General features: G+C 49.0%; 2 protein-coding genes and 1 long non-coding RNA gene across 5 annotated transcripts; 2 read left to right on the forward strand and 1 right to left on the reverse strand.

Moving 5' to 3' along the window:
* Positions 1-15,420: 15,420 nt before the first annotated feature.
* On the reverse strand, positions 15,421-27,001 carry LOC140422736 (uncharacterized). Its single transcript, XR_011947569.1, has 3 exons — positions 26,883-27,001; positions 22,175-22,290; positions 15,421-15,456 (listed from the first exon to the last, which is right to left on the reverse strand). It is a non-coding gene; the product is annotated as an uncharacterized lncRNA (long non-coding RNA).
* A 125-nt stretch (positions 27,002-27,126) lies between these two features.
* Positions 27,127-413,211, forward strand: dock11 (dedicator of cytokinesis 11). Of its 3 annotated transcripts, XM_072505035.1 has the most exons (54): positions 27,127-27,300; positions 87,079-87,195; positions 88,476-88,565; positions 103,739-103,821; positions 106,244-106,313; positions 109,510-109,605; positions 112,253-112,387; positions 114,716-114,899; positions 129,145-129,224; positions 130,235-130,318; positions 132,123-132,263; positions 139,952-140,173; positions 141,240-141,362; positions 148,077-148,159; positions 148,940-149,062; positions 167,571-167,650; positions 167,740-167,921; positions 168,175-168,240; positions 170,142-170,234; positions 170,337-170,460; positions 177,348-177,469; positions 183,172-183,258; positions 187,497-187,586; positions 200,022-200,137; positions 200,570-200,639; positions 204,213-204,338; positions 206,736-206,807; positions 209,061-209,207; positions 209,724-209,807; positions 220,904-221,015; positions 222,586-222,764; positions 250,404-250,520; positions 254,299-254,395; positions 258,201-258,310; positions 259,767-259,884; positions 269,759-269,825; positions 271,000-271,047; positions 278,117-278,259; positions 293,547-293,662; positions 294,204-294,338; positions 300,362-300,544; positions 308,654-308,767; positions 317,492-317,707; positions 321,629-321,686; positions 333,476-333,582; positions 357,526-357,648; positions 362,165-362,278; positions 364,911-365,057; positions 383,170-383,380; positions 384,353-384,543; positions 390,479-390,579; positions 392,830-392,968; positions 411,637-411,654; positions 412,505-412,629. In XM_072505035.1, the coding sequence occupies exons 1-53, from the start codon at positions 27,199-27,201 to the stop codon at positions 411,640-411,642; spliced, it is 6,144 nt and encodes a 2,047-aa protein (XP_072361136.1). In that variant the 5' UTR covers positions 27,127-27,198; the 3' UTR covers positions 411,643-411,654; positions 412,505-412,629. The 3 variants fall into 3 exon arrangements, with proteins under 3 accessions (XP_072361136.1, XP_072361134.1, XP_072361135.1); XM_072505033.1 differs by lacking the exon at positions 411,637-411,654 and having other exon boundaries at positions 412,505-413,211; XM_072505034.1 differs by lacking the exon at positions 411,637-411,654 and having other exon boundaries at positions 106,247-106,313; positions 412,505-413,211.
* Positions 413,212-466,368: 53,157 nt separating this feature from the next.
* Positions 466,369-530,218, forward strand: LOC140420903 (interleukin-13 receptor subunit alpha-1-like). Its single transcript, XM_072505036.1, has 10 exons — positions 466,369-466,544; positions 497,260-497,411; positions 500,355-500,502; positions 506,174-506,294; positions 506,384-506,571; positions 508,075-508,226; positions 521,379-521,508; positions 523,927-524,029; positions 527,006-527,090; positions 528,051-530,218. The coding sequence occupies exons 1-10, from the start codon at positions 466,454-466,456 to the stop codon at positions 528,267-528,269; spliced, it is 1,389 nt and encodes a 462-aa protein (XP_072361137.1). The 5' UTR covers positions 466,369-466,453; the 3' UTR covers positions 528,270-530,218.
* The last annotated feature ends 46,498 nt before the right edge of the window (positions 530,219-576,716 follow it).

A 576,716-nucleotide genomic window follows, 5' to 3' on the forward strand; every position in this document is an offset into this window, starting at 1 on the left:
TATCCCTGAACAGCAGCACGCAGCTCAATGTCAAATTTTGTTCTGTAATGCTCCTGTGAAATTCCTTCGCACATTCTGCTCCGTTAAAGGTGTTATATAAATGCTAGTTGTTGTTGCACAGCAGTGCCATTCGAATACATTTTATGAGGTCATATTTCTCAAAAAACTTGCGAATGAAGGTATTCTGTTTGTTCAAACGCCTGTAACTAATGATAACGGCATTGAGAATGTGCTATAGAGACTCACGCTGCCGAGGACCCGGATTCGATCCTGCCCCCAGGTCACTGAGGTCCGTGTGGACATTCTCCCCGTGTCTGCGTGGGTCTCACCCCCCACAACCCAAAAATGTGCAGGGTAGGTGGATTGGCCATGTTAAATTTCCCCTTCAATGGGAAAACAAATAAAAATAAATGAAATTTTTAAAAAGAGAATTTGATATAGATGAGTGCTCCTTCCAACATCCCAGTAAAAGCTGCCATTCCTAACTGAATGAAACATCAGGGCCTCGCCTAGGAAATGCACGAGTGAATAACTGGCCTGGCATTTGCCATCTGCTACCCTTGTATTTGCAGCTATGGGTGTCCCTGGTAAGACCCTGAGCTGGCTGTTGTTTGTGTAATTTGCTCTTTAGTTCTTCGCTGTCCTTGCTGCCTGCTGCGTCTATTATTATAACATCATTTTACACACAAAGCTAGGAATAAAGTCCAAATGAAAGATGACCAACTTGCAATATTTGGTCTGTTTCTCTCTTTATAGAAGCTGAGTGTTTCCGGCGTCGTCTATTGTTATTTGTGATTACCAATATCTTGAGTATTTTACTTTTTTCCATATATCTTGCGTTGTTTGGTATTTCCTATCTGTTCGATGAATCGGGACTCATAACCTTCTGGTTTTGTTTTATATGTTCCGGATATTTTATGCATGGTATTTGCAGCACAAAAACAAACCATTTAGTACAACTGTTCTCTGCCGATGGTTATACTCGACACAAGTCTCCTCTGATCTTATCACTAATAGCACTTCTTAAATCTAATTTTTTATTTTTCTTTCACCCTCTTGTTCTTACCTAACTTCCCTTGAAATGCTCCTATGTTGTTCCTCTCAACTACTCCTTGTGGCAAAGGAGTTGAACATAACATTTTAACTATACCCTAGCCAAAGAAATCTCCCTGGTGTGCCTTGTTGGATTTATTGGTGAATGTTGGTCTTGGGTTTTGGACCCCTTCACAAGTGGAAACATCTTTTCTCTGTTTATCTGACTGACCCCCGCATCCCCTCCCTTCCCTCATAGTTTTAAATACCTCTCTCAGTTCACCCATCAGCCTCTTCTCTGGAGAAAGAGCTCCGGCCTGTTCAGTCATTCCTGAAAGTTACAAACCCTTGGTTCTGCTCCCACCTTGGTAATAGTTTTGCATCTTCTCCAGTGCCTCCATTGCCCTTTCATACTATGGGGACCAGAGGTGTGTGGTCTCACCAATGTTATATGCAAGTTAAACATAACTTCTCCGCGTTCCAATTCTGTTGGGGTCGTTTATAGACCACCTAATAGTGAAGTGTGGGGGTAAGCGGAGGAAGAAACATGTAAACAAACCATGGGAAATAAGGAAATTGAAACATGGAATGGTCTTCATTGGTAATTTCCAATACTGCAAAGCTAATCAGCCAGAATAGCAGATAAAAGGATATGGGAATGGAGTTCCTAAAATATATCGCCTTTTCGCTGCTGTTGCTGGGTCAATATACTGGAATACCCTCCATAACAGCACTCCATAACACCTCAGGGACTGCAACAGTTCAAGAAGCCCGTTTACCACCACCTTTTGAAGTGCAACTAGAGATGGGTAATAAATACTGGTCCACCCACATCCTGCAAACGAATTTAAAAAATGAAAAATGTGTACAGGTCTCCATGTTTTATGTATGTGAGAAGACCAACCAGGAGGAATTTTCTGCAAGACCTGGTGATGGAAAATGAATGAAAGCAGGTAAGGGAAATAACATTAGTAGAACATCTCAGCAACAGTGAGCATAACATAATAGAGTTTAGGATAATAACTGAGTATGACAAAGATTGAGCCTAGTGAGAAGCTAATTTTGAGGGGCTGAGAATAGAGTTTGAGAATAGAAAACTGATAACAATATCAGCAAACAATGATGTTGTCCAGCAATGGGAAATATTTCAATTGGTGTTCAAAAGAGTCAGCAAAATTATATTCCACTATAGAACAAAAGTTCTTCTGTAAAAGTAAAAAGTGAGTAGATGAATAAAGATATAAGAGGAAAACTGAGAGTAAAACAAGAGGCAGATACATAGAAACATAGGAAATAGGAACAGGAAGAGGCCATTCAGTCCATTGAGTCTGCTCCACCATTAATTATGATCGTGGCTGATCATCTGACTCAGTAGCCTGATCCCGCTTTCCCCCTAGATCCTTTGATCCCCATTGCCATAAGTGCTATAACTAACTGCTTCCTGAAAACAAACAATGTTTTGGCCTCACTGCTTTCTGTGGTAGCAAGTTCCACAGCCGACCTTCTCTGGGCAAAGAGAGTTCTCCTCACCTCAGTCCTAAATGGTCTACCCTGTAACCTGAGACTGTGACCTTTGGTTCTAGGCACCCCTACCATTGGGAACGTCCTTCTTGTGTCGACCTTGTCTAGTCCTGTTAGAATTTTGTAGGTTTCTATGGGATCCTCCCCCCTTCATTCTTCTGAACTCCAGCGAATACAATCCTAACTGACTCAATCCCCCCTCATACGTCAGTCCTGCCACCCAAGGAATCAGTCTGGTAAGCTTTCGATGCACTCTCTCGAGAGCAAGAACATCTTTCCTCAAGTGAGGAGGCCAAAACTTCACACAATATTCCATCTGTGGCCTCGCCAAGCCCAGCATAATTGGAGCAAGACATCCCTGCATGTAAATGAACAGAGGAGAGAGTATGACAAGGGACCATTGAAAGAGAATGTGTGCAACCTATAGCCATCCTGATATTTATGCAGAAATTGAGATTGCTGAGAATACAAAGAAAGACTTGCATTTCTATCACATCATTCACAACCCAATGCATTGCACAATCAATAAAGTACTTTCAAAGTGTAGCTAGTGTTGTAATGTCGGAAATACCAACAGTTAATGAGCACACACCAAGCTCCCACAAACAACAATGAGACAACCACTTGTTTTTGATGTTGGATTAGAGATAAATATTGACCAGGGGAAACACCCCTGCTCTTCTTTAAAGAGTGTCATGAGATCCTGTCCCTCCAACAGCATAACACTACCTCAGTAGTGGATTATATACTCAGGATTCTGGAGTAGGATTTCAAACCTTAGCCTTCTTATCCGAAGGTGAATATGCTCCCACTAGAAACAGAGAACATTTATGGCAGGAAAGGAAGTCTTTTGGTCCATGGTGTCTATATCTGCTGTATTAAAAAATGCTATCCGAGCTGTTCCCACTTCCCATCACTTGGTCTGAGGCCTATTAGATGATGGCATTTGAACTGCATATCAAAGTACTTTTTAAATGCGAGTGTTTCTGCTTCTACCACCCTTTCTGATAGTGAGTTCCAGATTCCCAACTCCCTCTGCATGAAAGCATTTCTACTCAACCTCCCTCTAATACTACCGCCAATTTCCCTCAAAACTGTGCCCCCTTGGTTTTTGGCCTCTCTACTCTCTCGGGTCCTTTTAATTTTATACACTTCAAGGATATCTCCCCACAGCCCCCTCTGTTGTAAAGAAAATAACCTCGGCCTATCCAATCTTTTCTTCTAGCTAAAATTCCCCAGGCCAGCAACAAGTAGAACAACATCTTCAGAAATTTTCTCTGTACACTCTCCAGTTGATCATATCCTTCTTGTAATGTGGAGACCAGAATGACATAACTAGTTTTGAACAATTACTGTTGAAACATAAAGAGAACTAGCCAGGATGTCTTCCTAACCACCCTGTCTGCTCTCTGTTGACAGGCGCTCCACGATCCTTCAGTTCCACTAACACATCTCAATATCCTACCACATGGCGACTAGGGGCTTTTCACAGTAACTTCATTTGAAGCCTACTTGTGACAATAAGTGATTTTCATGGTCATATTGTGTGTTCCCTTGTTTTGTGAGGGCCACGAAGAATCCAGCATGAGTTGAAGGATAGAAAGAAATAACATTTATTTACAATAACATATATATACACAACAGCAGCAGCAACTCCCTTGCTGCTCACTCTCCTCTAGCTGGTTCCAAATTGGCCAGCTTTATTTATGCAGGGTATCTGCTAATGATTTCTCCGCCGCCCTCATTGGGGAAGCTCATACTCCCAAAGGATTGTAGGATTGGCATTATCCCCAGCCAGTGGTAAGCAGGCAGGGTATAACATCCCTCCCCCCCCCAAAATCCAAGGAATCCACCGAAGACCCTGGCAAAGGAGAGCGTTGGACTCGTTTTGCCGTAGGCCGGACACCATTTGCGCGAGGCGCACGAGGCACTGGATCGGGCAGCGTGTAACGAGACGGAGAACGGCGCTTCCCTGATGAACGGCGTAACGGTTGTACATCCACAGCCCGTGGGCCTGAGGGCTCCCCCTCTGAGGTGTCCTGTGTCTCCACCTTGGAGTCGGAGTCCACTGCCTCCGTCATCTCACCGTCTCTATCTCCACGTGGTTCTACAACGACCTGCGCAGGCTTTGAGTGCGCCACCAGAGGAAGATTGTGAGGAATATTTTCCACTGTGTCTGGTCTCTGTGGCTGTAGAAATGAGCTCGGGGGGGGGAATCTTTGGAAGGGATGGTCTTCTGGACCGAACGTGGTCGACATGCTTGGGCTTGCACCTGGTAAGAGATAGGGCCTGTTTGGCGAACGATTACGCCAGGGACCCACTGGGCAGCACCAGCAAAATTCCGAACGAACACTGGGTCACCAGGCGCAGCTGCCGAACTGGCCGATGCCGAGAAAAAACATGTCCCTACCGTTCTTGTGTGCGGCGTACTTTTACGCCAATGTCCGGGAAAACCATGCTAAGGCAAGTGCGAAGTTTCTGGCCCATTAGGAGTTCCACAGGAGCTACCCCAGTCACTGTATGTGGTGTGATCCTATATGAAAACAAAATCCGAGCCAGTCTCGTGTCCATCGACCCGGAAGACTGCTTCTTTAGGCCTCGTTTGAATGTCTGCACTGTGCGCTCCGCCAAACCATTTGAATACGGGTGGTATGGGGCGGAGCGATTATGGCGTATGCCGTTCATCTTCATGAACCTCGCTTGTGAACAGAGTGCCGTTGTCCGTGACCAGCACTTCAGGGAGGCCGTGTGTGTTGGAAGACAAACGCATCTTCTCGATTGTTGCGCCTACCATTGTGCCTACCATCTTATGCACCTCTAACCATTTAGACTGGGCATCGATTAATGGAAGGAGCATGGATCCTTGAAAAGGACGGGCAAAATCCGCATGCAAGCGCGCCCAAGGCCGCCCTGGCCATTCCCAGTGATGTAGGGGCGCGGCCGGCGGAAGCTTCTGATGCTCCTGGCAAATGGAGAAGTTTTGGGCCACCTTCTCAATGTCGGTGTCGAGGCCTGGCCACCAGACATAACTCCGGGCCAACATTTTCAGTTTGGTCACAGCCGGATGCCCATTGTGCAAGTCCTTTACTATCAGCTCCTGTCCTTTTACTGGGACAATCACACGCGTCCCCCACAAGAGGATACCGTCTTCCACGCTAAATTCTGACAGCTTGGAGGAAATATCCCGCAACTCGCGTGGGAGCTGTCTATGCTGCCCACCATACAGGACTATGTGCCGAACCTTTGACAGGACTGGCTCCGTCTGGGTCCACTCACGGATCGGTGATGCCGTGACAGGTAAGGCGTCCATAAAATTTGGGTTGCAACCACCTCACCGGTCGTGAGGGTCGACATGGGGCCGGTCGATAAAGGCAATCGGCTCAGTGCGTCGGCATTCGCTATCTGGTTTCCTGGTTTGTGCTCCAGAGAATACTCGAAGGCAGCGAGCAACAAAGCCCAACGCTGGATCCGTGCGGAAGCAATGGGCGGTATTGGCTTATCCTCTCAGAAAAGTTCCAGCAGAGGCTTATGATCAGTCACGATAGTGAAGTGGCGACCACACATGTACTGGTGGAAGCGTTTCACTGCAAAGACCACCACCAGGCCCTCCTTCTTGATCTATGCGTAGTTCTTTTCTGCTGCAGTCAATGTGCGGGAGCGAAAGCTATCGGCCGCTCGGCCCCGTTCTCCATCTTGTGGGGCAGGACAGCCCCAATACCATACGGGGATGCATCACATGTGATGAGCAAAGGCTTTCCAGGATCATGGTGGGTTAGTAACCCAGACGATGACAATTTTTGTTTTACCCGCCGGAAAGTGGTTTCTTGCGGCTGACCCCAAACCCAGATGTGATTCTTCTTTATCAGAAGGTGCAACGGGGCCAGCATAGTTACCAGATTGGGGAGGAACTTCCCTGAATAGTTTAGGAGACCGAGAAAAGAACGAAGATGCGAAGTGTCAGTCGGGGTGGGGGCCTGTTGAATCGCGCGCACCTTCTCTGCGACAGGGTGCAAACCTTCGCGGTCCACCCGATAACCCAGGTAGACTACTTCCTTCGCCTGAAAGAGGCACTTTGTGCGACGTAAATGGACACCAGCCTCCGAAAAGTATTGAAGGACAGCCTCCAAATTTTCCAAATGTTCCTGCTCCGATGTCCCTATAATCAAAACATCGACTAAGTAGACAGCGGCACGCGGTAAACCTCTCAAAATGCCCTCCATGACGCATTGAAAAATAGCGCAGGCAGAGGATACCCCAAAGGGAAACCGTGTATATTCATACAGGCCCCGGTGTGTATTAATTGTTACATATGGCCGGGAGGCAGGGTCCAGCTCCAACTGTAGGTAGGCGTGACTCATATCTAATTTCGTGAACGAGAGTCCACTTGCAAGCTTCGCGTAGAGATCCTCTATGCGAGGCATTGGATATCAGTCGAGCCGGGAATCCATATTCACTGTAGGTTGATAGTCGCCGACTAAGCGAACTGTGGCACCTGGCTTAATTACAGGTACAATTGGTGCTGCCCAGTCAGCGAAATGGACGGGCCTGATAATAACCAAAGTCTCCAAACGAGTGAGATCCCCTTCTACCTTCTCGAGCAAGGCGTAAGGCACCAGGCACGCCTGGAAATAATGCGGCGTGGCTCCTGGTTCAAATTGGATACGGGCTACGGCCCCTTTTATTTTCCCCAAACCGGGCTGGAATACATTTGGGTACCGTCCTAGCACCTCAGTCAACCCTCCAGAAACTGTTTGGAGGATGTGCTGCCACTGCAGCCGCAAATGGCGCAACCAATCCCGACCCAACAGGCTGGGCCCGTGGCCGCGCACCACGATAAGTGGGAAACGCCCCTCCTGGCGTTCATAAACAACAGGGGTCATCATAGTTCCTGCAGTGTCCAATGGTTCCCTCATGTAGGTGGCCAACCTGGCCTGTGTGTCGGTTAATGGAAGGGTCTGTATACCCTGCTTGATGTGGTCAAATGACCTCTGGGCGATCACGGAGACCGCTGCCCTCATGTCCAACTCCATCTCAAGCGGGTGGCCATTGACCCGTACTGTCACCTTAATGGGGGCCACACAGGGTGCTGCCACACAATGCAGCTGTAGGCAGTCATCCTCCGTCTCCATGCCCTCGGGAGTAGTCGCCCCAGGTTCATCCAAATGGAAGGTGCGGCCCCTGGGCTGGCCCCAGTTTCTGTCGGAACGACTGCGCCTCTAGCGCCCCCAGGACCGGCGTCCCCGACGGGGTCGGCGGCCACAAGTCTGACACGGACATGGCTCCTCATCCATTGGTTCTGGAGAAGGCTCCCTTCAGGGAGGAATGTCCGACCGCCACTGGCGTCGATCCGGACGTCGCCTCACCCAAGGTACCGCAGGGGTGCGGGGAGACGCTTTCGGATGGAAGGGGTTGCGCCCCAAGGCATGCACCTCCATTCCCTGTAACTCCTGCACTCCCTGTTCTGTGCTCTCTCGAGAAAATACTATTTGAATGGCCTGTTGAAAAGTCAATGTTGGCTCAGCTAACAACTTTCTCTGGGTGGCCGCATTGTTAATACCGCAAACCAAACGGTCGGGTAACATTTCTGACAAGGTCTCACCATTGTCACAGTACTCCGCAATCCTGCGTAGCCTGGGTAGAAACTCAGCAAGGGATTCTCCTGGGGTCCTCTCAGCGGTATTAAACAGGTAACGCTGGACTATCGTGGACGGGGTTGGGTTAAAATGTTGCCCCACTAAGTTCATCAAACGTTTTGGTGTCCGGCGTAGCTGGGTACATAAGGCTCCTAATCACCCCAAACGTATGCGGGCCACAGGCGGTGAGCAATATGACCACCTGGCGCTCGTTTTCAGTGATATTGTTTGCCCGGAAATAGTAATGCATCCGTTGTGCGTACTGGTTCCAGCTTTCCAGCGCAGCATGAAAAACATCCAGACGTTCATACAGAGGCATGGTGTAATAGAAAACAACTTCCAACCTGTATCCAACAAAAATCCAGGGAGGTGGCTTCAGCAGTGTAGACAGCTATTCACTTTAACCCTCGTCGGCAGTTTTGTGAGGGCCATGAAGAATCCAGCACGAATTGAAGGATAGAAAGAAATAACATTTATTTACAATAACACATATATAAGCAGCAGCAGCAGCAGCAGCTAATGATTTCTCCGCCCCCCTCATTGGGGAAGCTCATACTCCCAAAGGATTGTGGGATTGCCATTAGTCCCCAGCCAGTGATAAGCAGGCAGTTTATAACATCTTACCTGGTATTTCCTTACTAAATGTATTACCTTATACTTCCCCCTATTGAATTCAATTTAACATTTTCTACCACCTGAGCCTCCACTGCCTCGCCCCCTCCCTATCCCTGTTAGCTCCTCAAGCCTGACTGAGATCTCGCTGCTTCTCCAATTCTGGGCTCTTGTATCCCTGACTTTAATTGAGCAACTGTAGGTGGCTGTGTCTTTCGATACCTGGGCCCTGAAAGTCCCTTCTTAATCCTTTCTGGCCCTCTCTTCTTTGGGGGTATTGTTTAAAACTTACTTCACCTCTCCCAATACCTCCTTATGGGGCTCAGTGTCAAATTTTGCATGATAACATCCCACGAAATGCATTTTCCTGTGTTAAAGGTCCTGTATAAATGCAAGTTGTTGTTTATTGTGCTATAATTGACACAAAAATGATTGACACTCATACTGAACTACCTAAATAGGAAGTGTTATTTCCCTTAACAGTTATCTTCTTAATAAGTATGAATAAATAAACACGTCCGTTCCAGCATAGTTCGTTCTAGTTCGACAATTAATAATTGAAAATGTGAATTAACTTGGTAAATAATTCTATAAAATTCAATCTTTAGGCAGTGTTTGATTTAATTTGATATTTTTGACTTGCTTCCTATTAAGACCCAGGAAGCTGAGTGATAGGGTGAACGTTGATTTATTCACGGCGAGGATAGGTCGGCCTATGGCAGGCTATTTACAAAGTACAGTCCCATTGATACAACCTGCATGCCGGTCCCTGTCCGGGCCGGCCTTTCTACTCAGTTCGTATGAACCCCAGTTAGGCAGACCTCCGCCCATTAGCTGGGAAGCTCATATTCAGTGAGTCCCAAGGGGAGATCAATCAAGGTATCCCCATGGGCCTTGTGGAGGTATTACACCCATCCCTGTCCCTCCCAATCTGAAAGTTCTCCCTCTGCTTCAAACTGAGGAGGCCTTCTGCACTTCTTTGCACGCGGTGGTGCTTCTTTGAGCAGCAGGTCTGGGTCGGGTGGCACATAACTTTTTTTAGAGACGATTTCTGGAGGACTATTGCGAGGGGTTCAGCCCCGAACACGACACCGTCTGTGAGTGCAGACGCTTCAGTGTCCATCTCTGAGCCAGAGTTGTCATTGTCTTCATGGGCCGGGCTTTGGACCACACCTGGTTACACACCTTGGCTAAGGAATGGTCCATGAGGAGGTAGAGGTACCGACATTCCTGGCCAGGCATCCTCTGCGGCGAGCTCCATCTTTTAAGGTGGTCAATTTGCCCAAGATCTTCCTTGGGTCTTGACCATGTAGGATACGGGCCCTGTTTTCTTCAGCACAATCGCTTGGAGCCAAAGAGCAACATCTCTGATGTTCCGGACATAAACGTAGCCCCAGGTTGAAAATTCCTTCCCAGAGTGCTGTGCTGTGATACTTCTTTTGCATGTCTTGCTACAGCTCGACTTTTCTGCCCAAATCTAGGAAGTCAGGCTTAAATGGGTTCAGAGGCACTGCTGGTGCTACCCCTGTCGCGACATGCAGTATGGTCCTTTAGTGAAAGAGGAATCTCGTCAGTTGCGTGTCCAGGGAGCTTGTGGTTTGCTTCCACATGCCCCGTTTGAATGTTTGTACGGCCCATTCGGTCAAACCATTTGAGGATGGGTGGTACGGGGCGGTCCGGATGTGCCTTATCCCATTCGTACGTGCAAATGTGGAGAACTACGTACTCGTGAATGGGGTCCCGTTATCAGTGACCAGCACCTCAGGAATCCCTTGGGTGCTAAACAAGAACCTTAATTTTTCAACGATGGCTTTCGATGTGGTGGAGGTCTTCTTATCTACGTCTAGCCACTTGGAATGGGCGTCCACAAGGCAGCATGGTAGCATTGTGGATAGCACAATTGCTTCACAGCCCCAGGGTCCTAGGTTCGATTCCGGCTTGGGTCACTGTCTGTGGGGAGTCTGCACATCCTCCCCGTGTGTGCGTGGGTTTCCTCCGGGTGCTCCCACAGTCCAAAGATGTGCAGGTTAGGTGGATTGGCCATGATAAATTGCCCTTAGTGTTGGGTGGGGTTACTGGGTTATGGGGATAGGGGGGAGGTGTTGCCCTTGAGTAGAGTGCTCTGTCCAAGAGCCGGTGCAGACTCGATGGGCCGAATGGCCTCCTTCTGCACTGTAAATTCTATGACAAGGATTAGAAATGTGGTCCCCATGAAAAGTCCGCATGTAGCCTTACCCAGGGATGCCCTGGCCATTTCCAGGGGCGAAGAAAGGCCGAACGAGGGGGTTTCTGGTGCTCTTAACACGGCGAGCATCTTCTCATGACCCGTCCACTGTCACTCTCAATCTCTGGCCACCAGACATAACTTTGTGCCAGCATCTTCATTTTTGAAGTCGCGGGTGATCACTGTGCAAATCCTGCAGGATCAGTTCCTGGTCTGGCTGTGGGGTGAAGGATGCTTCCCATAGAAGGATGTCGTCTTCAACACTCAGTTCCTGTGCTTTTAGACATAGCATTGCAGGGGTTCCCTGTAATTCCCCATGCAATAACATGTGGTGAAGTTTCGCCAATGTGGGATCGCTTTGTGTCAATGTGTGTTTCTGTGCGGCTGTTACCAGCAGAGTGGCCATGAAGTTTAAAATTAGCACGTCTTTGTCAGCCACTTGTGAAGACCAATGCTGCTCACAGGCAGCAGGGATGGCTGAGGGCATCGGCATGAGCTATCTTGACCACCGGTGATGCTGAAAAGTATATTCATACGCTGCCAGCAGAAGTGCCCAATGCTGAGTCCGGCCCGAGGCTATGAGGGGAATCCCTTGTTCTCTTTAAAGACACCCAGTAGTGGCTTATGGTCTGTGATAATAAAAAAGTGCAGCCCATAGGCAAATGGATGAAATACGTTTATGCTGAATATCACAGGCAAGTCTTTTTTTCGATCTGAGCTTGGCGGCATTCCGAATCAGCCAGGGTTTTGGAAGTGAATGTGATAAGGTGTTCTGTGCTGTCATCCATCTATGGGACAACACCACCCCGCTGCGCCGTATGGAGAGCCATCACAGATGAGAACGAGTAGCCGGGATGGATCATAGTGCACCAGCATCTGGGAGGATGACAGCCATCTCTTCACTCCTGTGAATGCCTCCTCTTGTGGAGCTCCCCAAGCCCACCTCTGGTTCTTTTTCAACAAGACATGAAGAGGTGTCAGCAGGGTGGCCAAGTTTGGAATAAATTTCCCATAATAATTTAAGAGTCCCAGAAATTATTGCCATTCCGTGGCATTTTGTGGCATCAGGGCTTCTTTTACGGCCTGGATTTTCGTCACTGGGACCACAGGTGCAGCCATTCCACGAACCACACAGGGCATGTGATGCCCAAACTCTCCAAGCACTACAACTCAGTATTCACCTTTATGAGCAAGGTGTATTGGACTGGTTTCGCCTGAAGTATCTGAGCTGGGCAGTTTGGCAATTTTACCGAAACTCCTCAGTGGTGGCCTCTGAACGTTGAACCCGGACACGGTATAGTACACTTGGTCGTCGATTTGAAGGTGACCTAGCCATTCGAGCATTGCCCAGGGATACCACTGGAGTCGGTATGGAGATCAAGCAACATTATGGACATTGTAGCCCGTGGAACCTTGGGAGTTCCTGAACCCATATATTTTGTGTTTTCGCAGGACAGTGATAGCTGAATGGCTGTTTTTAAATCCAGCATATGCTTCCTCTGTGTGGCCATGTCATTAAACCTGCACACCAGCCGATCCCTCAGCATCTCTGAAAGGGATGGCCCAAGCTTGCAAAGCTCAGCCAGCCGTTGGAGTTGAATCAACAAATTCATAACTGACGCCCCCAGTGTCCGAACAGCAGTGTTGAGCTGTTACCTTTGTGAGATTACCGACGGTTTCAGGTCATAATGATTGGACACCAGCTCTACCAATTTATCAAACAATTTTGAATGGGGAGCAGTCGGGTACGTGAGGCTTGGTGTAATGCTAAAGGTTGGGACCTCGCAGGCAGTCAGGAGGATTACCTTCTGCCGGTCCTCTCCAGCGATGCCGTTGGCCTGGAAAGGGGGCCTCAGCATACTGAGCCCAGTCTTCTAGGCCTGCGTCGAAGGCCTCCAGTTTCCTTAAAAGCGTCATATTTAAAAATTAGTTCCACATGTATGTTCCCTGCATAAAAGATTATTAAAAAGACATAAATGTAAATGTTTTTAAGATATAACTCACTTGCAATTCACATTTCCTGATCTTTTTGCACAAGCTTGGTCGATTCCATTTGCATTGTCTTGATATTACGAGCACGAGTGGAAACTCTGCTTCATGTACACAATAATATATCTGATAATTTCTTAACCACAATGCACTGCCACAGATTCAGAAAATTACATTGCTTTACAGTCTAGAATGAGATCACTGACCCCAATGGTCAATGCCGGTGTTTTTGTTCCGCACCAAGTACAGAGATCAAACCAGTGGGAGAGCTGTAAATCTCTGAAAAAACTTCTGTCAAACTAATTAAGCGATCTGACTGATGAATTCTCATTTTTTCTACAGTTAATATGACAGCAATAGCGATCCTTCCCGAGGAAAATGCGGTCTCTCCAAATGCATTTCTCATTATCTGGCGGCAATGGAAGTGTCAGATCTACTGGTCACCATCATGGCACATGATACTGAATCGGATCAATGGGCTTTTCTTCCCATTCAGTTTTTCTGTACATTACTCAGCTTTGTAGCCTCAGGTCCATCTTGCTGTTCACAGCCAGAGACAGTTCAGTCTGGTTAACAGTGGCTTTCACCTTTGATTGCTATGTAGCCATTTGCTGTCTGAAGCTGAAAAGAAAATGCTGCCCCCCAAAATGTGCTGCTGCTGTTATACTAACTGTCTGTGTGCTGTTCTGTTTAAAAAAACATGCCCTGGTACTTTGCATATACATCTAGCTACATAGGGGATGGTGCACCTTAGTGCTGTAACTGAATAACAAACTATTACACTTGACAACTATGGATAGCTTTTGATTTAATCAATATAATGCTAAGCCCATTTGTTGCATTTGGCATGATTTTACTCAATGTCTTGACTGGGAGATACATTTTAGTAGCCAGTAGAATTCGCTGGAGACTCCATGGTCAAGGCAATAGAGAACTCATTGTGTCGCAAAATGGGAGAAACAAAGAAAATTCTTCATCTTACACTTCGCTATCAGTAGAAGTTTCATCTTGTTGTGGATGATATATCTCATAATTTTGCTTTACATGCAGAACCATTATATCACCTCAGGTCCCAATGACCCTTTGTAACCTGCCCAAGAAGAAGCTTTCTTGCTTCAGCTCCTGAGTTGCTGCACCAACATGCATCTATGCAGTGACCCAAAGGAAATTCAGAGAAGAGTTGAAGAATAGGGTGAACGATTCACTGAAATAAATTGTCAAAATGATTATATTGTAAAAATGACTACATTTTTTATCGTACTACAACTATGTTCCAAAAGTGAGATGGTGTAAAACTAAAGGAAATGTCTTGCAACAGTGCAAAGAACAATAGAGATCCCACAGATTGGGAGAAATAAAAAAGACAACAGAGAGATAGGAACAGAGAAACTGGAGCAGGGATAAGCTATTCATCACCTCTAACCAAAGGACCTAAACATAAAAGGCAGAGCTGCAAAAAAGGATAAATGAGAACAAACAACTTGCCAGAGGATACCAAGGACACTATACAAATATAGTTAGAGAAAGAGGATGCCTAAAGCTTGTTAGGATTCCAGACCAAATCCCATCATTTGTCAGGGTATCGGACGAGTACCCCAAACAATTTTCAGTTTGCAAAACTGTAAACAAAGGATACTTTCCCCAGGAATGATTACTCTGACCAATAAGTATATTTTATGTTAAAACAAACTTTAATTCAAATACAGGATTAACCACATTAACATCAAAGAAAAACTTTAAAATTAATCAGTTAAACTGTTCTGAAATTAAAGGAAAAACTTTAACTTACTGTCTACACCTGCCACAAGATTCCAATTAAGCAACCCAATACAGTTGAAATGCCACTTATAAATGAAGTTAACAATCAGGGTTACTCTCTTATCTGGACAGACCTTTTGAGAGAGAGACCATTTTCGGAATGATCTCAACATCCTTCTGTCTTCTCAAACTCAAATCCTAATACAAACTGCTGTTCAACTTAAAATCTTCTTTCAGACTACAAAAGAACAGGCAGACCTGGCTTCTCTCATTAATTACATAATCTGTATCCCACTAAGTTGTCCCATAATCTACTTAGCTAGGACTAAACATCACTCCCTCATAAATTATCTTTACCCCAGGAATCTTCACCAATCAAAACAATATCCCATTAGCCATCTATATGTAAACAAGTAAATGGTTAGAAGCCATGGTTACCTTACCTTTTACACTTCTTAATTACAGATTTAGTAAACATGCATCCTGTATGTATTTCAAACCAGGGCTTTTAATAAAATGACTGCCACAAATATGAAATATAACATATATAAATTTCAAAACTCATCACTAGCCAATGGAGGATTTTTAAAGAAGGGCATGTGTAATATTGTAATTGAACATCAGGAAACACCAAACTAACTGAATACTTACTTTGTTTTGGTCTTCACAGTAGAGGGCGATGATAATCTATTAGAGATACACAGAAAATTAAAAGCAAAGAAATGGGAATGACTATCTCAATGCAGTATAAGTAAACCACATGACAATGAAATTAAAGCTAGGTAAACCCCCAGGACCCAATGGTTTGAACAACAGGTTGTTAAAAGAAGGAGGTGAAGAAATTGTAGATGCTTCAGTCAAGATTGCCCAAAACTCCCCCGATTCAGGAATTGTCCCATGGATTAGAAAACTGCCAATATCACTCCATTATTAAAGACAGGTATCAGGCACAATTATAAGCCTGTTAGTGTGAAGGAGTTACTAGAATGTGTTTATTAGGACAGAGTGACTAAGAACTTAAACAAATGTTGATGAATGCAGAGCTGAAACAGGAATCTGAAAGGGTAAGTTATATTTAACAAACTAGTTGAATTTTTTGAGCAGGTAATTAATGTCCTGGATCAATAAGTGTCTAAACAGTATTTATATAAACTTCCAGGAGGCATTGAACAAGGTTCCACGGAAGAAACTGTTAATAATAAGAGTGCCTGTAATTATTGACATGATCAGCGAATTGGACAGGAGGTAGAAGACAGAGAACAGGAATTACTGGCTGTGTGGTCAAATCGACATGTGTCTAGTGAAATGTATGGGGCATCAGCTTTTCATTTTATTTATAAATGAATTGGACAAAGGAACAGCGAGTCATACGGCCAAGTTTTCTAGTGACACAAAATTAGGTGGTGCAGTCAATAATGTAGATGGGAGTTGTAAAGGGACAACACGGATTAAGTGTGTGGCCAAAACATTGGCAGATGAAGTTTAATATGGGAAAATGTGAGGTCAACCACCTATGAAAAATAGCTAAGAGTATTTTTAAAATAGTAATAGACTGGGAACTGTGAATGAGCATGGAGAATTAGGCGGTCCACATCCATAAATCACTAAAGGCAGTGTGCAGGTACAATAATTTGAACAATAATGGAATGTTGGTAGGTGATGCAGGTAGGGCAGTAGATGTTGTCTATATGGACTTCAGTAAGGCCTTTGACAAGGTCCCTCATGGTAGACTAGTACAAAAGGTGAAGTCACACGGGATCAGGGGTGAACTGGCAAGGTGGATACAGAACTGGCTAGGCCATAGAAGGCAGAGGGTAGCAATGGAGGGATGCTTTTCTAATTGGAGGGCTGTGACCAGTGGTGTTCCACAGGGATCAGTGTTGGGACCTTTGCTGTTTGTAGTATATATAAATGATTTGGAGGAAAATGTAACTGGTCTGATTAGTAAGTTTGCAGACGACACAAAGGTTGGTGGAATTGCGGATAGCGATGAGGACTGTCTGAGGATACAGCAGGATTTAGATTGTCTGGAGACTTGGGCGGAGAGATGGCAGATGGAGTTTAATCCGGACAAATGTGAGGTAATGCATTTTGGAAGGGCTAATGCAGGTAGGGAATATGCAGTGAATGGTAGAACCCTCAAGAGTATTGAAAGTCAAAGAGATCTAGGAGTACAGGTCCACAGGTCATTGAAAGGGGCAACACAGGTGGAGAAGGTAGTCAAGAAGGCATACGGCATGCTTGCCTTCATTGGCCGGGGCATTGAGTATAAGAATTGGCAAGTCATGTTGCAGCTGTATAGAACCTTAGTTAGGCCACACTTGGAGTATAGTGTTCAATTCTGGTCGCCACACTACCAGAAGGATGTGGAGGCTTTAGAGAGGGTGCAGAAGAGATTTACCAGAATGTTGCCTGGTATGGAGGGCATAAGCTATGAGGAGCGATTGAATAAACTCGGTTTGTTCTCACTGGAACGAAGGAGGTTGAGGGGCGACCTGATAGAGGTATACAAAATTATGAGGGGCATAGACAGAGTGGATAGTCAGAGGCTTTTCCCCAGGGTAGAGGGGTCAATTACTAGGGGGCATAGGTTTAAGGTGAGAGGGGCAAGGTTTAGAGTAGATGTACGAGGCAAGTTTTTTACGCAGAGGGTAGTGGGTGCCTGGAACTCACTACCGGAGGAGGTAGTGGAAGCAGGGACGATAGGGACATTTAAGGGGCATCTTGACAAATATATGAATAGGATGGGAATAGAAGGATACGGACCCAGGAAGTGTAGAAGATTGTAGTTTAGTCGGGCAGTATGGTCGGCACGGGCTTGGAGGGCCGAAGGGCCTGTTCCTGTGCTGTACATTTCTTTGTTCTTTGTTCTTTGTTATCTCAAGGGGCAGAATACCAAAGGAGTAGAAGTCAGGGTCTAGTCATATAAAGTTGTACCCCATCTGGTAACGTTTATCAGTTCGGGACACCAGTTCTCAGGAATCTTTAAAAAAATGATCAAATCATCTCTCACCCAGTGAAAAAATGCTTGATTTACACAATCCAATCCTTCCATCCCCATGTTCTGGTTCCTCTCCTCGGTAGCCTATCATATATTCAACATCGGTTTTGTACCATTCTGACGAGTGCTGCACAAAACTCTCCAAGGACAATCACAACAATCATTTACAAAGTGAGAGGGTTCTCTCACTGTTTCAGCTAGCTTTGGCCTTACAACACATCAATGTCTGATCTATCCTATTCGCAGTCACAGAGTATTAGAGGGTACATGAGGAAAAACTATCAGAGAGGACATGAGGGAAAACCTTTTCACCTAGAGGGTGTCTGGATTTCACTGCCCAAGTTGGTGATTGAGGGGCAGCACGGTGACCCACAGCACCGAGGTCCCAGGTTCGATCCTGGCTCTGGGTCACTGTCCGTGTGGAGTTTGCATTCTCCCCAAGTCTGCGTGGGTTTTGCCCCCACAATCCAAAGATGTGCAGGTTAGGTGGATCCACGCTAAATTCCCCCTTAATTGGAAAAAATGAATTGGCTGTTCTAAATTTGAGACTGAAATGCTCAACTCATTTAAAAGGTACCAGGACTTGCATTTGAAGTTCTGGAACCTGCAAGGCAACCAGATGCTAGAAAATGGCATTAGAATGAGCAGCTACTTTCTTCTATTTCTTTGTTTTTGCCAGTGCGAACATGATGGGCTGAATATCCCTTTCTGCACCGTAATTTTCTTTGGTTCGACACAAGATTGTCGCAATAACTTCAATATATTATCAATCAGAATCTCTTTCATTTTCCATGCTTTCATTCCATTTAAGTCATTGTGCCTTCCTGCGTTTCCTTGTGCCCATGTGAAACACATTGCATTGTTCCATGTTGAATCACATCAGCTATTTAACTGCCCGATTCCCAATTCATCTTCAGATTTAGCCATTGTGTTTGTGACTCCGATTTTATGAAGATATTCAATAAAAGAGGTTTGAAAACAGACCCTTGTGTGACTCAATTATTTCAGGCTGATGACAATTCTCTCTCTGGGTTCTCCTGGCCAACCAACTGCTAATTTGAGAATCTTAATTAGAGAGTGAGAAATAAACCTGGAAACTATAGATTAGTCAGCCGAAATCCAGTGACGGGATGAAATCGAGGTTAATCAAGAAGAGCCAGCTTGGATTTGTTAAGGTAAATTATGTCTAATTTGATTGAGCTCTTTGATGAGGTAGCAGAGAAGCTTGATCGATGTAGATGTATTTATGAGCATTTGGGATGCATTCAATAGAGTGTCACACAAGAAGATTGTTAAGAAGATGGAAGCCCATGAAATTAAGGGGAAAGTGCTGGTATGGATCTGGAATCAGCTCAGTGACAGAAAGTAAAGGCTGCAAGTGGAATTAATGTTTTTCAGACTTTGTGGGGGGGCTGGTTTGCAACAGTGTTCCCAAGGTTCACTTTTGGGTCCATCATGCTTTACAATTTTGATGAATAATTTTGACACATTGGGGGGGGGGGTTTACATTATACCGTTCTCCACACCCAGGGCGTGATTGAAAAGCCACACCGCCCCCGAAAAGCAGCTTGCCGTGGTGCAACATGGCCAATAGAAGTCGGGAGACCCTGTTCCCGAGATCTATCCGGCTCGCAATGCCTCACGAGAACTAATGTGATCGTGTGAGACGTTGTGATGTAACTCCCGCCCATTGTGGCGGGATGCGTTTTGGGCAAATCTGCATATTAGAGTGAGACAGCTGGTCTCACTGTAATATGCAGTTTCCCGAGGCACCCGAAGTGTTGGGAATCTATCCCCTTTGCCACAAAGCCCTCGGGCGAGCGCTGTCCAGCACTGGTTGCCACAAATGGAGACCAGAGGAACGGAACTCGTGGGGTCTCCCCGGGGATTGGAGGCCCTTGGGTTCATGCCCTTTGGGCAGGGTGGTACCCTGGCACTGCTGGTGCCACCTGGGAGCTAGCCTGACACTGCCAAAATGGCCATGTGGTACTGCCAAGCTGCCATTTTCCACAGGCCAGGGGTGCCCTGCGTGGGTGTTGTTAGGAGTGTGTTGGGGCTTGGGGAGTGGTCGGGGATTGCGTCGGGAGTTCACACTACACTGAGGAGTTCTGGCGAGCAGAGCTCCTAAGTGCAGAAAAGGGGATATATGCAGCCTCGACCGCACTAATCCGAGTGGCGTTTAATAGCGTTGTGTTAAATTCTTCGAGACAGGGTCTACTCCCATTTGGAAGCAAATGGACGTATTAGTGAGAGGCAGTATGGTTTTGTGAAGGGGAGGTCGTGTCTCACTAACTTGATAGAGTTTTTCGAGGAGGTCACAAAGATGATTGATGCAGGTAGGGCAGTGGATGTTGTCTATATGGACTTCAGTAAGGCCTTTGACAAGGTCCCTCATGGTAGACTAGTACAAAAGATGAAGTCACACGGGATCAGGGGTGAGCTGGCAAGGTGGATACAGAACTGGCTAGGTCATAGAAGGCAGAGAGTAGCAATGGAAGGATGCTTTTCTAATTGGAGGGCTGTGACCAGTGGTGTTCCACAGGGATCAGTGCTGGGTCCTTTGCTGTTTGTAGTATATATAAATGATTTGGAGGAAAATGTAACTGGTCTGATTAGTAAGTTTGCAGACGACACAAAGGTTGGTGGAATTGCAGATAGCGATGAAGACTGTCAGAGGATACAGCAGGATTTAGATTGTTTGGAGACTTGGGCGGAGAGATGGCAGATGGAGTTTAATCCGGACAAATGTGAGGTAATGCATTTTGGAAGGTCTAATGCAGGTAGGGAATATACAGTGAATGGTAGAACCCTCAAGAGTATTGAAAGTCAGAGAGATCTAGGAGTACAGGTCCACAGGTCACTGAAAGGGGCAACACAGGTGGAGAAGGTAGTCAAGAAGGCATACGGCATGCTTGCCTTCATTGGCCGGGGCATTGAGTATAAGAATTGGCAAGTCATGTTGCAGCTGTATAGAACCTTAGTTAGGCCACACTTGGAGTATAGTGTTCAATTCTGGTCGCCACACTACCAGAAGGATGTGGAGGCTTTAGAGAGGGTGCAGAAGAGATTTACCAGAATGTTGCCTGGTATGGAGGGCATTAGCTATGAGGTGTGGTTGAATAAACTCGGTTTGTTCTCACTGGAACGAAGGAGGTTGAGGGGCGACCTGATAGAGGTCTACAAGATTATGAGGGGCATAGGCAGAGTGGATAGTCAGAGGCTTTTCCCGGGGCAGAGGGGTCAATTAATAGGGGGCATAGGTTTAAGGTGAGAGGGGCAAGGTTTAGAGTAGATGTACGAGGCAAGTTTTTTACAGAGGGTAGTGTGTGCCTGGAACTCGCTACCGGAGGAGGTGGTGGAAGCAGGGACGATAGTGACATTTAAGGGGCATCTTGACAAATACATGAATAGGATGGGAATAGAGGGATACGGACCCAGGAAGTGTAGAAGATTGTAGTTTAGTCAGGCAGCATGGTCGGCACGGGCTTGGGGGGCCGAAGGCGCTGTTCCTGTGCTGTACATTTCTTTGTTCTTTGTTCTTTGTTTCTCAGCGCTGTGAGCCCCAGGAAACACGCGGCTAAACACACTCGCTGTGGGACTTTGTTCCCATTTAGGTAAATCACGCCCTCTATCTAGAGTTTGCACATCTCCCCGTATCTACAACGGTTCTCTCCGCATGCTCTGGTTTCCTTCCACAGTCCAAAGATGTGAAGGCTAGGTGGATCAGCCTTGCGAAATTGCCTCTCAGTGTGCAAAGCTGTACAGGTTAGGTGAGGTTACGTCCCTTCATCTTGTTTTCCATCTCCATTTTGCTTGTTTCTCTTTCTCTCCAGCCTTTCTATTATGCGATGCTCCTCCATTTTATTTCCAATTTCCCTGTCACTCATTCTCCCATTTCTCCCTCTCTCCTCCTTTATCCCAACCCCTAAATCCCCAATTACCCTGTCCTTCATCCCAATTTCCTATTCCCTTTCCCAATTATTCTGATTTCCCCCTCCCTTTTATTACCTCTCCTCCCTTTCCCAACCATCATCCCGATTGGATCCTTCCCACCAGTATTCATTGCGAATTCCCATCTAACTTTTTTTCCAGTTTTTACTCTCTCTCCCAACCAGCATCATAATTTCCTCCTTCCTTCGTCAGACACCATACGGGATTTCCTACTCGCACTCCTTTCACTTTCCCTCTCCGATATTACCCTTTTCTAATATTCCCTACCTATTCCCCCATTCACCTCCCACCTTTTCCATTTCCCAGACCTTTATTCTCCAGTAATCCCCTTTTCTTCCTGTGCAGATTCCCCAGCCCACAAATTTCCTCTGAGGTTTCTTCTCTGATTTTCCCGACCCCACCTTTCATTCCTATTTTCCATTCACTCTCCCTTCAATCCCATCTCCTACCTACCTGTCATCAACCACCCATCCTAGGAGGAGTTTGAGTTGCCGGGCGGGAACGTGTTTCGGTACCTCCAGGTATGGAATTTTGTCTGGAGGCAGGTTCCTGGTTTCTCTCGCCGCACCCTGAGGGGGTTACAAGATAAGGTGAAGTCAAAAACAGAGATTGGAGAGGGGAGGGTCTCGGAGATATACAAGGATTTGATGGAGTGGGAAGGGGCCCCTATCAGGGAGGTGAAGAGGAAGTGGGAAGAGGAGCTGGGTGGGGAGATAGAATTCGAGCGCTGGGGAAAAGCCCTGATCCTCGTTGTGTGCCAGACATAGCTTGATCCAGTTCAAGGTGGTCCACAATGCCCACATGACGGTAGCCCAGATGATCAGGTTCTTTGAGGAGGTGAAGGACAGATGTGGGCGGTGTGCGGGTAGCCCGGCAAACCATGTACATATGTTTTGGGCATGTCCGAAATTGAGGGGATTCTGGCAGGGATTTGTGGACGTTATGTCAGAGGTCCTGGAAGGAAGGGTAACTCCGAGTCCGGAATTGGCAATATTTGGTGTATCGGAAGATCTGGTGGCCAAGGTGGGGGGAGGGAGACCGATGTTCTGGCCTTTTCCTCCCTGGTGGCCTGGAGACGGATTTTGCTGGAATGGAGGGACTCGGAGCTCCGAAGTCAGGAGTGTGGGCTGCGATATGGCAGGGTTTCTCAGTCTGGAGTAAATTAAATTTACTTTGAGAGGATCAATTCAAGGGTTCGCCCTGAGATGGCAGCCGTTCATAGACTATTTCAACGACAGCAGTAAGGGGAGGGAAAAAGGGACGGGGGGGGGGAGGAAAATAGGAGGCATGGCAATGTTACAACGGGACAGAGAATATAGTTTACGGGAGGCGAAGGAATAGAGCGGGGGGAGTAGTGGGTGTTGTTCTGTTGGTTTTTTTTTCTTTCTTTACGTGTGTTGGTCCGCATGGTTGTTCAAGACATGTTAATGTGTTAAACTGTGAAAATTACAAATCCTTCAATAAAATATTTTCTAAAATGAAAAATCAACTCCCCATCCTGCTTCCACACCTCTTTCGAATCTTCTCTTATTCAACATATCTCCCTCCCATTATCAATAATCAAACCTTTCCCTTGGCTCCCTCTTCACTATTAAATGCCACCACCTCTCTCTCTGTCTCACATTCTGTCTCTCTTTGGGTCTATTTCTCATTCTGTTCAAGTCTATTTCTCCCTCTCTCTCTCCCCTTTTCCCTAGGTCTCTCTCTGCCTCTCTTTCTCTCTCCCCGGGTCCAGCATTCTCACACGTTCCCAGGATCTCTTTCTCACCTCCCTAGTTTTATCTCTCTCTCCCTATGTCTATCTCTTACTCTCTCCCTGATTCCCTCTCCTCCTTCCCCAAGTCCAGCACTCTCACCCACTTCCCAGATCTCTCCCTCTCTCTCCTCCCTGGTTTATAAGGAGCGGTATGGTAGTACACTGGTTAGCACTGTTGCTTCACAGCGCCAGGGACCAAGGGTTCGATTCCCGGTTTGGGTCACTGTGCGGAGTCTGCACGTTGTCCCCGTGCCTGTGTGGTTTTCCTCCGGTTTCCTTCCACAAGCTGGGAATCAAACCTGTGTCCTTGGCACTCTGAAGCAACAGTGCTAACCACTGTGCTACCAAGCCTACTTGTGACACTGATAAAGATTATTATTCCTCTCTCTCCCTTTGTCGATCTCTCTCTCTCATTCTCTCCCTGATTCTATTTCCCTCTACCCCTTTCCCTGGGTCTAGCTCTCCCTATCCTCAGATCAATCTCCCTGTGTCTCCCTCTCTCTGTTAGTCAATCAGTCTCCTCTCTCTCTCTCTCTCCCCCCCAACCCCCTCCCTCCCTCTCTCCCTCCACGGGTCTCTCTCGCCCTCCCTCTCCTGGGTCTTTCTCTCTCTCCCTCAGTCTTTCTCTCTCTCCCTCTCGCCAGGGTCTGTTTCTCTCTCTCTTCTCCTCGGGTCTCTCTCTCTCCCTCTCCCTGGGTCGTTTACTCTCTCTTCCTCTCTAAGTCTCTCTCTCTCCCGCCCTCCCTCTCCGCAGGTCTCTTGCTCTCTCCCTCCTTCTCCCCGGGTCTCTCTCTCTTGCCCACCCTCTCCCCAGGCCTCTCCCTCCCCAGGTCTCTCTCCCTCCCCCCCCCCGGGTCTCTCTATCATCCCATCTCTCTAGTCTCTCTGTCTCTCTCCCCCTGCCCTTCGATTGCTGTCTCTTTCCTCTTCTCGGATCTTTCTCTCCACAGGTCCCTCTCTCCTTCTCTCTCCCCTGGTCTCTCCCCAGGTCTCTCTCTCCCTCCCGCTCCCCGGGTTTCTATCTGCCTCTCCCCAGGTCTTTCTCTCTCCCTCGGTCTATTTCTCTCTCCCTCTCCCCGGGTACCTCTCTCCCCTGGGTCTCTATCTCCCGGGTATATTTTGCTCTCCCTCCCCACCAGGTCTCTCTCCCCCCCCCTGGTCTATTCCTCCCTCTCCCCAGATCTCTCTCTCTCTCTCTTTCCCTGGGTCTTTCTCTCCTTCCCACTCCCCTGGTCTCTCTCTCCTTCCCGTTGGTCTCTCTATGCCTCTCCCCAGGTCTCTCTCCCTCTCCCCCCGGGTCTCTCTCTCTCCCCCCGGGTCTCTCTCTCTCCCCAGGTGTATTTCTCTCTTCCCCTCCAACCCCCCCCCCCCCGGCCAAATCTTGCCTCGCACATTTGTTCGAAAGTTTTCCCCATGCACTTTAAACCTATGTCCCCTCGTACTTGACTCTCCTACCCTAGGAAAAAGCATCTGACTATCCACTCTGTCCATGCCACTCATAATCTTGTACACCTCTATCAGGCCACCTCTCAACCTCCGTTGTTCCAGTGAGAACAGACTGAGTTTATTTAACCTCTCCTCATAGTTAATACCCTCCATACCAGACAACATCCTAGTCAACCACTTCTGTACTCTCTCCAAAGCATCCGCATCTTTCTGGTAATGTGGCAACCAGAATTGTATACACTATTCCAAAATGAGGCCTAACTAAGATCTTGTACAGCTGCAACATGACATGCCAATTTTATATTCACTGCCTCGACCGGTGAAGGCCAGCATGCCGTATGATGCCTTCTTGACCATAATTCTTCTCCTATAATTCTTCTCCTTCCCTCTCCCCTGGTCTCTCTCTCCTTCCCTCGCCCCTGATCTCTCTCTCCTTCCCTCTCCCCTGGTCTCGCTCTCCCTCTCCTCGGGTCTCTCTCTCTTTCCCTCTCCTCGGGTGTATCTCTCTCCTTTCCTCTCCCCTGGGGCGAAATTCTCCAGTATCGGCGGGATGTCCGCCGACCAGCGCCCAAAACGGCGCAAATCAGTCGGGCATTGCGCCGCCCCAAAGGTGCGGAATCCTCCGCATCTTGGGGGACTGAGCCCCAACCTTAAGGGGCTAGGCCTGCGCCGGACTAATTTCCGCCCCGCCAGCTGGCGGAAAAGGCCTTTGGTGCCCCGCCAGCTGGCGCGGAAATGACATCTCTGGGCGGCGCATGCGCGGGAGCGTTAGCGGCCGCTCACAGCATCCCCGCGCATTGCGCCGCCCCAAAGGTGCGGAATCCTCCGCATCTTGGGGGACTGAGCCCCAACCTTAAGGGGCTAGGCCTGCGCCGGACTAATTTCCGCCCCGCCAGCTGGCGGAAAAGGCCTTTGGTGCCCCGCCAGCTGGCGCGGAAATGACATCTCTGGGCGGCGCATGCGCGGGAGCGTTAGCGGCCGCTCACAGCATCCCCGCGCATGCGCTATGATGTGAGTCTCTTCCGCCTCCGCCATGGTGGAGACCGTGACGAAGGCAGAAGGAAAAGAGTGCCCCCATGGCACAGGCCCGCCCGTGGATCGGTGGGCCCCGATCGCGGGCCAGGCCACCGTGGGGGCACCCCCCGGGGCCAGATCACCCCGCGCCCCCCCCCCAGGACCCTGGAGCCTGCCCACGCCACCTTGTCCCGCTGGTAAGGTAGGTGGTTTAATCTACGCCGGCGGGACAGGCATTCTAGCAGCGGGACTTCGCCCCATCCGGGCCGGAGAATTCGCCAACCGGCGGGGGCGGGATTCAAGCCAGCCCCCGGCGATTCTCCGACCCGGCGGTGGGTCGGAGAATCTCGCACCAGGTCTCTCTCTCTCTCTCCTTCCCCCTCCCTGGATCTCTCTCTCTCTCTCTCTCTCCCAGGGTCTCTCTCTCAGGGTCTCTCTCTCTCCCAGGGTCTCTCTCTCTCTCTCTCTCCCAGGGTCTCTCTCTCCCCCCTCTCCTGGGATTCTTATCTATTTAAATGGGCAATACACTATTTTTAAATAGTGTTCCCCTGGTTCCAGATTCTCCGACAAGAGGAAACATCCTTTCCGCATCCACCTTGTCAATTCCCCTCAGGGTCTTGTACTTTACAATCAAAGTGTATCTTACCCTTCCAAACTCCAGCAGATATAAGCCTAACCTGTCCAACCTTTCTTCATAAACCAGCCCAGCCGAGTATTAGTCTGGTAAACCTTCTCTGAACAGCTTCCAATGCATCTATACCCTTCCTTAAATAAGGCGACCAATACTGTACACAACACTCCAGATGTGAGCTCACCGGTGTCCTGTTCAACTGAAGCATACCCTCCCTACTCCTGTGTTCAATTCCCCTTGCAATAAATGAAAACCTTGCATTAGCTTTCCGAATTAATTGAAGTATTTGTAGACTACACTTTTGCAATTCACACCTCAGAGTTCACTTGATTCTCTCGTCCTTCCTGCCACAATGGACAATTTAACTCCCCGGATCTCTCTCTAACTCCATGTCTCGCTCTCTCTCTTCCCGCGTCTGTCTGTTTCTCTCGTTCAGTTTCCCTGGGTGACTCTCTCTCTCACCACTTGTCTGTCTATTTCTGTCTCTCTCTCTCCTCTCCCCGGGTCTCTCTCTCTCTGGGCGGGGCTTTGGGTGGAGCTCTCTCTCTCTCACTCTCCCTCTCCCTCTCTTCCGGATCTGTGTGTGCTCTCAGTGTGGGTCTCTCTCTAGCCCGGGATTATCTCCGCTCCATGGCCGAGGTTCGGAGGTTCACCAAGCGGCTCAGTAAACCGGGGACAGCCGCCGAGCTGAGGCAGAGCGCATCCGAGGCGGTTCGCAACTCGCTGCTGGCGGTGAGTGTCCCACAGTATCTCCCCATCCGCCGGGACCACCTTTCCATCCACCGGCACCGGGAATACCCCCCATCCACCGGCACCGGGAATACCCCCCATCCACCGGCACCGGGAATACCCCCCATCCACCTGGATACTCCCTTTCACCGGGATCATCTCCCATCTGCCCGGTGATACTGCCTTTCCAAAGGGACTGAGATTATCATCCGGGACTGGGAACAGTAGCCCATCACCCGGGACTGGCTTCCCGGCTCGCCACTGTCTTTGTCTCTCTCCCTCGCTCTCTGTATCTCTCTCAGTCCATCTCTTTCTCTCTCTCCCCCATCAGTCTGTCCCCCTCTCTATCTTTCTCCTGGCTTTGTCTCTCTATGTATATCGCTCTCTGCCTCTCTCTCAGTCCATCGCTGTGTCTCTCTCTCCCTATCCATCTATCTCTGTGTGTCCCCCACTCTACCTCTCTCTGTGCCCTCCACTCTATCTCTCTCTCTCTGTTCCCCCCGTGTCCCCCCTCTTTACCTCTCTCTGTGCCCCGCTCTCGATCTCTCTCTCTGTCCCCCTCTCTTCCTCTCTCTGTGCCCTCCTCTCTACCTCTCTCTCTCTGTCCACCTCTCTATCTCTCTATCTGTGTGTCCCCCTCTCGATCTCTATCTGTGTGTCCCCCTCTTGCGCTCTGTCTGTGTGTCCTGCTCTCGATCTCTCTGTCTTTGTCTCTGTCTATCCGTGTACCTCTCTGTGTTTCTGTGGCTGCCTTTGTCTATCTCTCGCTGTCTCTCTTGCTGTATCTCTTTGTCTCTCTTTTTCTCACTGGCCATGCCTCATGCCTATGTGTGCCTATCTGTCACTGTGTGTGTGTGTGTGCCTATCTGTCACTGTGTGTGTCTATCTGTCACTGTGTGTGTGTGTGTGCCTATCTGTCACTGTGTGTGTCTATCTGTCACTGTGTGTGTGCCTATCTGTCACCCTCTGTAGGGGTTTTTTTGGGGGGGTGAGTATGGTATTGCCGGGAGCACTTTTATTCCTACTTGCTGTAACTATCAGAATGTCACCCAGAACAGACCGTTTTAAAATGTTTTCTCTACGCGCTAAAAATCAAATGCTTTACATCTGATGGGAATGTTTACACATCCAGCATGACTGTGAGCAACTGCAGCTCTGTGTTGTATGGAGCTAGCTGTAGGCCTGTCATTCATCCCACTTCATCAGACCCAAGAAAATAAGCCAATGTATTTTTAAAAAACATCAGCTTTCAACCCGTAAATCATCTCGAGAATTGTTGCTTGTTGTGGTCTAAATAGATCACTTGTTTTGTTTCAGTTTCACTTAGAAGAATTTTCCATTAACGTGTTGCGACCCTTCGTAAAGTGAAGGAGCACAGATGTGACGGGGAGAGTGGTTATAAATCGACACTGCATTAAGCTAATGAGATCCACTGCCAGTGGGACGTGTACCAGGAGGGCAGCCCAGACTAGTCCCAACAGTTCTGTGCTTTGCTGAAGCAATGCAGTGGTGTAATTTCCACTTCACACACAGCTGCTAAACTACTTGCACAGTGTGTCTTTCCTAGTTGACCAATAAAATTGTTCCAAGCCTTTGAAAGCATGATTCAGTTGAAAATAGTTTCTCAGCAAGTGGTTTAAAAACGAGTCTAATGACGCAGCGCTTAAAAACTCCATTCCCCAGCTACCGATTCCATCCCTCACCCTGGCAATCACCTGAGGTAGAATCAGACGGTTTGCAACCTCGGTGTCATGTACAACCCTGAGATGAACTTTGAGCACATTCCTCACCATCACTAGAAATGCTTATTTCTGCCTCTGTAACATTGCCCATACTCACTCCCCTGAAACTACCATGCCTTCCTTAAATCCAGGCTTTGACTCTTCCTACACACTCCTAGCCAGCCTTCCACATTCTACCCTCTGTAATTTTGAGAGGCACAGTGGTTAGCACTGCTGCCTCACAGCTCCAGGGATCCGGGTTCAATTCCAGCCTTGGGTGACTGTGCGGAGTTTGCAATTTCTCCCCGTGTCTGCGTGGGTTTCTTCCAGGTGATCTGTTTCCTCCCGCAATCCAAAGATGTGCAGGTTAGGTGGCTTGGCCATGCTAAATTGCCCCTTAGTGTCCATGGATCTGTAGCTAAGGTGGGGTTACAGGGATAGGGTGGAGGAGTGAGCATCTTTTTGAGTATCAGTGCAGACTCAATGGGCCAGATGGCCTCTTTCTGCACTGTAAAGATTCTATGGAGATTGTTCAAAACTCTGCTGCTTGTGTCCTTACTCCTACCAAGTCCCTGCTCACGCATCACTCCTGTGCTCACTGACCTACGCTGATTCCCAGTTGAGTAACATTCTCATTTTAAGATCTCTTGCTTTCAGGTTACTGTATGCCCTCACTCCTCCCTATCTCTGTAATCTCTTCCTGCCCCACAACCCGCTGAGATATCTGCCCTCCTCCAATTCAAGCCTCTTTTTTTTTCTTCCCCTGACTTCCATCACTATCCTGTTGACGGCCATGCCTTCAGCTATCTTGAGCATCCCAAAGTGCTTTCAGCCAATGATGCACCCCCTGAAGTGTAGTCACTGTTGTAATGTAGAAAAATGAGACCACCACATTATCCACAACAAGGTTCCATGGATTGTAATGAACAGATGATATTTTTAGGTTTTTTGTTGAGGGAGTGGAGTGTCAGCATGGATGTGGGAACTGATTCCATGCTGACAGTAGGGGGTATAAGGATAATATGTGGAGTCAGGGGAAGACACTGATTCTTCATCGACTGTTGGGACATCCTAAAGTGAGGAGAGACTCTAAATAAATGCACTCTCTATATTCTTTGGAAGGTAGTGGCCGCCATTAAGTGATCAAAACCTAGGTGGAATAGTCAATGTTGCAAATGGAACCCATTCATCAATTTGGGTTGTCACATCAGAAAAGTACAACGTGCTTGTTGCTTGTCTAATTAGTACTCTGTGGGCTTAAACTAGTTTCAAGGTAGTTCACCTGGCACTGGAAGGTTGAAATGAAGCCAACTGTCCAGAGCAGACTCTGTAATCAGAGGCAGGGAAGTAACTCTCCATTCGCGCTGTTAATCAGGCAGAGACAACATCATTTTGAGGGTCAGCACAGTGGTTAGCACTGCTGCCTCACAGCTCCGGGGACCCAGGTTTGATTCCCGGCTTGGGTCACTGTCTGTGCGGAGTCTACACATTGTCCCCGTGTCTGCGTGGGCTTCTCCGAGTGCTCCGGTTTCCTCCCACAGTCAAAGATGTGCACATTAGGTGGATTAGCCACGCTAAATTGTCCCTTTGTGTCCAAAAGGTGAGGTGGGGTTACGGGGATAGGGTGGAGGTGTGGGCTTAGGTAGGATGCTCTTTCGAGACTCGATAGGCTTCCTGAACTGTAAATGCTATGATTCTATGAAAGGGAAATCATTTTTAATCAATTCATTGGAATTCTTTGACGAAGGAATGTGTTGCGGATGAAGGGGAAACGTGGATGTACTGTACTTAGATTTCCAGAAGGCGTTATATATAAGTTGCCACATCAAAGGTCATTCAGGAAACTAAAATCTCGTGTTGTAGGCGTTAGCCATATTGACATAGATTAAAGATTGACTGGCTAAGATTGGCGGCACGGTAGCACAGTGGTTAGCACTGTTGCTTCACAGCGCCAGGGACCCGAGCTTGGGCCACTATCTGTGTGGAGTCTGCACGTCCTTCCCGTGTCTGCGTGGGTTTCCATTGGGTGCTTCAATTTCCTCCCACAAGTCCTAAAGACGTGCTGTTAGGTAATTTGGACATTGTGAATTCGCCTTCTATGTACCGAACAGGAGCTGGAATGTGGCGACGAGGAGCTTTTCATAGTTACTTCATTGCAGTGTTAATATAAGCCTACTTGTGACACTAATAAATATTATTATTATTAATAGAAAAGTGAGAGTAGGCATAAATGGGCCATTTACTAATTGATACGTGCATCAAGTGGTGTGCCATGGGATCAGTGCTGGGGCTCAACTTTTCACAAGGTACATAAATAACTTGGATGAAGGGGCCAATGGTATGGCTGCTAAATTTGCTGGCGACACAAAGCCAGGTAGGAAAGTAAGTTATGAAGAGGACAAAAGGAGGCTACAAAGAGATATAAATACGTTAAGTCAGTGGGCAAAGATCTGGCAAGTGGAGTATAATGTGGGCAAATGGAGTACAATGTGGGCAAATGTGAAATAGTACATTTTGGCAGGAAGAATAAAAAAATAAGCTATTCTAAATGGTGGGATGGGTGGCGTCGTGGTTCGCACTTCTGCCTCACGGCGCCAAGGATCCGGGTTCGATCCCAGAGCAGGGTCACTGTCCATGTGGAGTTTGCTCATTCTTTCCATGTCTGCGTGGGTCTCAGCCCCACAACCCAAAAAGATGTGCAGGATAGGTGGATTGGCCACGATAAATTGCCCCTTAATTTAAAAAAAGTTATTCAGTACTCTAAATTTATTCTTTAAAAAAATCTAAATGGTGAGAGACTGCAGCGCTCTGAGATACAGAGGGATCTTGGTGTCCTCGTACATGAATGCTGGTTTTCAGGTACAGTGGAGAGGGCTGGGTGGAATTCTCCCGGGCTGCCAGTTAGTGGTGGGAATCCTGATGCCCTGGGGGCTTTAACCACCCCCCCCCCCCCCCCCCAATCCCCAGCTGGGAATCCTGCTGGTGTGAATTGGTGCAAGTACTGAGAAATGGGGACCTGTAGTTTGCACTCCGAGGGGTGGCAAGGGAGTGAGTAGCCTCCTTACAATTACCGCCAGGGTGCCAAGGAGGATAGTTCATGTGAGGTGGGGGTCAGGGAGGCTTGTCCTGGGCTGGAGGGGTTCAGATCGAGTGTCTTTCCTGGGGTGGAAATATATTGCCGTTCCCTCACCGTCGCTCAGTCAAAAGCCTCGAACCGCCTCCCTAACCGAACCCCGGGTGTACCTACACCAAATGGACTTCAGCGATTCAAGAATGCAGCTCATCACCACCTTCTCATAGGCAATTATAGGGATGGGCTAAAAATGCTGGCTTTAGCCAGCGAAACTCACGTCGCATGAAATATTATAAAAAGTAATCCCCTGTGCTTTGGCCGTCTATGAGCACTCTCTTTGAAAAGAAGTTTTGAATTCAGGGCTTTTTTTTCATTACAGGCTAACGTCAGGCAGTAAGTAGTGTTTGCCAGATTTCTCTTTTAAAAAAATTGTTATTGTAGGTTTTGGTCTGGAGTAGCGACTGCCAATTTATGATTTAAACTTGTGAACTTTCGGTGAAAGTAAATAACTCCTGCTTGGCTTTGATTTGAACTGAAGACTCGTGGCAATGGGTAGTGACTGAGCTTGTGTTTGTAGTGGGCTAGGCTAATTAGCCTTCAGAATTGGGATATTGATTTAACACAGATGTCTCTGTCAATGTGTTGTGAGCAAGGAATCGTCCTGGATTGAATTTAGGTACTGACTCCAGTGGAGTAGCTGTGCCCTTCTTGAATATATGCAAGAGATGTTGGCCCTTTAATCATCTGTACAGATGTGCACAGAAACAGTGGTTAGCTGAGGGGGTTATCTGTTGAATGTTGCCCTCAGGGAATCCTCAGATCTTACCAGATCTCTCCACAATGACTGACAGCTAGAATGCTCAGGGGACCAGCATGCGTGACGTCAGCAGTTGATGAAAGATTTAGTTTTACTTTTGGGTGCAAGTTTTATCTCTGGATATTGGCTGTTCTTGCGGTACTTTATTACTCTGATGGCTATGCTGGATGTTAGCTGTTGCCAGGAGAGTAACTGCAAGGGTATCACAAATTAGTCTTTGGAATTGCACTTATTGTACTGTGGCTTTCGAGTGGGCCCTCTAATATGCAATCGACCTCTGTACAGGCTGCGGAATGTTCAGGTAATGGACGGCCGCACAACCTTTTCTCCAGAGGGATTAATAAGTTCTCTTTCCATTGAGGATACTCTTTATCAACAGAAAATGCATTTGCCTTCTCAACAAATTGACTTCCTTTGATGCTATTCGGTTAGTAATTGCAGGAACGAAAGTGCATCCTTAGAGAGGGATGATTTTGGACCATATTTTTAGAGAGATAGTAATATGATACCTTCACGGCCAGAATAAATTAAAAAGCAGTCTGTTACTTTGTTCTGTGGAAAATAAAGAGGAAACAGTGGATTCTCAAGAGCCCTTCTGTCACAATTGGCTTTAAATCCTCCTTCCTACCAGGGTAACATATTATGAGCTGGTTGATTTATGGAGAAAAGAGGCTTAATCTGGCCATGTTGACCAATCAAGGGCTCCAGCGATCTTACACAGTGAAACAAGTCGCGTGTAAGTGTTTCCCACTGACTGCGCAGAGGGGCTGACTCGAGCAGCAAGTTAATACATAGCCACTTGACCTTTGGGGCCAGCCTTTTGAGATCAGCGAAATGAGCTTAACCTTCAGCTAACTGACCTAGGTTGGGAAGCATCATCGTGCCAGCTTTTTTTTTTAATACACATTTTATTGAGGTATTTTTTGTATTACAACAAAATAAACAATGTCCATGAATCTATAAACAAAGTGCAAAAGCCATCTCCCTCCCTTACAGGTCCCACCTTTATTAACCCCCTACGCTAAGCTAACCTAACCCTGCCCCCATTCTGCTGACGATTAATTTTCCGCGAAGAAGTCGATGAACGGTTGCCACCTCCGGGCGAACCCTAACAGTGGCCCTCTCAAGGCAAACTTGATTTTCTCCAAACAGAGAAAGCTAGCCATGTCCGATAGCCAGGTCTCTGACTTTGGGGGCTTTGAGTCCCTCCAAGCTAATAGTATCCGTCTCCAGGCTACCAAGGAAGCAAAGGCCAGAACGTCTGCCTCTTTCTCCTCCAGGATTCCCGGTTCTTCCGACACCCCGGAAATCGCCAGCTCCGGACTCGGTGCCACCCTTGCTTTTAACACCGTGGACATGACATCTGCAAACCCCTGCCAAGATCCCCTCCGCTTCAAACATGCCCAGAACATGTGGACATGGTTTGCTGGTCCTCCCGCACACTTTGCACACCTGTCTTCCACCCCAAAGAATCTGCTCATCCGGGCCGCTGTCATGTGAACCCAGTGAACAACCTTGAATTGTATCAGGCTGAGCCTGGCACATGTTGTGGACGCATTGACTCTACTCAACGCGTCCGCCCATAGAACATCTTCTATCTCTCCTCCCAGCTCCTCGGTCTGCGTCTCCTCTGACCCCATAAGTTCCTTGTAAATGTCAGAGACACTCCCTTCTCCTAACCACCCTCTGGAAACTACCCTGTCCTGAATCCCCCTTGCTGGTAGGAGCGGGAAGGTTGACACCTGTTTACGTAGGAAGTCCCACACCTGCAGGTACCTGAATTTGTTTCCCCTCGCCAACCCAAAATTCTCCTCCAGCGCCCTCATACTCGGAAAGCTCCCCTCTATAAACATATCCCCCGTCCTCTCTGCCCTCCGCCATATCTGGAACCCCCCATCCATACTTCCCAGGGTAAACCGGTGATTATTACAGATTGGGGACCAGACCGATGCTCCACCTGCTCCCACATGTCTCCTCCATTTCCCCCAGACTCTCAGGGCCACCACCACCACGGGCTGGTGGAGTACCATGCTGGCGAGAATGGCAGAGGCGCAGTTACCAATGCCCCCAGACTGGTGCCCTTGCATGAAGCTGCCTCCATATGCTCCCATGCCGACCCCTCCCCCACCACCCACTTCCTGATCATGGCTATATTCGCCACCCAGTAATAGTTACTAAAATTTGGCAGCGCCAGCCTGCCCTCTCCCCGACTCCGCTCAAGCATTACCTTCCTTACTCGCGGCGTCTTGCCCGCCCAAACAAAGCCAGTGATCACTTTGTTTACCCGGTTAAAAAATGACCGCAGAATAAAAATGGGGAGACACTGGAACATAAACAGGAATCTCGGGAGGACTGTCATCTTCACTGTCTGCAACCTCCCAGCTAGTGACAACGGAAGCACGTCCCATCTCTGAAAATCGTCCTTCATTTGTTCTACTAGTCGGGCCAGATTTAATTTATGCAGCCGGTCCCATTCTCGCGCCACTTGAATGCCTAGATACCTAAAGCTTCCCCTACTAATCTAAACGGCAGCTCCCCCAATTGCCTCTCCTGTCCCTTCGCCTGGGTCCGATACATTCGGAAGCAGGTCGTTTGCATAGAGCGAGACTCTGTGCGCCCCACCCCACCCCACCGACCAGCCCCTTGAGGTTCTCAGAGCAATTGCCAGCGGCTCTATAGCTAGCGCGAACAACAGTGGGGAGAGGAGGCATCCCTGTCTCCCCCGGTGCAGTCTAAAGTAGTCCGATGTTGTCCTATTTGTCTGTACGCTTGCCACAGGAGCCTGATACAGCAACCTTACCTCAATAAAGCCCCGCCCAAATCCGAACCGTCCCAGTACCTCCCACAGATATTCCCATTCTACCCGATCAAAAGCCTTCTCTGCGTCCATTGCGACCACTACCTTCACCTCCCTACCTTCCGGGGGATCATGATCACTTTTAATAGGCTTCTTATATTGGCCACCAACTGCCTACCCTTGGTTCTCCCCAATAACGTCCGGAACACAATCCTCAATCCTGGAGGACAAAGTTTTAGCCAGCAGTTTGGCGTCCACATTCAACAAGGATATCGGCCTCTAGGACCCACACAGCTCCGGGTTCTTGTCCTGCTTCAGGATCAGCACAATCGTGGCCTGTGACATCGTCGGGAGCAGCACCCCTCTCTCCCTTGCCTCATTGTACATCTTCATCAATAATGGTCTCAATATCCCTGAGAACTTTTTATAGAACTCCACTGGGTATCCGTCTGGCCCCGTGGTTTTACCCGACTGCATGGCCTTCAGTCCCTCCACTATCTCTTCCAACCCAGTCGGGGCCCCCAGCCCTTCTACCAGCTCCCCGTCCACCTTTGGGAAATTCAGCCCCCCCAAGAAGTGCCTCATCCCCTCTGGCCCAGGTGGGGGTTCCAACCCATACAGCCTACTACAACACTCCTTAAACGCCTTATTCACCCTTGCTGAATCTCCAACCAGGTTCCCATCTCCATCATTTACTTTCCCTAGCTCCCTGGCTGCCTCCCTCTTTCTAAGCAGCTGTGCAAGCATTCTGCTGGCCTTCTCTCAGTGCTCATAGATCGTCCCCCTCGCCTTTCTCAGCTACTCCATCGCCCTCACTGTGGTTAACAAGTCGAACTCCGCCTGTAGCCTCCACCATTATTGAAATATAGACATAGTCTTCCAGTGATGATAATTTAATTTAATGAGTAATATAAAATAATCTCATGAGTTCTTTTTACTTAATACTGAACTAGTAAAACAAACAAATAGCTGTAGATGAAACTATCAAATAAGATAATGCTATATACTGATAACTAATAACTTCTTCTCTCTAGCTTTCTCACATCATGGGTGCGATTCTCCGACCCCCCACCTGGTTGGAGAATCGCCGGGGGCTGGCGTGAATCCCGCCCCCGGCGTGTCCCGAATTCTCCGCCACCGTTGATTCGGCAGGGGCGGGAATCGCGCCGCGCCGGTCAGCGGAAATTGCGCTGGTCGGCGGGCCCACCCCCGGCGATTCTCCGGTCCGCGATGGGCCAAAGTCCCGCCGCTGTCAACCCACGCCAGCCGGCGTGGATTGAACCACCTATCGAACGGCAGGACAAGGCGGCGCGGGCGGGCTCCGGGGTCCTGGGGGGGGGGCGTGGGGCGATCTGGCCCCGGGGGGGTGCCCCCACGGTGGCCTGGCCCGCGATCGGGGCCCACCGATCCGCGGGCGGGCCTGTGCCGTGGGGGCACTCTCTTCCTTCCGCCTTCGCCATGGTCTTCACTATGGCGGAGGCGGAAGAGACCCCCTCCACTACGCATGCACGGGGATGCCGTGAGCTCCCGCTGACGCTCCCGCACATGTGTTGCACGGCAAAGTAATTTCCACGCCAGCTGGCAGGGCGGAAATCAATACGGCGCGGGCCTAGCCCCTCAAGGTGAGGGCTCGGCCCCTCAAGATGTGGAGAATTCCACACCTTTGGGGCGTTGCAATGCCGGACTGATTCGCGCCATTTTTGGCGCCGGTCGGCGGACATCGTGCCGATTGCGGAGAATCCCGCCCCTGTTCTCTCTGCACTCCTGACACACTCTCCTCTAGGAAAGAGTGGGAAAACATTAATATAGGTCCTGATAGTGTGGCCATCCAGTGTTCAATTGCCTGTACTTGCTTAACATAGTCTGATCATGTGTTACTACATACAGTATCGCTGCAATGGTGACTGCACTTCATTAGTACTTCATTAGTTCTAAAACACTGGAACATCTGAGATCGTAAAAGACAATATAGAAGTGCAAACCTTCTTTCCTTCTTTTTCTTTCTATCCTCTGTGACCTGTTTTGATCTTCAACTGTGCTTCAAACCTCATATCCTTTGTGTTACCAAAATCAGTTTCCATAGCATTGCCTGACTCCATTCTTACTATATATGTATAACTGCGAAAACCTGCATCAATTATCTCCAGCTACCTTCTCCAACTATCTCCTCAGTTCTCTCAGAGCTCCATTGCATTCTAACTCCAACTCATCGAACACTCTACTGTAGGGCACAGTGGCATAGTGATTAGCACTGTTGCCTCACAGCGCCAGGGACCTGGGTTCAATTCCGGCCCTGCGTGACTGTTTGGACTTTGCACTTTCTCTGCGTGAGTTTCGTCTGGGTTCTCGGGTTTCCTCCCACGATCTAAAGATGTGCAGGTTAGGTGGATTGGCCATGCTAGAAGTATCCCAAGGTTAGGTGGGATTACAGCAATAGGGTGGGGCAGGGGGCCTAGGTAGGGTTGGTGCAGACCCAATGGGCTGAATGGCCTCCTGCACTGTAGGGATTCCACAATTCTGTATATTTTAATAAATCCTGACTATTTACAACCCCACTCCTCGCTACACATTAGCTCTGGTTTCCCACAAGTCCCAAAAGACGTGATTGTTAGGTGAATTGGACATTCTGAATCTCCCTCTGTGTACCCGAACAGGTGCCAGAGTGTAGCGACTAGGGGATTTTCACAGTAACTTCATCATTGCAGTGGTAATTTAAGCCTACTTGTGACACTGATATTATTATTATTTTTTAAGATTTTATTCACAGATGCCATTCCATTGTACCTCTGCAACCCTTTCTAATCCCATACTGCTGTTTGCAGTCACTCTCTTGTCCAGTCTACCATCTACCACCTCTTGTTAGTGGCAGATATCAGCCACCATGTCCCTACACCTTACCATTTCTGTCCTAAATTGCTCCTTTTTCTCAGCCTTCACCTCTTTAAAAGCCCCCTCAAAAACTACCACTTCTTCAATCAGATTCCCTCATATCTTACCCACCATCTCTATTCCATTTCCCTTTGTGCACTTAACAAACTTCAAGAATTTTGCTATATTAAGAATGCGTGATCTGTATTTGGACAAGTTCAACTCTCAGCCAGAATGGCAAGAATGTATGGATTGCTGGGAAAGGATTGTGTATTTTTCTTTATTTAGAGGAGAATAAATCCATTCATGGAGATATGTTTCAGGCAATTTTACTTCTTGATGAATATCTTTGGTCAACTGTATGTTAGTCTAGTCGTTGATATCTTTTGGGAACTCAATCTCAGGGGAGGCATTTTCAAAGATGGGGTCAAGAGCCGGCAGACGTTGGTTTCAAATTGGCCTCTTAATTTGGTGCTCTCTATAGTCTATCTTGGAGATGGTGTGGTCGTTCAGGTATTCTGGGTAGCGATCCCTCCAGAGCAGCCAGGTAATACTTGGTGCTTTGTTTCAATTTTCACGTTTTGGGTGGAAAATAAAGAGACAACCTCGCTCTTCCAAAAATAATGTAAACAGCGTTTCCACTTTCTGATGGTGCACGGTATATTCAGCAGTGCTGTTTTGGAAAAAGTTAAGTGCACAATTTTCATGTGAGGCGTGCCAAGAAGAGGCCCACATCAGCCCCTCAGAAACCCCATTGATTTTCATGAATGAAACACATATGCAGTCTAGCCTACTCTTTAGTGCATGGTTTGTTGCCACTGCTAACCGACTAACACAGTTACTGATTTTCTGCTTCTCGGAGTGTTTTCTTTTAAGAACGAATCTTGGAGGTTTTGAGTTTCGGCCCGTGGCACGAACCAGTGTGTATTCTGAGGTGTGTTAGTCATCGAGTGGTTAGACAGGATGTCCCATCTCTCTGCAGATAAAGGACTGCAAAGTTCAGAGCAGTCAACACATCCAGAGTCTTGAGAGTAGAGTGTTTTTTCAATTGCTCTGGTGCTTCCAATGAAGGAACACTTTTTCTGTAACATTTCCCCATGTATTAAGAGTGACTTTGCATTATCAAGTTCATAATAAATCTTTGGGCGTTCAAGCAGGCAGCTCCTATAAATATTAGATTTACTGACTCGGGGCTTTTCACACTTGTGACAATAAGAGGTTATTATTATTATTATTAGTCTTGAACATATTCTCCAAATTACGGTGGGAGATCGGTTTGTTCAGTATAAAATTCTGAAATTGGTGTCCCAATATTGATGGAAGAACCATTGATAAATTCGCATATGTTGGATCTTGCTATCTTGAAACTGGATAGACCGTTTGCAATGGATTAATACCTAAACTGGATTAATGGCTGAATGGATTTAACCCAAACGCTGTCACTGCAAAAAAAACGTTATCACCAGTGAGAATTTCTTGGTAATTAGTTCATAAGTATTTTGTGTGGGTGTATTTTCCTTTAGCCATTGAGAATTCTGACCTGCCTCCATTATTTGCGCCTCTCATTTCTTTTCTTTAACAAGCATGTCAAATGGGACGATTTCGCTGTGCACTGTTCATCAGTAGGAAATAAACGGAGAGACAGATTCAGCCAAGGGAGAGGGCCCATTGATTGTCACTCCATCTTGGAAACCCGTCATGGACATCTGACTTCATGTTCGGGCACGCTCTCTGTCCACACCTCCATGAAATGTGCAGGTTAGGTGGTTTGGCCGTACTAAACTGACTCCTTAGTATCCAAAGATGTGCAGGTTAGGTGGAGTTACGGGAATTCATTGGGTCATGGATTTTAGGTTAAGGGAATTGACTGGCCAAACCTTGTTGGTTTCTGCTGTAATCTTTCCGAACTCCTGTTTTTATACCTTTCACTCACTCTGGCTGCATGAGAATCCACAGAAAACCATAAGTCATTGGAGCAGAAGTAAGTCATTTGGCCCATCGGGTTTTGCTGCGCCATTCAATGAGATCATGGCTGACCTAATGTGATAGTCCTTAACTCCACTTTCCCACCTTATTCCCATAACCCTTGATTCCTTTACTGATTAAAAATCTGTCTATCTAAGCCCTGAGCATACTTAATGACCCAGCCTCTACAGCCATCTGCGGTAAAGAATTCCACAAATTCGCTACCTTCTGAGTAGAAATTCCTCATCTCTGTTTTAAATGGCCGATCCCTTATTCGGGATTCGGATGGCACGGTGGCACAGTGGTTAGCAGTGCTGCCTCACAGCTCCAGGGACTCGGGTTCAATTCTGGTCTTGGGCGGCTGTGTGGAGTTTGCATGTTCTCCCCGTGTCTGCGTGGGTTTCCTTCAGGTGCTCCGGTTTCTTCCCACAGTCCAAAGATGTGCAGGTTAGATGGATTGACCATGCTAAATTACCCCTTAGTGTCCAAAGGTTAGGTAGGGTAACGGGGTTACCGGGAGAGGGCGGGGATTGGGTCTGGGTAGGGTGCTCTATCAGAGGGTCACTGTAGATTCGATGGGCCGAATGGCTTCCTTCTGCAATGCAGGGATTCTATGATTCCATGATTCTCATTATCTGGTCTTAAGGGTTAACAAGAATAACTCCCCAACCCTTCACCTGACTGAACTCTCAGACAAGCCAATCGACTGGAGACAGTTGTCAAGAATAAAGGCCCTCCTGCAAGGATGTTACACAGCTGCCCTGTGGGAGTTACCCATAACCTCCCAGCTAGTTCAAAAAATGTGCAACGGTCCTCACTGCTGGGAGATCTGGGGAGGCTCACAAGGCTGAGCGAATAAAGGCAAATTGTGGCCGAGGCTAAAACACCTTCCCAGCCAAAACAGAATCCCTTCATCAACTCAGCATTGCTGACAGAAACTCTCTTATAAGCTAAATTCAATGCCACCCAAACCTTCTCCATTTCCTCATTCTCCTGCTTATCAACCTCCATTATCCTCCTCATTCTGAAGCTAGGGTGTTCCTATATGAATTGTGAAGGAAGTGAATTCTTAGAATCTTACAGCACAGAAGGATTTGAGCCTTTGCTGGCTGTTTGAAAGATCTGTCCAACGAGCCCCTCAACCCTCTTCTCCAAAGCGCTGTAGTTCCAATGTCAACCACATGATAAAAACAGTCTCAAAAACAGCACTTAAACTACTTGCGTGGTTAAAATATACATATGGCCTTCTGTCACGACTGACACTTACAAATTATGAACTATAGCTAACCTTCAAAACATTAAGCCCTTTTACAACGTGGAACATGAGAGTCCGTGCAAATGGTTTTTGTGAAGTGAACCTTTTTTATAGAATGGGAGGTTCTTTGTCCAACATCCAGAAGAGCAGAGGAAGTCCATTATCTCTGGGACTGAGTGCTTGCAGGCTTTCCTCTCAAGGTTAGAGTAATTTTCATGCTGCTATGAATTCTAGTAACAAATTCCCCATTTTACTGAATATATAACGACCAATTTGAAAATAGGAATATCTCCAAAAAGACACAGTACCTAAAGTAAATGTAATTTACAGCTTTCCTGTATATCTAATTCCCTTTTTAGAAAATTATCGTTGTATCTGTTTCAATCACTCTCATTCAAGGTCATAACAGCTCATTGTGTCAAAGCTTTGTCCACATCTCTACTCTGAATCTTTTTCAATTTATTTTCAAGCATTGTTCTTTAGTTCCTGTCCACCTTGCCAGTGGGAACAATTTCCACTTTACTATTGCTGAAAAAAAAAGAGACGTTTTGTCGAAGCTTTTTGCCCTGCACTCATCAGGACAGTTCGCAAGAATACCAGGAGTGAAGAGAACAACAATTTATACTGCATGAAAAGAGAGGGCTGATTGTTTGGCAGGTCAAATCTGATTGTTTAAGGCTTTGCCATGAGGAATGAACCAGGGATTGGCTGTCTGCCAAGCTTGCGTTCAGTTGAAAAGGATGCAATGTGTGAACATGCTTCTTCTGTATGCAGGACAGGATCCCCTGTTTATGTTACTTGTAGCATGTGTAAGTGATTCACACCTCAAGCCTGACTGATAATCTTAAATTGGTTCTACAGTGTTAATTCTGAACATACTCAGGAGTTTATCTAGTGTTGTCCAATCGCAGAAACACATCTAATATTAGGCACTGTTTTGAGTTTTGCAAGCACGGGCTGGTTGGGTACGGCCTGTACTTTGCCTGTTGCGAACAACTGAAGAGTTGTGCTGTTGGATACAATCCGTCAGTCATCACGACATGCCGCCTACATACCTGGCATTTCTACTTATTTGCCCTATGAAAGCTTTTAATAATTTGAATGCCTGTTAAAACTTGCCTTTAATCCTCTCTGCTCTAAGGTGAAGAATACCACCTCCTCCAATCTTTCCACACAACTGAAGTCTCTCTCTCTCCTATTGCTATTCCAGTAGATCCCTTCACCTTCCCCAGATGTAAGTTATTATTGTTTTTCGGGCGCTTTCCAATGCTGCTTTGAGTGATGCAACTTTGCAAACAAAACAAACGTACTGTTTTTGCTGGTGGTATGAGGGGATATGATCTATGTTGCATTTTTTGCAGAAGAAAACAGGTGAACTTCGCTTGGCCAAGAGGGGTAAATACCACATCCCGAACGAGGAATGGTCCCTCCTGCTTACTTGAACGGGTACCTTGGCTCTGAGAAGGACACTCCAGCTGTCCCTGTCCTATACTAAACCTATTGTCCCCATCAAAGGCAATTCTTTTGCCACTGTATAAGGGTACAGGGAAAAGGCAAGAGAATGGCACTAAGTCACAATACTCATTTGGAGAGCAACTGTAGACATGATGGACTGAATGTTTTCCTTCTGTGCTATAACAATTATGTGGCTCACTAGCTCCATGCTCACAGCAATGTCAAAATTAATGCTCTTATCTGTAAATCCCTCCATGACCTCCCAACCCTGATCCCTCCCAAAACGCCCTCCAGCTATGTTCCAGAATGTGTTCCATCTTCTATCACGTTTCTGACTCTGGCCCTCTCTACATTTTCTGCCTCTGCTGGCCTTAGTGTCAAGCCCTTCATGTGACCTGGAACACTTCACTTCCTTCAAACTCCCCTCTTTCAAAAGGTTCCTCTTGATCTGAATATCAGTAAGTATCCTTAACCCTTCTCCAATCTGACCGTATTATGTTGTCTTTTGCCTCTTCAAAATACTTTGAGGGTGCCCCAGTCATATTAAAGTTCCTATGTCAGTGCAGCTTTCTTTATTACATATTACATCCTATTTTTGAAAAACGCCTTGGGGAAGGAACATATTAGTGATTGAATGCACAGGATCGTTGCTGAAGTGGTTTGTCACTTCTGAAGAATTAAAAGTTCAAACACACACATCCGCTTCTGAACCGAACTGCTCACTCAAACAAGAAGGTCTCTTTTATTCTTTTCTACATAGAAGGGAAATGCATCAGAGAATCCATCACCAGCAGCCAGATTTTTATATAGCACTTCTTTGTAACTAAAATGCCCTTTTACAAAAGCATAAACTGGGACACAAACATCACAGCTAGGTTGGAGAAGGAGGGCATTTGGCCCATATTATCTGCACTGAATCTCCAAATGAGCAATTCACCCAGGACCAATCGCCTGCCTTCTCCCCATAACCTTGCACATTCCTCCTTTTCCGATAACAGTCTAATTCCCTTTTGACTGCTTCAGTTAAAGTTTGTGCGCTTTCTGCTGCAATCCCCTAACTCGGATTCCACAACAACTGCGAAAATGTAGCAAAAAACAAGATTACAATTAACATCGTTGATAGGGGAAAGCAATAGATGCAACAATTAAAGCACAGGGTCCTCGTTGGCTGAGTGGGTGAAGTGTGAGATGTTGAGCTATACAGGTCAGCAAGGCCACAGGCTTTATTCCAATTTTCTTCCATGTTAGCTGCAGTCAAGCAAGGCCTCAACAAGTCGTCTTTTCAATCCTTCTGTGCTTGAGAAGGAAACATTACCGGGTTTCCGGTTGGACACCCTGTCTGAAAGTGTGCCCGGTGCATGGGCAGGGTTGAGGAGGAATCTGAGCAGCCAAATAATTTGGCAGAGCCCAATGCTGAGGGCTGCTGATTTCAAAATGATCAGTGGGCTGAAGTAATGAGCTGTCTCTCCCCTGTGAGCAGAGATTGTTTACATGAGGAAAGGAGCGGAAGAAAATAAAAAGAGAGTTATTACTAAATGCAAGGCTACCCAGAGCTGTGTTTTTGTTTTGCATTCCTTCAGAGAAAAATAAAGAACTTGCATTTTAATAGCACCTCTCACGAGTTCAGGATATCCCAGAGAACTTCAAAGCCAGCAATTTGAAGTGTTGCCACTTTGTAATGTCGGAAATGTAGCAGGGAATTTACACACAGCAAGATCCCACAAACCACTATGAAAAAATGACTAGCTGAACTGTATTTTTAAAGCGTCGGTTGAGGCTGAAGGACATCCTGAATAACTCGCCTCTTCATGATGTCTTGGAATCTACCCACCTGAGAGGGCAGATAAGCCCGCAGTTTAACGTCCCATCTGAAAGGGGTGGCACGGTAGCACAGTGGTTAGCACTGTTGCTTCACAGCGCCAGGGTCCTGGGTTCGCTTCCCAAAGGCTTGGGTCACTGTCTGTGCGGAGTCTGCACGTTCTCCCCATGTCTGCGTGTGTTTCCTCCAGGTGCTCCGGGTTCCTCCCACAAGTCCCGAAAGACGTGCTGCTTGGTGAATTGGACATTCTGAATTCTCCCTCTGCGTACCCAAACAGGCGCCAGAATGTATCGATTCGGGGCTTTTCACAGTAACTTCATTGCAGCATTAATGTAAGCCTACTTGTGACAATAAAGATTATTATTGTTAAGACTGCACCTCCAACAGTGCAGCGCTCCCTCAGTATTGCATTAGTGTGTCCGCCTGAACTGAGGGCTGGGGAGGAGGCTGGGATTTCACCCCCCCCCCCGCCCCCTCCCTCCCGCAACCCGTCAGCCAGTGGTATTGCGCCAGGCGCAGTGAGCCATTCAAATCTCCATTGACTTTGACAGGACTGGGAGATCCTGCTGGGGCGAGGGGCCAGAAAGTGCTACCCCAAGTCTCTAGAGTGGGATTTAAACCCACAACCAAAACAGAAAATACTTGGCAATCTCAGCTTGTCTGATAGCATCTGTGGAGAGAAAAGGGAGCTAACGTTTCTAGTCTGGATGTCTCTTCTGGATGACAAAAGAGTCATCCAGACTAGAAACATTAGCTCCCTTTTCTCTCCACAGATGCTGTCAGACCTGCTGAGAGTGTGCAATATTTTCTGTTTATGTTTCGGATTCCAGGATCTGCAGTAATTTGCTTTTAAACCCATAACCTCCTGACTCGGGGGCAAGTTAATTACCCACTCAGCCTGGTGGACAGCTTAAATTTCCTTTCCGGTTCCTTGAGTTTCTGCCTTTTGACATGGTGCATTGCTTTACCCTAAGTTTATCACACTGACTGGATGCGTGCACTCAGTATATTAGCCGTGCTACTTTGGCGTTAATATGTAAAGCGATTGGACCAGAGCAAACAGACACAGAGGTGATTTTCAGCCACCTCCCAAGAGAGCACGTTTCCTGATTTTAATTTTTTTTCCCCTGCCCTCCCATCGGTGATGTCACGAGGTTCATGCCCACAAAGGGTGATAACCTCATTCTAATGGTTTGAGTACATTTTCATGTCATTGCCCAACCCCCCCCACCCAAACACATGGTTTTACCCCCTTGCCCAATATTCATACCTTGCTGACTTGACAATTGCAACAGGTTTTGAAAAATGAGATTCAGTCAAGGGCCCCCCCTCAAATGAAATTTTAGCCCCTGAGGGTGGCACTGCCAGGTTGCCACTGCCTAGCCGGCATTGTGCCAACCTTGCAATGCCAACCTCTGCCAGGGGCACTTCCAGAGGCTGGACCTCTGAGGAGCAACATGGGGTGGGGCTCCGTTATGTGCAGTTGTGGGGAAAGTGCCGAGGTCATTGAGGGGGAAACGTGCAGGCATGGAGTGAGGCAGAAGGATTGGGTAGTGAAGTGGCGGGGGATAAGGCCGCCGATACTTCGGAAGTGGGGGGGGGGGGAGCCCCATATTTGGGGGAGGGTAAAGGAAGAGAGAGAGAGAGCCTGATGATTGGGCGGTAGGGGTTGTGGAGAGGAGGGAGACACCAATAATTGGGGCAGTGGAGTTGATGTTTAGTTCTGATGGGGCCGCCCTTTAAAGATGGCGTCAAAACTTCTGTGCAGTCGGCCTTGCTGTCTGTATCAGGCCATGCCCTGCCACAGTGATGGCGTAAACCGCACCCAGTCATTCTTTTTGTCTTTAGAGAGGCTCAATATCTGCCGAGAAAACTGGTCCACGCAGCTGGGGAGCTACACATCCGTTTTCAGTAAATATGGTCAGATACCACCCCATGCCTGTCAGCACTGTTTTTAGAAACTCTGTCTGGTAAGGAAATTTGAATCTTAATTAATTAGCGCGGTTTGATGCCAAACATTGTAACTATTTGTTATAACCTGCCTACTTACCATTGGCTGGGGACTAATGACTATCCCACAATCCTGTGGGAGTATGAGCTTCCCCAATGAGGGGGGCGGAGAAACTATTAGTAAACTCCTAGTATAAATAAAGCTGGCCAGTTTAGGAACCAGCAGGAAGGAGTATGTAGCAAGGGAAGTTACTGCTACTGTTATGTATATATGTTATTGTAAATAAATGTTATTACTTTGTATCCTTAAAACTCGTGCTGGATTCTTCGTGGCCCTCACAAAACTTTTTTTTTTAAAATTACACACCAGCACATAATGCTCATAGCATAATATTCAAAATATTGAGTGTTTAGTCCTTAATTAGCTTCTGTTTATTTAACATAAGAGTGCTGATTAAATGTCTGGTGACGTTCCTGCTATGCATGTTCAACATTGAATGAACTGCACTTTCTGTCATGTTTTGCTGTCCTCAGCCTTGTATTTTGAATCTGTTAAGATGTTATTCCCTTCTAACCTCCAAACCCCTGCCCCTCTGCCTTCCCCTCCTAAACTCTCCATTCCTGTGACAATACACTCTCCTAGTCTCCTTGCTCTACCAGTAACATTCTCCTCATTGAATCAGAAGGTTGGGTGTTGAAGTCCCACTGCAAGTCTGGAGCCCAAAACCTCAGGGTAGACGTTACAGTGGGGTACTGAGGAAGTGCTGCACTGTCAGAGGTGCAGCACACCTTTCAATGAGATGTTAAACTGAGGCTATGTCTACATCCTCCCTCCCCCTCTCCCCAGGCAGATGCAAAATATCCCATGGCACTATTGTGAAGAACAGCAGTTCTCCTGGTATCCTGACCAACATTCATCCTTCAGTCAACTTCACAAGAGAAATATCCAATCATTATCACATTGCTATTTGTGAGACCTTGCTGTGTATAAATTGGCTGTTGCATTTCCTACATCACAACCTTCAAAATTACTTAATTGACTAAAGTGCTGATGGTCGTCCTGTGGATCCGAAAGGTGCTATATATATGTAAATGTTTTTTCTCTCCTCCAAGGACCTCCTTGATACTCCCTTTCTCCGAATACCACCATCTTTGCCTCTGCATTCATTTTGCTCCTATTGCACCCGTGTGAAGGAGTTAAATCTGCTATATAAGGGCAAGTTGTTCAAATAGATGAAGTGCATCAAGTGAATAAACACACGGATGCATATTTAAGCATCATGGCTTGGGGATGAAAATAGCTGTGAAATAAGTTCAACTTCACTCACGGTTCCTCCCCCACATCAAGTGATTCACTTTGGAAAACAATGTTCAACTGTACAGAGTACAAAGAACAACAAAGAACAAAGAAATGTACAGCACAGGAACAGGCCCTTCGGCCCTCCAAGCCCGTGCCGACCATACTGCCCGACTAAACTACAATCTTCTACACTTCCTGGGTCCGTATCCTTCTATTCCCATCCTATTCATATATTTGTCAAGATGCCCCTTAAATGTCCCTATCGTCCCTGCTTCCACTACCTCCTCCGGTAGCGAGTTCCAGGTACCCACTACCCTCTGCGTAAAAAACTTGCCTCGTACATCTACTCTAAACCTTGCCCCTCTCACCTTAAACCTATGCCCCCTAGTAATTGACCCCTCTACCCTGGGGAAAAGCCTCTGACTATCCACTCTGTCTATGCCCCTCATAATTTTGTATACCTCTATCAGGTCGCCCCTCAACCTCCTTCGTTCCAGTGAGAACAAACCGAGTTTATTCAACCGCTCCTCATAGCTTATGCCCTCCATACCAGGCAACATTCTGGTAAATCTCTTCTGCACCCTCTCTAAAGCCTCCACATCCTTCTGGTAGTGTGGCGACCAGAATTGAACACTATACTCTAAGTGTGGCCTAACTAAGGTTCTATACAGCTGCAACATGACTTGCCAATTCTTATACTCAATGCCCCGGCCAATGAAGGCAAGCATGCCGTATGCCTTCTTGACTACCTTCTCCACCTGTGTTGCCCCTTTCAATGACCTGTGGACCTGTACTCCTAGATCTCTTTGACTTTCAATACTCTTGAGGGTTCTACCATTCACTGTATATTCCCTACCTGCATTAGACCTTCCAAAATGCATTACCTCACATTTGTCCGGATTAAACTCCATCTGCCATCTCTCCGCCCAAGTCTCCAGACAATCTAAATCCTGCTGTATCCTCAGACAGTCCTCATCGCTATCCGCAATTCCACCAACCTTTGTGTCGTCTGCAAACTTACTAATCAGACCAGTCACATTTTCCTCCAAATCATTTATATATACTACAAAGAGCAAAGGTCCCAGCACTGATCCCTGTGGAACACCACTGGTCACAGCCCTCCAATTAGAAAAGCATCCCTCCATTGCTACCCTCTGCCTTCTATGGCCTAGCCAGTTCTGTATCCACCTTGCCAGTTCACCCCTGATCCCGTGTGACTTCACCTTTTGTACTAGTCTACCATGAGGGACCTTTTGTACTAGTCTACCATGAGTACTGTACACATTAACTCATACGTTTACATGCAGCTCTGTTCAGACGGTTTCCAGCAGGCGAGAGATTGAATGGACAATGAAAACCCTTTGACAAGAACAGAGGGAGTCCACTTGACCCATCCTGGTCATCTCATTCATTCAGGAAGATTTTGCAGTCCCCTCCTAAACATGTCATTGAACTTTTTAAAACTATTCATCCAAGGGATGTGGGCCTCACTGACTGGGCCAGCAGCATTTACTGCTCATCCTTAATTACCCTTGAGAAAGCTGGTGGTGAGCTGCCTTCTTGGAGCTCTGCAGTTCGTAGAATAATAGAATTTACAGTGCAGAAGGAGGCCATTCAGCCAATGGAGTCTTCACCGGCCCTTGGAAAGAGCAGCCTACTTAAGTCCATGCTTCCATCCATAAGACATAGGAGCAGAATTAGGCCACTCGGCCCATCAAGTCTGCTCTGCATTTCAATCAGATATTTTTCTCATTCCTATTCTCTTCTCCGCATAACCCCTGATCCCCTTATTAATCAAAAACCTATCTATCTCTGTCTTAAAGACAGTGATTTGGCCTCCACATCCTTCTGCGGCAAAGAGTTCCACAGATTCACCACCCTCTGGCTGAACAACTTTCCTCCTCATCTCTGTTTTAAAGAATCGTCCCTTTAGTCTGAAATTGTGTCCTCTGGTTCTAGATTTTCCTACAAGTGGAAACATTCTCTCCACGGTCCACTCTATCCAGGCCACACAGCAAATTTCAATAAGATCCCCCTTCATCCTTCTAAAATCTTATCCTCATAACCCAGTAACATCACCTAACCTTTTGGACACTGAAGGTGCAATTTAGCATGGCCAATCCAACTAAACTGCACATCTTTGGACTGTGGGAGGAAACCGGAGCACCCGGAGGACACCCACGCAGACAGGGGGAGAAAGTGAAATCTCCACACAGACAGTCACCTGAGGCCGGTATTGAATCAGGGTCCTTGGAGCTGTGAGGCAGCAGTGCTAACCACTGTACCACCGTGCCATCCATCATGTCATGTAGGTATTCACACAGTGCTGTTAGGAAGGCAGTTTCCAGGGTTTTGACCCAGCGACAGTAAAGGAATGGTCGATATGTTCCAAGTCAGGAAGGTGAGTGGCTTTGAGAGGAACGTCCAGGTGGTCGAGCTTCCATGTGTCTGCCGCCCGTGTCCTTCTAGAACTATCCCTCATATAGGTTTTTGCTCAACTATTGTCCCTGTGCTCGCTGACCAGCAACTCCTCAATTTAAAAATTCCTGGGCGGGATTCTCTCGGGCCGGGCCGGAGAATCGCCGCGACCGGCGCAAATCGCACCACGCTGGGACGCGATCCTCTGCAGAGCGGAGAATCGGCGCCATTGGCGCTGGCCAGGGGCCGCTCTACAGGGCCCCACGGCGATTCTCGGCCCGGATGGAAGAGCGGCCGTATCAAAACACCTGAATTCCACCGGCGCCGTTCTAATCTCTTAGCCGGCGGGACCTCGACGTGGAAGGGGCCGGGGGCGATTGGGGGGGGGGTCACGACCCCGGGGTGCCTCCGCTGTGGCCTGGCCCGCGATCGGGGCCCACCATTTGGCGGGCCGGCATCACGGGCTGGGGGCCTCCTTTCTTCCACGCCGGCCCCTGTAGCCCTGCGCCATGTTGCGTCGGGGCCGGCGCAAAGAAGGGAGCCACTGCGCATGAGCACGTTGGCACCGGTGCCACTGCGCATGCGCGGACCCCGCGGCGCGCAGTTGACGCCGGTATCAGCAGCTGGAGCAGCGTGAGCCGCTCCAGTTCTGTGCTGGCCCCCTGTAGGGACCAGAATTGTTGATCCCGAACCCTCAGGATCAGAGATTCCCACGTCCCACCTGTGAGGTATCCTATATTGATCAGGTTTACTGTATAATTTGTGACATCCCCCTGATTCGCACTGTTGTTGTCTTTCATGAGATAGTTCAAGGTTCTGTTTGTACAGATTGGCTATATATGGGGTGTTGAGAGTGTATATCTCTTAAATCATTGAACTTCAACCATAGCTGTTCTAACACAAAACAAAAATCAAATACAGTTGACGCAACTCTCAGGGCCTGCCTGATGTTTGTGGTTATCACAAATTTTATTTGACCAAAAGAAATGGGTTTGATTATACGTCCATTGGGGAATGCAGCTTTTGGGTGAAGTATTTTCTAGATTGTTCCATGTCGATTAATGATCATACTGAATGAACAGTGGCAATCATTGGAACAATTTGTACTTGCTGAAACACTTTCATTATTGGAGAGTTTACCACATAATTCTATCTATTTCACTGAACCAAAGTGTTGCCATGATTCCCTATGGACATGGAGATTCAATCGAGTATGCTAGCCTCACAGTTGGAAGTAAAATTTTTGGTTTCTTATTGAGAAGGCTGTTTTTTTCCCCGATTGTTTTGAGTTTATCTGATCTAAATTGTTATTCTGACTTTGATTTTACAATGTGACGAGGAGCGAGAGTTGGTAGAGCACAGCTCGCCAGTAAGTGTGACTGGCGATGATGCCTGTAACGTGGATGATTGAGTCACAGAGGAATTCAGATTCGGCCCACAACTGGGACAAGTCCACCGTCTCATATTTGCAATCACCCTAACATGGCCCACCTCAGGTTTAGTGATTGAGGGAGATTTTAAATTGGCAACCCGGAATAGTTCGGGTTCCAATACCACCATGGCGGTTTGGGAGTTCAAATTCAGCTTTTAAAATGAAGAAATAAAAAGTTGGGGTCAGTAAAGGTGGCCATGATCTGGGTGTTAAAAACAAAACCCCAGCTGGTTCAATAACGCCCGATAGGGAAGGAAACTTGTTGTCGTCACTTGACCTGGCACATGCGTAACTCCAGTCCCTCACCACCGTGGCTGCCTGTCAGCTGTCCTCTGAGGTAGCCTCACACGCCCCTCTGTATTAATCTGTTCCAACGAACTGGACTGGATCAAGCAGAAGGTTCAGCACCACCAATAGCAAGGTAACTAAGGATGGGCAAAATGACTTGTCCCAAAACGAATAAATGCCAATGGCCAGGCTGCAGGATCTGAATTACGACGACCCATGCACAAAACTAATTGAATATACATACAGTATCTGGAAAGGATTGACAGGCTGAAACTCTAATTTGTTGAAACAAAATATAGGGGGCCAGATTTTCTGATCCTGAAGCTAAGTGTTGACGCCGTCGGAAATGTTGCGTTTCTCGATAGCGTCAACATGGCCTCAGGATCAGCAATTCTGGCCCCTATTCTGGCTGCTGATCACGGTGTCAAATGGGTGCCGCGGAGTTTGCGCAGGCGCTGTGGCACCGGCGCCAACGCGCGCATGCGCAGTGCCTCCCTTCTCTGCACCGGCCCTGACGCAACGTGGCGCAGGGCCCGAGAGGCCGGCCTGCCGGTCGGTGGGCCCCGATCGCGGACCAGGCCCCCTCCCCGGTGTCAGACCCCCCCCCCCCCACCGGCCACCCCCAGACCCTTCCACGCCAAGGTCCTGGCGGCTAAGAGCAGATTAGAACAGCGCCGGCGGGACTCGGGTGTTTTGGTACGGCCGCTTGGCCCATCCCGGGCCGAAAATCGCCGAGGGGGGCCCCGTAGAGCGGCCACTGGGCGGCACCACGTCGATGCCAATGGCGCCGATTCTCCGCTCTGTGTGGTTGATGACATGGATACAGAGGGTGGCACGGTGGCACAGTGGTTAGCTCTGCTGCCTCACTGCGCCAGGGACCCGGGTTCGATTCTGACCTTGTGTGACTGTCTGGAGCTGGTAAGTTCACCCCGTGTCTGTGTGGGTTCCCTCCAGGTGACCCGGTTTTCTCCACTGTCCAAAGATATGCAGGTTAGGTGGAATGGCCATGACCAATCCGCGGGATTGCAGGAGAGTGGACCTTGGTGAAGTGTTCTTTGGAGAGACTTGGTGCAAACTTAATGGGCCAAATGGCCTCCTCCTGTGCTGCAGGGATTCTATGGATTGTCTGAACATTTCATCTTGTGGGAAAGAGCATAACTAGAGGCCGTCGCTATAAGGCTGTCCCCAAGAAATCCATTCGGGAATTCAGAAGAAACATCTTCACCCAGAGAGTGGTGGGAGTGTGGGACTCACACCACAGGGAGTGGTTGAAGCTTAGAGTATGGATACATTCAAGGGTAATCTGGACATTTGAGTGAGAAGGGAATAGATGGTCATGATAATAGATTTTGGTGAGGAAAGATGGGAGGAGGCACGGATGATACGTAGTATGGAGTGGTTGGGCAGAATGGCCTGCTTCTGCGCCATATATGCTATGTCCTGTGTAGACTGGAACATACACAAACGCCTAGCTCAAAATTGGACATGTGTCCTGCCCCCAGGCACTGGGCAGCATTGCTTTTTCACCAGCTGTGCGTTGTTTCGTCATGGCCTCTGCTTTCAAAGGCTTTCAAGATCATAGCCTAGCCATACAGGAAGGAGAACAGGCTAGTTAATTGGTGCCACTGCTTCAGTTCAACAGAAGTATTCATTGAGATGGACAGAAAACAGATTCGCAGTCAGGAATCAAAGAGTTGGAATGAACGGGTATTTTTTTGAATGGCAGGCAGTAACTAGTGGGGTACCGCAGGGATCGGTGATGGAATCCTAGATAGTCACTATATTTTAAATGATTTTGATGAGGGAATGAAATGCAATATCTCCAAGTTTGCAAGTGATGCAAAACTGAGTGGGAGGATGAGCAATGATGAGGATGCAGAGATCCTTCACTGTGATTTGGGCAAGTTGAGTGAGAGGGTAAATGAATGGCAGATAGAACAAAGAACAAAGAAAAGTGCAGCACAGGAACAGGCCCTTCGACCCTCCAACCCTGCGCCGACCATGCTGCCCGTCTAAACTAAAATCTTCTACACGTCCAGGATCCGTATCCCTCTATTCCCATCCTATTCATGTATTTGTCGAGATGCTCTTAAACGTCACTATTGTCCCTGCCTCCACCTCCGGCAGCGAGTTCCAAGGCACCCACTTCACACACTCTGTGTATAACAAAACTTTCCTCGTATACCTCCTCTAAATCTTGTCCCTCACACCTTAAAGCTATGCCTCCTCGTAATTGACCCCTCTACCCTGGGAAAAAGCCTCTGACCATCCACTCTATCTATGCCCCTCATAATTTTGTAGACCTCTATCAGGTCGCCCCTCAACCTCCGTCGTTACATTGAGAACAAACCGAGTTTATTCAACCTCTCCTCAGAGCTAATGCCCTCCATACCAGGCAACATCCTGTTAAATCTCTTCTGCACCCCCGCTAAAGCCTCCACATCCTTCTGGTAGTGTGGCGACCAGAATTGAACACTATACTCCAAGTGTGGCCTAACTAAGGTTCTATACAGCTGCAACATGACTTGCCAATTTTTATACTCAGTGCCCTGGCCAATGAAGGCAAGCATGCAGTATGCCTTCTTGACTACCTTCTCCACCTGTGTTGCCCCTTTCAGTGACCTGTGGACCAGCACATCTAAATCTCTCTGACATGTGTGAAGTGTAAACTATTCGGGGAAATTAAGTACCCAAAGGGAAACCTTCATGTCGAGGCAGAAGAGGTAGTTAAAGTGGTCATAGAATCATAGAATTTACAGTGCAGAAGGAGGCCATTCGGCCCATCGAGTCTGCACCGCCTCTTGGAAAGAGCACCCTACCCAAGCCTACACCTCCACTCTATCCCCATAACTCAGCAACCCCACCCAACACTAAGGGCAATTTTGGACACTAAGGGTAATTTGGCATGGCCAATCCACCTAACCTGCACATCTTTGGACTGTGTGAGGAAACCGGAGCACCCGGAGGAAACCCACGCACACCCGGGGAGAACGCGCCGACTCCACACAGACAGTGACCCAAGCCTGAAATCGAACCTGGGACCCTGGAGCTGTGAAGCAATTGTGCTAGCGACTATGCTACCATGCTACCCATGTTCCATGCTACCTACTATCATCATACAGTAACTGGATGGTGTGAAGATTACACTAAGAGAGGGAGTTTATAGACAGCATGGTAATGGAGGAGCTGTACTAAAAGGCCAGAGCGATATTATTGAAAGTGAATGAGTCATGGTGCTACTGAAAGAAGCAAACGCAGCAATAGCAAAGGCATTGGTCACAATCTTCCATCTCTCTTTGGACCCAGGAGTGGTATCCCGGGGACTGATGGATTCCTAATTTGAGAGCATTATTCAAGAAAGGGGAGGGGGGTACATCCAGGGAATTACAGGCCAAGGTAAAAGCAGCATTTTATCTAAATGAAGAGAGATTGCAAAACTCTCCAGTGCAGAGGGTTCTGGGTGTCCTGGTACATGAATCAAATAAGGTTGGTCTGGAGGTACAGCAAGTGATTATGAAGGGAAGTGGAACATTGGCATTTATTGTAAAGGGAATAGAATATCAAAGTAGAATGTTTTGTTACAGTTGTGGCGCACCTTGGTGAGACAACATCTAGAGTACTGGTTTAGCACAGTGGACTAAATGCTGGCTTGTAATGCAAAACAAGACCAGCAGCGCGGATTCAATTCCCGTACCGGCCTCCCCGAACAGGCGCCGGAATGTGGCGACTAGGGGCTTTTCACAGTAACTTCATTGAAGCCTACTTGTGACAATAAGCGATTTTCATTTTTCATTTTCACTTTCATTTCAAACCCACAAACTTCTGACTTCGACCAGAGTTACCACTGAGCCACACCAGATGATGGACAGGTGTGGCTAGAGAATCAATAGATACGTTTGGTTTAAAACATCTGATACTGCACAGTGATGTTCAAGATCTATGTATTATTTTGAACTTGATTTTGCTTTGTATCAAACAATAGCAGAGCACATTTAGCAAAGACAAGGATAGGAACATTCCAAAAATGCTAATTCTGACAATTGGAACCGGAAGGAAAACATTGTAAAGGCCGACAATTCAAAGTTAAACACTCTCGCATGATGGATTGCTGTACTATTTAAGAAGTAGTTTGAACTGACGTGCTCCCCACCACACGCTTGTGGTTATCAGCTTCCTCTACGAGGAGTAGCTGTGGAAATCTGAACGGGTGTTGCAACTGTTTTGTAAGGGGAAGTTCACCCACATATCATTTCTTGAACGTCCCTACACTGACATGTGACAGGAAGCTGCTGGATATGCTCTATCTGGCACCCAGCAGATCTATACAGCTTAAAGAGTCAAGTGCTTGTTTTGTCTGCCTTGATGTTGACCTGATCCATCTTGTTAAAATGTAAGAATGAAGAGCAATCTGCATGTTAGTGATTTATAACCTAGAAATGACTGCTGGTTATATGGGCAACAACTAGATAGTCCAGTGTAGTGAGGGTTGGGGGTCTGGGTGAGTAGGGTTTGGGTCTGGGTGGTTGGGGGTCCCAGAGATTGGGGGTTCCAGAGAATGGGGATTGGGGTCCCAGAGAATGGGATTTGGGGGTCCCGGAGAGTGGGGGTTGGGGGTTCCGGAGATTGGGAGTTGGGGGTCCCGGAGAGTGGGGGTTGGGGTCCTAGAGAATGTGAGTTGGGGTCCCAGAGAGTGATTATTGAGTTATCGGAACAGCAAGACAGTGGTCAGATCCCAGCACTGCAACCTTTAAAATTAAACTCAGGAAATTTAATCAAATGATCATGAATGTTACCAGATCGTTGCTTAAAAACCCAAATTTTTAACGAATGTCCTTCAGAGACCTTTCCAAGAGCAAGTAGAGATGGATCAGGGCTGGCCTTGTCAGCAATCCCCAAACACCATGAAAGAGGTAAAACATAAATCTCCTTGACATCTTTCCTGAGGTTTTGTCATCATTCCTAAAGTGTGGTGTCTTTGCCTCTATTAATAAATTCCAGTCACCCATATGCTCTTTAAAAGCCTTCTCAACCAGTCCTGCCACCTTCACAAATTTGTGTACATGTCGTCCCAGGTCACTCTGTTCCTGCATTCTCTTTAGTTGGCATTGCCCCTCCTCATTCTTCCTCCCAAAATGCATCACTTCTATGATCGATTGAGCCTGCCGCATTTTACCAGCTTATCCATTCCTCTTGAGTTTGTGACTATCATCAAAGAACAAAGAAAATTACAGCATGAACTTCGGCCCTCCCAGCCTGCGCCGATCCAGATTCTTTATCTAAACCTGTCACCTATTTTCCAAAGATCTACTTCCCTCTGTTCCCCGCTCGTTCATATATCTGTCTCGATGCATCTTAAATGATGCTATTGTGCCCGCCTCTACCACCTCCGCTGGCAAAGCGTTCCAGGCACCCACCACCCTCTGCGTAAAAAACTTTCCAATCACATCTCCCTTCAACTTTCCCCCTCTCACCTTGAAATCGTGACCCCTTGTAATTGACACCCCCACTCTTGGATAAAGCTTGTTGCTATCCACCCTGTCCATACCTCTCATAATGTTGTAGCCCTCAATCAGGTCCCCCCTCAACCTCCATCTTTCCAATGAAAACAATCCTAATCTACTCAACCTTTCGTCATAGCTAGCACCCCCCATACCAGGCAACATCCTGGTGAACCTCCTCTGCACCCTCTCTAAAGCATCCACATCCTTCTGGTAATGTAGCGACCAGAACTGCACGCAGTATTTCAAATGTGGCCTAACCAAAGTCCTATACAACTGTGACATGACCTGCCGACTCTTGTACTCAATACCCCGTCCGATGAAGGCAAGCATGCTGTATGCCTTCTTGATCACTCTATCGACCTGCGTTGCCACCTTCAGGGTACAATGGACCTGAACTCCCAGATCTCTCTGTACATCAATTTTCCCCAGGCCTCTTCCATTGACCGTATAGTCCGCTCTTGAATCTTCCAAAATGCATCACCTCGCATTTGCCTGGATTGAACTCCATCTGCCATTTCTCTGCCCAACTCTCCAATCTATTTATATTTTGCTGTATTCTCTGACAGTCCTCCTCGCTGTCTGCAACTCCACCAATCTTAGTATCATCTGCAAACTTGCTAATCAGGCCACTTATACCTTTGTCCAGATCATTTATGTATATCACAAACAACAGTGGTCCGAGCACGGATCCCTGTGCAACACCACTAGTCACCTTTCTCCATTTTGAGACACTCCCTTCCACCACTACTCTCTGTCTCCTGTTACCCAGCCAGTTCTTTATCCATCTAACTAGTACACCCTGAACCCCATACGACTTCACTTTTTCCATCAACCTGCCATGGGAAACTTTATCAAACGCCTTACTGAAGTCCATGTATATGACATCTACAGCCCTTCCCTCATCAATTAACGTTGTCACTTCCTCAAATAATTCTATTAGGTTTGTCAGACATGACCTTCCCTGCACAAAACCATGCCGCCTATCACTGATAAGTCTATTTTCTTCCAAATGTGAATAGATCTTATCCCTCAGTATCTTCTCCAACAGTTTGCCTACCACTGACGTCAAGCTCACAGGTCTATAATTCCCTGGATTATCCCTGCTACCCTTCTTAGATTCACCTGAGGAAGGAGCAGCGCTCCGAAAGCTAGTGACATCGAAACAAACCTGTTGGACTTTAACCTGGTGTTGTAAGACTTCTTACTGTTACCCTTCTTAAACAAAGGGACAACATTAGCAATTCTCCATTACTCCGGGACCTCACCCGTGCTCAAGGATGCTGCAAGATATCTGTTAAGGCCCCAGCTATTTCTTTCCTCGCTTCTCTCAGTAACCTGGGATAGATCCCATCCGGACCTGGGGATTTGTCCACCTCAATGCCTATTAGAATACCCAAAACTTCTCCCTTCCTTATCATAGAATTTGCAGTGCAGAAGGAGGCCATTCGGCCCATCGAGTCTGCACCGCCTCTTGGAAAGAGCACCCTACCCAAGGTCAACACCACCCACCCTATCCCCATTACCCAGTAACCCCACCCAACACTAAGGGCAATTTTGGACACTAAGGGCAATTTATCATGGTCAATCCACCTAACCTGCACATCTTTGGACTGTGGGAGGAAACCGGAGCACCCGGAGTAAACCCACGCACACACGGGGAGGATGTGCAGACTCCGCACAGACAGTGACCCAAGCTGGAATCGAACCTGGGACCCTGGAGCTGTGAAGCAATTGTGCTATCCACAATGCTACCGTGCTGCCCTTGCCCTTATGCCGACTTGACCTAGAGTATTTAAACATCCATCCTTAGCCTCAACATCCGTCATGTCGCTCTCCTTGGTGAATACCGATGCAAAGTACTCATTAAGAATCTCACCCATTTCCTCTGACTCCATGCATAAATTCCCTCTTTTGTCTTTGAGTGGGCCAATCCTTTCTTTAGTTACCCTCTTGCTTATATACGAATAAAAGGCTTTGGGATTTTCCTTAACCCTGTTAGCCAAAGATATTTCATGACCCCTTTTAGCCCTCTTTATTGCGAGTTTGAGATTTGTCCTACTTTCCCGATATTCCTCCAAAGCTTCATCAGATTTAAGTCACCTAGATCTTATGTATGCTTCCTTTTTCATCTTAGCTAGTCTCAGAATTGCACCCATCATCCATGGTTCCCTAATCTTGCCATTTCTATCCCTCATTTTCACAGGGACATGTCTGTCCTGCACTCCAATCAACCTTTCCTTAAAAGACTCCCACATTTCAAATGTGGATTTACCCTTAACGAGCTGCTCCCAATCCACATTCCTTAGCTCCTGACGAATTTTGTTGTACTTGGTCTTTCCCCAATTTAGCACTCTTCCTTTAGGACCACTCTCGTCTTTGTCTGTGAGTATTCTAAAACTTACGGAATTGTGATCACTATTCCCAAAGTAATCACCGACTGAAACCTCAACCACCTGGATGGGATCATTCCCCAATACCAGGTCCAGTATGGTCCCTTCCCGAGTTGGACTATTTACATACTGCTCTAAATAACTCTCCTGGATGCTCCTTACAAATTCTGCTCCATCTACGCCTCCAACACTACATGAGCCCTATTCAATGCTGGGGAAGTTAAAATCTCCCATCACGACCACCCGATTGCTCCTACATTTTTCTATAATCTGTCTACATATTTGTACCTCTACTTCACGCTCGCTATTGGGAGGCCTGTAGTAAAGTCCCAACAATGTTACTGCACCCTTCCTATTTCTTAGCTCTACCCATATTGCCTCAGTGCTCGAATCCTCCATCGTGCCCTCCTTTATCATAGCTGTGATATCATCTCTGACCAGTAATGCAACTTCTCCACCCCTTTTACCTCCTTCTCTATCCCTCCTGAAGCATCTATACCCTGGGATATTTAGTTGCCAGTCTTGCCCTTCCCTCACCCAAGTCTCCGTAATACCAATAACATCATATTCCCAGGTACTAATCCAAGCCCTACGTTCATCTGCCTTACCTGCTACACTTCTCGCATTGAAACAAATGCACCTCAGACCACCTGTCCCTTTGCGTTCATCATCTCTTCCCTGTCTACTCTTCCCCTTAGTCACATTGAGTTTATTATCTGGTACCTTACTGGCTTTAGTTTCTGCCTCTTTACTGATCTCTAACTACCTAATCTGGTTCCCATCCCCCTGTCACATTAGTTTAAAACCTCCCCAACATTGTTAGCAAAAGCACCCCCTAGGACATTGGTTCCACTCCTGCCCAGGTGTTGACCATCCGATTTGTAATGGTCCCACCGCCCCCAGAACCGGTTCCAATGTCCCAAAAATCTGAACCCCTCCCTCCTGCACCATCTCTCAAGCCACGTATTCATTCTGACTATTCTTGAATTTCTACTCTGACTGTCTCGTGGCACTGGTAGCAATCCTGAGATTACTACCTTTGAGGTCCTACTTTTTAACTTATCTCCAAACTCCCTAAATTCTGATTGTAGGACCTCATCCCGTTTTTTACCTATATCGTTGGTGCCTATATGCATCACGATAACTGGCTGATCTCCCTCCCCCTTCAGTATGTCCTGCAGCCGATCTGAGACATCCCTGACCAGTGCACCCGGGAGGCAACATACCATTCGGGAGTCTCGTTTTCGACCGCAGAAACGCCTGTCTACTCCCCTTACGATTGAATCCCCTATGACTATAGCCCTGCCAGTCTTTTTCCCGCCCTTCTGTGCAGCAGAGCCAGCCACGGTGCCTTGAGCCTGGCTACTACTGCCTTCCCCTGGTGAGTCATCTCCCCCAACAGTATCCAAAACGGTATACCTGTTTTGGAGGGAGATGACCGCAGGGGACACCTGCACTGCCTTCCTGCTCTTTCTCTGCCTTTTGGTCACCCATTCCCTGTCTCCCGCACCAACCCTAATCTGCGGTGTGACCACCTCACTGAACGTGCTATCCACGACCTCCTCAGCATCGCGGATGCTGCACAGTGAGTCCATCCGCATCTCCAGAGCCGTCATGCGGTCTAACAGGAGCTGCAGCTGGACACACTTCCCACACATGAAGGAGTCAGGGGCATCGGCCACGTCCCTGAACTCCCACATTGAGCACAAGGAGCATAACATGGGTCTGGGATATCCTGCCATTTTTACACTTTACCTTAACTGATTACAAATATAATATCAAATAATGAATAAGTGAAATGAATAAGGATTTTACTTTCCAATCACAATGCTTACCAACCCAGGAAGAGTTAAATTTTTCCCAGCTACTTACCTTCCCGACAAACCCCTGGCCATTGCTCCCGCCGAAAATCTGAAAGCCGCTTCTCCTGCAAGGTAAGTTTTTAAAGGGCAAACTTACCTTCTCGACAGACCCCTGGCCACTGCTCCCGCCAAAGATCTGAAGCTATAACTTGCGGATAAAAGAAAAAGAAAAGAGAGAGATTACCAGATATTCACTCACCCCCTTAGGTTAGAGGAGGTAGAAGGGTGGGAGACACTACAAGTGTAGTGTCTTGGGTTTAGCAAACGCCCAACTTAAATAGAGGTAAAAATCAAACACTTAAGCACCTACCTGATTCCCAAGCTGCACTCCGGCTCCCTCTCTCTCTCCCGCTCCCAAAAATGAAGGCCGCTGGAACCTGGGGGCAAGTTTAAACACCTACCTGAATCCCAAGCTGCACTCGCTGCGCTCCGGCTCCCTCTCTCTCTCTCGCTCCGAAAAATGAAGGCCGCTGGGGGCAAGTTTAAACACCTACCTGAATCCCAAGCTGCACTTGCTGTACTCCGGCTCCCTCTCTCTCTCTCGCTCAAGGAAATGAAGGCTGCTAGAACCTGGGGGCAAGTTTAAACACCTACCTGAATCCCAAGCTGCACTTGCTGCGCTCCGGCTCCCTCTCTCTCTCTCTCGCTCAAGGAAATGAAGGCTGCTGGAACCTGGGGGCAAGTTTAAACACGTACCTGAATGCCAAGCTGCACTCGCTGCGCTCCGGCTCCCTTCCTCTCTCTCTCCCGCTCATGGAAATCACCTTTCGTTACATTTCAGGGTTTTTGCATCATCTACAAGCTTTGAAATTATGTGCTGTATATCTAAGACACTGTCATTCAAAGGTGAAAAACTTTGGGCGCGATTTAACTAAATGGGAACCAAGTCTCATAGTGAACGCGTTTAGCCACATGTTTCCTGGTGCTCACAGTACCAAGAAACACATGGCTATAAAATGGCACCCGCATTAAATAAGGGGCCTCAGTGGGGAATACATGATCGAGACCGCACATAGCTCCGTTTTCTACACTAGGAGCTCTGCAGGCTGGGATTCCTCAGTATAGTGTGAGATCGGGACACCACCTTTAAATAGCGTCCCATCTCCGAGCTGTCTTGCTCTAATATGCAGATTTGTCAAAACGTTGTGGGGCGGGATGTACATCACAACGTCTCGCGAGATCGCGTTAAATCTCGTGAGGCATTGGGAGCCCGGTCGATCCCGGGAGAGGGTCTCCCGGATTCTATCGGCCTCGCTGCGCCATGGCGAGTTGCTTTTTTGGATGCAGCGTGGCCGTTGGATCACTCCCTACAGTTCACTCACTGCTCTTTGCTTTCTGTCTCCTAGCCAGTTTTATATCCATGCTGCCTCTTCCCTTTTAATACCATGGTCTTCAGTTTTATGGCCAAGTTTATTACATGTTGTGGTGGCTTGAGACAATACCAGATAGACATCAGTAAGGAAGAACAAAGTGTTCATTGGCAACTAACAAGGGTAAGCTATATACAGGCACAGAGTTTCTATCTAGGTGTGCACACTCTGGCTTCTGGATTCACTCTGACCAGGAACTAGCTCCCCAAGCCACCACACCTTCTCCTCATTTGTTGGGGTTCGTGCGCTCCCGCATGATAGGCTCTGACTGGTTACATGGATCGTAGGGGCATGCCTCTTAAAGGGGCTGCGCTACCACATTTCCCCCCCCCTTAGGTTCCTCAATAACATATCTACAAATAAGCTATATACAATAACTCTGTACAATATATGGCTGAACAACTAAAATGGGAAGAGAGTCCAAAACAGTCCATCACAGCATTAACCTATTGAGAGATTTCCTGGGTCGCATAGACTGCCTTAATCCCCCAGTGGCTTCTCTCAACTCGGAGGTAATAATGTTGTCATCGAAAGCAATGCCCCTGAGAGTCAACCAACCTACAGGATTTATTCCCTTCTGTAGCTTGCATCTGGATTATCGATGGGGTCTCCTCAGGACTCCTGGATCCCCTTTGTTCCGACTCCGCCACAGGAGCACTGCTTGCTAGCTCTAACTGTTCTGAGATCGGGCTTGTGGTCCCTCGGCTTCTCACAAGGTCAACGTGTTTCTGTGCTATCCTGCCATTCAAATCCACCACGTACGAGACTGGGCCTGACTTGGACACAGTTCGTCCTGGTAAAGTTTCTGACAAGGATCACGTTGTTCACTTGAATGATCTATCCCCTTTTTGTGAAGTGTGCTGTTTCACCCTCCCCGCCGAATTTGGGACAGCCAAGTCCAAATGGGTCCTTCGACGATGGTCCAAAGTAATTCTGCTAGTGTGACGCACATTGTGACATGGGGATTGTATTACAAGACGAAAGAAAGTCAGCCAACCTAAGACAAAGTGGTCTGCTGGACTGCTTCATCGCTGCCCTGAATGTTTGCACAGCTCTCTCCGCTAACCCATTTGAGGCAGGGTGATAGGGGGCTGTTCTGATGTGGTGAATACCATTTTTTCTGACAAATAAGCCATGTTAACTTGCCCCTTAGTGTTCAAGGATGTGCAGGTTAGGTTACGGGGATAGGGCGGGGTGGACAGGTGTGTGGCCCTGGATAGAGTGCTCTTTTGGAAGGCTGGTACAGACCCACTGGGCCGAATAGTCTCCTTCTGCACTGTAGGGATTCTGTGATTCTATAAACTATGGCCAATGCCCCTTCCATTTACTGTGAGGACTCTTATCTCAATTGGGGTTGTTTTGCTCACTTTCACCATGTTTGATCTGTATGTTTCTGGTTCTTCATCTGAATTTCACTCCACTATGTTCATTGGTGCTATAGTTTGCTGATTTCCCCCCCCCAAATTGGCGTGTTCTGATGGGTGCAGCAATGTGCCTAGATATGGCCCTTCCTATTGCACCGAAAACCCCTGCAGCAGCATGATTCCTCGGAGTGATCCCCACCATTCTGATGACAGCCATCTTGACTCCTGGACTGGCTCCCTAATTTCTTTCCTGGCCACTGACTACAATCCTGTACCTGGAATCATGGCTGAATTTCCTCGGTGCCTGTCGACCTGGCTGCGTGCCTTGCAGCCATACCGCCCAACAACTGTTCGACCTCGCCCTCTTTCACGCTATAAAACCCTGACGGGCCCCTCCCAGCACACTTGGTTGCCTGAGCGATCTTGATCGCCCGGCCTAGTGTATTCTCATTTCAACCAAAAGCTTCTTTTGCACACTTGTGTTATTAATACCGCATGTTAAGCGATCATGCAGCATGTCAACAAGTACTGTACCGAACTCACAATGCTCGACCATTTGCCTGAGCCTGGTAACAAAGGCAGAGATCATTTTTCCCAGGTCCCTGACAGCTGAGTTGAAGTTGTATTGCTGTAGCATGATCAAGAGTCTGGGGTTGAAATAGCACAGTGGGTAGCACTGTTGCTTCACAGCTCCAGGATCCCAGGTTCGATTCCCGGCTTGGGTCACTGTCTGTGTGGCGTCTGCACGTTCTTCCCGTGTCTGCATGGGTTTCCTCTGGCTGCTCCGGTTTCCTCCCACAAATCCTGAAAGACCTGCTGTTAGGTGAATTGGATATTCTGAATTCTCCCTCTGTGTACCCGAACAGGTGCTGGAATGTGGCGACTCGGGGCTTTTCACAGTAACTTCATTTCAGTGTTAATGTAAGCCTGCAGTGTTAATGTAAGCCTACTTGTGACACTAAAGATTATTAAATGTTCCCTGACCATCTTCACCAACTAGTTATAGAATCTAACAGAATCTCCACGGCGAGAAGGAGATAATTTGGCCCATCGACCCTCTGAAAGAGCACCCTACCTAAGCACACTCCCCCGCCCTATCCCTATAACCCCACCTAACCTGGACATCCCTGGAGACTAAGGGGCAATTTTATCATGGCCCATCCACCTAACCTGCACATTTTTGGGCACGTGACTTTGCATCAGGAGCCTCTGGGGACATCAATTTTTAAATAATGTTGTAGGTTGCTAGCCCACGACCTGATAATAGAATAACCTTCTGTTTATCTTCCCCCCTTATTTCATTTCCCATGAAGAAGTAATAGAGCTGCTCAATATACTGGCTCCAGTCTTTGGCTACCGAGCCAGTGGGTCTGACTTCCCAGTAATGGGCATTTTTCACTCAATGTTCTCTGGTATTATCTGCTTTCCGACTCTGTGTTTGTCTTGGAAGCTTCTCCCTTCCCCTACGAATTTAACGACTGCGGACTTGTGATCGATCCTGTTTATACTCATCCTGTTTATACTCATCACCAATATGGTGGCTCAAGGCAACACCAGGTCGATTTCAGTAAGGCAGAACAAAGTGTTTTTTGGCAACTAACAAGTGTAACTTCTATACAGGCACAAGAGTCAATTAAGCCTTCGCACTCTGGCTCTCGGGTTTACTCTGACCAGGACCCCACTTCTGGGCCCCACGCCTTCTCCTCATTGGTCAGGGTTTGCGCTCTCCTGTGCGCCATGAAGGCACGTTCCTTAAAGGGTTCACACGCTACCACACATAGTAATTTGTTAAATGCCTTTTGAAAATTCACACGCAAAACATCGACTACACTGCCGCCATCAACCCTTTCTGTTACTTCATGGAAGAACTCAGTTAAATTGGTCAAACATGATGTGCTTTAAATACCTGTTCGCAATCATTTATCAATCCTTATTTTTGTAAGTGACAATTAATTTTGTCCCCAATTATTATCTTTACAAGATACCCCAAGTCTGACAAGTTGACTGGCTTGCAGTAGTCGAGTTCATCCCTACTCCCTTTTTTGAGCTGCGAGTGTTATCATTTATAACCCTCACTTGCATCCTTCTCATGTCTAAGAGGAGTTGGTAAGTTGTAGCCAGAGACTCTACTATCACAATCGAAGACGTATTCCATCCAGAGTGGGTGACTTGCCTATTTTGAGCACTGCTAACCTTTTAGGTACTTCACCTTTATCTATTTGTGTCCCATCCAGGTTCCCTGCTCTCGCCTCATTTACTGCTACATGGGTAACGAGCCCTTATTTGCGAAAGGGAGGTGCAAAGGCTTCATTCATTTCCTTAGCTTTATCCTCTGCACCCACAAAATCAGCTTTCTGTTCCCAAATAGATCCTTCCCTTACTATGACTATCCGTTAAATAAAATAACTTTGCATTTCCTTTTATATTAGCTGCTAATCCATTCTCATGGACATTACTCTTCTTATTTCTGCTTTCACTACTTTTCATATTCAGTTAAAATTTCTGTTCACATATAGAACATAGAACATACAGTGCAGAAGGAGGCCATTCGGCCCATTGGGTCTGCGCCGACCCACTTAAGCCCTCACTTCCACCCTATCCCCGTAACCATCTTTGGTTAATAACCCCTTCTAACCTTTTTGGTCACTAAGGGCAATTTATCATGGGCAATCCACTTAACCTGCACGTCTTTGAACTGTGGGAGGAAACCGGAGCACCCGGAGGAAACCCACGCACACACGGGGAGATCGTGCAGGCTCCGCACAGACAGTGACCCAGCGGGGAATCGAACCTGGGACCCTGGCGCTGTGAAGCCACAGTGCTATCCACTTGTGCTACCGTGCTGCCCTGAATATAGAATAAGTACCTGAACAATATTAGGTCATTCTTAGTGCCTAACTTGCCCCTGGCCTAGTGCAGTCACCACACCCCTAATTCTCACTTGATTGCAGCCAAGGAAAATATTTCTATTCAATGGCACGGTAGCACAGTGATTAGCACAGTTGCTTCACAACTCTACGGTCCCAGGTTCGATTCCCAACTTGGGTCACCTTCTGAGTGGCGTCTGCACGTCCTCCCCGTGTCTGTGTGGGTTTCTTCCGGCTGCTCCGGTTTCCTCCCATAGTCCAAAGATGTGCCGGTTAGGTGGATTGGCCATGATCACTTGCCCTTAGTGACCAAAACAAAAGGTTAGGTGGGGTTATTGGGTTACGGGGATAGGGTGTAAATGTGAGGGCTTAAGTGGGTCGGTGCAGACCCAATGGGCCGAATGGCCCCCTTCTGCACTGTCTGTTCTATGTTCTATATGTCAACAGAAAATTAAACTGATCAGGGTGGTCGTGTGGGGTTGAGTAGGGTGCTCTTTTCCAAGGGCCGTTGCAGACTCGATGGGCTGAATGGCCTGCTTCTGCACTGTAAATTCTATGTTCTATTTCTATGATTCTATAACTTCATTCAAATCTGCACTGCATGGATTCTATTACCTCCAAATTCACAACATTCATAATGTAATTATGGGGAAACATCCTCTTGATTAACATGCTAATTTTTCTCTCTGTTCACCACAGTGACTCAATGCATATTTGAGAATGTATTCTTTGGATGACGCCTCAATGACTAACTTGCGTAGAAGACATCATGTCCTGGGCAGAACAACTTTGTGGTTTTTGGCATGTATGGGCACTGCTTCGGAAATGGATGCCAGTGACGACTTTTAACCAAGAGGATGCATCATAATTAAAATTTATCCTCCTCACAATGTCATTACTGAAGGCAGGAGAAAAGATTAATAACCAGAGTTCTGATCACAATCCTTAACTGTTAACTGTGAAGTAGTTCAAGAGCCTGTCAGAAAACTGTAGGAAATGTTAAACGCCTGACGGGCTTTGAACTCACACTGCAGAGGACAGGTCCGGATGAATGTTGTACTGAGTGCAGTATTGTGGGTGAGTGTGGAGCAGAGGATGAGAGTCATACTGAGCTTTGGCTCCCGTGTTCTGGTTAGACAATAACAATTACGTTCATGATGCAACCTTAGCCATGTGAGATTTCTTCATGATTGCATTATCTTTTTAAAAAACTAGATAATCCTGTTGTGTTTCACTGGTGATGTTAGCCCCAGATTGTAGTTCCAGTTAACATACTCTGCAGATATGTGGCACAGCTATGTCTTTGAGCACTGTGATTTGATTTACAACATTGTGTAAATTTGTATTGTAGGAAAGTGCATGCAATATGAATTCATAGACTGGAGAATGGGAACTGACAGGAGATGTACACATTATAGCAAAAATGAATATACATTTCTATCACACTATGCACAATCTGAGGACATCCCAAAGCACTTCACACTCATTAAGCGACTTCTTTGAAGTGCAGTCACCTGTAATGTCAGAAATGTGGTGGCTAATTAGCTCCCACACTGTCGTCTGATCACGGCTCAGTTATTTGCTTTTAGTGAAGCTGCTTGAGGGGTAAACGTCAGGACACCAAGAAAATTCCTTTACTTTTTGAAACAGTGCTGGAGAGTCTTCACATCTCATTCAAAAATGAATCACATAAAGTTAGTGTGGAGGTACAGCAGATGATTCCTAGGGGAATGGAATATAAAAGTAGGAAAGCTTTACTGCTGCTGTACAAGGTCTTGGTGAGACCACATCTGGAATAGGGATTCGGTCTCCTTATTTGAGAACATACGTAATTGCATTAGAAGTAGTTCAAAGAAGGTGAATTTGACTCATTCTGGGCATAACGGGCTTACCTTGTGAAGAAAGGTTGGACAGTTGGGCCCTATCTCCATAGGAGTTTAGAAGAATGAGAGATCTTATTGAAACATAGAAGGCCCTGAGGGGAGTTGACAGGGTGGATGCCCAGAGGATGTGGGTGAGAGACTAGAACCTTTAAGAATAAGAGGCCTCCCTTTTAAGACTTGAGATGTGGGGAATTTGTTTTTATGAGGGTCGTTAGTTGGTGGAATTCTCCCAGAAGGCAGTGGAGGCTGGGGCAGAGAAGGGCAGATTTATGATAGACAAAGGAGTCAAGGGATATGTGGGGGGCGGGGGGGGGGGGGGGGGGGGGGGGGCGGGCAGGGGGGTGGGGGGTGGTGCGGCACGCAGGAAAATGGAGTCGAGACCACAACAAGATCAGCCATGATCTTATTGGATGGCCGAACAGGCTTGAAGGACTGAATGGTCTTTTCCTGCTCTTAAGTCCGGTGTTCCAAAAACGGTACCTCTGCCAGTGCAGTACTCCCTCGGTATTGAAGGGCTCATCTAAATTCTTAGCTCAGGGGTTGGATTCTCCGATTCCCCCAGCAGCATGTTTCTCTACTCCACATAGACAGTGATCTAAGCGAGAATCGAACCTGGGACCCTGGTGCTGTGAAGCAACAGTGCTAACCACTGTGCTTGCTGGATGGGCACTCCATTACATCCAAGTTACTACATGGAAGCAGAGCCTTGGCCCAATCAGTCCCCAAATGGAGTGTCAGTCCTATATAATATTATAATCCCATCTGCCTTCCCTGTTCCCATATAACGCTTCTGCACCTTTCCTTCAGTCGTCTCTTTAAAAAGATGAGATCAAGTGGGCTGACAGAATTTCCCTTTGAGGCAGCGTTGGCTTCAAATTCCACCGTGGCAGTCTGAGAATTCTAATTTGATTCTTTAAAAAACCCGCAATTTAAAAATGTTCTGGTGTCAGCAAAAGATGTCATGAACTAATCATTCTTCAAAAGGAAACACCCATTTGTCCAACGTCCCCTTGGGAAGGAAAGCTGCCCTCTTTCTCTATTCCACCCCAACTTGATTAATATCACCAGTTTCTCGGGGCAACTAGAGATGGTCACATTCTGACAATTTTTAAAGAAGTAACACTTGCATTCCAGTAACCACTTCCCGGGGAAAGGCATTGGTTGTGTCTTTTGCAATTGTAGAAAAAAGGCAGTTCCATTTATTTAAGCAAAATGCATATTTCAGATTGTATGTCCTTCGCCCAGCCACAGAGTGCAGCCAATCAATACAGGTTTGTAATTTTCCATACTTTGCAGTCGGGGTGAATGCTAAATCATTGTGTCAGTGAGGCACTTAAGTAATTATATATGCTGCGTCTGTTAAAATGGAAAATGGCACACTTAATGGCCCCACTTCCAGTATTACCTTGTTAGCACTGCAGCTCTGAGTTGATGGGTACGGTTATAGCTCGCGCTTATTGACCAGAAAGAAACATAGGAACTGGAGGAAGTCATTTAACTCCTTAAGCCTGTTCCACACAATTCAGTGAGATCATGGCTGATCTGCAACCTAATCCCACAGCCCGCCTTTGCCCCATATCCCTTATTAGCTTTGGATAACAAAAAAAAATGTATCAATCTCAGAGTTAAAATGAACAATTGATCTCGTATCAATTGCTGCTTATGGAATTTCTATCACCTTTTTTGTGTGGAAGGTGTTACTTTGACATTGTTTTCTGTCAAAGCTGAAAATTTGTTTTTCTTTAATTTTGCAATTAAGGGGCAAATTAATGTGACCAATCCGCCTACCCTGCACATCTTTGGGTTGTGGGGGTGAGACCCAAGCAGATACAGGGAGAATGTACAAACTCCACACAGACAGTGATCAAACCCGGGTCCTCGACGGCGTAATGCAGCAGTGCTAACCACTGAGCCACCATGACGCCCAGAAAAAGCTAAACAATTTGTGATGATTAATCTGTTGCATGTTTGCTCATCTGAAAGTAATTTTGTGCTTCACATACATTTCGGTTTTCAGAATTTCTTCTTATCTGAAGACAGTTCAATCCTAAAATAATCTATTACAAATTTATGGTTTGAGGCTATTTGATATCAGCAGAATATAAAATGTGTCCTGTGCAGCACCTTTAACAAAATGGAAGAACATCAAAGTATGATTCTATGCCTCACCGAGGCAATTCATGCCAGAAACTGAGCAACAATAGGTGTGGAGATAGTGGCAGTGATTGATGGAAAATTAAAAAGAGGTGGGATTTACAGATGAATTTGGAACAGAGGGTTTCAAAGAGAGCTTCTAGAGCATGAGGCTTTTGTTACATGTCCTCCCTAATTTATATGAACAAAGGAAGGACAGTGGATAGGCAGTGACAGACATTCAAGGAACAAACAGGTGAACCGCAAAAGTTGTTTATTCCTATTTGGTGCTGGAGTGGAAAGGGAACTGTAGCTAAACCATGGTTTGCAAGGGAAATTCCGGATGGTATTAGATTCAAAGAAGAGGCATGTGAATTAGCAAGAAAATGCAATAGAGCTGAGGATCGATGGGCCACATGGACTCCTTCTGCACTGTAAATTCTATGATTCTATGATTGGGAACAGTTTAAAATTCAGCAAAGGCAGACCAAGGGATTGATTAAGAAGGGGAAAATACAATATGAAAGTAGGCTAGCATGGGTCATAAAAACTGACTGTAAAAGTTTCTATAAGTATGTAAAGAGAAAAAGACTGACAAAAACGAATGCAGGCCCCTTACAGTCAGAAACGGGGAATTCATAACGGGAACAAAGAAATGGCTGAGCAACTAAATTTGTACTTTGCTTCTGTCTTCGCAAAGAAAGACGTGAATAATGTACCAGAAGTTCTGAGTAAAACAAGTTTTCGCGAGGAGCTGAAGGAAATCTGAATTTGTACAGAAATAGTTTGGGGGAAGTTAATGGGATTGAAGACCGATAAATCTCCAGGGACTGATAATCTTCATCCCAAAGTACTTAAGGAAGTGGTCCTAGAAATAATAGATCCATTGGTGGTGTTTTTCCAAAGTTCTTTGGATTCTGGAATGGTTCCTACTGATTGGAGGGTAGCTAATATGAGCTACCGACCATAGCAGCTATACAATTCAAAATTGAACAATGTTGTGGCTTATAATGGTGTGGTGGTATGTATTAGGGGTAATACGGTACACCATGTGTCGACAGGCTATTGGTGGTGGGATGCCAGGTCCTAATAGGATCTGCCACCTACTGGACTCCACCCAGAAATGCCGGTATAAGAACCCAGTTTTTCCCTCCATTTCCCTCAGCAGCTGCATTCTGTAACCACGCTGCTGGGGATAAAGTTCTGCTTAATAAAGCCTTCAATTGACATTACCTCAACCTGCCTCGCGTCATATTGACGGTGCTACAATTTATTAAGCAGAATTTAAATTGAAGAAAACGACGTGGGAACATGGAGCTCCGAATCACCCCGGAGTGCCTGCGTATCGCACCCCAAGCAGCTAACTCGGCCTTTATCTTCAAGGACTGGATGGCATGCTTTGAGGACTACCTCCGAATGGCCCCCGGCACACCGACAGATGAACAAAAGATGCAGGTCCTCTATTCCAGGGTGAGTCCTGACGTCTACTCCCTTATCGAGGACAAGGACTGTTTCACCGGTGCCATCGCCGCGCTGAAGGATATCTACATCCGGCCCGCCAACCAGGTTTTTGCTCGCTACCAGCTCGCCACACGACGGCAATTTCCGGGGGAATCTCTGGACGAGTTTTATAACGTTCTGCAGATCCTGGGTCAAAACTGCAACTGCCCGGTGGTAACAGCGAGTGAACACACAGAGCTCCTGGTCCGCGATGCTTATGTGGCAGGTTTGGCCTCTTCCCAGATCTGCCAGAGGCTTCTGGAGAAAGAATCTCTGGGACTTACAGAAGCTCGGGCCCTGGCGGCATCCCTCGATGTGGCCTCGCGTAACGCCCGCGCCTACGCCCCCCACCGCACTACAGCCCCTTGGGCTCCGTGGACCCCCACTGCGGTCGACTCTCCGATACCCCCCCCCCACCCCGCAAACCTGCGCGGCCAAAACACCAGACCAACCGGGGGGGCCCCGCTGCTATTTTTGCGGACAGCCGAAACACCCTCGGCAGCGATGCCCGGCCCGCGCGGCTACCTGCAAAAGCTGCGGGAAGAAGGGCCACTACGCGACGTTGTGCAAGTCCCGCGGGGTCGCCGCTATCTCCGGGGAAGAAACGGGACCACAGACCCAGCCCCCCCAGCGATCCATGTGTGACCAACGGACGCCGCCATTTTGGACCGCGGACGCCACGAGGGAGAGATGGGCGCCGCCATTATGTCCACCCCCGACCGCGCTCGATCCGTGGACGCCGCCATTTTGGCTGAAGGACCCCGACACAGACGGCCACATACTGCCTGATTACGATGCTCAACTTCAACAACCACGTCTGGCTTCGACGACCCTCGACCAGTCGCGACCCCGGACGCTCCAGACTGCAACCACTACAGTCCTAGTGAATGGCTACGAGACGCCGTGTCTTATCGACTCTGGGAGCATGGAGAGCTTCATTCATTCCGACACGGTAAGGCGCTGTTCCCTTGTAATTCGGCCAAGCACCCAGAAAATGTTCCTGGGGGCGGGATCCCACTCCGTTCAGATCACGGGGTTCTGCATCGCTAACCTAACGGTTCAGGAGAGGGAGTTCTGAAATTACCGGCTGTATGTCCTCCCCCATCTCTGTGCGCCCACACTCCTAGGGTTGGACTTCCAATGCAACCTCCAGAGTTTAACATTAAAATTTGACGGCCCTATACCCCCACTGACTGTCTGCGGCCTCGCGACCCTCAAGGTTGAACCGCCTTCCTTGTTTGCGAACCTCACCCCGGATTGCAAACCCGTCGCCACAAGGAGCAGACAGTACAGCGCCCAGGACCGAGCATTTATCCGGTCCGAAGTCCAGAGGCTGCTGAAGGAAGGCATCAACCAGGCTAGATCCAGTCCCTGGAGACCCCAGGTGGTAGTTGTTAAGACCGGGGAGAAACAGAGGATGGTCATCGACTACAGTCAGACCAGCAACAGGTACACTCAGCTAGATGCGTACCCTCTCCCCCGCATATCCAACATGGTCAATCGGATTGCACAGTACAATGTCTTTTCCACCGTTGACCTCAAGTCCGCCTGCCACCAGCTCCCCATCCGCAATTATACTGCCTTCGAAGCAGACGGGCGGTTATACCACTTTTTAAGGGTTCCATTCGGCGTCACGAACGGAGTCTCGGTCTTCCAACGAGAGATGGACCGAATGGTTGACCAGCACGGTTTACGGGCCACGTTCTCGTATCTCGACAACGTCACCGTCTGCGGCCACGACGCCAATCTCGAAAGATTCCTCCAGACCGCTCACGCCCTGAACCTCACTTACAACAAAGAAAAATGCGTGTTCCGCACCGATCGTCTAGCCATCTTGGGATACGTAGTGCGTAATGGAGTGATAGGCCCCGACCCTGAACGCATGCGCCCCCTCATGGAGTTCCCTCTCCCCCACTGTGCCAAAGCCCTGAAACGTTGCCTGGGCTTCTTTTCTTATTACGCCCAGTGGGTCCCCCAGTACGCAGACAAGGCCCGTGCACTAATCCAGTCCACTACTTTTCCCCTGACGACAGAGGCATGCCAGGCCTTTAGCCGCATCAAAGCGGATATCGCAAAGGTCACGATGCGCGTCATCGACGAGTCCCTCCCCTTCCAGGTCGAGAGCGGCGCATCGGATGTAGCTCTGGCGGCCACCCTCAACCAAGCAGGCAGACCTGTGGCCTTCTTCTCCCGAACCCTCCACGCTTCAGAAATCCGCCACTCCTAAGTGGAAAAGGAGGCACAAGCAATAGTGGAAGCTGTGCGACACTGGAGGCATTACCTATCCGATAGGATATTCACTCTCCTCACTGACCAACGGTCGGTTGCCTTCATGTTCGATAATGCACAGCGGGGCAAGATCAAGAACGACAAGATCTTGCGGTGGAGGATCGAACTCTCCACCTTCAATTATGAGATCTTGTATCGTCCCGGAAAGCTGAACGAGCCATCCGATGCCCTATCTCGCGGCACATGTGCCAATGTACAAGTGGACCGTCTACAAGCCCTCCACGAGGACTTCTGCTACCCGGGGGTCACTCGTTTCTACCACTTCCTTAAGGCCCGCAACCTCCCTTACTCCACTCTGTCGAGGACGTCCGAACAGTCACCAGAAACTGCCAGATCTGCGCTGAGTGCAAACCGCACTTTTTCAGGCCAGATAGAGCACACCTGGTTCAGGCCTCTCGACCCTTTGAACGCCTCAGTTTGGATTTCAAAGGCCCCCTCCCCTCCACCGATCGCAATGCGTACTTCCTGAACGTCGTTGACGAATACTCCCGTTTCCCTTTCGCCATCCCCTGCCCCGACATGACAGCGTCCACGGTCATTAAAGCCCTCTGTACCATTTTTACACTGTTCGGTTTCCCCGACTATATCCATAGCGACAGGGGGTCCTCCTTTATGAGCGACGAACTGCGTCAATTCCTGCTCAGCAGGGGCATAGCCTCGAGCAGGACAACCAGTTACAACCCCCGGGGGAACGGGCAGGTAGAAAGGGAGAATGGAACGGTCTGGAAGGCCGTCCTGCTGGCCCTCCGGTCTAGGAGCCTCCCAATTTCCCGCTGGCAGGAAGTCCTCCCAGATGCCCTTCACTCTATCCGGTCCCTGCTGTGCCCACCACGAATCAAACACCTCACGAGCGCCTCCTCCTCTTTCCTAGGAAGTCCTCCTCTGGAACGCCACTTCCGACCTGGCTAGCAGCTCCGGGACCCATTCTGCTCTGGAAACATGTGCGGGCGCACAAGTCAGATCCATTGGTGGAACAGGTGCATCTCCTTCACGCCAACCCACAATACGCCTATGTGGAGTACCCCGATGGCCGACAGGACACGGTCTCCCTGCGAGATCTGGCGCCCGCCGGAGCTACCCACACCCCCCCAACGCCAATCACCACCTCCTCACTCCCGCCGGTTCATCCCGCAGCCACCCCCTTCCCGGGGGGTTCGGTTCTCCTCCCAGACCCGCCCAGGAGTAAAGACACAGGGGACAGCGCTACGCTCCCAGAGTCGACGGGACTCGAGCCAGCGCCATCCCCACCACGCCCGAGACAATCGGAAAGGACGACCAGGGCGCCCATCTGGCTCATCGAATCACTTTAACTCTCAACGTTTTCAGTTATTGTGTCTTGTTATAGTTATGGCATCATGCCAACCCTGTTTGGCCTGTTGGCCCAGTTTTCAGTTATTGTGTCTTGTTATAGTTATGGCATCATGCCGGCCCTGTTTGGCCCGTTGGCCCAGTTGAAGCGATAATTTTGTGTTTTGTTCAAAGTTACGGCACAGTACCAACTCTGTAAACCACTACCACCATGCGAACCACCATCCCGCCGGGTTTTTTTTTCAACAAGGGGTGAATGTGGTGGTATGTATTAGGGGTAATACGGTACACCACGTGTCGACAGGCTATTGGTGGAGGGATGCCAGGTCCTGATAGGATCTGCCACCTACTGGACTCCACCAAAAATGCCGGTATAAGAACCCTCCATTTCCCTCAGCAGCTGCATTCTGTAACCACGCTACTGGGGATAAAGTTCTGCCTAATAAAGCCTTCAATTGACATTTACCTCAACCTGCCTCGCGTCATGTTGACGGTGCTACAAATGGAAGTATAAAATGCGGTTGCTCGTGTCTCAATATTAGCAGGTTAATCCAGAAAGACTTCCGTTACACCTTTCTGATTTCTTAAATACATTGGGAGAAGTCTGTGGTAACAAGAGTTGCTCTGGAGACAAGAGCAGGGATTCTTGCTTACTGTGAACAGTGCCGTCTGTTTGGAAGCTTTTGCTGAGATCAACACGTCAAATGCTTGCATTCTTGATTGTGAGCATACATCAGTTTTTTGATATGCTCTGTGAGGAGATTGAGGACGGCACGGTAGCACAGTGGTTAGCACTGTTGCTTCACAGCGCCAGGGTCCCAGGTTCGATTCCAGCTTGGCTCACTGTCTGTGCGGCACCTGCACGTTCTTCCCGTGTCTCCGTGTGTTTCCTCTGGGTGGTCCGCTTTCCTCCCACAGTCCAAAGATGTGCAGGTTAGGAGGATTGACCATGATAAATTGCCCTTAGTGACCAAAAAGGTTAGGTGGGGTTATTTGGTTACGGGATAGGTTGGAGGTGTGGGCTTAAGTCGGATGCTCTTTCGGAGGGCCGCTGCAGACTCGATGGGTTGAATGGCCTCCTTCTGCACTGTAAACAAAAAAAAAAGAAGCATATTCTATGATATGTTTAAAGGTAACCTGAGGTGGCAGAGAAGTTTGTCATTGTGTTTGTTGAAAGGTTGAGGTGGTTGGCTCCTTTGAAGCTTGCTTGCTGGATTGTTGAATTCTTGAAAGGTCAGCCTTTTTACGAAGATCATTCATGAGATGTGGGATCTCTGGAAAAAACAACATTTATTTGCCCATTTTTCACTGATTGTTCAGTGGATCCCAAGCCAGATGGTAAAGTACGAAACTAGACATAATTTATTTTATTGATAGTTGGTTTATTTATGGAATTCAGCTTTACATATGTGTGTCTCCTACCTATTAACACCCAGTATCCCAGCAGTCTTTCTTTATAAGTGCTCAAGGTACTTAATACATCAAAGCACTTCACTTATGTATGCTTAACCTTGATAATATAATTAACATTGACACTAACTGTCTTAAAGAAGGTAGCGATGAGCCGCCTCCCGGGATACAACTGAATGTTTAGCTAGGTTGTTAACACAGGCAGTTTAAAGTCATCCATGTTGCTATGGGTGTGAAATCACCCATAGATCAGACCGGGTAAGGATAGTATTAAACTGATGGGTTTTGGACAAGAAACCAAGAAATTCGAATAACTCATGCTCGCTTATTATTCCAGATTCATGTAACTGAGTGAATATTTAACTAAATGGGCAGTACAGTAGCATAGTGGTTAGAACAGTTGCTTCACAGCTCCAGGGGCCGAGGTTTGATTCCCGGCTTGGGTCACTGTCTGCGCGGAGTCTGCATGTTCTCCCCGTGTCTGCGTGGGTTTGCTCCCAGAGTCCAAAGATGTGCTTGTTAGGTGAAATGGCCATGCTAAATTGCCCTTAGTGTCCAAACAAAGGTTTGGGTGGGGTTGCTGGGTTGCGGGGATAGGATGGAGGTGTGGGCTTCGGTGGGGTGCTCTTTCGAATGGCCGGTGCAAACTCAAAGGGCCGAATGGCCTCCTTCTGCACTGTAAATTCTATGATAAATCCCCCAGTTGCAGTGGGAGGATTTCATCTCATATCCTCCAGACCGCTGGATTATTAGACCAGTAACATAACCACAATGCTACTGTCCCAAAAGCGATTGCCTAAATGAGGCAAGGAGAGGAATGGAAACCCAGCAAAAACATCACGAATGCTTTCCCTTTGAGCTAGTCTGGTAGCTGTGAATGGGGTAGAAAGGCTCAGCGATCATGGAAAGTTCATTCAAAGCCTGAAGAAAGAAAAATGGAACAAACTCCATGGCATAAGTTTGACTAAATTCAGAGTCGGGTGATACTTTCCAGCTATTCTGGCACCAGCCCTTGAGGGACTGCATTTTGTGGATTGCTCAGTTATATTTTGTGTAGTTGCCGAGCATATTCCGAGGTTCATTAGATCACCTGCGAATCTCCACTGGGGAGATCAGTGATGATAAAATTGGACGGCATTGTTCAGGCTGCCAAAGGTAGACATGACTGCTCTTGATTATAATTGTGTCCATCTATCCAACCAGTAGCTTACAGTTGGGGTGTGGGGGGTGGGGGGGGGGGGGGGGGGGGTGGTGTGAACTGTGGGTCGGGGCTCAAGTGTATTTCCTGAAAATATCAATGATTTTTTGTATTGATCTGTCCTTCTGTTCACTGGGATATTTTTTTTTAAATTTAGAGTATCCAACTAACGGGCAATTTAGCGTGGCCAATCCACCTACCCTGCACATCTTTGGGTTGTGGGGGCAAAGTCCACGCAAACATGGGGAGAATGTGCAAACTCCACACGGACAGTGACCCAGAGCCGGGATCGAACCTAGGACCTCGGCACCGTGAGGCAGCAGTGCTAACCACTGTGCCACCGTGCTGCCCTGTTCACTGGGATGTTACCGTGAATCATAAATTCATTGATAGATTAACAGCACATAACTGAGCCTTGGATTTTGTGCAATATGTTTTTGGACTGATAGGACGATCTCTTTTTATTTGCTTTATTTGAATAGCTCAATTAATAAAACATTGATGTTTATGTTTGAACCTCATTGTGAAATTCCTATTTGCAATTGGAGCACTTGAAGTTGTTTTGTTTGTTTGGATACAAGTTTCCCACACCACTCTTTCTGAATAATCTTTCCTCTGCCTCTTCATCAGTCTCTATCACAGACACTGCCTGCTCCCACCTTTGTAACATTGCTGTCTCCATCTAATCTGCTGCTGAAATGCTCATCCATGCTTCTGGTACTGATGGGGTCAACTGTCCCATTCCTCCCCTGACTGGTCTCCCATCTTCCAGCCGCCATGGCTTGTCCAAAATCCTCCTGTCCATATCCTGCCTCGATCCAGATCCTTTCACCTATCAGTCTTGTGCTTATTGACCTACATTGACTGAGGTTTCATAACCCTGTAACTTTAAAATTGTTATCTTTGTGTTTAGATCCCCTCCCCATCTGGCCTCCCTATCTCTGTCATCTCCTCCAGCATTTCAACTCTCAGATCTTTCTGATCCTCCATTAATGTTGTGCAGCATCAATTTCCCTTACTTACTGTCATAAGGGTGGCACGGTGGCACAGTGGTTAGCACTGTTGTTTCACAGCTCCAGGGTCCCAGGTTCGATTCCCAGCTTGAATCTCTGTGCGGAGTCTGCACGTTCTCCCCATGTCTGCGTGGGTTTCCTCCGGGTGCTCCGGTTTCCTCCCACAGTCCAAAGATGTGCAAGTTAGGTGGATTTGCCGTGCTAAATTGCCCATAGTGTCAAAAAAAAGGTTTGGTGGAGTTACTGGGTTATAGGGATAGGGTGGGCGTAAGTAAGGTGCTCTTTCCAAGGGCCGCTGCAAACTCGATTGTCCGACTCGCCTCCTTCTGCCCTGTAAATTCTATGATTCTATAACCCCAAAGGAGGTCTCGCGATCGGGACTATATGGATTCCCATGCCATTCCCTGAATATGAACGCCCCCTTTAAGAGGGTGCGGCTTCCCCTTAACATGAGGAGCCCCAGCTGTATAAAAACCCTGCCTGGGAGCAGGTCGGAGAAGGAGGAGTTTTGGAATTGTATTATTATAAACCTTATTCGATAATGTCTACTATCGTCTATGCATTTTGTTCACCGCGGATTCGGCACTTGCCATTGGCTGCAACACCTAAAGGCGCCTGAGCTCTGAAATTTCCCCTCAATCTCTTCATCCACCCTCGTAGCTCCCTTCTTTCCTCCTTTAAAATATTCCCTCAAATGTATCTCTGCAACCAAACATTTGACGACTTATCTGCATGCTTCCTTCTTTGACCCAGTGTCAGTTTTTGCCTGGTGACATTCCTGTGAAGCCCCTTCAGGAATGTTAATATGTTAATGTCCAACTGAAATAACGACAGGAAAAATGGTTACTTTGCTTCAAAGTTTTCCTCTGAATGACTTGCCCATTTCCGAAGTATTATTAATATAAACGACGTGGGAGTTGCCAACCCTGTTTATTGGCTTTTTCTCACACTATCACCCCAGTGATTAAATATAATCTTTGCTGAACCGGGAGGTTCTTGGAATGTTGTTCATGGCAACACTCCTTTAAAATGGAGTATGAAATTTGAAAAATGAGCCGACGCTGTATACATTTTCTTGTCTTCCGGAATTATCCGTGGGCTTGGTCCAGGAAATCTCTGATAATTCAAGGGTTAAATAAAAATATAAAGTTATTGATGTTCACATTTTTCTTAAAATAGATTTGAACAGTTACTTCCTGTGGCGACGCAAACTGAAAGTATGATTTGGATTAGAAATGATTGTGTCAGATCAACAGCTGACTTTTGTTAATTCGCTGAGAGTTTTTTATCTGATAAGTTGCAGACACTTCCAATGCCAAATTTCTGCAAATACTCGGCAACCAGATTTTTGTGTAAAGGAGTTAAGGGCACGATTTAACGCCCAGAAAACAGAGTCCCGTTTTGGATGTGTCTAGTGGGGTGTTTCTCGGCGCCTGCAGCGCGACTCCTGCTATCAAATGGGACTTCTTTTTTGGCCTTGGCGAGGAGTGCCCCACCGAGGTTGCACTTATCTTCCTTAAGTTTACTAATCTGGATCTCGCCTCGTTCGGCGAGGTCCAGATCGTGACGTCTCGTGAGATCAGAGGGGAGTTTTCCACATCGCATCACCAAAGTCTGGCGCGACGAGGCCGTTTAATTGCAGCTGAAAATTCTGGGGCTATAGTTTTCTTCTCTCAGTTCCCTTCGAACATAAAATGTGTTTTTGACAAGCGGCGAATATTTGACGGTCAGATTCTTACAGCTTCTGCTCATGTCAGTCGGAACTGAAGCCAATGGGAATGGTGCTTAAAAGTGGCCAGGAGCTCGTTGCCTCTCAAGCTTTCCTGTCAGAGAAAGAATATTAAATGCGAGTGTTTCATTCGCATGCAGTAATCAGGACTCTATTTAGTGTCTAAACAACTGAGTCTTTTGATGACTGCTGCAGCTGGCAGTATCTGGATTATATCCAGATCCACTCAGACTCTCAGAGCAACCCTAACAAACTATTATATTTTTGCAAGGTTTTCTTGCTCTTCTCATCTTATTTAATTTGTCCAGTGCAACAGATCCATTTGTCCTCTTTTCATAAAGCAGTCCAGCTCAGTCCTGAAACAAATAGGTTTACCTTTGTATGGTGCCAGTCATGACAATCCCAAAGTGTTTTACAGCTGATAAAGTATTCAGGAAGTCTGACCACTATTATAATCATTAGAATGATGCAGCACAGAAGGAGGCCATTTGGCCCATCGCACCTGCACTGGCGCTTTGGAAGAGCTACAATCCCATTCCCTGCCCTATCTCTGAGGCCTTGCAACTGTTTCCCATTTGAAAATTGTTATTGGATCTGCTTCCTTCATGCAGGAATTTCATAGAATCATAGAAACCCTACAGTGCAGAAGGAGGCCATTCGGCCCATCGGGTCAGCACTGACCCTTCGAATGAGCACTCTGCCCATTGGCGAGTGCCCACCTCGCTCTATTCCCGTAATACCATAAGCTAACCTGCACATCCATGGATATTAAGAGGCAATGTAGAGCATGGCCAATCCACATAACCCGCACATCTTTAAACTGTGGGCGGAAACCGGAGCACAGGGAGGAAACCCACGCAGACATGAGGAGAACGTATAAACGCCACACAGACAGTGACTCGAGGACAGAATTGAACTGGGTGCTGTGAGGCAGATCAGAACAGCTAAACTGTGTAAGAACAATTTCTCCTTTCTCTCAGCCTTTGGCCTATTTACAATTATCTTGTATCTCGGTTCTCAAGTTAGCTGTCACCTCTGTCACTGGAAACCGTTTCATTTTATTAACTCTACCAAAACATTTAATGACTTTGAATACCTGTTTAAATTTCCCATTAAGTTTCTGTGTTCTGAGGAGAACAGTCCCTGTACGAAGAGAGATTAAACAGTTTGGGCTTATGCTTGCTGCAGTTTAGAAGAATCAGAGGGGATCTGATCGAGGTGTATAAAATACTGGGCGGGATTCTCCACTCCCGCGCTGAAGTGGCCGCGCCGTCGTGAACGCCGTCGAGGTTCACGACGGCGCAAAACGGCCCCAATCCCGACCGATTCAGGCCCTGACAATGGGCCAGGATCGGGGCAGCGTCATTTACACGCGCCAGGCCTTGTCGCCCGCGTAAAGGCGTGGTTGCCGTCCTCTCTAATTCCGCCCTGCAAGAAGATGGCGGACGGATCTTGCGGGGCCGCGGAAGGAAGGAGGTCCTCCTTCAGAGAGGACGGCCCGACGATCGGTGGGCACCGATCGCGGGCCACCCCACATTTCAGGTACCCCCCGGTGCAGGATCCGCCCTCGCCCCCCCCGCAGGCCGCCCCCCCAGCGTTCACGCACCGCTTACGACGGCAGCGACCAGGTGTGGACGGCGTCGGGGGGGAACCCGCCGTTTTCGCCTGGCCGCTCAGCCCATCCGGGCCTGAGAATAGCGGGGGTGCCAGAGAATCGCCATTTTGGGTGTCTCCGGCGATTCTCCGGCCTGCGGCCCGCAAAACTCGACGGGGCCGTTCCCGCCGCTTGGGAGAAACGCGGGAGGGCGTCGGACCGGCGACCCGGGAAATTTTGGCGGCCCAGGCGATTCTCCCAACCGGCGCGGGAGTGTAGAATCGCGCCCGCTACATGGGATTGATAAAGTAAACGTAGACCACATGCTCCCCCTTAATAATCTTTATTATTGTCACAAGTAGGCTTACATTAAGACTGCAATAAAGTTTCTGTGAAAATTGTGGGGCAATCTAGAATGAGAGGTCACAGGTATATTGCGAGGCGGTAGATTTACAACTGTGATGATACTTCTCACAGAGGGTGGTGAATTTGTAGAACTCGCTGGTGAAATCTGAGTGATTAAATGGTTTCAAGAAGGAGATATATATATATTTCTGATTAATAAAAACAGGTTAAAGGGATATGGAAAACAAGTAGGAGGTGAATTTGAGACCAGGAAGAGATCAGCGATGATCTGATTGAATGACGGAGCAGGCTTGAAGGGCTGAATTGCCTACTCCTGCTCCTAATTCCGATGTTCTAATGTTCCTTATCCCTTGCTTCCTTTAGTTTCCAAAAATCAATCCGTCTCTATCTTAAATGTACAATGTGGAATTCTCCCAGCAAATCTATATTTTCTTTTTGTAGGTCTAGCGTTCCAACACTAAAGATTACTTTATCTTGTCGGTAAACTTGCAGATAATTCCCCAACATCTTTGCCTTCTACTGTTTTCATGAATTATTTAGACAATGATCTTAATACCGTTCCCATCAGAACATCATGAGTAACATCTCCAAGCAGATGCAAATTCATTAATAACCACTTTCTGGCGACAGGCAAACAGCCAATTCTCAGTCCACCACCACAGATTATTGCTCATTCCAGAAATAGTTGGGCAGCAACTTTGAGTGAGGACTGTGGATCCCTATCACAGAGACAGTGCGAATTGAGAAGGCTTTGCTAGTGGAGGTTAATGTAAACTAAAGGTACGGGTCATGGAAGTGACATAATGTATTGATCGCTAGCTGAATATAATAACGTTACCATTGTACCGCTAATGAGCACAGCAGCTGTAAAGTGAGGTCTCCCATAGCCTTCAGTTCACTGTCTAACAGTGGCGAAATTGGGCGACCTGCCGGAACTGAATTGTAGCTCATTAGCGCTCCTACAATCCCCGATACTTAGCCATGCAAACCTATGCATAGTGAGGATTGTGAGGGATTCCCAAGGGAATCCCACTATCGGGCTGCCATAGTGAGAGGGCAGCCCGATGATAAAGAGGACCCACAGCTAGCCACCCCACTCCCGCATTGCAATTCAGCCCCCGCCCTCGTCGCATTTCAGCTCCCCACCCCTGGATTTTCTGCATTCTCCCACTCCTCCCAAATACAGGGATAACCTTCCCCTTTCACCACCCCCCCTTGCCCCCCCACCCCCGATAGAGACCACATAAATAAAGAGACCCCCCTAGAAAAGTGACCCCTGTCAGGAAGCCCTCCAGAAGAGAGACCCCTGTCTGGAAGCTGGAGATCAGTCCAGACAGAGGAAGCGAAAAAAATTGTTGCTTTAACACTCACCTGGACAATATATCTGCTGGCTCAGACACGGGAAGCAGCACCTGTCAATTCCTGGAAAAACAGTCAGCTGTGTTTAACCCCCCTCAGGGGCGGGATTCTCCGACCCCACGCCGGGTCGGAGAATCGCCGGGGGCTGGCGTGAATCCCGCCCCCGCCGGTTGCCGAATTCTCCGGCACCGGAGATTCGGCGGGAGCGGGAATCGCGCCGCGCTGGTTGGGCCGAAGTCCTGATGGGCCGAAGTCCTGCTGCTGGAATGCCTGTCCCGCCGGCGTGGATTAAACCACCTCTCTTACCGGCGGGACAAGGCGGCGTGATGTATGCATATTAGCAGTTTATAATTGTTTTTTTGTTGGCTATGCTGGGGAGGGATGAGGCAACTCCTCTTGACACTGTTAATAATTCCACCGTATTGCCATGGAAACAAAAAACACACTTGCTTCTTTAAGAAAAGGCCTAACCCAATGGTTAGCAACTTGCGGCCCATCTGGGTACTGAATGCGGCCTAGGAGACATTTTGTTAACCGTTGCTCACGCACAGGGTAGCCACATTTCGCTAATTTTCATCCGTATCGTGTTTCTTCATACCAGTATGATTGTCGTGATTCATGAGTAAAGCAAATGAGGTACGTGCTCACACAACATTGACTGCGAGAGCCGTGTGCCCCCTCTGTATCAAAAGTTTTATAATTCTTTTGTTTTTATCATTTGAAATCGATGAGCATTCTATTAATTTTTAAGTGATTAAGCATTTTCTATAGCTCGTTATGAAATATTCAGTGTGCATTAAATGCATTTAATCTTATTCATGGGGTCAGGATTAGTGAAGAAGCCCGATTTCAATCTTGCAGGTTGCCCATCCCTAGCCTTACCTCTTGGACGTTCTGTTAGGTGAAAATCCAGCTCCTGCTTTTTTTTTAAATGTTGTATTTTATGTTATGTTGTCACATCCCTGAGGGCTCACCAAAACACAAAATGAAAAGTTAGCGCTTTAGTTAGTATTTTAATGAATTGATTACAGTTGAGTCTATCTTTTTGGTAATGAGTGCCATGTCATTAGTTTTGATCTGTCCAGGAGTCTATTCTGCATGATCAATAATCTTGTGAGAAAAGTAAAAGCTTGCTGACCACCAACCTGGCTCAAGGCTTATGAATTTTGTTATCTATTCCTATGCTTGTTGACCAGTTGAATTACTTCCTTATTTGCTTGTTTATGCCTTCAGTTAAAGGACTTACACCATCATGTCTTTCTTCAGTTTCCTCTCATTAACTCAGTCGCATCCACAAAGAATTCCAGTAGACCTGTAAGGAATGATCAGTCTTCCTGAAACCATATGAATGGCTCCCTCTGATTCCTGGCAGTTGGTTGTCCTGATGTCCTTTTATAATATTGCAAAACAAGGCAAGGCTCACAATCCTGTGTCATTGTTCTGATCGAACGACCTTCAATGAACCTTTACCATTTGTCTCTCTGCAGGAAAAAACAAAAATTGTCGAGCCGTTGGATTATGAGAATGTCATTACGCAACGGAAAGCGCAGATTCAGAATGATCCTCTACGGGATCTACTGCAATTCCCATTGGACGAGGTTTCAGTAAGTAAGCTCATACATGTGTTGGACAAATCCTAATAGTGCTTCCAGTCTTTCATCACTATGAAGCGTAGTCGTGGGTGAGGCACTCGGAGATCTTGGATTGAAATCAGGGAGTAGGTCAGTCAGTTCCTTGAGTTTGTGGTTGATGTGTATCTGGATCCCTTTTACACATTTTCTCCCCCATACCTCTCAATATCTTTTATGCAACAAAATCCATCATTCACTGCCCTGAAAGGTTAATATGTCCCCTAACATCCACAGCCTTTTTTTTGGTGGGGGGGGATTGAAAGTCTGGAGAATTCCAGACTTTCACTACCCCTTGAATGAAAAAATGCATTCTGGTTTCTTTCCTGAATGGCTTGGCTCTAATCTTAAGGTTGTGCCCTCTTCCTCTTGGTTCTCTCACCAGAGGAGAGAGGCTTCCTCCATCATCTATCCTATCAACTCATTTTATCCCATTGGCCAGATCATCCCTCAACCAGGCAAGGGAAATACAAATTGCTTGCTGCTCAAGGAAAGTTATCCCCACATAAAGAACGTTCAGGAGATGACGGGTGAAAAATAGAACGTTCTGTCTCATTGGGTGAATAACTTGTGCCTTTATCACAATAAAATACCCCAAAGTGCTTTAGCTATGGGAGGAGAGCAAAGGCATGGCTGAGATGGAGCTTATTCATTAAGGAGGTGAAGAGAGGTGGACAGGGTATTGTGGAGAGGGAGTGAACCCAGATGAAGGGGGTCTATGAAGCAACGCTGTAACTGAGAGGAGCAAGGGAGGGCTGAGTGGGTGACATTGGCTGACACATCAGTTCAGAGGTGAGTAGAAAGACGAAGAAAGGTGAGCTATGGGGCTTTTGAAAAAGAAAATGGCTGGGTTGTCCATTGCGAGTTCGCCCGGCTGTGGCTGTTCGGGAGGATGGAGAATTTGGCACTCAGCGCAATCTCCATTCATAGCAGCGGGACGTGAAAATACTGCTCAATGAATAAATATTTGACAAAGGTCAATTTAAAAGAACATATAAATGGACAATGTAATGTAGCATTTCCAGAGAACCTTTAAGACACGATGGGCTGAATGGCCTTCTTAAGAGCTGCAGTGTTCTATAATGTGTTTTATGGACGATGGACAATCTCATTCCAAAATGACTGTGCAATGAATACGAGAAATGACTCTGAAGCTTCTTTGAGATCCAGTTATGTAGTTAAATTATATCTTTACTATTACGTCTATTCCTCACACGCAATCATACTGAGCACTGAATTCTTCTTTGCCTGAATAGATCTCTACAGTTCTGCGCCAGAGAAGAACCATCCAGTCTACACTGCCTTCAGATGCTGCAAAGCTGGCCCAAAGCCTTCTGGTTAAGGAGGTACACATGGACGTGTGATCCAATGAATGAATGTTTATTAATTCTAGCTCTAAAATTCCCTCCCTAGCCTTCCATTCCTCTCTCCTCCCTTAAGATGCTCCTTAGAACCTACAGCGTTGGCCAGGCTTTGGTTACCTGTTTAATCTCCCCTTCATTAGTTTGGTGTCGGTGTTTCTCTGATTAGGCCATGCAAAATGTCTTCAGACCTTATACTGTGTTAAAAGCAATATATTCATGCATGTTTGTTGAACATGAATCAAATCTGGGGATTGTAGATTAGCCTGGTTACGCTGTACTCTTCTCACAGAGACACTGAACCTCTAACATGCAAAAACATTCACGATTTCTGGGGAAATCAGGAAAATGGTGTGAAGAATGTTCCATTCGATGTTTAATTAAGTCTTCCTTTATCAAGTGAAAAAAAACTTTAGAGGCCAGCATTTGTTGCTCCCCCCCTCCCAATTGCCCTTGAGAAGGTGGTGGTGAGCCACCTCTTGAACCGCTGCTGTCCGTGTGGTGTAGGTACACCCACAGTGCTGTTAGGGAGTGGGTTCCTAGATTTTGATGAAGGAACAACATTATATTTCCATGTGAAGCTGTGAAGCTTTTGAAAAAGAAAATGGAGCTGGTTTAGCACAGTAGGGGCTGGTTTAGCACAGTGGGCTAAACAGCTGGCTTGTAATGCAGAACAAGGCTTGCAGCGCGGGTTCAATTCCCGTACCAGCCTCCCTGAACAGGCGCCGGAATTTGGCGACTAGGGGCGTTTCACAGTAACTTCATTGAAGCCTACTTGTGACAATAAGCAATTATTATTATTAATAATCTGAAGTAGTGGTGTTCCCATACTCTGATCTTCTAGGTGTTGGTTTAGGAAGAGCCTTGGTGAGTTCCTGCAGTGCATTGTGTAGCTGGTGAACATTGCTGCCACTGTGTGCCAGTGGTGGAGGGAGTGAATATTTAGGATGGTGGATGGGATGTTGAGTAGCACCTTTCATTTAGCACTAATGATTGTAACAAATGAATGAGTGATGGCAAAGCAAATGTCAGGCTTGTAAGGGATAGGTTAATAAATCCAGAGGAAATTCATACGTAGCCTAAGGGGCAAAATTCTCCGTTATCGGCGCGATGTCCGCCGACCGGCGCCAAAAACGGGTCAAATCCCACCTGCATCACGCCGCCCCAAACGTCGCTAAGTCTCCGGCCCGGAATGGGCTAGCAGCGACGTGACGCTATCCGCGCTGGGTCATGTGGTTCACGCCGTGCGGCGTCATGCACGGCTCATAAGACGCGCTGCTCCCGCCACCCGACCAGAAGACCCGACCGGATGGCCACCCGCCGCTCAGCCCCGAGGTTCCAGTCCCGCAACATTGAGGCGCTCCTGGACGCAGTGGAGCAGAGGAGGGAGGCCCTGTATCCCGGACACGGCCGCAGAGTCGCCCCACGCCACAGCCAGCGTCTGTGGAGGGAGGTGGCAGAGGCCGTCAGCGCTGTGGGCCTGACACCACGGACAGGCACCCAGTGCCACAAGAAGGTGAACAACCTGCTCAGGGCAGCCAGGGTGAGCCTCCCCCCCCTGCACGATATCCATATCCCCCATATCCCCCCTCCCCCCAATCGCCCCTCACCATATCCCCCCTCCCCCATATCCTCCCTCCTCCATATCCCCCATATCCGCCCTCCCACATATCCCCCATATCCCCCATATCCCCCTCCCCCATATCCCTCTCCCCATATCCCCCTCCCCATATCCCCCTCCCCTATATCCCCCTTCCGCCGTATCCCTCCTCCCCATATCCCGCCTCCCCCATATCCCCTCCCCATATCCCCCTCCCCCATATCACCCCTCCTCCATATCCCCCATATCCCCCCTCCCCATATCCCCACCCCATATTCCCCATATCCCCCTCCCCCATATCCCCCTTCCCCATATCCCCTTCCCCCATATCCCCCTCCCCATAGCCCCCATATCCCCCCTCCCCCATATCCCCCTTCCCCATATCCCCCCTCCCCATATACCCCTCCCCATATCCCCCTCCCATAACCCCCATATCCCCCTTCCCCCATATCCCCCCTCCCCATATCCCCCCTCGCCTATATCCCCCATATCACCCCTCCCCCATATCCCCCTCCCCATATCCCCCTCCCCATATTCCCCATATCCCCCTTCCCCCATAACCCCCTCCCCCATATCCCCCATATCCCCCTCCCCCATATCCCCATCCCCCATATCCCCATCCCCCATATCCCCCCTCCCCCATATCCCCCCTACCCTATATCCCCCCTTCCCCATATCCTCTATATCCCCCCTCCCCATATCCCCCTCCCCATGTCCCCCATATCCGCATATCCCCCTCCCCATATCCCCCTTCCCATATCCCCCCCTCCCCCATATCCCCCCTCCCCATATCCCCTCCCCATATCCCCCCTCCCCCATATCCCCCCTCCTCCATATCCCCCCTCTCCCATATCCCCCATATCCCCCCTCCTCCATATCCCCCAGATCCCCCTCCCCATAACCCCCCTCCCCATATCCCCCCTCCCCCATATCCCCATATCCCCCCTCACTCATATCCCCCATATACCCCCTCCCCCATATCCCCCCTCCCCCATATCCCCCCCCATATCCCCAAGTGAATCCAGCCCTAACTTAACCTCTGCAATACACGCGCAACCGATGGCGTGCATTCATATACCTGTCTAACACTGTTGCCTTATACCACTGCCACCACCCCTCACAGGAGAAGCGCGCACACAACACCAGGGAGCATGTGAGGACTGGAGGAGGCCCAGCTGATGAGAGGCCACTGACCGAACATGAGGAAAGGGCCCTGGAACTGGCTGGCGGACCTGGGACCGGGTGGTTGCTGATGCAGAGTTCGGGGGCCCACCAGCAAGTGAGCCACCGACAGCCCGTCCCCATATCCCCCCTCCCCCATATCCCCCTCACCCATATCCCCCCTCCCCCATATCACCTGGATCACTGCCTGCGTGTCTAACCATGCATGCTTCATTGTGTATCGCAGGAGCAAACGTCGAGGCACCCATCCCCGCAGATGCAGACCGCCCGCATGATGCCCCTCGGAGACCACTGGAGACGGAGAGACCCGGACCCTCTGGCATGCGACGCCCGCACGATGCCCCTCGGAGACCATGGGAGACGGAGAGACCCGGACCCTCTGGCATGCGACGCCCGCACGATGCCCCTCGGAGACCATGGGAGATGGAGAGACCTGGAGCAACAGGGAGACGGCGCCCCCGTCTCGTGCGGGTGTGACGACGCAGGCGTGTGCCACCCAGCGACGAGAGAGGCAGCCACAGGCCCCCGTCACAGCCGAGCCACAAAACCACAACCCAGGACACCCCTACCCAGGAAACTGAAATACAGGACAGTGACACAGATAGGATGGGCGGAGATGAACCGCCACCCCAAAGTGCCATGGACGCAGAGTTGGATGATGCGCACGACACAACGCCACTGCTGTCACCAATACCCTCCACCATCGCAGAGACGCTCACCTCGGTTGGGCACTTTAGTGATGAGGCGTCTGGTACACTCACTGGTGCGCACAACACAGCCGTCCCGGTACAGCAGGTGGAGGTAGGAGCAGCAGAGGGGCTGGGCGGTCGGAGGGCAGCCCGGCGCATGCGAACATCAGCCGCCCAGGTGGATCCCGGGTTCCTGGAGTTACCACACCCACCCATAGATCCGATGCAACCACCGACCCGGAGACGAGCGAAGAGGGTGACGGCCGGCTTGCGGCGGCTGCAGTCCCAGGTGGTGGAGTCCACCCGCGTCCAGGAGCTGGCAATGGTGCCAGTCATGCGTGCCACCCAGGCCGACACCGCACGGTTGGCGTCCGCGGTGGAGGCAATGGGGAGCGGTTTGCGAGGCCTGGGGCTTTCCGTGCAGGCGGCGTCTGTGGCCCTGGACATGGCTGCCCTCTCACAGGAGGCCATGAGCCAGCGCCCGCGGCAGATGGCAGAGGGGCTCAACTCCATGGCACAGTCTCTGCAGGCCATTACCCAGTCTCTGCAGGCCATGGCCCAGTCTCTGCAGGCCATGGCCCAATCTCTGCAGGCCATGGCCCAGTCTCAGCAGGCCATGGCCCAGTCTCAGCAGGCCATCGCTGAGGGCATCGCGCCATTGCCCATGTGCGAGCCGGCGTCGCACAGTCACAGACAGGGATTGCCAACCCCCTGAGCTCCATGGCTGCAAACCTGCAGACCCCTGTCGATACCAGCACAGGCCTCCAGGACTGGCAGCGCCAGATGTCAGGGGGGCGTCGGATGGCCAGTCCGTTCGCATCCCCCACCCATGTAGAGGCCTGGGGGCCATCGGGCACCCCGAGGGAGGAGGAGGTGCTGGGGCCAGTTCCGGGTCCCATTGTAGGGGAGGTCCCGGGACACCTCAACACCTCGGGCTCCCCCCCCCTTCCGTCCCAGGTGCATCGGGTGGGCAACGGGCAGGACAGGCTGGCAGCTCGCCATCCCAGTCGCCCGGGCCGCAGCCTGGTCCATCTAGGCCAGGACGCCCCAGGAAACGGCCGCCAAAGGGATCCTGTGTCAGCAGGCAGGAATCACAGGAGTCCACCTCCAGTTCTGCTGTACCGTCTGGGGAACCACGTAGATGTAGTCAAAGGGCCCGTAAGGCCAAACAATTAGACACTGAGTAAGTTGGCACGGGTGCAGGGCACAGATGAGTTTTAGGGGCTAGGGCATGTGCATGAACTCCTTTGGTTATTAAAGTCAATGTTACACCTACAGAAGCTGCCTTTGTGCTCTGTCCAAAGCGTGCGGGGGTGTCATGTACGTTGAGCGCAAGTGTGTGTGTGAGGGGTGAGGGGTGGTCTTACCTCAGCCCCAGGTGAGTCTGCCCCCTTCCCCCTGGGCCGCCATCAACATCCCCCCGGACAGAGGACGGGACCGTGCGCTGCAGTGTCACAGCCGCATGCAGGGATGGTCCGGGTGGATGGTGGTACTGTGGCCATGGGTCAGACATAGTCCAACGATGTGGAGCCAGGAGCTCATCGCAGGGCAGGTTGTCATCATCCTCCATGGCCTGCAATAGACACGCGTCCACCGGCAACTGTGTGAGCGCGGCCGTTGTGCCGCAGGTGGATCGGCAATGGGGGAGTGGTGTGCATGCGGGTGGGGTGGGTGGGGTTGGGGAGGGGGGTGAGGGTGCTGGGTGGGTGGATGGATGGGGGATGTGGGTGGTCGGGTGTTGCCATGGTGTGCGGTCTGTGGCCATACTACCCGATTCCCACGCCCATCTAGTCAGTGAAGCGGGCGTCTATCAGCCTGTCCCGTGCCCGCTGGGCCAGCCGGTAACGGTGGACAGCTACCCGCCCATGTGTAGCCCGTCTGCCCTGACCATTGCCCCCATCCCCCTCATCTGGGGAGGACTGCGCCTCTTCCTGCTGCTCCTCCACTCAGCCCTCCTCTGCCTGCGGCACATCCCCCCCTCTGCTGGGCTTTATTGTGCAGGACGCAGCACATCACAATGATGCGGCCGACCCTATCTGACCGATACTGGAGGGCGCCCCCAGAGCGGTCCAGGCACCTGAAACGCATCGTCAGCACGCCAAAGCACCTCTCGATCACTCCCCTTGTCGCTACATGGGCATCATTGTAGCGGTTCTCTGCCTCATTGCGTGGCCTCCGTATAGGCGTCATCAGCCACGATCGCAATGGGTAGCCCCTGTCGCCCAGCAACCAGCCCCTCAGCCAGGGATGGCGTCCCTCGTACATGCCGGGGATGTATGACTGCAACAACACGCATGAGTCGTGTACACTGCCCGGGTAACGGGCGCAGACGTGCAGGATCAACATGCGGTGGTCGCAGACCACCTGCATGTTCATCGAATAGGTCCCCTTCCTATTGGTGAACACGGCCCTGTTATCTGCAGGTGGCCGCACGGCGACGTGCATCCCATCGATCGCGCCCTGGACCATGGGGAACCCGGCCACGGCAGAGAAGCCCACGGCCCGGGCATCTTGGCTGGCCCGGTCCACAGGGAAGCGGATGTAGCAGTGCGCAATGGCATATAGGGCGTCTGTCACTGCCCGGATGCACCGGTGCACCGATGTCGGCGATATGCCGGACAGATCCCCACTCGGTGCCTAGAATGCCCCCGTTGCATAGTGGAGAACATGGCGAAGGCGGAAGGAAAAGTGTGCCCCCACGGCACAGTCCCGCCCACGGATCGGTGGGCCCCGATCGCGGGCCAGTCCACCCTGGGGGCAACCCCCGGGGCAAGATCACCCCATGCTCCCGCCAGGACCCGGGAGCCCGCCCGCGCCGCCTTTTCCCGCCAGTAAGAGAGGTGGTTTGATTCTCGCGGCGGGACAGGCATTCCAGCAGCGGGACTTCGGCCCATCGCGGGCCGGAGAATCGCCGGGGGGGCCCGCCAACCGACGCGGCGCGATTCCCATCCCCGACGAATATTCGGTGCCGGAGAATTCGGCAACGGGCGGGGGCGGGATTCACGCCAGCCCCCGGCGATTCTCCGACCCGGCGGGGGGTGGCAGAATCCCGCCCCATGTGTCTATCCATTTTGCCATTCTCTCAACAGCCTCCAGGGGCGAAATTCTCCGGAAACGGCGCAATGTCCGCCGACTGGCGCCCAAAACGGCGCAAATCAGACGGGCATCGCGCCGCCCCAAAGGTGCGGAATGCTCTGCATCTTTGGGGTCCGAGCCCCAACCTTAAGGGGCTATGTCTGCGCCGGACAAATTTCCGACCCGCCAGCTGGCGGAAAAGGCCTTTGGTGCCCCGGCAGCTGGCGCGGAAATGACATCTCCGGGCGGCGCATGTGCGGGAGCGGGAGCGGCCGCTGACAGCTTCCCACGCATGCGCAGTGGAGGGAGTCTCTTCTGCCTCCGCCATGGTGGAGACCGTGGCGGAGGCGGAAGAGAAAGAGTGCCCCCATGGCACAGACCCGCCCGCGGATCGGTGGGCCCCGATCGCGGGCCAGGCCACCGTGGGGGCACCCCCCAGGGCCAGATCGCCCCACGCCCCCCCCCCCCACCCCCAGGACCTCGGAGTCCGCCCGCGCCGCCTTGTCCCGCCGGTAAGGTAGGTGGTTTAATTTACGCCAGCGGGACAGGCATTTTAGCGGCGGGACTTCGGCCCATCCGGGCCGGAGAATCGCGCGGGGGGGGCCCGCCAACCGGCGCGGCGCGATCCCGCCCCCGCCGAATCTCCGACCCGGCGGGGGTTGGAGAATCTCGCCCCTGAAGTCTGTTGCTATCATTCTCATTTTGTATTGCATTTTTGAGATTGGTATCATTTACAGTCTTTGTAAACATGCCTTCTGTGCCCGAGTCCAGAATATTTATACTGCATTGGATCCATTTGATCCACCCAGTCCTGCCCAATATTTCCTCTCCACTCAATTCTCTGCTCACCGTTCCTCATCTAACTCCATCAGTAAGATCCCTCTATTCCCTGCTCCCTCAAATGCTAGCTTGTGTTTACTTAAATGCATCTATACCACGGTGGCACAGTGGTTAGCCCTGCTGCCTCACAGCGCCATTGACCCAGGTTCAATTCTGACCTTAGCTGACTGCCTATGTGAGTTTTCACGTTCTCCCTGATGTCATGATATTCAAACACACATCACAACACACACATCATGATAGACAGACCAACAGACCAATTAGCACACATAACTCGACAGCCAATCACAGACAAGAGCAGACACAGTATAAGACAAGAAACACGACACCTCCTGGTCAGTCCATCTGGAGACAGGACAAGGCCACAACCTCATTAACAAGACACTCACACAGTCACCACGTGCTGAGTACCGAGTCAAATGTGCAAATTACTAGTTGGAATAAAACTGCGTTGTACCAATCGCAACCGTGTTGGTTCGTCTGTACCTCAGAGCACCCAACACCACACCTGTGACTGCATGGGTTTCCTCTGGGTGCTCCGGTTTCCTCCCACAATCCAAAGATGTGCAGGTTACGTGGATTGGCCATGCTAAATTGCCCTTAGTGGCTAAATAATACGTGGAGTTACTGGGATAAGGTGAGGGATTGGGCCTAGGAATGGTGCTCTTTCGGAGGGTTCTTTCAGACTCGATGGGCTGAATGGCCTCCTACTGCACTGTAGGGATTTTATGATACTATTCGCTTCAAACATTCTCTGTGGTCGTGAGTTCCACATTCTCATCACTCTTTGCGTAAAGATTCTCTTGAATTCCCAATTGGATTGCTTGGTGCCTGGTTTATGGTGATGTTGTTTCATTTTATTCTTTCCCACAAGAGTCTCCGCTCTACCAAAACTATTCAAAATTTTAAAGATCTCTATCAGGTCACCTCTCTGCTTTCTTCTTTCAAAAGTGACCCAGCCTGTCAATCCTTTCCTGATATGCGTAACCACATATTTTATATCATCCATGTAAATATTCTCTGCATCCTCTCCAGTGTCTCTATTTTTTTTCAATGAATGACGATGGAACTCGACACAGTAATTCCTGTGTAGTGTAACCAAGGTTCAATACCGGATTTGCAGAGCTTAGTCCTGTTCAATTCTATTGCTCCGGGCCTTTTTGAATGCTCACGTTAACCTGTTGCACCTTTTAGTGATTTGTATAATACGTGACATCCTTATTTTTCTTGCCATATTATAATAACTCACATTCATTTAAGGAGAGATTAATTTACCAATTATAAGTCCATTCTGCAAGTTTAGCAATTTTGTGTAATTTGTCCCCCTCAGTATTAAAAACATAGAAAATGGATGCAGGACTAGGCTATTTGACCCTTCGAGTCTGCACCATCATTCAACATCATCATGGTTGATCATGCAAATTCAGTTTCGCACTTCCACTTTCTCTCCATACCCTTTGATCACTTTAGCCGCAAAGGCCACGTCCAGATCCCTACTTAATATATCCAACAAACTGGCCCCAACAGCTTCCTGTGTATAGAATTCCAAAAGTTCACAACTTCTGAGAGAAGTTCTTTCTCATCTCAGTCCTGAATGGCTTACCTCTTATTCTTAGGCTCTGACCCCTGGGGCGAAATTCTCCGGTATCGGCGCAATGTCCGCCGACTGGCGCCCAAAACGGCGCAAATCAGTCGGGCGTCGCGCCGCCCCAAAGGTGCGGAATGCTCCGCATCTTGGGGGGGCCGAGCCCCAACCTTAAGGGGCTAGGCCTGCGCTGGACGAATTTCCGCCCCGCCAGCTGGCAGAAAAGACCTTTGGTGCCCCGCCAGCTGGCGCGGAAATGACATCTCCGGGTGGCACATGCGCGGGAGCGTTAGCGGCCGCTGACGGCATTCCTGCGCATGCGCAGTGGAGGGAGTCTCTTCCGCCTCCGCCATGGTGGAGACCGTGGCAAAGGCGGAAGGGAAAGAGTGCCCCCATGGCACAGGCCCGCCCGCGGATCGGTGGGCCCCGATCGCGGGCCAGGCCACCGTGGGGCACCCCCCGGGGCCAGACCCGGCGGGGGGGTCGGAGAATCTCGCCCCTGGTTCTGGATGTCCCCAACACCGGGAGCATTCTTCCAGCATCTAGCCTGTCCAGTCCCATCAGGATTTTATATGTTTCTATGAGATCCCCCTCATTCTTCTAAATTCCAGTGAGTAAAAACCCAGTCGATCCAGTCCTTCTTCATATGTCAGTCCTGCCATCCCGGGAATTAGTCTGGTGATTAGCATCAACCCCTCTGCACCACCAACAAACTCCATCCCCACCCCTCCCAAAGAAAATTTGATGTCATCTGCAAGTTTACAAATTATGGATGAAATTTTCTCACAATCTGGCAGTGCCAGGTTCATATTGAAAACCAACATGTATCTTCCAGATGCACAGCCGAGTTTTCACTCCAGATTTTCTCGCACTTCTGCACAGATAGTACACTGGTAGTGACTAGTGTATTTTTTGAGAGAACAAAGGAATCTTGATTTTCTATCTTGTCCAACAGTTCAGCACTCCCTCAGTGCTGCACTGGAGTAAGTGTCAGCCTGGATTATTGTCTCAAGTATCTTGAATTTTTGATATTCTGACTCAGAGGTGACATTGCTGCCCACGGAGCCAGCTGGAGGCATCTTGCATTACATTCTCGGCGAGTAATATTTCGATTTTCCTTTGGGAATACAATATTCCAAATTCTGAAAATCTATTGAATCTCACTGTCGCAAATAGAAATATCTCTGCCAGTGTTCTTCCCATGACTGCTTTATTGAAAACAAATGACTGGAGGACATTTTCCCCACAATACGTGCTTTGTTATGAAGCACATCACAGTCCTCCCAATAGAGATTTGCTCTCTATCATTCTGCATTTAATATAATGTGCCTTTCTCTATGTAGTCACGCAAAATATTGATTTCGTGAGCAGAGATTATCAGGCCATTTCCTGTTGCCTGAATGCGATGAGAGGCAACATTTGTGTCAGAGTTAAAAGTATTTTTAAAGGTCTTTCATTTGATTATCTCTTCAACCCCTGCAATTGAGCTGATAAAAATCTTGCTTCATGACTGGGCACAGAATTTTGATCCTTTATACAGAGCATTTTGCCACCCCAGGATGACTCAGAGCTTTACAGCTGATGAATTCCTGTCATAGCGTAGGAAATAATCTGCACATAGCAAACTCCCACAAGCAACAATGAGAAAATGCCCCGGGAATTTTTGCTGGTCAGAATGTCGGGGAGAACTCACCTAGTCATCTTTGAAAAGTGACTTGATCTCTAGAGAGGGCTGATAGAACCTCAGTTGAGCATCTCCTCTGAAAAGCAGCATCTTTGATAGCACTACCACAGGGCTGTGCTGAATCATAGACTGTTCATGGCACAGAAAAAGGCCACATCGTGACTACCCCAACATAATCCCACTTTTTAGCTTTCTTCCACAGTCCTGCAGGTTACGGCACTTGAGGTGCATATCCAGACACATTTTTGATGAGTTGAGGTTTCTCCCTCTACTATCCTTTAAGGCACTGAGCTCCAAATCCCCAACAGCCATCTGGATGCAAAACACTCCCAACATCTCTTCTCTAATCTTCATACCAATCACTTTAAATTTATGCCCCCTAGTCACTGACCTCTCTGCTAAGGTAGGTAGGCCATTTCAATCCACCCGATCCAGACCCCTCTCAACTTTGTACATCTCAATTGAATATCCCTACAGCTTCCGCTAATCCATGGAGAACAACGTCAATTTGCAGTATTGTGCACAGTTTTGGTCTCCTTATCTAAGGAAGGATACACTTGACATGGAGGGATTTCAATAGAGCTTCACCAAATTAATCCCTGGGGTGGCAGGATTGTTTCATGAGGAGACATTGAGAAAATTGCAACTTAAAAATTCATCCAGGGCATGACAGGGTAGATGTGGAGAGAATGTGTTTCCCCTGGCTGGTGTACCTAGAACCAGGGGGATGCAGTCTCAGAATAAGGGGTAGGCCATTTAGGACTGTGATGAGGAGGAATTTCTTCACTCGGAAGATGGTAAATCTTTGGAATCTTCTCCCACAGAGTGCTGTCGAATCTCAATCATTGAGTATATTCAAGACAGAAATTGATAGATTTTTGGATATTGTTGTCATTAATGAATATGTCGATAATGTGAGTAAGTGGTGTTGAGATAGACGGTCAGCTATGGTCTAATATAATGGTGGAGTAGAATTGACAGGCAGATTTGGCCAGTCTTGTTCCTTTTCATAGATCAAAAGGGAATTTGATGTATTACAGGCCTAGTGGGAAAGAATAGGCCCAGTTGGAGAGCTCATGTAAACAGGGGGCACACACACGAAAGAATGGTTGAAAAGATGACTTGTGTTGCAGGGACTTGCTCCCATGTATCAAGTCTTAAAACATCCATTCACTATCTGATTTTTAAATGTTAATTTTTCAAGAAAATAACCTATTTTTATGAGCTTTCATGGATTCTACATTCAATTATGCTTTATTAAAACCCCCTGGTAATGACATTGCTTAATGTTTTTCTTTATATCTGTTGCATGAGTCTCTTCCCCTTAATGAAAGCTTCTTGTGCCTGGTGTTGTCGTGGTGAATCTACTATCTTTCTCCCCCGTGGTCCTGCCATCCTTCCGTGAGGCCACTGTTTCTACTGGAGGCCAACCAATAATTTGGTTGGATTCAGCATTATCTCTAGACTTCTGTACTCTGCTTCTGAACAGAACAAAGGCCGCAAGAACAAGGTTAACTTGACTGAGGCATCTGACCCAAAAAACCATGAAGGCCTGTGGAAGGTGCTATACAAATGTGGCTGCTCTGAAATTATGATCAGGGTCAGCCGCACATTTCATAACATCATGATGGCCCGTGTGATGCAGAATGGTGCCTCATTTGATGATTTTCCTGTCACCACACCACGCATGGCTATGTAATGCCTCCAGATCTGCTTGCATCTACTTTTTAGCCATGCTTTTGCATGGAGTCGAAGATTTTGACATAGGGCGACGTGTTCAGTTCATGGCCTCTTCAATCGGGAAAAGAAAAGGTTCATATGAAGATCACCTCTCATTCATCCAAGCTCCAATGAGTACAGGTTCAACTTGCTCAACCTTTCCTCATTGGACAACCTCTTCATCACAGGAATCAGCCTTGTGAACCTTCTCTGAATTACTTTCGATGCTAGTCTATGCAAGTATAACCTTTATAAGGAGACCAGAGTTGGACACTGTACAGTCTCATCAATACCTTGTTCAGTTGTAGCAAGGCTTCCCTACTTTTATACTCCATTCCCCTTGCAATAAAGTCCAACATTACATTTGCCTTCCTGATTACTTGCTGTACCTGCATGCTAATTTTTGGGGAAATGTACAAAGGCACCCAGATTCCTCTCTCACACCATTCTGCAGTCCCCCTCCATTTAAATAATGTTCTGTTTTTCTATTCTTCCTTCCAAAGCGGACAACCTCAATTTTCCCACATTATATTCCATCTGCAAAATATTTTTCCACTCACCTAACCTACCTATATCCTTTTGGAGACTTATCCACCCTCCTCACAACTTGTATTCCTACCTATCTTCTGCAAGTTATCTGCACATTTGGCTAGAATGCAGCTGATCCCTTCATCCAAGTCATTAATAGAGATCGTAACTATTTTGTCCCCGGCACTCATCACTGTGGCACTCAATTTGTTACAAATTGCCATGCTCAAAATGACCCATTTATTCTGATTCTCTGTTTCCTGTTAGTTAGCCATTCCTCTAACCATGCTAATACACCAGCCCCACAACCATGAGCTCTTACCTTGTGCAGTAACCTTTTATGTGACACTTTATGGAATGCCCTTTGGAAATCTGAATACACTACATTGATTGCTTTCCCTTTATACACCCTGCTTTTTGCATCCTCAAAGAGCTCTAATAAGTTTGTGAACTACAAGTGCCCTTTCACAAAGCCTTGTTAACTGCCTGATTGCATTATGATTTTCTAAGAGTTAGATTTTCCGGTCCTGTGACTGGAGGTTGCGACCCGAGGTCGATGCATCTTTTGCTTGTCTGTCAACCTCTCCATCCTACTCCCAACGATTCCTGCGGCAGTAGGGATCAGAAGATTTAGACCCAAAGGTTCTGCTATTATTTCCTTAACTGTGCACCAACTGGCCTATAGTTTCCTGCTTTCTGTCTTCCTTCTTTCTTAAATACTGTTGTTCCATTTGTGGCTTTCCTTTTTTTTCTCTCTATGTATCTTCACACCCAACCTCTTTTTTGACTGGATAAAAGCAAATTAGTGTGGATGCTGGAATCTGAAACCAAAGAGAAAATCATGGAAAATCTCAGCAGGTCTGGCAGCATCTGTAGGAGAGAAAAGAGCTAACGTTTCGAGTCCAGATGACTCTTTGTCAAAGCTAAAGACAGAGAAAGTGGGAAATATTTATACTGTGGAGTGAGAATGAAAGATGAGTCATAGCCACAGAAACTCAGGGAAACAGGGTGCTAATAGCCACAGAACCAAGGGAAAATAGTGCTAATGGCAGTCCCCAGAGAGAACAAAACGTGTGAGAGGCCAAACTGCAGAGAAACTAACATCAGAGGGTAAACTGTGACAGATATAGATGTGAGGGAAGGGAAGGGGGAAGCAAAGGGGAGAAAGTGTAAGGAAAGGTGGTTAAGATGGAGGGGGGTAAATATATATAAAGAAATACCAGAGAAAGAAAAGGTAAAAGACAGTTAAAATGAAATGGGATGAAAACAACAGTAGTGGAAAGATTTCAGAGATGATAATCAGCCTGTTGTACCACGTTATGAATGCTCCTTTCATGGCCAACAACTCCTGGTGGTGGACTCGAAGTCTTTCCATTCCACTAGGACCTTTCCAGGATCTCGGCAATTTTGGAAGATTGTAGCTAGTGCATCCATAACCACTTAAAGACTATAGAATGTGTCCATTAGGTTCAGGGAATTCATCAGATCATAGAATCCCTACAGTGCAGAAGGAGTCCATTCAGCCCATCAAGTCTGCACTGACCCTCTGAAAGAGCACCTACCTAGACCCACTCCACCACTCTATCTCTGTAACCCTAGGCACTAATTTTAGCATGGCCAATCCAACTAACCTGCACAGCTTTGGACTGCGGGAGGAAACCGGAGCACCCGAAGGAAACCTACGCAGACACAGGGAGAATGTGCAATCTCCGCACAGACAGACAATCACCCAAGGTTGGAATTGAACACTGGTACCTGGCACTGTGAGAAAGCAGTGCTGACCACTGTGCCACCGCGCTGCCCAGCTTTGGCCCCACTGGTTTTCCGAGTACTTTTTCCCCAGTGCGCGCAATTATTTTACATTCCGCCCTCCCTTTCACCCCCTCGTTTTCTACCGTTCCTGGCGTGTTTTTAAATGTTCAGGATGAAATGCTATCAGAAAATGAGGTAAGGGCCTGCCTTTGGGCAGAGCACATCTAAATGAACAAATTCACCTTGTTATCCACAAAGTCACGTCACATCACAGCAGAATGACACCTTGTGAAGTTCCATGAAAAACTTTAATTTGGAATTAATCCCATAATATGATTTTGAAACTATTAGATTAATAAGTAGTATACTTGTTTGCCAAAAGGATGACAGCATAAGTGATCTATTAGCTTTGCAGGAATGGTAAAATCTCATAGGATTGTTCCATGTTGTTTTTGCCGATTGTGTCATTATGCCTGATCTATTGATATGGTCATTTGTTTACAGTGCATCAGGACCTATAATTCAGACTGGCACCTGGTAAACTTCAAATACGAAGCTTATGCAGGGGATTTCAGAGCATTGCCAAGGTAAGAGTTTTACTTCAGGTTGTTGTCGATGAGCTCTTCCAGAGGTGGCCCATGGGTCTGGGCATTAGAAAAGGGCTGTTACGTTATTGGTCAATAATTCCTAAATAAATGTGCAGGAATGTTTAATTTAAGCAACTTGCGATATGTGCGTGTTTGTATATATACACATATAGACCGTTTTTTCTCTCTCTCATCCAATGCTCTGTCTTTGCTTATCTTTTCCATTGTTCTCACTTTGCCTCCCTCACTCCCCTTTTCTCCCTTGCCCTCCTTCTTTCCCTCACTCGTTCTCATTCGCTGTGTCTAGCCCGCTATTTAAATACTTCTTACATTGGCTAGGCCAGCATTTATTGCCCATCCCTAATTGCCTTTGAGAAGATGGTGGTGAGCTGCCTTCTTGGACTATTGCAATCCCTGTAGTGTAGGTGCACCACAGTGCTGTTTGGGATTTTGACCCAGTGACATTGAAGAGATGATGATATATCTCCAAGGATGGTGTGTGATTTGAAGGGATCTTGCAGCTGGTGTTGTTCCTGTTCACCTGCTGCCCTTGTCCTTCTAGGTGGTAGAGGTCACAGGTTTGGAAGGTGCTGTCTCAGGAGCCTTGGTGAGTTCCTGCAGTGCATCTTGTCAATGGTGCACACGACTGCTACTGTGAGTTGATGGTGGTGGGAGTGATTGTTGAAAGTGGTGGATGAAATAGCAATCAAGTGGGCTGTTTGGTCATGGATTGTGTTGGGCTGCTTGAGTGTTGTTGGAACTGTACTCATTCAGGCCAGGGAGAATATTCCAGCAGACTCCTGACTTGTGCCTTGTAGATCGTGGACATGTTTCGGGAGTCACAAGGTGAGTTAGTCGCTGCAGGATTCCCAGCCTCTGATCTGCTCTTGAAGACACAGTATTTATATGGCTAGTTCAGTTCAGTTTCTGGTCAATGGTAACTCCCAGGATTGTGATAGTGGGGAATTCAGCAATAATAATACCATTGAATGTCAAGGGGTGATGCTTAGATCCTCTCTTGTTGGAAATGGTCATTGCCTGGCACTTGTGTGGGACGAATGTTACTTGCCACTCCTCAGCCCAAGCCTGGATATTGTCCAGGTTTTGCTGCATTCAGGCATGGACTGCTTCAGTGCCTGAATGGTACTAAACATTGTGCAGTCATCTGCAAACATCCCCACTTCTGACCTTATGATGGGGGGGGGGGGGGGGGGGAAGGTCATTGATGAAGCAGCTGAATCTGGTCGGGCTTAGGACACTACCCTGAGGAACACCTGCATTGATGTCCTGAAACTGAAGTAATTGACCACCACAACCATCTTCCTTCGTGCCAGGTATTATCCCTGCCAGTGGAGTTTTCCATTGGCTCCAGTTTGACTAGGGGTCCTAGATGTCACACTTGGTCAAGCGTTGCATTGACATCAAAGGCAGTCACTTTCACCTTACCTCTTGATTTCAACACTTTTGTCAATGTTTGGACCAAGGCTGTAATGGGGTCAGGAACTGAGTGGTAGGTGGAACTCAAACTGAACGCCAGTGGGCATATTGCTGAGTATTGCATCTGTTACCAACATTTTCCATCACTTTGCTGATGAGCAAAAGTAGACTGACAGGGTGATAATTAGCTGAGTTTGATTTGTCTTGCTTTTTGTGGACAGGACATACCTGGTCAATTTTCCACTATTCTTCCAATGACTATTGAGAAATGTTGGGCCTTCCTTATATATTTTTCCTTTTGAGATGGCTGTAAGGAGGAATTGCTGCATCTCTGTAACAATGTGCACTAAGTAATCAAAAGGAACAGTCAAAAGTGATTAAGGCTCCAGCAAGCGTGTCTCACATTCTTAATGTCCAGAATATTAGGGTGAGGCATTTCCTTCATCCTCTCCTCCTCCCTCTTCGTCTTTTGGCTTGTCTTATGGTCTTACGGTCCCTATTTGGTGCATTTTGTGTCCAATGAGGAACTCGTCTGGCTGCCTCTCAAGGAATCGGCATCTGCCCAGTAATAACATAGAATCATAGAATCCCTACAGTGCCAAAGGAGGCCACTGGTCCATCGAGTCTGCACCGGCCCTCTGAAGGAGCACCCTACCTAGGCCCACCCCCACCCTATCCCCGTAACCCCACTAGGGGCAATTTAGCAGAACCAACCCAACCTACACATCGTTGGACTGTATTCCAGAGTCTCAATAACCTCTGTGAATGGAAGAATCACCTGATATCCAATCTGTTCCTACTCTTTCATAGTTTCAACCTCTCGACCTTTTCATCGAAGGCGACGTTAACAGATGTAAGATGGGAACTGTTAGCGAGAACATTGTTCATAAAACAGAATTTGCCCCTCTAATTTAATTTTTCTGTCGTTTTCAAATATTTCCTCTGTAAAGCAAAGTTTCTGTGTTTGGGTTCCCATTTCTTTTAGCAGAGTGCATCAGCCAGAAAAGTTACCTGTCCAGCTGTTTGAAGTTGATGAAGATGTGGATAGAGATGAGGTAGGTGTTTACATTTCTATAATGGACTGCAATGGGTAATTAATCAATGATTTTGATAAATTATTCAATATGTTTAATGATGAGCTGCTAGCTGTAAGGGCACGGTAGAGCTGAACTTGTGTAAACTGAGTAATTAATAATAATAATAATCTTTATTGTCACAAGTAGGCTTACATTTAACACTGCAATGAAGTTACTGTGAAAAGCCCTAGTCGCCACATTGCGGCGCCTGTTCAGGTACACGGAGGGAGCATTCAGAATATCCAATTCCCCTAACATTAATGAAGCCCAAGGTCCTGTTAACTCTATGATGTGCAAACAATTTACAATTATACATATTTGGAAACTGCATGATGCAGCCCTCAGTTGAGTGGGACCTGGAATGGGAAATGTGGTTAAGGAGTGGTGTGAGTTTGCAGAACAGACACTGCTGGAACCACCAAAGGCAATAAAACAAGACTTGAGAGCATTGTAGCGAGATAACGGGTAACATGGAATGGAAGATATGAATTTGAAATGCACTAGTTGTTATACTGAAGTGAAGAGCATTGCAGATTGGGAACATGAAGGGGAACAGGTGAATCTTTCCATTTCCCCTGTTTTTGGCCTTTCATTTCAGCTCTCTGTCCTTGGAGGCTCTGTGCCCCTCTGCTCTCCATCCCCCGCACCCTATGTTACTGTCCACAAATACACAGTGAGATCACCCCCTTCCTGACTGGCACCTCATTAATAGCTAGTTCCTTACAATCTGCATACAAATCACTGTGTGCATGTTGGCTTCCACCGAATTCATGCCCCAACTCCTTCAGAGAGCTTCCATGCGCCTGGTTTCATGTTTCTCAGTAGACCCCCAACAAGGACAGGAGCCGAGCTTTTGTCTATGATTTTGCAGCTTAGATTCTGTGCCTCATTGGTGTCCCTCTCTGAAGGGGGGAAAGCACAATTTAGTTGCTGGTTTGATGCTGAAGTGCTCTATTCTATTCATCCCTGCCTCCTGTGAAATGAACTGAAAATGATGATGATTAATTTTTGACTGCATATTATGACTCACGATGCTTGTTATGCTACGAGAGTGTATGGTATATTAAGTTCAATCGGCTGAGTTCGCTAGTTTAATGTGTGCGGGAACATGAGGGTTCAGTGAGTGGAAAAGAGCAATGGTCAATTCACCTTTGCAAACAAACCCATGAAGAGAAATCCGTATTAAGTGTCTTGCAGCCTATATGTGGTGAAATTCTTGAGGCTTGATTAATAAAAACTAAATCTGCTAATTATAAGAGGTCAGGAGACATTCCAATGACACGAATACCAATAATTATCAAAAGACTGACAGCTAAGGGAATTTTGAAACTTTCTGGTTTCTTGGGATCATCATTGTGGTCAGGTGAGCCTTGAAAGCATGCACACCTGAGTAATGCTTACCAACCATGTGGAAACTAGGCCTCTTTGGGAGCCCTGTAACAATCAAAAAAGAGCATTTTGAAACAGCTGTTAGGTTCTCTGTCCATGAGGGGTGACATGACCACTCATTGTGCAGGGAGTAACCAATTCCTGATCGTCATAGTCTCTGGACACCAATGCAGAGGGGTATAAGAAAGGTACGCCTTCTTTTGTTCCTCGCTGTACAGCTGGACATTGGTCAACATATCAAAAGTTGCATCTTTTCCCCTGGGCATCTTATCAGCTCTCGAGGTGTGAATGGAGACCCGCTGGGTTGATTACTGTGATTGTCATTCAGGGAAAATGTAACCTTTTATTCTCCTGGTTGAGTTAAAGCAGGAGGAGAAGTGTGTTAAAGCCAGAATTCCTGGGTAAAAAAGACCAGGGGCGAAATTCTCCAGAAACGGCGCGATGTCCGCCGACTGGCGCCCAAAACGGCGCCAATCAGACAGGCATCGCGCCGCTCCAAAGGTGCAGAATGCTCTGCATCTTTGGGGGCCGAGCCCCAACATTGAGGGGCTAGGCCGACGCCGGAGGAATTTCCGCCCCGCCAGCTGGCGGAAACGGCCTTTGTTGCCCTGCCAGCTGGCGCGGAAATGACATCTCCGGGCGGCGCATGCGCGGGAGCGTCAGCGGCTGCTGACAGTTTCCCACGCATGCGCAGTGGAGGGAGTCTCTTCCACCTCCGCCATGGTGGAGACCATGGCGGAGGCGGAAGGAAAAGAGTGCCCCCACGGCACAGGCCCGCCCGCGGATCGGTGGGCCCCGATCGCGGGCCAGGCCACCGTGGGGGCACCCCCTGGGGCCCGCCCGTGCCGCCTTGTCCCGCCGGTAAGGTAGGTGATTTAATTTACGCCAGCGGGACAGGCAATTTATCGGCGGGACTTCGGCCCATCCGGTCCGGAGAATCGAGCGGGGGGGGGCCCGCCAACCGGCGCGGCGCGATTCCCGCCCCCGCCGAATATCCGGTGCCGGAGACTTCGGCAACCGGCGGTGGCGGGATTCACGCCAGCCCCCGGCGATTCTCCGACCCGGCGGGGGGGTCGGAGAATGTCGCCCAAGTTCCTTTCTGTGGCTTAAAGCAAAGAGTTTGTGGGGCTAGGCTGGGGACTGGGTGGAACAGTCAACTTGGTGAATCTCATTGTTCATATCGTAAGGCAGGGAGCTGGGTGAAAGAGGCAAGTTGTCCTGTTGTTTAAAAGGTAAAACTGGATCGGGAGGATATCTATGGGGCATTTCTAAAATGAGGACATAACTGAATGGAAAGAAATTGGTTTGTTAGTTTTGATAGCTCCTGTTCATCGCTTATTAGTGCGCTCTTCATATCCCTGTGATTTTGCAACATAGTTCAATAAAGTTGGTTTGACCTTTAGCAGTGTCATTATTTATTCATTCAAGTCTGAGTCATCGTAACAATTCAAAAGTCACCCCCCTCCCCAAAGAACTACAACCTTGTATTTATTCATCATGTCACTCACAAATCATTCAAAAATCTCTTCTTGCTGAAGTGGTTTTACAGGTTTTGAGTTGGCAAAAGACCCTGTACAGTATAAATTATTTTTCTTTTTTAATCAACAATATGATGGTTCCTCTAAAATTCAGCTTCAAAAAGATGGGGTGTGTCTGTGCATGTGTAAATGCTTGTGCGGTATGCACGTGCTCAACTGACAAGTGGTCACAAGTGGAGCTCTTAGTTTGAAATTATGACTGTTCAGACTCATTGCATGTTTGTTTATTCTTGGTGCTTCCTTTCCAGGACACTGCATCGATATGCTCACAAAAGGGAGGAAATATTAAGGAAGGCTGGCTGTACAAAGCCAACATGAACACCACCATTACTGTTACAAAGAGGGTAAGATGACGTTGGAGACGAGAGGCAAAAACCAGAAATGGTGAAGAAAAGAAATTATTTCAATCTCTTCAGAGGACTGATGTGTATACAACGAGATAAATTCCTGACTATGTTGAGAGGGGGGTGGGACGGAGGGATTGCTTAATATTATAAAGTTTCTGTTCCTTGCAGTTGAACAGATTCGACCAGTGAACTCTGATATTTTATAGAGTGCATGCGGCTAATTCTGCTGCCACATCAGTTGTGAAATTGTTTATGTCCAAAAGCCACACAAAAACAGCAGCCACAATATCTCGCAAAATGCAACTAGTTCAAAAGAGGAAATGAGACAAATCTAAAATGAGCATATATTTAATAGGAGGGTGTCGGCTGTGGCAATTGTCAACCATTTTAAACATTGAGAAGTTCTAATCCTTAGTGGTTGAGTATATTGGGCTTTTCTTTCATGCAAGGTCTGTCCTCCTGGTATTATTGACTGGGTTTATAGCTGTCTGTACTGATTTATTCATTCCTACATTACTCTTGATTTAACTGACATATCACTGCTCCAACTGAAATACTCAGAGACCTGAGAAACCAAAGTGCTGCATGAAGTTGATGTCTTTAAATGTCACGATTGCTCCATGAATTGGAATCATTTTCTTTTCTCGTCAATAGTAGAAGATGTTTGGGTTTGAGCACGATTAAAAATAGAGACCCGCAGTGCATCAACAACAACTTGCATTTCTACAGTGTTCCTCACGTGAGGCAATGTCACTGATTGTTTAACATGGAGGAGTACAACTGGTGACAAGCAAGGAGGGATAAAGGAAAGCAGAGAGTTAGGATTGGCAGCAGAAGGTACGGCCCATAAGGAGGTTTTCTGAAGTCGGATGTGTCATGATGTCCACATCAGCATATCATGGTGCAATCACACACACACTGATGGACAGGTAGTTGGACCAACCAACACACACACAACATTGCAGCTAAACACCAGTGAGAGCACATGCACTATAAAACAGGGAACACCACAGTTCCCGCTCATTCTACCAGGAGATAGCTCAGAGCTCACAGCGTGCCACTCAGACATAGACCATGTGCTGAGTGCCTCACCAAGATAGTGATGGGGCTGGGTCCACAGGTTAGCTGGTGAAGCACGAATCTAAGCCAGCAGTTAGTAGTTGTCGTTGTTTGAGACAATGAAACAGAGTTGTGCCATTTACAGCCCTGTTGGATCATTTGTACATCGGAACACCCAACACGTCAGGGGGTAAGGAGGAGGATGCAGGAGAGTGAGGGGCGGAGAACAAGGCCTAGCAACTAGCAGTGGTGGAACCGAGAACCGGGGGTAAACTGATGACAAAGGGCAAAGCTGCAGGTGAGACACACGCATGCTCACATGCGCAGAATAGCACTCTCTCATGCAACAATGTAGAACATTGGCTGCATTTCTTCAGACACAAAGTAAAGTTGAACCTACCTGACTCCTTCAGCCCCTGGCTCCTCCCATTAACTACATCATCTTCCTAACTGAACATATTGGGTGAGATCTAACTGAATTGCAACAGAGTCCCGTGTCGAGTGCATTTGGCAGGTGTTTCCCAGCACACGCAGCGCAGAAAAAGACCACGCTATCGAACTCTTGCAATCCTGGGCCTCAGCGGGGAACCTTGAGGCCACACTTAATACCGTTCCCTACACTGAGGAGCTCCGCTCGCCAGAACCTCTCATTTTTAAATGCCGATCTGATCTGTCAGCAAATGCACCCCCTCCCTCCAACAGGAATCCCAGACACCCCAAAGCCCCCATTCAACTATAAGGGAGTCCTCCAAGGGGGGGGTCCTCACACAGTCAGGGAACCCCTGTCCCGATCCCTTGTGTGGGGAAAATGCTAGCTTGCCACTATGGCACTGCCAGTCTGGCAGCCTGGTGCCACCTGGGCAACTTGGCAGTGCCAGGTTGGCACACAAGTGCCACGCAAAAGGACAGGATTGGCACTATCACTGCAGAAAGTATTCTTCTGCAAATTCAACAGAGTATGTGAAATTATGTGCTGGTAAATCACGAAATGCAGGAAAAGAAAGATAAACAGGAAACGCAGCACCCGGTCGTGGATTCCCATCATGAATTCCAGTCTCCTGCAGAGTCTGGGAAACTTGTTTCCAAGCCTAATCTGCGGCAGCAGCCTTACAAACTGCCAGGTCCCCAGCATAGAGATGGGGGAGGGACAAAAAAGCTAGAAAGGTGACTGACTGAGCAAGTGTTCAACTTTTATCTGAATATTTGTCATCTTTGTAAATAGAGAGCATGATGCCATGGAAGAGTTCCAGAGGACTGACATGCAGTGAATTGGTCTAATTATTTTAGCCTGTTACAGTTACAGAGAACTACATAATAGGGATGTAAAGTACATTGATTTAGACGCATACATCTCAATATTTCACCTTAATTTACCTTAAATTGTTGTACCTCGCCCACAAAGACCTTATCTAATCTGGGTCTTTGGTAGGAGTTCCAAAGCTGAGCAAGCCTATACTGCAGGACTTTTATTGATGGAATAGAGATACTATAATTAGAGATCTCTTTAATTTGTTAAGTAGTTGTGAGAGGCAGGAGTACACTTATTGCAACAAAATGGGACATTTCACTCATGTTTTCCTTCCAGGTGTTCAAGAGGAGATTCTGTTACCTGACCCAACTTTCTGATGGCTCCTACATACTTTATTTTTGTAAAGACGAGAAGGCCTGTAAGGAGTCCAAAGGATCGATTTACTTGGACTCTTGCATTGATGTTGTACAGGTATGACTTTTTTATATGCGCTGGTCAGTATTTGAGCCCATCTAATGCACAATGAAACCATTCAAAGCCCTTAGCTGCAAAATTGAGAACGTTTGCCCATCTCCATCTTTAGCTAGTTTAAGGGCACATGTGCTAAGAGTCTGGCCCTCACCTTGTGACACTTAGCTTCTCCTTTGTTATTTACTTTTCCAATCATTCCGGTTTAGGGTCTCCGATTAATCTTCCACTTTCCCATTATACCCCATAGTTGCTTTTGATCTAAAAGGAGTTGCAGTCCCCAGTGATTCACCCACCAGAGGAAATAGTTTATCTCCATCAACCCTATTGAAGTATTAATCCTTTTAAACCCCTCAGTGAGATCGCACCTTAATCTTCTATGTTTGAGTGATAACAAGCTAGTTTTATATAAACTACATTCAGAATTTTACCTCAAAGTCCTTGGGCTGGATTCTCCGATTTTGAGGCAATGTCTGGAGGAAGTGTCTAGTTTTACAATGAAAAAGTCGGTGCCGCCCCCGCACCGATGCTCCGCCTTGTTGGGGGCCAGCAGCCATGCCACGTAAAATTCCCGACCTAAACGGCCAGAGAATCGCCGGGTCCGTGGCCGCGCATGTGCACGGCGACGACCTGCAGTGGTCGTGCTGTAAAACATGGCGCCTGCTGCACGCAGACCCGACCTGCCAGATAGTGTCCCACTGGAAACCTCCTCGCCACTCCCTGGACACCCTCCACCAGTCCCCCCAGCCCTCGCCGAAGGGTGTCAGGCAACGGAGAATCCCGCCCCTGGTATCGCTCTGGTGAAATTTTGCTGCAGCTTCTCTTGAGGCCAATCAGTCCTTGCTGAGGTGCAGAGTCCGGAACTGATTGCAATGTGCAGGTGGAGTTTGTCTCCATAACCGTGACAGACGTACAACAGCTAACGAGCTGGTTCTAAAACTAAAGCCATTTGGCCACAGAAGGAGCATGAAACTTTCCAAATCTCTTTTCAGTCAACGACAAAGTAAATTTATTAATAAAACTTAGAGATCCCATAAAATGAAAGCTGCAACAATTTGGAGGCTGGTGCATCGCGCATAGAATTTAATAGACTTTACAGCATGGGAAACAGGCCATTCAGACCAACACATCATAGTTCCTGCTACATGCTAGTCTCTGCCCACCTTAACTTCCTCTCAGTCCAACACCATATCCCTCAACTCCTTTCTTCTTATCTAGTACTCTTGCAGACATCTGTGGTACTAACCTCAACCACTCCATGTGATAGCAGGTTCCACATTCTCACCAATCTCTGGGTAAAGAGTTTCTCCTGAATTCCCTATTGGATTGATTAGTAACGTCCTTCTGTTGATGACCTTTTATTGTTGTGTGCTGCACACGTACCTAAATTTACCCATTAAAACTCTTAATAATTTAAAAAACCTATCTGGTCACTTTTCAGCTTTTCTTTGCAAGAATACAGGTCCGATATCTAGAAGCCAGCTGTCTGAACACCAGAATTGCCTGAAAGCCGGGAGTGTTTTTCTCTCTCGAGATCTGGGTGCTGCTCCCGGAACAGAATCAGAGTGGGAATTAAAGGACTCTTCTTGGGCTGATCCCAGAGGACAGGATGAGCGAGAAATGTGCACACACACAGGATTGGAGTCTGCTACAGCACTTCTAACCCCCTCCCCCAACCCCAGCATTCTCTACTCGCAAGACACAAAACTGCCTGTTCGATGGGCTGTTAATCCAAAATCCGTGACGATCTGAAATCCAGAGTCTTGGTCCCAAGTATGCTGTATTTTGGACACAGGACCTGCATCCTCTCGGTTTTAACAACATCCTTGGAAATCTATTTTGCACCTTCCCCAGTGCGTGCCCAGCCCATTCGGAATATGGAGACCGGATATTTGCATATGGCCTCATCAAAGTTTTATATAGGTTTAACTCACTTTTCTGCTTTTAAATTCGACATCTTTTTAAGTTAAAACTTCCTTTCTAGATGAACTAATTTTTAATGTTTACTTGAAATACCTTGGTGATGGCTAAGATGTCCCTATCTGAGTAAATACTACAGTATTTAGGCCTGGGAGCTGGTTAAATGGACAACATGTCCAGGCAGGTGGTCAATGCAGCAACCCTTAAATGGAACAGTTTATAATATAGATCTTTCCATTAACAAACATTGGATTTGATTGGATATTTAGCAGAGGCAAAAGAAAAGCTTTTTTTTTAACTTACCGCAGGACGTGCCAATCCCATTTCTGCTTTGTATTTATTTAATCAGAGTGTGTGCTGAGCCTGGTGGAACAGGCCAGTAACCTGTGCAATTACCATTTCCATTCCTAGTGTTCAAAGATGCGCCGTCATAGCTTTGAACTGCGAATGCAGGAGAAGTGCAGCTGCCACCTGGCAGCGGAGAACGAACTGGAGATGGAAGAGTGGATAATGACCCTGAAAAAGATCATTCAGAGCAACCTTGACAGTGTGCTGTCTGAGAAGCGGAATGGTGAATCCTCTGAATCAGGACTGGGTAACTAAATCTTAAAGTATCCCATTTAATGAGCCAATTGTTTGAGGGCATAAGCAAGGAAGTGGGACAGCATAATTCTGTAGTTAAAAATAGGAAACGTCGGTCAGACTCAGCAGGTCTGGCAGCACCTTGTGGAGAGGAGGGAAGCAGAGGGCGGAATTCTCCCACCTGGAGGCTAAGGGCGGGATTCTCCGGCCGCATCCGTCCGGCGACCAGAGAATCCCATCCGAGGTCAATGGACTTCTCCATTGTCTGCGTCTCACCCGTGGCATTCTTGTGGCGGGCACGGTGGAAGAATCCAGCCCTAGGCCCCGTGGCAGGGTTAAGAACGTGGAGTGTTTCCCGTTGCGGAGGCCGGCAGGATAACGTGGCAAATCTATTCTCCGCTTGCCGAGGCCGAAATCGCATTCGGCGATCGGGCGAGAATCCCTTTTGACGCCGAAATCGCGGGCGGCTTCTGTTTTCGGATGCCCTGCCCCCTCCAAAACGGCGTCATTGGTGAGTACGCCGCCGCCATTGGGACGGCCTCAGGACGTTACCTGAAGGCCCTCCCCCGATGCTCCGCCCCCGATGGACCGACTTCCCGACAATGTGAATCGCTTGTGCTCTCAGTTTTCGTCAACCTCACGTGGAGGCTGCGGTCTGTGTCCAGCCACAGTCGGGGGGGGGGGGCCAGCCTGCTGGCCGGGGGGGCTTTGGCGGGGGCTGTGGGGACTGGTGGGGTGGTGGTGCGGGGGTGGCGAGAGGGGTACAGGGGGACACTATCTTGCAGGCCGGGTCACTGCAGCGGTTGCACGGTACAACATGGAGAATTGCCGGGTCTGTGGCAATTCTCCGGCTGTATCTGTCGGGAACAGCAGGGGTTTTATGTGGCGCGGCTGCTAGTTCCCCACCGAGCGGAGCGCTACTGACTTTTTCACCGTATAACTAGATACATTCTCCGGATATAGCCTCAAAATTCTCCTCAAAATCGGAGAATCCAGCCTTGTGGCTCTGATCTCAATAACTACTCAATCAGGGGATTTGCGCTTTATTCCGTGACGGGGCAAGTCCAATGGCACATGGTCCGCCGTCCTATCCACCGCCGTATTGAAAAGGCGACCAACATCACTGACCCACTTTTGAAGAATGAAGATGGACCTCCTGAGAAAGAAGATGAATGTCCAGGTAGATTCTGAAGCTTGAAGGTAGGGCCCTCCAGGACACTGGAAGGTCCACCTGTAGATGCTCCTCTCATCCACTGCTACGGTGTTCTGGGACCTCAGGTTGCCGACGGTCTCCATCCTGAGCTCTGGATGCAGCCCCCAGGTATTGTTCAGTTGAGTCCCGACCTCTGCACGCCACGTTGTTCCAGACGCGTTTGCACTGATGTGTTTTCTTGCTGGCGCCGCAGAGAATCAAGTTTGGGTGGTCAGGCCTTTATCTGCATCTTGTCCGCAGGGTGCTAATGAGCTTCATGCCAGCCTCTGATGGGTATCCCGATCTACCATGGCGGGCACCAACGGGAGGTCCGGTTGTAAATTAATGCCGGTACGCAAACCAACTTCTGGCCTTTCCGCCAAACTCGCTCTCCCCCCTCACCATTGATCCCGCTGGCAAGGACTTGAGAGAATTCCATTCAGAGTTGACGTTTTGAGTCAATATGACTCAGACCCGCTGAGGTTTGCCAGTTTGTCGGTTTGTATTCCAGATTTCCAGCATCTGCAGCATTTTGCTTTTATTTTAGCAAAATGGTGTGGATGGGAAAAGGTGGGGAAGCACACTATCCGCTTCACACATTGTCACACCCCCTGAACCACTGTGTCACCCACAACTAGATGCTGGGCAATAAAGGTGATCTCCTGTGCATAAAGGACATGAGGTCCACTAAAAGGAGAGGCTAAACCCGAGTGAACTCTGGAATATGTAACAACAAAGCAAAAATACTGAGGCACTGAATAGATCATCTTTTGCAGGTGGTGTTTATTGAGGGAGCAATATTGAAATATTGCCTTGAGACCTAAAATGAATCAATATTGGAATTTGTTTAATATTTCATTTATAAACTGATTTCTCTGACAATGCTGCACCCCTTCAATATTCCAGCAAAGTGTCAGAAAAAGCATTGCAGTCTTGAAGCATGTCTTGATAATTATCTATGTCACCAGTTCTTGTTGCTTCATGAGGTTGATTGTCCACTTGTATCTTGACAGTGCAAATGTTGTTGACTGAAACGTTCATGTCACTTTAAAAAAAAATAGAATCCCTACGGTGCAGAAGGAGGCCATTCAGTGCATCGGGTCTGCACTGTGCCGCCAAAAGAGCATCCTACCCAGACCTACTCCACCACCTTATCCCCAGAACTCCACATAACCTTTGGACACTAAGGGGCAATTTAGCATGGCCAATCCACCTAACCTGTACATCTTTGGACTGTGGGAAGAAACCAGAGCATCTGGAGGAAAGCCACACAGACACGGGGAGAATGTGCAATCCACACAGTCATCCAAGGCCTAACCCGGGTCCCTGGGGCTCTGAGGCAGCAATGCTAACCACTGCGCCATCTCTTGACTATTAATTCAACAACCTAATAAAATGTTCATTTTGTACTAAAATGCAAAGTGATTTCCTATAAGCTTCTGACAGGCATGTTGGTTGTCCATTGTCCATGAACAGTCAGTAGAGGGAGGAATGTGAGTGACCTATTCTCTCGCCCACCTGCAGCCATCTCAGCCTGGTGCATTGGGCGGATGGGGATTTTCATCTATATCGCCTGGTGGAGAAGGGATTGAAGCTGCTATTTGTTTTACGCCCTCCCAGTTTTTGAGCTAGTGGAAATTGAGCAGGTGATCCAATCCGGAGAAGTGTGGGAAGTTGCCTCATAAGGTTTGTTATTAACTATTAACTTCTAAGCCACTTTGCAGGACATCAGTAAACCAGATAATGTAGGATTGAAGTCAGGTATGGGCCAGACTAGCTGATATTAGTGAATCAGTTGAGTGTTTTTAAAACCTGCCATTCGTTGGTATTTTATTCTGCTGTCAGCCCAATTTATTAATTAGGAGGCCAATTGTTTTGGCAGGAAGAATAGAAAAGCAATACTGTATATTATTTAAATGGAGAGCTATTGCAGAACACTGAGCTATAGAGGGGCCGGAATGTCCTGATGCATGAATCACAAACAGTCTGCAGGCACAGCAAGTGATTAGGATGGCAAATGTTGTCATTCACTGCAAGGGCAATGGAATATAAAAGTAGGGATGTTTTGCCACAGTTGTACAGGGCCTTGGTGAGAATTTGTCTGGAGTATTGTGTACATTTGATCTCTTTACTTAAGAAAAGATACAGGGCTGAATTCTCCGCTTCGCAATGCCGGAAACGCAAATCATGATCGTGCGGAGAATCGCGGGTAATTCAAAAATCGAAGTTTGCGCCCAGAGCCGATTCCAACGCCATGCCCTGATCCCTTGCTGGTGGAAATATTAATGTTGGTGCTCTATGTCAGAAGATCCATGAAAAACCGTCATGTGCATGAATTTCAATCTCATTAGCAGCTTGGACACAGTATGCTCCACTCTTTCGTGATGTTCCATCCCACTTAGGCGGTGGTCCAGTGGGTGTGAGTTAGTGCAAGTATTGACAAGCAGGGCCTGGGTGCCATGGCTGTGGAGGGGGAGCAGGAGGTTTAGAAAAAACACTGAAAAGCACTCGCAAATTGGCTGGACTTGCTGGGGGGTGGCTGCCTGGGCCGGGGGCAAAGTGGAGCACAACTTGGTGCCAATTACGTGGCCTCGGGGTGTCCCCCTCGGGACTGGGGTGACCTAGCTCAGACTGCCATTGCTGCAGTATGTGTTTTAAACACAGCCCTTGCTACTACTTACAGGCCCCTGCCTGGCTGTACACTTGGCTGAGTGTTGCCTGTGTCCTTTGAATTCACAGAAGGCCTCTGGTCATCTGGGAGCCCACCCAGGTCGTCCCTTTGGGTACCCTCATACATCGTCTGTTTCATTCAGGGGATGGGTGTGGCCAAGCTCAATCAGGGGGCCACCAGGTGTTGACACTCCTCAGAAGCGCTGCCCCACTGCAGAGGAGGCAATGGATCAGCAGAGCTCACTGCTACCAGAGGACGCCTACACCATGGACCTTGGAGCCCTCCCTGCTTCTCTGCCCCACTCAAGGCAGAGGCCTCACCAGTGACCCCCATCCCTCCGCATTACCAGCTGACTCCTCCTGGTGAGACTGGCAGCATTGACTGCCTCTCCCAGCACATCCCAGGCAATGTTTAGGAGAACAGGCTTCAGTCTGTGGCCTAGCATGGAGAAGAGGGTGTCCTTCCGCTCCTCGCTGGCATGGAGCTGTGGGTCCACGTCGGACTCCTGACCTCGGGGACAGGTCTTCTCTGAGCCATCTTGGTAGCTGCAGTGATTGTGTGGTGTGTGGAGCATTTAAAAGACGCTCCAGCTGCCAGGCTCTTTCGTGCTAACTCTGGCCCCAGCAGTTATAACACCCGCTGGGCCAGGAATTGCTCTGAATATGCGTTGGCAGAATGCTGGCCCCATTTGCATGTCCTGATTCATTTTTCAAATAGTGCCCTCAACGGAAATGGAAACACATGCTATTCAGTCCCGGCAGCAACACTTACTCACCGATGGAGAATCCCGCCCATAATTGCATGTGAAGCAATTCAGAGAAGGTTCACATGACTGATTCCTGGGATGAAGGGGTTATCTTGTGAGGAAAGGTTGATCAATTTAGGCCTGCATCAATTGGGATTTAGAAGAATGAGAGGTGACCTCATTGCAATATATAAGACCTTGAGATGACTTGACAGGATGGATGTCGAGAGGATGTTCCCCCTGTGGGAGAGAAGAGAACTGAGGGACATAGTTCACAAATGAGAGGTCTTATATTCAAGAGATGAGGAGAACGATTTTCACTGAGAGATTTATTAGTCTGTGGAATTCTCTTTCCCCAGAGAGCAATGGAGGCAGGGTCATTGATTATTTTTGAGGCAGAGTTAGATTGATTCTTGATTGACGAGGGAGTCAAAGAATGCAGGGGGTAGACAGAAAAGTAGAGCTGAGGCCAGGATTAGATCAGTTATGATCTTATCAAATGGCAGAGTAGACTCGAGGGGCCGAATGGCTTTCCTCTACTCCTAATTCGTATGTTTGTATTCGGCCCAGTTCTGTCTTTGCGGGGTTAAAAAGAGCAATCTAACCTAATTCAATTTTCCAGCTCCTGGTCCATAACCCAGTATGTTCTGACATTTGTATATTCAAGTATTTTTCAAATGATACGAGGGTTTCTGCTTCGACCACCCTTTCAGGCTGTGAGCACCAGACCCCTGTGGGTAGGAAGATTTTTCTTCAAGTCCTCTTTAATCCTTCCATCAATTACTTTCCATCTATGCCCCTTGGTTATTGACCTCTCTGCTAAAGGAAATTGGTCCTCCCCTATCCATTCTATCTAGGCCCCTTGTAATCTTCAGCAGCTCAGTTAAATCTCCCCTCAGCCTCCTCCGTTTCCAAAGAAAACAACCCCAGCCTATCCCCAATCCTTTCTCACAGGTAACATTCTCCATTCGTGGCAGTTAGTAACTAGAGGGATTTGTCAAAGTTAATACAGGAGGGCAAAAAGAGGTTACAACACAAGATTAGCAAGCAACTTTGAGTTGAACCATAAACATTTCAGACATGTGTGAAGTGTAAACTATTCGGGGAAATTAAGTACCCAAGGGGAAACCTTCATGTCGAGGCAGAAGAGATAGTTAAAGTGGTCATAGAATCATAGAATTTACAATGCAGAAGGAGGCCATTCGGCCCATCGAGTCTGCACCGCCTCTTGGAAAGAGCACCCTACCCAAGCCTACACCTCCACTCTATCCCCATAACTCAGCAACCCCACCCAACACTAAGGGCAATTTTGGACACTAAGGGCAATTAGGCATGGCCAATCCACCTAACCTGCACATCTTTGGACTGTGGGAGGAAACCAGAGCACCCGGAGGAAACCCACGCACACACGGGGAGAACGCGCCGACTCCACACAGACAGTGACCCAAGCCTGGAATCGAACCTGGGACCCTGGAGCTGTGAAGCAATTGTGCTAGCCACTATGCTACCATGCTACCCATGTCCCATGCTACCTACTATCATCATACAGTAACTGGATGGTGTGAAGATTACATGAAGAGAGGGAGTTTATAGACAGCATGGTAATGGAGGAGCTGTACTAAAAGGCCAGAGCTATATTATTGAAAGTGAATGAGTCATGGTGCTACTGAAAGAAGCAAACGTAGCAATAGCAAAGGCATTGGTCACAATCTTCCATCTCTCTTTGGACCCAGGAGTGGTATCCGGGGACTGATGGATTCCTAATTTGAGAGCATTATTCAAGAAAGGGGAGGGGGGTACATCCAGGGAATTACTGGCCAAGGTAAAAGCAGCATATTATCTAAATGAAGAGAGATTGCAAAACTCTCCAGTGCAGAGGGTTCTAGGTGTCCTGGTACATGAATCAAAAAAGGTTGGTCTGGAGGTACAGCAAGTGATTATGAAGGGAAGTGGAACATTGGCATTTATTGTAAAGGGAATAGAATATCAAAGTAGAATGTTTTGTTACAGTTGTGGCGCACCTTGGTGAGACAACATCTAGAGTACTGGTTTAGCACAGTGGGCTAAACAGCTGGCTTGTAATGCAAAACAAGACCAGCAGCGCGGATTCAATTCCCGTACCGGCCTCCCCGAACAGGCGCCGGAATGTGGCGACTAGGGGCATTTCACAGTAACTTCTTTGAAGCCTACTTGTGACAATAAGCGATTATTATTATTATTATCAGGTGTACAGTTTTGGGAAAGGATATCATTACATTGGAAGAAGTTCCGAGAAGGTTCACTCCACTGATTTCTGAGTTGAGGGGGTAATCTTATGATGACAGGTTAGGCCTGTATCCATTGGGGTTTAGCAGAAAGAGGATGGTTTCTGGTGGATGTTTCCCTTTGTGGGAGAGTCTGGAACCTAGGGGATACTGCTTAAAGTTAAATTGTTCTCCCACTTGAGATAGGAGAATTTTTCTGGAGAATTCTCTTCTCCAGAGAGCATTGCAGACAGGATCATTGAATGTTTTTAAGTCGAATTTAGATAGATTCTTGACTAACAAGGGAGTCAGACAATATTTGGGGGATAGACAGGAAAGTAGCTTTGTGGAGCAACATTGAGGGGGGGGGGGAGATGTTCATATGTCAGTCAGCATAACATTGGGATTTTATTGGAAACCATCACTCGGGAAACTTAAGACATGGAGTTCCGGGAGAGCTAGCATAATTTCATTAAAGACAAATCATCTCAGGCTGACTTGATTGAATTCTTTGCTGAGGTAACGGGAAAGGTAGATCAAGGTAGTATAGTAGATGTTAAATATATAGACTCTTGGATGGCATTCGACAAGGTGCCACACAGAAGGCTTATTATGAAGGTGAAAGGCCTTGGAATTAAGGGGAAGGTGGCAGTATGGTTATGGAATGGGCAACAATGACAGGAAGTAAAGGATATGCTGGTTGGATGTATTTCAGACTGGGGAGGTGGTTTGCTGGCGTGTTTCCCAAGAGTCAGTTTTGGGCCTCGTTTATCTTCACAGTTTTTATGAATTACGTAGGCTTGGGTGTAAGGAACAGCATTGTAAAGTTGGCAAGCAATAGTTAGTACTGATGTTGGTTGTAGGCTTCAAAATGCAGGAAGGCGAAATGGATAGATGCATGATAGATAGAGTTTAACGGCAGGCAGCCCAGTGGCACGGCGGTTAGCACTGCAGTCTCATGGTGCCAGAGACCCGGATTTGATTCCGACTTTGGATGACTGTGTGGAATTTGCACATCCCCCCCCGTATCTTCCTCCGGTTGCACCGGTTTCCTCCCACAGTCCAAAGATGTGCAGCTGAAGTGGGGTTACAGAGATAGAGCAGGGGAATGGGCCTAGATAGGGTGCTCTTTCGGATGCTCGATGCAAACTCGGTAGGCCGAATGGCCTCCTGCACCATAGGGATTCTGTGGGTTACTCTATGGATATGGAAGTATGAAGGATTGCATCGAGAGGATTATAATGGAAAGATGATGTATTGTAAACGGGATGACTTCGGAAAGTGAATGAGAAAAAGAACCTTATTATCCATTTTCAAAAATTCTCAAAAGTACTAGGACGGGATGATGAGGTTGTTTCTAAAAACAAATGCATATGGGTTACTTGGATTTATAAAGAAACGAATCGAATATACAAGCGAGGAGATCATCCTAGAATTTTTTTAATCACTGGTTTGACCTCAGCTGGAACATTTTGGACTGTACCGCGCACCACATTTCAGGAAAGCTGCAGAGGAAATTTGCCTGGATGTGACCAAGGACGAGGGACTTCAGTTGGGGTGAGAAGGTGAGAAAACGGTCCGCTCTTCGAACAGCGAAGGCGAAAAGGTGTTTGAATCGAACCCATGCTATATTGGGTTTCCGGATAATGTGAGGCTTTGTTGGAGGTGATAGAGGAAAACAGTTCATTCTGGCAACTGGACCAACAGCCGGGGATCATAGATTTCAAATCATTGACAAAGAATCTTGAGGAGACGGCGAGAAATGTTTTTGCTTCGGGTCATCCAGCAGAGGGCAGTAGAGCGGAGCTGCTGATTGGCTGTTGCGGGGAGATTTGCATACATCTGTTGTGCTCACCCTAACGTGAAGGTGTATCTGAGCAAGAGACCTTAGCTGTTCAACTGAAGACAAGCATCCAGCAGACGGCGGTAGAGCGGAGCTGCTGATTGGCTGTTGCGGGGGAAATTTGCATACGTCCATTGTGCTCACACTAACTTGAAGGTGGTTTGTGGAGGAGCTGTTGTCAAGTGATCAAGAAGACGGCTCGAGGGCAGGTAGAAGTAGAAAGAAATTGAACCGTGACGTCACAGCCTGCAGGTAAGGGATTGGCTGGTGACTGGTAAGTATTTTTTCTTTTATTTTCCCTCTGGTGTTATCGCGCGGGGCGCAGAGGTTGCTGAGTGAGTGCTTGCTGAGAAGGGGAGTGAATAACTGGGAAGCTCTTTCTTTCTTTTTCTTTTTTTTTATCCAGAGGGGATGGCAGGGAAGGTAGTGCAATGTTCCTCCTGCAGAATGTTTGAGGTGAGGGACGCCGTCAGTGCCCCTGCTGATTTCATCAGTGGGAAGTGCACCCATCTCCAGCTCCTCAGAAACCGCATTAGGGAACTGGAGCTGGAGCTGGATGCAGTTCGGATCATTCGAGAGGCAGAGGTGGTCATAGATAGAAGCTTCAGGGATGTAGTTACTCCGAAGAATAAAGACAGATGGGGGACGGTGAGAAGGGCTGGGAGGAAGCAGTCAGGACAGGGATCCCCTGTGATCGTTTCCCTTAGTAACAAGTATACCGCTTTGGATACTGTTGGGGGGGGGCTTACCAGGGGTAAGCCATGGGGTACAGGTCTCTGGCACAGAGTCTGTCCCTGTTGCTCAGAAGGGAAGGGGGAGAGGAGTAGAGCATTAGTCATTGGAGACTACATAGTTAGGGGGATAGATAGGAGATTCTGTGGGAACGAGAGAAACTAGCGGTTGGTGTGTTGCCTCCCAGGTGCCAGGGTGCGTGATGTCTCGGATCGTGTTTTCGGGATCCTTAAGGGGGAGGGGGAGCAGCCCAAGTCGCGGTCCACATAGGTACGAACGACATAGGTAGGAAAAGGGATAGGGATGTAAGGCAGGAATTCAGGGAGCTAGGGTGGAAACTTAGATCTAGGACAAACAGAGTCATTATCTCTGCGTTGTTACCCGTGCCACGTGATAGCGAGATGAGGAATAGGGAGAGCGGGGAGTTGAACACGTGGCTACAGGGATGTTGCAGGACGGAGGGTTTCAGATTTCTGGATAATTGGGGCTCATTCTGGGGTCAGTGGGACCTCTACAAACGGAACGGTCTACACCTGGACCAGAGGGGTACCAATATCCTGGGGGGGAAACTTGCTAATGCTCTTTGAGAGGGTTTAAACTAGTTCAGCAGGGGCTTGGGAACCTGAATTGTAGCTCCAGTATACAGGAGGTTGAGAGTAGTGAGGTCATGAGTAAGGTTTCAAAGTTGCAGGAGTGTACCGGCAGGCAGGAAGGTGGTTTAAAGTGTGTCTTCAATGCCAGGAGCATCTGGATAAGGTGGGTGAACTTGCGGCATGGGTTGGTACCTGGGACTTTGATGTTGTGGCCATTTCGGAGACATGGATATAGCAGGGACAGGAATGGTTGCTGCAGGTGCAGGGGTTTAGATATTTAAGTAAGCTCAGGGAAGGTGGTAAAAGAGGGGGAGGAGTAGCATTGTTAGTCAAGGATAGTATTACGGTGGCAGAAAGGACGTTTGATGAGGACGTGTCTACTGAGGTAGTATGGGCTGAGGTTAGAAACAGGAAAGGAGAGGTCACCCCATTAGGGGTTTTCTATAGGCCTCTGAAAAGTTCCAGAGATGTAGAGGAAAGGATTGCAAAGATGATTCTGGATAGGAGCGAAAGCAACAGGGTAGTTGTTATGGGGGACTTTAACTTTCCAAATATTGACTGGAAACGCTATAGTTCGAGTACTTTCGATCGGTCCGTTTTTGTCCAAATTGTGCAGGAGGGTTTCCTGACACAGTATGTAGATAGGCCAACGAGAGGCGAGGCCATATTGGATTTGGTACTGGGTAATGAACCAGGACAGGTGTTAGATTTGGAGGTAGGTGAGCACTTTGGTGATAGTGACCACAATTCGATTATGTTTACTTTAGTGATGGAAAGGGATAGGTATATACCGCAGGACAAAGTTATATCTGGGGAAAAGGCAATTATGATGCAATGAGGCAAGATATGGATGCATCGGATGGAGAGGAAAACTGCAGGGGATGGGCACAATGGAAATGTGGAGCTTGTTCAAGGAACAGCTACTGCGTGTCCTTGATAAGTATGTACCTGTCAGGCAGGGAGGAAGTGGTCGAGCAAGGGAACCGTGGTTTACTAAAGCAGTCGAAACACTTGTCAAGAGGAAGAAGGAGGCTTATGTAAAGATGAGACATGAAGGTTCAGTTAGGGTGCTCGAGAGTTACAAGTTAGCTAGGAAGGACCTAAAGAGAGAGCTCAGAAGATCCAGGAGGGGACATGAGAAGTCTTTGGCAGGTAGGATCAAGGATAGCCCTAAAGCTTTCTATAGATATGTCAGGAATAAACAAATGACTAGGGTAAGAGTAGGGCCAGTCAAGGACAGTAGTCAGAAGTTGTGCTTGGAGTCTGAGGAGGTAGGAGAGGTGCTAAATGAATATTTTTCATCAGTATTCACACAGGAAAAGGACAATGTTGTCGAGGAGAATACTGAGATTCAGGCTACTAGACTAGAAGGGCTTGAGGTTCATAAGGAGAAGGTGTTAGCAATTCTAGAAAGTGTGAAGATAGATAAGTCCCCTGGGCCGGATGGGATTTATCCTAGGATTCTCTGGGAAGCTAGGGAGGAGATTGCTGAGCCTTTGGCTTTGATCTTTAAGTCAGCTTGGTCTACAGGAATAGTGCCAGAAGACTGGAGGATAGCAAATGTTGTCCCCTTGTTCAAGAAGGGGAGTAGCGACAACCCTGGTAACTATAGACCAGTGAGCCTTACTTCTGTTGTGGGCAAAATCTTGGAACGGTTTGTCAGAGATAGGATGTATAATCATCTGGAAAGGAATAATTTGATTAGAGATAGTCAACACGGTTTTGTGAAGGGTAGGTCGTGCCTCACAAACCTCATAGAATTCTTTGAGAAGGTGACCAAACAGGTGGATGAGGGTAAAGCAGTTGATGTGGTGTATATGGATTTCAGTAAAGCGTTTGATAAGGTTCCCCACGGTAGGCTACTGCAGAAAATACGGAGGCATGGGATTCAGGGTGATTTAGCAGTTTTTATCAGAAATTGGCTAGCTGGAAGAAGACAAAGGGTGGTGGTTGATGGGAAATGTTCAGACTGGAATCCAGTTACTAATGGTGTACCACAAGGATCTGTTTTGGGGCCACTGCTGTTTGTCATTTTTATAAATGATCTGGAGGAGGGCGTAGAATGATGGGTGAGTAAATTTGCAGATGACACTAAAGTCGGTGGAGTTGTGGACAGTGCGGAAGGATGTTACAAGTTACAGAGGGACATAGATAAGCTGCAGCGCTGGGCTGAGAGGTGGCAAATGGAGTTTAATGCAGAAAAGTGTGAGGTGATTCATTTTGCAAGGAATAACAGGAAGACTGAGTACTGGCCTAATGGTAAGATTCTTGGCAGTGTGGATGAGCAGAGAGATCTCGGTGTTCATGTACATAGATCCCTGAAAGTTGCCACCCAGGTTGAGAGGGTTGTTAAGAAGGCGTACGGTGTTTTAGCTTTTATTGGTGGAGGGATTGAGTTTCGGAGCCATGAGATCATGTTGCAGCTGTACAAATCTCTGGTGCAGCCGCATTTGGAGTATTGCGTGCAGTTCTGGTCGCCGTATTAGAGGAAGGATGTTGAAGCATTGGAAAGGGTGCAGAGGAGATTTACCAGAATGTTGCCTGGTATGGAGGGAAGATCTTATGAGGAAAGGCTGAGGGACTTGAGGCTGTTTTCGTTAGAGAGAAGAAGGTTAAGGGGTGACTTAATTGAGGCATACAAGATGATCAGAGGATTTGATAGGGTGGACAGTGAGAGCCTTTTTCCTCGGATGGTGATGTCTCGCACGAGGGGACATAGCTTTAAATTGAGGGGAGATAGATATAAGACAGATGTCAGAGGTAGGTTCTTTACTCAGAGAGTAGTAAGGACGTGAAATGCCCTGCCTACAATAGTAGTGGACTCGCCAACACTACGCGCATTCAAATGGTCATTGGATAGACATATGGACGATAAGGGAATAATGTATATGGGCTTCAGAGTGTTTCACAGGTCGGCGCAACATCGAGGGCTGAAGGGCCTGTACTGCGCTGTAATGTTCTATGTTCTATTTGGAATCGGAATGTTGCACTTAAAAAGTTGTCAAAATCTGATTGCATTTCAAAAATTAAAAGGAAATGGGGGGGTGATGAGGACTCACAAGGTTGGATAAAAAGCATCTGTGTGGGTGGCACGGTTGCGTAGTGGTTAGTACTGTTACCTCACCGCGCCGAGGACCCGGGTTCGATCCCGGCTCTGCGTCACTGTCCGTGCGGTATTTGCACATTCTCCCTGTATTTTCGTAGGTCTCTCTCAACATTGCCGACCTTTCAAAGAGGCAGCAGAAATGGCCTCCCCCTAAGTTGTGTATTTCCAATTCTCTGCCAAGGGTTTGTGGGTTCAAATCCCATTGTGGACTTTGGATGTTGGGTTACATCTGGTGGAGGCAGTGGGGGTCCTGTCCTCCTCTTTCCGGAAAAGCTTGCCACATTTTGTTCCACTCAGGCACTTAACAGGTCAGCAGTGGACCCTCCTCGGGATTAAAGGCCCTCGGGGGCTGGGTGGATGCCTAACTGCCGAGGGCCAAAAGCTGTATGGGGAGGAGGTGACTGCTGCCAGTGTGAAGTTAAGGGTTGTCGTCGGATCCTAGGTCACTGGGAAGGGGGGGCCTCGAGGTTGGAGGAGAGCAGAAAGAGATGGCTGTCAGAGGGCTCCCCACCATCAAACTGGCCTCAGGCAAAGACACAAGATTCCGTCTATTTTCCTTTGGATGTGATGTTAAGCGGAAGCCCTACATGCCCCCTTGGCTAGATTCCATTACATTGTAGGAGGAAGAGCATATAGGATACCTTCCCGATATCATAGTCAACATTTTCCCCTCAGCTGGTATCATTGAGACAAATCATTTGTTGTTTTATGCCCTTGCTGTTTGTGGAATCTTGTCATGTCAATTAACTTACCAAATAGTTGAGGGCAGCACAGTGGCACAGTGGATTAGCACTGCGGTCTCACGGTGCCGTGGTCCCAGGTTCGATCCCGGATCTGGGTCACTGTCCGTGTGGAGTTTGCACATTCTCCCCGTGTTTGCGTGGGTTTCGCCCCCAAAAGATGTGCAAGCTAGGTGGATTGGCCACGCTATATTGGGGAAAAAAATGAATTGGGTACTCTAAATTGTTTTTTTTTAAAAAACATACCCAATAGTCACTGCCCTTCACGGCTGTCACGTTTTCTGAAGCATCCTGAGGGCATGGTAGGTTCGATCCAAATGACAAGTGTGTTCTTGCTCAACACAGGAGTTTGTTGCATCTGGGTTACCTAAAAACCTGTGTTTTGAATTCCAGATGAAGATTCCTTCAGCCAAGGGAAGTCTGAAAGCATGATGGAGAGTTTAGAGAAAAGCATGCACCCTGAGTTAATGAAGGTATTCTCACGTTTAATTCTTTACCTGGCTCCGTTAGGAATGTGCTCTGATTCCCATTGGATGCATTGGGCAAATTATCACCTCATGTTGCCTGGAATTGTCAGGGTAGGTTTTCAGCTTTAAACGCCATTCTCAGATCATTGTTCCTCACAGAAATGGTCTGATAATGGATGGAGAAGGGAACCAGGGAAGCAAATCTCTAAGGGGAAGATAGTTTGTGCCGACGTGACCTGATTCTCATTTCGGGTAATAATAGGCGTGGTTTATGGCAACTTGCCAATCTACCACTGCCCAAATTGCGCGCCTGTGAAATTTGAACTCTGTCCCCGTTGAATCATTGTAGATTTTACACTGGTGTAAATGAGAGTCTGAAACTGGATCAGAAAATGGTGGGTTCACATAGCAGGTTCGTCGCCTTCTGCAGGAAAATAAGCACTTTCGGGACAATCCGGGTATAACTCCCAATTGGAGCTCACAACAGCAGAATGAAAGGCATACTGGCCGGTTTGAAGATAGTGGTGGAGGGAAAGAAAACATACAAATAATAGCTGTAGCAAAAGTCACTGGGTGTTTGGGTGAATGAGAGGAGCCATAAAGTCACATCATTACTGACCCCTTACACAGTTATTGGCCCTTGGAAGAGTTTGGGTGTAGGAGTTAAATACTTTTAAAGATGCTGACACATGAAGCTTACTTAGTTGGGGACTGATGGGCAGAATATATCGTAGCTTTAAAAAAGCTAGTTCGAATAGACCCAACCTAGGACTGATAGAATGTCAGAGACTCTGTCGACTGATCATCCAAGACAACATTCCTCCATCTTTAAACGCAATGTCAGTTTGTATGACGGTAGACGGAATTAAACTTTCTCTCGTTTCAACCTTGTCTGAGGTTTGTTCATTAAGGATTGCTGACTGTTCCCAATGCAGTCTTTAAGCAATGGACTTGAAATGAGGTGAACTGTGTTATGAACAAGCAGGGTAACATTTTGTATCTTGTTTTGTTTTTAGTATGCGCGAGAATCGGATTACCTCAATAAAGTCAACAGAAGTGAAGACCGATGCAAACTGTTTGCGATGGATCCGGAGGCACAGGTAGAGTTAGGCACAGTTTACCAATATGTAAAATGTGGGGGTTTAAGTGTACTGGCCCACCTTGTATGGGTTTTTTTGTTTGCTTGGGTTTTTTGAATGACAGTGTTTATAAGAGATAGTTTGATCATTATGACACAGAATTTTCCAGTGTTTATTGTTGCACCCTACATAATTTAACACACCCATAGGGGAGAAAGTAATAATGGCTTATCTGGTATTTCCCAGCTCTTTTTTGTGGTCACGATTAGATCAAGTAGATCAAGTTAGTCACTCTGGTCCAAGAGACTTATAAACATTGCCTGGATAATACGCTGAGCAGCTTTGCATTTAATATGTGAGGACGTTGTAATTCTCCAATTTCTTCACTGAAAATCTGTTAGAATGGTAGCTTTGATAAATGTTGCTTCTTTGCTGTGCATCTCGATTCCTTGCTGGTGGTTGAACATTTATTTTTACTGTGACTTTTCACAAAAACAAAATCAGTGGACTTCAATAGATCTGCCTCACAACTTTACATATTTTTTTTTAATTTAGAGTACCCAATTCATATTTTCCAATTAGGGGGCAATTTAGCGTGGCCAATCCACCTAGCTTGCACATTTTTGGGTTGTGGGGGCGAAACCCACGCAAACAGGGGGAGAATGTGCAAACTCCACACGGACAGTGACTCAGAGCCGGGATCGAACCTGGGACCTCGGCGCCGTGAGGCCGCAGTGCTATCCCACTGCGCCATCGTGCTGTCCTGCCTCACACCTTTATAACCACAGCCTGCGTATGTGGAAGCTTTTGAGAATTATGCCTTTGTAGATTGGGTTAATTCAATTCATTTATTTTTGTGTTTTTCATTCGAGTCCATTTGTGCCATGAGCTAGTTTCCACATGTGGTCTGATTGGGAAAAGCTGAAAAATAAAAGGCATGAAATCGATTCTTCACGTGAAAAAATAATTTATTGAGACAATCCAAAATCCTTTATTCGGTCAGAGGCTTGTATATGTTTTGCAGCGGCTATTCGAATTTGATCAATATTATGCAAGTCCTTTTGGTCCCCATTTTTGTTTCAGTTATTGGAGCCAGTGCATGTAGGCTCCATAACAAGCCATAATTCCCAAATTAACAGTCAAAATAAGACCATGGACGGAATAATCCGGAATCCCTTCCGCGGTGTGTTTCGTGGCGGTCCATCATTGGTCGGCGGTGGGATCTTCTAGTCCCACTGCTTTCGATGAGGTTTCCTGTTGTTTGCACCTCCTGCCACCGGGGGAAAGGTGGCGGGGGGGTGGTCACCGTCGACGGGACAAGGAAATCCCGCTGGCAGGAACAGCCGGAGAATTCCGGCCCATACATATATATCCTAAGGATAAATGGTTAGTGATTCCAGAACTATGTATCGCTTAATGAGCTACTTCATGCCTCATGGCATGACCACAGAGTTTGAAATGGCCCCTCTATCCCTCTTTCAACAGCTCTTTGGTTGATTGTTGCTGAGCACTGGAGATGAGTAAGCAGCTTGGACTGGTTAACATGTCAGTTGATGTAGACATGGCAACAAGAGGTCATGCTGTCAATACAAGGGAAAGAAAAGATGTCTGTTACATTACACCCAACATCTGTATGAACACTAGGGTAGGAAAAGCCGTGACAATCAGATGTACTACCTTGAAAGTGAAAGAACAAGCGTGATAGAGGTAGATTACACCGACACCAAGCTTTTAAAGGAGTAAGCTGTGGGACATTCTAACTTGATGATTGAGTATCTCCCTGCAGATGTCAGCTATCTTATTTTTTGTGCGTTTTTCATTTCAGAAGCTGGATTTTTCAGGCATCGAGCCAGATGTGAGGCCATTTGAGGAGAAGTTTGGCAAGCGCTTCATGGTAAAATGCAACAACTTGACTTTCGCTCTCCAAGGCTGTGTAAATGAGCAGGCAGATGGCACACTGACAAATGTAAGTTGTATTCAGAGTTTCTACCCTTGTTTATGTCCATCTATTTCAGTCAATAACACTTAGTTTAACACAGGATCCGATGCAAGAAATCTGAGAGTTCGGTTTGTAGATAGTGAAGTGCAGTTTGTGGTCATATAAAATACTCTTATTTAAGTAATGGGCACAAATGGAAGAACTAACTTTCCTTCAAATAGTAACTTATTATCTCATCAATGTGCCTCACAGTCGGTGATTGTGTTTCAGCTGCTGCCACACTTGATATGTAGATGAAAAGACTGCCAAGTCATACAGCAAGATCCCACTAACAGCTATGTGACGGATAATCAGTCATCTGCTTTTCACGGTTATAAAATCTTACAGCACACTAAGAGGCCATTCAGCCCATCATACTCTTTAACAGAGCTATCAAATTAGCTTCAGTTGCCTTCTCTTTTCCAATAGGCCAGGCAATGTATCATCTACCCAATTCCCTTTTGAATGCTATTGAATTTGTTTTCACTGCTTTCAGGCTGTGCATTCCCAATCATCACAACTCGCTGCCTTTGAAAGTAAACATCCTTAACACCCCCTCTAGTTCTGAAATCTGTGTTCTCTGTCTACTGACCCGCCTGCTAGTTGCAGTAGTTTTAGTTCTCCTTATTTACTCATAATCAAACTGCTTATGATCTTGGAAAATCTCCTCTTTACCTGATCGTAGATTTCCTCGCCTCTCCACATATCTGAAGTTCAACATTCCTGGTAGGATTCTAGTAAATCTCCTTTGCATTCTCTCAAAGCCCTTGACTTTCTTCCTAAAGTGTCCAGAATTAAACATGATACCCCAGCAGTGGCCCAATTGGTGAGTTATAAAGGTTTAGCCCAATGTAATTGCTTTTGTAATCTATGCCTTTATTTATACATGCAACAATCCCATTATCAGTTTGTACCAGCAGAATCATCAACATCAGGGACAAATGTTGGCCAGGACATTGAGATGTCCAATATTGCTTTGAGATCTTTAACCCAAGGAGGACCTCAGCTTAATATAATGTCCAAAGGAATGGACATTACATCAGTACTTTATCAAAACTGCACTTCAGTATCATCTCATATCATGAAGTCCCTGGATGCACAATCTTTGTACTCTGGGGTGAGAGTGCTGGTAACAGAGCCAAAGTTGATGCCCTAACTGCTCATCATGATTGAGGAGAGAACAAACCTTATATCATGTTTGGTGAGGTAGCAGTTCCACTGGCCTTGCTGTTTAGCACAGGGCTAAATCGCTGGCTTTGAAAGCAGACCAAGGTAGGCCAGCAGCACGGTTCAATTCCTGTAACAGCCTCCCCGAACAGGTGCCGGAATGTGGCGACTAGGGGCTTTTCACAGTAACTTCATTTGAAGCCTACTTGTGACAATAAGCGATTTTCATAATGGAATTTCAATCCGTGACTATCGCCTTAAACTTCCAGACTGAAATAGAATGGGGTTTAACACATTTGACTCTCATTTACATCCATTGATATTTTTAGTGGATTTGATCTGTGGAGATTTTGTTGCTGCAAATACCCAGTCTGGCAGTGCTGCAGAAATATAATCACAATGTGCTCCTGGCCTGTCAAAATTGTCCCTCCACCCTGCATGAATTATCGAAGCACTCGGTATGGCTGCTTGCCCTGTCGTGCTACATCTACAGTAAAAGAAGAGCATTATACAAGATAACCAGTTTAATACAGGTGAAGGGTGTCATCTTAGCTCCCTTCTGTCAGGTCATCTGACAATGACTTTTCCAAGTTTGGTTCCTGACAGCCATCTTGTATTGTCGTTCACCAGTTTTAACCTGAGCCTTTTGATTTTTTTTTTCCTGAGGATGTGTGACTGATTTGCCTCATCTCTGCCATGGAATACCTTATTTATCTCAATTAGTTCTCTTCATCATTCCCCCTTTCAAATTGATGATGGTAGAATGGACGGACGAAGACAGTTATGGATCCTAAGTTGACTGCCGATTGCGTTATACTGCTAGTGAGACTGAAAGTGATCACTGCATTCTGTTGCCTCTGTTCAAAGCTAAGAAAAGCCCCAAGTCATCCTTCTCTATTTTTTAAATATTCTTTCATGGAATGTGGTCATTGCAGGCAAGGTCATCATTCATTGCCCATCCCTAATTGTCCTTGAACTGAGTAGCTTTTTTTTATAGAGTCAACCACATTGCTGTGGATCTGGAGTCACATATAGGCCAGACCAGGTGAAGATAGCAGATTTCTTTCCCTAATGGACATTAGCGAACCAGATTATCATTTTAATTCCAGAATTTATATCAAATTCAAATTTCACCATCTGTCCTGATGGGATTCGAACCTGGGTCCCCGGTCTCTGGATTGCTAGTCCAGTGACACTCCCACCACGCCATTGCCTCCCCACAATGTAAGCCTTTTAACTGCAGGGATCAGCTCAGTGGCTATTTACCCTCATCCCTCCATACTTCGAAAGCTTCTCTCAGAGCTAGATCAAAACTGAGGCCAGTACTCCAGGGTGGCACGCTGGCACAGTGGTTAGCACTGCTGCCTCACAGCGCCAGTGACCTGGGTTCAATTCTGACCTCGGGTGACTGTGTGGAGTCTGCACGTTCTCCCCGTGTCTGTATGGGTTTCCTCCGGGCGCTCCGGTTTCCTCCCACAGTCCAAAGATGTGCAGGTTCGGTGGATTGGCCATACTAAATTGCCCCATGGTGTCCAAAGGTTGTGTGGGGTTACTAGGATAGGTCTGGAGATTGAGCCTAGACAGGATGCCCTTTCGAAGGGTCGGTGCAGACTCAATGGGCTGATTGGCCTCCTTATGCACTGCAGGGATTCTGTGATTCTATTCTATGATAAGATTCAATAAACAGGACAGCGAGGAACTATTTCCACTGGTGGAGGAATCCTGAACAAAGGGACATCAGATCCAAACCATTCAGGAGGGGAATCTGGTAGCATTTGTTACCTCTGAGCTTGACTATTCCTTTAGTCTCCTTCTCGGCTTTCTGCTTTCACCCTCAATGAACATGAGCTCATCCACAATTCTGCCGTCACATCGTAACACGCACCTGGGTCCCCGGGTTTGGTTCAACGGTCACTTCATTTTCACTGCCCGACATTGGCTCTCAGTTAAGTAATGCCCCGATTTTAAGATTGTCATCTTTATTTTCACATCCCTCCATGGGGATTTCCCCTCCCTACCTATGTACCTGCCATCAGCCCTACAATCTCTGATTTATCTCCACTCCTCCAATTCAGTCCTCCTGTGCATCTATGATTTCAATCGCGAGGTCATTGGTTGCCATGCTGTCAGCTGCCTGGGCCCAAATAGCCTGACTAAAACCCCGCCTCCCTACCTCTCGGTACTCCTTTAAGACACAACATAAAACCCACCTCTTTGACCACCCGTTCTAATATTTCTTTGTGTGGCTTGATGTGAGTGTATGGGTTGTAATGCTCCCGTGAGGTGTCTTGGGTTGATTTAAGCGCGCTATATACATACAAGATAATATTGTTGAAAAAATGAAATGAAATGAAAATCGCTTATTGTCACAAGTAGGCTTCAATGAAGTTACTGTGAAAAGCCCCTAGTCGCCACATTCCGCCGCCTGTTCGGAGAGGCTGGTACAGGAATTGATCCGTGCTGCTGGCCTGCCTTGGTCTGCTTTAAAAGCCAGCTATTTAGCCCAGTGTGCTAAACCAGCCCCTCAAATCAGATGTTGAAATCTGGAACTGAGAAACTGTAAATGATGGGACAATTGAAATGTTCCTGACAGAGGTCAACAGATTTTTGTTCAGCGAGGATATTGAGGGATATGGATCAAAGGCAGGAAAATGGACATGAGGTACAGCTGATTATGACTGAAGGATGACGAGCATGACTTGTGAATTCGATTATAGTGGAGGAGAGTTGTGCATCATCAACCTCACTCTCTCGTCCTGACTTACCTTGGTCCAGTGGCAAGACGGGTCTAGACGGCTGGAGACAGATCCCAATTCAGTGGATGACCAGGACATCTTTAGTGACTTGTTGAGGCCTAGGCTTCTGGAGATCAGATGGCAGGACAAAATACCAGGCACTGAGAAGCTCACCCGAGCTGGCATGTCGGGTATTCACACCATATTGAGATACAGTCACAACTGAGTTGAGCAGGCGGCACGGTGGCTCAGTGGTTAGCACTGCTGCCTCACGCGCCGAGGACCCAGGTTTGATCCTGGCTCCGAGTCACTGTCCGTGTGGAGTTTGCACATTCTCCCCGTGTCTGTGTGGGTCTCACTCCCACAATCCAAAGATGTGCAGTGTAGGTGAACTGGCCACACTAAATTGCCCCTTAATTGGAAAAAAAGAATTGGGTGCTCTAAATTTATATTTAAAGAAAATATCTGAGTTGGGCTGGTCATGTGGCCAGAATGCCTGACACTCACTCACCAATCTTCTGTGAAGAGCTAGATCTGGGCTGTGCTTTCATGGCGATCAAAGGAAATGCTGAAAGGACACTCTGAAGGCTTCACTTAGGAGTTTTGATATCAACTCCAAATCCTGGGGGTAGCTTGCCCAGGATCACTAAACATGCCTAGAACCAAATAAAGATCAATGGGGCCTCCTTCGAAAGCAAGCGCAGATCAAAGGCAGGGGGGAAACGCAAGGGGAGGAAATCCTGAGCCAGCAACACATCCAAAGCTCAATTGTCTGCAATATCCTGTCTGATTTGTGGCAGCACCTTCGAGGGACAGATCAGCCATAGCAGTAACTACCCACCCAATGGAATCCTAGCCATCACCCCAGGTGGTGAATGTGGTTACCTTCACTCAAAGAACAAATAAAAAAGGCATGACCTAATATTATTGTAGAACAGTTTCAAGGGGCTGAATGGTCTACCCTGGCTCTTACATTCCTGCATACAGTGTTAGCAAGATGTTCTCTGCTTCTGGTCTGATTTTACAATAGAATCCAGAAATTCTGGTGCTCTACAGTGACTGGATGGATCAAGTCTGAACCATTGTCAATCTGTGTATGCAAAACTTTCAAACCCAATGCCATTTGTTGGAAAACAACTTCAAGACTCCCACAATTAAACCTGAGTAGAATAGGTCCACTGTATTGGTGACATTCATTAAAGAATTTAAAGAATGACTGTGCCTACATGCAAAAGCTGGATTACTATAAAACCGAGCAGTCACAGTTATTGCCACAGTTTTTGAGACGAACTGTCAATTTTTATCTCACTAATTCTGTAATCTCAATTATTATTTGGAGCCAGCAAATTGTTCCGCAGTTGGTCGGGGAGTTACGTTGGCTGATGCTACAAATGTTAAGTCACACTTGGTTTCAAGTGTCTTTCAACTGATCGCTGCTGATGGAGGTTAAAACAATAGAGTAAATCATCTCATCTTTCTCGGGGTAAAAAGAATTAAATTATGAGACAAATCAGAAAATATTGGACAATCTCAGCAGGCCTGAAAGACTCTGTGGAGACGAAAGGGAGCTAGCATTTCATGTCTGTCTGACTCTTTGTCAAAGCTTTGACTACGAGTCCTCCAGTCAAAACTTTAGCTCCCTTTTCTCTCCACAGATTCTGTCAGACCTGCTGAGATTGTCCAGAATTTTCTGTGTTTGTTTCAGATTCCAGCATTCTACGTAATTTACTTTTATTTAAATTATGGGACCAGGTTGCATCAATGAAGCTATCCTATAAATCCTAATTTTGTGTAAATACCTCTTATGTGGCACCTTATCGAGTGTTTTCTTTTTTTAAAGTCCAGCTACATCATATCCATTGCACCCACTCTGCAGCCTATCCTGCTGGTTACAATGTAAAAAATCTCAAGAAGTTTGTTAAACATCATTTCCCTTTCATAAATCTGTGTTGATTCTGTCTACTCTCATTCTGAATTTCTAAGTGTTCTGTTAACACAGCCCATATACCCTTGAATCTAGCATTTTCTTGACCATTGATGACAGACTAACCGGCCAAGAGTTCCCTGTATTCGCTGCTGCTTTGTCCAATATTCGGATTATGTTTGTTACCTTCCAATTCATGGAGACTATTCTAACATCAATGAAATTCTGGGAAATTAAAACCAATCCACTACTTCTGTGCCTACCTCTTTTAAAGCCCTACGATGAAAACCCATCAGGTCCAGGGGATTTGTCAATTTTAAATCTATAAATCTCCAGCGCTACTTCTTTACTTATCCTGCTCATCGTTCCCGCTAGGCCCTGGGCATAACCACTTTTTCTTGAATTTTCGTTATTCTTCTACCTTGAAGGTAAGTATAAGGTATTGTCTTTGCCATGCTGTTGACATACCCAGTCCTCAGTGGTAGCTCTTTTCGACTCTGAGTCAAGAGGTCAAGGGGTGGGGTTTTCTGGCCATTCCCGCCGACAGGATCTTGATTTCTGGACGGAGGGAGCGAACAATGGGAATCCTCATTGACAGTGGCGGGACTGGAAGATTCCGTTTTTGTCAATGGCGGGCCACCTCTGCCGCTAGGGGTGGGACCCAGGGTTTAAGTCCCCACTCAAGAATTTTGAGCACATAATCTTGACCGACGTTCAAGTGTATAGAGTGGCAGTGCTGCACTGTCAGTGGTGCTGCCTTTCCGAAAAGGCATTACACTTTATTTTTCTTCTTCATGGGATCAATTAAACTACTTTAAAGCAGAACAGGGAACTTCTCCCTGGTGTCCTGGCCAATATTTAGTCCTCAAACAACGTTACCGAGTTGATTACCTGCTCACCATCACATAGCTTCGTGTACACAAAATAGTTACCTCAATCTCTACACTGCAACAGTGACTGCATTTTAAGTGTACTTCATTGGCTGTGAAGCACTTTTGGGTTGTCCTGAGATTATTAAAATTGTTATAAACGCAAGTATTTCGTGGGTAGCATGGTGGCGCAGTGGTTAGCATCGCTGCCTCTCAGCGCCCTAGTTCCCAGGTGCGATCCTGGCCCTGGATCACTGTCCGTGTGGAATTTGCACATTCTCCCCATGTCTGCGTGGGCCTCACCCCCACAACCCAAAAGATGTACAGGTTAGGTGGATTGACCACGCTAAACTGCCCCTTAATTGGAAAAGAGAATTGGATACTCTAAATTTATTCTAAAAAAACAAAAAAATGCTGATGCGACCATCAATTCCCTCGAAGACACGTGGAGAAGTAAACCGTGGTTTTAATCAGCTTAGAACTGAGCCTGCCTGTGACCGGTACAACACTGAAGGCGGCCCCGCAGGTCAGCAGCTCTTATACTTCCTGTAAAGGGGATGGAGCCATGGGCGGAGCCCGTACATGCCCCAACATATCCCCTGTGGGGGAAGCCACACAATGGCCCATAGGTAGAGCCCACAGAGTTAATAACATAACACAGTGCACTGGTGAATTATCAGTAATTTTACATTCACCACAAATGCAAGTACTTCTTTGCTGGCATAGCTTAAACAAAACAGTTAGTAATGGACAGTAGCCTGCAGGTGATCTGTCTTGTAGGTACTAGCGGATTGCAGTCAACATAATCCTAGGTGCATTGGAACAATAGAGACTGTGTACAGTAATGTTCAAATAGGGACACTATTATTCTGTGTGGATGCAAATACAGTCCACAGTTAAAAGAATCCATCAAAAAGATTAACTTACATTGTTGACAGGCCACATTCCTGATTTCACCGTGACCTTGTGTCTGATTACCAGGTTGAACCTTTCTTTGTGACCCTTGGGCTGTTTGACACAAAAGCTAACTGTAAGATCTCGGAAGATTTTCACGTGGACCTGAACCCTCAAGCTGTCCGGCAGATGTTACTGGGAAGCTGCGAGGGTGGAGCTGGAAATGACGGAACAAGTGCAAACTCTGTCACTGATAATGACAGTCGTCTTAAAGGAGTCGCTGAGAGATTTCTTCGCTACCCAAAACAGGTAGGATTCCTGAGACAGCATCAGGTTTATTGCCCAAAATAATGGTCAGCTTTTCAACTCAACAGCCTTAATTCTTTTACCATTAAAGATGCATTTTACATTTTTCTCCTGAATGTTCAGGCCCAGGGAAGACACTCGGGACCAGACTTGGCCTGTACTAGATGAGGTTACATTGAGAGTGGGCACTGAATCAATTAATATCCACTTTGGACTGTTATAAAGGCTCTCTGGTTAATAGGGTGGTGAAAAAGGGATATTTTATAGAATACTTGCCTTTATCGATCGAGGCATAAATTACAAAGGCAGCAAGGTCATGTTGGAGCTGTATAGAACTTTGGTGAGGCCACAGCTGGAGTACTGCATGTAATTCTGGTCGCCACATTATAGGAAGGATGTGATTGCACTGGGGGGGGTGCAGAGGCGATTCACCAGGATGCTGCCTGGGATGGAACATTTAATTTATCAAGAGAGATTGGATAGGCTTGGGTTGTTTTTTTTGGAGGAGAGAAGACTGAGGGGTGACCTGATCGGGGTGTACAAGATTATGAGCGGTATGGACAGGGTGGATAGGGAACAGCTGTTCCTCTTGAAGGGTCAGTTACGAGGGGACACGCATTCAAGGTCAGGTGGACTGTGGGAGGAAACCGGAGCACCCGGAAGAAACCCATGCAGACACGGGGAGAAAGTGCAAACTCCACAGAGACAGTCACCCGAGTTCGGAATTGAACCCGGTGTCTGGCGCTGTGAGGCAACAGTGCTGACCACCCCTAATTTCTCCCAATTGCTTTTATTCTTCACCTTCGATAATGCTTGTCTTTGGTTTTCAAGGGGACTATTTGCAGGGTGAAGGGGAAAGAGCAGGGAGTGGGGTTCATTGGTAGCTCTTTCAAAAATGGCAGCTCAAACATGATGGGGCAAATGGCCCCCTTCAATGCTGTGTGATTTTACAAAATAAATCCCTTGGTTGAAGATCGTGGAGGTGCACTCCCATTGCACTCAGTGAGCAGTTGTCATCACTTTGGTCCTAATGTTTTTAAATGTGTATGTGCTTTTTTTTTTGTTGCAGGGGATCTTTTCAGTGACTGCCCCTCATCCAGATATCTTTCTGGTTGCGCGAGTGGAGAAAGTGTTGCAAGGAGGGATTGCTCAGTGTGCTGAACCATATATAAAAAGTTCAGATACAAACAAGGTACTTGAGAAGGCTGCACCTCCTCGACTCCTCTGTCAGATAGACAAATCCTTTGCTAATTACTTAATGCTCCATTTATTCACCCTTCTATGAGACGGTGTATATTTTCAAATGTTAAAAAGCTTTAATACTGTCGTAGCGCGAAGCTACTTCTCGGATGGGGAAAGGTGAGAACAAGGGAGGGCAATTTTACAATTAGAAATAGACTCTTCAGCGGTAGGACCAGGAAGCAGGGTCTTGCACAAAGGATTGCGGAAATCTGGAATTTTCTCCTTAAGGCTGAAGATGGAGTCAATTGGGACAATCAGGATTTAGTTTGATAAATTGTAGTTAGATAACAGTATCGAGAGGTATAGAACTGAGGTCCGGATCAGCCATGATCCTATTGAAAGGCATAGCAGGCTCAAGGGGCTGAATGGCCTCATCCCATTCCCATATTGCTCTAATTTCTGTCTTTGTTTGGTCAAGATATGGAAAGTGCTTAACTCTTTAAAGGTGCCTCTTCATTTGTTCACAATCTGTGTAGAGATGTAACTGAGCTTGTTCTGTCATGAAGGTATCCTGTGAAAACATGAGCATTGAGAATGAAATATTAAATGGGAGGTATGCACTTAATATTGTTTTGGTGTTTCAAGTTATGGTTATCTGTATGCCTGGAACATGGCTCTATAAATGGTGCCTTGATTATAGAAAGAAAGATTTTAATTTTTATAGCTCCTTTCATGACCCTGGAACATCCCAAAGTGCTTTACAGCCAATGAATAACTTCAGAAGTGGATTCACGTTATAGTATAGGACATATGGAGGGTGAGAAGGTAAAACCAAGCACTAGTGTTTTGTGCTTAAACGAAGGAGATTACAATGGGATGAGAGAAGAACTAGCTAAGGTAGACTGGGAGCAAAGACTTTATAGTGAAACAGTTGAGGACCAGTGGAGAACCTTCCAAGTGATTTTTCACAGTGCTCAGCAAAGGTTTATACCAACAAAAAGGAAGGACGGTAAAAAGAGGGGAAATCGACCGTGGATATCTAAGGAAATAAGGGAGAGTATCAAATTGAAGGAAAAAACATACAAAGTAGCAAAGATCAGTGGGAGACTAGAGGACTGGGAAATCTTTAGGGGGCAACAGAAAGCTATTAAAAAAGCTATAAAGAAGAGTAAGATAGATTATGAGAGTAAACTTGCTCAGAATATAAAAACAGATAGTAAATGTTTCTACAAATATATAAAACAGAAAAGAGTGGCTAAGGTAAATATTGGTCCTTTAGAGGATGAGAAGGGAGATTTAATAATGGGAGATGAGGAACTGAACAGGTTTTTTGGGTCGGTCTTCACAGTGGAAGACGCAAATAGCATGCCAGTGACTGATGAAAATGAGGCTATGACAGGTGAGAACCTTGAGAGGATTGTTATCACCAAGGAAGTAGTGATGGGCAAGCTAATGGGTCTAAAGGTAGACAAGTCTCCTGGACCTGATGGAATGCATCCCAGAGTGCTAAAAGAGATGGCGAGGGAAATTGCAAATGCACTAGTGATAATTTACCAAACTTCACTAGACTCTGGGGTGGTCCCGGCGGATTGGAAATTAGCAAACATGACACCACTGTTTAAAAAAGGAGTTAGGCAGAAAGCGGGTAATTATAGGCCAGTGAGCTTAACTTCGGTAGTCGGGAAGATGCTGGAATCTATCATCAAGGAAGAAATAGCGAGGCATCAGGTGGAAATTGTCCCATTGGGCAGACGCAGCATGGGTTCATAAAGGGCAGGGCTTGCCTCACTAATTTAGTGGAATTTTTTGAGGACATTAACAGTGCGGTAGATAACGGGGAGCCAATGGATGTGGTATATCTGGATTTCCAGAAAGCCTTTGACAAGGTGCCACACAAAAGGTTACTGCATAAGATAAAGATGCATGGCATTAAGGGGAAAGTAGTAGCATGGATAGAGGATTGGTTAATTAATAGAAAGCAAAGAGGGGGATTAATGGGTGTTTCTCTGGTTGGCAATCAGTAGCTAGTGGTGTCCCTAGGGATCAGTGTTGGGCCCACAACTGTTCACAATTACATAGATGATTTGGAGTTGGGGACCAAGGGCAATGTGTCCAAGTTTGCAGACGACACTCAGATAAGTGGTAAAGCAAAAAGTGCAGAGGATGCTGGAAGTCTGCAGAGGGATTTGGATAGGCTAAGTGAATGGGCTAGGGTCTGGCAGATGGAATACAATGTTGACAAATGTGAGATTATCCATTTTGGTAGGAATAACAGCAAAAGGGATTATTATTTAAATGATAAAATATTAAAACATGCTGCTGTGCAGAGAGACCTGGGTGTGCTAGTGCATGAGTCGCAAAAAGTTGGTTTACAGGTGCAACAGGTGATTAAGAAGGCAAATGGCATTTTGTCCTTCATTGCTAGAGGGATGGAGTTTAAGACTAGGGAGGTTATGCTGCAGTTGTATACGGTGTTAGTGAGGCCACACCTGGAGTATTGTGTTCAGTTTTGGTCTCCTTACTTGAGAAAGGACGTACTGGCACTGGAGGGTGTGCAGAGGAGATTCACTAGGTTAATCCCAGAGCTGAAGGGGGTTGGATTACGAGGAGAGGTTGAGTAGACTGGGACTGTACTTGTTGGAATTTAGAAGGATGAGGGGGGATCTTATAGAAACATATAAGATTATGAAGGGAATAGATAGGATAGATGCGGGCAGGTTGTTTGCACTGGCGGGTGAAAGCAGAACTAGGGGCACAGCCTCAAAATAAGGGGAAGTAGATTTAGGACTGAATTTTACGAGGAACTTCTTCACCCAAAGGGTTGTGAATCTATGGAATTCCTTGCCCAGTGAAGCAGTCGAGGCTCCTTCATGAACTGTTTTTAAGATAAAGATAGATAGTTTTTTAAAGAATAAAGGGATTAAGGGTTATGATGTTCGGGCCGGAAAGTGGAACTGAGTCCACAAAAGATCAGCCGTGATCTCATTGAATGGTGGAGCAGGCTCGAGGGGCCAGATGGCCTACTCCTGCTCCTAGTTCTTATGTTCTTATGTTCTTATATAATATGTCAAGAAGCAGGTAATCTTGCTCCATGGCATTGCAGACCTATAGATTGGATGCTATGAGCGATGTTGTGATTCAGAGTTTACCTGAATTTTCAATTCCCTCTGAGGCCTCCCCGCTGTAGGTGCTCCTCCAATTCTGGCTTCTTCAGCATCCACAATTTTAATTACACCACCATTGGTGATCGTGCTACTGCCTGAAAGGGCCCTAAGCTCTGGAATTCCCTCCCTACATCTCTCCACCTCTCTCCCTCTTCTTTTCATGCTTGCTCCCTCTCTCTCTCTCTTCCTTTAAGATGATTCTTAAAATCTAACTCTTTCACCTATGACGATCCTGGACTCCAACATTTGCTCGGAGACTGGACAGAAACCTCAATATTTTATTTTAATTTGTAAGACTGTGAGGAAAGGATACTTCGCTCCAGAAATGATTCCATGCATAAATAGGGATATGGTATATTAAAACCAACTTTATTATTAGCACAGTATTACTAATTTTAACATCATAAAGACAATTGGGTGTGTTCTCCATTTCTGAGACTGAGTGTGGACCGACGCAGAATTTGTGGAATTTCACGACAGCAAAACTAGTGCCGAACCTGGATTGGTTCAGCAACTGTGGAGGGGCTAGCACCGGCACCACGTGGAACACAATCGATTCCAATGGGAAACGGTGTGGGATTCGCTGGGTTGGTGATTGATACTCAAGAGGCTGACAAACTACAGCCGCATATACACATTACAATCCCCCCTCACACAGCCAACAAGATGGCACCGGTTGTGTTGGAGCGCGCCTATACAGCTGACGGGTCGGCCCGAGGGTACCTAGGGGTGTGCCCTGGGGATACAACCCATGGCCCTAAGTTCACCGTGAGCTGTTAGCGGCGTGTGCAGCTGCATGACACATTCCATGCCCTATCACTCTTCTTCAGCGGCCATAACACTGGTTTCACGATTTTTAAAAGCACAAGTGAACCGCACTGTTGGGAACTCAGCCCATCGGAAGCGGAACATCACGGAGGCCCCGGAGAATGCCAGGTTGGGCCCGCTAAAGAAATGCAAACGGTGTTTACTGTGCATGTGTTCTGGACCGCATTGACTCCGTTGTCGAGGTGATGGTGAATTATGATTTGGAGTCAAATCGGCACCCGCTGCAATTTTAGCGTCAGAACCTATTCTCCACCCAATCGCGTTTGGGTGTCAGCCAACGGAGAATCCCGCCCAGTAGCTTTCAATTACCAGTTAAACAATACTTATCAATGCAATGAAATAATAACCCTTAACTGCTATCTTTATCTCCATTCAAATCACACCCATCTTGGAGTGTCCGGGTGGCCCTATCAGGGTGGCAGGCGCACTGCAAGGGTGCCTGGTGCCAGTTTGGCACTGCCACGTATCAGGTCTGGTGGGCCTTACCAGGTAGAGCTGGGTGTGTTGGGGTGAAGGGGGTGTTCCCGGTGTCCCCTCGGAGGTTGGGGGTGAGGCACAAATTGGGGGCTGAAGGTGGGGGGGTGGCAGGAGAACTGGGCAGAAAGACAAAATGGCGTCCCGATCTGCGAGGAGACTTTCCTGCTGGGCTTGCCAGTCGGAGATTACTCTTAATTGCGGCTTCAGCAGAGGTTGACTCACTGAGGCCAAGAAAAATGGCAAAGTACCGTTGGAAAGCGGGGTGTTTCTAAGCCCTTGAGCCAACGGGAAACACCCTGCTGAATGCACCCAAAATCGGAATTTTTTTTTTTGTTGAATCGTGCCCAATATATCTGAAATTCCTACATTCATCACAGATCAAGATTTTGGCAAATTTGACCTTTTTTACAAAAGGGGCCGGGATTCTCCCCCACCCGGCGGGGCGGGGGGTTCCGGCATAATGGAGTGGCGGGAACCACTCTGCCGTCGGGCCGCCCCAAAGGTGCAGAATTCTCCGCACCTTTAGGGGCCAAGCCCTCACCTTGAGGGGCTAGGCCCACGCCGGAGTGATTTCCGCCCCGCTGGCTGGCGGAAATGGCCTTTGGCGCCACGCCAGCCGGCGGCGAAGGTACTTCGGCGGGCGCGCATGCGTGGGAGCATCAGCGGACTCTCGCGGCATCCCCGCGCATGCGCAGTGGAGGGGGTCTCTTCCGCCTCCACCATAGTGGAGACCATGGCGAAGGCGTAAGAAAAAGAGTGCCCCCACGGCAGAGGCCCGCCCGCCGATTGGTGGGCCCCGATCATGGGCCAGGCCACTGTGGGGGAACCCCCCAGGGCCAGATCGCCCCGCGCCCCCCCAGGATCCTGGAGCCCGCCCGCGCTGTCTGCTCCCGCCGGTACGGTAGGTGGTTCAATCCACGCCGGCTGGCGAGGGTTGACAACGGCGGGACTACGGCCCATCGCGGGCCGGAGAATCGCCGGGGGTAGCCCGCCGACCGGCGCGGCGCGATTCCCGCCCCCGCCGATTCTCTGGTGGCGGAGAATTCGGGACACGCCGGGTGCGGGATTCACGCCAGCCCCCGGCGATTCTCCGACCCGGCGGGGGGTCGGAGAATCGTGCCCAGGATTTGAGTACAGGAGGCAGCAAGTCTTGTTGCAATGATATAGAGCCTTGATGAGATGGCAACTGGAATATTGTGTGCAGTTTTGGTCTCCTTATCGAAGGAAAGATATACTTGCCACAGAGCGAGTGCAGGTTCACTAAATTAATTCCTGGGATGGAGGGATTATCAATGAGGGAAGATTAAGTAGACTGAGCCTTTATTTTCTGGAGTTTAGAAGAATGAGAGGTAATCTCATTCAAACATACAACATTTTCTACAGGCCTCAAAGGGGTAGAAGCAGGAAGGATATTTCCCCTGGCTGGGGAGGGTGTCCAGGGAACACGGTCTCGGAATAAAGGGCAGGCCATTCAGCACTGCGATGAGGAGGAATTTCTTCACTCAGTGCGTTGGTGTATCTATGGAATTCTCTGCTTGCGAGGGCAGTGGCTGTTCAGCCACTGAATATGTTCAACACTGGGATTGATAGAAAGTAATCACCATCAGAGGACCTCACGGCCAGCCCTTGTATGTTGGAAAACAGATGTTCAATTTCCACTATTCCCGATATAGATGCTGGTGGGTTGAGGCTTCCTGTCAGCTGCATCCATTCATAAAATTTATCCCTCCCTTCACCATAAAAGTTTTTCACGGATCCAGGAATCCGAATATTTGCAGCCTTCGACTGACTTCAGCAAACGTGCATTTTATTTGGAGAGAAAAGTTTTAGTGAGTCAAGGATTTTGTGCTGCATTCTGACCAGCAACTGGAAACTTGTAAGGGGCTTTCATTGTACGAAATGATTTGACTGAAGAGGGATGAAGCTCTGACAGACTCACTCCTTGTTCGCTTCATAACAATTTCCTTAGACGTTTTGGCCTTCAAGGTAGACATCTCATCTAAGTTTCAGAATCTTTTATTGTGTGTTACATAGCATAGCCTAACTGAGCTTACGTACGTCCTGATCATTGGATTTACCGAGCAATGCCATTGGAGGTCTATTAGTATATAATAAACTAATATTAAATGTAAATGATGTAGAAGTTTGATGTGAATACATTGTCCATGATACTGTAGGGGTTCAAGTGGATACCTGAGTTTGACTTGTTTCCAACATTGTATTGATATATTCCTCTCCATCTACTCCATGTACAGGCTACTCAGAAAGTGCTTAAAGCTGCCAAGCAGATATGCAGCAGACTTGGAGGATACAAAATGGCCTTTGCTTGGGCTGCGAGGTCAGTGTTTATGCATTGCAACCAATTGTAGTTGGACATTTTTTTCTGAAATATCTATAAGCTAAAGATTGCGTAAAACTGCCCTCTCAAAGTGCCTTTTTGGAACAGGAACTCGTACCAGTATAGCACCTTTCCATGTTCCGAGGCTGTCCCAGTGAATGTCATATCCAGTGACTTACTTTTCAGGTACAGTTTTGTGGGGAATTGGCAGCAGCTAATTTGTGTAAATAATAGATGGTTCAAATGTCCAGCCAATCACTTTTTATTAATGCTGGTTGAGAGGGGACACTGACGTGGACACTGGGAGTACTTCTGGAAAATACTGAGTTGGGATCTTTAGCTTCCTTTTAAACCTTTGTACAAGGCCTTGGGTTAACATTACATTTCCAACACCTCCAATTATGTGCCATTCCCTCGGTGCTGCACTGTAGTGCCAGCCCTTAAATCAAGACTAATGTGACTCTCTCCCCAGATTCTATTTCGAGCCATTTCTTACTATAAGAAGGAAAATACTTGCATTTATGTCCAGTCTTTTTGCCCCCTTTGGATGCCCATTGGCCGCTAGTGGGATCTTCTGGTCCCGTCGATGCCTTCAGTGTCTTGCGTGGCTGGCCCATCCCTCCGCCCGGGAACACGCCGTGGGGGATTGCCTCCGGCGGGACTGGAAAAGTCCCACCTGCAGGAAGGGATGGAAGATCCCATCCAATGTTTTGAAATTACGTTTCAGGTACAGTTAAAGGTAGAATTCACTCTGGTAACCTTTGTTTTTCATTCTCACAGACCTGTGTTTAAGGACAGTGAAGGCTCCATCGATACAAGTGGAAAGTTCTCGCCTTTTTACAAACAGGACAGCAATAAGCTATTGGATGAAGATCTACTGAAAATGCTGACAGACTTCAGAAAGTGAGTACTGGGTCCTTTCAGCACGCCAAAGGAAATTGTGAAATGTCTCATTGTTCTGAAGAGGCACCTTGAGGGTAAATTTACTACTCCGCCCTCTTGAGCAGTAAAAGGAATGAGGGTGGGGGGCTAGGCTGCAGTGCTGAATCTCTGTCTCTAACCTCTCCCTGCAACCATCTCCGCACTGACACGTTGATGCACTATCAATTCGAAATGGCTATGTTCGGAGAGGGCACACATTTATACTCCGCCTCATGGGCGGAGCCAGCAGGCAGGGATCTATCCCCGTACCTGTAGTACAGGGGCCTTATCGTAATACCCATATATACAATATAATACAACAGTGGTGACTACCACATTCACCCCCTGTTAAAAATGAGTCCAGCGGGGGGGGTGGAAAACTATTTACATACAGATTGGTTTTAAAATTACAGAGAATGTTACAAATTTAGACGATCGGGCGCCTTGAGCTTTCGTTGAGAGCGCCGCAGTGCTGGTGGCGACTCAGGCGTCGGCTTGGTCTTTGGTGACTCCGGGAGCGTGTCGCAATCCTCTTCATCCCCGGGTGGGAGCAAGGGGAGGACGGATTGTCCTGGAGCTGGGTCTGCAGTGGGGTGCACCGGGGAGAGGAGGGTGACGCCGGGGCAGGGGGTGGGTGTGTGGGGACCCAGCTGGTGCCAGATCCCTGAGGGAGACGGTGCCTTGGCGGCCGTCGGGGTACGCTAAGTAGGCGTACTGCGGGTTCGCATGGAGTAGCTGTACTCTCTCAACCAATGGTCCCCTGAGTGGAGCCACACGTGCTTGCAGAGGAGAATGGGTCCTTGAGCTGCCAGTCACGTTGGGAGCGAAACCCTGGAGGTGGACGTCCTGGGGAAAGGCAAAGAGTCGTTCATTGGGGGTTTCGTTGGTCACGGTGCACAGGAGCGACCGAATGGAGTGAAGTGCGTCGGGGAGGACCTCCTGCCAGCAGGAGGCCGGGAGATTTCTGGACCGTAGGGCCAGCTGGACGGCCCTCCAGACCGTCCCATTCTCCCGCTCCACCTGCCCGTTTCCCCTGAGGTTGTAGCTGGTCGTCCTGCTCGAGGCAATGCCCCTGTTGAGCAGGTACAGACCTCGCTCATAAATGAGGATCCCCAGTCGCTGTGGACCTCGGCGGGGAAGCCGAACAGAGCAAAGATGGTGTTGAGGGCTTTGATGACGGTGGCAGACGTCATATCGGGGCATGGGACGGCGAAGGGGAATCGGGAATACTCGAAGACCACATTAAGAAAGTACGTGTTGCAGTCGGTGGAGGAGAGGGGCCCTTTGAAGTCTACGCTGAGGCGTTCAAAGGGGCGGGAGGCCTTCACCAGGCGCGCACGGTCTGGCCAGTAGAAGTGCGGTTTACACTCCATGCAGACCTGGCAGTCCCTGGTGATTGCCCTGACTTCCTCGATGGAGTAGGGCAGATTGCGGGCCTTGATGAAGTGTTAAAAGTGGGTGACTCCCGGGTGACGGAGATCGTCATGCAGGGTCCGAAGTCGGCCCACTTGTGTGCTGGCACATTTACCTCAGGACAGGGCATCGGGGGGCTCGCTGAGCTTACCGAGGGCGATACAAAATCTCGTAATTAAAGGTGGAGAGCTCGATCCTCCACCTCAATATTTTATCATTTTTGGTCTTACCCTGCTGTGTGTTGTTAAACATGAAGGCAATCGACCATTGGTCAGTGAGGAGAGTGAATCTCCTGCCGGCCAGGTAATGCCTCCAATGTCTCACAGCTTCAACGATCGCCTGGGTCTCCTTTTCAATGGAGGAGTGCCGAATTTCGGAGGCATGGAGGGAGTGGGAAAAGAATACCACGGGCCTGCCTGCCTGGTTGAGGGTGGCGGCCAGAGCGATGTCTGATGCATCGCTCTCGACTTGGAAGGGGAGTATCTCGTCGATCGCGTGCATCGCGGCCTTGGCGATGTCGGCTTTGATACGGTTGAAGGCCTGGTGAGCCTCGGCCGTCAGGGGGAAAACGGGGGATTGAATGAGTGGGCGGGCCTTGTCCGCATAGTTTGGGACCCACTGGGCGTAATACGAAAAGAACCCCAGGCATCGTTTGAGGGCCTTGGGGCAGTGCGGGAGGGGGTGTTCCATGAAGGGGAGCATGCGATCGGGGTCGGGCGCTAGAACTCTGTTCTGAACCACAAAGATAATGATGGCTAATCGGTTCGTGCTGAACACACACTTCTCCTTGTTGTAAGTTAGGTTGAGGAGTGTGGCGGTGTGGAGAAATTTGGAAAGATTAGCGTCGTGGTCCTGCTGGTCGTGGCCGCAGATGGTGACGTTGTCCAGGTACGGGAAAGTGACGCGCAGCCCGTACCGGTCAACCATTCGGTCCATCTCCCGTTGGAAGACCGAGACCCCGTTGGTGACGCCGAAGGGAACCCTAAGGAAATGGTAAAGGCGGCCGCCTGCTTCAAACGCAGTGTATGGGCAGTCCGCCTTGACAATGGGGAGCTGGTGGTAGGCAGATTTCAGGTCCACTGGAGAGAAGACCCGGTACTGTGCAATCTGATTGACCATATCAGATATGCGTGGGAGGGGGTACGCGTCGAGCTGCGTGTACCGATTGGTGGTCTGACTGTAGTCAACGACCATCCTGTTTTTCTCCCCGATTTTCACCACTACCACTTGGGCTCCCCAGGGGCTGCTGCTGGCCTTGATGATACCTTCCCGCGGCAGCCGCTGGACCTCAGACCTGATGAAGGTCCTGTCCTGGGCGCTGTACCGTCTGCTACTGGTGGCGACGGGTTTGCAATCCGGGGTGAGGTTTGCAAACAGGGAAGGCGGGTCGACCTTATGGGTCGCGAGGCCGCAAACAGTAAGTGGTGGTAGAGTTAGGCTCTGGAGGTTGCACTGGAAGTCCAGGCCAAGTACCAAGGTAGCGCAGAGGTTGGGGAGGACGTAGAGCCGGAAGCCGCTGAACTGTACGCCCTGGACGGTGAGGGTGGCGATGCTGTCCCCCCGGATCGCACCGGAGTGGGATCCGGAAGCCAGGGAGATTCTTTGGTTAATGGGGTGTACCGCGAGGGAGCAGGATATCTCGTGCCCGTCGACCATCACCTTTGTCGAAGCGGTCGCGAGGTTGTGCGGTCGAGACTGGTCGATCGTGACCGAGGCGAGACGCGGCTGGTCGTCGGCGGTTGCAGGTGATGAGCGGCCCGATGAGGTGCCCGACGGGCAGGGATCCTGAGAGGGGTAAGATGGCGGCACCCACGGGCCGCATGTGTCCTGGGGCAGGCAAGATGGCGGTGCCCATTAGTTCTGAGGCAAGCAAGATGGCGGCGCCCACGGTCCGCACGTGTTGTGAATGGAGCAAGATGGTAGCGCCCATGGGCTGCACGTGGTCTGAGGAGAGGAAGATGGCGGCGCCCACTGGCCGCACGTGGGGGGTGCCGGGACAATAGCGGCGATTGAGCGGGTCTGGCACACTGCAGCAAAATGTCCCTTCTTGCCACAGGCCTTGCAGAGCGCACTCCGTGCCGGGATGCGCTGCCGGGGGTGTTTTGTCTGTCCGCAGAAGTAGCACTTGGGTCCCCCAGGGTTGGTTGGCTGCCGCGCGACGCAGGCGTGGGGTTGGCTGAGGGCGGTCACTGATGGGGTCCACGATGGGGTGGCCGCTGGCGTGGTCCACGATGCACATGGGGGTGCGCCGTCCGGTCGGGGGCATAAGCCTGTACGTTGCGTGAGGCGACCGTGACCGAGAGCGCTAGTTTCTTGGTCGCAGCGAGATCAAGAGGCCCTTCCAAGGCGCTGGCAGATGTAGTCACACCCTATGCCCATAACAAACGCGTCTCTCATTTGCAGGTTCAAATGTTCAGTGGCCGAAACGGCCTGGCAGTCACAGTCTCTCACCAGGGCGAGCAGGGCACGCCAGAAATCTGAGAAAGGTGCTGCTACAGAGGGGAAGGTAGGCAGGGGGTTTGGGCTGAAGGCACTTGCAACAGCGCCGCTCCCGATAGCTCCGGGGAGATATTCAGGGAGTCCGGTAATAATAGCTTCATTGAAAATCTGGAGGCAGTTTCGCCAACACTTCGGGTTGGGTTTAGGGTCAAGGGAAATGCCGATTCGGGGGAACCACAGATTTGAGCCAGGGAGGTGGGATGGAAGTTTTCGGAAATGGGAAAAGAAGGGGATTAAGACGCTAAAAGATTTGTTTCTTCGGGGTCGGTTTGCAGGATTGAGTGAGCTGGAAGCGAAGTATGGGCTAGAGCAGGGAGAAGTGTTTAGGTACATGCAGGTTCGGGATTTTGTCAGGAAGGAGATACAGAGCTTCCCAGAGGAACCAGCCTCCACATTGCTGGAGGAGGTGTTGACGACAAGGGGACTGGAGAAGGGGGCAGTGTCAGCGGTGTACGGAGATATTCTGGAAGAGGATAAGGCACCACTAGAAGGGATCAAAGCAAAGTGGGAGGAAGAGCTGGGAGAGGTTATAGAGGAGGGGGTCTGGTGTGAGGTGCTCTGGAGAGTGAATGCCTCCATCTCATGTGCGAGGTTGGGGCTGATACAGCTGAAGGTGGTATATAGAGCGCACCTCACGAGGGCGAGGCTGAGCCGATTTTTTTGAAGAAGTAGAGGATGTGTGTGAGTGTTGCGGGGGGGTGGCCCGCGAATCACGTTCATATGTTTTGGTCCTGTCCAAAGCTAGGGGAGTACTGGAAGGAGGTGTTTAGGGTAATTTCCAAGGTGGTGCGTGTGAAACTGGACCCGGGTCCCCAGGAGGCCATATTCGGAGTGTCGGACCAGCCAGGGTTGGAAACGGGAGTGGAGGCAGATATCATAGCCTTCGCCTCGTTGATCGCCCGAAGGTGGATCCTGCTGGGATGGAGAGCAGCCTCTCCACCCAGTGCCCTGGCGTGGCGGGGGGACCTGTTGGAATACTTGACCCTTGAGAAGGTTAAGTTCGAACTGAGGGGAAGCTCGGAGGGGTTCAACAAGTCATGGGCACTATTTATTATGCACTTTAAAGATCTGGATAACATCGAACATTAGTTGGGGGGGTGGGGGTGGGGCTGTGTAGATTAAGGGACTACGGGTAATCCCTGATTCCTTTTTGTCATTTGTTTATGTAAACATGCGGGCTGATGTTTGGGGGTTGGTGGACGGATGGGATCGTTGTTATTATGGGGATTAACATATCTTGCTGAATCTATTTTCTGAATTTATTGTTGATGGGTGTAAATGTGGGAGAAAATGTGAAAAAGGAGGAGAATAAAAATATTTTAAGAAAAAGAAAATAAATCTTCCACAGACTCCGGGAAGTTGGTGCCGCGTGGATAGGAGGTGCCTGCCGTAGATCTTGTTGGTCTGCTGAGCGTAATTTTCCTTCAGTAGCGCCATGGCCTCTGCATAGGTAGGCGCGTCCTGGACGAGGGGAAAAATGTTGGAGCTCAGCATCGTGTACAGAATCTGGAGCTTCTGTGCTTCTGAGATTGGGTCTGGCGCAGACCTGATGTATGTTTCAAAGCAAGCTAGCCAATGTTGGAAGTCCTTTTTGGCGTTGTCTGCTTGTGAATGCAGCTGCAGGAGATCTGACTTGATGCGGAGGTCCATCTCTGAAAAATTTCTGTGTAATAAATTGATGCACGATCAATTACGACGAGACGAGAGTAGAATGTAATCGAGGATTTATTACACAGAGATGTGTGGCCTCCTACAGCAGCTTACAAAATTTACATAGAATTTACAGTGCAGATGGAGGCCATTTGGCCCATCAATGGCTGCTGTTCGGAGAGCACACACATTTATACTCCGCCTCCTGGGCAGAGCCAGCAGGTAGGGATCTACCCCAGTACCTGTAGTACAGAGGCCTTACTTTAATACCCATATATACAATATAATACAACAGTGGTGACTACCACACACGTTTAATCTCATCTTTTTTTGCAAATGGTCAGAGTTTCAGAACTGTTGTCTTGTCCCTCTTTAGCTCGGCGCTGTGTTGACTGAGCAGGATGAAAAATGTGGGAGGCAAGTTTCACCTGTTGGATGGGGATATGCAATGTGGTTTCTCGCAGCCTCTGTATTTTTGGGATATTTACACCTGCAGTTTGTCTGTTTTCGGAGCCACCGAGATGGCCATTGCCTGAGCTGGATAGGGTTGTATTCCTTATTGATCCATGTAGGCTTTGTAAAAGCAGATACAACAGCACTTTAGGAGTTGTGGTTATATTATTAGTAGTGCGAGTTTTTGGTGATGTGTGACTGATTCAGGTTTTCACAAGCCAAGTGGATTAATTCTGTGACTGTAAAATATGAGTGGCAATCTCTGCCAGATCATCGACATGGGTACCACCATTACACGTGAGGACACCACCCACCAGGTAATTGGTACAGGACCTTGGATTCATGTCGCATTCATCATAGAATTTATAGTGCAGAAGGAGGCCATTCGGCCCATCGAGTCTGCACTGGCTCTTGGAAAGAACACCCTACCCAAGGTCAACACCTTCACCCAAACCCAGTAACCCCACCCAACACTACGGGCAATTTTGGACACTAAGAGCAATTTAGCATGGCCAATCCACCTAACCTGCACATCTTTGGACTGTGGGAGGAAACCGGAGCACCCGGGGGAAACCCACGCACACACGGGGAGGATGTGCAGACTCCGCATAGACAGTGACCCAAGCCGGAATCGAACCTGGGACCCTGGAGCTGTGAAGCAATTGTGCTATCCACAATGCTACCGTGCTGCCCCTACATTCACCCTCCAATCATGTGGCCTGGGCTTGCGAAATCCTACCAATTGTCCTGGTTTGAGACAATTCACACCTCTTTAACCTGTGATTATCCCTCTCCAGTTGCTCCATCTGGGCCTGTAGACTTAATGACCAGCAATGGCTTGCATTCAAAGTATCGGCTTGCATCTTTGACTTTGCCTATGTATATATATGTTTCTGGAGCCCACCTCTTCATTCACCTGAGGAAGGAGCAGTGCTCTGAAAGCTAGTGATTCGAAACAAACCTGTTGGACTTTAATTTGGTGTTGTAAGACTTCTTACTGTGCTCACCACAGTCCAACGCCGGCATCTCTACATCATGCAAAATATGAAATTAAACAAAGTGGAAATAATGATGCCATGACTGAGCTCAAAGCAGAGCGAATATAAAGGCGACCTCCTGTTTTCTGATGGCAGGATCACCTGGTCCCGCCACTGTCAATGGGATATCCCATTGAATCCATCCCACCTAGCCTTTGGACAGTAAGGGGCAATTTTGCATGGCCAATCCACCTAACCAAAGTCTTTGGACTGTGGGAGGAAACCAGAGCACCTGGAAACCTACATAGACACAGGGAGAACATACAAACCCGCACAGATGGTCGCCCAGGGCCCGAATTGAACCCTGGTCCCTGGTGGTGTGAGGCAGCAGTGCTAGCCACTGTGCCAACTTGCCGTAAAAATTTTATTAATCAAAGAACTGGACAAACGAAAGGCAATCTTTCCTCACAAGGTTCAATACATTTGCCCAAGGAAAAAATATCGGGTGGAATTCTCCCAGTTTGAGAATAAGTCTAGTGGAGGTGGGGGCGTGGGGACCTGGGGTGTGTCCCGCTGTGGAGGATGGTGGGAAAACGCACTAAATCTTCTGGCCCTGACCTAATTAATTATGCACCCAGCTGTTTTAAATTGTATTCCATTGTGGGGCAGGCCTGGATAGCGCACAGCCTGCCGTTTGTGTCCAGGTGTCATTTATAAAAGTCACCCAACATCAATGACCCACTATTAAAGAAAGAAAATGGACCTCCTGAGATTAAAGGAGGATCTCCAGAAACATTCTGAGCCTGGAAGATGGACATCATCCAGGACACTGAATCTGGAATGTCCACCTGCAGATCATCCCCCAACCCACTCCTGTGGTATTCTAGGGTCCAGGGTATCATAAAATCATAACATTTACAGTGCAGAAGGAAGCCATTCGGCCCATCGAGTCTGCACTGGCCCTTTGGAAATAGCACCCCACTTAAGCCTACACCTCCACCCTATCCCCGTAACCCAGTAACCCCACTTAACCTTTTGGACACCAAGGGCAATTTTGCATGACCAATCCACCTAACCTGCACTTCTTTGGACAGTGGAAGGAAACCGGAGCACCCGGAGGAAACCCATGCAGACATGGGGGAAAGTGCAAACTCCACACAGACAGTAACCCGAGGCCGGAATTGAACCTGGGACCCTGGAGCTGTGAGGCAGCGGTGCTAACCATTGTGCCACAGTGCCGCCCTAATGGATAGCCTCCATCCTGAACTCTGGAGACAGCACCTGGCATTGTTCAGATGAGTCCTGATATCTGCATGCCACGTTGTGCAGACGTGTTACATGCTGGCATTGCAAATTCTGGCGTGGTGGGGGGAAGCGGCCAGGCCTTCCTCTTGCATTTTATTAGCACGATGCAAATGGGGTTCGCAACGTCCTCTGGCAGATTTCCCGACCTACTATGTGGACACCAGTGGAAGATTCACACTGGTACAAAACCGATTTCTGGTCCTGCCAAATTGTCCCACTGCACCCATCAAACATGCCACCGGTGCTTGGAGAATTCCCCACAATCCAGTCTTGCATGTTTTTTGGACATAATGAGGTTGGTGGATCAAATGGCATTTTTTCATGCTATGTTTACTGATGTTGCTGGAAAGTTTCATGATGGTCTTAAAGGTCCAGTCCTCTGCCAGTCTTTATTTAAATGTTGACACCCACAACTGAACAAGCTCCACTCCTGTCAGACCTGTGCAAGTGGTGTTGTAACTGGGTTGATGGCATTATTGGCTGTCCCCCAATTTGAGGATGATGTCTACTCAGAGGTCACTATTTTCTGCCAGGTGACTGAACAGTTTGATTATCAGTTCCAGATCTTTGTGCACATGGGGCAGGTCGGCCCAAGAGGTAGGGGCCAGGTAGGGTGCTCTTTTGGAGGGTTGGGGCAGACCATATGAGTAGGGCAGCATGATGGCACAGTGGGTTAGCCCTACTGCCTCACAGCGCCGAGGTCCCAGCTTCGGTCCCGGCTCTGGGTCACTGTCTGGGTGGAGTTTGCACATTCTTCCCGTGTTTGCATGGGTTTCGCCCCCACAACCCAAAGATGTGCAGCGTAGGTGGATTGAACACACTAATTGCCCCTTAATCGGAAAAATATGAATTGGGTTCTCTAAATTTGTTTTTTAAAAGCTGAATAGCCTCCTTCTGCGCTGTAGGGACTCTATGATTCTGCTACACCTTTTTCAAAGAAATTTCTAGTTGTCACATGATGTACCATTTTGGTAGGAATAACAGCAAAAGGGATTATTATTTAAATGATAAAAGATTAAAACATGCTGCTGTGCAGAGCGACCAGGGTGTGCTAGTGCATGAGTCGCAAAAAGTTGGTTTTCAGGTGCAACAGGTGATTAAGAAGGCAAATGGAATTTTGTCCTTCATTGCTAGAGGGATGGAGTTTAAGACTAGGGAGGTTCTGCTGCAATTGTATATGGTGTTAGGGAGGCCACACCTGGAGTATTGTGTTCAGTTTTGGTCTCCTTACTTGAGAAAGGACGTACTGGCACTGGAGGGTGTGCAGAGGAGATTCACTAGGTTAATCCCAGAGCTGAAGGGGTTGGATTACGAGGAGAGGTTGAGTAGACTGGGACTGTACTCGTTGGAATTTAGAAGGATGAGGGGGGATCTTATAGAAACATATAAGATTATGAAGGGAATAGATAGGATAGATGCAGGCAGGTTGTTTCCACTGGCGGGTGAAAGCAGAACTAGGGGGCATAGCCTCAAAATAAGGGGAAGTAGATTTAGGACTGAGTTTAGGAGGAACTTCTTCACCCAAAGGGTTGTGAATCTATGGAATTCCTTGCCCAGTGAAGCAGTAGAGGCTCCTTCATTAAATGTTTTTAAGATAAAGATAGATAGTTTTTTGAAGAATAAAGGGATTAAGGGTTATGGTGTTCGGGCCGGAAAGTGGAGCTGAGTCCACAAAAGATCAGCCATGATCTCATTGAATGGTGGAGCAGGCTCGAGGGTCCAGATGGCCTACTCCTGCTCCTAGTTCTTATGTTCTTATGTACCATTAATTACCACAAGTTGAGAATGGTGAAACAATCAAGGCTTTACTGCACAAGATGTTGTGCCTCCTGCAGCTGGAACCAGAATGGGAGCAGCGCGGGAGAGCACACACTTTTATACACCGCCTGCTGGGCAGAGCCAGCAGGCAGGGATTTACCATCGTACCTGTAATATACGGGCAGTGCCGTAATACAAACAATATATCACTAGTGGTGTTTACCACATCTCACTTCCTTGTTCTTTCCCCAAAGCCCTGTATTTTCTTTTCCTTTTTGAGTGCGTATCTAGCTCCCATGTGAAAAGTCCACCTAATTCTTTGAGGCAGTGCATTCTAAATCATTCTCATTTGCTGCGGAGCCAAATTTCTCCTCCGTCTCCCCTGGTTCTTTTATAAATTATCCTAAATCTGTGTCCTCTAGTTACCCACGCAGCTGCGAGCCTTGTTTTTAAAATGAACTTATCGACCTAGAATTAAAGGGATGCCTTGGAAAAGATTCCTTCTGAACTCAAACCTGTCCACTTGAAATCCATAAACTGATGGTGGTTCAAGTAAAATAACTCTGATACGGTTTCTCTATAAATTGCTGAAAGGAAGGAAAAGACTCGAGTGGTGTCTCCCCTCAAACCTATTTTTCTCTTGAATAGTAATAACAGTAAATGACCTGGAATAGATCCTTCTGGAAGCAACCTAGACACAGCTCAATCCTGGCAAAGCATTTCACATTTTCTTTTCTCAATTCTTTTCCGTTGCTTAAGCCAGAATTCCCCCCAAACCAATTAGTTTGCCACTAATTACTTGAGCTTTAATCGTCTTTTGAACCACCACCCATCTGGCTCCTGATCAAATATCTGCTGAAAACCTAAGTAGATTATATTTGCTTCCTTGACCACATGAACCAATTTGATTAACTCTTCCGTGATTTCTCAGGTGAACTATTTTACGGAAGATTGTTCCTTATTGGTGTTCTGTAACTTGCTTGGTCTTCCTCACACCTCTGTTAAGATTCCTGTGAAATACCTGTTGACAATTGTTATGATGATGACAATGTCGGCTATGAAGAATACTGATATATTAAAATATTGCAGAAAATTACATTAGTACTGCTGTTGGTGTGTGCATCAGCCCTGGTCATTGTTTTATACTTAAAAGTGTTTTGAGTTGTGTTGATGAGTTTTTGCTTATTCTATGAGCAACAGTCAGTATATCGGATTTCTTGAAGTTGTTTATTTCCAACTACCAACAAAGACCTCATGGTAAGTGTGGTGGTATGTATTAGGGGTATTACGGTACCCTGTGATGCCGAGAGGCTATTGGTGGATAGACACTGGGTCCCGATTGGATCAGCGGCCTACTGGCTCCACCCAGTAAGGCGGAGTATAAGAACCTGGGTTCTCCCAGCAGCCGCATTCTGTAACTGTGCTGCTGGGGAACAAGTCTGCGTAATTAAGCCATCGATTGACTCCATCTCTTCTCGTCTTGTGAGTTATTGATCGTGCTACAGCAAGTACATGGCTCTCCGAACATAGTTCTGCGCCTGGCTCTCCTGGAGCCTTTTAGTCATCTGACTCTTGATGTCATACTTAAATCATCATAAATATCATTGTCTCATTAACGGAAACCATTAACCCTTGACTCTACGATGGCAGTCAGTCAAGGTCACTTGTCCCTTGTTGCGATTCTATATTACTAGCTTCAGCGATACTGTGGATATGAATCGTTGGTGATGTGTGCAATTTCCCATAATTCCTCCACCCTGCAGTATGAAAGAGTAAAATGGTGGCTGTGGGTGAAGCTGAAGAGGAGAAAGATAAGTGCCTTAAGATAAATTTCACAAAACTTAACAATATATGTCAGATCACTGAATTAAACCTCTGAAATGTGTTAATGCCTTGTGTGTTTTGTATGACAAAGATGGTAAGATCAGCTAGTCCACCAGGCTTGTTCTATAATCATTTTACAATGGAGCATCATGACTCACCACCATTTCCCTCCCACTGATTCGGAGATAATAGTCTTTATTAGTGTCACAAGTAGGCTTACATTAACACTGCATTGAAATTACTGTGAAAATCCCCTATTCGCCACAGTCCGGCGCCTGTTTGGGTACACTGAGGGAAAATTCAAAATGTCCAATTTGTAATGATATGTAGACATGTAACCAATGGGTAATCAGAACTAGACATGTAACCATGGGTAATCAGAACACCCAGCTGTGGCATCACCACTAGAGGGCATTACATTACCACTATAAAATACAACACACAAAGGCTCTCCGCCTCACTCACCCAGCAGAGACTGGAGTAACAACAGGTGTGTAGCATAGATCTCAATCACGCCACCACATGTGGCTGAGATACAGTTTGGACAGCTAGTCAAGTTTATTGTGTTACTAGAGTAGATCAGCAGGGTGTCGAACTCAATTAATAGCTTTGTCATTACTAAATAAATACTTTCAACTTACTTCGAGGACTGGAGTATCTTTCAACATTGCCTACGGTTAGTAGCGACTTATGTTACTCAAATAACAGAACAATATACAATTCACCTAACAAGCACGTCTTTCAGGACTTGTGGAAGGAAACCAGAGCACCAGGAGGGAACCCATGCAGTCACAAGGAGAACGTGCAGACTCCGTACAGACAGTGACCCAAACCGGGAATCGAACCCGGGTTCCTGCCTTTGTGATGCAACAGTGCTAACCACCATGCTACCGTGCCGCCCATCTGCTGATAACACACCAATAGCCACACTGAATGAAGCAAAAAAGAGAGAGGCAAATAAATAGCAAAGAATTTGTGTAGGTCCTGTCTGATCTCAACCCTCAGTTACCGCGAGGCACATTACTTTATGAACCAAACGATTTTCCATGCTGATTTCGCCCTCAGACATGAATCGCTTCAATTTCCATCTGATAGTGGCAATCACTCATTACCCTAGTCAGCAACTTGTTCCAAAGGTCGATGACCGTCTGCAAATGAAGAACCTCACAGCATCTAACACAGTCATATGCTTACGTGGCTTATATGCCAAGCTCTTGGTTCACCCTAAACCTCCTCGTTCAATGGACAGTCTTGTCTACAAGCTGCACTGTGCAAATCAACAAGGCTCCTTCGACAGCACCTCCGAAACCCATAACCGTTACCATCGAGAAGGATAAGGGCAGCCGTTGCATGGGAACAGCACCACCTGCAAGTTCCCATACACGTCACGCACCATCCTGACTTGGAAATATATTGCCGTTCCTTCACTGTCACTGAGTCAAAATCTTGAAACTCCCTCCCTAACCGCACTGTAGGTGGACCCTCACAACATGGAGTGCAGTAGCTCAAGAAGATAGCTCACCCTCCGCCTTTTGAAGGACAGTTAGGGATGGGCAATAACTTCTGGAACATGCCAGTGACACACAAATCCCAGGAACAAATTTTTTTAAAAGCCTTCATTATTTTAACTCTCTCAATCGAATCTCCCATATTCTAAGATAAAAGCAAGTTACTGTGGATCCTGGTATCTGAAAGAAAATCAGAAAATGCTGAAGAATCTCAGAAGGTCTGATAGCATCTGTGAAGAGAGAAGGGAGCTAACATTCTGAATATGGATGACACTTTGTCAAAGTTTAGATCATTTGCCCTACATTCTATCTTTTTCTAGATGAAAGGCAAAAGGCAGCTTTTTGTGCCTTTTGTAATAACTAAGGGTGTTTCTGGAAGATGTCATTCTTTTTAGCTTTTGGAACCTGTTCTCATGTTCTCAAAAACTAGACTGGGTTCTATCTCAAAAACTGGACATACATTTATATTGGAATGACCTAGCGATACTCTATTTGCCTTTACGATGACCGTTTTGTGGCATTGATCATAAACATTGAGCGATTCATACAATCACCTCTTGATCCCTTTCCTGTTTGACGGACTTTAGTTCAGAGATTTCTATCTAATATTGGCCCTACCCCACTTGCATAATATATTACATATATCAGCAACATCTGTCTGGCACAGGCTCATTCCCCCGTCTGTAATCTTCCTGACAACTCACTGCCTCACATCCGCCTTCCTTTAAGAGCGTGACTGTCTTCACAATTCACATCAAACGCACAGTGAGAGGCAAGTTCCAACTGAGCAAGTCGCATGACCCCCGAGGCACACGTGTTTAACGGACTGGAATCTCTGAGATGTTTTCAGGAATCAAACTAGTCAAGCTGTTTAAAACCTGCAAAGCCAAATTGATTTTAATATCCTATAGCATTTGCTTTCATTGAAGATGCTGCTGTTTAGCGAGATTTTGTATTATTTGACAAAACACACAGAATTGTGGTGATGGAATTGGACTTGCAAACCAAAGGCTGAAAGTTCAAATCTCACGGCATCTCTGATATCAAGCTTGATTTTAAAAAAAGAATCAAATTGAATCTCTGCAGCACTGTTTATGACCTCAGTGTTTTGCAACCAATAAAATGCTTTTGAAATGTATTCACTATTGTAATGTGGAAACTCATAGCTGCCAATTCATGCACAACAAGCTCCCAAAAACGGCATTTTGAAAAATTATTCATTCTTGGGATGTGGGTATTGCTGGCTAGGCCAGCATTTAATTCCCACCCCCAATTGCCCTCAAGAAGTTGGTGGTGATTTATCTTCTTAAATCGCTGCAGTCCATGTGATGTAGGTACACCCACAGTGCCCTTCGGGAGGGTGTTCCAGGATTTTGACCTAGCGACAGTGAAGGAGCAGTGATGTATTTACTTTCAAGGGGCTCGTTGGTCTAGGGATATAATTCTCGCTTTGGGTATTTTGGGCAGCACAGTAGCACAAGTGGATAGCACTGTGGCTTCACAGCACTAGGGTCCCAGGTTTGATTCGCCGCTGGGTCACTGTGCGGAGTCTGCACATTCTCCCCGTGTCTGTGTGGGTTTCCTCCAGGTGCTCTGGTTCCAAAGACATGCAGGTTAGGTGGATTGGCCATAAATTGCCCTTTGCGACCAAAAAGGTTAGATGGGGTTAATGGGTTATGGGGATAGTGTGGAAGTGAGGACTTAATTGGGTCGGTGCAGACTCAATGGGCCGAATGGCCTCCTTCTGCACTCTATGTTCTATGTATTTCCAAGTCAGGATGGTGAGTGACTTGGAGAGGAACATGCAGATGGTGGTGATCCGAGGTATCTGCTGCCCTTGTACCTCTAGATGGTAACAGTCTTGGGTTTGGAAGGTGCTTGCTCAGGAGCCCTGGTGAGTTCCTGCAGTGCATCGAGTAGATGGTCCACACTACTGCCACTGTGCATCCATGTTGAAAATGGTGAATGAGGGACGGCGGGCGGGAGGCGGCCGCACAATGGAGGGGTCCCGTTCGGCTACGGCATTTTTGGGGCTTTAAGCCTTGTCCCAGGGTCCACAGAGGCGGCAGAAGCAGGGAGAAGGCACGGAGGAGGCACAGTGAAGACACAGGAGGAAAAAAACCCGAAGAAAAATGTCGAGGGTGAGCAAGAAAACGGCCGGAAAAAAAACAGCTGAAGGTCCGTCGGGGAGTGGAAAGGTCACCGCGGGATCACCAAGGAAAATGGAGGCTGGAGCACCAGGGAAGGCCGCACTGCTTACGGCTGAAGAAATAACTACGGTGATGGCTGCGGAATTTGAAAAGCAATTGGCGCAGATTGCAAAATGCATGGAGACGGTGAGGAAGGAGATGAGGGAGGTTTTGAGTGTGCTGGTGGAGGAGGCGGTTTCCCCGGTGAGGACGGAGGTGGCGAGCGCAGTGGCGGAGGTGCCCGAGAGCAAGGGGAGGCACTGAAGGAAGTGGAGGAGACGTTATTGCAGCACGGTGATCAACTTGCCTCGATGGGGAAAGAGATGCGGAAGGTGATGGATACTAACAAGGATCTGCGAGGAAAAATGGAAGACCTGGAAAACAGATCCAGGCGACAGAATTTGAGGATTGTGGGGCTGCCCGAAGGAGTTGAAGGACCGAAGCCGACTGAGTATTTTGCCGCGATGTTGGCAAAACTATTGGGGGAGGGGGAGGATCCCTCCCGATATGAACTGGATCGGGCTCAACGGTCGTGGAGGCCTGTACCAAAGGCGAGTGAGCCGCCAAAGGCAGTGACTCTGTGCTTCTGTACAGTGTGAAGGAGAAGGTCCTGAGCTGGGCCAAGCAGAAGCGGGTGGTGCAGTGGGCTGGAGCTGGTATACATGTATACCAGGACTTTACGGTGGAGCTGGCAAGGAGGCGGGCTGCCTTCAACCGGGTGAAGAGGGCACTGTACATTAGCAAGGTGCGGTGCGGCATTGTATATCCAGCGAAGCTGAGGGTCCCTGAGGGTGACAAGCTCAGGGACTTTTATTTTGGAACGGCGGAAGCAGCGGAGGAGTTTGCGAAAGCAGAAGAACTGTGGCAGAACTGACAAATTGAAGAATGGCCATGTGCCGATGTAACCTCATGACTGTATTTTCTTCTTTTTTGTATCACTGCGCACGGGTGTAGAGACTAAAGGAGCCAATGTGGTATATATTTGGACATAGGAAGGGACGGGACTTTCACTTGAAATGAGGGTTCTTTGGGGTGTAGGTGGATATGCGGGGTTTGTGTGTTGAAAGGGGATCTTTGGGCTTTCCTAGGGCCGGGCAAGTGGGAAAGGGACCCGGGCGGGGGCCTAACCGGCCAGTGAACGGGAGTGAGGTGGGGGGAGGGACTGCGGCCATCGGAGCCTGGCAGAACAGGGTCCGATTGGTCTAGCCGGGGTGGAAAGCTGGGGGGAAGGAACCGAGGTTGGGAGGAGGAGTTTTACAAGAGGCAGTGGACGGGAGGAGCTGGAGACCGGGGTTGGAGGGGTGGGGTGGGGGGGGTGGGGGAGCTGTGTAAGATTAAGGGTGACTACGGGTAATCCCTGATTCCTTTTTGTCATTTGTTTATGTAAACATGTGGGTTGAGGTGTGGGGGTTGGTGGGTAGATGGGATCGTTGTTATTATGGGGACTGACATATCTTGTTTATTGTTGATGGATGTAAATGTGGGAGAAAATGTGAAAAAGGAGAATTTTAAAAAATGTTTAAAAGAAGAAAATGAGGTGCCAATCGAGCGTGCTGCATTCTCCTGGATGTTGAGCTTCTAGTGTGTTGTTGGAGCTGTACTCAGTGAGGCAAGTTGAAAGTGTTCCAACACACTCCTGACATATGGCTTGTAGATAATGGACCGACTTTGGGAGTCAGGAGGTGAGTTACTCATCACAGGATTCCTCGCCTTTAACTTGCTCTAGTAGCCACAGTATTTATATGGCTAGTGCAATTCAGCTTCTGATCAATTATAACATCCAGGATGTTGATAGTGGGAGATTCAACAATGGTTAGATCCACTCTTGTTGGAGATGGTCATTGCCTGGCACTTGCGTGGCGCAAATGTTATTTGCCACTTCTCAACCCCAGCCTGGTTTGTCCAGGTCTTGCTGCATTTGGACGTGGTTTGCTTCAGTATCTGAGGAGTCATGAATGATGCTGCACATTGCGCAAACATCAGCCAACCTCTCCACGTCCGACCTGAAGGTGAAAGGAAGGTCTTGATAAAGCAGCTAAAGATGGTTGAACCCAGGATTCTGCCCTGAGGAACCTGTCAATGACTGCAAATAATTGTTTCAGTGTTTAAAATGTATTGGGAACTGCAGCACGATGGTGCAGTGGTTAGCACTGCTGCCTCACGCTGCAAGGACCCGGGTTCGATCCCGGCCCTGAGTCACTGTCTGTGTGGAATTTGCACATTTATTCTCCTCGTGCCTGCGTGGGTCTCATCCCCACAACCAACAACCAAAAGATGTGTAGGGCAGGTGGATTGACGCAAGCTCGCCTCTTATTTAGAATTCTTTTTTAATTATATTTTATTTAAAATTAAAAGTATTTGGTACAGTAAGGGTTTAAAATAAATAAAGAAAATGTATTGGGTTCATTAATATCGTTCATAGAACATGGAACATACAGTGCAGAAGGAGGCCATTCGGCCCATCGGGTCTGCACCGACCCACTTAAGCCCTCATTTCCACCTTATCCCCATAACCCAATAACCCCCCCTAACCTTTTTGGACACTAAGGGCAATTTAGTATCGCCAGACCACATAACCTGCACGTCTTTGGACTGTGGGAGGAAACCGGAGCACCCGGAGGAAACCCATGCAGACACGGGGAGAACGTGCAGACTCCGCACAGACAGTGACCCAGTGGGGAATCGAACCTGGAACCCTGGTGCTGTGAAGTCACAGTGCTAACCACTGTGCTACCGTGCTACCCACATGGAAGAGAAGCTTCCACCCAAACCTGCCGGACCTATATACCCCACACTGTCATTGCCCTCAGAAACGGTCTTGCAAGCCACTCAGTTGTGATCAGTTGCTGTCAGTTTGGACCATTTATGGATAATGTGTAGTTATAGTTAAATACAGTTATATTTTTCTCTTTAGAGCAGAGAAGATGTCCAAACTTCAGGTTATTCCAGGAAATTTTGACGTTACTATTGAATGTGTTCCTCCGGACATTTCCAGTGAGTACAGTGAATTCCATTTTAAACCGTGGAATGACAACTTTTGAAACCCATATGGCTATAAAGACTAACTCTCTTGGCTTGTTTAGATTGTGTAACATCGTCCTACGTCCCGGTAAAGCCATTTGACGAGAGCAGCTGTGTATCATTTGAAGTTGAAGAATTTGTTCCAAATATCGCAAAATACATGTACCCCTTCACAAGCTTCAAGAACTACATGTATGTTTACCCTCTCCAGCTGAAATATGACAACCAGAAGACTTTTGCTAAGGTATTGTGGAGCAAATAATTCTTAGCTGATTTTTTTTAAAGACCAAAGTCTTCTCGCTGATGATGTTCAAATAATTGCTTTTGAGTGCAATTGATGTCAAATAATAGCTGAATGATCGCTTTTTGAGCGCAATAGGGGCCAAGTGAGTGCAAACGAACACCGTTGAAGGCAAATGATGTCAACATTTTCGGGTAGGGAAATACCAGTGTACTTAGCTGACTGCTGATGTTCCTCTCTCTCTCTCTCTGTCCAGGCAAGGAACATTGCAGTCTCTGTGGAGGTCAGGGATTCTGATGGAGAAAAATCACATCCATTGAAGGTGAGTGAGTCTATGGCCGGTGATCACATTCAAAGCCTCTGTTGCAATGTCTGTGGATGGAGTGAGTGGGACAGATAAGACCATATGACATAGGAGCAGAATTAGGCCACTCGGCCCATCGAGTCTGCTCCGCCATTCAATCATGGCTGATATTTTATCATCCCCATTCTCCTGCCTTCTCCCCATAACCCCTAATCCCCTTATTCACCAAGAACCTATCTATCACTGCCTTAAAGTGATTTGGCCTCCAAAGCCTTCTGCGGCAAACAGTTCCACAGATTCACCATCCTCTGGCTGAAGAAATTCCTCCTCATATCAGTTTTAAAGGATCGTCCTTTTAGTCTGAGATGGTGTCCTCTGGTTCTAGTTTTTCCTCCAAGTGGAAACATCCTCTCCATGTCCACTCTATCCAGGCCTCGCACTATCCTGTAAGTTCCAATAAGATCTCCCCTCATCCCTCTAAACTACAACGAATATAGACCCAGAGTCTTCAGCCATTCCTCATACGACAAGTTCTTCATTCCAGGACTCATTCTTCTGAACCTCCTGTTTGCAGGAGACTGATGGAAGCACATTGAATTAAGGACTATGATCCCTAAAACACCATTGCCTCAGCACCAGGCAATAATGGTGGAGTTTGCTTTATTGGAGCCCATTCACTTATGATAATTCTCTGACTATAAATGGATAAAACTGTGGAATGTGACCAGGAAATCTCTGGTTTCTTTAACATCCTATGTTTGCAGCAAACATAGCTAAAACACATTAATGATTTTTCATGGCTTTTGCACCATGTTTGCCCACATGCTGTTGTCCAGTCAGATGCCAGAATGGCATTTAATGCGACAGATCGAAAAAACAGTTCTCCAGCTGACAGCTTTATTAAATACCAGCCCATGTGGCAAACTGGTGCAAAATCCTGGATTGCAAAAGACAGAAATAATGAGCCAATTTCAGTTGACGAGCAAATCTGGAGTAAGGGGGCCTAACCCTGAAATTTAAACAAATTCATGTAGGCATGAAATTGGGAAGCATTTTCTCTCACAAGCAGGCGTAGAAATATAGGGCGGGATTTTCCTGTAATCGGCGGGGCGGGGGTCCCGGCGGGACGGAGTGGCGTGAACCACTCCGGCGTCAGGCTGCTCCAGGCCACTGTGAGGGCAGCCCCCGGGGCCAGAACGCCCCCCCCCCCCCCCCACCCCCCAGGACCCCGGAGCCCGCCCGCGCCGCCAGGTCCCGCCAGTAAGGGACCTAGTCCAATTTACGCCGGCGGGACTGACATAGAACCAGCGGGATTTCGGCCCATCGCGGGCCGGAGAATCGCTGGGGGTGGCCCGTCGACCGGCGCAGCACGATTCCCGCCCCCGATGAATCTCCGGTGCCGGAGAATTTGGCAGCCAGCGGGGGCGGGATTCACGCCGCCCCCCGGCAATTCTCCGACCTGGTGGGGGGGGTCGGAGAATCCTGCCCCTTGAATGGCCTTCCTTTTGGCTTTAGTTTCTGGGGGACAATTAGATTCTTATTTCAATTACTATAAAGCTAACATGGGTAAATAAAATTGAGGGTACAGAACAGCGATGATCTAATTAAGTGATGGGACAGGCTCCAGGGATGGAATTTCCTGTCCCTAGTATTTTGGCCAGGTTTATACTAGCCCCCTGAGCTGGCTAAGTGGGACAGAACAAGGTTTATGATTTCAGTTTTGTATCTCACATGGACAACATTTCAAGTTGAATTATTGTTTGAATGTATTATCGTGTTGGTGTGCAACGTGCTTGAATTGTGTTGAACAAATAATGTGCCAGACGGGTCGTTTAGATTGTTTGTTGTTGTCGTATGTCTCAACTCAAAGAGACTCGAACTGAAAAATGGAGCACTAAACGTTTAACAATTTCTCTCAGTGTATCTATGGAAAGCCAGGAGAGCACGCGTTCACGACCAAAGCCTGTGCGACAGTTTGGCATCATCAACAGTGTCCAGAATTCTACAATGAGGTAAATTGACTCCGGTTTTATTTTCCGTTTAGTAAGTTAGTAGCTTCTCTATAACTTCTAACGTTACGTGTCCTATTGTTTGGTGTTTCGATATCTTTATAGATTAAAATTGAGCTGCCTGTACATCTCCATGAGAAGCATCACCTCCTGTTCACATTTTACCACATCAGCTGTGACATAAACACCAAAGGCACAACCAAGAAACGTGAGAGTATTGAGTCACAGGGTAAGTATGCAGTCAGTCATTAGAGATAGTGACTGACACATAGTGGCTGCATTCTCCTTCGTTAACAACTTTAATATAGTTACATTGCTAACTTTGTTTTAAATACTGCAGACTTGGTAGTTTAGTTGGCCAGGATTTGCACTCTAGTTGTGAAATTGTAATTGAGGAAACCAGGTAATATATGGTCCGGTGAATCTGGTGAATCACAAAACTACTGGTGTGTTGTTAAAAACCCAACTTGGTCACTATTGACCTTCAGGAAAGGGAATTTGTTACCCTTCACTGAATAATCTGGTAATTGGTAAAAACATTTGCAAGGCTACAGGGAAAAAGCAGGAGGTGAGACTAGGTAATTTGCTTTGTAGGCAGCTGGCATGAAATGACGGAGCAAATGGCCTCCTCCTGTGATGTAATCATTCCATGGTTTGCGGGCTAAGACCACTAAAAGTGACCACGAAGGTGTCAGTTTGTAGTGGAAAAACCCAATCAGTTTGCTAACCGTCCTTTCGTGAAGTGAATCTGAGGTCCTTACTTGGCCTGAAGCTGCAAGTGACTCCAGTCTCATGTACTATGCAGTTCACTCTTGATGGGTAAGAAGGCAATAATGCTCCCTTTCCAAGAACAAATAGAACAAGGTGCCAAACAGGGTATATTACATTTAATGACAGCAAAAGCAGTGATTGTTGAAGAAGTGTACTGAGCCTGACTAGAGCAGTAAGCTAGCTTATTTCAGCAGAACCCATTGTGGGGCCAGTATAGGTTGCTCTGTGATACACCCATGGTTAAAGAGCACCCTCCCAACATTTATTTTGTAGATTTGGTCATGAGCCGGAGAATCGCGGGGGGACGGCGTGAATCCCGCCCCCGCCGGCTGCCGAATTCTCCTGCGCCAGGGTTTTGGCGGGGCAGGAATCGTGCCACGCTGGTCGGTGGCCGCTGGCAGCAGCTCCCCCCGCCCTCCCGAGAATTTTCCGGCCTGTGATGGGCCGAGCGGCTGCTGCTTTAGGCCGGTCCCGCCGGCGTAAATTAGACCTGGTACTTACCGGCGGGACCTGGCTTTGCGGGAAGCCTCCGAGGTTCTCGGGGGTGATCTGGCCCCGGGGGTGCCCCCACGGTGGCCTGGCCCGTGATCGGGGCCCACCGATTAGCGGGCGGGCCTGTGCTGTGGGGCACTCTTTCCCTCCGCACCGGCTGCTGTGGACCTCCGCCATGGCCGGTGCGGAGACGAACCCCTCTGCGCATGCGTTGGGATGGCGCCAGCACATGCTGGCGCTCCCGCGCATGCACGAACTCGCGCCGGCCGGTCAAGGCCCTTCAGAGTCAGTTGGCGCGGTGCCAAGCCCCTTCCGCGCCGGTTGGCGCGGCGCCAACCCTGCCGGTGCCGGCCTAGCCCCTGAAGGTGCGGAGGATTCCTCACCTTCCGGGTGGCCCTACGCCAGACTGGTTCATGCCACTCCTCAGCGCCGGGACCGCCCGCCCCACCGGGTAGGGGAGAATCCCGCCCGAGTTGTGAAAAGGCTTGGATGTGATGGAGGCCATTGTCCAGTGACAATGGCAATAGGACTTTCTTTCCTGTGTCTGATCATTCTGTGTATCCCAACCCAAAAACAAAGAAATAACAAATATATGCAAAATACAGAATACAAAACCCCCCAAAACCCCTTCCCATAAACAATCATAACACAGAGCCCATTTAACTCGACCCCAGTCCCTGCTCTGTAACAACAGCTCTGCCTCCTCTGAAGTATCAAAGTAATGGTCCTTTTACCCGAAGGTAACATGCAGCCTCACAGGGTACTCCACTCCAAACCTCACTCCACTCTTGTATAAAGCCGCTTTGGCCTTATTAAAGGCTACTCGCTTCTTTGTCAGCTCTGTACCAAGATCCTGTTATATTGTATCATGGGTTCTTTCCCATCTCTGGTCGCGATTCTCCTTGGCCCACTTTAGGACCCTCTCCTCCTGGAAGCTGTGGAATCCGGCTTTCACTGCTCATGGTGGTTCATTCGCCCGAGGAATGTTGGATGAGCACAGCCCAATTCTGGAGGGGATGTCTGTATCCCCCAGCCTCACCCTGAATATCTGCAAAAAGTACGCAGTTGATTTCAGGCCCTCTACACCCTTCGGCAACCCTGAGGTATTGACTCCTTGACCGATTCTCCAGGTCATCCACCTTGGCCTTCAGATTCTTATTCTTCTCTGCCATCACCAACATCTCAGCCTCCAATGAGGCGATTTGGTTGCTGTGTCCTGACAAAGCCTTTGAACACCTCGCCATTCTTCTTTACAGCTTCCGAAGTGCTCTCCAACTCCTCACGGATAGGACCCATAACCGCCTCAATCGACGTTACAAGAGTGCCGAACATCGCTCTGCATTGTCTCTTAAATGTATCTCCAACTGCTTTTCAAACTCAATGGCCAGTACCCCAGTTAGCATATCTGCCATGATCAGGGAGGCTCCAACTGCCAGACCCGCCGCCGCCATTTTCCCTGCTGAGGCACAACACAAAGCCTCCGAGCCAGTTGAAGAATTTCCACCTGCAGACTTGTTGGTTGTGGTCATTTTTTTGACACCTTCCACACTAGGACCCTTCTACTTCCTCATAGGAAGACATTGTCCATCAAAAAGCCCCAGGAACCCGGCAAAGAGGACCAAGAAACAAATATCCTGGTGGGAGCTACCTAATGCACAAACTCCTCCGACATGTCGCCACCAGAAGTCATACAGTATCCATAGGTCAATAGTAACGGTCCTCTGAATCAGGATCTGACTCAAACATGGTTAATATGGGACTGCGTATAGTGCTGCCCATCTGAGACCACATGATCCACGCCCAACATCAGTCTAGTATTGGGCAGAGCCATATGCACCAGAAAATATGCAAAGTGCTACTAGCTTAAAGCGTTTACTATATATATATGTACATAGATCTTGTAGTCAATATATGCATACTTCAGACTGTGAGGATTTCATTAATGGTATCCAATACCACACAGCAATTGGCTCAAGCCCCACAACCAGAGACGCTCGGGCTAGATTCTCCACCCCCCCCCCCCCCACCCCGCCACCCCCACCCCAGCCGAGTGTTTCTCGGGGGTGACACGCCATTCGCTGGGGACGGGATTCTCTGCTCCTGCCGCTGTAAATGGTAGTTCCCCTTAAAGCCACCCCACACTGTCGGTAAACCCGCGGGCGGAGGTGTGCTGCCGGCGGGAACAGAGAGTCCCAATGGCTGGAGAATTCCGGCCTTGAACACTTAAGCGGATTGTCTGGCGGGGTTCTGAGGAAGCATGGCAACATCGAGGCGCTCCTGGATGCAGTGGAGGAGAAGAGGGAGTCCCTGTACCCCGGACACGGCCGCAGGGTCGCCCCACGCCTCAGACGGCGTCTGTGGAGGGAGGTGGCAGAGGTCGTCAGCGCTGTGGCTCTGACACCACCGTCAGGCACCCAGTGCCACAAGAAGGTGAACGACCTTGTCAGGGCAGCCAGGGTGAGTCTCCCCCCCCCCCCCCCAACTCCCTGCCCGATGTGCGGCACACCCCCAGGTGAAACCAACCCTAACCCTAATCTCTGCACTATACGCGCAAGCGATGGCGTGCATTCATATACCTGTCTAACACTGTTGCCTTTTACCCCTGCCACCCACCCGCCCCCCCACAGGAGAAGCGCGCACACAACAATAGGGAGCATGAGAGGACTGGAAGGGGCCCAGCTGATGAGAGGCCACTCACCGTACATGAGGAAAGGGCCCTGGAACTGGCTGGCGGACCTGAGGACCGGGAGGTTGCCGATGCAGAGGTCGGGGGCCCACCAGCAAGTGAGCCACCAACAGCCCGTCCCCATATCTCCTCTCCCTCATATCCCCCCTCCTCCGTATCCTCCATATCCCCCCTCCCCTATATCCCCCCTCCCCGTATCCCTCCTCCCCGTATCCCCCCTCCCCCGTATCCCCCATATCCCCCCTCCCCCGTATCCCCCATTTCCCCCCTACCCCATCTCCCCTATATCCCCTCTTTCCCCATATCCCCCCTCCCCCATATCCCCCCTCACCCGTATCCCCCATACCCCCCCTATCCCATATCCCCCCTCCCCCATATCCCTCCTCCCCATATCACCTGATCACCGCCTGCGTGTCTAACCATGCATGCTTCATTGTGTATCGCAGGAGCAAACGTCGAGGCATCCATCCGCGCAGATGCCGACCACCCGCAGGATGCCCCAGGGCGACCACGGGAGACGGAGAGACCTGGAGTAGTAGGGAGACGACGCCCCCGTCTCGTGCGGGTGCGGCGACGCAGGCGTGTGCCATCCAGCGACGAGGGGGGCAGCCACAGGCCCCCGTCGCAGCCGAGCCACGAAACCACTACCCAGGACACCCCGACCCAGGACAGCCCTACCCGCGAGACCACTACCCAGGACACCCCGGGAGGTCGGAGGCCATCCTGGCGCAAGCGAGCATCTGCCGCCCAGATGGATCCTGGGTTCCTGGAGTTACCACACCCACCCATAGCCCCGATGCAATCACCGAACCTGAGACGAGCGAAGAGGGTGACGGCCGGCTTGCAGCGGCTGCAGTTGCAGGTGGAGGAGTGCACCCGCGTCCAGGAGCTTGGAGTGGTGCCAGTCATGCGTGCCACCCAGGTGGAGGCAATGGGTGCGACGGTGTCAGACATGGGGAGCAGTATGCGAGGCCTGGGGCTTTCCGTGCAGGTGGCGTCTGTGGCCCAGGACATGGCTGCCCTCTCACAGGAGGCCATAAGCCAGCGCCAGCGGCAGATGGCAGAGGCGCTCAATGCCATGGCCCTGTCTCAGCAGGCCATCGCTAAGGGCATCGGCGCCATTACCCATGTGCTAGCCGGCGTCGCACAGTCACAGACAGGGATGGGCAACTCCCTGAGCTCCATGGCTGCAAACCTGCAGACCCTTGTGGGCCTCCAGGTCTGGCAGCGCCAGGTGTCGGAGGGGCGTCGAATGGCCAGTCCGTTCTCACCCCCGACCCATGTAGAGGCCTTGGGGGCCATTGGGAACCCCGAGGGAAGAGGAGTTGCTGGCGCCCGTCCCTGGTCCCCCTGTAGGGGAGGTCCAGGAACACTGCAGCATCTCGCCCCTTCAGTCCCAGGTGCATCGGGTGGGCAACGGGCAGGACAGGCTGGCAGCTCGCCATCCCAGTCGCCCGGGCCGCAGCCTGGCCCATCTAGGCCAGGACGCCCCAGGAAACGGCCGCCAAATGGATCCTGAGTCAGAGGGCAGGAATCGCAGGAGTCCACCTCCAGTTCTGCTGTACCGTCTGGGGAACCACCTAGGCGTAGTCAAAGGGCCCGTAAGACCAAACAATTAGACACTGAGTAAGTTGACACGGGTGCAGGGCACAGACGAGTTTTAGGGACTAGGGCACGTGTATGCACTGTTTGTTATTAAAATCACTTTAACATCTACAGAAGCTGCCTTTGTGCTCTGTCCGAAGCGTGCGGGGACGTCATGGACGTTGAGCGCCAGTGTGTGTGTGAGGGGTGGTCTTACGTCGGCCTCCGGTGAGTCTGCCCCCTTCCCCCTGGGCTGCCCTCACCATCCCCCCGGGCAGAGGACGGGGCCGTGCGCTGCAGTGTCACAGCCGCATGCAAGAATGGTCCGGGTGGATGGTGGTACTGTGGCCATGGGTCAGACATAGTCCAACGATGTGGAGCCAGGAGCTCATCGCAGGGCGGGTTGTCATCATCCTCCATGGCCTGCAATAGACACGCTTCCACCGGCGCCCATGAGAGTCTGGCCGTCGTGCCGCAGGTGGATCTGCAATGGAGGGGTGGTGTGCAAGGGGCTGTTTAGCACAGGGCTAAATCACTGGCTTTGAAAGCAGACCAAGGCAGGCCAGCAGCACGGTTAAATTCCCGTACCAGCCTCCCCGAACAGGCGCCGGAATGTGGCGACTAGGGGCTTTTCACAATAACTTAATTTGAAGCCTACTTGTGACAATAAGCGATTTTCATTTTCAGCTCTGCACTCATCCCCCCCTCCCCGGCACTCACCCCCCCGTACCCGGCACTCATAGTCCCGTACCCGGCACGCCCCCCCCCGCCACACACACACCCACAAACACCTCTCCCCCACACACAGACTGCGGCCACGCCATCACCTCTCCTGCGGCCACCCCCAATGCCGTGACCTACCTCCACGCTGGACGGCATCAACCATCAGCACTGGTTGACGCCGTTAAAAAGGTGTTTTGATTTACGCCGACGTGACCCATGGGACTTCGGCCCATCCGGCCGGGAGAATATGGGCAGCCCCGGAGTCCATTGACTCGCGCCATTCCCTCCTATTCTCCGAGGCGGGCAGTGCGATTGACGCCCAGCCGACTTTTCACCCTTCGGAAAATTCGGCGGGCGGCGGGGGCGGGATTTACGCCGCCCCCCAGCGACTCTTCGACCCGGCGGGGGGTCGGAGAATCCCGCCCAAGGTTAGATTTGTTCTGTAAATATTAACCTACAATGCAAGTACGGATTGCTAAAGAGGGATGCAAGTTTGCATTTTTTTCTTTGCAAGTTCACCACCATTTACAGTTTCAAATCTAACTTTCAAGGCTGTAGCATAGCTAAAGACTTGCATCATCTTTATTAAAGGTTAATCAGATTGGCTCAGTTCTACTAAACTGCTCTCTAATGTTTACACTTCTCAGTATCTGAAAATGAGGGTAAAGTCACATATTTGTATTTTTGCTTTGTCACGTGGGCATTTATAGAGTGACTTTTGACACTTTTTCAGTCAGAGCCCGGGTGTAAGAAGGTGACTTGGATTTTGTAGTTTATTGATTTTATTACATGTTATGACATGGAATCCAGTGTCTGAATGCCATGTTCCTTGTGACCAAATTCTTTTGTATCTTGTTCAGTCGGTTATGCTTGGCAGCCATTGATGAAAGATAGCCGAGTGGTTACATCTGAGCAGCAGTTGGCCGTATCGTCTAACCTTCCTCCTGGATATCTGGGCCACCATGATTCAGACAGCAAGAAGGTGAGATGGGCAGTGATATACAGGCAGTCTCGACTTTACAGTGTTCGAGTGACCACATTTATAAATTGACACCCTGCTTTCACTTTCCGATGGCGGTTTTGACTTCCAGATGTTCGCTCTGACGCGACACCGGCGAACAAGTTCACATGTGCACATTGACATTCTTCAACGCCCATCTCCCTGTCTCGGTGTACAGTGTGGTACTATATTTGTACATGTGTATTTTTAAATTACAAAAGATACACTTGTCATGGACATCAGTGCCCTCACTGAATGCTACCTATATGAGGCATCTAAATCAAAGCTGACGGAGGTTGAGGGGGGACCTCATTGAGGTCTACAAAATCATGACAGGTATAGACAGGGTGGATAGCAAGAAGCTTTTTCCCAGAGTGGGGGACTCAATTACGAGGGGTCTCGAGTTCAAGGTGAGAGGGGAAAAGTTTAAGGAAGATATGCGTGGAAAGTTCTTTACGCAGAGGGTAATGGGTGCCTGGAACGCATTGCCGGCAGAGGTGGTAGAAGCGGGCACAATAGCGTCATTTAAGATGTATCTAGACAGATACATGAATGGGCAGGGAGCAGAGGGATACAGATCCTTAGAAAATAAGCAACAGTTTTAGATAGAGGATCTAGATCGGCACAGGCTTGGAGGGCCGAAGGGCCTGTTCCTGTGCTGTAATTTTTCTTTGTTCTTTGTTCAGTAAAGCACCTAAGGAAGCCTACACTGTCGAGATGTTCTGTTTGTGTGAGTTCATAGAATCATAGAATTTACAGTGCAGAAGGAGGCCATTCAGCCCATCGAGTCTGCACTGGCCCTTGGAAAGAGCACCTCACCCAAGCCCAAGCCTCCACCCCATCCCCGTAACCCAGCAACTGCACCGAACCTTTTGGACACTAATGTTCAATTTATAATGGCCAATGCACCTAACCTGCACATTTTTGGACTGTGGGAGGAAATCGGAGCACCCGGAGGAAACCCACGCACACACAGGGGGGAGAAAGTGCAAACTCCACACAGACAGTCACCCGAGGCCGAAATTGAACCCAGGTCTCGGGAGTTGTGAGGCAGCAGTGCTAACCACTGTGCCACCGTCTTACATCTGAGTTATAAAGGTTGCACACTGTCTGTGTAAAAGACATTAGGTGATGAACTAAAGAATGTTCCTGCTTAATGTTTACCCCTCAACAGATACTGCTAAGTACAGATCAACTGCTCACTAACTTGGGAGGCCTTGCTGTTTGCATACATCAAACATGATTCAGTCTCACAGACAGTGGGATTGAAAGGCTTTAGAGTTGCCAACTGAACTGGCGCGATTGGGTGTATTCAATCTTTTCTAGTCCAGTGAAAGACCCAAAGTCCTTGATGACTTTTATCACCTGATAGCAGCATTCCAGTATTTCATTCCTGCTCTAAAAGCCTGGGACCATGTTCGGCTTTAATATAGGTCCAAGTGCATCTCCATAGTGTGTTCATTTTCCCACTCGGTCTTCTTCCTTGAACTTAGAGGTGAATTTTGTTGACAGTCTTATAGCTAGTGCTGTGAGGCACTGCGCCAAGTGAAAGAAGGAATGATTGTACAAGATTATGCTGAAATCAGCCAAGGTCATACTTAGGTTGGCTACCAGGAAAAGTAGTGGCCTTCTCAAAACTCTCCCGTTCCTGGAGAACACTGATACTGCATTTACTAATGCTGCTAATTCAATTGCATGTATAAGTTAAAGAGTTCCAAAGTCGAGCAGTTCTCTCTGTGCCGCTTGAAACTTGGCTTTGCCTATTTAAGGAGCCTCGATTTCTTGAACCGCAGAGGCGATGAGAAAAAACGCTGAGATTCACACCAGTTACTACATAAACCGCTGATTGGAGACTTGGCAGGTTACTAAAATCAAACAGCTTCTCAGACACCTGTGTTTGTACTCCAAATAGTAGAATTATAACTTTTATACTGTCTAAAATAACTTGACATTCAGTAAGTCACATAATGTGGGTTTGGCATGGCTTCTGTCCAGGGTATGTGAATCATTCTGGTCAGTTTATGTGGTTGTTGCTGCAGGAGCTGGGCACTTAACCATGAGTAGAATCTGTATCATGGGGCAGTTCAGTTATGATCAGACTGCAGTGCTGCTAGATATGCTGGTCAGGGCAAGAATGAAGTAAGTAGCTGTAATCAGAAGGGTAAGGTGAACATAGCGCTTTTTCAGCTGGTATGCTACTCTGCAGCATAATGGTGTTCTGTTTCTTCCTGCTCACCAACTCTGTTGCTTTATCTGTCATCTCAAAGAGGACAAGTCCTACTTGAGTTTAGGTTCTGCAGTGAGGTTGACCTGCGCCCCCTTGTTCAAGGGGTTCAGTATTTATGGCCAGTGCCTGCCTCCTGGGCAGTTAACTATTGGGAGTAAGTGGGGAAATATTGGCCAGAATAACCCATGGATTTATGGAACCAATACCAGGAACAGACGGATTGTCTTATGATGGAAGGTTGGAGGGATTAAGTGTGGAGTCTAGAAGAGTAAGAGACACCTTGATTGAAACTTTTAAGTTCCTGAGGGGTATTGACAGGGTGGATATGGAGAGGATATTTCTTCTTGTGGGATAATATAGAACTAGGGGGTCATTATTTAAAAATAAGGCGTCACCCATTTAAGACACAGATGATGAGAAAGCTTTCCTCTTGAGGGTTGTGAGTCCCTGGAACTCCGTCACTCCCTCAAAAGGCAGTGGAAGCCTTTGAGTGTTTTTAAGGCAGAGCTAGATAGATCCTTGATTAATAAAGGGATGAAAGGTTATCGGGCTGAGGCAGGAGTGAGCGGAACAGTGGTTAGCACTGCTGCCTCACAGCGTCAGGGATCCGGGTACAATTTTGGCCTTGGATGACTGTCTGTGTGGAGTTCGCACTTATTCTGTGGGTTTCCTCCCACAGTCCAAAGATATGCAGGTTAGCTGGATTGGCCATGTTAAATTGCCCCTTAGTGTCCAAAGATTTGCAGGTAAGGGGATAGAGAGATGTGGATGGGGGAGTGGACCTGAGTACAGTGCTCTTTTGGAGGGTCACTGCAAACTCAATGGCCCGAATGGCCTACTACTGCGCTTTAGGGGTTCTATGATTCTGGTGGTCATCATATCAGCGCTGAAACCATTTGTAATATATTTTTTAATTAATTTACTGGATGTGGGCTTTGCTGATCAGGCCAGCACTTATTGTCCATCGCTAGTTGCCCTTCAGAGGGTGGTGGTGAGTTGCCTTCTTGAACTGTAGTCTCTGAGGTGTAGGTACACCCACGGTGCTGTTAGCAAGGGAGTTCCAAGACAGTGAAGGAAGGGCGATATATTTCCAAGTCAGGGTGGTGAGTGACTTGGAGAGAACCTCCAGGTGGTGGGGTTCCCAGGTATCTGCTGCTCTTGTCATTCTAGATGGTAGCGGCCGTGGTTTTGGAAGGTGCTGTCGAAGGAACCTTGGTTACTGCAGCGCATCTTGTAGATGGTACACACAGCTACCACTGTTCGTTAGTGGTGGAGGGTTTGAATGTTTGTGGAAGGGGGAGTAATCAAACGGGCTGCTTTGTCCTGGATGGTGTTGAGCTTCTTGGGTGTCGTTGGAAATGCACTCATCCAGGCAAGTGATTTACACTCCTGAATTGTGCCTTGTAGATGGTGGACAGGCCTTGTTACTCGCTGTGGGATACCTAGCTTTCGACGTGTCTTGGCAGTCACAGTATTAATACGGCTAGTTTCTGATCAATGATAACCCCAAGGATGTTGATTGTGGGGGATTCAGTGATGGTAATGCCATGGAATGTCAAGGTGCGGTGGTTAGATCCTCTCTTGAAGGAGATGGTCATTGCCTGGCACTTGTGTGGTGCGAATGTAACTTGCTACTTGCCAGTCCAAGCCTGGATATTGTCCAGGTTTTGCTGCATTTGGACATGGACTGGATCATTTTCTGAAGAGTCGTGAATAGTGCTGAACATTGTGCAGTCATCCACAAACATCCCCATTTCTGACCTTATGATGCAAGGGAGGTCTTCCTGGAGATGGTTGGGCCCACGGCACTACCCTGAGGAACTCCTGTAGTGATGTCCTGGAGCTGAGATGATAAACCTCCAACCACCACAACCACCTTCCTTTGTGCCAGGTACGACTCCAACCAGCAGAGAGTTTTCCCCCTGATTCCCATTTACTCCAGTTTAGCTAGGGTTCCTTGATGTCATACTTGGCCAAAAGCTGCCTTGATGCCTCTCACCTCACCTTTGTCATTCAGCTCTTCTGTTCATGTTTGAACCAAGGCTGTAATGAGGCCAGGAGCTGAGTGACCCTGGCGGAACCCAAACTGAGCATCCGTGAGCAGGTTATTTCTGTTTACGTGCCACTTGATAGCACTGTTGATAACTCCTTCCAACACTTTGCTGATAATGGAGAGTAGAATGATAGGGCGGGAATTGGTTGGGTTGGATTTGTCCTGTTTCTTGTGTACAGGACACGCCTGGGCAATTTTCCACATTGCTGGGTGATGCCAGTGTTGTAGCTGTACTGGAACTTCTAGCCCTTTTCCAGCCATGTAACATTATCTTGTATCAACTTTCATCTTTGGTTACGTCAGTGAGATTCATACACAAGGCGTAGGGGTGTACATGTACAGATAACAAAAAAAATCAATCACCTTCTGTCTCTGCAAATAAATTAGCCATACGCAAGTTTGGGAATTGAACCTGGCATTGTAGCTCTCTGGGTAATGTTTGTGCTCACAAGATTAGCTTGCGAAGCCATTGCCGAGTTAAGTTATAGTCCTAAAATAACTTTTCTTCTGAGACATTTTAGCATCCTGAAATATCCTCTGTAAACTTACAGCAGGTCAGAGAGTCATGGCATTAGTTGGACTTTTGTTGCTGTTTTCATTGTCAACTAGTCTCAGCTGATCATACTCTAACCTGTGAGATCAAAGGTCATTTATTGAAGTCTATCTCTCGCCCTGCACGTAGTCTCCATAGGCTGTAGTGCAGCACCGGCTTGGTGGTCGCCTCGGTGAAGCCGGTAGATACCGGGCGGCCGTTCAATCTGGCGTAGACATAGTTAAGTGGGCTTTTAAACTCACTTGCAAGTCTGGGTCCCGCCCATTGTGAGTGGGATCCAGATTTCAACATCTCGCGAGATCTGGTTATGTCCCACGAGGCGCAACGACCCGGGATCCTGGGAAAGGCCTCTCCCGGAATCAACCAGCTGCGTCTCATCCTGATTCCAATGGGACGCGGCCTATAAAACACACCCTCTGTCTCTGGGGAACAGTAGAATGGGATGGAGTGAACCTGTGATTGGAGGAGCTGGAGCAGCGAGCATGTGAGAGAGAGAATCTGTGATTGGAGGACAAGTCTCTATACACTTCGTCTTTCCCATCTCTCTGAACTTTTATTTTATGTTTAGCGGGTTATTTGGGATTCTTGAGGGCAAATTTGTCCTCTGGCCTTTGTGTTTGGAAACCTGCATCCTGGCCAATATTCATTCCTCAAGCAAGACCAACAAAACCAGGTGAATTGATCTTTCGCCTTGTTGCTGGTAGGGAGACTATCTCTGTGCTAAATGGCTGCCATTCGCCGATAGCAATAGTGCCTGAAACTTATCCTCACCCATTGTGCTTGATGCCCTTGGGATATTCTAAGGCGCTATTTAAATGTTTATTTCATTATGTTTTTCTTTAATTCTGCAGCATACAATTCCCGATATTAAATGGGTAGATGGAGGAAAACCTTTACTGAAAGTTAAAAATCATTTGGTATCCACAATTTACACTGAGGTAAGCAACTTGAATGCTGAAGTACATTATCAATATACAGATCCTGTGTCCACTTGTAAATGTTGTGTAACATCATTTGGACCGCATGTAAATATTGTGTACCAACATGAGGATAGATTGGAGAGGTTAGGTGTGTTTTCCTTGAAGAAAAGAAGGCTGAGAGGAGACTTGATAGAGGTGTTCAAAGTCGTGAGGGTTAGGGACAGGGTAAATAATGTGAAACTGTTCCTACTCAAGATAGTATCAAGACCTAGAGAACACATTCACAATAATAGGCAAAAGGAGTAGAAGCGATGTGAGGAAAAATGTTTACAGCCGGAGGGTGGTTACATTCTGCGATAATCGGCTTGAGAGGGTGGTGGAGGTAGATTCGATCGAAGTATTCATAAGACCATAAGACATAGGAGTGGAAGTAAGGCCATTCGGCCCATCAAGTCCACTCCGCCATTCAATCATGGCTGATTTCAACTCCATTTACCCGCTCTCTCTCCATAGCCCTTAATTCCTCGAGAAATCAAGAACTTATCAACTTCTGTCTTAAAGACACTCAACGTCCCGGCCTCCACCGCCCTCTGTGGCAATGAATTCCACAGACCCACCACTCTCTGGCTGAAGAAATTTCTCCTCATCTCTGTTCTAAAGTGACTCCCTTTTATTCTAAGGCTGTGCCCCCGGGTCCTAGTCTCCCCTGCTAATGGAAACAACTTCCCTACATCCACCCTATCTAAGCCATTCATTATCTTGTAAGTTTCTATTAGATCTCCCCTCAACCTCCTAAACTCCAATGAATATAATCCCAGGATCCTCAGACGTTCATCGTATGTTAGGCCTACCATTCCTGGGATCATCCGTGTGAATCTCCGCTGGACCCGCTCCAGTGCCAGTATGTCCTTCCTGAGGTGTGGGGTCCAAAATTGCTCACAGTATTCTAAATGGGGCCTAACTAATGCTTTATAAAGCTTCAGAAGTACATCCCTGCTTTTATATTCCAAGCCTCTTGAGATGAATGACAACATTGCATTTGCTTTCTTAATTACGGACTCAACCTGCAAGTTTACCTTTAGAGAATCCTGGACTAGGACTCCCAAGTCCCTTTGCACTTCAGCATTATGAATTTTGTCACCGTTTAGAAAATAGTCCATGCCTCTATTCTTTTTTCCAAAGTGCAAGACCTCGCACTTGCCCACGTTGAATTTCATCAGCCATTTCTTGGACCACTCTCCTAAACTGTCTAAATCTTTCTGCAGCCTCCCCACCTCCTCCATACTACCTGCCCCTCCACCTATCTTTGTATCATCGGCAAACTTAGCCAGAATGCCCCCAGTCCCGTCATCTAGATCGTTAATATATAAAGAGAACAGCTGTGGCCCCAACACTGAACCCTGCGGGACACCACTCGTCACTGGTTGCCATTCCGAAAAAGAACCTTTTATCCCAACTCTCTGCCTACTGCCTGACAGCCAATCGTCAATCCATGTTAGTACCTTGCCTCGAATACCATGGGCCCTTATTTTACTCAGCAGTCTCCCGTGAGGCACCTTATCAAAGGCCTTTTGGAAGTCAAGATAGATAACATCCATTGGCTCTCCTTGGTCTAACCTATTTGTTATCTCTTCAAAGAACTCTAACAGGTTTGTCAGGCACGACCTCCCCTTACTAAATCCATGCTGACTTGTCCTAATCTGACCCTGCACTTCCAAGAATTTAGAAATCTCATCCTTAACAATGGATTCTAGAATCTTGCCAACAACCGAGGGTAGGCTAATTGGCCTATAATTTTCCATCTTTTTCCTTGTTCCCTTCTTGAACAGGGGGGTTACAACTGCGATTTTCCAATCCTCTGGGACTTTCCCGGACTCCAGTGACTTTTGAAAGATCATAACTAACGCCTCCACTATTTCTTCAGCTATCTCCTTTAGAACTCTAGGATGTAGTCCATCTGGGCCCGGAGATTTATCAATTTTTAGACCTCTTAGTTTCTCTAGCACTTTCTCCTTTGTGATGGCTACCATATTCAACTCTGCCCCCTGACTCTCCGGAATTGTTGGGATATTACTCATGTCTTCTACTGTGAAGACTGATGCAAAGTACTTATTTAGTTCCTCAGCTATTTCCTTGTCTCCCATCACAAAATTACCAGCGTCATTTTGGAGCGGCCCAATGTCAACTTTTGCCTCCCGTTTGATTTTAATGTATTTAAAGAAACTTTTACTATCATTCCTAATGTTACTGGCTAGCCTACCTTCATATTTGATCCTCTCTTTCCTTATTTCTCTCTTTGTTATCCTCTGTTTGTTTTTGTAGCCTTCCCAATCTTCTGACTTCCCACTACTCTTTGCCACATTATAGGCTTTCTCTTTTGCTTTGATGCATTCCCTAACTTCCTTTGTCAGCCATGGCTGCCTAATCCCCCCCTCATATAACCTTTCTTTTCTTTGGGACGAACCTCTGCACTGTGTCCTCAATTACTCCCAGAAACTCCTGCCATTGCTGTTCTACTGTCTTTCCCACTAGGCTCTGCTCCCAGTCGATTTTCGTCAGTTCCTCCCTCATGCCCCTGTAGTTACCTTTATTTAACTGTAACACCTTTACATCTGATTCTACCTTCTTTCTTTCAAATTGGAGATTGAATTCTACCATATTATGATCACTGCCTCCTAAGTGCTCCCTTACTTTAAGATCTTTAATCAAGTCTGCCTCATTACATAACACTAAGTCCAGAATGGCCTGTTCCCTCGTGGGCTCCATCACAAGCTGTTCCAAAAAGCCCTCCTGTAAACATTCAATGAATTCCCTTTCCTTGGGTCCACTGGCAGCATTATTTACCCAGTCCACCTGCATATTGAAGTCCCCCATGATCACTGTGACCTTGCCTTTCTGACATGCACTTTCTATTTTGTGGTGCATTTTGTGCCCCCGGTCCTGACCACTGTTAGGAGGCCTGTACATAACTCCCATTATGGTTTTTTTGCCTTTGTGGTTCCTCAACTCTACCCACACAGACTCCACATCACCTGACCCTATGTCATTTAGCGCTATTGATTTAATTTCATTCCTAATTAACAAGGCAACCCCACCCCCTCTGCCCACCTCCCTGTCTTTTCGATAGGTTGTGAATCCCTGGATGTTTAAATGCCAGTCCTGAACCCCCTGCAACATGTCTCTGTGATGCCTACCACATCATACCTGCCAGTCACAATCTGGGCCACAAGCTCATCTACCTTGTTCCGTACACTGCGCGCATTTAAATATAGCACCTTTAATTCTCTATTGACCGTCCCTTTTTGTTTTCTTAGCGTGGTGGACCTTGGTTTACTGAGCCTTTCCATACACTGTCATATTTTGTGGGATGGGGACTATCGTAACCTCTCCTGAGTTTTGTCTTTTCGTGCTTTTTTGTATTCCTAAGCAGCTACGCTTCCCACTGATTACTTCACCTCTTGGTTCCCTGACTTTCCCTTCCCCCCCAATCTTTAGTTTAAAGTCCTATTGACCACCCTATTTATTCTTTTTGCCAGAACACTGGTCCCAGCTCGGTTCAGGTGGAGACCATCCCAACGGTATAGGTCCCCCCTGTCCCAAAACTGATGCCAGTGTCCCATGAAAAGGAACCCTTCATTCCCACACCACTCTTTTAGCCATGTGTTAACTTCCCTTATTCTTGCCTCCCTATGCCAATTTGCACGTGGCTCGGGCAGTAATCCGGAGATTATGACCCTTGAGGACCTGTTTTTTAATTTGAATCCTAGCTCTTTATAATCTCTAAACAGGTCCTCTTTCCTAGACTTGCCTATGTTGTTGGTACCGACATAGACCACAACAACTGGATCCTCCCCCTCCCTCTCCAGTATCCTTTCAAGCCGGTCAGAGATGTCCCGCACCCTAGCACCGGGCAGGCAACATACCATGCGGGACTCTTTATCCTGCTCACAAAGGATACTATCTATCCCCCTGATAATAGAATCCCCTACAACTACAACTTGCCTATTTACTCCCTCCCCTATTCAAAAGGGAATCGAAAGAATGTACACGGTTATGGAGGTAAGGCAGGGAAGCGTGATTAGGTGGAACGCTCTTTCAGAGACCCAGTGCAGATACGATGGGCTGAATGGCCTCCGTCTGGACTGCAAAGATTCCGTGAGTCTTTGTGTCTATGTGCATACTGTCATGTGCTGTTCCCGTGACAATCTGTTCAATTCTAACAATTATTTTTCATGTGATTTCTGCTTTCCCCTCAGGACCAGTACTTGCACAGTTTCTTCCACCATTGTCAGACGAGTCAGTCAGCAACAAAAGAGGTCGCTGGTGACCTTGTGAAATACCTGAAGGTAACTAATCCTCTGCACTGTGGGGTTAACAAACTGATCTCTGTGATTAGATATTAAGCCGGTTAAGCCCAGGATGTTAATGTGCAACATTGCCTCTCAAAACGAGCTGAGGCAACACCCGGATTAATGTTATTAATGGGTAGCAGTGAGCCATTCGATTCTTCTTGTTGGATAATGAAATGTCTCTCCCCTCATAAGTTGAAATGCTTGTAAGTGGTTGGAGGATTGCTGGTGTTCCACATATTTGTGCTCCATTCCAGAAAATGTTGTGTTCTATTTTTAAGAGTAGAAATGTTTTTCTCTGAGAACAAAGAATGAAACGTGCCTTGGAGGAAGATGAAGATCAGTCACTTCACACTGCAGTGGGTTCAGTTCAGTCCAGTCCCAGTAAAGTTGTAATTTCTGACTGACTGGTTTCTAGTTGGCTTCAGGTCAAGTGCCAGGAGGGGGACGGGTTGGGATAGTTTCCGCTGATCACCTTCCGACTGTGTTAACCGACAACCAACATTGACTTGAGGCATGTGGGAGGAGTATGTCTGCTCTCTGTTTCCAAATACAACTTCTACGTCTTTTTTTAAAGAGTCAGGAATTTAAAACTTTAGAGAAGGTTAGTAAAAAATTGACCAGAATTGAATTGGTAATCCAATAATTAACTTGACGAGCACTTGTGTCAATGAGAGCTGGGGATTGATTTGACGCCCAAAAAATAGAGTTGGGAATCTATATTTTTTTCCCAGCCTCAGTCGGGAATGCCCCATCGAGGCCGGACCTACCTCATTTCCTGCCGCCATTTTTAAATACCGCCCCGACATCTTGACCTTCCTCGGCATCCCCACCCCCCACAATGCTCAACCGTACCAATTTGAGGGTCCACGAGCCCACCCTCGCCCTACCTCATAAGGGAAGGGCACCTCGGGGCCCAATCCCTAGCAAGGGCACCCTGACACTGCTTGCCTGGCACCCTGGAAGTGCCCCTGCCAGCCTGGCGGTGCCACCCAGGCACTCTGGCTGTGTTTGGGTGGCAGTGCCAGGCTGCCAGTGTATAGGTGTCTGGGTGGCGGCAGGAAGGCTGGGGTACCGCCCTGCCCAAAGTTCAACCACCCGGGGGGGGGGGGGGGGGGGGGGGAGGGGGGGGGGGGGTCTCTGATGATATGAGAGACCCCCCCCCCCCACAGGTGCCGTTACGACTTGTCCACGTTTGTGTGGACCAGCTCTAAATGGTGCCACAGCGAGATCTTCCAGTTGTGGATGTTTGTTCCCAGGCCTTAGGAGCATCGGGCGCCGGCAGATCTAAGTGAGCCTCACTGCTCACCTAAATGTGTAAACCTGGATCTCTTTCCGAGCATTGCAAATCTTGCGAGAGGCTGTTTGAGGCAAGTTGCTGTGTGCACATTGTCTGCGGCGTAACTTTAGAAAAAGGAGTACACATTCTAATCCACCATTCAGTAAGATTTACCTCAACAGCACATTCCTACTTCAGCACTTATCCCTTCATTCCCTTGGAATATTTTGAACACAATCTTTAATACACTCAACAACTGATTATCTACTGCTATCTGGTGTAGAGAATTTCAAAAATTTGCAGATGAAGAAATGTTTCCTCCATCTTAATCACAAATAGTCAACACGTTATCCTGACTCTTTTGTTCCCAGCCCGACCTGCAGAGGTAAGCAGCCTCTTGGCCTCTGTTGGGCTGTCAAAATATTTTTAACAGTTTAAGGAGGTCACTCTTCTTTCTTCCAAACTCCTGGAATAGGGACACACTCTTCTTTATGTCTCCCCTTGAGACAAACTCCTCATCCCGTTTTTGCAAAACGTTTGACGCATGAGTTCTGATCAGAAATGGGGTATTTATACTTCCCCTTCTAAATGTTCATCCAAACAATTTACTTTAATTAATGGAAATATGTTCGTTTTCTCACATTTGTGATCTGAGAGTTCTGTTAGTATTGCAGCAACCGTTCCTTTACTATGATGATCTTGTCCTTCCAGCTTTCCTCTACACAATCTTTCATCTTTACAGCCAGTTTGTGTTTGAGGCAGACTGTCTTACAGGCTGAAAGGTCTGACTTCTTTTATCAGCCTATCTGGGTTAGCACAGCCCAGGGCCAAGAGTTTAAACCCTAACTATGGTGGACCACACAATGGAGAACACGAGGGAAGCCCACCATTCCCTCCTGATGGGGAGACGAAGATTAGCAAGCAACCATTCCAACATAGACCAACTGAACTATTCTGTTAAGTGTTTCATTGGCAGGGCAACACGGTGGCACAGTGGTTACCACTGCTGCCTCACGGCGCCGAGGTCCCAGGTTCGATCCCGGCCCTGGGTCACTGTCCATGTGGGGTTTGCACATTCTCCATGTGTTTGCATGGGTTTCACCCCCACAACCCAAAAGATGCGCAGGGTAGGTGGATTAGCCAGATTAAATTGCCCCCTAATTGGAAAAAATGAATTGGGTACTCTAAATTTGAATAAAAAGTATTTATTTGGCTGTGAACAACACAAAATCCAAATACGTTCTTCCACGTGTGTGAGTGCAGATGCACACCCTCAAGCAAGCATTGTTACACACGATAAAAGGGCACACCCTATTACGCTCACCAACATAAATGCACACAAACATAAGTAACCCAAAGTAGAAATAAACATTTCCAGCTGACTCATGTGAATGGACCAATCATGTGGCTTTGGTGGTTCTGAAAGGAAGTGAATATGGAATTCAGCATTAAATGACAAAGAAAGCTGGTTAAAATTCATACATGTTATTGAATAACAATCATTGTTTCTTATTAAATCTGAACATATTGAACAGACAGAACTCTGAAATGTGCACCTCGAATATCCTGTGGTCCATTTTGGGGAATTCCATGTGCCTAGCTCACTCACCCAGACTGGGGGAATAGTGTGACTGTGCACTACCGTCTCACTGTTTTATTCTGCGGCAACTCCAGTTGGTCAATGGCTGCTTCAGGGTGAACCTCAGCAGAGTCAGCAGATGTGTCTGCTGCTTCCTCAATGCACTCTTTGATTTTGCTGTGACCACTACATCCAGTAACTGGTCCAAAGTAATTAGACATTTTAACGACTTGTTATTTCAATGATGCCATTAAAATCTCTGTACGAAGTCTTACAATACCAGGTTAAAGTCCAACAGGTTTGTTTCGATGTCACTAGCTTTCGGAGCGCTGCTCCTTCCTCAGGTGAATGAAGAGGTATGTTCCAGAAACACATATATAGACAAATTCAAAGATGCCAAACAATGCTTGGAATGCGAGCATTAGCAGGTGATTAAATCTTTACAGATCCAGAGATGGGGTAACCCCAGGTTAAAGAGGTGTGAATTGCATCAAGTCAGGACAGTTGGTAGGATTTCGCAGGCCAGATGGTGGGGGATGAATGTAATGTGACATGAATCCCAGGTCCCGGTTGAGGCCGCACTCATGTGTGCGGAACTTGGCTATAAGTTTCTGCTCGGCGATTCTGCGTTGTTGCGTGTCCTGAAGGCCGCCTTGGAGAACGCTTACCCGGAGATCAGAGGCCGAATGCCCTTGACTGCTGAAGTGTTCGCCGACTGGAAGGGAACATTCCTGCCTGGTGATTGTTGCGCGATGTCCATTCATTCGTTGTCGCAGCGTCTGCATGGTCTCGCCAATGTACCACGCTTCGGGACATCCTTTCCTGCAGCGTATGAGGTAGACAACGTTGGCCGAGTCGCACGAGTACGTACCACGTACCTGGTGGGTGGTGTTCTCGCGTGTAATAGTGGTATCCATGTCAATGATCTGGCACGTCTTGCAGAGATTGCCATGGCAGGGTTGTGTGGTGTCGTGGTCACTGTTCTGAAGACTGGGTAGTTTGCTGCAAACACAGGATCTGCTCAGACGAGGAGGAGCGTAACAGACATCTACAGACGTTGAAAGATGCCCTCGTACGAACGGGATATGGCACTCGACTCATCGATCGACAGTTCCAACGCGCCACAGCGAAAAACCGGACCGACCTCCTCAGAAGACAAACATGGGACACAACCGACAGAATACCCTTCGTCGTCCAGTACTTCCCCGGAGCGGAGAAACTACGTCATCTTCTTCACAGCCTTCAACACGTCATTGATGACGATGAACATCTTGCCAAGGTCATCCCCACACCCCCAGTACTTGCCTTCAAACAACCGCGCAACCTCAAACGAACCATTGTTTGCAGCAAACTACCCAGTCTTCAGAACAGTGACCACGACACCACACAACCCTGCCATAGCAATCTCTGCAAGACGTGCCAGATCATTGATATGGATACCACTATTACACGCGAGAACACCACCCACCAGGTACGTGGTACGTACTCGTGCGACTCGGCCAACGTTGTCTACCTCATACGCTGCAGGAAAGGATGTCCCGAAGCGTGGTACATTGGCGAGACCATGCAGACGCTGCGACAACGAATGAACGGACATCGCGCAACAATCACCAGGCAGGAATGTTCCCTTCCAGTCGGCGAACACTTCAGCAGTCAAGGGCATTCAGCCTCTGATCTCAGGGTAAGTGTTCTCCAAGGCGGCCTTCAGGACGCGCAACAACGTAGAATCGCCGAGCAGAAACTTATAGCCAAGTTCCGCACACATGAGTGCGGCCTCAACCGGGACCTGGGATTCATGTCACATTACATTCATCCCCCACCATCTGGCCTGCGAAATCCTACCAACTGTCCTGGCTTGATGCAATTCACACCTCTTTAACCTGGGGTTACCCCATCTCTGGATCTGTAAAGATTTAATCACCTGCTAATGCTCGCATTCCAAGCATTGTTTGGCATGTTTGAATTTGTCTATATATGTGTTTCTGGAACATACCTCTTCATTCACCTGAGGAAGGAGCAGCGCTCCGAAAGCTAGTGACATCGAAACAAACCTGTTGGACTTTAACCTGGTGTTGTAAGACTTCGTACTGTGCTCACCCCAGTCCAACGCCGGCATCTCCACATCATTAAAATCTCTCTTCACCACACCCCCTCACCCCCCTCCCCATGCTCCGTATGGTCGGTTGAAAATCCTTGTCCCTGGCTATGATCTTCCTCTTGACGTCCTCCACTCTGTTTCGGCTCCCACCTTCCCATGCTCTTTCCTTCCTGCTTGATATATGGATGTGGGAGATGAGATAAGCCATGAAATAAGTGGGCGGAAATTCCATTTAAAATACTTCGGGTGAGATTTTCTCCGATATCGGCACAGGCTGACGTCTGGCAGGAAAAGCGACGTTTAGCCCGCTGACGGCAATGGCGGCTTTTGCGACAATATAGTGCGGCATTAGAAGCAAACTGCAGGCATCGGTTCCACGCCGTTTTGCTCGTGGGCAGTCTCTGATTCCCCCGCCCCCCCCCATTACCTCATAATTTACGCTATATTTAGAAGTTGCCTCTTACACAGCTAGCACACTTGCTGCTGGGCAGTCATGACTGCGAAAGTTAAGAAATTCACTGACGCCTTCTCCAGTGCCCGATGGGTGCTTGGATACCCGACGTGCTTTTCTATCCCCACGCACTGGGCAAAGACCTGCGGGCAAGACCACAAATCCAGCATGGGAGGTGATGACACTGTGCTAATGCCTTGCAGAAGAGGACAGCCAGCCAATGCCGCAAGAGGATGAATGATCATCTCTGTTCTGCCCTCCTAAGTCCTTGTGGCGCAACATCCTATCCTGCAGAAGGTGGCAGATGTGACCAACCAGTTCACTGGGCATGCATAATCTTCGGCAACACTAGTTCTCCATCATCTGGAGGTATTTTAGACATTGCCTGTAAATGCTGTGTGTAGCACGGTGTCACCAAACCATGGCTCTCTGGGGTTTATCCTCAGTATGCAGAGCAGGCCCTGCCACTCCTTCCTCTTCACAGTTCTGCTCCTGCCTTTGGTGAGCCAGGCACCATCACCTTCTCTCCTGTCTATGGGTGTCTATGAGATCACCAGGCTCCATGTTTTGTACGTTCTCCTCAGAGACTTGACGGTTAGCTTCTGTCACTTACCGACCACTCCTTCCCCATTCACCGTATGAAGCTGCCTCTCAAAACCCACTAGCCACCACATTGATCCACAGTTCTTACTTTGCATTCTGATTTGTTAAGACCCCATACAACCCTTGTCCCACGCCACATAACCAATTGGCCACAGCTTTGGTCACTCGACTGCACCCTGAACTCTCAACTTGATGCATTCATTGTCCAAAACTTCACATGGTCAATGGGGGAGTACTTATCAGCACACAGCCAAGGATTAGGAGTGCTATCTTTGGGCAATGTGCCATTGCCAACTTTCTACGGGAGTATTGTAGCTTGCCCAATCGGGCAACGATACAGCTACACCATGGCAGTTATTGCCTTTGGACATGAGTGCACCAAGGGTTAAATGCTGAGCAGCAAGCAGTGGCACTCACACACATAAGTGGTGTTTGAGTAGGCATAATTGCATGACTAGTTTGATTCAGGCATGTCAATTGAGTTACAGCTAAACAGTCTCATCTACAGCAGCATAATGATCACTGCCATGTCCTTCTATTAGCCTTTTGCTTGACAACAGCCCACCACCAGAAGCTCCCATCAAACACCCTGCCAGATTTTGGTGGAACGATCAGTCCATGATGACTCCCCACCATACTGTCACAGGCTTCCCTTCCCTCTGTGATGCCCTTTGAAGCAGCTCGGGCCCGGCAGCAGAATGCAGCCTCAAGAACGGAGCTCTTCACACTTGACAGTCACCTCTTCGCCCCCTCCTGGTCTCACTTGACTAGGCCCCTGGTATCCTGCAGTCACTTCCCCCAGTGCCCTGATCTTGCTTTGAATCTTATCTCGGTCTCCCTTGAGTCAAACCATGGTGACCCCTGTGTCAACTCTGGCAGCCTTAATGTGCTGGTCACAGCAGCTGAGCGAACATAGCGTACGCTCCCAGTCAGGTCCTCTGTATGCCTCAGGCCTCTTGAGAGACTCTGTGGCCTGATTCAGGTGACACTGCAGCCACCCTGAGATAGGCCAGAGAGAAGATGGCATCAGCAGGAATAGGGCAGCAAGTTATACCTTGACACTTTCACCTTGTGACCATCCTACTTCCAACAGGTGGGAAATCTCCAAATCCCCACCTGCCTCATGATATTAGACACATTAATCCATCGGGTTAGCTTGCAACAGTGTCCAGGGGAATTAACCTTGAATTTCAGAGCAATCGGAAGAGTTGGAACCCTTTTATAGATCATCCAGTTTCAGGGAGCCGCTGACTAGGAAACTTATGGAATTGTTCCACAGAAATTCTTGCAAAACTCTCAAACTCAATCTGATCCCTCCTTTACATCGGATCACTGGGGTTTTCAGTGAGGGAATGTGAGCTCAAAATAAAATCTGCCTGAGAGCATTGCACGCCAGAGACTCTGCCCAAATTTGGAGTGGAAATTTTGATTTTGTGAAGAGAGTGTTCGCACAGATGCAGCACTGAATTTCAGCTCATGTTTGCTAATGTAAGTCATATAAAGTAAAGGCAATTGAAGTAGGTTACAGCTACATAGATACATAGAACATATAGTGCAGAAGGAGACCATTCGGCCCATCGAGTCTGCACCGACCCACATAAGCCCTCACTTCCACCCTCTCCCCATAAACCAATAATCCCTCCTAACCTTTTTGGACACGAAGGGCAATTTATCATGGCCAGTCCACCTAACCTGCACATCTTTGGACTGTAGGAGGCACCCGGAGGAAACCCACGCATACATGGAGAGAACGTGCAGGCTCCACACAGACAGTGACCCAGCGGGGAATCGAACCTGGGACCCTGAAGCTGTGAAGCCACAGTGCTAGCCATGTGTGCTATTGTGCTGCTCCCTGCTATAAAAGTCCTGCCACTTTCAACAAGGCGCTGTCAACCGTCCCAGCCTATGTTATAGTTTGGGTTCTGGGGGTAGGGGGTGGGGAGAGTTGTAAGTGTGCGCACCTGACTCAGGCAGATTCCCTCATCCCAGCTGTGGGCTCGTAGGCTCTCAAACTGAAGCAGTGGGTCTGCCTCCAGAATTAGTACTTTAAGCTCATAAAAGCGCCAGACTTTCGCAGAGTTCCAATGGTGCCAGAGCCATTTAAAAATGGCAGCTGGAGGATTCCAGGTTCCCCCCCACCGACAGTTTGCACAGGTATGGGATAAGGGTGTGTATAGTGAGCCCATATCCTATACGATCAACCTGTTTGACTCCATTGCAGGATAGTCATCACCTGGCGTTCCCATTGCAAATTTCATGGAGCCAAGGCCCGAATCGAACCGAGGCCCCTGGTGCTTTGATTCAGCTGTGCTAACCATTGTGCCACCCTGCAGGCCATGTCTCTCTTAACATCAGAAAAACAGATAATCAGATCATTATCACATTGCTGTCTGTGAGAGTTTGCTGTATACAAATTGACCTTCCCGTTTCCGACATTACAGCAGTGCCCACATTTCAAAAAGTACTTGATTGGTTGTAAAATGTTTTGCGATATACTGTGGGTTATGAAAAGCGTCTATCAATGCAAGTCTTTCCATCTTTTCAAATGCCAGTGGATTCACAGATATATAGAATTGTAATTTAGAGCCAGTAAAACACCAGCAGGGGGCCTGTAACTGTAAACATGACCATTCGGCCCCTCCAGTCGTTCCACTATTCAATTGGCTCATGACTGACCTGGATCATTGCCCCATTTGTATTCATTCTCAATCTATCCTTCATGTGGTTACCCCTTGATATCCTGACCTAAAAAGAAAATCTATCGATCTGAGGCCTGAGGCTTTTACCTGTGCCAGCATCTGCAGTCTTTTAGAGGAGAGATTCCAGATCCCAACTGCCCCATTTGTGAAGGAGTGCAGCCTGACATTGCTCCTGAATGGCTGAGCTCTAAGTTTAATGTTTGCTGCCACCTGATGTACACGATTGACATTTAAAGGAACTGCCATTGGGATTCTATGTGTGATTGCGTGGGACGATCGTAACCTGAGTTATGAATGACAAGACTGCGTGTGGAGGGGCTGGGCAAAGGGCAATGCTGGGTTTTGGAAATAGCTTGCGTATTTCAGAACCCAGTCACAAGTTGGCACAGTGAAGACCTGAATATTTTCCCAGGTTGTGGATCCAATCCTGCTGCGCAAAATATACACTGACATTCTCGGTGCAGTACTGAGGGAGTGCTGCACTGCCGGAGGAGCCATCTTTCAGATGAGATATTAAGCTGAGGACCTATCAGGCCTCTCAGGATATAAAAGATCCCATATGTCAAACAAGTGAAAGACGAGGGCAGCACGGTGGCGCAGTGGTAGCACTGCAGCCTCACGGCGCCGAGGTCACAGGTTCGATCCCGGCTCTGGGTCACTGTCCGTGTGGAGTTTGCACATTCTCCCCGTGTTTGCACGGGTTTCGCCCTCACAACCCAAAGATGTGCAAGGTAGGTGGATTGAACACGCTAAATAGAGCGGGAAAGTATTGAAACTTCACCGATGTGACATCACATCGGCGAGGTTCACAACAGCTTTGTGAAGACGGGAAATAGTCGAGGGGATCCCGCAGGGTGCCAAGGTAAGTCTATTCCCCGGGGTGAGGGGGACATGCCTGGGCAGTGCCCTCCTTGACCCTACCCCCCAGCGCAGGTTGGTACTGCCAGGTTGGCAGTGCCAATCTGAGCCAGAGAGCAGTACCGGGACACCATTATGGCAGGCGTCTTTGCGTTGTAAGTCGCAGTAAGCGGGAGTGGGGAAGACCAGGCAGTGAGGTAAGGGCAGGAGCAACCGTGATACTGCTGCGGTGGTGTAGTGGGTGGGGGGGAGAAGAAGCCCCGATAATTGTCCAATTTGTGGGGTGAGGGGTTGTTGGGGGAAGTTTTAACTCTCTGCTGATTGGGCTTCCTTGAAAGATGGTGGCGTGATCACAGTGCAGTCGGTCTGGCCAGCTCTATCAGGCCCCACCCCACCAGAGTGACAATGCAAATCACGCCCCCGATTTTTATTTTTTGCCAGAGTACCAGAAAACCTGGTCTGAAAACTTGGCTGTGTATCTGGAGAGACACATGCTGGTTTTCAGTCAGAGCCTGACACTCTGCCCACTGAAATACAAGTCCCTTTGTGCGCTATTCTCCACCTCCCCCCCCCCCCCACCCCCACGCCGGGTGGGATAATCACCGGGGCGTGGCATGACCCCGACCCCCGCACGCGATTCTCCCACCCCCGGAAACCAGCGGCGCGCGATTCGCAATGGGCCGCTCGGAGGACCGGCGAGCGGCGATTCTCCAGCCCGAGCGGCCGCTACGACATGACAGGTTCCCGACGGCGCTGTCCACCCCTGGTCGCTGCCGGTGGGAACTCTGCGGGCCTACCTCCTTCAGTGCGCGGCCCCAGAACACCGCCGCCATGTTGGTGAGGGGCCGGCATGCATAAGACGTTCCGCACGCATGCGCAGAATGGCACGGCCCAACTGCGCATGCGTGGGTTGGTGCGGCGCCCATTTGGCACCACGTAAGGACACTGGAGCGGCGTGAACCGCTCCAGCGCCGCGCTGGCCCCCTGTGCAGAATGGGTCGTGCCCGGGCCCTGTTCACGCCGTTTAACGATGGTGTTCACTTGGCCTCCATATCGGAGAAGCGCCCCCTTTAATTTCTTTACTGGAGCAGCAATGTTTTTGGATTGTGAACTCTTTTTACTCCTCTACTTGTCAACAATAACACACAGGATGTGATTCAGCGACCCTGTTGTTCCCGTGAGGATCTGGGAGCAACAGGGGAATTGCGGGAGAACTCCACATCTGGCTCCAAGCCGGGCCAATCGCGAATCACCCGATTTGATCCGCCTGGATTTTGCCCCCGCTGGGCGAGATCCAGATCTGCATATTTAAATTAACCTCATGGCTCATTTAAATTAAACACACGGATACCAGATTCACCCGGCGCCCAGGACTAAACGGATGAGACCTGTTTAGTAATGATCCACAAAACCGTGGGCCTGGTGTAATGGCACCTCGGGGGTGGGTGGGGGGAAAGTGGTCTCGCAGGCCATTGGAGGCCCCCTGGTGGGGACTTGCGGGAGTTTTATTTTGCACGGTGATGTACAACATACAGCAGGCCATTCACCCCAGCTCCCTCTTTGGAACTGAAGTATATGCTCACCTGGCACAGTAGCTGATGCCCATATATCCACTTCCCATTTACCCACAGCTTTACAGTAATAATGTCTGTCTTGCCTGTTTTCAGATTAAACAGAGAGTGAATACCAGAATCACTGGTGCCTGGCTCTTCCACATTTTACAGGTGTAACATCTTGCTTGATCAATTCCTCGGCGATCTTGACTTACCTCGGCACTGCTTTATCAAATGTCCTCTTCTGTGATGATAAAAACACTCGGCCTCATTAACCCGACATGATTCAGGAATATGGTTACCTCCACATTGGCAACATTCCCCTTTAAGCATCACCGATTGCCTACGCTGTACTTTTTTGTTTGTTTGGTGGCTCAAGTTGTTTCCCATTAAGACTCCTCTTGAACCTCCTTCCATCGTTCCGCATTTGAATTTATCATTGTAACCCTCTACATGCTTATCCTTAAGTACACCGATCCAATTTCCTTCAACCACTCCCTGTGGTTAGTGAGGTCCACATTCTCACCACTCTCTGGGTAGAGAAGTTTCTTCTGAATTCCCGCCTGGATTTCTTGGTGACTAACTTATGTGGACGGCCTTTAGTTATGCTCTTCCCCACAAGAGGAAACAGTCTCTCTGCATCCATCCCATCAAAACCTGTCAGAATTTTACAGACCTCGATTAGGTCGGCCCTCAATCTTGTTGCAAAAGAAAAGCAACCCCGCCTGTTCATCTTCTCCTGGTATATATGCGCATGGATGTCTGGTTGCACCCTCTCCCCTGCCTTTTTATTCTGTTTATATTGACCAGAATTGTACATAAGTTGTTAATATGTCACAATTGATCGCCGGAATGTGTCACTGTTTAACAAGGTATGCCCAAAAAAGTGTCATTATCCGCATGGGGTCCCTGCGGACATGTCATTGTTTACAGTAGGTCTCTGGGAGTGTGTTAGTGTTTATATGAGTCAATGGGAGTGTGTCAATAATTACAGGAAATTCTCAGGTCTGTCTCCGTGTTTACAGGGATTACCACAGTCAGTCTGATTTTGCAGAGATACTCACATAGAAAATTTATCGATCATTTTCATAAATTATTCAAATCAGCAGAATCAAGCTTGTGCATTTAGGAGTTTCACAATGTGCTTTCATTAATTGTGAATTAGAGCGATCAATCTGTCCCGTGAGAGAAGCAAGACTGAGGTGTTGAGGTTTATTATGCAAAATAGTACATCTGAGAATAGAGTTCCTAGATTGGAAATCTGAGTGCTCCTCTTTAAATGAGGGTAACTTGAGCTGATATTTTCTTGCAGTGTTTGCATGCCATGGACACCTGTGTGATGGTCAACTTCCTTCCAACAATCCTAAACCAGCTTCTCACAATCCTCACCAAAACCAGCCAGAGTGACGTTGCAGTAAATTCTACCAGGTAAACAATTTGCATGCATCGTCCCTGTCCATCTTCCTATCAGTTCCCCCACCTCTCATTCTATTCCGATCCTCCATGACCCCATCCAATCAGAAATGGAAGGTTACTTGTGTAGTGAAGTTTTGTGAATTTAGCAGTATGTGTTGCATGTGTGTGTATTGCTCTGTGCAAGCATGTGTGCCGCCATCTGTGCGTGGTTTTGTGCATGTGTTGTCTTGTGTCTGTTTGTTGCTATGTGTATATGCTGCTGTGTACACACACACATGTTCGCATGTGTGCATGCGTGTGTCTAAGTGTTGTGAAAAGTGAAACATTGAGTTTTGTATCTGTTTTGAGTAACAAGCCAACACACCCATCTGCTGTTTTGTTCATCGGGCTCATATTTTACCTCTAAAATCCATGAACAAATTGTTTGGCATGCCTCTCTTTCAGGGTAATAATACACATTGTGTGCAGATGTCATGAAGAGGGTCTGGGCCACTATCTGCGATCGTATATCAAGGTAGTTTACTTTTTAATGATGTTTCAAATTGTACAGAGGTTGGACTTCGCTGTAATTGTGGTACCTCAAATTAACCTAGAATATGCTGTCAAAGCTTTTGGCCTTGTGGTCTTGTATCATCAGGACAGATGCAAGAAAACCAAATTTCAGAGGAAACAATTTCTACAGAACAAGTTGAGGGTGCTGATTGTAGCAGCTATGTCCTTCAGGACACGGCCAGCTCGGTCAGTAGTGGTGCTACCGAGCCACACTTGGTGGTGGACATTGAAGTCCATGACCCAGAGTACATTCTGTGCCCTTGCCACCCTCAGTACTCCCTCCAATTGGTATTAAATTCATCAGCTAGGGGATGGTGAGGGGGAAGGGTAATTGGCAATCAGCAATTGATTTCCTTGCCCATGCGTGACTTGATGCCAGGAGACACAATGTGGTATGGAGTCACATGTAGGCAACTAGGAAACTCCCTCCTGATAATATACCACAGTGCTTCCACGTTTGTTGAGTTTGTCTTCTGGCGGACATACCCAGGGATGGTGATGGTGGTGTCTGGCACATTGGGCGCGATTCTCCGACCCCGCACCGGGTCGGAGAATCGCCGGGGGCTGGCGTGAATCCCGCCCCTGCCGTGTCCCGAATTCTCCGCCACCAGAGATTCGGCGGGGGCGGGAATTGCGCCGCACTGGTCAGCGGGGGCGGGAATCGCGCCGCGCTGGTCGGTGGGCCCACCCCCGGCGATTCTCCGGCCTGCGATGGGCCGAAGTCCCGCCGGTGTCAACCCTCTCCCGCCGGCGTGGATTAAACCTCCTTTTGAACGGTGGGACAAGGCGGCGCGGTGCGATCTGGCCCCAGGGGGTGCCCCCATGGTGGCCTGGCCCGTGATCGGGGCCCACCAATCCGCGGGCGGGCCTGTGCCGTGGGGGCACTCTTTTTCTTCCCCCTTTGCCATGGTCTTCACTATGGCGGAGGCGGAAGAGACCCCCCTTCGCTGCGCATGCGCGGGGATGACGTCAGCAGCCGCTGACGCTCCCGCGCATGCGTCGCCCGGCGAAGACCTTTCGGCGCCGGCTGGCGTGGCGCCAAAACCCTTTCCTGCCAGCTGGAGCAGAAACCACTCTGGTACGGGCCTAGCCCCTCAAGGTGAGGGCCGCCCCAAAGAGACTTCCGCATCTTTGGGGCGGCCCGACGCCGGAGTGGTTCCCGCCACTCCATTACACCGGAACCCCCCGCCCCACCGGGTAGGGGAGAATCCCACCCCTGATCTGCAAGATACGGGGCGCGATTCTCCGCTCCCGCGCCGTGTGGGAGAATCACCTGGCGCTCCATTTTTCTACGCGACACTGGTCCGAGAACGGCCCCGTGGTTGACAAGAGAGGTTGAATGACTTGTTAAGAGGAAGAAGGATACTTAGACTGAGGAAACAAGGTTCAGACAGGGCGTTGGAGGGATACAAGATAACCAGGAGGGAACTGAAGAAAGGGATTAGGAGAGCGAAGAGAGGGCGTGAAAAATCTTTGGCGGGTAGGATCAAGGAAAACCCAAGGCCTTTTACGCATATGTGAGAAATATGAGAATGACTAGAGCGAGGGTAGGTCCGATCAAGGACAGTAGCGAGAGATTGTGTATTGAATCTGAAGAGATAGGAGAGGTCTTGAACGAGTACTTTTCTTCAGTATTTACAAATGAGAGGGGCCATATTGTTGGAGAGGACAGTGTGAAACAGACTGGTAAGCTCCAGGAGATACTTGTTAGGAAGGAAGATGTGTTGGGCATTTTGAAAAACTTGAGGATAGACAAGTCCCCCGGGCCTGACGGGATATATCCAAGGATTCTATGGGAAGCAAGAGATGAAATTGCAGAGCCGTTGGTAATGATCTTTTTGTCCTCACTGTCAACAGGGGAGGTACCAGGGGATTGGAGAGTGGCGAATGTCGTGCCCCTGTTCAAAAAAGGGACTAGGGATAACCCTCGGAATTACAGGCCAGTTAGTCTTACTTCGGTGGTAGGCAAAGTAATGGAAAGGGCACTGAGGGATAGGATTTCTGAGCATCTGGAAAGACACTGCTTGATTAGGGATAGTCAGCATGGATTTGTGAGGGGTAGGTCTTGCCTCACAAGTCTTATTGAATTCTTTGAGGTGACCAAGCACGTGGATGAAGGTAAAGCAGTGGACGTAGTGTACATGGATTTTAGTAAGGCATTTGATAAGGTTCCCCATGGTAGGCTTCTGCAGAAAGTAAGGAGGCATGGGATAGTGGGAAATTTGGCCAGTTGGATAACGAACTGGCTAACCGATAGAGGTCAGAGAGTGGTGGTGGGTGGCAAATATTCAGCATGGAGCCCAGTTACCAGTGGTGTACCACTGGGATCAGTTCTGGGTCCTCTGCTGTTTGTGATTTTCATTAATGACTTGGATGAAGGCGTTGAAGGGTGGGTCAGTAAATTTGCAGACGATACGAAGGTCGGTGGAGTTGTGAATAGTGAGGAGGGCTGTTGTCGGCTGCAAAGAGACATAGATAGGATGCAGAGCTGGGCTGAGAAGTGGCAGATGGAGTTTAACCCTGAAAAGTGTGAGGTTGTCCATTTTGGAAGGACAAATATGAATGCAGAATACAGGGTTAACGGTAGGGTTCTTGGCAATGTGGAGGAGCAGAGAGATCTTGGGATCTATGTTCATAGATCTTTGAATGTTGCCACTGTGAAGAAGGTCTATGGTGTGCTTGCGTTCATTAGCAGAGGGACTGAATTTAAGAGCTGTGAGATGATGATGCAGCTGTACAAAACCTTGGTAAGGCCACATTTGGAGTACTGTGTGCAGTTCTGGTCACCTCATTTTAGGAAGGATGTGGAAGCTTTGGAAAAGGTGCAAAGGAGATGTTGCCTGGAATGGAGAGTAGGTCTTACGAGAAAAGGTTGAGGGTGCTAGGCCTTTTCTCATTAGAACGGAGAAGGATGAGGGGCGACTTGATAGAGGTTTATAAGATGATCAGGGGAATAGATAGAGTAGGCAGTCAGAGGCGTTTTCCCCAGGTGGAACAAACCATTACAAGGGGACATAAATTTAAGGTGAATGGTGGAAGATATAGGGGGGGATGTCAGAGGTAGGTTCTTTACCCAGAGAGTAGTGGAGGCATGGAATGCACTGCCTGTGGAAGTAGTTGAGTTGGAAACATTAGGGACCTTCAAGCAGCTATTGGATAGGTACATGGATTACGGTAGAATGATGGGGTAGAGATTAATTTGTTCTTAATCTAGGACAAAAGTTCGGCACAACATTGTGGGCCGAAGGGCCTGTTCTGTGCTGTATTTTTCTATGTTCTATTACTGAGACTAGCTTTTAATTTCATAATTAATAGTTGAATTTAAATTCCACCCAGCTGCTGTGGTAGGATTTGAACGCGTGTCCCCAGAGCATCAGCCCAGGCCTTCTGATTACGAGTCCATTCATGTTACCACTAGACTGATGTGTAGCCTCTGCTTGAGCCCGGCCATCATGTTTAAACAAGTTGCACCACAGCACGTTTCAGGGTCCCAGAGGGCTCGCTCAATCCTTCACTGACTTATTCTTCACTTCAGTACATTTTCAGGATGGGCCAGTACTCAACCTCCGAAAACAAGACAACACACGAAGAGCTGGCAAGGTCAATCATCATAATCCTGAAACAATCTGCGGATTTTCTCACCATCAATAAATTGCTGAAGGTCGGTGCTTTCTTTGTCTGAACAGCCATTCGGCCATTTTGATTTACCTTCCTTTAAGCAAAAAGATAAATAAGGTCCAACGTTAATAATTATCATATTGTGTAATTTATTCATTGCAGAGCTGGGATTGCTGAAGTGCCTTTTGCCATGCTACCCCTTTTAAGGGACTGAACTGCCTGTTGTTTAAGCTTTAGCCTCTACTACCTGTCTCCCTCTCCTGCGCCCTCCAGTGGCTCACAGGCTATGTTTCTACCATCCACCTCTTACTGATGTCTCCGTCATGTAAGTCAGGGTGGTGGAGTTGAGGACATTTTCTGGTTCAGAACAATGCAGAGTAAAGGCCATCCATTTTCTATCCTGCTTCCTCCCCGGTCATACAAGATTCTAGTTCTTATAAAAAGAAAGAAATTGCATTTTTGTAGCACTTGTCACAACCTCAGGAAGTCACTGAGCACAGCACAAGCAAAGGAGTACTTTTGAATTACGGGCACTGTTGTAATGTGACAGCCAATCTGCGCTCAGCAAGATCCCACAAGTAGCAGGGAGAACCTGTTGGATAATTTGTTTGTGTGGTGGTGACTGAGGGATAATTATTGGTCAAGACATCAGAATTCTCCTGTATTTCTTTAAATAATGGGTGTGAGATATTTTACATCCACCTATGTGGGAAAACAGAAGCTCAATTTTGCATCATCCAAACAATAGCATTCTGGTGCAGCACTCTTGCAGTGAGAGCCCTCAGAGTGTCGGCATGGATTTTGTGCTCCATGGAGTCTGCGGTGAACGCACAACTTTCTGACTCAGCGGCAAAAAGGCTGCCACTTGGTCCAAGATTGGCACAGTTACAATCAATTGTGGCTCTGTGGGGCACTCTGTTGGTCAGTGGTACTCGATTGCCTGGAAACAGTGAAGCCTGACTCGGTAGGCCTATGAAAGACTAAATTCGATAACATTTCTGTTGCATTTTAATTTGTTTCCGGATGTCAGGCAGGAAGGACTCTTCATGACTCTTTTCAACGTTTTGAAGCAAATAGTAACATGGCTAATTTAGAATATAGTCAAGATGAAAAATTATTGCCTTGATGGAAAACACGAGTGATCCTGAAATATCAATGTAGCTGCATCATCCTGAGAACACATACTGGAATATTCTTCGCACTTTATTTCTTTCCTCGCTTGTATTTTTGAAATGACGTCATAGAACATAGACAGTGCAGAAGGAGGCCATTCAGCCCATCGAGTCTGCACCGACCCACTTAAGTTCTCACTTCCACCCTATCCCCGTAACCCAATAACCCCTCCTAACCTTTTTGGTCACGAAGGGCAATTTATCATGGCCAATCCACCTAACCTGCACATCTTTGGACTGTGGGAGGAAACCGGAGGAAACCTACGTACACACGGGGAGAACCTACAAGCTCCGCACAGACAGTGACCCAGTGGGGAATCGAACCTGGGACCCTGGCGCTGTGAAGCCACAGTGCTATCCACTTGTGCTACCATGCTGCCCCACATCAACGGCTATTTTCTCTTTGCATTTCTTGATTACTTGTGACAACTACAGTATTTCAGTGTTTTAAAACTCCTTTCCTTGTGCACTTTAGTTGCAAGTATTGCCTGCTTATGATCTTTTCAAACAATGTGAAGAATCGCTGTAACATTTGGATTCATTCTCAGGATATAGGTAACACTGACAGGGTCTCATTTATTGCCCAACCTTGGCTCCCATGAGAGCATCAAGGGTCAACCACATGATGTGGGATTGGTGCAGGTTCAGACTGGGTAAGGACAGCAGATTCCCTTCGCGAAAGGACATTAATGAACCACTCACATTTTTACAACAAACTTTCCAGTCATTTTTTACTAGTGTAAATTCTGGCCTTGGGTGACTGTGTGGAGTTTTCACGTTCTGTGTGGGTTTCCTCCGGGTGCTCCCTTTTCCTCCCACAGTTCAAAGATGTGCAGGTTAGGTGGACTGGCCATGCTAAATTGTCCCTTGGTGTCTAAAGATATGCAGGTTAGGTGGGGATTGGGTGGGAGAGTGGGCCTATATAGGGTACTCTTTAGGAGGGTCAGTGCAGACTCAATGGGCCCAATGGCCTCCTTGTCCAATGTAGGGATTCCATGATTCAACGGTATTGTTTTATGTAGTGGAATGAGTTTGAACATTTGAGTGTAATCCGATCTCGCCCAATTATGATAGTCCCTGTAGCCAAATAGCATGCTAACTGCATTCCTGTGAAGTGGTTGCTTTGGAGAGTTACAAAGTAGCTGTGAAACAAAATGATAGTAGTTACTGATATCCACAGAGTTAAGAAATGACGTTTTGAATAAGATTTCCAGTCAGGGAGAATACTTTGCTGAGCATTTATTTAATTGCTTTGTTTTAATTTCCAGCATTCATGGTTTTTCTTTGAATTATTGATCAAGTCAATGGCCCAGTATCTGATTGAGAAGGACAAAATGAAGGTAAATTAGATCTCATCACCTTTTCACTCTATAAAGTTAATGACATATTGCCTCATATCTTGAGAGAAGAGACATATTTGGGATCCTCCGCTTTATCTTCAAATGATAGAAAATACAGTGTTGGAAAAGTTCATGTGATAATTGTGAAATTCTCATGTTGCCTGTTTTCCCGTTAGTATCAGTAACTCCCATTTCCAGGAGACGGTGTTTTAAGGTACATGGAGTGAAACCTGACAATGGACAATATTTCGATACAACATTCATGGATTTGGGTTACCACTCTTAAGGGGACAATGAAAGCTTAGGTTTAATATGAAGGAGCAATGAATGCAGTAAAGTGTGAATCTATACATAATGTTGAATAGGTAATAGTTGGTGCACTGATGTACATTTTAAAACAACCCTATAATTGGGACCAGTGAAGAGACACAATGTACATTTATGAGGAGGTACTGGAAATGAGTAGGATATCCTGCCACTGAGAGATTTTGTACATAAATAAAAGACAGGAGAGAACGCCTTCCATTTCTATAACATCTTTCAGGACATCTCCAAGCACAATGCAACCAATGACATATTTCTGAAGTGTTGGTGTACTGTAGGAAATTGGCAGCACAAAATGTTGATCATCTGAGATACTGTTACGACCCCTATAGAGACCAATAACTTTAAATAAGACATGTGAACTAGCTGAAAGGATGCCATGATAAGATTCACTTTTATTGTGACAGACAAACCAAAAGCAACCAAAGCAACAGGAGGGCTGGTTTAGGACTGGGCTAAATAGCTGGCTTTTAAAGAAGACCAAGGCAGGCCAGCCACGGTTCAATTCCCGTACCAGCCTCCCCGGACAGGTGCCGGAATGTGGCGACTAGGGGCTTTTCACAGTCACTTCATTTGAAGCCTACTTGTGACAATAAGTGATTTTCATTTTCATTTCACATTTACTTTTGCAGACAATGTACACTTTAAACTACAGGTCAAAACTTTTGGTCTTTACATTTAACACAACTGAAAATTTTACGTTGTAATTATATTTTACGCTGGTCCCTTAAGTTGTCCAAACCAATCCAAAGGTATTCTTAGCACCTAGGAGTTAATCCCATTCTTCTTCTTTCCCAGCCTGGTAACTTCTGACCTCAGAACTATCTTTCTGCTAACTCCATCTAGGCGAATCGTCCAGCCTTGTTTAAAATCCTCACAAATTTGGTCTTTTCAATATAGGTCCCTCTCTCGCTCTCTCTCCCCCCTTGTCTGTGAGTTTCAGAATTCAGAGAAGGTTCGCTAGATTAATACCTGGAATGGACGGTTGTCTTCTGAGGAAAGGTTTGAAGGGCCAATCTTGTATCTGCTGGAGTTTAGCTGAGTAGGGGGGACTTGAGTAAAACATAATAAATCCACGGTGGATGTGGAGAGGATGTTGCCTCCTGTAGGAGAATCAAAGGGTCTCAGAGAGTAGTGAGTCAAGAGGTTGTGGAAGCAGAGTATTTTGAAGGCTGAGCAAGGTAGATTATTGCTGAACAAGGAGGTGGACAGGTTATTGGGGGTACGTGGGAACATGGAGTTGAGATTGCAATCCAATCAACCATGACCTTATTGCATGGGGGAGCAGGCTTGAGGGATTGAGTGACCTACTGTTCCTAATTTGAATGTCTGTATCTTCATCTGGAAAGTATGTAATCCAATTCACAAATGGCTTCTTAGCAATCCTTCTCTTTCAAATCCCATCTCTCTGGCATTGTGAATCACATGGTTCATGTACCCAGATAGAAATGTTGACTCCAACTCTATCTTGGATTCAAGTAGCCAATTTAAAGAATAACCATTGAACACATGACATTTGCAACACTTCTCTGGGACTTGGCGATTAATAGTCTATCTACTGTGAGCACGGATGCTTCTGCCATCATAAACAGGTGGGAACATCTTGCACCTTCTTCCCAGTAAAACAAGTTGGGCCCTTTAATCTTTAACAATCAAAACCCACGCTTCAGAATGCGCATCAGGTCACATGACTCTCCTTTGTTTTACCCTAAATTTAAAAATCCAGTCTCAAAACATAATCATCTAATAAAACCCCATAATTGTAGCAATATTTTTGTGTGATTGAAAACAGATGAAGGAATCGTCCCAAATGCTTGAGTAATGTATCTTTAATTCTTTCTGTTCCATGCAAACCAAACTTTGGTTGCATTCCTTTGCCCATGAATGTTCCACTTTCTCACTGTGAATGGTGTGATGATCTGTTTACAGCTCCCCAGAGCCCAGAGATTCCCCGATTGCTACCAATTCACTGTGCAATCGCTGCTCCTGGCCATAATTCCACATGTCAACCTGAGGTATGCCGAAATCCCCGAGGAATCTAGGAATGCGAACATCAGCTGGGCTCATTTTATGAAGGTCAGTAGAGAGAAACCTGCTCTTTTGTTGTAGCTGACCATCATACAACCTTATTGAACTGTTTACAAGTGCCTGGCAATGAAGTTGCTCATAAAACTAAAAATAACGCTCTCCTTTCTTTAATACCGGCATCAATTATGAGTCTCCACTTGGGACTGTTGAATGCATCTTTGTTTAAATATATCAACGTTTGCTACCTTCGCTCACTACATGATTAGAAGATAATTATGGGTGAGAAATACCTTTCAGTCCATCTTCATCCTCCACCTGGGTCAATATTATGCTCAACACCCTCTTTTCATCATTGCTCCATTGGATTTTTAAGTTTTATTCTTTGATGGGATGTGAGCAAGGAAGTACAGAGGGCTGAGAGGAAACCTAACCATGCTGGGTCCACCTGCTGCCACATTGCAAGACTTATCAGTCCAACGTTCATGGTGCAGTAGTAAACCATAAAGTGCAAATCTAAGTGTGTGCTTGCATGTCTTAATAATTCACATCTTCTTAAATCAACAGCGAAGTTTAACATTGATGAACAGAGGGTTTATCTTCAACCTAATAAATGACTACATTAGCTGTTTCGCACCCAAAGACTCAAAGGTGAAATTTTCCCTTCATTTTCAGTATGTTTATCAATAAAATAGTCAAGTCTAACTGGATATATATCATCATAAATTATATATCATCTATAATTTGAGTGCGGACAGTATCTTCAACAGAGCAGCACTTAGAATCCCTTGGCCCATCGTGTCTACACTGGCCAAGAAACAAGCCACCCATCTTAATCCCATTTGCAGAATAGGGGGCGCGATTCTCCGATGCCGCGCCGGTTGGGAGAATCGCCTGCCGCGGCAGCTTTCCATGCGGCGCCAGTCCGACGCCCTCCCGCGATGCACCCAAGCGGCGAGATCGGCCCCGTCGAGTTCTGTGCGGCGCAGGCCGGAGAATCACCCGAGACACCCAAAATGGCGATTCTCCGCTACCCCCGCTATTCTCTGGCCCGAATGGGCCAAAGTCCCGATGGCGTGACCCCAGTTCACGTCGTCGCCATTCACACCTGGTAAATAAAGTTGTCAGCCAGTCGTGCTGGCTGACGCTGAGCAGTGAGGAGGTGAGCGGACTGTTCCGGAGCTCCTGCAGACCGGGTCGGCTTCCCCAAGAACGAGGGAGTTGAGGTGGGAGGGGGGGGGGTGAGGGAGGCAGTGGAGGTGGGAGGGGGTGTGAGGGAGGGACTGGATGTGGGAGGGGGGTGGGAGTGGATGTGGGAGGGGGGAGGGAGTGGATGTGGGAGGGGGGAGGGAGGGAGTGGATGTGGGAGGGGGAGGGAGGGAGTGGAGGTGGGGAGGGTGAGGGAGGGAGTGGAGGTGGGATGGGGGGGGTGAGGGAGGGAGTGGAGGTGGGAGGGAGGTGAGGGAGAGTGTGGAGGGTGTCGTCCATCCGCAGATGCCACATGTCAACCGCCCTGATATGGCAGGACGGTGTCGACGACACGGCCGCAGGTTGTCGTGTGGCTGATGGGCACAGGCGACTGGCACACTGGTGAGGAGGACGGTGTGAACTGACCGTTGGACGCAGACAGTGACCAGGGGTTAGGCTGGCTGCGTGTCTGCAGCGCGACCAGGCCACAGGGGCACACAGGTATCCCATGCAACCCGGCTGCCGAGGTGTGGAAGAACCTCCGTGTAACATGTCGTTTCTCTGCCCCCCACCACCCTCCTGCAGGTCACCATGTATGCCAACCAGACAGTGATGTTCACTGCCGTGATTGGAACCGCTGCACTGCAGGTGGCCATCCGGCAACGTAGAGTCGGACGGCCCACAGTGGCTGCAGATGCAGTGGCTGCGGCCGCAGAGTGGCCCGTCGTCGCCGCGCAGGCTGCAGGCACTCAGGCCCCGAATGTACAGAGGGTTGCCGAGGGGAACATTGACCCCCAGATGGCGAGGAATGCACAGGAAGTGGGCACTGATATCGAAGTGCATGGGTGGGAGGAGGGGGAGCCACTGATGGTGGTGCCAGGGTGCCACAGGCGTCCAGCAAGGCCTAGGGTGTACCGTGACAGAATGTCGTTCGAGGCCCTACGAGACATTACATGCAGGAGGAGACTACGGTTCAACAGGGAGATGGTCGCACACATACATGCCACCTCGTGGCGCACCACGTGGAACGGGATGAGGACACACGATACCAGTCTCCATCAAGGTGACGGTGGCCCTAAACCTTTATGCTACTGGTTCCTTCCAGGCGCTGAGCGGGGACCTATCCGGGGTCTCACAGGCTTCGGTCCACAGGTGCATCCGGGCCGTAACCGACGCCTTGTACGCCATCGTGGACAGGTACATTAAATTCCCCGAGGACCGAGCACAGCAGGAAGCACGGGCACGTGGATTCACCAAGGTGGCCGGGATACCGATGGTCCAGGGTGGCATCGATGGTGCACGTCCCCATGCGCCCGCCTGCAGACAACAGGGAAGTGTTCATGAACAGAAAGGGCGCATACTCCATGAACATTCAGGTGGTGTACACGGCACCAATTCCACATCACCTTACCACTGTGGCACTACGGGATTGCACTCCATTGATGATTGTGTAAGCGGGTGCGATCAGTGCCATGTTGAATGATGACAGCCCGCTCTGCGATGAGTGGCGAGCTCAGATTCGCCAACCGAGGTCTGACTCATGGCTATAGCTGAACCATCCACCCCGGTGGTCACAGCAGCGTTCACCACAGACACTTCATCACGTGGCCGTATGGGGTAGTTGGCGTCGGAGTGCAGAGGACTACGGTGTCCGATTTTGGCGGGGGGGGGGGCAAGGGACAGCACATCTGGCACCGACGTTGAACCGCTCGTAAACCCCAGCGCCACTCGGTCACCCTCACAAGCCCCCTGGCACCGGACATAGCACAGAGTCTTACAAGTTAAGTGCAACAGTGAGTTTAATTGTGAAATTCACATACAGATGCCCTACCCCCTACAACTAAACTGTGCCCTGCACCCGTGCCAACTTACTGTATTTCTAACTTCTTTGCCTTACGGGCCCTACCACTACGTCTAGGTGTCTCCCCAGATGGTACAGCAGGAGTGGAGGTGGACTGCTGAGAATCACGCCCTGCGACATGGCTCCCCGTCGGCACGCGTTTCCTGTGGCGGCCCGGCTTCGATGGGCCAGGCTGCTCGACGGGCGTGCTGGATGGCGTGGTGCCACCCTGTCCTGCCCGCTGCCCACCAGATGCGCCAGGGACGGAACGGGGGGAGGCCGAGTGTGTTGGGACGTCCCTTGCTGGAGGTACCAAGACAGACCCCAGAACCTCCTCCTCCCTCGGGGAGCCCGGTGGCCCCCGGGCCTCACTGTCGGACGGAGATGCAATCGGAGACATGCTCCGTCGCATCACCGACACCTGGTGCTGCCAGTCCTGGAGGCTTGCAATGGTATCGACCATGGTCCGAATGTTCGCAGAGACGGAGCCCAGGGAGTACGACATTCCTGCCAGGGACTGTGCTACTTCAACCTGTGAGTGCGCTACGCCATCCATCACGTGCGCCAGGCGGTCTGTGCTCTCTGCGACTGACTGGTGGGACTGTGCCATGGCCTGTTGGGTCCGGGCCATGCCATGGTGAGACTCGGCCAGGGCCCGGAGAGCGGCGGCAATGTCGTGTTGGTTCTGGCGCATGGCTACCTGTGAGGGGGCAGCCCTCTCCTGGGCCATGGATGACGCGTGCATGTGAAACCCAACGCCTTGCAGAACCTGACCAATGGCTGAAACCGTTTCACCCATTGCCTCCACCGCGGACGCCACCTGTCCCTGGGTATCCACATGCATCGGATGTCCTGGTGGGTCAAGTACATCCAGGAACCCGGGAACTGTCTGGGCGGCAGCTGTTTGCTGGGCCTGGGCTGCCCTCCGACCGTCCAACCCCTCAGCTGCTCCAAACTCCACCTGCTGTACTGGCTCAGCTATGTGGTGCACACCAGACCGTGACCCGGGAGCCTCATCACTTATTAGCCCAACCGAGGTGAGTGTCTCTGCGATGGTGGATAGTGTGGGCGACAGCACCCTCGTGGCGCTTACCCTGGCAGCCCTAGTGAGGTCGTGCAGCTTCTTCCTACACTGCTCCCCGGACCGGGGTGGGGGGGGGTGCCCCACGGCACTCACAGCGGTGCCAACGTCACGCCAGCCACGCCTCACCATGCTGGACTGCTGGCGATGCCCACGTCTTGGGCAGAGGGTGGCCCTTCGTTGTTCAACCTCATCGAGGAGGGTGTCCAGGTGCGTGTCCCGGAACCTCAGTGCGGCTCGTCGGGGCTCAGCCATCGGCTCGTCGGGGCTCAGCCATCTCTCCTCCTTGTCCTCCTCCTGGGTCCTTCAGTGCGCGGATCGCGCCATTCATGGCGCTGTGCGGCGTCATTCGGGCATCGCGCGCTTACGACACTGCTTTCGCGCCATGCCCCCCCGGGTTCCTCACGGCCCCGCTCCTAGCACATTTTCGGGGCCTGAATGGATCGCGATCGGGGCCGTTTCGCGCCGTTGTGAAACTCAACGGCGTTCACGACGGCGTGGGGACTCTGTCGTGACATCGGAGAATCCCGCCCATGGTCTGTAGTCCTGCGGTTACGCTTTTGAGATGTACATCCAGACTCCTTTCAAATGAGTTGAGGGTTTCTGCCGCTACTGCCCTTTCAAGAAGCAAGTTCCAGACCTCCACAAGCCGCTGGGTGAAAACATTTTCCTCCCCTCCACTCTAATCCTTTTACCACTCACTTTAAATCTATGCCCCCGGGTCACTTTCTCTGTGCTGTCCATCTGGACTGTGTGCTCAAATTCTCTGGAGAGAGACTAGAGTTTATATCCTTTAACACCGATGTGAGAGTGTACTACCTTGGAATCAAACCTGACTTCTTAAAGGCAAGGCTACACTGCAATGACTCAGTAAGGAGCTCACAGTCAGTGAGGGGAGCCTTCAACATGAGGGGGACAGAGGACAAGCGAGTGTATTTGGGAATTTGGTTCAAAGAGGGAGTTCAGTGTATAGTAGGGAAAGAGGTGCTTTAGGGTAAAACGTACTGCAAGAAGTGTGACTTAGAATAGAATGTGGGAGTTTGGTAATTAAGGGAAGGGAAGGAAATAGGTGTTCTTTTGCTTTTTGCTTACTCTGCTAAAGGAGACGAAGGTAATAATTTGGTGAGTAACTGGTGACCACAGTTTAGTCTATTCCTAATGTTCAAAATAGTCTAGCAACTGGTGGTAAGTTTAATAAAAGTGAAATATATAATTGAATTAACTAGTTAATTAGAATACATTAAAGATGGCGGGACTGGTTACGTGTCGCAGCTGCAGCATGTGGGAGCCCCTGGATGTCAGTTTGATCCAGGGCAAACATGTCTGTAGCAAGTGGAGTTTGAGTACCTTCGGCTCAGAATTTATCAGCTGGAGGCTGAAATACAGACGCTGCGGCACATCAGGGAGTGAAGACATTACCTGTATTCTTCGTACCAGGACGCATCTCTTAGGACAGGGTATTCTGATTTGCTCAAAGGTCAGGGGCAGGAGAATGTGGCTGAGGGTGAGGGTAGCTTAGGGGACTTGGAGGGCAAGAGCACAGGAGCGTCATCCTTTACAATTGTCCAACAGGTTTGCTGTTTGTTCCAGCTTGTTTGAATGAGAGTGGGAACTGCAGGGTGGATGAGCTGGCTGACCATGGCACCGCGGTACAGGAAGCCATTCAAATGGGGGGCGAGGAGGGGAGCAAAAAGGAATGTAGCGGTACTATGGGATAGCATGGTCAGAGAGATTGAAACCATGAAGTGCATGAGTCCAGTGGCTGTGGTTGCCTGCCCAGTACCAGGGCTCAGAAGATCTGCTTGCGACTGAGAGGAACTTGCAGTGGGAGAGGGAAGACTCAGTCATCGTGGTTCATGTAGGTACCATTGACATAAACAGGTCAAGGAAAGAGGCTGTACAAAGTAGGGGACCTCGCACTGAGCATTAAGAAGCATAATCTCAAATGTCATAGTCTCTGGATTATTACCTAAACCACATGCAAATTGGCATATGAAAAATGAAATTAGAGAGATGGATGCGTGGCTCAAAGGCTGGTGTGGGAGAAGTGGGTTCCGTTTCGTGGGTCATTGGCACCAACACTGGAGAAAGTGGGGCCTGTGGGGAAAGTGGGACGGCCTACACCTGAACTGCGCTGGCACCGGTATTCCTGCGAGCCGCATAACTAGGGAAGCAGAGAAAGTTAAACTAAATAGAGGGGAAAAGTGGTCAAATTTGTGAAGATGCGATAAATCAACGAGCAGAGAAAAGGCAAAAATGAAAAACAGACCATGACGTGAGAGATAGAACAACGATAACAGTAAATCAACAGATGAGACTAGAGATAAGAAAATGAATATTAGGGTAAAACTAAAAGCTCGATGACCGAATACATGTAGCATTCAAAACAAAAGAGATCAACTGATCATGCACATAAAATAAATGAGTACGATTTGATAGCCATTACGGAGACATGGTTGCTGACGGACGCGGATTGAGACCTGACTATTGAAGGACACAGGATATTTAGGAAGGACAGGATGTCAGGAAATGGTGGAGGGGTGGCTCTGTTAGTTAATGATGGTGTTAGCACAAGAGGGAGGACCCAAGTGCAAGAAAGGATACGAAAATGGTTTGTGCAGAGATGAAAATAGTGAAGGCAAGAGGTCACTTGTGGGAGTTCTATACTGGCCTCCTAACAGTAACCACAAGGTAGGCAAAAACATAACAGAATAAATAATTGGCGTTTGTCAGAAAGGTAGCCTCAGTGAGGAGATCATAGAATATTTTCAGGACAGTTTCTGAGAACGCCAAATTCTGAAGAGCAGGATATGCTCGCCCTGGTGTTGTTCAACGAGATGGGATTAATCAATGATCTCACAGTGAAGATGCCCTGAGGTAACAGTGACCATAATATGGCTGAATTATACATTCAATTTGAGGGAGGGAGGGATGGGTCTGAGACTATGTTTTGAGACTTAAATAAAGGCAGTTCTGAGGACATGAAAGCTGGAGTGAGTCTGGATAATTGATAATGGAAAACTAAGAGATGGTAGAAGCAGCTCTAAACCAGGAAATAGAAAGGAAGGATGATCTCCGGGAAAATTACAATCACCAGAGAAGTGATACTTAGTAAATTGCTGGAGCTGCAGCTGACAAAAGCTTGGGTCCTGATGGATTTCATCCGGGCATCTTAAAAGAAGTGAATAGTATTACGATCTCGGACCAGACCCCCTCAGTTCTTAGGATACTGGACAGAAAATCCCAATATTTTATTAATTTGTAAGGTTGTGAGGAAACGATACTTAGCTCCAGGAGTGATTCCACTCACAAATAAGGAATTGGTATATTATAACGAACACCGTATTGCTCACTTTAAAGACAAATAACTCAATTATCGGTTAAATACTGCTTTCCCCAGCCTGGGGAAAGCGGGCAGTATAATCAAAGATCCCTCCCACCTGGCTTACTCACTCTTCCAACTTCTTCCATCGGGCAGGAGATACAGAAGTCTGAAAACATGCACGAACAGACTCAAAAACAGCTTCATCCCCACTGTCACCAGACTCCTAAATGACCCTCTTATGGACTGATTTCATTAACACTACACCCTGTATGTTTCATCCGATGCCAGTGCTTCTGTAGTTACTTTGTATATGTTGTGTTGTCCTATTATGTATTTTCTTGTATTCCCGTTTCTTCTCGTGTACTTAATGATCTGTTGAGCTGCTCGCAGAAAAATACTTTTCTCTGTATCTTGGTACACGTGACAATAAACAAATCCAATCCAACCCAATTAAACAATGTTTACCAATACAATGAAACAATTCAAACTGCTTTCTTTATCTCCATGCAAACAAACCCCATCTCGGGTCACAATCTACTTTTAAATACAGTTAGCAGACTCAGGAATACTTGTAAAGAGGTGTCTTGGATGAACCACTTTGTGAAAGAGAGATCCTTCAGGAACCAGCTGCAGATTCTTACCCGAGTCAAACAACTGGCTAACATACCATCCTTTCCAGACATGGCTGTTCTATTGATAGGAAAACTCTTTTGACTCACTGTTTTGAGAGAAGAAGCTAATCTGTTCACAGACAGATTCAAATTGACATGGATTGAGAGCATAGCCTCTTGTCTGTTCACATCTCAATCTAAAACTAAACTGCAACCTCAACACCTGTCTGCTTGAACCCCTGGCTCCTCCCATAAAGTATATTATTTTCCTAAGCTGAACACAATGTCTCTAATTATCTACTCCCTAGGGAACCCTCTTAATTAACCCATTATCCCAAACATTTATGAGTTTGACATGACTTGATTGTTTAAGAGTAAGACATGACTTGATTGAAACATATATGATCCTGAGGGGTCTTGACAGGCTGGATGTGGAGAGGATGTTTCCTCTTGTGGGACAATCTAGAACTAGGGGTCCCGGTCAAAAAAAAAAGAGGTCGGCCATTTAAAACAGAGACGAAGAGAAATCTTTTCACCCAGAGGGTCGTGAGTCTTTGCAACTCCTTTCTCCGCCCCCCTCATTGGGGAAGCTCATACTCCCACAGGATTGTGGGATTGTCATTAGTCCCCAGCCAATGGTAAGCAGGCAGGTTATAACATCCCTCCGCCCCCAAAGTCCAAGGAATCCACCGAAGACCCTGGCGAAGGAGGGTGTCGGACTCGTTTTGCCGCAGGCCGGACACCATTTGCACGCGGTGCTGGATCAGGCGGCGTGTAACGAGACAGAGACCGGCGCTTCCGTGATGAACGGCATAACGGTTGTACATCCACGGCCGGTGGGCCCGAGGATTCCCCCTCTGATGCATCCTGTGTCTCCATCTCGGAGTCAGAGTCTGCTGCCTCTGTCATCTCGGTGTCTCTATCTCCGCGTGGTTCTGTAACGACTTGCGCAGGCTTTGAGTGAGGCACCAGTGGAAGATTATGAGGACTACCTTCCCTTGTCTCTGGTCTCTGTGGCTGTAGCAATGTGCTCCGGGGGCGGGGAATCTTTGGAAGGGATAGTCTTCTGGACCGAACGTGGTCTACATGTTTGCGCTGGAGACGACCCTGGGCTTGCACCTGGTAAGATATAGGGCCCATTTGGCGAAAGATTACGCCAGGAGCCCACTGGGCACCACTAGCAAAATTCCGAACGAACACTGGGTCACCGGGCACAAACTGCCGAATCGGCCGATGCTGAGAAAAACCCTGTCCCTGCCGTTCTTATGTGTGGCGTACTTTTGCGTCAATGTCCGGGGAAACCATACTAAGGTGGGTGCGAAGTCTCCGGCCCATTAGGAGTTCTGTGGGAGCTACCCCAGTCACCGCATGGGGGGGCAGGGGGGGGGTGGTCCTATACTAAAACAAAAAGTGAGCCAGTCTCGTGTCCATTGATCCGGAAGACTGCTTCTTTAGGCCTCGTTTGAATGTCTGCACTGCGCGCTCTGCCAACCCATTTGAAGCCGGGTGGTAAGGGGCAGTGCGGATATGGCGTATGCCGTTCACCTTCATGAACCTCGCAAACTCCTCACTCGTGAATGGAGTGCCGTTATCCGTGACCAGCACCTCGGGGAGGCCATGCGTACTAAAAGGCAAACGCATCTTTTCAATTGTTGCGCAGGACGTTGTGCCCAGCATCTTATGCACCTCTAGCCATTTAGACTGGGCGTCAATTAATAGAAGGAACATGGATCCTTGAAAAGGGCCTGCGAAATCCGCATGCAAGTGCGCCCATGGCTGCCCTTGCCATTCCCAGTGATGGAGGGGCGTGGCCAGCGGAAGCTTCTGATGCTCCTGGCAAATGGAGCAGTTTTGGGCCACCTTCTCAATGTCGGTGTCAAGTCCTGGCCACCAGACATAACTCTGGGCCAACATTCAGTTTGGTCTCACCCGGATGCCCATTGTGCAAGTTTTGTTAGTATCAGCTCCTGTCCTTTTTGGTCACACCCGGATGCCCATTGTGCAAGTCTCTTAGTATCAGCTCCTGTCCTTTTTCCGGGACAATCACACGCGTCCCCCACAAGAGGATGCCGTCTTCCACGCTGAATTCGGAAAGCTTGGAGGAAAATGCCCGCAACTCGCCTGGGACCGCTATCGGCTGCTCGGCCCCGTTCTCCATCTTGTGGGACAGGACGGCCCCAATACCATACGGGGATGCATCACATGTGACGAGCAAAGGCTTTCCAGGATCATAGTGGGTTAGTAACCCAGACGACGACAATTGGTGCTTTACCCGCCGGAAAGCGGTTTCTTGCAGCTGACCCCAAACCCAGGTGTGATTTTTCTTTCGCAGAAGGTGCAACGGGGCCAGCGTAGTTGCCAGGTTGGGGAGGAACTTCCCGTAATAGTTTACGAGACCAAGAAAAGAATGAAGATGCGAAGTGTCAGTCGGGGCGGGGGCCTGTTGAATCGCGCGCACCTTCTCTGAGACGGGGTGCAAACCTTCGCGTTCCCCTCGATAACCTAGGTAGACTACTTCCTTTGCCTGAAATACGCACTTTGTGCGACGTAAACGGACTCCAGCCTCCGAAGCGCGTCTAAGGACAGCCACCAGATTTTCCAAATGTTCCTGCTCCGACGTCCCTGTAATCAAAACGTCATCTAAGTAGACACTCGGTAAACCTCTCAAAATGCCCTCCATAACACGTTGAAAAATAGCGCACGCAGAGGATACTCCAAAGGGCAACCGTGTATATTCATACAGGCCCCGCTGTGTATTAATCGTTACATATGAACGAGAGTCCGCCTGCAAGCTTCGCGTAGAGATCCTCTATGCGAGGCATTGGATATCGGTCGAGTCGGGAAGCCGTATTCACTGCAAGTTTATAGTCGCCACACAAGCGAACTGTGGCATCTGGCTTCATTACAGGTATAATTGGTGCTGCCCAGTCAGCGAAACGGACGGGCCTGATAATACCCAAACTCTCCAAACGAGTGAGCTCCCCTTCTACCTTCTTGAGCAAGGCATAAGGCACCGGGCGCGCCCAAAAATAGCGCGGCGTGGCTCCTGGTTCGACTTGGATACGGGCTACGGCCCCTTTTATTTTCCCCAAACCGGGCTGGAATACATCTGGGTATCGTCCTAGTCAACCCTCCAGAAACTGTTTGGAGGATGTGCTGCCATTGCAACCACAAATGGCGCACGCCATGATAAGTGGGAAACGCCCCTCCTGGCGTCCATAAACAACAGGGGTCATTGTAGTTTCTGCAATGTCCAGTCGTTCCCCCGTGTAGGTGGCCAACCTGGCCTGTGAGTCGGTTAATGTAAGGGTCTGTATACCCTGCTTGATGCAGTCGAATGTCCTCTGGGCGATCACGGAGACCGCTGCGCCAGATCCTGCAGCAGACACAGCTTGTTCCTGATAACTCTTTGAAGCACCATTTTTTAAAAGTTTAAATTATGCAATCATTTATCTGGCATCACCTTGCGAGGAATAGGTTCATAATAAACTCCAACATAAAGGCTCCTGAGTCGATTCACCATTGTTGCAGGAGCGTCTACAGATACTGTGTAGACACTGCCTCGTTAAATAAGAACAGCAGTAAAATAAGGATAAATGCAGAATCATTAACTTTAACCAAATGGGTCATCTTTTCAAACCAGGCTGTTATTGGGTTCATTCACTCTTTAATACTCACCTGTCACCCTCTCACTCCCAACAGGCACTCACTGAATACAAACTGGAATTTTTGCAAATAGTCTGCAATCACGAGCACTTCATTCCTCTGAATTTGCCAATTTCCTTTGCGAGGAGCAGACTTCTGCGGGTCCAAGGTGCAGTAATACTCATCAGCATTAACTCTTTATTCATTCTCAGAGATGTGCTTTTTATTAGCTGTCCACTTTAAAGAAAGAACTTTGGGTTAAACTTATTGCATCTGACTGTTAGATCAGTGTGGGCGAGAATATTGAGTGTGCCTCTGCGTACAATGTACAGATTGTATATATAAAATGTGTGTAAATGAATGTAATATATATCAAGTGTGTTTGTGCGTGCATGTATCTGCAAGTGTGTGTGTATATAGATATATATATATGAATATCAAGTGTGCAAACCTTTATATATCAAGTGTGTTGTGCATATATGAGCGCATATATATATCGTGTGTGTATGTATAATAATAATAATTCTCCCAAGTAGGCTTACATTAACACTGCAATGAAGTTACTGTGAAAAGCCCCTAGTCGCCACATTTTGGCGCCTGTTCGAGTACACAGAGGGAGAATTCAGAATGTCCAAATTAACTAACAGCAATTCTTTCAGGACTTGTGGGACGAAACCCACGCAGACACGGGGAGAACGTGCAGACTCTGCACAGACAGCAAGCCGGGAATCAAACCTGGGGCCCTGGCGCTGTGAAGCAATAGTGCTAACCACTATATTGTCTGTGCGGAGTCTGCACATTCTCCCCTTGTTTGCGTGGGTTTCCTCCGGGTGCTCCGGTTTCCTCCCACAAGTCCTGCTGTTAGGTGAATTGGACATTCTGAATTCTCCCTGTGTACCCGAACAGGCGCCGGAGTGTGGCGGCATACACACACACACGTGAAACATATATATACACACACACACACACACGTGTGTAACATATATATATATACACACACAATGATACATATACACATACATGATTCATAGAATCATAGAATTTACAGTGCAGAAGGAGGCCATTCGGCCCATCGAGTCTCTTGGAAAGAGCACCCTACCCAAGGTCAACACCTCCACCCTATCCCCATAACCCAGTAACCCCACCCAACACTAAGAGCAATTTTGGACACTAAGGGCAATTTATCATGGCCAATCCACCTAACCCGCACATCTTTGGACTGTGGGAGGAAACCTGAGCACCCGGAGGAAACCCCGCGCACACACGGGGAGGATGTGCAGACTCCGCACAGACAGTGACCCAAGCCGGAATCGAACCTGGGACCCTGGAGCTGTGAAGCAATTGTGCTATCCACAAGGCTACCGTGCTGCCCTTTGAATGAATTCAAATTCAAATGTACGTATGCAAACAGACACACCATATACACGCACACTATATATATATGCTAATACAATGCAGCATCCATCATACTGTAGAGCAGCAGTTCCAAATCAGCACTGATACTGTGAAAAGGACTCGGTATTTGCTCAATGACAATTCTGTTCTATCTTAGCACAAGGTGATATATTCAAGAAAGGCAGTTGGTGAAATATACAAGTAGAGACAATGGTTATTCAGTCTAACATTTATTTGCAGAGTGAGACATTACAATCATACACCCCCGAACTCAAACTACCACCTGCCCCTTTCCTGCCTTTGTTTTTTTTAAAGCAAGTCTTGTCTGTTTGTCTCCTGTGTAGATCTGCAGCTGGAGTGCACACTCACTGATGACTTCTGCAAGAATCATTTCCTGGTGGGATTTCTCCTGAGGGAATTAGCCGTTGCACTGAATGAGTCTCGGGACATTCGGCACGAGGCTATTGCTATTGTCAAGAACCTGATGATCAAACATGCATCTGATGACCGTTACTCTCACAAGGTATGAGGGCACCAGCTATATTCACTGACCAACCTGCCATTGAAGGGGTGTGCATCCTCCATGCAGCAGATAGAGAGAAAGCCATTCTCATAGAATATATAGAACATAGCACTGTACAGCACAGTACAGGCCCTTCGGCCCACGATGTTGTGCCGAACTAGTCTGAAACTAAGATCAAATCAACCTACTCCCAATCATTCTAGTGCACTCCATGTGCCTATCCAATAACCGCTTGAAAGTTTCTAAATTGTCCGACCCCACTACCATAGTGCCCCAACCACTTTCTGAGTAAAGAACCTACCTCTGACATCCCTCCTATATCTTCCACCATGATAGTTATGCTATAGTAACAGCTACGTCCACCCGAGGAAAAAGTCGCTGAACTTCCACTCTATCTATCCCTCTCATCATCTTATACACCTCAATTAAGTCACCTCTCATCCTCCTTCGCTCCAATGAGAAAAGCCCTATCTCCCTCAACCTTTCCTCATAAGACCTACCCTCCAATCCAGGCAGCATCTTGGTAAATCTCCTTTGCACCCTTTCCAAAGCTTCCGCATCCTTCCTATAATGAGGTGACCAGAACCGCACACAATACTCCGAATGTAGTCTAACCAAGGTCTTGTACAGTTGCAGCATAACCTCACGGCTCTTAAACTCAATCCCCCTGTTAATAAATGCTAACACACTATAGGCTTTCTTCGCGGCTCTATCCACTTGGGTGGCAACTTTCAGAGATCTATGCACATGGACACCGAGATCTTTCTGCTCCTCCACATTGTTCAGAACCCTGCCCAGAGATATGGTGTCTCTTGAACAATATGTGATAATTACATAGAATATTATTGCATTTTTATTTATCTAAAATATCATTATATCTCTGTTACGGGGGGTCTCTGTTACAAGGGGGGGTCCCTGTTATGGACTTTCTGTGTTATGGTGGGGTCTCTGCTGGGCGGGGTGGTCTAGTGGGTGATCTGGGCAAGAATTGCATTGTGGGTGGCCTCCGTCAGTTGGGGACCTGAGCATTGGAAAGGGGCATCGATCCTGTTCATTCCGCATTGGGAACTCTGCTGTTGGCAGAGGGCAGCGGAGAATCCTGCCCTATTAGGAGAAAAGTTAAGAGGAAATATAACTTAGGAGAGGTTACTGATCGAGGTGTTCAGATTCAAAACAGAGGTATAAAAGCCAACATAAGTATACTTTACTGGAATGCTCGCAGTATTCGGAATAAGATGAATGAGTTGATGGCGCAAATCATCGTGAATGACTATGATTTAGTGGCCATTACTGAAACATGGTTAAAGGATGGTCACGACTGGGAGTTAAATGTCCGAGGGTATCAAACTATTCGGAAGGACAGAGTGGATGGTCAGGAAGCTTGTGTAGCTCTGTTATTTAAGGATGACATCCGGGCAATAGTAAGGGATGACATCGGTGCTATGGAGGATACGGTTGAATCCATTTGGGTGGAAATCAGGAATAGTCAGGTGAAAAAGCCACAGATAGGAGTAGTCTATAGGCCCCCAAATAGTAACATTATGGTGGGGCAGGCAATAAACAAAGAAATAACTGATGCATGTAGAAATGGTACGGCAGTTATCATGGGGGATTTTAATCTACATGTCGATTGGTTTAACCAGGTCGGTCAAGGCAGCCTTGAGGAGGAGTTTATAGAATGTATCTGCGAAATTTTCGAGAACAGTATGTAATGGAACCTACGAGGGAACAAGCGGTCCTAGATCTGGTCCTGTGTAATGAGACAGGATTGATTAATGATCTCATAGTTAGGGATCCACTCGGAAGGAGCGATCACAATATGGTGGAATTTAAAATACAGGTGGAGGGTGAGAAGATAAAATCAAGCACTAGTGTTTTGTGCTTAAACAAAGGAGATTACAATGGGATGAGAGAAGAACTAGCTAAGGTAGACGGGGAGCAAAGACTCTGGTGAAACAGTTGAGGAACAGTGGAGAACCTTCCAAGCGATTTTTCATAGTGCTCAGCAAAGGTTTATACTAACAAAAAGGAAGGACAGTACAAAGAGGGAAAATCAACCGTGGATATCTACGGAAATAAAGGAGAGTATCAAATTGAAGGAAAAAGCATACAAAGTGGCAAAGATTAGTGGGAGACTAGAGGACTGGGAAATCTTTAGGGGGCAACAGAAAGCTACTAAAAAAAGCTATAAAGAAGAGTAAGATAGATTATGAGCGTAAACTTGCTCAGAATATAAAAACAAATAGTAAAAGTTTATACAAATATATAAAACAAAAAAGAGTGGCTAAGGTAAATATTGGTCCTTTAGAGGATGAGAAGGGAGATTTAATAAAGGGAGTTGAGGAAATAGCTGAGAAACTGAACAGATTTTTTGGGTCGGTCTTTACAGTGGAAGACACAAATAACATGCCAGTGACTGATAGAAATGAGGCTATGACAGGTGAGGACCTTAAGATGATTGTTATCACTGAGGAGGTTGTGATGGGCAAGCTAATGGGGCTAAAGGTTGACAAGTCTCCTGGCCCTGATGGAATGCATCCCAGAGTGTTACAGGAAGTGGCGAGGAAAATTGCAAACCCATTCGTGATAATTTACCAAAATTCACTGGACTCTGGGGTGGTCCCGACGGATTGGAAATTAGCAAACGTGACACCACTGTTTAAAAAAGGAGGTAGGCAGAAAGCGGGTAATTATAGGCCAGTGGGCGTAAATTTGGTAGTAGAGAAGATGCTGGAATCTATCATCAAGGAAGAGATAGCGAGGCATCTGGATGGAAATTGTCCCATTGGGCAGACGCTGCATGGGTTCATAAAGGGCAGGTTGTGCCTATCTAACTTAGTGGAATTTTTTGAGGACATTACCAGTGCAGTAGATAATGGGGAGCCAATGGATGTGGTATATCTGGATTTCCAGAAAGCCTTTGACAAGGTGCCACACAAAAGGTTGCTGCATAAGATAAAGATGCATGGCATTAAGGGTAAAGTAGTAGCATGGATAGAGGATTGGTTAATTAATAGAAAGCAAAGAGTGGGGATTAATGGGTGTTTCTCTGGTTGGCAATCAGTAGCTAGTGGTGTCCCTCAGGGATCAGTGTTGGGCCCACAATTGTTCACAATTTACACAGATGATTTGGAGTTGGGGACCAAGAGAAATGTGTCCAAGTTTGCAGACGACATTAAGATGAGTGGTAAGGCAAAAAAGTGCAGAGGATACTGGAAGTCTGCAGAGGGATTTGGATAGGCTAAGTGAATGGGCTAGGATCTGGCAGATGGAATACAATGTTGACAAATGTGAGGTTATCCATTTGGTAGGAATAACTGCAAAAGGGATTATTATTTAAATGATAAAATATTAAAACATGATGTTGTGCAGAGAGACCTGGATGTGCTAGTGCATGAGTCGCATAAAGTTGGTTTACAGGTGCACCAGGTGATTAAGAAGGCAAATGGAATTTTGTCCTTCATTGCTAGAGGGATGGAGTTTAAGACTAGGGAGGTTATGCTGCAATTGTATAAGGTGTTTGTGATGCCACATCTGGAGTATTATGTTCAGTTTTGGTCTCCTTACCTGAGAAAGGACGTACTGGCGCTGGAGGGTGTGCAGAGGAGATTCACTAGATTAATCCCAGAGCTGAAGGGGTTGAATTATGAGGAGAGGTTGAGTAGACTGGGACTGTACTCGTTGGAATTAGAAGGATGAGGGGGATCTTATAGAAACATATAAAATTATGAAGGGAATAGATGGGATAGATGCAGGCAGGTTATTTCCACTGGTGGGTGAAAGCAGAACTAGGGGGCATAGCCTCAAAATAAGGGGAAGTAGATTTAGGACTGAGTTTAGGAGGAACTTCTTCACCCAAAGGGTTGTGAATCTATGGAATTCCTTGCTCAGTGAAGCAGTCGAGGCTCGTTCATTAAATGTTTTTAAGATAAAGATAGATAGTTTTTTTGAAGAATAAAGGGATTAAGGGTTATGGTGTTCGGGCCGGAAAGTGGAGCTGAGTCCACGAATGATCAGCCATGATCTCACTGAATGGCGGAGCAGCTTTGAGGGGCCAGATGGCCTAGTCCTGCTCCTAGTTCTTATATTCTTATGTTAAAACTTTGCCATTCATTTTGCTGTCAATGTCATGGTGCAGTTACAGGTTGTGACCACTAAGTGCCACTGTGGAACCATTATTGGAAATCTAAATCCAGCCCAAAGGCAGTTTGTGTCTTAATGTCTTCAGGCCGGGTTCCCCAAACGTTTAGAACAAATACATTCACCAGCTCCACGACCGCCTCACATTAGCCCCTGAACAAGGCCACCCTCCCATGGCCACTTCACATTAACCCCTGGCAGTAGTACTCACTTTCGGAGTGGGTCATCTAAAAAGTTATCTTATTAAAAAATAATTTAATTGTTATCTTTTGGTATTTTTAATGGGAGGAGTGAGGCTGGAAAGCTGACTCTCACATCAGACACACTCACTTCTCTCACTCTCTCCCCTACTCACACACACACACACACCCTCTTACACACTCGGGCCCCCTCACACGGCCACCCTGCTCTCACACACCCCTTCTCTCACACTCAGCCCCTCTCTCACACACTCAGCCCCTCTCTCACACACACTCAGCCCCTCTCTCACACACACTCAGCCCCTCTCTCACACACACTCAGCCCCTCTCTCACACACACTCAGCCCCTCTCTCACACACACTCAGCCACTCTCTGACACAATCAGCCCCTCTCTGAAGTGCCATCAATTAACACAAGACGAGTAGCGAACAAAACTATGGCTTTAATAAGCTAAACAGAAAGCCTCCTGGCCACTGATCCTGAACTGGGGTAGGGCCGGAGGTCAGCCACCTTTATACCGAGCCCAAGGGGAGGCGGAGCCATCAGACAGTGGTTTACAATACATGAAGTACAGCGACAGTTTACCACAATACCACATCAGACACCATTTCTCTGGCCCTACACTTATCCCTAGAGCATCTCGAAAACAAGGACTCCTACATTATACTCCTATTTATTGACTACAGCTCCGCCTTCAACACCATAATCCCAGCCAAGCTCATATCAAAGCTCCAAAACCTAGGACTTGGCTCCCCACTCTGCAACTGGATCCTCGATTTTCTGACCAACAGACCACAATCAGTAAGAATGAACAACAACACCTCCTCCACAATAGTCCTCAATACCGGCACCCCGCTGTGGTGTTGGGTGTTCTAACACACAGAAGAGCCAACACAGTTGCATATGGTACAACACTTGTTTATTTAAACTCACTATTTACAACTTGGTCTTTGCACTCTGCACGTGGGGGGCTCCCTGCTTGTGGTGTTTCAACAGCTCTTTCATGCTTCCTTCTCCCCAGACCTACTGACCTCCAGGTGTCGTGCTCGTGCTTTTTATGTGGTTGGTGTTCTTGTCTGTGATTGGTTGTGGTGTTGTGTACTCTGATTTGCCTGTTAGTGTGTCCATCATGATGTGTGTGTTTGAATATCATGACATCCCCCCTTTTTACAAAGATATGTGCCTACGTGGTAATAAATATGATCGTGACGTGAGTGCATCTAAGAGTGTGTGTGTGTCGTGTGCAGCATGTGTCAATGACGGAACTATGTACATGGGGCGATGTCGAGTGCGTCACATGAATCCAGTTGTACCATAACATAACAGAAATTCGAACGAGAGAAGAAGAAAAAAAATTTTGAACAGTTGTCCAGTCAGACGACATCTGGAACGATAAACAACAACAGGTTATCATGTAAAATTGTCCAACTTATTAAACATATGAACTGTATTATAAGTCCATTCTAATGGGTTTGCGACGAATTCGGGTTGACCGCCTTAAGGGTGGATCAAGAACCACCGGCTGCTGTGCAGGCATGGCCATGGGTGGCGATGGAAAGGGCGTGATGTGCGGCAGCTCCACAAAGTCATCCTCGGAAGCCTGTTGAGGATCTGGCGTGTTGTGTGGCTGTGAACGTGGAAGTCGGCGAAGGGCGCGCCGATTGCGGCGACGCACGGAACCATCCGGCATGCGAACCAGGAACGAGCGGGGAGCCACTTGTCGGAGGACTTCGGCCGGTGCTGACCAGCCACCATACGGTTGATGGACGCGTACTTTGTCTCCGGAGGACAGGGGGGGCAGGTCCGTCGCTCGTGTGTCGTACCGACCTTTCTGGCGATCACGCTGCAGTTGCATGTCCCGAAGAACCGCCTCATGGTCTGTTGTCGGTGCCAGGACGGAAGGTACCGTCGTCCTGAGGGAGCGACCCATTAGTAGCTGCGCTGGCGAGAGGCCCGTGGATAACGGGGCCGATCGATAGGCCAGCAAGGCAAGGTTAAAGTCCGATCCGGCATCAGCCGCCTTGCACAGGAGCCGCTTTGCGATGTGGACACCCTTTTCAGCCTTCCCGTTCGATTGTGGATGCAGAGGGCTGGATGTCACATGAGTGAAACCATATGCTGCGGCAAAGGACGACCATTCACGGCTGGCAAAACAAGGTCCATTGTCTGACATGACAGTCCTTGGAATGCCATGGCGAGCAAACGTTTCCTTGCAGGCCCCAATGACTGCGGACGACGTCAGATCATGGAGAGGCATGACTTCCGGGTAGTTTGAGAAGTAGTCTATAATAACAATGTAATCTCTGCCGAGCGCGTGAAATAGGTCAACACCCACCTTCGCCCAGGGGGACGTCACCATCTCGTGTGGTAGAAGTGTTTCCGGAGGTTGCGCCGGCTGAAACCTCTGACAGGTTGTGCAGTTGAGCACCATGTTGGCTATGTCTTCATTAATACCCGGCCAATATACCGCCGCCCGGGCCCTTCGTCTGCATTTTTCGACACCCAGGTGGCCTTCGTGTAGTTGACGAAGAATCATCTGGCGCACACTGTGTGGAATGACGATCCTATGCGATTTCATAAGGACCCCGTCTATATTGGTGAGATCATCTCGCACATTGTAAAACTGGGGGCACTGCCCTTTTAGCCACCCTTCCGTCATGTGGCGCATCACTCGCTGCAGCAGAGGGTCAGTCGCCGTCTCTGCGCGTATGTGGGCCAGACAAGGATCATCAGCTGGCATATTTGCTGCTGTCAGAGTCACGTGTGCCTCAATTTGACGCACGAACCCCTCCGCATCTGGTGGTGTGCTCACTGCTCGGGAAAGAGTGTCCGCCACTATGAGTTCCTTCCCCGGAGTGTAGATCAGTTCAAAATCGTACCTCCTGAGTTTGAGTAAGATGCGCTGGAGGCGAGGAGTCATGTCGTTCAGGTCTTTGTTAATGATGTTGACCAGGGGGCGGTGGTCAGTTTCGACCGTGAATCGTGGCAGGCCATACACATAGTCGTGGAACTTGTCCAGTCCAGTTAACAAGCCCAGGCATTCTTTTTCGATTTGCGCGTAGCGCTGTTCGGTAGGGGTCATGGCTCGTGAGGCATACGCAACCGGGGCCCATGATGACGTGCTGTCTTTTTGCAGGAGTACCGCTCCAATACCAGATTGGCTGGCGTCTGTTGAGATCTTTGTAGGGCGAGTCGCGTCAAAGAAGGCCAGCACTGGTGCCGTGACCAGTTTGTGCTTGAGCTCCTCCCATTCCTGCTGATGCGACTGGTGCCAGTTGAATTCCGTCGATTTTTTTACGAGATGGCGCATGTTTGTTGTATGAGAAGCCAGGTTGGGAATGAACTTCCCAAGGAAGTTGACCATGCCCAGGAATCTTAAGACAGCCTTCTTGTCAGCCGGTCGTGGCATGGCTGTGATGGCGCTAACCTTGTCTGCATCGGGACGGACCCCGGACCTTGAGATGTGGTCCCCGAGGAATTTCAGCTCCGTCTGGCCGAAAGCACACTTCGCACGGTTGAGACGCAGGCCATTTTGCCGTATGCGGGTGAAGACACGTCGAAGACGATGCATGTGTTCCTGCGGAGTGGTGGACCAAATGATGATATCGTCCACATATACACGTACCCCTTCGATGCCTTCCATCATCTGCTCCATAATGCGGTGGAATACTTCAGATGCCGAAATGATGCCGAATGGCATCCGGTTGTAGCAGAATCTGCCAAAAGGGGTGTTGAATGTGCATAGTCTTCGGCTGGCCGGGTCCAGTTGGATCTGCCAGAATCCTTTGGACGCATCCAATTTAGTGAATATGTTGGCTCGCGCCATCTCGCTGGTGAGGTCTTCTCGTTTTGGGATGGGATAGTGTTCCCGCATGATGTTGTTGTTCAGATCTTTTGGATCTATACATATACGGAGCTCGCCAGAGGGCTTCTTTACACAGACCATGGAGCTGACCCATGGCGTGGGCTCCGTGACCTTGGATAGGACCCCTTGGTCCTGAAGAATCTGCAGTTGTGCCTTGAGGCGGTCTTTGAGAGGCGCAGGAACCCTGCGAGGTGCGTGAACGACAGGGATGGCGTCCGGTCTGAGTCGAATCTTGTACGTGTGTGGCAATGTCCCCATGCCTTCAAAAACCTCCTGGTTGTGAGCGAGGAGGGAATGGAGATTCGCGTGGAACTCAGCATCCGGGAAGTCGGATATCTCATCTGGAGAGAGAGACATGATGCGCTGTACCAGGTGAAGGACCTTACACGCTTGTGCGCCCAGTAACGAGTCCTTTGATGAGCCCACAACTTCGAAGGGGAGTGTGGCCGTGTACCCCTTGTGAGTCACCTGTAGCTGGCAAGATCCTGCGGACGGGATAACGTTCCCGTTATAGTCAACCATCTTAAGCCGGGATGGTGTGATGAGTGGTTTGACCTTCATGGCCTGGACTGCAGAGTAAGCAATCAGGTTGGCGGATGCGCCGGTGTCCAGACGGAAGGCGACGCGCGATCGGTTGACCGTCAGGGTGGCACACCACTCATCGTCTGGATTGATGGCATTGACCTTGTTGACATCAATGACGGCAACTCTGAAGTCATCCTGGTCATCTGCATCACTTAACTGGAAGTCTTGATGCGTGGGCTGGACGGTCCTGACTCGTGTGCGAGGTTGTCGAGGATGCGCCGGATCCATGGGTTGAGCCGCACGACAGCGGGCTGCGTAGTGGCCTATCATGGCACATCTGTTGCACTGTTGGTATTTTGCAGGACATTGCCCTTTTAAGTGTAGACCTCCACACTTGCTGCACGTCATGACGTCACGGCGTTCGTTGCGCCACTGCGCATGCGCAGTGCGATCTTGCGGTGGGCGCGCCTGCGCAGTGCGTCCCTCGTTGTGGCCGTTATTCTTGGCGCGCACCTGCGCGGGAGACCGCGAAAAGCGCGGGAAGCGGCCGCTGTCGTCCGGGCCGTGGGGCGGGAAGAAATCGACGGCCTGGATGCGTTCAACGTCGTGGGCGGCCTGGCTTGCCGATTCGACGGCTGGGGACCCCCTCCGTGCCAACTCGGACGCCTGAAATCGGGCAAAACGGCAGGTCGCATTTTCATGGAGGACACAGGCTTCCACAGCAGACGCTAAGGTGAGGCTCTTTATTTTAAGAAGCTGCTGGCGTAGGCCACTGGAGGCAACGCCAAAAACAATCTGGTCCCTGATCATGGACTCTGTGGTGGTGCCGTAACCGCAGGACTGCGCTAGAATCCGGAGGTGCGTCAAAAAGGGTTGAAAAAGCTCCTCCTTACCTTGCAGGCGTTGCTGAAAGATGTATCTTTCGAAAGTTTCGTTTACTTCAGTTTGAAAGTGCTGGTCCATTTTGAGGATGACCGTGTCATATTTGGCCTGGTTTTCGCCTTCCTCGAACACCAGTGAATTAAAGACATCATTTGGGTGGGGGCCTGCGTAGAAGAGGAGCATTGCAATCTTCGAATCATCCGAGACATTCTGTTTTTCGGTGGCACGGATGTACAGGTCAAATCGCTGCCTGTAGAGCTTCCAGTTGGTGCCTAGGTTCCCCGTGACTTGCATCGGCTGCGGTTTGCCGGTGTGGTCCATGTCCAGAATGGCAGGTTGGTAGGCAGGTATCGATCCACTCCTGTACCATGTGGTGTTGGGTGTTCTAACACACAGAAGAGCCAACACAGTTGCATATGGTACAACACTTGTTTATTTAAACTCACTATTTACAACTTGGTCTTTGCACTCTGCACGTGGGGGGCTCCCTGCTTGTGGTGTTTCAACAGCTCTTTCATGCTTCCTTCTCCCCAGACCTACTGACCTCCAGGTGTCGTGCTCGTGCTTTTTATGTGGTTGGTGTTCTTGTCTGTGATTGGTTGTGGTGTTGTGTACTCTGATTTGCCTGTTAGTGTGTCCATCATGATGTGTGTGTTTGAATATCATGACACCCGCAAGGCTGCGTACTTAGCCCCCTACTCTACTCCCTGTACACACACGACTGCGTGGCAAAACTTGGTTCCAACTCCATCTACAAGTTTGCTGACGATACGACCATAGTGGGCCGGATCTCGAATAACGATGAGTCCGAATACAGGGAGATAGAGAACCTAGTGGCGTGGTGTAGCGACAACAATCTCTCCCTCAATGCCAGCAAAACTAAAGAGCTGGTAATTGACTTCAGGAAGCAAAGTACTGTACACACCCCTGTCAGCACCAACGGGGCCGAGGTGGAGATGGTTAGCAGTTTCAAATTCCTAGGGGTGCACATCTCCAAAAATCTGTCCTGGTCCACCCACGTCGACGCTACCACCAAGAAAGTGCAACAGCGCCTATACTTCCTCAGGAAACTAAGGAAATTCGGCATGTCCACATTGACTCTTACCAACTTTTACAGATGCACCATAGAAAGCATCCTATCAGGCTGCATCACAGCCTGGTATGGCAACTGCTCGGCCCAGGACCGCAAGAAACTTCAGAGAGTCGTGAACACCGCCCAGTCCATCACACGAACCTGCCTCCCATCCATTGACTCCATCTACACCTCCCGCTGCCTGGGGAAAGCGGGCAGTAGAATCAAAGATCCCTCCCACCCGGCTTACTCACTCTTCCAACTTCTTCCATTGGGCAGGAGATACAGAAGTCTGAGAACACGCAAGAACAGACTCAAAAACAGCTTCTTCCCCACTGTCACCAGACTCCTAAATGACCCTCTTATGGACTGATTTCATGAACACTACACCCTGTATTCTTCATCCGATGCCAGTGCTTTTGTAGTTACATTGTATATGTTGTGTTGCCCTATTATGTATTTTCTTTTATTCCCTTTTCTTCTCATGTACTTAATGATCTGTTGAGCTGCTCACAGAAAAATACTTTTCACTGTACCTCGGTACACGTGACAATCAATCCAATCCAATCCAATCCAATACATATAAAACATTAACAGTGGTTTACCACATTCACCCCCTGTTAAAAAAAAAAAAGAGTCCAGCGGGCGTGAAGTGGACTTAAAGGTCGAGTTTGTCGGGGGCTTTGACCTTCCGCCGTGATTGCCTCAGTCCCAGCTGTGGTGTGTGCACTGGTGTCGAGACCTACTCGCCCGGGAGCGTGTTGTCTTCTTCTTCGCCCAGTAGTTGAGTCGGTGGAGGGGGGGGGCGGTGGAGGGGCGGGGGTGGTAGTGATGGTCGCCGGTGGGCCTGCCGGTGCCAAATCTTGAAGTCGCCGGGTAGTCGTGGAGGGAGACGGTGTAGGGTCGGGGGTTGTGGTGATGGTCGCTGGGGAACCTGCAGGTGCCAAATACCGGAGGGAGACTGTGTCCTGCCGCCCGTCATGATGTGCCACTGTGGTAGTGTGCATTAGGGGTCATGTGGGACTGTGAAGCCGTGATGCTATTGGCTGACAGATCCCGGGTCCTGGTTGGCTGTTGATCCCTAGCTCTGCCCTGAAGGCGGAGTATAAGAACCTGGGCTTCCCCCCGCAGCTCCAGTCTGTTGCTGAACTGCGGGGAACAAGTCAGGCTTAATAAAGCCTCATCGACTTCATCTCTATTCGTCTCTCTCGTAAGTCATTGTGCGCTACAGCCACGTAGGCATATTGTGGGTTGGCATGGAGGAGCAGGACCTTCTCGACGAGGGGATTCGATTTATTTTTCCTGGGACTGTCAGCCAGGATGGGAGCGAGACCCCTGAGGGAGACTTCCTAAGGAAGGCAAACATACGTTCGTGAGGGGTCTCATTAGTGGCAGTGCACAGGAGCGACCGGATGGAGTGGAGCGCATCGGGAAGGACCTCCTGCCAGCGGGAGACTGGGAGGCTTCTAGACCATAGGGCGAGAAGGACGGCCTTCCAGACCGTCGCGTTCTCCCTCTCCACCTGTCCGTTTCTCCGGGGGTTATAGGTGGTCGTTCTTCTTGAGACGATGCCCTTGCTAAGCAGGATCTGACACAACTCGTCGCTCATGAAGGAGGAACTCTGATCGCTATAGATGTAGGTGGGAAAACCAAACAAGGTGAAGAGTCTGTGCAGGGCCTTGATGACGGTGGCAGAGGTCATGTCAGGGCATGGGATGGCAAAGGGGAATCGTGAGTACTCATCAACAACGTTGAGGGACTTCACCTTGCGGTCAGTGGAGGGGAGGGGCCCTTTGAAGTCGATGCTGAGGCGCTCAAAGGGGCGAGAGGCCTTTACCAGGTGTGCTCTGTCGGGCCGATAGAAGCGCGGTTTGCACTCCGCGCAGACCTGGCAGTCTCTGGTCATGGTCCTGACCTCCTCGATGGAGTAAGGCAGGTTGCGGGCCTTCATAAAATGAAAGAAAACGGGTTACCCCCGGGTGACAGAGGTCGTTGTGGAGGGCCCGAAGTCAGTCTACTTGTGCGCTGGCACATGTACCTAGGCATAGGGCATCTGTGGGCTCATTGTGCTTCCCAGGTCGATACAAGATATCGTAGTTGTAGGTGGAGAGTTCGATCCTCCACCTCAGAATCTTGTCGTTCTTGATCTTGCCCCGAGGGCAACCGACCGTTGGTCAGTGAGGAGAGTGAATCGCCTGCCGGCCAGGTAATGCCTCCAATGTCGCACAGCTTCTACAATGGCTTGGTCTTCCTTTTCGACGGAGGAGTGCCGAATTTCGGAGGCATGGAGGGTACGGGAGAAGAAAGCCCGCCTGGTTGAGGGTAGCAGCCAGGGCAAAGTCCGACACATCGCTCTCCACCTGGAACGGAATGGACTCGTCCACTGCGTGCATCGCGGCTTTGGCAATATCTGCCTTGATGCGGTTGAAGGCCAGGTGGGCTTTAGCCGTCAGGGGGAAAATGGTGGATATAATGAGTGGTAATGAATGTCCGCATAATTGGGGACCCAATGGGCATAATAAGAGAAGAACCCCAGGCATCTCTTCAGGGCCTTGGGGAAGTGGGGGAGGGGAAGTTCCAGGAGGGAGTGCATGCGGTCGGGGTCGGGCCCTAGGACTCCGTTTTCCAGAACGTAGCCAAGGGTGGCTGGGCGGGTTGTGCGGAAAACGCATTTTTCCTTATTGTATGTGAGGTTAAGGAGCTTAGCGGTGTGGAGGAAATGCCGGAGGTTTGCGTCATGGTCCTGCTGGTTATGGCCGCAGATGGTGACATTATCTAGGTACGGGAACGTGGCCCGCAGCCCGTACTGGTCAACCATTCGGTCCATTTCTCGCTGGAGGACCGAGACCCCATTGGTGACGCCGAAGTGAACCCTGAGGAAGTGGTAGAGGCGGCCATCTGCCTCAAAGGCAGTGTATAGGTGGTCCTCCGGACGGATAGGGAGGTGGTGGTAAGCGGACTTCAAGTCAACTGTGGAGAAAACTCTATACTGCGCAATTTGATTGACTAGGTCAGATATGCGGGGGAGGGGGTACGCATCGAGCTGCGTGTACCGGTTGATCGTCTGACTGTAGTCGATGACCATCCGGTGCTTTCCCCAGTCTTGACGACCACCACTTGGGCTCTCCAGGGGCTGGTACTAGCCTCAATGATCCCCTCTCGTAGGAGTCGCTGTACCTCCGACCTGATAAAGGCCCTGTCCTGGGCACTGTATCGTCTGCTCCTAGTGGCGACGGGCTTACAGTCCGGGGTGAGGTTAGCGAAGAGCGAGGATGGGGCGACCTTAAGGGTCGCGAGGCTACAGACGGTGAGGGGGGCAGGGGTCCACCGAACTTTAAGGTAAGGATTTGGAGGTGGCACTGAAAGTCGAGCCCCAGTAATAGGGCAGCGCAGAGATGGGGGAGGACGTAGAGCTTAAAGTTAGAGTACTCTACGCCTTGTACCGAAAGGGTCGCGACACTGTACCCCCGGATTTCTACGGAATGTGATCCGGAAGCCAGGGAGATTTTCTGGGTCGCGGGTAAAATTGGGAGGGAGCAGCGCCTTACAGTATCTGGGTGGATAAAGCTGTCTGTGCTCCCGGAATCGAAGAGGCAGGCCGTCTCGTGCCCGTTGATCCGGACAGTCATAGTGGATTTCGTGAGATGAGGTCGAGACTGGTCGAGTGTGATGGAGGCGAGCTTCGGAAGGTGGTGAGTGGGCCGGTCGGAGGTAGCGGTGGCCAACGTACGACCGGGTGAGCAGGGGTCCCGGGAGGCGGCAGAGTGGTTCCAAGATGGCGGTCCCCATGGGTCGCACGTGGCGGGCTGCATCGAAGGCAGCGTCAAAGATGGCGGCCCCCTTGGGTTGCGGGTGGAATCAAAGATGGCGGCGAAGATGGCGGTCCCCACGGCTCGCACATGGCAGGTGGGGCGGTTCCGACAGGCAACAGGCAGCGCTGCTGGGCCTAGAAACTTTAGGGACAGGTCGTGCCTGGCAGACTTTGGCGAAGTGGCCCTTCCTCCCACACCCGTTGCAAATCGCGTTCCGTGCAGGGCAGCGTTGTCTGGGGTGCTTACTTGGCCGCAAAAGTAGCATTTTGGGCTTCCGGCGTTGGTGGGCTGCTGCGCGGCACAGGCTTGCGCTGCACTCGAGTCGGGTGATGGCAACGCCCACGACGTCCACGAGGGTCGGAGATGTAGGCCTCCATGTCCTGGAAAGCCACTTTCAGCGAGTTTGAGAGCTGCACTGTCTCTGGGAGGCCGAATGTACCCCCTTCTAGCAAGCGCTGGCGGATGTAGTTGGATTTAATGCCCGCGACATAGGCGTCCCTGATCAGCAGCTCCGTGTGTTGGACAGCCGATACCGCCTTACAAGCACAGTTCCCACCGAGTACCCGCAGAGCACGCAGGAATTTGGTTTGTGATTCTCCGGGGCGTTGTCGCCTCGTGGCAAGGAGGTGCCTGGCGTACACCTCGTTTACAACCTTTACGTACTGTCCCTTCAGCAGTATTATCACCTCCGTATACGAGGGGGTGTCTCTGATAAGAAGGAAAACTTGCGGGCTCACCCGTGCATTGGGTATTTGGAGCTTTTGGAGGTCGGTGACATCGTCGGTGGAGGGTCCGAGGTAAGCTTCATGGCAGCTTGGCCAGTGCTCAAATTTCGCAGTGGCGTCGGCTGCTTGTGGGTCCAGCTCCAGGCGACCAGGCTTGAGCATTGAATTCATCTTAAAAGTTTAGCTTATTAAATTGATGTGCCATCAATTAACACAAGACGAGTAGTGAACGAAACTGTGGCTTTAATACGCTAAACAGAAAGCCTACCTGATCCCGAACTGGGGCAGGGCCAGTGATCAGCCACCTTTATACCGAGCAAGAGGGGAGGCGGAGCCATCATGCCGTGATTTACCACAATACATGTATACAGTTTACCACAATACATATAATACATTAACAGTGGTTTACCACACTCTCACACACTCAGCACCCTCTCACACACTCAGCCTCTCTCTCACACTCAGCCCCTCTCGCACACACTCAGCCCCTCTCGCACACACAGCCCCTCTCGCACACACTCAGCCCCTCTCTCACGCACACACTCAGCCCCTCTCTCACTCACACACTCAGCCCCTCTCTCACACACACTCAGCCCCTTTCTCACACACTCAGTCTCTGTCTCACACACTCAGCCTCTCTCTCACACACTCAGCCTCTCTCTCACACACTCAGCCTCTCTCTCACACACTCAGCCTCTCACACACACACTCAGCCTCTCACACACACTCAGCCCCTCTCTCACACACTCAGCCCCTCTCTCACACACTCAGTCCCTCTCTCACACACTCAGCCCCTCTCTCATACACTCAGCCTCTCTCTCACACACTCAGCCTCTCTCTCACACACTCAGCCTCTCTCTCACACACTCAGCCTCTCTCTCTCACACTCAGCCCCTCTCTCACACACTCAGCCCCTCTCTCACACACACTCTGCCCCTCTCTCACACACTCAGCCCCTCTCTCACACACTCAGCCCCTCTCTCACACACTCAGCCCCTCTCTCACACACTCAGCCCCTCTCTCACACACTCAGCCCCTCTCTCACACACTCAGCCCCTCTCTCACACACTCAGCCCCTCTCTCACACACTCAGCCCCTCTCTCACACACTCAGCCCCTCTCTCACACACTCAGCCCCTCTCTCACACACTGTGCCCCTCTCTCACACACTGTGCCCCTCTCTCACACACTCAGCCCCTCTCTCACACACTCAGCCCCTCGCTCACACACTCAGCCCCTCTCTCACACACTCAGCCCCTCTCTCACACACTCAGCCCCTCTCTCACACACTCAGCCCCTCTCTCACACACACTCAGCCCCTCTCTCACACACACTCAGCCTCTCTCTCACACACTCAGCCCCTCTCTCACACACTCAGCCCCTCTCTCACACACTCAGCCCCTCTCTCACTCAGCCCCTCTCTCACACACTCAGCCCCCCTCTCACTCACACACTCAGCCCCTCTCTCACCCGCTCAACCCCTCTCTCACACGCTCAGCCTCTCTCTCTCACACACTCAGCCTCTCTCTCTCACACACTCAGCCACCCTCTCTCTCACACACTCAGCCACCCTCTCTCTCACACACTCAGCCACCCTCTCTCTCACACACTCAGCCACCCTCTCTCTCACACATTCAGCCCCTCTCGCACACACTCAGCCCCTCTCTCACACACTCAGCCACCCTCTCTCTCACACACTCATTCCCTCTCGCACACACTCAGCCCCCTTCTCACACACACTCAACATCTCTCTCACGCACACTCAACCTCTCTCTCACACACTCAGCCTCTCTCTCACACACTCAGCCCCCCTCTCACACACTCAGCCCCCCCTCACACACTCAGCCCCCTTCTCACACACTCAGCCCCCTTCTCACACACTCAGCCCCCCTCTCACACACTCAGCCCCCCTCTCACACACTCAGCCCCTCTCTCACACACTCAGCCTCTCTCTCACACACACTCAGCCCCTCTCTCACTCACACACTCAGCCCCTCTCTCACTCACACACTCAGCCCCTCTCTCACTCACACACTCAGCCCCTCTCTCACTCACACACTCAGCCCCCCTCTCACACACTCAGCACCCTCTCACACACTCAGCACCCTCTCACACACTCAGCACCCTCTCACACACTCAGCCTCTCTCTCACACTCAGCCCCTCTCGCACACACTCAGCCCCTCTCGCACACACTCAGCCCCTCTCTCACACACACACTCAGCCCCTCTCGCACACACTCAGCACCCTCTCACACACTCAGCACCCTCTCACACACTCAGCCCCTCTCGCACACACTCAGCCCCTCTCGCACACACTCAGCCCCTCTCGCACACACTCAGCCCCTCTCGCACACACTCAGCCCCTCTCGCACACACTCAGCCCCTCTCTCTCACACACTCAGCCCCTCTCTCACTCACACACTCAGCCCCTCTCTCACTCACACACTCAGCCCCTCTCTCACACACTCAGCCCCTCTCTCACACACTCAGCCCCTCTCTCACACACTCAGCTCCTCTCTCACACACTCAGCCCCTCTCTCACACACTCAGCTCCTCTCTCACACCCTCAGCTCCTCTCTCACACACTCAGCTCCTCTCTCACACACTCAGCCCCTCTCTCACACACTCAGCCCCTCTCTCACACACTCAGCCCCTCTCTCACACACTCAGCCCCTCTCTCACACACTCAGCCCCTCTCTCACACACTCAGCCCCTCTCTCACACACTCAGCCCCTCTCTCACACACTCAGCCCCTCTCTCACACACTCAGCCCCTCTCTCACACACTCAGCCCCTCTCTCACACACTCAGTTCTCTCTCACACACTCAGCCTCTCTCTAACACACTCAGCCCCTCTCTCCCACACATTCAGCACCCCCCCCTCTTACACTCAGCCTCTCTCTCACACTCAGCCCCTCTCACACACTCAGCCCCTCTCTCACACACTCAGCCCCTCTCTCACACACTCATCCCCTCTCTCACACACTCAGCCTCTCTCTCACACACTCAGCCTCTCTCTCACACACTCAGTCTCTCTCTCACACACTCAGCCTCTCTCTCTCACACTCAGCCCCTCTCTCACACTCAGCCTCTTCTCACACACTCAGCCCCTCTCTCACACTCAGCCCCTTTCTCACACGCTCAGCCCCTCTCTCACACACTCAGCCCCTCTCTCACACACACTCAGCCCCTCTCTCACACGCTCAGCCCCTCTCTCACACGCTCAGCCCCTCTCACACATGCTCAGCCCCTCTCACACACGCTCAGCCCCTCTCACACGCTCAGCCCCTCTGTCACACACACTCAGCCCCCCTCTCTCACACTGAGCCCCTCTCTTTCACACTCAGCCCCTCCCCCCCCCACATACTCCCAACCCAACACACACTCCCACCCCAACGCTCTCCCAACCCCCCCCAAAACCTACATACTCTTTCCCCCACAGACACATACTTCCCCCCGCAATCCCCCACACATTTCACCCCCCCAATCCCCCACACACACATACAGATTCCCTCACACATTTTATCCTCCCCACTCACATACACTCTATCTTCAGGGGGAGAAGTCCCACGCTCCCAACGTGTGACCCCTTTCGTAACCACGTCATTCCAGTGACCTCGTGACCTGCCTGGTCTACATTTTCTACTGTAGATGTAAACTGTCAACAGCTTGGAACAGCCTCAGACACTGAGTTTGAAATCAATTCATAATCAGTAAAGTGGTTACTCGAGCTTTACTGATGCTGTGACACCCACTCCATAGAAATTCCAGTTCCGAGCAGCGGAATGACTAAAATAATAAAGGATGTTACATTGGGCAAAAACCTCAAGAGGAAAGTAGCGTTAAATGTGAACAAAGAACAAAGAACAAAGAACAAAGAAATGTACAGCACAGGAACAGGCCCTTCGGCCCTCCAAGCCCGTGCCGACCATACTGCCCGACTAAACTACAATCTTCTACACTTCCTGGGTCCGTATCCTTCTATTCCCATCCTATTCATATATTTGTCAAGATACCCCTTAAATGTCCCAATCGTCCCTGCCTCCACTACCTCCTCCGGTAGTGAGTTCCAGGCACCCACTACCCTCTGCGTAAAAAACTTGCCTCGTACATCTACTCTAAACTTTGCCCCTCTCACCTTAAACCTATGCCCCCTAGTAATTGACCCCTCTACCCTGGGGAAAAGCCTCTGACTATCCACTCTGTCTATGCCCCTCACAATCCTATATACCTCTATCAGGTCGCCCCTCAACCTCCTTCGTTCCAGTGAGAACAAACCGAGTTTATTCAATCGCTCCTCATAGCTTATGCCCTCCATACCAGGCAACATTCTGGTAAATCTCTTCTGCACCCTCTCTAAAGCCTCCACATCCTTCTGGTAGTGTGGCGACCAGAATTGAACACTATACTCCCAAGTGTGGCCTAACTAAGGTTCTATACAGCTGCAACATGACTTGCCAATTCTTATACTCAATGCCCCGGCCACTGAAGGCAAGCATGCCGTATGCCTTCTTGACTACCTTCTCCACCTGTGTAGCCCCTTTCAGTGATCTGTGGACCTGTACTCCTAGATCTCTTTGACTTTCAATACTCTTGAGGGTTCTACCATTCACTGTATATTCCCTACCTGCATTAGCCCTTCCAAAATGCATTACCTCACATTTGTCCAGGTTAAACTCCATCTGCCATCTCTCCGCCCAAGTCTCCAGACAATCTAAATCCTGCTGTATCCTCAGACAGTCCTCATCGCTATCCGCAATTCCACCAACCTTTGTGTCGTCTGCAAACTTACTAATCAGACCAGTTACATTTTCCTCCAAATCATTTATATATACTACAAAGAGCAAAGGTCCCAGCACTGATCCCTGTGGAACACCACTGGTCACAGCCCTCCAATTAGAAAAACATCCCTCCATTGCTACCCTCTGCCTTCTATGGCCTAGCCAGTTCTGTATCCACCTTGCCAGTTCACCCCTGATCCCGTGTGACTTCACCTTTTGTACTAGTCTACCATGAGGGACCTTGTCAAAGGCCTTACTGAAGTCCATATAGACAACATCTACTGCCCTACCTGCATCAATCATCTTAGTGACCTCCTCGAAAAACTCAAAGTGGATGAAGTACAGAGTTCAGGAAATAAACTGGGGGGGAATTACAAGCAAATGTGCAGGAGGAAAATTGCGGAAAGAATTTGATAAGGTTTCACACAGAATATTAAGGACGATGGGATTATCAGGAGGTAGCAAAGTGGATTAGAGACTGGTTAGAAAGAAGTAAACACAGAATGGGAGTTCAGAGCAGGGGCACAATTTTCCCATTGGGAGACAAAGTCCTGACGCCAGATTGAAAACCGGAGTGTTTCACTCTGGCGTCGGAGGCCGCTCACAGCCCCGTATTCCCCCGCCCCCGGGGGGCAAGGAGCGGCGCTGCGTCATTTACGTGCGCCCGGCTGTGGTGCCGCGTAAAAGCGGCGCCGCGTAAATGACGTCACCCGCGCATGCGCGGTTGCCGTCCTCCCTGCGGCCGCCCCGCAAGAAGATGTCGGATGGATCTTGCGGGGCGGCGGAGGAAAGGAGGTCCTCCTTCAGAGAGGTCGGCCCGCCGATCGGTGGGTACCGATCGCGGGCCAGACCCCTTTTGAGGCCCCCCCGGTGCAGGAACCTCCCTCCTCTCCACAGGCCGCCCCCCCCAGCATTCCCGCACTGTTCCCACCGGTGCCGTGTTTGGCAGACCGCTCGGCCCATCTGGGCCGGAAGATCGCCGCTCACCCGTTACAAACGGCAAGCAGCGATTCTCCCAGCGGCGATTCTCACCGCGCCGGTTTGGGGGGGGGGGGCAAATCGCGTGCGGGCGTCGGGGCGGCATGGCGGGACTCGTGCGGTGCCTGGGAAATTCTCCCCCCCCCCCCCCCCCCCAGGCGTGGTGGGGGGGGGATTCCGCCCCAGGTTTTTTCCCCGAAGTAGATCAAAGTGGGAATTATTGTTCCACAGAGTCCAATTCTGTTGTGTGTGAACATCAATTGATCTAAAGCAAGATTGTTCATCGGGAATGGGGGGGTGGGGGGAAGGGGAGGTTGTGGGGAAGAATCCTTCGCTCGCTGAAAGGACCAATGATCAAATTGCAGTCTGGTAAAATTTCACACAGCATTGAACACTAACTTAAAAGGAATCAATGTCATTGCAGAATTTCAAAACAAGAGGAACTAGTAAAAATGTCAATTAACAAGAGCTGAGCCGCAGAGCTCACCAATAAAACCTTTTTCACCTTTTTGTTTGAGAGACAGACACTGCCTCAAGTCCAGTCACCTGGAAAGTGGTGGGGTCTGGGCCTGAGCGAAGGAATTGGGTTTAACTAACTTTGAATTTTGTCTTTGGTGCCACACACAGTCGGCATGGGCCTCAGCGGAATTCAGACGCAGACACGCACACAAACAGACTCTCTCGCTCACACACAGACACACAGACTCTCTCGCTCACACACCGACACCCTCGCTCACACACAGACACCCTCACAGACACACAGACTCTCTTGCACACACAGACTCTCTCGCGCATTCAGGCACACATACAAAGATACACACGCACAGATTCACGCAAATGCACACTCTCACCATGTACAGACGCTCACATGCACAGTCGCAGATACTCTCTCACACACAATCACAGACACTCGCAAAAAACACACAGACACTCTCACAGACTCTCTTGCACACAGGCAAAATGATACTCTGTTGAAGGTCAGTGAGGAGGGAAATGGCTTCAGGCGACAGTAATTGCCATCTAGGGGCTGTGATAGGAACTGCATCACCCCATGGAGAAAACGGCCACTGTATGTGGTATTTGGATCCTCCCCATATTACCTTGTAACACGTTGCAGACACTGCATTCAATGCCCGAAGCAATTTAAAATTGATATTACTGCGGAAACCTCCGTGAGCAGAAGATAAGGCATGGATTCATCGAGGCAGTCCCAGTCCTGTGACAGGTATGGATAGTGGCACTCACCTCTGAGCCGAGTGGGCAAGGGTTCTTTTGTAAGGGCCACGAAGGATCCAGCACGAGTTTTAAGGATACAAAGTAATAACATTTATTTACTATAATATATACATAACAGTAGCAGTAACTTCCCTTGCTACGTACTCCTTCCTGCTGGTTCCTGAACTGGCCAGCTTTATTTATACTAGGAGTTTACTAGTGGTTTCTCCGCCCCCCTCATTGGGTAAGCTCATACTCCCACAGGATTGTGGGATTGTCATTAGTCCCCAGCCAATGGTACGTAGGCAGGTTATAACATCCCTCGCCCCCAAAGTCCAAGGAATCCACCGAAGACCCTGGCGAAGGAGGGCGTCGGACTCGTTTTGCTGCAGGCCGGACACCATTTGCACGCGGCGCTGGATCAGGCGGTGTGTAACGAGACGGAGACCGCCGCTTCCGTGATGAACGGCGCAACGGTTGTACATCCACGGCCCGTGGACCCGAGGATTCCCCCTCTGATGCAACCTGTGTCTCCATCTCGGAGTCAGAGTCTGCTGCCTCCGTCATGTCAGCGTATCTATCTCCATTTGGTTCCGTAACGACCTGCGCAGGCTTCGAGTGAGGCACCAGTGGAAGATTGTGAGGACTACCTTCCCTTGTCTCTGGTCACTGCGGCTGTTGAAATGAGCTCCGGGGGCGGGGAATCTTTTGAGGGGATGGTCTTCTGGACCGAACGTGGTCTACATGTTTTCGCTGGAGACGACCCTGGGCTTGCACTTGGTAAGATATAGGGCCCGTTTGGCGAAAGATTACACCAGGAACCCATTGGGCACCACCAGCAAAATTCCGAACGAACACTGGGTCACCGGGCGCAAACTGCCGAATCGGCCGATGCCGAGAAAATCCCTGTCCCTGCCGTTCTTGTGTGCGGCGTACTTTTGCGCCAATGTCCGGGAAAACCATACTAAGGCGGGTGCGAAGTCTCCGGCCCATTAGGAGTTCTGCGGGAGCTACCCCAGTCACTGCATGGAGGGGTGGTCCTGTACGTAAACAAAAATCGAGCCAGTCTCGTGTCCATTGATCCGGAAGACTGCTTCTTTAGGCCTCTTTTGAATGTCTGCACTGCGCGCTCTGCCAACCTATTTGAAGCCGGGTGATAAGAGGCAGTGCGGATATGGCGGATGCCGTTCATCTTCGTGAACCTCGCAAACTCCTCACTCGTGAATGGAGTGCCGTTATCCGTGACCAGCACCTCGGGGAGGCCATGCGTACTAAACGATAAACGCATCTTTTCAATTGTTGCGCAGGATGTTGTCCCCTGCATCTTATGCACCTCTAGCCATTTGGACTGGGCGTCAATTAGTAGAAGGAACATGGATCCTTGAAAAGGGCCTGCGAAATCTGCATGCAAGCGTGCCCAAGGCCGCCCTGGCCATTCCCAGTGATGTAGGGGCATGGCCGGCGGAAGCTTCTGATGCTCCTGGCAAATGGAGCAGTTTTGGGCCACCTTCTCAATGTCGATGTCGAGGCCTGGCCACCAGACATAACTCCGGGCCAACATTTTCATTTTGGTCACGCCTGGATGCCCATTGTGCAAGTCTGTTAGTATCAGCTCCTGTCCTTTTTCCGGGACAATCACACGAGTCCCCCACAAGAGGATGCCGTCTTCCACGCTGAATTCTGACAGCTTGGAGGAAAATGCCCGCAACTCGCCTGGGAGCTGTCTATGCTGCCCACCATACAGGATTATGTGCCGAACCTTTGACAAGACTGGCTCCGTCTGGGTCCACTCACGGATCTGTGATGCCGTGACAGGCAAGGTGTCCATAGAATTCAGGGTTGCAACCACCTCACCGGTCGTGGGGGTCGACATGGGGCCGGTCGATAAAGGCAATCGGCTCAGTGCGTCGGCATTTGCTATCTGCGTATCTGGTTTGTGCTCCAGAAAATACTCGTATGCAGCAAGCAACAAAGCCCAGCGCTGGACCCATGCAGAAGGAATGGACGGTATTGGCTTATCCTCTCTGAAACGTCCCAGCAGGGGCTTATGATCAGTCACGATAGTGAAATGGCGGCCGTACACGTACTGATGGAAGCGTTTCACCGCAAAAACCACTGCCAGGCCCTCCTTCTCGATCTGCGCATACTTTTTCTCCGCTGCAGTCAATGTGCGGGAGGCGAAAGCTATCGGTCGTTCGACCCCATTCTCCACCTTGTGGGACAGGACGGCCCCAATACCATACGGGGATGCATCACATGTGACGAGCAAAGGCTTTCCAGAATCATAGTGGGTTAGTAACCCAGACGACGACAATTGTTGCTTTACCCGCCGGAAAGCGGTTTCTTGCGGCTGACCCCAAACCCAGGTGTGATTTTTCTTTCGCAGAAGGTGCAAAGGGGCCAGCGTAGTTGCCAGATTGGGGAGGAACTTCCCGTAATAGTTTACGAGACCGAGAAAAGAACGAAGATGCGAAGTGTCAGTCGGGGCGGGGGCATGTTGAATTGCACGCACCTTCTCTGCGACGGGGTGCAGACCTTCGCGGTCCACCCGATAACCTAGGTAGACTACTTCCTTTGCTGAAATACGCACTTGGTGCGACGTAAACGGACTCCAGCCTCTGAAAGGCGTCTAAGGACAGCCTCCAGATTTTCCAAATGTTCCTGCTCCGACGTCCCTGTAATCAAAACGTCATCTAGGTAGACAGCCACACGTGGTAAACCTCTCAAAATGACCTCCATAACACGTTGAAAAATTGCTCAGGCAGAGGATACTCCAAAGGGCAACCGTGTATATTCATACAGGCCCCGGTGTGTATTAATCGTTACATATGGTCGGGAGGCAGGGTCCAGCTCCAACTGCAGGTAGGCGTGACTCATATCTAATTTTGTGAATGAGAGTCCACCTGCAAGTTTCACGTAGAGATCCTCTATGCGAGGCATTGGATATCGGTCGAGTCGGGAAACCATATTCACTGTAAGTTTATAGTCGCCACACAAGCGAACTGTGGCATCTGGCTTCATTACAGGTACAATTGGTGCTGCCCAGTCAGCAAAACGGATGGGCCTGATAATACCCAAACTCTCCAAACGAGTGAGCTCCCCTTCTATCTTCTCGAGCAAGGCGTAAGGCACTGGGCGCGCCCTTAAATAGCGCGGCGTGGCTCCTGGTTCAACTTGGATACCGACTACGGCCCCTTTTATTTTCCCCAAACCAGGCTGGAATACATCTGGGTATCGTCCTAGCACCTCAGTCAACCCTTCAGAAACTGTTTGGAGGATATGCTGCCATTGCAACCGCAAATGACACAACCAGTCCCGACCCAACAGGCTGGGCCCATGGCCGCGCACCACGATAAGTGGGAAACGCCCCTCCTGGCGTCCATAGACAACAGGGATCATTGTAGTTCCTGCAGTGTCCAGTGGTTCCCCCGTGTAGGTGGCCAACCTGGCCTGTGAGTCGGTTAATGTAAGGGTCTGTGTACCCTGCTTGATGCGATCGAATGTCCTCTGGGCGATCACGGAGACCGCTGTGCCAGTATCCAACTCCATCGCAAGCGGTTGGCCATTGACCCGTACTGTCACCTTAATGGGGGCCACACGGGGAGCTGCCACACAATGCATCTGCAGGCAGTCGTATTCCGTCTCCACGTCCTCGGGAGTAGTCGCCGCAGGTTCATCCACATGGAAGGTACGGCCCCTGGGCTGGTCCCAGTTACGGCCCCTGGGCTGGTCCCAGTTTCGGTCGGAACGACGCCCCCAGGACCGCCGTCCACGACGGGGTCGGCGCCTACAAGTCTGACACGGACATGGCTCCTCATCCATTGGCTCTGGAGAAGGCTCCCTTCGGGGAGGAATGTCCGACGGCCACTGGCGTCGGTCCGGACGTTGCCTCGCCCAAGGTACCGCAGGAGTGCGGGGGGACGTTTTAGGATGGAAGAAGTTGCGGCCCAAGGCATGCACTTCCATTCCCTGTAGCTCCTGTACTCCTCGCTCTGCGCTCTCTCGGGACAATACTATTTGAATGGCCTGTTGAAAAGTCAATGTTGGCTCCGCTAACAACTTGCTCTGGGTGGCCGCATTGTTAATATCGCAAACCAAATGGTCGCGAAACATTTCTGACAAGGTCTCACCATAATCACAGTACTCCGCAATCCTGCGTAGCCTGGATAGAAAATCGGCAAGGGATTCTCCAGGGGTCCTCTCAGCGGTATTAAACCGGTAACGCTGGACTATCGTGGACGGGGTTGGGTTAAAATGTTGCCCCACTATATTCACAAGTTCATCAAACGTTTTGGTGTCCGGCGCAGCTGGGTATGTAAGGCTCCTAATCACCCCAAACGTATGCGGGCCGTAGGCGGTGAGCAATATGACCACCTGGCGCTCGTTTTTGGTGATATTGTTTGCCCGGAAATAGTAACGCATCCGTTGTGAGTACTGGTTCCAGCTTTCCAGCGCAGCATCAAAAACATCCAAACGTCCGTACAGAGGCATGGTGTAATAGAAAACAACTTCCAACCTGTATCCAACAAAAATCCAGGGAGGTGGCTTCAGCAGTGTAGACAGCTATTCACTTTAACCTTCGGCGCCAGTTTTGTAAGGGCCACGAAGAATCCAGCATGAGTTTTAAGGATACAAAGTAATAACATTTATTTACTATAACATATATACATAACAGTAGCAGTAACTTCCCTTGCTACATACTCCTTCCTGCTGGTTCCTGAACTGGCCAGCTTTATTTATACTAGGAGTTTACTAGTGGTTTCTCCGCTCCCCTCATTGGTGAAGCTCATACTCCCACAGGATTGTGGGATAGTCATTAGTCCCCAGCCAATGGTAAGTAGGCAGGTTATAACAGGTTCAAACTCCACTGACTCTCTAGTGCAGTACTCCAAGAGTATGGCACTGTCAGAGGTGCCACCATCTGGATCAGCCAGTAAACTGAGGAACCATGCCCCATTCAAGCAGAAGAGGACTCCTGATATAATTTGAAGAGCACAATTCTCCCAGTATCCTGATCAATATTTGTACCTCAGTTGATATCGGTTGTACAGGTTATTTTGTCTTTATCATATTATTGTTTGTGGGATCTTGCTGTTCGGAATTTAATTGCATTTTCTACATTAGGAAACGGAGGACTCCATGAGCTACTGTTGCTTCACTGAGCCAGGGACCTGGGTTCGATTCCCGCTTGGCTCACTGTCTGTGGGGAGTCTGTACGTTCTCCGGGTGTCTGCGTGGGTTTCCTCCGGGTGCTCTGGTTTCCTCCCAAGTCCAGAAAGACGTGCTTGTTAGGTGAATTGGACATTCTGAATTCACCCTCTGTGTACCCGAACAAGCGGCGTAGTGTGGCGTCTATGGGCTTTTCACAGTAATTTCATTGCAGTGTTAATGTTAGCCTACTTTTTCCGATCTTTAATGGAATGCACTTAAAATCTTTTGTTTCAGAATTTGCAAGCAAGGATAACCCTCCTGTACCTGCCACTGCTGAAACTGCTGTTTGAAAATGTACAGCGGCTGATTGGAAAGAATCTGTTCACTTCCAGCATGAACTTCTCCAGCAATGTGAGTATCCAGCCGTTGATCACCCGGGGTCGGGGTGCCGTCGCCGGGGGCGGACAGCCGCTACACAAGGGTTGCAGTGCTGTCTCCCAGGGTCACCATGCCAGTCATGGTGCCATCGCTTGGGGTCATGGTGCTGCCGCCTAGTGACATGGAGCCGGCCACCACCCAGAGTCGCAGTGCCGCCCTTCAAGGGTCGCAGTGCTGCCCGCCCGGGGACGCCAGTGGCGCTGTCTCCCTGGCTCGAGGTGCCGTCGCCCGAGGCTGCATTGCCACCTAGTGATGTTTTCACTTTGTTGGGGAAACTTTTAAAATGTTTCAAATGCAAAGGGAACCATTGAACTGGACTGAAACAAGCTCTCCTGAGCATTAAAGCAGAACTGTCCTTTGTACTCTCATGGAATGCAGAAGGTTTCACAGGGTGATTCACAGTTTGAATCATAATGACATGGACATTCCTTGCATGACCACAACTAACCAATAGATTATTTTAAAACAGGTTACTGCGGATACTGGAATCTGAAACGGAAATAGAAAACCGCAGAGGTCTGACAGCTTCTGTGGAGAGACAACAAAGCTAACATTTTGAGTCTGGATGACTCTTTGTCAGAGCGAGGACCTTAAACTTTTTCGTCAGGAGGCTTTCATAGGATCGTGCAACCCATGTAATGAGGAGAAGGGATGTGCTGTCCCTCCCCCACCCAACTTGTGTATTCCCAGTGGTTGTCAACAGTGCTAAGTCACAATATAGGGGAGGCAGTGGTGCAGTGATATCGTTGCTAGCCTAGTAATCCTGAGACCGAGTCAAGCTCTGCGGACCTGGGCTCGAATCCCGCTATGGCTGATGGTGACATTTGAATTCAATAAAAATAAAAATCTGGACTTAAATGTCTAAATGATGACTATGAAACCATTGTTGATTGTTGTAAAAACCTACCTGGTTCACTAATGTCCTTTAGCGAAGGAAATCTGCCATCCTTACTTGGTCTGGTCTACATGTAACTCCAGATCCACAGCATAATGGTTGACTCTTAAATGCCCTCAGGGATGGGCAATAAATGTTGGCCCAGCCAGAGACACCCACATCACATGAACGAATTAGGAAAAACAAATCTAATCCCATTTCCTTCCCCTTAACTTTTAGTATTCTATTGTTGACTGTTTTGATCCCAACAGCGTCGCCAATACTGTTGCTAATATTAATGATGTTGGTGAACCAGAAGCCTTCCCTTATGTCGGTCAAATAACCACCCAACCAGTTAGTTAGTTCAAAAGATGGTTTATTTACATACACCAGAGTTACCTCGACATGCAAATACAATATCTACTATGAGTTAAACTACACCTATCAGCTACAATAACCTATACTTAACTTCAGGGCGACCGGCACTGTGCAAATGGATAAGGCCTTTATCTGGATTTCACATGGCTGGTTCGAAGAAAGTGGGTCTGTCTCGGCTGGGCTCATCCATCAGGTAGCGATCGTTGGTCTTGAACTTAGTTGGCTGTCCCTGCTGCAATTGGGCTGGCACAGGCCGGATCCAAAAGAGACAGAACACATGGCTGTGCTCTCTTTTATCCCTCTGGGATTTCGCGTTCTTTGGGGTGGTCCTTAACCTTGGACCCAATAGCTCAGCAGGGTTCTGATCACTGTCTTTGATTTCATCCAATAAAGGGGCGGGTTCCTTGGTGGCTGGGCGGATCCTTAGCGGTCATTGACCTTGGCAGTTGGGCTTTCTGAGTAAGGGGAGTGGCGCCGATCAGTCTGTGGCTGTACCAGTTTCTTGATTGGAGTTCTATTGTCCTGGGAAAATGGGCCATTGAAATGCAAACGAGCGGGGGTTTCGATCAGGCCTGGTTACCTGTGTTTCAGATACACATAAGCTCTGTATCTGTCTGAGTCCTGGGTTGGCCATAATTCCCATGGTCCTTTGCAGTGGCCATCTTAGATGGCTACACTATATTCTTCCTTTTGAACTATGCATGTATTCAGATTATATAATCTCTATCTCAATCGCCACTTCTTAAGCATTTCCAGGTCAACTGTACATAACGCATTCTTCCCAATTCCCTAATTCATTCTTCACATTTGTAAACGATCATTCTCTCTTCACTCGTTCAGAAGTTCTTCCTGTTTTGTCAGCTGTCCTCAGTTCAGCCTTAACCTTCTCGGTCCCTGAGGAAAAAAGAGCACTTGGGCCTTTCCCCAGAACTGTAATCGTTTATCTTCTCGTGCGCAGAGATTCCTGACTTTCCCTCACCCGACCTTACTGGATCAACGACCTCAGTAGGTCTCAGTGAAGGCCCTCCTTGCCCACCTGACTCTTGGTCCTTGGTGTCTTGACAGATTTCCAATGGAAGGTGATTCAATCGCACGATTCCAAGATCAAAGCAAATTCGATTAAATTATTTTATTTTAGGAGCAGTAAATGTGAATGATACCAAAATTAATGGGGTTCATTCATGGCCGTTTACATAGACTAGGCTTTGATTCTATTGGATATAGAAGATTCAGTGTAATCTAATTGAGATGAGTAGAAGTTTTGATAGGACAGAGAAAGACAGAGAAATATTTCCTTTGGTGGGGAAGTCATAAAATTGGCACGATACAGTTCAGGGTTGATGTCAGGAAATGCTTCTTCAGCACAAATGGAATCTGGAGTTGACTCCTTCAAATAATAGCTAAGCTTGAGGGTCAAATGGAAGTTTTGAGATTGACAGAGATTTGTTAGGAAGGGTATTGAGGCTTATAGAGCAAAGGTGGATAAAGGGAGTTAAGATATAGGCAAGTAATTGAATAGTGGTTGAATGGCCTGATCCTGACCCTGTGTTACAATGCAACACTTTAATAAAACAATGCACCCGACACCTCTCACGGCGAGCAATGCCATAGAGGGTCTGCTAATTCGCCTTAAGTTCAATGCTGCTTCAATTGTTTATTTGAAGGACCAAATCCTTGTTGCAGTGTTGATCCCCAACAGACTGCAGTGAACCAAGAAGGTAGCACATCACCACCTTTATAAACCAATGAGGGATGGGCAATAAATAGCAGCCAATGATGCCCCATGTACCAAGAATTAATTTTTAAAAGGTTGAAGAATAAATTTTTCTGGTGAATAGGAATGATAAATTTCAGTGACGTCTGGTTGCCACCCTTTGGTGTCCGATCCAGGGACGGTTTAACTCAGTTGGCTGGACAGCTGGTTCGTGATGCAGAGCGAGGACAGCAGCGCGGGTTCAATTCCCCTACCGGCTGAGGTTATTCATGAAGGCCCAGCCTTCTCAACCTGGCCCCTCGCCCGAGGTATGGTGATCCTCAAGTTAAACCACCACCAGTCAGCTCTCCCCTTCAAACGGAAATTCAGCCTATGGTCATCTGGAACTATGATGACTTTACTCATCTCACTATTTACCACCTTTGTTTCAAAACGACTTTGCAAAATTTTATTACCCGATTTAAAATACTTTCAGCTGTCAGGATGATTTATGCATCTGTCTCTTCTGGTTAAAGTGGTTGGAAAAAAAGCCCGGGGGCGGGGGCGTTGGCTAAATGAAGATAAATTATTTTACGCATGAGTTGTCCTGGTTGGGAAACGCACTGCCTGGAAGACCAGGGAAAGCAGATTCAATTCAACCTTAAAGGGAATTGGAGAAACAATTGGAAATTTAAGGAGAGAGTCGGGGAATGGGATTAATTGGACAGCTCTTTCACAAGTTTGTCTATTAGCGTCACGCGTTGAGAATCCGTGATACATGACTTCTTGTTCCTTTTAAAAAACAGAATGTTCGCGATGACCTGGCATTTAACTTCGCACCGGCAAGTGGGGCTTCAATCTCTCACAAGTCAAGCAGCTTTGTCGACAAGGAAGCCCTTTTAGGTAAATCCTCTACTCTTTTATTGGCCTTCTTGGTTCCTCGGAAGGTAGAAAAATATGACAATATTATGCTCGTAATTTTTCCATACACATTAGATTGTGTCAAATAATCAGCAGTATCATTTAGTATAGCAACCAGTGTTGAATCTGTCTCCTCATGTGGAACAAGTATGTTCTCTAAGGGAAAATTATATATCACCATTCCCAACCCCGGGATGCTCCAAAACATCTTCCAGCTCCTGAGGCTCCTTGTAAATGTTGTCAGCTATTGTAATGTAGGAAACACAGCAGCCTATTTGTACACCGCAATCTGAAGCGTGGCCAGATGATAACTGTTGGATGAGGGATAAATATTGACCATGACACGGAGAACTCCCCTTTCCTCCTTTGAAACAGTGCCATGAAAATGTTTACATTCACCCGGAGAGGTCAAATGGGGATTTGGTTTAAAATCTGATCGGAAAGACGTGGCCACAAGAAGCCTCTCAGAACTGGTGTGTCAGCCTAGATTTTGCGCCCAAATCTCCGTCGTAGGGATCGAATCCACACCTCTTTGGCAGAGGAGAATGAATTATCAATTATTATTTTATTAAATTTAATCTCCTGACACTCCAATTGAAGTGGCCGCATTTGAACTAATCTCCCTAGACTTACTAGTCTAGTATGTTAGTTGGCACAGTGCGCTAAACAGCTGGCTTGTAATGCAGAACAAGGCCAGCAGTGCGGGTTCAATTCCCATACCGGCATCCCCGAACAGGCGCCGGAATGTGGCGACTAGGGGCTTTTCACAGTAAATTCATTGAAGCCTACTTGTGACAATAAGCAATTATTATTATGAACCCCTAGTCATTTCTCAACAGTGGCTAAAAAAACTGGACGAGAAGCTATAACTTTTTTTAAAGTTTTAATGCGGTTCAGAAAGATCGATTCATCCAAGGAATGATAATATAAGAAATAGGGCTTGGTTAATTTATAAACAAACTTTATTCAACGGAATAAAAGAAAACAATATATAAACTTTCACTTCAGCTCTAACACAAATGGTTTACATGCAGTTTCTTAACCTTAACGCACTAGTTCCCATTAAACATCACTTTCAATAATCATGCCGTCTCATGCCACTTACACAGACCGACCAAGGCAATACTTGCATTTACGAAGCAATTATTCTTCTGTTAGGAACATTTGTTCAGAACCCCTTTCCAATGCCTGTCTCGGTGGCAACTTTCAAGACCTCTCTGGTCGATATCCTCAGTCTTCTTCCTTATAACTGTCAAAACAGCATTTCTTTCGCTCTCTCTTTCTCTCGCTATGCTCTGTCCAGCCCCTCGCACAAATGTTCTCTCCTGAAGTGGGCAGACATGAATCCATTATCATTATCTAGGTTGTCTGATTTCCCACTCCCGTTTCTACAAAAGAAAATATCTATGCCATTCGTATGCAACTAACCTTGCATTGATGGCCAGATAGGTCATCCGACTATGTGATAGGCTGATAGCTGGTCAAACAAGGTTGTCCTGAATGACAATGAATCTTGAGTGGATCATCCTGGCTGAACGGGGGCATCCTGTGCATTCGCACTAACAAGGTTAAGTCTCAATGAGACAAGGTAACTCAGGATGTGGCGTATCCCTCTGATTCTGCTGTTAGCAGTCTTTCCCTCAGTCTGTTTAACCCCTATATTGCATGCTACATCTTGGACCCCATTTCTGGATCCAAGTTCCTAATATCTCCCTATTGAGACAAGTAATATTACCACTGTGCTCCTTTCATGTTTTCAAATCTCTCCACGGTCTCGCTATCTCCATGATCTCCTCCAGCCCCACAACCATATCTGTCCTTCTCTCATTCTAACCTTGTGCACATCCTCGAGTTTATCGCTCCACCATTGACAGCTATACCTTCAGCTGCTGAGGTGCCAAGTTCTGGAATTCCCGCCGTAAAATTCATCCTCTCCCTGATATCTTCTTCTAAAAGAGATGATGGAGCCAAAGAAATGCTGAGGTTTAGGGTGGAAATACCAAAACTTAGGGCCTCAGTGGCAGAAGGGAATAGCTGACCAAGTTTCTAATTTTCGACCCATGACGTCTCCATAGACGTCTCAGTGTCAAATTCTGTTTTTTAATGCTCCTGTGTAGCACCTTGGGACATTTTGCCACATCAAAGATGCTATATAAATGCAGGATGTTGTAGAATATCACTCTTGTGCCTTGGTGACACAAATTGAATAGAGTTGTCAAGGTGACGTCTTGGAGCATAGTCCAGTTTGACGACGACTTCCACCGACATGTATTCTCCTGGTTTGGACAGGTGGTTCAGTGCTCCATTGACCGTGTTAGTTGCAGCAACTCAACAAAGAACAAAGAAAAGTACAGCATAGAAACAGGCCCTTCGGCCCTCCTAGCCTGTGCTGATCATGATGCCCTAACTAAAAACAAAACCTTCTTCCTTAGGTCCATATCCCTCTATTTCCTCCCTATTCATGTACCCATCCAAATGCCTCTTAAATGTTGCTAATGTGCCTGCTTCCATCACATCCTCTAGCAGCACATTCCAGGCATCCACCACTCTCTGTGTGAAAAACTTACCCCGCACATCTCCCTTAAATTTTCCCCCTCTCACCTTGAACCTGTGCCCCCTTGTAATTGACACTTCCACCTTTGGAAAAAGCCTCTGACTATCCACCCTGTCTATGCATCTCATAATTTTGTCGACCTCTATCAGATCTCCCCTCAGCCTCCCTCTTTCCAGTGAAAACAATCTTAGTTTATTCAACCTCGCCTCATAGCCAACACCCTCGAGACCAGGCAACATCCTGGTGAACCTTCTTTGCACTCTCTCCAAAGCTTCCACATCCTTCTGATAATGTGGTGACCAGAACTGCACGCAATACTCCAAATGCGGCCTAACAAAGGTTTTATACAGTTGCAACATGATTTTCCAACTCCTGCACTCAATTCCCCAGCTGATGAAGGCAAGCATGCCATATGCCTTCTTCATCACCTTGGCCACCTCTGTTGCCACTTTTAGGGAACTGTGGACCTGGAAGCCCAGATCCTTCTATATGTTAATGTTCCTAAATGTTCTGCCATTTACAGTATAATTCATACCTATATTTGATCCTCCAAAATGCATCACCTCGCATTTGTCTGGATTAAACTCCATGTGCCATTTCTGTGTCCAAGTCTCCAACCTATCTATACCCTATTGTATCCTTGACAATCCTCGACACTGTCACCAACTCTGCCAATCTTCATGTCATCTGCAAACATACTAATCAGACCACCTACATTTTCTTCCAGATCATTTGTATATGCTACAAACAACAGAGGTCCTCGTACTGATCCCTGCACAACATCACTAGGTACAGATCTCCATTCTGAAAAACACCCTTCCCCAGCTACTCTCTGCCTTCTATAACCAAACCAGTTCTGTATCCATTCAGCCAGCAAACCCCGTTGTTTCATTTTTAGTTGTTTCAGCACCAGTCTGGAATGCATTGTGACTTTATTTTTTTTCCTTCTGTGTATCATTTTCCACGAGCCTGCATTAACTTCCTGATGTGTCATTATGATCATGTTCTGCACGCATACAAACTTTTTCCAGCTCATTTAGCAATTTCTAAGCCACTTCTCCTGGTGTCCCCCCCCCCCCCCCCCCCCCCCCCACACACACACACCCCTGAAAGGTTGGTATCAGTTGCAAATTTGACACACCGCATTGACTTTCTGAAGTCCAGCTCACCAATGTTGAAGGATTGGCAACACAGTTAGGTGGCTGGCAAACCTCTCCTTTTTTGTACCTACAGGTTATGGTGTTCCAGGACTAAAGCGAGATGATTCCAGAAGCTCCTTGATCATGGAATTCAACCAATATCCACCCGAGAGGGCTGATGAAAAACGGAATTCTGTTGACTATGTAAAAGAACCTCTTTCAACTCTTAGCATCTATGACGTTTAATATCTGAGTCTACTTCTGATATCATAAAGTTATAGTAGAGCACGTTCCAAACCTCCCATGGTTAGACCAACCCAATCCTAAGTACCATAACTGAAGGCCTATGCCCAGACCAGGGTGCATGTGAAGCAACATCGCTCTTTCCTCATGTTTGTGTGTTGCACTTTACATTTCTCTGCATCCAATGGAAATGGAGGACGGGACTTCAGACCAATTTGGAAACCAGTACAAGGATCTTGAATTGACTTCTCTGGGGGGACTGGGAGTCATTGGCATTTGGTAAAAAAAACTGGGTGATAGGGGCAGCACGGTGGTGCAGTGGTTAGCACTGCTGCCTTACGGAGCTGAGGACCTGGGTTTGATCCCGGCCCCGGGTCACTGACAATGTGGAGTTTACACATTCTCCCTATGTCTGCGTGAGACTCATCCCCACAACCCAAAAAGATGTGCTGGGTCGGTGAATTGGCCACGCTAAATTGCTCCTTAATTGGAATAACAAATAATTGGGTACTCTAAAAAATTTTTTTTTTTTAAACAAGGTGATGGGAGTTGGTGCAAGAATGGAGAGCACTCCAATAAATATAGTGGAGAGAACGGGGGACTGAATTAGTTTTGAATTATTCTAGCAAAGGCCTGGTGCAGGAACAAGGAGCCATGTGATATGCTTTCTTGAAAATGAAATGAAATGAATGAAAATGAAAATCGCTTATTGTCGCAAGTAGGCTTCAAATGAAGTTACTGTGAAAAGCCCCTAGTCATCACATTCCGGCGCCTGTTCGGGGAGGCTGGTACGGGAATTTGATAAACAAGGGAGAACGTGGGAATGTTTATTAATCCACTGGGCATGTTTATTAAGGTCACAATCAGATCATTCATGATCTTATTAATTGGGGGAGCAGACTCGAAGGCCCACGTGCCCTCCTCCTGCTCCTAATTCATATGTTTGTGTACAAGTGGAATCCCTTGTGATGCAACCATCTACAGTTACTTGTGAGGTCCAGGTTTAAATCTACCCCATGTTCAACAGATGCAATTCTCCTCCCTTGGCTGACTGTACAGATCCAATATAAAATTGATGTGATGGGGGAGGGCGAGTGACTAGGACTGGAGAGTTCTTTCAATGATCTAGCACAGGTATGATGGGTCAAATGGCCACCTGCTATGCTGTAAGGTTCTATGGGTTCAGCGCCAATTGATATTCAATTTGATAATTGCATTCCAAGCTTCTTGATGATGAGCTGGAGCAGAACAGAAAGAGCTTCAATCTGCGTCTGGCCTGGATTGTTCTGTGTGGACCACTGCAGATTTATCCTGGATGATGCCCAGTGGATTATAAAGAAATAGGTCTGGATGCTGGTGAATGTGGTTGTATGCTGATTTTGTCCTCTTCTTATTTGTTCTTGAACATGTTCCTTAGAGTCACCATAGAAGGAGCTCAACTGAAAGCAGCATATCTCAATACAGCAAGCTGGATCAGTACGAAACAAGGAGTCTCCTTATGTGTTTCCTTCACATTGTTAAAACTATATCGGAAGGTAAGTTCCTCTTTGCGATGTATTATGAGAAAGTACTGATTTTCAATGTCATACCAGCAAAGAAATGTACAGGCAAGGAATGACCACCTGGACCATCAAAGCTAGCCCATACCTCAAGATGGCTGCAGCATTGTGACCAGACACCTACCTCCCCTACCCATGCCACCATCCCTCTCCCCAACCCCTGACCCCCATCCCGACAGCCATGGGGACATAGAGACAGAGGAAAACCCAGAGTCAATAAGGATAAGAAATAGTCTAGGAATGCTATCGGGTGATTGGGAGTAGCCCTGGAGGTCACATGGAATGTATGTTATTTATAGAGAGACTTACGTTCATATGGTTTCCGTATGAGTCAGAAATCAATCCCGCTCCCTCTTAAAGATAGAGAGACCCCCCACCCCCAACAGCAGTCCGCAATATATTCCAGAGCCGTATGAATCACTGGGAAAAGAGGGACCATCTAATATCAAGTCTATTCCTTCACGTCCCCTGGTACTCCTCAATTAAATTTATGTTATCACTCACTAGGAATTCTATCCACCCCATTATTTTCCAGATCTCTCTGATACCATTATAAGCGAAGTTTTGGCCATGATTCACTTCTATTGATTAATAGTTGAATGATGGCCCAGTCCGGTGGTAGGTTTTTAAACATCGGTTAAAAGAGCAATGAAGTAAAATGTGATTATATAAGAAGCCAGCAGAGTCAGGCAACCCGGCGCAAGACCGAATAAATTGCAGAACTTTCAAATATAAGACTTTGATAGTGTGGAATCTAATAATTGAATGCTGGAATGGTAAATGACTGAGCTCACAGTTTTCAAACACTGGACGGTGTTTTTATTTTTATTCCTTCATGGGATGTGGGTGTCTCTTGCAAGGCCAACATTTGTTGCTCATCGCTAATTGCCCTTGACTAGTGTGGCTTGCTGGGCCATTTCAGAGAGCAGTTAAGAAGCAATCATATTGACTCCACTGGTTTGGACTCGCATGTAGGCAAGTTAAGGATGGCAGATTTCCTTCCCTAAAGGGCATTCGTGAACCAGATGGGATTTTGTAAAAGTCGACAATGGTTTCACCATCACTCCCATTCTTAAATCCAGAATTGATCAATTGAATTCAAATTCCCCTAGCTGTCATGGCGGCATTAGACTGGGCCTTGGGATTATCAGTCCAGTGACACCGTCTTCACCATAGTTATGGATGTGTGTTAGAATACAAAGAGGTTTAGGACAAAGTCTAGTTTGAAAGCATGTCACTTTACATTGTGGTCCTTGCTCACTCGCCATCGCTATCCCATTCCTCAGTGAGTCCAAAGAATCCCTACAGTGCAGAAGGAGGCCATTTGGCCCAGTGAGACTCTGAAAGCCCACCATGCACTCCCCCGCCCCATCCCCGTAACCCCACCTAACCTGCAGCTGTTGACTGTGGAAGGAAACCAGAGCACCTTGGAGGAAACCCAAGTAGACACTAGGAGAATGTACAAACTCCACACATACAGTAGATGTGAGGCAGTAATGCTGCAATTTGATTCCCAGTGAATGTTCACGTGAGCCAGGGACCACTTTGTCTGTTTTCAGAAGTGGTAGTGGGGGGAGGGGGGGTCGAGTTTAAGAGCCGCGAGGTTTTGCTGCAGCTTTATAAAACTCTAGTCGACCACACTAGGAATATTGTGTCCAGTTCTGGTCGCCTCAGTATAGGAAGGATGTGGATGCTTTGGAGAGGGTACAGAGGAGATTTACCAGGATTCTGCCTGGACTGGACGGCATGTCTTATGAAGAAAGGTTGAGGGAGCTAGGGCTTTTCTCACTGGAGCGTGTTGTGTTATGCTGCTTCGGATAACACAGGCTGCTACTTGATGCAGTCTTAACTAAAGGATGCTCTGAAATGAGTTCAACATGTTTATTGAACTATTAACACAGTTCTCAAATTAGTTTGACTCTCTGCTAATCTAACTGTAGTAACTCAGTCTAACTATCCCAGCTTGCTCTAAGCCACGTGCTGGGATGTGATGCTGCTGATCAACCCTGCCTAACTTTCCAGATTGATGTCTGTGGAAAGAGGCAGAGTGTGAGTGCCTCATCCCTTTTATAGTGTTTATGTCATGCCCCCTTGTGGTGATGCCACCTCTGAGTGTCCTGGCTGCCCATTGGTTGTGTCCTATTCTGAGTGTTCATTGGTTGCATGTTTGCATATCATGACAACTCCCCCTTTTTTTTTTTGAGATGTATATATATGTGAATGTGTCTGTCTAATGTGACTGACTGAGGAATACAGAACAGAACAAACAAAACAAAAGCTGATAAGTCCAGTCTCTGAGGCTTGCGTCTGATCCTCGTCGACCGCCGGAGAGGTGGTGGAGGGGATGACGGTGTCTTGACAGGCGAGTGGGAGCACGACTGGTGGCCTCGTGGTTCGAGGTGTCTGGAGGTGGCTTTTCGACATGTGGAAATGGAGGGGAAAGTGGCTGTGGGCAAGCAACTTTTCACAGTGCCCTTCGATTCATTCGCACAATGGAGCCATCAGCCATCCGTTTGACATAGGATCTGGGCGTGGCCTGTCGAACAACGACAGCCGGAGCAGACCACCCACCATCTGGTATCTTGATCCTGACCGTGTCTGCCGGGGATAGCACGTCCAGATCGGTGGCAAGTGCGTCATAGCCCTGCTTCAGGCTGTCACGAAGCTGCTGCATCTTCTGCAGCACCGGGAGGTGATCAAGGTTGGGCAGGTGTATGGCTGGAAGAGTCGTCCGCAGGTCCCTGTTCATCAGCAGTTGAGCTGGCGACATGCCAGTGGACAAGGGAGTCGCCCGGTACACAAGTAGTGCAAGGTGTATGTCGGAAGCGGAGTCCGAGGCCTTGCGGATGAGCTGCTTAACGATGTGCACCCCTTTTTCGACTTTGCCATTGGACTGCGGACTGGGGGTGACATGCCTGAAATTGTAGCTCTTGGAAAACGTGGACCATTCGCGACTGTGGAAGCACGGGCCATTGTCGCTCATGACGGTGTTCGGGATGCCATGCCATGAGAATGTCTCTTTACACGCTTTGATGACGGTCCGTGAGGTCTGGCAGCTTCAGCACCTCAGGATAGTTCGAAAATTAATCAATGATTAAGATATAGTCGCGACCATTCGTGTGGAATAGGTCAATGCCAACCTTGGACCATGGAGAGGTCTCGAGGTCTTGTGGTTTGAGCGTCTCCTTGCTCTGCGCCGGTTGGAACCTCTGACAGGTTTCGCAGTTCAGCACCATGTCTGTGATGTCCTGGTTGATGCCGGGCCAGTAGACAGCTTGCCGGGCCCTGCGTCTGCACTTTTCCACACCCAGGTGTCCCTCATGAATCTGCCACAGCACCATGCTCTGGAGACGTAGCGGGATGACTATCCTGTCCAGCTTGAGCAGGATGCCATCGTTCAGCGTCAGGTCATCCTTGACGTTGTAGAATTGAGGGCATTGCCCTTTCTGCCAGCCATTGCTGAGATTGTGGATGACTCACTGCAACAGGGGATCTTTGGCCGTCTCTTCTCGGATGAGAACGATCTTCTCATCTGTTGTATTCAAAGGCGGTTGATTTTTTCACCAGGTTGCGTAGGGCCGTGGTGTGTGTGGCCAAATTCGGGATGAACTTGCCAAGGAAATTGACCATTCCCAGGAAGCCCAGTACTGTCTTCTTGTCCTCGGGCCCTTCATTGCCTCGATGGGTTTAATTTTGTCTGTGTCCGGGCGCACACCGTGTTGCGAAATCTGATCGCCCAGGAACTTCAGCGTGGATGTCCCAAAACAGCACTTGGACCTGTTCAGCTCGAGGCCATGTTCATGTATGCGCCAGAACACTTTCTTGAGTCGCGACACATGGTCCTCTGGGGTTGTGGACCAGATTATGATATCGTCAATGTAGACACGAACCCCTTCTATTCCCTCCATCGTCTGTTCCATGATGCAATGGAAAATCTCTGATGCCGAGATGATACCAAATGGTATACGGTTGTAGCAGAATCTGCCATAAGGCATATTGAAGATGCAGAGCCTTCTGCTGGATTCTTCAGGTTGGATTGGCCAAAATCCTTGGGATTCGTCCAATTTTGTGAAGAAGCGCGCGTGTGCCATCTCACTCGTGATTTCTTCCCTCTTCGGGATGGGGTAATGTTCCCGCATAATGTTTTTGTTTAGATCATTGGGGTCAATGCAGATGCGTAGGTCCCCCGAAGGCTTCTTTACGCACACCATCGAGCTGACCTGACCCAGTCGGTTGGTTCAGTGACCTTGGAGATGATGCCTTGTTGTTGTAGACTCGTGAGCTGTTCCTACAGGCGCTCTCTCAGTGGAGCAGAGACACGTCGTGGTGCGTGGACCACTGGCTTGGCATCAGGCCGCAGTAGAATCTTGTACTCGTATGGCAGCATGCCCATCCCGCTAAATACATCTGGGTACTGGGTTAGGATGTTGTTGATGCTGGCCTGAAGATCCGAATGGGACGGCGTCGTGGTGTAGACGCTTTGAATGAGATTCAGTTGCTTGCAGGCGTGCGCACCTAGCAGGGACTCCCTGTCTGGTTTAACAATCTCGAAGCGTAAGCTTGCTTGTATGTGTTGGCTGGACACCTGCAGATGGCAGGACCCTGCAACATCAGGTTGGCGGAGGCACCTGTGTCCAGTTTGAACTGGATGGGGCAGTGGTTGACCTTCAGCACTGCATGCCATTCGTCCTCGGAACCCACGGCCAGGATTGATTGGATTCGCGATGGGTCCGGTGTGGCGTATTCGCACTTCGTAATAGTGCCCACTCGGGCATTATTGTTGTCCAGGTATTCATCATCTGGATCCGTCGCACTGCCTGGATCAGAGTCATGCATTTGGTGTTGCACACTTCTGATGTGCCGCTGTCGTAATTGGGAGCGCTTGCTCCTGACTGGTGGTGCAGATCTGCACAGGGCTGCATAGTGTTTTGGTTTCCCACAGTTCAAACAGCGTTTGCCTCTTGCAGGGCAGTTTTGTTTTTTAATGGGCAGTGCCACAATTCGCACATGTCATGACGTAGGTGTCTTGACGCTCAGTGCGACGTTGCGCATGCGCGGTGCGGTTCTCGGACGTCTGCACCTGCGCAGTGCGGTTTTCGGCCGCTTTGTGTTCCCGATCGCATTGCACATGCGTCGGGCCCTGGGAAGAGTACACGAAATGGCCGCTTTCATCAATGTGGAGGCGCTGCATCCGGGAGATGGCCTGAACACTCTCCACCTCGTGGGAGGCTTGTTTTTCACTTTCTGCCGTTTTGTACTGAGAATAGCAATTTTTAGAGTGCTCATGCACAGTACACGTTTCAATCGCGTCTGGCAGGGTCATATGTTTGATTTTCAACAATTGCTCTCAGAGGATCAGAGTGGACTCCAAAAATGATTTGGTCTCTGATCATGGCGTCAGTCATATCACCGAAGTTGCAGGATTGTGCTAGCAGTCAAATGTTAGTTAGATAGAAGTTGAAGGATTTGTCTTTACCTTGCATCCTCTGCTTGAAGATGTAGCGCTCAAAGATTTCATTGATGTTCACCTCGCAGTGGCTGTCGAATTTTTCCAGGATGGTTTGGTACTTCGTTTTGTCCTGACCTTCGGAAAAGTGAAAGGAGTTGAAGATCTCTATCGCATGGTCACCCGCGGTGGTGAGTAGAAGACCTACCTTCCGATCATCGGTCGCGCCGTTGAAGTCGGATGCTTCCACGTATAGTTGAAATTTCTGCTTGAATGATCGCCATTTGGCACTAAGATTGCCGGTGGTCCTGAGCTGATGAGGAGCCTGAGTCTTGTCCATTGTGCCTGTATTCAGTAGCTGGTTGTCACGGATCTTGCTGAGTTGAACTAAATAGATTGAACAGTCACTCTTGGTATCATGTTGTGTTATGCTGCTTCGGATAAAACAGGCTGCTACTTGATGCAGACTTAACTAAAGGATGCTCCAGGCTCTGAAATGAGTTCAACGTGTTTATTGAACTATTAACACAATTCTTAAATGAGTTTGACTCTCTGCTAATCTAACTGTAGTAACTCAGTCTAACTGTACCAGCTTGCTCTAAGCCATGTGCTGGGGTGTGATGCTACTGATCAACCCTGTCTAACTCTCTAGATGTCTGTCTGTGGAAAGAGGCAGGGTGTGAGTGCCTCATCCCTTTTACAGTGTTCATGTCATGCCCCCTTGTGGTGATGGCACCTCTGAGTGTCCTGACTGCCCATTGGTTGTGTCCTACTCTGAGTGTTCATTGGTTGCATGTTTGCATATCATGACAGAGTGAAGAAGGCAGAGAGGTGACTTGATAGAGGTGTACAAAGTGATGAGAGGCATGGATAGAGTGGATAGCCAGAGACTTTTCCCCAGGGTGGAAATGGCTGTCATGAGGGGACATAATTTTAAGGTGACTGGAGGAAGGTATAGGGGAGATGTCAGAGGTAGGTTCTTTACGCAGAGAGTGGTGTGTGTGTGGAATGCACTGCCAGCAGAGGTGGTGGAGTCATAGTCATTAGGGACATTTAAGCGACTCTTAGAGAGGCACATGGACAGCAGTAAATTGAAGGGGTGTAGGTTAGGTTGATTTTAGATTACGATATATGGTTGGCACAACTTCGTGGGCTGTAGGGCCTGTACTGTGCTGTACTGTTCTATGTTCTATTAAAACTGCTTCAGGCAATGAAAGTGCGGCGTGAGAATAGAATCTGACGAATGTTTTGTGCACCTACATGCCATCCGCCTCACTCTGCGACAATTGGAAGGGCCCAGCCTGCACGCACATGATGCATTGTCTTTTCTCATGGAAGAAATTATCTTATCTGGTGTGGCTGTAGTTTTTGGCACAGCTTTCAATATGTTGTGGGCGTTTTGTTGGCTGTGGTTGTTCCACAGAGCTGCCACAATCCTTGCTTCTTCAGTCAGGAGCCGATCATGGATAGAGTGGGAATGCACTGGACTAGGCCGGAAAATTAAGGGAGATGCTCATGACATGGTGAAGCGGTCAACAAGTTGTAGCAGCTGGAATTCAATGTGAGCTAGAACATTGTGATTTCACTGCTATAGTGGAATGGTCAGGGCGTAGGATTAATGTGGGACTTGGTACAGTATCGCCCACGCACTGATATAAAAAGGCACTTTTTTTTGGCAAAAATATGCTTTACTCATAATATTTCTGAGGCATTACAAAACATTCCAAATTGTCATAGCAAGAAAGTGAATGATACATATGTTTTCTCCAGAGGTCAAGATGCTCTCTGAGGTGCTTCAGTTCAGTATTGAGAACATTACAGATATTTCAATATTTTTGTTACAGAGAGTACAATTCTGTTCAAACTATGTACATTGGTCATGTTGAACTCTGAGGTGTTTCAGTACAGTTACATACGGTTAGGGTTAGACTTGGCAAGGCCTGCCCCACGTTTGAGTGCGTCCCTCAGCACGTAGTCCTGGCCTTTGGAATGTGACAATCTGCAACACTCGGTCGAGAACAATTTATTGCCCAGAAAGATCAACAAGCAGGCCAAAGAAAGTCTTTCACTGATCCTCCAGCAGCAGTTGATGTTTGTGCGTCCCTGAAAACAGCCAGTAGAGCACAGAGTAGCCCGACTCCTGCGTCACTGAGCTCGGGATGAACCTCAACAAATACCACTGCATCTCTCTCCAGATTATCTTTTCAAAGCCACACTTCACAAGGAAGTGTGCGACCATCTCTTTTCCTCTGCAGCCGCTTCAAGAGGTGGCTGTTTAGCACAGGGCTAAATTGCTGGCTTTGCAAGCAGACCAAGGCAGGCCAGCAGCACGGTTCGATTCCCGTATCAGCCTCCCCGAACAGGCGCCGGAATGTGGCGACTAGGGGCTTTTCACAGTAACTTCATTTGAAGCCTACTTGTGACAATAAGCGATTTTCATTGGTGGTGATCCCAATCGCAGAAGAAGTGTCCAGTGGCCATTACCGCCACTTAAATTGAGAATGGCGGCCATACCGGCTTGTAAATGAGGACAAATTGGGGCTATGTGCAGTCTTTCGACCATAAACGTCAACAGTGAGCAGGTCACGTGTCCTGTACGTACATGCTTTTGGTGCCAAATCACGACGGAGAGCTTCTTCTATTCTCTAGCTGCTAACAAGCAAGGTAAGAGAACGGTGAAGGTGAATTGTTTTGTTACAAGGAAGAGACGGCCAGAGACACAAATAGGCAGAGTACCTACTGGCCAGGATCTCACATCCGAACCTATTGGAGAGAGCTGCTCAGGAGAATCTACAGCAGGACTGAGCAGTGCTAGTGTTGGCTCTGCACAGAGCTCCAGGGCCTCTGGTTAACAACCTACAAAGAAGAAATTAAACTCAGGAACAAAGCAGATTAAAGATGATTTCTTGAGATATGATTTTGTGCCAATGCCATTAAGGGTGCAAAGCTCATGTGTGCTATATGTAGGAAAGTACTGAAAAATGAGAGGAGAAGTTTCGGATTTTGAAAGAGAAGTGGTGGTTGAGAAATTCCTTTTGAGGTCGAGATCCCAGAATCAGTTACTAACTTACAACTGACTCCAAATGAAAAGACTAAGCTGCTATACCTGACCTGTGATAGCACATTAAAAACATGTCAGAAGTCCATGAGGCTGTCAGTGTTTTGTAGTAGCATCGCACAGGAGTATCCAGTGCTGAGTAAAACAAGCATTTTGTTGATATCGCCCTTCCCAACGACCTACATGTGCGAGATTGGATTTTCCGTTCTCAGAAATATGAAGAATACACAAAGGAACTGGCTGAACTCTGCACCTGATATGCGTTTTGCCCTCTCCTCTTGTGAACCTGAATGGAGTGCAATCGTGAGGGCGAAGCTGGCTCCCCTTTCACATTAAACATGACATGGGTCGCTAAGGTCGGCTGATGTGAGTCACGAAGGTCGGCCGGTTGGCAAAAGTGGGACCCGGCAAAAATAAATTTGAAAAGCCCTGCTTTACGGCACATATGTAAAGAGTTTTACTTACTAATTAAGACTTAACAGTCAACCTACTGAATACGAAAAACCTCTTTGACACCGTTCTGTAACCAGCACTCTCCCAACACATGTGAGTAGGTATTTATGGCAGGGGGTCTTGCAAATTAGTGAGAGAAAGGTTAAAGTTCACGAGTGTGCATCGTGCAGCTGGTCGCCTTTGGGAATATGGCAGCAGGTGAAGCATGGAGGCACGCTGCATAGGAAACACACAAGGTTGGGAACACGGAAATTAAGACAAGTGAATGGACACTGCGATTGGGGCTGAGGGAAAGCAGAGATCAGGTTCATCAATGCTGTCCAGAGATTTGATATCGGACTCCAATCCCTCACCAATGTGATTGACTATTAACTGCTCTCAAAGGAAATTAGGGATGTGCAACAAGCATCAACCTCGTCAGTGAGCAGGCCACGTGCCCTGCATGGTGCTGGTTTAGCACAGTGGGCTAAACAGCTGGCATGTAATGCAGAACAAGGCCAGCAGCGGGGGTTCAATTCCTGTACCGGCCTCCCCGAACAGGCACCGGAATGTGGCGACCAGGGGCTTTTCACAGTAACTTCATTGAAGCCTACTTGTGACAATAAGCGATTTTTATTAATACCCAAGAAAATATATAATTGTCCACGAAAAGAATTGAACAAGCGAAAAAATGAGTTTTGACGCAATGCTGTGCAATAACGACTCCAACTAGTGAATCCAAGCAAGGGCCGTTTGTGTTAGGAACAACAGATTTTGATATTGTATCATTATTGTCTAATTGCAACAGATCCGAATCCTCGTAATGCAATATTTCAGATGTTACCTATAACGCAAATATTCATCACATTTGAACCTTTATCAAGTTGTAATCCTGCTTTTCTGTTCTTTTGAAGATTCTCAGTTGGCGTATTGGAACAAAATGTCCTCTCAAGAACTCTTGGACTATTTCACAATTTTGGAGTAAGTACTATCTTGGCAATGTTACAAGCGATGTGGTTTAATGTTTTTTTTCCCAATTCCAAAATGAGAGCTGTGCAGGAAGACTTGCATGCATGGAGGGTAACCACTGACGTAAGGCAGACTATTACAGTGCCGTAACTTCACACAGATTCTTCATCCACTCACATCACTGCAACACAGATCCTCGGGATATTGGTGTTAAAGGCAACACGGGCGGTGGTACCACTCAGGTGCCAAGCATTCTCGGGAACCGTGAGGTATTCCAATCAACCGTTAATCGGGATTGCTAAGACGATTGAATCAATGGGTAGAATGACTAAAAGCGGCTGCAGTCACTGTCATCTGACATTGTCCAATAAGCCAACATCTCTCTTCACATCTGTGACTCTCAGCCTAGCCTCTGGGGTTGGGAATGAGATGTGGTCTCATTGAAATGTTCAGGATTCTGAAGGTGTTTTGACCGGCCAGATATTCAGAGCTTGTGTCCTGGCTGGGGAATCTAGAATCTGGGACACAGTCTCAGGATAAGGGGGCCGATCATTTCGGACTGAGATGAGGAGAAATCTCTCTTCACTCAGAGGGATGTTAGCCTTTGGAATTCTCTATCCCTTGCGGTTATGGATGTTCCATGGTTGGATATACTTAAGGCTGCGATCGATTTTTCGTCACTCAAGGGAAATGGGGAGCAGGCGATGAAGTAGAGTTGAAGCCTGACGTCAGCCATGATCATATTAATTGGTGGAGCAGGCTCGATGGGCCGAATGGACAACGTCTACTCCTATTTCTTATGTGCTTATGCTAACAGTGTCACACGGTGCAGCCTCCACTGTTGGTCATAGCGACTCCTGTGCCTCCGTTGGTCGCAATTAACTCCTGTTTCATACATTTCCTTAATGGGCATGAAATGATTTTGATCCCCTTATTTGGATCTATCTGTGTTGAGATCTGTGAGTTAACAAGGTCTGTTATTTGTCTGAATTACAAATTATTGAGATGACTCAGATCGTGACATTTTTAATGACTGACAATTTCACCTGAACTATTTTGGGGTGTGTGTATATATAAGAATATATATAACTTAAACTGTTTGAATGAATGATACAATTATGTAACATGACAAATGTGACCAAAATTAACAATGAAACACGAATCTTTGACTGCTCTCTCGTTTCAGGGTGTGCCTTCATCAGTTCCGATACATGGGCCGGAGATACATAGTGAGGTACAGAATTTTATAAGAGCGCCTGAGTCCCCAGTTAAAAGTGTGTTTGTTTAGAGTGTTCCGTCAAATTAAAACGAAATAAAAAGGTTGTTTTGCCCCCACTTTGCCCGCATGTGATGGGAATGTGTTGTCAATTCCTAATGCGCAGTTACTTCAATGGTTGCTTTCAAAAGAAGCATATTAAAGGATGTGGGGAGGTCAAAGACAGGTCATTCTCACTGCACCTGTCTTCCATTTAAATGCTCGATCTCATTTTAACGGCAACCCTTCAAGCTCTCTGGGGCGAGGTTCGCAGAGGCGGCCTGTCATTGGCGGTGGGATCATCTGGTCCGGCCGTTGACAACAGGGATTCCCGTTGAATGCACCGCTCGCCACCTGGAAATCCGACTGGAAGATCCTGCCAACGTGAACGACTAAAACATTCTAGCCTCTGTTCTAATGTCTCTGGTGGGTTTAGTGCAGTGGGCTAGACAGCTGGTTTGTGATGCAGAACAAGGCCAGCAGCGCAGGTTCAATTCCTGTACCAGCTTACCCGAACAGGCACCGGAATGTGGCGACGAGGGGCTTTTCACAGTAACTTTATACTTGTGACAATAAAAGGTTGTTATTATTATTATAATGTTCTAGATCACAGACGCAACTGTCTCCAACCATTTTTTTCTATCCCTCATTATTTTTATTTTTAAAAAATATATCTTTAGTGAAGTTTTTTAACACAATTTTTCTCCCTTACAAACAATAACCCCCCCGTAACAAAAAAAAATGAGAAATCGCGCAGAGCAAGATATATACATGGCAAAATGATATATATACACAGCTTTGTACACTGGCCCTCACCCGTACGTGCCAGTTTCCCCAACCCTTCATGTTATCTCTTGCTCATCCACCCTCCCAGGCAGTCCCCTTTTCCCCCCCCACTCTCCCCCCCCCTCCCCCCCAGGACGTCCCCTCCACCCCCCCACCCCCCCAAGGTTGCTGCTGCTGCTGACCGACCTTCCTCTAACGCTCCGCGAGATAGTCTAGGAATGGTTGCCACCACCTGTAGAACCCCTGCGCAGACCCTCTCAAGGCGAACTTAATCCTCTCCAACCTTATGAACCCAGCCATATCGTTTATCCAGGCCTCCAGGCTGGGGGGCTTCGCCTCCTTCCACATTAGCAAGATCCTTCGCCGGGCTACTAGGGACGCAAAGGCCAGAATGCCGGCCTCTTTCACCTCCTGCACTCCCGGTTCGTCCACTACTCCAAATATTGCTAGCTCCCAGCTTGGCTTGACCCGGACTTTCAACACCTGAGATATTGCTCCCGCCACTCCTCTCCAGAACCCCTCCAATGCCGGGGATGACCAAAACATATGGACATGGTTCGTCGGGCTCCCTGAGCACCTTCCACATCTGTCCTCTACTCCAAAGAACCTACTCAACCTCGCCCCCGTCAAGTGCGCTCTGTGGACCACCTTAAATTGTATCAGGCTGAGCCTGGCACACGAGGAGGAGGAATTAACCCTACCTAGGGCATCAGCCCACAGACCTTCCTCGATCTCCTCCCCCAGCTCCTCCTCCCATTTACCCTTCAACTCTTCTACCAGCGCTTCCCCCTCTTCTTTCAACTCCTGGTGTATTTCCGACACCTTGCCCTCCCTGACCCATACACCCAGGATCACCCTATCTTGAACTTCTTGTGCCGGGAGCAATGGGAATTCCCTCACCTGTCGCCTCACAAAAGCCCTCACCTGCATATATCTAAAGGGGGTAACTCGAACTTCTCCTCCAGTGCCCCTAGGCTCGCAAACGTCCCGTCGATGAACAGGTCCTCCATTCTTCCAATCCCCGCCCGATGCCAGCTCTGGAACCCCCCGTCCATCTTCCCCGGGACAAACCGGTGGTTACCCCTGATCGAGGACCGCACCAATGCTCCCATTGCACCCCGGTGCCGTCTCCACTGGCCCCAGATCCTTAGCGTTGCCGCCACCACCGGGCTCGTGGTACACTTTGTCGGCGAGAGCGGCAGCGGTGCCGTCACCAACGCCCCCCGGCTCGTTCCTTTACAGGACGCCATCTCCATCCTCTTCCATGCCGCCCCCTCTCCCTCCATAACTCACTTGCGGATCATCGCCGCATTTGCTGCCCAGTAGTAGCTCCCCAGGTCTGGCAGCGCCAACCCTCCTCTGTCCCTACTGCGTTCCAGGAATCCTCTCCTTACTCTCGGGGTCTTATTCGCCCACACAAACCCCATAATACTCCTGCCTACTCTCTTAAAAAAGGTCCACCCCTCATTATTTACACCTCCTGATTCCTCTTCCTTCAGAGTCCACTCTGCATGGATAAAACCTCCCCCACCTCACTTAGAACTGAACTTTCCCACTCCCATTAGCTCAACCTTTGTCCTTTAAGTCGCTGCAAGGCTTCTGTGGCCAATTCGTCAGCTTAACCACTCCCTCACCTCTACTTTTTGATACCCCACGTTACAATTGAAACTAATGTGGCAGGGGGATGGGAACCGATCCAGGAAGTTGGAAGGTAGTAAAACAGGGACAGAAACACAAAGCAGTAAGGGGGAAAGTGTAAGGCAGAGAAGCCATCGTCAAAAATCAAAAAGAGCGACAGTACAAGGTACAGTGACTCAGGGGAGCTCAGTGAATAGACCCAGTAATACTAAAAGGAATAAAACGGGAAGTAAAAACATTAATGGTATGCGACGCGGCAGGTTGTTACATGAAGATATGGGTTCAACGACAAGGAAAATTAGGAGAAAAGTTAAGAGGAAATATAACTTAGGAGAGGTTACTGATCGAGGTGTTAAGATTCAAAACAGAGGTAAAAAAGCCAACATAAGTATACTTTACCTGAATGCTCGTAGTATTCGGAATAAGGTAAATGAGTTGATGGCGCAAATCATCGTGAATGACTATGATTTAGTGGCCATTACTGAAACATGGTTAAAGGATGGCCACGACTGGGGGTTAAATATCCAAGGGTATCAAACTATTCGGAAGGACAGAGTGGATAGTAAGGGAGGTGGTGTAGCTCTGTTATTTAAGGGTGACATCCGGGCAATAGTAAGGGATGACATTGGTGCTATGGAGGATAAGGTTGAATCCATTTGGGTGGAAATCAGGAATAGTAAGGCGAAAAAGTCACTGATAGGAGTAGTCTATAGGCCACCAAATAGTAACATTATGGTGGGGCAGGCAATAAACAAAGAAATAACGGATGCATGTAGAAATGGTACAGCAGATATCATGGGGGATTTTAATCTACATGTCGATTGGTTTAACCAGGTCGGTCAAGGCAACCTTGAGGAGGAGTTTATAGAATGTATCCGCAATAGTTTCCTAGATCAGTATGTAATGGAACCTACGAGGTAACAAGCGGTCCTAGATCTGGTCCTGTGTAATGAGACAGGATTCATTCATGATCTCATAGTCAGGGAACCCCTCGGAAGGAGCGATCACAATATGGTGGAATTTAAAATACAGATGGAGGGTGAGAAGGTAAAATCGAACACTAGTGTTTTGTGCTTAAACAAAGGACATTACAATGGGATGAGAGAGGAACTAGCTACGGTAGACGGGGAGCAAAGACTTTCTGGTGAAACAGTTGAGGAACAGTGGAAAACCTTCCAAGTGATTTTTCACAGTGCTCAGCAAAGGTTTATACCAACAAAAAGGAAGGACGGTAGAAAGAGGGAAAATCGACCGTGGATATCTAAGGGAATAAGGGAGAGTATCAAATTGAAGGAAAAAGCATACAAAGTGGCAAAGATTAGTGGGAGACTAGAGGACTGGGAAATCTTTAGGAGGCAACATAAAGCTACTAAAAAAGCTATAAAGAAGAGTAAGATAGATTATGAGAGTAAACTTGCTCAGAATATAAAAACAGATAGTAAAAGTTTCTACAAATATATAAAATAAAAAAGAGTGGCTAAGGTAAAATTGGTTAGTTAGAGGATGAGAAGGGAGATTTAATAATGTGAGATGAGGAAATGGCTGAGGAACTGAACAAGTTTTTTGGGTTGGTCTTCACAGTGGAAGACACAAATAACATGCCAGTGACTGATAGAAATGAGGCTATGACAGGTGAGGACCTTGAGAGGATTGTTATCACTAAGGAGGTAGTAATGGGCAAGCTAATGGGGCTAAAGGTAGACAAGTCTCCTGACCCTGATGGAATGCATCCCAGAGTGCTAAAAGAGATGGCTAGGGAAATTGCAAATGCACAAGTGATAATTTCCGAAAATTCACTAGACTCTGGGGTGTTCCCGGTGGATTGGAAATTAGCAAACGTGACACCACTGTTTAAAAAAGGAGGTAGGCAGAAAGCGGGTAATTATAGGCCAGTGAGCTTAACTTCGGTAGTAGGGAAGATGCTGGAATCTATCATCAAGGAAGAAATAGCGAGGCATCTGGATGGAAATTGTCCCATTGGGCAGACGCAGCATGGGTTCATAAAGGGCAGGTCGTGCCTAACTAATTTAGTGCAATTTTTTGAGGACATTACCAGTGCGGTAGTTGATGGGGAGCCAATGGATGTGGTATATCTGGATTTCCAGAAAGCCTTTGACAAGGTGCCACACAAAAGGTTGCTGCATAAGATAAAGATGCATGGCATTAAGGGGAAAGTAGTAGCATGGATAGAGGATTGGTTAATTAACAGCAAGCAAAGAGTGGGGATTAATGGATGTTTCTCTGGTTGGCAATCAGTAGCTAGTGGTGTCCCTCAGGGATCAGTGTTGGGCCCACAATTGTTCACAATTTGCATAGATGATTTGGAGTTGGGGACCACGAGCAATGTGTCCAAGTTTGCAGACGACACGAAGATGAATGGTAAAGCAAAAGGTGCAGAGGATACTGGAAGTCTGCAGAGGGATTTGGATAGGCTAAGTGAATGGGCTAGGATCTGGCAAATGGAATACAATGTTGACAAATGTGAGGTTATCCATTTTAGTAGGAATAACAGCAAAAGGGATTATTATTTAAATGATAAAATATTAAAACATGCTGCTGTGCAGAGAGACCTGGGTGTGCTAGTGCATGAGTCGCAAAAAGTTGGTTTACAGGTGCAACAGGTGATTAAGAAGGCGAATGGAATTTTGTCCTTCATTGCTAGAGGGATGGAGTTTAAGACTAGGGAGGTTATGCTGCAATTGTATAAGGTGTTAGTGAGGCCACACCTGGAGTAGTCTGTTCAGTTTTGATCTCCTTATTTGAGAAAGGACGTACTGGCACTGGAGGGTGTGCAGAGGAGATTCATTAGGTTAATCCCAAAGCTGAAGGGGTTGGATTATGAGGAGAGGTTGAGTAGACTGGGACTGTACTCGTTGGAATTTAGAAGATTGAGGTGGGATCTTATAGAAACATATAAAATTATGAAGGGTATAGATAGGATAGATGCGGGCAGGTTGTTTCCACTGGCGGGTGAAAACAGAACGAGGGGGCATACCCTCAAAATAAGGGGAAGTAGATTTAGGACTGAGTTTTAGGAGGAACTTCTTCACCCAAAGGGTTGCGAATCTATGGAATTCCTTGCCTAGTGAAGCAGTAGAGGCTCCTTCATTAAATGTTTTTAAGATAAAGATTGATAGTGTTTTGAAGAATAAAGAAATGAAGGGTTATGGTGTTCGGGCCGGAAAGTGGAGCTGAGTCCACAAAAGATCAACCATGATCTCATTGAATGGCGGAGCAGGCTCGAAGGGCCAGATGGTCTACCCCTGCTCCTTGTTCTTATGTTCTTACCAGCAAACTCCTTGCTCCCACCCATCCCTGTTCTTACCCCTGGTCTGTTGTTCCTGCATCTCTTCCTCCCATCCAGTGGATGTACAGTAGAGCACGGCTGACGTGCAACTGGATTTGCCATCCATCACCAGATCCTGCTCGATGAAATCGCTGGATCACCCCAGAGAGCAGTGAAGATTACCTGAATTTCCATCCCTCTCTCTCCCTATTCGTTCCACTCTCACTGCAGCAGGAAGCGTGAGGAGATGATGGATTTTGACAGGACTGGCCTGACCCCAACCCCCTCCTGTGCCCCATACCCCTACTCCCCAACCCCCTGGCCACGCTAACTCTGAAGCCACATTTGCCTCTGGCTTCCACCCCATCACCCACTTCATGTATACCCACCCTGAGTCCATCTCGTCGAAGAATTCCACCTTCTTCTCCCTTAACGTTATTCCCATTAAAGTGCTGGCCATGAAACCTCCCTCCTATTCTTGTTAATATTATGGGCAGCACGGTAGCACAGTGGTTGGCACTATGGCTTCAGAGCTCCAGGGTTCCAGGTTCGATTCCAGGCTTAGGTCACTATCTGTGCAGCGTCTGCATGTTCTCCCCGTGCCTGTGTGCGTTTCCTCCAGGTGCTCCGGTTTCCTCCCACAAGTCCAGAAAGACGTGCTCTTTGGTAATTTGGACATTCTGAATTCTCCCTCTGTGTACCCAAACAGACGCCGGATTGTGGCGACTCAGGGCTTTTCACAGTAACTTCATTGCAGTGTTAATGTAAGCCTACTTGTGATAATAAAGATTATTATTATTTAAACCATTCCCAATGCAATGATGCTCTTCCTTTTTGACACTGCAGTCCATCCCAGCTCAAATAAAGCTGAATGCTCTGACTAGCTAACAGATCATATTGAGACGTTGAACGAGACCCGACCAAGGAGATGTAAAAAAAATCTCTCAACACTGCAGAAGAACTTAAGCTGTAAAGTGTTTTTGATTATCCTGGGGACATGAATGATACAATATGTTTTTTAGAGATAAATACATCTTCGTATGTATGCAAGTTTGGTCATTCATTAATGCTGGCAGTTTCTCAAATCGCATTGCACTGGCTTTTCTAAAAAACAGCATTGTTCATACTTGTAACTGTATTGTTTGGCCTCAGGCTGTGCTGAATGGCAGTTCAGAATATTGTTCTGACACATTGAGCTTTATCCCAAATAGTTTTAGCTTGCATACATAAATGCTGAAAATTGGCAGTGTCTAATGTAATACTCATATCAGTCTCGAAGGGTTTGTTCCATTTTGAAGGCGGTGATGAAGGAGTTTACAATTACATCTCTCTTGTCAGGACCCGAGAAGGATCAGGCTCCAGACACTCTACAGCTGATAGGAGGTCCCAGACGATGCCAGTTATTCGGAGCCGAGCAGGAGCGATGCAGGCCCGACTTCAGCAGATTGGCCATATGGACAGTTCATTCACCCTTAACCACAGTAAGTACTCACACAGACACACACGCACTCTCCCACTCTCACACATACAAACACACTCTCCCACTCTCACTTACACAACCACACTCTCTCCCACTCTCACTCACACACACACACCTCCTCACACTCTCTCACACACACACACACACCACCTTACACACACTCCCACTCTCTCTCTCTCACACACACACCTCCTCACACATACACACCTCACACACACACAAACACACACACCTCCTCACGCACACACACACCCCTCTCACACACACATACGTCTTCACACACACCTCTTCGCGTCAATTACCACGAGACGAGAATGGTGGAACAATCGAGGCTTTATTGAACAAGATGTTGTGCCTCCTGTAGCTGGAATCAGAATGGCTGCAGCGCAGGAGAGCACACACTTTTATACACCGGCTGCTGGGCAGAGCCAGCAGGCAGGGATTTACCGTCGTATCTGTAATATATGGGCAGTGCCTTAATACATATGAGATTCGACAGGTGGTGTTTACCACATTCACCCCCTGTTTTAAAAAAAAAGAGTCTGGCTGGGGTGACGGAAACATTACAAATTAAGTCTGTTGGGGGCTTTGGCCCTCCGCCACGATTGCCTCAGTCCTGGTGGTGATGTGGGCGCCGACCTGGTCATCTGCGACTCCGGGAGCGTGTTGTCCTCGTCTTTGTCACCCCTGAGTGGATCCAGTGGGAGGACGGATCCTGCTGGGGTGGGGGCTGTGGTGAAGGTCGCTGGAGGGAGGGTGAGTGGCGCAGGGGTGAATGAGGCAACGGGGGGGGGGGGGGGAGCGGTGTCAGGTCGGGGTCGTGGATGGGGACCCAGCGGGTGCCAGGTCCCGGAGGGAGACGGTGTCTTGGCACCCGTCGGGGTGTGCCACGTAGGCGTATTGCGGGTTTGCATGTAGGAGGTGGACTTTCTCGACCAGAGGATCCGATTTATGGCTCCGCACATGCTTCCGGAGGATGATGGATCCAGGAACTATCAGCCATGTTGGGAGCGAGACCCTGGAGGTGGACTTCCTGGGGAAGGCAAACACAAGTTCATGAGGAGTCTCATTAGTGGCTGTGCACAGGAGCGACCCCATGGAGTGGAGCGCGTCGGGGAGGACCTCCTGCCAGCGGGATACCTGGAGATATTTAGACGGCAGGGCCAGCAGAATGGCCTTCCAGACCGCCCTGTTCTCCCTCTCCACCTGCCCGTTTCCCCGGGAGTTGTAGCTGGTCGTCCTGCTCGAGGCAATGCCCTTGCTGAGCAGCAACTGACGCAGCTCATCGCTCATGAAAGACGATCCCCGATCGCTGTGGATGTAGGTGGGGAAACCGAACAGAGTGAAGATGCTGTGCAGGGCTTTAATTACCGTGGCAGAAGTCATGTCGGGGCATGGGGTGGCGAAGGGGAACCGGGAGTACTCGTCAACAACATTTAGGAAGTATACGTTGCGGTTGATGGAGGGGAGGCGCCCTTTGAAGTCCATGCTGAGGCGTTCAAAGGGTCGGGAGGCCTTCACTAGGTGTGCTCTATCTGGCCGGTAGAAGTGCGGCTTGCACTCTGCGCAGATTTGGCAGTCTCTGGTGACGGTCCTGACATCGTCAATGGAGTAGGGCAGGTTGCGGGCTTTGACAAAATGGAAGAACCGGGTGACCCCCGGGTGGCAGAGGTCATAGTGGAGAGCCCTGAGTCGGTCCACCTGGCACATGTACCGCGGGATAGGGCACCTGGGGGCTCATTGAGCTTCCCCAGGCGATACAAAATCTCATAGTTATAGGTGGAGAGCTCGATCCTCCACCTCAAGATCTTGTCATTTTTGATCTTGCCCCGCTGTGTATTATTAAACATGAAGGCAACCGACCATTGGTCAGTGAGGAGAGTGAATCTCCTGCCAGCCAGGTAATGCCTCCAACACTGCACAGATTCCACAATGGCTTGGGCCTCCTTCTCGACAGAGGAGTGCTGAATCTTGGAGGCATGGAAGGTGCGGGAAAAGAAAGCCACGGACCTGCCCGCCTGGTTGAGGATGGCGGCCAGAGCCACGTCGATGCATCGCTCTCCACTTGGAAGGAGAGGGACTCGTCGACCGCGTGCATTGTGGCTTTGGCGATGTCCTTGATGTGGTTGAAGGCCTGGCGGGCTTCAGCCGTCAGGGGAAAAACTGTGGACGTGATGAGTGGGCGGGCCTTGTCCGCATAATTTGGGACCCACTGGGCGTAATATGAGAAAAACCCCAGGTAACGTTTCAGGGCCTTGGGGCAGTGGGGGAGATGGAGTTCCAGCATGCGGTTGGGGACGGGCCCTAGGACTCCATTTTCCACTACATCGCCAAGGATGGCTAAGTGGTTGGTGCGGAACACGCATTTCTCCTTATTGTAGGTGAGGTTACGGAGTTTGGCGGTATGGTGGAATTTTTGGAGGTTTGTGTCGTGGTCCTGCTGATCGTGGCCGCAGATGGTGACGTTATTTAGGTACGGGAAGGTGGCTCGCAGCCTGTACTGGTCAACCATTCGGTCCATCTCTCGCTGGAAGACCGAGACCCCATTGGCGACGATGAAGGGAACCCTAAGGAAGTGATAGAGGCGACCATCTGCTTCGAACGCAGTGTATTGGCGGTCCTCCGGGCGGATGGGGAGCTGGTGGTAGTCGGACTTCAAGTCTACTGTGGAAAAGACTCGATACTGCGCAATCTGATTGACCATGTCAGATATGCGTGGGAGGGGGTACGCGTCGAGCTGCGTGTACCGATTGATGGTCTGACTGTAGTCAATGACCATCCTATGCTTCTCCCCAGTCTTCACTACCACTACTTGAGCTCTCCAGGGGCTGTTGCTGGCCTCAATGATCCCCTCCTGCAGAAGCCGTTGGACCTCCAACCTGATGATGGTCCTGTCCTGGGCACTGTACCGTCTGCTCCTAGTGGCGACGGTTTTGCAATCCGGGGTGAGGTTCGCAAACAGGGAAGGTGGATCGACCTTAAGGGTCGTGTGGCCGCAGGCGGTGAGGGGGGGCAGAGGACGCCAAATTTCAAAGTCAGACTTTGGAGGTGGCACTGAAAATCCAGGCCAAGCAACAGGGCAGCGCAGAGGTGGGGGAGGACGTAGAGCCTGAAGTTGCTGAACTCTACGGCCTGGACAGTGAGGGTCACGATACAGTACCCCCGGATTTCAACGGAATGGGATCCAGAGGCCAGGGAGATTTTCTGGGTGACGGGGTGTACCGGGAGGGATCAGCGCCTTACCATAGTGGGGTGGATGAAACTCTGTGCTCCCGGAGTCAAAGAGGCAGGCCATCTCGTGCCCGTTGATCTTCACAGTCGTTATAGCGGTCGCGAGGTTGCGGGGCCGAGACTGATCGTGGGTGATGGAGGCGAGCTGTGGAAGATGCTGGGAGGTCCCGGGCTGATCAGCGGTGGCGGAGGTAGCAGTAGGCAGCGAACGGCCAGACGAGCAGGGGTCCTGAGGTGCGGTCCAAAATGGCGCCAAAGATGGCGGTGCCCACGGGGCGCACATGGCGGGCGGCATCAAAGATGGCGGCGCCACGGGCCGCACGTGGCTTGCGGAGGGGAAGATGGCGGCACCCACGGGCCGCACATGGCTTGTGGAGGGGAAAATGGCAGCGCCCCTGGGTCGCACGTGGGGGGTGTAGAAATGCCTGGCCTGGAAACGGCGGTGACCGATCGGGCCTGGCAAACGGAAACAAAGTGCCCTTTCTTCCCACACCCGTTGCAGGTTGCGCTCCCCGCCGGGCAGCGCTGCCTGGGGTGTTTGCTTTGTCCACAAAAATAACACGAGTTGGCTGGCTGCTGCGCGGCGTAAGCTTGCAGTGAGCTGGAGTTGGCAGCTGGTGGGGCCCACGATGCCCACGAGGGTGCCGCGCGGTCGGGGGTGTAGGACTGCAGCTTACGGGAGGCCACTTCTAATGAATTTGCGAGCTGCCTAGTCCCCGCTAGATCGAGCGTACTCCCTTCCAATAGTCACTGGCGGATGTACGTAGACTTCATGCCCGTGACATAAGCGTCTCTAATTAAACGTTCGGTGTGTTGGACTGCCGAAACTGCCTGGCAGTCACAGTTCCTACCGAGGATCTGTAGGGACCCTAAGAAATCGTCCAGACTCTCCGCGGGGAGTTGCTGTCTCGTGGCCAGGCGGTGCCTGGCGTACACGGTAGCATTGTGGTTAGCACAATTGCTTCACAGCTCCAGGGTCCCAGGTTCGATTCCCGGCTTGGGTCACCGTCTGTGCGGAGTCTGCATGTTCTCCCCGTGTGTGTGTGGGTTTCCTCTGGGTGCTCTGGTTTCCTCCCACAGTCCAAAGATGTGCAGGTTAGGTGGATTGGCCATGATAAATTGTCCTTAGTGACCAAAATTGCCCTTAGTGTTGGGTGGGGTTACTGGGTAGTGGGGATAGGTGGGGTTACTAGGTAATGGGGATAGGGTGGAGGTGTGGGCTGGGTAGGGTGCTCTTTCCAAGAGCCAGTGCAGACTCGATGGGCCGAATGGCCTCCTTCTGCACTGTAAATTCTGTGATCTATGATTTGATTCACAGGTTTAATGTAATGTCCCTTCAGGAGCGTCATCGCTTCGGAATAGGTGGGCGCATCCCGGATGAGGGGAAAAATGTCAGGGCTCACCCGTGAGTAGAGGACTTGGAGCTTCTGCGAGTCCGAGGGTTCTTCAGTGGCTGCTCTGAGGTAGCCTTCGAAGCAGGCTAGCCAGTGGACATCATGTTATCTGCGTGAGGGCTCAGCTGCAGGCGATCAGGCTTGATGAGGAAATCCATCTTTTAAAATTTTGTTCAATAAATTGATGTACCGTCAATTGCCACGAGACGAGAATGGTGGAACAATCGAGGCTTTATTGAACAAGATGTGCCTCCAGTAGCTGGAACCAGAATGGCTGCAGCGCTGGAGAGCACACACATTTATACACCGCCTGCTGGGCGGAGCCAGCAGGCAGGGATTTACCGCCGTACCTGTAATATACGGGCAGTGCCGTAATACATACAATACACTACAAGTGGTGTTTACCACACACACACACCTCCTCATATACACATACCTCCTCCCACACACACAAACACACCTCACACACAAACACACCTCACACACATACACACCTCACACACACACCTCACACACACACACCTCACACACACCTACTCTCTCTCACACATCTACATACACACACCTCCTCACACTCTCACACACACCTTCTTACACATGCACGCCTCCTCATACACACACACCTCACACACACCTCACACACAACCTCCTCACACGCACATATACACACCTCCTCACATTCATACACACACCTCCTCACGCTCACACACACATCTCCTCACACCACCTCCTCACACACACAACCCTCCTCTCTCACACACACACACACACCTCTTTACACACACACCTCCTCACACACGCCTCACACACACACACCCCTCCTCACACACACACCTCCCCACACACTCACCTCCACACACACACACACACCTATCTCCTCACACACACCTCTCCTCACACACACCTCTCCTCACACACACACCTCCTCACACACACACCCACACACACACCTACACACGCACACACCTCCTCACACACACACCTCCTCACACACAGACACCTCCTTATTCCTTGTACTGCTTATCCAGTGAAGTGATACTGGGAGAAGAGTACATCATGGCCAGGTTGTTCATGAACAACTTGGCCGGGTAGCGATATGAAGTTGACAAAGTGCTTTTCCCTGGCCATTGTAGACCATTGTTCATCAACTGAGACACTACTTCAAATAGTTCTCCAAGTGTGCAATAAACATGGTTCAAAATACATGGCAGAGGCAGGCAAATGCACCCTCAAAACCTCACAAATAACCTATGAAAACCTAAAGAAGATGGGTTGCATAAAATTCAAAAAATTGAAAGAAAGGTCTTCACCTGCATAAGCTATGACCACTCCAGTCCAGAGCTTTGAAATCCCCAAAACCCAGGGTGGGATTCAGCATTGGCCGTCGCTGAAATCGGGAAAGGTGATTGGAAGGAGAAGAGGTTCTGACACCAAAATCATGGCGGGCGCTGATTTGACGCCAAATCGCGATTCTCCATCATCGTGACAGCATGAAACCGGCGTCATGGCTGCTGAGGGAGAGAGAGAGGAGGCACAACATGGAGAGGAACGACACGGTAGCTCAGTGGTTAGCACAGTTGCTTCACAGCTCCGAATCCCAGGTTCGATACCCAGCTTGGGTCACTGGCAGTGTGGAGTCCACACGTTCTCCCCGTGTGTCCGTGGGTTTCCTCTGGGTGCTCCGATTTCCTCCCACAGTCCAAAGATGTGTAGGTTAGGTGGATTGGCCATGCTAAATTTCGTTAGTGTCCAAAAACATTAGGTGGGGTTACTGGGTTATGGGGATAGGGTGGAGGTGTGGGCTTATGTTTCCAAGAGCTGGTGCAGACTCGATGGGCCGAATGGCCTCCTTCTGCACTGTAAATTCTATGATCTATAACTCCCGGGCTGGACATTTTGCAGGGCTGGCTGAGGTGGGGGACCTGCTTTGGAGCGACGGGCGGGGGGGGGAGGGGGGGGGGGGGGGGGGGGACGGGCCGAGTGGCTGAGGTGACCCCCTCATGGGACTGGGACAGTGTCAAGTGATGGACCGCCATTGCAGTGGCCTGCAAGGTTGCCATCTTGCTGTGCACCCAACTAACCACCCACCCTTGCCCTTGGTCCTACAGAGTGACACCGACCATATGGGCTCCCCCGCCACACCCCACCCAGCCCCCATCTGGCAGCCATCCGCTGGCGGCCCACCCAGGGTAACACCCACAGTTTCCCCTACGGAGGCCGCAGTGCCTACCTCTGGCAGGAGCAGTGCCAGCCAACAGTACCCGTGGCATCAGGGATGAGCGCCAGGGCCAGAGGCCCCCGCAGTGCTGGCTACGGACAGGGCCAGGGGTGTGAGGATGGGGATGGAATTGGGGGGGGGGGGTCATGCAGGGCCAGAGCGCGCAGTGCAACCGGGGCCACCATTTAGCCCGATGGACCTGTTTGGACGAGGGTTCACACCATTCTAACATGTCGACCTTTCAACCCCTGCACACAATGGACATCAGTCAGCAATGGTGGCCTTCCTGCTAGTTGCCGCAGCCCTGGGGATGTGACATTATACAAGTGTACACATGTGAAGAGTTAATGTTATGTTAAGCCTAGCCACTAGAGGGAGCTCAGGGACAGCATTATAAATTGCACTGGCTCTTAAGCTAAGGGGAGGAGATTAGACTGGAGCTGACGAAGATAAGATTCATAGTGTATTGCAGAGTTAGTTAAGATATAATAGTTAGAACTAGTAGGTAGAGATAGTGTTTGTGAGTGTAGTGTAGTTTAATTCTTACATGTATGTTTGCTATTCAGAATCAGTGTACTCAAATTTAGCAGTGTTAATAAAATTAGTTTTGTTCTTCAAAAGAGCTTTGTGTACCGTTATGATCACTACGCCTTCCATCCTGAAAATACCTCACAAAGATTACCAGAGGGAAATGCTTTGTGGCTGTATGAGCTGGAGCTGCGCGAGGAGGTGGAGGAAGCTGCAGCAGCGAGTACCTGCGGATGACAGACCGCTCTACATAAACCGAAAGAGGTGCCACTCAATGAACGTGCAGCTGATATGTGACCATCAGCTGTGCATCATCATACAGGTCTGTGCCTGGTACCCGGGCAGTGTGCCCGATACCGTCATCCTGGCATACTTGGTGATTCCTGACATGTTCGAACCCCCCCCACAGCTGGGGAGTTAGCTCCTGGGTGACAGGTGTCATGGCCGATGATGCCCATCAGGATGCCACAGAACGACGCGGAGACCCGCTACAATGAAGCCCATGAAGCGACCAGGGGTATGATCGAGCAGAACTTTGGTCGAGCAGAACTTTGGCCTCCTGAAGATGCGATTCGGGTGCTTGGTCCGCTCTGGAGGGGTCCTCCAGTATGATACTGAGAGAGTCGCCCACATCGTGGCGGCCTGCTGCGTCCTCCACAACATCGCACAGCAGAGGGGCGATGTGTTGAAGGAGGAGAAGGAACAAAGAACAATACAGCACAGGAATAGGCCCTTCGGCTCTCCAAGCCTGCACTGATCACGTATCCTATCGAGACCAACCGCCTGTATTCTTCTGTACCCATTCTGTTCATGTGTCTATCCAGATAAGTCTTAAAGGTCGCTAACATATCTGTCTCAACCACCTCACTTGGCAGTGCATTCCAGGCCACCACCACCCTCTGTGTAAAAAACTTCCCCTGCACATCTCCACTGAACCTTTCCCCCCCTCACCTTGAACTTGTGCCCCCTTATAATTGGTATTTCTGCCCTGGGAAAAAGCCTCCAACTGTTCACCCTATCAATACCCCTAATAATTTTATAAACTTCTATCAGGTCGCCCCTCAGCCTCCTTCTCTCGAGGGAGAAAAAAACCAGTTTATTCAAACTCTCTTCATAGCTCATACCCTCTAACCAGGCAACATCCTGGTCAACCTTTTCTGTACTTTCTCCAAAGCCTCCATGTCCTTCTGGTAGTGCGGTGACCAGAATTGGACACAATATTCCAAATGTGGCCTAACCAGCGTTCTATATAATTGTAACATTTTCTAGCTTTTATACTCGATACCCCGTCCTATGACCATATGCTTTCTTTACCACCATTTCCACCTGTGCTGCCACTTTTAAAGATCTGTGGGCCTGCACGCCCAGATCTCTCTGTGTCTCTATGCTCCTGATGGTTCTTCCATTTATTTTATAGCTCCCACCTGAATTGGATCTACCAAAATGCATCACCACGCATTTGTCTGGGTTAAATTCCATCTGCCATTTCTCTGCCCAATTTTGCAGCCTATCTATATCCTGTTGTATTCTCTGACAATCTCCATCACTATCCGCAACTCCTGCAATCTTAGTAACATCCGCAAACTTGCTAATCACAGCTGCTATGTTTTCTTCCAAGTCATTTATATATATTGCAAAGAGCAGAGGTCCCAGTACTGATTCCTGCGGAACACCACTAGTTGCAGACCTCCATTCAGGTGGTCCTTCCACTGCTGCCCTCTGTCTTCTATGGCCAAGCCAGTTCTGGATCCATCCGGCTAGTTCACCCGACACCATGTGATCTAATCTTTTGCACCAGCGTGCCTTGAGGGACCTTATCAAACGATAGGCTTTGTCCGAAGAGGAGACGAGGAGGATGTTGGGGAGGGCAAGGATGGGCAGGACATGGGGCCCAGACAGGCACGGGAGGCCACACGATGTGTGCGTCAGGGCCAATGCGCTCGGGGCTCTCTGATCACCTCCAGGTTCACTGACTGAAGGAGGGGGAGGGGGGACTGACCCGGGGCCTAGACACCGCATTCCCCCCCCCCCCCCCCCCCGCCCCCCTGGCCCCAGACCACCTCCTGCCTGCAACTGCGTCACTGATACTTACCTGCTGAACTTCTCTGATCCCTGCATGCGAGCTGACTATTCAATCACATGGTACCATCAAATCCCTGGGGTAGCGGTGGTGGAGACGGTCAGGGGGGGGCGGGAGTGTGGGGAGTCCGGGCCATCAACAGGGTTGCCCATTTATTCCCCCCCCCCCCCCAACGTCCACACATTTCAACCCCCCCACCCCCCCCCCCACCCCCGCCAGCCAAGATCAGCCCACCCCTCACACCCATCAGACGGAGCACCAAGGCAGGTGTTTTTAATGTGAACGAATATATACAGATTTGTGCCCTAGCCCCTGTAACTGAACGGTGCCCTGCACCTGTGCCAACTTAACTGATGTCGAACTCCTGGCATTATGGGTCCTAATGCTACATCTAGGTGACTCCCCACACAGTATAGCAGGAGTGGAGGTGGCGTGCTGTGATTCCAGCCCTGCGACGAGGGTCCCCGTTGCCGGGTGCCTTCTGTGGCGACTGAGCCTGGATGGACCCGGCTGCTGCTCTGGTGTCCCGGGTGGCATGGTCCTGCCCTGTTCTGCCCACTGCTCACCAGATGCGCCAAGGACAGGTGGGGAGGAGTCTGAGGTGCTGCGGTGTTTTGGCACCTCCCTTGCGGGAGTCACCAGCGCAGACCCTTCATCTCCTTCTCTCTCGGGATGTCCGATGGCCCCCGGGCTACTCCATGGGATGGGAGTGTGAGGGGAGCTATACCCTGAGGCTCTCCCGTCACCTGGGGCTGCCAGGCCTGGAGGCCCGCTCTGATCTCGACCATGCAACGCCCGTGGCCATGGAGCACAGGGAGTGGACCATCTCTGTCTTGGACTGTGCCACATCACGCTCCGACTGTGCCACCACCTTCTGGGTTTGTGTCACATCAGCCAGTGACTGCGCCATCTCCCTCTGGGACTCGGCCACCTCCCTCTGTGCCTGCGCCACGTCGGCCCGTGCCTTGGCAATACCGTTGACGTTCCCAGCCATGGACTGCTGTCACGCTCAGGAGCGCCGCTGCGATTTCCAGGTGGCTCTGGGATGGTCGCCTGTGAGGCAGCAATCCCATCCTGGGCCTCGATCCTGCACAGACTGGCCCAGGTCTTGGACATGCTGATCCATTGCAGAAAACCGTCACCCCCAATGCCTCCACTGCGGTCGCTACCCGTGCGATGTCGGCCTGGGTGGGACGCATTGTCGGCACCACCACTTGCTCACCGACAAACCCTCATGCAGTCCCTGACTCTGCGACTGCATCGCCACTATGGATGGAGCTGTTTGTTCCGGAAGGTTGAGACCCATCTGGACAGCAGCTAGTCCATGGGATCGGCCTGCCCTCCGACTGTCCGCCCCCTCGGGTGCTCCTACCTCCATTGCTGTACCAGGTCAACTGGGTGGTGCACACCAGATAGCGTCCCAGGAGCCTCTTCACCAATGTGCCCAACCGAGGTGAGCGACTCTGGGGTGGTAGAGGGTGTTGGAGACAGCTGTGGTGGGAAATCACTGTCATCCTCCAACCCGAGATCTGGGGTTTCTAGAGCCTCTGGCGGGGGGGCTGTTGTTCGCTCTGCTTTCAGCGTTGGCTCACTTGGCGGGGGAGGGGACTCCAGCTGTGGCACTGACTGGGGGCGGGGGATGCCAGGTGGACCCACCCCATCACCATCAGGTCCTGCAAGATGCATGATTAGACCGCGCGCGGCTGGAGGTGGCGTGGGGGTGGATTTGTGGGTGGGGGGTGGTGGTGGTGTTGGTGTGAGGGTGGTGTTGGTGTGAGGGTAGTGGGGGGTGAGGGTGGTGTTGGGGTGAGGGTAGTGGAGGGGTAAGGATGGTGTTGGGTGGGGTGAGGGTGGGGGTGGTGTTGGGGGTGAGGGTTGGGGGTCGTGTCACAGGGAACCGCAACTAAGTGGGTTCTCACTTCCTCGCCCATGGCCGAGGTCCATCTCAGCAACCTCCCTTTCCTCCAGGCCACTAACCACGTCCATGCCCTGCCATGGTGAGGGGCCGCAGGTCTGACGGTTCCCCCCTCCTGACTTCTCCATCTCCCAGCAGTTGTGCATGGCCTGGCCTTCTCCTGGTGGGTAAGGCGGTGGGGGAGGACAGAAAACGACAGTGTTAGACATTCCGACGCATGCAGCCCAGAGGATGGGTAGCTGGTGGCCTCAGTGGTCAGGGCACCCGGCCATGGCGGCTGGTATGGGTACTGGCATGTGCGGCAGGGTGGGGATTCGGGCATCCTCCAGCTGGGGGGGGGGGGGGTCGGTTACAGGTGTGTGAGAGGCTGGTTACTGCCAGGGGCACAGTCTGCCTACTCAACCTGTCCGCCCTGAGGAGGTTGTGCAGTTCTTTCCGGGTCTGTTGGCCACGGTGTTCACGGCCTCTGCCACCTGCGCCCAGGCACAGCGAACGGCTGGCAGCCTCTGTCCCGGGCCGGGGTACAAGATTATCCGCCACTCTCCTCCGCTTCCAAGAAGATCTCCAGCTCGGCATCAGTAAACCTCAGGGTTGTTCTCATCGCTACCATCTTGTTGCTTGGGATGGTGTGTGTGGGGAGTGAAGTATGTACAAGAGGTTGCAACTTGTCAGCCTTTGAGTGTGAATCGTGAAACCGGCGAACCCAGCACCATTTCTCATTAGAATCGATTGTGTTGCACGTGGCGCCGCTGCTAGCCCCTTAGCAGTAGCGGAATCGGTCCAGGTGGGGCGCCAGATTTTCTGTTGTGAAAGTCCACAAATTCTGCGTTGGCGTCAACACTTAGTCTCAGAAACAGAGACTGCCGCCCCCATTGTCTGGAACTTTTTCCAGTCAGCCCCGCAATTCTCAGACTTGCTACTTGTGGTGCTGCAACACTCGGTTCCACTGGATTGATGCCAGGAACGTGAGCCGTGGTTCAACTTTGCTGCGTTTCTGCTCCTTGTGCTTTGCATGAGGATCCTGTGTTGGATCTTCTCCAGGAATCTTTGCACTCTCCCGACCAGGTCGCTGTACTGTGATGCTGCTTCATGCATTTCCCTCCTCCCTTCCGAACTCTGGGCTGTTTGTTGTTGCTGGTGCTATCATCTCATTGTGAGCTGCTGATGGCTCTCACTCTCTCTCTGTCACACACTCACGCATAATCACCCACACTCTTCCTGGTTTGTTGCCAGGTGCGTGTAGGTTGCAGACAATGAAATTAATATCAGCCATCACTCAAAGCACTGCTTCTTTCGTGGTAACGAGAGTGCAGAGAGCCAGACAAAGCCCAAGTTATAAATCCTTGATCTTATCTGCAATGGAAATCCTCCTCCATCCATGTATTGTATTGGGTGATGTTCCAGGTCGACTGATAATGTGGAGCTCCAGTATAAAATAGCCTCTTCCAAGACAATTACTTCCTTTCAGGACAGCGAGTCTATTAACTGATGCAATTCAAAATATGGAATTTTACTCCTATTAAGGAAGGATTTTAAAATTTGATTTAAGCTACTGTTTGTGCTGTAACCTAAACAAGTCCCTAAATAACTAAAAACTCTTGACGAATGATCAGTAATATTTTTTTAATATTCCATACATGTATTGCCTCAATGCAAAACACCCCTCCCCCTCCCACACTAGGCCACCTGTCTTTTGTTCTTAAAGTTGCTTCTGTTTGTCGCAGTTTCTACATTCTCCCTCTTCTCCATTATGATGAAGAGTCAAAGGACTCGAAATGTTAACGCTGTTTCATTCCTGATGGATGATCTGTTGCACTTTCCATAGGTGATGCGGTGTCACAGTGGTTCGCACAGCTGCCTCACAGCACCGGGGACACAAGTTCAATTCTGGACTTGGGTGACTGTCCATGCAGTGTTTGCAAATTCTCCCCGTGTCTGCATAGGTTTCCTCCGGGTGCTACGGTTTCCTCCTACTGTCGAAAAGGTGGGCCGGTTAGGTGGATTGGCCAGTGCTAAACTGCTCGTTGGTGTCCAAACTTGTGTAGGTTCGGTGGGGACGAGGGGATAGGACGGGTGAGTGGGGCTGGATGGAGTGCTCTTTCGAGTGCAGACTCGATGGGCCGAATGGCCTCCTCCTGCCCTTTATGTACTCTATTTACAGCGCCCTGTGTTCTTGTTTCAGTAATCGCTATACTTTTTCCACAGCTCAAGGCCCTCTGCCTCAAACCTTCTCTGAGGCGCTGAGTGATTGTTATTCCCTTGAAGCATTAAATGTTTAAATTCAAGCTGTTGCTGCTCTTCCAGTTATTGGTTTTAGGCTAATATTTGGCGAGTGATGCACATCCGGCAGACTGCAGTTAAAGGACCGACTGCATGTAGTGATGCAGAAGAATTCTGATGAATACCTGTTGCCAGCCTGTGAACTTTTAAGTTGAGCAGAGGACACATCATAATACTAAATTTTCCTTGTGGTCCGGTCTTAATTCCTGAGTTACACTGCAACTGTTGCATTTCTCAAGACGCAAAATTGCTGAGCACGGGGTTGCAAAATTCTTGCTCCATTCGTTCTGTTTGATAATGCACACACATTATTTGATGGGGAGGGGGTGCGAAACTTCAAATCAGTTGTGCAGTCAGTGGAATCTTGTCTTAATTTGTTAATTTGCAGATTGTTTAACTAACAGTATTAAATCAGAAAAATATTGACACACAACCACAGACCGTAATAATGCAACGAGTAATGAAATCGGCTACAAACAAACATAGAACTATTATCGTGAAGCAGTCTATTTCTGACAGCTAATGTCTTCACTTTATTCCCTCACCATTGTGATTCTGAATCTGGCGTTATTTGAGGTGTTAAATGTATTACAATCCCAGACAAGACCCCAACCATAGCTGGGATACTGGACAGAAACTCCAATATTTTATTTTAATTTTGTAAGACTGTGAGGAAAGAATACCTCGCTCCAGGAGTGAGTTCATGCAAAATGGTGATATGGTAGATTAAAACAAACTTTATTACTAACACAGTCATAGAATCATAGAATTTCCAGTGCAGAAGGAGGCCATTTGGCCCATTGAGTCTGCACCCACTTAAGCCCACACCTCCACCCTATCCCCGTAACCTAGTAACCCCACCTAACCTTAAAATATCTTCAACATCACACAAGAAAATAGCTTCCAATTACCCCTTAAACAAGCTAATCAATAGAGTGGCACAGTAACCCTTAACTGCTATCTTTATTCACACTCAACCAACATAAAAAGCCATCTCGGCTCTCAATCCACCCAGGAGTACCTGTTTTATAGACATATCTGAATATTCTACTTTGAGAAAAATAGATCTTTTGACATTGTTTTAAATAAAAGACCTAAATGAGTCCTGTCAGAGCCTTGCAGAAACTTTGGCTGCTTCTCAGCTTGTTTGAGCTCACCTTGCAGCCACACATTTTGGAACTGCTCGAGAAGAAACTGCTAATTTGTCTACATGCATATCTTTAACTGACCTGCACTGAGCGCAAAATGCTTGATTTCTACTCACAGCTCCATCTAAAACTCAACTCAACTGCTTTTCTACAAAATGCCTGATTCCGTAGCTCCACCCAGTAACTACATCATTTTGCCAAGCTGAAAACAAACTAACTCCATGGGGAATTCCCTCACCTGAATCCAAATAAAACTGCATTAGCCCAAGCTTTTTACAATTCCTTAATTTCACCCCTGAAATCCAATGTTTCAAACTCGGATTCTTTAAAAATCATTGATGCAGCAAGCATACACACACTACCCCAGGCTTTTAACCATTACTGCACCAAATACTTATAATACAATACATTCAAAATTCTGATGTTCATCACAAGTTAAATGTTTCCTTCGATTTGAAATATTTGTTTTCCCCCTCTCCCATATCACTACCTAGATTTTGGAACAGATGAAGCAGATGTTAGCCACCAGTCTTTGTTGGAAGGTAACTTGGCCACCGAAGTATGTCTCACGGTTTTGGACACAGTGTCGTACTTCATTCAAAATTTCAAGGTGAGCACCAGGTCATTTTCTGATTGCTTTCAGAATCCTTGTTCCACTCCATTGTGTGCTCTTTCAATGTCATATGGAAAGGTCAGGTGGCCTAATGGGTCATAATATTAGACTAACAACACAAGATGTCACGCACTGAAATCCTGTTTTTGTAACTCATTTGAAGGGGGGGTAAGCCTGTGTGGTCGGAATGTTGGAGTCGGCACGGCCGCACGGTATTTAGCACTGTTGCTTCACAGCGGCAGGATCCGGGGTTCAACTCCCACTTGGGTCACAGTCTGTGTGGAGTCTGCACGGTCTCCCCGTATCTGCGTGGGTTTCCTCCGGGTGCTCCAGTTTCCTCCCAAAACTCCCGAAAGACGTGCTTGTTAGGTGAATTGGACATTCTGAATTCTCCCTCTGTGTACCCAAACAGACGCAGGAATGTGGCGACTAGGGGCTTTTCACAGTAACCTCATTGCAGTGTTAATGTAAGCCTACTTGTGACAATGATAAAGGTTATTATTATTATCCATTATTTTGCAATTTGTTTCTCGCTCAGAACCAACTCCTCGAAGATGATGGACACAACCCTCTGATGAAGAAAGTGTTTGACATCCTGCTCTTACTGACGAACGGCCAGTCTGAGACGGCCATGAAGCACGCATTTGCATCTTTACGAGCCTTCATCACCAGGGTAATGATTTAGCTTTTTTTCCATTTCAAAATGTGTAAGCTGCGCAGGGTATGTAAAAATATCCACCAATTCTAATGAGAGCCTCCAATGACACCAAGACACTCATATACAAATCTCAACCATGTTAGTCTACTTTTGCAGAACTGTCGGCACATTTATATTCCCTTGATCATTGAAGATTTAAAGCTGATATGATCGATGTGTTAAACATGTTGAAAGAATTTGGTATAATACATACGGATAAATTATTTCCTCTGGTGGAGATTCCCAAAACCGAGTGATACAATCTTAAACTTCGAGCCAGGCCATTCAGAGAGATGTTGGTGATATCACTAGACTAGTGATCCAGAGATGGGCTAGTGCCATGACAACATGGGTTCAAATATCATTATGGCAGCTGAAGTAATTTAAAGTCAATCAATCAAATCAAACTGAGCAAATTTCCATCCTTCCAATGTCTGATTTTGATGCCAAGATCACCATCGCGGAAGTGCGCCACAGATCATAGTGGAGATAAACAGGTTGCAGAGTGTTGGCCCTAGCACCTAACCCTGTCATGGATTGAGGATTGGCTAATAAGCAGTAAATAGAGAGTAGGAATAAACGGGTCATTCTCATGTTGGCACTGTGGCTAGTGGGGTACCGCAAGGATCAGTACTTGGACCCCAGCTGTTCACAACATATATCAATAGTTTGGCTGTGGGGTCCAAATTATAATATTTCCAAGTTCATGGATGATTCATCGGGAAGATGTAAAAGTGGCTACAGGAGGATTTGGACCATCTTAGGGAGTGGGCAGGAAAATGGCAGATGGAATATAATGTGGAAAAATATGAGGTACTCCATTTTGGTAGAAGGATCAGATGTGCAGAGTGTTTTCAAAATGGGAAGAAATTGGCGAGTGTAGATATACAAAGGGACCTGGGTGTCCTTCTCCATAAGCCACTGAAGGCTAGCAAGAAGGTGCAGCAAGCTATTAGGAAGGATAATGGATTGTTAACCTTTATCGCAAAAAGATTTGAGTACAGGAGTAGTGAAGTCTTGCTTAAGTTGTATAGAAGCTTGTATGGTGATGTGCATCAATGTAAATGCAAGTAGGCTAGCTAGTCACTAGAGGAAGTACCAGTGACATCACACACACACACTCAACCAATAGATCAGTTAGATAGGACATGACCAATGGACATTCACGATACACACGGAGGTGACACGACCACAGGGTGGATTACACCAACCCATATATAAAGGACACCACAGACTGCCTCTTTCCAGTGGAGACAGTCAGTGAGCAGAGACACAGGGTTGATTCAATATTACACCCACCACGTGGATTGCAGCAACTGGTTAGTCAGTCTGGGTAGCTATAGTAGGGTTAGCAGTAGTGTCGAACCCGAGTAATAGAAGTGTAAATAGTTTAATAAACGTGTTGAAGTTATCTCCACGTCTGAACCTTCCTTTGTCAAGTGCACCACAAGGAAGCCGCTTATGTTACACCTACAGCATGACAAATCATGGTACCAGAACTGAACTGTTTCAATCCATATAGCCATACCTCAGCGTACAGTGACAACCAGCAATACCCAGGCAAGATGTTCGAGATCCGGGTTCCGCAGCAGCTCCGGTGCCACCGCGATCTCCGCAAAAACTGGCGGGTATTCCGGCAAAAGTTTGAATTCGTCCTGGTAGCATCCGAACTAGAAGACCTGGCCGATGCTGAAAGGACAGAGCTTCTCCTCACCATCACCGGTGCCAGAGCAGAAGAAATCTTTTAAAAATTCAAGTTCTCCAAGGGGCAAAACAGGAGCGACTTCCAGGCAGTCCTGGACAAATTTGGAAAATACTGTGAGGAAAACACACTCCAACCAGCAAGAAAAGGTAAGAGAAGCGCCAGTACTCACCACGAGGCCGAGATCCCGGAGCAAAGAGCAGTTTTGATCGGCGGCCAACTTTCTAAAGGGACTGCACTTGCGCAGTTGCGAGATGCCGCGCATGCACAGTCACGGAAATGGCCCCCGGTAAAGGAACCGCGATCTGCGCATGCGCAATCGCTTCCTATGCAGTACGTCACATGCGTCATGATGTCAGAGGCCCCGGACCATGCCCATTTAAAGGGGAAATGTTCCAAATCAAAGAAAAAATCTTTTAAAGCCGTAAAACAACCTTCCTTCACCAGGAATGCCAGCACAATGCCTTAAATTGGACAAGGAAATGAAATTAACCTCCGAAGAACCCTGCAACAAGCAGTTACCTACGCCCAAACTGATGATTCCGACCTTGAATACTTCGATACCGACCTTTACATTTTCTCTGGACCTCGTGAGCCCAGTGCCAGCTCCGACACAAACAGTGATGATATGGTACAAGAAGACAGCGACTCAGACAAACCTTTAACCTTGGGAAGCTACCCCAGTACCAAATCCGAAGCACAACTAGATGTGTTGCACATTGAAGACCCCCGTACTGAATCCGACGCAGACGCGGATTCGTTCTTCGAATTTGAGGATCTTCAGCCCAGCATCTACGACATCCTGACTCGTGAGTGCAGGATGATGCTGCAGCCTGAAACCAAGAGAGAGAGAGAGCGGTACAAGCCCACAGAGAGCGGCCTGCTGTCACACAGACCGTGGTCCACGCACTGCTCAGGGTTCCCGACTCTACGAAAGAAGACACACAAGACTCCACGCCGCAGTCCTTGCATGAACAAGAAGTGACTCCAGTGTCACAAGCCTCCACAGCGAGCCCATGGACAGACTCCACGATCGAAGAAACGCAAGACTCCAGAGCGCAGTTCTTGCACACACAAGACGTGACTCCAGTGTCACAAGCCTCCGCAGCGAGCTCGTGGACAGCCTCCACGATAGAAGCAACGCAAAACTCCGACGCGCAGTCCTTGCAGGAACAAGACCATGAGGGTCTAGCAACCTCCACTGACCAACTAGCGGCAGATGATACAAGTCTGCCTTGCTCAGGTAAACAGCAAGAAGACTACGACAGTCTACCACGCTCCAGTGCACAGCAGGATGACCATGACGGTCTGTCATGCTACAGTGAAGAACAAAGCGACAATGACAGTCCAAGCTCAAATGAAGGACAACAGCAAGACAATGACAGTTCACCCACATTGTTTGCGCCACCACATGAAGACTCTGACAATTTGCCCAACCCAAGTGTACAACAAGCAGCTACTGAGGCTCTACCCACGGTATGTGAGACGAGTGACGACAGCTTCCCACTTCCCATGCAAGATGTGCAAAGTGACAGACCTCAGCTAGTGTGTACAGAGGCACTCGACGATCACTGTGAGATCACTGGTGACTTCGGTGACACCATGATATTTCCACCCTCATTTGCTTGAACCTCTCCACAAGTCAATGCATTCCTGCATGTTCCGACTCCAGACGTACAGCTTCAAGAAATCTCAGCTGACTCCAATGGACTCGCTAAGACTCCGGACGGGGAGCATCAACAAACCAACACTGACTCAGTTAAAACAGACCAGACTCCAGATGGGGAGCAACCAAACGCCGACTCTGATTCACGTAAGCCGGACTTTACTCCTGACGGGGAGTGCCGCAACCTCAGTGATGGCACACTCAGGGTGACAGCAGATGCCACAACGACAGGAGATGGATCACTTAACAATTACACTGGCTCAATAACAACAAGCAGTGGCTACAGTCCAAGAGGAATACACCAATATTCACCACAGCTATATCCACACATTTTTTCCACACCAGCAGTGCAGCCAATGACATCTCATGCTGGACAAACCAGTATTCAGGCATGCAGCAGCCAGCAGTCTACGCAGCATATTCTCAAACAGGCCAGCACTATGAATGGCCCACTAATGGAATGAAGACCGAAGGAGGACTACCGCAAGCGCAATCTGCACTACAGTCTGGATGCCTTAGTTACAGCCCAGGATTTGCTGCACCCCAGCCTGGCCAGACGGCATATTCCTATCAGATGCAAGGTTCTAGTTTCACACCATCACCAGATATTTATGCGAGCAGCAATTCTGTTTCCAATTCGACAAGCTTCAACGGTTCTCAGCAGGATCACCCTTCCAGCACAGCATGTGGCCAGAACCAGTATGTACAGTCTTATCCAACTTCAACATATGGCACATCCATGACCTCGAATGATACTGTTGATGGTACCTCTTCAACGTCAACACCTTATCAGCTACAAGATGCCATACGACAGCACCATCACAAACATCAAAAAAGAAAGTGACTCCAAATCAGTCAGCGAAGTGATTTGACCACTTCTTGGTTCCTGTGGTACAGGGACATTGATGGCGTTCATAACCAAGAGAGATATTTGACCATGATGACTGATGGTTTTTAGACTCACACGAATAATTTGTACTTATTGTTTAATCACTGTATACCTTAGCTTATCTACCTGTTTTTTGTTCAATTTTCTCAAAGTGTGCAGAAAATACGTAACATATAAAAAAGGTGGGATGTGGTGATGTGCATCAATGTAAATGCACGTAGGCTAGCTAGACACTAGAGGGAGCACCAGTGACATCACACACACACACTCAACCAATAGATCAGATAGATAGGACACGACCAACGGACATTCACAATACAGACGGAGGTGACATGACCATAGGGGGGCAATACACCAACCCATATATAAAGGACACCACACACATGATCTGCCTCTTTCCAGTGGAGACAGTCAGTGAGTAGAGACACAGGGTTGATTCAATATTACACCCACCTCATGGATTGCAGCAGCTGGTTAGTCAGTCTGGGTAGCTATAGTAGGATTAGCAGTAGTGTCGAATCCGAGTACATGTCTACATTAAATGGTGGAGAAGGCTCAATGGGCTGAATGGCCTACTCCTGTACCTATGTTCCTATTAGCGACTGGGAATGGGTCAGAGGAGTCACCATCACCCAGGACATGCATGCCATCATGGAACTGTTGAATCATCATGATGAATTTCTCAGGGCAGCTAGATTTCTCCATTACCTCCCAAAGGCCTTCGTTGCTGACAGGTCAACCAATGTGGTATAGAGATCCATGTTCTATCATTGCTATTTCTCCTGAAACTGTACTAACTCACTGGCAGCAAGTTCTGGTCAGGGTCTTACACTATATGAACACAGAACATAGAACATACAGTGCAGAAGGAGGCAATTTGGCCCATTGAGTCTGCTCTGACCCACTTAAGCCCTCACTTCCACCCTATTCCCATAACCCAATAACCCCTCCTAACCTTTTTTGGACACTAAGGGCAATTTAGCATGGCCAATCCACCAGTCTTTGGGCTGTGGGGGGAAACTGGAGCACCCGGAGGAAACCCACGCAGACATAGAGAGAGCGTGCAGACTCGGCACAGACAGTGACCCAGCGGGGAATCGAACCTGGGACCCTAGCACTGCTAACCACTGTGCTACAATGCTGCCCTGTGGTTCAGAAGGATTCAGGCAAATATTTTGCTGGTGATGGAGAGGTGCGAGATTCCTCTCTGATAGAGGATTGGTGAGTCCCCTTCTACATTGTACAAGTGGACAATGGGGTCATCTTTGTATCCTTGCAGGATGGCTCCTTGCTCTCACATAGACTGAATGAATTCAGTGAGCTTCTTGACCAGACATTGACTTCCAGCCTCTGGATCTCAGCTCCTGGAGCTCTGCCGCACGGCAGGGTTTGATTGCATTTGTCACTTCTAACAGTGTAGCAGATTCGTCAAGATGGCAGTTACACCATAACATAGAGCACAGAACCCCTGCAGTGGTTAGCACAGATGCTTCACAGCTCCAGGGTCCCAGGTTCGATTCCCGGCTTGGGACACTGTCTGTGCGGATTCTGCACGTTCTCCCCGTGTCTGTGTGGGTTTCCTCCGGGTGCTCCGGTTTCTTGGAGATTCTGTTACAATCCTGGAGAGCTTTCAGCCGTGTAAATGTGAAAGGTTAGAGGACTTGGTCTCTGCCCTCTCTTGAAATGCAGAGTTATGGTTTGATATTTCTTTTTCTTTTCCACCCCTACTCCCTCCACTCCAGTTCCAAGCCACGTTTTTTAAAGGGCGAGACAGTATCTGCGCCACCTTCTGCTACGAAATCCTGAAAGGTTGTACCTCGAAACTGAGCTCGACTCGAAGCGAGGCCTCCGCACTCCTCTACTTGCTGATGAGGAACAACTTTGAGTACACCAAGAAGAGGAGCTTCCTGAGAACCCACCTACAGGTCAGTCCCGGACTGAAGCAGCTTAATCCCAACACGGTTCTAATGTGCTAGTGCTGTATCCAGAATCCCTGCCCTGTGACCTACTGTGAAAGATCCTGTCAGACAGATGGAGGCATTGTGTGAATGCATTGGTGTCATCATTTACCTGCAACACCGCTGTCTAATTATTCCAATTTGAGTCAGCTCCCCTGCTCTGCATCACAGGGAAGAGTTCAGTTACTCAAATTGAAATGTTCTCTGTTCAAAAACAAAAACAGGGATGTGGGAAGATGAAAATGTTCCTCGTGCATATGTTCTAACCAATAGTGTGGAGTCAAAACACTCAATGGAGACTTGCCTAGAATGCAAGCATTCTTCCTTCAGCTGATCAGGTTGTCAAAGGTTTTGTTGCTTTTGGTTAATCTGCCCTAAATGCACATCTGATCAATAAAGGCAAAATGCTGCAGATGCTGGAAATCTGAAATAAAAACAGAAAATGCTGGAAATCCTCAGCAAACCAGGCCGCATCTGTGGAGAGAGAGAAACAGAGTTAATGGTTCAAGTCCAATCGGACTCTTTTTAGAACTGTGAAACTTTTCATACATATTTGATAGGCTTTGATTGTCGTGGTCCATTTTGTCAGGTCCCCAGTTGTGTATCTGCTGTGGTTCAGTCGGAGCATCCTGTGTCACAGTGTTGCAGGTCCAGGCCCTACCCCAGAGACCTGTGCCCCAAAATCCAGGCTGCCGCTCCTGTGCAGTATTGAGGGTTTGCTGCACTGATGGAGGTGTCTGGGTGTTACAAACAGTGGCCCTGTCTGCCCCCTTGGGTGGGCATGGAAGATCCGATGACACTATTTTGGAGAAGAGTAGGAATTTTAAACCCACCATCCCTCAACCAGCATGTTTTAAAACAGATTATCTGGTAAATATCAACTTGCTGTTTGTGGAATCTTGCTTTGCACGAATTGACTGCTGTGTTTCCTGCATTGCAACAGTGACTAGACATGAAAAACTCCTTCATGGGCTGTAAGGTGCTTCAGGGTGTCCTGAGGTTATGAAAGCTGCTATATAAATGCAAGTTATTTCTTTCCTTCAGATGACCAATTCTATCCAATGATTATTACATTGTCAGATGGCAGCCCCATAATGAATTATAGGATGGGTTTTGGCCTCACACAGTGCTTTGAGCTGAACGCAACCCAGGCCTGGTACAATGTGAACACCAGGCACAGCCCAACCATTTACAGTACTGGTGAGCACCAGGCACTGTCTTTGCCCTGTGCCTCTCCCTCTCCTCCGGACTCAATCTCCATCCTGCTCACTCTTCTCCCACACCATCTTTCCCGCACCCTCCAGACCTGATCTCCCTACCTCTCTCTCTCCCTCCCTCTCTCTCTCCCTCCCTCTCTCTCTCCCTCTCCCCTGTCTTGCTCACTCTCCCTTTCCCATGCTCATTCTCCCAGTGCTCCCCACTGAATGCTGATGTTTCTGTGAACAGTGCTCTTACAGTTGACACCTCTGTAGCTCAGACATTGGGAAGTTGATGCCCGAAGTTCAAAATCTCACATTTACATCACTGAAGCCAACTCCCTCATCCTGATTAGTCAACGGGTGAGTTGAGATCCACCAGTCTCCTGTAATCCAGATGGTTGACTTATAAAATGTAAATGTGCCTTCACCCAATCGACTGAGAGTTGCAGTTTAGTTTGCGGTGTTTAAATCAGCAGGGAAGTAAGCTGTAGTCTCTAACCTAACACTGACACTGCTACTGGGGTAAAGCAGTGTCATCTGATTTAACCTTGGCTAATTCACCTTGTGATGTCCAGTGGGTCAGACTGAAGAGCCGCCTGAATAGGGGCAGATGGTGGTGATGTCACTGAACTAGTAATCCAGAGACCCAGTCTCATGCTCTACACAGGTGGATTGATTCAAATCCCACCACAGCCGTTGGAGGAATTTAAATTCAGTTAATCAAATCTGGAACTGAAAGCCGAGAGTGTAATGGTGACCATGAAACTCTGATTGATTGTTCTTGCGACCCATCTGATTCACTAATGACCTTTAATGAAGGAAATCTTCCGTCCTTACCTGGTCTGGCCTACATGTGGCTTCCTTTGGATTTCGGCGGCAGCGGTGCGCAGGGGCCTTCTTGGAGGTGAGTAGTGTATTTAAAAAACCTTACCTTTACAGGAGCAGCCCTTTGGATTTCGGCGGCAGCGGTGCGCAGGGGCCTTCTGGGAGGTGAGTAGTGAGTTTAAAAGCTCTTACCTTTACAGGAGCAGCCCTTTGGATTTCGGCGGCAGCGGTGCGCAGGGGCCTTCTGGGAGGTGAGTAGTGAGTTTAAAAGCTCTTACCTTTACAGGAGCAGCCCTTTGGATTTCGGCGGCAGCGGTGCGCAGGGGCCTTCTTGGAGGTGAGTAGTGTATTTAAAAAGCCTTACCTTTACAGGAGCAGCCCTTTGGATTTCGGCGGCAGCGGTGCGCAGGGGCCTTCTGGGAGGTGAGTAGTGAGTTTAAAAGCTCTTACCTTTACAGGAGCAGCCCTTTGGATTTCGGCGGCAGCGGTGCGCAGGGGCCTTCTTGGAGGTGAGTAGTGTATTTAAAAAGCCTTACCTTTACAGGAGCAGCCCTTTGGATTTCGGCGGCAGCGGTGCGCAGGGGCCTTCTGGGAGGTGAGTAGTGAGTTTAAAAGCTCTTACCTTTACAGGAGCAGCCCTTTGGATTTCGGCGGCAGCGGTGCGCAGGGGCCTTCTTGGAGGTGAGTAGTGAATTTAAAAAGCCTTGCCTGGTCCCGTGTCTGTTCTTCTTTTCTGTTTTATTTGTTTTTATATAAGGCGGGAACCGGAAGTTCGACCTCTGGCAAGTCCCCCCCCCCCCAACCAATAAATTCTGGTGGAGAGGAAACCCGAGACACTACACGTGTAGTGTCTCCCACCCGCCCTCCTCCTCTAACCTAATAATAACACCCATTGGTGTAAGGTAAGTGCCATATTATATTATTATATTATTAGCATTGTGCAGGTCAAGGATCGGAGGTGGAGGAGCAGTCTCTGTCAGCGAGAGAACCTGAGAACATCTCAGACACTCAGAAGGTAAGAAGGTAAGTAAGTGATTTTTACTTTTATTCCTTTTTTCAAATTGTGTGTGTCGGGGGGAAACTGAAGTGACATCACAGAAAAGCTGTGACCTGAGTGGCTGGTTGGGATTCTAACCTAAATTTTAAAAAAAATTTGAGTATTTGGGAACTAATTAAACATAATAACTTAATTATAACTTAGAGGATATCTAAGCCAGAGATTGGAGAGTATTATAGTTAGCTATCGCATTTCTATTAGAAATCTAGTGCTAGGAAACAGATAGTTGACAGTAACTTTGCAATTTAAAAAAAAAGTATTAAAAAAAAAAGACGAATTTTAATTTTAATTAATTGACGCAATGTGCTTTGCTCTGACTGTGAGATGTGGCAGGTCCGGGAGGCTTCCAGCGTCCCGGATGGCTTCATCTGCAGAAAGTGCACCCAACTGCAGCTCCTCACAGACCGCATGGTTCGGTTGGAGCAGCAATTGGATGCACTTAGGAGCATGCAGGTGGCGGAAAGCGTCATAGATCGCAGTTATGTAAATGTGGTCACACCCAAGGTGCAGGCAGAGAAATGGGTGACCACCAGAAAGGGCAGGCAGTCAGTGCAGGAATCCCCTGTGGTTGTCCCCCTCTCGAACAGATATACCCCTTTGGATACTGTCGGGGGGGATAGCCTATCAGGGGAAAACAGCAGCAGCCAGAGCAGTGGCACCACGGCTGGCTCTGATGTTCAGAAGGGAGGGTCAAAGCGCAGAAGAGTAATAGTAATAGGGGACTCTATAGTCAGGGGCACAGATAGGCGCTTCTGTGGACGTGAAAGAGACTCCAGGATGGTATGTTGCCTCCCTGGTGCCAGGGTCCAGGATGTCTCCGAACGGGTAGAGGGAATCCTCAAGGGGGAGGGCAAACAGGCAGAGGTCGTTGTACATATTGGTACTAACGACATAGGCAGGAAGGGGCATGAGGTCCTGCAGCAGGAGTTCAGGGAGCTAGGCAGAAAGTTAAAAGACAGGACCTCGAGGGTTGTAATCTCGGGATTACTCCCTGTGCCACGTGCCAGTGAGGCTAGAAATAGGAAGATAGAGCAGACAAACACGTGGCTAAACAGCTGGTGTAGGAGGGAGGGTTTCCGTTATCTGGACCACTGGGAGCTCTTCCGGGGCAGGTGTGACCTGTATAAGATGGACGGGTTGCATCTAAACCGGAGAGGCATAAATATCCTGGCCGCGAGGTTTGCTAGTGTCACACGGGAGGGTTTAAACTAGTATGGCAGGGGGGTGGGCACGGGAGCAATAGGTCAGAAGGTGAGAGCATTGAGGGAGAACTAGGGAATAGGTTTAAGGTGGCTCTGAGGCAGAGCAGACGGGGAGAAGTTGCTGAACACAGCGGGTCTGGTGGCCTGAAGTGCATATGTTTTAATGCAAGGAGCATTACGGGTAAGGCAGATGAACTTAGAGCTTGGATTACTACTTGGAACTATGATGTTGTTGCCATTACAGAGACCTGGTTGAGGGAAGGGCAGGATTGGCAGCTAAACGTTCCAGGATTTAGATGTTTCAGGCGGGATAGAGGGGGATGTAAAAGGGGAGGCGGAGTTGCGCTACTTGTTCGGGAGAATATCACAGCTATACTGCGAGAGGACACCTCAGAGGGCAGTGAGGCTATATGGGTAGAGATCAGGAATAACAAGGGTGCAGTCACACTGTTGGGGGTATACTACAGGCCTCCCAACAGCCAGCGGGAGATAGAGGAGCAGATAGGTAGACAGATTTTGGAAAAGAGTAAAAACAACAGGGTTGTGGTGATGGGAGACTTCAACTTCCCCAATATTGACTGGGACTCACTTAGTGCCAGGGGCTTAGACGGGGCGGAGTTTGTAAGGAGCATCCAGGAGGGCTTCTTAAAACAATATGTAAACAGTCCAACTAGGGAAGGGGCGGTACTGGACCTGGTATTGGGGAATGAGCCCGGCCAGGTGGTAGATGTTTCAGTAGGGGAGCATTTCGGTAACAGTGACCACAATTCAGTAAGTTTTAAAGTACTGGTGGACAAGGATAAGAGTGGTCCGAGGATGAATGTGCTAAATTGGGGGAAGGCTAATTATAACAATATTAGGCGGGAACTGAAGAACATAGATTGGGGGCGGATGTTTGAGGGCAAATCAACATCTGACATGTGGGAGGCTTTCAAGTGTCAGTTGAAAGGAATACAGGACCGGCATGTTCCTGTGAGGAAGAAAGATAAATACGGCAATTTTCGGGAACCTTGGATGACGAGTGATATTGTAGGCCTCGTCAAAAAGAAAAAGGAGGCATTTGTCAGGGCTAAAAGGCTGGGAACAGACGAAGCCTGTGTGGCATATAAGGAAAGTAGGAAGGAACTTAAGCAAGGAGTCAGGAGGGCTAGAAGGGGTCATGAAAAGTCATTGGCAAATAGGGTTAAGGAAAATCCCAAGGCTTTTTACACGTACATAAAAAGCAAGAGGGTAGCCAGGGAAAGGGTTGGCCCACTGAAGGATAGGCAAGGGAATCTATGTGTGGAGCCAGAGGAAATGGGCGAGGTACTAAATGAATACTTTGCATCAGTATTCACCAAAGAGAAGGAATTGGTAGATGTTGAGTCTGGAGAAGGGGGTGTAGATAGCCTGGGTCACATTGTGATCCAAAAAGACGAGGTGTTGGGTGTCTTAAAAAATATTAAGGTAGATAAGTCCCCAGGGCTTGATGGGATCTACCCCAGAATACTGAAGGAGGCTGGAGAGGAAATTGCTGAGGCCTTGACAGAAATCTTTGGATCCTCGCTGTCTTCAGGGGATGTCCCGGAGGACTGGAGAATAGCCAATGTTGTTCCTCTGTTTAAGAAGGGTAGCAAGGATAATCCCGGGAACTACAGGCCGGTGAGCCTTACTTCAGTGGTAGGGAAATTACTGGAGAGAATTCTTCGAGACAGGATCTACTCCCATTTGGAAGCAAATGGACGTATTAGTGAGAGGCAGCACGGTTTTGTGAAGGGGAGGTCGTGTCTCACTAACTTGATAGAGTTTTTCGAGGAGGTCACTAAGATGATTGATGCAGGTAGGGCAGTAGATGTTGTCTATATGGACTTCAGTAAGGCCTTTGACAAGGTCCCTCATGGTAGACTAGTACAAAAGGTGAAGTCACACGGGATCAGGGGTGAACTGGCAAGGTGGATACAGAACTGGCTAGGCCATAGAAGGCAGAGGGTAGCAATGGAAGGATGCTTTTCTAATTGGAGGGCTGTGACCAGTGGTGTTCCACAGGGATCAGTGCTGGGACCTTTGCTCTTTGTAGTATATATAAATGATTTGGAGGAAAATGTAACTGGTCTGATTAGTAAGTTTGCAGACGACACAAAGGTTGGTGGAATTGCGGATAGCGATGAGGACTGTCTGAGGATACAGCAGGATTTAGATTGTCTGGAGACTTGGGCGGAGAGATGGCAGATGGAGTTTAATCCGGACAAATGTGAGGTAATGCATTTTGGAAGGGCTAATGCAGGTAGGGAATATACAGTGAATGGTAGAACCCTCAAGAGTATTGAAAGTCAAAGAGATCTAGGAGTACAGGTCCACAGGTCATTGAAAGGGGCAACACAGGTGGAGAAGGTAGTCAAGAAGGCATACGGCATGCTTGCCTTCATTGGCCAGGGCATTGAGTATAAGAATTGGCAAGTCATGTTGCAGCTGTATAGAACCTTAGTTAGGCCACACTTGGAGTATAGTGTTCAATTCTGGTCGCCACACTACCAGAAGGATGTGGAGGCTTTAGAGAGGGTGCAGAAGAGATTTACCAGAATGTTGCCTGGTATGGAGGGCATAAGCTATGAGGAGCGATTGAATAAACTCGGTTTGTTCTCACTGGAACGAAGGAGGTTGAGGGGCGACCTGATAGAGGTATACAAAATTATGAGGGGCATAGACAGGGTGGATAGTCAGAGGCTTTTCCCCAGGGTAGAGGGGTCAATTACTAGGGGGCATAGGTTTAAGGTGAGAGGGGCAAGGTTTAGAGTAGATGTACGAGGCAAGTTTTTTACGCAGAGGGTAGTGGGTACCTGGAACTCGCTACCGGAGGAGGTAGTGGAAGCAGGGACGATAGGGACATTTAAGGGGCATCTTGACAAATATATGAATAGGATGGGAATAGAAGGATACGGACCCAGGAAGTGTAGAAGATTGTAGTTTAGTCGGGCAGTATGGTCGGCACGGGCTTGGAGGGCCGAAGGGCCTGTTCCTGTGCTGTACATTTCTTTGTTCTTTGTTCTTTGTACATGTGGCTTCAGGCCCACAGCAATGTGGTTAACTCTTAATGACCCTCTGAAATGGCCCAGCAAGTCACTCGGTTCAAGGGTAATTAGTGATGGACAATAAATATAGGTCATGACGGAGACACCCCTTGAAAGCAAAATTGCAATAACAAAAAATAACTTTTTAAAAAGTGACATTCAGGCAGTACGGCGGCGCAGTGCCTCACAACGCCGAGATCCCAGGTACGATCCCTGCCCTGGGTCACTGTCCATGTGGAGTCTGCACATTCTCCCTGTTTCTGCGTGGGTCTCGCCCCACAACCCAAAGATATGCAGGGTAGGTGGATTGGCCATGTTAAATTTCCCCTTGATTGGAAAAAATGAATGAATTGGGTACTCTAAATTTATTGATAGAAAAGAATTTTTAAAAAGTGACATTCAGAAAAGAACAAGTCAGCATTACCAGCCGTTTGATCAGAGCTGAAAATCTACAGACATCTTTTCTCGAGGGCAAAGTGGAGGGCAGCAGAAAGTGGGGTCGACCTGAGCATAGTGAGATCACAGGGCGGTTGCAGATGAGCGACATTGGGTGTGTGAGGATGGTGCAAAACAGAGAAGTGTGACATGACAGCAGATCATCTGGTAGGAGGAGCAGCAGCTACAGCATCCAGTGGATTTCAGCTGGCATAAGATTGAAAATAACCTTCTTTCTATTGAAGAGTTTTAAATTGTTGGAGATTTTGGAGATAAATGATGTACAACATACAGTTTTATTTCCTTTTCAGATTATAATTGCTGTGAGCCGGCTGATAGCTGATGTGGTTCTAACTGGAGACTCTCGGTTCCAGGACTCGCTCTCAATTATCAATAACTTTGCCAATAGCGACAGGGCTATGAAGGTATGTACAGGCTTCTCATTGTTAAATGTAACACAGTGTGCCATGTGATGGAGAGTGGAGCATTTCCTCAGCTCCTGGGATCAGTGCTAGTACAGTCCCCCTTGATCCCTCACACTTAACACAAAAGAAACTTTGAAGTAAATTAGACCATAAGATGTAGGGGCAGAAGTTAGGCCACTCACGCATTGAGTATGCTCCACCATTCAATGAGATCATGGCTGATCTGATACAATCCTCAGAACCACCTAGGCGTAGTGTTAGGGCCCGTAAGGCCAAAAAGGTAGACACCAATTAAGTTGGCACGGGTGCAGGGCAAGGTTGAGTTATAGGGGCTAAGGCACAGGCTGTGTATATATTTCTGCACAATAAACACCTGTTAACCACCGTTAAAACCTGCCTCGGTGTTCTGTCTGATGGGTGTGGGCTGGGCGGGGGTGGGTACCAGTGCAGGCCCTGTGGGAGAACCGTGCGCGCTGGCCCTGATGAAGACGTCATGCGGCCTCCCTTGCCTGTCCGCACCCCATGTCCTGCTCATCGATCCCCTTCCCCGCATCCTCCTCGTCGGACGAGGCCTGTCCTTCCTCCGGATGGGCAGCATGGTAGCACAGTGGTTAGCACAGTTGCTTCACAGCTCCAGGATCCCAGGTTCAATTCCCAGCTTGGGTCTGTGCGGAGTCTGCATGTTCTCCCTGTGTCTGCATGGGTTTCCTCCGGGCACTGAGCCCGGCTCCAGCCGCTTTCATTGGGAAAATATTTTCTTTTTTTAAAATATATTTTTATTAAGAATTTTTCAATAACAATATTTTCCACCTTACAAACAAACCCCCCCCCGCAACAAAGAAAAGAAAAGAACTCGCGTGGCAAGACATGAACATGGCAAGTCAATAAAATACAGAAGTTTGTACAATGGATTCTTCCCGGACATGTCAGTTTCCGGATCATTGGAGAAAAGTCTCCAAACTTCCGTAGGATCTGCATTACCTCAAACATCCCCTCCACTGGATCCGTCACATACAGCAACAGTTCGTCTGCATACAGCGACTCTCTATGTTCCTCTCCCCCTCGAACCACCCCCTTCCATTTCCCCGACTCCCTTAACGCCATTGCCAAAGGTTCAATTGCTAATGCGAACAGCAGAGGGGAAAGGGGGCACCCCTGCCTCGTCCCTCGATACAGCCGGAAATATTCCGACCTCCGCCAGTTCGTGACCACACTCGCCACCGGGGCTTTATATAGGAGCTTAACCCAACTAATAAACCCTCCCCGAACCCAAACCTCTTCAACACTTCCCAGAGATACTCCCACTCTACCCGATCAAAGGCCTTCTCCGCGTCCATGGCTGTCACTATCTCCGCTTCTCCCTCCACCGATGGCATCATTATCACACTTAAGAGCCTTCGCACATTGGTATTTAACTGCCTACCCTTTACGAATCCCGTCTGGTCCTCGTGAATCACCCCCGGACACAGTCCTCAATCCTCATGGCCAACATTTTTGCCAGCAACTTAGCATCTACATTAAGGAGCGAGATCGGTCTATATGACCCACATTGCAGTGGGTCCTTATCCCGCTTCAAGATCAAAGAGATCGTCGCCTCCGACATTGTCGGGGGCAGGGTCCCCTCCTCCCTTGATTCATTGAAGGTCCTTACCATCAAAGGGGCTAACAGGTCTACATACTTCCTGTAGAACTCCACCGGGAACCCATCCGGCCCCGGGGCCTTCCCTGCCTGCATGCTGCCCAGTCCTTTAGCCAGTTCCTCCACCCCAGTTGGCGTCCCCAGACCCGCCACCCCCTGCACCTCCACCCTTGGGAACCTCAACTGATCCAAGAATCGCCGCATCCCCTCTTTTCCCCCTGGGGGCTGGGACCTATACTGTTCCTCGTAAAAGGCCTTAAAAGCCTCATTCACTTTCCCTGCACTCCGCACTGTAGTTCCCCTGCCATCTTTGACTCCACCTATTTCCCTCGCTGCCATCCTCTTACGGAGCTGGTGTGCCAGCATCCTGCTTGCCTTCTCCCCATATTCATATATCGCCCCCTGTGCCTTCCTCCACTGTGCCTCTGCCTTCCCTGTGGTCAACAGGTCGAACTCCATCTGGAGACTTTGTCTCTCCCTGAGTAGTCCCTCATCCGGAGCCTCTGCATAGCTCCTATCCACCTTTAAAATCTCCCCCACTAACCTCTCCCTTTCCCTGCCCTCTCTCTTCACCCTGTGAGCCCTGATGGAGATTAACTCTCCCTGACCACCGCCTTCAGCGCCTTCCATACTACTCCCACCTGCACCTCCAGATATCTTTCAATACACCCCTGCACTCTCCCGCACACTTTCTCATCTGCCAGCAGTCCCACATCCAACCACCACAACGGGCGTTGGTCCCTCTCCTCCCCCAGCTCCAGCTCCACCCAGTGCGGGGCATGGTCTGAAATGGCTATGGCCGAATACTCCGTTCCCTCCACTTTCGGGATCAGTGCCCTGCCCAAAACAAAAAAAATCTATCCGGGAGTAGGCCTTATGTACATGGGAGAAAAAAGAAAATTCTCTGGCCAAAGGTCTGGTGAATCGCCACGGATCTACTCCCCCCATCTGATCCATAAACCCCCTAAGCACCTTGGCCGCAGCCGGCCTCCTCCCCGTCCTAGATCTGGAACGATCTAATGCTGGATCCAGCACCGTGTTAAAATCCGCACCCATTATCAAACTCCCTACCTCCAGGTCCGGAATATGCCCCAACATCCGTTTCATGAATCCAGAGTTTGGGGCATATACATTCACCAGTACCACCTCCGTCCCTGCAACCTACCACTCACCATCACGTATCGGCCTCCCTTGTCGCTACTATGTTCTTGGCCTCAAACGACACCTGCTTTCCCACCAGAATTGCCACCCCTCTATTCTTCGCATCCAGCCCTGAATGGAACACCTGTCCCACCCATCCCTTCCTTAACCTGACCTGATCTACCACCTTCAGATGTGTCTCCTGAAGCATGGCCACGTCTGCCTTCAGTCCCTTTAGGCGCGCGAACACTCGGGTCCTCTTAACCGGCCGATTTAGGCCTCTCACATTCCACGTGATCAGCCGGATTGAGGGGTCCCCCCCCCCCCTGCTGACTAGCCATCTCCTATCTTAGGCCAACCCCGTGCTCGCGCCTCCCGCACCCTCCAGTCCCCAAGACGGGGAACCCCCGCCCCGACCACCTCTTCCATTTTCAGTTCCCCCTCGGACAGTGCAGCAGCAACCCTAAAATTCCCCCCCCCCCCTCCCGCTAGATCCACATCTAGCACTTTTGCTCCCCCCATATTACTTCCGTGAGTCAGCTGACCTCTGCTGACCCCGGCTTCCCCCACCTCCCCGTTGATCTCCCCGTGTGGGAGCCTCTCCTCCTCCTTACCTTCCTCCACCACCCCCCCCACCCCCCTTTTGACGTGGGAAAAAAGCCCGCGCTTTCCTGAACCAGCCCCGCCCCCTGTGGCACAGCTCCTGTTGCGGCCATCATCCCAGTTCCCTCATCCCCGAGTCTCGCCTCCCTCCAGGACCGACGCCCACATTCCCCATCATCATCATTTTGTCTACAGAAAAGAAAAAAGGAAATTTTAGGAATTTTAACCAGAACTCTACCCACATCCCCATCCATCATCCCACCCACAAAATATTGTTTACCCATATTTACAACCCCATATACAACCACATCCCCTCAGTTTGAATCCAGTTTTTCCGTCTGTATAAAGGTCCAAGCCTCTTCTGGCGTTTCAAAATAATGGTGTCTGTCCGGAGAAGTGACCCACAGTCGCGCAGGCTGCAGCATGCCGAACCTGACTCTTTTTCTATGCAGCACCTCCTTGGCCCGGTTGAAGCCAGCTCTCCTCTTTGCCACCTCCGCGCTCCAATCCTGGTATACTCGGATCACCTCGTTCTCCCATCTGCTGCTCCGCAGCTTCTTGGCCCATCTCAGCACACATTCTTTGTCCACGAAGCGATGGAACCTTGCCACTATCGCCCTTGGCGGCTCATCTGCCTTGGGTCTCCTCGCCAGGACCCGGTGAGCCCCTTCCAGCTCCAGGGAAGTCGGAGAGGCCTCCGCACCCATCAGCGCATTGAGCATCGTACTCACGTACGCCCCGGCATCAGCTCCCTCCACTCCTTCAGGAAGACCCAGAATCCGGAGGTTCTTCCTCCTCGACCTTTTCTCAAGGACCTCAATTCTCTCGGCCCACCTCCTGTGCACCGCCTCGTGCACCTCCATTTTTACCGCCAGGCCCTGGATATCGTCCTCGTTGGTGTTCACTTTATCGTTCACCTCACGAAGCTCCACCGCCTGGGTCTTCTGGGTCTCCTTCAGCCCCTCGATCGCCAACAGCATCGGCGCCAGCACCTCCTTTTTCAGCACCTCCACACTTCTCATGAGGAACTCCTGCTGGTCTGGCCGCCACGCTGCTCGCTCTCCGCCATCCGCCATCTTGCCTTCTTCCCCTCGTTTTGATCTCTGCTCCATGGCCTCTTTCCTCGTTGCTCCACCGCTACTCCCTGCAAAATATTGTAGGGAGGGACCTCACTGCTCCTTCCCACACGGGATCAATCTGAAAAAAGCTCCGTTGGGGCTCCTCTGGAGAGCCCGAAAGTCCGTTTTTGCGGGAGCTGCCGAAACGCGCGGCTTAGCTCCGCATCGCTGCAACCGGAAGTCCATTGGGAAAATATTAAAGTCCTTTATAATGGACTCTAATATTTTCCCAATGAAAGAAGTCAAGCTGACTGACATATATAGTTACATGCTTTTTGTCTTCCTCCTTTTTTGAATAAAGATGTCACATTGGCAGTTTTCCAATCCTCTGGGACTTTTCCAGAATTTAAGGATTCTTGGAAGATTAATACCAGTACGGCTTCTATCTCTATGGTTATTTATTTTTGGAATGTTATTGGTATCCATCATGAAGACTAATGCAAAGTGTTGGTTTGACTCCTCCGCCATTTCCTGTTTCCCCATTATTATTTCCTTATTCTCATTCTCTAAGGGGTCTATGTTCACTTTTGCCTCTCTCTTTCTTTTTATATATTTAAAGAAGCTCTTGCGGCCTGTTTTTATATTACTTGCTAGTTTACCCTCATAGTTTATCTCCTCCCTCTTTATTATTTTGTTGTTTTTTAAAACTTTCCCAATTCTCAGATTTTCAGCTAATCTTTGCCACATTATATATTTTTTTCTTTCAGTTTAATACTATCCTACACTTCCTTGGTTAACAGGGTTAATTCATCCCCTTCCTAGAATCCTTCTTCTTGACTAGGATATATTTTTGTTGTGAGCCATGAACTATTATTACAAATGTCTGCCATTGCTGATCAACCACCCGTCTTTCCTGGTAGCTGGACTCCCAATCCACTCCAACCAACTCTGCCTTCATTCCTTTATAATTACCCTTATTTAAGTGTAGCACAGGTGTTTCTGACCCAAGTTTCTCTCTCTCAAATTGAATGCTAAATTCTAGCACGTCATGGTCACTGCTTCCTCGAGGATCTTTTACTCTGAGATTGTTTATTAAATCTGCCTCATTACACATTACCAAATCCAAAATATCCTGATCCCTAGTTGGATTCAGAACATATTTTTCCGAAGCAACTCTCCGGAATACTCTCTGAATTCTTCCTCATGGCTACCTCTGCCAACTTGATTTTCCCAATCTACATGAAGATTAAGGTCATCCATGATTAAAGTGCTGCCTTTTTTACATTCCTTTATTATCTCCTGATTTATTCTCCATTCTACAGTATAGCTACTGTTTGGGGGCCTATAGACTACTCCCACCAGTGTCACCTTCCCCATATTATTTCGTACCTCACCCATATGGATTCGACATCTCACGATACAAGATCATTTCTTGCTGTTGTACTTACTCCATCTCGCATTAACGAAGCTACCCCACCACCCTTTCCTTCCTGCCTGTCCTCACAAAATTCACATACAACCCAAATATTTATTTCCCAGTTTTGATCTCTCTGTAACCAAGATTTGATAATGGCTATAAGATCATACTCATTAACGTCAATTTGTGCTACTAGTTCATTTCTTTTGTACTGGATTATATGTGCATTTTGGTAAAGAACAATTGATTTTGCTTTGTTACCGTTTTTTTCCCTTTTTGATCCTATGTGTTGCTGTTTTATATTTTTTTACACTCTGCCCCTTCCTCTCGCACTCTGGAAATTATTACCTAAATAGCTGCCTTGTAATGCTTTCATATCCTTTTACTTTATCGGCCTACATATCCCCTGTACAGAACTGGCCCCTCATCTATTTAGTTTAAAGGCCTCACTATTTCCTTAGTTATGCAGTTTACAAGAAAACTGGTTCCTGCACAGTTCAGATACAGACCATCCCATCATTACAGCCTCCATTTTCTCCAATACTGATGCCAGTGTCCCGCAAACGGAAACACATTCATTCATTTCTACCACACCAGTCTTTGACTCACATATTCAACTCTCTAATTTTCTGTAATGTTTTTAAAGTATACTAATTATTTTTTTTTCCAATTAAGGGGCAGTTCAGCGTGGCCAATCCACCTACCCTGTACACTTTTGAGTTGTGGGGTGAGACCCACGCAAAAACGGGGAGAATGTGCAAACTCCACACGATCAGTGACCCGGGGCCGGGATCAAACCCGGGTCCTCAGCGCTGTGAGGCAGCAGTGCTAACCACTGCACCACCGTGCTGCCCTATAATTTTCTGTAATTGATCTTCAGCTGTCCATTCAAATTGGATCTCGCTCAATTATCTATTCAATTCTGCCATGAAGTTTCAACACCGTCTCGCTCCTTGGCGAGCTTACTATTTACATTTATTGCCTTTGCATGAAGTGATTCAATTTAAAACTGTCCCACATCAAAAGAGCTTAAATGGTTTCAATTCATCTTTTTCACAGCAGAAACCATCTGCATCAAAGCAGAGTACTGGAGATGCATTCAAGCATGAAGGGAAAGATAAATAAATCAAGCACCTCTGTTTGGGCCAATAAAACTGTTAATCACTTGCTTTTGAAATTTATTGCTATGTAAAATTGAATGGAATTTCAAAGACTGTCAGGGGATTTGAAGGCCTTTTAAGTGTTCTGGGCTTTCAAGGAAGCCTCTACTACTTGTAACAGTTGCTGATTTAAAGACTTTAGTCTGAGGCAGCAGATGGTAGGAAAGGGTAAGTGAAAATGCAGTGATTCGTCACTGGACTGCCTGGACTGCTCTTCGGCTTTCATGTAGGGTAACTGATGGATCTGTTGGGTCTCTACTGGGGTGGGGGGGGGGCCTGGAGGGGGAACCCAACCCCCAAGACCTCTGGGGGACACCTTACCCCCAGCCTGGCATGGGCAGAGAACTCTTCACGCCCCTCGGGCTCTACCGGGGCAGGGCTGCGCTTGGCGAACCTCGCGACAAAGCCCATCCCGTGGAGTTCCTGATGAGGGATTCGGAGCATTATGGTGGGGCGGGAAGACCCGGGCTTCAAACCCATTAATTGTATGCATTTGCATGCTTTACTTTAATTTACATGTTCCTGGCACTGGAGGGCTGGTAGAACGTTGCCGGCAGAGGATCACAGCTTAGCAATGGGTTTAGCACTCGGTACAAACCCTATTTATCGGGAGGACGCTCCATTCTCTACCCGATTGGGATCCCTGGTCAGATCAAAGGTTAATGGAGAATCCTGGACTTCGTCACACAGTCTGCTGTGCTTTATGCCCCCTCCCACAACCACCATTACCTTCTCAGCAACATTAGGGATGGCCAGTAAATGCTGGCCTTTCCAGTGCTGTTCAAATCCAGAGAATGCTTTGAATGCACTGGTATACACAAATCTCTTCCCAATGGTAAATGCTGGGGCTCTTTATTTTAAGTAGAACATAAGAACTTGGGGAAAAGGAAAGTCTGTCAGACCCAAAAGCCTATGTCATGTCACCGCTGTCCTTGCAAACCAGCGAGTGCGCTGACTTGATTCGAGCAGTGCCACGGGTTACTGTCCGACACGCTCTGTACCATCACCTAACCAACCCTTGTCCGTTTCAGATTTTCTACTGCTGAAACCCTCACCTGTTGTGTTTTCTGCTGCTTCTTGACTTGATGGTTCCAGTGCTCTCTAGAACAGCCTCCCATCATCTTCTCTCCACAAACCTGAGCTCAGTCAAGCATTTTGCTGCCTATATCCTAACTTACACAAAAGGCTGTTCGCCCATCCCCCTGTGCTCGCTGACTTGCATAGACCCACCGCCCCCCAGGTCCAGCAATGCCTCAGCTTTAACTTCATATCCTCATGTTCAGATCCCTCCACAGCCTCTTCCCTCCCTATCTCAGTGATATCCCCCAGGTCTCCAGTTCTCTGCAATATCTATCCTCCTACAACTGGCCCCTTGATCGTTTACCACTTCCATCAGCCTATCATTGACGGTTACGCCTTTGGCTGCTTAGCGGTTAAATCCTAAATCTCTCCGTTTCTTTCCTTCTTTCAGACACTCCTTAGAACCTACCTCTTTGACCAAGCTACCTAATACCTCGTGATGTGGTTCAATTTCAAATTCTGCTTTCTAGCATTCCTGCGAACTGCCTTGTGACATTTTATTTTGGTGAAGGCACCATGTAAATACTTATCGTTTATCGTGTGTGTGAATAGGCCTGGTTCCAAAGACAAAAAGCTGGTTATACTTTTGGATCTTTATAACAGCCCATTTCTTTCAACCTTGCTCAGACAACTGCTTTTCCAGGTGAGGTGAAAGAACTGACCAAGAGAATCCGCACTGTACTTATGGCCACAGCTCAGATGAAGGAGCATGAGAAGGACCCCGAGATGCTGGTGGACCTTCAGTACAGTTTAGCCAAGTCCTACGCCAGCACCCCTGAACTCCGGAAGACCTGGCTCGGCAGCATGGCGAAGATCCACTTGAAAAACGGAGATCTGTCGGAGGTAATTATCCCACTCGTTTAAACAGAGCAGGTGAATGAATTTAACCCCCATCAGGACACGTACACAACATTTGGAAATGGGAAACGGGTATCAGTAAAAGAGGCTGTGAAACTGTGATTCTTTGTGAGGTGAAAAAAACGACTAATTGCTGTAGTTACCCAGTCTGGCCTCCGTGTGACTCCTTTCCTAAGCCAACTCATGGAGACTCCACAGATTGGCCACTTTTTTACTGTACTAGTTTGAACTGGACTAGTTTGAACTTCCCGGTCAGTTGCCATGCAATCCCCGTGTCTGCGTGGGTTTCCTCCGGGTGCTCCGGTTTCCTCCTACAGTCAAAAGATGTGCAGGTTAGGTGGATTGGCTATGCTAAATTTCCCTTAGTGTATAACAAAAGGTTATGTGGAGTTACGGGGATAGGCTGGAGGTGTGGGGATAGGGTGGAGGTGTGGGGATAGGGTGGAGGTGTGGGGATAGAGTGGAGATGTGGGGATAGAGTGGAGGTGTGGGGATAGAGTGGAGGTATGGGGATAGGGTGGAGGTGCGGGCTTAGGTGGGGTGCTCTTTCCAAGGGCCGGTGCAAACTCGATGGGCCAAATGGCCTCCTTCTGCACTGTAAATTCTATGATTCGATGAATCCTTCCCAGGGATCATCCTGTGGAGGGCGGGTGATTGAAGAAGGAGGATTCCCCAGTACATCCTTGGGGTACCCCCCCCCCTCAAGTTTCCAGATGCCCTGCTTCCAGTGCTGGAAATTATGAGCCATCGTTGACCTGGTTGTTATTGGTTTCATTTCCTGTCACCAACAACACGAAGCGAGGCTGTGTCTTGGCTCCAGTTTGTTCGTCATATATTTTTCGACCATGCTACAGTGCTCACTCAAAGAACTTGACACAGAGGTACACATTAAATTCAGGACAGGTGGCAACCTCTTTCATTTGTAAAGGCTCGAGACTTGCGCAAAGGTTATTGAACAAATCCGAGTGAACTCTTGTTCACAGATGACTGCACTCTCATAACACATACTCCAGGGGATATTCAGCTGCTTGTTGATTACTTTCTCCCAGCCTTAGGCAGCGGTGGATTTAGTGTTAAACTGACTTTGAATCCATCGCTGGCCTGAAGACACTTTTGCCTGACAAGTCTGAAAAACAGTGATCTTTTATCTGCCTGCCCTGGCCACGTACTGCAAAACACCACAGTTATAATCAAGAGCACACTCTGTCCTTGAAATTTTGCCACCCTGGAAGTGTCCTCTCCAATGACATTACACTGCATGAAGAAATGAGCCATTTCCTGGCAAACGTAAGCTCAGTGTTTGTCAGGCTCACGCACAGTTTGGAAAAAAACATGGGGCTGTATTCTCCGGTTCCCCCAGCCACCTGTTTCTTGGTGACATGCTGTTTGCTGGTGGCAAGATTCTATACTCCCACTGCTTGTCAATGGGATTTCCCATCGAAGCCGCCCCACACCCCCAGGAAACATGATGATGGGGGTGCGCTGCAGGCATTTAAAAAAAAAAATTGGGAGTACTCAATTATTTTTTCCAATTCATGAGCAATTTAGCGTGGCCAAGCCACCTATCCTGCGCATCTTTGGGTTGTGGGGGTGAAACCCACGCAGACACGGGGAGAATTTGCAAACTCCATACAGACAGTGACCCAGGGCTGGGAGTTGAAACTGGGTCCTCAGCGCCGTAGGCAGCAATACTAACCACTGTGCCACCGTGCTGCCCCGCGCTACAGGCATGATCAGAGAATCTCAACGGGCAGAGAATTCCAGTCATGGAGTCCGTTTCAGAACAAAAGTTCAAAGTCTACCGGATAGTACATCCAACTTCTTCATGTTTATGAGAGTTGGACAACCTGCCGCCATCACACAAAGCTACTGGAAGCATTCCATCTCCTCTGTATGCAACAGCAGGTGGCCGGACAAAACACCCAGCACAGTGGTCCTTGCAAAGTGCTGCATCGCTGGCATTGACAGCATGCTCATCAGATGTCCGCTTCGCTGGGTCAGGCATGTGATTCACAGGTGGATTTCCACAAACCAAAGGTGGTAACTACAGCAAGCTGAACATGGGAACCTGTACCACAGCACGTCCCAGACTTGGATATGAAGATGATATGAAAGGCCAATCTCAGAGCTTGCAAACTGGATTCCAATACATTGGGGAAAAACAACCTTGGACAGACTCAAACGGAGAACTCTCTGACATCAACCCATTTCAACATTTGGGAAGAAAAGAGCCAAGTGCCTTCCGGCGTGGTGCAAAACCAATGCCTCCAACAGGGACTTCAAGCACGGTAGCACAGTGTGGGTAGCACAGTTGCTTCACAGCGCCAGGGACCCGGGTTCGATTCCCAGCTTGGGTCACTGTCTGTGCGGAGTCTGCACGTTCTCCCCAAGTCTGTGTGGGTTTCTTCTGGGTGCTCCGGTTTCCTCCCACCAGTCCCAAAAGACGTGCTTGTTAGGTGAATTGGACATTCTGAATTCTCCCTCTGTGAACCCGAACAGGCGCCGGAGTGTGGGGGCTGGGGAATTTCACAGTAACTTCATTGCAGTGTTAATGTAAGCCTACTTGTGACACTAATAAAGATTACTAATTATTATTATTTAATCAGGATTTGCAAGAGGTTATGCAAATCAAGACTTGGCCTTATGTCATATGAAATGGCGTCAACCAAGGCTGTAAGCCGCTCTTTTTTTCACAGAGCACTTATCTGCTGAAGTGATAGGAGAATCCATCGTCAATGCCTCAGAAAAACCTATAAATAATAGTTTTGAAATGTTCAGTTGATCCCTGACACCTGTCGGAGAGAGTTCTAGATTCTCATTGCCCTTTGTGTAAAGAGTGCTTCCTGATATCGCCTCTGAATAGGCTAGTTCTGATTGTCAACTTGTAACACCCACCCACTGACAGAAATATCTCTCTGTCTTCCCTCTCAAATCCTTCAATCATCTTAAACACCTCTATTAGATCAGCCCCTGCTCTTGTATATTCAAGAGACTACAAGCATAGTTTGTGCCAATGCGCGTCAAGACCAATTATACATGTCAAGCTTTATATATGGCCTTCATTTAGCTCTTATTAATCTGATAGCCAAAGCATTTGACTAGACCTAATCAGCAGGTATGCTGATAAAGGTAAAGTCGCCTTAGTCCCAGATGACCATCGGCTGCTTTTCCCTTTGAGGGAAAGAGCAGACTGGTGGTAATTTAACACAGCAAATTCCCACACACATCAATGAAGTGATGGCCAAATAAGCTACTTTTGTGCTGTTATTTGTGGGATAAATGTTGCCCTGCACTTCTCTCTGTAAATAGTGCCATCAGCCCCCTGAGAGGGGGCAGACGGGACTCGCCCTCACATCTCAGCCCAAAGGTGGCCTCGCTTTAACATCTCATTCAACAGATGGGCACCTTTGACAATGTGGCCTTCCCTCAATCCTGCATTGAAGTATCAGCCTGGATCATGTGCTCAAGTTCCCCAGTCCTGGACTCCCTCGTCAATCAAAAATCTGACTAACACTGCCTTGAATAAATTTCGTGACCCTGCCTCCACTACTCTCTGGGGTAAAGAACTCCTGACGAACGACCATCTGAGAGAAAATTATCATCTCAATTTGAAATGGGAAACCACTTATTTCTTAAACTGAGCTCCCTTGTTATCGTCTTTCCCAGATGGGGAAAACATCCTTTGAGCATCCACCCTGCCAATAAGGCCACCTCGCAATCTTCTAAACTCCAATAGATACAGGCCCAACCTGTCCAACTTTCCTTATAGGACAACCTCTTCACCCAGTAATTAGTCGAGTGAACTTTCTCTGAACTGTTTCTAATGCCATTATATCTTTTCTTAAATACTTAATTGTCGGGCAAGTTGTGAATGAGTCTCTGTAACATGTCTCTTCTCCTTTGCAGGCAGTGATGTGTTATGTTCATGTGACAGCCTTGGTTGCAGAATACCTTTACAAAAAGAGTAAGTGAGATATTTTGTACTGAACTCAATGGCTCTTTTTTAACAAATTAAAATAAGATGTTAGTTGAATATAAGAGCCTTTAATGCCTTGGGATGTTTCATTTTGTTAAGGGTGTTACATAGACACAGCTTGTTGTTACTTACTTCACCAGGCTGTTCTGTGTCTGTATCTGGTTGTAAATATCTGCAGTCTCTTCATTGATAAAGGAAAGCTGTTCAGGAAGTTACTACTGGACACAATTCTGACAATATTCCTTTATGACTGTAACTCGGGGCTTCTCTTTTCCCCACCCCTGCCGACAAGCGCCCGTGGTCATCACGACTGGTTTCTGTTTCCGGAAATGTCGCGCCGCCGGGAGTGGAACATTCCACGGGGTCAGACACTATGGTGCAGAGATGTTTCATTATATTTAAATGCATGTGGGCAGCACGGTGGCGCATTGGGTTAGCCCTGCTGCCTCATGGCGCCGAGGTCCCAGGTTCGATCCCGGCTCTGGGTCACTGTCCGTGTGTGTGGAGTTTGCACATTCTCCCCGTGTTTGTGTGGGTTTCGCCCCCACAACCCAAAGATGTGCAAGGTAGGTGGATTTAACACGCTAAATGGCCCCTTAATTGGAAAAAATGAATTGGGTACATTAAATTTATTTTAAATATATATATATATTTAAATGCATGTAACTTTATGGAAATAGAGTTCATACCCTTTCTGGGCGTGAACCTGATCACGTCACCATTGGAGGGGGTGGGGGGAGTGGTGTGGGGGGTGGGTGGGGGGGGGGGAGATCTCAAACTGAGATCTCGCTGGCGCAAATCCCGTTATGGACCTCTCGAGTGATTTATTGGCTAAAACGGGATTTGCACCTGTGGCTGATGGACCCAAAAAACCGTGCCTAACATGTCCGGTCACACAACAGAAGCAGAGAATACTGCAACAAAGGGAGGAATCCATTCAGCTCATCGAGGTTGCATCGGCTCTTTCAAAGAACAATCTCGTTACCTCAATCTCGACTCTTTCCCCATATCCTTGGATTATTTTCCCACTTCAAATTTCCTCCTGGAAGCCACCATTGAATCTGTATCCACCACCCTATCGGGATGTGCACTCCAAATCCTTTTTTTAAAAAGAGTACACAATTATTATTTTTTTTCTCCAATTAAGAGACAATTTAGCGTGGCCAATCCACCTAACCTGCACATCTTTGGGTTGTGGGAGGTGAAACCCATGCAGGCATGGGGAGAATGTGCAAACTCCACACAGACAGTGACCCAGGGCTGGGATTCAAACCTGGATCCTCAGCTCTGCAGTCCCAGTGTTAACCACTGCGCCACATGCCGCCCTGTGCATTTTAAATCCTAACTATTCACTTCATAAAATGATTTCTCCTCATGCCATCTCTTGTTCTCTGGACAGCCAAATTAATGTTCAACGATTGGAAACTGTTTTTCTTTATTTACTCGATCTAAGCTCTTCATCATTTTCAGCATCTCTATCAAATCACTTAGCCTTCTATGGAGAACAATTCCAGCTTCTCCAACCTAGCTATCTAAGTGTAATTGTTGATGCCTGGAACCATTCCAGCAAATCTCTAATGCACCCTCTGCATGTCCTTCCGAAGGAGAAGTGCCCAGTTAGTCAGAACCAATTGGGAAGTATCCCAGCAAATTCCTTTTTATAATGAGGTGTATGTGTGGGTGTATGTCTGCATGCCTGTGTGTGCTTGGGGTCTAGTTTGTGGGGTTGGTCTGCCTATCGGTTTGCACCTGTCAATGTGTCTGTGTGTGTATAGGTGTCTGTGACATATATATGAATGGGAGGATGAGACACTTCGAGTGGGATCATAGGCATGCAAAAGTACCTGGGTGTGAGAATAAGCTGACAAGTGGCAGCATGTGTACAAAACTGTCTGATTCAACATAAGCACTCAGCAATAAAGAGCTGCGAAACAAAGACTTTGTCTTCCAGCTCCGATCTTATGGCCCGATTCGGACACACCAGTTACCCATCAAGCAACATTGTAACTGCAGTCCTTATGCTCCTACTGTGAGAGCAATTTGTCATTTAAACCTTTTAGTCCCAGTTGATATTTATTAGGGTTTCATTTAAAATCATTACACCCTCCATAAACGCTATGACTTCAGATTGTTTATGGACTAGTTCTTATTTGAAAACTGGTTTGTCCATGTCGTAAATCAGAATAGGCTGTCTGTTTAAAATCCCAATCAAGGTAAGGAGAAATCTCAAAATCTGTCTCGGGAGGAATTTGAGAATGAAGCAAACCTGCCTTATCTTGTACCTACACATCTTTCAGCAAATGTTCCTTTGATCAGATGATGACTAATGGGAGCAACAGGATGTGTCCTCTGAGAATGCAACCCTAGTGCATTTTCAACTTCCTAGGGAAGTTGAAAAACAGTTTTTCACATCTAAAAGTTCAAATGTGACATTCTTGGCTACATACCCAGTATTGAAGCCAACAATAAACTATTTTTAAAAAGCAATTTGGTTGAAATAGAGGACTAGCGAAAGATACGGGAGGGACACTGGAAGTGGGAGTAGACTGGTGGGGCAATTTACGAGAAGTGAGCAGGAGAGAAGGATTAGATTGAGTGGGATATTTTTTTTTTAGTTTTTCCAATTAAGGGGCAATTTACTGTGGCCAATCCACCTACCCTACACATCTTTGGTTTGTAGGGGTGAGACACACGCAGATAGGGGGAGAATGTGCAAACTCCACACAGCCAATGACCCAGGGTCAGAATAGAACCTGGGTCCTTGGTGCCGTGAGGCAGCAGTTCTAACCACTGTGCCACCGTGCCGCCCTTGAGTGGGATATTAAAGGGTATGGGGAGTGAGCAGGGAATGAGATTAGACTGCATGGCACATATAGTCCTAAACCAGACAAACAGCAGATTGTTTTACAGTGCTCTTTGCTGCTAGCAGCTTTAACTGCAGCCCAGCCCTACTCTCACAAGGTGACGTGGAGGGTTCCTGACTTGTTATTGCCAACTTGTACTTAAAGGCCCTCGGCCTTCGGTAGGTCAGGCGTGCTCTCAAAGCAGGAGCATTTACTCCATATCGGGCAACAGCAACTCTCTCGGTGAGGAATCGCTGACAACCTGGTTTGGAGACTTTGGCACGTGATTGCTTTTGGCACATGTTGAACAGTTGATCTCTTCCCCCTTTATTGGTCACCCGCTTTACTTAATGGCTAAGATGCGCTCGGGGAAAAGGGGGGAATTGGGGAAAGCCGTGGACAAGAGAGTCTCAAGGCTCCATTGTGAGAGTTGGATGAGTATTTCTGCTGCTTCTGATCCACAAAGAAACCTGAAATAAAATGGATGGGCCTGTTCTCCCCCACTCCCAACCTGGGGTGGGGTGGCGGGCAGAGGTAAGGGGCATCAGCACCCCAACTCGGGATCCAACTGTTAATGCAGTCATTAGACTAGATCTGCATATTAAACAGGATCCCTTCCTCTGATGTCCCACATCCCCTCACCTGCTCCGGGCAGGCATCAGGACAAGAAGAGCTATGGCAGAGCTTTATTAACAGCTCTCTCATTGTACACAGCCACCACCAATGATGTTTACACATATACACCCAGGTCTTTCGACTCCTGCATCCCCTTTAGAATTATACTCTGGAAACTTGCTGGAGAATGTGATGCCCCGAAGGGGCTCCAGCACTATCGGCCCTTTTCTTCTCGACTGCCTGGTGGTCACCCATTCCTGCATGCCCTTAAGCTGTGGGGTGCCACCTGCTGCTCAAGCTCTTAAACCCTGAGTTCAAGCTGCTGCATCTGGCCACAATTCCTGCATGAATGGTTATCCAGGACATAGGCAGCATCCCTGGCATCCCAGAAAGCACAGGACGTGTACTCTAGAGGTCAGAGCTATCCTACAATTCCTATATGTATTCGATAACAAACCATACTAAAAGAAGGACTCACGAGCTAGCCCCTTCTCTTTTAACATTCTTTAAATATAGAGAAGCTGAGTGAATGTTTTAAGACTTTAAAAATTAGGAACAGGAGTAGGCCTTTCGGCCCCTTGAGCCTGCTCCACCATTCAATAGGATCTTGCCTGATCCGATATTCCTCACGTCCACTTTCCTGGCCTTTCCCCGTAACCCTTGAATCCCTGACTGATCAAGAATCTGTCTATCTCAGCCTCAAATAAGCACAAGGGCTCTGCCCCCACAGCTGTCTGCGGCAATGAGTTCCAAAGACTCGCAACCCTCTGAGAGAAGAAATTCCTCCTCAGCTCAGTCTTAAAATGGCACCCCTTTATTCTCAGACTATGCCCTCTGGTTCTAGACTCCTCCATGTGGGGAAACATCAGAATTTACCCTGTTATTTAACCCTTATTTTGAAAATGAAAAATTGTAATTTCTCAGCTCCTTAGCCAAACCTCCCGATGTTGGAAAAAGGCAAACAAAGCTACAATGTCCAACAGCCAATCAACGTTCCTCTGACGTCGCTGAATCTTTTTCTCATGCATTTTTACACTCAAACGGGCCCGGTCCACTCCAGACGCCGAATCTCTCACCAAGAAAACGATTAGGCCCCGCGCCGGGGCCTCAATTTATCCTCGCTACGATGCTCCCAATTCCTTCTAGGTCTACTCCAGCAGCCTAGTCTCTCCTCCGGTAAGTGATGGGGATATTATGAACCAGAAGGGGCCATTCGGCTGTTTGAGTCCACCCCACCATTTAATTAGATCATGGTCGATCCTTAAAATTCGGCCCATCGGGTCTGCACTGACCCTCCGAAAGAGCATTCTACCTAAGCCCATTCATTCCCTTGTCCTATGCCCAAAATCCCGTGCACGGATGATGACCAATCCGCATAACCTTCATATCTTTGGACATTTAAGGACAAATTTAGCATGGCCAATCGTTCAAACTGGCACATCTTTGGACTGTCGGAGGAAACTGGAGCACCCAAAGTAAACCCATGCAGACACGGGGAGAACGTACAAACTCCACAGTCACCCAAGGCCGGATTGGAACCCGGGTCCCTGGTACTATGAGGCAGCAGTGAACCACCCTGCTGCCACAATGTATCATTATCTGTACTATTTACCTGTATTAGTTCCATATCCCTTGATACACTCACCCAATGAAAATCCTAGAAAACTCCTCTTTAAATATCCACTAACCTTTATGTGAATAAGTGCTTCCTGATTTCCCTCCTAAATGTCCTGTATCTAATTTTATTATTATGCCCCCTCATTCTTCATCCCTCCCACCAGAGGAATTTGTTTCTTCAGATCCATCCTATTGAATGCTTTCAATGATTCAATGAGTCACAGGCCATCTCCTTAGGCTATCTCACTGCTCTGGCATGATCGCTATTTCTCCTTGGTGATTTATTTATTGTGCACCTTTTAATCTGACTAAGATTTCTGAAATTGATCATATTGCCTAGGCTGCCACGACTTGGACAGGCATGTCATGTCTTTACTCAAGGTAGTCATTTGGTGTATTTTTTACGCTTTTCATCCCTTCACTTTTAAAAAATAAATTTAGAGCGCCCAATTATTATTTTTTTTCCAATTAAGGGGCAATTTAGCGTGGCCAATGCACCTAACCTGCACGACTTTGGGTTGTGGGGGTGAAACCCACGCAGACACGGGGTGAATGTGCAAACTCCACACAGACAGTGGCCAAGGGCCGGGATTCGAACCCGGGTCCTCAGCGCCGTAGTCCCAGTGCTAACCACTGCACCACTTGCCGTCCTTCTCGTCACTGTTTTTATTGTTGAAGTGCTGAAAATGTTTTGGTGTCGTGTTTTACCTCAGCGGTGTTTGATTTCCTAAAACCCATCTCTCTGGTTACTCCAATAACATATACCTATATATCTGTATTGACCCCACTGAATCCTTTCCCGTTCACACTGCAGAGTTCGGAGAAGCCTGTTTACATTTTTACTTGTTAATTCACTTGATCTTTATTCACGTAGTATTGAACAATCTTTTCCAATCAATCTGCTTCAGACAGAGCTGTAAAACAATAGCGAGGGAAAAATAATACGAGGCCGGTGAAGTAATAATGACCAGGTGAGAAAGAAAGATAAAAAGCAAAATACTGCAGATGCTGGAAATCTGAAATAAAAACAGAAATCGGTGGATATACTCACCAGGTCTGACAGCATCTGTGGAGAAAGAACCAGAGTTAACATTTTGAGTCCATTGACCCTTCTTCAGTGATGAAGAGGGATCAAAATGTGCTGAATTATATAGTTGGAGAGGAGGGCAGGGGGGTGGAGGAAGTGGAGCAGAATAGGTCATGGATAGGTGGGAGCTCAGGAGAAATTGACAAAGATGTCATGAACACAAGGGAAAAGGAGTGTTAATGGCCGCATTAAGGGCGGAAGAAGGTGTTGATGGTAGCATAAAGATAAGAGAGCAGAATATGTTAATAGGAGATCAAAGGTCAGTGCTCGGTGAAAGTAAAACTAAAGAAAAAAGTGACAGATGGCCAGGGGGGAGGGTGTTGTGTTAGGCCAAAGGAGAAAAAAAAGGCTTAGGATGGAGAAGAAAGTTCACAGTTCAAAGTTGTAGAGCTCTATGTTGAGTCCCTCGAAAGATGAGGCTTTGAGTCCCTCGAAAGATGAGGCTTTGTTCTTCCAGTTTGGAAAGAAACACTGGGCTTATTTAGCGCCTTTCACAACCACCAAGTGTTGCAAATTATTTCACAACCAAATCGTAATTTCTGAAGTGTAGTGACCGTGGTGATTTAAGAAATGCAAGCAGACAATTTGAGCAAGTTCCCACAGATATCGGTATGTTTAACTGTTTTTGTTTTGTGATGTTGATTGACGGGATATGTATTGGCCGAGATAAATGTGACAAATCACCTGCTCTTCCTGGAAATAGCACCATGTGGATGTGAAGCTTTTGGCGAAGGGCTTAGTGTTGAGGTTGGAGGCAGTGGAGGAGGATGAGACAGGCTTTGCGAAGGGCAGAAAACTGTCATCCAACGTGAGGCGGCAACTCACTGTAGTTCTTACTCCAGCGGTGGGACTGGAATGCAGAAAAAGCTTTCGATAGGGCTGAGTGGAGCTATCTTTTCGTGGTTCTGGAGAGGTTTGGCCTAGATCCTGGGTTTGTGTCATGGATACGGCTGTTGTATGAAGCTCCATGTGCTAGTGTGGGCACTAACACCACATGTTTCGAGTAATTTTGGCTGCATAACGGATGAGGCAAGGATGTCCTCTCCTGTTTGCATTGGTGATCGAGCCATTGGCTCTTGCTTTGAGTGCCTCAGACAAGTGGAGAGCAATTGTGAAGGGTGGGGCAGAACATAGGGTGTCCCTGTATGCGGATGAACTTTTGCTGTACGTGAGGGATCTGGGGCCAGTTATGGGGGGCATTGCTGGGACAGCTTTCTGGTATCTGGGGGTCCAGGTGGCATGGAACTGGGTGCGACTTCGCAAATTGCCTTACACCAGCCTGGCGAGCAGGCACAGGGCGGACCTACAGAGGTGGGAAAGTCTTACGTTGCTGGCTGGCCGGGTTCAATCCATTAAGATGAACATCTTGTCGCAATTCTTTTTTATTTCAATGCCTACCAGTTTTTCTTCCCAATAATAATAATAATCTTTTATTGTCACAAGTATGAAGATACTGTGAAAAGCCCCGCGTAAGCCGCACATTCCGGGTAAGCCGGTACGGGAATTGAATCCGCGCTGCTGGCCCTGTTCTGAATTACAAACCAGCTGTCTAGCGCACTGAGCTAAACCGGCCCAAGTCGTTCTTGGGGGGGGGGGGGGGGGGGGGGGGATAAAGTGCCTCATAGCAGGTTTTCTATGGGTGGGGAGAACTCCTCGGATTCGGAGGGGGGTCCAACAGAGAGATAGGCAGAGGAGGGGCTTGCGCTGACAAATTTGATGTTTTATTATTGAGTGGCCAATGCGGAGAAGGTGTTGGGGTGGTGTGGTGTTCAGGAAGCTACCTGGGTGTGAATGAAGTCGGGGTCGTGCAAAGTGTCTCGCTTGAGGATGCTGGCGACAGCTTCTCTGCCTTTTGCTCTGGCGAAATATTCTTCAAACCCTGTAGTAGGCTCCACTTTAAAAATATGGCAGCAACTCCGTCAGCATGAATGGCTCCTATCTGTAGGAATCATTTATTTGAGCCGGCGAAGTTGCATGCCACATTTAAAGGGGTGGAAAGGTAAGGGGCTGGGCAGTGAGGATTTGTTTTTGGAGGAACGGTTTGCCAGCTTGGAGGATGTGAAGGAGAAAGCAGGACTTTGTGGGGTGGGGCCGGGGTTCAGGTACTTCCAGGTACAGGATTCTGTTTGGTGGACATGTGGGAGGAAGAGCTGGGACCCATATTGGAGGAGGAGGTGTGGAGTGAATCCCTCTGCAGTAACCCTGTGCAAGGTTGAGCTTGATCCATCTCAAGGTGCCATTTAGGGCGCATCTCACCAAGGCCAGAATGAGTCCATTTTTTGCTGGGGTTGAAGATAGATACGAGCGGTGTTCGTGAACAAGTACCATGAACCACACTCGCAAGTTCTGGTCCTGTCCCAAATTGGTGGGATTTTGTGTGTCCTTCTTCAGCACCATATCGGCAATCCTAAATGTTGATTTAGAGCCGTGTCCGTTAGCGGCTATATTTAGGGTGTCTGACCAGCCGGAGCAGAGGACGGGTGTGGGGGCGGATGCCCTGGCATTCTCCTCGTTGATTGCTCGGAGGTGAATTCTGTTGAGCTGGAGACAGGCAATGCCAGCTGGTGCCTCAGCATGGCTCGGTGAGTTGGTAGAGTTTTTGTACCTCGAGATGACCACGTTTACAGTGAGGAGGTCGTTCTCTGGTTTCTGCCGTAGATGGCGACCTTTAATATTGTACTTTAAGGAATTGGTCACTGTTAGTTGTTAGTGGGGGAGGTAGTGGGCGGTAGGCTTTTTGGGTTGTATTTCTGTTACTGGCGTTATTGCTTTTGTTATCATTTATAATCTTATGATATAAGTGTTTGTTTTGTTTTGTACATTTTTGATATAAAACGTTAAATGTTCATTAAAAATATTTTTTTAAAGTAAAATAAAAGGGAGAATGTTGGCCCTTCCCTTGATTGGTGACTGAAATCTGATTAATTAATAATAAATTGTTGCAGCGGCCTGCACGTAACATCCTCACGACTTTACGGGAAAAGGAAATTCAAAGTTGTTTGGCAGAATGCCTCATCTCTGAACGTTCACAGAAGCACCAAAAACCTAGCTTGGCTGGTGGTGAGAAAGCTCATCCCCATCAGATCCTTCCTACACACACACACACACACACATACACAGAGTCTCACCACATCAGCATGTTGCCCTCAAGGTGACTGGTCGGGAAGAGACCATTGTCCACCTTCTTGTGGAATGGGCCTTTGGAAAGGAGGTCTGGAGAGAGATGGAGGTGGCTCGCCGTTGGCCACTGGTAGGATCTTCCAGGCCCGCTGATGTCAAAGAACAAAGAACAAAGAAATGTACAGCACAGGAACAGGCCCTTCGGCCCTCCAAGCCCGTGCCGACCATGCTGCCCGACTAAACTACAATCTTCTAGACTCCCTGGGTCCATATCCCTCTATTCCCATCCTATTCATGTATTTGTCAAGATGCCCCTTAAATGTCACTATCATCCCTGCTTCCACCACCTCCTCCGGCAGCGAGTTCCAGGCACCCACTACCCTCTGCGTAAAAAACTTGCCTCGTACATCTACTCTAAACCTTGCCCCTCTCACCTTAAACCTATGCCCCCTAGTAATTGACCCCTCTACCCTGGGGAAAAGCCTCTGACTATCCACTCTGTCTATGCCCCTCATAATTTTGTAGACCTCTATCAGGTCTCCCCTCAACCTCCTTCGTTCCAGTGAGAACAAACCGAGTTTATTCAACCACTCCTCATAGCTAATGCCCTCCATACCAGGCAACATTCTGGTAAATCTCTTCTGCACCCTCTCTAAAGCCTCCACATCCTTCTGGTAGTGTGGCAACCAGAATTGAACACGATACTCCAAGTGTGGCCCAACTAAGGTTCTATACAGCTGCAACATGACTTGCCAATTCTTATACTCAATGCCCCGGCCAATGAAGGCAAGCATGCCGTATACCTTCTTGACTACCTTCTCTACCTGTGTTGCCCCTTTCAATGACCTGTGGACCTGTACTCCTAGATCTCTTTTACTTTCAATACTCTTGAGGGTTCTACCATTCACTGTATATTCCCTACCTGCATTAGACCTTCCAAAATGCATTACCTCACATTTGTCCGGATTAAACTCCATCTGCCATCTCTCCACCCAAGTCTCCAAACAATCTAAATCCTGCTGTATCCTCTGACAGTCCTCATCGCTATCCACAATTCCACCAACCTTTGTGTCGTCTGCAAACTTACTAATCAGACCAGTTACATTTTCCTCCAAATCATTTATATATACTACAAAGAGCAAAGGTCACAGCACTGATCCCTGTGGAACACCACTGGTCACAGCCCTCCAATTAGAAAAGCATCCTTCCATTGCTACTCTCTGCCTTCTATGACCTAGCCAGTTCTGTATCCACCTTGCCAGCTCACCCCTGATCCCGTGTGACTTCACCTTTTGTACTAGTCTACCATGAGGGACCTTGTCAAAGGCCTTACTGAAGTCCATATAGACAACATCCACTGCCCTACCTGCATCAATCATCTTAGTGACCTCCTCGAAAAATTCTATCAAGTTAGTGAGACACGACCTCCCCTTCACAAAACCATGCTGCCTCTCACTAATACGTCCATTTGCTTCCAAATGGGAGTAGATCCTGTCTCGAAGAATTCTCTCCAGTAATTTCCCTACCACTGAGGTAAGGCTCACCGGCCTGTAGTTCCTGGGATTATCCTTGCTACCCTTCTTAAACAGAGGAACAACATTGGCTATTCTCCAGTCCTCCAGGACATCCCCTGAAGACAGTGAGGATCCAAAGACGGATCCAAAGAGGATCCATGTCTATGACGTTTTGCGTGGCTTGCCCATTCTGCCACGAGTGGAGGGGGCGGGTCTCCTTCAGCATAACCAGAGGATCCCACCAGCGGGAAGAGCTGGAAAAATCTGATCCATGTTTTTCTTTAAAGGTTGAGTGTCCTACTCTTGTCATAAGCACTTAATCTCGAGTTATTTGTTCCCAGTGCAAGTTGTTGGCTGCAATATGATCTTAAGGGGATCAGGGGTTATGGGGAGAAGGCAGGAGAATGGGGATGAGAAAATATCAGCCATGATTGAATGGCGGAACAGACTCGATGGACCAAGTGGCCTAATTCTGCTCCTATGTCTTATGGTATTCTGGAGGCCTTACTTTAGATTATAATGAGGAGGAGCATAGAGTGTTGTTTGTTAACAAAATATGCAGTGACTGACTCCAGACTTTTATCAAGTAAGTCAATAAGGCCATATAACTTTAATGGAAAAGGAAACGGCTTGTGGAGTAACACGGGCTGCTGGATAGCTACCAGCTTGATGTACACACCTAGTAAAGACTGATTTCACGCCCTGTTAATGGAGTTTCTCAGCAGAACATTGCAGATTTCGACAGATGAGAGTACTCTCTGTTGCACCTTCCTGAAAATAATACTGTGGATGCTGGAAATCCGATATAAAAACAGAACCTGCTTAAAAAAAACAATAAACAGGTCAGGCAACATTGAAGTGAATAAGAGTTTTGTCATTAACATTCCACAGTCTGCTAGGTGTGAACAAGGAAGAGCTGCTCAGATATAATTCATTTTTATTATGTCTATGCTTAAAGTATTATTTTTCCTCCCCTCTCAGAATTGTTTCCCAAAGGCTGTGCAGCTTTCAAAGCAATCACTCCCAACATTGAGGAAGAAGCTGCAATGAAAGAGGATGCCGGAATGCAGGATGTCCATGACACTGAGGTAAGGGTTCAACATTGATTAGTGATTTTATCCATTCCTAATGGTATCCCTTCAAGAAAACACACCAAGTGAGAAAACTACACCGTGTGGACTTTGGGTGGCTTCGTTTTCACTCCTCATCACCTTGACATCTTGAACCTGGTGGACTGGTAGCATCCTCATCTCTTAAGTCTGAGATTCCCAACTCCAGAGACTGGAGAACATAATGTAGTGAGAGGCAGCACGGTTTTGTGAAGGGGAGGTCGTGTCTCACTAACTTGATAGAGTTTTTCGAGGAGGTCACTAAGATGATTGATGCAGGTAGGGCAGTAGATGTTGTCTATATGGACTTCAGTAAGGCCTTTGACAAGGTCCCTCATGGTAGACTAGTACAAAAGGTGAAGTCACACGGGATCAGGGGTGAGCTGGCAAGGTGGATACAGAACTGGCTAAGCCATAGAAGGCAGAGAGTAGCAATGGAGGGATGCTTTTCTAATTGGAGGGCTGTGACCAGTGGTGTTCCACAGGGATCAGTGCTGGGACCTTTGCTCTTTGTAGTATATATAAATGATTTGGAGGAAAATGTCTGATTAGTAAGTTTGCAGACGACACAAAGGTTGGTGGAATTGCGGATAGCGATGAGGACTGTCGGAGGATACAGCAGGATTTAGATTGTCTGGAGACTTGGGCGGAGAGATGGCAGATGGAGTTTAATCCGGACAAATGTGAGGTAATGCATTTTGGAAGGTCTAATGCAGGTAGGGAATATACAGTGAATAGTAGAACCCTCAAGAGTATTGAAAGTCAAAGAGATCTAGGAGTACAGGTCCACAGGTCATTGAAAGGGGCAACACAGGTGGAGAAGGTAGTCAAGAAGGCATACGGCATGCTTGCCTTCATTGGCCGGGGCATTGAGTATAAGAATTGGCAAGTCATGTTGCAGCTGGATAGAACCTTAGTTAGGCCACATTTGGAGTATAGTGTTCAATTCTGGTCGCCACACTACCAGAAGGATGTGGAGGCTTTAGAGAGGGTGCAGAAGAGATTTACCAGAATGTTGCCTGGTATGGAGGGCATTAGCTATGAGGAGCGGTTGAATAAACTCGGTTTGTTCTCACTGGAACGAAGGAGGTTGAGGGGAGACCTGATAGAGGTATACAAAATTATGAGGGGCATAGACAGAGTGGATAGTAAGAGGCTTTTCCCCAGGGTAGAGGGGTCAATTACTAGGGGGCATAGGTTTAAGGTGAGAGGGACAAGGTTTAGAATAGATGTACGAGGCAGGTTTTTTACGCAGAGGGTAGTGGGTGCCTGGAACTCGCTACCGGAGGAGGTAGTGGAAGCAGGGACGATAGGGACATTTAAGGGGCATCTTGACAAATATATGAATAGGATGGGAATAGAAGGATACGGACCCAGGAAGTGTAGAAGATTGTAGTTTAGTCGGGCAGCATGGTCGGCACGGGCTTGGAGGGCCGAAGGGCCTGTTTCTGTGCTGTACATTTCTTTGTTCTTTGTTCTTGTTCTTTGTTATGGTACCCAGATCAGGCATCATGGAAATAGCTTAAATTAAATAATTTTTAAATAAAAGGAAATACTTTAACTACTAACTTATAACTTCTCTATCTCCAATTAAGCAAAGCTCATTACAGGTCAAAAGCCACTTGTAAATAAAGTTAGAAAAAATAGAGATACTTGCTGTACTCTGTGAAGAGTTTTTTGGAAAAACTGCTTGGAGAGAGCGAGAGACACTTTCAGCCTTCAGATCCTTCTGCCTTTGTCAGACTAAAGAATCCTACAACCAAAACTGCTGGCTACAGATCTGGCTCTTCCCATTAATTACATAATTTATATCACACTCCACTATCCCATGACTGGCTTACCTAAGTCTAAGCACAATGGGTGGGATTCTCCGCCCGCGGGATTCTCCGTTTTGCCGGCGCCCGGGGATTTCCCGATGGCGTGGGGCTGCCCCACAATGGGAAACCCCATTGACCAACCGGCATAACGGAGAATCCCGCTGGCAGGTCGAGGCTGAAAAGTGGCGTGGCAGGGCAGAGAATCCAGCTCAATGTCTCAAATTATCTGCTATCCAGGGAATCGCCAGCAATTGTAACATAGTTCCATTAGGTATCTCTTTGTAAAGAAGTAAATGGTTAAAATGAATCATGACAAATTAGTTGTAGCTTTTGCCTATATGGCAGTGGCTAACTGCATGGTGGAAAAGGGAGGACAAAGATAGGTTTTCTCTGGGTGGCTGAACCAAGATAGGCCAATTGCCCATCTTTGTACCGATTTTTCTTCTTGTCTGATATAAATGGACATTCCTTGCTCTTTCACCTGTGTTGTTCCCAAGGATTGTGAACATGGATATAAAGGGATCACCCAACAGACCCCAAGTTACTTTTGTTTGTGGAAAGAACATTGCATTTCTTGAAAGTTCAGTAAAAAACATCTGAAAGAAAGTCTTGTATTTATCTTTACCACCACGCTCAGTTTTCTCGATCCCAAACCAGTTCGTGAAGTATGAAACTGGACAATAAAACTTTTCTTTATATTTGGTTTATTCACAGAATTCTGAATAACAGGTGCCTGTTTCTTACCTACCAACCCTGTGTGTCCCAGCAGTCTCTCTTTATAAGTGCTCAAAATACTTAAACAATGCCCTTTAAATGTGTATTTTAACCAACATAATTAACATACCATTAACACTCAATTGTTTCAGTACTACATGTCCAATGGATTATTTTCAGGTGTTATGACTATTATGAGGGTTAATTGTTAGTCTGAACAATTCATCTTCAAGTAGTGTCACTGGCTCTTCAACTTTCATCTAAATCACTAGAATAGGCAGATTAATCCCCAGATTAAGAATGATGACTGCTCCGGAATAGACTATTCCCTCCTCCCTGCATTAAGGTTTCAGCCTGTGTTTTGTGCAGTGATAGGGGCAGTAAGCTCTGCCAGCTGGGACAAGCTGTTCTTTCAAAGGAATATAGGAATTAGGAGCAGGCTGAGGCAATTCAGCCCTTCTAGCCTGCTCCGTCATTCAATCAGATCATGGCTAATCTCTTCCTGGTCTCTAATCCACCTCCCTACCTGTTCTCCATCTTCCTTTAACCTGTTTTTAAAATCCCTTTATTCCCTTATACAAAAACATTTTCTCATAACCGCAAACAAAATATTTATCTTTTCTTACCTTCACGATTATCCACATTTTCCATGGGCTGGGAATTAATTCCAGGGCACTGTGCCTTGGATGTTTGCAGTCCTCCAGTACAAAACCATGCTTCATGAAATGGCCTGGATGGTGGGGCCATGGAGCTGAATTGATCATGCAAGTACTTCCAGAAAGAACAGCCAATCATCAATAAGGAATTAAACTCTATGAAATTGGCTCAGCTTTTGTCAATTTGGAGAAATCGGTAAAAATAAGACTTCTGTTGTGTCTTGTTTTCCATTCAAGTTTGTTTCAAATCAAACCTATCTGCAGTGTCCTTCTTCTTTCAGAACACTGCATAATCTCATGCAAATTGTCCTATTATACATTCCTTTTATTATCAGAACATAACCTGCTGGAAGCACTGGGCTACTACCACCCTATCCCCTCCTTTAATAATTCTAAAAACTCCTATCTAATTACCCTGTAATCCAAGTTTGAATGAAAAATGATAGACCCCGATCCAGGTGTAAATTTGAGTGAATGTGAAGTACGAGCTGAGAATATGTGGTTTTATTTAAGGTGCCTGTGTCATTTCCAATCTAGAACTGACCAGATGGTTTGTTCATGATTTGAATGGCTGCCCAACTGTACTTAGAAAGAAATAAAAACAGAAAATGAAAATCGCTTATTGTCACAAGTAGGCTTCAAATGAAGTTACTGTGAAAAGCCCCTAGTCGCCACATTCCGGCGCCTGTTCGGGGAGGCTGTTATGGGAAATGCTGGAAATACTCAGCCAGTCTGGCAGCACCTGTGGAGAGAGAAACTGAGTTAACAGTTCCAGTCCACTATTACTCTTCTTTGGAACTTGTACATAGAAAGAGTTCGCCATGTCACATTGGAAAGTGCCATTCTTGTGCTTTTCTTCAGTTCAACTGAATCACATTACTAAAATAATGACAAGTTATCCTGCTGTCATTTTAAACAGAAAAATAGCCTCCCTCGCCCCAACCTCAATAAATTAATCCCTGAAGCAAGTTCTCTTGCAATCCAGAGGAAGACTTTTCTCAAAAACAGCGATTGACTTCTAATTAATCTCAAAATATAGGGACCTCGGAACAGGGTGTTTAAAAAAAATTCATGAGTTATGGATTTTGCTAGCAAGGCCAGCATTTGTTGCCCATCCCCAATTGCTGTTGAACCGAGTAACTTGCTAGGCCATGTCAGAGGGCATCTAAGAGTCATCCACATTGCTGTGAGTCTGAGGTCACATGTAGGCCAGACTAGGTAAGGACAGCAAATTTCCTTCCCTCAAAGACATTAATGAACCAGGTGGATTTTTACAACAATCAATAGTTCCATGGTCACCATTACTGGGATGAGCCTTATATTCTAGATTTATTCATTAAATTTGAATTCTACTAGCTGCTGCGGTGGGATTTCATCCCCAAGCATCAGCTTGGGCCTCGGGATTACTAGTCTAGTGACATTGTCACCACCTCCCCACGTTAGTAGGGAGTAGATCATTCAGCCCCCCCGCATCGGTTTTGTCATTCAATCAGATCATGTCTGATGTATAGTTACAGAAAATGGAGGAAAGTATTGAGTGGTACACTTAAAGGCCACGCTCCTTTAAAAACAGGCGCATATTAACAGCTGAACATGCAGACTGTGATCTCGACCCCAGGTTCACTGCTCCAGTTTCCACATAGCAATTATTGTTATTTCCCTTGCATGTAGTCACTGCCAGTATCCTATGTTGACACATTTCCCTGCAGCCTAAAGCTACTCTGTAATGGAAAGTTTAGCAATAGGTAGAGCGGCGCAACAAGTGAAACAAAAGTAAAGTAGCTGAACCAGTGCAGCATCAAAAGTAAAATGAAGATTGGTATTTCTGCAGCATCTTTCACAATCTTAGGATGCGCAGAGCAGGTCACAGTTGATAAACAACTTTAGAAGTGTTGGCACTGTTGCAAAATAGGAAATGCAGCAACGGCTTTCCACACAGCAAGATCCCATCAGCAGGAAGGCGATGGTGATCAAATTATCTAGAACGATAGAAAAAAAGGAGCAGGAGGAGGCCATTTGGCCCTTCAAGTCGGCTCCACCATTCATTATGATCATCGCTGATCATCCAACTCAGTAACCTGTTCCCGCTTTCCCCCTGTATGCTTTGATCCTTTTAGCCCCAAAAGCTATATCTTACTGAATTAGAAGCATAGAATCCCTACCATGCAGTAGGAGGTCGAGTCCGCACCGACCCTTCGATTGAGCATTCTACCCATTTGCACTCACTGTCCATCCAGCCCTATCCCCGTAACCCAGAACCTTGCCTGCACATCCCTGGACATTAAGGGGCAAATGAGCATGGCCAATCCACCTAACCTGCACATCTTTGAACTGTGGGAGGAAACCGGAGCACCCAGAGGAAACTCACGCAAACACTGGGAGAATATACAAACTCAAGACAGACAGAGGCTGCAATTGAACCCAGGTCCCTGGCGCTGTGGGACAGCAGTGCTAACTACCGTGCCACCCTGCCCTCCTTCTTGAAAACAAACAATGTTTTGGCCTCAGCTGCTTTCTATGGTGGTGAATTCCACAGGCTCACAACTCCCGGGGCGAAGAAATTTGCCCTCTTCTCTGTCCTAAATGATTTACCCCATGTTCTTAGGCTGTGATCCCTGGTTTTGGATTCCCCTATCATTAGGAACATCCTTCCTGCATCTATCCTGTCTAGTCCTGTGAGAATTTTATAGGTTTCCATGAGATCCCCCCCCCCCTTCATTCTTCTAAACTCCAATGAATATAATCCGAGCCGAATCAGTCTGTCCTCATAACTTCAGTCCCACCCTCCCAGGAATCAGTCTGGTAAACCTTTACTGCACTTTGCAAGAACACCCTTCCACAAATCAGTAGACCAAAACTGCACACAATATTCCTGGTGTGGTCTCACCAAGGCTCTGTATAACTGAAGCAAGACATCCTTGCTGTTGTACTCGAATCCTCGCGCTACGAAGGCCTACATATCATTTGCCTTTTTTACCACCTGGTGCACCTGCATGCTTATCTTCAGCGACTAGTTTACGAGGACACCCAGGTCTTGTTGCACGTTTCCCTTTCCCAATCTATAGATAATAATCTGCGTTCCTGTTTTGCTACCAAAATGGAGAACCTCATATTCATCCACATTATACTACATCTGCCATGCATTTGCCCACTCACTCAAGCTGTCTAAATCGCACTGAAGCATCTCTGCATCCTCCTCACAACTCACTCTCCCACCCAGAATTGGGTCATCTCCAAATTTGGAGATATTACATTTAGATTGTGAATAACGGCGGTCCTAGTACCGATCCCCACTTGGAAAAAGACCCTATTTATTCCTGCTCTTTGTTTCCTGTCTGCCCACCAGTTTTCTACCCATTTCAGTACACTGCTCTCAATTCCATGTGCTTTAATTTTACATGCTAATCTTTTATGTGGAAACTTGTTGAAAGCCTTCTGAAAGACCAAATAAACTACACCCTCTGGCTCCCCCTCATCAACTCTACCAGTTACATCCTTGAAGAAATTCAACAAATTTGTCCCATTTTCAAAATAGTGGGTTTGCCATTGCCGATCCACCGTCATCCCATTAAGTAGCGTTCCCAGTCCATCATGACCAACCCACGCCTCACACCATCGTAGTTTCCTTTATTTTGATTCAGGACTAAGTCACAGAATCAACTACACCACTTTCCATCTTGATGAAGAATTCTATCATATTGTGGTCACTCATACCCAGCCTGGGGTGGCCTCTTTGCGAATTGGTCTTCAGTGTATTGATCCAGAATCCCCTGTATACTCCAGGAATTCCTCCTCTGCGGTATAGTTACTGATTTGATTTGCCCAATCTATAATCAGATTAAGTCATCCATAATTACAGATGTTCTTTATCGCACGGATCTCGATTTTCCTGTTTAATGCCATTCCTAATGTCATCACTTCAGTTTGATAATAATAACCTTTATTATTGTCACAAGTAGGTTTACATTAACACTGCAATGTAGTTACAGTGCAGATTACCTAGTCGCCACATTCTGGAACCTGAGGGAGAATTTAGAATGTCCAATTCACCTAACAAGCACGTCTTTCGGGATTTGTGGGAGGAAACCGGAGCACCCAGAGGAAACCCACACAGACATCTACACAAAAACAGAATCTGGTCGTATGACTCCCTATTCAAAAGCATTGATTAGTGTGAAATTTCTGTTTTGCACTGTAAATATAAAGACTAAAGTCACCACACAAAGTTTTGATTTATCTGTTTAAGTCTAATTATTGTTTTTAATAATATGACAGCTATTAATTACTGTCTAATAACCTCTGGGACACTGAAACTTAACTTTTTAAGTGTGGAGCCACATGCCTTCAGATTTGAATTAATCCAATCTTTCTTTTTCTTCTCTTTATTTTGCTTTCTGTATCTGATTAGAATTTACTCATTTTGACTGGCACTTCTGTTGTGTTCTGCAGCCTTGTCTTTGCAATGATTCATACAGAACTGCTGGTGACTTAACTAGAAAGATGATTTATTTATGTACTCGTGGTAACGTAACCATCGGAATGCTATACAGACTAAGCTACTGGTTGAGTTACGTAGACTGTCCTGTGACTATCCTTATGTGCATCTGTCCTGGTGGATGCCTTACAACCTTCTGGCGAGAGCCGGATGTCACATGACTGAAGTCTGACACCACCTGCTGGTGGGAGGTCACATTGCTGAGTGTATACAATATTATTCACAGGCATATCACCACAGCTTACACCTTTCATCCAACAATTGTTAAATCTGATTTATTGAAATGGCATGCAGTTTCTAGCCCAGTTCCCACAGGTCCCAGGTACCCTTTAGGTGTAGCGTGTTGTGTAACTTGGACGTCTCCCTTCCCGTGTCCTCCAATGCAAACTGTTTTGGAAATAAAATGGACAAGTCGAACAAATGGGGCGAAATTCTCCGTTATCGGCGCAAAGTCCGCCGATCGGCGCAAAAAACGGCGCAAATCTGACTTGCGTCACGTCGGAAAAATGGGTCGAAAGTCTCCGGCCCGAAATGGGCTAGCAGCGACGTAACGGGATCCGCGCTTGCGCACGTGGTTGATGCCGCTCGGCGTAACGGCTCATAAGGCCGCGCTACTCCCCCCCCACCCGACCGGAACGCCCGACTGGATGGCTGGCCGCCGCTCAGCCCCGAGGTTCGAGTCACGCGATGTGGAGGCGCTCCTAGATGTGGTGGAACAGAGGAGGGACGCCCTGTATCCCGGGCACGGCCGCAGAGTTGCCCCACGCCACAGCCGGCGTCTGTGGAGGGAAGTGGCAGAGGCCGTCACCGCTGTGGCCCTGACACCACGGACAGGCACCCAGTGCCACAAGAAGGTGAACGACCTCGTCAGAGCAGGCAGGGTGAGCCTCCCCATATCGGCCACTGACCGAACACGAGGAAAGGGCCCTGGAACTGGCTGGCGGACCTGAGGACCGGGAGGTTGCTGATGCAGAGGTCGGGGGCCCACCAGCAAGTGAGCCACCGACAGCCCGTCCCCATATCCCCCCTCCCCTATATCCCCCTCCCCCGTATCACCTGATCACTGCCTGATGTCTAACCATGCATGCTTCATTGTGTATCGCAGGACCAAACGTCCAGGCACCCATCCCCGCAGATGCATACCGCCCGCAGGATGCCCCTCGGAGACCACAGGAGACGGAGAGACCCGCACCCTCCAGCATGCGACGCCCGCAGGATGCCCCTCGGAGACCACAGGAGACGGAGAGACCCGGACCCTCCAGCATGCGGCGCCCGCAGGATGCCCCTCGCACACCACGGGAGACGGAGAGACCCGGACCCTCTAGCATGCGACGCCCGCAGGATGCCCCTCGCACACCACGGGAGACGGAGAGACCCGGACCCTCCAGCATGCGACGCCCGCAGGATGCCCCTCGCACACCACGGGAGACGGAGAGACCTGGAGCAACAGGGAGACGACACCCCCGTCACGTGCGGGAGCGACCACACAGCGACGAGGGGGGCAGCCACAGGCCCCCGTCACATCCGAGCCAGGACACCACTACCCAGGACACCACTACCCAGGACACCACTACCCAGGACACCACTACCCAGGACACCACTACCCAGGACACCAGTACCCGGGACAGCACTGCCCAGAACACCCCTACCCGGGACAGCACTACCCGGGAAGACGAAATACCGGACAGTGACTCAGAGTGGATGGGTGGAGACGAACCCCCACCCCAAAGTGCCATGGACTCAGAGTGGGACGAAGAGCACGACACAACGCCACTGCTGTCACCAACACCCTCCACCATCGCAGAAACACTCACCTCGGTTGGACACACACTGGTGCGCACAACACAGCTGTCCCGGTACAGCAGGTGGAGGTAGGAGCAGCAGAGGGGCCGGGCGGTCGGAGGGCAGCCCAGCCCAAGCGAACATCTGCCGCCCAGATGGATCCCGGGTTCCTGGAGTTTCCACACTCACACATAGATCCGATGCAACCACCGACCCGGAGACAAGCGAAGAGGGTGACGGCCGGCTTGCGGCGGCTGCAGTCGCAGGTGGAGGAGTCCACCCGCGGCCAGGAGCTGGAAGTGGTGCCGGTCATGCGTGCCACCCAGGCCGACACCGCACGGGGGGCATCCGCGGTGGAGGCAATGGGTGCGACGGTGTCAGACATGGGGACCGGTTTGCGAGGCCTGGGGCTTTCCGTGCAGGCGGCGTCTGTGGCCCAGGGCATGGCTGCCCTCTCACAGGAGGCCATGAGCCAGTGCCAGCGCCAGATGGCAGAGGCGCTCAACACCATAGCCCAGTCTCAGCAGGCCATAGCCCAGTCTCTGCAGGCCATCGCCCAGTCTCTGCAGGCCATCGCTGAGGACATCGGCGCCAGTGGCCATGTGTGAGCTGGCGTCGCACTGTCACAGACAGGGTTTGCCACCCCCCTGGGCTCCATGGCTGCAAACCTGCAGACCCCTGTCAATACCAGCACGGGCCTCCAGGACTGGCAGCGCCAGATGTCGGGGGGGCGTCGGATGGCCAGTCCGTTCTCATCCCCCACCCATGTAGAGGCCTGGGGGCCATCGGGCACCCCGAGGGAGGAGGAGGTGGTGTGGTCCGTCCCGGCTCCCCCTGTAGGGGAGGTCCCGGAAGACCGCGACACCTCGGACTCCCCCCCTTCCGTCCCAGGTGAATCGTGTGGGCAACGGGCAGGACAGGCTGGCAGCTCGCCATCCCAATCGCCCGGGCCGCAGCCTGGCCCATCTAGGCCAGGATGCCCCAGGAAACGGCCGCCAAAGGGATCCAGTGTCAGAGGGCAGGAATCACAGGAGTCCACCTCCAGTTCTGCTGTACCGTCTGGGGAAACCACGTAGACGTAGTCAAAGGGCCCGTAAGGCCAAACAATTAGACAGTGAGTAAGTTGGCACGGGTGCAGGGCATAGATGAGTTTAAGGGGCTAGGGCACATGCATGAACTCCTTTGGTTATTAAAGTCAATGTTACACCTACAGAAGCTGCCTTTGTGCTCTGTCCAAAGCGTGCGGGGTTGTCATGTACGTTGAGCGCAAGTGTGTGTGTGAGGGGTGGTCTTACCTCAGCCCCAGGCGAGTCTGCCCCCTTCCCCCTGGGCCGCCATCAACATCCCCCCGGGCAGAGGACGGGACCGTGCGCTGCAGTGTCACAGCCGCATGCAGGGATGGTCCGGGTGGATGGTGGTACTGTGGCCATGGGTCAGACATAGTCCAATGATGTGGAGCCAGGAGCTCACCGCAGGGCGGGTTGTCATCATCCTCCATGGCCTGCAATAGACACGCGTCCACCCGCAACTGTGTGAGCCCGGCCGTTGTGCCGCAGGTGGATCGGCAATGGGGGGGTGGTGTGCATGCGGGTGGGGTGGGTGGGGTTGGGGAGGGGGGTGAGGGTGCTGGGTGGGTGGATGGGTGGGGGGTGTGGGTGGTCGGCTGTTGCCATGGTGTGCGGTCTGTGGCCATACTACCCGATTCCCACGCCCATCTAATCAGTGAAGCTGGCGGCTATCAGTCTGTCCCGTGCCCGCTGGGCCAGCCGGTAACGGTGGACAGCCACCCGCCTGTGTCTACCCCGTCTGCCCTGACTATTACCCTCATCCCCCTCATCTGGGGAGGACTGCGCCTCTTCCTGCTGCTCCTCCACTCCGCCCTCCTCTGCCTGCGGCACATCGCCCCTCTGCTGGGTTATGTTGTGCAGGACGCAGCACACCACAATGATGCGGCCGACCCTATCTGACCGATACGGAGGGCGCCCCCGAGAGGTCCAGGCACCTGAAACGCATCTTCAGCACGCCAAAGCACCTCTCTATCACTCCCCTTGTCGCTACATGGGCATCATTGTAGCGGTTCTCCGCCTCATTGCGTGGCCTCCGTATCGGCGTCATCAGCCACGATCGCAATGGGTAGCCCCTGTCGCCCAGCAACCAGCCCCTCAGCCGGGGATGGCGTCCCTCGTACATGCCGGGGATGGATGACCGCGACAACACGTATGAGTCGTGTACACTGCCTGGGTAACGGGCGCAGACTTGCAGGATCATCATGCGGTGGTCGCAGACCACCTGTACGTTCATCGAATAGGTCCCCTTCCTATTGGTGAACACGGCCCTGTTATCTGCAGGTGGCCGCACGGCGACGTGCATCCCATCAATCGCGCCCTGGACCATGGGGAACCCGGCCACGGCAGAGAAGCCCACGGCCCGGGCATCTTGGCTGGCCCGGTCCACAGGGAAGTGGATGTAGCGGTGCGCCATGGCATATAGGGCATCTGTCACTGCCCAGATGCACCGATACACCGATGTCTGCGATATGCCGGACAGGTCCCCACTGGGTGCCTGGAATGACCCCATTGCATAAAAGTTCAGGGCCACCGTAACCTTGACGGACACGGGGAGAGGGTGTCCCCCACCAGTGCCACGCGGTGACAGGTGTGCCAGCAGGTGGCAGATGTGTGCCACGGTTTCCCGCCTTATCAGGAGTCTCCTCCTGCATTCCCGGTCCGTGAGGTCCTGGTATGACTGCTGGGGTAGGTACACACGGGGCGCCCTCGGGTGCCTCCGTTGCCGTGGGGCCGCGACGCCCTCCTCCCCCTCCTCGTCCTGTCAGTCAGGTGTCCCTCCAGCCTGGGCTGCTGCCGCCTGCCCCTCTGCGGCAGCCTGCGCCGCCTCTCTGGCACGCTCCTCCTCATCCAGGGCAACATGGACATTAGCGGCTGCTGCCACGGCGGCCAACATCGCTGGATGATCGGAAAACATGACGGCCTGGTTGGGAAGGGAGGGGGGGACAGGACGACATGTCATCATTGCCCATATCCCCTCCTTCCCCCCAGCCAGGTGGCATGGACCGCATGGGTCCAACTGTTGGAGGCTGGCACCTGGCCAGGTGGACCAACTCACTTGCCCTCGCATCCCCCCTCCCCGGCACGGACCCCCCCAACCTCCACCCCGGCACGGACCCGCCCCCATCCCTCTCCCCGGCACGGACCACCCCCCCCATCCCCCTCCCCGGCACGGATCCCCCTCCCCGGCCCGGACCCCCCATCCCCCTCCCCGGCCCGGACCCCCCATCCCCCTCCCCGGCCCGGACCCCCCATCCCCCTCCCCGGCACGGACCCCCCCATCCCCCTCCCCGACACGGACCCCCCCAACCTCCTCCCCGGCACGGACCCCCCATCCCCCTCCCCGGCCCGGAACCACCATCCGCCTCCCCGGACCGGACCCCCCATCCCCCTCCCCGGCACAGACCCCAACCTCCTCCCCGGCATGGACCCCCCATCCCCCTCCCCGGCACGGACCCCCCATCCCCCTCCCCGGCACGGACCCACCCAACCTCCTCCCCGGCACGGACCCTCCCCCCCATCCCCCTCCCCGGCCCGGACCCCCCATCCCCCGGCCCGGACCCCCCATCCCCCTCCCTGGCCCGGAACCCCAACCTCCTCCCCGGCATGGACCCCCCATCCCCCTCCCCGGCACGGACCCCCCCAACCTCCTCCCCGGCACGGACTCCCCTCCCCCGGAGCCCAGCCCACTCTAACCACTCCCTCCGCCGCACACACACACACACAACCCGAGACACACCTCTCCCCACACATTCAGACTGCGGCCACGCCATCGCCTGCCCAGCGGCCAACCCCCCAGGCCGTCACTCACCTCCACGCTGGTCGGCGTGAACCTGGAGCACAGGTTCACGCCGATGAAAAGGAGGTTTGATTTACGTCGACGTGAACGGTCATCACGTCAACGGGACTTCGGCCCATCCGGAAGGGAGAATATCGGCAGGCCGAAAATCGGCTGCCTTGCGCAGACCCGTGCCATTCTCCAACGTCAGCGGCGCCATTAACGCCCCGCCGACTTTTCTCCCTTCGGAGACTTCGGCAACCGGCGGGGGCGGGATTCACGGCGGCCAATGGCCATTCTCCGACCCCCCAGAGGTGACGCCCATGGTGTCTGGCGGCAACGGTAAATTCTGGCTCATGGTGCTTCCTTTGCCTCAGAGCACCTTTTTGGGATTGCACAGCGTGCTTCTGCACAGATAAAAATCAGTCAATTAGATTGTGTAGTCAGGTTCTCAGCAGAATTCCCCAGTGAAATATCCCCCAGTGAAAGTCAGCGTGAAGGTCACAGGGAAAAGAAAAAGTTCCAGCCTGTGGTTTCAGCATTCTGGGAAATGAGCAGGGGAGAGTGGGATGAATTGGAGAACTCTTTCCAAATGTTGGCACAGGCACGGTGGACTCCTTCCACACTGTCAGATCCTAAGACATCATGAGAAACAGGTAACACACAAGGCAGCTAGTATTTATGAGAAAAAAAACAGATTTTAGAGACAGTTTATTGTCAGAGCATTGGGAACCCCGCCCCGCTGAAATGTCGACCTATATTTCTCATTCTGATAGCTGACTAGACCACAATGAAGTTCCAGTCCTTTACACTTTTATTTGGGTTTTTGGCATTCGTGGTTTAAATTTCTATCTGTTCTGTATCTGGTTTCAGATCCTGTCTGCTTACATTTATCTTCTAATTATACTTCCTCCTCAAGTGCCACATCCTCCAGTGTAACTTTACACCCTCTAAATCATAAAATCATGGCATTTCTCATTATTCCAGCTGCTAGATACTTCACCCCCGCTCTTAGGATTGCTGTCAGGTTGCTGTCCACACCCTCAACAGGCATTTGCCCCTCCTCCACCCACTCAGGCTGTGAGTCAACTAACTTCCCCACCCCCATCCCCTCCTCATTCAACAGGGCAGGGGATGGCGAATGGGAACCGGGAGTACTCGTCAGTCACGTTAAGGAAGTACGTGTTGCGGTCGGTGGAGGGGAGGGGGCCTTTGAAATCCATGCTGAGGCGTTCAAAGGGACGGGAAGCCTTTATCAGGTGCGCCCTCTCTGGCCGGTAGAAGTGCGGCTTGCACTCCGCGCAGATTTGGCAGTCCCTGGTGACGGTCCTGACGTCTTCGATGGAGCAGGGCAGGTTGCGGGTCTTGATAAAATGAAAGAAAAGAGTGTCCCCCAGGTGGCAGAGGTCCTCGTGGAGGGCACGGAGGTGGTCCACTTGCGTGGTGGCACAAATGCCGCGGGGCAGAGCATCAGGAGGCTTGTTCAGCTTCCCCGGGCGGTACAAGATCTCATAATTGTAGGTGGAGAGTTCTATCCTCCACCGCAAGATCTTGTCGTTCTTAATCTTGCCCCGCTGCGCATTATCGAACATGAAGGCAACCGACCGTTGGTCAGTGAGGAGAGTGAATCTCCTGCCGGCCAGGTGATGCCTCCAGTGTCGCACAGCTTCTACTATGGCCTGGGCCTCCTTTTCAACCGAGGAGTGGTGAGTTTCGGAAGCATGGAGAGTACGGGAGTAGAAAGCCACAGGCCTGCCCGTTTGGTTGAGCGTGGCTGCCAGAGCTACGTCGGACGCATCGCTCTGGACCTGGAAGGGGAGGGACTCGTCGATGGCGCGCATCGTGGCTTTAGTAATGTCTGCTTTGATGCGGCTGAAGGCCTGGCGGGCCTCCGTCAACAGGGGGAAGGTTGTGGACTAGATCAGGGGTCGGGCTTTGTCTGCGTAATTGGGGACCCACTGTGCATAATAGCTGAAGAACCCAAGGCAGCGCTTTAGGGCCTTGGGGCAGTGAGGGAGGGGGAACTCCATGAGGGGGCGCATGCGCTCAGGGTTGAGGCCTATGACTCCACTTCGCGCTACGTAGCCTAGAATGGCTAGACAGTCGGTGCTAAACACGCATTTATCCTTATTGTATGTCAGATTAAGGATTTTTGCGGTCTGGAGAAATTTGCGGAGGTTGGTGTCGTGGTCCTGCTGGTCATGGCCGCAGATGGTGACGTTATCCAGATACGGGAATGTTGCACGTAAGCCGTACCGGTCAACCATTCGGTCCATCTCTTGTTGGAAGACCGAGACCGAGACCCCGTTCGTGACACCGAAGGGAACCCTTAAAAAGTGATAGAGCCGCCCGTCTGCTTCGAAGGCAGTGTACTGGTGGTCACCATTACGGAGGGTAGCTGGTGGTAGGCAGACTTGAGATCCACCGTGGAGAAAACCTTGTATTGCGCCATCCTGTTCACCAGGTCGGCTATACGGGGGAGAGGGTACGCATCCAGCTGCGTAAACCTGTTGATGGTCTGGCTGTAGTCAATGACCATCCTCTGTTTCTCCCCGGTCACCACTACTTGAGCTCTCCAGGGACTGTTGCTTGCTTCGATGACGCCTTCCCTCAGCAGCCTCTGGACCTCCGACCTGATAAAGGTCCGGTCCTGGGCACTGTAACATCTGCTCCTGGTGGCGACGGGTTTGCAATCCGGGGTGAGGTTCGCAAACAGGGAAGGCGGGTCGATCTTAAGGGTCGCGAGGCCGCAGACAGTAAGGGGGGTATAGGGCCGCCGAATTTAAAAGTCAGGCTTTGCAGATGGCACTGGAAATCCAGCCCAAGGAGGGTGGCTGTGCACAGGTGCGGCAGGATGTACAGGTGGAAATTGTGGAATTCCCTGCCTTGGACAGTGAGGTTCGCTAGGCAGAACCCCTTTATCTCCACCGCGTGTGACCCGGAGGCCAGGGAGATCCTTTGATTTACGGGATGGGTGACAAGAGAACAGCGCCTTACCATGTCAGGGTGAACAAAGCTTTCCATGCTCCCAGAGTCAATCAGGCACGACGTCTCGTGGCTGTTGATGGAGATCGTCGTTGTAGCTTTCTCCAGCGTCCGGGGCCGACTCTGGTCCAGAGTCACCGAGGCCCGCTGCAGTAATGGAGAGTTCTGGTCGGGCAGCATGTAGTCGGCTGTGCTGGGGGCCTGGGGCCCCGTCCAAGATGGCGTCACCCATGGGTCGCTCATGGTGTCCGGGGATGAAGAAGATGGCGGCGGCGAGGGACAAAATGGTGGCGCCCACCCGTCCAGCGTGGTGTCCGGGGGGGGGCAAAATGGCCACGCCCACAGCTCGCACTTGGCCTTAGGATAGGGGGGTGGCGGTGAGCTCTGGGCGGTCGGGGCCTGAAAGGGGGGTTGCCGATAGTCGCTGGAGACTGCGGCCACAGCGCGGGCCTGGCAACCCCCACATAGTGGCCCTTCTTGCCGCACCCTTTGCAAGTGGCGGTGCGGGCCGGGCAGCACGGGCGGGGATGATTCGGCAGCCCGCAGAAGAAACAGCGGTGACCTCGCCGTGCAGGCTTGCGAGGTCAGGGGAAAGGTCTGAGGGGCTGCCGCTACGGGGTGCCACGCAGCCCAGGGGGCCGCCGCGCGATCGGGAGCAAAGGACAGCGTGTTTTTATATGCAGCGTCCATGGACCCCGCCAGGGCCTGTGCCTCTGCAAGTCCCAGAGTGTCCATTTCTAGGAGCCTTCGGCGGATATCGGGGGAGGTCATAACTGCCACAAAAGCATCCCTGATCAAAGGTTCCGTGTGCTCGTTCCCCGAAACTGGCGGGCAGCGACAGTTTCGGTCCAGCACCAGCAGCGCCCGGTAGAAGTCTTCCAACGTTTCCTCGGGCCTTTGCCTCCTAGCCGCCAGCAGGTGACAAGCGTAGACCTGGTTCACAGGGCGGATATAATGTCCTTCTAGCAGCTCGATCGCGGCAGCATAATTCGCTGCCTCCTCGATAAGAGGGTAGATCCCAGGGCTGACCCTTGAGCGTAGGAGATGCATCCTTTGTCCTTCTGTGGGGGTGTCGGTGGCCGTGTCGAGGTAGCACTTAAAGCACGCCAGCCAATGTTTGAAAAGAGCAGCAGAGTTGTCCGCGTGGGGGCTGAGCTGAAGTTGTCGCAGATTAAATTGATGCGCAACCAATTACTCTAAAGACAAGGTGAGTCATAACTAATAGGCTTTAATCTGCTAGAACTCTTTCCCAGCAGCTTCGATACAGAAAGTGAAGGTTGCTGGGACGGCATTTGTTCTTATACTCCGCCTCCCAGGGCGGTGCTATGTACATCAGCCAATGGTAGACTCCTGGATCTAACCAATGGCCATCCACCTCTCAGGTACTGCAATACCTGGGGCAAAATTCTCCCCCAACGGCGCGATGTCCGCCGACTGGCGCCAAACACGGCACCAATCAGACGGGCATCGCGCCGGCCCAAAGGTGCGGAATGCTCCGCATCTTTGGCGGCCTAGCCCCAACATTGAGGGGCTAGGCCGAAGCCGGAGGGATTTCCGCCCCGCCAGCTGGCGGAAATGGCGTTTGTTGCCCCGCCAGCTGGCGCGGAAATGCGGCGCATGCGCGGGAGCGTCAGCGGCCGCTGTCAGTTTCCCGGCGCATGCGTGGGAGCGTCAGCGGCCGCTGTCAGTTTCCCGCGCATGCGCAGTGGGGAGAGTCTCTTCCGCCTCCGCCATGGTGGAGGCTGTGGCGGAGGCGGAAGGGAAAGAGTGCCCCACGGCACAGGCCCGCCCGCGGATCGGTGGGCCCCGATCGCGGGCCATGCCACCGTGGGGGCACCCCCCGCGGTCAGATCGCCCCGCGCCCCCCCCCCCAGGACCCCGGAGCCCGTCCACGCCGCCTGGTCCCGCCGGTAAATACCAGGTTTGATTTACGCCGGCGGGACAGGCAATTTCTGGGCGGGACTTCGGCCCATCCGGGCCGGAGAATCCAGCGGGGGGTCCCGCCAACCGGCGCGGCCCGATTCCCGCCCCCGCCCAATCTCCGGTACCGGAGACTTCGACGGGGGCGGGATTCACGGCGGCCAACGGCCATTCTCCGACCCGGCGGGGGGTCGGAGAATGACGCCCCTGGTATTACCACACGCTTATTGTCACAAGTAGACTTCAATGAAGTTAATGTGAAAAGCCCCTAATCGCCTCATTCCGGCGCCTGTTCGGGGAGGCCGGTATGGGAATTGAACCCGCGCTGCTGGCCTTGTTCTGCATCACAAGCTAGCTGTTTAGCCCACTGTGCTAAATCTGCCCCATTAAGGTAGATGCAGGGAACCTATTTCCTCTGGTGAGGGTATTAAGAACAAGGGGAACAGACTCTTACATTAGAGCCAGACCGTGAGTGAAATCTGGAAGCATTTTTCACACAAAATGTGGTGCTTTCCCACAGGAGACTGTGATGGGGGAGATCGGAGATCACCGAATTGTTACGGTGCAGAAGGAGGACGTTTAGCTCATCGTGTCTGTACCAGCTCTCCAAACGATCATCACGACTTAGTGCCATTCCCCTTCCTTTTCCCCATACCCCTGCACACTGTTCCTCATCAAATAATCCTCTTGATGCCCTCTTGAAAACCTTGATTCCTCGAAAGCAGTGCATTCCAGACCCGTGCCACTCGCTGTGAGGAAAAACTCTTTCTCACATCACATTTGTCTTTTGCAAATCAATCAGATTTTTGAGGTGAAAATCGAGAGATTTGTCCGAGGTAAGTGACGTAGAGTGGCGGCAGGTTGAGGTTTTAATCAGCCCTCATCTCATGGATTGGTGGAACATGTTCGAGAGGCTGGACTGACTGCCAATGTTCTGAATGGTTGCTCTTGGAATTACTGCTTGCCGGTTTTACACAACCAGGGTGAGGGGACAGATCAAAGGATCAATGCACTTGGTCAGAAATAAAACTGGTGGCAAGGGCTAGGATTCAGGAAAGAATCCATATTTTGCCGGGTGTTTGGTGAAGTGAGGCATGCAGTCTTGCAGAATAATACCTGACCCTCAAGTGGTTCCATTTTTCAAGTGAGAGAAGTTCTGTGTCAATTATAGCAACAAAAGGAATCAGATCATGCTTTGCTGAAACAGGTTTGAGTGTTTCCAATCTAGATCCAGTTTGGTCTGAGCCCTAGCTCATGATTTGCAGTGAATAACTTTAACACTAGTGCAGCATTGCTACTATTCTGGCTTTGCGGCGATGGCTTTTGGGGGCCATATGGAGAGTGTGTAGCCATGGTTTCAGTGCATCACTTTCGCCTCGTGAGTCAGAAAATCATAGGCTCAAGTTTCCCTTCAGAAAGCTGAGCGCACTCCCAAGTGCCGCACCGCAAGTAAGTTCTCGACTGTCGGGGTGCAGTCTTTCCAATGAAACATTAAACATCAGCCCTCTCAGGCGTTTGTAAAATATCCTACTGTACTCTTCGAAAAAATACATGAGAGTGGTGTTCTGGCCAATACCTATCCCTCGCACGTCACCCAAACAAATTATATGTTGAATCTTTTTTGCTGCTTGTGGGCGCTTGTTCTATACAAATTTGCTGCACCGAAGCAGTGATTGAACTTCAAAAATAATTCCATTGGCTGTGAAGCGCAATGGGATGTTTGGGGATCATGAAAGATGCTGCACAAATGTACAAATTTTCCTTTATACCCTTCAGCTAACCTCTTAGATACACCACATTGGAAATATTTCATCTCGAAGTAGGCTTGAACTTAGATTACCACCAAAGAGACTTCTTCAAGCATACCTCAACATCCTCAAATTCCATACTACCATCTCAAGCCATTGCCCTGGTCAAACAGTTGATCTGATATGAAATTTTCTTTCTATGTACTTTCTTATGGCTGAGTTCTCCATATCTGTGGTCCGGCTAAACCTCTTACCTAAGCTGTTGTTTGCAGAGCACTGACTCACGCACACTTAGTTCCACAAACTTTGCTTTCTTCTGGTTACTTGAGTTCCCCTTACAGGCTCTTTTCAGAAGTTACTGCCTGTAGCCATTCTATAAAATGTATGGCGTCAAGGAGACACAGTTGCCAGACTAGGCATTTCAAAGTTTCGGGTCAGCTTTACGAACGTACAAACAATGAGCGGGAGGAGGCCATTCAACCCCTTGAACCTGCTCCGCCATTTAATAAGATCATGGCTGATTGGATAATAACCTCAAATCTGCAACCCGACACCCCCGATAACCGATCACCCCCTTGCTTAGCAAGAATCTATCCAGCTCTGCCTTAAAACTATCCAAATTCTCTGCCTCCACCACCTTTTGAGGAAGAAAGAATTTTGCTTCATCAATGGTTTTAAACGGGAGACTCCTAATTTTTAAACACTAACCCTTAGTTCTAAATTCTCCCACAGGAGGAAGCATCCTCTCCACATTCACCCTGTCAACACCCCTCAGGAGCTTATATGATTCAATCAAGTCACCTCTCATCCATGTCGGGTGGTCATGTGTTTAACCCCAAGTCATAGAATTTACAGAAGGAGGCCATTTGGCCCATCGAGTCTGCATCGGCCCTTGGAAAGAGCACTCTACTTAAGCCCTCTGCCTCCACCCTATCCCCATAACCCAGTAACCCCACCTAACCTTTTTTGGACACTAAGGGCAATTAAGCATGGCCAATCCACCTAACCTGCACATCATTGGACAGTGGGAGGAAACCGGAGCACCTGGAGGTTTAAACGCCTTTTCGAGATTGGCAGTACTGAGGAAGTGCTGTTTTATCAAAGCTTGCTGTGACATGTGAAATGTTCAGAATACAAAGGGTTGATGTAATATCATAATCAACCACTAGATGGAGCTAGATGCAGAACTATATAAAGCACTGACTCGCAGGCTTCTGGGAGAGGGCTGGAGAGAGTGCAGAGAAGACGTCAGAGTACAGTTATAGATAGAGTGTAGAAACTAGTGTCAGTAGAGTGTAGATAGTAGATTACTAGATTATTGTTTACTGTAGGAGTAAGTGGTCGAGCTTTAATAAGTAGTGGAAATAAAAGTTAGCTTTGTTAATTAACTTAGCTTCTGTGGTCTTTGTGAACACTGCAACATCCATCCTGAGAACAAGAATCACAAAGAACACCACACGTGCCACCTTTGGGGTGTGATGTTAAACTGAGGTTGCATCTGCCCTCTCGGGGCGTAAAAGGTCCCATGACACTAGTTGAAAAAAGAGGAGGGCTTTAATGACCAGGAAACCAGGATGAACATAGAATTTATTTAAGGTAACAAAAGTCTGACCACGGCAGCAAACTATGTACACTTCACAGTCCCCATTCGGGCCGGCTTGGAAGGTTAGTCATCCGAGCGCCAGCTGGGTGTGCCTCCGCCCGATGGGGAAGCTTGTATTCCATGAGCCCCACAGGGAGATCAAATACGGTTTTCCCATTGGCCTCATGGGGGTTATTACAAGTGCATTTCTTGGGTCCCAGGCAACATTTTATTTGCCACAACCATCATTATTGATAAGACAGATTGCCTGAAAAACTTTGTATCGTTGTTTGTGAAAGCTTGCTTTGTGTGTCCTACTTTATGACAGTGACAGTATTTCATCGTGGAGACAAATGGCTGTGAAATTTTGTGGCGCATCCTGAGATCAAAATATGCTTCATAAGTGCAAATCTGTTTGGTGGCATTTTTAATGCAACATATATCTATATCTGCGCATAAACATAGATCTGTATATAAAAATTTGGGGTGTTCCAGTTTACACTTATTCCTCAATCAGTGTAAGCTTCCAGTGGTTAGCACTGGTGCCTCACAGCTCCAGGGTCCCGGGTTCAATTCCGGCCTCGGGTGACCGTCTGTGTGGAGTTTGCACTTTCTCCCCATGTCTGTGTGGGTTTACTCTGAGTGCTCTGGTTTCCTCCCACAGTCCAAAGATCTGCAGGTTAGGTGGATTGGCCATGCTAAATTGCCCCATAGCGTCCAAAAGTTAGGTGGGGTTACGGGGATAGGTGGAACCGTGGGCTTAAGTAGGGTGCTCTTTGCAAGGCCCGGCGCAGACTCGATGGGCCGAATGGCCTCCTTCTGCACTGTAAATTCTATGATTCTATGAAATTAACTGAGGTTTGAATTGTAGTTGAGCTGAAATTTACCACACTGATTTGGTGATTTTTCTTTTAATTTCCCAGCTCAATGGTATAGTCCCACCCTGACCAGTAATTATGTGTGATTCTTCAGTTCCATCTCACAATGGAAATATACAATATGTGCTATTTCAGGCCAGTTTTTGGAACACCCATCTTGAAGGGTAACACGATAGTGTGATGTTTAAGGAACTTCAGGATGTAGAACTGGGAAACTAGGTGGCACAGCGAGTTGGACTCTGACCTTTCACTTCTGACCCCAGCGTTCGAGGCCTGGATGGGCTGCCAGGATATCATGTGAATTGGGTTGAGGCAGTGCCCATCCAGCTCTGACTGGAGGAGATACCCTTAATTTGGAACGAGTTGGCCAACTCCCTCCACAGAATTACACACTTTTTACAGCACAAGAGGAGTCCATTTGACTCTTAGTGTCTGTACTCCCAAGAGGTTTGGATAATGGGAACTGGTGCGAAAGTGAGGCACCAAAGGCACCCCACTAGATACATCTTTTCAACAAGAAAAGGACCCATTTATCCCAACTATCTATCTTCTTGGTTAGCCAGTCTTCTATTCAGGTTAATGAATTACCCGAATACCATCTGATCTTACCTTATTTATTAACATTTTGTGTAGCACCTTATTAAATGCCTTCTGAAAGTCTACAGGACTGCATCTGCAAGATCGCTATTACCTACTTGGCTCATTACATCTTCGAAGAACTCTAGAAAATTAGTCAAACACTATTTACCCTACCTAAAATCATATTTCAGATTGGGATGGGGCATCACGATAGAGAGAGACACCAGTTCTGTAGTCACTGACAAGCTTGGAGTTAGTGTAATTTGGCTTGAAATTAACAGCAAATGTGCACAGGACCAATGGGACAACGATCAGCCCACAGGCAAATGGATTGAATCGGTTTTGAAAACATAAAGGACTGAGCTACCCTGAGATGTGGACAGCTGACCACCAGGCCTCATCCAACAACTAAATGCTTCACTTCCTGCTAAAACTGCAACAGAACTTATAATACTCTCGTGCAGAACTGAGGGAGTGTGACATCTGTCAAATTTGATATTGAACCGAAGGCTCACCTACTCTCTCATGTGGCCAGAAAAGATCCCACAGAAGTATTTTCGGAGGAGTAGCAGTTTTCCCCTGGTGTCTTCACCAATAATTTTCCCTTAACCGTGTCACGAAATTACATTACCTGGCTATTATAAAATCGATGTGTGTGGGATCTTGCTGTGCTCAAATTGGTTGTGGTAATTGCTCTGCGCGACAATGATAATTTAATTCAAAAGTGCTTTTGGACATTATGAAAGATAAAAGTCCTTTTTAGCTTGGTGAGTATTAAAAGATCTAACACTGCTACACCCAAAATGTCAGCTAGACTAGTTTAGTTACAGTTGTATACAATCAGATGCAACACAGGCTTGGCTTTGTTCAAATACTCTGGCTGTCTCTGTGGTCGCATGGTGAATATTCTGTGTTCTCTGCAGGATGTGCTTGTGGAGCTATTGGAGAAGTGTGCAGATGGGCTGTGGAATGCGGAACGCTATGAGTTAATGGCAGTGATTTACAAGTTCATCATTCCTATCTATGAGAAACAGAGAGAATTCGAGGTATGTGCCCATTGTTCATTTAGAAGAGCTGAACCTGAGACTGTCCTGGTTATAGGGTTCCCTACTCCAGTAAAACACTCCCAATATGTTGCATTTAGTTTCCATCCACTAGCAACAAGAGCTGGAGAACCATCGGCTCAGAGTTTGTGGAGTAGAGCCCTTGGGAAATGGCAGGCGGGACCCAATTCCGGGATTCCCATCTGCATTCCAGCAGTTTTCACCGGCATGGGATAAGGGTACAAGTAACGAACCTGCACACAGCAACCCTGCCCTTGCCCCTCCATTGCAAAGGTGGAAATGCAAACACCCATCCTTTGGATGGAATTAAGCCCGTTCCGTTAGTAGACATAGTTTACAGCTCAGAAATGTTGTGGACCATGGGGGAGCCCAATCCCAAGTCAGCAACCAAAATAAAATCGCCATTGACATTCCCATTGAAATTACTTCCCCCCTTACCGAATCATAAAACTTTCAATCAATCAGAGGCGTTCATAGTATCAAAATCAGATGCATCTATCCACTGCACACCACTTAATCTCGGGTAAAGGATCATACAGGCATTGAATAAAACATATCAATAAACTTAAATACTGACTACAACAGAAATGTCAGTCACACAATGCTTGCACTACTCTCAGTGGCTTTGTCAGCATTGCCTGCCGAGTTCAGTGCAGTTGACATTCTTGGCACTCAGCCAAGCTTTCCTAATTAGGTCATCTGTTTTTTGGATATGGCTGACAGATGGCCTCGTTATAATCATCTCATTCAAAGGGAAATGGTTGCATATCGGGAAATTAATTGACTCCTGTTTCATGTCACCAGGAATATTTGACCACTTTGTTTCAGTACAAATTAATCAGTGATGAGCATGGGGTCAGGGTCATAGACCCCCCACCTTCCCCAGAGCAGTTATATTCAATAAAGCCTGCATGTTTACTGACAGATGGAACCAATCTTTACTCAAACTAAAATGTATTTACAGAGTGAAACATTTACTTATTTATCTTCATTGCCATACAGTGCAAAGCACAAAGGCACAATATTAAAAATAAGAACATCAAACACAACATCAGACACACATATTTATAGAAATCACACTTTGGCCGGAATTCTCTGACCGCTTGTTGGCGGTAGGATTCTCCGGCCCCTCCGGCAGCACCACCCCCTCCTGCGGGTTTCCCGGCAGCTTGGGGTTGCTTCAATGAAAATTCCCATTAACATCGGCGAGAACAGAGAATCTCTCCGCCAGTGAATGGAGCGCAGTCTCCCGCAGCTAAGAAACACGCGGCTGGGAGGCTAGAGAATCCTGCCCTATGTTTCAAACAAATCTTCTAAAAGTCACCACATTTGCAGCATTCACAACAAAAGCAGGCAAGTGTGCAGCTAACTCAACCATACAGTTTCATTAAGTGTATTTTTATACCTGCTCAAATTAAACTTCCATTAATATTCTCCACCGGTATATAATTAAATGCAACTGATCTACAATTGACAAGAGATTCCAAACAAACATAGGAATGTCTTTGAAGGATCCAGCTAAGTATAGGGCGCAATCATAGGAGAGCCGAGCATGGAACCCATCGCCAGGGGTTTCAGTTCCCGCCTCCAAAATATAGTTTCACTCATGGGGCGAGATTCTCCGACCCCCCCACCGGGTCGGAGAATCGCCGGGGGCTGGCGTGAATCCCACCCCCGCCGGTTGCCGAATTCTCCGGCAGCGGAGATTTGGCGGGGGCGGGAATCGCGCCGTGCCGGTTGGCGGGCCCCCCCCCGGCGATTCTCCGGCCCGGATGGGCCGAAGTCCCGCTGCTAGAATGCCTGTCCCGCCGGCGTGGATTAAACTACCTCTCTTACCGGCGGGACAAGGCGGCGCGGGTGGGCGATCTGGCCCCGGAGGGTGCCCCCACGGTGGCCTAGCCCGCGATCGGGGCCCACCGATCCACGGGCGGGCCTGTGCCATGGGGGCACTCTTTTCCTTCCGCCTTCGCCACGGTCTCCACCATGGCGGAGGCGGAAGAGACCCCCTCCACTGCGCATGCGCGGGGATGCCATGAGCGGCCACTAACGCTCCCGCGCATGCGCCGCCCGGCAATGTCATTTCCGCGCCAGCTGGCGGGGCACCAAAGGCCTTTTCTGCCAGCTGGCGGGGCGGAAATCAGTCCGGCGCGGGCCTAGCCCTGCAAGGTTAGGGCTCGGCCCCCCAAGATGCGGAGGATTCCGCACCTTTGGGGCGGCGCGATGCCGGACTGATTTGCGCCGTTTTTGGCGCCGGTCGGCGGACATCGTGCCGATACCGGAGAATTTCGCCACCTGACATCTCTGAGTTGGTGATATTCATATCGCCAACCAAAAGTGACCCGATTCCAAGAAAACTGGGGAAGGTCTGAAATGCCCGCTTGTGTAATAATGCCGGCAATGGCGGGACATCAGTGCGCAGGCTACCAGCCCACCCGCTTATCCTGTACCGGTGAAGCTTGCCAGTGTCGGGCATGGGAGCAGGAAACCAGGGGCGGGATTCTCCGGGAATCGCGGGGCGGGCAGAAACGGCGCAGTGGAGTGGCAGGAACCACTCCGGCGTTGGGCCACCCCAAAGGTGCGTAATCCTCTGCACCTTCAGGGTCTAGACCGGCGGCGGAGCGGTTTGCACCCCGCCTGCCGGCGTGGAAGGCCTTTGGCGCCACGCCAGCCGGGGCCGAAGGGACTCCGCCGGCCGGGGCGGGTCCATGCATGCGCGGGGAGCATCAGCGTCTGCTGACGTCATCCCCGCACATGCGCTCACGGAGTCACTTCCGCACCATGAATGGCGGATGACCACGGCATCCGGTGCGGAAGGAATAGAGTGCCCCCACGGCACAGTCCCGCCCGCGAATCAGTGGGCCCCAACCGCGGGCCACGCTACCATGGGGGCACATCCCGGCACCAGATCCCCCCGCGACCCCTCAATAACCCGGTAAGGGACCAACGCCCATTTACGCCGGCACGACCGGCTACAGGCGGGCAGGACTTCGGCCCATCGCGGGCCGGAGAATTCGGGCGGCCTCGGGGCCCATTGAGTCACGCCGGACCCCTCCATTCTCCGAGGCGGGCGGCGCGACTCACACCACGCCGGGTTTTGGGGGGGGTGGGAGAATTCGGAGGCCGGCGGGGGCGGGATTTACGCCGACCCCCAGCGATTCTCCGACCCGGCAGGGGGTCGGAGAATCCCGCCCCAGGTTTCTGCTGCCTTCCTATAATTTTTAAATCCCACCCGAAGCACCTCAAACCCTGTCCGATCAGGAAAATCAGGTCTCCGGTGTCGAAGGGGCGGTGTTGGAATTTTGCGTCTCCATTCGCCTTGAGCGTAAACGGTGACACGTGTGCAAAATCCTGTGAGAGTTGTGACAGAAGATTCTCACTGGTGAGGCCTCATATCCCGATTTTCCCCAGCTCTCGCCGGCGAGGTAACAAGGTTCCCACCATACATTTCAATGCATTGGCATGTTATTATAGGGCTTCCCAGCCACATGAACCCCTCACTAAATATTTGTATATTTATAGCTCACCAATGTGACGTCACATTGGCAAGGTTTACAACAGCTGTATCAGAATGGAAATCAGTTGAATGGAAAATGCTTTTCTAATAAATTAATTTCTGGGATGTGGGTGTCGCTGGTTAGGCCAGTATTTCTTTGCCCATCCTTAGTTGCCCTTCAGAAGGTAGTGGTGAGTTGTCTTCTTGAACCGCTGCAGTCCTTGAGGTGGCGGTACACCCACTGTGTTGTTTGGGAGGATGTTACTAGGATGTTGCAACAGTGAAGGAGCGGCGATATATTTCCAAGTCAAGGTAACTATTGCCCCCAGGGGGCAAGAGGGACATCAAATGCCACAGGTTGGCACTGCCACTGTGGCAGTGCCAACCTGGGACAGGGGGCAGTGCCATTGGCGGGTCCTCTGTTCACCTTGTATGTGGTTGGCGGGGGGGTTTCACTTTGTGTGGTGGGGTGGGTGGCGATGCCTGAGAAGTGGGGCTGAGGAGGGGGAAGAAGGAGGGTGACACCTAACACTTGAGTGGTTGGAGGGGTTAGAGAACAGAGCCCCAATACCCCCACAGTGGGTAAGGGTGTGTGACCCCAATGCTTGTGGCGGGGGTGGGGGATGTCCTCCATATCCACGTAGTAGATTTTAATTCCAGCTGATTCGGGCATCTTTTAAAGATGACGCCCCAATCTATCAGACCCACCCCACCAGAGTGGTGGCGTAAACGCCGCCCACAGATTCTCTGCATCGAGTGCCTGAACATCTGGTCCGAAAACTCGGCTGTGCATCTGGAGATATAGATGCCGGTTTTCAGCCTGAGCCTCACACTCTACTAGGTTTTAGTAACATTTTGCCCTTTAACAATCTCACCTTTTACAATATGTTTGGCTTGTGTCTGTGCAGCGTCATTTGTGGTACATCTCCGAACCACATTTATAAACCTCGAATCCAGTGTCTTGTTTCAACCTATTCATAAGTTCTTGCCTCTCTTTTTTTTCAGAAACTTGCTTTCATATATAGCACACTGAACGAAGCTTACAAGAAAATCATTCATGTCCTTCACACTGGGCGGAGACTACTGGGAACATTTTTCCGAGTTGCTTTTTACGGCCAGGTGAGTAACCTAATGCAAGATGGATGCCTGCACAAATTCACCCAACTCTGAGATCTTTTTCAACCTCAGTGTTCCAAAATTCTTCGCGACAAAAGACTGAATTTATACAGCACTCTTAATGTAATAAAAACATCCCAAGGAGCTTCACAGGATCATTGTGAGGCAGAATATTGCACCAAGCCACATAGGGAGAAGTTAGGGCAAATGACCAGAAACTTGTCCAAAGAAATAGGTTTTAAGGAATGCCTTAATGGAGAAAAGCCAGGTGGAGAGATTTAGGGTGGGAATTTCAGAGCCTGGGACCAGATCACTGAAGGCAACGTAGAACCATAGAATATACAGCACAGAAAGAGGCTATACGGCCCATCAAGTCTCCTTGGAAAGAGCACTCTACTTAAGCCCACGTCTCCACCCTATCCCCGTAATCCAGTAACTCCACCTCACCTTTTTGGACACTAAGGGCAATTTATCATGGGCAATCCACCTAACCTACACATCTTTGGACTGGGGAAGGAAACCGGAGCACCCAGAGGAAACCCACGCACACACGGGTAGGACGTGCAGACTCCACACAGACAGTGACCCAAGCCGAGAATCAAACCTGGGACCCTGAAGCTGCAAAGCAACTGTGCCAACCACTGTGCTACCGTGCTGCCCTACCGATGTTGGAGCGATTAAAATTGGGATTGCTCTAGAGTCTGGATTTAGACAAGTGCATATATCTGAAAAAACGGTGGGGTTGGAGGAGATTACAAAGATAGGCAAAAATGATAATTTAAAAATGGAAGCATTTTTTAGCCAGCCACCAATGTAGGTCAGTTATCTTTACAGAAAATGAAGTACTTTTGAAATGTAGTCACCGCTGTGATGTAGCAACGGCAGTGGCCTCAGCAAGAAGGTCAGATGTTCAATTTGCGGATACTAGGAGCAGGCTGATCAACAATGGCAAGCTCCCACATAGGGCAATGTTATTATGAACAGTCTGCTTCTGTGATGTTGACAGAACTATTGGCCAAGGCACTGAGTGAACTCCCTCAACATTCTTCAAACAGTGCCATGGTATCTTGTGGATTTGCCTGAGAGGACAGAGAACTGAGAGATCTCTGTTTTAAATCCCATCCAAAAGATTGCAACTTTGACAGTGCGGCACTCCCTCAATATTGCACAGTTGTGCCAACTTAGTTTCTGCGTCAGCAAGTTTCTGCAGTGCTAATTTGAGCCTGTAACTCTCCGATTCAAAACCACAGCTGACCCTGTAAGTAAACATCTTGGGCTGGATTCTCCCAAAATGGGACTATGCTGCCGGCGTAAAAACACTGGCGTTTTATTCTGGAGATTCCTGGGATTAGGTGGAGCTAATTCACAGCCCTGCAGGAGGCTAGCAGGGACCCAGAGTAATTCACGCAGCTTTAGCTGCGGATACGGGCCCCCGCACTTCCGGTTTTCAGTCCGCACATATGCACAGCGGCATATGCCGAGCACTATGGAGGACTCTGACCGCAGAGCCACTCATGAAAACTAGACCGACCACCCCCCCGATCGGCCGTGCGCCCAAGCATCCGACCACAGGGATCTGTTCCCCGGCCACTTATAAGGCTCCCCTGGTGTCCGATGCCCCCGCTCCCCCACCAGGGCGGTCGCAGACTAAGTCCGCAGCCTCTACGCGGGCATCCTGACCGGCACTAGCAGTTTAGTTCCACGCCGTCGGAAACTCGGCCAGTCGGGAGCAGAGGATCACTGGGCTGGGCTCTTGTCAATGGGCCCCCAGTCGCGCAGAGTACTCCGTGATCACACCGATTCTCGGGTCCCAATTTCGTTGTGAAATTGGATTCTCCGCCGCCATGCTAAACGCGATTTTGGCGTGGGACTGCAGAGAATCCAGCCCGTAGAAAATGTACAATCTGGGCACTGCATTCTCCAGTTCCTTGCTCTGTGGGCCCGGTTTGGATTAGGCTTTCTGCAATTTTTAACTAGAAAATGAATGCCAATGTGTAATGCTCACTCAGTCTTCACTTAGCTACGATGCCTCTGTGCTGGGAGAAGAAATGTTAAAGTTGTCCACTGGTGTATTTACCATTTGGGACCCAAGACTAAATGTATGGAATGCACCAGTTCCATCCCTAATTGTAATTGGAAATCAAGGAAGGTGCAAGGCCATTAACACAAGATCATAAGAAACAGGAGCATGAGTGGGTCATAGGATCATGGCTACATCAATTCTACTATACCTTGATTCCCTTAGTATCCAAATCTCTTGGAGCAGAGAATTTGAGATTCACAACTCCAGCGAGAAATAATTTCTCCTCGTCTCAGTCCTAAATGATTGGCTACTCACTCTGGGAGTATGCCGCCATGTGAAACAATCTCTCAGCCTGTCAAGCCCTCTCAGATTTATTTTCTTCCAGCAATTATCTCTCATTCTTCTCAACACCAGATAATATAGTCCTTCTGACTCAGTCTTTCCTCAACCTCTCATGACAATTTAATGGTTGGTCTTATGATTCTGTCTTATGGTCTTATGGTTTTATGATTCTTCATTGTACCTCCTCTCAGGCATGTGTAACCTTCCTTTAGCTTAGGAATTCGCAATGATAAATTCTTTATCTTATTGGGTGCTTATTTTGTTTAATAGAGCTTCTTTGAAGAGGAAGATGGAAAAGAATACATCTACAAGGAGCCCAAACTGACCAGGCTGCCAGAAATATCTGAGAGACTCCTCAAGCTGTACGGTGACAAGTTTGGAGCTGAGAATGTGAAAATCATCCAGGATTCTAACAAGGTATGTCGTGCCCTTGTTAGGGAATTGAGGTCCAGCTTTTCATCAATGAGGGTGCTATTAGAAGAGAGTTCCAGGATTTTGACCCAGTGACAGTGAAGGCCCAACGATATAGTTCCAAGTCGGGATGATGTATGGCTTGGAGGGAAATATGCAGATGGCGGTGTACCTGCTGCCCTTGTCCTTATGGATGGTTGAGGTCACAGGTTTGGAAGATTCTGTCAAAGGAGCTTTGATGAGTTCCTTGCAGCAAATTCCTGATTTGGGCCTGGTAGATGGTGGATAGGCTTTGGGAAGTCAGGAGGTGAGTTACTTGCTGCAGGATTCCTCACCTCTGACCTGCTCTTGTAGCCACAGTATTTATATGGCTAGTCCAGTTCAAATTTGGTCAATGGTAACACCCGAAATGTTGATAATGGCCGATTCAGTGATGGTAATGCCATTGGATGTCAGGAAGTGATGGTTAGATTCTCTCTTGTTGGAGATGGTCAACACCTGATACTTATTTGGTGCAAATGTTTCTTGCCACTTATCAGCACAAATATGAATGTTGTTCAGGTCATGCTGCATTTGGGCACGGACAGCGTCAGTATCTGAGGAGTCATCAATGTTGAACATTGTGCAATCATCAGCCAACATCCCCACCTATGACCTTTTGATAGAAGGGAGGTCATTGCTGAAGCAGCAAAAGATGGTTGGGCCTAAGACACTACCCTGAGAAACTCCTTCAGTGATGTACTGGAAGGAGTGGCATGGTAGTACAGTGGTTATCATTGCTCCCTCACAACACCAGGGACCTGGGTTCAATTCCGGCATTGCATGACTGTGTGAAGTTTGTACATTCTCTCCGTGGCTGCGTAGATTTCCTCCGGGTGCTCCGGTTTCCTTCCCCAGTCCAAAGATGTGTAGGTTAGGTGGATTGCCCATGATAAATTGCCCCTCGGTGTCCAGGGATCTGCAGGTTAGATTAGGGGTATTAGGCAGTGTGTATCGGTGCAGATTCGATAGGCCGAATAGCCTCCTTCTGCACTGTAGGGATTCTTTGATTCAATGAACTGAAATGGTTGAACTCCCAACAACCACAACCACCTTCCTTCCTTTGTGCTTGGCGTGGAGATTGCCCCTTTCTGGCCAACACAGCAGAAGAGGGTCACCTGACTTGGAGGACCAACTTTGACTAAGAGTGTGCAATCACCTAGAAGACATGTAGGAGACTGGGGCAGCTGGTGTGCTGTTGGCCTCTACGGTTTTTCTTATGAATAAATATCTTTTGTGTTTCTAATGAAGTCTGTGAATGTGCATAATTGCATCTGGCAACGGGGATAAAATTATCCTCACACTGCCTCTGGCCCAACATCTGTGAGCATCCTGTTTTAATCTAAGTCTGAAGAAAAAAATACTCACTCTAATGCCTGTCTTTGGACAAATGGGCCCATTTGAGATGTTGAGATATTGGCAAACCCTGAGTGGTGTAGAGTCGAGGAGGATCTACCACTCCGAGCTGCATGGTCAACGGAGAGGGCATGGTGGGACCCACTGTTCAGAATCCACAAGAAGGGCGAGCAAGGTGCAGAGGTGAACCTCCAGTCACCTTGCTGACTGGGAGGCGAGGAGCAAACACAGAACAAACCTGAATTGGCCAGTAAAAGTTTAGAAATGTACAATAGGGGGATCAGACGAAGTAACCCTGGGAAGCAAAAGCTGAGATTTTGAGTGTGAGGAAAGTGGAACAGAAGATGAACAGAAAAAAAAGAGTTGCTGCAAGGTTGTCCACACAAAAGAGGAAAAGGAAGCACAAAAAACAGGCTTTGGAAGAACAGGAAAAAGAATGGGGAAAACACAGAGAATGCTGGCAGCGACTTGCAGCTCAGTAAAAAAAGTTGGCAGTCTTAAAGTGGAAACGTATTTAAAGTGGTAATGCACTTAAAGCAGCAACCACAAGGAGAAACAAGCAGCTATCGAAGGAAAATTAGAGATGATCCCAGATAAAAGGTCCATAACCAATGAAGACCTTGTGGATGATGTAATGCAAGACCTCAAAAAAGAGGCATCAAAAACCCCAGACGGAGGGCACTGGAAGACCCCAGAAGGAGGGCACTGGAGGACCCCTGAAGGAGGGCAATGGTAGATCTCAGAAGGAGGGCAATGAAAGACCCCAGAAGGGTGGCAACCAAAGACCCAGAAGGAGGTCACTGAGAGAATGGAAGCAAGTCAATGCTTCATTGGAGACGGACCTGACCAACAGTGAAGCCAAGAGGGTCTGGCTGAAGTTAACACAAGTAGAAATGAAGGTTCCAGTTATGAAATGTATATGTCCAGTAAGAACATGATGGATTGCCCTCGGAAGAAACACAGAAATGACTACAAAAGAAATTAGGAACTATGAAACATAAAGAGGAATCATCAAATAGCATGAAAGTCCTAGAGAAGACATTAAAACTTCATGATGAAATGTGTGCTGATGAACAATGCAATTTTCCAGCACCCATGAGCATTGAAGCAATTCAGGGTTACAAATAGGCGAGGTAGATGGTTAGAAGAAAGCAGAAGAGAGAGATGTGGGAACAGGATGAGATCAGGGCATTAGGATACTCTTCATGTGTAGGATAAAGACCAACACTGACTGGGTGGAACAACTGTTGCTGCGTCGTAATTTTGATAATAACTCTGTCTGAGGAGGCTTTCAGACATCAGGAGATTGTATATGAGCAAGTGCAGGTTATTTCTTTGTTAAGAGATGGTGTTTGGAAATGTTTTATTGCTGCCTTTGATGTCGCAACCAAAATCTATTGACCTGTTCCCCTAAGGTGCCAAAAGTGAAAAGATTAATGCGCTTGGAGCAATGGCCCAATGCCTTTTCTCTTTAGCACTTTGATTGCCTCCAACCATCATGGGCTGGATTCTCCGATTTTGAGGCAATGTCCAGAGGACGTGTTGAGTCATACGATGGAAAAGTCGGCGCCCGGTGGGGGACTACCAGCTATGCCACGTGAAGCCCCCGGCGTTCCTGACATAAACGGCTGGAAAATTGCTGGGTCCGTGGCTGTGCATGCGCACAGCGACGACCTGCAGTGGTCGCGTCGTACAACATGGCGCCGGCCGCATGCCAGATAGTTGCGTGGGGCAGCACGGTAGCGTTGTGGATAGCACAATCGCTTCACAGCTCCAGGGTCCTAGGTTCGATTCCGGCTTGGGTCACTGTCTGTGCGGAGTCTGCACATCCTCCCCGTGTGTGCGTGGGTTTCCTCCGGGTGCTCCGGTTTCCTCCAACAGTCCAAAGTTGTGCAGGTTTGGTGGATTGGCCATGATAAACTGCCCTTAGTGTCCAAAATTGCCCTTGGTGTTGGGTGGGGTTACTGGGTTATGGGGATAGGGTGGAGGTGTTGACATTGGGTGTGGCGCTCTTTCCAAGAGCCGGTGCAGACTCGATGGGCTGAATGGCCTCCTTCTGCACTGTAAATTCTATGATAGTGCGCCCCTCACCAACCCCGGACCACACACCCCCCAGCCTCTGCTGAAGCCACCCCCCCCCAGCCAGCAGAACGGCTTCCCCCCCCCCACCCCCCCCCGACTGTGGAGGCGCTGGACACAGTCCTCAGCTGTGATGCGAGGTTAACGAAAACTCAGAGCACAAGTGATCCACGCCATCGGGAAGTCGGCCCACAGGGGGCAGAGCATCGTGGGAGTTCCTTCAGGTAACGTCCTGAGGCTGCCCGAACGACGTGCGCTGTACTCACCAATGATGCCGTTTTGGAGGGAGCGGAGCATCCAAAAAGAGTTGCCGCCCCCCATTTCGGCGTCAAAAGGGATTCTCCGCCCGATCGCCGAATTTGATCGACGGCGGCAAGCGGCGAATCACGCCCCATATCGTTTTCATTCCCAGAAGGAAAAATCAGTAACAATTGAGAAATACAAATATTGGTCTGAACCGTTTTTGCCTATTGAGTTATCGGCCTGTGACAATGGCCTAGTCTTGATACATGTCCACAAAGATGGACATAGCCATTCTAAAAACCGTTGACCAAGGCTCAACTTTGAAAGCAATCTTGATAACATTTCTGGATTGGCAGGGTCAAATGTTGCATAGGCTAGCACTGCTGGAAGCTCTTTGACAGAGGATAATTGATCTATAAATGGTGAAGCATATTTGAAGGAATTACAGCTAGCGTGCAGAAATCAGAGCGGCATCTAGCTTAGATGCAGGTTGAGGCAGATAACTATTGACGCACGCAAAAAATAGAATGCAGAAGGAGACTTGCAGAGTTGCTATCAGATTAGTGCTATAACCCAGAATATGTTGCCAATACCACCAGGTCTAGTGTTTGTTATAATAGGGCCACGATCAGCCACGTTCAGTGGGTAACGCACTCACAAAAAATCTTTAAGTCAGAAGATCGTGGGTTCACTCCAGAGACTTGAGAGGATATCCCAGGTTTTCCCTCTCAGCTGGATATAAAAGATTCCTTAATATTATTTTGAAGAGGAGCAGGGCAGTTCTCCCAATTCCTGGCCATCATTTAGCCCTCAAAAAACATCATTAAAAGATCAGGTTTTTCGCCAACACTTCGGGTTGGTGGCAGGGTCAAGGGAAATGCCGATTCGGGCGAGCCACAGATTTGAGCCAGGGAGGTGGGATGGAAATTTTCGGAAATGGGAGGAGAAGAGGATTAAGACACTAAAAGATTTGTTTCTTTGAGGTCGGTCTGCAGTTCTTAAGGAGCTGGAAGCGAAGTATGGGCTGGAGCAGGGGGAAATGTTTAGATACATACAGGTTCGAGATTGTGCCAGAAAGGAGATACAGAGCTTCCCGGTGGAGCCGGCCTCCACATTGCTGGAGGAGGTGCTGACGACAGGGAGACTGGAGAAGAGGGTAGTGTCAGCGGTTTACGGAGCTATTTTGGAAGAGGACAAGGCACCACTGGATGGGATCAAAGCAAAATGGGAGGAAGAGTTGGGAGAGGATATGGAGGAGGGGTTCTGGTGTGAGGTGCTCCAGAGAGTGAATGCCTCCACCTCGTGCGCGAGGTTGGGGCTGATACAGCTGAAGGTGGTATACAGAGCACAGCTCACGAGGGCGAGAATGAGCCGATTCTTTGAAGGAGTAGATGTGTGTGAGCATTGCGGGGGGCCCCGCTAATCATGTTCATATGTTTTGGTCCTGTCCAAAGCTGGAGGATTACTGGAAGGAGGTTTTTAGGGTAATTTCTAAAGTGGTGCACGTGAAGCTGGACCCGGCCCCCAGGAGGCCATATTTGGGGTGTCGGACCAGCAAGGGTTGGAAACGGGTGCGGAGGCCTCGTTGATCGCCCGAAGGCGGATCCTGATGGGTTGGAGAGCAACCTCCCCACCCTGTGCCCTGGCGTGGCGGGGGGACCTGTTGGAATTCTTGACTCTTGAGAAGGTTAAGTTTGAACTGAGGGGAAGGATGGAGGGGTTCTACAATTCATGAGCATTATTCATCATGCACTTTCAAGAACTGGATAACATCGAACATTAGTTGGGGGGGGGGGGTGGGAGGGTTCGGGGGAGGGGGGTGGTGTGTGTTAATGGTGACTATAGGTGATTCCTGATTCCTTTTTGTCATTTGTTTATCTGAACATGCGGGCTAATGTTTGGGGTCTGGGGGGAGGATGGGATTGTTGTTATTGCTATGGGGATTGACATTCTCGTTACTGATTATTGTTTATTGTTGGTGGGTGTAAATTTGGGGGAAAATGTGAAAAAGGAGGAGAATAAAAAGTATTTTAATAAAATTAAAAGATCAGGTTATCGGGGCATTACCTCACTGCTTCTTGTGGAAGCTTGCTGTGCATAATATTAGCTGCCACCTTCCGACGGAACGAGTACACTTCAAAAGCACTTTTAGATCATGGCTGGTATGTTCAATTATTCTCTGAATCTAATCTCTCTCTGGAGATTTCCTGGTGATTCATGAGTGATCAATAAATCTGATGCTGACTTGTGGAAAGTAGATGCCTAGATATCTGCCCCAAGTGGGTACTGTTGACTCTCGCCCTCGCTTTCTTCAGTATCAAGGTGAAAACTTTCCATTGATGGCTCAGAGTGATAACTCCGATCATCTGTGGGCGGGGAGAATCAACTTGTGCTCCCCCACAGTTTCCGTTGTGTTTGAGGTGATTAATTCAAGACGCAAGTCATACCAAGAACCGTGCTAAACAGGCCCCTTCACACAATAGAGGGTAGCAGCATGAAACAAACACTGTCATCGTCGAGAGGTAAGAGAACCATCAGAGTAGCTTCAACAAATCATTCAAATGTTGTAATACAGATTAACACGATGCAAGCGAAGCGTTGTAGCTCGTTCCTAGAGGAATGCACGTCAAAAGCAGAGAGGTTATGTTAAACCGAAGTAAAACCTCAGGTTGTCCGCATTCAGTGCACTGTGTTCATTTCTGCGGCGAAATTCTCCGGAAAGTCCGCCGATCGGCGCAAAAAACGGCGCAAATCTCACTTGCGTCACGTCATAAAAATGGGACGATAGTCTCCGGCCCGAAATGGGCTAGCAGCGACGTAACGGGATCCGCGCTTGCGCAGTGGTTCACGCCGTGCAGCGTCATACGCGCTGCACGGCGTGACGGCTCATAAGGCCGCGCAGCTCCCCCCCACCCGACCAGAACACCCGACCGCAACACCCGACTGGATGGCTGGCCGTCGCTCAGCCCCGAGGTTCGAGTCACGCGATGTGGAGGCGCTCCTGGACGCAGTGGAGCAGAGGAGGGACGCCCTGTATCCCGGGCACGGCCGCAGAGTTGCCCCACGCCACAGCCGGCGTCTGTGGAGGGAAGTGGCAGAGGCCGTCACCGCTGTGGCCCTGACACCACGGACAGGCACCCAGTGCCACATGAAGGTGAACGACCTCGTCAGAGCAGGCAGGGTGAGCCTCCCCATATCCCCCCTCCCCCATATCCCCCCTCCCCCATATCCCCCATATCCCCCCTCCCCATATCCCCCCTCCCCCATATCCCCCTCCCCATATCCCCCCTCCCCATATCCCCCCTCCCCCATATCCCCCCTCCCCCATATCCCCCATATCCCCCCTCCCCCATATCCCCCATATCCCCCCTCCCCCATATCCCCCATATCCCCCCTCCCCATATCCCCCCTCCCCATATCCCCCATATCCCCCCTCCCCCATATCCCCCATATCCCCCCTCCCCCATATCCCCCCTCCCCCATATCCCCCATATCCCCAAGTGAATCCAGCCCTAACCTGAACCTCTGCAATGCACGCGCAACCGATGGCGTGCATTCATATACCTGCCTAACACTGTTGCCTTTTACCCCTGCCACCACCACCCCCCCCCCCCCCCGCCACAGGAGAAGCGCGCACACAACAATAGGGAGCATGTGAGGACTGGAGGAGGGCCCGCTGATGAGAGGCCACTGACCGTACACGAGGAAAGGGCCCTGGAACTGGCTGGCGGACCTGAGGACCGGGAGGTTGCTGATGCAGAGGTCGGGGGCCCACGAGCAAGTGAGCCACCAACAGCCCGTACCCATATCCCCCCTCCCCTATATCCCCCTCCCCCGTATCACCTGATCACTGCCTGATGTCTAACCATGCATGCTTCATTGTGTATCGCAGGACCAAACGTCCAGGCACCCATCCCCGCAGATGCACACCGCCCGCAGGATGCCCCTCGGAGACCACAGGAGATGGAGAGACCCGCACCCTCCAGCATGCGACGCCCGCAGGATGCCCCTCGCACACCACGGGAGACGGAGAGACCTGGAGCAACAGGGAGACGACACCCCGTCACGTGCGGGAGCGACCACCCAGCGATGAGGGGGGCAGCCACAGGGCCCCGTCACATCCGAGCCAGGACACCACTATCCAGGACACCACTATCCAGGACACCCCTACCCGGGACACCACTACCCGGGACAGCACTACCCAGGACACCCCTACCCGGGACAGCACTACCCGGGACAGCACTACCCAGGACACCCCTACCCGGGAAGACGAAATACCGGACAGTGACTCAGAGTGGATGGGTGGAGACGAACCCCCACCCCAAAGTGCCATGGAGTCAGAGTGGGACAAAGAGCACGACACAACGCCACTGCTGTTACCAACACCCTCCACCATCGCAGAAACACTCACAACGGTTGGGCACTTTAGTGATGAGGCGTCTGGTACACTCACTGGTGCGCACAACACAGCCGTCCCGGTACAGCAGGTGGAGGTAGGAGCAGCAGAGGGACCGGGCGGTCGGAGGGCAGCCGAGGCCAAGCGAACATCTGCATCCCAGATGGATCCCGGGTTCCTGCAGTTACCACACCCACACATAGATCCGATGCAACCACCGACACGGAGACGAGCGAAGAGGGTGACGGGTGGCTTGCGGCGGCTGCGGTCGCAGGTGGAGGAGTCCACCCGCGTCCAGGAGCTGGGAGTGGTCCCGGTCATGCGTGCCACCCAGGCTGACAACGCACGGGTGGCGTCGGCGGTGGAGGCAATGGGTGCGACGGTGTCAGACATGGGGAACGGTGTGCGAGGCCTGGGGCCTTCCGTGCAGGCGGCGTCTGTGGCCCAGGAAATGGCTGCCCTCTCACAGGAGGCCATGAGCCAGTGCCAACGCCAGATGGCAGAGGCGTTCAACGCCATAGCCCAGTCTCAGCAGGCCATGGCCCAGTCTCAGCAGGCCATAGCCCAGTCTCTGCAGGCCATGGCCCAGTCTCTGCAGGCCATGGCCCAGTCTCAGCAGGCCATGGCCCAGTCTCAGCAGGCCATCGCTGAGGGCATCGGCGCCAGTGGCCATGTGCGAGCCGGCGTCGCACTGTCACAGACAGGGTTTGACAACCCCCTGGGCTCCATGGCTGCAAACCTGCAGACCCCTGTCGATACCAGCACGGGCCTCCAGGACTGGCAGCGCCAGATGTCGGGGGCGCGTCGGATGGCCAGTCCGTTCGCATCCCCCACCCATGTAGAGGCCTGGGGGCCATCGGGCACCCCGAGGGAGGAGGAGGTGGTGTGGTCCGTCCCGGCTCCCTCTGTAGGGGAGGTCCCGGTACACCGCGACACCTCGGACTCCCCGCCCTTCCGCCCCAGGTGCATCGGGTGGGCAACGGGCAGGACAGGCTGGCAGCTCGCCATCCCAGTCGCCCGGGCCGCAGCCTGGCCCATCTAGGCCAGGACGCCCCAGGAAACGGCCGCCAAAGGGATCCAGTGTCAGAGGGCAGGAATCACAGGAGTCCACCTCCAGTTCTGCTGTACCGTCTGGGGAACCACGTCGACGTAGTCAAAGGGCCCGTAAGGCCAAACAATTAGACACTGAGTAAGTTGGCACGGGTGCAGGGCACAGATGAGTTTTAGGGGCTAGGGCACGTGCATGAACTCCTTTGGTTATTAAAGTCAATGTTACACCGACCGAAGCTGCCTTTGTGCTCTGTCCAAAGTATGCGGGCGTGTCATGTACGTTGAGCGCAAGTGTGTGTGTGACGGGTGGTCTTACCTCTGCCCCAGGTGAGTCTGCCCCCTTCTCCCTGGGCCGCCATCAACATCCCCCGGGCAGAGGACGGGACCGTGCGCTGCAGTGTCACAGCCGCATGCAGGGATGGTCCGGGTGGATGGTGGTACTGTGGCCATGGGTCAGACATAGTCCAACGATGTAGAGCCAGGAGCTCATCGCAGGGCGGGTTGTCATCATCCTCCATGGCCTGCGATAGACACGCGTCCACCCGCAACTGGGTGAGCCCGGCCCGTTGTGCCGCCGGTGGATCGGCAATTGGGGGGGGGGTGGTGTGCATGCGGGTGGGGTGTGTGGGGTTGGGGAGGGGGGTGAGGGTGCTGGGTGGGTGGATGGGTGGGGGGTGTGGGTGGTCGGCTGTTGCCATGGTGTGCGGTCTGTGGCCATACTACCCGATTCCCACGCCCATCTAGTCAGTGAAGCGGGCGGCTATCAGTCTGTCCGTGCCCGCTGGGCCAGCCGGTAACGGTGGACAGCCACCCGCCTGTGTCTACCCCGTCTGCCCTGACCATTGCCCCCATCCCCCTCATCTGGGGAGGACTGGGCCTCTTCCTGCTGCTCCTCCACTCCGCCCTCCTCTGCCTGCGGCACATCGCCCCTCTGCTGGGCTATGTTGTGCAGGACGCAGCACACCACAATGATGCGGCCGACCCTATCTGACCGATACTGGAGGGCGCCCCCAGAGCGGTCCAGGCACCTGAAACACATCTTCACCACGCCAAAGCACCTCTCGATCACTCCCCTTGTCGCTACATGGGCATCATTGTAGCGGTTATCCGCCTCATTGCGTGGCCTCCGTATAGGAGTCATCAGTCACAATCGCAATGGGTAGCCCCTGTCGCCCAGCAACCAGCCCCTCAGCCGGGGATGGCGTCCCTCGTACATGCCGGGGATGGATGACCGCGACAACACGAATGAGTCGTGTACACTGCCTGGGTGACGGGCGCAGACGTGCAGGATCATCATGCGGTGGTCGCAGACCACCTGTACGTTCATCGAATAGGTCCCCTTCCTATTCGTGAACACGGCCCTGTTATCTGCAGGTGGCCGCACGGCGACGTGTATCCCATCGATCGCGCCCTGGACCATGGGGAACCCGGCAACGGCAGAGAAGCCCACGGCCCGGGCATCTTGGCTGGCCCGGTCCACGGGGAAGCGGATGTAGCGGTGCGCCATGGCATAAAGGGCATCTGTCACTGCCCGGATGCACCGGTGCACCGATGTCTGCGATATGCCGGACAGGTCCCCACTCGGTGCCTGGAATGACCCCGTTGCATAAAGGTTCAGGGCCACCGTAACCTTGACGGACACGAGGAGAGGGTGTCCCCCGCCAGTGCCACGCGGTGACAGGTGTGCCAGCAGGTGGCAGATGTGTGCCACGGTTTCCCGGCTCATCCGGAGTCTCCTCCTGCATTCCCGGTCCGTGAGGTCCTGGTATGACTGCCGGGGCCGGTACACACGGGGCGCCCTCGGGTGCCTCCGTTGCCGTGAGGCCGCGACGTCCTCCTCGTCCTGTCGGTCAGGTGTCCCTCCAGCCTGGGCGGCTGCCGCCTGCCCCTCTGCGGCAGTCTGCGCCGCCTCTCTGGCACGCTCCTCCTCCTCCTCCTCCTCCTCATCCAGGGCAACATAGATATGAGCGGCTGCCACCACGGCGGCCAACATCGCTGGATGGTCTGAAAACATGACGGCCTGGTGGGGGGGGGGGGGGGGAACGACAACATGTCATCATTGCCCATATCCCCTCCTCCCCCCAGCCAGGTGGCATGGGCCGCATGGGTCCAACTGTTGGAGGCTGGCACCTGGCCAGGTGGACCAACTCATTTGCCCTCCCATCACCCTCCTCGGCACGGACCCCCTCCCCAACCTCCACCCCGGCACGGACCCCCTCCCCAACCCCCAACCTCCACCCCGGCACGAACCCCCCCCCCCCAACCTCCACCCCAGCACGGACCCCCCCCCCCAACCTCCACCCCGGCACGGACCCCCTCCCCAACCCCCAACCTCCACCCCGGCACGGACCCCCCCCCAACCTCCACCCCAGCACGGACCCCCTCCCCAACCTCCACCCCAGCACGGACCCCCCCAACCCCCAACCTCCACCCCGGCACTGACCCCCCCCCCCAACCTCCACCCCAGCACGGACCCCCTCCCCAACCTCCACCCCAGCACGGACCCCCCCCCCAACCTCGACCCCAGCACGGACCCCCTCCCCAACCTCCACCCCAGCACGGACCCCCCCCCAACCCCCAACCTCCACCCCAGCATGGACCCCCCCCCCAACCTCCACCCCGGCACGGACCCCCTCCCCAACCCCCAACCTCCACCCCGGCACGGACCCCCCCCCCCCAACCTCCACCCCAGCATGGACCCCCCCCAACCTCCACCCCGGCACGGACCCCCCCCCCAACCTCCACCCCAGCACGGACCCCCTCCCCAACCTCCACCCCAGCACGGACCCCCCCCCCAACCCCCAACCTCCACCCCAGCACGGACCCCCACCTCCACCCCGGCACGGACCCCCCCCAACCCCCAACCTCCACCCCAGCACGGACCCCCCCCCCAACCTCCACCCCGGCACGGACCCCCCCCCCAACCCCCAACCTCCACCCCGGCACGGACCCCCTCCCGGCACTCCCCCGGAGCCCAGCCTACTCTAACCACCGCCCCCCCCCCCCCCCGCCGCACACACACACACACAAGCCGAGACACACCTCTCCTCACGCAATCAGTCTGCGGCCACGCCATTTCCTGCCCAGAGCCAACCCCCCAGGCCGTCACTCACCTCCTCGCTGGTCGGCGTGAGCCTGGAGCACCGGGTCACGCCGATGAAAAGGAGGTTTGATTCACGTCGACGTGAACGGTCATCACGTCGACGGGACTTCGGCCCATCCGGAAGGGAGAATATCGGCAGGCCGAAAATCAACTGCCTTGCGCAGAACCGTGACATTCTCCGCGGCAGCGGCGCCATTAACGCCCCGCCGACTTTTCTCCCTTCGGAGACTTTGGCGGGGGCGGGGGCGGGATTCACGGCGGCCAACGGCCATTCTCCGACCCGGCGGGGGGTCGGAGAATGACGCCCCTGGTCTCCATAATATAAAAAGGATATAGGCTGGGATTTTTAGGATGGCAGGAGTTCCCTTACCAAAGAGTCGGCGGAGAACACATCCCTGCCGATACTACCTGCCCCGCAGTCACTTAATGCTCTAACAAATGTTAATCGACTTCAGGCGGGACCTTTGTCCCTCACTCAGGTTGAGGGCCCAGTCAATCTGATGGGCCTGCAGTGCCAGAAACTGCAGTGGACAGGACAAGTACTGCAAGCGGTTCCCAGAGCCTGAGCCCCTGGAGCCCATGGTAAGGTAAGTAGAGGGGGTCTCAGTGTGGGGTGGCGCGGTGGAAAGGTCATGGAGGAGGGAGCTCGTGCTGGTGGCCATATGTTTTTGGGGGATTCCCAGAGCCAAAGGGAGACTACTGCTGAAGGCACCCCCACCCCACACCATCTACCTTCCCAGTGCAGGCCCATCAGATTGACCGGGCCCTCAACCTAAGTGAGGGACGAAGTCGATTAACACTTGTTAGAGCATTAAGTGGCTGTGGGGCAGGTAGTATCGGCAGGGATGTGTTCTCCGCCGACTCATCACCGAGGCTTGAATAGGGTTAACATTTGGGCCACTCCTCAGGACCTCTCCCAGCAGCCTGAAAATTGAGGCTGGGCAGGAAATATCCCTTACCTGGTCACAAATTGGTCACTTGAAGGCCTCAGTTGGGGCTAGGATTGTAGGAGGGCTGGCCTAGGAGCAGTCGGGATGGGTGGGAGCCCAGTGGGAAGGCCAAACGAGAAACGTTATGGTCAGCCTCCCACCTTCTACAAACACACCAGCAGAAGGATGGACAATTCTACACACAGAGTCACTGGTGAAGGGCAAAAAAGATTTACAAGAATGGTACTAGGAGTGAGAGCCTCTGGCTATTTGGAAAGACTGAACAGACTCGCAGCTGACCTTCACTTTTCATTCTTTCATGGGATGAGGGCGTTGCTGGCTAGGCCAGCATGTGCAGCCCATCCCTAATTTCTCCTGAGAATGTGATTGTGATCTGCCTTCTTGAACTGTTGCAGTACATCTACAGTGCTAGGGAGGGAATTGCATGATTTTGACTCCGTGACAGTGAAGAAACGCTGAAGATGTTGCAAGTCAAAATTATGCATATGCATGACTTGGAAGGAAGCCTTCATGTGGTGGTGTTGCCATGCACCCGCTATGCATGTCCTTCTAGGTGGTAGAGGTTGCTCGTTTGGAAGGTGCTGTTGATGAGCGTCCTGCTGAGTTCCTGCAGTGCATCTTGCAGATGGTGGAGGGAATCCATGTTGGCGGGTGGGATGCCAATCATAGAATCACTACAGTGCAGAAGTAGGCCATTCAGCCCATGGAGAACCTCTGAAAGAGCACTCTACCTACGCACATGCCTTCACCCTATTCCAAAGCCCAATAACCCCACCTAACATTTTGGACAATAATCCCCTACCAGCAGTACCCCGTCCTCACCCCCTCTCATTCAGGCTGGCCTTGTCCCCATGCTCATTAAAGGTCCCCCGTGTCTAGTGGAACTGGTTCACTACTTTCCCGGGGGAATTTTGCATTTTTTTCCTCTCCACCAGCAATTGCAAGGTCGGGGCTGTGAAGTATCGCTGATCCACCTCCAATTATGGAATCGACCAGCTGTTGCCTAGCCGCCCTCTCCTTCCTGCCCCTGGGTGCTCTGTACCCAATTTTTTCCCCCCTTATTACCATCTTCAGTGCTTCCCAGAATGTGACGGGCGAGACCACCCCATTCTGGTTGCAGGTTACGTATCCCTCGATGGCTTGTGACATTTGTTCACAGAACGCCTTGTCAGCGAAGAGGGCTGTGTCCAGCCTCCATGTGGGGCATTGGGCCCGGCCAGTCTCCAATCTCACATCCACATAGCGTCGAGCATGGTCGGAGATGACTATTGTGGTGTATTCCGCCCCTGGAAGCACGGATTCCCCAACTGTGAAGAAAGCAATTTGGGTGTAGCCTTTGTGAACCTGGGAGAAGAAGGAGAACTCCCTCTCCCTCGGATGTGTGAACCTCCATGGGTCCATTCCTCCCCCCATCTTCTCCATAAAGGCCGTCAGTTCTCTCGCTATGGCTAATTCTTTGCCCGCTTACAGGCTTGATCCCCATTTTGGGGCTGGATTTATGCATCCCTGGGTCCTGCACACATTTGAAGTTTCCCCTCATGATGAATTGGTGGGAGTCTAGATCAGGGTTTTGATGACGTTTGCTGCCTCAATGCTGGGGGCAGTCAGTCTCACCTCGCCTCTTGAGTTCAGCTCTTTGGACAAGGTCAGGAACTGAGTGGTCCCAAAGTGAACATCAGTTAGCAGGTTATTGCTGTGCAAGTGTCACTTGTTAGCACCGTCCATCATTTTGCAGATGATCGAGAGTAGACTGCTGGGGTGGTAGTTGGCTGGATTGGATGCTTCCTGCATTTTCTGGCCAGGATATACCTGGGCAATTTTCCTTGCCGGGTAGATGTCAGTGTTGTAGTTTTTGGAACAGCTTGGATTTTTAAAAAATGGCTAGTTCTGAAGCACAAGTCTTCAGTACCACTGTTGCAATGTTGTCCGAGCCCATCGCCTTTGCAGTGTCCAGTGCCTTTAGCCGGCTCATGATAGTGCATGGAATGAATCGAATCTGCTGAAGGCTGGCATCTGTGATGCTGGGGACCTCCAGAAGAGGCCAAGATGGCTCATCCACTTGGCACTTCTGGCTGAAGATTTGCAAATGCTTCAGCTTTAACTTTTGCACGGAGGTGCTGGGCTCCCCCATTAATTGGGAGCGGAGATATTTGTGGAATCTCTTCCTTCAGTGAGTTGTTTAATTGCCCACCATTTCACAACTAAAGTAGCAGGACTGGAGAGCTTTTATCTGATCTGCTGATTTTTGGGATCGCTTAGTTTTGTCTATCGCATGCCGCTTCTGCTGTATGACATGCCAGCACTTGTGTTGAGCTTCATCAGGTTCACACATCATTTTTATGTATGCATGCCTGATATTGCACCTGGCATGCCATCCATACTCTTTATTAAGTCAATGTTGAACTCTTGGCTTGGTGGTAATGGTCGAGAATGGGATATGCTCAACCACGAGGTGACAGATTGTTGTCTAGAATTCTGTCGGTGCTGATGTCTCCATGAGTGCCCAATTCTGAGTTGCCAGATCAGTTTGAAGTCTATGAGGAGCGGTTGAATAAACTCGGTTTGTTCTCACTGAAACGACGGAGGTTGAGCAGCGACCTGATAGACGTCTACAAAATTATGAGGGGCGTAGACAGAATGGATAGTCAGAGGCTTTTCCCCAGGGTAGAGGGGTCAATTACTAGGGGGCAAAGGTTTAAGGTGCGAGGGGCAAGGTTTAGAGTAGATGTACAAGGCAAGTTTTTACACCGAGGATAGTGGGTGCCTGGAACTCACTGCCAGAGGAGGTGGTGGAAGCACAGACGATAGTGACATTTAAGCGGCATCTTGACATATGCATGAATAGGATGGGAATAGAAGGATACGGACCCAGGAAGTGTGGAAGATTTTAGTTTAGATGGTCGGCACAGGCTTGGAGGGCTGAAGGGCATGTTCCTGTACTGTACTTTCCTTTGTTCTTTGTTCTATCCCATTTAGCATGGTGGACATCTTCAGTATGAGGATGGGTCTTAATCTCTAGAAGGACAGTGGGGTGAACATTCCCAACAATATTCTCATGGACGGATGCAAATGCAACAGGAAAATTTGTGAAGACAAGGCCCTCGCCTTGCTGTTTCTCCACCACCTGATGCAGGCCCAGTCTGGAAGATATGTCGATCAGAACTTGGCTACATCAATCATAGTGCTATTGAGCCACTCTTGGTGATGGACATTGAAGTCCCCCCACCCAGAGTACAGTCTGAACCCTTTCCACACTTAGTGCTTCCTCCATCTGGTGTTCGATATGAAGGAGTACTGATTCAACTGTTTAGGGAGGGCAGTAGGTGATAATCAGCAGGAGATTTCCTTGCCCACGTTTGACCTAGTGCCATGAGACTTCTAGAAAAGAGAAAGCTGAGGGTTAACCTAATAGATCTGTTACAACCACAGCAGATGTTATTTGATGATCAAGTCAGATCCCAGAGGAAACTTGTCATAAAACCTCTTTTTCTATATTTTGAAAATGACAAGGAAAAACTACTGACCCCAGAAACATAGAACTCCAGTAGCACCTTTAGGATTTTAAAAGTTAGGAGATTTATCAACAAGAAAAAAAAATTTAAGCACGTGAGATTAAAGTTACACAGTCAAAACAGTCTCACAGAACCGTCCCCCACCCCCTCCAAAAAACCCACTTGGTCAGAATACACAAATAAACAACTTACTTGGAAACCACTCCCTTACTGATCTTTAACAATGAAAATCCAATAATATTACCCAAAACAAAAAAACTGCTGTCCCTTTACCAATGGAATATCACATCACTCCTCAAATACATCAACCCTGATGTGGAAATCTAAAAGAAAAGTTCAAAACTGACTGCTTTCTGAAAATTACAACTTTTCTGGCTTGACTGAGTGGTTGACTCAAATTCATAACTTGAACTCAACTTTTCCAAAATATAAAAATCCTTCATGTTTTCCTATTGCCTTCACTTTCTGGTCAATAAAATTTAATGTACCTGCCCCTGTTACCGAGTAAATCTTTGTAAGTTGTAGAAGTTCCTTGTCACTCGGAACTTCCCAAGGTTGCAAAGACAAGTCCCTACTTATCTCACAATGCAAATTTTAAATCCAACATCACATTAGCCTTCATTACAAATGCATGAACCTAACACCTTCATGCGCACACACACACACACACACACACACACACACACACACAGACATGTTTTCGCAGACACACTCAAAAATATATTCTTTTTACTTAACATTCATCATCACTGATCCCTCTAAAATTATGAAAAGGTTTGATTGGATAAGCGTAGGCAAAATATTTCCACATGCGGGAATGTGCCGATAAATATAAGGTACTATTCAATACAACAGGAATTCAGGAGAAACCTCTTCACCCAGAGACTGATCAGATTGTGTAAGTCACTGCCACATTTGAGTGCTTGAGGCGCATAGTGTAAATGCAAGGAAAACTATTCTCAAACTAGATGCTCAATGCTGAGATTGGTAGATTCTTGTGTACTCAGGGAATCAACGTCTACAAGGAAAGGGAGAGAAAGTAGAATTGTGTAGAGGTTTAACCAAGGTCTTATTGAATGGGGAATCAGCATTTCGGGTCCCACATCTGCTCTTGTTTTTCTGCTACCTGCATAGTTCACTCAGTAAACAAACCCTAATCGTTATAAAGCTCTGTCAACTTATTAGCTAGATCTTATTAATGGAACAGATATTCACCTTAGCAGCAGAATAACGTATTGTACATTATTGTTGTAGCTTTACTGTCCAGAAGTCACAGTTTGCAGTGAACAAAGCCACAGAAGGCCCACTGGAAAGGTCTTTATTTGTTGCTTCAAGGTCTGAATACATTTATAATACTCGGTTTCCTTTTTCTTTTTCTTTTACTTTTTAGGTAATTGCAAAGAATCTGGACCAGAAATTTGCATATATTCAGGTAACCTTTGTCAATCCTTACTTTGATGAAAAAGAATTGCCTGAAAGGAAGACACATTTTGAGAGAAACCACAACATCACCCGATTTGTCTTTGAGACCCCGTACACGCAATCTGGGAAGAAGCAAGGAGGGATTGAGGAGCAATGCAAAAGGCGAACAATTTTAACAAGTAAGGCCAAATTTATGTAAGTAATTGAATAATAATAAGCAGGAACACCAATCTCTCAATATGATTCCTGTTCCAAAGATCAAATAGTCACACTTGTCAACTTTCACAGAATCATAGAAATGTTACAGCGCAGAAAGATTTGGCCCATCGTGTTAATGCTGAATCTCTGAAGGAATAATTCATCTAGTGGCATTCCCCTGCCTTCACGTGTAACCCTGCACATTGTCCCATTTCGGATAATAATAACCCAATTCCCTCTTGAAGGCCTCTATTGATCCAACCTCTTTCACGCACTCAGGCAGTATCTTCAAGATCCTAATCACTCGCTGTGTAAAAATGTTTCCTGTCTTGTCTCCATTGCTTCTTTTGCCATTAATCTTAAATCTCTGCCCACTGATTCTTGAACCACCCAACAGTGGGAACAGTTTCTCCCTTTCTACTTTGTCCAGGCGCCACATGATTGGGAATTACTTCATCAAATCTCCTCTCTACTCCAGGGAAAGCCTCTCCACCCTGTCCACATAACTGAGGATTTTCTTCCCAAAACCGTCCTTGTGTATCTTTTCTCCACCCTCTCCACTGCCTTCACAACTTTCTGAAAGTATGGTGTCCAGAACTGGACGCAGTGCTACAGCTGAACTTGAACCAACAGTTTGTACAAGTTCTATGCACTAGCATTGTTTGATTGTAAGCAACCAACAATATGTGTATTACTGCATCCCCACTCCAGGATTTAAAGCTCCCTGGTCCGGCACAGTACTGAAGAAGTCACAATATCCGGGGGTTAATTTTCACCTTGTTTCCTCAGCATTGGGGTAACCTGTCGAATAGAAAGCCTGCATTCTGGAGCCCATCTGATTTTCATTCCACCAATTTGGATACAGGTCAGGCAGGCAGGATAATGGGCTCTTTCATTCCATTGGGTGCTTGCTAACGTGTGCAGCTCAGTAACCTGTTGTTAATTGCCTCCAGCAACGCACTCCTTCCCGTATGTGAAAAAGAGGATTGCGGTTATGTATGAGCACCAGGTCGAGCTGAAACCCATCGATGTCGCCATCGATGAAATGAATGATCGAACAACTGAGCTGCGAAAGCTGTGCACCTCGAACGGCCTGAACATGATCCAACTCCAGCTCAAGCTCCAAGGCTGCGTATCAGTGCAGGTGAGAACTATGATCTTTGGAAAATGAAACTTCCCTGCCTTATCTGATCGTTGCCTTTAGAAAGGTGGCGATGACCTTTTATCACCGCCCCCTATCCCTGGGTAACTGCAAATGCAGATTGAAAGAGCAAACGCCCCACTCGTGTGACGATATATTTTTGTATTTTGCTTGCCCCTCTGCTGGGTGCCTCAGATGAAAAGCTTTCCACCTGAGTCAGAGGTGTTGGATGATTCATTTTTATCTTGGTGTGTAGCAATGTAACAACATCCTTAATTCCTTATTGAGAAAGAACATCGAACCTTCGAGCGAGCCATTGTTCTGTGGCTGCTGACTTTTCGCCACAAACCCAGTAATAATGTTGGAACTCTGGAAATTAACCTTTTGTAATCTGGACCAATAAGGGGTAAAACTCTTAAGAGGGTGCAGGAGCAGAGGGTCCTGGGCATATATGTGCACAGATTATTGACGGTGGCAGGACAGGTGGAGAGAGCAGTTAATAAAGCATATAGTATTCTGGGCTTTATTGGTAGGGGCATAGAGTACAAGAGCAAGGGCAGCATGGTAACATAGTGGTTCCCACAGTTGCTTCACAGATCCAGGGTCCCAGGTTCGACTCCCGGCTTGGGTCACTGTCTGTACGGAGTCTGCACATTCTCCCCGTGTGTGTGTGGGTTTCCTCCAGGTGCTCTGGTTTCCTCCCACAGTCCAAAGATGTGTGGGTTAGGTAGATTGGCCATGCTAAATTGCCCTTAAGTGTCCAAAAAAGGTTAGGCGGGGTTACGGGGATGGGGGTGGAGGTGTGGGCTGGGGTCCAAGGGCCGGTGAGACTCCATGGGCCAAACTACCTCCTTCAGCACTGTAAATTCTATGTTGATTCTCTGATGAAGGAGGTTATGCTTGTCATGATATGCAGACATGCAGATAATGATGCACGACAGGCAGCAAATGAACACAGAGAACAGATAATGACCAATGAGCAGGCAGGACACTCAGGGGTGGTATCTCACTATAAAAGGCACGAGGCACTCACGCTCCGCCTCTTTCCACTGTTGAACATCTACAGAGTGAGCCAGGGTGTATGTACAGTATCACACCTCCAGCACGTGGCTAAGAGCTAGTCTGGTTCAGTCAGACAGAGTAACCACACTTAGGTTAGCAGAGAGTCGAACTCATAGAGAACTGTGCTAATTGTGTCACTGGTTCAATAAATCAGATTGAACTAACTTCAAGGTCTGGAGTATCTTTTGGTTAAAGCTACATCCAGTTGTAGCCTGTGTTATCCCAGAGTACATAACACATCAATGCTGAGTTTATACAAGACACTAGTTGGACCTCAGCTGGAATATTGTGTAGGATTCTGGGCACGACCCTATAGGAAGAATGGTGCACACATTGGAGAGAGTGCAGAAGATATTTGCAACAATGGTTCCAGGGATGGGAAACGTCAGTTATGAGGATAGATTGGAGAGCTTTGGTTTGTTCTCCTAGGAAAGAAGATTAAGAGGAGATTTGGGGGAGATTCACCGCCAGCAGCGGAGTTCCTGTTGCAGCTGAGAATCTCACTGCAGCGATGCTTCAGTCCCACGCTGACGGCAGCATTGATGTTCACACCGCGGGCCAGCAGAAGGCTGCAACTGGGTCATCTGAACCCATTTGCATCCTATTAATAGGCAGGACAGCGGATTTGCCATGGCTCTATGATGCTCTGACCCTCTGGGCCGGGAATCACATGGAAATGGATTGGTGTAAGTATTTGTCAGCATGGGCCCTTGGGCTAAGGGGATAGGTATTTAACGTAGCTTCCCCCAAAGTCCATCGGAGGGCCAATCCCCCGACAATGCAGATCCTGCCCAGTTCCCCTGCCACCAGACCCCCCCACCCCCACCCCCCCCTGCCACCAGACCCTCCTGCCATCAGATCCTCCCACCACCAGACCCCCCCTGCCACCAGACCACTGTAGAAGCCAAGTATTTCGAATACAACTAGTATAGGTAAAAGATAGCTGTTTAAGCATAAATGTTGAGCCCCAGTTTTAAATACCCATTTATACAGCATAATTCACTTTTACTGAAGTCCGTTGTTCTGGCAAATGCATATTTTCAAGATAATTTGACACTGCTTGTGCTAATTGTCAAGGACAGGGACTGAATACACGGCAACATGAAGGCACCATTGTTCACAATGCAGATAACAGTTAGGTCAGAAAAGCTGATGTTGCACATTGAAGATGGACGGCTTGCCATCAAATCAAATGTGTTTGAGTCTAACCCAAACCAATTAGGATTATATTGGGGTGTGATTAGATGACTTAAGACAGATATGAAAGTGTATAACTGAAAAGTTTCCCCCGCCATTTTAGTTTAGTTTTTCGTGTGTTGTCTGTTTTTTTATTGTCTTTGAAGGTGTGTTGTGCTGTGTTAGTCAGTTTTGTCCTTTATAGTCTCCATTTTAGAGATGTCTTTTGGGGGTTCTGTCAGTCTAACAGCCTGTGTCAGTGATGTTAGTCCACTTTTGACTTTGAGTTTGAGTTTAGCTGAAGATTAGCTTTCTCTCTCTCTTCATGTTTCATTGCCAGACTTTGACCTTTTAAAAGTTACTTTCGAGCTGTCTGCCTAAGCAAAGAAAGATAATGTCTGTAATTCTATGAAAGCTTCGAATTGTCTACGAATTGCCTTTTAAATGACTTTCAAATTGTAATCAAGCGACTACAAATAAAACAATTATTTTTTGGCACCTGAGGAGTTTATACTGCAAATTACTGCTGAGTTCCAGTATTCGCAAAGTGCTACTGATAACCGAATAGCAGAGATGATATAAATTCCTTCAACTATACACAGTCGAATAATACAAGGAATCGAACAACTTAACACAGTCTACAAATAGTACAAATCTTACAACTTGTCGTATTGCGTCAGGACTTGATTCATCAACTAAGCTTCCCCCAAACTTGGCGTGGTTCAACAGGTTAAGATTCCTATAAATTATAGATTCCTTCAAACACTCCCCACCAGACCGGTCCCCATCAGAGAATTCCATCAGAGACCCCCACCCCCCATATCATAGACCCCCCCCCCCCCCCCCCATATCAGTTAGCCCTGCCTGGAAGCCAAAGAGCAGTCCAGGCATAAACAGTGAAAAATCATTGCTTTTCACTCATCTGTCCCTTACACCTACTGCCTCAGACAGAGATGGAGAAAGCAGCTCCTGTTACATCATAGAAAGCCAAAGCCACATCGCAAGGCTTTAAACTCACTCAGATCCTTTGATCTGCTCGGCTTCTATTCACTTTCGAAGAGAAAAAGCATTTCAATTTCAGCCTACGATATGTTTGGGGAAAGATGCCCCAACTTGTCAGCGGGAAGAGCTGCTGGACCTCGCTATCGGGCTGCCCACCCAAAATGGCAGCCTAATAGTGGGATTCAGAACGGAATCCCTTGCGCTCTCCGCCATGCATAAATTTGCACAGCAAGACAGAGGGAATCGCTTCTGGGCGTCGCTCCTAGCACCAGTGCAAACCAGAAGCGATTCAGCTCCAGCGGAAGAACATAGTCACCCAAACGGAGAATCCAGCCCTTGACAGAGATGTTCAAAGTCATGAGGGGGTGGGGAGGTGGGGAGTGGGGGGGGTGGGGGGGCTCACAGAATGGATGTGCAGAAACTGTTCTGGCTTGTAAAAGGATTGCGAACGAAATGGCACAGATTTAAAGTGATTTGTAAAAGAAGCAAATGTGATGTGAGAAAAAAAAACTTTTCACAGAGCAAGTGGTTGGGGTCTGGAATGCACTGTCTGGAAGTGTGGTGGAAGCATGTTCAATCAAGGCATTCAAGAGAGTATTAGATGATTATTTGAGTTGAAACAATATGCAGGGATATGGGGAAATGCTGGGAAATGGCACTGAGGCATGTTGTTCATTTGGAGCGCTGGTACAGGCATGCTGGGCCAAGTGGTCACCTCCTGCAGTCTAACAATTCTATGGTTATGAGGACATTGGAGAAATTCAGACTTGTGGTCACGAAAGCAATGGAATGGCTGAGAAGGGTTTTGAAGGTGGACAATGTCAGAGAGGTGGTAATGGAAGGGAGCTGGCTTGACGCGTATTGTGTGCCTTTCGGTCTGCGATGACAATATTTCACTGTCAGGCATCTTTTTCTCATTCATGTCCTTTCAGGAACAGGTCAACTCTCCAACAGAAGTCACATTTAGATACAAAAAGTATTGGTGAATAATGAAATTCCTTTGTGCTGCCAACATGTGCATGCCATATTTATAATTGGATTGTGGAGTGAAATGGAACTTTGTGGAAAAAATATTTAAATGAGGAATACGAAAAGGCCACTTGATAAAGGGGACAATTTATCAGCTGCCATGTTGCAAATTCTATATGTCGTGAAAAGTGGTTACATCACTCCCCAGAGAATAATCGTTGTAATATCTACTTATACCAGCCTCTGTCATTCAACATTCACTCGGTACTTTCTATTCCAAGATCCCTGTAGTATATGGCCAATTATATTCCAGGAAACATCTTTATCAACATCTCGCCCTATAACTTTCATTCCTCCAATGCTGGCAATACAGTCTTAGCCAGGTCAAAGATTAGGAATCCTGCAGCGAGTAACTCACCTCCTGAATCCCCAAATCCCCAAAGCCTGTCCACCATCTACAAGGCACAAGTCCTGAGTGCGATGGAATATTCTCCGCTTGCCTGGATGAGTGCAGCTCCATCTAGGGCAAAGCAGCCCTTTTGATGGCTACCACTTTCACAAACATTCACTACCTCCACCATCGATGAACAGTGTTAGCCGTGTGTACCATCTATTGTGTGCACTGCCGGAACTCACCAATGTTCCTTAGGCAGCACCTTCCAAATCCACAGCCACTACCATCTGGAAGGACAAGTGCAACAGATGCCTGGGAACCCCACCACCTGGAGGTTCCCCTCCAAGTCACTCACCACCCTGACATGGCAATATATCGCCGTTCCTTCACTGTTGCTGGGGTAAAATCCTGGAATTCCCTCCCTAACAGCACTGTGGGTGCACTCACACCTGTGGGACTGTAGAAGTTCAAGGAGGCAGCTCACCATCACCTTCTGAAGGACAACTAGGGATGGGCAATAAATGTTGGCCTAACCAGCGACACCCACATCCCATAACTAACCATCTCCAGAACCATACAAATTCAAGTAGTGAAAAATCAAGGCGTGTTGCACTGAATAATGTGTTATTTCTCAATTTGGGTAAGTTGAGTACCTATCTGCCCTCTCGGGTAGCTGTAATAGATCCCCTGAAAATATTTGAAAAAAGAGTTAGGGAGCTTTCCCTGGTGGCCTGACCAACATTCATCCCTCAACCAACATCATTGTTCAGTCACTTGTTTCATTGCTGTTTGTGGGAGCTTGCTGTGCACAAATTGGCTGCTGTGTTTCTGGCAGTCATTACACTCCAAAAGTAATTCATTGGCTGTACAGAAGTTTGGAACATCCTGAGTTATGAAAAGCGCTATATAAATGCACTTATGTTTCCGCTCTATCCTCACTGTATCCAAACTGCACCGGTCATACCCTAACTCAAACATGTCCATAATGCTGACTAGCTCCAATGGGAAATCTATGTTTACTTCTCACATGGTACACAGCCTGTAACTCGCTCCACTAGTGATTACATGGAGGATCTAATCTAAATTGTGATCTTGCAAAATTACAAAACACCACAATTTTAATGGTTGCATGTGAAACAAGCCTGCCTACACAACCTCTGTTTTAAAATTTGAACAGAGTCCTTCTTTTACTGTGCCGCGATTGTTTACATAATTTCACCTAAGTCTGATGAATCATTTAGCCTCTCCTCATGCCCTGAATTGATGCTTCGCTATATGTTTATCCTGACGTATGAAGGCCTCCAAGTATGTACTTTTGCCTCCAATCTTTTGTAGGTGAATGCTGGTCCATTGGCCTACGCAAGAGCATTTCTCGATGACAATAAATCGAGCAAGCTTCCAACCAAGAAAGTGAAGCGACTGAAGGAAATATTTCGGTGAGTGTATTGGAAGGATTATTTATTGGCTTGGTGCGTGACAGTTATAGAGTTTACAGGCAATTCATTTGATTAAAGACACTTGGGTTTTCGATGGTAATTCAAAAGGAAGTGGATTGTCACAACATCTCTCATTGAGGCCAGCCAGCGCTGCCTGCTTTAAAAATTGTTGTGTGTTTATTTCATCAGTAAAGAAACAGAACATATTGTGATTCCCTAAATCAGCTACCTCAGGCAATTTCTTCACTTCCACTTCACTCACTCCCCTCTCTTTACCTTCCTCTGTGTCCCTTCCCCCTCCTGCTTCCCCCTCCCTCTCTTTGCCATTCCCTCTCCCTCTCCTCCCCCTTCCGCCCCCCTCCTCCCTTGCTCGCCTTTCTCCCCCCTCCTCCCCTTTCCTCCTCCCCTTTCCACCTCCTCTTCCCTGCTCCCCATCCCCTCCTCCCCTTTTTCACCTCCCCATCTCCCCCTTCTCCCTGCTCCCCTTGCCCGCATCCCCTTTTCCCCCTCCCCTTTTCATCTCCCTGATTCCTCTTTCTATCTCCCCACCTCCCTTATCCCCCTCCCCACCTTCCCTTCTGCGTCCCCTACCCCTCCCTCCCTCCCCTAATTCTCCCCACCTGTTTTAATGTTAACATGTCTTGATAATCTAGCCCTGTTCATTCATTTTCCTCCTATTGAATAGCAGATGATGAGGGATCATCAATTTACCGAGAGCAGAACATGGCGAGGAGAAACTTGACATATAGAGTCATAGAGGGCGGCGCGGTGGTTAGCACTGCTGCCTCACTGCGTTCGATCCCGTCTCCGGGTCACTATCCGTGTGGAGTTTGCACATTCTCCCCGTGGCTGCGTGGGTCTTTCACCACAACCCAAAGATGTAAAGGGTAGGTGGATTGGCCGCGCTAAATTGCCCTTTAAAAAGAATAAATCAATAAATATGGTCATATTTTTACAGCATTGTGTCCACACCAGTCATCAAGCACCTATTTACTCTAATCCTAATTCCAGCACTTGGCACATTGTCCTGTGTGCTATGGTATTTCTAGTGCTCATCTAAATACTATTTAAATGTTGTGAGGGTTCCCGCCTCTACCATCCTTTCAGGCAGTGAGTTCCAGATTCCCACCACCCTCTGGGTGAAATTTTTTTCCCTCATATCTCTTATTAATCTCCTGCCCATTATGTTAAATCTGAGCCTACTGGTTATTGACCCCTCCACTAAGGGGAAATTACCTTCCTGTGCACCTTATCTATGTCCCTCATAATTTCATGCACCTCAATCAGGTCCCGCCTCAGCCATCCCTGCTCCAAGGAAAACAACCCCAGTCTATCCAGTCTATCTTGATAGCTGAAACACTCCAGCCCAGGCAACATCCTGGTGAATCATTTCTGCACCCCCTCTCGTGCAATGTCCAGAATTGCACACAGTGCTCCAGCTGTGGCCTGACCAGCGTTTTATACAGCTCCATCCCTGCTCTTATATTCTATCCCTCGGTTAATAAAGTAAGTATCCCATATGCCCTCTTAACCGCCTTAACTACCTGTCCTGCTATCTTCAGGGATCCATACACATGCACTCCAAGTTCCCTCAATCCTCTGATGTTCCTAGCGTTCTATCATTCATTGTATATTCCCTTGCCTTGTCGGTCCTCCCAGAATGCATTACCTCACACTTTTATATACACTGAGGGTTCTCATAGAATCCCGACAAGGAGTCCATTCAGCCCATCAAGTCTGCACTGAACCTCACCCAGGGAACCTCACCCAGGGCACCTCACCCAGGCCCACTCCCCCAGCCTATCCTCATAACCCCACCTACCCTGCACCTCTTTGGACACTAAGAGGTAATTTTAGTATGACCAACCCACCTAACCTGCACATCTTTGGACTGCGGGAGGTAACCAGACCATCAGGAGGATATCGAAGCAGACACGGGCAGAACGTGCAAACTCCACACAGACAGTCTACTTCAGCCGGAATTGAATCCAGGTCTCTAGCGCGGTGAGGCTGCAGTGCTAACCACTGTGCCGCTTGGATCATGGAATATTTTTCCACAGGATGAACTAGAGACAGAACCCGTTGCACCTTTAAAAGAAACATTTCCCCTCTTAAGGGAAAAATTAGATAAGTATTTGAGGCAAATTCGGATGTAAGGCTTTGGAGAGGAAGTTGCTCAGAGTGATTCGTTTCCACATTCTGTATAATTGTCGGATACTAAAATAGTCTTTGTTCTCGAATTGCACACAGGGAATTTGTTTCAGCCTGCAGCCTGGCTCTAGATTTAAACGAGAAGCTGATTAAGGAGGATCAGGTGGAGTACCACGAAGGGTTAAAAGCAAATTTCAAAGACATGGTGAAGGAATTGTCTGAAATCACCCATGAGCAGGTCAGTGACACATGACTGCTGAGAGCGGGTGACACTAGTTTACTGACTGACTGTATCCCTTTTGTATAATTTGCACCTACTTTAATCATGCATTTTCTCTGTAGTGAACTTTTTGCACAATTCGCCTCAGCATAAGATTTAAGTGGTCATGTAGGCAAAGCCATCAGAGGACCTTAGCTCACTCTTATGGCCCAGGCCGATGCTCTGTACTTCATCAGCAAAGACATTTAGTCTTTATACTGGGCTGGATTTTACAGTCACCAGTCACCTGGATTTTACGGCACTCAATGACTTTACGTAAAGCTGCTCACAATGTATTCGCAGGCTCGGGATTGTAGACTTCCTTTCTTCTGGTGTCAGTTTGCATTTTGCACCTTCTACAGGGGATCGGTGGCATTTCACAACAGGGCAGCCAGCAGGCAGACTGATCAACTAGTCAGATTATTGAACTCTCACAGACAGCAAAGCAGGAAATGTATATCACATTCACAGTACAATACAGAAAGTGAAATAAGGATCGGGGCATGTACATGTGGGAGAAGATGTGCAAATTAGGTGGATTGGCCATGCTAAAATTGGCCCATGGTGTCCAAAGATGTGTATGTTAAGTGGGGTTGCAGGGATCGGGTGGGGGAAGTGGGCCTAGTTAGGGTGCTTTTTCACATGGTCAGAACAGACTCAATGGGCCAAATGGCCGCCTTCTGCATTGTAGGGATTCTATGGAGAAGCAGAATGCAAGGATTTAAAAAAATGATTCTTTTAAATATTTTGTAACATGGTTTTCTTAAGAGGGGATGAGACTCCACACTTCTAAAATTGTCTCTTTTTGGTGCAGACAGGTGGTCAAATGTAATTTTCGCTTCATATGACATTGAAAATTCAGTTACTCTTGCTTGACAGTGCTTAATATTATTTTCGTTGGTGTTTGCAGTGAGAATAGTGGGTGATTAATTTGGGTTCAGGACAGAGTGAAGGAGAAAGCTAGGTTAGGACAGAGAAAAAGAGCTAGAAAGTGAGCTGAGGGTGGAGAGAGCTAGAAAGTAAGTTCCAGTCAGAGAGAGAGAGAAAGTGCACTCAGGGAGAGAGAGGTCCAAAGTGAGCTCTGGGCAGAGAGAGATAGAAAGTGAGCTCTGGGCAGAGGGAGAGAGAGAAAGTGAGCTCTGGGCAAAGGGAGAGAGAGAAAGTGAGCTCTGGGCAGAGGGAGAGAGAGAGAAAGTGAGCTCTGGGCAGAGAGAGAAAAAGAGAGATAGAAAGTGAGCTCGGGGCAGAGAGAAAGAGAGATAGAAAGTGAGCTCAGGGCAGAGAGAGAAAGAGAGAGAGAGAAAGTGAGCTCTGGGCAGAGAGAGAGAGATAGAAAGTGAGCTCGGGGCAGAGAGAAAGAGAGATAGAAAGTGAGTTCCAGGCAGAGAGAGAAAGAGAGAGATAAAAAGTGAGCTCAGGGCAGAGAGAGGAAGAGAGAGATGGAAAGTGTGCTCAGGGCAGAGAGAGCTAGAAAATAAGCTCAGGGCAGAGATAGATAGAAAGTGAGCACCGGGCAGAGAGAGATAGGCAGAGAGAGATAGAAGGTGAGCTCCGGGTAGAGAGAGATAGAAAGTGAGCTCCGGGCAGAGAGAGAGATAGAAAGTGAGCTCCGGGCAGAGAGAGATAGAAAGTGAGCTCCGGGCAGAGAGAGATAGGAAGTGAGCTCCGGGCAGAGAGAGATAGAAAGTGAAGGGGGGAAATTAATGCAGAGAGGTAGGATGGAAGAAATCCAAGCATATTGAGTCAAATAAAGAAATGAGAATATGCTTCAGGAACATGTATGATTACAGTGGGTGATGATTGGCTGGTTAATCAAGAAGTGAAAGAAGGGAAAGGTATTTTAAGGTTGCAGCTGAAAGAACAGGTAGTATTGTAAACCACAAAAAGTGAAGTTGATGCTGTGGACAATGTGATTGTTGACACTTCTGAAGTCCAAATGTACCCAGCAAAATGTGTGGTGAAACAAACAGCCAGGTTTGTTCAAGCTTGTTCGTCCTTCGCAATCGGCTCCTCAAGCCTGGCACTGCCTGGAAAACTACGGGAAAAGTATGTGACTTTTCACCTTCAAACGCTGGTGGTCCAAGTGTGCAATTTTTCTTTTCACAAAGCTTTTCAAGCATATTTCTAATTCCTTACTCTTCAGTCAGCTCACACTGCGCTTTCAAGCAGTGCCTTCCCAATCACAGCAACTCACCGCAAAAAAAAACCCTCTCCCTTGGTTCTTCTGCCAATTATCTTCAATCTGCCTCCGTTGGTTTTCGATTCCGCTGTCACTGGAAACAGGTACACACTATCATTTCTTATCAGCCTCATCCTCATTTTGAACACCTCAATTCAATCTCCCTTTATGTTTCTCTGTTTTTATGGAGAACAACCTCAGCTTCTCCAGCCATTCCACACAACTGAATCTGCGCATTCTCAGTATCGTTACAGTCAATCTCTCCTCCACTCTCCCCAAAGTCTGCAACACGTTATGGGTGGGATTTACCGGTCGCGTTGCTCATGAAAAGCAGGGTAGCACAGCGCAACGTGACCAGTAGATGCCGGGAGTTCCCACTTCCGGGATCTAACTGGTTTGCCACACCTCAAGAGATCTACTGGAATCCTGCGAAATGTCGCAATGTGTGTCCCGCCCATTGTGAGTGGGATCACTTCTTGGCAAATCTGCATATTAGAGTGAGACAGCTAGTCTCGCTCTAATATACGTTCCCGAGATCTAACAAAGGCGTGGGATCTAGATGTTTCGCATTGGAGATCTCGGATGAGTGCCGTTCAGCACTGCTCTCCACAAACTGGAGCCAGGCAGAACAGTACTCGTGGGGGTCTCCCAGGGGATTAGAGGCCCCAAGGTGCATGCCCTCTGGGAACAACCCTGGCACGGTTGTTGCCACCTGGTCACCCTGGCAGTGGCAGCCTATCACCCTGGCAGTGCCACCTGCGTACCAGCCTGGCACTGCCGAGTTTCCTTGGAAGCACTACCAGGGTGCCAGGCTAGCACTGCCAAGGTGTTCGGGCCGGGATCGTGCTCTATGCAGGTGTGGAAGGGGAAATAGAGACCAGCTTGTAGTTGGGGCTTGGGATGGGGGTTCAGGGTCGGGTTGGGGTCTCGAGAAATCGGGACGACATTTAAAAATGGCATCCCGATCTCTCGTTGCTGAGGGGCTCCAGCAAGCAGAACTCCTCCATGCAGAAACGGGGCTAAGTGTGGCCTCGTCGAGGAGTTCCCCGCTGAGGCCCCAGATCTAACCGGATGGGCGTTAAGTAATGGGTGTTTCTCGGTGCTCTGAGTGGCGGGAAACACCTGGCTAATCACAAGCAACAGGGCTCTGTCCTCATTTGGGTAGATTACGTCCAATATTTATTGGCAAAATGAAAGTAACACGTTGACTTTAAACAGTGCACTTTCCAATCCATAAATACACAAACTTCACGCAATGAATATTGCACACTGCAGCCAAATCGGTTGAATTCAACTCATGCTGGATCATTTTGCCTTTCAGTTTCAGCAGCTCCTCTTCTTTCACCTCTCTCGCATAGAATTGTGGGCAGCACGGTAGCACAGTGGTTAGCATAGTTGCTTCACAGCTCCAGGGTCTCAGGTTCGATTCCCGGCCGGTTCACTGTCTGTGCGGAGTCTGCGCGTCCTCCCCGTGTCTGGGTGGGTTTCCTCCGGGTGCTCCGGTTTCCTCCCACAGTCCAAAGATGTGCAGGTTGGGTGGATTGGCCATGCTCAACTGCCCTTAGTGTCCAAAAACATTAGGTGGGGTTACAGGGATAGGGTGGAAGTGTGGGGTTAAGTAGGATGCTCTTTCCAGGGCCAGTGCAGATTCGATGGACCGAATGGCCTCCTACTGCACTGTAAATTCTATGTAGAATCACAGAGGTCTACAGCGCAGAAAAGGCTGTTCGGTCCATCGCGTCTGTGTCGGTCAAAAACAACCACCCAAGTATTCTAAACCCACTTTCCAGCATTAGGTCCATAGCCTTCTTTGCCTTGCCACCGTAAGTGCACATCTAAATACAGCAGCCATCCAAAAGGAAAATAAATGAAAAACAAGAGTCAAACCAAACCAGCAAAGGAAAAGAAAAGTGAATGTGTGCTAAAGTCGCAACTGAAATTGTTAATCTTCTGTCTATGCCCCTGAAAATAATTCCCTCCACATTCACTTTACAAATTCCAACTGCCTAGCCTTTGCTCCGCCACAATATTTCTGCAGCTATCGACCTGCTGAACCATACCGTCATCTCCATTTTGATGCCATAGCCCTTCACTCTCATCCCGGTTGTTCTTGCGGAAACACCATTCATCTCCGCCCCTTTTACTCCAGGTGCCTGGACCACAAAAAACAGCAGGTCCTACCCTTGTCTGCTAAAAATGCTCACTGTTCCAGTACGATCCTGAAATGTAGAGACAACCCCCAAGTGAATTGATCTACGGCAAACTCCCTTCTTAAACCCCTATCCCCTGTCACCTCCACCCTCAACTCCAGGAACATGAGGCGGCCATGGACTTCCTTAATACTAAAATGAGAATATCCAATCTGCTGCCTCCCACTCACCCATTGGGACAGACTTGCTCCAATCTCCATCACTGCCCACCCCACCCCCTGCGCCCTGAATTTGCATCTTTCTTTAGTTTCTCCCCAATTTCTTCTCATGCCCTCTCTGAGCTCATCTTGTCCACACCCTGTTCCCTCAATTCTATTCCCACCAAACTGCTGAATCAGTCAGGTTATTTTCCTGACTCCCAGCTGATATTGTGAATGGTTCTGCATCTTCAAATCCCCCATCATAGTCCCTGTTACCAAAGGGACAGACTTTTTTTTTAAATTTAGAGTACCCAATTCATTTTTGCCAATTAAGGGGCAATTTAGCATGGCCAATCCACCTAGCCTGCACATCTTTGGGTTGTGGGGGCGAAACCCACGCAGACATGGGGAGAATGTGCAAACTCCACACGGAGAGTGACCCAGGGCCAGGATTCGAACTCGGGTCCTCAGCGCCATAGGCACTCGAGCATTAGAAATACCATAGCATACAGTACTATGTACCAAGTGCTGGAAATGGCGTTAGAGTAAATAGGTACTTGATGGCTGGTGTGGATACAGTGCTGTAAAAATTCTATGACCATATTTATTGATTTATTTTTTTTAAAGGGCAATTTAGCGTGGCCAATCCACCGACCCTTTACATCTTTGCGTTGTGGTGAAAGACCCAAACAGACACAGGGAGAATGTGCAAACTCCACACGGACAGTGACCCAGAGCCGGGATCAAACCTGGTGCTAACCACTGCCACCATGCTGCCCTTAAAGGGTCAGACTTTGACCCATCATCATTGCAAAGCACAACCCCATCTCAAACATCCCTTTTCTCTCCAAAGTGCTTGAACAGGCTGGCCTGACTTTTCACAGTCGCGAAGACTCCGTGGACCTTTCAAAATTGTGGATGGGCTCCAGTTTCAGTGTCACATCCCCATTTTCTACAGATCCTATTTTCACCAGGGGTGAGGGAATGGAAGCAGGTCATGACTCCCACATATGGTGATCCCAAACTCAGCAGGGCCATTTTAATTCAATGCTGCGTCCAAAACAAACCCCAATTTCGAGGGTTTATCCTGCAGTGTGAGAGTTATGAATCTTTAGAGAATTGGTAGATACTCTTGAAGACCAGTGAAGGTCTGTATAACTGTCAAGCTCTCTAGATATATATTTTTTAATTTTAGAGTACCCAATTCATTTTTTCTAATTACGGAGCAATTTAGTGTGGCCAATCCACCTATCTGCACATCTTTTGGGTTGTGGGGGCGAAACCCACGCAAACACGGGGAGAATGTGCAATCTCCACTTGACAGTGACCCAGAGCCGGGATTGAACCTGGGACCTCGGCGCAGTGAGGCAGCAGTGCTAACTACAGCACCACCGTGCTGCCCGCTCTCTAGTCATTTAACTGACCAACCTTTCAGAAATTGGGAAAAAAATGCGTGTATCTTATGATCTGAAATAACTTCCAACAATTTCATTAGCTGTTATTTATTTTTTTAATAGTTTTTTTATTAAAGTTTTGCAAGGTTTTTCATAATAAATAGTAATAATCCTAACACAGCAAAATAGAGTGAACATTAACAAAGTGCAAAACGAGAATATACAATAGCAATTGACTAGACGTGATCCCACGCGCCTCAGTCTTCCCACACCCTGCCAACGGAGCACTCACCCCCACTACCTTACGGGTCGCTGCTGCTGTTGACGTTTTAATTTTCCCTGAGAAGCTATCGGACGGTATTATGCCCCCGCTCGACAGCAGCAGCTTTGTACACTTATTTACACACATAAGTAGGCATCTGTTCATGGTGTTGTCGTCCCTTGCTTCTCCCAGACGGAGTTCGCTGCCGTTGTCGTCTCGTTCCACTTCCGCGGCCCTCCCGTCTTCCCCGTTTTCTCTGTTCCTGTGGACGTTAAGCTTGTTAACGTTTCCCTGCCTCCCCCCTCCCCCTCCCTGGCTCTCCTCTATTGTTCCGTCTCTTCCCTCTATCTCCCCTCTTCCGCGCGCACCCACTCGTCTTCTGGCTCCTTGATCCATCCCCTTATTCGCTCGGCCGTCGCCGCCCAGTGGTAAAGTTGTAGGTTTGGGAGGGCAAGCCCCCCCCTGGATTTTGTTTTTTGTAAGACCTTCTTTGGGATCCTAGCATCCTTCCCCCCCCCCCCCCCCCCGCCCCCACATACGAATGCCATGATTAGTTTGTCTAGTGCTTTGAAAAAGGCCTTGGGGATGTAGATCGGAACGGATCTAAGTAGGAAGAGATACCTGGGCAGTACATTCATTTTGATCGTCTGGACTCTCCCCGCGAGGGAGAGTGGGAGTGTGTTCCATCTTTGCAGGTCTTTTTTTACTTCCTCTGTCAGACTGGTGAGGTTCCATTTGTGGATCCCTTTCCAGTCATGGGCTATTTGGATCCCCAGGTAGCGGAATTTGTGTCGGGTTTGTTTAAACGGCAGTCCCGTTAGTGCTGCCCCCCCCCCCCCCCTACTTGTGGGTGTACCGGGAAGATCTCACTTTTGCTCATGTTGCGTTTGTAGCCCGAGAAGGCGCCAAACTCTTTCAGGGGCGCGATGATTCCGTCCATGCTGCTCTGTGGATCCGAAATGTAGAGGAGCAGGTCATCTGCATCGAGTGAGACTCTGTGCTCTCTGCCTCCCCTTCGGATCCCCCTCCAGCTTTTTGCTGCTCTGAGCGCGATTGCTAGTGGTTCGATCGCTAGAGCAAACAGCAGCAGGGGCAGTGGGCATCCTTGTCTCGTGCCCCTGTGCAGCTGGAAGCATCGGGAGTTGGTATTGTTGGTCCGTACACTCACCATGGGAGCGTTGTATAGGAGCTTTACCCAGGAGGTGAACCCTGTTCCAAGCCCGAACCGCTCCAGTACCTCTATGAGGTATTTCCATTCGACTCTGTCAAAGGCCTTTTCTGCATCTAGGGAGACGATCACCTCTGGTGTTCTCTCCCTGGAGGGGGTCATTATCACGTTCAGCAGGCGCCTGATGTTCGAGGTGAGCCCGTCTGGTCCTCTGCGACCACCTCAGGTACACAGTCTTCTAACCTTTTGGCTAGGATTTTGGCGTCTGCAGTGAGATGGGTCTGTATGACCCACATTCCGTTGGGTCTTTGTCTTCCTTAGGTATCAGCGAGATTGAGGCCTGTGCTAGCGTGGGTGGCAGTGTGCCCCTCACTAGCGAGTCTGTGAACATCTCCCGCAGGTGCGGGGCCAGTGCTGTCGCAAATTTTTGTAGAAGTCCGCCGGGAACCCGTCGAGTCCGGCGCCTTCCCCGCTGGCATAGAGCTAATGCTGTCCATGATCTCTCCCAGTGCTAGTGGTGCTTCCAAGCCCCGTTTTCTGCCCTCCCCCATGACTGGTATGTCCAGTCCATCAAGGAACTGTTTCATCCCAGACTCCCCCATTGGGGCTCTGAGGTGTACAGCCCTTGGTAGAAGGCCTTGAAGGTTTTGTTGATCTTTTCTGGTTCTGTTTCTAGCGTGCCTCTGGTATCCCTGATTTGTGCAATTTATCTGGTGGCTGCCTGCTTTCTCAGCTGGTGTGCCAACAGGCGGCTGGCTGGCTTTGTCTCCGTGTTCGTATAGGGTCCCACGTGCCTGGCGGAGTTGGTGCACTGCTTTCCTGGTGGAGAGCAGGTCAAAGTTCCTTTGTAGCTCTTTCCTCTCTGCCAGGAGCTCTACGGTCGGGGCCTCGGAGTATTTACGGTCTACCTCCAGTATGGAGTCGACCAGCTGCTGCCTCGCCACCCTTTCCTCCCTATCTCTTCGCACTTTGAAAGCAATAATTTCCCCTCTTACTCCGGCCTTTAGTGCTTCCCAGAACGTGGTGGGTGAGACCTCCCCGTTCTGGTTGTTCTCTGTGTACTTTGCAATGGCCCGTGATAACCTTTCGTTGAGGGCCTTGTCCGCTATTAGGGCGACGTCCAACCTCCATGTGGGGCGTTGGGCCCTGCCCGTCTCCAGCCTCACGTCCATGTAGTGTGGAGCGTGGTCTGATAAGACAATTGCGGAGTATTCCACCTTGTCTATCCCCGGAAGCACCGTTTTTCCTACCACAAAGAAGTCAATTCTGGTGTATACGTTGTGTACTGGGGAGAAGAAGGAGAATTCCTTCTCCCCCGGTAGGCGAACCACCAGGGGTCCATCGCTCCCATCTGCTCCATAAAGTGACTGAGTTCCCTTGCCATGCTTGAGGGTTTCCCCGTTTTGGGGTTTGATCTGTCTGTCCTTGGGTCCTGTACACAGTTGAAGTTCCACCCCCTGATTAGTCGATGCGTCGCTATGTCAGGGATTTCTGCCATGGTTGGGTGCATACACGTTAACTAGTACTACCGGTGCCCCATCCAGGGCCCTGCTGACCATGATATACCGTCCCCCTGGGTCCGTAACCGTCTTTGTCGCCCTAACCATCGTCCTCTTGCCGATCAATATCGCCACCCCCCTGGCCCTCGTCCCTTAGCAGGAATGGTAGGTTTGTCCCACTCAGCCCTTTCTTACCCGCAGTCGGTCCTGCTCTCTCAGGTGTGTCTCTTGGAGAAAGACTATGTCGGCCCTCATATTTCTTAGGTGGGTGAGGATTCTGGATCTCTTCACTGGGCCGTTGAGTCCCCTTATGTTCTAGGTGACTATCCTGGTGGGGGGCTTCTGCCCCCTCGCTCCTGTGGGATTAACCATATTTACTTGGTGGGCGCGCCCCTGCCCTCCGGGGTTTCCCTTTGTTAGGGGGCCGTCCAGGATGGCCGCTGTCACTGTGCGTCCGCCATGCGGGTAGTCCCCTGCACTCTGGGGTCTCCCTTTGCCCAGAGACCGTACTGGGTGGGTGCTTGCAGCGATTCCTTGTTTCGAGCCCTTGGTTGTAGCACTTTGTACCCCAATTCCTTTTCTAGCCCTGTTTGTCCCTCCTTCCCTGTGTCGCCCCTCCCCGGTCCCTCCTTGCCTATGACCTCCCCCCTCCCGGTCTCTCCCCTTTCCCCCCTCTCCCTTGCACCCCCTCCTTTATCCCTCTTTCCTCTGTTCCTGTCCCAGTTTGCTCTCCCGTCTCTGTTGAGTGGTTCCCCCCCCACCTCCAGCCTGGCACCTTCCCCCCTGTTGGGGGCACGCTGCGGCCCTGCTTTGTTGCATGTCCGGCGCTAGCTTTCCCCCTAGTACGGTGGCCCCCCTCTCGGGAGTTACTGTCTCGCTTCTCCCCTGCCCGGTCTCTGCGGTTTTCTGCCCACTCTTCCCCCATCCTACCCTGCGCTCCTCTCGCTTGCTCTCTCTTCTCCGCTACTCTCGTTCCCTCGTGCCGGAGCCTGGCCTCCCACCTGAAGCGGTCCCTTGGGCAGTGGTCTGTTCTTAGTTCAGGGTGCGCTTCCTGTGGCAGGGGGGGGTCTGGCGTTGCCTCACCCCTCCCCTCCCCCCCGTTGGCGTGTTGTTGCCCCCTGCCAAGGGCCCCTCATTTCCACCTTCGCTGGTGGTTTTCCAGCCCGTGTTCCTCGACAAACTTGTTTGCTTCGGCAGGGGCTGTAAAGAAGTATTCTCTTTCTTGGTATGTGACCGAGAGTTTCGCTGGGTACAGCATCCCAAAACGCATGTCACTCTTGTGAAGAGCTGCTTTCGCTGTGTTAAACTCGGCCCGTCTCCTGGCTAGGTCTGCCCCAATGTCCTCGTAAATTCTAATGGCATGTCCTTCCCATTTTCAGGTTCTGTTTTTCCTGGCCCAACGTAGGATTGTTTCCCTATCTTGGTATCGGTGCAGTTTAGCTCTAACTGCTCTTGGGTGTTCCCCTGCTTTGGGCTTCGGGCGCAGCGACCGGTGTGCTCTGTCCATTTCTGGTGGGCTGGGAAAGGTTTTCGTCCCCACTAAGTTGCCCAGCATCTCGGCCATGTATGCCGTGGGGTTTCTACCCTCGATCACCTCTGGTAAGCCCACTATCCTGACATTTTGCCTCCTCGAGCGGTTTTCCTGGTCGTCCACTCTGCCCTTCAGGCTCCCCTGTGTTGTGCCCAGTCTCGCCACCTCCCTCTCCAGGACCGTGATCTGGTCGCTCACGTCAGTCGCTGCTTTCTCCAGCTCCTTGATGGTCGCCTCTTGGGCTTCCAGTTTCTTCCCTTGGGCGTCCAATTTCTCCTCTGCTCTGCCCAGGGCCTGCTGCACCTCCGCCAGGGCGTTGGCCATTGCTGCCTGCACTGCAGCCTCTATGCCTTCCCTAGCCTCTGCCTTGTTTACCTGCTGATGTTCCCTCACCGCATCGGCAAAGGCTGCCTTCCAGTTCCAGCTCCCCCCCTGGCGCTGGGGGAGACTGCACCTGTCTGCCCAGCTCTTTTTGATGCGGCGATACTTCTGCTCTGCCGCTTTGCTCGCTGATTGGCTCGTCTGAACTGGCTCGCCCATTGCCCCGTCTGCCTTTGGTGCCCCTTCTCCCTCTGCTTTGGCTCCCTTCTGGCATTTTTCCCCCCTTTTTTTTTTCTTTCCCCCCTCTTATTTATTTATCTATTTATTTATTTTCTCCCCCCCCCCTTCCCTTTTTCTTCTCCCCTCCCTTCTCTCCTTTACCACTTTATTTTTCCCTCTTTTATAAAATTCTTCTCAGGTGAACTTGTTTTGGGTGAGAACAAGAATAGTGCAAAAATAATTAAAAAAAAAAAAAAGTTTTATAAGTTTAAAAGTTTTTTTTTCAGAGTTTTGTTTTTGCAAAAGTTCTTTTTTGCTTCCTTATCCCTCACTCACCCAGGTCGAGAGAGAGAGAGAGTGGCTTCTGATCCGGAGTCCCTCTTTGTTCCTGCCTCGTGGTGGTCGCCGCCGGGGGGGGGGGGGGGGGTCGGTCGGATGGTCCCCGCTTCGTTCCCCGCTGCTCGGTCCGGGCCGCCATTCGCCGCACCCTGCGCTCTCCTGCTGGGGGGGGGATGGCGGTCGCTCCTCCGTTCCTGCCTCACTGCAGGTTCAGCCCCCGCCTCGGTCCTGGCCACCGCTTGTCCTGCCCTGTGCTCTGCTGCCGTGCGTGGGAGAGGGGGGGGGCGCCTGATCGCTCCTCTCCCAAGGGCCCAGTTCCCCTGCTCCCGATTTAGCAGGAAACTTAAAAAAAAAAAAAAATTTTAATAACAAATTTAAATACGGAGGCCCCCTAAAAAAGCCCAGACTTCGTGGAACTGCGGGAGCCTTTTTGCTGCGACCGCTCCACTCACAAACGCCACCGGAAGTCCATTAGCTGTTATGTGACATATAAATGCATTCAATGTAGCCTGTTGGATTTCCTGAAACTATTAGTACAGTGGGGCTTTAATTTTGCAGTTTGATTGACAACTCAAAGAGGTTATTAAAGGATCAACTGTCTTTGATGTGGACAGGTAGGTGCAATCGAACGGCCATGTTGCAGAATGTGACCGATAGAAGCCGGGAGACCCTGTTCCCGGGATCTATCCGGCTCGCAATACCTCGCGAGATCTAATGCGATCTTGTGAGACGTTGATCAAAATCCCGTCCATTGTGGGCAGGATCACTTTTTGGCAAATCTGTATAACGAGACAGCTAGTCACACTGTAATATGCAGTTTCCCAAGGAGTTGGGATCTATCCCCTTCGCCTCGGAGAATCGGGCAAGTGCTGTTCTCCACAAATGGAAACCAGAGAGAACAGCACTCGTGGAGATCTCCCAGGGGAACAGAGGCTACCAGGTGCATGCCTTCTGGGCATAGTGGTACCCTCTCACTTCTGGTGCCGTCTGGGCACTGTGGCACTTCCAGTCTTCCATCCTGACAGTGCCACGGTGCCAGCCTTGTACTTACAAAGTGCCCAGGTGGCATTGCCAGCTGGCACGGCGGCGATCGGGCCAGAGGAGTGCTGCACGGGTGTTGGTTGGATGCGTGGGAACCCGGGAACCCCTCATAGTGAGTTGGAGCTTGTGGAGGTTGGAGATCACATCGGGACTCCAGAGATCAGGATGCCATTTAAAAATGGTGTCCTGATCTCTCCACAAACTGAGGAGTACCGGTGAGGGGAACTGCTCAGTGCAGAAAACAGGGCTAAATGCAGCCTCAGCCACGTCTTCCCGCTAAGGTCCCCCAACTAAGCCGAGTGATCTTTAATAGCGTTTTGTTTCTCGCCGCTGCGAGTATTGGGAAATATGCGGCTCAACACGCCTGCTATGGAATTTTATTCCCATTTAGTTAAATCACGCCCATAAATACAAGTCTGTTTGTGTTGATGAGGACTTATGCACTTGAGGGGATTTAAATGTTTTGAATTGGCTTTATTGAATGGGAGCGTTTTTCTTACATCATGAACTCTGTGGTAGATATTTAGAACTTTATTTTATTTCATCTCAACATGTCTCCCAAGGTAGCTACTGGGTGAGTTGGCATGGATTGGGAAAGAGTAAAGGGTGGTAGGCTCTAAGGAGCCATTGGGGGTGGATGGAGGCATAATTTGGCATGAGATAGCATTTCTGGCCACAGGAGTTGGGTGAGGGATAGAAGGCCTACTGGTGCAGAGAATTGAGGAGGTCCTTTTAAGCAGCCTGGGTTGGAACTTGGCTGCCACTGTGGCTATTGTCTAGGCTATTGTCACCCACAAAATCAGTGTTCATCTTTTCCGAAACTCCATTGAATCCCTCCAATCAGGTTTACTCTCAATTTCCTACCTTTTCAAAGTACCAAAATGGCTCTTGTCAAATTCACAAATGCAACTCTGACCATGGTAAACTATCCCTCCTCCTTTTTTGTGATTTCTAACACAGTTGACCCACCATCTTTCTCCAATGCCACCCCATTGTCCTGGGTGGACTGTGCTCGTAGCCTTCCACTCTTATCTGTCCAGTCATGGGCAGAGAATTACTTGCAATGGCTTCTCTTCCTCTTTCTGCAGCATTCCCCCTGAGGATCTCTTTACCCCATTCTCATTTCACATCTACATGCTACCTCTTGGTGACATCATCTGAAAACACTGCCAGATCTACTCACCATCCCTCAACCTCTCCACTGTCTCTAACCTGTCAGTCCGACATCTGGTATCGGATGAACAGAAATGCCTTACAGTTCAATATTGAGAAAACCCAAGCCATTGTCTTCAGTCTGTGCCACTGTCTCTGTTCCTCAGCTACCCACACCATCCCCCCCCCCCCCCCCCGATCCTTCCCTAGATTCTTTGCAAACTCAGTGTCACATGTGACCCCAAGTTGAGCTTCGGACCATATATCCCCAAGACTGTCAACTTCTTACTCCGTAACTTCACCGGAATGCACCTCATCTGTCAAATCCTTCCTCCGGCCTTTGTTACCTCCAGTCTTGACTATTCTAACATTCTCCTGGCTGGCCTGTTACATTATTACCCATTGTAAATGTGAGTTCGCCCAAATCTTTGTTGCTCACACCTTAGCTCACACCAAATCCGTTCACCCATTACCCCTGTGCTTATTGGTCCTCACAGGGGAGGCAATGGCCTAGTGGTATTGTCACATGACTAGTAATCCAGAGACCCATGGTAATGCTCTGAGGTCCTGGGTTCGAATCCCACGGCAGATGGTAAAATTTAAATTCAATAAAAATCTGTAATTAAAAGTCTAATAATGACCATGAAACCATTGCCGATTGTCGTAAAAGTCTGGATCACTAATGTCCTTCAGGGAAGGAAATCTGCCATCCTTTCACGGTCTGACCCACACAGCGATGTGGTTGACTTTTAACTGCCCCCCACTGAAATGGCCTAGCAAGCCCCTCAGTTCAAGGGCAATTAGGGATGGGCAGCAAATGCTGGCCCAGCCATCAACGTCCACATTCCAAGAACAATTTTTTTTTCAAAAACTCAAGCAATACCTCAGGCTGGATTCTCCGATCGGCGATGCCAAAATTATGTTTAGCGATCAGCCGGAGAATCCATTTTTACGCTGGAATCGAGGGCGGCGCTGTTTTTCCGATGCTCCGCCCCCTCAAAAACAGCATACTCGGGGAGTACGCTTCATGCCACCGGGACGGCCTCAGTAGGACACCTGAGGCCCTCCCCCGATGCTCCGCCCCCGATGTACTGAGTCCCCAACGGTGTGGGCCGCGTCTGCTCATACTTTTCGGGGGAACTGGTGTGTGGCGGCTGCGGACGTTGTCTAGCGCCGCCACAGGCGGGGGGAGGGGTGGGGGGCCGTGGGGGGCCGTTCCGCTGGCAGGGGGTCTTCGGCAGGGGCTGGGGGATATGGTAGGGGGTTGGCTGGGGGTGGCAAGGGTAGTTACAGGGGGGCAGATTTTGGCAGGCGGGATCCACGCTTGGCTGGCGCCATGTTGTATAGCGCGGCTGCTGTAGGTCGCTGCCATGCACATACGCAGCCACGGACCCGGTATTCTGCGGCCGTATCTGCAGGTAAAACCGGGGGATTTACGTGGCACGGCTGCTAGTCCCCCAGCGGGTGGAGGATTGGTGAGGGGGCAGCACAGACATTTTGGTCGTAAGGCCAGACAGACCCTGCAGAAATAGCCGCAGAATCGGAGAATCCAGCCCCTCAATTTTAATGTTTTCCCCTCTGTGGCATTGTCCTTCCCTATCTTTGTGACCTCTTCTAGCCTCGCTACCCTTGAAGATAAGTGTGCTCCTCTGAGTCCTGAGCATCGAGATTGTAATCGTTCTACCATTAGTGGCTATGTCTTCAGCTGCCAATGCCCTAACCTGTGAAATTCCCTCCCAAAATCCCTCTGTCTCTCTGGCCGTTGTTCCACCTTTAAGAAACATCTTTAAACCTGCCTCTTCAACAGGCTTTTGATCATCTACCTTATACCTCAACGCCAAATGTTGCCTAGTGATGCTTCTGCGGAGTACCTTGGAATTTGTTTTCACTCTGTTAAAGGTGCTCTGAAAATACAAATTGTTGTTGTAAACATGTTCTAAGGAGCTTTACAGGGTTGCTATCAAAGTGAATGTAACAAAAATAGGGCGGGGAGAGTTCATGACTTATGATTATTCTCCACAGTTGCACTGAGATCCCTGTTACCTGTGCGTGTTTAAGGTAAGAGCTGCACACGATGGATCTGTGGTAATGCAAAGCATACCTCAATGTACTGGCTGCTCCAGAAATTCCTCCCGCCCTGAACAATAGCCTAATTAACAAAGTGCACATTGAGTTTTGCATGTGGCTCTCTCCATATATTGTACTTTGGCCTGATGACAGTGTCATATTTGTTCAGTGAAACTGAATACTAGTTTATGGCCAAACATTTACATGGCCCTTTTTTGTAAAGCATGTATTGAATGTTTCAAGGAAAACTGTTTCTAGTATGTGTTTAAAAACACCTGAATCTTAAGCATGATGTATTTACTGAGGAACCCACAAGAAAAAAAAGAGATCTAAATTAGGAAGGCAAGGATGTTTAGGGGCTGGTTTAACACAGTGGGCTAAATAGCTGGCTTGTAATGCAGAATAAGGCAGCAGCGCGGGTTCAATTCCCGTACCAGCCTCCCCGAACAGGCGTCGGAATGTGGCGACTCGGGGCTTTTCACAGTAACTTCATTGAAGCCTACTTGTGACAATAAGCAATTATTATTATTATTATGTTGGTCCTTGGTCAGAACTGGTCAATGATTTGCTTGCGGCAGTATGAAACATCTTTTAATTAGATCCTGAGATGGGGGCATCATTGTGCAATTGCCATTTATTGTCCATCTCTAGTTACCATGAGGTGGGGATTGAAGAATCCTACTTCAGACATCATGAAGTCAGCTTCACGGTCTGGGAGGGGGGGGGGGGGCGGGGCGGGTGGAAAGACCCACTGATTGCACGACAAATACCTCTAGAGGCCTTCCTCTGCGGGTTATAGAGTCTTCAGCTCCAATGGCCACTATGGACAGTTTTGTAAGGGCCACGAAGAATCCAGCACGAGTTTTAAGGATACAAAGTAATAACATTTATTTACTATAACATATATACATAACAGTAGCAGTAATTTCCCTTGCTACATACTCCTTCGTGCTGGTTCCTGAACTGGCCAGCTTTATTTATACTAGGAGTTTACTAGTAGTTTCTCCACCCCCCTCATTGGGGAAGCTCATACTCCCACAGGATTGTGGGATAGTCATTAGTCCCCAGCCAATGGTAAGTAGGCAGGTTATAACAGACAGGCAAGGAGAGGTACCTTCATGAAGCTAGCAGTCTCCCAGGGTGACTAAGATAGGGGTGGCACCTTGCCACTGGCGAAATGCCACGGCCCCATAAAATGCACCTTAATAGGTGCTTTAATTGTGCAAATTAGCACCTCCGTGGAAGAAGCAGCCAGTCTATCTCGTAATCCACGGCTGAGATTTTTCCCAAGCGGTGAGATAGCTCCCCTCTAGCTGCCCTCTGGTTTACATGCCCCTTTCCCCCACCACCCTTACCACCCCACCACCAATTGACGCCAATTGGTAAACCTGGCAGTGTGTTACTGGATTGCCATTCAGGAATTCTTCAGAGGGGTATGGCCTGCAGAAGGAAAGGACTCTCATGGATTCCTTTTCTTATGCCATGCTTCCTCATGTTTGTAAGGCCCTATTTCTGATCCTGGCTTCAGTAAAAATGAATGTCCTGTAATTTGACACAGCTGGAATTCATCCCAGACTCACTAACAACAACAACTTGCATTCATATAGCACCCTAACGCAATCAAAAGTAAGGTGCTTCACAAGAATAGAATCAAACAACGTGTTTCACCGAGACATGTGAGATATTAGGGCAGATGACCAGTGGGGGTGCCTTAGAAGGAGGAGGAGAGAAGTTGAGAGGCAGGTAGGTGGAGGGTGGAAATTCGTGCTTTTGAGGCTGAGGCAGTGGAGGGGTTGGCAACTAATGGAGTGATGAAAATCACGTTGAAGGCTAGAATTGATGGGGCACTGAGAACTTTGGAAGAATTAGAGGAGGTTGCAGCAATAGGGTGGGGCCATCGAATATTTGAAGACCTGAGTGTGATTGTTCAATTCAGTGCATTGCTGGATCCTCTCACAATGTTGTTTCCGAAGTCACTGGCGCGATCCCAAAGCACCTCGCTGGTCCAATGTAAAATGAGCAGAATATCTTGCAAATGCAAGTCTCTGCAGGCCTTAATGACCGTGAAATCTAAATTGAGAGAAAATAACTTCTTACATGAATTGAAGACACTGAGGCCTTTGCTGCGATAGACATCAGAGAAGGGAATGTTGGAGAGTATTGTGAATACATGGCAAGGGATCTGACATAAAAAAGCTAGTCGGGCAAAAGTGGAAGGAATATTGGAGGGGTATTGGTGCCCACAAATTGTTGAGAGTTTGCAATCCTTCACACCTGAAAGCAAGAAAAAGTTTTTTCTGTCGCGGTGTCGAATGCGGTAAAGGATGAAATGAAATGGCAGAGTAGCACAGCTTTAAGATAGAATGAGTCAGTCAGTGCTGCTGGAGAGAGAGGCCGAGAGTGTGTAACTGGAATGTTGGAATGACTCAATACAGAAAGACTCAGAGTTACTGTTCCAGGTCAATCAATAACCTTTTGTCAGGACGGGGAAAAGATATAATTAATTCTCAACATGAACAGGAAAAGCTGAAAATGCTTTTCATCTGTCTGGTTTCTCATTCCGAGCATTGACAGTCACAGATCTGTGGTGCTGGGATTTAGTTCGCCCTGCAGTTCTTTGTGCGTGGTCTGTGCATGATATCAAGTTGCTGAAATACCAAGAATTTATTTCCTTCTGTGTATTCACCGAAATGTCAGTACTCTTGGGCCAACAGTTGGAAATGTGTTAGGGAGTAGAGTGAGCTGGGCGTTCTGGACTACATCAGCACTTTATGACTTGACACCAAACATTTACTTGGTAAGAATTACTTGAAAATGTTGAATAGGTCCTGATTTAAACTTTGGGTCAAAAGGGAGACGAATGAAACAGCATGAGAATATTGCAAGAGTAGGTAATTGGTGTTGAGGTACAGATGAAACATGATCTATTTGAATGGTGGAACATGATTGAGGACCTGAATGATCTGCTCCCATTCCGAGAACCTTACATTTTCGCAAAGCATTTTCACTGACCATTCAGTGCCCTTCATATTTCCTTCATTCTTTGTTCAGCTGTTTCCGGTGTGCAATGTTTACTGATCATTTGCTCTCTCCCTTTACTCCAAACATGCTTGCTTTTTATGAAGTGCTGAAGACTTTAATGGGTAAATGCACTCCACAGTTTATGCTTCAAACTGAATGTAATCTATGTAAAAGCCTCGGTGTGGGTGGAGGAGATTTGGGCATTCGCTCCCTGTGTGTTCCACCCATGCAACAGATGGGAAGCTTTGGGCTGTGTGCACCTGACTTCCTGAGAGACAGATGGTGCACATCGATTCAGCCCCTCAAGCTGTTGCGGGTTTGTCAAATCTGCCTTCAAACGTATAACTGCATGTCTCTCCCATCCAACCCTAACCCTCAACCACTCCTGCATTTGAACTGTTGGAATAAAACACTTCTGCATGTTAGCAAGCAACAAGGGAGTTTCTGTATTGACAGAGTACGTTCAGTACCTCCTGCCTGCATTATGTGAAAACTGAGTTGGGCTCTGGGCCCTCTTCCTTTTTTCCCTGGACAGCACACTCCCCAACTGGTCTTGGGCCTCATTTCGTAACTTGGCAGCCAAATCTCAGTGACCATTCTCGTGGAATCCCTACATTGCAGAAGGAGGCCATTCAGCCAATCATGTCTGCACCAACCTCTGGAAATTAAATGAAAATCGTTTATTGTCACAAGTAGGCTTCAAATGAAGTTACTGTGAAAAAGCACCCGACCTAAGCCAACTCCCCCACCCCATCCTCGTAATTCCCAAATAACCTGCACGTTTTGATCCTTACCCGACCTGAACAAATTGTGTTCCAGAGCTGAATGCAGCTCTAAATCTGCGATGTATTTATTTGCGGTTTCATTTTTAATAATTTAATGTGCAGTTCAATCTTGTGCTTAGTTTGAAATGTTACTGCGTCCCTAGTAACTTCAACTGTTTTCCTTTTTTTGTCTATTCTGTTTCTACAGATTTTGACGGACGACGACTTGGTGAAGTCCCAGCTGAGGAGTTCATTGCATGTTTTCAGCGCCATTAGTGGGACTGCCAGAGGACCTTCTACCTTCCCCTCGACACTTTGACAGCTCACGCTTGGGGGACAAGGGGGGGGGGGGGTGCGGGGAGGGTGCATATGAACATTTGATTTTTAATTGGTTCTCAGGAAGGATTTTTATCCCCGGGAGTGGAGTTACTTTTACCTTTGGCTAATGGCTATCATAATGCAGGAGATTCTGCCCAGCCGTGCTGAGGATGATGGTCATTGTCTGATTGCAGCAACTCGACCGTCTCCTAGAGTAAGCTTATTCTAGCAGTCACATTTGGGGGAACACCTAAGGCCCATTGTGCAATTCTTGCATTCTTAAAGAGTGATTATTATCAGCGTCCTATGAAGAATGTGATGCTCAGAATTCTGGATTTGAAAAATATTGAATGATTTGAAAGCCAAGTATTGTTTTCACAAATGGGATGTCAAAGCTGTGCTTCAATTTTGCCAATTCTTCTCCAGTTGTATATATATAAGAGTGTATAAAATAGGAACAGTTCATCGTAGCTCTATGCATCGGATTGTCGCCTCAGTATTGTACATTTAATTTGTAACTCCAAGTAGTGTTACACTGCGACTGCTTGTATACAAAAGGAAATCCTTAAATATATTGGACTTTTTTTTCAAATGGTACTCTGTTGGGGGAGGAGAATTTTTCGCTCTTGTCTGGTTGAGTGGGGTTACTGGGTAACCTCACACAGATGGAAGTGCAGACCACTGAATCAATATGCTTGCATCACAAACCTCCCGCTTCTCTCTTTGTGTCAATGTCACAGACAGCTTTTATAACGGAAGTGCTAGCTGAATCGGGCATGACCGGCTGAAATGGTGGGCCTGAGAATGAAAGCTTTTAAATGGAAGTAATCTAAAGACGGGACTAGAAGATTTCCAGTGTTGGGGCTGTGAACGCCTTTGGCAGCTTGTTCCACTGTGCGATTGTCCTTGGGGAAGAAAGATTGTTGAGACACTGTCCAGGATGACTGACCATCACTTATTTTACAGAATCATCCCATGTTTGATTCCTGTAATTCCTGTTGTTTGTCCTATAATTCACAACTTTAAATCTTGTGCCAGACCAATACTTAGTACCCACCCTCCTCCTGTTTCCCCATCCCAGGAACTCAATCATAGACTTTACGGTGCAGAAGGAGGCCACTCGGCCTATCAAGTGTGCACCAGCCCCCGGAAAGAACACCCCACTCAAGCCCTCGCCTCAACCCCATCTCCCCAACCCAGAAACCCCACCTAACCTTTTGGATACTAAGGGGCAATTTATCATGACCAATCCACCTAACCTGCACATCTTTGGACTGTGGGAGGAAACCGAAGCACCCGGAGAAAACCCACGCACACACGGGGAGAACGTGTCGACTCTGCACAGACAGTGACCCAAGCCGGGGATCGCACCAGGGTCCCTGGTGCTGTGAAGCAACAGTGCTAACCACTGTGCTACCATGCCGCTGGCACCTCTAACCCCCATTCGAAGTCTCACAGTTCTGGCAGCACCAATAACTATCTAAACCTATTCCTAAACCCCCCCACCAACAAACAAAGCTGTCCCTTAATTCTTTCCACAAACGTTTATCATCCTGATACTACCTAGGAAAGAAATGGCCTTTGTAGTTTGTTTACCTCATGTTTTTTCATTGCCAGAAAGCACCGGATAGTCCCGAATCTGTCAATTCCCACCAGTCTATTCCATGTTTCACCTGAGGAAGGAGCAGCGCTCCGAAAGCTAGTGATATCGAAACAAACCTGTTGGACTTTAACCTGGTGTTGTAAGACTTCTTACTGTGCGCACCCCAGTCCAACGCCGGCATCTCCACATCATGTTTTATAGAACACGGTCAATGTATTTTTCTCTATCCTTTGCTGTAGTGATTCCCATTTCGGGTCAGATCAAGTAAGAATGTTGGCCCTTGATATCAAGGCCACATTTGACCGAGTATGGCATCAAGGAGCCCTAGAAAAACTGGAGTCAATAGGAATCAGGGAGAAAAACCCTCTGCTCGTTGGAGTCAATGGAAGTTGGTGGCGGTCGTTGGCAGTCAGTCATCTCAGTTCCAGGATATCATTGCAAGATTTCCTCAGGGTACTGTCCTAGGCCCAACCATCTTCAGCTGCTTCATCAATGATCTTATTTCCATCATAAGGTCTGAAGTACAGATGTGCACTGATGACTACACAATGTTCAACACCATTCGTGACTCAGTTGCAGCATGTCCTACATAGTATCCAGGCTTCAACTGACGCGCACACAAGTTCCACGTCATGACCGCCTCTAACAAGAGGGAATCTAACAATCACCCTTGACATTCAACTGCATTACGATAGCTGAATCCCCCACTATCAACATTCTGGGAGTCATCATTGACCAGAAACTGAACTTGACTAACCACATAAATACTGTGGCAGGTCAGAGGCTAGGAATGCTGTGGTGAGTAACTCCCCTCCTGACTCCCCCAAAGCCAGTCTATCACCTACAAGGCACAAGTCAGGAGTGTGATGGAATATTCCCCACTTGCCTGGATGAGTGCAGCTCCAACAACATTCAAGAAATTTGTCACCATCCAGGACAAAGCAGCCCCCTTGCTTGGCACACCATGCAAAAACAATCAATCCCTCCACCACCGACGAACAGTGGCAGCTGTGTGTACCATCTACAAGATGCACTGCAGGAACTCACCAAGGTTCCTTAGTCAGCACCTTCCAAACCCATGACCACTGACATCTAGAAGGACAAGAGCAGACGATACCTGGAAGTTACCCTCCAAGCCACATTTAGAAATATATCGCCGTTCAGTCGCTGGGTCAAAATCCTGGAACTCCCTCCCTAGCAGCACTGTGAGTGATCCTACACCTCATGAACTGCAGTGATTCAAGATGGCAGCTCACCACTACCTTCCCAAAGGCACGTAGGAATTGCCCATGAATGTTGACCTGGCCAGTGAAGCCTATATCCCTTGAATGATTTTGTTTTTAAAGTGCTGTATTTCCCACACTGATTCGGGCATGTCTTTGAATCGCTTAAATTTAATTTATGTCTTTCACCAAATAAGGATCCCACAGACAATTTACCTACTCTAGGATTAGACAAACAATGTTTAGTAAGCTCGACTCTTGATATTTTTGTTGCAATTCTGAAGATGGCCCCTTGGGAATCCGAGAACACTTTGTTTTGGATGCGGTCCGCTGAATGTGGTATCCCCATGGAAGATTGTTTTTAAGATGAACACCTGGGTAAGGTTGAATGTTGAGGGTTGTACCCTCAAGTCCCTCGGTTGACTTTTCTGATATCAGTGATGTTTAAGAATTGCCCAAATGTTACCATCTTCCTGTTGAATGTTATCCAATCCACAATGGATCATTTTCTATGTCTACATAAAGGCGGCACCATGGCAAAGTGGTTATCACTGTTACCTCACAGCGTCAGGGACCAGGGTTCAATTCGGGCCTTGAGTGACTGCGTGGAGTTTGCACATTCTTCCTGTGTCTGCGTGGGTTTCTTCTGGGTGCTCCGATTTCCTCCCACAGTCCAAAGATGTGCAAATTAGGTGGATTTTGCCATGATAAAAAGCCTCTTAGCTCCAGGGATGTGTAGGTTAGGTTAAGGGGTTGGGGGTGGGGGAGTGGGCCTAGATAGGGTGCTCTTTCGGAGGGTCGGTGCAGACACGATGTGCCAAATGGCCTCCTGCGCTGTAGAGACTCTTTTTTTTATTTAGAGTATCCAATTTATTTTTCAATTAAGGAGAAATTTAGCGTGGCCAATCCACCTACCCTGCACATCTTTGGGTCCTGGGGCTGAAACCCATGCAGACATGGGGAGAATGTGCAAATGCAACACTGAAAATGACTCGGGGCTGGGATCGAACCCGGGTCCTCAATGCCATAGGCAGCAGTGCTAAACACTGTGGTCACCATGCCTCCCTCACTGTAGGGATTCTATTTCCCTCTGTCTCTACAAAAGCTACCCGAGTGGAAAAACCTGGATGTCAGTGTTACTCTTCAAACTGCCATTTGGAAGAAGCAGTCACAAGCTGTCCCAGGCAGAGACCAGTCTTTAAATAACTCGGCACATCCCTGATTCCTGGAAAAGACATGTTCACAGTAATGACTTAGTCAACACTTTCACATCTGTATTCAACAGTGATATAGGCCTTTATGACCCACATTCAAGCAGATCCTTTCCTTTCTTTGGAATTAACGTTATCATCACCTGGTCAGTGTCTCCATAGCTCACTCCAGCACCTCGCTAAATACCCCCAATAAATGTGGTGCCAACTCCATTGCAAAATTCTTATAGAACTTTGCCGAGTACCCGTCTGGCCCCCAGACCTACCCTGACTTCATCCCTTTTGCACTTTCCATCACCTCTCACAAGTCTAAAGGCTCCTCCAGCACCTGCCTCCTTTCCTCATCCAGCTGTGGGAATTCCAGCCCATCCAGAAACAGTCCTACGTCCCCTTCCTCACCCCTGGATTGGCCTTATACAATTTCTCACAGTATTTCCTGAACGCCTCATTTATCTTCCCTGGCTCCTATACTACCTTCCCCTTCCCTGTCTGTGCACTCAAGATTTCTCTGGACGCGGCCTGCCTCCGTAGCTGATGGGCTAGCATGCTCTCACCTTCTCTCCATATTCATACTGCACCCCCTCGCCCACCGCAGCTGACTAACAGACTTTCCCGACGTCAGCCTGTCGAACTGTCCCTATAACTTCTTTCTCTTCACCAATCTCTCCACGGTGGCAGGGGCCCTCAAATATTCCCTGTCAATCTCGACTATCTCATCCAATAGTCGTCCATACTCCTCTCTCTTCTCCTATCTCCATGCGCCTTGAACAAGATAATCTCCCCCCAAACCACCACCTTCAGTGCCTCCCAGACTGTGGCCGCCGATACCTCCCCATTTGGGTTCAGCTCCACGTAGTCCTTAATCACCGACCGTACCTTATCGCAGAAGCCCCCTGTTCGCTAAAAGATCGAGTCTACCCTCCATCCCGACCTCTGTTCCTGCCTCGAGCTAAGTCGAATCTCCAGCCAGAGCGGCACGTGGTCTGAGATCACGAATCCCGCATTCTCCACCCGCACCACCCCCACCATACCTCTCGGCTCACTCCCCAAAAATCAATTCTGGAATGTACTTCATACACGTGCGAGAAGTAGGAGTACTCCCTCTTCCTAGATTCTTAAACCTCCAGGGGTCCACCATACCCATCCTTTCCATAAACCCTCCTAGCTCCTTCGCTATCCTCAGCCTTCCTATTGACTTGAGGCTCGACCTGTCCACCCTCGGCTCCATCACCCAATCAAAGTCCCTTTCCGTTATCAATTGTTGCGTGTCCAGGCTTGGAATCGTCCCCAGTAACCCCCTCACAAACCAAACATTGCCCAATTCGGCGCATATACATTCGCCAGCACCACCGGCGTCCCCTCCAACACCCCTCTCACCATCACATAACTCCCCCCTGGATCCTGCACTTTCTTGGCACTTACAAACCCTGTTTGTAAGTGCCAAACAGGATGGCCACCCCACGACTTTGAATCGAATCCCGAGTGCAATACCCTCTCAACCTAACCTGCTCCTTCACCCGGAGGTGCGTTTCCTGCAGGAATACCCCCCCACCTTCCAGCTCATCAAGTGCGCAAAGGCCTGAGATCTCTTCACAGGTCCATTCATCCCCCGCACATTCCCTGTTACGAACCTTACCAGAGATTTACGTGTCCATTCCCCTTACCATCCGACATCCTTCCCTATCAATTTTTAATTTCGTCCAGGTTGCAGCCTACTCATCAATATTCATTTAGACTGTAGCTTGCTTGTTCTTGCTCTTGGCTAATTTTCCCAGTATACCTTGCAAAACGCCATCTTGGGTGGCCGTTCATCCACATGTCCCTCCTCTTGATCCTAAATGCAAAGCGTGATGGATCACAGACTCAGGATCAATATCTGTCAAGCATTCCCCAGTCACTCAGCAGTCAAGCGAGCCCTAGGCATTGACATAGCATTTACATACTTTGGTAACGAGTTACTACAACGTATTTACAAAAGGACAAACATTCTAATATGAATTTTAACATTACAAACAATCAAACATTCTACTGCTACTCATAGAAACATTACAATGAACATTCGCAAGTCTGGGGCATATTCCGGTATAGGAGTATTAACTGCCCATTAGTGCAAATAGATATCTAAGTAGGTTTTCTGTCTTTATTGGATTAGAGGGGACCGCGATTCGAGCATGGGTCCTATGTTTTTGCCACTGCATAATCTTTGCTTTCCATCAGCGGAATTTGACATCCTCACATTCCCCCGCTTCAGGTGGAGCAAACCACAGGTATCCGAGGTATAAAAGGTTTATATTGCTTGGGATGTCCTGTGTGTTGATCCCAATGTTGAATGCGATGAGGTAGATTCCAGATTGCATCTTCGCCGTTGTGTTTCATTGTCTTGAGGAGATCAATGTCATTTCTGTTGTTATCATGTCCAATAGTTGATGCATCTACATTCAAATGTGTTTTGAACTGGATGTGATCCCTTTTTTATTTAAAGTCCTTGAATCGCGGAGTGGTCAAAAACCTTATTTTAACTGGCCTGCACAATCAGGGTGACCTGTTTTATATAGCAACAATCACAATTGGCCTGGGATTTAAATAGCATGTGGAGTCGGTCTAGTATGACCGGCAGAGGTTGGTATTGGAGCGTGCTATGGGACGTTGGCTAGGTCGGGTGTCCCTACCGTGAGGGACTTGCAGGTTTGAAGGCAAACCATAAGATAGTAACTTTGACATAGTGCTCCTGCACTGGTTGAAGAGTGGCATTGAAGCTGAGGAAATGAATCGGATATGTGGGCCATTTCTTTTGGAGCTTTGCCAGAATTGGTGGGTACTGTGAGGAATGTACCTGCTACAAGAATGGATATTTGTCTGCCAGACCGTATGGAAGTCTTCATTCTGTTCACAAAGAAAGGGGGAAAATAAACAAGGGGAATGGCGGACCCATTGGTCCCGTATTGGCAGCGAGCCAGCGGATTGAGTTCGACAAGGTTTGAGGAAGTAGATGGCTAGTGTCAGATGTGGCATATTGTGTCATGAAGAATTAAAATTAAGCAAGGCTGCCTTGACGATTTAAAGATTCAGCAAAGTGCTTCGAAGAATCCACAAAGAATTAAAATTTGGCAAAGTACCTCGAAGAATCCACGAAGAATTTAAAATCTAGCAAGGCTACCTTGACAATTTTAAACTTTTAGTGGACCTGGCCAGTCCTACTAGTGATAAGTGCTGTCCATCAGAAATTCTTGTAGGGGTTGGTTTAGCACACTGAGCTAAATAGCTGGCTTGTAATGCAGAACAAGGCAGCAGCACAGGTTCAATTCCCGGACCGGCCTCCCCGAATAGGTGCCGTAATGTGGCGACTAGGGGCTTTTCACAGTAATGTTATTGAAGCTTACTTGTGACAATAAGTTATTAGTATTATTGTACTGTGCAGTTGCTAGTAAGTAGGCTGAATCTCATCATCTCGAGCACCTTAAATAAACACACTCAACATCGCATTCTGCAAATCTCCCTACAGAGACTCAACATCTGAATCATGTATCTCATAGGGTTCCATTATCATCTTTTCACCTGGTTTCCAGACTCATGTCTGTTCATTGGGCCACACAGTGGGAATCGTAATGATATCCGGGAGCTCTCTGTCCTCAGACCCTATCCTAATTAGTCAGCGGCTCCGTCATCATCAAAGTGGTCCAGTGTCGTTTCGTCAAATCCGAGCTGTTAGGACTGGGGCTAGTGGGGCTTATGCTTACAGGTAAATCGATAATATCTCGCAAGTCGCGCCAGTCTTCCAGGGTGCACAAGTCTTTTGCTGTATCCTGGCCGTTATGGTTTGCACTGAGTGCTGAATTTGGTGCATTTGAGTGCTATAGTGAGAGTTTGGTGACTGAGGGAGTATAAGGGTTCATTTTTATCTAAAGTCTAGTCTTTCTCTTATTTAGTTAATTAACTTAAAAGTTGCTGTTTGGTTTAGAAGAAGGTGAATTTTCAATCAGCTTCAAACAAAGGTTCTACTTGTAAGTACTTGCAGCTGGAGCTTGTTAATTAGTTAATTGGATTAGGCCCGTTTTCAGAGGCTAGATTCACAGTATAAAAGTGATCCCCTACAGTGCAGACATTTTTTTTGCACTGAGTGCTGAATTTGGTGCATTTGAGTGCTATAGTGAGAGTTTGGTGACTGAGGGAGTGCTGAATTTGGTGCCTTTGAGTGCTATAGTGAGAGTTTGGTGGCTGAGGGAGTGCTGAATTTGGGTGCATTTGAATGCTATAGTGAGAGTCTGGTGACTGAGGGAGTTAGGTGAGGAGGGAGTACGGTGCTCCTTTCATTTCGTTTCCTACATTTCCGCAAAGAGCGAGAAGGGAGCCAAGAGTTTACAGAGAGTGCAGCTGGCTGGGAGCAGAGTCGGAGGGCGGAGGTCCAGTTGGTCTACAGGACAGTTATATTCTGTAAGGAAAGAGGGGATGGAGGCTAGGACAGTTGCATGCTCCTCCTGTAGGATGTGGGTGGTGAGGGATACCACCGGTGTCCCCGCTGACTATACCTGCAGGAAGTGCATCCAACTTCAGCTCCTCAGAGACCGTGTTAGGGAACTGGTGCTGGAGCTGGATGAACTTCGGATCATCCGAGAGGCAGAGGGGGTGATAGAGAGGAGTTACAGGGAGGCAACCACACCCAAGGTACAGGACAAGAGTAGCTGGGATACAGTCAGGGGAAAGAAAACAAACAGGCAGACAGTGCAGGGATTCCTCGTGGCCATTCCCCTTCAAAACAAGTATACCATTTTGGATGAAGTTGGGGGGAATGACCTACTGGGGGAAGGCCTTAGCGGCCAGGTCTCTGGCACTGAGTCTGGCTCTGGGGCTTAGAAGGGGAGGGGGGAGAATAGAAAAGCAATAGTAGTAGGAGATTCAATGGTTAGGGGAATAGATAGGAGATTCTGTGGTCGCAAGCGAGACTCCCAGAAGGTATGTTGCCTCCCGGGTGCCAGGGCCAGGGATGTCTCAGATTGTGTCTTCAGGATCCTTAAGGGGGAGGGGGAGCAGCCAGAAGTCATGGTGCACATTGGTACCAACGACGTAGCTAGGAAAAGGGGTGTGGAGGTAATAAACGAGTTCAGGGAGTTAGGCTGGAAGTTAAAAGCCAGGACAGACAGAGTTGTCATCTCTGGTTTGTTGCCGGTGCCACGTGATAGCGAGGCTAGGAATAGGGAGAGAGTGCAGTTGAACAGGTGGCTGCAGGAATGGTGTAGGAGGGAGGGCTTCAGGTTTTTGGATAATTGGAGCGCATTCTGGGGAAGGTGGGACCTGTACAAGCAGGACGGGTTGCATCTGAACCAGAGGGGCACCAATATCCTGGGAGGGAGGTTTTCTGGTACTCTTCGGGAGGGTTTAAATTAATTTGGCTGGGGAAAGGGAACCGGATTTGTAGTCCAGCAACTAAGGTAGCCGATATTCAGGACGCCAAAGTGTGTAGTGAGGCAGTGGGGAAGGGAACACTGACAAAGGCGAGTACTTGCAGGCACGGAGATGGGTTGAACTGTGTAAACTTCAATGCAAGAAGCATCAGGAATAAGATGGGTGAACTTAAGGCATGGATCGGTACTTGGGACTACAATGTGGTGGCCATCATGGAAACTTGGATAGAAGAGGGGCAGAAATGGTTGTTGGAGGTCCCTGGTTATAGATGTTTCAATAAGATTAGGGAGGGTGGTAAAAGAGGTGGGGGGGTGGCATTGTTAATTAGAGATAGTATAACAGCTGTAGAAAGGCAGTTCGAGGAGTATCTGCCTACTGAGGTAGTATGGGTTGAAGTGCATAAGTTGGGAATATAGGCTGTAAGGGAAGGAACACAAGTGAAATGTGGAACTTGTTCAAGGAACAGGTACTACGTGTGGTGAATCACTACGTGTCCTTGATATGTATGTCCCTGTCAGGCAGGGAAGAGATGGTCGAGCGAGGGAACCATGGTTGACAAGAGAGGTTGAATGTCTTGTTAAGAGGAAGAAGGAGACTTATGTAAGGCTGAGGACACAAGGTTCAGACAGGGCACTGGAGGGATACAAGATAGCCAGGAGGGAACTGAAGAAAGGGATTAGGAGAGCTAAGAGAGGGCATGAACAATCTTTGGCGGGTAGGATCAAGGAAAACCCAAAGGCCTTTTACACATGTGAGAAATATGAGAATGACTAGAGCGAGGGTAGGTCCGATCAAGGACAGTAGCGGGAGATTGTGTATTGAGTCTGAAGAGATAGGAGAGGCCTTGAACGAGTACTTTTCTTCTGTATTTACAAATGAGAGGGGCCATATTGTTGGAGGGGACAGTGTGAAACAGACTGGTAAGCTCCAGGAGATACTTGTTAGGAAGGAAGATGTGTTGGGCATTTTGAAAAACTTGAGGATAGACAAGTCCCCCGGGCCTGACGGGATATATCCAAGGATTCTACGGGAAGCAAGAGATGAAATTGCAGAGCCATTGGCAATGATCTTTTCATCCTCACTGTCAACAGGGGTTGTACCAGTGGATTGGAGAGTGGCGAATGTCATGCCCCTGTTCAAAAAAGGGACTAGGGATAACCCTGGGAATTACAGGCCAGTTAGTCTTACTTCGGTGGTAGGCAAAGTAATGGAAAGGGTACTGAAGGATAGGATTTCTGGGCATCTGGAAAGACACTGCTTGATTAGGGATAGTCAGCACGGATTTGTGAGGGGTAGGTCTTGCCTTACAAGTCTTATTGAATTCTTTGAGGAGGTGACCAAGCATGTGGATGAAGGTAAAGCAGTGGATGTAGTGTACATGGATTTTAGTAAGGCATTTGATAAGGTTCCCCATGGTAGGCTTATGCAGAAAGTAAGGAGGCATGGGATAGTGGGAAATTTGGCCAGTTGGATAACGAACTGGCTCACCAATAGAAGTCAGAGAGTGGTGGTGGATGGCAAATATTCTGCCTGGAGCCCAGTTACCAGTGGCGTACCGCAGGGATCAGTTCTGGGCCCTCTGCTCTTTGTGATTTTCATTAATGACTTGGATGAGGGAGTTGAAGGGTGGGTCAGTAAATTTGCAGATGATACGAAGATTGGTGAAGTTGTGGATAGTGAGGAGGGCTGCTGTCGGCTGCAAAGAGACATAGATAGGATGCAGAGCTGGGCTGAGAAGTGGCAGATGGAATTTAACCCTGAAAAGTGAGAGGTTGTCCATTTTGGAAGGACAAATATGAATGCAGAATACAGGGTTAACGGTAGAGTTCTTGGCAATGTGGAGGAACAAAGAGATCTTGGGGTCTATGTTCATACATCTTTGAAAGTTGCCACTTAAGTGGATAGAGCTGTGAAGAAGGCCTATGGTGTGCTAGCGTTCATTAACAGAGGGATTGAAATTAAGAGCCGTGAGGTGATGATGCAGCTGTACAAAACTTTGGAAAGGCCACATTTGGAGTACTGTGTACAGTTCTGGTCGCCTCATTTTAGGAAGGACGTGGAAGCTTTGGAAAAGGTGCAAAGGAGATTTACCAGGATGTTGCCTGGAATGGAGAGTAGGTCTTACGAGGAAAGGTTGAGGGGGCTAGGCCTTTTCTCATTAGATCGGAGAAGGATGAGGGGCGACTTGATAGAGGTTTATAAGATGATCAGGGGAATAGTTAGAGACTTTTTCCCTGGGTGGAACAAACCATTACAAGGGGACATAAATTTAAGGTGAATGGTGGAAGATATAGGGGGGATGTCAGAGGTATGTTCTTTACCCAGAGAGTTGTGGGGGAATGGAATGCACTGCCTGTGGAAGTAGTTGAGTCAGAAACATTAGGGACCTTCAAGCAGCTATTGGATAGGTACATGGATTACGGTCGAATGATACAGTGTAGATTAAGTTGTTCTTAAGGGCAGCACGGTAGCATTGTGGATAGCACAATTGCTTCACAGCTCCAGGGACCCAGGTTCGATTCCGGCTTGGGTCACTGGCTGTGCGGAGTCTGCACGTCCTCCCCATGTGTGCATGGGTTTCCTCCGGGTGCTCCGGTTTCCTCCCACAGTCCAAAGATGTGCAGGTTAGGTGGATTGGCCGTGATAAATTGCCCTAAGTGTCCAAAATTGCCCTTAGTGTTGGGTGGGATTGCTGGGTTGTGGGGATAGGGTGGAGGTGTTGACCTTGGATAGGGTGCTCTTTCCAGGAGCCGGTGCAGACTCGATGGGCTGGGTGGCCTCCTTCTGCACTGTAAATTCTATGATAATCTATGATTAATCTAGGACAGGGGTTCGGCGCAACATCGTGGGCCGAAGGGCCTGATCTGTGCTGTATTTTTCTATGCTCTATGTTCTATGTTACGTGCACCTAATGGGGACTTTAGGTGTGGAAGGGGCTTTTGACTGTGGCAGGGAAATGATATAGGTTTCATCCTCCCCTATCCCTAATGTAAGGTGATGAAAGTAATTACTCTGAGCTCCGTAAGCTTTTAGCTACATCCAGTCTTCCCATTAGCCAACACAATCATATATACTGAGGGGCTTATTTTGTCGGTGATGGTGTACAGCCTGCATATTTTGGAGACACGAAAGGACTGGGATTGTAAAGGGCTATCATTACTTGCTGTCCAACCGTGTATTCTACGGGTTGTACCTTCCTCGCGAAGTATGCCTTGCTCCGTTTCTTTCTCGCTCCTAGTCGGACAGCCGCAGCTAACTGGGCTGCTTTAATGTTCTCAGTGACCTGCTGGACAGCCGTCTCGTGCATGAGCTCTGTGATAGTGGGATGATCTGGGTGACTGACTACGTATGCGACTGCTGCTACTTCGGCGGCGTGGGCACTCAGATGTCCGGGCAATTTGAGGGTGAGTTCTACTAGTGGCCGTCCCTGCATGTCTTCCATATATATATACCACATCCCATGATCCTGATCCCATCCTCTATTGCGGTTGAGCCGTCGACATAAAATTTTAGGTCTGGGTTTGTCTGTCGGGTGGCTGTCTGTTTTGTCCCTGACCGTACCTCCTGTTGCTTTGGGATAAATGGACCTGTGGGGTGCTTTGTGGCTATGATTTGGCAGTCATGTGGGTCCCCCATAATGTCGATTGTCTGCCAAGAACGTGGCACTTTGGTTCGTTTCACAGTGATGTCCCTACCCTGTAATATTCGTGCCCAGCGAGGAACTGGATTACCAGCCTTCTTTAAGTTAGCTGTCCAGGAGAAGTCGGGTTGGGGTGTGTTCAGTGAGGACAGTAATGGGACTTAATCCAGGAATATAGGTAACATGCTGCATGACCCAAAATACTGTGAGCAGGTGACGTTCGCACCCGGAGAAGCCCTCTTCGACTGGGTCTAATACCCAGGAGGCGTAGGCTACTGGGCCGAATCTACCATGTCGCTGCTGCAGTAATACTGCTGAAAGCATATGGTCAGTGGCTGCAACCTCTAAGGCGTGTGGTGGATCTGGGTCGGGGACTAGTAGGGCTGGTGTTGTGGCGAGGGCACGTTTTAAATGGGTTACTGCAGCTATGTGCTGCGCAGTCCATTTCCAGGAATTTCTTTAGTCGTTCGGACAATGGGGCTGCTTTGGTGGTGAAGCCATTTATATGGTTCCGACAGTACCCTACCAGGCCTAGGAAGGGTCGGAGGGCATTCACATCTTGGGATAGTGGGAGCTGCAGTATGGAGTCTATCCTATTCTCTTTGATCTCCCTTTTCCCATAGGTGATGACTATACCCAGGTATAGGACTTTGGATTGTATGACTTGGGCCTTTTCCGTGTTGATTTTGCAACCTATTGAATGGAGCAGGGCAAGCACTTCATCTAGTAATGTTACATGCTCCTCTTGAAATGAAATGAAATGAAAATCGCTTATTGTCACAAGTAGGCTTCAAATGAAGTTACTGTGAAAAGTCCCTAGTCTCCACAATCCGGCGCCTGTTCGGGGAGGCTGTTACGGGAATCGAACCGTGCTGCTGGCCTGCCTTGGTCTGCTTTCAAAGCCAGCGATTTAGCCCTGTGCTAAACAGCCCCTGGTGTTAGTCTGTAATAGTAAGTCATCGACATACTGAATCAGGCACTCGGGTCGGGAAAGTTTTCCTGATCCCAGTAGCTAGTTGCCTGGGAAAATGGAAGGGGAATTATGGAAACCTTGTGGTTGGCTAGTCCAAGTTTCCTGCTAGCTTTGGATTGGCAGGACCGATTTAATGGGATGGACCAGAAAACATCCAGCTCTGTGAAAAACTTTGCCTGTAGTCCTTGTTTCATCATCGTGACCGGACTTGTAGCTATGGTGGGGGCTGTGAGTGGAGTAACCTTGTTTAGGTACGCTAAATCGCCATGGTCCACCTGGCCTTTTCATAGGCCATATCGGCGCATTGTTTGTGGCTACGACTGGTCTCAACACCCACTGCTGAAATAGGCTGTCGATCACTTTGGCTACCTTTAGTCTTCGCCTGTCTGAGGAAACCCTATTCTTTCTGTGGTTTCAGCTCCTTTCCCTCAATTAGCACCTCTCTAGGTACCTGGCCGCAATCGTGTTTGTGTCTTGCAAACACCCCTTGATCTTTGGAAGTACCTCCCTGATGGTCTGATCACATGAAACCAACCTGAACCGAGAGTAGGGATTGTAACCCTGACATTTCCTGCTGGCACTTCGAGTGGTGAACGGTTGCTTGTCTCTGCTCTTTGCTAGCTTGATGGAGCACTTTTATTGCTGCCTGCAGGTTGGTGCATTTGGTTTCTAATCATACTGCCTTGTGTTCGGCTTCAGCTTGGGCCAAGACAGCGTGTTGGGTGGCTTGGTAGGCTTTCTCGCACTGGGTCTGAAAACTACCCAGATGTAGTAAGGTAGCCTGAGTTGCTTGTCATAATTCGTTTATCTCTCTGTCCTTGTCTGCTTTTATTTGCTTCAGCCTCTCCTGCTAATGTTCTTTTAGTCTCTTTATCTCCTCCTCTTTTCCCTCCTTTAACTTCCTAACCTCTTCCTCCCTTTCATCTTTTAGCTTCTTTATTTTCCTCCTTTTCCTCCCCAAGCTTTTTAATGTCTTCCTCCTTTTTCTCTTTTAACTTCCTAATCTCTTCCTCCTGTTCCTTCTTTAGTTTTCTAATTTCTTCCTCCTGTTCCTCCTGCAACTGCTTTGATTTCTCTAATACCTTACGAATGGTGTTTAATACCCGTTCAGTTCCGACTAGCTGTAGGAAGCAGCTCACGATGGCCATTGCCTTCTCGTATTTGGCTGCCCGCTTTCCCTGAGCCTTTGTTAAATCATCCCTAGGGCTCCGGGTCCCGTTTCAGTATTCGCACAAAATTCTGCTCATTGAGGCCACCCTTTCTTTTTTATATATCCCGTTATCTTTTCTTCTCATATAGGACAATTCTCTGCCTGTGCACTATCACCTGCCATTCTGTACTCAAGGACAAGGGGTAGGGGGTTGATTGGACTGTAGGTCCGACTGTGGGCTATGTTCCGGTCCCAATCTCTCTGAGTTCTAATGTAAACAGACGGAGTTTACCCTATACTCCCTGTTAGTAACCTGAACATGCAATAATACATAATTTCCCGAAAAGGAAAAAATGTTATTTGTCCAAAATGGAGTACATAGCTGTGGGCTCTGATTTTTAACTAATCATTCAACATTAGGTTCTGTGGGATTTGATATCAAAGCAACAAAGCGATGTCTTGTTGAAGTCCCACCAGAGTTGCCAATCTGTTGCATCTGCTGCACAGTGTATCTTTAATTCTTATACGGTGTACAAATAACTGTGAGTCGATTTTGTTTTAAATCAATAATCTTTATTCACATGCACACAATGTTAATGTCAATCAATCGCACCATCAATATAAGTTATCCTACACAAATACTAAAGTTCAACACTAGACCTTGACTTAAATTTGAGTGACTGACAAGTGCCCGAACAGATATTGGCCTGTTTCTGTTATCCTCAATGCTTGGTCCTTGGTCTGGTCTAATGCTCTGACTCTGGTCTTCCTTCTGTTGATGGCGTGATGGTCCTCCTCATGGTGGCCAATGAAGATCACTGTTGTTCTGTTCCTGTTGCTGACTTCTGCAGAGAGAGTTTCTAGGATGTTATGGCACCTTATAACCTTCCTGGATTTCGTGCTGTTTTGGGCGGTCTCTGGATCATCAATCAATTGATCCGGGTTCGATCGCCCTGATCGATTAAGTCAAATCGGGGGTTGCCACATCGATTTTGGGGTGGCACTCAACAGCCTTTCCTGCAAGTGCTGGGGGCACGTAGGCCCTTCCAAATAAGGAGTTTAGGTACTGTGTCTGGTAAACAAGTGTGATTGACTGTGTAGCTTTATTGTCCCTGGGGTGGCCTGGAGATGCCCTTTTCCCTGTGTATTGCAATGTCCAGGCTGCAGCCTGCTCAACAATATTGATTGAGACTGCAGCCTGCTTGTTCTTGCACTTGGCTAATTTTCCCAGTATACCTTGCCACAGTGGTAGTTCCTGCCCGAAGGCTCCTCCTATCTAATCCCCCACACCTTCCCCCTTTCCTCCCTGGTCTATGTAAATGGCTCCCCGTGGACCTCCCCCACCACCACCAAAATAAAGACACACCCAAAGCCACAGGTCACCTCCTCCGAAAAATAAACACCACCACAGGCATGGGAGGGGGGGGGCAGTTTTCCCCTGACAAACCTATTGCCCCTTAATAAATAAACATAAGAACATAAGAACTAGGAACAGGAGTAGGCCATCTGGCCCCTCGAGCCTGCTCCGCCATTTAATGAGATCATGGCTGACCTTTGTGGACTCAGCTCCACTCTCCGGCCCGTACACCATATCCCCGAATCCCTTTATTCTTTAGAAAGGTATCTATCTTTTTCTTAAAAACGTTTAAAGAAGGAGCCTCAACTGCTTCACTGGGCAAGGAATTCCAGAGATTCACAACCTTTTGGGTGAAGAAGTTCCTCCTACCCTCCGTCCTAAATCTACCTCCCCTTATTTTGAGGCTATGCTCCCTAGTTCTGCTTTCCCCGACCAGTGGAAACAACCTGCCCGCATCTATCCTATCTATTCCCTTCATAATTTTATATGTCTCAATAAGATCCCCCCCGCATCCTTCTAAACTCCAATGAGTACAGTCCCAGTATACTCAACCTCTCATCATAATCTAATCCCCTCAATTCTGGGATCAATCTAGTGAATCTCCTCTGCACTCCTTCCAGGGCCAATATGTCCTTTCTCAGGTAAGGAGACCAAAACCGAACACAATACTCCAGATGCGGCCTCACCAACACCCTAATCGTAACAGTAGACTCCCCACCTGAGAAGAAAAAGCCCCCCCACCCTCCAGCCCCCACACTACCCGCATCTTCTGAACAGAGGTGGATAGAGTGCACAGGTCTCTGCATACCGATGGCTCTGTCTGACAGGCCATCAGTACGCAGGTTCTGCCATCTTGATCTATTTTCCTGCTCCCCCACCTTTGCCCTTAGCGAATTGGAAAGGTCCCCCAAAAGCCCAACCTCTGCCTCTAATGCCACAACCCGATCACTGTGGTCAGACATCACCCCCTCCATCTCTCGTGAACCCTAGCTCTCCAAGCACTTCTCAACTTCCTCCATTGAGCCTTTCAAGGGTGCTACCGCTCTTTTAATGGCCTTCAATTGGTCTTCCTGCATATCCTTTTGCTGCTGGCGGAACTCCTCTCTGATGAACTCCATCAGCTGCTTCTCCTCCATTCAGTTACACTTTCCCGTTAAGATTCCCTTGGTTTGGGGTAAAAATAGCTCAAATCAACGCCTTCGGTCCAGGGTTGCCCTGTGTGCGACCACTCACTCCATGGCCGCCTCGGAAGTCTCAGTTCTCTGCGACTTTGTACTTCATTAGAACCCTCATCCCTCATACCCCATACCCATTCCCCATGCTACCGCTATGACCCCTCCATGCCTCTCTGTCCACATCAGGCCCCTACAGAACAATTCATTTAAGAGTCTCAAATTTCAGCCCAGCTTGCAGAAGGAGGCCAACTGTGAAACAGATGACAGATATCTGTTTCTCCGATTATTCATGAAGGCCTTCTCAACCTTGCCCTTCGCCTGAGGTGTGGTGATCCTCAGGTTAAATCAGGCATTGTCAAATTCGTGGGTCGTGGGCGGGTGTCGGGAGGGTCGCGGAGCTGTCCGTCGCGGCGCTCCCGATGGCGCAAATCTGCGTGCAACAGCCGCAGCAGCCGGCTGTTAATAACACCGGCTGCAAGCGGCCTTCAAAATGGCCGCGAACATGTAAAAAAAAATGCGGCCGCTCTGCGCATGCGTGTCAGATCATCGGCACGCATGCGCATTTCGCCCGCTTTTTTAAAAAACGGCCATGGCTTTTTGTTTTACAAGTTTGGGGTGGTTTTGTTCATTTAAAAAAAATTTTTTTTTTACACGTTCGGGGCGTTTTATTTGATAAAATTTTACAGGAAAAAAATGCAGAACTTTGGACAGATGGAGACGCCATACTTTCCGATACCAGAATGCTTCACCTTCATCCAACAGGTTCCATTGGAGGAGCGTGTAAGAGGGCCAAAGGGACCCAAAACAATTTCCTCCATGTTTGTCAGCAGCAAACAAGGCAAGAGAAAATGGTGGGTCGCGCAGGTCGCCGGCGTGGGTCGCGCAGGTCGGCCGGCGTGGGTCGTGAAGGTCGGCCGGCGGGTGGCACGAAGGTCGATCGGATTGGGTCCCGAAGGTTGACCGGCTGGTAAAAATGGGTCCCCGGAAAAAAACGTTTGAAGAACACTGGGGAAAGCAAGCAGCCTTTGGTCATCCGGGGTTATGGTGACTGTAAAACCTGTTTCTCCAGATGCCTTCTGCTAGGCTGAGCTCCAAGACTCACTAATAAATTAATTTAGTGGGAGTTTGTGTTTACAGGTGGAACTGGAGCAGTTGCTTTGGCGGTTTGATGCCTTCATAATTATCTCTGGACTCTTTCTTTCGATGCCTATATATTTATTTGGACAATATAAAGAGATTAAGCTTGTTTATTGATATTATAATGGCTCTGTCTGCATGTCACTTTGATAGGATTGTAAGAGCAGCATTTTTTTCAAAGCAGATTTCTGGGCTTTTTTAAACTTGCATTTCAAGACTGGCTATTGTTATTATATGGTTGGTTCTTTGGTGTCAGAATTTCCAAGAGAGAGAGTGGTGATGAAAACAATGCATGCCCCATTTTCCAGCAGTGGTCATGCAATGCAAGGTTTGTCATCCCCTTAAATATCCCGTGATGGCTCTCTGCTGATTGTGCTAAATGGAGTTGACAATTTCATCAGCCGAAGAAAAGTCCATTTGGAAGCTGAGGGTTAGTCACTGACCACTTCCTCAGTAATGCCCACATTTGGTGTTCTGGCCCAGAAGGGAACTGGTTCCTCTACCGTTATCTACTCACAGAATCTACTTCCACTCTCACTCTCACATTCTCATCTGCACTGCCATCATCAAGTTCTGAGTAGATCAGCAGTCTGGGTGTTGCACAGTCTGATCTACGCCAACACTAAATGCAAAGCATGGTTCCAGTCACAATGGCAATGGACAACTCGGGCTCAAACAAGCTTGCTGCTCCAGAGAAAGCCGTCGTACTCTGTGGGCGGGCAACCATGTCTCCTGTCATGTAGCGGAGAAAGCAGGATTAGGCTATTGAGTTGGATGATCAGCCATGATCATGATGAATGGTGGAGCAGGCTCAAAGGGCCAAAAGGCCTTCTCCTGCTCCTATCTTCTATGAATGTATCTGTGTATGTCATTCTGGTTTTAGATTACACTGTTAAAGGAATGGAGTACCGGATTTTACCCTCAACTGCTCCATTGATGAAGGGGTCATGAGGATTGTTGAGATTTTACAAGAGCACTGGTATACCAGCTTCACAATGCTTTCTCATCCCAAAGGTTATGGCAGTGCCGTGCTTATGCTGCTGGACTACTAATCCAGAGAATTATTTTATAAATCATAAGGCATCGCTGACTAGGTCAGCATTTATTGTCCATCCCTAATTGCCCTTGAGAAGGTGGCGCTGAGTTGCCTTCTTGAACCACTGCAGTTCCTATGGTGTAGTTGCTGGTAGGGAGAGAGTTCCAGACCCAGTGACAGTGAAGGAACGGCAATATATTTCCAAGTCAGGGCGGTGGGGGAACCTTGTAGGTGGTGGTGTTCCCATGCACCTACTGCCCTTATCCTTCTGAATGGTAGATGTTGCAGGATTGGAAGTTGCTGTCATAAGAACATAAGAACTAGGAGCAGGAGTAGGCCATCTGGCAACTCGGGCCTGCTCTGTTATTCAATGCGATCATGGCTGATCTTTTGTGGACTCAGCTCCACTTTCCGGCCCGAACACCATAACCCTTAATCCCTTTATTCTTCAAAAACTATCTATTTTTATCTTAAAAACATTTAATGAAGGAGCCTCAACTGGTTCACTGGGCAAAAAATTCCATAGATTCACAACCCTTTGGGTGAAGATGTTCCTCGTAAGCTCAGTCCTAAATCTACTTCCCCTTATTTTGAGGCTATGCCCCCTAGTTCTGCTTTCACCCGCCAGTGGAAACAACCTGCCCACATCTATCCTATCTATTCCCTTCATAATTTTATATGTTTCTATAAGATCCCCCTGCATCCTTCTAAATTCCAACGAGTACAGTCCCAGTCTACTCAACCTCTTCTCATAATCCAACACCTTCAGCTCTGAGATTAACCTAGTGAATCTCCTCTGCACACCCTCCAGTGCCGGTACATCCTTTCTCAGGTAAGGAGACCAAATCTGAACACAATACTCCAGGTGTGGCCTCACTAACACCTTATACAATTGCAGCTTAACCTCTCTAGACTTAAACTCCATCCCTCTATCAATGAAGGTCAAAACTCCATTTGCCTTCTTAATCACCTGTTGCACCTGTAAACCAACCTTTTGCGACTCATGCAGTAGCACACCCAGGTCTCTCTGCACAGCAGCATGTTTTAATATTTTATCATTTAAATAATAATCCCTTTTGCTGTTATTTGTCAACATTGTATTCCATCTGCCAGACCCTAGCCCATTCACTTAACCTATCCAAATCCCTCTACAGACTTCCAGTATCCTCTGCACTTTTTGCTTTACCACCCATCTTAGTGTCGTGTACAAACTTGGACACATTGCACTTGGTCCCCAACTCCAAATCATCTATGTAAATTGTGAACAATTGTGGGCCCAACACTGATCCCTGAGGGACACCACTAACTACTGATTGCCAACCAGAGAAACACCCATTAATCCTCACTCTTTGTTTTCTATTAATTAACCAATCCTCTATCCATGCTACTACTTTACCCTTAATGCCATGCATCCTTGTCTTATGCAGCAACCTTTTGTGTGGCACCTTGTCAAAAGCTTTCTGGAAATCCAGATATATCACACTGATTGGCTCCCCATTATCTACCGCACTGGTAATGTCCTCAAAAAATTCCACTAATTTAGTTCGGCACGACCTGCCCTTTATGAACCCATGCTGCGTCTGCTCAATGGGACAATTTCCATCCAGATGCCTCGCTATTTCTTCCTCGATGATAGATTCCAGCATCTTCCCTACTACTGAAGTTAAGCTCACTGGCCTATAATTACCCGCTTTCTGCCTACCTCCTTTTTTAAACAGTGGTGTCATGTTTGCGAATTTCCAATCCGCCGGGACCACCCCAGAGTCTAATGAATTTTGGTAAATTATCACTCGTGCATTAGCAATTTCCCTAGCCATCTCTTTTAGCATTCTGCATGTACTGTACAAAGCAAGTGTTGTACAGTTTCAGAACTTGAATTCTGAATAATAGATCTTGAATAAGAAGGTGGTATCGGTAGATGTGATTTTTTTTGTTAAATTCTTTCATGGGAGGTGGGTGTCATTGGCTAGGCCAACATTTGTTGCCCATTGTTGAACTGAGTTGCTTGCTCGTCCACTTCAGGTAATAATTAAGAGTCAACCACATTGCTGGGGATCTGGAGTCACATGTAGGCCAGATCAGGTGAGGATGGCAGATTTTCTTCCCTGAAGGGCATTGGCAAACTTCATGCTAACAGTTGATGATAGTTAAATGTCACCAATACTGGGACTCGTTTCCAATTCCAGATTTATTACTAGAATCAGCTGCTGTAGTGGGATTTGAATCTGTATCTTCAGTGCATTAGCCTGGGCATATAGAATGCAAGCCCATTGCCACCATGTCATCCTCTCCCCCCCCCCATAAACTAGTTCACTAATGCCCTTTAGGAAATCTGTCATTCTGAACTGGTCTGGCTACATGTGACTTCCTGCCCACATCACTGTGCTTAATTCTTATCTACTCTCCCATGTAGTCTACTGAGCCACTTAGTTGTATTAAACTGTTGCAAAACGTAAGAAAAATAAAACCAGACTCACCACTTAGTTGTCATCTAGGTCTCAAATGAAGACACAGTCAAACTCGACAACCCAACAAAATCCTTACAATCATCCGTGTGCCGGTAATAAGTTGGGAGAGTTTCCCCACAGATCATTGAAACATACCATCGGTTATGATAAGAATGACTGTCAGTCAAAGTCCCATACTCCACCAACACCCATCCCTGTTTCTTGCCTGTGGAGATGATGACTTTTCACTCCGGAACAAGCCATGCCCTTGGCTAAGCTGTTTCCGTACAGCAACAAATTAGGCATCTACCTGACAATGAGGAAAATTATGCAGCTAAGTCCTTTCCACAAAACAAACAGGAAAAATTCAATCCAGCCAATTACAGTCCCACTAGCCTCTCTCAATTATTGTCAACAGTGTTATCCAATGGCACTTGGTAATAACCTGCTCACTGATACTGTGTTAGGGTTCTACTAGGACCACTGGGCTTCCATGCCTCAAATATTGCTCCAAATATTGACACAAGCTAAATTCTCGAGGTGAGGTGACAATGGCTCCTTTGGCCCACATTTCCAGTCTCTGGCTCATTGAAGATACGACGTACCCTCACAATCCCCCACTCCCCCGCCCTGGCAAGAAGCACTTTAGGATTATGCCAATGTTCAGCTGCATTGACTTCATGGTAATTACCTGGGAAGTTTGAACTAATGATGGACAATTTCCCTGTTGCCCAGGACCCTCTGAAAAATCTCTGAATCTGAGGTAGAGTCAGAGAAGTGGGACAGTTCTCATTTAGTGGATAATTACCCATGAAGTGTTAGACAGAAAAATACTATTTTAATTCCTGGTTAACTGATGCCCTTAGCTCCCCCCTCAACCTCTCGACTCTCCCGACCTGACTGGCCCCCATCAGCTGACCCCTGAACCTTGGGAAAACTCTCCACCTGCTGGAGTCACACCTAGCTCAAAGGAAGGTGGTTGTAGTGGTTGGAGACCAATCATCCTAGCTCCAGGATATCGCTACAGACGTTCCTCAGAAGAGTACCTAATTCCCAGTTATCTATAGCTGCTTCATTTAGGCAAATATTCTAACACACAATTAACTTGTGCTTTGTAGATGATGGGAAAAGGAGCTGAGCCATTGACCTTCCCTCCATCATAAGGCCAAAAGTGGACATTTTAACTTATGATTGCACAGTGAGTTTCTTCACAGCTTCTCAAATATTGGTTTGCACTGTTGCTTCACGGCGCCAGGGACCTGGGTTCAATTCCTGGCTTGGGTCACAGTCTGTGCGGAGTCTGCATGTTCTCCCTGTGTCTGTGTAGGTTTCCTCCGGATGCTCTTGTTTCCTTCCACAAGTCCCGAAAGACGTGTTGTTAGGTGAGTTGGACATTCTAAATTTTCCCTCTGTGTACCCGAACAGATGCCGGAATGTGGCATGAAACTTCAATTATTTATATGTTTGATGTCCATCACAAATTCAATCTATCTGGCTTTCTTCTGTGACTTGTCGACCTTCTAAGCACTGGTTGAACTTGTGAGTTTGGCTGGTTTGCAACTGTTTCTGAAGATGGTTCTTGCTGTGTTCCTGTGCTTTGCACATCTTCAGCTTGTTCTGTTTCTGTGTGCTGAGGTAGCGTTTGTTCAGTTGTCCTGAGATTGCTTTCAACATCCTCTGATGGTTCTGAAACAAGGGGTTGCTGAACCTTCAGCAAGGCTCTCCTGTTTCTTCTTAGAACTTGCCCTTCATTGGTGCCGGTGATGTATGACTGCTGACCTGATGGTTGTTTTACCTTTTGCACACTTCAACCATCCACATCCATCAGGATCTTAAACATAGAACAGTACAGCACAGAACAGGCCCTTCGGCCCTCGATGTTGTGCCGAGCTTTGTCCGAAACCAAGATCAAGCTATCCCACTCCCTGTCATTCTGGTGTGCTCCATGTGCCTATCCAATAACCGCTTGAAAGTTTCTAAAGTGTCCGACTCCACTATCACAGCATTCCACAGTCCATTCCACACCCTAACCACTCTACCTCGGACATCCCTCCTATATCTCCCACCTGAACCTTATAGTTATGCCCCCTTGTAACAGCTACATCCACCCAAGGAAATAGTCTCTGAACATCCACTCTATCTATCCCCCTCATCATCTTATAAACCTCTATTAAGTCACCTCTCATTCTCCTCCGCTCCAAAGAGAAAAGCCCTAGCTCCCTCAACCTTTCCTCATAAGACCTATCCTGCAAACCAGGCAGCATCCTGGTAAATCTCCTTTGCACCCTTTCCAATGCTTCCACATCCTTCCTATAGTGAGGTGACCAGAACTGCACACAATACTCCAAATGTGGTCTCACCAGGGTCATGTACAGTTGCAGCATAACCCCGCGGCTCTTAAACTCAAGCCCCCTGTTAATAAATGCTAACACACTATAAGCCTTCTTCACATCTCTATCCACTTGAGTGGCAACCTTCAGAGATCTGTGGACATGAACCCCAAGATCCCTCTGTTCCTCCACATTCCTCAGAGCCCTGCCGTTGACCCTGTAATCCGCATTCAAAATTTTTCTGCCAAAATGAATCACCTCGCACTTATCAGGGTTAAACTCCATCTGCCATTCTTCGGCCCAGCTCTGCATCCTATCAATGTCTCCTAGTAGCCTACAACAGCCCTCCACCTCATTCACTACTCTACTAATCTTGGTGTTATCAGCAAGACCCACCCATCAGCCCCCTCCTCCAAGTCATTAATAAAAATCACAATTAGCAGAGGATCCAGCACTGATCCCTGTGGTACACCGCTGGTAACTGGTCTCCAGTCTGAAACTTTTCCATCCACCACCACCCTCTGACTTCTATGTGATAGCCAGTTACTTATCCAATTGGCAAAATTTCCTTTTATCCCACACCTCCTTACGTTCTTCATGAGCCGTCCATGGGGAACCTTATCAAATGCCTTACTAAAATCCATGTATACGACATCAACTGCTCTACCTTCATCTACACACCTCCTCAAAGAATTCAATCAAATTTGTGAGTCAAGACTTACCCTTCACGAATCCGTGGTGACTATCCTGGATTAAACTGCATCTTTCTAAATGGTCATAAATCCTATCCTTCAGGACCTTTTCCATTAACCTACCGACCACCGAAGTAAGACTAACCGGCCTATAATTACCAGGGTCATTCCTATTCCCTTTCTTGAACAGAGGAACAACATTCGCCACTCTCCAGTCTTCTGGCACTATCCCCGTGGACAGTGAGGAACCAAAGATCAAAGCCAAAGGCTCTGCAATCTCATCCCTTACCTCCCAAAGAATCCGAGGATATATCCCATCTGGCCCAGGGGACTTGTCGACCCTAAGGTTTTTAAATTTGCTAAAGCATGTCGCTCCTGACCTCTCACACGTAATCCCTTCTCTTTTCGGAATTGAATAATGTTCTCGCTTTATATTTAAGTTGCGGTCTTTGGGATCCATGCGGATTCTCAAGCCATTCTCAAGGACAGCACGGTAGCACAGTGGTTAGCACAGTTGCTTCACAGCTCCTGGATCGCAGGTTCGATTCCTGGCTTAGGTCGCTCTCTGTGCGGAGTATGCACGTTCTCCACGTGTCTGCGTGGGTTTCCTCTGGGTGCTCCGGTTTCCTCCCACAGTCCAAAGATGTGCAGGTTAGGTGGATTGGCCATACTAAATTGCCCTTAGTGCTCAAAAAAAGATTAGGTGGGGTTGCGGGGATAGGGTGGAGGCGTGGGTGGGGTGCTCTTTCCGAGGGCCGGTGCAGACTCGATGGGCCAATTGGCCTCCTTCTGCACTGTAAATTCTATGGTTCTATGATTATTTTGTTTCTTCACGCAAACATGGAATTCACCCAATCCGTTGGTTCATCAATTTGTTTTACCAAGCCCAGATTTGTCATCCTCTCCAGTTCATTTTTTAGTTGATACTTTAATGGAGCTGGTATTCGCCTTGGAGCATGGAGAACAGGTTGCACACTCTCATTCAGTTGGATCCGATAAGTGAATGGCAAAACTCTGAATCCTTGAAATATTTCTGGAAACACTTGAATGATTGAATCCACTGATGTACTTTGCATGGTTACAGCACAGTCAGCACTGTATATATACTCTTTTTACCAATTCAAGTGCTTCACAGGCTTCCACTCCCAGTAGTGATTCACGCTCAGCTTCCACAATGGAAAATTTCACTATATGTATCTTATTCTTCACACTGACATCCAGTACGCATACTCCTAGAGTGTTGATTCTTTTACAGTTCTAATCCTTCAAAAGTACCGTTTTATTCAGAATGTGCGGTTTAACTTTCATTTCTTGCATATCCGATTAATTTAAGATTAGCTCTCGCTCCCGTGTCGAGTTTAACATTGACTAATGTTTTATTAATCATGAGAGGAACTGTCCAGTTATCTCTATGAACAATTGTATTTGTATTACTGATACTGCAGATTTGCTTCAAAGACCATTCAGCTTGCGTCACATTATAATGCTTATCTTCACTAGATATAACATCAATAGAAAAATGTGTCTTCCAGATTTATCTCTTCAACGTTGATTACTTTTTGTACTTCTGATTTTTCATTAGAAAAACATTGTTTTGCAAAGTGATTCTTGCCTTTGCATTTAGCACAAACTTTCCCAAATACTGGCCATTGCCTTTGCAAATGCTTTTTGCCCCATTGTTTGCACAAAATGGTGGTATCGGGTATTCGTTTAAAATGGCCACTGTGTTGGCACACGGGTGTATCACAACATATGGTGTCAGCTGCATTCCCGAATTCCGTGCCAAAATTCTTTCAGTTTAAGGTGCTATTCTGCTGCGCAACAAGCTCGCTAGCATGACAAATTTTAATGGCATCATCGAGCTGGAGTTCATTCTCCCTCAACAATCTTTCACAATCTTTGCCATTACTTATACCGAACACAATTTGATCTCTGATCATGGAAGCTTGTAAATTTGCAAGCTTCCATGTCTGAACCTTTAACCTCAAATCTGTTAGGAAGCTGTCGAACAATTCACCTGCCTGTTTTGTGCGTGTTCGAGAAATGTACCGTTCAAACATTTTGTTCCTTTTGGGTGCACAGTGTCGATCAAATTCTTTTACGACTTCGTCAAAATTATTCTTATCAGCTTCGCTATCAAATGTGAAGATATTAAAGATTTCTATCGCCTGTGGACCTGCTAAGGTGAGCCAAAATGTTATTCTCCATTCATCAGACTATGCCTGACTACCAAGGGCTGCCACATAGAATGTGAATTGCTGTTTAAAAGCACTGCAATTCGCATCGACATTACAAGTGACTCAAAACTGGTGTTGTGTCTTCAAACCTTCGATCATTGACTTTGATGACTAATAGTGCATTGAGCTATATCTGTTAATGCTCTTCATGGTTAGTAGAATTTGTTTTTCTTTTCCTTTGTTACCTTGATCTTTGGTCATTTTAGATCTTCGGAAGAAATCCTGGTACCATGTTACATTCTGGTACTTGGCATGATGGAGTCAGCGCATTAGAGAACATCAAGTTCATAACTAGTTGAATGTTTATTATTGAACAATAACGTAGGTCAGATAACAATAAGAAAACTACTAAATTACTATTATAAATGATCTAAGAGCTACTACAAATGTGACTATCCATTACGAGGACTATCTCCAGACTCCCTGAGGTAACAGTGTCACGTGGTTGTTGTTTACTGCCACCTGCTGTTGGAGGCCATAGCTGTTAATATTTACATGATTGCTTATGCATATCATAGTGAGCACAGTGGGAAGATAGCAAAGTTTAGAGCACCCAGAGCTTGGATGTTAGCCAGCTTAAGGCATGGCCACCAATGATGGAGATAAAAGGTAGTGATGAGCAAGTGGCCATAATTGGAGGAGTGCAGAAATCTCTGAGTTGTACGACTGGAGGAAGGGACAGAGATAGGAATGGGCATGGTGGTGCAGGTATTAAAACTGGAGGATGATCATTTTAACATCGAAGCTTTGCTGGAGGGATAACAATGTACATCAGCAAGCACAGGGTGATACATAAACGGTTCTTAGTGCAAGTTAAAAGACAGACAGCAGGGTTCTGAATGAACTCTAGTTTGGGGATTCTCAACCTTGGGCCCGTGACCGCTAGGGGTCCACAAGAAGTTTTCAAAGGATCCACAAAAAAAATAGAATACATCGCCTTATTTGAAAATAGAAATCTATAAAAATGATTATTTTTCCAGGTCATTATGTGCATGCATGTTGGTTCAACATACATTGTTGCATATTTTTAATGATAAAATCAAAACCGATGTGCTAAGACAATCTAACCAAAGTAATGTTTAGTAATACATCCTGTTAAACAGGTTGCCCATATTGACTGTTTACATTCTGCAATACATGTAGATTTAGTGACCCACAGCAAGATTTTACAGTTCCACCACAGAATCATAGAGTCGCGACAGTGTGGAAGGAGGCCATTCGGCTCAGTGGGTCTGCACCGACCCTCTGAAGGAGCACACTACCGAGGCCCAATCCAAACCCCCACCCTATCCCCATAATCCCACAAAGAGGCAATTTAGCATAAACAATCCACCTAATCTGCACATCTTTGGACTGTGGGAGGAAACCGGAGCACCCAGAGGAAACTCACGCAGACATGGGGAGGACACGCAAACTCCACACAGCCACCCGAGGTCAGATTCAAACGAGGTTCCCTGGTGCTGTGAGGCAGCAGTGCTAGCCACCGTCCCACTCCTGGGGTATTTTTATTGATATGGGGGGCGGGGGAGGGGAGGGGGGGAACGCACCCACTACCTTCCCAACCACCCGAGCTCTCCATATTATACGCTAGGTGGGCATGTACCAGAATTCCAACCCACCCATTATATTTACGTCAATAAAGGTCAAGTGAATTTGTTACTGAGATGATTGACTGAGATATTACGCTGCCCACACGGTAATATAGTTGGTAATACACCAGTCCTCTGAAAGAGCATGCAACCCAAGCCCACTCCCCCACCCTATCCCCGTGCCACCTCACCTTTGGGCACTAAGGGGCAATTTAGCGTGGCCAATCCACCTAACCTGCACATCTTTGGACTGTGGGAGGAAACCGCAACACCCAGAGGAAACCCACGCAGTCACGGGGAGAATGCGCAAACTCCAAATAGACAGTCATCAAAGGTGGGAATCGAAACCTGGTCCTTGCCGTTGTGAGGCAGCAGTGCTAACCCCTTTGCTATCGTGCCACTGATATGAGGAAAAACATTTTCCCCAGTGAGTGTGGGAATCTGTAATAAAGGTGAAGGTAAGGTAAAGCCGCCATAGTCCCAAATGACCATATGCTGCTTTCCCCTTTGAGACAGATACCTCGGGCGATGGGAAAGGTTGTGACGGTGGGGCTTTCATGAATAACCTCAGTCGGTTATCAAATTGAACCTGTGCTGCTGGCCTTATTCTGCATCATAAACCAGCTGTCCGGCCATTTTCGCTAATCCAGTCCCTATCTGGAATACACTACCTGAGAGTATTGTGGAATCGTGTTCCATTGTGACTTCATAATGGGAATTGGATCATTACCTGAAGAGAAATTTAAAAATGCTGGACGATCAGGAAAGGCAGGGGAATGGGCCCAGCTGATTTTCTCTGGCAGAAAGCCGGCACTTGAGTTCATAAGATATAGGAGCAGAATTGGGCTATTTGGCCATTGACCCTGCTCCACCATTTGCTCATGGTTGATCTCATCCTGGTCTTAACTCCATCGTCCTGCCCGTTCTCCATAAACCTTCAACCCTTTACCAATTAAAAATATGTTTAACTCCTCCTTAAATTTACTCACTGTCAAGGGCGGCACGATGACGCAGTAGTTTAAAACTACTGCAGTGCAGTAGTTAGCACTGCAGCATCACGGTTCCGAGGACACTGGTTCAATCCCAGCCCCAGCTCACTGCCTGTGTGGAGTTTACACATTCTCCCCATGTCTGTGTGGGTCTCAGTCCCCCAACCCAAATATGTGCAGGGTAGGTGGATTGGCCACGCTAAATTGCCCCTTAATTGGGGGGGGGGGGGGGGGGGGGGGGAAATGTACTCACTGTTTCAGCTTCCACCGCACTCTCGGCTAGCAAATTCAACAGATTTACAACCCTTTGGGAGAAGTAGTTTCTCCTCAATTCTGTTTTAGTTTTGTTACCTCTTATGCTAAGACTACGACCTCGCATTCTAGGATGCTCCACAAGAGGAAGCATCAGTTCCACGTCTACTTTATCCTTTTAGCACCTTGTATACCTCAATTTGATCTCCCCTCATTATTCTAAACTCTAGAGAGTATAACCCTAAACTGTTCAATATCTCTTCACACGACAAACCCCATATCTCTGGAATCAACGTAGTGAACCTCCTCGGAACTGCCTCCAATGCCACTACATCTTTCCTCAAATAAGGGGACCAAAACTGTGCACAATACTCCAGGTGTGGTCTCACTCATGCCTTATATAGTTGCAACACCGCTTACTTACATTTATACTCTATTCCTTTAGCTATGAATGCTAACATTCCATTTGTTTTCTTTATTATCTGCTGTACCTGCATGCTCGTTTTCTATGATTCATGAACGAGGACCCCAGAGCCCTCTGCAATGGAGCACCCTAAATTCTCTCCCCATTTCGATAATAAGTTGCCTTTCCTTTTTTCCGATCAAAATGCATGACCTCACACTTATCCACGTTAAATTCCATCTGCCACATTTTGGCCCACTCTCCTTACCTATCCATATCCATTTATAAGATTTTTATTTATATATGAAGAGCCTCCTGATGTGCTGTAATCATTCCATGAATCTATTCGGTGATATTGTCAATTTACAGGTCACCATGATAATTGCTGGGTTAAGGCACTAACCCAATGTGATACTACAGCATCTATTGGAAGAATTTAAAAAAGCCAATTAGACTCCCACTCCTCCCTGCCACATCATGACTACACCCCCTGCAGGAAGTGCAAGTGTGTGCTCATCACATCAGCAAGATCAGATGGTTTATGGTGCCACTGAATACAACACAGATTCCTCGGCAGCATTGAACATTTTGGTGCATTTAATAAACTTCAATCATGTTAGGCTGGATTTCCACCAATTACAACAATGGAAACAAAATACTGAGCTAGAGTGAACATTGACCCATGACGTAGGTGCACACTTGTCCATCCCTTAGCAGAATTGTTGCTGAGCAGCAGTTAGACATTTTACCATCATCTTCTTCCACGATCACTCTCTAACGAGCATGACTGTCCGCCTAAGATACTCCGTGTCATTGGTCATGGGTTCTATGGTACTTGCATGGTTGATGAACCTAAAGGTCCATCTCTGACCGCACACATGTCAGGTGTTTCCAGGAGGTGGGATCAGTCCATAGAGTCTGGATCGCTGGTATTCCTTTTCTTAGGCTGACCAGGAAAGTGTTTGAATCATTGAGCGTCATGTAACAAAAGCACGAACGGGGGTTTATTCAAAAGGGGTGTGTTTTAATTTTCACAACTGCAATGACTCTAGTAATAAGAGCATCAGCCACCTTCAGGAAGTAATTTTCCAGCATAACGGAGATCACTTTACCTGATGTTTGCGATGGACCACATTTGAAGTCTACGTCTTTGTAACGTGTGGCATAATCTAGCTATATGGGGAGAGGGTCCCTCAGTGTGCGAGATTAGGTGGGTGTTTCCCGGCACTCAGAGCGCCGAGAAACACCCGGCTTTCTAAAGTCCATCCGGATAGATCGGGAGCCTCGGGGGAACTCCCTGCTGAGGCCGCACTTAGCCCCGTTTTCTGCACTGAGAAGATCCGCTCGCCAGAACTCCTCAGTGCAGCAAGATATCGGGACACCATTTTTAAATGGTGTCCCGATCTCTCGAGTCCCTGACGTGACCCCCAAACCTCCCACAAGCCCCAGCTCACTATAAGGAAGGCTCCCTCACATCCGCGCAGGGCACACCCCAGCTCGACCATCTCAGCAAAAATGCCACCTCGGCAGTGCCAGCCTGGCACACTGGCAGTGCCCCTGCCAGCTGTCAGTGCCACCTAGGCATCTTGGCAATGCCATCCTGCCCAAAGGGCATGCACTTGGGGGCCTCGAATCATCTGGGAGACCCCCCTGCCCCCCTGAGTGTGGTTCCGTCTGGTCCCTGTTTGTGGAGACCAGCATTGAACGGCGCTCGCCCGAGGTCTACAATGCAAGGGAGTAAGATCCCACACCTGGGTTAAATCTCGGGAACGCATATTAGGTGTCTCACTCTAATACGCAAATTTGACAGAAAGTGATCCTGCCCACAATGGGCGGGATTTACACGACAATGTCTCGTGAGATCATGTTAGATCTCACCTGGCATGGCGAGCTGCGAGGATCCAGGAAGTAGGATCTCCCGGCATCTGCCGGTCGGGTTGTGCCGTGCCGCTTTTTGGGCGCAACACAACCGGTAGATCCTGTAATGATATGCATAAGCGATTTTATATGTTAACATATCAGACCTCCAACCAGCAGGTGCCAATAGAGATGGACCACATAACACTGCAGCCTCGAGGAGTCGGGTTAGGAGTCATCTTGGATAGTCGTGTTTTGGATTAGCTCTTGTATTCTAGTTGTTAACAGTTTACAGTTCATAGTTTAGTAGTATTAGTACTGTTTTCCTTACCACATTATTGTAATTTAATAAATCTTTAACTAAAATGAAATGAAAATTGCTTATTGTCACAAGTAGGCTTCAAATGAAGTTACTGTGAAAAGCCCCTAGTCGCCACATTCCAGCGCCTGTTCGGGGAGGCTGGTATGGGAATTGAACCTGCCCTGCTGGCCTGCCATGGTCTGCTTTAAAAGCCAGCTATTTAGCCCTGTGCTAAACCAGCCCCTTAGCATCAAAAGAACACATCTCAATGCTCAACTGGTGACCGAAGCAAAAGATGGATAGTTTGAAAACACCACAAAGTCTTTGTACAACTAATAATGTCGGTGCAAATTGGCGCGCATTTAAACAACAGTTTACTTTATAAGTAGCGGCTCTAGGTTTACAGGCATAGCTTGATGAGCAAAAAATATTGTTGCTCAATGTAGCAGGACCACAGGCAATCAAAATCTTTAATACATTTGTATTTGAAAGAGTGGAAGATAGGGAAAACTTTAATGCCGTTGTTAAAAAGTTTGATGAGCATTGTACCCCGAAGAAGACCAAAACTTTTGAAAGGTACATTTTCAGAACGCTCACGCAGCAGGCAGGCGAGTCATTCAACAGTTTTCTCACAGATTTAAAATTAAAGGCTCAGACTTGTAATTGTGCCACATTACAGTCATAAATGATCAGGTATCAAATTGTATTAGGCATAAAAAGCAATAAAGTGCATGAACTTCTTTTGATGGAGGATGTGTTCCAGCTCAAAGACGCAATAAACATTTGCCATGCCAGCGAGTTAGCTGAGCAGCAAATCATCACGTTAAACATGAGACGTTTAGGTGCAAAAATCAAGAATGAAGCCAACGCCATAGACATTGTGATGCACACTTAAGGAAAATGTGGTCTCAACAGCGGAGGCCATTTTAAGCGATTGCTAGACGCCACCATTTTGTGTAAGAGGTGTGGAAATAGGCACTTGCAGAGGCAATGTCCCGCCTTTGGAAAAAATTGTCCGAAGTGTTAAGGCAAAAAACCACTTTGCTAAGCAGTGTTTTTCAAGCAAGAAAATCGAACTGCTAAAATGTATAAATTCCGTTAATTTAAAAGATACATTCTTCATTGCTATTGTCTCTATTGAAGTCAGGCCCAACATAGCCAAGCAAATTTAAATGTCTTCGACAAAAATCAGAAACGATGATAATGAAGTTTTGATTATAAATAAAGATAACTGGACAGTTTCTTTACTAATCAAGCAAATGTTGATAAATGTCAAACTCGACACAGGAGCGAGAGCCAATCATCAGTATCTCAGATACTGAAGCAATGAGAATCAAAACTAAGATTTTGAACAGACCGGTATTTTTAAAAGATTACAATGGTCAACGAATTAATACTCTAGGCGTATGTGAGCTTGAAGTTCAAGTCAAAGATAGAATCCACAAAGTGCAATTTTCAATTGTAGTCACAGATCGTGAATCGTTACTGGGTGTGGAAGTTTGTGAAACACTTGAATTTGTCAAAAGTGTATCCAGCGCTTACTGTGTTTTGACTGTGCACAGTGCATCGGTGGATTCAATAGTACAAGCATTTCCAGAAGATTTTCAAGGTTTCGGTGCCTTGCCATTTACTTATCGAATTCTACTGAAGGATAATGCGCAACCCATAATACATGCTCCTAGGAGAGTACCAGCACCATTAAAGGATCGGTTGAAAGCTGAATTTGATAGAATGACGAATCTGGGGGTCATTAAGAAAATCAAAGAACCAACAGATTTGGTAAATTCAATGGTGTGCATGAAGAAACGCAATAACAAGTTAAGAATCTGCATGGATCCTAAAGACCTCAAGCGAGAACACTATCCAATACGTAAACCTGAAGAAATTACGAGCAAAATGTCAGGTGCGACATGTTTCAGTAAACTGGACGCATCGCAGTGTTTTTGGCAACTCAAATTGGATGAGGAGAGTACATTTGTACATTTAACATTTCATTTGGGCACTACTGTTTTCTTCGAATGTCGTTTGGGATAATATCCGCATTTGAAATCTTTCACAGGGCAATAGAGCACTCAAGGAGTTCTAATTGGAGGGCTGTGACCAGTGGTGTTCCACAGGGATCAGTGCTGGGACCTTTGCTGTTTGTAGTATATATAAATGATTTGGAGGAAAATGTAACTGGTCTGATTAGTAAGTTTGCAGACGACACAAAGGTTGGTGGAATTGCGGATAGCGATGAGGACTGTCTGAGGATACAGCAGGATTTAGATTGTCTGGAGACTTGGGCGGAGAGATGGCAGATGGAGTTTAATCCGGACAAATGTGAGGTAATGCATTTTGGAAGGGCTAATGCAGGTAGGGAATATACAGTGAATGGTAGAACCCTCAAGAGTATTGAAAGTCAAAGAGATCTAGGAGTACAGGTCCACAGGTCATTGAAAGGGGCAACACAGGTGGAGAAGGTAGTCAAGAAGGCATACGGCATGCTTGCCTTCATTGGCCGGGGCATTGAGTATAAGAATTGGCAAGTCATGTTGCAGCTGTATAGAACCTTAGTTAGGCCACACTTGGAGTATAGTGTTCAATTCTGGTCGCCACACTACCAGAAGGATGTGGAGGCTTTAGAGAGGGTGCAGAAGAGATTTACCAGAATGTTGCCTGGTATGGAGGGCATAAGCTATGAGGAGCGATTGAATAAACTCGGTTTGTTCTCACTGGAACAAAGGAGGTTGAGGGGCGACCTGATACAGGTATACAAAATTATGAGGGGCATAGACAGAGTGGATAGTCAGAGGCTTTTCCCCAGGGTAGAGGGGTCAATTACTAGGGGGCATAGGTTTAAGGTGAGAGGGGCAAGGTTTAGAGTAGATGTACGAGGCAAGTTTTTTACGCAGAGGGTAGTGGGTGCCTGGAACTCACTACCGGAGGAGGTAGTGGAAGCAGGGACGATAGGGACATTTAAGGGGCATCTTGACAAATATATGAATAGGATGGGAATAGAAGGATACGGACCCAGGAAGTGTAGAAGATTGTAGTTTAGTCGGGCAGTATGGTCGGCACGGGCTTGGAGGGCCGAAGGGCCTGTTCCTGTGCTGTACATTTCTTTGTTCTTTGTTGTTCTTTGGGTGTATGTTGACGATATTACAGTATGGGGTTCTACGAAAGAAGAACACAATGACAGACTCATCAAAGTACTACACAGTGGCAGGGGCTCAGGTTGAACAAATCCAAGTGTCAATCTGGTGTTAAAGAAATTACGTTTCTGGGGGGACAAGTTGTCTGCTCAAGGTGTACAACCCGATCAAGTGAAGATACAGACACTACTGAATATGCTACAACCATCAGACAAAAAAGGAGTTCTGAGGATATTTGAAATGATCAACTTTATGGCAAATTTATTTCTAATTTGTCCGCCAAAGTAACATGCCTGAGAGAAGCCATAAAGAATGCTTCTATTTTTGAATGGTCAGAGAGGCATGGGCAAGAATGGCTTACTCTGAAGACAGCTTTGACAACAGCTCCAGTGCGAACATTTTTTGACCCGATCAAGATAACGAAAATCTCGACTGATGCGGAGAAAGATGGGTTAGATGCAGTGTTATTACAGCTGGAAGATGGAGATGATTGGAAGCCAGTTGCCCATGCATCTAGGTCGATGACCGATTCTGAGTCAATACGCTCAATTTGAGATGTCATGTCTCGGATTAGTTAATGGTTTGGAGAAGTTTCACAGTTTTGTGTATGGCCTACCAGCTTTTCTTCCAGAAACGGATCACAGACCATTAGCAGCTATTGTCAGAAGAAATTTCAGTGAAAAGTCACCGCAAATCCAGAGAATGATGAGGAAGCTCCAGCGGTATGACTTTGATCTCATTTACACTCCAGGTAAGCACATTGTAGTTGCAGATGCACTATCAAGAGCTACAGCTGTGCTGGAAGAAAACCATATTGACGACGATGTGCAAGTGCATGTCAATCTGATAACAGAGACACTGTCAGTGTCTGATGAAAAATCAAAACTAGTAATTGAGGAAACCAAAAAGGATCAAGTTCTGCAAATGGTAATCAAAAATCTCAACGAGCGATGGACAAAAGGGTCAAGCTCAAAGTATCACAGTATTCGAGTGCAGCTAAGTGTAGCCAATGGATTCCTGCTAAGGCAACACAGAATAGTAATACCCCAGTCTCTGTGAGCTGAAATTTTACGAAAAATTCATGAGGGCCACCTTGGAATTGAAAAGTGTAAAAGAAGAGCACGAGACACAGAATATTGGCCAGGGATCAACAAGGATATTCAAAGGATGGTGGAAGAGAGCGTGACATGTCAGAAATTCCAAAATCGACAAATGAAGGAACCGATGGAGATGGGCGGCATTGTGACATTTCCATGGCAGAAAGTAGGGATGGACTTGTTTTATCTTGAAGGAAAGGAATATTTGTTGGTCATAGACTACTTTTCCAACTTTCCTGAAGTGGCAGTTATCCAGCTCGTCAGTCAAGTGTGTCATCACGCATACTAAATCTATCTTTGCTCATCATGGCAGTCCACAGCTTGTCATGAGTGACAATGATCCATGTATCCGTTGTCAGGAAGGGAAGGAATTTGCGCAGAAGCACGATTTCAAACATAGCACATCCAGTCCTTTATATCCACAGTCAAATGGAAAGACAGAGAAAGGTGTACAAATTGTGAAACAGTTTCTGAAAAATCGCTGGACAGCCAGAATGATGCTTATCTGGCATCACTCAGTTATCAAGCATCACCATTGAGCAATGGTTTATCACCGTCTCAGTTATTGATGAATAGGAACATAAGAACAATGTTGCCATATCTTTTGAATCAGCCAACCAGTCATAAAATAACAAATCAACTGAAGTCTCAAAAGAAGAAACAGAAGAGATACTATGACAGGTCAACCAGGTATCTACAATCTTTAGAACAAAATGACGCAGTCAGAGTGGAAGATCCTGATGGCTGGTCAAAATGTGTGAAAGTTAAACAAAAGATAGGCCCAAAGTCGCATAGAGTCATCACAGAACAAGGACAAGTACTCAGAAGGAACAGGAGAGCTTTGTTAAAGGTTTAGCAACTGTTACTCATCGCCAGCACATGATGTATTATCTGTTTATCCAAACCAACACAATCTAAACAAGAAGAAAGTGAACAATCTGAAGATTCACGCAGTAAGGTAATTCCACCAGAAACATCTTCAGAACTGGGCAGCACAGTAGCACAGTGGTTAGCACAGTTGCTTCACAGTGCCAGGGTCCCAGGCTCGATTCCGGATTGGGTCACTGTCTGTGCGGAGCCTGTAGGTTCTCCCCGTGTCTGCGTGAGTTTCCTCCGGGTGCTCCGGTTTCCTCCCACAGTCGAAAGATGTGCAGGTTAGGTGGATTGGCCATGATAAATTGTCCTTAGTGTCTAAAAAGGTTAGGTGGGGTTACTGGGTTACGGAGATAGGATGGAGGTGTGGGGTGCTCTTTCCAAGGGCTGGCGCAGACTCAGAATTGCCTCCTTATGCACTGTAAATTCTATGATTCACTCGAATGCCAACCAGATTCTGTGAATCAACAACAGCCTAGATGGTCTACCAGACAACGAAAAAAGCCGAACAGACTGAATCTGTATTGGCCACTGAAGTCGTAAATAATTGGAATTGTTGTTATGCATATCATCTGTATGATAATTGATTGAAATGATGTATGTTAATTTTATTAAACTCTAAAGGAAAGGGGGTGTAATGATACGCATAAGCAATTCTATATGTTAACATGTCAGACCTCCAACCAGCAGGTGGCAGTAGAGATGTACCACGTGATACTGCAGACTCAAGGAGTCTGGGGTTAGGAGTCATCGTGGATAGTCGTGTTTTGTATTACCTCGTATTCTAGTTGTTGACAGTTTACAGTTCATAGTTTAGTAGTATTAGTATTGTTTTCCTTCTCACGTTATTAAAATTTAATAAATCTTTGACTAATCACGAACGAGATGTTCTCTGGGGCACTGACTCAATCATTTCAACACATTAGAACATAACAGATCCCACCCACGATACTGTCTTTAACAAACCTAAAACCAGTTGATCAGGTCACACCCACTGATTGTTCTTCATTTCATTGAATGCCACTGTTGTTTATCTTTGGGTTCTGTGTGTAGTAGAGTTGCCAAAGCCATGATTGGCACGGAGTCTGCAGGAGTCGAGGATTCCAGGCCACTGTTGTTTTCAACCCTGGAGAAAATAATCACTGGGACATAGGGTGGCATGGCAGCACAGTGCCTGCCTCTCAGTGCCAGGGACCACGTGCAATTCCAGCCTTGGGTGAATGTGTGTAGTTTTGCCATTCTCCCGTATCTGCGTGGGTTTCCTTCAGGTGCTTTGGTTTCTTCCCACAGTCCAAAGAAGTGCAGGTTAGGTGGATTGGCCATGCTAAATTGCCCCTTGGTGTCCAAAGATGTGCATGTTTGGTGGGGTTACGAGAGGGCATAGGCAGGGTGCTCTTTCAGAGAGTCCGTGCAGACTCAGTGGGCTGAATGGCCTCCTTCTGCACTGTAGGACTTCTATGGTCATATTAGAAAAAATTGTTCTTTAACCCGTATCATACATTTCTCTTTTACTAGAATCATGGAACAGAATCTTAGAATGCCCATAGTGCAGAAGGAGATCATTTGACCCATCGGGTCTGCACTGACCCTCTGAGAGAACACCCTACACAGGCCCACTCCCCCATATCACCATAACCTTGCAACCCCAATCAATCTTTGGAGCGGGGAGCGGGGGAGGCAAGTCATGATGAAATCTCCAGGAATACATTTCATCACAGTTGGCAACCCTAGTGTGCAGTGATGTTGTTCCCCATTATTAGGAAATTCAACAACAAAACATCAATAAATAGGACTGATAGGGCAGCACGGTGGCGCAGTGGTTAGCACAGCTACTTCACAGCACCGAGGTCCCAGGTACGATCCCGGCCCTGGGTCACTGTGCATGTGGAGTTTGTACATTCTCCCCTTGTTTGCGTGGGTTTCACCCCCACAACCCAAAGATGTGCAGGGTAGGTGGATTGGCCACACTAAATTGCCCCTAAAATTGGGAAAAAAATTATTGGGTACTCTAAAATGTATTTAAAAAAATAAATAAATAGGACTGATATGGGAAATGCAGACTTCAATTGAGTAAGAATTATTTCTGCAAGGAAGAATCTACATGCAAATCAAACACACACCCCAAAAGCGCCAATGTACGAGTAAGGTTTTGATCAAGTGCATCAGTAATAATCCACTACTTTACCAAAAACATCAGTGTCATGTTGCCCTTCCTGTTTGTTTTAATTAACATCAATTAATTGCCAAGTGTCAGAGAACCAAAATAGAATCTGAGTGCTCAGAAGGAGAATGAACCTTGACCACTGTAAATATGCCTGAGTAATTTTACACCTTCAACATTGGAATATTCTCCTTTAGACCTACATTTACTTGTGCTGTTTTGTTTGTGACAATATAACGTAAAGCAATGTTTAACCTCATTGTGGTAGTCATCACTGTTATATTATATTGTATATACTGCACTGCATACAAGGGTGTTACGGTAAGGCCCCTGTACTGCAGGTATGGGGGTAGATCCCTGCCTGCTGGCTCCGCCCAGTCGACGGCGTAGAGGAATAGAGGAGCTCTATTCCTCCTATGTTTACCTCTCCATGTCCTCTTACTTTGACCGGGATGATGTTGCCCTGCGTCACTTTGCGGCGTATAAATGTGTGTGTTCTCCGAACTGCAGCCATTTCGGCAGCAGCTGTAGGAGGCCACACATCTCTATGTAATGAAGCCTCGATTACTCTCTACTCTCGTCTCGTCGTAATCGTGCATCAATTTATTACACAGAGATTTTACAAAGATGGATCTCCACATCAAGCCGAATCGCCTGCAGCTGCATCCTCAAGAAGACAACGCACATTGGCTAGCTTGCTTTGAAGCATACATCGGATCTGCGACAGACCCAATCCCAGAAGTACAGAAGCTCCAGATTCTGTACACGCAGCTGAGCTCCAATGTCTTTCCCCTCATCCAGGACGCGCCTACCTCAAGCAGAGGCCATGGAGCTACTGAAGGAGAACTACACTCAGCAGACCAACAAGATCTACACCAGGCACCTCCTGTCTATGTGGCACCAACTTCCCGGTGAGTCTGTGGAAGATTTCTGGCGTGCCCTGCTCACCCTGGTGAGAGACTGTGATTGCCGGGCCGTTTTGGCCGCTGAACATACTACCCTTCTAATGAGAGACGTGTTCTTTATGGGCATAGGGTCGGCCTACATCCACCAGCGCCTCTAAGAAGGGGCTATGCTTGACCTTGCGGCGACCAAGAAACTAGCGCTCTCGCTCACAATCGCCTCACGCAACACATAGGCGTATGCCCCCGACTGCATGGCCCACCCCTCCTGGGCATCGTGGACCCCACCAGCGGCCACCCCATCGTGGACCCCATCAGCGAGCGCCCCCAGCTAACCCCACGCCTGCGCCGCACGGCAGCTAACCAACACGGGGGGGACCCAAGTGATACTTCTGCGGACAGACAAAACACTGCCGACAGTGCTGCCCGGCGCGGAGCGCGCTCTGCAAGACCTGCGGCAAGAAAGGACATTTCGCTGCAGTGTGCCAGGCCCGCTCAATCGCCACTATTGTCCCTGCAACCCCCGCATGCGGCCAGTGGGCGCCGCCATCTTCCTCGCCTCAGACCACGTGTGGCCCGTGGGCACCGCCATCTTTCTCCACCTCACAACATGTGCGGCCCGTGGGCGCCGCCAGCTTGCTTGCCTCACAACCAATGGGCGGAGCCATCTTGCCTGCCCCAGGACACGTGCGGCCCGAGGGCACCGCCATCTTGCCTGCCTGAGGACATGTGCGGCCCGTGCGCGCCGCCATCTTCCCCGCCTCAGGACCTCGCACCTCATCGGGCTGCTCATCGCCTGCAACTGCCGACGACCAGCCGCGTCTAGCCTCCGTCACAATCGACCAGTCCCGACCACACAACCTCGCGACCGCGTCGCCAAAGGTGAAGATCGATGGGCATGAGATATCCTGCCTTCTGGACTCCGGAAGCACTGAGAGCTTCATCCACCACGATATGGTAAGGCACTGCTCCCTCGCGGTACACCCCATTAACCAAAGAATCTCCCTGGCCACCGGATCCTACTCCATAGCAATCCGGGGGTACTGCATCGCCACCCTCACCATCCAGGGCATAGAGTTCAGCGGCTTCCGGCTCTACGTCCTCACCAACCTCTGCGTTGCCTTGCTACTCGGCCTGCACTTCCAGTGCAACCTCCAGAGCCTAACCCTGAAATTTGGCAGGCCCCTACTACCCCTTACTGTATGCAGCCTCGTGACCCTAAAGGTCGACCCACCTACCCTATTCGCAAACCTAACCCCGGATTGCAAACCCGTCGCCACCAGGAGCGGACGGTACAGCACCCAGGACATGACCTTCATCAGGTCTGAGGTGCAGCGGCTGCTGCGGGAAGGTACCATCGAGGCCAGCAATAGCCCCTGGAGAGCCCAAGTGGTAGTGGTGAAAACGGGGGAGAAACACAGGATGGTCGTGGACTACAGCCAGACCATCAATCAGTACATGCAGCTCGACGTGGACCCCCTCCCACGCATATCTGATATGGTCAATCAGATTGCACAGTAACGTGTCTTCTCGACAGTGGACCTGAAATCTGCCTACCACCAGCTCCCCATTCACAAGGCGGACCGCCCGTACAGCGCGTTTGAAGCAGACGGCCGCCTTTACCATTTCCTTAGGGTTCCCTTCGCCGTCACTAACGGAGTCTCTGTCTTCCAATGGATGGACCGAATGGTTGTTACCGGTACGGACTGCGGGCCACTTTCCCATACCTGGATAACGTCACCATCTGTGGCCATGACCAGCAGGACCACGATACTAACCTTTCCAAACTCCTCAACCTAACCTATAACAAGGAGAAGTGTGTAATCAGCACGAACCGATTAGCCATCCTCGGCTATGTTGTTCAGAACGGAGTTCCAGGGCCCGACCCCAATCGCATGCGCCCCTCATGGAACTCCCCCTTCCCCACTGCCCCAAAGCCCTCAAACGATGCCTGGAGTTCTTTTCGTACTACTCCCAGTGGGTCCCTAACTGTGCGGACAAGGCCCGCCCACTCATCCATTCCACCGGTTTCCCACTGACGGCCAAGGCTCACCAGGCCTTCAACCGTATAAGGCCGACATCGCCAAGGCCGCGATGCACGCGGTCGACGAGACGCTCCCCTTCCAAGTCGAGAGCGATGCATCAGTCGTCGCTCTGGCTGCCACCCTCAACCAGGCAGGCAGGCCCGTGGCATTCTTTTCCCGCACCCTCCATGCCTCCGAAATTCGGCACTCCTCCGTCGAAAAGGAGTCCCAAGCTATCATTGAAGCTGTGCGGCACTGGAGGCATTACGTGGCCGGCAGGAGATTCACTCTCCTCACAGACCAATGGTCGGTTGCCTTCATGTTTAACAATACACAGCGGGGTAAGATCAAAAATGCTAAGATCTTGCAGTGGAGGATCGAGCTCTCCATCTTTAATTACGAGATTTTGTATCACCCCGGTAAGCTCAACGAGTCCCCCGATGCCATGTCCCAAGGTACATGTGCCAGCGCACAAGTGGACCGACTCCGGACCCTGCATGACGATCTCTGTCACCCAGGGGTCACCCGCTTTTATCACTTCATTAAGGCCCGCAATCTGCCCTACTCCATCGAGGAAGTCAGGGCTGTCACCAGAGACTGCCAGGTGTGCGATGTGTGTAAACCGCACTTCGACCGGCCAGACCGTGCGCGCCTGGTGAAGGCCTCCCGCCCCTTTGAATGCCTCAGCATGGACATCAAAGGGCCCATCCCCTCCACCGACCGCAACACGTATTTTCTCAATGTGGTCGACGAATATTCCAGGTTCCCCTTCGCCATCCCATGCCCCGATATGACGTCTGCCACCATCATCAAAGCCCTCAACACCATTTTCGCTCTGTTCGGCTTCCCCCACCTACATCCACAGCGACCGCGATCCTCATTTATGAGCGATGAACTGTGCCAGTACCTACTCAACAGGAGCATTGCCTCGAGCAGGATGACATTCTACAAGCCCTGGGGAAACGGGCAGGTAGAGCGGGAGAATGGGACGGTCTGGAAGGCCGTCCAGCTGGCCCTACAGCCCAGAAATCTCCCAACATGGCTGGCAGCTCCAGGACCCGTTCTCCTCCGCAAGCACATGCAGCTCCACAAGGTGGACCCGTTGGTTGAGAGGGTACAGCTACTCCATGCAAACTCGCAGTACGCCTATGTAGCGTGCCCCAACGGCTGCCAAGACACAGTCTCCCTCAGGGACCTGGCACCAGCTGGGTCCCCACACCACCCCCCCCCTCTGCCACGGCGCCACCCTCCCTTCCCCCAGCGCACCCCACCACAGCCCCCCGCTCCAGGCCAATCTGACCTCCCCTTGGTCCCACCAGGGATGAAGAGGATGTCGACACGCTCCCGGAGTCACCGACGACCGAGCCGACGCCTGACTCGCCACCACCACTGCGGCGCTCTCAACAACGGATCAAGGCACCCGACCGTCTAAATTTGTGACGTTCTCTGAAATTTTAATGACAACCTGTATGTAAATAGTTTTCCACCAACCCCGCTGGACACATTTTTAACAGGGGGTGAATGTGGTAGTCACCACTGTTGTATTATATTGTATATACTGCACTGCATATGAGGGTATTACGGTAAGGCCCCTGTACTGCAGGTACGGGGGTAGATCCCTGCCTGCTGGCTCCGCCCAGTAGGCGGAGTATTAATGTGTGTGCTCTCCGAACTGCAGCCATTTCGGCAGCAGCTATAAGAGGCCACACATCTTTGTGTAATAAAGCCTCGATTACTCTCTACTCTCGTCTCGTCGTAATTGATAGTGCATCACTCATTTAAGTTACAAAGGCTGTGAAACGATTTGGTTTAACATGCAGCCATGAGGTATTTGCAGGTTGGGTCAGGCCAATGCCATTTCAGTTGCTGAATCATCATTTTTTGATCATCTCCTCGGTTTGGCTTCAAGTAGCAATTGCAAGTGGTTGCTGTGGGTCCTCAGAATCCCCACAGGATACTCTGCCGTCTCTGGCAGAGTGTTTAGCATTGCTGCCTCAGATGCCAGGGACCTGGGTTCAATTCCAGCCCAGAGTGCTCCGGTTTCCTCCCACAGGTGGATTGGACATGCTAAATTTCCCCTTAGTGTCCAGGGTTGTGCAGGTTAGGTTACGGGGATTGGGTGGGGTGGGTGGGGCAGTGGACCTGGGCAGAGTGCTCTTTCAGAGGGTCGGTGCAGATTCGATGGGCCAAATGGCCCCTTCTGCACTATAGGGATTCTATGATCAGCCAGCTGAGGTAACAGAGAGTGTTATCTGTTTGGTGTGGAGTGCAATGGAGGTGTGGGGGGGCGGTATATTGAGAACTAGAATTGAGTTTTTATTAAACCTGAGGGGAAAGAATTGGTCCCAGTAAGTGACCATTCGGCTTTAAAACATTTTTTTAATCCTGTTCTTAAAGTTACATATCCAAAGCGCAGAGTGAACATGGCAATCCCTTAATCCATCTCCTTGTTTGCTCCAAAAAACAATTCAACTTCAAATTGAATCCAATTCATGTTCTCCACAAGAGAGACATACTAAATCCAAGCTGACATAAAAAGACATTACACCTCACCTTGGGCTTGATCTGATGCTTGATCTTAGCCAATGACCACAATTAATTAATTAATATTATTTATTGTCACAAATAGGCTTACATTAATACTCCAAAGAAGTTACTGTGAAAAGCCCCTAGTAGCCACATTTCGGTGGCTGTTCGGGTACACAGAGGGAGAATTCAAAATGCCCAAATTACCTAACAGCACATCTTTCGGGACTTATGGGAGGAAACTGGAGCACCCGGAGGGAATCCACATCGACATAGGGAGAACGTGCAGTCTCCGCACAGACAGTGACGCAAGCCGGGAATCGAACCCGGGACCCTGCCGCTGTGAAGCAACAGTGCTAACCACTGTGCTACCATGCCGCCCAAACCCATTGGAACAATGTAAAAACTTTACGTCCTTCAGAGACGGAAACCTGCTGTCTTTGCCTAACCCACCGTATATGTAACTTCAACCCTGCACTTAACCTGGCAGATGGTTAACAATCCCTGGATGGCTCCCTTTGCATCAAAACAACTTAAAGTGATAGTCACGTACACCATCTTCGCAGGGCAATAAATGCCAGACTTGGCAGTACTAAATCTTAAGAACTAAGTTTTTAAAATATGCACAACAGGTTTGATTGTTACCTCATTGTCAGAAGGGGCGGGTGGGGAAGGCCAGGTTATATTTGGAAACATATTTCGATTGGTCACTTTTTTCAACCTGGCATTTTGTGGACAATCGCTCTAAGATCCTGAAGACTATCCTGTGGGAATATGTTGGTAAATCTGATTTAATTACATACTATGAACAACAGAAGGAAACCATGTTCAAAACTGTCAAATTCCAGTAAGGAGCAGTAACACGGGAAGTTTATTTTAAGGTACACAACACTGGGGTTCCAGTTAAAGGTAAACACTGGGATTCCAGTTAAAGATACACAACACTGGAGTTCCACCAAATGCAGCACAATGCAGTGATTCCAGTTAAAGGTACACAACACAGTGATTCCAGTTAAAGGCACACAACATTGGGATTCCACTTAAAAGTACACAACACTGAGGTTCCAGTTAAACACAACGCTGGGGTTCCACTTTAAGGTACACAACACTGGGGTTCCAATTAAAGGTACACAACACAAAAAGTTCCACATAAAAATACACAACACTGGGGTTCCAGTTAAAGGTACACAACACTGGGGTTCCAGTTAAAGTACACAACACTGGGGTTCCAGTTAAAGTACACAACACTGGGGTTCCAGTTTAAGGTACACAACACTAAAGTTTCACTTTAAGGTACAGAACACTGAGGTTCCAGTTAAAGGTACACAACACTAAAGTTCCACGTAAAGGTACACAACACTGGGGTTCCAGTTAAAGGTACACAACACTGGGATTCCACTTAAAGGTATGCAACACTGGGGTTCCACTTAAAGATTCACAACACGGGTTCCAGTTAAAGATACTGATGCGCAATCAATTACTCTCAAGACAAGGTGATTCATAACTGAAGGCTTTAATCTGCTAGAACCCTTCCCCAGCAGCTTTGATACAGAAAGTGAAGGCTGCTGGGACGACATCGGTTCTTATACTCCGCCTCTCAGGGCAGAGCTATGTACATCAGCCAATGGTAGACTCCTGGATCTAACCAATGGTCATCCACCTCTCAGGTACCGCAATACCTGGTATTACCACATACACCCCCTGTTAAAAAAGAGCCCGGCGGGGTGATGGCCAGCGTTAATAGTCGCCTTTCGCACAGTATGACCAGGTATGGAGGTACCGTGATGTCGAGGGTAATAACAAAGTGTTCATAGTGCAGCAATCAGTCGATCGGGTGGCCTGGTCGTCCTTCTGGAACGTCTGGGCTTCGGCGGTGATTCTGATGGGGGTCCCGGCGGTTGCGACTCCGGGAGCGTGATGTCGTCCCCCCAGGCAGCTTCGTCACCCCTAGGCGGCGCTGTTGGAGCAAAAGGTGGACAGGGGGGGAAGGCGCCTGTAGGGGGCGTCGGTGTGTGTTCGGGCGTAGGCAGGAGAGGCGGGAGTACTGACCCTCCAGTTGGGTGCTGTGGGGAGGGTGGGGGTGGGGGCAATGGTGCGGGTGCGCTTGGGGTTCCGGCGGGCGCCAGGTCCCGAAGGGAGGCCGTGTCTTGGCGGCGGTCAGGGAACGCTCCGTAGGCGTACTGGGGGTTGGCGTGCAGCAGGTGGACCCTCTCGACCAACAGGTCCAACTTGTGCGCCCTCACATGTTTCTGAAGCAGGATGGGTCCGGGTGTCGCTAGCCAGGTTGGGAGCGAGGTCCCGGAGGAGGACTTCCTGGGGAAAACAAGGAGATGTTCGTGAGGTGCCTGATTCGTGGTTGTACAGAGCAGTGACCGGATGGAGTGGAGGGCCACCGGGAGGACTTCCTGCCAGCGGGAGACTGGGAGATTCCTGGACCGTAGGGCCAGCAGGACGGTCTTCCAGACCGTTCCATTCTCCCTCTCTACCTGCCCGTTTCCCCGGGGGTTGTAACTCGAGGTGATGCCCTTGCTGAGCAGGAATTGACGCAGTTCGTCACTCATAAAGGAGGACCCCCTATCACTGTGAATGTAAGCGGGCAAACCGAACAGTGTAAAGATACCCTGGAGGGCATTGATGACGGTGGTTGTGGTCATGTCTGGGCAGGGGATGGCGAATGGGAACCGGGAGTACTCGTCAATCACGTTAAGGAAGTACGTGTTGCGGTCGGTGGAGGGGAGGGGGCCTTTGAAATCCATGCTGAGGCGTTCAAAGTGACGGGAACCCTTTATCAGGTGAGCCCTCTCTGGCCGGTAGAAGTGCGGTTTGCACTCCGCGCAGATTTGGCATTCCCTGGTGACGGTCCTGACCTCCTCGATGGAGTAGGGCAGGTTGCGGGTCTTGATAAAATGAAAAAAAATGAGTGACCCCCCCGGGTGGCAGAGGTCCTCGTGGAGGGATTGGAGGCGGTCCACTTGTGCGGTGGCACAAGTGCCGCGGGACAGGACATCAGGAGGCTCATTCAGCTTCCCCAGACGGTACAAGATCTCGTAATTGTAGGTGGAGAGTTCTATCCTCCACCGCAAGATCTTGTCGTTCTTAATCTTGCCCCGCTGTGCAATATCGAACATGAAGGCAACCGGCCGTTCGTCCGTGAGGAGAGTGAATCTCCGGCCGGCCAGGTGATGCCTCCAGTGTCGCACAGCTTCTTCTATGGCCTGGGTCTCCTTTTCGACCGAGGAGTGGTGAATTTCGGAAGGATGGAGAGTACGGGAGTAGAAAGCCACAGGCCTGCCCGCTTAATTGAGGGTGGCCGCCAGAGCTACGTCGGACGCCGCTCTCAACCTGGAAGGGGAGGGACTTGTCGATGGCGCTCATCGTGGCTTTTGCAATGTCTTCTTTGATGTGGCTGAAGGCCTGGCAGGCCTCCGTCGACAGGGGGAAGGTTGTGGACTGGATCAGGGGTCGAGCCTTGTCTGCGTAATTGGGGACCCACTGTGCATAATAGCTGAAGAACACGAGGCAGCGTTTTAGGGCCTTGGGGTAGTGAGGGAGGGGGAACTCCATAAGGGGGCGCATGCGTTCAGGGTCGGGGCCTATAACTCCACTTCGCACTACGTAGCCTAGAATGGCTAGACAGTCGGTGCTAAACACGCATTTATCCTTATTGTATGTCAGGTTAAGGATTTTCGCGGCCTGGAGAAATTTGCGGAGGTTGGTGTCGTGGTCCTGCTGGTCATGGCCGCAGATGGTGACGTTATCCAGATACGGGAACATTGCGCATAAGCCGTACCGGGCAACCATTCAGTCCATCTCTCGCTGGAAGACCGAGACCCCGTTCATGACACCGAAGGGAACCCTTAAAAAGTGATAGAGCCGCCCGTCTGCTTCGAAGGCAGTGTACTGCCGGTTACCATTACGGAGGGGTAGCTGGTGGTAGGCAGACTTGAGATCCACCTTGGAGAAAACCTTGTATTGCGCGATCCTGTTCACCAGGTCGGCTAAGCGGGGGAGAGGGTACGCCTCCAGCTGCGTAAACCTGTTGATGGTCTGACTGTAGTCAATGACCATCCTATGTTTCTCCCTGGTCTTTACCACCACTACTTGAGCTCTCCAGGGACTGTTGCTCGCTTCGATGACCCCTTCCCTCAGCAGCCTCTGGACCTCCGACCTGATAAAGGTCCGGTCCTGGGCACTGTAACATCTGCTCCTGGTGGCGACGGGTTTGCAATCCGGGGTGAGGTTCGCAAACAGGGAAGGCGGGTCGACCTTAAGGGTCGCGAGGCCGCAGACAGTAAGGGAGGGTATAGGGCCGCCGAATTTAAAGGTCAGGCTTTGCAGATGGCACTGGAAATCCAGCCTAAGGAGGGTGGCTGCGCAGAGGTGCGGCAGGACGTACAGGCGGAAATTGTGGAATTCCCTGCCGTGGATAGTGAGGTTCGCTAGGCAGAACCCCTTTATCTCTACCGAGTGTGACCCGTAGGCCAGGGAGATCCTTTGATTTACGGGATGGGTGACAAGAGAACAGCACCTTACCGTGTCAGGGTGAACAAAGCTTTCCGTGCTCCCAGAGTCAATCAGGCACGATGTCTCGTGGCCGTTGATGGACATCGTCGTTGTAGCTTTCGCAAGTGTCCGGGGCCGACTCTGGTCCAGAGTCACCGAGGCCAGCTGAAGTAATGGAGAGTTCTGGTCAGGCAGCATGTAGTCGGCTGTGCTGGGGGCCTGGGCCCCATCCAAGATGGCATCACCCATGGGTCGCACATGGTGTCCGGGGATGAAGGAGATGGCGGCGGCGAGGGACAAAATGGCGGCGCCCACTCGTCCAGCATGGTGTCCGGGAGGCAAAATGGCCACGCCCGCGGGTCGCACGTGGCCTTAGAATAGGGGGGTGGCGGTAAGCGCTGGGCGGTCGGGGCCTGAAAGGGGGCTTGCCGATAGTCGCTGGAGACCGCGGTCATGGCGCGGGTTTGGCAGACCCCCACATAGTGGCCCTTCTTGCCGCACCCTTTGCAGGTGGCGGTGCAGGCCGTGCAGCGCGGGTGGGGATGATTCGCCTGCCCGCAGAAGAAACAGCAGTGTCCGGAGGCATTCGCGGGCCGTCTCGCCGCGCAGGCTTGCGGGGTCAGGGGAAAAGTCTGAGGGGCTGCCGCTACGGGGTGCCACGCAGCTGCGCGATCGGGAGCAAAAGACAGCGCGTTTTTATAGGCAACGTCCATGGACCCCGCCAGGGCCCATGCCTCTGCGAGTCCCAGAGTGTCCATTTCTAGGAGCCTTCGGCAGATATCGGGGGAGGTCTTACCTGCCACGAAAGCATCCCTGATCAAAAGTTTGTGTGCTCGTTCCCCGAAACTGGCGGGCATCCACAGTTTTGGCCCAACACCAGCAGCGCTCGGTAGAAGTCTTCCAACGTTTCCTCGGGGCTTTGCCAGCAGGTGACGAGCATAGACCTGGATCACAGGGCGGATATAATGTCCTTCTAGCAGCTCGATCGCGGCAGCATAATTCGCCGCCTCCTCGATAAGAGGGTAGATCCCAGGGCTGACCCGTGAGCGTAGGAGATGCATCCTTTGTCCTTCCGTGGGGGTGTCGGCGGCCTTGTCGAGGTAGCCCTTAAAGGACGCCAGCCAATGTTTGAAAATAGCAGCAGAGTTGTCCGCTGAGCTGAAGGCACTCCGGTTTGATGTGGAGATCCATCCTTTCAACTGAAGTTGTAGCAGATTAAATTGATGCGCAATCAATTACGCTCGAGACAAGGTGATTCATAACTGAAGGCTTTAATCTGCTAGAACTCTGCCCCAGCAGCTTCGATACAGAAAGTGAAGGCTGCTGGGACGGCATTGGTTCTTATACTCCGCCTCTCAGGGCGGAGCTATGTACATCAACCAATGGTAGACTCCTGGGTCTAACCAATGGTCATCCACCTCTCAGGTACCGCAATACCTGGTATTACCACAGATACACAACAATGCAGTTCCAGTTAAATGTACAGAACACTGGGGTTCCACTTTGTGTTACATAACACTGCAGTTCCCAATACCAGTTGAGGTTATTCATGAAGGACATGCCTTCTCAATCTTGCCCTTCATCTGAGGTGTGGTGATCCTCAGGTTAAATCACCAGCAGTCAGCTCTCTCCCTGGAAAGGAACAGCAGCCGATGGTCAACTGGGACAATGGCGACATTAGAGTTCCACTTAAAGGTAAACAACACTAGATTCCACTTAAAGGTACACAACACTAGAGTTCTACTTAAAGCTACTTAACATGAATAAAATACGTTAAAAAAAAATAGAGGTACATAACATTAGAGTTGAGTTCCACTTAAAGGTACACAACACTAGAGTTCTACTTAAAGGTACATAACACTAGAGTCAACACTGATTCGTGAAGGGTAAGTCTTGCCTCACAAATTTGATTGAATTCTTTGAGGAGGTAACTAAGTGTGTAGATGAAGGTAGAGCAGTTGATGTCATATACATGGATTTTAGTAAGGCGTTTGATAAGGTTCCCCATGGTCGGCTTATGAAGAAAGTAAAGAGGTGTGAGATAGAGGGAAATTTTGCCAATTGGATAAGTAACTGGCTATCACATAGAAGACAGAGGGTGGTGGTGGATGGAAAATTTTCAGACTGGAGACCAGTTACCAGCGGTGTACCACAGGGATCAGTGCTGGGTCTGCTTTTTGTGATTTTTATCAATGACTTGGAGGAGGGGCTGAAGGGTGGGTCAGTAAATTTGCTGATGACACCAAGATTGGTGAAGTAGTGGATGAGGTGGAGGGCTGTTGTAGGCTGCAAAGAGACATTGATAGGATGCAGATCTGGGCCGAAAAATGGCAGATGGAGCTTAATCCTGATAAGTGCGAGGTGATTCATTTTGGCAGAAAAAATTTGAATGCGGATTACAGGGTCAACGGCAGGGTTCTCAGGAATGTGCAGGAACAGAGAGATCTTGGGGTCCATGTCCACAGATCTCTGAAGGCTGCCACTCAAGTGGATAGAGCCGTGAAGAAGGCTTATAGTGTGTTCGCGTTTATTAACAGGGGGCTTGAGTTTAAGAGCTGCGGGGTTATGCTGCAACTGTACATGACCCTGGTGAGACCACATTTAGAGTATGGTGTGCAGTTCTGGTCACCTCACTATAGGAAGGATGTGGAAGCATTCGAAAGGGTGCAAAGGAGATTTACCAGGATGCTGCCTGGTTTGCAGGATAGGTCTTATGAGGAAAGGTTGAGAGCTAGGGCTTTTCTTTTTGGAGCGGAGGAGGATGAGAGGCGACTTAATAGAGGTTTATAAGATGATGAGGGGGATAGATAGAGTGGATGTTCAGAGACTATTTCCTCGGGTGGATGTAGCTATTACAAGGGGGCATAACTATAAGGTTCAGGTGGGAGATATAGGAGGGATGTCCGAGGTAGGTTCTTTACTTAGAGAGTGGTTAGGGTGTGGAATGGACTGCCTGCTGTGATCATGGAGTTGGACACTTTAGAAACTTTCAAGTGGTTATTGGATAGGCACATGGAGCACACCAGAATGACAGGGAGTGGGATAGCTTGATCTTGGTTTAGGACAAAGCTCGGCACAACATCGAGGGCCGAAGGGCCTGTTCTGTGCTGTACTGTTCTATGTTCTAGTTGAGTTCCACTGGAAGGTACACAACACTAGAGTTCTACTTAAAGGTACACAAGACCACTTCGGACACGTTGGACTGCATCCTTCATTCCCATGTTTTACTGGGTTTGAAACTTTCTCTTTACATGGATTTCTTTATTGAAAAGTAAATGTTACTTTTTTTTTGCACTGTCTCGGGCGTTTCAACAGTCGGGGAAGTCCGGCGTCTGAAAGTGAAACAACAGCCGAGACGGGAATATCTCCGGAGTGTGGTTTAAACCTCCCACACTCCAGTGACGCTGCTGGGTGACTAATGTTTGAAAACATTCTTCCGCTTCCATTGTGAAGGCTCAGAGCTCGGGGACTGAACGAGGGCGTAAAGTCTGGGGCAAACCAGCCCGTGTCACCCTCTGTGCCCACCGGGAGGGGGGTTTTGGGGGGGGGGGGGGGGAGAGACTGAGGCAGAGCCTGACTGGAGGGGGTGGCTACAAGCTCGGTGACCAAGGTGCAGGATGTCAGATCCACTGCCCAGGCTCTTGTTGCTCTCAATGTCTTTGCTGCTGGCTGCCCGGACCCAGGGCAACAGGTGTTGCACCTGGTCAGGTGAGTGACTCTCTTCAACCCTTGTGTACTTTGTTTTTTAAAGTATTTGAAAAACTCTAAAACTCGGCTTCATTCACTCGAGTTTCTGTTTTTGAGGGCGGGGGGGGGGGGGGGGGGGGGCGGGGCGGGGGGTCGTTGTTTGGTGTTACAGTGTCCTTGACCAGATGGAGCACCATCTGCTCAGCCCCCTCGACTGGCGCTCCAAGGGCTCTTGCCGCACCGGAGGCATCAACTTACATAGCGCCTCTAACGCTGCAAAGCATGTCCAATGCGCTTCACCCAGAGCACCATCAGGCAACACAGCACACCCTGTCGCACTGGGTGGGTGGGGGAAGGAAGGCAAACTTGCCTTTCTATAAGCACCACACAGAATAGCCCCCCACCCCGCAAAAAAACAAACACTTTACAGCCTTTGGAATTGCAGTCACTGTTGTAATGTGGGAAGTGTGGGAGCCGAAGTGCACACAGCAACATCCCACCAGACGTACGATTTGATAAGTGACCTAGTAATCTGATTCTGAGGCCAGGGGCGTCGTCCCCATCTTTTGAAAAGGGTGCCTTGGGACCTTTTACATCTGTCGGTCAGCAGATCATGGCCAGAATTCACCTCCCCCCGCCCCCCCCGCAAAAAAAAAGTGTTAGTTTCAGACTGAAATCCCGGTGTGTTTCTGGGCGTGAATCTGATTACGTCGCCAGCAGGAAGGCGGGGAAGATCTCATCCAAAGATGAGTTTCCGACAGGAAAGGGATTTATGCCCGTGACAAACAGGCGTAAAATCGTAAACACCCCCCCCCTCTCCATACACACACACATGCACCACCCACATCTCGATTTAAGATCTGGGGGGGGGGGGGGGGCAGCGGGTCGGAGAATGGCCGTTGGCCGCCGTGAATCCCGTCCCCGCCAGTTGCCGAAGTCTCCGAAGGGAGAAAAGTCGGCGGGGCGTTAATGGCGCCGCTGCCGCGGAGAATGGCACGGGTCTGCGCAAGGCAGACGATTTTGGGCCTGCCGATATTCTCCCTTCCGGATGGGCCAAAGTCCCGTCGACGTGATGACCGGTCACGTCGACGTAAATTAAACCTCCTTTTAATCGGCGTAAACCTGTGCTCCAGGTTCACGCCGACCAGCGTGGAGGTGAGTGACGGCCTGGGGGGTTGGCCGCTGGGCAGGCGATGGCGTGGCCGCAGTCTGAATGTGTGGGGAGAGGTGTGTCTCGGGTTGTGTGTGTGTGTGTGCGGCGGGGGAGGGGGGGGTGGTTAGAGTGGGCTGGGCTCCGGGGGAGTGCCGGTGGGGGGTCCGTGCCGGGGAGGGGGACGGGGGGTCCGTGCCAGGGAGGGGGATGGAGGGGGCCCGTGCCGGGGAGGGGGATGGGGTGGGTTCCGTGCCGGGGAGGGGGATGGGGGGTCCGTGCCGGGGAGGGGGATGCGAGGGCAAGTGAGTTGGTCCACCTGGCCAGGTGCCAGCCTCCAACAGTTGGACCCATGCGGTCCATGCCACCTGGCTGGGGAGTAGGAGCGGATATGGGCAATGATGACATGTCGTCGTTCCCCCCCACCAGGCCGTCATGTTTTCCGATTATCCAGCGATGTTGGCCGCCGTGGCGGCAGCCGCTAATGTCTATGTTGCCCTGGATGAGGAAGAGGAGAAGGAGGAGGAGGAGCGTGCCAGAGAGGCGGCGCAGGCTGCCGCAGAGGGGCAGGCGGCAGCCGCCCAGGCTGGAGGGACACCTGACCGACAGGACGAGGAGGGGGAGGAGGACGTCGCGGCCCCACGGCAACGGAGGCATCCGAGGGTGCCCCGTGTGTACCGGCCCCGGCAGTCATACCAGAACCTCACGGACCGGGAATGCAGGAGGAGACTCCGGATGAGGCGGGAAACCGTGGCACACATCTGCCACCTGCTGGCACACCTGTCACCGCGTGGCACTGGCGGGGGACACCCTCTCCCCGTGTCCGTCAAGGTTACGGTGGCCCTGAACCTTTATGCAACGGGGTCATTCCAGGCACCGAGTGGGGACCTGTCCGGCATATCGCAGACATCGGTGCATCGGTGCATCCGGGCAGTGACAGATGCCCTATATGCCATGGCGCACCGCTACATCCGCTTCCCTGTGGACCGGGTCAGCCAAGATGCCCGGGCCGTGGGCTTCTCTGCCGTGGCCGGGTTTCCCATGGTCCAGGGCGCGATTGATGGGATGCACGTCGCCATGCGGCCACCTGCAGATAACAGGGCCATGTTCACCAATAGGAAGGGGACCTATTCGATGAACATACAGGTGGTCTGCGACCACCGTATGATGATCCTGCACGTCTGCGCCCGTTACCCAGGCAGTGTACACGACTCATACGTGTTGTCGCGGTCATCCATCCCCGGCATGTACGAGGGACGCCATCCCCGGCTGAGGGGCTGGTTGCTGGGCGACAGGGGCTACCCATTGCGATCGTGGCTGATGACGCCTATACGGAGGCCACGCAATGAGGCGGAGAACCGCTACAATGATGCCCATGTAGCGACAAGGGGAGTGATCGAGAGGTGCTTTGGCGTGCTGAAGATGCGTTTCAGGTGCCTGGACCTCTCTGGGGGCGCCCTCCAGTATCGGTCAGATAGGGTCGGCCGCATCATTGTGATGTGCTGCGTCCTGCACAACATAGCCCAACAGAGGGGCGATGTGCCGCAGGCAGAGGAGGGCGGAGTGGAGGAGCAGCAGGAAGTGGCGCAGTCCTCCCCAGATGAGGGGGATGGGGGTAATGGTCAGGGCAGACGGGCTAGACACAGGCAGGTGGCTGTCCACCGTTACCGGCTGGCCCAGCGGGCACGGGACAGACTGATAGACGCCCGCTTCACTGACTAGATGGGCGTGGGAATCGGGTAGTATGGCCACAGACCGCACACCATGGCAACAGCCGACCACCCACACACCCCACCCATCCACCCACCCAGCACCCTCACCCTCCTCCCCAACCCCACCCACCCCACCCGCATGCACACCACCCCCCCCCATTGCCGATCCACCTGCGGCACAACGGGCCGGGCTCACACAGTTGCAGGTGGACACGTGTCTCTTGCAGGCCATGGAGGATGATGACAACCCGCCCTGCGATGAGCTCCTGGCTCCACAGACTATGTCTGACCCATGGCCACAGTACCACCATCCACCCGGACCATCCCTGCATGCGGCTGTGACACTGCAGCGCACGGTCCCGTCCTCTGCCCGGGGGGGATGTTGATGGCGGCCCAGGTGGAAGGGGGCAGACTCACCTGGGGCTGAGGTAAGACCACCCCTCACACACACACTTGCGCTCAACGTACATGACACCCCCGCACGCTTTGGACAGAGCACAAAGGCAGCTTCGGTAGGTGTAACATTGACTTTAATAACCAAAGGAGTTCATGCACATGCCCTAGCCTCTAAAACTCATCTGTGCCCTGCACCCGTGCCAACTTACTCAGTGTCTAATTGTTTGGCCTTACGGGCCCTTTGACTACATCTACGTGGTTCCCCAGACGGTACAGCAGAACTGGAGGTGGACTCCTGTGATTCCTGCCCGCTGACACAGGATCCCTTTGGCGGCCGTTTCCTGGGGCGTCCTGGATGGGCCAGGCTGCGGCCCGGGCGACTGGGATGGCGAGCTGCCAGCCTGTCCTGCCCGTTGCCCACCCGATGCACCTGGGACGGAAGGGGGGGAGTCCGAGGTGTCGCGGTGTTCCGGGACCTCCCCTACAGGGGGACCCGGGGCGGACCACACCACCTCCTCCTCCCTCGGGGTGCCCGATGGCCCCCAGGCCTCTACATGGGTGGGGGATACGAACGGACTGGCCATCCGACGCCCCCCCGACATCTGGCGCTGCCAGTCCTGGAGGCCCGTGCTGTTATCGACAGGGGTCTGCAGGTTTGCAGCCATGGAGCCCAGGGGGTTGGCAAACCCTGTCTGTGACTGTGCGACGCCGGCTCGCACATGGCCACTGGCGCCGATGCCCTCAGTAATGGCCTGCTGAGTCTGGGCCATGGCCTGCAGAGACTGGGCCATGGCCTGCTGAGACTGGGCTATGGCCTGCAGAGACTGGGCTATGGCCTGCAGAGACTGGGCTATGGCCTGCTGAGACTGGGCTATGGCCTGCTGAGACTGGGCCATGGCTTTGAGCGCCTCTGCCATCTGGCGCTGGCACTGGCTCATGGCCTCCTCTGAGAGGGCAGCCATGTCCTGGGCCACAGACGCCGCCTGCACGGAAAGCCCCAGGCCTCGCAAACCATTCCCCATGTCTGACACCGTCACACCCATTGCCTCCACCGCGGACGCCACCCGTGCGGTGTCGGCCTGGGTGGCACGCATGACCGGCACCACTCCCAGCTCCTGGACGCGGGCGGACACCTGCGACCGCAGCCGCCGCAAGCCGGCCGTCACCCTCTTCGCTCGTCTCTGGGTCGGTGGTTGCATCGGATCTATGTGTGGGTGTGGTAACTCCAGGAACCCGGGATCCATCTGGGCGGCAGATGTTCGCTTGGGCTGGGCTGCCCTCCGACCGCCCGGCCCCTCTGCTGCTCCTACCTCCACCTGCTGTACCGGGACGGCTGTGTTGTGCGCACCAGTGAGTGTACCAGACATCTCATCACTAAAGTGCCCAACCGAGGTGAGTGTTTCTGCGATGGTGGAGTGTGTTGGTGACAGCAGTGGCATTGTGTCGTGCTATTCGTCCCACTCTGAGTCCATGGCACTTTGGGGTGGGGGTTCGTCTCCACCCATCCACTCTGTGTCACTGTCCGGTATTTCGTCTTCCTGGATAGTGCTGTCCCGGGTAGGGGTGTCCCGGGTATGGGTGTCCTCGGTAGTGGTGTCCTGGGTAGTGGTGTCCTGGGTAGTGGTGACCTGGGTAGTGGTGTCCTGGCTCGGCTGTGACGGGGGCCTGTGGCTGCCCCTCACGTTGCTGGGTGGCACACGCCTGCGTCGTCGCACCCGCACGTGACGGGGGCGTCGTCTCCCTGTTGCTCCAGGTCACTCCGTCTCCTGTGGTCTCCAAGGGACATCCTGCGGGTGTCGCATGCCAGAGGGTCCGGGTCTCTCCGTCTCCCATGGCCTCCGAGGGGCATCCTGCGGGCGGTCTGCATCTGCGGGGATGGGTGCCTCGATGTTTGCTCCTGCGATACACAATGAAGCATGCATGGTTAGACACGCAGGCAGTGATCAGGTGATATGGGGGAGGGGGATATAGGGGAGGGGGGATATGGGGACGGGCTGTCGGTGGCTCACTTGCTAGTACGCCCCCGACCTCTGCATCAGCAATCTCCCAGTCCTCAGGTCCGCCAGCCAGTTCCAGGGCCCTTTCCTCGTGTTCGGTCAGTGGCCTCTCATCAGCGGGGCCTCCTCCAGTCCTCACATGCTCCCTGGTGTTGTGTGCGCATTTCTCCTGTGTCGGGGGGCGGGGGGGGGGGGGGGGGGTTGGTGGCAGGGGTAAAAGGCAACAGTGTTAGACAGGTATATGAATGCACGCCATCGGTTGCGCGTGTATTGCAGAGGTTAAGGTTAGGACTGGATTCACTTGGGGATATGGGGGATATGGGGGAGGGGGGATATGGGGGATATGCGGGAGGGGGGAAATGGGGGAGGGCGGATATGGGGGAGGGGGATATGGGGGAGGGGGATATGGTGGACGGGGATATGGGGGAGGGGCGATATGGGGGAGGGGGGGATATGGGGGATGGGGGATATGGATTTCGGGCGGGGGGGGAGGCTCACCCTGCCTCCTCTGACGAGGTCGTTCACCTTCTTGTGGCACTGGGTGCCTATCCGTGGTGACAGGGCCGCAGCGGTGACAGCCTCAGCCACCTCCCTCCACAGACGCTGGCTGTGGCGTGGGGCAACTCTGCGGCCGTGCCCCGGATACAGGGCCTCCCTCCTCTGCTCCACTGCATCCAGGAGCGCCTCCACATCCCATGACTGGAACCTCGGGGCTGAGCGGCGGCCAGCCATCCAGTCGGGTGTTCCGGTCGGGCGGGGGGGGAGCAGCGTGTCGTTATGAGCCGTCACGCCGTGCGGCGTGTATGACGCTGCACGGCGTGAACCACGTGAGCAAGCGCGGATCCCGTCACATCGCTGCTAGCCCATTTCGGGCCGGAGACTTCGCGACGATTTTTCCGGCGTGATGCAAGTCAGATTTGCGCCGTTTTTTGCGCCGATCGGCGGACTTTGCGCCGATAACGAAGAATTTCGACCCTAGTGTTCGCGCCGTCGTGAACGGTGTCGCGTTTCACGACGGCGCGAAACGGGCACGGGGACGACCGATTCACGCCGATCCAGCCTCCCTGCCCAGCGCCAAATGGGCACCGCGACAACCCGCGTATGCGCAGTTGGGAACTTGCCAACCTGTGCATGTGCGGGGGACGTCTTCAGCGCACCGGCCATGACGCAACATGGCGTGGGGATTCAGGGGCTGGCCGCGCAACAAAGTAGGCCCGGGGGGGGGGAGAGGCCGGCCCGCCGATCGGTGGGCCCCGATCGCGGGCCAGACCCCATCGGAGGCCCCCCCCCCGGTGAAGGAGCGCTTTTCCCCGCCCCACAGGCCGCCCCCCGACAGTTCGCGCAGAGTTCCCGGTAGCAGCGGCCAGGGGTGAATGGCGCCGGCGGGACTCTGTCGTATCCGCGCGGCTGCTAGGCCCATCCGGGCTGGAGAATTGGTGGTCCCGCCATTTCCAGCAGCGGCCGCAAATGGCGCCGATTCTCCACACTTCGGAGAATCGCGCGCCGCGTTGTGGCGCGGTTGCGGCGATTCTCTGGCCCGGCGCGGGGCTCGGAGAATCGCGCCCTTCGTCTTAAAGACTGCAGCTATGCTGCACTCCCTGAGTGCCACGTTCATGGGTTAGCCTTGATGTTTGTATCCCAGTCTCTGGAGTAGTATTTTAACGCGCGATTGTCTGACTTTGAGGCAAATGGGCCACGGCTGGCACGTCAGAAGTCTCGTCTTTAGTCTCAAAATGTGTGTTTTGTATTTGCAACACTTTTCTGACTTTTTTTCCAGTGTTGAGGTTCTCCAAGACTGATGTCATAGGGAAGTCAGTGCCATTTCTTTAATATATTGCAAATAATCCAAACAAACAGAATGATAGTGTTAAAGGGCAAAGCCTCATCAGCACATCCCCAGAAATATGTAGGGAACCCCAGAGATGTGTTGGGTTATGACTATGCGTCCTTTTGATACCTGGTTGTGTCACTTGAGGCATGTAAGATTCCAAGAGGGATGGTCAGGGTAGATGGTGAGAGGCTGTTTTCCTTGGCTGGTCCACATCAGTCTCAGCATATGAAGTCAGCTATTTAGGATTAGGATGAGGGGAAATGTCTTCACTCAAGATCTGTGGATCTCTGGAATTCTCTAGCCCAGAAAGCCGTGAATGCTCCGGTTTTGAGTAATATTGAAGACAAACGTTGTTGGATTTTTGGAGGTGAAGAAAATGGAGTGTGACAGTGGAGGAGCATTATATCTAAGATCTTCCCGATTAGTCGAGGTTGTAAGCTACCAGACAAGGTCTTGTGAATATTCAAAGTAAGGCTCGCTATTTGGGAGTTCTAATTATAGTATTCACAATGTGCCTTGCTTTCACTACCTTCAGTGTACAGGATAGACTGCGACTTAGATTGCTATCTTTTCCTTAACTTCAACTAAATATTTCTAATTCTCGAGAGCCAGGCATGGGTAAGTGACCCTTCAGATAGCCTCAAAGGGTGAGAATATGATGAGCCTTAGTTAAATGTCACTCTTATTTATTAAAATAGACACAGATCTGTATGGTAAAATATATACGCAATTTATTTAAAGAAAAAAGGTAATACAAGTATTTTTGGTAAATGATACAGTTTGACAAATACAGGATATATGATGAGTTTTCCTGTGACCTCCCTAACTACATAATTGCTTAAGCTATAACCATTTCGTAAGCTATAACCAACGACAAGTAGCCTCGGAATTTGATACTCAATCAATGAGCAGAACTCTACGAGTCGAGATAGCAGCTTGGTCAAATAAACACCCAGCAATCTCTGAAACAGCTCTCCAAGCGAAACTCTAACTTTCGCAGCCTGTGTTTAAACATTTATATCCTTTTCTTACTTAGGGAGTTCTAGGGAGTTTTTGTGCAGAGCATTTGCTTCTGAAAAATAGATTGACTCCCCAGTTATTTAGAGACAAAGAACAGTCTCTCTCTTGGTCAGCAAGACCTTGGTTTCTAGGGCGGTCCAGCAGGGCACTTGTTCCTAAAAATACGAGGTTGATACCTCCGGTAGCTATCTGCAGAAAAACACCAGCCTCCCTTCTTGGCAAGGCCGCTTTCCAAGCAGTAGCCTCCCTTAGTGACAAGGCCACTAGACAAGTGATATCCCCCCTTAGTTGGCAAAGCTTATTCCCAGACAAGGCCACAAGACTTAATGAGTTCACTGCATCTGGACTCTTACAAAGATAATATCTGTAATACTTGTTGAAAAACATTATTGCGATAAGTAATGGTTAACAGGAAATAATTGAACTCAATGATAATGGGGAGGTCCAGGTGGGAGTGGTCTGGGAGGCGCTGAAGGCGGTGGTTAGAGGGGAGCTGATATCAATAAGGGCACATAAAGGGAAGCAGGAGAGTAAGGAACGGGAGCGGTTGCTGCAAGAACTTTTGAGGGTGGACAGACAATATGCGGAAGCAACGGAGGAGGGACTGTACAGGGAAAGGCAAAGGCTACATGTAGAATTTGACTTGCTGACTACGGGCACTGCAGAGGCACAATGGAGGAAGGCACAGGGTGTACAGTACGAATATGGGGAGAAGGCGAGCAGGCTGCTGGCACACCAATTGAGGAAAAGGGGAGCAGCGAGGGAAATAGGGGGAGTGAGGGATGAGGAAGGAGAGATGGAGCGGGGAGCGGAGAGAGTGAATGGAGTGTTCAAGACATTTTATAAAAAATCATATGAAGCTCAACCCCCGGATGGGAGGGAGAGAATGATGGGCTTTTTGGATCGGCTGGAATTTCCCAAGGTGGAAGAGCAGGAAAGGGTGGGACTGGGAGCACAGATCGAGGTAGAAGAAGTGGTGAAAGGAATTAGGAGCATGCAGGCGGGAAAGGCCCCGGGACCGGATGGATTCCCAGTCGAATTCTATAGAAAATATGTGGACTTGCTCGCCCCGGTATTGACGAGGACCTTTAATGAGGCAAAGGAAAGGGGACAACTGCCCCCGACTATGTCTGAAGCAACGATATCGCTTCTCTTAAAGAAGGAAAAGGATCCGCTACAATGCGGGTCCTATAGACCTATTTCCCTCCTAAATGTAGATGCCAAGATCCTGGCCAAGGTAATGGCAATGAGAATAGAGGAATGTGTCCCGGGGGTGGTCCACGAGGACCAAACTGGGTTTGTGAAGGGGAGGCAGCTGAACACGAATATACGGAGGCTGTTAGGGGTAATGTTGATGCCCCCACCAGAGGGGGAAACGGAGATAGTAGTGGCGATGAATGCCGAGAAAGCATTTGATAGAGTGGAGTGGGATTATTTGTGTGAGGTGTTGAGGAGATTTGGTTTTGGAGAGGGGTATGTTAGATGGGTGCAGCTGTTGTATAGGGCCCCGATGGCGAGCGTGGTCACGAATGGACGGGGATCTGCATATTTTCGGCTCCATAGAGGGACAAGGCAGGGATGCCCTCTGTCCCCATTATTGTTTGCACTGGCGATTGAGCCCCTGGCGATAGCGTTGAGGGGTTCCAAGAAGTGGAGGGGAGTACTTAGAGGAGGAGAAGAACACCGGGTATCTTTGTATGCGGATGATTTGTTACTATATGTGGCAGACCCGGCGGAGGGGATGCCAGAAATAATGCGGATACTTGGAGAGTTTGGGGATTTTTCAGGGTATAAATTGAACATGGGGAAAAGTGAGTTGTTTGTGGTGCATCCAGGGGAGCAGAGTACAGAAATAGAGGACCTACCGTTGAGGAAGGTAACAAGGGACTTTCGTTACCTGGGGATCCAGATAGCCAAGAATTGGGGCACATTGCATAGGTTAAATTTAACGCGGTTGGTGGAACAAATGGAGGAGGATTTCAAGAGATGGGATATGGTATCCCTGTCACAGGCAGGGAGGGTGCAGGCGGTTAAGATGGTGGTCCTCCCGAGATTCCTCTTTGTGTTTCAGTGCCTCCCGGTGGTGATCACGAAGGCTTTTTTTAAAAGGATTGAAAAGAGCATCATGGGTTTTGTGTGGGCCGGGAAGACCCCGAGAGTGAGGAAGGGATTCTTACAGCGTAGCAGGGATAGGGGGGGGCTGGCACTACCGAGCCTAAGTGAGTATTATTGGGCCGCTAATATTTCAATGGTGAGAAAGTGGATGGGAGAGGAGGAGGGAGCGGCGTGGAAGAGATTAGAGAGGGCGTCCTGTAGGGGGACTAGCCTACAGGCTATGGTGACAGCCCCATTGCCGTTCTCCCGGAGGAACTACACCACAAGCCCGGTGGTGGTGGCTACACTGAAGATTTGGGGACAGTGGAGACGGCATAGGGGAAAGACTGGAGCCTTGGGAGGTCCCCGATAAGAAACAATCATAGGTTTGCCCCGGGGGGAATGGATGGGGGATATGGAATGTGGCAAAGAGCAGGAATAACGCAACTGAAAGATCTGTTTGTGGATGGGAAGTTCGTGAGTCTGGGAGCGCTGACCGAGAAATATAGGTTGCCCCAAGGGAATGCATTCAGGTATATGCAACTGAGGGCTTTTGCGAGGCAACAGGTGAGGGAATTCCCGCAGCTCCCGACACAAGAGGTGCAGGACAGAGTGATCTCAAAGACATGGGTGGGGGATGGTAAGGTGTCAGATATATATAGGGAAATGAGGGACGAAGGGGAGACTATGGTAGATGAACTAAAAGGGAAATGGGAAGAAGAGCTGGGGGAGGAGATCGAGGAGGGGCTGTGGGCAGATGCCCTAAGCAGGGTAAACTCATCGTCCTCGTGTGCCAGGCTAAGCCTGATTCAGTTTAAGGTATTACACAGGGCGCATATGACTGGAGCACAGCTCAGTAAATTTTTTGGGGTGGAGGATAGGTGTGCGAGGTGCTCGAGAAGCCCAGCGAATCATACCCATATGTTTTGGTCATGCCCGGCACTACAGGGGTTTTGGAGGGGGGTGACAAAGGTGCTTTCAAAAGTAGTGGGGGTCCGGGTCGAACCAAGCTGGGGGTTGGCTATATTTGGGGTTGCACAAGAGCCGGGAGTGCAGGAGGTGAGAGAGGCCGATGTTTTGGCCTTTGCGTCCCTAGTAGCCCGGCGCAGGATATTGCTAATGTGGAAAGAAGCCAAGCCCCCGGGGGCGGAGACCTGGATAAATGACATGGCAGAGTTTATAAAGCTAGAGCGGATTAAGTTCGTTCTAAGGGGGTCGGCTCAAGGGTTCACCAGGCGGTGGCAACCGTTCGTCGAATACCTCGCAGAAAGATAGATGGAATGGAAAAAGAAGGCAGCAGCAGCAGCCCAGGATCGGGGGGGGGGGGGGGGGGAGAGGGGGAGGGAGGAGGAACCAGAAGGACTCTCAGGGTTGTTAATATATACTGTATAATATGTATAGGTCGTTGCTACAGATAATTATATATTGGACTGTTAAATTATATTTTTGGAGAGTGTTACTTGTGATAAGGCAGTTGCCAATTAGGGTTAGTTTTCATTTTTGTTATTTATTATTTATTCATTTTCTGTTTATAAAATAGGTCATTGTTATTTGTGTTGTTATAATATTGTGTAAAGGATGCACAATGTACTGTGTTGGTTGACCAAAAATTTTCAATAAAATATTTTTTTTTTTAAAAAACAGGAAATAATTGACCTCATCAGTCATCAGTTTTTAATATCGGGTTAAATACATGATTGAATATAAAATCAGCTCTGATCAGCCTTTAATATAGGTGGAATATGGGAAAGTGAAGTTGAGGTGGAAAGTCAGCCATGATCTTGTTGAGTGGACGGGTAGGTTCAAATGGCCAACTCCAACTCCAGTTTCCTATGTACTTCGATCACAGCTAGCTGCTGGGTGGAGTTGCCTTCAGGTATAAAGGAGAGCAGCTATGTGCTGTCAACATGTTCTCACCTGCCCTCTGTATTCGAGGCTGTGAACAAGCCCAGACTCCTGAGGTGAATAACATTTAAGATCTAAGAAAAAAAACAGTCGCTATGCATCTGCTCTGTAAATGCAGGCTGCTGGCCCCACTCAATTGCATCTTGTGGGGTTCATGCTGCAAGAGCAAAGCTCAATGTGCCCCCTCTCCCCACCCCCCCTCCGCTGATTCTGAGTCCTCACGTTATCCCGCACTCTGACATTTCTTCTGCTTCAAGGCATCTGAGACGACTCATTTCTTCCACTGACCTCACAGCCTTGCTTTTGCCCCGTAGCATTACCTTCCTTCCATGAACGGATCATTTGACTTACAACTCCTCTCTTCCAGGTAGCCTACTAAATCCATTGTGGGGGAGAGGAAGGATTATCATTCCACCCCATTTAGACTGAAATACCTCCCTAGATCTCACACTAGTATTCAGAGACCCACGTCCTGTGAACAGAATGGAGCTCAAACCTGTCACCTCCAAATTTAGAGAATAAAAAACAGTGCCACAGCTGGTTGTGCACAGATAGGATACACGCATAAATAAAGGCAGCATCAATCTGCATTTCGTAACTCTCCAGACTCATTAGTAATTGGAATGAGCGTTTTTAACCAATGTTAAAATTCCAGCCCTTAGCTGGTTTCAAATCCCTCCCTGCCTCTGTAATCTCCACTTGCTGCTCAACCCAAGGTATCTGAACACTCCCGATTCTGGTCAATTTAGAATCCCCAATTTTAATGTCTCTGCTCCATTGTCTCTACTTTTCTTTCCTTCTTTAATTTAATATCTTTCTTAAAACCTATGTTTTTGACCAAGTTTTTAGTTCCCTGAAATGGCTGGAATTCTCCCGCCTTTGAGATTCTCTGTTGCCGCCGGCAGCGCACCTCGCCGTCCGCGGGTTTCCTGGGGCATGGGGTGGCTTCAATGGGAAATCCCATTGTTAAGCGCCGGAGGTAGAGAACCCTGCCACCTGCGAACGGCATGCTGCCGAGAAACCGGCAGGGAACCGGAGAATCCAGCCCAATATATTCTTGCGGGGTTCGGTGTTATGTTCTGTTTTAGAATGCTCCGTGAGTACCTTGGAAAGTTATATTCTGTTAAAGGTGCTGTTTCAACACGAGTTATTGTTATTTCAAAGGCTATGCGCGTGCAAGTTATTATTGGTGATTACTGTGGGAAAGATTCGATTACAGATGTTGGAGATGAAAGGGGTGTTCGAGGACTCACTGTTCTTTCTCAGCCCCACACACAACCTTCAGCACTGTGCGCCATGTGCCATGTCCAGACAGCCCAACCACTTCACACTTATCCTTATATTGCTTTGGGTTTCACAAAGCTTTTAGTCCAGTAATTGGGAACCTAGACTGGTGAATGGGCCACATGAGTGACCCTCGTTCACCTTCGTGGGCCGCAAGATAGAAATCAGGCTTGTTCACTAACCCTGACCCCATGAATACGATTAAATGCATTTAATACATGCCGAATATTTCAGAACCAGTTATGGATACGCCTTATCATTTCTGTATTAATAGAACTATCATCAACTTCAAATAGTAAAAACAAAATAAATGTTTATACTTTGGAAGTAGAGGGAGTGCACGGCTCTCACAGTCAATATTGTGAGCAGTCAGCACGCACCTCACTTCACTTGCCTTGGCTTTACACGCATCATACCGGTAGGAGAGAAACTGCGCAGACAGAAATGAGTGAAATTTGGCAACCCTGCACCTGGGCAATGGTCAACTAAATGTCCGGTAGACAGCAGGCCGAACCCAGAAGGGCCACATGTGGGCCGCAGGTTCCTCACTGCTGTTTTAGTCATTCACTCCTTGGGGTGGGGGTGGGGGTGGGGGGATATTCTGCAGTATTACAAAGCAGAGTAAGCTTAATTTTTCCACTCTTTTTGAAATGTACATAGTCCAGGCGAGAGGAGTCAACCATGTGTTCACCCTCGACATCCCTATATCTCCTCTCCTTCATGATTGGCAACCCCCCGCATTGCTTCCCAGAGATTCCAGGGGCGGGATTCTCCGACCCCCCGCCAGGTCGGAGAATCGCCGGGGGCTGGCGTGAATCCCGCCCCCGCCGGTTGCTGAATTCTCCGGCACCGGATATTCGGCGGGGGCGGGAATCGCGCCGCGCCGGTTGGCGGCCCCCCCCCCCCCCCCCCCCCCGGTGATTCTCCAGCCCGTGATGGGCCGAAGTCCCGCCGCTGTCAACCCACGCCAGCCGGCGTGGATTGAACCACCTTTGGAACGGCGGGACATGGCGGCGCGGGCGGGGCGATCTGGCCCCGGGGGGTGCCCCGGGGCCCACCCCGGGTGTTTATGGTGCGATCGGGGCCCACCAATCCGCGGGCGGGCCTGTGCCGTGGGGGCACTCTTTTCCTTCCGCCTTCGCCATGGTCTCCACCATGGCGGAGGCGGAAGAGACCCCCTCCACTGCGCATGCGCGGGGATGGCGTGAGCAGCCGCTAACGCTCCCGCGCATGCGCTGCATGGCAAAGTCAGTTTTGTGCCAGCTGGCGGGGCACCAAAGGCCTTTCCCGCCAGCTGGCGGGGCGGAAATCAGTCCGGCTCGGGCCTAGCCCCTCAAGGTGAGGGCTCGGCCGCTCAAGATGCAGAGACTTCCGCACCTTTGGGGCGGCGCGATGCCGGACTGATTCGCGCCGATTTTGGCGCCGGTCGGCGGACATCGTGCCGATATCGGAGAATCCCGCCCCAGATTAGAGATAAATCTCTCACGCACTGTTACCAGGAAAAGGATATTAAGATAAATCTGAGCATAGGAAAGAAAGCTGTTTGACTGACAATCATGAATCATCCAATCTGTCGACTTTCAGATTTGGAGTGAGAAGGCGGTACTTTGCAAAGATAAACCAGGTGGTTTGTGTGAGGGGATGAAAGGTCACATAATGAAATACATCCAGTCAGAACCCTACAGCCCTTTCCACCACCAGAGGCCTCACAGAACCTCCTTCAAAAGTGAGCAGGCCTCACAAGGGGCTTCAACCTATTGGTTAATTACACAAAGTCTTAATTACCTCTGTTTTCTGAAGCAATTTGTTTCCATTACTAACTGCCCAAGCAAAGGTGGTAGTGAGCCTCCTTCTTGAACCATTGCAGTTGTAAGGGTCCTTCCTGTTCATTCCCGTATTTCCCCTTTTACTTTTGCCGTTACATTTTTAATCCATGGATGGTTAATGGACGTGTGCCTTTAAGGCAGCCCGTATCTCGAATTCAAGCAGACCAATTCAACAGCAGGCGAGGTCACTGTGCTAGTCTGTGCTGGTTTAAACTAGAGTTGTTGACTGGCCTGCATTGATGACAGGGATTGGCTGGGACTTGGTTTGATTGATATCGGTGGTGGCAAATGAATTGGATCAAATGGCTAAGTGGTGATTGGATTTTATCGGAGTGGGGTGTTTCAGAGTTCCGAGGTTTTCGGTTTGATTTCAGTTTGACTCCTTTTTTTTCAATTTAATTTGTTTTTGTTTTAAAACTTTAGAGCATCCAATTCATTTTTTCCAATTAAGAGGCAATTTAGTGTAGCCAATCCAACTAGCCTGCACATTTTTGGGTTGTGGGGGCGAAACCCACGCAAACACGGGGAGAATGTGCAAACTCAACACGGACAGTGACTCAGAGCCGGGACCGAACCTGGACCCGCGGCGCAGTGAGGCAGCAGGGCTATCAGTTTGACTCCTGGCAGCCCGGGAAAGGTCCTGCTGCTTTTTCCTCCAGAAAGACTGTGTCTCTGAATTGGCAGGGAGTCCGGATGAATCTGTTTACAGGAGAACCATTACAGGCTGTGCAACTAAAGTCCAGAATCTGCGAACTCTCCCCAGAAAAGATAGTGTGAATCAACTATCTTTCTCCAGAAGGGCTGCTGCCTGTGAGTACTCATTTTCTAAACTACAGAGGCTGGAAGATGAGCCATGGACTGAAAGCAAGATTTGAGGAAACAGAGTCTCTGCCTCTCCAGGAAAGGTGCAAGGACGGTGCTTTTATAAATTGTAGGAAAACCAGTACAGGCTGCAAAACAAAGACTGCAATTTACAAGCTTAGAACATAGAACAGTTCAGCACAGTACGGGCCCTTCAGCCCATGATGTTGTGCTGACCATTTATCCTAATCTAAGATCAATCTAACCTACATCCCTTCAATTTACTGCTGTCCATGTGCCCGTCTAAGAGTCGTTTAAATGTCCCTAATGACTCTGACTCCACCACCTCTGCTGGCAGTGCATTCCACACACACACCACTCTCTGTGTAAAAAAATGACCTCTGACATCTCCCCTATATCTTCCTCCAATCACCTTAAAATTTTGTCCCCTCGTGACAGCCATTTCCACCCTGGGGAAAAGTCTCTGGCTATCCACTCTATCCATGCCTCTCATCACCTTGTACACCTCTATCAAGTCACCTCTCTGCCTTCTTCGTTCCAGTGAGAAAAGCCCTCGCTCCCTCAACCTTTCTTCATAAGACATGCCCTCAGTCCAGGCAGCATCCTGGTTAATCTCCTCTGAACCCTCTCCAAAGCATTCACATCCTTCCTATAATGAGGTGACCAGAACTGGACACAATATTCCAAGTGTGGTCTAACTAGAGTTTTATAAAGCTGCAGCAAAACCTCGCAGCTCTTAAACTCAATCCCCCTGTTAATGAAAGCCAACACACCATACGCCTTCTTAACAACCCTATCAACCTGGGTGGCAACTTTGAGGGATCTATGTAGGTGGACCCCAAGATCCCTCTGTTCCTCCACATTTCCAAGAATCCTGCCTTTAACCCTGTATTCAGCATTCAAATCCGACCTTCCAAAATGAATCACTTCACATTTATCAAGGTTGAACTCCATCTGCCATTTCTCAGCCCAGCTCTGCATCCTGTCAATGTCCTGTTGTAACCTGCAACAGGTTAGGTGGATTGGCCATGATAAATTGCCCTTAGTGTCCAAAATTGCCCTTAGTGCTGGGTGGGATTACTGGGTTATGGGGATAGGGTGGAGGTGTTGACCTTGGGTAGGGTGCTCTTTCCAAGAGCCTGTGCAGACTCGATGGGCCGAATGGCCTCCTTCTGCACTGTAAATTCTATGTTAAAACGCTATGTTAAAACCCTCAACACTATCTACAACTCCCCAACCTTTGTGTCATCAGCAAACTTACTAATCCACCCTTCCACTTCCTCATCCAAGTCATTTATAAAAACCACAAACAGCAGAGGTCCCAGAACAGATCCTTGCGGGACACCACTGGTCACCGACCTCCAGGCGGATTACTTTCCATCCACTACCACTCGCTGTCTTCTTTCGGCCAGCCAATTCTGTATCCAGACAGGCAAATTTCCCTGTATCCCATGCCCCCTAACTTTCTGAATGAGCCTACCATGGGGAACCTTATCAAAAGCTTTACTGAAATCCATATGCACCACATCCACTGCCTGACCTTCATCAATGTGCCTCGTCACATCCTCAAAGAATTCAATGAGGCTTGTGAGGCATGACCTGCCCCTCACAAAGCCATGCTGACTATCTTTAATCAAATTATGTTTTTCTAAATGATCATAAAACCTATCTCTCAGGATCCATTCCAATATTTTGCTCACCACAGACGTAAGACTGATGGGTCTGTAATTCCCAGGGATTTCCCTATTCCCTTTCTTGAACAGGGGAACAACATTTGCCTCCCTCCAATCATCCGGTACTACTCCAGTGGAGAGTGAGGACGCAAAAATCATCGCTAACGGCGCAGAAATCTCCTCCCTCGCTTCCGTAGTAACCTTGGGCATATCCCGTCAGGCCCAGGGGACTTATCTACCCTGATGCTTTTCCAAATTTCTAGCACATCCTTCTTCTTAAAATCAACTTGTTTGAGTCTATTAACCTGGTTCACACTGTTCTCATGGGCAACAAGGACCCTCTCTCTAGTGAATACTGAAGCAAAGTATTCATTTAGGGCCTCCCCCATCTCCTCAGACTCTCGGCCCAAGTTCCCTCCACTATCGCTGATCGGCCCTATTCTCACTCTGATCATCCTCTTATTTCTCACATAAGTGTTGAACGCCTTGGGGTTTTCCCTAATCCTTCCCGCCAGGGCTTTTTCATGCCCCCTTCTAGCTCTCCTCAGTTCATTTTTGAGTTCCTTCCTGGCTACCTTGCAACCCCTCGAGAGCCGAGTCAGATCCTTGCTTCCTCAACCTTACGTAAGCTTCCTTCTTCCTCTTGACTAGAAGCTCCACTTCTCTTGTCATCCAAGGCACCTTCACCTTACCATTCCTTCCTCATCTCAGTGGGACAGCTGAGCTTACTGTGCAGAAAGCATGCTAGGAACAATCATCTGAAGCAAAGACTCTTTTCTCTTTCACTTAACTTTTGTTTACTCCTTTCCACCCTTCTGTGTTTGTCTATCTTGTTTGTGATGTGTGTGTGTGTGTGTAGCGGGTGGGAGGCCAGTTAAAATAGGTTAATTAATAGTTAACCAATTGTATCTGCTGTGTGTTTCATTATAGTTCTTGTGATAAATAAACAGTAATTATGTTTAAACTTACAAACCTGGTGACCTGGCAAAGGACTTTTGTCTTATTTATAAGAATTATTGGTTAATTGACTTGTGTTGTGACTCCGGGATGAGTTGGGCTGAAATTGACCGTGCACTTTCCCAGGGTGGCGTAACACAGTGCATCCGGTGTAGGTCTACCATCATGTTTTTAGGGTGGTTGTTTTAGGATTTTGATGCAGTAACGGTGAAGGAATGGTTCCAAGTCAGGATGGTGTGTGGCTTGGAGGGGAACTTGTAAGTGGTGGTGTTCCCATGCATCTGCTGCCCTTGTTCTTCTGGATGGTAGAGGTCCAGGATATAGCTCCAGGGTCCCAGGTTTGATTCCCGGCTGGATCACTGTCTGTGCGGAGTCTGCACGTTACCCCCGTGTCTGCGTGGGTTTCCTCTGGGTGCTCCGGCTTCCTCCCACAGTCCAAAGATGTGTAGGTTAGGTGGATTGGTCAAGCTAAAATTGCCCTTAGTCCAAAAAAAGGTTAAGTGTGGTTACTAGGTTACGGGGATTGGGTGGATGCGTAAGCTTTAGTAGGGTGCTCTTTCCAAGGGCCGGTGCAGACTCGTTGGGCCGAATGGCCTCCTTCTGCACTGTAAAATCTATGATGTGGAACTTCCGTTGAAATGGTTTAGTGAGAACCTCTGGTACATCTGGCGTATATGATATACGCTGCTACAACTGTGCGCCAACGGTGGTGAGAGTGAATAGGAATGTTGGACTTAGGAGCATGAATAGTAGGTGGAGCAATGATTAGCACTGCTGGCTACAGCGCTGAGGACCCGAATTTGACCCGGCCCCGGCTCGCTGCCTGTGTGAAGTTTGCACATTCTCCCCGTGTCTGCGTGGGTTTCGCCCCCACAACCCAAAAATGTGCAGGTTAGGTGGATTGGCCACACTAAATTGCCCCTTAATTGGAAAAAAATAATTGTGTACTGTAAATTTTTTTTAAAAGGCGTATGAATAGGCTATTCATCCTTTTGAGCTTGTTCTACAATTCTACAAGATCATGGCTGCTCTGGTTGTGGTGTCAACTCCACTTTTCTCTCTCTTCCTCACACCCCCTACCAGCCAAAAGTAAGACAGCTTATTTTTAATCTAGGGTATGTTCGTATGACGGGCATTAGTCTAACTGTTTTCTGCTTCCTTCCTTTCTTGAGCAAAGGTGTTAGATTTCCTATTTCCCAATCCACTGGGACCGTTCCACAATCCAAGGAGTTTTGGAAGTTCGGAACAAATAGCTCTTCTGTATCTGCAGCCATTTTGTTTTGGGGGGTTTTCAGTCTTTGGGTCTAATTGTTCTCCCAGCACATTTTGCCTGGGCACTGTGATTGTTTTAAGTTCCTTCTTCACTTTGCCCTCCTGATTTTCAAGTATCTTTTCATAATTTTATAATCTTTTAAATAATTTTATACTCTTTATTAGCGTCACAAGTAGGCTCACATTAACACTGCAATGAGGTTCCTGTGAAAATCCCCTAGTCGCCACACTCAGGCGCCTGGTCAGGTACACTGAGGGAGAATTCAGAATGTCCAATTCACCTAACAAGCACATCTTTCGGGACTTGTGGGTGGAAACTGGAGCACCCAGAGAAAACACACGCTGACACGGGGAGAACGTGCAGTCTCCGCACAGACAGTGACCTGAGCCGGGAATCGAACCCGGGTCCCTGGCGCTCTGAAGCAACAATGCTGACCACTGTGCTACTGTGCCACCCTTTGGGAAACTGTTCTATAGTGAAGTCAGACACAAAGCACCTGTTGAACACCTCTGCCACTTCTTTGTTTTCCCTGATCAATTTCCCAGACTCACTGTCTAGAGAGCCGACACTAGCTTTAGTTCCCCTTTTCCTATTTAACCACTTGTAGAAACTCTTGCTACCGATTTTATATCTCTCGCTAGCTTTCACTCATACTCTACTTTCTCCCTCTTTTTTTCTTCAGTCATTCTTTGCTGGTTCTTTAAATCTGACCAGTCTTTTATTCCACCACTAACCTTTGCATCTGTGCACAATGTTTCTTTCAATTTGATCACCTCCTTAACTTCCTTTTTCAGTCATGGATGATGGGCAGCACGATAGCATAGTGGTTAGCACAGTTACTTCACAGCACAGTGTCCCAGGTTCGATTCCCGGCTTGGGTCACTGTCTGTGCGGAGTCTGTATGTTCTCCCCGTGCGTCCTCCGGTTTCCTCCCACAGCCCAAAGATGTGCAGGTTAGGTGGATTGGCCACGCTAAATTGCCTTGGTGTTCAAAAAGGTTGGGTTGGGATGCGGGGATAGGGTGGAGGTGTTGGTTTGGGTAGGGTGCTCTTTCCAAGGGCTGGTGCAGACTCACTGGGCTGAATGGCCTCCTTCTGCACTGTAAACTCTATGATTCTATGATGCACCCTTCTCAAGAGTCTTTATTTGTCACTCGGATAAATCTTTGTGGATAGTTATTTAATATCTCCATAAATGTCAGCCACTAACATCTACTGTCTTACTTTTTAACCTAGTTTCCCATCACTTTAGCTAGCTCTGTCTTCGTACCCTTACAATGACCTTTATTCGCATTTAAAACACTAGTCTTAAACTTACACTTCACCCCTTCAAACTGAACATGAAGAATAACATGTTACATAGAATTTCTTTTGAGAATCTACAGGCCATTCGGCCCATCGAGTCTGTACCGGCCCCTGGAAAAGGCACTCTCATTAAGCCCACTCATCCACCCTATCCCCATAAGCCAGTAACCCCACCTAACCATTTTTTTGGACACTAAGGGCAATTTAACATGGCTAATCCACCTACCCTGCACATCTTTGGACTAAAGGGTCCGATTTGTGTACCCACACATGTTTTCGGAGCAGGATGGGTCTCGGGGCTGCCAGCCAGGTCGGGAGTGACGTTCCGGAGGAGGACATCCTAGGGAAGACAAGGAGGCGTTCGTGAGGTGTTTGATTTGTTGTGGTACATAGCAGCGACCGGATGGAGTGAAGGGCATCCGGGAGGACCTCCTGCCAGCGGGGGACTGGGAGATTTCTGGACCGTAGGGCCAGCAGGACGGTCTTCCAGAACGTTCCGTTCTCCCTCTCTACATGTCCGTTACCCCGGGGGTTGTAACTTGTCGTCCTGCTCGAGGCAATGCCCTTGCTGAGCAGGAATTGACGCAGTTCGTCGCTCATGAAGGAGGACCCCCTATCGCTATGTATGTAGGCGGGGAAACCGAACAGTGTAAAGATGGTGCAGAGGGCTTTAATGACCGTGGCCGCGGTCATGTCGGGGCAAGGGATGGCGAATGGGAAATGGGAGTACTCGTCAACTACGTTCAGGAAGTACGTGTTGCGGTCGGTGGAGGGGAGGGGGCCTTTGAAGTCCAGACTGAGGTGTTCAAAGGGACGGGAGGCCTTTATCAGGTGCGGCTTGCACTCTGCGCAGATTTGACAGTTCCTGGTGGCTGTTCTGACCTCGATGGAATAGGGCAGTTTGCGGGTCTTCACGAAGTGATAGAACCGAGTGACCCCCGGGTGGCAGAGGTCCTCGTGGAGGGTTCGAAGGCGGTCCACTTGTGCATTGGCACATGTGCCGCGGGATAGGGCATCAGGAGGCTCGTTTAGCTTCCCGGGACGATACAAGATCTCATAGTTATAGGTGGAGAGTTCGATCCTCAACCGCAAGATCTTGTCGTTCTTGATCTTGCCCCGCTGTGCATTATCAAACATGAAGGCAACCGACCATTGGTCAGTGAGGAGAGTGAATCTCCTGCCGGCCAGGTAATGCCTCCAATGTCGCACAGTTTCCACTATGGCCTGGGCCTCCTTTTCCACTGAGGAGTGGCGGATTTCTGTGGCGTGGAGGGTGCGTGAGAAAAAGGCCAAGGGTCTGCCCGCTTGGTTGAGGGTGGCCGCCAGAGCTACGTCGGACGCGTCGCTCTCGACTTGGAAGGGGAGGGACTCGTCGATGGCGTGCATTGTGGCCTTTGCGATATCCGCTTTGATGTGGCTGATGGCCTGGCGGAAGGTAGAGATGGGAAGAAGATTTTTTTCTTTATTGACATTCCCTGTGGGTTTCACCCCACAACCCATAGATGTGCAGGGTAGGTGGATTGGCCACGTTAAATTGCCCCTTAATTAGATTTTCTTTACAGATCATAATGACTCACTGCATTATAAAAAAAACTCTCTTCATCTCCCCCTGCTGTTTTTGCCAATCACCTTGCGTTTGTCTTCTCTGGTTATTGAACCTCGGGGCAGCACGGTAGGATTGTGGATAGCACAAATGCTTCACAGCTCCAGGGTCCCAGGTTCGATTCCGGCTTGGGTCACTGTCTGTGCGGAGTCTGCACATCCTCCCCGTGTCTGCGTGGGTTTTCTCCGGGTGCTCCGGTTTCCTCCCACAGTCCAAAGATGTGCGGGTTAGGTGGATTGGCCATGATAAATTGCCCGTAGTGTCCAAAATTGCCCTTAGTGTTGGGTGGGGTTACTGGGTTATGGGGATAGGGTAGAGGTGTGGACCTTAGGTAGGGTGCTCTTTCCAAGAGCCGGTGCTGACTCGATGGGCCGAATGGCCTCCTTCTGCACTGTAAATTCTATAATCTATGAAGTCCTTCATCCCTGGCACAATTCAACCAAATCTCCTCGGGACTCTCTCCAAACTTTTCACATCCTTCCAAACATGCGGTGCGCAGAATTGGCCAAAATACCCTGAGGCCTAACTTGTGATTTATAAAGGTTTAACACAACTTCCTTGTTTTTCTGCCCTCTGTGCCTGCATTAATAATGCCTACGGGCCTTGGATGACTGCCTTTTGGGAGTTCAAATGTTCTCCCCATGTCTGTGAGGATCTCCTCTGGGTGCTTCGGTTTTCTCCCGGTTGTCCAAAGATGTGCAGGTTAGGTAGATTGGCCATGCTAAATTACCCCTTAGTGTCCAGTGTTGTGTAGGTTAGGTGGGGTTACAGGGATAGGACGGGCCAGTGGGCTTATGAAGGGTGCTCTTTCAGACGGTTGGTGCAGACTCGATGGGCCGAATGACCGTCTTCTGTACTATTGGGATTCTGTATTTCTTTATGACAACCTCATCAACATGTCTTGACAACTTCAAAGATTTGTGTATGTGGCCTTTGTTCCTGAAGCCCCTTGGAAATTGGACCATTAAGTTTACATGGTGGTTATGCTCGTCAAGCTAAGTTTTGTTTGAATTGAATTGAGTGGTTGAAATGATGTATTTTGTGCAGTGCCTGCAGTGTTCCAAGATTCACATGGTACCGCTGCACATTGTGAGTTCAAGGATAGTCACCTAGATTTTACACAGGTGGGCCTTCTAATCTTGTGGTGGGACTGGCAGGAATTCTGCTCTGCGTACACTGCAGTGTGTACAAGATTCGTTCCTGGTTTCAGTGGATGGGGTTTTTCCCGCCTGCTCTAGGTGTTGGCTGTAGCATTCCTAACTCTGAGTCTGAGAGCTGTTAATTCGAACCTCACTCTTGACACCATAATCCAGACTGTCATTTGAACGCAGCATTAAGGGAGTGCATCATCCCATGCAATCAAAATCTTGGAGGTTACCATTGATCAGAAACTGAACTGGGCTAACCATATTAATACTGTGGCTACCAGGGCAGGTCACAGGCTAGGAATCCTACGGCGTGTAACTCACCTCCTGACGCCCCCCCCCCCCCCCCCCCCCCCCCCCCAAAACCTGTCCACCATCTACAAGGCACAAGGCAGGAGTTTATTGGAATAGGTTCCATTTATCTGGATGTGTGCAGCTCCAGCAACACTCAAGAAGCTCGATACCATCCAGGACAAAGAAAACTGCTTGATTGCTCCCCCTTCCACAAATATTCAAGTTCTCCACCACTGATAAACAGTGGCAGCCGTGTGTACCATCTGCAAGATGCACTGCAGTAACTCGCCAAGGTTCCTCAGACAGCACCTTCCAAACCCACGATCACTACCACCTAGAAGGACAAGAGCAGCAGATACCTGGGAACCCCATCACCTGGATATTCTTCTCCAAGTCATTCACCACCCTGGCTTGGAAATATATCGCCATTCCTTCACTGTCGCTGGAATTCTCTCCCTAACAGCACAGTGGGTGTACCTACACCTCAAGGACCGCAGTGGTTCAAGAGGGCAGTTCACCCCCACCTTCTGAAGGGCCACTAGAGATGGGCAATAAACACTGGCCAAAGCAGCGATGCCCACATAAGACCATAAGACATAGGAGCAGAATTAAGCTACTCGGCCCATCGAGTCTGCTCCACCATTCAATCATGGCTGATACAGGGATATATTTTTTTAAATGTTGCTATTGGAGGCAGAACAGCATCACTAAAACAGATAATCTGATCATTTAGCGTATTGCACTTTGTGAAAACTTGCTGTGTGCAAATTGGCTGCCTTGCTTCCTTCATTACAACAGTGACTACACGTTAGAAGTACTTAATAGTGTAGCCATCTGGGATGGCCACTTCCCGATTACAAACTGGAAACTTTGCAAAGATTGCAGGGAAAATGGACACTACTGAGAAAGCAAGCAGGTGCAGGGTTTGGCTGTTGATTGGAGCCGCAGCTCCCAGACAAGACCGAAACTGCAAAGCCATTACCATACTAATGAGCCATCCCCGGGGACAAAAGAGTAACATTTAAGTAAACGATACCAAGGCAGACACCCTGGCGCCAGAGGAGAGCAGAACAAGGCAGGCCAACGGCCATCTAGGGCACCCACCCCTCTATTGGAGGAAATGGATAGGAACGATTGGGAAACGGCCCAATTAATTGGGGCCAAGTTCAAGGCCCGCCCAAAAGCATGCGAAGCCGCTTTTGGGTATAAGAAGGATCCCCCAAGAGAGAATCACTCTCTTGCGGCCCCGGCTCTCACCAAGGAGAGACCTGCCCAACAGCAACACCAGAACAAGTAAGTCCAAGGTCAACGCACGCTTACGAGACAGACGCCCTTAGCTGTTATTCCATACCAGTTCGACCCCAGCAACCTCAGAACCGAACAACGGCCGTTGTTCCTCTGACTGAGTGGGTGCCCGAAGCTAAGTATAGGCTTTTAGTAGTAGTGATAGTTTAGTTTGCAGAGTTTTATGCATGAGTATATTTGACTGTGTGTAAATAAATGAGCATTGAGTTTGAACTTACTAACTGGTGTATCGAGTCTTTGATCAGTATTCGGTTTTGAACCTTGTGGCGGTATCGAGAGATACCTGGCGACTCTGGAGCAAAACGTAATTAGAATTAAGGAAGGCGACCATATTGGCCGCCACCTTCAGAGCCAAATAAAGAGAAACACAATTAGCAACAATTGGACCTCAAGTGCTTTAGGACAGCCTAAAGTCATGGGAGCTTGGGTTCTGAAATAATTCCTTATTAGGACCTGATAAGGAGAGAGACAGGAGAAAAGGCATTTAAACCTGTTGAGCTTTTAGGTTAATCAAGCTTCGGGGTGGGATTTTCTGGTCCTTCCAGATGTGTGGTGGGGTGTGTGTCTCCTGCCAAAAGGCACCCCCCGCAGTGTGCCCCCCATCCCCCCACGGTGGGCTCCCCAGTGGCGCAGCCAGCAATCAACGCCAGTGGCTATAGATTATGGCCGGACCAGAATATCCCGCCAGCAACTGATGACGAGCCGCCTCCAGAAAATACCGGCCAAAGTCTTGCAAAGGCATGCCTCATTGGGAATGAACAGACACAGGGAGGAGAAAATTCACCAACGACCCACATTTGACGAAAACAAAGCTATTTGTATCAAGAACAAATGGGACGAGGAGTTGTGGAGGGAAATAAGCTGGGGACTGTGGTGCGAGGCGAGGCATAGGGTGAATTCAATCTCCTCCTGTGCAAGGATGAGCTTCATTCAGTTTGAGGTGGTGCACAGGGTACACATGACCCGAGCGAGGATGAATGGGTTCTTCCAAGGGGTAGCCGGTGAGTGCCAGAAGTTTGGTCAGGGGCCAGCGAATCATGCACCCATGCTCTGGGGTTGCGAGAAACTGGCGAGATGATGGGAAGCGGTGTTTGGGGCATTATCTAAAATTGTGGGGTGGAGGTCAGGCCGGATCCAATGGTGGCGATCTTTGAGGTATCGGAATAGCCGAAGCTGCTGGAGGGTAGGGGGCCGATGGTATGGCCTTCGTTTCTTTACTTGCCTGGCGAAAGATCTTGTTGAATTGGAGGTCGGATACTCCGCTGGGGATGGCGGCCGGGCTGGGGGCCCTGTGTGACTTTCTTCGGTTGAGAAAGATCAATTTGAATTGAGGGGGTCAGCAGAGGGCTTTGAGACACGGTGGGGGTTGTTGTTGACAATGAGGAACTGTTCATCGCGGGGGGGTGGGGAGGAGAGGTTGGGGGTAAAAGGGGAAAAATTGTACAAACTGTGGACTGTGAGGTTGTGGGGTGTGTTGTGTATGGTACTGTTTTTTTTTACACATGTTTTGAATAAAATAAATTTTAAAAGAACAAAGCAATTTATATGGAAGCTCAGAAACCACATTACTGAGAACAAAAAATGTACATTTGATGTGAACATTGTTGAGGAATTTAAATATGTACAGGATAAATAATGATGTCATGCACATGGTGAAGAAGAAATTAAACTTATACAGCATCTGTCAAGGCATCAGACACCAATCCCCCTCCCCCCCCCCTCTCCTCCCCCCTAACCATATTGCGCATTAATTTCTGACGCAAGGAGCCACAGGAACCAATTTACACTCAGCAAAGCCCCAAAACAGCAAAGTGATCATGACCAAATGGAATGATAGAATGGTCGCAACACTGCAGGAGGCCATTCAGTCCATTGTGTCCATATAGGTGTTCTGCAATTCAGTTAGTTCCAGTCCCCAACCCTTTCCCATTGGCCTTCAGGTGCTTATCCAACTCCACTTTGTAAGGCCCTATTCTATCTCCCTTTACCACACCCTCAGCCAGTGTGATTCCAAATCCTGATCTCTTGCAGAAAAAGGTTTATCCTCACGTTGCCATTGGTTCTTTCGCCAATCACCTTACACTGTCGCCCTCTGGTTTTTGACATTTCCATTATTCACTATCTACTTTGTTTCAACCCATCGTGATTTTGTCAAACCTCCTCTCGACCTTCACTTCTCTGAGGAGTATAGCGTCAGTTTCATTCATCTATCCAAGTGACTGCGAACCATTCCAGTGGATATTTTCTGCACCCTCTCTAAACCCTTCACATCCTACATGAGTGTAATGCTCATAATTGGGGCACAATGGGGCTGGTTTAGCACACTGGGCTAAATAGTTGGCTTTAAAAGCAGACCAAGGCAGGCCAGCAGCACGGTTCAATTCCCGTACCAGCCTCCCCGAACAGGCGCCGGAATGTGGCGACTAGGGGCTTTTCACAGTAACTTCATTTGAAGCCTACTTGTGACAATAAGCAATTTTCATTTTTCATTTTCAATGCTCATGTTGAGAATGAAACAGAGTTTTGTAAGATTCATCATAACCTCCTTGTGTTTGTATTTTTTGCTTGTGTTTCTGAAACCCAAGATCCCAGTCCTGCTTTGTCTTGAGCCTGGTCTCTGTTATCATCACAGCATGACATTCTCATGTAGCTAGATATCTGCACATGTGGCTCACCATCCTCATTTCCCACAGTCCAGTGTACTCATACACGGACAGTAACACTAAATTAGATCTTATTATATTCCCTCTTACTCTGACTCCAACCAATACATTGATATCTGTCTCTCTAAACCCTTTATAAACCTTGTTTATACGTTCTAATTCTACACCCTGGTTGTCATTCCCCTACTAAATTTATTGAAACCCTCCAACAGCATTAGCAAACCACCTCATAAGAACATTGGGCCTGGCTCTGTTCAGGTGCAATTCCAGCTGTGCTGGCCCCATCTTCCCCAGAACCAATTCCAGTGTCCCACAAATCTAAAGGGGGCGGCACGATAGCACAGTGGTTAACACTGCTGCTTCACAGGTCCAGGGCCCCGGGTTCGATTCCCGGCTTGGGTCACTGTCTGTGCAGAGTCTGCACGTTCTCCCCGTGTCTCCGTGGGTTTCCTCCGGGTGCTCCAGTTTCCTCCTACAAGTCCCGAAAGATGTGCTTGTTAGGTGAATTGGACATTCTGAATTCTCCCTCCATGTGCCTGAACAGAAACCGGAGTGTGGCGACCAGGGGCTTTTCACAGTAACTTCATTGCAGTGTTAATGTAAGCCTGCTTTTGACAATAATAAAGGTTATTATTATTTGCGCCACCTTTCCAGCCATGCAGTCATTTTCTCCATCCTTTCAATTTTCTGCACCCAATGCAAGTGGCAATGGGTGTAATTCTCTTGCTGTTTAACTCCCCAAACTCTGCTGACAGGACCTCATCCCTCTTTCCACCGATGTAATTGGTACAGAGATGGATCTTGACCTCTGACAGTTCACCTTTTCCCCCCTCAGAGTGCTCATTAGGTGCTCAGTGACATCCTTGATCTCCAGCACCAGGGAGGCAACACAGCGTCCTAGAATTACATATGAGGCTGCAGAAATGTCTGTATATTCCATTAGGGTGGAAGGTAGCACAGTGGTTCGCAAGGTTGTTTCACAACGCCAGGGACCCGCATTTGATTCCTGGCTTGGGTCACTGTCTGTGCGGAGTCTGCACCTTCTCCCCATGTCTGCATGGGTTTCCTTCGGGCGCTCTGGTTTCCTCTCACAAGTCCTGAAAGACGTGCTTGTTAGGTGAATTGGACATTCTGAATTCTCCCTCTGGGTACCCGAACAGGCAGCGTAGTGTGGCGTTTAGGGGTCAATCACAGTAACTTCATTGCTGTGTTAATGTATGCTTACTTGCGAAACTAATAAAGATTATTATTATTAAATATCAAACCCCCTGATGTGTTGGGTACTCTGCTACACAGATGAACCAACACGGTTGCGAATGGTACAACTCAGTTTTATTACTAACATTTATTTACAGTGGTAAACTGGTTACTGAGGTTCGATCATAACCCTACAATCTGTGGACCTATTCCTAATACTATCTTGTAGTGGCACTCAGCACATGGTGGATGCCTGAGTGGCTTGCTATGAGCTCTGTGCCCTGAGCTGTCTCCTGCTGGAATGCCCAGGAAGTGTCGTGTTCCCTGTTTTGTACTGTGTATGCTCTTACCTGTGATTGGCTGTGGTGTTGTTTGTGTGTTGATTGGTCCATTGATCTGTTCGTCGGTATGTATGTACATTTGTGCTATGATGTTTACCTGAATATCATGACACCCCCTATCATCATTGCTTTCCCAATTCTCCCGCTTTCCCAGCTTTCTCAGGCTGAGACATCCGTGGTACAGTCGGCTTTCCCCTCAGATGTGCTCTCACCTAAGCAAGGCGGAAGACTGGTTAGAGAGTGAGATGCACTCAGGGGATTCCTGCGGTACCAGCCGGATCTCCATGACGGGCGGTCACTTATCTCCTTTCTGCCTGCACACCCTTAGGCTGTAGGGTGACCCCACCCAGGAGCAAGCTATCCACAGGGTTTCTCAGCTATTGGATGCACTGCTGTTACTCCAGCTACAGTTCAAACTCTGAGCCCCAGAGCCAGAGCTGCTCAAGCTGATGCTACTTCCTGCTCGTGTGGTTGTCCAGGACTCGAGAATTCATAATCACTACTTTTAACCACGATTCTGATTGAGGGAAAAATATTGGTGAGGCCACTGGTCAGAATACCCCTACTCTTCCTCAGACTAATGCAGATGGTGCAAATAATCAGTCACCTGAAATGGCCTCTGGGTTTATTACTGTTGTCTGAAGAAGCATACTGTTAGGATTGCAGCACTTCCTCAGCACAGCACTTGGTGTGTGATCTGCTGGGATTTTGTGCTCAAGTCTCTGGATGCATGAGTGTTGCCACTGAGCCAGTCTGGTATCTCTCAACCTGCCTCTCCCGCTGTCTAACTGGGCCAGAGCCGTGGCACTGTGGATACCACTCCCAAAGGAAGCTCATAGATCATTCAGCTCTGCTGCTGGCTGTGTTCCTCTGATTGCTACTTCTGTGTCTAAGTGTTAGATTTAAAGGGGAAATACTCAGTGCTGATTGTGATTGCCTTGCAGTGACTCTCCTGCCTCCGGTCAACTTGACTCTGAGGGAGATTGGTTTAATTCACTCCATCTTGGCCTGGGAAGCACCGAGTAATCTCAAAGATTTCACAAACTATTCCATCAAGTTTGAAAGCTCATTTAAGTACGATGGTGCTGACTGGGAGGTAAGTTCAAATGTTCACTGCCCCTCGTTCCTGGTGTGTGGTGTGTAGTAGCAACAGTGATCTATCTAAGGAGCGGTTCTCTCTTCCTTTCTCCTCTCAGTCTTGCACCTTCCAATTCAGTTGCTGCTTGTCTATCATCATTTCAATGTCTCCCATTTTCAGTTGCAACTTGTCTACCGTCATCATTCTCTTTCCCCCACTTGGTGTACCTCTAATATTCCTTCAGTCACCTCCTTCACCAAGTCCCTCGTGCATGAGGACATGGCCAGTCTAACCTTGTTGCCTTTTCCTGATGATATTGGCGAACAATCTTCCCTCTTCACTCTCCTCAGAACGTCTTCATGGCTCTGGCATTCTCTATAACTGATCTATCTTTCTGCAGAACCACTTATCATGACTTTCTACACTGTGGATGTCTGTTTATTTGTTTCAAGGTGTACAGTGAATGTTATTTCGGTCGGGTATTGACATAGTGGATTTCGATGAAAAAGCTCCCACTATCAATCAGATAACATCCCACCAGAGAGTCTCACAACTGTTCCTAAAGGAACACGATGCCTCGCTCTCAACCTGGCATCCAAACCACACTCCAAATAAAGAAATTCTTCTGTGATCAAAGCAAAATACTGCTGGAGATCTGAAATTTAAAAATGGAAAATGCTGGAAAAACCCAGCGGGCCTGGCAGCATCTGTGTTGAGAGGAACAGAATTATTGTTTCAAGTCCAGACTCTTCTTTGAAAATAAATTCTTCTGATTGCCATCTTTAACTTGCCCTTTCGCAACCCTAGACCTGTACCCACTGGTGTTGCCAAATTGAAGTGCCACTGGATTCATTATCCAGGGACCCAGGGTAACATTCTGGTGACCATGGTTCAAATCCCACCATGCCAGATGGTGAAATCTGAATTCAATAAAACAGAAAAGCTGGAATTAAAAGTGAAATGATGGCCATGAAACCATTGTTGATTGCTGTCCAACCCATCTGGCTCACTAATGTCCCTTTAAGGGAAGGAAATCGGCCATCCTCACCTGATCTGGCCTACACGTGACTCCAGACCCACAGCAACGTGGTTGACTCGTAAAAGCCCTCTGAAACAGCCTCGCAAACTCAGTACAAGGGAAATTGGAGATGGGCAACAAATGCTGACCCAGCCAGAGATGCCCACATCCCATGAATTAATTTTTTAAAAAACTCCTAAATAAGGACACGTCACAGATTTACTTGTTCATCAGTGAAATATAGATCTAACAGCCGAATCATAGATCATAGAATTTACAGTGCAGAAGGAGGCCATTTGGTCCATCGAGTCTGCACCGGCCCTTGGGAAGAGCACCCTACCCAAGCCCACACCTTCACCAACAGTAACCCTACCCAATAACCCCACCCACCCTTTTTTGAATACTAAGGGCAATTTAGTATGGTCAATCCACCTAACCTGCACATCTTTGGACTGTGGGAGGAAACCGGAGCACTTGGAGGAAACCCACGCAGACACGGGGAGAAAACTCCGCACAGACAGTGACCCAAGCTGGGAATCGAACCTGGAACCCTGGAGCTGTGAAGCAACTGTGCTAACTACTGTGCTACCGTGCCCCCCAGGTTTGACTAAATCGTGCACGTTTCGTCAGAGGGCACAAAAGTGGTTCAGTTCTGAGCTCGGCGCACAGGCTGAAAATCGTCCAATCTTAAGTCTCTGTCCCAACACCCACCTCTTACCCAGATTTTGTACCCCTCCTATGCGCCAATCCATACATTTCCACATTAAATAATACATCTCCGTACAGGAAATGAGATGAGAAATTGCTGGAAGTATTCAGCAGACCTGGCAGTTTCTGTGAAAAAGAGTTGAGGTTTCAGGTCTGTGATTATCCAGCACCTCTATATATCATGAATTTGAGTCAGATTTGTCCCTCAACAATTTTTCTACAGACCAAAAAAAGGTCCCTACTTTGTTATCAATAGTTTCACAGTTGTTACTATTCCACCAAATGAAACTCTTGATTACAAATCCGGGCCCTTCCTGAAAGATCGCCTGCTTCCTAAACAAAATGATGCACTTGCAGGTTTATCCTGATTAATGAAGGTAATTATCTAAACTGACCATTGCTTTAAGATATATCTTAAATCAACAGTTCAGTGGTCACTGCATCTAAGTTGGCTTTCCACTTCCCCATTTAACAAGATGAGTTACTGTTACTGTAGATAGGGTTATGGGACTCCGGACATAAGGTAGGGGAGTGAGCTCTGTCAGAGGGTCAGTGCAGTCTTGATGGGCCAAATGGCCTCTCTCTGCACTGTAGGAAGCTAGTACTTCAGGGGCGGTCTAGTCCGAACTGAACCCAGTACTCCAGATGTTGTCTTACCAGCACTGGATCCAATATTCCTAGTGCGGTCTGACCAGCAATAAACCCAGTACACCTGGTGTAACTAGAACTTGACTCAATTTATCCAAGTGTGCCCTCACCAGAAATTGATCCAGTACTCCAGGTGTGTCCTGACTAAAACTGGATCCAGTACTCCAGGTGTGTCCTGACTAAAACTGGATCCAGTATTTTAGGCAGTGTTCTGACTAAAACTGGATCCAGTATTCCAGGTGTGTCCTGACTAAAACTGGATCCAGTAGTCCAGGCATGTCTTGACTAAAACTAGATCCAGTACTCCAGGCGTGTCCTGACTAAAACTGGATCCAGTACTCCAGGTATGTCCTGACTAAAACTGGATACAGTACTCCAGGTATGTCCTGACCAGAACTGGATCCAGTACTCCCAGTGTGTCCTGACTAAAACTGGTTCCAGTACTCCAGGTGTGTCCATGACCAGAACTGGATACAGTACTCTGGATGTGATGTGAGCCAGTCTTTGTGCAGTTTCTGATTATTATTGGAAGATTTGAATTGACTTGGCCTGATGTTGTAAAACATGTTGATATGTTGTTTATTTAGCAAAAAAAAAGAAATCCGTATTTGAACCGTAAAGATGAGGTGTTTCTTAAGCGAGGCATCACTTTCAGAGTGAAGGCATTAATGATGACTGAGAGCTGTGTTTGTCAAGAAAGCAACTGGACTGAGTTAAATATCCCTCCAGCAGAAGGTAAAGTAATATTTCATGTTCGGCACAACATTCAGCACAAAGTTGTAAAATTTCATCTGAAAATAGTTATCATCTCTGAGACACATAGATTACACAAACTGGTTTCTAAAGTGGTCAGAGATGGACTTATATTAACATATCATTGGAATGAGGCAGCACGGTGGCACAGTGGTTAGCAATGCTGCCTCACAGCACCAGGGATCTGGGTTCAATTCTAGCCTCGGATGACTGTCTATGTGGAGTTTGCACTTTCTCCCCGTGTCTGCTTGGGTTTCCTTCGGGTGCTCCGGTTTTCTCCCACAGTCCAAAGATGTGCAGGTTAGGTGGATCGGCCACGTTAAATTGTCCCTTAGTGTTCAAAGGTGTGCAGATGGGGTTATGGGATTACGGGCATAAGGTGGGGGCTCTGTCAGAGGGGTGGTGCAGAATCGGATTCTATTCTATACTTCTCGTATGTTTCTTTATAGGGGGCAGCACGGTAGCGTAGTGGTTAGCACTGCTGCCTCACGGCGCAAAGGTCCCAGGTTCGATCCCTGCTCTGGGTCACTGTCTGTGTGAGTTTGCACAGTCTCCCCGCGTCTGTGTGGGGTTTTGCCCCCACAACCCAAAGATGTGCAAGGTAGGTGGATTGGCCAAGCTAAATTGCCCCTTAATTGGAAAAAATGAATTGGGTACTCAATTTTTTTAAAAATGTTTCTTCATATGTATCTGGGGCGAAATTCTCCCCCAACGGCGCGATGTCCCTCGACTGGTGCCCAAATCGGCGCCAATCAGACAGGCATCGCGCCGCCCCAAAGGTGCAGAATGCTCCGCATCTTTGGCGGCCTAGCCCCTCAATGTCGGGGCTAGGTCGGCGCTGGAGGGATTTCCGCCCCGCCAGCTGGCGGAAATGGCGTTTGTTGCCCCGCCAGCTGGCGCTGAAATGCGGCGCATGCGCAGGAGCGTCAGCGGCCGCTTACAGTTTCCCGCGCATGCGCAGTGGGGAGAGTCACTTCCGCCTACGCAATGGTGGAGGCCGTGGCGGTGGCGGAAGGGAAAGAGTGCCCCCACGGCACAGGCCCGCCCGCGGATCGGTGGGCCCCGATCGCGGGCCAGGCCACCGTGGGGGCACCCCCCGGGGTCAGATCGCCCTGCGCCCTCCCCAGGACCCCGGAGCCCGCCCACGCCGCCTGGTCCCGCCGGTAAATACCAGCTTTAATTTACGCCGGCGGGACAGGCAATTTCTGGGCGGGACTTCGGCCTATCCGGGCCGGAGACTTCGGCGGGGGCGGGGGCGGGATTCACGGCGGCCAACGGCCATTCTCCGACCCGCTGGGGGGTCGGAGAATGATGCCCCTGTTTTTTATTGTTTCATGGAATCTGCGTTTCAGTGGCAAGGCCAGAATTTGTTGTCCAACCCAAATTGCCCTTGAACTGAATGATTTCATAGAATCCTTAGAATCCCGAGAGTGCATAAGGAAGCCATTTGGCCCATTGAGTCTGCACCGACCCTACCAAGTGCGCCCTGCCTAGGCCCATTCCCCGCCCTATCCCCATTACCCCACTTAACCTGCACATCTTTGGACTTGCTGGGCCATTTCAGAGGGCAGTTATAAGTCAACCACATTGCTATGGGTCTGGAGTCACATGTAGGCCAGACCAGGTAAGGATGGCAGATTTCCTTCCCTCTAGGATATTAGTGAACCAGATGATTTGTTACTGATGGTAGTTCCAGCAACCGGCCAATGGGATTTCCTATTGTGGCCACTCCACACCATTGGGAAACCCGCTGCGTGGGTACGGAGGATCCCGCTGATGGAGAATTCCGTTAATTTAATTTAAATTCCAACAGCTACTATGGCAGGAGTGGTCTCACTCCTCCCTCGCTCCGTGATCTCCACCCACCCTAAAAACCCATGAGATATATGCACGATTCTCATTCAGGCTTCTGAGGATTTTCTAATTTTGATCACTCCCCACTGGCCCTTGGCTGTCTAGACCCTAAGCTCTGGAATTCCCTCTCTAAACCTCCTACTCTTTCTCTACAATATTCTTTAAAACTTCTAACTCTTTGACTTCTGGTGCTTTTTAGTCATCTGTGCTCATACCTGATTTGTGTGATTCATTTGTCAAGTTTAGTCTGATTATGCTTTCGTGAAGTTTCTTAGGACAGTTTACTATGTTCAGGGTGCTACATAAATGCAAGCTGTTCTTAAATCCACCATGATAATGTAGATCAGAAGCATTAAAGCCACAGTTGTTGGGTCTTACTTAGGAAACTTCCTTACCCCAGCACTCTGACCGAGTACTTTTGGCTTCTCTCTTATCCACCTCCTTTGTTATACTGTAGATACCCACTGCCTTAGAATGTGCAGCTGCTTCTCAAGTGAAACCTTATAGAAGGTTGCATTGAACTCCAAGTACACAATATTGTACAACGTGGCGTCAGCTGCGGGTCGATGTGTAGCGTTCCTGTCTCTGAATCAGGAGGTCTAGAGACTTAGATGCATCATAATCCAGGCTGCCATTCCCAGTGGAGTATTGAGGGAATGCTACACCGTTGGGAACGCTGTCTTTTAGATGACGTTTAAACTGAGGCGTCCGTCTGCGCCATCAGTTTTTTTTTTCTCTTTTTTTCTTTCATGGGATATGGGCACCACTGACAATGTCAGCATTCGTTGCCCATCCCTTATGATTCTTGAACTGCGAGGCCATTTTGGGTGGCAATTCAGGTTCAACGCACTGCTGTGGGCCTGGAGTCACATGGAGGCTGGGCCAGGTATTTCCATCCCTGAAGGGCAAATGTGAACCAGATGGGCTTTTACAACAAATCGATGATATTGCCAGTGGCTTGCTTCCAAACCAATGGGGCCTCCCCTGTCATCGTTGACTTCCTCTTGGCAACCATAAAAACTTCATGGGTTTTGTCCCTAGGTCATTTATTGCTGTGAGATTAGTCTGTGAAAGCACTGATACAATGCTGGAATTCTCCCAAACCCCATGAACGGGTGCCAAAGAGGCAGTTTGCAGAAGCACCTTGAGTCTACTGTAAACTGAAAGTTGAGTTCCTTGTTATCTTACAGCACAGAAGGAGGCCATTTGGGCCATCACGCTGGCTGTTTAAAAGACCTGCCTATTATGTCCCACTCGCTTACCGTTTCCACCCCACCTTCATTTTATTTAACCAATAAGCTTCGGCGGAATTAACCGGTCCGCCAGCGCGTTTTTATGTGCGGCACGCCCTCGCAGACAGTGGGATCCTCTGTTCCAGCAACCGGCCAATGGGATTTCCTATTGTGGCCACTCCACACCATTGGGAAACCCGCTGCGTGGGTACGGAGGATCCCGCCGATGGAGAATTCTGCAGCTTATGTTTGTGTACTGCTGCCAGTCCTCCTTGATTTATCCTTAATTGCGCTCTCAAAGACCTTTGTGATCTTAATATCTTGACCAAATCTACCCGTAACCCCCACCCCGGTTCTAAGGAGAGAAATATAAACTTCTCTAACCTTTCCACATAGTGTTAATATTCCTCTTCATATTCCCTTCTGGTAAATTACCTCTGTCCCAGGCCTTGAGATTCTTTGTAAAGTGTGGTGCCGAAATTGAACACGATACTCCAGTTGAGGCGTAACTAGTGAGTTATGAAGATTTAGCATAACTTAGTTGCTTTTGTTCTCTTGGCCTCGATGTATTACGGTCCGGACCTTGCATGTTTTTTAAGCAGACGCCTCAGCTCATCTTGAAACTTTTTAAAGTTTTGTGTATCTGAACCCACATCTGTTCCTACAGGTCCATTGATGTTGTAGCATTTAATTTACATTGCCCTCTCCTCAGTATTTCCTTAAATCTGTAATGAGACAGTGTTCCACAATAGTGGTTATTCTCACCCAATGGTATTCTGTACCGGAGCTTTGTAACCTACTCACAATCCTCTCCCGTCCATTCCAAAAAGCGATGAATGCCACGCTTCCAGATGCTGAAATTATTTACATTTAAAATGTATGCAAACACCCAAGGCATAACAGTGGCTAGCCACGCAATACTTGACTTAATTCATAAAGGCTCAGTGTTTCCATGGGAGCTCTCAATTGATCGGCATATCTTTGAGGAAGTTCGACAGAATCTCAAGACACAATTTTCCGCTGAAGTATCAGTGGCTGTTTGCAAGAACCCAAAGGGAAATTCCCAGCGAAATTGTTCAGAAGCCATAAGACATCTGAAATTCTGTCGGTTACATAAGCGTGTGACCAGGTACCTGATGAAACATAACATGGCACACTTGGCTACCTCAAAATGGAATCATCCATGAGCTACAGGGTCTTTAGAATTGTGGCCCCATTAAATAGTTGGTTTCTCTTTGAAGCAGAACCAGGCACGTTTGACGATCAAATGGATTCTTCTTGACAATGAAGAGATTAACCACTTTTAACACTCAGAGAATTGCACAGTAATACCTTTTCTCTCTGGTGCTTTGTTAGTTAATGCTACCGGACCACCCTTTGCTTTTTGTTTGGGACAATCTTTTAAATATTAAGGCAACCTCGGAGTAGATTCATCTCTAAATTTTTGTACATTCATTTTTGAACATTTTGTATATTCAACACGCTGATCTAATGATGCCATCACCAAAGTCAATGTCTAAAGATAGGATGGATCATAAATCTTAAATTCACATCGCTCTGTCATATTCTTCACAATAATTCAGTCATATTTTGCATAATAAATTCCATGCAGCAACTAAAATCAAACAGCAGAGGGGGAATTTAGTGGCAGATCAGGTGAATTAAGCAATTTTGAATGATGATTAGCTCATCCTCCCTCACAACAATCTTAAGTCAAATGGCATGTGTATCCAAGTTTGAAAGAGGATCCCCAAGGGGAAGTGAAGCTGAAGAACACAACCAGAATAAGAGCTAAATCGAGAATCGCAGCAGCGGTTTCACATTTCTCCTTTTCAAGAGCTCTGTTGATCGCTCTTGGATCAATGAACACTAACTGTTAGGCTCTCAACCAAATATGGTCCATTACTCATTAGATTTAGCAACGTGGCATGCCCCTTGTTGCGATTTCAATTCAGCAAAATAGTCCCCCCTACATTGGAAGGAAGATCTTTGCCTTCCCCAGCCTCCCACTCATGATGAGCCTGGTGGGTTTGGTTTGAACTAATAATCTGGACCCTGTGAGAAAATAAATAATTGTAGCTGCAAATTTCTGAGACCAATTAGAAATTTGTGAATTACTCGCAGATTTCAGGCTGCAGGTTGGAAAAGACCCAGGGTGATACAACAACATTGTTTTTTTCTAAGCTTATTCTGCGCTTGTAGCACGGTTCGCTACTATTTAATAATAACCTTTATTAGTGTCACAAGTAGGCTTACATTAACACTGCAATTAAGTTAACTGTGAAAACCCCCTAGTCGCCACACTACTGGCACTGTGAAGCAACTGTGCTGTGAAGCAACAGTGCTAACCACTGTGCTAGACATGTCGCCCAAGTTGTTTGCAAGATGCTAGATGTTACATGATGTTTGTCTATGTATATTTGATATGTATCTTGGAAACAAAGCATGAGAAAGAGAGTGTCTTGGGGTGGGCTGTAATTTTGTGCGTGCTAATTCCCTATTATGTTATATTTCTTCTCTGTGATGTTCGTCTCCTTGACGTACTTTCTGTTTCTTCTCTTTCGTAGGTGATGCAGGTACTGCTGTCAGAAACTTTGAATGTATTCACTACAACTTTGAATACATAAATTGCACTTGGGACAAGGGCAGTGAAATACCATCTGACACAGTCTATAAGTTCAGCTACTGGTAACGTAGTATTGAGTCTTTAAATGGTGAGGACAAATTCACTTGGTTTATCTATAAACGCAGACTAAATATGCTTTATGATCACACAGGCAAGGAGAAATAGAGTTCATTCAGAACTGCACCAGTTACATATCAAAAGATGACAGATTGGATGCTGGCTGCCGCCTTCAACACGATCAATTCGATAATGAAACGGACTTGAACATTTGTGTCTCGGGAATAAGTGCTCTTGCGAAGATAAAGCCATTCTTTTACAAGCTGGAAACAGCAAGTTTTGGTAAGTTACACATGTTGTATTAACACATTCAACTAAACAGAATGTGAGCAATTTCCTCGGTCACTGTCATTCGCACCAGCAAGGTTATAACTGAGGAATCTGGGAAGCAATTTTTAACCGTAGCTCAAATAACGATAGGATCTCTGACAGTACAGAAGTCTCTCAGTACTGCCCCTCTAACAGTGCAGCAGTCCCTCAATACTGTCCCTCTAACAATGCAGCAGTCCCCCAGTACTGTCCCTCTAACAATGCAGCAGTCCCTCAGTACTGCCCCTCTAACAGTGCAGCAGTCCCTCAATACTGTCCCTCTAACAGTGCAGCAGTCCCTCAATACTGTCCCTCTAACAATGCAGCAGTCCCTCAGTACTGTCCCTCTAACAGTGCAGCACTCCCTCAGTATTGTCCCTCTAACAGTGCAGAACTCCCTCAGTACTGTCCCTCTAACAATGCAGCACTCCCTCAGTACTGTCCCTCCGACAGTGCAACACTCCCTCAATACTGTTCTTCTAACAGTCTACCAGTGCAGAACTCCCTCAATACTGTCCCTCCAACAGTGCAGAACTCTCTCAGTATTGTCCCTCTAACTGTGCAGCACTCCCTCAGTACCATCCCTCTAACAGTGCAGCACTCCCTCAATACTGTCCCTCTAACAATGCAGCACTCCCTCAGTACTGTCCCTCTAACAGTGCAGCACTCCCTCAGTACTGTCCCTCTAACAGTGCAGCACTCCCTCAATACTGTCCCTCTAACAATGCAGCACTCCCTCAGTACTGTCCCTCTAACAGTGCAGCACTCCGTCAATACTGCCCATGTAACAGTGGACCACGAAGCAAAAATTACCATGAACTTGTCAGATTGTCAATGCAATTCATTCTTCCCGTGTCTGCGTGGGTCTCACCCTCATAACCCAAAAAGATGTGCAGGGTAGGTGAATTGGCCATGCTAAATTGCCCCTTAATTGGGGGGGAAAAATTAATTGGGCACTTAAATATTTTTAAGGAGAAAAAGAAACTCAGTTATCTCAAACTGCGACAAAGAAGATTCACCGCCACCTTCTAAGGGCAATCAGGGATGGGTAATGAAAGTGCCAGCCTCGCTAGTGACGCTCACATCCTGAACATCAATAACAAATCAAATGCGGCAGATGGGGCTGCCCAATGAGTTGGGGTGTTTCCAGTCACTGGGATGCTGCAAGATGTCAGCTGGCACAAATGCAGTGGCATGATTTGGCGAGAGCTAGTGGCATTATCCGTACTGTGTGTTGCACCCTGACCATAGAACCCAGTTTAAGCTGGCCAATTGGTGTGAATTTAAGAGTGAAACTGAGCAATACCACCAGTAAATATCCAATGGAATAAAATGCAACATTTGACCTTCCTTGAAACAGAGTTCCAATAATTGGAGCCTTGTGTTTCAGCAGCATCATGAAATTCGGGTTATATTTGTCTTCAGTGGGCAACATTGGACCTCATAATATCTGTTGATATGTTTCACTTTTTGCAGTAAAACTGTCTCCACCATGGGGAATAAACATTTCAAAAACTGGAAACGTACTTCGCATAAACTGCGAGTTCCCAGCCCATTGGAACAAGCAGTGTATCACATATGAGTTACGAAGAAGGAGCAGCACAAGCAGTAACTGGTTAAAGTACGAGGTAAGGGTCTCCCCAATAGATTTGTGACTGGTTATTCTTGTGACACAATCTGCGCTTTAGAAAACAGGGCATGTTTGTGTGTTGTATCTTTTTCCATGTGATTTTTGAGAGCTATCTGGTAGTATCATAAACAGACGGCAGATTGGCTTTTGATCCATGGAACCCCTACAGTGCAGAAGGAGGCCATTCAGCCTGTCGAGTCTGCACTGAGTCTCCCAAAGAGCACCTGACCGAGGCCCACTCCCCCACCCTGTCACGTAACTGTGTAATCCCAGTTAACCAGCACAGAGTAACTGAAGAATGGCCAATCCACCTAACCTGCACACCCTTGGAATGTGGGAAGAAACCGGAGAACTGCAGACACGGGGTGAACGTGCCCCACAGAGGCAGTCACCCAATGCTGGAATCGAACCCGGGTCCCTGCTGCTGGAAGGCAGCAGTGCTAAATTATGGTTATTTATGCCTTTTGAAAAGGGAGGGGGGAGTAAAGAAGTGGAGTGCAATCCAAGGCCACGCTGCACGCAAAAAGCAGCTCGCCGCGGTTCAGCGTGGCTGATAAAATCCAGGAGACCCCGCTCCCGGGATCTATCTGCTCGCGACACCTAATCTGTCATCAAGGAAGAAATACCGAGGCATCTGGATGGAAATTGTCCCATTGGGCAGACGCAGCATGGGTTCATAAAGGGCAGGTCGTTCCTCACTAATTTAGTGGAATTTTTTGAGGACATTAACAGTGCGGTAGATAACGGGGAGCCAATGATGTGGTATATCTGGATTTCCAGAAAGCCTTTGACAAGGTGCCACACAAAAGGTTGCTGCATAAGATAAAGATGCATGGCATTAAGGGGAAAGTAGTAGCATGGATCGAGGATTGGTTAATTAGTAGAAAGCAAAGAGTGGGGATTAATGGGTGTTTCTCTGGTTGGCAATCAGTAGCTAGTGGTGTCCCTCAGGGATCAGTGTTGGGCCCACAACTGTTCACAATTTACATAGATGATTTGGAGTTGGGGACCAAGGGCAATGTGTCCAAGTTTGCAGACGACACTAAGATAAGTGGTAAAGCAAAAAGTGCAGAGGATACTGGAAGTCTGCAGAGGGATTTGGATAGGCTAAGTGAATGGGCTAGGGTCTGGCAGATGGAATACAATGTTGACAAATGTGAGGTTATCCATTTTGGTAGGAATAACAGCAAAAGGGATTATTATTTAAATGATAAAATATTAAAACATGCTGCTGTGCAGAGAGACCTGGGTGTGCTAGTGCATGAGTCGCAGAAAGTTGGTTTTCAGGTGCAACAGGTGATTAAGAAGGCAAATGGAATTTTGTCCTTCATTGTTAGAGGGATGGAGTTTAAGACTAGGGAGGTTATGCTGCAATTGTATAAGGTGTTAGTGAGGCCACACCTGGAGTATTGTGTTCAGTTTTGGTCTCCTTACTTGAGAAAGGACGTACTGGCACTGGAGGGTGTGCAGAGGAGATTCACTGGGTTAATCCCAGAGCTGAAGGGGTTGGATTACGAGGAGAGGTTGAGTAGACTGGGACTGTACTCGTTGGAATTTAGAAGGATGAGGGGGGATCTTATAGAAACATATAAGATTATGAAGGGAATAGATAGGATAGATGCGGGCAGGTTGTTTCCACTGGCGGGTAAAAGCAGAACTAGGGGGCATAGCCTCAAAATAAGGGGAAGTAGATTTAGGACTGAGTTTAGGAGGAACTTCTTCACCCAAAGGGTTGTGAATCTATGGAATTCCTTGCTCAGTGAAGCAGTAGAGGCTCCTTCATTAAATGTTTTTAAGATAAAGATAGATAGTTTTTTGAAGAATAAAGGGATTAAGGGTTATGGTGTTCGGGCCGGAAAGTGGAGCTGAGTCCACAAAAGATCAGCCATGATCTCATTGAATGGTGGAGCAGGCTCGAGGGGCCAGATGGCCTACTCCTGCTCCTAGTTCTTATGTTCTTATGTTCTTATGAGACAATGCGATCTCGCGAGATGTTGCGATGCAAAGCCCAGCCATTGAGAGCGGGATCACTTTTTAGTAAATCTGAATATTAGAACGAGACAGTTAGTATGCAGATTCCCGAAATACCTGAGGCTTTGGGATTCATCCCCTTCGCCTCGGAGACCTCGGGCGAGCTTCGTTCAGCAATAGTCCCCACAAACGGGGACCAGGCGGAACGGCACTCGTGAGGGTCCACCAGGGGATCGGAGGCCCCCAGCTGCATGCCCTTTGGGCAGGGTGGTGCAACCTGGGTACCCCAGCAGTGCCACCTGAGCAACTTGGCAGTGTCCCCTGACAGTGCTACCTGGGTGTCAGCCTGGCACTGGTAGGGTACCAGCCTGGCACTGCCAAGGTGCCAAGCTGGCATTTATTTTGCGCGCACGATCGGAGAGGAGGGTGATCCTCCCATAGTGCGTGCTGGCTGGGGGGGGCGGGCAGCATCGAGGATTGCTTCAGGGGCCTTGGTGATCAGGACGGCATTTAAAAATGGTGTCCCAATCTCATTACACTGGGGAGTTCCGGCAAGCTCCCCAGTGAACAGAATGGAGCTATGAATGGCCTCAGCCACGCATTCAACACTGAGGCCTCTTCCCGCATTGTATAACCATTTCTCAGTGCTGCGAGAGGCGGGAAACACAAGGCTAAGCGCGCTCACTATGGGACTTTTTTCCCATTTAGTTGAATCAACCCTGTGGAGGGAGGATAGTTGTGAGGTGTAGAATCGTTGCAAGGGGTATAATGGTTGACTGGCCTACTTATATCGGAGGTGATACAGTGAAGACTCACTGGATTGGTCCCTGAGATGAGTTATTGTCCTATGATGAGAGGCTGAGTAAATTGAGTTTATATTCTCTGGAGTTTAGAAGAATGAGAGGTGACCTCACTGAAATCTATACAACTCTGAGGGTGGATGCTGAGAGATTGTTTCCAATGTTCGGAGAATCTAAAACACAGGGGGCACAGTTCCAGGATAAGGAGTCGATCAGTTAGGACTGAGAGGAGGAGAAATTACTTCCTTCTGAGGGTTGTGAATCTTTGGAATTCTCTATTCCAGAGGATTGTGGCTGCTCCATCATTGAACACATTTCAGGCTGGGACAGACATGTTTTTGGTGTTTCAGGGAATTCATGGATATGGGGAGCGAAGACAAAATTGAGTTGATGTCCAAGGTCAGCCACAACTGCATTGCATGGTGGAGGAGGCTCAACGGGCCAAATGGTCTGCTCCAGCTCCTATTCCTTGTGTTCAGTGGGAGTTACCAGGGTGCGTAAGAACACGTTCCTGGTGTATTGGATCTTGCCTGTCTGGAAGTGCGGTTGTGTAAATACTAGGGGGATGCAGGTTTTTTACACAGAGGGTGGTGAGTGCCTGGAATGCGTTGCCAGGGGAGGTTGTGAAAGCAGATACATTAACGGCGTTCAAAAGGCATCTGACAAATACATGGATATGATGGGTATAGAGGGATACGGCTCAAGGAAATGCTGAGGGTTTTGGTCAAGGGTGGTATCATGACTGGTACAGAGGGTCTCGGGAGAGAGTTACTAGGGTTTGAGATGGCAGGGGAAAGTGAACCTTGGGGATCACAGAATCATTGCAGCGCATAAGGAGGCCATTTGGCCCATCGTGTCCCCACCGACATAGGATGGGAGGTGGAAGTGTAAATTAGTAATCCAGAGGCCCAGGCTAATGCTCTGGGGCCACGGATTCAAATTCCTGCAAGTCATTTGGGAGAGTTTAAATTCATTGAATAAAATCTGGAATTGAAAACCTGCCTCGGTAATGGTGACCACAAGACTGTCATCAGTTGTTGTCGAGTGGTGGGGGTGAGGAAAATTGGAAGAAATTGTGTTGGAGAGGAATGCAGATTTGTTCCTTCCCCCATCCACTTTTCCCAGAGGCCCTTTCTGTGCACTAATGATTACTTAATAGCAAGAAGCCAATTGGCGTTTTAATGAAGCAATTAGCAGGAACTTTCTGAGGGCATTGGCATTTTACCAGCTGTGCATGGAGCTCTCCGCAGTCTCTGCAGCTCGATAACCCACAGGAGGTGTGTACACAGCGAGGGGGCTGGAGCATCATGATGATAATATGCAATCTGCCAGTTACAGATGTGAATAGGCAAGCCTGAGATCAACCACAGGCAGTGACTGGAGACCAATGTTAGCAATAGTGCCGGTGATGAAGAAATAGCTTGTGTTTCCTCCAGCCATTGCCTGCCTCTTTCATTCCTCTCGCTCTCGCGCGCTCTCTCTCTCTCTCTCTCTCATCCTCTGTCTCCCATTCTACCCAGAAGCAGTGAAAACGCAGTGAAGGCTGCCAGCCATCTGCGCAAATGCGCTCCCATTTCCTCAACCCACCCATTGTCCCTAACTTGACAGTGATCCTGGCAGCCCTTCTTAGTTGGACACCATCTGGAAGAGTGTACCTCCAGTCATGAAAAATGAAAATGGAAATGAAATGAAAATCGCTTATTGTCACAAGTAGGCTTCAAATGAAGTTACTGTGAAAAGCCCCTAGTCGCCACATTCCAGCGCCTGTTCGGGGAGGCTGGTCATGCTGCTGTGATTGACTTCGTGACCCTTGGTTCTGCCAACCAGGAAAAAAGACCGAGGGTGGGAATTCAGCCCTGAATGGCTGATGGACTGTGAGGTTGCCCCTTAAACTATTAAAACAGTCTTAAAAATGGTTACAGATTCCACAGATATTTGAAAGAAATTACAGATTTTCCTCAGTGTAAAGCTTCCAGATCAAAGGTCATCACAACAGTGGCTGCTAACTTCTTAAAAATCCCCAAATACCAAGCAGTTTTTTTTAAATAAACATTTCATTGAGGTATTTTTGGTATTGTAACACCAACAAAATAAACAATGTACATGAAACTATAAACATAGTGCAGAAGCAGTCTCCCTTCCTTACAGGTCCCACCTTTATTAACCCCCTACTCTAAGCTAAACTAACCCCCTCCCCCTTCTGCTGACGATTAATTTTCCGCGAAGAAGTCGACGAACGGTTGCCACCTCCGGGCGAACCCTAACAGTGACCCTCCCAAGGCGAATTTGATTTTCTCTAAACAGAGAAAGCTAGCCACGTCCGATAGCCAGGTCTCCGGCTTCGGGGGCTTTGACTCCCTCCAAGCTAATAGTATCCGTCTCCGGGCTACCAGGGAAGCAAAGGCCAGAACGTCTGCCTCTTTCTCCTCCTGGATTCCCGGGTCTTTCGACACCCTGAAAATCGCCACCTCTGGACTCAGTGTCACCCTTGTTTTTAACACAGTGGACATGACATCTGCAAACCCCTGCCAAAATCCCCTAAACTTCGGAAATGTCCAGAACATGTGGACATGGTTCGCTGGTCCTCCCGCACATTTTGCACACCTGTCTTTCACCCCAAAGTATCTGCACATCCAGGCCACTGTCATGTGAGCCCAATGAACGACCTTGAATTGTATCAGGCTGAGCCTGGCACATGTTGCCGATGCGTTGACTCTACTCAACGCGTCCGCCCATAGACCATCCTCTATCTCTCCTCCCAGCTCCTCCTCCCACTTGCTCCTCGGTCTGCGTCGCCTCTGACCCGATAAGTTCCTTGTAAATGTCAGAGACGCTCCCTTCTCCCACCGACCCTCTGGAAACGACCCTCTCCTGAATCCTCTTTAGCGGTAGGAGTGGGAAGGTTGACACCTATTTATGTAGGAAGTCCCGCACCTGCAGATATCTGAATTTGTTTCCCCTCGCCAACCCAAACATCTCCTCCAGCGCCCTCATACTCGGAAAGCTCCCCTCTATAAACATACCCCATCCTCTCAATCCCTGCTCTCTGCCATTTCCGGAACACCCCATCCATACTTCCCGGGGCAAACTATTGATTATTACAGATTGGGGACCAGACCGATGCTCCCTCTGCTCCCACATGTCTTCTCCATTGCCCCCAGACTCTCAGGGCCGCCACCACCACAGGGCTGGTGGAGTACGGTGCTGGCAGGAACAGCAGAGGCGCAGTTACCAACGCCCCCAGACTGGTGCCCTTGCATGAAGCCGCCTCCACACACTCCCATGCCGACCCCTCCCCCACCACACACTTCCTGATCATGGCTATATTCGCCGCCCAGTAATAGTTACTAAAACTCCGCTCAAGCATTACGTTCCTTACTAGCGGGGTCTTGCCCGCACAAACGAAGTCAGTGATCACTTTGTTGACCTTTTTAAAAAAGGACCACGGAATAAAGATGGGGAGACACTAAAATACAAACAGGAATCTCGTGAGGACCGTCATCTTCACTGTCTGCACCCTCCCAGCCAGTGACAACGGAAGCGCGCCCCATCTCCGAAAATCGTCCTTCATTTGGTCTACTAGCTTTTCCCCAGGTTAGAGGGGTCAATTACTAGGGGGCATAGGTTTAAGGTGAGAGGGGCAAAGTTTAGAGTAGATGTACGAGGCAAGTTTTTTACGCAGAGGGTAGTGGGTGCCTGGAACTCACTACCGGAGGAGGTAGTGGAGGCAGGGACGATAGGGACATTTAAGGGGCATCTTGACAAATATATGAATAGGATGGGAATAGAAGGATACGGATCCAGGAAGTGTAGAAGATTGTAGTTTAGTCGGGCAGTATGGTCGGCACGGGCTTGGAGGGCCGAAGGGCCTGTTCCTGTGCTGTACATTTCTTTGTTCTTTGTTCTTTGTAGTCGGGCCTGATTTAATTTATGCAGCCGGTCCCATTCCCGCGCCACTTGAATGCCTAGGTACCTAAAGCTTCCCCTGCTAATCTAAACAGCAGCTCCCCCAATCACCTCTCCTGTCCCCTCGCCTGGACCGCAAACATCTCACTTTTCCCCATATTTAGCTTATCCCCCAAAACTGGCCAAATTCCCCTAGAATTCTCATGATTTCTTCCAGTCCCTCTATTGGGTCCGATACATACAGAAGCAGGTTGCCTACATAGAACAAGACTCTGTGCTCCATTCCCCCCGGACCAGCCCCTTCCAGCCCCTTGAGGCTGTCAGAGCAATTGCCAACGGCTCTATAGCTAGCACGAACAACAGTGGGGAGAGGGGGCATCCCTGTCTCGTTGAACATCCTCATCAATATCCCAGAGAACTTTTTATAAAACTCCACTGGGTACCCGTCCGGCCCGGGGGCTTTACCCGACTGCATGGCCTTCAGACCCTCCATTATTTCTTCCAACCCGATCGGGGCCTCCAGCCCTTCTACCAGCTCCCCATCCACCTTTGGGGAATTCAGCCTCTCCAAGAAGTGCCTCATCCCCTCCGGCCCCGTAGGGGGTTCCGACCTGTACAGCCTACTGTAGAAATCCCTGAACACCTTATTCACCCCTACTGAATCACCAACCAGGTTCCCATCTCCTTCATTTACTTTCCCTATCTCCCTGGCTGCCTCCCTCTTTCTAAGATGCTGTGCAAGCATTCTGCTGGCCTCTCCATACTCCTAGATTGCCCCCCTCGCCTTTCTCAGCTACTCCACCGCCCTTCCTATGGTTAACAAGCCGAACTCCGCCTGTAGCCTCCACCATTCCCTTAAAAGCCCTGCCTCTGGGGTATCCGCATACCTCCTATCGATCTGCAGTACCTCCTTTACCAGTCGGTCCGTCTCTGCCCTGTCCACCTTCTCCCTATGGGCCCGTATCGAGATCAGCTCTCCTCTGACCACTGCCTTCAGTGCTTCCCAGACCACCGCTGCTGAAATTTCCCCTGTGTCGTTGACCTGCAGGCCTGAATACATTTCCTCATGCGCTCGCACACCCCTTCATCAGCCAAAAGTCCCACATCTAACCTCCATTGCGGGCGCTGGTTACTGTCTTTACTAACCTGCAGGTCAACCCAGTGCGGAGCATGGCCTGAGATTGTGATTGCCGAGTACCGCGTGTCCACCACCCCTGCCAGGAAAGCCCTGTCAAAATAAAGAAATCAATCTGGGAGTACACTTTATGCACGTGTGAGTAGAAGGAGAACTCCTTCACCCTCGGCTGCCCAAATCTCCATGGTTCACCACCCCCCCCCCCCCCCCCCCCCCCCCCCCCCCCCCCATCTGCTCCATGAACCCTTTTAGTTCCTTTGCCATTGCTGGCACCCTGCCCATTTTCGAGCTTGACTGGTCCAAGCCAGGGTCCATAACTGTGTTGAAGTCCCCTTCCATGGCCAACCTGTGCGAGTCCAGGTCTGGTATCTTACCCAGCATCCTCTTTATAAACTCCACATCATCCCAATTTGGCGCATACACATTTACTAATAGCACCTGCACGCCCTCCAGTTTCCCACTGACCATAATGTACCGACCTCCCACATCCGAGACTATTCTACCCACCTCAAACACCACCCGCTTATTGATCAGGATCGCGACCCCTCTAGTCTTTGAGTCTAGTCCCGAGTGAAAGACCTGACTGACCCAGGCTTTCCTCAATCTAACCTGGTCAGTTACTCTAAGGTGCGTACCTGCAACATTAGCATGTCTGCCTTCAGTCCCCTAAGATGTGCGAACACACGTGCCCTCTTGATCGGCCCATTTAACCCTCGAACATTCCAGGTGATTCAGCCTAGTTGGGGGGCTCATTGCCCTCCCCCTTCGCCGATCAGCCATCCCCTTTTTTGGGCCCACCTCCAGCCCATGCTCCGCGCCTCCACCGGTCTGCCCCCAGGCAGCCTCCAACCTCCTCTCTGTCCCTTAGCCCAAGTCCCTCCCTCGTCAGCAGAACATTTACCCCCCCTTCCCCCCCCAAGTAACAACACTCTGTAACCCAACCCCTCTAAAAAACCAAACATATGCACACACCCCCACTGCGCTTCCATGAGCTAGCCCGCCCAGCTAGCTTGGTGGCCCCCATCCCTGGCGCCGGATAGTCTCCCACCTATTGTTCCATCCCCACCCTTCACCCTGCTCATACAAACATACTCCAACATCAAACAATCCCCACACAATTGCCTGACAGAAAAACGCCAAGATCTAAAACAAGCACACCTCCATCCCCTAACAGTGCAAATGAAAACCTTAACTCACTCAGCTCTACCGCTGGTCCCAAATCAATGCAAAAGGCATTACAAACAGCTTCCACAAAACAAAAAACGAGAAACTTTTTTTTAAAAAGAACAGAAAAACAACAAAAAAAACCAAGAACGTTGCAGCAAAGTTCAAAATCTCTCTGTCCACCACCAGTCCTTTCCTTTTCCAGCGCACCCTCAGGCGACTCGAAATAAAAGTGCTGGTCCTCGTGCGTGACCCAGAGACGGGCCGGTTACAACAGTCCGAACTTCACCTTTTTCTTAAAAAGGATCCACCTAATCTGGTTGAAGCCTGCCCTTCTCCTGGCCACCTCCACACTCATGTCTTGGTAAACCAACAGGATACTGTTGTCCCACTTACAGCTCCATGTCTGCTTGGCCCACTGTAGAATGAGCTCCTTATCCAAGTACCTGTGGAATCTCACCACCATTGCCCTCGGTGGGTCTCCCATTCGCGGCTTCCTCGCGAGTGCTCAGTGAGCCCTGTCCACCTCCAAGGGCTGGGAGAATGCCCCAACCCCCAGCAGCTTCTCAAACATATCAGCGATGTATGCCCTAGCGTCCGCTCCTTCGAGCCCCTCCGGGAGCCCAACGATTCTCAAGTTCTGCCGGCAGGACCTATTCTCTAGGTCCTCCACCTTCTCCAGGAGCTTCTTCTGCTGGTCTCTCAGCATCCCCACCTCCAACTCCACCGCAGTTTGATGTTCCTCCTGCTCAGCCAGCGCCTCTCTACCTTCTGGATCGCCCGAGCTTGGGTGTCCAATCTAAGTTCCAGCTGCTCAATTGACTCTTTTATTGGGTCCAAGCAGTCCCGTTTCTGCTTAGCAAAGCCTTCCTGAATAACTTGCATCAGCTGCTCCGTTGACCACTCGGTCGACGAACCAGAGGTCCGGTCCTCCGCCATTCTGTCTCTGCTGCAGCGTCAGCCCAAGCCTTCTCTGACTTTTTGTTTCTGCCTTTACAAGCACTTATAGTTCTTCTCTCCATGCACCGAAGTGGGAATTCAGTACACAATTGCCTCTGTCATCAGTTTTACAATTCATGTCCGGTAGAAAATCGGGGGAAAAGGTCCAAAAATCCGACCAGAGCGGAAGCCACCAAATGTGCGACTTACTCCTTCGTAGCTGCCACCGGAAGTCCTCATACCAAGCAGTTTTAACCATGCACTCTCTGTGAATCTGTTCGGCTAAGAGGCCTTTGACAATGTCTACATTTCAGTCATCAATATTTTGTAATAATCTTTATTAGTGTCACAAGGTAGGCTTACATTAACACTGCAATGAAGTTACTGTGAAAATCCCCGAGTCGCCACATTCCGGTGCCTGTTCGGGTACACAGAGGGAGAATTCAAAATGTCCAATTCACCTAACAAGCACGTCTTTCGGGACTTGTGGGTGGAAACTGGAGCACCCGCAGGAAACCTATGCAGACACTGGGAGAATGTGCAGACTCCGTGCAGTGACCCAAGCTGGGAATCAAACCCGGGTCCCTGGTGCTGTGAAACAACAGTGCTAACCACTGTGCTACCGTGCCACCTGGTGTCTGCTATCCTCCAGTAAGTTAAAATTGGAAAGATGTAAATTTACACATAAACATTAGAACTACTGGCTTGAAAAAGGTCACAGAACCTAGTGTGATATAATGGCAGTGATAATCATGGCAATCAATCGCCATTCATTAAACTACAACAGATTCAGACATTATGGTCGGGATTCTCCGGCCGAGCTTGCCCAGCGACCGGAGAATCCGCCCAAAGTCAATGGATTTTTCCATTGTCGGCGTCTCGCCCGTGGCGTTCTTGCGGCAGGGGGACGTAAGAATCCAGCCTTTTTTCAGGAAAACCCCAGTGTTGAAGAGCTTTAAGAACCATTGGTTCCTCCCAAATCTACACTTTTAAGTCCTTGTTATGCCTCAGCTTACTCAACTATTTCCTCGAATGCAATTTACCGAAAGCTGTCCATCTAATTTAGATTTGGTTGAATCAACACTTCCATCTTCTACTTCGGGAGTCTTTTCCATAGGTTGACCACTTGCTCACAGAAACAGCAGCTGAATTTTAATTTGAGGATCCTGATCCTGTCACCAGGCCGAATTCAGGATAGAGAATCCAGAGGTGACCCAGGCAATATCCTGGAGGAGATTTTCGGGGAGGTGACCAATACGGACGCTGCGTTGGGGAGGCGTGTTCACTTGAGGGTAACAGTGTGGAGCCTGCTGGGTGGGTGGGTTTCCACAACTGGGAGAGGGTGAGTGGGGGTGTCCAAAGCTCTGGGTGGCTGGCTAACTACACCAGGATGGCTGAAGGCGCAGGACTGAAAGGACATCTCAAAATGGAGGCACCTTTTAAAGGCTTGGCATTGAAACAGATAAAACTGTGGCCATAGCTGCCAGATCATCATTGCAGAGGAGGGGCCCTGCCACAGGATGGCCTGTGATCACAGCTGTGTCCCACAAAATCCATTAGATGCATGCTGGGTTACATTTCAGGATGTGGCTTAAATCCCCTCCCAGCCTAACACCAGACCACCACCATCCAACCGACAGCCTTACCTATATCGGGGACCCACCTATCGTCTGTGAAGAATGTCCTCGATTGACACTTCAATTCCATCACCCTGCTGGAACTGTCTACCTGAAGGTAGGCCACAGGCAACACTAAACCGACAGAATAACACACCAGCCGCTAAGATTATCCCCACTCCCACCTCCCAACCTGACTCTGCCTTGGAATGAAGATTCTGCCCAGCGTTTTCCATTTTTTAGTTTTGAACTTATTCCCTACAAACGGAAGCTCTTTTCTCTCATCTACTGTTCTGGAGAAGGTGAAACAGTTTGTTGTGGTCATCATAACCTAGACACTTTGGAATCCTAAAAAACAGCACACATGTCACCTCTTAATACACTCTTTTCCAGTGAGATCATAACCAATAATCACTTCTCATACTTCAATCCCTCCTTATCCCTTCAACTATTCCAGTTACTAGGTGGTACAGTGGTTAGCACTGCTGCCTCACAGTGCCAGGACCCAGGTTCAGTCCCAATCTTGGGTGACTGTGTAGCGTTTGCACTTTCTGCCTGTGTCTGCATGGGTTTACTCTGGGTGCTCCAGTTTCCTCCCACAAGTCCCGAAAGATGTGCTGTTAGGTGAATTGGACATTCTAAATTCTCATGGGTTTCCTCTGGGTGTTCCTCCCACAATGAAAAGATGTATAGGTTAGGTGGATTAGCCTTGATGAATTGCCCCTTGGTGTCCAGGCATGTGTAGGTTAGGTGGGGGGGGCACAGTCGCACAGTGGTTAGCACTGTTGCATCACAGCGCCAGGGTTCCACGTTCGATTCCCGGCTTGGGTCACTGTCTGTGCAGTATCTGCACGTTCTCCCCGTTTCTGCGTGGGTTTCCTCCGGGTGCAGCGGTTTCCTCCCACAAGTCCCGAAAGACATGCTTTTAGGTCATTCTGAATTATCCCTCAGTGTAGCCGAACAGGCAACGGAGTGTGGCGACTAGGAGATTTTCACAGTCACTTCATCACGGTGTTAATGTTAAGCCTACTTGTGATAACAATAAAGATTATTATTATTATGGTGTTACGGGGATAGGGTGGGGGGAGTCGGGTAGGGTGTTCTTTCAGAGGGTCGGTGCAGACTTGATGGGCCAAATGACCCCTTCCTGCACTGTAGGGATTCTGTGGGTCTAACCTTTCAAGGTCTGTAATGTCCTTTTTGTGATGACCAGAACTATATACAGTTCTCCAAGTGGAGTCACTGGGTGAGATCTGTTCACACCGACGGGATATTCTGGCGGCGTGGGATGGATTCAATGGGAAATCCCATTGACAGCGGCAGGACCAGAATATCCCGCTGCCTACCCATGGTGGGACGCTTCATATTGCCAAGAAACATGCCGCAAGAACGCCAGAGACTCTTGCCCGCAATGACATAAAGCGGCAGGATAGCCTCACCAGTAGCCTCGATATTGCCCTTTTTAGCCATCCCAACCCCCGTCACTAAACATCGTTGAGGCAGCTTCAATTTATTGACAATCGGGAGACTCCAATTTCCCTCATGTTTCATGCAATTTGTTAAAGGAATAGTCATGTCCTGGATTTCTTTGTCACCACATGATACTTTCTTCCTTCAAGTGCCAGGACCCAATATGGAAGATTCTTGATGCAGACCTGAATGTCAAGAACATAATCCAAGTGCGAGCCAATTACAAACTTTGCGGAGAAAATCCAATTTGGAGTGAGTGGAGTGAAGAGGTATATTTTGGTAAGAGAAACATCACCATACATCCAGCTAACTGAAGACAGTAGAGCAAAGTAAAAAGTATAAACCAAAATTTAAATGATCAAAGTTGACCTTTGTGACTTTCTGAAACAAAACTTGAAAATGTGACAGCAAATTTTCACATCTCAGACTCCCACCAAACAGCAATAAATAAGTGACCTGATCATTTGTTTTAGTGAAGTTGTTTTGAGAGGTAAGCATTGACTATGGCAAGGGGGAGAACTCCCTTGCATTTATTCAAAATCATGCTCGGAGATCTTGTACATTTATGTGAGAAGGCAGAGAGGACCTTAGCTCAACTGCACAGGACACCTGTTCCCTGTATCCTGGGTAATATGGATCCCTCAACCAACATCACTTAAAAATAAATGATTATCCAGTCATTAGTTCAGAGTCATTTGAGGGATCTTGCTGTGCACTATTGGCCGCTGCGTATCCTGTATTAAAAACAGTGACTCCACTTCAAAATAACTTAATTGACTGTAAAGTGTTTCGGGAGGCCCTGAGGTTGTGCAAGATGCTACAGAAATGCAAGACTTATTTTATAATGGGAGGCTGGGGGAGCCCACAAGGCAAGATGGAGGGAGCCTATGATTAACGCTAGGTGCCTGGAGAAGCTAGAATTGGATATCAAGGAAAAAAAGCGCAGTGTTAACCGTGCCTCCATTATTTTCATTCTCACCTTTTGTGCTGGGAGATTGTGGGGTCAGGTTCCACTCCAGGACTTGAACACAAACATTTTCAACTGAAGCTTCAGTGCGGTACTGAGGCGGTGCTGCACTGTCAGATGTGCTGCTTTGAACATTAAACTAAGAGGCCCTGTCTGCCCCTCAAGTGAATGTTAAAGATCCCATGGTACAATTTTGAAGCAGAGCTGTTATCCTAAATGCCTGGTCAACATTTACCCCTCAGTCAACTTCACAATAAGCTGCTGTGTGTGTGGGCGTTTGTTGTGTGCAGCTTGGCTGCCCCCTGTCCTCTACTACAGCTGTGAATATGCTTAAAAAATACTCTTATTGTCTGTGAAGCAATTTGCAATGTGCCGTGGTCGTGAATGGTGCTATACAAAGGCAAATCTTTAAGCCAGCACTGTGAGTGAAGTTTACTGCTTCACTCCGTTCATGGAGATTAAGGTGTAGGAGTTACTCCTGATGTAGAGAAATTTGGTGGCCTCCCTGAAACTGTGCTGGACTCCAAACTGAGAGATGCTACTAATGTCACCCACAACCTGTGGGGCGAAGGCTTGAGTCATGGCAAGATTGAAAGCCACAGGGAGTGCCATCCATGATGGAGGATACATTTGTGAATGCAGCAGGTGACAGAGCTCAGCGACAGTCTCTTTGTTGGAGGGAAGGTGCCCGAAACATTCCTCCTCAGTGAAACCCCTGTTGGGAGAAGGGACTCCTTGAAGACCCTCGAGGCATAGGGGCCTCCTGGACAGTGCCCACGTCCTTGCTCTTCCCCCAGCGTCTTCCTTTCTCCTATTTTAATCGCCAAGATAAAAGGCAGACCTACCAGACCACGCATGACGACAATAAAACGATTTTAATGACAGAGACAAACAGTCCTGGATTAGTAAAACCTCCTCAGGAGTCAAACTGAGCTTTCCAAAGTTTTATGTCCAAACCTCTAGATTTCAGACAATGCCTTCAAATAATTCTGAGGAAAGTTGCACCCTACCTGATAAAGCCCCAAGATGCTGAATGAGCTTACCACATGGTGAATCAGGCACTGCCGAAGATCCAAAATCAGAAAGGGGTCCTCCCAAGTGTTACAGGACTCTTATTTAAGTACATTTTCCATTGCTTTAAATAGTTCTGATGCCAAGGGAGAAGCCCATTTCAACATGAGGGGTGGTGCACTCCTAACTAGAAATGTGCCCATGCTTCTTGTCACCAGGAGAGGCAATGGCATAGTGGTATTGTCAGTGAATCAGTAATCCATAGACCCATTGTACTCTGGTTAAATCCCGCCACTGCAGATGGTGAAATTTGAATTCAATAAAAATGTGGAATTAAAAATCATTCAAAAATGAAACCATTGTCAATTGTCATAAAAACCCATCTGGTTCACTAATGTCCTTTAGGAAGGAAATCTGCCATCCTTACCGGGTCTGGCCTACACGTGACTCCAGGCCCACAGCAACGTGGTTGACTCTTAACTGCCCCCTCAAGGGCAATTAGGGATGGGCAATAAATACTGGCACAGCCAGCGATGCCCACGTCCTAAGAACAAAAAATATATATATTGCAAGACCTTGGTACCCAAAAATTGGGAGCGCCGCAATCAAATTCCCAGACGTTGGTTTATTGTGGAATTGTGGTTGTGTGAATCATGCAGATTTGAAAACAGCAATACATATTTGTTTCTCCGTAACTAACGCAATGATATTCTTCACAGGGAAAGACATTGGGCGACGTTGGAATTGGAAAATTACTTTGCTCATCGTTGTCCCAATACTGGTGGCAGCAGCTGCAATCACACTGCTTACTTACTTGAAACAGTAAGAGTTCTATGTTTCAGTTCAAAAAGGTCTCTTTAACTTCCATTGTAAAATATTGGTCGATTTTGAAAGAACAGTCAAAAACCTCACAAAGGCAGAGACAGAAAATACTTGACCAAGCCTAAAGTCACCGTGTGTGGCTTCCTAATTGGGGAAGTCATGTTATAGGAACTTTGAAAACAGGCTGATACCATCTATCATACGAATTGTAACAGGATACTGGGAGAGTATTTAGAAAGTGAAAATATAAGAGGACCTAGTAAAGGGGCTGAGATTAGAATAGATAGCAGCAGGGCTGAGATTAGAGCAGATAGCAGCACGGGAATGATTGGAGCAGATATCAGCAGGGTGATGATCAGAGCAGATAGCAGCAGGGCTGAGATTAGAACAAATAGCAGCAGGACTGAGATTAGAGCAGACAGCAGCGGGACTGGCATTTGAGAAGATAGCAGCAGGGCTGAAATTAGAGCAGATAGCTGCAGTCTTGGGATTAGAGCAGTTAACAGACCTGAGATTCAAGCAGATAGCAGGGGCTGAGATTAGAACATATAGCAGTAGGGCTGGCATAAGAGCAGATTTCAGCGGGAGTGGGATAAGAGTAGATAGCACCAGGTTTGGAATTAGAGCAGTTAGCAGAACTACGATTAGAGCAGATAGCAGCAGGGTTGAGACGAGAGCATGTAACAGCGGTGCTGAGTTAAGAGCAAATAGCAGGAGGGCTGAGATTAGAGTAGGTAGTAGCTGGGCTAAGATTAGAGTAGATAGCAGCAGGTCTGGGTTAGAGCATATAGCAGTGGGGCTGGGATAATAGCAGGTAGCAGCAGGGCTGAGATTAGAGCAGATAGCGGCAGGGCTAAGATTAGAGTAGATAGCAGCAGGGCTGAGATTAGAACAATTAGCAGTGGGGCTGTGAGAAGAGCCAATAGCAGTGGGGCTGTGAGAAGAGCCAATAGCAGAGGACTGGGATAAGAGCAGTGCAGATAGTGGCATGGCTAAGAATAGAGTAGATAGCAGCAGGCAGAGATCAGTGTTCATAGCAGTTGGGCTGGGATTAGAACAGATAGCAGCAAATTTTGGGATTATTGCAGACAGCAGCAGGGCTGAGAAAGAGTAGATAGCATGTGTTAAGATTAGAGCAGATAGCAACAGGGATGAGATTAGTGCAGAACACAGTAGGAGAATGATTGATTAGAGCAGATAGCAGCAGGACTGGGATTAGAGCAGACAGCAGTGGGACTGGGATTAGAGCAGACAGCAGAAGGGCTGAGATTAGTGCAGAATACAGCAGGATATAGAATCATAGAATTTACAGTGCAGAAGGAGGCCATTCAGCCCATCGACTCTGCACCAGCCGTTGGAAAAAGCACCCCACCCAAGCCCACACCCTCACCCTATCCCTGTAACACAGTAACCCCACCCAACCTTTTTGTTTGGACACTAAGGGCAATTTAGCATGGCCAATCCACCTAACCTGCACATCTTTGAACTGTGGGAGGAAACCGGAGCACCCGGAGGAAACCCACGCAGACACGGGGAGAACATGCAGACTCCGCACAGACAGTGACCCAAGCCAGGATTCGAACCTGGGACCCTGGAGCTGTGAAGCAGCTGTGCTAACCACTATGCTACCGTGCTGCCCAATGGGTGGCATGGTGGTGCATTGGTTAGCACTGCTGCCTCATGGCACTGAAGACCCGGGTTCAATCCCAGCCCTGGGTCATTATCAGTGTGGAGTTTGCACATTCTCCCCATGTCTGCATGGGTTTCATCCCCACAGCCCAAAGATGTACAGGGTAGGTGAATTGGCCACGCTAAATTCCCTCTTAATTGGAAAAAAAATTAATTGGGTACTCTTAAATTATTTTTTTTTAAAGAACACAGCAGGTTGATGAGTAGAGCTGATAGCAGCGGAGATTAGAGCAAATAGCAGCAAGGCTGGGATTAGCGTTGAAAGCTGCAGGGTTGAGATTAGAGTAGAACGCAGTGGGGCTGGTATTAGAGCAGACAGCAGCAGGGCTGGAATTAGGATGGATAGCAGCAAGGCTGAGATTGGAACAGAAAACAACAGGGGGATGATTAGAGCAGATAGTAGTGGGGCTAGGATAAGAGCATATAGAAGCAGTGCTGGGACACAAGCAGATAGCAGTGGGACTGGGCTAAGAGCAGATAGTATGGGCTGGGATAAGAGCAGTAAACAATGGTGTAGAGATTAGAGTAGATAGCCGCAGGGCTGATATTAGAGCAGATAGCAGCATGTGCAAGGTTAGAGTAGATAGCAGCGGGGCTGAGGTTGGAGCAGATAGCAGCAGGGCTGGGATTAGAGCAGATAGCAGTGGGACTGGGATTAGAGTGGAAAGCAGCAGGGCTGGGATTACAATAGAGAGTAGCAGGACTGAGGTCAGAACAGATAGCAGCAGGGCTGAGGTTAGAGCAGATAGCAACAGAGCTGGGATTAGAGTAGATATAAGCAGGGCTGAGGTTAGGGCATATAGCAGCAACAGGGCTGAGGTTAGAGTTTATAGCAGCAGACCTGACATTAGAGTAGATCCAGAGGGGCTGAGATTGGAACAGATAACAGATGAGGTTCGAGAAAGATCGCAGCAGGGCTGGGATTAGAGTTGATAGCAGCAGGGCTGGGATTAGAGTAGATAGCAGCAGGGCTGGGAACGGAGCCGATAGCAGCCGGGCTAACATTAGAACCGTTAGCAGGACTGGAAATGGAGCAGCAGGGCTGAGATTAGAGCAGATGTGATTTAATGCCCTCATTCTGTTCTTATGTTCCTGTGTCACATTTTGTGCTGTCATTTCTATAATTCTATGTTGGACTATTTGAACACAGGCCAACAAAATAATCTCAATAAATTATGTTGGATAGCTTCACTAGCATTTTATCATATTACTGACGTAGCTTATTGACCTTATTGGTTTGGTAAATGGCTCTTTTTCCAATCAGCTAATTAACTTTTCACTTTTTAGGCTTCAGATATTGATCCTTCCACCAATTCCTGATCCGGGGAAGCTTTTTAAAGGCATGTTTGGAGATTCGAATGGAGACTACTTGGTATGTTCAACAGATGTTGCTGTCGGTCTTTAACATTGGCATGGTCTAGGAAACCAACACTGCCCAAGAGGCCAGAACTGGAGGAGTGCATAGATCTCTGAGAGTTATAGGACTGGAGGAGTAGTGACTTAAATAGGAAGCAGTGTGGGACCCATTTTGTCTTTGACTGATTTCTGTGTTTGATCATTGACTTGACTCACTGTGTGAGGTGGGCCGCTTAGCTCACTGGCAACAATGGAGTGCAGCAGTCACTCAATAGTAAATGAACAAATAGATTGGGAGGGATTTTCCAGCTGTTCCCCGGCAACGGTAAACAGCATAGAATTCGGAAGTTCCCACTTCCGGAAGATGGTGGGCCTGCTCTGCAAAACACGGTGCCGGGGTGGAGCGGGGGGACGAGTGGTGGAAATATCGCCAATTAAATTCAGCAAGACCATGAAATAAATTGTCATTCAATATGTATACTCCCTTTTAATGCAAAAGTTTCTACGATGGCTAAAGTGGGTAATGCGTATCTTTGAGCTGGAAGGTTGTGAGTTCCAATCGCGCCAGAGAGACATGAAGACAGAGTCCAGGCTCATGTTCCAGTACAGTTCTAAGGGAATGTTGTACTGGCGAAGGTGCTATCTTTCAGGTGCCTGCCCTCTGGAATAAGGCAGGAGGTCCAAATCCCTTGAGAATTCTCCTGGTTTCCCTGCCGACATTTAACTCTCAGCCAATGGCACCAAAACCGACGCTATGGTCAGTATTCCATTGCTCCTTAGGGGAACTTGCTGTGCGTGGAATGGCCGCTCCATTCACTGTATTACAACAGTAGCTGCGTTTCAAAAGTGCTTCATTGGCTGTGACACCCTTTGGGGCCTCCTTTGATTTTGAAAGGCACCACAGAAATGCAAGCATTTCTTTTGAAACTTTCTCTGAGAAAGGTGGATAGACTGAGTCCGTGTTTTCTTTTTACAGGTGTGGAATAAGCAACCTAAGGGGAGCCTGATTTACAAAGCAGAAGAAGAAATAACATGCAAAGTGACAACTGTCGAGAAATTGAAGTGTCCGTCGCAAGAAGAAGAGAAGCTGGGTGAGAATGAGAGATCAGAGGAAAAGGACACTCTCATTGAGGTTGTGGATGAGAAAATACCCGCGGAAGCTGATAACCTGCATTATGACCTGGTGATGTCATGAGCGTAGCCTTTTCCAGCCCTATGCCCTTACATGGGTGAAGCTACGTGACTTTTCTCACACAAAAATAGAAAATTCTCATTCACAAAAGTTCACACTCAACTGAAGTGACTGTCAGAGTTTGGTATTATCCAACATTTCCTCGTCCTGACCACTGTAATTGAGCATGGCGAGACACACACACAGGTCACTGCAAGTCTAGTTCTCAGCCCACTTTGTTCCTGTTCACCAGACTCTACAGTTGACTGTCAGTCAGCGAATTGCTCACGGGTCACTACTCTTGCTTGTCAGCTCACAGCAGTGAGCTCCTCAAGGGAGTTTTCCATTGTATAACTGGCTGCACTGCAGACATATGGACACGTGAGAAGAACTGACCTTTTGAGATCAATTTGGTCTGCCAAACAGCTGTACCCTGACTTGTCACACAGGATTTTCAAATGTGTATTATCTCACCAGATCTTCAATTACCATTTACTGTCATCCGTTCGATTGCAGAGGATCATGTGTCCGAAACTAATGATCTAGTTCACATACACACAGTAGACACATGCATACAGCAGACACGTAAAGACACAAACATACAGCAGACACACACATACAGAAGAAACTTACACACACATACAGCAGATACATACACATGGACAGCAGACCCAGAAGGAAAAAAACAATAAAACGGGGAAATGAGAATACTGGTCTGAACTATTGTTTCCTTCTGGGGGGACACGCACACACACACACAAACACGCAACAAATAGACACACAGCAGACAAAAACATTAAGCAGACACATGCATAGATAAAAGAACACACAAAACAGACATACTGTCGGGAGACACACACGTGATACATATGCATGCGCACACACAAACACACATACACGCAGGTGCACACTCAAACAGTCGATAGACATAATTCGGGGTTTTCAAACTTGCTTGAACAGATTTGACTGATGGAGCCAAAAAGTCCCCTTTCCATGTTTTTCATAAGCATTAACGTAACTAAACTTTTGAACGGTGCAGTAAGGCGGAATGTTTTTTTGGGTGCCAGAATGAGAAAGCTACTTCAGCTTTTTCCAGTTTTCAAATAAAAGCCAAACAGAAATATTAATACTTCCAGAAATCTGACAATTCAGATAAAGAAAATGAAATAAATTGTGTAATCAGACCAGAGCACAAGGTCTGAATTAAGATCAAGCCCCTGTATCACTAATCTATTGATAACTTTGCTCTGATTCACTGCAATATCCCAGTGAAAACTGAGAGCACAAACCCAACTCGTTGGTTTACACTGGATGAATTGGGGAATCTGCTGTAGCTCAAGGAGAAAAAAAAACATCAGTGATTCCCATGTTTCTATTGAGTGATCGAATGGTACAATGAAAAACAGATAGAAATTTCAGAGGGTGATGGTGGAAAGCAGAGGGAGGATTGTTTAAATATCCAGACCATCCCTCGGCTAAACCTGAATGGAACATTCGAAAACTCGGCCTCGTGGGTTAGGACCCCTTCAATGAAGCAAATGCTGCAGACGCTGTATGTACAAAATGAGAACAACATTTGCTGGAAGTACTTATCAGGTCAGGCAACATCTGTGGAGAAAAACAGGGTCGAGATGACTCTTCAATGTACACAGCTGCCGAGGGTACTTTTGGGACTGTGTACTTTAGTGTTCATTTTGAACGGCATTGTGTAATTCTGTGTGCGAGCTTTAACTGGCTTTGTGTGCTGTAAATTGCAACTATACTCAGGAGGAACTACATTAGTTATATTGGATTCACATTCAGCCTGTTTTCCCTATATCTGCCAATCAACTTACCATCCAGTGAGCACCCTGGTGATTTCAGATCAACCGATCTTCATTTACCTCGACATTCTAGCCAGAGAGGTTTACTGTATATATTGTGCGAGTCTTTATCACCAGTCAAATCTTTAATAAAGAATTTATTACTGCTGACTATTTTCATTTCCAAACACCTAGCTGTTCCAAGGGAGTTTTCCGAACTGAAGATATGAAGGACTTCGACTGATATTGTGCGTTTCCAGCCCCAAGGATCTCACAACCAGTCGTGTACTTTTGAAGTGTCGTTGTTGCTGTCATTTAGGCAATGTGAGAGTCGATTTGTGCACAGAAAGCTCCCACAGACAGCAATGAGATAGTAACCAGAAAAACCTTTTTTTCCCAGTGGTTTTAGTCAAGGGATATCATTCCATTATAAGGGCTGGAATGTTTTTCTGCCTCTGTTTTCTTTACTGCTTCGTGAACTTAATGCCTTCCTGACTTGGTAAACTATTTGTTGGAATGGTTTAAACAGGCATTGCTGCATTAACAGCAGACAGCAAGAGTCACATGATCGAAGCAGCAAGCAGAGGCCTTTGTGTAATACTCTTGCGATCCAGGGCTGAATTGTCAGGGAATACATTCCTGGCAGGACTGACTTCAGCTGTAAGAAATTATGTATTGGGTGTTCTGGATCATATACAGGTCACCAACACTTGAAGTAGTGCAACACTATTTTATTAAAAGGTTAACTATTTAAACATACTTGAACTGTGGGTAAATACGATACTAGCTTTAACTAAAGACCTTTGCCTTGTCCTAACCAGTTGATGCACTCAGCACATGGTGAATGTCTGTGTTGCAGGCTGTGAGCTCTGTGCTCCTAGCTAGCTGCTACTCGAATGAGCGGGAACTCTGATGCCCCCTGTCTTTATAGTGCATGTGCTCTCACTGGTGATTGGCTGCGGTGTTGTGTATGATGATTGGTCCCACTGTGTGTCCATCAGTGTGTGTCTGCACCATGATCTACTGGTGTATATTATGACAAGAAAATCTTTCATTATAGCAGATCACTTACTGTAATACAAAGCCATTTGGGCCTCACGTAAGCTGCTACTAGAACAAAGCATAACGCAGAGTGCAGGACAGCATCAGTTAAGACCCCCTCCGTCTGAGGTTTTTAAGTTAAAAGGCATCCCGAGGGAAGGAATAAGAAGGTTTATTTTTTGCTGTGCTTTTTGCTTTGCAAAAGCCCAACAGGATCCCTTTATTTGGAAATGAGGCTCAAGGTAGGTTTCAGAATAGAAAACAGAAACTTTTCCTTGACTGGATTCGTCAACAAACGAATTGACATGGGATTATTTGGACATTTCAAAAGGGAAAAGGTTTGATATTCACATAAATAAAGTGAGGCATACAGACTTTCATGTATACCATCACTTCATGGCTTCGAGACTTTCCAGAGAATGAAGTATTTCTGGAGGTGTAATGTTGAAAATAGGAACTGAAGGAGGCCATTCAGCCCTTATGACTGCTCCGTCATTATGATTGCGCCTGATCATGCACCTCAATACCCTGTTCCTTCAATCCCTGCACATCCTTTAGCCCCAAGTGCAATGTCGAACTCCCGCTTGAAAACATAAAGGCGGGATTCTCCATCGACCAACCCCAAAATCAGGAAAGGCGATTGGCCGAGAATTGGTCATGAGGCCAAAATTTTGGCCGGCGCCAGGCGCCCGCTAGAATGCCATAATCTGAAGCATCGACAGTGGCGTTAATGCATTCTGCTCCATAAGTACAGTAAACACTGTCTGCATATCATTAGCAGGCCTGACACGGTAAACTCCGCCAGGAGGAATGATGATGGCGGGTTTCACTTGTGATTTAAAAAATCGGGAAATAGGCGCCCTGGCTGATGAGGGAGAGAGAGGAGGTAAGACAAGCAGAGGCGTGACCGTGGGCTGCCAGACCTGCCATTGGGTGCCGGATGTGGGCCGCGGAGCGTACTGCTGGCATGGGTAGCCAATTGTACCCCTCGCAGCAGGGATGAGCGACAGGGCCAGAGGCCCCCTTGGGTGCCGAGCACTGACGGGGCCAGGGTTGCCGAGAGCAGAGTGCCAAGAGGAATGGCCGGGGGTGGGAATGGGGGGTTGAGGGAAGGGGACATGCAGGTGCAGGGTTTGGATCGCTCTGACGGGCGCTTTCCAGTATAGCGCTAAGAGAGTCTCCCATATCGTGGTGGCCTGCTCGTCTGCCACAACATCGCGCAGCAGAGGGGCGACATGCTGGAGGAGGAGGATGAAGGCCAGGCCACGTCCGACGAGGAAGATGCGGAGGAGGGTGGGGATGGAGAGGAGATGTCACAGGAAGCTGCACGGGATATTCTAAATGCGTCCTTGTGCACCGATTAGGGGGCCAGGCCAGCGGCACAATCATCCCATCACCCCCCCACAGCTGACAACCCCCTCCCATGAACACCGGCCCACCACCATACCCTCCCCGCAACTCCCTCCATGATTCCTACCTGCCTCACTATGGGGTGGGAGCCCTGGGTTGGCAGTAACAACTGGGATGGCGGATGATCAGCTCCGATACTCTGCATAGTTCGGCAAAGTCTGACTCCTGCCCATGGTAGCACTTTCCACCATCCACCTGGGTGATCCTGCATGCATGCTGACCATTCCGTCACACAGTCCCACCGAACCCTTGCGGTGGGGGAGGTGAAGATGGATTGTTGGGAATGGGGGGAAATGGGGTGGGTCACCAGAGCGGTTGAATTAGGGTCCCTGGCCCAAGCTCACCCCACCGTCTGACCATCTCCACCCCAGCCCCCTCTTCAGCCAGCCCAGCCCATCCCTCACACCTAACTGACAGAGCACCGAGGCAGGCTGAAACATTGTGAACAGGAGTGTATTGTGAAATGGTGAACACATACTTTTTTTTAATAAAAATATAAATTTAAAGTACCCAATTATTTTTTTTTCCAATTAAGGGGCAATTTAGCATGGCCCATCCACCTAACCTGCACATCTTTGGGTTGTGGGGGTGAAATCCACGCTGACATGGGTAGAATGTGCAAATTCCACACAGACAGTGACCTAGGGCTGGGATTCGAACCCGGATCCTCAGCGCTGCAGTCCCAGTGTTAACCACTGCGCCACATGCCGACCCCCTGGTCAATACATATAGGTTTGTGCCCAAGCTCCTTTCACTGTACTCTGTGTCGCTGCCGTGCCAACTTAACTGGTTGTACCTTTCTGGTCTCACAGACCGTAATGATACGTCTATGTGGATCCCGAGGCACTATATCAGGGGCGGAATTCTCCGGTATCGGCACGATGTCCGCCGACTGGCGCCCAAAACGGCGCAAATCAGTCGGGCATCGCGTCGCCACAAAGGTGCGGAATGCTCTGCATCTTGGGGGGCCGAGCCCCAACCTTAAGGGGCTCGCCGGACGAATTTCCGCCCCGCCAGCTGGCGGAAAAGGCCTTTGGTGCCCCGCCAGCTGGCGCGGAAATGACATCTCCGGGTGACGCATGCGCGGGAGCGTTAGCGGCCGCTGACAGCATTCCATAGCATGCGCAGTGGAGGGAGTCTCTTCCCCATGGCGGAGGCGGAAGGAAAAGAGTGCCCCCACGGCGCAGGCCCGCCCGCGGATTGGTGGGCCCCGATCGCGGGCCAGGCCACCGTGGGGGCACCCCCCGGGGCCAGATCGCCCCGCGCCCCCCACCCAGGAACCTAGAGCCCGCCAGCACCGCCTTGTCCCGCCGGTAAGGTAGGTGGTTTAATCTACGCCGGCGGGACAGGCATTTTAGCTGCGGGACTTCGGCCCCTCCGGCCGGAGAATCACGGGGGGGGCCCGCCAACCGGCGCGGCGCAATTCCCGCCCCCGCCGAATCTCCGGTGCCGGAGAATTCGGCAACCGGCGGGGGTGGGATTCACTCCAGCCCCCGGCGATTCTCCGACCCAGTGGGGGGTCGGGGAATCTCGCCCCAGATGTGGATGAGGCCTGCTGAATTCCCACATTGTCCCCATTAGCAATCGTCTTAAGGGCGACCGGTCCTGGACGGGCCCGTCTGCCGCTCAGGTGTCCCTGGTGGTGTGGTGCCACCCTATTCTGCCCACTGCCCATCAGATGCACCAGGGACAGGAGGTGGATGGTGTCCGGGGCGCTGTGGTGTTCCGGCATCTCACCTGCTGGAGTCACTGGCGCGATCCCCATTATCGCCTCCTCCTTCGGTGTGCCTGATGACCCCCGGGCTACTCCTTGGTACAGGGGTGCGAGTGCAGCGATCCCTTGAGGCTCCCCATTCACCTGGCACTGCCAGTCTTGGAGGCCTACTCCTGTCTTAACCAGATACTTGATGCTCGTGGCCATGGAGCACAGGGAATAGACCACCTCCCTCTGGGACGGTGTCACATCACCCAGTGACCAGGCAATGTCGTAGACACCCTCAGCCATGACTTGCTGTCACTGAGCCAGGCTTTGGGGCTCCGCTGCAATGTCCAGATGGCCCTGGCACATGGCTGCCTGTGGCAGGGCAGCCCTGTCCTGGGCCTCTGCCACCGCTCACACAGAGTGCCCAGACCTTGGACATCTTGACCCATGGCTGAAACCTTTGCCCCCAAGGCCTCCACCACGGAAGCCACCCATGCAGTGTTGGCCTTGGCATGGTCGCCACCACTTCCTGCCGCTGCAGGATATTGGACTCCTCCAACTGCACCTGCATGGTTGCTGGATGGTTGCTGACAGCCCCTCATGCAGTCCCTGGCTCTGCGACTGCATCTCCACTATCAATGGGACTGGCCTTTCCAGAAGCCCAAAACCCATCTGGAGGGCAGCTTGTCCCTGGGGTTGGGCCGCACCCTGACCATTCACTCCCTCGGGGATTCCTACCTCCACCTGCTGTACCACCACATGTGTGTGGTGCACACCTGACAGTGTCCCAGGAGCCTCTTCACCAATATCCCCAACCTATGGGAGTGTGTCTGGGATGGTGAAAGGTGTTGGGGACAGCAGTGTTGGGAAGTCAGTGTCATCCCTGGACTGGTGCTCCAAGATGTCTCGGGCTGAGAGAGTCGAGGGCTTGCATCGCTGAATGTGTCCTCTTCCTTGCTGCTATCTGCTGGGGTTGTGGTTGGGGTCAGGGCAGGGGGACACCAGAAGTGCCCACCTCATTGCCAGGTGATCCTGCAAGACATGACACATGACTGGATCACGGGTGGTGGAGGAAGTGGCTGACACAGCAGGGTCTCACTTGTTCACCCGATGCCATCCTGCACCTCAGCGACTGCTCTCTCTCCGGGGCCAACCAGGTCCAATGCCTGCTGCTCCGCTGCAGTGAGGGGCCGCTGGTCCAGCGATCCCCCTCCGGTCTTCTCCCTCTCCCAGAGGTTGTGGGCCGCCTTCTCCAGGGGGGAGAGGGAAACAGAAAGTCCACAGTGTTCGGCAGTCAGACACATACAGCACAGTGGGTTGGTAGCCAGTGGTCTTCATGGCCAGGGCACCCAGCTACGGGTTCTGGCATGTGGTGCATGGTGAGGTGAGTGCACACTGCCAGCGGGTGGGGTTCGTTCGTCCTCCAGGTTGAGGGGAGGGGGGGTTTACGGGTGTATGGGACAGGGGTTGGTTAGGGGCACAGTGCTGCCTGCTCACCATAGCCACCCCGAGGAAATCGTGCAGCTTCTTCCAGCACTGCTGGTCAGCCCTGGCGGTGGCCCAGGCCTCCTTCCCGCACCGGGGCAAAGGGTAGCCTGCCTCTCTTCCTCGGCATCCAGCAGAGTCTCTAGCTCCGTGTCCGCAAACCGGGGTGCCGCTCTTCGTGCTACCATCTTGTTGTCTGGCAGGAGTGTGAGTGGGGAGTGGAGTGTTAATATGCAGCTGCAGCCTGTAAGCATCTTGAGTGCCAATCCCGAAGTATCCAACATTGTTTTTCATTGGAATCACTCATGTTCCATGTGATGCCCATTAACCTTGTGGAATTGCTCTGCGAGCAGCGCCAATTTTGCTGTTGTATAAGTCCACCTCTTCTGTCCTAGCATCAGCATTTGGGCCGGGATTCTCCCTTCTGGGGACTAAGTCCCCACGCCAGCGGGAGAACCGGCGGCAACCTCTCCAGCGACAATTCTCTGCACCTTCGGGGCTAGGTGGGCGCCAGAGGGACGGCACAAGTTCGCACATGCGCCGAAAGGCCGGTGTGATCTTGCGCATGTGCGGAACCGCTGGCGTGGTTCCACGCATGCGCAGACCGGCTGGCGTTTTTGGCGCATGCGCGGGGGTTCTCTTCTCTGCGCCGGCCATGGCGGAGCCCGGAAGGGGCCGGCACGGAAGGAAGAAGTGCCACCACGGAACAGGCCCGCCCGCAGATCGGTGGGCCCCGATTGCAAGCCAGGCCACCGTGAGGCACCCCCTGGGGTCGGATACCCCCGCGCCACCTCCCGAGGACTGCCCCCGCCAACTTACCTGCCAGGTCCCGCCGATACTTGAGTTGAGTGATTCACGCCGGCGGGACTGGCTAAAAACGGACGGCCCCTCGGCCGATTGGGGCCCGGAGAATCACCGGGGAGGCCGCTGCCAACGCCCCCCAACTGGCGTGGCATGAATTCCGCCCCCACCCGAAAAACGGCACCGGAGAATACGGCAGCCAGCGGCGGGGCGGTATTCGTGTCGTGCCCCCCCCCCCGGAGGATTCTCTGACCTGGAGGGGGGGTTGGAGAATCCCGCCCTTGGTCTCAAAAACAGAGAATCCAGCCCACAATATTTTGGCCTCAACTGCTTTCTGTGGTAGCGAATTCAACAGGCTCGGCACTCTCTGGGTGAAGAAACTTCTCATCATAGAATTCCTACAGTGCAGAAGGAGGCCATTCGGCCCATCGAGTACACTGACCCTTTGAAAGAGCACCCTCACCTCGGCACACTCTCCCGTCCAATCCCATAACCCCGTGCATTGATCATGGCTAATCCACCTAACCTGCACATTTTTGAATTGTGAGAGGACCGGAGCACCCGGAGGAAATCCACGCTGACACAGGGCAAACATGCAAACTCCATACTGTAACCCAAGGTTGGAATTAAACCTGGATCCCTGGTGCTGTGAGCCAACCTCTGTGTCACCGTGCCATTCATCTCAGTCCTAAATGGTTTACCCAGTATTCTTGGACTGTGACCTCTGGTTCTGGACTCCCATGTCATCAGGAACATGTTTCCTGCATCTACCCTCTCTAGTCCTGTTAGAATTTTATTAGTTTCCATGGGATTCCCCCTCATTCTGCTGAAGTCCAGTGAATATAATTGTTATAACCTGCCTGCTTACCATTGGCTGGGGACTAATGACAATCCCACAATCCTGTGGGAGTATGAGCTTCCCCAATGAGGGGGGGCGGAGAAATCATTAGCAGACTCCCTGTATAAATAAGGCTGGCCAGTTTGGAACCAGGCAGGAAGGAGTGACCAGCAAGCGAAGTTGCTGCCGCTGCTGCTGTTGTATATATATATATATATATATATATATATGTTATTGTAAATAAATGTTATTTCTTTGTATTCTTTAGACTCGTGCTCGATTCTTCGTGGCCCTCACAAAACTGGCGACGAGGGTTAAAGTGGCTAGCTGTCTCCACTGCTGAAGCCACCTCCCTGGATTTTTGTTGGATACAGGTTGGAAGTTGTTTTCTATTATACCATGCCTCTGTATGGACGTTTGGATGTTTTTGATGCTGCGCTGGAAAGCTGGAACCAGTATGCACAACGGATGCGTTACTATTTCCGGGCAAACAATATCACCGAAAACGAGCGCCAGGTGGTCATATTGCTCACCGCCTGCGGCCCACATACGTTTGGCGTGATTAGGAGGCTTATGTACCCAGCTGCGCCAGACACCAAAACGCTTAATGAACTTGTGAACTTAGTGGGGAACATTTTAACCTAACCCCGTCCACGATCGTCCAAAGGTTTAATGCCAGTTTAATACCACTGAGAGGACCCCAGGAGAATCCCTTGCCGACTTTCTATCCAGGCTACACAGGATTGCGGAGTACTGTGACTATGGTGAGACCTTGTCAGAAATGTTAAGCGACCGTTTGGTTTGCGGTATTAATAATGCAGCCACCCAGAGAAAGTTGTTAGCTGAGCCAACATTGACTTTTCAACAGGCCCTTCAAATAGTATTGTCCCGAGAGAGCGCAGAACGAGGAGTGCAGGAGCTACAGGTAATGGAGGTGCATGCCTTGGGGCGCAACCCCTTCCATCCAAAAACGTCCCCCCGCACTCCTGCGGTACCTTGGGCGAGGCGACGTCCAGATTGACGCCAGTGGCTGTCAGACATTCCTCCCCGAAGAGAGCCTTCTCCAGAACCAATGGATGAGGAGCCAATTCCGTGTCAGGCTTGTAGGCGCCGACCCCGTCGCGGACACCGGTCCTGGGGGCGCCAGAGGCGCTGTCGTTCCGACCGAAACTGGGACCAGCCCAGGGGCCGTACCTTCCATGTGGATGAACCTGCGGCGACCACTCCTGAGGATGTGGAGACGGAGGACAACTGCCTGCAGCTGCATTCTGTGGCAGCTCCCCGTGTGGCACCCATTAAGGTGACAGTACGGATCAATGGCCACCCGCTTGAGATGGAGTTGGACACTGGCGCAGCAGTCTCCGTGATCGCCCAGAGGACATTCGACCGCATCAAGCAGGGTATACAGACCCTTACATTAACCGACACACAGGCCAGGTTGGCCACCTACACGGGGGAACCACTGGACATTGCAGGAACTATGATGACCCCTGTTGTTTATGGACGCCAGGAGGGGCATTTCCCACTTATTGTGGTGTGCGGCCATGGGCCCAGCCTGTTGGGTCGGGACTGGTTGCGCCATTTGTGGTTGCAGTGGCAGCACATCCTCCAAACAGTTTCTGGAGGGTTGACTGAGGTGCTAGGACGATACCCAGATGTATTCCAGCCCGGTTTGGGGAAAATAAAAGGGGCCGTAGCCCGTATCCAAGTCGAACAAGGAGCCACGCCGCGCTATTTCCGGGCGCGCCCGGTGCCTTACGCCTTGCTCGAGAAGGTAGAAGGGGAGCTCAATCATTTGGAGACTTTGGGTATTATCAGGCCCGTCCATTTCGCTGACTGTGCAGCACCAATTGTACCTGTAATGAAGCCAGATGCCACAGTTCGCTTGTGCGGCGACTATAAACTTACAGTGAATATGGCTTCCCGACCCGACCGATATCCAATGCCTCGCATAGAGGATCTCTACGCGAAGCTTGCAGGTGGACCCTCATTCTCAAAATTAGATATGAGTCACGCCTACCTGCAGTTGGAGCTGGACCCTGCCTCCCGACCATATGTAACAATTAATACACACCAGGGCCTGTATGAATATACACGTTTGCCCTTTGGAGTATCCTCTGCCTGCGCTATTTTTCAACACGTTATGGAGGGCATTTTGAGAGGTTTACCACGTGTCGCTGTCTACTTAGATGACGTTTTGATCACAGGGACGTCGGAGCAGGAACATTTGGAAAATCTGGAGGCTGTCCTTAGACACTTTTCGGAGGCTGGAGTCCATTTACGTCGCACAAAGGAAGGAAGTAGTCTACCTGGGTTATCGGGTGGACCGCGAAGGTTTGCACCCCGTCGCAGAGAGGTTGCACGCAATTCAACAGGCCCCCGCCCCGACTGACACTTCGCATCTTCGTTCTTTTCTCGGTCTCGTAAACTATTATGAGAAGTTCCTCCCCAATCTGGCAACTACGCTGGCCCCGTTGCACCTTCTGCTAAAGAAAAATCACACCTAGGTTTGGGGTCAGCCGCAAGAAACCGCTTTCCGGCGGGTAAAGCAACAATTGTCGTCGTCTGGCTTACTAACCCACTATGATCCTGGAAAGCCTTTGCTCGTCACATGTGAAGCATCCCCGTAAGATATTGGGGCCATCCTGTCCCACAAGATGGAAAACTAGGCCGAGCGGCCGATAGCCTTCGCCTCCCGCACATTGACTGCCAGCAGAAAAAAAGTACGCGCAGATCGAGAAGGAGGGCCTGGCAGTGGTCTTTACAGTGAAACGTTTCCACCAGTACGTGTATGGCCGCCACTTCACTATCATGACTGATCATAAACCTCTGCTGGGACTTTTCAGAGAGGATAAGCCAATACCGCCCATTGCTTCCACACGGATCCAGCGCTGGGCTTTGTTGCTCGCTGCATATGAGTATTCTCTGGAGCACAAACCAGGAACGCAGATAGTGAATGCCGACGCACTGAGCCGATTACCTTTATCGACCGGCCCCATGTCGACCCCCACGACCGGTGAGGAGGTTGCAACCCTACATTTTATGGACACCTTGCCTGTCACGGCATCACAGATCCGTGAGTGGACCCAGACGGAGCCAGTCCTGTCAAAGGTTCGGCACATAGTCCTGTATGGTGGGCAGCATAGACAGCTCCCAGGCGAGTTGCGGGCATTTTCCTCCAAGCTGTCAGAATTCAGCGTGGAAGACGGCATCCTCTTGTGGGGGACGCGTGTGATTGTCCTGGAAAAAGGACAGGTGCTGATCATGAGACTTGCGCAATGGGCATCCAGGTGTGGCCAAAATGAAAAATGTTGGCCCGGAGTTATGTCTGGTGGTCAGGCCTCGACACCAACATTGAGAAGGTGGCCCAAAACTGCTCCATTTGCCAGGAGCATCAGAAGCTTCTACATCACTGGGAATGACCAGAGCGGCCTTGGGCGCGCTTGCATGCGGATTTCGCCGGCCCTTTTCAAGGATCCATGTTCCTTCTATTAATCGATGCCCAGTCTAAATGGCTAGAGGTGCATAAGATGACAGGCACAACGTCCTGCGCAACAATTGAGAAGATGCATTTGTCTTTCAGTACGCATGGCCTCCCCGAGGTGCTGGTCACAGATAACGGCACTCCATTCACAAGTGAGGAGTTTGAAATGAAAATGAAATGAAAATCGCTTATTGTCACAAGTAGGCTTCAATGAAGTTACTGTGAAAAGCCCCTAGTCGCCACATTCCGGCGCCTGTTCGGGGAGGCTGGTAGGGGAGGTTCATGAAGATGAATGGCATACGCCATATCCGCACTGCCCCTTACCACCCGGCTTCAAATGGGTTGGCGGAGCGCGCAGTGCAGACATTCAAACGAAGCCTAAAGAAACAGTCTTCCGGGTCAATGGACACAATTCAACAGGCCAGCCTGTTGAATTGCACATTTTGTTTTCGTACAGGACCACCCCCCATGCGGTGACGGGGGTAGCTCCCGCAGAACTCCTAATGGGCCGGAGACTTCGCACCCGCCTTAGCATGGATTTCCTGCACATTGGCGCAAAAGTACGCCACACACAAGAACAGCAGAGACATGGTTTTTCTCGGCATTGGCCGATATGGCAGTTTGCGCCCGGTGACCCAGTGTTCATTTGGAATTTTGCTGGTGGTGCCCAGAGGGTCCCTGGTGTAATCTTTCATCAAACGGGCCCTATATCTTACCAGGTGCAAGCCCAGGGTCGTCTCCAGCGCAAACATGTAGACCACGATCGGTCCAGAAACTATCCCTTCCAAAGATTCCCCGCCCCCGGAGCTCATTTCTACAGCCACAGAGACTAGCGACAATAGAAAGTAGTCCTCACAATCTTCCTCTGGTGCCTCACTCAAAGCCTGCGCAGGTCGTTACAGAACCACGTGGAGATAGAGACGCCGAGATGACGGAGGCAGCAGACTCTGACTCCGAGATGGAGACACAGGACACATCAGAGGGGGAATCCTCGGGCCCACAGGCTGTGGATGTGCAACCATTACGCCGTTCATCACAGAAGCACCGGTCTCCGTCTCGTTACACGTCGCCCGATCCAGCGCCTCGTGCAAATGGTGTCCGGCCTGCGCCAAAACGAGTCCGACGCCCTCCTTCGCCAGGGTCTTCGGTGGATTCCTTGGACCTTGGACTATAACCTGCCTGATTACCATTGGCTGAGGACAAATGACAATCCCACAATCCTGTGGGAGTATGAGCTTCCCCAATGAGGGGGGCGGAGGAATCATCAGCAGACTCCCTGTATAAATAAAGCTGGCCAGTTTGGAACCAGCCAGGAAAGAGTGACCAGCAAGCGAAGTGGCTGCTGCTGTTGTGTATATATATGCTATTGTAAATAAATGTTATTTCTTTGTGTTATTAAAACTCGAGCTGGATTCTTCTTGGCCCTCACAAAAATAATCCTAACCAACTCAATCTCTCCTCATATGCCAGTCCAACCATCCCAGGAATCAGGTAAACCTCTGCATTTCCTCTATAGCAAGAACAGCCTTCCTCAGATAAGAAGACCATAACTACACACAATATTCCAGGTGTGGTCTCACCAAGGTCCGGTTTAATTGCAGCAAGATGTCCCTGCTCCTGTACTCAAATCTTCTCGCTAGGAATGCCAACCGCCCGTTTGCATTCTTTACCACCTGCTGCACCTGCGTGGTTACTTTCAGCGACTAGCGAGCAAGGACACCCAGGTCTCATTGCACATTAACTATAAATTGAGGGGGCATTCAGATAATAATCTGCCTTCCTGTTTCTGCTACCAAAGTGGATAACCTCACATTTATCCACATTGTACTGCATTTGCCATGCATTTACCCACTCACTCAACTTGTCCAAATCACACTGAAGAATCTGTATCCTACTCACAGCTCATCCTCCTTCCCAGCTTTGTGTCATCTGCAAATTTGGAGATATTACATTTAGTTCCCACATCTAAATCATTTCTATAAATTGTGAATAGCTGGGGTCCTCGCAATTATCCCGGCGGTACCCCATTAGTCATTGCCTGCCATTTGGAAAAAGGCTGCTTTATTCCTACTCTATGTTTCCTGTCTGCCAACCAGTTTTCAATCCATCTCAATACATTTGCGTAGGACTTTGTTGAAAGCCTTCTGAAACCACATCCGCTGGCACCCCCTAATCAACTTTATTAGTTAATCCTCAAAGAATTCAAGTAGATTTGTCAAATATGATTTCCTTTTAATAAATCCATGCTGACTCTTTCCGATCCTGCTCCTGTTTTCCAAGTGCTCTGCTCTAAAGATTTTTTGAATGGACACGAGCATTTTCCCCACGACCAACTTCAGGTTGACTGGTTAGGTGGATTGGCCAATTGCTAAATTGCCCCTTCGTGTCCAAAGGTTGCCTAAATTGCCCAAAGGAGAGGTGGAGTTATAGGCTTACAGCGATAGGGTGGGGGAGTGGGCCTATGTAAGGTGCTCATTCGGAGGGTCGGTGTGTACTCGAAGGGCCAAATGGCCTCCTTCGGCACTGTAGAGATTCTATGATTCTTCTGAATACCTCTCTTTTTAAATAGTGAAGTTACATCAGCTACTCTTCAATATGTCTGAACTGTTCCAGAGTCTATAGAAGATGACCACCAGTGCATCCACTTTCTCCGACCACTTCCTTCTGGGATGTGGAGGGCCCTGGGGATTTACCAGCTTCAACCCCATCAATTTCCCCAACACCCAAGGTGTTCCCCAAGGTTCTGTGACCTTGCCGTTGCAATGATATATGCATATCATCTAGTTGCTTAACTCGAACGATGACTTTTGATGAACACGTGGAAAGATTTAAACAGAATACTATACAGACAAAGTTACTATGCGAGTTGGGTGAACTCTCCTAAAGCAACTCTATGTGCGACCTCCTGTTGTCCGCCTTACTACCCACTGGCGAGTCCCTCATGTCACGTAACCGATGTCTGATGTCACCAGCTGGTTGGAGGTCGCACTACTAACTATGTACTAAACTATTCACAGGCATATCACCACAACCATTTCCCTACTAATACTGATTTCCTTCAGTTCCTCCCTCTGTAAACCCTGTGGCCGGGATTCTCCAATCCCACGGCCAAGTTCTGACGCCGGCGTGAAAAGCAGCGCGAACCACTCCGGCGTCAATGGTCCTTGATTGTCAGGTATGCACCCCTTCCTTGAGGGCTAGGTCGGCGCCGGAGTGGTCTCGCAAGTTTGCGCATGCGCGTGGGTTCCCATCTCCTTGCCGGCCCCCGGGCAATATGGCGGAGCCCTACAGGGGCCCAGCGCGGAGGAACCTAGGCCCCCATGGAACCAGCCCGCCCGCCGATCGGTCGGCCACTGTGGAGGCCCCCCCCCAGGTTTGGATCCCCCCGCCCCCCCCCCCCCCCGCCAGGACGACCCCTGCAGACAGAACTTCCAGGTCCCGCCATGTGGGACCATGCGTGACCCACGCCGGCTGGACTCGGCCGAACTCGGTGGGCACTCGGCCCGTCGAGGCTCGGAGAATCGCCGGGGGGGGGGTGATTTCAACGGCCCCCGACCGACGCGGCGGCAATCCCGCGGGCACCCGAGAATCGGCGCCAGAGAATCGGCGAACCACCATCGGGCAGCGTGGGGTGATTCTCGTGCCCCCCGGGGATTCTCTGACCCGGCGGTCGGAGAACCCGGCCTGCTTTACATTTTTCTTTACCAACGCTTTCCTCTTCACGTACCTATAGAAGCTTTCACAGACAGTTTTTATGTTCCCCACAAGCTTACTCTTGGACTGTATTTCCCCCTTCTCAGTCAATCCCTTTGTCCTCCTCTGATGAATTCTAAACTGCTCCCAATCCTTGGGTCTGCTGTTTTATCTGGCCAATTTGTATGTCTCTTCCTTGAATCTAATACTAGCTCTTATTTCCCTTGTTAGCCATGAATGAACAATTGTTGCAATTCATCCATGCACTCTTTGTGTGTCATTGTCTATCCACCATCATTCCTTTCAGTAAAGTTCCCCAATCCATCATACCAACTTGCGCGACAGACCATCATAGTTTCCTTTATTTAGATTAGTCTCAGAATCAACTATGTCACTCTCCACCTTTATGAACAATTCTATCATATCATCATTGTTCATTCCCAAGGGGCCTTGCACAACTAAACTGCCAACTATTCCTTACTCACTACACAATACCTAGTCTAGGTTGGACTCTTGTCTATCTGGTTCCTCAACGTATTGGTCCAGAAAACCATCCCTTACACACTCCAGGAATTCCACCCCTATGGTATTGTTACTAATTTGATTTACCCAATCTATATGCAGATGAGAGTCACGCATAATTACAGATATTTATTTTTCTCATGTGTCTCTAATTTCCTGTTTAATGTCATTCCCAACATCATCACTGCAGTTTGTGGGTCTATATACAACAATTATGGGCCAGGGTTTAGAGAACACCAAATTCATGGAGTTCACCTGACCCACGACCTTTAATAGATTTTGGATTTTGGGAAGCACAAGCGCCCACTTAACAGGTGTGATGCAACAGAGAACTAAAAGCATTATTTATTCTATGAATCCAGTTAACATTTTATAAACACATAGCAAACAGTTTATCAACTACCAATCCTGATAACCCCACAGATACAATACTCTATAGATAACCCGTAATAACACTCCAAACAACATCTATAAGTTAAAACATTTTTAAACAAAGACAGCAGGTTTAAATTCTCTACAGAAACAGGTATTGCTTTGAAATCATCAATGAGCTGAAGACATTCTTTAGCTTGTAAAGAGAGTGATCATTACAGCTTGCTTTGAATGCAGTTCTCCACCTCTGAAAATGAAACCAAAAACACAATGCAGCTCCCAGCTCTAAACGAAAGTGAAAGACAGACAGCCCAGTTCCTCCCATACAATGACATCACTGCAGCTATTTGATAAACACCCATTTCTTAAACACCTGACACAACACCAACTAAAGTTTTTGCCCTTTGGTGCTTCTCAGCTCTACCTACACAGATTCCATATCATCGGAGCTAATATCCTTCCTCACTATTGTGTTAATTTCCTCTTTAACCGGCAATGCTTTTCCTTTTTGTCTGTCCTTTCTAAATACTGAATATCCCTGGATGGTTAGTTTCCATCCATGGGCACCCTGCAGCCATGTCTCCGTAATCCCAACTATATCATACCCGTTTACATCTATTTGCACGATTAGTTCATCCACATTATTACGAATGCTCCACGCATTGAGGCACAAAGCCTTAAGGCTTGTCTTTTTAATATTCCTTGTCCTATTCCCATACTTTTTCACTTTGGTCCTGTTTGAATTTGACCCTTGATTTCTCTGCATATTAATTTATTTATTCTACTTTCTATCTTTTGATTCTTATTCTTGTTGCTCCAGTTTCCTCCCACAGTCTAAAGTTGTACAGGTTAGATGGATAGGTCATGCTAAATTGCCCTTAGTGGCCAAAAAGGTTAGGTGAGGTTATTGGATTATGGGTATAGGGTGGAGGTGTGGGCTTAAGCAAGGTGTTCTTTCCAAGGGTCGGTGCAGACTCAATGGGCTGAATGGCCTCCTTCTGCACTGTAAATTCTATGATTCTATGAATGCAAATGTAGGTTAATAATATGCTCCCATTTTTAGGCAAGACCCGTAACTTGCCATCGGGAGCGGACAGGGTAAATTGCAAACTGATGTACGCCTGGTGTGAATCTGGATTTTGGTCTTCCCCGCTATTTACCAGCGTGCCCAGATCCGCACCAGGTGAAACACGGTGATTAAATTGTGCCCCTTATCGGAAAGGCAGCACCTTCAGCAATGCAGCACCTCTTTTGCATTGCATGCTCAAGTTTGCAAAGTTGGACATGAAGTACATGACCTTCCTTTTTTTAAAATAAATTTAGAGTACCTAATCTAAGCTAGGTTAATCTACCTAGCCTGCACATCTTTGGGTTGTGGGGGCGAGACTCACGCAAACACGGGGAGAATGTGCAAACTGCACACAGACAGTGATCCAGAGCCGTGATCGATTAATTTTTTTCAAATAAGGGGCAATTTAGCGTGGTTAATCTACCTAGCCTGCACATCTTTGGGTTGTGGGGGCGAGACTCACGCAAACACGGGGAGAATGTGCAAACTCCACACAGACAGTGACCCAGAGCCGTGATCGAACCTGGGACCTCGGCGCCTTGAGGCAGCAGGGCTAATCGGCTGCGCCACCGTGCTACCCAAGAACCCATAGCCTTTTGACTAAGTGTGAGAGTGTTAACACTGAACCATACCTTACTGTGAACGGTGGGGAAGGCTTACATCACCATTAATTTAATGTTCCTTAAACTTGGAAATGGTAGCAGCAAGGAGCCCCTGACTGAACAATGAAACATCAAGGCTGAGTGGTCTTGATCTGATTTGTCAATTTGTAATCTGTCTCTAGGGAATCGATGGCAAGAACCCACAGTTGATTTGTTTTTTTTAAAAATATTTTTTATTCTCCTCCTTTTTCACATTTTCTCCCATATTTACACCCACCAACAATAAACAAATATGTCAATCCCCAGAGCAATAACAACGATCCCATCCTCCCACCAAACCCCAAACATTCGCCCGCATGTTCACATAAACAAATGACAAAAAGAAATCAGGAATCACCCATAGTCACCATCAACACACACCGCCCCCCTCCCTCCAACCCTCCCACCCACCCCTCAACTAATGTTCGATGTTATCCAGTTCTTGAAAGTGCATGATGAATAATGCCCATGAATTGTAGAACCATTCCATTCTTCCCCTCAGTATTAACCTTCTCAAAAGTCAAGAATTCCAACAGGTCCCCCCGCCACGCCAGGGCACAGGATGGAGAGGTTGCTCTCCAACCCATCAGGATCCGCCTTCAGGCGATCAACGAGATGAAGGCTACAACATCTGCCTCCGCACCCGTTCCCAACCCTGGCTGGTCTGACACCCCGAATATGGCCTCCCGGGTGCCCAGGTCCAGGTTCACATGCACCATTTTAGAAATTACCCTACAAACCTCCTTCCAGTAATCCTCTAGCTTTGACCAAAACATATGAACGTGATTAGCGGGGCCCCCCCCTGCAACGTTCACACACATCTTCTACTCCTTCAAAGAATCGGCTCATCCTTGCCCTCGTGAAGTGTGCTCTCTATACCACCTTCAGCTGTATCAGCCTCCACCTCACACACGAGGTGGAGGCATTCACCTCACACCAGACCCCATCCTCCATATCCTCTCTCAACTCGTCCTCCCACTTTGCTTTGATCCCTCCCAGTGGTGCCTTCTCCTCTTCCAAAATAGCCACGTTACCCCCTTCTCCAGTCCCTCTGTCGTCAGCACCTCCTCCAGCAATGTGGAGGCCGGCTCCACCGGGAAGCCCTGTATCTCCTTTCTGGCAAAATCTCAAACCTGGATGTATCTAAACATTTTCCCCTGCTCCAGCCCATACTTCGCTTCCAGCTCCTTCAGTCCTGCAAACCGACCCCTGGAAACAAATTTTTTAGTGTATTAATCCCCTTCACAGTTCATTTGTTAAGGGTAAAATTGTTTTAGTTAGATTTAAACACGAGCACTGCAACAAAGTACTCTTTCGGAGGGTCGCCACTGACCCGATGGGACAAATGGCGTCCTTCTAGACTGTAGTGATTCTGTGAATTAATTGGGGAGGGAGTTCCAAATCAAAGAGCTGTACGGCCTCACAATGCCATTATAATGATACCAGAATTACTTGGGTATAAAATATTGGGACAAAGGTCATGTGCAACTGTGGAATGTTCTATCCATTTTTGAGACAGGGCTCCATCTAGACCAATAGTGTGTGCTCAATGTCACCAGGACAAATATTGCAAACCAGCATTTAAAGTGAGACTTGGCGTGAATGGTGGCGTTCTCACTCCTGAGTCAGAAGGTCAAGTATTCAATACGTTTTCTTAGCAACTTTCCCAACTTGCTCCACCGACATCAAATGTTTGCCAATTTACACCCTCACATCTCTGTGTTTCTGACCTCCCTCAAAGTAATACCATGCCACCGTGCAGCTACCGTGCTGCTAAAGTTGATTCCTTCATATATATCCATATTATTATGTGTTTGCCTATTTCGTCACGCTTCTTCTCTCCTCCTGAAGTCAATATTTACCTTGCTGCCAAGTTCTGCAAATGTCAAAACTGTTTTCTCAACATCCAAGGGTTATTTATATGTGACAGGAAATGCAATGGTCCCAGTACAAACCCCCGTATAGATTCAATTGTTTCTCCAGTCAGAAAAATATCTATTCACCACTCTGTCTGTTATCCCTTAGCTAATTACGATCCAATATACCACCATTTATTTAGTCCCATCTGCTTCTATTTTCTGCATAAGTCATTCATGTTGTCATTTATCAAATACCTTTTGAGAGTACAGATATATCCATTCTCCAACCATCATCAACACTCTTTGTTATTTCATCAAACAACACTGGTAGGTCAATAAGACACAATCAATGCTCGCTGTCCCTCATTAACCCATATTTCAGGCAGCACGGTAGCGCAGTGGTTTGGATTGCTGCCTCACGGCGCCAAGATCCCAGGTTCGATCCCAGCTCTGGGTCACTGTCCGTGTATAGTTTGCACATTCTCCCCGTGTTTGCGTGGGTTTAGGCCCAACCCAAAGATGTACAGGGTTGGTGGATTTGCCACGCTAAATTGCCCCTTAACTGGAAAAAATGAAGTAGGTACTCTAAATTTAAAAAAACAAATTAACCCATATTTCTCCATGTGAGAATCAATTCTGTCCTTGACAATGCACTCTAGCAACATTCCAATCACCTGTGTTGGATTGATTGCCATTTATTCCTAGCTTTATCCATTTCCCCTTTTTCGGGAGAGTAACATCCATTCCTTCCATGGAATCATTCCTAATTCCAAGAAGGATTGAAGGATTGAGGTCAGGGCTTCTGCTATGTACACCCTAGCTTCATGCAACAACCCAGAATGCATCTCACCTGGGCCTCCTGACTGGTTGGGCTGGATTATACAGCCCCCTCTGTGTGTTTTCAATGTGGGGGCAGGGTGGAAGGGCACGCAAAATATGACAGATGGATAGTCGACCACCTTCCCACCAACCCCTGTATTATTCCTTGTCTCTGAATAAAGCTCGCAGTTGAAGTCGATGCTTTATTCCGTACGTTCATTCACTCTCCAGCGCTTATACTATGTGTTACATTTGAGCTGTCTGTCAGTGCCCTGCTCACCAGCTGCCATTCCTGTGAACAGTGTCTTGACTTCCTGTTTTGTCTATTATATACATCTCTGGTGCTCCCTCTAGTGGTTGCTTAGTTGTGGTGTATTTACATTAACCCCTTGTGTATATACAGTGATGCATATCACTACATCCTCCCTTTTTTCTTCTTACATATTTTCTGTACTTTGTTAAAAAAAATTGTACGAAACATGTAGATAAATGATGACGTGTACAAGTTGTGATGAAATTGATGATTATACAAAGCCAATTAATATTTATTAGTCCAATCTTAATTTAAAAAATTATGAGTCCAACATTATGAATTCATTTGGTTGAGTTTTTTTTCTACTGTTGTTGACGTGGTGATGTTGATATTGTAATTTCTTTGTGAATGTCATCAGTGTTTTTGTGTTTAAGTAACCAACAAGTCATCACAGGGTGTTCGAATGGTCGAACCACTGATGTTGACTGACATGCTCTTATTCTGTGCTTGTGGTATCGATTTAGTGTGTCATCTGCCTTGAAGGCTGGCGTACTTGTTTGTTCCGGAGCAAAATATATGTTGTGTTGCCCTATTATGTATAATATATATTATACATGCTCTCTACGTGCTCTCATCCCACGTACTCCCAGCATCAGAGATCTCTACTGCCTCCCGAAAATACATAAGGCCAACACACCAGGCCGCCCTATCGTTTCAGGCAATGGGACCTTGTGTGAGAACCTCTCTGGCTACATCGAGGGCATCTTGAAACCCATCGTACAAGGTACACCCAGCTTCTGTCGCGACACTACGGACTTCCTACAGAAACTCAGCACCCATGGACCAGTTGAACCAGGAACATTCCTCGTCACAATGGACATCTCGGCACTCTACACCAGCATCCCCCATGACGATGGCATTGCTGCAACAGCCTCAGTACTCAACACCGACAACTGCCAATCTCCAGACGCAATTCTGCAACTCATCCGCTTCATTCTGGATCACAACGTCTTCACCTTCGACAACAAGTTCTTCATCCAGACGCACGGAACAGCCATGGGGACCAAATTCGCACCCCAATACGCCAACATCTTCATGCACAAGTTTGAACAGGACCTACTCACCGCACGGGACCTTCAACCGATGTTATACACCAGATACATCGATGACATTTTTTTCCTTTGGACCCACGGCGAAGAATCACTGAAACGACTACACGATGACATTAATAAGTTCCATCCAACCATCAGACTCACCATGGACTTCTCTCCAAAATCAGTTGCATTCTTGGACACACTCGTCTCCATCAAGGACGGTCACCTCAGCACTTCGCTTTACCGCAAACCCACGGATAACCTCACGATGCTCCACTTCTCCAGCTTCCACCCTAAACACATTAAAGAAGCCATCCCCTATGGACAAGCGCTCCGTATACACAGGATCTGCTCAGACGAGGAGGAGCGTAGCAGACATTTACAGACGTTGAAAGATGCCCTCGTACGAACGGGATATGACACTCGACTCATCGATCGACAGTTCCAATGCGCCACAGCGAAAAACCGCCCCAACCTCCTCAGAAGACAAACATGGGGCACAACCGACAGAATACCCTTCGTCGTCCAGTACTTCCCCGGAGCGGAGAAACTACGTCATCTTCTTCACAGCCTTCAACACGTCATTGATGACGATGAACATCTTGCCAAGGTTATCCCCACACCCCCACTACTTGCCTTCAAACAACCGCGCAACCTCAAACAAACCATTGTTTGCAGCAAACTACCCAGTCTTCAGAACAGTGACCACAACACCACACAACCCTGCCATGGCAATCTGTGCAAGACGTGCCAGATCATCGACATGGATACCACTATTACACGTGAGAACACCACCCACCAGGTATGCGGTACATACCTGTGCGACTCGGCCAACGTTGTCTACCACATTCGCTGCAGGAAAGGATGTCCCGAAGCGTGGTACATTGGCGAGACCATGCAGACGCTGCGACAACGAATGAATGGACATCGCGCAACAATCACCAGGCAGGAATGTTCCCTTCCAGTCGGGGAACACTTCAGCAGTCAAGGGCATTCAGCCTCTGATCTCCGGGTAAGCGTTCTCCAAGGCGGCCTTCAGGACGCGCGACAACGCAGAATCGCCGAGCAGAAACTTATAGCCAAGTTCCGCACACATGAGTGCGGCCTCAACCGGGATCTGGGATTCATGTCGCATTACATTCATCCCCCACCATCTGGCCTGCAAACTCCTACCAACTGTCCTGGCTTGACACAATTCACACCTCTTTAACCTGGGGTTACCCCATCTCTGGATCTGTAAAGATTTAATCACCTGCTAGTGCTCACATTCCTAGCATTGTTTGGCATCTTTGAATCTGTCTATATATGTGTTTCTGGAACATACCCCTTCATTCACCTGAGGAAGGAGCAGCGCTCTGAAAGCTAGTGACATCGAAACAAACCTGTTGGACTTTAACCTGGTGTTGTAAGACTTCGTACTGTGCTCACCCCAGTCCAACGCCGGCATCTCCACATCATGTATAATATATATGAATATGCTGTGTTGCCCTATTATGTATTTCTTTTATTCCCTTTTCTTCTCATGTACTTAATGATCTGTTGAGCTGCTCACAGAAAAATACTTTTCACTATACCTCGGTTCACGTGACAATAAACAAATCCAATCCAAATGTGAATTTGTGAGATTCGTTGTCATGCCATGGTATGTTTGTACTCTTGTCATTGTTTTGGAGTGTGCCGTTGCATTGTCCTTCTTGTGCAGAGTTGTACCATGTTGTACAGGTCGTTGTTTCATTGTTGTTGTTTCTATCGTTTCTGTCTTTGTTGTTTTCATTGTTGTTCTTGTCATGCTTGTTGTTTCTGTTTTTGTTGTTTTCATTGTTGTTCTTGTTGTTTTTGTCGTGCTTGTCGTTGCTGTTGTTGTCTTTGTTATGCTTCTTGTTGTTGTTCTTGTAGTTTTTGTTGTTGTGCTTGTAGGTTTTGTTGTTATTGTTGTGCTTCCTGTTGTTTTTGTTGTTGCTGTTGTTGTTCTTGTTTCTGTTGTGCTTCTTGTGGATTTTGTTGTTCTTGGTGCACTCAATGACTGTTCCATGTGGATAATTTGAGTTATTCTCAAAGTTATTGCTGTCAGTGTCCTTTGTGATATCTGATGTTTCATTGAACATTTCTTCTTGAGGATTGGGAGATGATTTGATGTTGCATTGATCTTGGTGACATCAATCATTTGTGGTGGATTTGATTCCTCTTCTTTGCTTCCTTGGTGCTCCTCTTCTGGAGTCATTTCTGGTTGATCTGCTTCATCTGTGATCTCTTGGTGCTCCTCTTCTGAAGTCACTTCTGGTTCAGTTCACTCATCTTTGGTTTCTTGGTGCTCCTCTTCTGGGGTCAAAATCTTCAAGATTTCATTTTCTTGTGGGTAGCTTAGAGTGGATGAGGTTTTAATTGATGCGGTCTCACTGGACTCAAGAGTAGTTTTACATTGTTTGTTGAGTGCTTCTGTACAGTCTCACTGTGATCTTGTACATTGTGTATGCTGACTGTGATCACTGTGTCACTATTCATATTTACAGTGGTTGGACATGCATCGTCTTCTTGTTGTTCATGGGTGCTGGGTAGACTTTAATAATCTTTTTGTTGTTTTCGTGAGCCGGGTAGACTTTCATAGTCTGCTTCTGGTTGCTCAGATAAGGTGGACAGACCTTCATGGTCTCGTGCATGCATGGAATTCGCTATGGATTCTTTAGTTGCTTCCATTTTGGAGTCTGTTAACGAGCTCTCTGTGGAGGCTTGCATCGCTGTCTGTGTGGAGTCTTTCATCGCTCTCTGTGTGGAGTGGTGTAGTTTTCTCTCGGTGGAGTTGATCTGTGCTCTCTCAATGGTTATTGCTGTCAGTCTCAGTACTCGCTGTGTGGCGTGGTTTTCTTCTTGGGTATTTGACAGGTTGCTGTCATCCAATGTATCGACGATCTGCCATTGCATCATGGTATTGGATTCATCTACCATGAATAGAGTCGTGTTGAGCTTCCCGTACCAGCCTCCCCGAACAGGCGTCGGAATGTGGCGACTCGGGGCTTTTCACAGTAACTTCATTGAAGCCTACTTGTGACAATAAGCGATTTTCATTTTTCATTTCAACCGTGGCGCTGATGCTTTTATGATCATCATATCCGAATAACTCAGCAATGTCTGGGTAGTATTTTTCGATAAGCAAATCATCATTTTTTGTTTCGGATGTGTTATTGTGCTCTTCATGTTCAATGAACAAATCATCTTCTTTGGTTTTGGATTTGTCATTGTGCTCTTCACTTTGGGTGGTGCAAACTGCTTGTTCCAGGGTGCTGCGAAAGTTATTTTCAACTGCAGGTAGAAGTTCAGGCAATGTTGTGCCTATTAAGGTTGAATCTTTTGGTTTTGTGCCTTTAAGAGTCTTGTTTGTGATTTTCGGGCATTTCCCCTTTAAGTGGGCGTGGTCAGAGTCTTCTGGCATCATGATGCTTGTGACGTAAAGCGTAGGAATCGATTGCGCATGCACATATCGATTTTCCTTTACTGGGCACTTTTTCGCAATCTGCACATGCGTGGCTTGCGCAATGCGCAGATCCATCTTCGAACGGTGTTCGATCTTCTTTTGACTGCGCAAGCACAGCTTGCACATGCGCAGAATGATCTGCATCCAAAACGTTTTTTTTGAACTGCGCATGTGCGGCTGCGGTTTCCTGCGCATGCGCAGAAGCAGATTTGCGTCTTTTGTTCCCCGGGCAGTTTAAAATGTGCTCAGACGCCATTTTAACTGCTTTAGACCTGTGGAGAAGAACTTTCTTTCATAATAATAACTTAATGTTATTTTGTTCTTCCGATCTGCACTATTCAATCGCAATTTCCAGCGGTAAACCTTTCTGTTCTGGTAATGATTGGTTGGGTTTCATAACAACATAAGAACATAAGAACTAGGAGCAGGAGTAGGCCATCTGGCCCCTCGAGCCTGCTCCACCATTCAATCAGATCATGGCTGATCTTTTGTGGACTCAGCTCCACTTTCAGGCCCGAACACCATAACCCTTAATCCCTTTATTCTTCAAAAAACTATCTATCTTTATCTTAAAAACATTTAATGAAGGAGCCTCTACTGCTTCACTGGGCAAGGAATGCCATAGATTCACGACCCTTTGGGTGAAGAAGTTCCTCCTAAACTCAGTCCTAAATCTACTTCCCCCTATTTTGAGGCTATGCCCACTAGTTCTGCTTTCACCCACCAGTGAAAACAACCTGCCCGCATCTATCCTGTCTATTCGCTTCATAATTTTATATGTTTCTGTAAGATCCCCCCTCATCCTTCTAAATTCCAACGAGTACAGTCCCAGTCTAATCAACCTCTCGCATCACTCATCCCCTGTGCAATTTGGTCTCCGAGCATTGAGTGTCTTAAAGCAGAATTGTTACTGTTGTTACAGTAATCTTCAAATTTTTTAAATATTACCTCTAATTTGGTGCTGTCTTCACCTTTCAAGTAATTAAGCAGTTACAGATTTCTCTAGCTTCATGTCCTGCTAGTAGAAGTGCTATTTTCATTTCTTCTGAGGCCGTGCTCAACTTCTCCAATATATAGTTTGAACGTTTGTTTAAAAACTTTCCATCTATGACTTAAATTACTGGTTGTTTTCAGCTGCGCTGGAGTTCCAACGAGTTTCATCGACTCAGCGAAGTCTCCCCACGTACGAGTTTTCTTCTGTTTTCGATCTTTCTTTGTCTGCATCTTGTACAGTAAGAAGTCTTACAACACCAGGTTAAAGTCCAACAGGTTTGTTTCGATGTCACTAGCTTTCGGAGCGCTGCTCCTTCCTCAGGTGAATCACCTGAGGAAGGAGCAGCGCTCCGAAAGCTAGTGACATCGAAACAAACCTGTTGGACTTTAACCTGGTGTTGTAAGACTTCTTACTGTGCTCACCCCAGTCCAACGCCGGCATCTCCACATCATGTGCATCTTGTACAACCTTCCAGTAAGTGTTCTGAATTCTCCTGGTACCATGTATTATTCCTTGTGCCTGAATAAAGCTCTTAGTCTTACAGCTGAAGGAGATGCTTTATTTAGTAAGTTTGTTCTCTCTCCAGCGCTTATACTATGTGTTACAGTTGAGCTGTCTGTCTGTGTCCTGCTCACCAGCTGCCGTTCCTGTGAAGAGCGTCTTGACTTCCTGTTTTGTCTATTATATACATCTCTGGTGCTCCCTCTAGTGGTTGCTTAGTTGCGGTGTATTTACATTAATCCCTTGTGTGTATACAGTGATGCATATCACTGCAACACCCATAATGCGGTAGGTGGGGGACAGTGAGCTTGTTAACAAGCCAATTGTCCAGATGATATACTGCAAATACCATAAAACAGTTGATGTGGGCATGAGTGGATAGGGTTTTTTTTAAAGCAAATTGCTTAAAAGGCAAGAAGGAAGGTGGAGTGAAACCTTTTGGTGTTGCCCTGTGTGCAGTGCACCCCTCCCCTATGTTCCTCCTTGCCTGGCTTCCAAACGCCTCCGCCCCCCCCCCCCCCCCGCCAACCCCCATGTAACCTTGCTCCTCCAAGTTCCCCAAACCTTCCTCACCAATTACATCTAACTTACTTCACTCAGAGGCTAGGTCCTCTTCATTTTGGGCCCTCTTTACAGTCCCAGCAGCATCCACTACTCAACTCCGAATGCTTTTGAAGTTCAACCAAGTAAACTAAAGTAAACAGATTAAGGGACAAATTAAAAAGGGCCGCTCCTTAAAGGGGCACTGCCCAAACAAACTACTCAGCTCTGAGACAGGTAGGACTGGCAGCCAATCAGATTATTGCTGTGGGACAACCTGATTGAATGTTTGTTGTTGCAGCAATGGCTTTCCTTCCAGAGGAGTGAGCAATACTGTATTAGCCCACATGTGGCCTAAGGGGTGGGGTTGGTTGTCTTTCCCGTGCTCCATACGGAGCATGAGCGCCCCTGCTAAGGGCGGGGGATCTCTATTAACCTCTGTATGAAAAGTTGGCCTGTTTAAGAATGTATCCTGTGTCTAGCTACGAGGACTGGCAATCAGCCTCCTCCTCCAGCACGACGCCATTCTGCTGAATGATGTCGTGGAGGACGCAGCAGGCCGCCACGATGCGGGCGGCCCTTCCACCAGAGGGGCCACGTGCTGGAGGAGGAGGATGAATGCCAGACCTCGTCCGGCGAGGAGGATGTGGGGGAGGGCAGGGCTGGATAGAACACGGGGCCCGGGCAGGCATGGGAAGCCGCAAAATGTGTGCACTCGGCCCTGATCGCCTCCAGTGCAACAACTGGTGGGAGGGGGTGGGTGGGGAATTGGCCAGGGGCACGGACACTGCATCGCACCCACACACCCCTCTTTGCCAACCACCTCCCCTCGCCTTCAACCTCCCTCAGTGAAACATACCTGCTGCACTATGGGGTGCGAGTCCTGGTTGCTGCAATGTTGTGGAGGACGCAGCAGGCTGCCAAGAATCAGGCCCACTCCCAGCATCATACTGAAACGGTCCAGCAACCTGAACTGCATCTTCAGGATGCCGTAGTACTGTTCAATCATGTGCCGGTCGCGGCATGTGCTTTGTTATAGCGGGCCTCCGCGTCGGTCTGTGGCCTCTGGATAGGCGTCATCAGCGACGACCGTAACAGATAACCCCTGTTGCACATGAGCCAACACCCCAGCCTGGGGTGCGCCTTCAAGAGGCCAGGAATCATCGAGTGTGCCAGGATGAAGGCGTCATGCACATTGCCCGGGTATCAGGTGCAGACGTGCATGATACGCATCTCATGTTCACACACCAGCTGCACGTTCATCGAGTGGAACCCCTTTGGGTTTGTGTAGAGCAGCCTGTCATCTGCAGGTGTTCGTAGTGTGACATGCAACCCATTGATCATCCCCTGGACCCAGGGTATCTCGGGGATGACAGCGAACCCCACTACTCAGGCATCCTGGTGGGCCCGGTCAACATTGAAATGAATGTATCGTGCCAACTGGGCATACAGGGCCTCCATGACATCGCGGATGCACCTGTGCACCGAGCTCTGTGAGATTCCGGACACGTCCCCACTTGGTGCCTGGAAGGACACCGTGGTGTAAAAGTTCAGGATGACCATCAGCTTGACAGGCAACATGTGTCCTCCCCCATTCCCCTGCGATGCCAGGTGTCCAACAATCTGACAGATACGTCGCACTGTCGCCCTGCTCAGCCGGATCTTAGACGGCATGCCCGATCCTGCAGGTCCTTGAATAACAGCCGCTGCCGGTATACACGAGGCTTCATGCGGCACCTCCTTGGCACCTCCTCCTCCTCGGCTTGTTGGTGGCTGCCTTCTGTTCCTCTGGGTACACTCCGCGGCTGCAGCTTCCTCCTCCTTGAGCAGCTCCAGCTCGTACAGCCGCAGCGCATCCCCCAGAGCTGTGGCGACTAGCGGGAAGGCCAGCTTTGCTAGTTGTGTTCCAATGTCCATTGTGTGCAGGGGGTGAAAGGCCGACATGTTAGCATGGTGCATACCCCCGTGCCCAACTAAGTCTACTGGGCAACACAGTGGCCCCATTTGGCACTGTGGACTCTGCCCCCGCATGTATACTTCCCCCCTACCTTCCCATTCGCGCACATCTGGCCCCGGCACCACGGGGGCTTCTGTCCCTGGCACCTGCCCCAGTTGCCAGGGGTACTGTCGGCTGGCACTGCCTATGCTAACAGTACGTTCTGTGGCCCCCATCCGCCGCCCCCCTGTAGGGGCTACTGTGGGCGTTTCCCATGGGTGGGCCATGTAGCGCACAAAGACTCCGTGAGACGAATAGAGTGAAGTCAATGAGGCTTTATTAAGCGTGTCTGTTCCCCCGCAGCTCGATAGTAAACTGGCCTGCGGGGGAAGACTCCGGCTTCTTATACTCCGCCTTCAGGGCGGAGCTAGAGGTCAACGGCCAACCAGGACCCGGGATCTGTCAGCCAATGACACTAGGGCTTCCAGTCCCACATGACCCCCAATACATACTACCACATTCACCCCTTGTCAAAATTGAACCCGGCGGGGTGATGCTTCGTATGGTGGTAAGGGTTTACAGGGCTGGTCCTGGGAGGAAAAGAAAAAAACATTCGCAAGGCAATACAGTATTGTACAATTTTGTCCTGTTGCAACTATTTACAGAGGGTATGGGAAGAAAAGCAAAATGTTCTTGTGAAAGTCCATATTTAGTTTTAGATCGACGCCACGAGTCGGTCGGGTGGTCTGGTCGTCCGTGTCGATCGCCTCGGCCCCGGTGGTGGTGGTGCTTGTACCATTGTCGTCGCCTCCAGGAGCCTTACGGTTTCAGCTTGGGCTTTATTCTTGGTCGGTGCTGAGGGGAGGGGGACCGATCCTCCTGGGAAGGGGGCGGTCGCGGGGTGCGGCGGTGGCAGGAAGGGGGGGGTTGGGTTGATGATGTCGGGGGGGTGTGCGTGTTGCCGGCGGGCGCCAGATCCCGTAGGGAGACCGTGTCCTGTCGGCCGTCGGGGTACTCCACGTAGGCGTACTGGGGGTTCGCGTGGAGGAGGTGAACCCTTTCGACCAACGGGTCCGCCTTATGTGCCCGCACATGCTTTCGGAGCAGGATGGGTCCTGGGGCCGCCAGCCAGGTCGGCAGCGACGTTCCAGAGGAGGACCTCCTAGGGAAAACAAGGAGACGCTCATGAGGCGTTTGATTAGTGCTCGTACATAATAACGACCGGATGGAGTGGAGAGCGTCCGGGAGGACCTCCTGCCACCGTGAAACTGGGAGGTCCCTGGACCGTAGGGCCAGTAGGTCTGCCTTCCAGACCGTGCCGTTCTCCCTCTCTACTTGCCCGTTCCCCCGGGGGTTGTAGCTGGTCGTCCTGCTTGAGGCTATGCCCTTGCTGAGCAGGAACTGGCGCAGCTCGTCACTCGTGAAAGAGGACCCCCTGTCGCTGTGGACGTAAGCGGGGTAACCGAACAGTGTGAAGATGCTGTTCAGGGCTTTAATGACTGTGGCCGCGGTCATGTCAGAACAGGGAATGGCAAAAGGGAAGCGGGAGTATTCGTCCACCACATTAAGAAAATATGCGTTGCGGTCGGTGGAGGGGAGGGGCCCTTTGAAATCGAGACTGAGGCGTTCAAAGGGGCGGGAAGCCTTAATCAGGTGCGCTCCATCTGGCCTGAAAAAATGCGGCTTGCATTCCGCGCAGATGTGGCAGTCCCTTGTGACTGTACGGACCTCCTCTAAAGAGTATGGGAGATTGCGGGACTTGATGAAGTGGTAAAACCGAGTGACCCCCGGGTGGCAGAGGTCCTCGTGGAGGGTTTGGAGGCAGTTAATTTGTGCGTTGGCACATGTGCCGCAGGATAGGGCATCGGACGGCTCGTTCAGCTTTCCGGGACGATACAAAATCCCATAGTTGAAGGTGGAGAGCTCGATCCTCCACCTTAAGATCTTGTCGTTTTTGATTTTGCCCCGCTGTGCATTATCGAACATGAAGGCTACCGACCGTTGGTCCGTGAGGAGAGTGAATCTCCTGCCGGCCAGGTAATGCCTCAAATGTCGCACAGCTTCCACTATGGCTTGGGCTTCCTTTTCTACTGAAGAGTGGCGGATTTCTGAGGCGTGGAGGGTCCGGGAGAAAAAGGCCACGGGTCAAAGAACAAAGAACAAAGAAATGTACAGCACAGGTACAGGCCCTTCGGCCCTCCAAGCCCGTGCCGACCATGCTGCCCGACTAAACTACAATCTTCTACACTTCCTGGGTTCGTATCCTTCTATTCCCATCCTATTCATATATTTGTCAAGATGCCCCTTAAATGTCCCTATCGTCCCTGCTTCCACTACCTCCTCCGGTAGCGAGTTCCAGGCACCCACTACCCTCTGCGTAAAAAACTTGCCTCGTACATCTACTCTAAACCTTGCCCCTCTCACCTTAAACCTATGCCCCCTAGTAATTGACCCCTCTACCCTGGGGAAAAGCCTCTGACTATCCACTCTGCTATGCCCCTCATAATTTTGTATACCTCTATCAGGTCTCCCCTCAACCTCCTTCGTTCCAGTGAGAACAAACCGAGTTTATTCAATCGCTCCTCATAGCTAATGCCCTCCATACCAGGCAACATTCTGGTAAATCTCTTCTGCACCCTCTCTAAAGCCTCCACATCCTTCTGGTAGTGTGGCGACCAGAATTCAACACTATACTCCAAGTGTGGCCGAACTAAGGTTCTATACAGCTGCAACATGGCTTGCCAATTCTTATACTCAATGCCCCGGCCAATGAAGGCAAGCATGCCGTATGCCTTCTTGACTACCTTCTCCACCTGTGTTGCCCCTTTCAATGACCTGTGGAGCTGTACTCCTAGATCTCTTTGACTTTCAATACTCTTGAGGGTTCTACCATTCACTGTATATTCCCTACCTGCATTAGACCTTCCAAAATGCATTTGGGTCTGCCCGCTTGGTTAAGGGTGGCCGCTAGAGCTACGTCGGAGGCGTCGCTCTCGACCTGGAAGGGGAGGGACCCGTCGATGGCGCGCATCGTGGCCTTTGCGATATCCGCTTTGATGCAGCTGAAGGCCTGGCAAGCCTCTGTTGACAGAGGGAAGGTCGTGGTCTGTATTACGGGGCGGGCCTTGTCTGCGTACTGGGGGACCCACTGGGCGTAGTATGAAAAGAGCCCCAAGCAGCGTTTCAGGGCTTTTGGGCAGTGCGGGAGGGGAAATTCCATGAGTGTGCGCATACGTTCGGGATCGGGGCCTATTATCCCATTGCGCACTACGTAGCCCAGAATGGCTAGCCGATCGGTGCTAAAAACGCACTTGTCCTCGTTGTACGTGAGGTTCAAGGCTTTGGCGGTCTGGAGGAATTTTTGGAGGTTGGCGTCGTGGTCCTGCTGATCGTGGCCGCAGATGGTTACATTGTCGAGATACGGGAATGTGGCCCGCAACCCATGTTGATCAACCATTCGGTCCATCTCCCGTTGGAAGACCGAGACCCCGTTTGTGACGCCAAAAGGGACCCGTAGGAAATGGTATAATCGCCCGTCTGCCTCGAAGGCTGTGTACTTGCGGTCACTTGGGCGGATGGGGAGTTGATGGTAGGCGGACCTGAGTCCACGGTGGAGAAGACTTTATATTGGGCAATCCGGTTGACCATGTCGGATATGCGGGGGAGAGGGTACGCTTCTAGTTGTGTGTACCTGTTGATGGTCTGGCTATAGTCAATGACCATCCTTTGTTTCTCCCCTGTCTTCACTACTACCACCTGCGCTCTCCAGGGACTATTGCTGGCCTGGATTATGCCCTCCTTTAGTAGCCGCTGGACTTCGGACCGAATGAAGGTCCGGTCCTGGGCGCTGTACCGTCTGCTCCTAGTGGCGACGGGTTTGCAATCCGGGGTGAGATTCGCAAACAAGGACGGGGGTTGCACCTTGAGGGTTGCGAGGCCGCAGATAGTGAGTGGGGGTATTGGGCTGCCGAATTTGAACGTAAGGCTCTGTAGATTGCATTGGAAATCTAACCCCAGCAAGGTGGGGGCACAGAGTTGGGGAAGGACTTTTAGTTTGTAGTTTTTGAACTCCCTCCCCTGCACCGTTAGGGTAACTATGCAGAATCCCTGGATCTGGACGGAGTGGGATCCTGCAGCTAGGGAAATCTTTTGTGTGCTGGGATAGGTGGTCAAGGAACAGCGTCTTACCGTGTCGGGGCGTATAAAGCTCTCCGTGCTCCCGGAGTCGACTAGGCATGGCGTCTCGTGGCCGTTTATTAGCACCGTTGTCGTCGTCGTCTGGAGTGTCCGGGCCCGAGCTTGATCGAGCGTGATTGAAGCGAGACGTGGTTGTAGTAGTGGAGTGGGGTCCATTGTTGCCGTCCAAGATGGCGGCGGGGGTGGACAAAATGGCCGCCCCCACGCGTCGTACAGGTCTGGGGCGGTCCAAGATGGCGGCGCCCCTCCTCCCCTCGTGGTGGCCGGGACCCAAAATGGCGGCGTCTGCGGGTCGCACATGGTGTGCTGGGGGGGCTGGGGAGCGCTAGGACCGCGTGCGCTACGACCGCAAGCGCTAGGACCGCGAGCGCGAGGACCGCGCGGAACTCCCTCACCGGGGACAGCGGTGGTTGGGGCCCAAGTAGGTGGCGCCGGCAGGTCAGGCGTGGGGCGCGGGGTGGGGGTTAGGGTGGCGTTAGGGACGCGCAAAACTCCCTCCTCTCCGTGGAGAGTGTTGGCCGGGACCCAAAGCGGTAGCGCCGGCGGCGGGTCATACATGGGCTGCGGGGAGGGGGGTTGGTGAGCGTAGGTGGCGTGCAGAGCTCCCAGTTCTCCCGGGACCGCGGTGGTCGGGACCCAGAGCGGCTGCGCCTGCGGGTCGTACATGGCGTGCTGGGGGGGTTGGGGCGCGTAAACTGCTTGCAGGGCTCCCTGTGCTCCCGGGACAGCGGCGACCTCGCGGGACCGGCACACAACCGCATAATGGCCCTTTTTCCCGCAGCTTTTGCAGATAGCTGCGCGGGCCGGGCAGCGCTGTCGGGGGTGTTTCGCCTGGCCACAGAAATAACAGCGGGCGCCCCCGGTGCGACTCGGCGTTTGGACCGCGCAAGACTGTGGGGTGTCCGGGGGGGGGGGGGTAGGGGGTTTGCCGCGACGGGTACGTACGGGGCCCAATGGGTCGCCGCGCGGTCGGGGCCGTAGGCGCGGGTATTACGCGCGGCCACGTCTAGGGAGGCTGCTAGGGCCCGGGCCTCTGAGAGTCCTAGCGACTCTTTTTCTAGAAGTCTTTGGCGGATTTGGGAGGATTGCATACCTGCCACAAAAGCGACGCGCATTAACATGTCCGTGTGTTCGTTTGCGTTCACCGACGGGCAGCTGCAGGCTCGTCCCAAAATCAGCAGCGCGGCGTAGAACTCGTCCATCAATTCTCCGGGAGCTTGCCATCTCGTCGCGAGCTGGTAGCGAGCGTAGATTTGGTTAACTGGGCGAACATAGAGACTTTTCAGTGCTGCGAACGCCATCTGGAAATCCTCCGAGTGAGTCTTCGATGAGGGAGAAAATCTCCGTGCTCACCCTCGAGTGCAGGACCTGCAGTTTTTGGTCTTCTGAGACCCGGCCGGTGGTCGTTCTGAGGTAGGCCTCGAAGCAAGTCTGCCAGTGCTTGAAGGCTGCTGCCGCTTTCACTGCGTGGGGGCTGATCCTCAGGCATTCCGGAATGATCCTGAGCTCCATAGTCCTTTTTAGGCACGCTTAATAAATTGTAGCGCACAAAGACTCCGTGAGACGAATAGAGTGAAGTCGATGAGGCTTTATTAAGCGTGTCTGTTCCCCCGCAGCTCGATAGTAAACTGGCCTGCGGGGGAAGACTCCGGCTTCTTATACTCCGCCTTCAGGGCGGAGCTTGAGGTCAACGGCCAACCAGGACCCGGGATCTGTCAGCCAATGACATTAGGGCTTCCAGTCCCACATGACCCCCAATACATACTACCACAGGCCACATGGTGCCTCTGCAGCCGGTTGGCGGCTGGTTGGGGGGTGGTATGGTGAAGGGTGGGGTGGAGGCACCCATATGCCTGGTGGCACTCTGCAGAACCAAGGTCAGTGGGCTGTGCAGCAGGATGGCTGTCTTGCAAGCCACGCCAATGGTGGTCCGTGCCTCGATACTGCCCCAGTCCCCATTGGCGTTATCCTGGCCCCACGCCTGGCCCTTTGTCACCACCGCTGGCAGCGCCCCTCCCCCGCACCCCCCCCCCCCCCCCCAGGCCAGTGTCAGGACCAGCAGCCCACGTCCTACCTCCTCTCTCTCCATCAGCCACGGCACCTTTTCCTCGATTTTTAAAAGCACAAGTGAAACTCAGCATCGGGAATCCCCTCCAGTGGAGGCGGAGAATGGCAGAGGTTCCGGAGAATACCGGATCAGGCCTGCTAATGATGTGCCGATGGTGTCTACTGTATGTGCGGAGTGAAACAACACATTGAAGCCACTGTCGAGGCACCGGAGAATTGCGATTTGGTGTGAAACCGGCACCTGCCATGATTCTGGCGTCAAAACCAATTCTCTGCCCAATCGTGTTTCCGGAGTCTGGCATCAGCCGACAGAGAATCCCGCCAAAGATTTTTAAAATGCAATCATCTATCTTTTTATAGTTATTGATTGAGGGATAAATATTGAGCAGAACAGAAGGGAGATCCTTACTGCCATGATTTGCTTCAATCTCTGAAGTGAAACTCTCACACATAGGCCGGAACTCTCCCAAAAAAGTGTAACTTTGGGCAGGTTTGGTGGGGTGATTCCCGTTGGGTGTTTGGGCATGGTGCAGACCAGTATTCAACCACATTTAATCATTTTTTTGAAGCTTGGGGGTTTCTGGAAAACCCCACACTGGAGTGGGGCATTGAGTACGCTTGCAAGACCAACTCCTCAGAGATCGGGGCGCTCTTTGTAAAGTATCTCAAAGTGAGGTTGCGGGTCCCCCACACGCTCACCCACAGGCACCGCAACCACTCAACCCTTGACCCCGGAGGGACAACCGCCCCCACACTAAAAGTCCGGGTTCCACCCGCCCCAATCCCGGCAACACCCAGACATGAGAGTGTCCCAGCCCCACACCTATCCAGCATCATCGACATCGGTACATCGTTCCCCCCCTCCCCAAGTCAGCTTACCCCGCTATGGGGTTACTGAGGGCTCCCCCCACCTAGAAGGCCTCATCCCCCTTTCAATCCCCCATTCATCCCCTCCTCTTTCATGTACTCCCCCTTCACCTCCATCCACCCTTCAGACGTTCCCCCGCATCACTTCCCCTTGCATGGGCATGGCCCTCTCTGGCCCCATCCCTTGGCAATGCCAACATGGCAACTGGCCATTGCCCCTCATATCCAGGCAGTGCTAACCTGGAACCCCTGCAGTGCCAGGTTGGTGCTGCCAGAGTGCCAAGCTGGCACTGCGCAACTGACAGGGGCGCTCCAGGACACGTCCCTGGTCACCCAGAGGGGCTCCAATGGTCTCCGAGCCCTCCCCAGCCCCAGCATGGCCATCACATCTGGTCTCCATTCATGCGTCGGCATGAAGCTTGGCTGGGGGAGGGCGGAAAATACCGAGAGCCGGGGGAATGGAACCTCAATCAGGTGGTGCTCATTCAACTGAGCCTAATGGGTCATTCGAGCATAATTACCTGGATCACGTGCAGCGAGGGCGTGATCCTAATCGTGGCGAGTGTAATAGATCGGGTGTATCGCACGCGGCTCGGGCGCCCGTCACAATACCCATTTTTGGCCTCTCTCGCTATGCATCTGGCATAACGGGATCGACACGGTGGGAAAATCGTGCCCATAAGCTTTGATTTCAGAGGCAAGAGTGCCAGCCACCGAACCAGTGACGGAGTTGCTCCTGGCTGATATTTACCCCTCAACCTACACTTAGCTGTGCTCATGTTGGGTGACCAAAATGTGCAGGCTTTGCGACATCCTGTGGGTGTTAAATGCGCAATAATGGGCAGGGTTTTCTTCCCCCTCCGTGGTGTGTTCTGCAGCGGCGCAGGGCAGCCACCCTTCGGCCAGCAGCAGGGGGCAGAGTTCTCTGCTTGCCAACGCCGATTTCGTGCTCGGCAATCAGGCGGAGATTCCCTTTTTACGACCGAATTGGGGGCGGCGCCTGTTTTTGGATGCTCTGACCCCTCCCAAACGGCGTCATCGGGGAGTACAGTACGGTGCACACCGTTAGGACGGCCTCAGGACGTTACCTGAAGGCCCTTCCCGATGCTCCACCCCCGATGGGCCAAGTTCCCGACGGCACGGTTCACTTATGCTCTCAGTTTTCGTGAACCTGGTGTGGCGGCTTGGACTATGTCCAGCGCCGCCACAGTTGGGGGGGAGAGAGCTGTGCCGCTGGCCGGGAGAGGCATCGGCGAGGGCTGGGGGGCTGGTGGGGGTTGGTCCGGGGATGGCGAGGGAGTATCCTGGGGCCACTATCCCGCAGGTCGGATCCGCGGGTGGCCGGCGCCATGTTGTACGGCGTGACCGCTGCAGGTCATCGCCATGTGCATGCGCGGCCACGGACCCAGCAATTCTCCGGCCATTTATTTCATAAAGGCCGTGTGTTGTACATGGCGCGGCTGCTAGCCCCTCACCAGTCGGAGGGTCGGTACTGGGGCCTTGCTGATTTTTTTCGCCGTAGAACCAGACACTTCCTCCGGACATAGCCTCAAAATCGGAGAATCCAGTCCAGGATCATCTGGTCTCGCCCATTATCAGTGGGATTTCCTGTTGAACGCACCCTCGCCAGCACGAAACCTGCAGGAGACCCACTGCCTTCTCGGGCCTTCTCGGGGTGAACAATAAATGTCAACCTTGTCAGCAATGCCCACATCCCAAATACAAAGCAGGATTGTGTCATGATATACATCAGCATATCATGGTGCAATCACACACACACTGACACACTGATGGACATACAGTGGGACCAACCAGCATATACAACATCGCAGCCAATCACCAGTGAGAGTACAAGCACTATAAAGACAGGGGACACCAGAGTTCCCGCTCATTCTAGCAGCAGCCAGCTCAGAGCACAGAGCTCACAGCCTGCCTCTCGGACATTCACCATGTGCTGAGTGCCTCACCTAGATAGTGATAGGACAGGGTCGACAGATAAGCTGGTAATGCACGTACCCAAGCTTAAAGTATGTTATTACAGTTGAGTTGTTAATAAAATAGAGTCACACCATCTCCAGCCGTGTTGACTTGTTTGGAGACCAGAACACCCAACACAACATGATTCCAGGAGTGGACGCATACTAGCCCCTGTGAGACCTACCTGCAACTTTTCAGCAATCAGCCATCCCGCCGCATGGAGAACAACCTATTCCAGCAGCGCCTGCAGGGTAAGTACGAGCCTTTCCAGTCTTATTTAATGCACCTCCGCATCCTCGCGCAGTCCTGCGGCTATGGGCCCACCTCTGACTCCATGATACGCGACCAGACAGTTTTCGGGGTCATGTCGGACACCCTGCGCCAGCAGTTCCTTAAAATCAAGCAATTCACCCTAGCGACGGCCATCGAGACCTGTGTCCTGCATGAGAATGCCACCAGCCGGTACTCACACATCCAGGCGGCTGAAACGGCGCGGCAGGGGCCCCACGAGGTGGAGCGGGTCCAGACGATCGAGTACCCCCCGGCCCGTGGCCCGGAGGAGGGTGGCCATTTTGTGCGCTTTCCGAGGCCTCCCGCGCTTGTACGCGGCAAAAGAGGGGACGTTGACGTGGAGGAACGCGATGCGCAGGCGCGCACTACGCAAGACCGCACCATGCATGCGCGGTGGCGCAACAAATGCACTGACGTCATGACGTGCGGCAACTGTGGCTCCGCCCATTTAAAGCAGCAATGTCCGGCCAAAGCGCGACAATGCCTACGCTGTGGCAGGCATGGCCACTATGCTGCCTGCTGGTGAGCACCTCAGCCTGCCAACTCGCAACAGTTTAACCAGCCTAGCAGAAATGTTCGGGCACTCAAACCCACCTTCACCGAGTCCGATCCTGACATCATACAGACCAATGACACTGAGGACAGGGAGACTTTCCGCATTGCTGTCATCAACAAGAGCAAGCTGTCCCCGAGTCGAACGCACCAGCCGCTGTTGGTGCACAGCATTGATCCGGACGACGAGTGGTGCGCCACCCTGACGGTCAACTGATCCCAGATCACATTCCGCCTGGACATGGGTGCTTCCGCAAATCTCCTCGCATGGTCAGCACTTCAAACCCTGAGGGTCAAGCCAACAATTCTTCCATCCATCTGTCAACTGGTCGACTATAATGGCAACGTGATCCCCGCCACGGGGCCGTGCCAACTCGAAGTGACGCACAACTCGCGTAAAGCCATCCTGCCCTTCGAGATCGTGGGCTCTTCAAAGGACTCTCTGTTAGGCGCACAGGCATGCAAACTCCTCTACCTCATTCAGCGAGTACACTCTCTCCCTCCAGAAGGCACGCCTGACTTCCAAGATGCGGAATTCAGGGCGCAACTAAACTCAATCCTCTCTCACAACCAGGATGCTTTCGAGGGCATGGGTACACTGCCCAACACATACAAAATCCTGCTCAAACTGGATGCCACCCCGGTAGTTCATGCACCTCGCAGAGTCCCAGCACCCCTCAAGGACCGCCTCAAGCAGCAGCTGCAGGACCTTCAGGACCAAGGAGTGCTTTCCCGGGTGACGGAGCCAACTGCATGGGTCACCTCCATGGTGTGCGTCAAGAAGCCTTCCGGAGAACTCCGGATCTGTATTGACCCGAAAGACTTAAATCGCAATATAATGAGGGAACATTACCCTATACCCAAACGTGAGATCACGTGCGAGATGGCTCAGGCAAAAATATTCACCAAGCTTGCTGCCTCAAAGGGCTTCTGACAGATTCAATTCGATCAGTTCAGCAGGAAGCTGTGTACCTTCAACACTCCATTTGACAGACACTGCTACAATAGGATGCCATTTGGGATCATATCGGCCTCTGAAGTCTTCCATCGCATCATGGAACAGATGATGGAGGGCATTGAAGGCGTGCGCGTCTATGTGGACGATATCATTATTTGGTCTACCACACCGCAGGAACATATCAGTCGCCTCCAACGCGTCTTTCAACGGATACGGGACCAGGGCCTGCGCCTTAACAGAGCCAAATGTTCTTTTGGCCAAACCGAGCTCAAGTTTCTGGGAGACCACATCTCCCGGCTAGGTGTGCGGCCGGATGCCGACAAGGTGGCAGCCATCACGGCAATGCAGAAGCCGACAGACAAGACGGCAGTGCTACGCTTCCTAGGAATGGTCAACTTCCTGGGAAAATTCATCCCTAACCTCGCTTCCCACACCACAGCTCTCCGGCACCTTGTCAGGAAGACAACTGAATTCCAGTGACTTCCCACCCACCAGCGTGAATAGGAGGAGCTCAAGGTCAAGCTTACCACCGCCCCGGTACTGGCGTTCTTCGATCCTGCAAGGGAGACGAAGATCTCGACTGACGCCAGCCAATCCGGTATTGGGGCGGTCCTCCTGCAACAAGATGACGCCTCATCATGGGCCCCTGTCGCCTATGCGTCACGTGCCATGACCCCCACAAAACAGCGCTATGCGCAAATTGAGAAGGAGTGTCTAGACCTGTTGACTGGCATTGACAAGTTCCACGACTATGTGTATGGCCTTCCCCAGTTCACTGTGGAAACCGACCATTGCCCGCTGGTTGGCATCATCCAAAAGGACCTTAATGACATGACCCCTCGCCTCCAGCGCATTCTGCTCAAACTCCGGAAGTACGACTTCCAACTTGTATACACCCCGGGTAAGGACCTGATCATAGCAGACGTTCTGTCCAGGGCAGTTGACACTCCGTCCGACCCAGAGGGGTTAGTTTGCCAGGTCGACGCACATGTAGCCTTCACTTCTGCCAATCTGCCGGCCACTGACGAACGCCTTGCCCACATTCGCCGTGAGACTGCGGCTGACCCCCTTCTGCAACGTGTGATGTGCCACATGACGGATGGGTGGCTCAAGGGACAATGCCCACAGTTTTACAACATTCGGGATGACTTGGCAGTCGTGGATGGTATCCTCCTGAAGCTGGACCGCATTGTGATCCCACACAGCATGCACTGGCTTGTCTTAGAACAGCTGCACGAAGGAGATCTCGGCGTTGAGCAATGCCGACGGAGGGCCCGAGAGGCTGTGTACTGGCCGGGAATAAATGAGGACATTGCCAACGCTGTGCTCAATTGCCCCACCTGTCAGCGGTTCCAGCCGGCACAACCACGTGAGACCCTTCAGCCCCATGAGTTGGTCACGTCCCCCTGGTCGAAGGTGGGCGTGGACCTGTTCCATGCGCTCGGCAGGGACTACGTCATCATCATCGACTACTTTTCCAGCTATCCTGAGGTCATACGCCTGCACGACACTACGTCATTGGCTGTTATCTGGGCCTGTAAGGAGACCTTTGCTCGCCACGGCATTGCGCTCACCGTGATGTCAGGCAATGGCCCCTGCTTCGCGAGTCAGGAATGGTCTTCTTTCGCTAGTGCATACAACTTTGCACACGTGACGTCCAGTCCCCTGCACCCTCAGTCAAATGGCAAAGCAGAGAAGGGCGTCCACATTGTAAAAAGGCTCTTCTGCAAGGCTGCTGATGCAGGATCTGACTTCTGCCTTTCCTTGCTGGCCTATCACTCGGCCCCACTGTCCACGGGCCTATCGCCGGCCCAACTGCTTATGGGTCGCACCATCAGGACCACTGTGCCGTCCATTCACGTCCCAGACCTCGACCATGCTCCGGTACTTCGGCGGATGCAACAAGAGCGTCAGCAACACAAGGCGGCTCATGATGCTCGGGCGACTGATCTTCCTGCCCTGGTGCCTGGAGATCCTGTCCGCATACATCTTCCGGATGGTGGCTGGTCGGCAATCGCTGAGGTTCTTAGACAGGTAGCTCCCCGCTCGTTTCTGGTTTGTTTGCCTGATGGCTCCATTCGCCGCCGCAATCGGCGTGCCCTTCGTCTGGTTCCACGCTCGCGACGAAATTCTGCACTGGTGACACGCCCTCCTGTTGTCCCTGACATGGACTTTGTTAAGCTTCCGGATACCCTGCCTCCTCCTCACTCGACCGTGGCCCGGCCCATTCCTCAGCCGGTGGATCCTGAACCACCCTTGAGGCGGTCAACCTGAATTTGTCGCCCACCCCAAAGACTTGATTTATAAACCTTGCACTATTGGACTCACTGACTTGTTCTGCCATACTGTTTAAGAGTTTTTCATCGTTTGTTAATAGCATTTGTTTCGTTCTTGGTGTAACATAGTTTTCCTCTGCACTTGGCACCTTCCCGTGTATATAGCATAGCCACATGTACATATTGATGTAAATAATGCACACACATGATCAGACACACTCACTACACTTTATTTATTCTCATGTAGGCACATATTCTTTGCGAAAAGGGGGGATGTCATGATATACATCAGCAGATCATGGTGCAATCACACACACACTGACACACTGATGGACATACAGTAGGACCAACCAGCAGACACATCACCGCAGCCAATCACCAGTGAGAGCACACGCACTATAAAGACAGGGGACACCAGAGTTGCCGCTCATTCTAGCAGCAGCCAGCTCAGAGCACAGAGCTCACAGCCTGCATCACAGACATTCACCATGTGCTGAGTGCCTCACCTAGATAGTGATAGGACAGGGTCCACAGATTGGATTGGATTGGATTTGTTTATTGTCACATGTACCGAGGTACAGTGAAAAGTATTTTTCTGCGAGCAGCTCAACAGATCATTAAGTACATGAGAGTCGCCTCGCTCCGGCACCATTTTACTGGTAAGCTGGTAATGCACGTACCCAAGCTTACAGAATGTTATTACAGTTGAGTTGTTAATAAAATAGAGTTACACCATCTCCAGCCGTGTTGACCTGTTTGTCGACCAGAACACCCAACACGACTGATTGTAAGTCCAATATTTGCTTTATGTTGTCTGATTACATGACTTGAATTTAATATATGGCAACAGAAGCTAACAATAAGGGAAAAAAGGAGTGGGCAGGGAGAGGAAGTAAGTCGCATTATGACTCAATCAGATTCGAGGAAGGTAAGTTACTCATGCCCAACTTTACTTGTGACTCACCAGCATTGAATGTGATAGTAAATTCCCAAAGAAAGAATCGCTTCTTTTAAGAACATGTTTACAGTTCAAAATAGGCCAGTGCCAGGAATCCACTTTGCTTTGTGATTCACAGGTGCTGAAGTAGAGAGTGTAATTTTTCTCTGCAGCAGCAACCAGCCCCCTCCCACAGACGTTTAAAAATCACATCTTAGATTATGGACATTTCATTCTTCCTGTTTCCTTAAAACGCAAACACTGAATGGGAAATGGAACCTGGGACAGTTTCTTTGTCTGTCAACCTACTTGGGGTACGTAGATAGAGGTGGACCTCAATCGCCTGGACCCTTAATCTTATAGTGAGCGAGAAATTAAAACTCCTATTTGTGACATGCTGGCTACGGTTCCCAAAAGGAGGAACTTAATAATACCCACCTCTGAATCGGACAAATTTGGGTGTGAGTCCCACTTAAACTTATGATTCAGGTTGAAGTTCCTGGTTAGCCCCTGAGGGAATGTTGCACTGCAGTCGGTGCTGTTTTTTGAATGCAGTATTAACTAGGACCTAATTAGATGGCACCATTCATAGAATCATAGAATTTACAGTGCAGGAGGGCCACTCAGCCCATTGAGTCTGCACCAGCCCTTGGAAAGTGGATCCTACTTAAACCCACACCTCCACCCTATCCCCGTAACCTAGTAACCCCACCTACACTGTTTGGACACTTATGGGCAGTTTAACACCGCCAATCCACCTAACCTGCACATCTTTGGACTGTTGGAGGAAACCGGAGCATCCGGAGGAAACCCACGGACACAGGGAGAACGCGCAGACAGTGACCCAAGCCGGGAATCGAACCTAGGACCCTGGAGCTGTGAAGCAACAATGCTAACCACTGTGCTACCGTGTCGCCCTTCCCCATTCCTGAGAGTAAGTGTTGATGCCGGGGCAGGATTTGCAGAGTTCTACGACAGCAAAACTGGCGACGTATCTGGACCAATTCACCAAGCGTTAAGGGGCTAGCACCGGCGCCACGTGGAACACAGTCGATTCCAATGGGAAACAGTGCGGGATTCACTGGTTTTGGGATTGACACTCAGGAGGCTGACAAGCTGCAGCCGCATATACACCCTTCACTCCCCACACACACCATCCCAGCCAACAAGGTGGCAACAAGGAGCATGGCACCCGTTTTACAGACGCCGAGCTCGAGACCTCCTGAACACGGTGGAGAAGAGGCCGGCGACCCTGTACCCCAGCACGGGAAGAAGACTGCCAGCCACCGCTGCTCGCCGTGCCTGGGTGAAGGTGGCAGAGGCTGTAAGCATCGTGAGAAACACCGCCCAGATGGACCAGCGGTGCCATAAGAAACTGCACAACCTCCACAGGGCGGTCAGGGTGAGTAGGCAGCACAGTGTCCTGGCACCAGCCCTCCTCCCACACACCGGTAACACCACCACTCCCACCAGTAGGACGGCCTAACCCCCACCCTCCACCACATGCCGGCACCCATACTGGCCGCCATGGCTGGATGCTCTGGCCACTGTGGCCACCAACTACCCACCCCTGGGCTCCATGCGTCAGACTGTCGAACGGTATGCATTTTCTGTTTCCACCGCCCCTCCCCACCTCACCAGGAGAAGGCTGTCCATAACCTCAGGGAGTTGGAAAAGACCGGAGGAGGACCGCTGGACCTGCGGCCTCTCATCATGGTAGAGCAGAGGGAATTGGATGTGGTTGGCGGGCTCGAGGAAAGGGCAGTCACCGGGGTGGAGATCGGCCTCGGGCGATGGATTGAGGCCCCACTGAGTCATGGTTCCCTGTAACGCCCACCCCCCCAATGCCACCCACACCACCTCCACACCACCCTCACCCCCACACCACCCCCACACACCCGCTCCACCAACCGCGTTCCCCCCTGGCCTGCAGTCTAATCATGTGTCTTCTCTTGTGTCTTGCAGGAGCTGCTGGCGATAGCTTGGGCCCATTGGGCCCCCCCCCCCCCCCCCCCCCCCCCCGTGTCCCCCCAGCCACAGCCGCAACCGGAGCCTCAGGTGCTGAGCAGCAATGAGGACACCGACGGATGTGAACCATAGACCTGAGACCCAGGTGCTGGCCGACGTGGCGGGGACATAGGGGGAGGTGGCCCAGTCCCAGAGGGAGGTAGCCCAACCATTGGCTATGTGGCACAGACCCAGAAGGTGGTGGCACAGTCACAGTGTGATGTGGCGCAGTCCCAGAGGGAGGTGGTCCACTCCCTGTGCTCCATGGCCTTGAGCATGCAGACCCTGGTCAAGAAAGCAGTGGGCCTCCAGGACTGGCAGCGTCAGGTGGATGGGGAGCATCAGGGGATTGCTCTGCTCGCACCCCCGTCCCATGGAGTAGCCATCAGGCACCCAAGATAGGAGGAAGTGATGGGACCAATGCAGGTGACTCCCGCAAGAGAAGTACCGGTACACCACAGCATCTCAGACTACCCCCCCCTGCTTCCTGTCCCTGGAACATCTGGTGGGCAGCAGGTAGAGCAAGGTGGCACCTCACTACCTGGGACACCCGAACAGCAGTCGGGCCCATCCAGGTCCGGTCGTTCCAGAAGAGGCCCGCCAAAGGTGACCAGGGTCGTAGGGCGGGAATCACTGCAAGCTGCCTCCACTCCTGATGTACCATTTGGGGATCCACCTAGATGTAACATTAGGGCTCATAAGGCCAGAAAAGTATACACCAGTTAAGTTGGCACGGATAAAGGGCACAGTTTAGTGATAGGAGCTAGGGCACATATCTGTGTACATGTTTTCACATTGAACACCTGTGCACAATATTACAACCTGCCTCGGTGTAGGATCAGATGAGGGTGAGGGGGGGGGGGGGGGGGGGGGGGTGGATACAGACTACAGTTCATCCAGTAATCACCGCTTCAGTGTCCCACCTCAAACGATGTGGAGCACCAGAGCTCATCCCAGAGCGGGCTGTCTACATCCTCCATCCCATGGACCAGACCAGCTGTCACTGTCAATCCACCCCGTAGTGCGGCAGGTATGTGTCACGGAGAAGGTTGCAGGCAGGGGTGGGGGGAGGGGGCACAGGGGGGGTGGGGTGGGGGGTCAGCCTGAGGGGGGAGGGTGTGGGGTGGGATGGGGTGTCCGTGCCCTGCCCAGTATCGCCCCCCCCCCCCAGTTGGTGAACCTGGAGGCGATCAGAGCGTCCTGAGAACGTTGGCCTTGGTGCAGCCTCCCATGTCCTGTCCAACTTCACACCCCCCCACATCCTCTTCGTCAGATGAGGACTGACATTCCTCCTCCTCCAGCATGTCTCCCCTTTGCTGCGTGGTGTTGTGGCGGATGCAGCAGGACACTTCAATGTAGGCAACCCTTCCAGCGCCATACTGGAGGGCCCCTCCAGAGCGGTCCAGGCACCTGAACCTCATCTTCAGGATGCCGAAGCACCGCTCGATCACGCTGCATGGGCTTCATTGGAGCGGGGCCCTGCATCGTTCTGTGGCCTCCAGATAGATATTATCAGCCACGGCTGCAGCAGAAAATCCCTGCCAATTCCGGCCTCGGGTGACTGTGGAGTTTGCACTTTCTCCCTATGTGTGCGTGGGTTTCCTCCCCGTGCTCCAGTTTCCTCCCACAGTCCAAAGATATGCAAGTTAGGTGGACTGGCCATGCTAAATTGCCCCTTAGTCTCCAGGAATGTGCAGGTTAGGTGGGGTTATGAGATAGGACGGGCGAGCTGGCCAAGGTAGGGAGCTCTTTCAGAGGTTCGATGCAAACACGATGGGCTGAATGGCCTCCTGCTCTGCAGGAATTCTAGGGGGAGGCCATTCAGCCCCTTGAGACTGCTCCCCCATTCAATGAGATCACGGCTGATCGAATTTAAACTTCAACTCCACGTTCCTATCCATCCCTGATAACCTTTCATCTGCCTGCTTATCTGGAACCTAGCTAGCTCAGCCTCAAAAATATTCAAAGACTCTGCGTGCATCGCCTTTTCAGGCAGTGAGTTCTCCAGCTGCTGAGA

The sequence above is a fragment of the Scyliorhinus torazame genome, chromosome 5, assembly GCF_047496885.1.
Source record: "Scyliorhinus torazame isolate Kashiwa2021f chromosome 5, sScyTor2.1, whole genome shotgun sequence".
NCBI lineage: Eukaryota > Metazoa > Chordata > Chondrichthyes > Carcharhiniformes > Scyliorhinidae > Scyliorhinus > Scyliorhinus torazame.

What these genes read in the sequence shown, in the direction of transcription:
- dock11 (XM_072505033.1), top strand. Translation starts at nt 27,199, where the DNA reads ATGGCCGAGGTTCGGAGGTTCACCAAGCGGCTCAGTAAACCGGGGACA. An exon ending in ACTTCATTCAAAATTTCAAG is followed by an intron (nt 293,663 to 294,203) that starts GTGAGCACCAGG and finishes TTTCTCGCTCAG; the next exon opens with AACCAACTCCTCGAAGATGA. An exon ending in GAGTTGCTTTTTACGGCCAG is followed by an intron (nt 362,279 to 364,910) that starts GTGAGTAACCTA and finishes TTTGTTTAATAG; the next exon opens with AGCTTCTTTGAAGAGGAAGA.
- LOC140420903 (XM_072505036.1), top strand. Translation starts at nt 466,454, where the DNA reads ATGTCAGATCCACTGCCCAGGCTCTTGTTGCTCTCAATGTCTTTGCTG. An exon ending in AAATATCCCTCCAGCAGAAG is followed by an intron (nt 500,503 to 506,173) that starts GTAAAGTAATAT and finishes TCTCTTTCGTAG; the next exon opens with GTGATGCAGGTACTGCTGTC. An exon ending in GAGTGAAGAGGTATATTTTG is followed by an intron (nt 521,509 to 523,926) that starts GTAAGAGAAACA and finishes TATTCTTCACAG; the next exon opens with GGAAAGACATTGGGCGACGT.